This window comes from Sitophilus oryzae, unplaced genomic scaffold, assembly GCF_002938485.1.
Source record: "Sitophilus oryzae breed Bouriz unplaced genomic scaffold, Soryzae_2.0 scaffold_1440_pilon_pilon, whole genome shotgun sequence".
NCBI classification, from domain to species: domain Eukaryota; kingdom Metazoa; phylum Arthropoda; class Insecta; order Coleoptera; family Curculionidae; genus Sitophilus; species Sitophilus oryzae.
In genome coordinates this window covers 2,256,921-2,744,507 of record NW_022146105.1, presented here as the reverse complement: position 1 = coordinate 2,744,507, position 487,587 = coordinate 2,256,921, and the positions used below count along the sequence as shown (strand labels likewise).

The following is a 487,587-nucleotide window of genomic DNA, read 5'->3' as shown; positions in this document are numbered from 1 at the left end:
ATTTTACATGGGTGCTAACAACTGAAGAAACCATTTAAAGTACAGGTTTTCATTTAAACGGAGAAAACGAAGTCTGTTTATTTTTAGATACACAATTTGGTAGACAGAATATCGAGTAGATGTAAATCTCTAGCTAAAAGTGGTATTTTGTATTAGTAGGAAGAGAAATACACATATTTTTAGACTTTTTGAAACACTTAGTTATGATTTTCTTTGTTTAACAAGAAGGATGTTAGGCAGATGAGACCGACACTAATAATAATACGCAAGTTTTAGTGTATCTTTCAGTCTTTTATGTGATTATTTCCATTTTTCATGAAATAAAACATAAAAAGATGTTTTTTTTGTTGTTGTTTTAACAAAAACATATATTTTATTACTGTCGATCTAAAGTATATCAGTGGGTTGAATTGAATCCCCTGTTCTATTAGCATCAATAGAGCAGGAACTATACGAACATTCACCTGAGCAGTATGAAACACAAAAGTAGCAAGAACAACGTAAAATCCATAGTTATCATTGGAGCCAAGCTGTGCTGCATGGCAGCTGGAGTTTCTCCTTGAAGCACATGAACCAAAACACTAGCTGCATCGGATGAACTAGGGGAACAAGTGTAGTTACCACTGTCTTCAGGTGTAGCCCGGGAAATCAGCAGTCGGCTTGTCCGAGTTTGTTTTTCTGTAACAACGCTTATACCGCCTCTTTGGGAGTAGTTGATCACATTGCCTCCTCTGTACCTGAAACAAAAAAGAAACTTTAAAGCTCTTTTCTTCTTTTTTCAAGATTATCTAGGTTTGTTTAGTTTATCCAGTTCTTTGATAACAGTTGACCACGTTTACTATTTCGCTGAGAGTTCTGAAAGTATGCAAAAAACGAGCATTTTTTCGAGTATACAGATGCTCATGAAAATTGGTGATTTTTGTCATGCTACCGATTTTGCTAAAAATGCTGTTATTTACTAATTAAAAGGCGCATAATAAGAAAATATAGGTGATTGTAGTCTTACAAAAAGATCAAATAGATATAGGAGATATTTTAACCTTCATCAAAAATAGCAGTATAACAATGGTCCAAAAAATTAATTTTCACACAAACCCAAGGTACCTAAACCTTCAAAGGTATATATTTTCCAAATCTACATAAAATTTCCTACAAATACTGAAATTTTAATAATTTTAGGACTATTTTTACTATTTTTGTAAGACCTTTGAAAATGAGTAAAAAAATAGCCAAACTTACTTACTTACTAAATAAAAAATAGCCAAAAATGGACATTTTTTCGACTTTTTTCTGTACATACAAGTCATGAAAATTTTCGATTTTCCTCATGTCACCGATTTTGTTAAAATATCTATTATTTACTAATTAAAAGGCGTAGAATAAGAAAATATAGGCCATTGTAGTCATACAAGTACATAAAGCATAGTAGAAAAACAATGGTCCAAAAAATTAATTTTCACACAAAGCCAAGGTTCCTAAACCTTCAGGTATATATTTTCCAATTCTACATAAAATTTCCTACAAATACTGACAATTTCATAATTTTAGGACTGTGTTTACTATTTTTCTAAGACTTTTGAAAATGAGTAAACAATTGCAAAAAATGGACATTTTTTCGACTTTTTTCCATACATACATAGTCATGAAAATTTTCGATTTTTCTCATGTCACCGATTTTGTTAAAACATCTATTATTTACTAATTAAAAATCGCAGAATAAGAAAATATTGACCATTAACAGTAATATATATAGGGACCGTTTTAACCTTCATTAAAAATACCAGAAAAACAAGGACCTAAAAAATAATTTTCTAACAAATCCAAGATACCTAAGCCCTTCAAAGATATATATATTTTCTGAATCTACATAACATTTCCTACAAATACTGAAATTTTCATAATTTTAGGATTATGTTTCTATATTCAAAAAATGGGCATTTTTTTTGAAAAATCAAAATGGGTATCTTTTATCCTGAAAGTCCGCAGAATATTAGTTATTACCAAATATTAGTTTTTAAATGAACTTAACATTAAAACTTTAAACGATATTCGAAGTACTTCATATTCATTGTGTACCTATTGAAAAGTTTTACTTACATGGTATAAAGCTGAAGGATAAAAAACGATGAAATTGCGGTAATAATAATGCTGGAAATCGTATAAAACCGCGGGAAAACTTTTAAAACGACGAAGTTTCACGACATCAAATGAATATATTTTTTAAACTATCGCATTCATTGAATAAAAAAATAGAAACTTCATTTCATTAGCCTCGTTTCATTATTCAAGTTACAATGCTCTATCCTAAACAAAAAATGCTGCTTTTCTGCTCTCTTTAATTAAAGAAGAACGATCAAAAGCTCAGTCTTTACATTTACAACAATTAATAACTTTAATAAAAAAAAACTTTGTAATTGGATGTTTTTGATCTTTAGAGAAAGCAGCGAGATATAAATAAAGGTGAAAAACCTCTAAATGAATTGTTTTTTGATATACATCTTCCCTTGTTCGTTCTTACGCCTTTTAAATAGCCTAAACAGAAACGGTTTTGAGGAAAGGCAAATTGAGCTACTCGTTACATTATGCAAAAGCAATGAGACTGGATCTAAACGTTGTTGAAGGTTTGCCTTAACTTGAAATGTCAAAGAGAGCATTCCTTCTTCCTTTAATATCTTTTTATACGGCAAGTACGCTTTAATGGCATCATCTAAAACAAATTTTGAAAGCATTATTCTCGGCGCAACCCGACTTACACAAAACAGCTATAATTTTGCGGTTTCAAGAACAAAGAATGGTGGAAAAGATATATAGGAAAATACTTCAAGTATAGTTCCGTTTAGTTTCAATTTAAATTAAAGGGATTAAGAAAATAATGTACAGGGTGGCTCCTCTCATACGCCGCGGAGGTCCCAAGGAGAACGACAGTTTGTATTAAACTTTAAACTGGTTAATTCAGAGCACTTTTTAAAAATATATAGAGTTTTACAGGGTGTCCCCAAGAAAAGTTACATATCAAAGTTGTGTTTTTTGTAATGGAACACCCTATATATTAATTGATTTTCAGATTCTGGGAGAAAAAAATATAAGGTTTTTGACATATTTAAAATTTGTGTGCAACACCGGAATAATATACTGGGTGTTCCATTTAAAATAAAGGAGTAACTTGCTTTTAAAAGTGACTAATGTTCCATATTAATTTTGTCTCACCCTGTATAACTTTTCGGGTCAAATTTCAATTTGGTTTAATATACAATGGTTACTGTAATTAAATATCAGGCTATACAGGGTCAACTAAAATTTAGGTAGCTGTTATCGAAATTTAAAATTTACTCTTCATTTTCCCAACATATGAAATATGTCAATATCCTTAGATTTTAGGTATATGCTTCTTTAATAAAACTAACCTTTATTTTTTTCCTAGAATCCGAAAATCAATTACTATATAGGGTGTTCTATTAGAAAAAACACAACTTTCATATGTAACTTTTTTTGGGGACACCCTGTGTAATTCTATATCTATACTAATATATAAAATCCTTAAGTGACTGACATACTGATTAATCACGATCCTGCTCAAACCACTCAACGTAAGAAGCTCAATTTTGGCATACAGGTTGATTCTAGGGTGTGGTTCGATAAGAAGGGATTTTTCGAAATTCCAGTTCCAAGAGGGTGAAACCACCCCTCAAATATTACAATATTTTTTATTTAAAAAAGGTCAAGTTTCCGAAAACACGGTTAAACACGTATATTTTATTTTGTTTTTTTACATATTTTAAGATTTTTTAAAAATGTATACAGGGTGTTTCGAAAAATCTGGTCACTGATTAATCACGATTCTGCTTAAAGCGTTTGACGTAAAAAGCTGATTTTTGGTAAACAGATTAACTTTAGGGTGTAGAGGTTCGATAGGAATGGATTTTTCGAAACTCGAATTCTAAGGGGGTGAAACTATCCCTCAAATATTAAAATATTTTTCATTTAAAAACTGGTGAGTTTTTCGGAAAAACTCTTAAACACGTATATTTTATTTTGTTGTTTTACATATTTTAAGAATTTTTATAAATTTATACAGGATGTTTCATGAAATATGACCATTGAATAATCACGATTCTGTTTAAACTGCTTGATGTTTAAAGCTGATTTTTGGCAAACGGATTGACTGTGGGGTGTAGAGGTTCGATAAGGAGGGGTTTCTCGAATCTCAAATTCCAAGAGGGTGAAAACGCCCCTCAAATATTACAATATTTGTTATTTAAAAAACGGTTAGTCTTTCGGGAAAACGCTTGGACAAACAAGCATAATTTATTTGGTTTTTTTACATATTTTGAAATTTTTTAAAAAATCATACAGGGAGCTCCAAAAAGTTGGGTAATTTCTTAACCACGATTCTGCTTAAACTGCTTGACGTAAAAAGCTAATTTTTGGCAAACGGATTTTTCGAAAGTCAAATTCCAACGAAAAACTACCCCTCAAATATTACCAAGTTATATAATAATATCGCCATATTGTCTTTTCTCATGCTGACATAAATGTGAGAAAATTTTAAGTGATTAATTCGACGTGAACGAAGTCGCTGGTACACGCTAGTATTTTTATAAAATGCTTTCAATTAAACTACATATGCTTCCAAAATTTCATTTCCACATAAACTACCGTTCTCCTTGGAGCTTCCGCGGCGTATGAGAGGCGCCACCCTGTATATTATAGTAAATTATTATACTTCATCTTGAAGCGATAAAAATACCTACAGAAGTTGCAAAAAGGGAACAAGACAAAAAATAAATATTCTGTTTTTATACCAAGTTATTATAAAGACCTTGCTATATTTCATGTTAAACCTCTTATATAAATCAAAAACAATAAGTCAATGGGTCGGCTAAAGGTGGATGAATATTTTTTTGTTCCGCAAAAGACTTTAAACTTAGAAAGATCGTATAAAATTGTCCAAAAAAGGGAAATTTATATTCCCACCTGGAGCAAAGGTGCCTCCTTTAATGTTTTGACGCGAAACTCCTTTGTCTTTTCCTTCTTTTCAAGTCCGTATATCTAAATTCTCCAGATAAATAATTTTAGGTGAACATTTCCGAGACAAAAACTGACCAAGGGAGACCCATTTCGAAAGAATACCAATAGAGTTTATAAGATCCCACGAGGATAGAGTTATATCTTTCTTTGCGGCGCTGTCTCAAATTTGCAAGAGGGGAGTGAATTTTTATATATTGCGAAAAACAAAAAATAAGCCACATAGTTTTCGCATTATGTGGAGCCCTGTGGTTCAGGGACAGGCGTCAACTTAAAAACGTTTTCAATATTCTGCCTGCGCAAAATATATATCCGGAATTGCCGAATGGAGAAATCTTACAGCTGCATGTAACGGATTTGTGAAACAAATCATCTTTTGCCACTTCCTTTATTCTTGCGGGGTATTTCTTTGATATAAACTTTATTTGCAGATACATGGAGATCAGTTGTTGAGTCCAAAAATATTGACAATATGAAATAAGCATAACAGATAAATATATATATATACATAAAATTTAAAAATGGTTTACGAGGTGTGTCTTTTAAATTTTGCGAGGAGAAATGCATTTTTGCATTCGTTGGAACTAATTCTGAAAGCAGTTATTCCACTCGTTTATTGTTAGCCCACGGCCACACAGAAAGCGTTTTTAGCGTTTTGCGTTTTTTGCGTCTCAAGCGCTTTTTGCGATTTTACCGTTTTAAGCGCTTTTTTCGATTTGTGTCCATTAAAAACACGCAAAAGACGCGGAAGGTCTGCAGTTTCTATCAAGATGTCAATTAGTAACATCGAAAGCGAGTCGATCCCCGGCCCGTCCAACAGTCAATCCTGTGAGAAAGAGATAGCCGAGATCGGCGTGGTTAGCGTTGAGGAGACAAAGAAAAAAGATATTCTCGCACTGGGATCGACTGTTGAACGGGCCGGAGCGCAGATTCGTATTCGTGCCAGTGGCGTGTGTAAAAATAATTATTTACCATTTCTTTTACGATTTGTAATGTATATATTTTTTATGTCGTAGTTTTGTGGTTACTTGTGTGTTTAATTATAATATAATAATATGATATAATAAATAATTACGATTGTATAATACGCTAGTAAATATTACTAGTTGCTAACGCAATTTTAAGTCATGATTTATGAAACTTTTTTGAAGTGACACTTCTTTACGCGCCCTGGGAGTAAAATTTCAGAGCTGTGACACACGAGTTAGTGCTAACGAAAAGTTATAACGGCTTAGAAATACGTAGTGACGCGACGTGTATTTGTGAGTAGTCCACGTGCTTATCAAAGATATTGATATTTTAATACAAATTTTGAAAAGTAAATCATATTATTACGTGTAAAAACTATTTGTTACACGTAAAAAACTATTAATATTATTAAGAAATTAATTTTATTACACGTTAAAAACAATTTTTATTATTTTTTTAATTTACGCGTATAAAACTATTTGTCACACATAAAAAACTATTTTTTAAGTGTAAAAAACTATTTGTTATACGTAAAAAATTTTGTTACGCGTAAAGAACTATTTGTTGCCCGTAAAAAACTATTTTTTACGCGTATAAAATTATTTGTTACTGGTAGAAAACCATTTTTGCACAAAAAAAATATTTTTACATGTAAAACACTATTTGTTACACGTAAAAAACTATATTTTACGCGTCAAAAACTTATTGTTTCAGATAAAAAAACTATTTTTACGTTAAAAAAATATTTTTTACGTGTAAAAAATATTTTTTACGTGTAAAAAACTATTTGTTACACGTAAAAAAATATTTTCTACTCGTAAAACACTACTCGCTACCGGTAAAAAAATATTTTTACACAAAAAAAAAATCTATACATAAAAATCTATTTTTTGTACCTAGAAAACTATTTTTTCCACGTATAAAACTATTTGTTACCCGTAAAAAACTATTTGTTACGCGTAAAGAACTATTTGTTACGCGTAAAAAAACATTTTACGCATAAAAAATATTTTTTTACGCGTAAAAAAATATTCCTTACTTTTTCAACATTTCAAACTACACTTTTTCAAACATCTCCAAATTTTTGAATTTAATGGAATCTTCCTAAACAGTATATGTTCTCTATAAAAATATTTTTAGATAATACTCGAAAAAAAATGCATACTATTTAATTTATTTTTTATTGTATTATTAAATATTACGTCCGCCTATGACAGGGTCTCATAGAAAACGCTAAAGACGCTACAGAAAACAAATTGATTTGTTTTCATTTGCGTTTTTTGCGAGACACGCCGAACGCTAGACGCTTTTGGTTTGGACCTATATAATCCTGTTATTTTGTTTTAGACGCAAAAGACGCTTCACGCTAAAAACGCAAAAAACGCTTTCTGTGTGCACTCAAAATTGCGTTTTTGAAGGCGCTGACTGCATCCTCTGACCACAGAGTTCATTCTTAATTTTTAGGAATTGTTGTTATATGGCCCATTTTTGAGACAAATGTAGCCATTATCTTTTTGGAAACATTTTGAGAACGGATAACTAACGAAACTGTTTGACGTTAAAAAAACATTTTGACGTTATGTTAACTAAAGATGACAGTTAATTTTGACATTTGATATATGTTGACAGGCGCCTACTATGTTATTATATAGAAAATTTAAAAGACAACCCTGGTATGACACGTATAACATAGTTATGCAGTATTTCAGGTCTGTTGAAATGTGGCAGAACTGAATTTTAAAGTTGTGCAGTTAGGTACATCAAAAGGTCGAGGTATAACGAGCTTTCTGTGTTTAATCGTTTGTTCTATGTAACTTTTGAAGCGAACGAATGTTGTGTATAAACGCTGAGAAAATCGAAACTAACGTAGTTTAGGGGTTAGATTCGAATTGTTTAATTGATGCACAGTCGTGTTTGTTGTCTATTTTAAGTATTCGTACATGTTATATGTTCCTATTAGCATCTAGTTATTCCAAGTTGATAAAGCTTCGTTACCAGATTTTTTTTTAATTAAAATAATTTTCGTCATTAAAGTATTTTATTGCTTTTATTGGACCTGATTGTTTGAATATGTATTACAAATTAATTTGTTGTTTAAAATTGTTCCTTAATTTCTAGACAGACAACGCTATTCTCTTATAAAGTCCTCTTGTAATTTTGACGGTAACAGAATTACGGGTAAAGCGAGGATTTGACCTGCATTTCTCGAGAATAATTAGCAAGATTAAAACGCAAAAATCAAAAACTAAATAATCGCAGAGACTTTGTAAAGGTTACTGAAAAGGCAGGGAAATGTTTTGCGAAAGGCGAGCTTTATTCCAAGTTTCCGAACATTTTTCTTACGAATTTCCAACTCTTCAATTAGGCACCTTGTTTCGCAAATTTTCTTTTTCCTAATTGATTAATTACACCGTACACAAGTGCAAGGGAATGTTGTCACAGAGCAGTGTCAGTCATATCCTAGTGAGTTATGTCTACAGGGTGTTTCACGGCAAAAATTTGGATTTTTGCATAAAGGCGCTTGCTCGATCTATCTAAATTATTTTCCACATTACAGTATTGCCGCATCGTATTAAAAGTGGTAGCATCTTTGTTGTTTTAAATGGAAACTACTTTCATATCTGATAATTTTTCTGTTCTTTTTCTATACTTTTCAAATGATGTGGCAAGTTTGTAACGCTGAAAATATTTTGGATAGATGTAGCAGGTGCCCTTATGTAAAAATCCAAATATTCAAACAAATTCTATCACCGGTTCTCTATAAACGTCTAACGTGACATCGCCGTGAATCACCCTATATATTACACAAAGCTTGCAAAAAATAAGAGGGTAGAGGAAATATAAAAGAGGGTAGAAGCTCTTTATATTGATATTTTTACAATTTAGTATCTACCAAATTACTCTTTAATATTACACAGATCAGCCATTTCGGGTTTTGTCAATTTCCTTGCTGAATTTTTATGTTAGAAAATGAGGTTACCTGAAAACTGGAAAATGAATTTTAGCGCAACTTGGCTTTTTCTTCTCAAAACCACCGGATTAGAATATAAAACGATTCTTGTAAATTTCTTAACCTTCTTTAAATAAAACTATTGATTGCTGATTACTCTCAGAAAACCTCATTTTCATTTTAGTTTGATTCTGTATGTAGAAAAAATCTGAAAAATCTGTAATGGTAATAAAATTTTATTTCTTCAATTTCTAGCAAAAAAAGAGAATGAAGTATATTGTTATTTTGTTTCTATGTATATACATGAGTACTTTTGTCTTCCACAAGCTTTCTGTGTGTTTTGATTGATTCCGTTATTTTCTTTTGGCATTTGGAGGAAATGGCACACATAAAAAAAGTAAATTTCAACCGCGAGACCGAGGGGTAGGGGGAAATAAAGTTTACATATCTTATGTTTTATTCAGGAATCAGTCGACAGCGCGCAGAAAAAATTATATTGAAAAGTGACTTGCTTGATACACATTTTCCACGACGACCTAGAAATGCAAAGCTTCGGAATTTCGACAGCAGATTAATCTAAAACGCTGGAAATGCGCAGCTTATTTTTCTATTTGATGTCAACAGAAATATACCAAAGTGTTCCTGACAATGGACACATGTAACTATAAAATGATGTATAAAGGAGATGTAAGAAGTTATCGATAATTCAAATTTAATGGACATAAATTGAGAATCTATGGATACAAATTAATCTGTAACTTTTTAAATAATAGGAGGTTCCATGCACTGAATGTATCTGCCAGGTTTTGACAGAAGAAACATATTCCAAGACAGCTTCACTAATGAGATATTTAGAACATTTTAAGTGGTTCAAGAAAATGACATAATTCTGCACTTCGAAGCATGTAGGTGCCCATCCTATTTAATTTTGCACCATTCAGTTTAAGACTGTCCACCTGCAGTTTTTTTTGCATAACAAGGGGCCGTCCTCTGCCGGAAACACTGCGACCTGTGAGGCCTATTGTGTTTGTCCCCCTTCTATATCTGCACTCATTCTCCTATCCCTGTGCCCTGCACTAGCTTATGCAGGTCCTTGATAGGATGGGAGCATAGTTCCTCCGGTTCTAGCCTAGCTTTCCCAAATAAAGAGTGTCGCTTGCGACCCACAGCCTCGCAATGACATATTATGTGCTCCGCTGTTTCAGGATCTTTATCGCAGAGTCTGCAGCAAAGACTTCCTTGATACAGGTTGAGCTTGTTCAGATAACACTTGACTGTCCTGTCAAGAGGCCTGTTATAATCCGCACTTTATTCCTGCTAAGCATTAGCAGTTCTTTTGCGGTTTTAGAGCTAGGTCCTTGGATAAAAGCCTTGCTGTGCCTGTGCCCCTGTCTGTTTCTCCAGTGGACATTGTGCTTTTCCTTGATCCAGAGTTTTAGTGCACTACGGGCCATACACTTGGATATTCCCAGTACTGGCTCTGGACCAAGATAGGATGCCGATGATCCCTGCCTAGCTAGCTCATCGGCTTTTTCGTTGCCTTGGATGCCGCTGTGGCCCGGCACCCAGAATAATTTAATTCGGTTCCTTCGTGCCAGAGCTCCCAGTTCACCCAGGCATTCCCAGACGAGTCTCGACGATACCTTTGGGTTCACAAGCGCCCCAAGTGCCGCCTGACTGTCTGAGCATATATTGATGAGCTTACCTGAATAAGCTCTTCTATTGTTTTCTCTTGCACATTGTAGAATGGTTAAGATTTCTGTCTGGAATACGGTTGAGTGTTTACCCAAGGAAAAGGATAAGCTTGCCCTTGGTCTTTCCCCAAATACTCCAGCTCCTGTTCCTTCAGCGGTCTTTGACCCGTCTGTATACCAGGTTAGTCCCTTAGGTTAGTCCATCCTGAAGGAATGTTATATCTGTCCACATTCCTCGATCCATTTTGTTCACCTCGAATGGTTTGTGGTAGTAATAAAGAGGGGTCATTTGGTCCGATCTCATTTGGAGTAGAGATCCTCCGATAGAATCTCCCATCTTTAAGTGTCCTGTTTCTGTCCTATTTCCCGGAGACAAGACACTTTGTTGCGATAGAGTCCCATTCTTGCCTCCGCCTGGATCACTATGTGAAGAGGCGGAAGGTCCAGAAGCGCCTCCATTGATGCAGTGGGCGTTGATTTCATTGCCCCTGTTATGCTCAAACAAGCAAGTCTTTGCACCTTACTAAGGCTGAGCATTGTTGTTTGTTGCATTACCCTAGGCCACCATACCAAGGATGCATATGTTACTGAAGGCCTCACCACTCCAGTGTATCCCCCATCTGTGGTCTGAGGCCCCAGATTTTTCCATGAGGTCGTCTGACTACCGCTAATGTAGTCACCGCCCTCCTTGTGACATTTTCCAAATGTCGGTTCCATGTCAGTTTGGTATCCAGCATGATTCCTAGATACTTGACCTCCCCCGAGAGAGGAATCTCATCACCGCAGAGTCTTAGAGGTCCTAGTCCCTCCAAAATTCTTCGTTTTGGTGAAGGGGATTATTACGGTCTTTGTAGGACTGATATTTAGTCCCTCCCGTGTCACCCATGATTCCACAATCTTCAGGGCCCTTTGCATCTGCTCCCCTTACTGTTGTGTTAAACTTACCTCTGACTAACACGACCAAATCGTCTGCGTATCCCAGAGTGCTGAAACCAGCCCTGTTGAGACTATCAAGCAGTCCGTCCATAACGAGATTCCACAGCAGAGGGAAGAGAACTCCACCCTGCGGGCATCCTCCCGCCACCCGGACAGCAACAGTCTCATTTAGTAGGGTGGTATATACCACTCGACTTTTGAGCATGCAGTCTATCCACCTGCAGCAGGTCTCCTCTAATCCAAGGTTCCTTGTACCACCTGCAGTTTAGTATTATCGACAATCAATTCTACTAACCCCTACTAATGTAATTTTCACCTTATTGTGTTATCATCATTTTCAGTTTATTCAACCAATTCCAAATATTATGGCCTTCCTCACATATTTAGATACTCTTTTTGTATCTGTGCCCATTCTTGTCTATTGTTGGCTATGCGGGCCCAATTTATCTCCGCTAATCTCCTAATATTATGGTCTCATCTCAACTTCCTCGTGGGTACCATGCTGTAATTTTTGTGGTCCATCTGTTGTCCGTCCTTCTTGCCAGGTGTCCTGCCCATTGCCACTTGAGGGATTTAATTCTGTGGATGGCATCTATTACATGGGTTTCTGTCGTATCCACTCTATTCTTTTATGGTCGTTTTTGGTTATATAGCCCAGCATATTTTGTTCCATTGACCACTGTGCGACCTGCAGTTTCCTTATAATATCCGTTTTATGTCCAGCTTTCGTATGCATAGGTCATATCATTGGTCGAATGTTTTCTTTACATAAAGTGGCATTCTAGATTTGCATATGATTGAGTTTCTTCCACAAGTACTCCATGCTATCATCACGAGCTGTGTTTTAGTTGTCCCAAATATATACAGGGTGAGTCTTAAATAAGTGCAAATATTTTTACGGGTAGTATGTTTCGACCCCAGAAACACGATTATGAGTTTTTTTCGCGAAAAGAAATTTTTGCAAATTTTCAAAAAAATTTTGAAAAAAAACTGGAAATTTTTTTAGTTTTTAGTTAAAAAATATAATTTCTTGATATAATGGCACCACTGGTTCTCAAAATTTAAGCAAAAAATCATTTTTTTGGAAATTTTCAAAGTAAAATAACTCGGTTATTTTGAAGAAGAGAAAATATGTTCTTTATCGAGATCTACCAGCCCTGAAAATATTTGTACTTATTTAAGACTCACCCTGTATATTCTTCTACTATTTTTAGTTTTCTTTTATGTTAAGTAGTCTAGTAGTGTCTTATATCAGCAAAATTATTTCCTAAGATCATATAAATTATATATTAATTAACTAACGTTTTTTTCTTCCTTAGTGCATCGATAATATATTTCAAAAATTCAACCTGGCTGGTTTGTATCGTGTAAAAATAATAAGTTAAAAGGAAAAAAAGGGAGTATTCCTCGATTCCCCCGTTTTTTTTCCTCCAACCAAAATGAAACAGAACAATTTAAAAGACAGGCCAGCTGTAAAGACTTATATTTTATGGAGTTCCAGCATGAACTTATAGCCAAGCTCTGTAATGTCGTAAACTAGCCCAACTATCATTAGTATTCATTAGGAATTCTCCTCCTTGGTAATCTTCTGATCGTCAAAATCGATACCGTTTAAGACGCTACTGAAATTAACCCCTTCCTTGTTACGGGTATTTTTCACTAGACCAATCTCCTTATCTTTTTAATAACCCTTTCGAAATTCAATAGGAAAATGTTGCCATGTTTATGGACAGGATGCAAGTGAGCTTAAATTTCACTTTACGATATTGAAACGCCCGCAATAATGCTTCAGGAGGAAACTAGAAACGTAAATATACATACAGGACGTTCTTTTTAGATATTCCGATATTTTTTTAGCCCTAGAAGACTTCAAAAAATATGAAATCAATAAAACTATTGCAAAATTGTGTTCTGAAAAGACGTCTTACATATTTATTCAGAAGAAACAAGAATGAGTTGTGACATTGTTCAATTTATTTTTCAAGTTTATTTTTAAGGAAATAAAATGATAAAATATTACGTGTTGTTTCGTAAGTACGTAACCCCTCAAAATAAATTGACTAAAAATTTTTCCCTTTTTCATATTTAATTTTCCACCCTCACATCAGATTGAATTCTCTCGCCCCTTTAATTACTATTAAAGCAAAATAAAACAAACATAATCAAGATGGCGAATTTAACTGCTCCGAATAAGTCGAGAATTTCTGACTTATTTTCCTAGAGCTTGGCAAAGTGAATTATTTCCGCCTTTTTCCTAATTACCAGCTTAATTTTTGTCCTGTTCTAATGCCCTCTTAGTCAGGATTTTTAAGTATCGACAAGATTGAAAGGCAAAATTGAATTTAGCAAGCGGAAAATTTTATTTTCACGCCCAAAGTTTCGGGCTGCCAAGCCATCCCCGATCGAATCGATAGGAAAGTTAAGGAAAAAAAAGATCAAGGAAAAAATACAAACAGGTGTAACAAGGTTAGGTAAATTTTATTTTGAGAAACAATATATAAAGTTGAGCGTTTGAAAAGAGATTTGCGAGAATATACTGATTTGAAGTGTGGTCGATATACAAAGGGCCAAGAAATCCTTCTGGAAAATATTAGGTTTGGTTTTCCAGATTAAAAATGGTTTTTGGATAATTCAACTCTCTTTGCAACCCTAAATTGTAGATTAAATAGATCTATTGTATCCTCCTTTCTTGATACAGTTTCAGGGATTCAACAAAAACTAGTATCAGAGGTTAGTCATCACCGATACCAGTCTATCAAAGTTTATGGCACGAATGGTTGTCATCTCTTGCAATCAGTGTGATGAGGGGTTCTGGTGTAACCAGCCAGATTAGGAGGACTTTATTATCTTTGCCTAATTATTCCCCTAGGCATTCTTTAACCAACTTCAAATTGATAGTTACTAATGATCGTTGTGAAGGCTGCTTGACTATGTAATAAGATGGCTATTTCTTGTTTCCGATAGTTCCTATCTAAGGTAAGTTGTACGTATCTTTCGATAGCGTAGATTTCTGGAGTAGGTGTCCATTAGTTCGGAGTATTTAGTTTTTGACTTCCAATTTTTTTATTGCTCAATTCTACAGTGAGGTGTTTCTCAAAGTTGTTGCAACCCTGATAAGTATATATTCCAAATTGTGTATAAATAATAACTATAGGTGTAAAAAAAAGGCCCTTCCATAACCATATATCATAAGTTTTCCGTCAAAATAAATCAATTAAATTCCCGAAATAATTGGATAGGGTCGTGTATATAGTAAACGGTGACAGCCATATTTTTTATTTGTTCTATGGTCCATCGGATACATATTTCATAGGGAATCGGAGCCAATAAAACTTTAGAAGGCCTTTGTCGCAGGGATAGAGGAATAAAATGGAATTGGACAATTCTTCCTGATACTGACCGTTCGTAATGGAACTATTATTGAATTTTAAACCCTGACTGCAAATTGCCTCTTTTAAAAGCGATCAAATAAGAAAGTTTTATTTTGAAAATTAAATTTGCCTTCCTTTGTTCCGTATGGTGAGGCGACGATTTTCATTTAATTTCACTTAAAGAGGGAAAAACGTGCAGAAAAACGAGCATATTTAAATTTTTAGCCACTCTAGCATGTATAATAGAATAAATTATCAATAGAAAGAGTATTTGAGCCATAAAAAGAATAAAAGTATTGCAAAATGCCATCTAATTTTTAATCAATCTTTATTCTTAAAAAAAATAGCCAACCAAAACAATAAAGAGTTCGTTGAGTTCTTTTACGTAAAGGATTTTATTTTCAAGATTTCACAAATCATACTTTGCTTTAACTGTTTTTACAAAATTTATGGATTTTCCATTAAAAAATCTTGAACTAATTTGAGTTAGTATCAATAGCAGTTAACTTTATCAAAGCCTATAAAAGAAATGAATCCAACTCTATAAAATGCGATTAATATTTTTGATAATTTCAAAGAAACGAATAAACTTTTTTAGATTAATTAACTATAGAATAGAATCCTAAAAAAAGAAACAAGAGTAAATTTTTAACTATGGGATAAAATTAGGGCGTTAAAATGAATATGACAAAATTAAAGTAATATTTTAATACTTAACCTCCGCCATTGGTAGTATATTTGACCGAAAATGTTCAGTTTCCATTGTTATAATTTTGTCACCCTATTGTTGTGCTACGTAAAGCATGGATGCTTCTGTAATAGGTAGATAGGTAGAAACTACCTGCATTGTTATGCAAGGTATACTTTACTTAGGAAATTATTGTGTCCCATTCTGTCAACAGATAAATTATTTTTGCATTTAAGGTCATGAGTTTTCATAAAAATTACTATATTATTATAAATTATTTTTTTTCTTCTGAAAACAACCTTGCATAGGTAAAGTAATTATGCTTTAGATACAATATATTGAAAATTAATAGTTAAATATGTCTTTTTTCTTTGTTTATGGATGTAATAAGGATAAAGAAAATAAAAAATGTTTGATAAAAAATACTACGAAAAAAAAGGCCAGCGAATAAAAGCTTTCTTAAGATCTCTTTTCTTTTCCTTTTGGACATCAGATTTTCCAGTAGCTTCCAGGCCCTATTTTTTTCATATTCCACCATATTCTGGATATGGAAATCTGGATAATAGTTTTAATTGTTTGATATTAGACAAAAATCCATTTGATAGACATTCTCTTTGTTTAAATATTGATTTATCTTTTAAGAAAGCCTTTCTATAGATAGCGAAGGGGATGAAAAGATTGGTTTCAGAACCTGAAATTCGAAATGAAGACACTTTTAGGAATATTTTGAGAAATTATTAAATTTAGATGTAAAATATGACTTGCTTTTGATGGAAGAGTTATATAAAATATTCATTCTTTTGTATCTTAAACGAATTTCTTTCTCTTTTTTGTTTTGTTAGGTGTGGGTTTGTGTATATATTTCTGTATGTGTATGTAGGTTTATTGTTTTTCGTGAGAAAAAGTGATTAATCTTACCAGTATATGAAGCTAGGTGGATCCGGCGTCTGAAGTACCTCACACGTGAGGTTTATGTCACTTCCGCTTTTGATATGTAGCTCCGGATTGCCGATTATCTTCGCCTTAGATACTGAAACAATTAATAATGTTAGTGATTTCATACGGCTATAATCTTGAAAGAAAACATTCTTTCTTTGTAACGTTAAATGCAAGTAATATTATAGATATGCTTCCTTATTGTTTCCATATACGTATATGGAGGTAATAAGGTATATCTTACAGAAAATGTTTAATAATTTTTTTTTTCAGTAATCTGGATATTTTTTATGATACACGATATGGGTAGCGGGTAGAGATCTCTCTATCAGGGAAAAATGAATCGATCCCTGCCCTCCGCAGATTCCAGGTGCTCTTTGGCCCGTAGAGCTACTACCTGCTAGGGTCCCTTGTCCAGGGTTACGGATGAAGATCAGACTGGCTTAGAAGAGGAAGATGATGGACATTGGACATCAAGGAAAACTAGTCTTTGAGCTAATGCTTGATTTAGAAGAACACAATGCAGTAAATTTATATAAACGTAAAGAGAAGTAAAGATTTCTTTATTAATTCAGAGTAAAAAAATTAAAAAAGTTTTTTTTTTAATTTCCAGGCCATCTCGCTCATTTTTTGTCTCTATTCATCTAGCCTCAGCATATTTTATTCCAGCATTAATATTACTGAGGTAAGTCTAACATGCACTTCTTTTTAATGTATTTAATATGGAATTATTTTATCTTCTTAGGATTGCTGGAGAGATTTAAGAAGGGTTGTTGCTGCTTCGTAATTCGTATGATAAGAAAATAATTATAAATTCGATCATTTTAGTACACAGAATCTCGATTATCGCTATATTCGCTCTTCGTTTCGTCGGACGCGCCGCGGCCAGGCATGGACGATAGGGCAAGGGCTTCCAGTTATGTTGAGTTTATGAAGAGTTCATCATGACCTTCCGGTCATGTTGAATTTGGATGAGTTCATTATAACCTAAGAATATAAACCCTGAGCTGTAATGGCCAAATGGAGATATCCAATTGGCGACATGGTCGTTTCATACTGGCAGATTCTGTGTATTGGGTCGCGAGTGATGGTAAATTCGTTTCGCGTTTTCGGTATATAGCAAGCAAAATCATGGCCAGAAATATATGGGTGCAAAGTATCTTAGTTGAATATGTAAGTTAATCTAATAAAACAGATATAATATGGCCAAAAAGTTTTGTGTCTTTTTTTATACATATGTCAGCATCTTAAGCTGTCTTGGTAATAATACTTTTTGGTCATATGGTATATGATTTTATGTCTTGTATATTATGTACACTCACCGGCACGAAAAACGTGCACCTTAAAATTTTGATGTATTTTAAAATTTAATACATTTTGTTCTAGTGGCCCGATTTTGATGATTTTTTAAGCAATTTGTAACTGAATGATTGGATTTTTTAGTCTCTCTCTAAATTAGTCTCTATTTTAGTCTCTCTCTAGAGAACCTGTCCAACAGCAGCAATGGAGGTCATTCTAAATCTAACACCACTGCACATTGTCATTGGTAGATATGCCAATGCGACAATGATTAGAATGGTCACTAACGGAATTACTACTGGGAGAATTGCCAGATCAGGGGCTTGGAACACCCTCATAAAGGAAATACCACTCCTGCAACTCTCAGTGGACGATATGCCAAGAACGTACAACTTTGACAAACATGTCAATGTAGTATTGAGCAATAAGAAGGATTGGAAGAGCGAAACGCTTGCCCAGCAGTTAAAAGACCATACCATAACTTGGTATACTGATGCTTCCAAAACCAATACGGGAACAGGGATCGGAGTGTTTGGGCCGAGAGCTAATTACTCCGAACCAATGGGCACTTACCCTAGTATCCTACAGGCAGAAATTTACGCTATCGAGAGATGCGTACAACTTATCTCAGATAGGAACTATCGGAAACAAGAAATAGCCATCTTGTCAAGCAGCGTTAAAAGCGATCAACTCAGTATCAATCAATTCGAAATTGGTCAAAGAATGCATAGAGAAGCTGAATAAATTAGGCAAAGAAAACAGAGTCCTCCTACTCTGGGTGCCTGCTCACCAAGGGATAGAAGGCAATGAAAAAGCAAACGTTCTAGCTAGAAAAGGAGCGAACACTCCACTAACTGGACCAGAACCGTTCTGCTTTCCAAGTGGTAATCAACTCAAGGCGGAACTCAAAAACTTGGAAGATTCCGTCCGCAACCTGGAGTGGGAATCTTGCAACGGTCTAAGACACTCGAAGAAGTTTCTGAGGGCTTATGATTAAGAAAAATCACAGATCTTCCTGGGTTTAAGTAAGAACAATCTTCGGATTGTCACGGGGTTTTTAACAGGACACTGTCTCCTCAATTAACACCTCAGTAGATTGAAACTAAGAAGAAACGGCGAATGCAGATTCTGTGGGGAAAATGAGGAAACACAGTACACCTCATCACTGAGTGCGCCGAGACGACAACCATTCGTGCCATGAATTTTGGTACGACTGATATTGGAGATGGAGAACTACCCTCTATAAAACCGTCCCAGATACTGGCTTTTGTCAAAGCCCTGGGACTGTATGATGAGTTATGATTCAAGAAAGGGGGACACAATGGATCTGTAAGGTCGAAGTGATTAACCCCTCTCCCACTCATTCTAAATTCTAAATTCTAGTCTCTCTCTAAAGTGGAAGTTCCCATCTGTCAATTATACGAGGGAAAACAAAATGTTGATATTTTGGTGAAAGTTTCAAACACTCCGTGGAAAATGTTAACAAAGCAAGGAATTTGAAAAAAATATCATCTAGGTGCATCCTCTCAATAGCTTATTTTTTGGTTCATCTCAACAAGTTTATTTTTGTTGGAGATATTTGCTTTTGAAGAAGACATTAACATTTTTTCATCATTTTTACATTAAAACCATGCCTTTGCTTCTGGTCCTAGTCCCAGTCAACAGACCTAGTAAGTTATGGTCCCGAAGCAGGTCTCGAATACAGTAACGATTTACAGCAATATTAGCATTGAAAAAAAAAGAAATGCTTTGTTAACATATTTCACAGGGTGTTTCAAACTTTCACCAAAATATCAACATTTTGTTTTGTTAATTAAATTGCTTAAAAAATCATCAAAATCGGTCTATTAAAACACATCATACAAAACTTTAAAATACATCAAAATTTTAAGGTGTCTATTTTTCGTACCGGTGAGTGTATGATAGCTGTGTGAAGTCTCATGTGTTGTTCTTTTTAGTAACAGATACTTTGCAGTTCTTTCAAGCGATTCATGATGATGTACTACGACTGATGACACTCTATAGAAAGAAGATTTTGGGGACAACAGCAAGGATTAAAGCCCAGAACGAGAATGAACCAGGTCCGTTATAGCATTTTATTTATTATTATTTACTAACTTTTTTTCTATTGTTTCAGGTTAGTCCATTTTAAAACGCATTTTTTACCTTTTATCAATTGTAAGTATTTATTTTTATAACTTTTTTATTTCTCCTTATGCGCGATAAATTCTTAAATATGACTTTAATGAAAGAACAAAAATCTTAATCAGTTCTGGATATATTCTTCAAGTCTCAAGCTATTTTTATTCAATTTTACAGCATAATAACCAAGAAAAGCTATATTTAAATATGTATATTTATAGAGGCTAGTGTATAAGGTTATGGGGGCCATAAAAAGTTTATTTAAACACCTACATAAAAAGTCAATCCGAAAGACATATGTAAATAGGGCCTGTTACGTTACTTTTTCTATAACTAGATGGAAGATAGCATCTGAAAGGGCCATTAAAAGGTGGCCGTAAAACTCCCCACGATAATTGCATGTAGTAGTAAATAATGCAATAACTAGCGTTTCTTTAGATTGCGCTAAAAGCCCGTGTTTTAAGTGTAAAAGTAGGAAACTCTGTATTAGACAGTGCAAATTTATTAGTGGTAATGACATGACAGCCCAACCTATGTTCGCCTCACGAAATACACCCAGAGGAAATATAATACCGAAACCAAACAGTTATTATTAACAAAGCTACACCAATCGTTCATCATAACTCTGTTATTTATTGATGTATTTGTTCCTATTTTTTTAGTTGTCCTAGTCTTAGTGCATTTAATAAGAATACAAAGGAAAAAGTATACTGAGTACAAAAAAAAAACAGATAAACGGGTAGGTACCTTAAAATTTTGATGTATTTTAAAGTTTGATATATTTTGCTCTAGTGGGCCGATTTTCATAATTTTTTTAACAAAATGTAGCTAAATTAGTTGACTTTTTAGTATCTCTTTCTAAATTTAAAATAAAAGTTCCAATCTGTCAATTATACGAGGGAAAACAAAATGTTGATATTTTGGTTAAAGTTTGAAACACCCTGTGGAATATGTTAAGGTATCAAGGAACTTAGCAATAATTTGGACATATAGGTACATCCTTTCTCGATAGTTTATTTTTTGGTTCATCTCGATAGCTTTATTTTTGTTGGAGATATTCACTTTTGAAGAAGACACTAACATTTTTTCGAGAGTATTTATCAAAATTCGATTTTTTTTGCTAGCTGCCTCATTTTGCCTTGATAAAAAGTGCTTATTTTTTCAATTACTTTGAAGAGCTGAAAACCTAATTGATTGCTAAGTCAGAAGATGCCATCATGTATCAAGAATTACTAAGATTTTAAGAATAAGTGTAAAAAAGGAAACCTTTTTCCCACTCATATATTTTAAAATAATTTCAAACAGATATTTAAAATTCTAAATATAGATCTAATAGTAATTAATGCCCCTGGCAGAGGGAAAGTTTCATTAAAAGATAATAATACAGCCTAGGAATGGTTGACAGCCTTCAGGGTATTTACTAGCTAAATGATACAGATTTAAAATAGAAAATACGAATCCCATGCTATCATGAGGATTGGTTATGAATGATGTGGATATGTATTTACATTTTATGGATTGGTGAGTTTACCGTGGTAAATGAGAGTTATTTTTAAAAAGACAATATTAAAATTTACAGGACAGACAATATACAGGATGAGACTTAAATAAGGGCAAATATTTTTAGAGGTAGTATATTTCGGCCATAGAAACACGATTATGAGTTTTTTTTCGTGAAAACAAAAAATTGAAAAAATATTGTAAATTGTTTTAGTTTTTAGTTAAAAAAAACATAATCCCTTGATAATATGGCAATATAGGTAGTAGATTAAATATACAAGAAAGAAAACCAGAAATTTAAGCAAAAAATATTTTTTTTGGAATTCGGTTATTTTGGATTTGTTTGAAAAACGGTAGATAAAGAGAAAATATGTTTCTTTAATCGAAATCTACCAACCCTGAAAATATTTGCATTTATTTAAGACTCACCCTGTTATGTTATTTGTTCTGTATTTTATTTCGACAACGATTGGTAACAAGTAAATATAAAATATACAATAAAAAGAAGATAGGTGTAGTAATATTGGATACCCATAGGAACTACTTTAAAAAGAAAAATAACTATTTACCTTTTCTTTATACTATGAAACGGTTTATGTTATCTCTGGGTATATAATGTATAAGTACTAGTCTTTATTAAAATTATTATAAATTAAAAAATGTTTTTTTAATATATATTTTTTATTTTCATTTGTGATATAAATATTTTGTTAGATAAAATTCGAGGTATGAAAGTATCACTGTCCAAAACCCACAAAGTTAATCTCCTTATCGCAAAACAAAATATTTGATAACTTTGTTAATATTCCTCGGTGTTTTTAAAAAAAAAGGAACCACGCCAAAAGCCGTTTCCTAATTTTTAATTTATTAGAACACGTAATAAGGCATTAAAAATGTTTCCGAATACATGACCTCAGGGTATACATTTTTTTGGGACCCTCCGTTCTTTTTAGGCGCGACAAAAACAAAAATTAAGCTTGACATTTATGTTTTTAATATTCGCTTTTTGTCGCAGATTAAAATTTGTCCGTTAGAGCAAAAGAATGTACTTACGAGCCTGTTACGTGAGGATTTGCAAGTTTTAATCCGAACTAATATTCATGCTAAAGGGAAAGTTTGTTTTTCGTCAGACACGTGAAGCGTGGCCCTTCTCTGCATGAGTTTATTACAAAAGTACATAGACACAAAATACATTCTCTATTTCCAGTTAAACGGTATTTAACGTGGAAAAGGCAGATGGGTTCTTTGGGCTTATGACACGGTTAATGCCTAATTGTTTCATTCGTTATATGTATCGTTTTGATAATTTAAAATCTCCATAACAAGAATAAGCCAAGAGTGTCCGTGAAAAGGCCGATATCGAGTCTGAAATTCTGCACAGAATTAGCAGCGCCTCAAGAGCATTCCGGAAATTACAAGACAAGGTTTTCTACAATCATGACTTGAGCACAAAAAATTGCAGTGTGCCGAGCAATAATAATCCCACAGTGGTTATATGAAAGCCAATGAACGTATGGCCACATGCATGAACGCATTAAACAAGTTGCAACAGAGATACCTTAGACAACTGTTGGTTCTACCATGTCTCAAACGTATCGGTCCTTGAAAAGGCTAGCTGCTAGGGCGCTGAAGTCATGATTACTAAATCCCGCTTAAGATGGGATGGTCATGTATGCAGAATGCAAGAAAACCACCTACCGAAATCCCTCCTTTACGGTGAGCTGGCAAACGGTAAGAGGAAACCGGGTGGACAACTCAAAAGGTACAAGGATATTTTCCAGTGGGAGGAAGCAGCGCACAACAGAACGTGTAGTCTTTGACAGAACGCAATTGAGAAGAATTGTAAACTCAGTTAACAACGACACCCAAAAAGTAAAGAGGCAACAAAGTAATGAGATTTTTGAATGTCCTGAGTGCGGAAGAGAGATAATATCAGGTATCGGGCATTTCAGTCACAGAAAAGCTCATGAATGAAGTCTCCCTGCATTACCATCTTCTGATGCGTTTCAAATACTCGTCAGATTTGTCTTGTTACATTACAAATATAAAATAATGTTGTAGGTAATTAATAATTAGTCATGTTGATTTCCTCTATGTAACAAGGCTATAAAATTTGAATTACATCCGGCATATTCCGCCAATTTATCGTTCTAATTTGCCCGATATCAATATTTTTACAGGATATAATGAATAACTAACATCGTGCTTGTCTCTTTTGAATGACTGACGATTATTTAATTATAGGTCTGGAGATATAGACGGATTCTCTGCTTAAATATTTATACAAGTCAGAGTAATACAAAACTAGCTATTACCAAATAAGTAATTTAATGGCAGCTTATTCCAGTTTGAGCTTAATTAAACGTAATTTCCTGTTGTAATGTTTGGGATTCCTTTAGAGTTATACAACTTGACTAATAAGTGTGTCGTCCTCCCTACTGATGTGTCTAAATACCATGGCATTTATTACTAAGCATAGGGTTCGTTATTCGGGATATTATACGAGCCTTTCTTGGACACTTCCCCCTTTACATAGATTTACTTTTGTATGATTAAAAGGAATATAGAATAAACACAGCTTTTCATAATATTAAATGTTCGAATTAAAGAACAATTTTCGCAAATCTAAGATTACAGTTGAGGGTTGGAACCTTTGGTGTTACACAGCAAAATAAAAACACTAAATCACCACAATACACCAAAACACTTTTACTTTTACACTGGACGCGCGTTTCGCTAACCATGTTAGCATCCTCAGCAGATGATTATAAACTAAAGTACAATCTACAATTTGAGCGTTTATATACTCGTTCAGTGGGCACCGAGTGGGCGTGGCAAAATCTAGCCAACCGAGTCAGAGCCCACTGAGCGTAACAGTTAGATTTCCGCCACTAGACTAGTAGGAACAAAGAACTAGAAGGAATTGGACCGTTGTCTCTGTTCATACTATCTTTACATTTATTAATTCTGATGCTTTCATATGCATCTAATTGCCTGTAATTTGAGACTTGTTTAATTAATTTTAAATCTAAGATTTGTCAGCGGACACAGAGTAGATTTTAACAAGGTAAAAATTATGAAAGGAGGGAAAGTCTCTAAACGAAAAATAAAAGAGTTTTTTTTAATACAGTCTAATATAAATAAATGTATTGCTCAGGCATCTATAGATGTTAGTAATGTATGGCTATCGCTTCTTTGATTTGAATATAACTAACATAAATAAACATAAGTAAAAAAATATAATAATATACTAATAAGTAAAAATTAAAATCAATTAAAAAATAATCATATACAGAAAGTTTGAGGCTTTTTGGTTTTACCTCATAAGTAATTGTTAGTTTTGATGACAGAAGTTTAACTAGATATATAATTTATAGACGTATCTGAAATAAAAGGAAAACATAAAATTTTAAATGATCTTTCCTCGAGTGATTTTGTTAAATTGTTAAAACATTTTAATGACCATACGCGGACTGGCTTGTAGGTTAAAATTGATAGAGGTCCTAACAAAAAAAAATCCATAAATAACTAATCATTTTCGGGGCATATTTAAAGAGTTTTTTGCGAGTCCTGATCGAAAGATAGGTCGGTATTTCGTGCGGCAAAATTACAAATTCAATATGGTAAAGTGAAAAGGTGGAAAATACTGCTAGCATACCACGAATATCAATTAGCGCTGCAGCACGGGCCGACGACCATTTATCATTACCATGGTCACTTTATTAATTCCCTATCTACAAATCACCTTTAATAACTGTTTTGACTGGCCCAAACGTCACAACGGAGAAAATACGGTTTTATGTCAATGTGAAGAGGCTTTCGTACGCCACCTGACTGATAGTAGAGTTATAATGCTTAAACCGTTCAATATAGGCCACAGTTTGTCATAAGCCAACAAAACCGCTTCAGGGCTTGTTCAATTTCACTCATCTTAGTCATGGGCGCACCGATATAATTTGTTAAACAGGGACAAACAAGAAAACATGGAGAATAAAGGCTAACCAAAGCAAATCAGTGGCGATTGCCTACTAATCACATTAAACGGAGAACAAATTCAACACGATGTTACCGCAACATACCTAGGAATCAGAGCTGGCAACAAGTCAGTTTCAAGAAGACTTAAATTTTAAGTTTTAAGTCATTTCTAAAATCAAAATGATTTAAGTCTCTTACTTAAATCATTTCTCAGTCAAGTAATAAAATTTAAGTCGTTTTTAAGTCTTAAGTTTATACAGGGTTGTTCACCACATACGACACGGAGTATTGTAGCTAAACGATTAGATTTTCACAAATTGTAAGTTTTGGGTTCGTTGAAGGACTATTAGAGCTACAATTATTAATATTTTTACAAGATACACAGCGTCCCAAATAAATAAAAAATATCAAAGTTGTATTTTTTTAAATGGAACACCCTGTATATTATTACATTTTTAGTTTCTACGATTAAAATAAAGGTAAATTTGATAAAGGTTTACTACACTTAAACTTTACCGTTTTTGAAATATTTTCAATTTTGTGAAATTGCAGTCAAAATTTTAAAGCTTCATTTCTCCAAGGGTATCAAAGTTTTTAATACTAAATATTTACTGAAGTTTATTTATTGATCAGTTATTGTGTTGCAATAATAAAAATTATACTACCTTATACAGAGTGTCTAAAATTTTATTTTAAATAATCACTAGCTTTAAACGGCAATAACTTGTATAATTTAAATGGAACACCCTATATATTTTATGAGAATCAGATGCACAATTTAATTGTCTATCAAATTGTATTATACCATTTTTTACCTATAGTTTCAAGTTTCCGTAGAAAATGCATTTTCTTTTAATTTTAAATTCATTTATCAATATACCCATGGAAGACTGACATTTTAGATTATTTTTGAAGATGTACCAAATTTTTAAAGAGTACAGATACTAATATTGTCGATATAGTTTGTTTATTTCATTAAAAAATAAAAAAAAACTATTTAAATCTTTGTTAAATAGGACTAATTAATATGATTCCAGTATTCAAACTACTTTAATTGACTGTTTGCGTTGATTAATAATAATTGCTCCAAAAACTAAAAAACTGAATTTTTTATGTGTATTAGACAGTGTGGTAAAAAGTAACACCTTAAAAATGATATTTAAACAGAGACATTCATTTTTTATTATATTGATTTCTGATTCAAATCCACATTTTTTTATAATAATTTATTCACGAACAAATTAAGTATGTAATTAATTAGTATTTGGGCGGAAATAATGGCGGTATATTTAATTAATGGTATACTCTTTTGTGAAGATTTAAATAGTTTTCTTTTTGCATACAAATGGGCTAGTAATATTATCATTTTGTTAAAAATGATAATATTACTAACCTGTACATTTTGTACATTTGTTGCTTTAAAAACAATCTAAAATGTGAATATTCCATGGGTATATAGTATAAATGAGGTCTAGATTATAAGAAAATGCATTTTCAACGAAAACTTGGAGGGATAGGTAAAAAGTGGTATAATACAATTTGATAGACAATTAAATTATGCATCTGATTCTCCTAAAATATACAGGGAGTTCCATTTAAATTAAACAAATTATTGCCGTTTAAAGCTAATAATTATTTAAAATAAAATTTTAGACACTCTGTATAAGGTAGTATAATTTTTATTATTGCAACACAATAACTGATCAATAAATAAACTTCAGTAAATATTTAGTATTAAAAACTTTGATACCCTTGGAGAAATGAAGCCTTAAAATTTTGACTGCAATTTCACAAAATTGAAAATATTTCAAAAACGGTAAGGTTTAAGTGTGATAAACCTTAATAAAATTTACCTTCTAAATCTAATTTCTTTATCTAAAAATAGAATAATATACAGGGTGTTCCATTTAAAAAAAATACAACTATAGCAAATTTTTACTTATTTGGGACACTCTGTATCTTGTAAAATTATTTCTAAATTGTAGCTCTAATAGTCCTTCAACGAACCCAAATCTTAAAATTTGTAAAAATCTAATCGTTTAACAACCCTGTATATTGAATTTATTTTTTCATGATGATCTGCGAGTTAATTCGGCAAAATGATTTCAATCAAAATAATTACCGTCAAGTCAAGACAGCCAAACAAATATTTTCGTGTTTAAGCCACTGAAAAATAAAACATGTTTTTATTATATTGAAGATTTTTCTGAATAACATTGATTATCTCATTTGTTTATCATTTGATAGCTGGTTAAAGGCCGTGTAATAATTAAAAGTAAGGGATAATCCCCCCAAAATGATGCGATATTTACGTAGCCTGAACGTTCTGTAAATCTAAATCGGAATACTAAAACATAACAAGTACGGAAGCTGGTAAAACTGACAGAAAATTAATGAAGGGTAACTGTCGGCTGAAATAATGACACATTGTTTATCTTCCTCTAAGACTCCTACCTATCTCAAATTAGTCTAATAACCAAGTGTTTCAGCTTGTACATATTTAAATCTAATTAAATAAAAAATGTTACATTTTTTTAATATTAAACAATACGACTCAATGGAAGAATTATTATTTTTATTTTATTGTTGTGGATGGAGTGGTAACGAATATGATTTTTTTGTGAATTAATGGGGAGAATTTCGCTTATTGATCCCAGCTGAGAGGAGAATTCTTGTGAGAATATTAGGTTGCTTTTAGAATGATGGATCGATTCACTGGGAATAGGAAATGCTCTTGTCTAGCCGGCATCCTTCGCAATACATGGAGTAATACTTTATCAAACTTTTATTTGTTTGGTGGAAAATGGGTGGAATGGCATGAAAACACTTTGATTTTCGACAGTAATATTAGCTAAATCTGCACAAGATTTGCGGCATGCATCACTGTAGAAAAAAAAATAGCATTTTAAATTTAAAGATATAAAGATAGACAAATATGGATCAATAGCAGTACTATGCGTCTTTAAAATCAAAATAAATTGTTTTGAAAATAATATTAATATATTACCAATAGTCCTGAAGAACTACAAACACAACGAACTAAATACATCCAGTATTAAAGTATAGTGATGGGCAAAACTGTTATTTTTAGATAACAGTTGAAACTGTTATAGTTATTTATAAAAAAACAGCTTAAAATAACAGCTTAAAAATAACAGGTTTCTTTATTTTACTGCTAAATATCCGAAAGTATGAGGCGGTCACCGCCAGGCGTATTAACGCAGTTGCAAGTTGCAGCAATGACGTGCTCGGTGGTAATATTTCCAGGGTGTCAAAACATTTCTAAATATCGATTGTTATCTAAAATACCTCTCTAAAAACGGTGGTTGTTTACAAATAAGCGCTGTTTACAAATTGCGATATAAAAAAAGCCAAAATTCCGCCACCCGTCTATACCTATACATTCCGATCTACCTACGCCCTGCCCCTCGATCCGCGTAGATCCTGAATTGAGTAGCAGTGTACAGGGTGCATCTTACTCGACGGGCGAGAAGCTCTTAGTTATGATTTTACCATTTGCGGTCAAAAATAACAATATAAGAAAATGTGTAGCATATTCTTCATAAAGTAAACCAACTACACACTAGAGTTCGAATTTATTTTACACTTAAACTAGCGTGTACCCGCGACTTCGTTCGTGTCGAATTAATAATTTCTAATGGTGATGATAAAGCAAAACAAGAATTTCAATTAACATACAGACTGGATAACATTTTCTCACATGTGCCAAAAAATAAGCTTTAAACGTCGAGCAGTTTAAACAGAATCGTGGTTAATCAATTACTCAGCTTTTGGAACACCCTGTATGATTTTTTGAAAAATGTCAACATATGTAAAAAAACAAAATAAATTATGCGTGTCCAGGCGTTTTCCCTGAAAGACTAACCGTTTTTTAAATAACAAATATTGTAATATTTGAGGGCGCGTTTTCACCCTGTTGGAATTTGAAATTCGAGAAACCCCTCCTTATCGAACCTCAACCCCACAGTCAATCCGTTTGCCAAAAATCAGCTTTAAACGTCAAGCAGTTTAAGCAGAATAGTGATTACTCAATGGTCATATTTTATGAAACACCCTGTATATATATTTTTAAAAATCTGAATATATGTAAAACAACATAATAAAATATAAGCGTGTTTTAAGAGTTTTTCCGAAAAACTCACCGGGTTTTAAATAAAAAATATTCTAATATTTGAGGGTAGTTTCACCCCTTAGAATTCGAGTTTCGAAAATCCTTCTTATTGAACCTCTACACCCTAAAGTCAATCCGTTTTCCAAAATCAGCTTTTTAACGTCAAGGGCTTTAAGCAGGATCGTGATTAATCAATCACCAGATTTTTCAAAACACCCTGTATACATTTTTAAAAATCTTAAAATATTATTCTGAAAATTTTTCAGAATAAATAAATACCTAAATATTGAAACTTAATAAGTAAGTACTGAAACATACAGCGCCATAATATCTCGACCTCCGCCCGTTATGCTCGTAACAGGTTGAAAAACAATGTACTATCTAAAATAACTGATGCGTTATTCTCCAAACTGTTTCGAACCTCCATCGACAATCGACCGATGCAGCAGCGTTCCTTTCCCTCCGATTATCTCGACCACCGCCCTGTTATGCTCATAACAGGTTGAAAACAACGTGTCTAAAATGACTGCTTCTCCAACTCCCGTTGCGAGCCTCCATCGACAATCGACCGATGCAGCAGCTTTCCTTTCCCACTCCTGTTATCTCGACCACCAGGCGTTATGCCCGCAACTGTTTCAAAAAACCTGCTTCTTTTATATCCTATTATTTTTAAGCGGTATCTCGACCGAAGCAGCTACGTTCGCCGAACGCATTCCCCACTCCGTTGTCCGTTGTCTCGCCGCCTGTATCGATGGTTGACGAAATAACATGTTTTCCATCCATACTAGTTGTTTTTTGGAATTGCTTCGAGCAGCATAGAATTTCGTGACGGTGCAGAGCGCCGACTTCGTTTTTCGTTTTACGAGCGGCCGATCTCTACCTGTCGTTATTTTATATCTGTTATTTTTTAGAAGTAGTAACGGTTGCGTTATGTTATTTATAAATAATTGTTATAAAATAACAGATAGTTAATTAACAACCCATCACTATTAAAGTATGACTCAAAATGATTTTTTGCAGAAACTAAAGTGACGTACAACGAATTGGTAGACAGAAAAGACATTCTAATAAATAGCACTGGACATAGTAAAATAATATACTGTATATATTTGGGACAACTCTTAATAGCAGACAAGAAGAACGGACAATACAAAATAACAGTCGTACCAAAGCTTATGGTACGAATGGTTGCCGTCTCGGCGCACTCAGTGATAAGGTGTTCTGGTGTTTCCCCATTTTTCCTACAGAATCTGCATTCCCCGTTACTTCTTAGCTTCAATCTACTGAGGTGATCGTTGAGGATTCAGTGTCCTGTTAAAAAACCCGTGACAATCCGACGATTGTTCTTACTTAAATCAAGGAAAATCATTGATTTTTCTCAGTCGTAAATTCTGAGAAATTTCTTCGAGTGTCTTAGACCGTTGGAGGATTCCCATTGGAGTCTTCCATGTTCTCGAGTTCCGCTTTAAGTTGGTTTCCACTTGGGAGGCAGAACGGTTCTGTTCCAGTTAGTGGAGTGTTCGCTCCAGGTGGATGACACTTCTTATGGGAGAACTGGCAATGGTTGAAAACTTGACTACAAGCGATTTTCTAGGAATCTTCCTTACCGATAAATTATTGACAAGAGTGACAGATAAAGCCTTGACGTTCTTTCAGTATTCCAGTTCATCTCTTTTTCTTTCTAAAGTGTGCGTTGAAAGGAGACAAAAACAATTTTTGGTGACCCATAATTTGTTATTCGAACACCACTTTTCTCCTTGTCGGGTCGTTGACGTTGACTTGTCGCCATTTTATTTCTTTTGTTTACACGCTGCATTTTGCTTTGCAAATTTAATACATAAATTATTTAGGCAAATATATAGGTTTTTAATAAAACTCCTCGGACTAACGTGTAGGTAAGTGTTGATAATTTTTTTTTCATCTTAACATGCTCATTGTCGTTCTCCTGATTTTAGGTGACAGAAAAGGATCATCAAATCAAATTGAATTTTATATTTTCCTTCCTATTTATCCTTCCTAAATATCAACGAGATGAGCCATCGGAAGAAAGGGACCATAGTACAAAACAGAAAGGTGATCTTTTTTCTTTCCACTTCGGATATTGAAATTATTATATACTGTAGTCGTGTTCGGCATTATGCTCTGAGAAATATAGATAAACAAAGAACAACAGATATAAAGCATCCCAGAGGAAAAGAGAGGCAATACCTGTATGTACTCTCTCTGATATTTGTGAAAGTTACAGCAAAGTATTGTTGTAAATGTCATCTTTTTGATCGACCTGAAAACTTCGAGCAAAAAGATGACACTTTCAACAATACCCTGACAGATATCAGAGACGATACAGGTTTTTCCTCTCTTTTCCCCTGGAATACTTTTAATTTATTATTCTTTGTTTATCTAGATTTCTCAGAGCACTATGAACGAACTCAGCTTGTATGTTTGAAATAATCGTCCAGTTGGCTTAAAAATGATGATCGAAGACATTTCCCATATAATTTTACTTTCAAAATTATGATATATCTTTTATTTCTAAGCCATCTATGACGCCATTTTTTTCAGTTTTGTTATAATTAATTTTGTCTCTTGATCTACTTGTAACATTATTCTTTTAATTTTATTAATTTATTGTGGTGAAATTAATTTCTGTTGTATATTTGATATTGATATTAAACATATTTTTAAAAAATGGTGTATTTTTTGTGTTTTTGTGTATGTCTATGGAGTGTAGAGGTAAGGAGAAATAACTCTTATGGGACTTTTATTGAAAAAGTGGTCACAAAATGGGAAGAATAAGGGTTCGCCAAATGACCACAGTGGCGCTAAAAACGCATAAATCTAAAAAATGAAAAGTAACCATAGATAAGAGAATAAAAATAAATATAACCAAACATTACCCAAAAAAGTTTTATTTTTATTTTTTAGAATATAAAATAATTATTGTTTATCAATATTTTGTGCTTTATTTATTATTTAACAATGGTTAAAGTGTGTGTGGTGCGAAGTTGATTGAATAGCTTATGGAAAAATAAAGAGCAAAGGCAGAAGCCTACGGTATGTAAAATACCACTAAAATACATAATATAATTCGGTATTGTATTATTTGTATGTAAAATTGAGTCAATCAAAAGTGTAGTAAACATTTTTCGTAAGATTATTGACATACATGTGACAAAGTATATTTTTACAATCCGTTTTATAAAGTTAATGAATAAAATTTATTTTTAATGATTTTAAAGTTTGACAGACATGCACAAATTGTTTGAGCATTTTTTTAAAGAAGTAAAAGTAGGAAATAAATAAAATTGTAGGTACTTTCAAGAAATATAGTTAACTGTAAGTGCTGTATTTTAATAATCTATCAAAAATCAAAATCATCAGGATAATATTAGGTATTAATTTTCAGACAAGAATTAGATTATAGCGATGGTCAAAAGCATTTAGATATTGCTTTGAAATCTACAGATAAGGTATGGCAGTTTCATTTTAAAGAACAAGATGTTAAAGTTTATGATAAAATTGTCCCCTGTCCACTTGCAGTATTTACATAGGAAAATATTGGAGGATGAAGCTCTACCTACTGCCTCAGGTTAATTTAAATTCTGAGTTGCAACAACAGCAACAAGCAAGAAGGGCACCATTAAATGAATATTATACACATAAGTATTATTATACACAGAAAGAGTAATGTTATACATAAATAATATTAACATTTTGTAGAGCAACAACAGAATAAAAACCAAAAATATATGAACACCAGCAACTAAAACAGGAACCATTAAATGAATATTAAATACGTAAGTACAATACCGCATGATCGAAAAAACGGCGTCAGCGATGCCTATGAAATGAAAATTGCTATCATTTTATATGTAAAATGATATGGAGAATGTCATCGAGATGTTCATTTCCAAGCCAACTGACGCCGTGTTTTGATCATATCATACAGTATTATTATACACATAAATAGTAATATTATACACATAAACATCCCTTGATAGAGATCAACATTTTGTAGAGCAATAACAGCATCAAATAATGGAAATAATGGACCTTATTGCACAAATCAAAAACAAAAATTTCAGCATTACTACTTTATTGGTTATATCAATAAAAGAAATTGAGTTTATCAGTCTAGATCCTACAAGCAAGCAGATCTATCACATATTTTAAATGAAGATTTATCTATTATAGTATGTATAAACACTTTGCATCTTTTATTCAATGTTGTAATGAATTAACAAATTGCAGGTAATTTATTCTAATAACAAAAAAAAACTTTGGATCAAAAAATATTTTCTTCTGATGAGGTTTATGAATATTAAAGTCTGTTGAAGTTTGGCCATTATGTGTTGGTATACAATTTATTTATGATGTTACAGTAGTTAACCGATCATCCGAGTACGAAACATGTTTAAAATCCACTATTCTTAATGAATGGCAACTACCAACTTGAGAGGAAGCTAAGAGAAAGGTTCTATTGGGTGGACTACAAGGAAAAGGGACATATACATGAGGATCTGGAAGGGCTATAACATTACGTCTCAAGCCATGGGACAATAGGAAACGAAATTCAAAGGAAAATATTACAATACGTGGGATGCAAATTATAGTGCAAAGAATTGAGAAAAAGAATTATTAAAAGTAGTTATTGTTACGATAGTTAAACCATCCGACTACCAAATATATTTAAAATCCACTATTCTGAATGAATAGCAACTACCAACTTGAGAGGAAGCTGCGAGAACGATTCTATTGGGTGAACTACAAGGAAGACATGAGCATCTGGAAGGGCTATAAAATTATATTATTTCACGTTTCAAGCCATGTTGGAATAGCTGGGAGTGAAAAAGAAGATAATACTGCACACCATTCTTGTCTAGAAGTAGTTGATATTAAGGTAGTTAAACCATCCTACTATCGAACATTTAAAATCCACTATTCTGAATGAATGGCAACTACGATGGGGCAAAACGTAAATAAATACTTGTACAGTATAAAATTATATTATATTGGCTTAATTTTTATACTAAATAAAGTGTGTTACGTTATTTTAGACCTGCATTATATTTATTTAAATCCCATATCATCAATTAAACTTTTAATAAAGTTTTCCTAATTATAATTAACATTAATTTTAAACTAAAGCTTTTTTTTCATCTTGAATGAGATTTACGAAATAACTTATGAGAAAAAATAAAAAGAGGCTCAGTCTATTGCTTCTGAATAATTGATAATAAAACCACACATGTTGACTTACTTTTATACTAAATAAATGTAGGTATGAAGTTATTTTAAAGCTGCATTATATTTATTTTAAACCCATCACCAATTATTACTTTAAATAATTTTTTCTAATTATAATTAACATTAATTTTAAGCTAAAACGATCAGAATAATGTTTTCGTCGTCTGAATGACATTTGCGAAATAACTTATGAGAGCAATAAAAAAAGAGCCTAGTCTATTGCTGCTGAATAAAAATCTGTAATTTATTTCATGTGACATAAAAATAAATTTGTATTTTTTTGAAACCCGCGGCTTCCCGTATATGATTCACGTCAAATATTTATGTCTTTTGAATCAGCTGTTCTAAAAATGTTCGGCGCATGTCTTAAATTTTAGGTTTTTGCTACAGCAGCGCCATCCCAATTCTTCCCTTTTTTTGACCATTTTTTAATGCACGGAGTTGTTTCTCCTTACCTCTACACTCCATATGTATGTCATAATTAAAAATAAATGAAGAAATAAAATTTAGTCCGTAGTTCCTACAAGCGAAATTGGGGGCGCTAGTAGCAGTAGACTTGTCAACAGTGTCAAATTTAAACGTCAATTTCACTTTCCAATATTTAGTAAGGCGCTCGCACTTCTTCTTGTGTATGTGTTTTGTGGTTCGCTCCTTTTCTAGCTAGATCGTTTGCTTTTTCATTGCCTTCTATCCCTTGGCGAGCTGGCACCCAGAGTAGGAGAGTTTGCCTAATTTGTTCAGCTTCTCTAGATCTATGATGATGATCATAATGTTGATAAATATACCTGCCATTTAAATTAATATTTTTTTTGTTTGCACTTGATATAGCGATTTAACTGAAATCTGCGGGATCTAAAATTAGGAAAAACAGTTTTTAGCGGAACAAGCGTTATTTTATCAAACAGACAATGCAAACAATCCAAAATAAACACGCTCGGGCTGAAATTGTTCCTATACTAAAAACTTTATGCTAATTGATATAACTTTTAGGCAACTACCTTGTTTTGCCCGCGTTCTTCGGGAGGGTTATGGCAACAGAGCATCTCTCAAAAGGGAGAGAAATATAGATAGGATGGAAGAATAATAACTAATCCGAGATTAAAACACTAGCGAATTTGGATTTGTAGTGGGCGTGTGATAACTATGTTTTGCTTCTCCGGAAACACGGCCACATGAAGCGGTTTATTTTCTTTGGAAATTGAAATAAGGTTTGAAATTCGTGTAATTACATGGTTTTTTCGACAGTCTGTTTCAGAAAGATGGGTATTTCACATGCTTGTTAATTAAAATTATAAATTTATATGGAGGCTAACTACATCCTCTATCGAGTTTTCGAATGAAAACATCGTCATCGTAGGCGGAGAAATAAAATTTCATGTCGAGCTTTACTATAATCGCTTTACTAAAGTGTTTAACGCGTCTATACACTCACAGGCACCGTTAAATTTTGATGTATTTAAAGTTTAATATGTTTTGTTCTAGTAGGCCGATTTTGATGATTTTTAAAACAATATCTAGCTAAAATATTGAACTTTTTAGTATCTCATTCTAAATTAATCATGAAAGTTCCTCTCTGTCAATTATACGAGGAAAATAAAATGATGATATTTTGATAAAAGTTTGAAACCCCCTATCGAATATGTTCAGACAGCAAGGTGTTTAAAAATCCTTTTATCATCCAGGTGCATCTTTTCTCGATAGTTTATTTTTTGGTTCAGGGTGCTCCAAACTTTCACCAAAATAACATTTTGTATTGCCTCGTATAATTGACACATGGGAACTTTTATTTTTAATTTACAAAGATATACTGAAAAGTCAAATAATTTAGCTACAAATTGCTTAAAAATTCATCAAAATCGGTGAACTAGCACACAATATATAAAACTTTAAAATACATAAAAATTTTAAAGTGTCTTTTAATGTGTGGTACTTTATATTTGAGGGAAACAATTATTAAAGCTTACTTTCATTTAGAATTTTTAATAAATCTTAGCTCTTAGGCCATTAAAATTTAATTTGATAAAAATAAGTTGATCTCATTAACGCCGTGGAGCGTTTTTTTCTTCGATGGAGAATGTTAAAGTTAAAAAGCTCTTGAGCAACTTAATTTGGTTAAAGAGAGTTGCCTCTTTAACCGATTTCACCTTCAATTTTGGTGCCAACTTTCTGAAGGCTGGGGGTGTGCTTTTTTGCCGGCGAAAGAATGTCAGTTTTTAAAACGTTGTTAGGGCTCTTTAAATTGTAGCTTAATTTAGTTTTCAAAGTTGTCACCTGCAGCGCCAAAGCGTAGAAAAGGTAATTTAAAACAGTGCCCGCTTTCCTTCGTTCTCACTGTTTTATACTATTTGCATCGCTCTCGTCTTTATAGCTAATTTTCCCCCTACCGTTAGTCTGAAATTAGCTCAAGCTTCCGAATATTCAACCTTATAATTGATGTCCGAATGCATTTTACATTTGCATTCTGTTTTAATCTGCTCCCAGCAATGATTTAGGCATAACCCTGTAGGAACGTAATTTAATAGGAAAATAATAGGGAAAAAACTGTTTTAAAATGAAAATGTCGAAGAAGAATTTATACAGTGCTAAAATTTTTATTCAAATTTTTTTTCAACAGTTTCATACATACTTGCCAAAAAGAGACCGAGAAAATGGTAAATTTTCCCACAAACATTTCAGTCTTTAAATATTTATATCATCATCATCATATTCAGCTTATTCAACCATTTCCAATTAGGATCCAGCCTTCCTCACATATTGAGATACTGGTTTTGTAGTTGGGTCCATTGTTCATCTCTTTTGTGGTTCATGTAAAATTTGCTGATGACATAGTTCTAATTGCCAATAGTCCTGAAGAACTTCAAGCACAAATTAACGAACTAAATATCAGCCAGCAATGAAGTGAAATAAAATAAAACTAAAATATTGTACAACGAACTAGTAGACTGAAGAGACATTTTAATAAATATCACAATAACTGGAAAAAATAGCAGAAGAATATTTGAGACAACTACAGAGCTCTCTACTACCAGAAATCAACAGAAGAATTAAGTTAGAATAAACTCAATCATGTTCAAATCTAGAATGCCACTTTATCTAAAAAGAAAACGTTTACTAGCAGTTATGAACGAAACCTGGACAGCTAATGGAAAGAAATATGCTGGGAATAACTAAGAAAGACCGTAAAAGAATAGAGTAGGTGCTACAAAAGACACAGGTAAAAATGTCAACAACAGAATTAAGAAGAAAAAGAAAAAAAAAGAATCCTTTAAGTAGCAATTCGCAGAACACCTGGTGAGATGGATTACAAAAATATTTATATATTCGTAATATACACAAAATTTCCTATAAATATTAAAATTTTCAAAATTTTATGGCTATGTTTAGTATTTTTCTAAGAGTTTTAAAAAGTTTACAGTTTATTGTTTTAGTCTTTAGTAATAACTAATATATGAAATTGATTTTCAAAAATTTGGGGTTAATGGAATTTCATTCAAACCTCTTGACAAGATGAAAACAATAGAGACTATTCTTACTATTCTCATATTTCATTTGGTACCAATAAGCATGAGCCAGATTTGATTTAATTGCCTCCAAAGGGCTGTAATTTTCGTTAAATGGGGGTATATTTTGGGACAACGACCCAAATCAATTTAATTATCATCATTGTTTTATTTGGAATAAATGTAATTCTGATGTCGGTTTTCAACAATCATCTTTATATATTAATAATTAAATATATTAATTAAGTAAAGAATAAAAACAGTATTGTGAGAATTATTTTGTATTGTTCGTTGCCTATAACATATTTATTTAAAGGTAAACCTATTAATTAAGAGACTTAAAATTAATTACTAACAGGGCTTGGAAATTAAAATAGTGGGGGTGAATTTAGGGTCCCAAAGTACATAAAAGGAATTAATAGACCGAAGAAGTAATTTACCTAACGTGTTTCGCCCTGACAAAAGAAATTAGGTCTTGGGGCTAAGCAGTATTTGATTAAAAAACCGTGCTTAAATCATCGTTTCAAAAAAGTTTTCTAAATGTATGTAATGGGGAGTAAAAATAATTACATAAGCAAGAGAATGTTTGCAATAACTGTTACCCTAAACGCAGATTAAAATTTTGTTGCATATTAACAATCAGCTTCTGGGAAAGTTCCATTTTAAAAAGGCACAGAGAGTGTGTAACTGCGACAATAAAAACTTAAATAAAACGACAATCATACACGCTGTTACACATGCAAGCGCCTGGAAAATTTCAAAACAACGTTACCAGATATTTTCCTCACATCGAGACAAAGATTTCCCAGCTTTCTAAATACTTGTATTAAAATATTTCACATTAAGTACATTTTTTCTAGCATAACTTTTCTTAAAAAGTTTATAAGAAGAAAGTTTAAAGTTTTTTTAGAAAGTTTAAAAAAATGATATTTTTGTCACTCAAAATTTTCCGGAAAATGTCAAAAAAATATAAAAAAATTCTGGGGTCGAACTATACTACCAATTAAAATTCTTACACTTATCTCTGGAACACCCTGTATAAAGACATCGTATTTTATTTATATTTTATCTACAGCAAGGCGAGTTGTAAATATCTAATATCAAATTTAATACATCCGAAGAAAAATCGGACTTATTGAGTAATTTTCGAGTGAAAAACAAAGAAAATATCAAATCAGATTTCCAATTATCGCGAAAGATCGTCGCCATCGAGAGCACAAACATGGGTTATTAATGTTTGCTGAAAATGTGGCCCTTTACCGGGCACTAAGATCACGTCATGTCTTCGTCTCTAAAGCTTCCTGCCCACCGAAGGGGTGGTTTCCTTGTAGATGTCCATGGGTTTGTATAGGTTAATAAGATTTTCTGTCGCTCGCTACAGTAGTAAAAGCTCCCTGCTGAGCTTTAGACTGTCTATAATTATTTACCTTTTACTTATTCATGGTCCACCGGAGGTAGCGTTCTCTGAAGCAGCTCGATTAAATTCAATATCTCATTACCAACAAAATAAACTAGTTTAAATTATACTGGGACCCTGGTCTAAATTATTTTGACCTATATTATTTCATCATCAAGACATTCTAATAAATAACACTATACTGGAAATAGTTAGTCGATCCTGGTCAACTGACCGATTTTAATAAAACTACTGTTTTTTACTAAGTAAAAGGTGTAGAATAATAAAATATAGGCCATTGTAGTCTTACGAAAATAGTAATAAATATAGGGGGCGTTTTAAACTTCCAAAAAAAAAACTTATCAAAAATAGCAAAAAACAAGGGTCCAAAAAATATTTTTTTTCACAAACCCAAGGCAGCTAAGCCTTTATAGGTGTTTATATTTTGAATCTACACGAAATTTTCTACACATATTGTAATTTTCATAATTTTGTGACTATGTTTACTATCTTTCTAAGTCATTTGAAAATGAGTAAAAAAAGCCAAAAAATGGTAAATTTTTCGACTTTAGTCATGATACCTATAGTCATGAAAATTTTTGATTTTTCACCGATTTTGCTAAAAATGCCGTTTTTTACCAACTAAAAGGTGTAGAATAAGAAAATATAGGCCATTGTAGTCTTACGAGAACAATAATGGATGTAAAGGACGTTTTCACCATCATCAAAAATAGCTCAAAAATATGGGTCCAAATAATATATTTTATCTCCAAACCAAGGTATCTAAGCCTCCAAGGATATATATATATATATATATATATATATATATATATATATATATATATATATATATATATATATATATATATATATATATATATATCTGAATCTACATAAAATTTCCTACAAATGTTGAAATTTTCATAATTTTATTACTATGTTTCTGAGGCCTTTGAAGATATACAAAAAAGCCTAAAAATTGCATTTTTTCGACTTTTTTCCATACATATAGTCATGAAAATTGGCGATTTTCGTCATGCCACCGATTTTGCTAAAAATGCTGTTATCTACTAATTAAAATGTCTAGAATAAGAAAATAAAGGCCATTGTAGTCTTACGAGAACAGTAATAGATATAGGGGATGATTTAACCTTCATAAAAAATAGCCGGATAAAAAAATTAATTTTCTCATAAACCCATGGTAGCTAAACCTTCAAAGGTGTATATTTTCTGAATCTACACAAAATTTCCTATAGATGCTGAGCTTTTCATAATTTTATGACTTTCCTAAAGCCTTAAAAATATCCGATTAAATGTATATCTCCGAAACTAAAAATCCAAAAAAATTCGTAATATATCTAGAAATTCATTTACCCACTAGTAGTTATAAAAAGCATTTTTGGTAAACTCTGTCTCTAATAGTTTCTGAAAAATAAAATTAATTTTTTTAAAAATGTCCGATTAAATGTATATCTCCGAAACTAAAGTTCCAAGAAAATTCGTAATGTATCTACAAATTCATTTACCCGCTAGTAGTTATAAAAAGCATTTTTGGTAAACTGTCTCTAATAGTTTCTGAAAAATAAAATTAATTTTTTTAAAAAGGTCCGATTAAATTTATATCTCCGAAACTAAAGTTCCAAAAAAAATCGTAATATATCTAGAAATTCATTTACCCACTAGTAGTTATAAAAAGCATTTTTGGTAAACTCTGTCTCTAATAGTTTCTGAAAAATAAAATTAATTTTTTAAAAATGTCCGATTAAATGTATATCTCCGAAAGTAAAGTTCCGAAAAAATTCGTAATATATCTACAAATTCATTTACTTTATGACTTTTCTAAAGCCTTAAAAAATGTGCAAAATAAACAATTAAATTCTCAACAAAGCAACACGCAGAACAACGCTGGCGTTTCTATATGATCGAATAGTTTTTTTCCATAGATTAGAGCAAAAAGTTTCTCGCTCTGCCAGGGTTGTTTTTAGGAAATTGAAAAGGAAAGTCGAAAATTGAATTTTAACGGATTGTCGGCTATCAAATATTGCAGCGATGCCCAGATATGCTCAAATGTGTTTTCATTTCTCTTTAAAAACCCAGTGACAGCGTTCCGAAATCGCAGGGCCAATAGTTAATACCCCAACAGCAAAAACGTAAACACTTTTTTTAATTTGAATTTTTACCCTTTCGTAATGCGGTTGGAATAAATAAATTCTCACAAAAAGGACGATTTCCATTCAATCTGTCCATTGTTCCCGCACTTTTTATTGTTTAAATTTAAATATGTCAAGAGCTATTTTATTTTTTTTTCACCTATACAGGGTGATTCATTCAACCACCATCTGTCAAGTTATTTTCAGGTTTACAGTGTTGTAGTTTCATAGTAGTTTCAGTATATTATTACATTTTTTCGAAACTACTTTCATACCTCATAATTTTTCTATTATACTACGGTATACCAATCTCTAATAGTTTTCGAGATAAAAAATAAAACGTATGTAAAATTGACAAAAACATGATCCTGAATAAACATTGGTTAAATTAGAAATTCGGCATATTGAAAGCTTATATTTGGTTTATAGATGAAGGAAAGCCGACATATCCGATTTATCTAAATCAACCTATTAGATATCAAACATTGAGATAAAAAAAAAAGATTTATTTTCGTTTGTTATATTATAAAGTCGTTGTAATCATTAAACTTAATTAAACTAAATCATCTTTATCATGAAAAATATTGAAACTTTATAAATATCAATTAGATTTTGGTATGGGAACATAATATATCGTTGAAAAGCAATTTTATTAGGCTTGATTTTTTAAGTAATATACATAGGGTTGAATTTAAAACAACAAAAAATTACAGCTATTTTATTACAAACGGAAATACATAATTTTTTGGCTCTTCATGTGTGATATCCAATTGGTTAATTTAGACAGATCGAAAATATCGACTTTCGTTAACTTATAACCCGAATTTCAACTTTAAAAATTTTCAAATCACGTTTTTACAAATGCTTGTTCACTATAATATTTTTGTCAATTTCACACATGTTTTATTTTTTATTTCAAAAACTATTAGAGAAAAATTGCTTATCTACTATTAGAGATATGCAAGTAGTTTCCAAAAATTTAAAATATACTGGATGTTCCATTTAAAATAAGAAAGATACTTCAAATTTTGCGACAACTTTGCAATGCTAAAAATATTTTAGACAGATAGAGCAAGTTTTATGTAAAAATCCATATTTTCCAAAAAAATCTATCACCGGTTTTCCATAAACGTCTAACGTCTAACGTACCATCGCCGTGAATCACCCTATATAATATAATAATGCTATATTAACTATTACGCTATTTAATTAACTAGTAATTGCACTCTGCGATCATTTTGATACTAATACTAATGAAAATATCATTATTCTGAAGTAGAGTTTAATAACGAATTAAAGTTAATTCATTTGATTCTAAAACTAGAAATTTGTGAATTAATTATCAATAAAATTAACCCCAACAACGGCGATACAATAAAAATTTAAAACGTTCTCTATTTAGAAGTTAGGGTACAATTTAAATAGCCCTAACATAAAACACCGAAAAACAAACACTCTAAAACTTAAGTTTGTTTAAATCTGCTTTAAACACAACTACCTAGTTAAAAGTTGCTAATGAACTTTTGAATTAAAATCTAAATAAGTTTGTTTACGGATCAACAAGTTGAAAATAATTGTTTCCCATGCTTTTGTGCTTATTTTTTTATCTGGCAAAACTTACATAAGTTTCCTTTGAGATTTAAGACGATTTAAAAGTGGATTATGAACCGAAAACAGGCTTTATTCGGAAATTAAATTATAACGTGAGAATGAAGGAGATATTTTATGAAGAGTGACATCATGACAAAAAATTGCAGCTTAGGTTTCTGGAAAAATATATAAAATGTTCTTATTTTTTAGTTGGGTTTAAAGATATTAAATACACACACCGGAAAAGTCTAGGGATATTACAATTTTATCCAGCCATCGTCAGTAATTTTATTATTTGCATTTCTGATATAATAAAATTAAAATAAACAAATAGTTTACAGGACGTATTGGAAATAGAAATGCTAAATTTACGGAATTTTTCAAATTTACCTTGATTTTTATTGAACTCAAAAAAATACACACATTTTTTTTATTCTAAACTGTGAATTAAAAAAAAAGATAAAACCATTTTTACTTAATAAAGGGTATGGCCTCCTCTACTATTCATTACAGCCCTACATCGTCTCTCCATGCTCCTGATCAGGTTGTCGATCTCTTCTTGAGGTACAGCCTGCCACGCTGCATTCACGGCCCGAACCAGATCCCTACGAGTTTCACGAGGCATACCCATTCTCAAAATTCTTCTTTGGACCGCGTCCCATACGTGTTCGATGGGGTTGAGGTCAGGAGATTGTGCCGGCCAGGGTAAGATGTTTAATTGATGAGCATTGATAAACTCACTTACCACTCTGGCTGTATGAGGCCGTGCATTGTCATGCATGAGAATGAAGTTTCTCCCAAAATCATTGGCATATGGTAACACGACAAGCTCAACAATTAAATTACGATATGTGATTCCTGTTAGAAACCTTTCAAGAAAAACGAGATCGGTTTTTCGGCCTAACTGGACTCCTCCCCAGACCATAACTGTTCCACCTTGATAAGGGTGCACTTCCTGAACATGATCCATCCGAATAAGATTTCCCGGTTCTCTCCATACTCTGGTGCTGTAAGAGTCGGTCGGCGTCGAGCATTTAATTGTAAAAAATGATCTTGCTGAGGGGTAGTAATGCGATGTCGCCCTGTGTGCCTTTCAGCAACATCACCACTTTCACGATAGTGTGCACTTAATCGCGATATTACACATTGCGTTGTATTTAATGCTCTAGCTACGTCGATTTGGCGCATTCCAGCTTTGAGCATACCCATGGCCCTTAGCATTTCGTCTCTGTTAAGATGTCTACGCTCCATAATGTCGTTTAATACTAAACAGAGTTATTTGAATGAATTCTGGCCAGTTATCATAAAATCATAGCCAATACAGGTTAAATTCGAACAATTGATGCTAGGTGCTTTTTATACATTTGACAACAAATGCACAAACACTTCTGCAAATATCCCAAATTTAGAAATAACTAGTGTGACTACTTCGTTTCAATCGAAGTAGAAAGAATCGGCCTACAAATATGTGGTTGTTTATTCAAAACATTTATTTTTAACTTTAATAAAATGATATCCCTAGATTTTTCCGGTGTGTGTAGTTTCTTTGTAAAAACAATCTGAAATATAATAAATGAAATGAATAATATATCTAATATTTATTAACTGACATTGTATGATAAGTATAAATCTTTATTTTTGGTATATAATTTACTTAATTTTTTGGTAACTTAATTTCAAGTGTTTACAAACCAGTCGAGATATTATTAAAAATATGGATATTATTTAAAATTATGTTTAAATTCGTCTAATTTAAAATTTCAGCAATATATTAGGACTTATCATCAAATACAAGTCTGGAAAACATAGGACGTTGAAAGGGGGGAAAATTTCCAGATCGATATGGTCTTATTGTTATTTAGATCTCGTGCGAACCACTAGAAATTAAACCGCAATTTAAATTCAAAAGCTAGTTTACACAAAAACAAATTAACGCTCTGTTAAAATGCCTCGTTCTTGTAAAAAGCGCTTAATGTCATCTCCACGATCATTAGCGCACTTCACATGGTGCGGCTGATGTCCAGGTGTTCGAGTTTTGACGCGAATTTGGATAAAAACTCCCTAATTAACTTTTTACGTTAACGCACTTCAACGATAATAATTCTAAGTCGTGATTCCCATTACAAATTGGCTGCTTTAGCTCATTCTTTCTGGAGTATTCAGGGCAGAAGCCACGTAGTTCGTTTACGTTTCGTTTTTAGCTGGTAAAACTAGCATTAATTTGGCAGGGTGTTTCTCATTCTTATCCACAAGGTTTTTTAATTTTAGAGACAGTTTTAATAATATAATTTTGTTACTTTGATGGGATCGATGAGACTATCAAAGTAAATGATATTCTAAAGAGAACAAATTCCATGAATCATGTGTTGCGCAGACAATTAACAAACTCCAAGTATTTATAAATCACTGTCTGTGAAAATTTTAGGAATATTCTGGCTAAACACTCTCAGAAATGAGGATTTATGGAGCGGCAACAACATCGCTGGCAGAGCTATTGAGTGGAACCCACAAGGCTGTAGAAGAACTGCAGTGGAATTCTGTAAGCTCCTTAGCAGCCTATGCTATTTGTGTACGATTCATGAGTCACTAGACAGGAAATATGTTTACAGAACCGGGCCTCTGGTCGCCCAAGATACACATGGTAAAGAACAATCAAAAAGGAGATCGAAGCAGTAAACCGGAAATGGCGAGATGTTATATCAATTGCAAACAACCGAAACTCCTGGAGAGCATTTATAGAAGTCCTATGCTCCACGTAGAACCAAACTAAGGTTTTTACAAAGAAACTTAAAAACGTAAACAAGTTAATAACACCAAGACCTGAACTAAATAATAATTAAATATGTAGCAACCTAATATAACTGATTTCTAATAAATTGTGTTTTGTTAATGCGCTTTTTCAATTAATTTTAGTATTTTTGTCATTTTTTTAAGTACATAAACTTCTAATTCCGATAAAAACGCCACTAATAAAAAAATCACTTTAATCTTTCATTACTTTAGTGTTTCTTGTCGCTACATTTAAGCTGATCACTTTCTTTCCTGACATGTATTTAGGGACGTACTGACAATCGGTTAATTTAAAAATATATCAGGGAATACTTAAATTTAATTAATCTTACACTTAAAATTACATTTTTTATATAACTTCATTTAGTGTATCTTCAATCTATCTTAATTTTAATAATTTTATATAGTCTTTTAAATTAATATACAACGTAAAAATAAAATCCCCAAAAATATTATAAAAGCTATATATATATTTGTAAAGAAAACAGCTATTTTAAGAAAGAATAAAGACATTGTGTAATAAAAAACAGTTGTCTACCTAAGCTGAAACAGTCCAAGTGAAAAAATTAAATACTTCCTTTATTTTGACAAGAGAAAAAACCCGCAAAATAATAAATCATTTAGCGGCTGTTTTTTGAATAAAATTTACGCTTCTGGAAATATATTATGTTGTGACTCGTCCACAAGGTTGACAGAATGAATGATAATGAGAACTGGAACGAAAGAAAATTTGCTTAAGTTTAGGAATTTACACATTAGGAATACATGATTCCCTAAGCCGGAATGGTGTTAGACATAGGGCGTTATGTTGATGATTTTTTTGCAATACGACGTTTCTGAAATGGACAGTTTTTTGACAGCGAGATGAGCATGGATAGGATAAAGATAATATGTTCACACACACACAGACACTAATTCACTAAATAAAGATGTAAACCATATCAAGAATACATTAATAAAAACGACTATCCACCATCTTTTATTGACAAAACATTAAACGAAATATAAACCCCAAGCCCATGGCAGAATACAGAAAATGATAAGAATACACGATATATACAACTTACAATTAACAACACACTAAATCAATGAACACCGGACAATAAAAAATATGTAATATACAAAATACCATGTGAATGTGATAAATTTTATATTGGTGAAACATCTAGAATCTAGACCCTTAAATGTTCGAATTAAAGAACACGCAGATTATTTAAGAAAGGGCGATTTTCGCAAATATAAGATTTGTCAGCATTCATGGAACACAGGGCATAGAGTAGATTTTAACAACGCAAAAATGATTATGAAAGAAGCGATAGCCTCTAAACGAAAAATAAATGAGGCTTTTTTAATACGGTCTAACATAAATAAATGTATTGCTCAGGTATCTGTAGAATTTAGTGGCTTCTTTGATTTTAATGAACATAACATCAGTAAAACATTAAAATCAAATAAAAAATAATCATATTCAGAAAATTTCAGGCATTTTGGTTTTACCTCATTAAGTAATTATTGTTATTAGGTAGTAATTGTTAATTTTGAAGTTTAACTTGATATAATGCCATTTTAACAGAATGTCTACGGTTTTTATAGACGTATCTGTTAAAAAAAAAACTAAAGTGTTCTCGAGTAGTTGCATTTAAAAAACTATGTTCTTGATTGGTTGTATTTAGATATTTTAAATAGTGTTTCTTTTTTTTCTTTGTGTTTTTTTGTTTACGACGAAGGGAAGAGATATACTTCCCGAGATGTTAAGCATTTTTTTGTCCGATAGGCAAATTTGTTTATTACTAAATCACTACTGACATATTTTCTTTCAGTGGAGGTGGGGAAATACCTATTGAACTTTTTGAACAGATTAATCCGCCACAGAGGTATACACATTTTTTATAAGGCGTTGAACTTGGCTACACCCAAGATTTTTATTATTACAACAAATATTATAGTGAAATGAGTCCAGATTAAATCTTCTTGTCTGCACTATCCCAAAGACGAGGTATCTTTGAACTCTCCTTTAATAGTTGATAAGTGTATACAGTGGCTTTGAAGGGGGATTGCGAGTGAAATCCCGTTTTACCTGGTAATGCAATCGGCGCTGTATGGCATTTGCATTATAAGGAATCATGTCAATCGTCTGCTAGGTGGAATATTATATTCCACCAGGAGATTGCATTGCAGATTTTCGTTTTCCTATTGCGGTATGTTGGCAAAATTAGAAAAGGCTCTATCTCACTTCATGTATGCATCTCTTTCAGAGCTTGTTTCAAGGAGTGTGTTTGATATATTCATTAACGACTTTGCGTTGCTTCCGTACTCCCAGATAGGTAAAAATTACTTGAAATAGGGATGTCCTAAAACATCGATATTTAGGGGAATTTTCGATTAAAAAAAATATATCCTTTATATTAGCTTGTTTTTATATTATTATGATATATTTTACTGAACTTTTATAAACTTTTTATCTACAGTAATTATTAAAAATTAATCATGAAAAATGCAACAGAGTTGGTTTTCTTTCTAGTTTTTACGTTTTCGTTAAATTTAGTACATTTTACAGGAAAATCTTACATTTATCAGGAAACATGTTTATTTTTATGTAAGTTTTCAAACGGTTCTATTTCATATTTCCTTTCTAAAATGAAAATTACCTTCGTACGTATAAAGAGAAAGGAAGTATACATTTAAAACCGGTGCTAGAGTTGAAGTGTTTGAACTTTTCTATGCGCTCCGTAGCTATAGCCCATTTTTAACAATATTCCCATACCAACTCTCGTTCAAGAAAACTTCAGCTCGGACTCATTGCTTAACGTGTCGATGCAAGAAGGAAAAGAACATTCCGGACCTTTAAAATAAATAATAAACTTTTTTCGAAAAATCTCCAACAAAAACCGAGAAGCTATTGAGAACTTTCCCAATAAAAAGCATAACTACTTGGAAAAATCTGATTCCTTTTATTATCGTCTCAGATTTTACTTTATTTGTACTGTGTTTTACTTAATATTAAACAAACTGATTTTTTTTAAATATTAAACAAAGAAACCATATTACACTTATAGATGAAACTAAAATAATACACTTGACAACTTTGAACAATTTTGGAGAAGCCGATTTTAAGTAATTTAAGAAAATCTGCATCTATTTTTAAATTAAAGGAACATGTAACTATGCAAAACCAGATGTCAATGTATCTTAAGTTGTCAACCTATGATTTCATTGTCAAATGTTTTTTGTTGTGCTATTTACACTACTACGTGTATTGTACCTACGCTTATAAGTGTCCCCGAAATGTATTTTTGTATTTTAAAACTGGTTCAAATGCGGCAAAAACCTTTAGCATAATCATTCCTCTGCATAAAGGAGGAGACAAAGATGAAGCTTCTAACTATCGCCCAATTGCACTCCTTCCAACGCTATCTAAGATCATAGAAAGGTTGGTTAAAAGAAGGCTGGTATCTTTTCTGTTTAAGTACAAAATACTTACTGAATATCGATTTGGATTTCTAAGCAACAAGTCCACAAATGACGCTGTTTTCCCTCCTTAATAAAGTTTACTCCAGCCTAAACAACCATCACTCTACAGCAACAATTTTCTGTGATTTTTCTAAGGCGTTCGATTGTGTAAATCATAAGATCTTAATTAATAAACTGCAGCACTATGGGTTCAGGGGATCATCTCTCGAATGGTTTAAGTCGTATCTGAGCAACAGAAGTCAACTTGTGAGGGTGGATACCACGTTGTCTTCTAGCAAGCCAATAGAATGTGGAGTACCACAAGTCTCAGTACTAGGCCCTATTTTGTTTCTTCTTTTTATTAACGACATTGCTAACATAAACATCAGTTGCAAAATATGTCTTTTTGCGGACGACACTAGCTTCACTTGGAGCAACAAGGACATCACGGCACTTAATCACCATTAAATCTTGGTGCGATTCGAACCTCCTGAGTCTCAACATTTCTAAAACTAAAGCTTTGTCGTATAAAAACTCGTTGCAGCCTTTTGTACTTAACAACACCACCATTGACGTCGTCAAGTCTGTAAAATTCTTAGGGCTTGTTGTGGACAATTCTCTGAAATGGGACATACATATCGAAGCTTTGTCGAAAAAAAAAATTGAGCTCTGCCTGTTTTGCATTAAGGTCTGTTTCTAAGGAGCTTAACTTGTCAGTGGCTAGAACTGTTTATTATGCACTTTTTGAGTCGCACCTCAGATATGCCCTTCCATTCTGGGGTACGTGTTGTGCGACTCAATTTGACCGCATTTTCAGGCTCCAGAAGAGAGATGTTCGATATTCACTGGGACTAAACAGCAGAACTCATTGCCGGGACTTTTTAAAAAATTAAAAATATTGACTCTTCCTTCCTTATTTATATTTGAATCCGTTTGCCTAATACGTAAACATGTATCAGCTTCTCATGAAAGGCCATCTCACAGTTATCCACTCAGGAACGCGGAGCAAGATCTTTATCTACCTACCCACGCTCAGAGTTAGTTAAAAGTTCAATATTATACAGCTCGAAAAAATGCACAATCACCTGCCATTTGAAATCAAATCCATAACATCATTTTTTTCATTTCGCAAAGCATTGAACTCTTATTTACTAGACAAGGCTTTCTACGCCGTAAATGAATTATATTTTGAAAATCAAATTTGATTTTGTAAACACTGGTCTAATGTTTGTTATTGCTATATTTACTAATGACATCGAAATGAACTTATTTAGAGGTCATTGATATTTTACTATAAACTAGCTAAATATTTTTTGAATATTATTTTTATTTTTTGTTCTTTGACATTATAAACATTTATAAATGTTTATTTTAACAATAAGACTGACAATATTATTTGTATAATGTTTTGTATTATCTTTTGTTTGTTTGTTTGTGTACCTTGTTTTTTTACTTTGTTTGTTAGTTTACCTTTGTCTACAAATTGAAAAATTTTTTGACAATAAAGGCATTTATTTATTTATTTATTTAGTTTAGGAATTTACAATTTGACATTGAGAAAATTATACAGGGTGATTCTTAAATAAGTACAAATATTTTTTGGGCTAGTATATTTCGGTCCCAGACACACGTCTATGAGTTTTTTTTCGCGAAAAAAAGTTTTCAAAATTTGGTTTTTTATTTTATTTTTAAGTTGAAGACATAATTCTTGATAATTTGGCAACGTAGGTAGTAGATTATATTTACAAGAAAGAAAACCCAAAAAGTTTTTTAAATTTAAGGTAAAGGGAAAATATGTTTTTTTTATCGAGATATACCAGCTCTGAAAATATTTACACTTATTTAAGACTCATCCTGTATAGGTCGACAACTTAAGGTATTGGCATTGTTACCTTTTGTTTAGTTTTAAATTAAAAATAGATCCAGTTTTTCCTAAAAATTAGCTAAAATCGGGTTGTTCAAAATTTGCATGTAATAACCTATTAAACCTAAACTTATTAATATAAAAAACCTTTTTACCAGTTCGCTGTAAAATTAACAGGAGAGCCAATAACTGGACAGTTCAAAATTTGCATGCGTTTCCAACGAGGATGCACCACCCGGTATACGTTTTTTGATAACTTAAATGACTTTTGGGGAATGGTAGAAAAAATATTTTCTTTACTCTGAATAAAAGCAATTTAAGTGGGTTTCAACATCAAAGAGCATTATTATTTGTTTAGTCCATATTTTTTTTTTCTTTTCAATATCAGTCCCAAGATGGAGAAATACGAAAACTTTGCTTTCTATATGTCTTTATTTTTTTATCTCTACTTTTTCAGTATTAAAAGTCCAACATTTTATTAAAAATATAAAAATTAAAGCACATTTTTGACAAACACTTTATCAAAAAGAAAGAGGGTCATATAGGTCTTTATGTCGTCACCTTTTTATAGTTGAATGCTCGCAGTTACATGTGTGAGTTTACGTTTTTATTAAAGCCCTTAAACTTTTTATTGTGTACCGGGCTTTAGCTTAACCTGATTTTCTGAAACTAAGTTGGCACTATATGAGCCAATTTAAGGGGGAAAGCACTAGTTCCGCGATTAAATGGGATGTAGAAGAAGTCGTTGCTTCGATTTGATTTTCAGGCAACATTTTAACACATGTATATTAAAGAAAATACTACTGGAATAAAGTATCTGTAGTACTGAAACTGTGGTTGGTTCCTTGTGAAACATCGTTGAAATATTAGTATTTTAATAAAGCACGCTTTTAGATGTTTCAAAAAACTTTTAATAAGAGTAACTTTAACTCAACATATATGTTTCGGCTTGTTAGGCCTTTTTCAAAGAGTTTTAAGAACTAATCGTCTAACACACTGTAACTATATATATTTACTATGGGGGTGGGTTCAGAGAGTTTACAATAGGGGTAATAAAAATGTGTTTAGAAATCCTTGTTGGTCGTTAACATTATTTTTCGTTTTAACAGATTTTAGTATTTCTAACTGTTCAATGTAATTTAAGCGTCTACCTTTTGTTTCTCTTCAGTAGTAACTTAATTGAGTTTTCATTAATTTTGTGATTATTTACTATACAATGAGTTGCAGACCAGAACTATGCTGGAGATTATTAATAGACTTTACATGTTCTTTAATCCTTATATCTAGAATTTCTACCTGTTTGGCCTATGTACACGGCATCACAATCATTTGCAATCCACCTATATACACCGACTCTATTTTTGACATTAGTTTTGTCTTTATTATTTAATAAAATTTGACCTAAATTTCTTTTATTATGTAGTTTAATTATCGATAATTTTTTATTGTCTTTAGAATTAGCGGAATAAGAATGAATTTTTCATTAATATTGTTTTTGTTTGTTTGCGAATCTTTAGCATTATTATCAATGAGACACTTATATCCATTGTTGATGGCGATTTGTTAATAATATTTAACTCTTTTTTAAAATTTCTGGGCTCAGTGGAAACAGTGGACTAATCTATGAATTAAACTATGGTGACATTTTGATTTGCCAGGATTGGTGTGATTGGCTATGTATTACAGTGTCTGTGGTAGTGGGTTTTCTGTAAATATCAAATTGTAATCTATTAGACTGTTTTATAATTGTAACATCAAGAAAATTGATGGTGTTAAAAAACAGTCTAATAGATTACAATTTGATATTTACAGAAAACCCACTACCACAGACACTGTAATACATAGCCAATCACACCAATCCTGGCAAATCAAAATGTCACCCTTTCATAGTTTAATTCATAGATTAGTAATGTTTCCACTGAGCCCAGAGAATTTTAAAAAAGAGTTAAATATTATTAAACAAATCGCCATCAACAATGGATATAAGTGTTCCCTTATTGATAATATGCTAAAAGAAAAACAAAGAAAATATTAATGAAAATTTTTATTCCGCCAATTCTAAAGACAATAACAATTATCGACTTTTAAACTACATTCTAATTTAACTAACAAAATATCAAATAATCCTCAATAAAATAGGATGTAAAACTATTAACATAAATAAAAGAAATTTAGGTCAAATTTTATTAAATAATAAAGACAAAACTAATGTCAAAATAAGTCGGGTGTATATAGGGTGGATTGCAATGATTGTGATGCCGTGTACATAGGCCAAACAGGTAGAAATTTAGATATAAGGATTAAAGAACATGTAAAGTCTATTAATAATCTCAGCATAGTTCTGGTCTTGCAACTCATTGTATAGTAAATAATCACAAAATTAATGAAAACTCAATTAAGTTACTACACAGAGAAACAAAAGATGTAGACGCTTAAATTACATTGAACAGTTAGAAATACTAAAATCTGTTAAAAACGAAAAATAATGTTAACGACCAACAAGGATTTCTAAACACATTTTTTTATTACCCCCTATTGTAAACTCTCTGAACCCACCCCCATAGTAAATATATATAGTTACAGTGTAGTTAGACGATTAGTTCTTAAAAAACTCTTGAAAAAGGCCTAACAAGCCGAAACATATATGTTGAGTTAAAGTTACTCTTATTAAAAGTTTTTTGAAACATCTAAAAGCGTGCTTTATTAAAATACTAATAAAGTATCTGTCATAACAAAACTGATATTTATTGATATAAATTTATCTAAAACCTGTTGTATCTACTCGAAACCTTCTTCCCGTAAAATATCAAAATCAATCCAGATACGTGAATCTTTTGCGCCAATTATCCAATTCGGTTATGGACAATTCCAGGCAGTCCAAACCTTTTTCCTATTTATTTTTATATTAATGTTTCGACGAAAGGGAGAAAAGCGCAAAGAAAAAATAAAAGATATAGCTTGGCAGTATTGCGGTCTTTATGCCCATATTTTTAGTATATAAACTTTTGCTGATGCGCCAAGATTCACAGAGAGAGGCCCATAAAAATATATCTCTCTTAAAAAAAAAAGAAATTGGTCCTAGTAGTAACAAAAAATATAAATTTCCTTTTTATTGCTGAGATTAAGCGAAAGGGGCTTGCTAATTACATAAAATACTTACCAACGACATTTAGTTTGAAGGCCTGACTGATCTTCGGTTCAGTGCTGACTTGACATTCGTATATTCCAGAATCTCTAGTCTGTGGCGATGTCACTTTCAAAGTCCATTCGTCAGAACCGTCAGTGTGGAGTGACTGAAATCGCTGGTCATTGGTGTAGGTCAGAATACCCACTGTCAATATATGCAGATCTCTCTTACGTATCCAAGATACCTGAAATAAATCAAATACCCATTAAATACTAATTCAACTTCTGTTAATAGTTCTAAAAATATTAAATCTATACATCTGCCCCGATGTTCAGTAAGTTTTTAAATTTATTTCTTTAAAACTAGCATCATATCTAATTTATTTCACTGAAATCTCACGCTTTGCTAAAATGATTTATTAGTTTCCTAGTTCAAGACAGTTTAAAAGAAGCCTGACGACGGGTTTTATATTATATTTTGTATTTTTGTTTAGGAAACTTGTAGAAGTGAGTTTGAATATGACAGGGTGAGTTTTGGATAGGATCATATTATTATTTGTTTTTATATTCTTTAATTATTTTTCGTTTTTTTTTTGATATCGACTTTAAAGGGATTTTGTACTTACTATTTATATCTAAACTGTTTTCGAATTTGACTAAACTTATTTGGCAGAGAGATAAAATGGAACTGAGAACACACAACCCGTTGTTTACCTCATATTTTATACTATAAGGGTTGAAGCGTAGGCATTTTTATCTCTCCTTTGCATTTTCCTTTATTCGAAGATTTTGTTTGAAAAATGGCCTCTTCAATATAAGCGTGTGATATGGCAACTTTTTCTAAAGCATCCCCTAATTGTTGGAAACGTATTTTCGTCTCCGGCAAAGTGCTTGGAACTTTTTAAAAACTGTAGATTTTTATCCGACATTTTTCAAACTTTTCTATAGCATGACGAATTAGCGCTTTCGAATAATTTCTCAGAACTAGGTCTTCATTTTCGAAACTTTCCAAATTTAATATTATTCAATTCTCAGAAGAATAACGCATTATTAATAGTTAGGATAATATTTTACTTTGTGAACGCTACTTGTATTATCGCAGCCTCTTTTTTTCTCTATCTAGTTATTCGTACTCTTAGAAAGTTTCCACAGTTTTAACATAATTAAACGCCATCCAATTAGAGACGCGATATTTCAAATTTCAAATTTCTTTTTCTTTAGAAGATTAACTCACCGATGTTAATAATATTTATAGTACTCACTAGCCCTGTTATCAACGTTGATTTTTACATTCTATATAGTTATATAGATAAAAAAAGATAGTGTTTGATAGTCTGCTTCAAATTTCACTCAAAAGAAAATGCGTCGTTTTAGACTTTTTTATTTTTCAATTTTTAAAATTAATAAAGACAAGAGAGCTATATTTTTGGTAATATTAAAACAGATTTAATGATTAAATATTTTGGCGCTGATGCATTTTTTTTCTGATAAATAAATACGTCGTACATAAACGTATTATAGACGTATTTATACCCTAAGCGTTGACGTGCTTATTATTTAGAAATGAATACGTTGTTATTGGCATATTTATTTTCCCAATTTTAAAGTTGACGTATTTATTGTTATAATTTTGATAATAAAAGCTATTCATAAATACTTTGAATTAGTAGTGGGAACTATCGAATGAATACTATCGAAACATTCGATAGTTGCAATTCATTCGAATAATTCGATAGTTAGTAAGAAAACATTCGTTGAAAACTATTCGAATAAAAATTATCGAATAGATCCGTCATCTGCCTTGAAATAATGTATTCGAGTAATTCGGCAGCAAAAACCATTCATTTATAAAATTCATTCATTTATGAAATTCATTTATTCGTCAGGATCGATTATAATAAAATATTAACTGAATTTTAGTTGTCGCCCGGCGACGTAGGTTTCTTTCCGAGAAACCCGACAGCGGTCGGTGGCATTGCTATGAGAAGCCGGCATGTTTGATTTTTGCGGAGTCAGATATAGATAAAGGCACATTATTTTTTTTATTGAGGTGCTAGTATTTACACAGAAAATACATTATGAAGGGCGCTGTTGCCATATTTTGGTATTAGTTTATATTAGCAAAGAATATTATTGTTTGGCTTTAGTTAGTTAGGGACAGTATGTCTATATATTCTGCATTTTTTTTTATTAATATTCTGTTGTTACACTGCAATAATACTTGTTATTTTGGATGCAGGAGAATGATTTTTAATGTTTTTAAGCAAAGACTGGTTTAATAAATAATAATAACAGTAATAATTTGTTATACCTATTAACAACAAAATTTAAAATCATTTAATATAAATTTTTTTTTAAGTAGTAGCAAAATATAAACAAGAAATTAGATGTCAAAATTATTTATATTAGATCCTATTTAAAAATAATATAGTCTCTAAATTTTTTGTGTGTGGCAACGTTGGTTTATTAAATTATAATAATTACAGAACTAATTTGTTATATTAACAACAAATTTTAAAATCATGAAATATAAACATTTATTAATTTTCTAAGCATGCAGTGTAATGGACGGAAAATATAAAAAAAATTAGAAATCAAAATTATTTATATTAGGTGCTTTATATTACTATTTAAAAATTATATTTACTTTTACTGGCTTTTACTTTAAAAAATAAATGAAATATTTCTTCGCAAAAAACTACATGTAAGAGAATTAGCATAAACAAAATACAAACATCGTTAACTTTTTTTTTAAATTGGCACGTATAAAACTTTCAATTTAGTTTTCTCACCCCATAGTTTGAGTTCGATAACCCCATTTACTTAACCACATTACTAAAATATGATTATTAAGTTCAACTAATTCATATTATTAAAACATCTAAAATACAAATATGTATTTTTAAAATTAATTGTAAGTTCATCTCATCTCTCTTAAAAATTGCTACTTCTCAAAATTTCTCATTAAAAAATAGACCATATAAAATTAAATAATTGAAAGATCGGACTACGGAAAATCACACAAATTTTCGGAAAAATTTTGACCACCTGCACATGCACTCAATCGTCAATAAATAAAATTAAAAATAAGTACTATTTAAGTATTTTAACTATTTTAATAAACGCAAAAATAGCACAGTATTTATACGGCGAAGTTATAAGAATTTGGAAGAACTAATAATGCACTGACGGATACAAAAAATCAAACGAATACTAAATTTCATTTATCAAAAGCATTCGATAGTCGTGGCTCAACGATAACCATTTAGTCGCACGGCGAGGTTGTCACATATGCTTTAGTATACAAATGAATGAATGATTTTATTCGAATAAAACCATTCGATAGTTGAAATCATTCATTCATTAACCATTCGATAGTCTAATTCATTCGATAGTTCCCATCGCTACTTTGAATGACTTCAGCGCTTATTTATTTACCCGTTTCTTCTAATTAAAAGATACTAAATATATTTTAACAGCACTTTATTTGACAGGATAAACCAGATTTTACAATAGTAGGTTTTGGCATTGGATATAACTACTTTGGAGGTTAGACCGACGTATTTATTTACTCATTTATTTAATTTCAACGTTTTATTCATAGGTTTTATCAAAATATTGACGTATTTATTAAAAGCACTAACGTATTTATCTGTCAAAAATAAAACGTCGTATTTTTTACGTTTAGTGGACGTATTTAATTACTGTCCTCCAATTTTTTAGCTGTAATCACTGTAGTGACTTTTTTGTTGAAATATTTCAGCATTGTATATTATAACTAACCGAGTAGGTACTATTTTTATGGCATCTACGCATAGGAATTTAAAACGAAATGGGCTTAATTTAAAAACAAAAAAATGCTCTAAAATGCATTTGGAAAAAAGGAAAGCAAAGCGAAAATAATCTAATTCTCCGGATCAATTTAGTGCATCTAAAATGAATAGATTAAGTAAAGCTTGCCGCTAAGCTGGAATCTATTGGCGAACTGGCTAATCCCACGTATTCCTATTACATCATTTGTATTCCGTTAGCTTCGCTTTAGCGGCCATCTTTATGGTCAAGTGCCTGTGCTTTTTGTTCTCGGCATTATCTGTGGTCCAGCCTTTTACGCTCCAGTACTGATTTTCCAAGTTTATCAATTCCTTATGTGTTTCATGTAGTACGTCCGGGCAGAGGAATCAAATTTATTGCTTTTATATTTCGAATCAGTCCGTAATTTCTTACAGCCTGACATTTTATATCGAAAAGAGATATAAAAACGTACTCACAACGGCTCACTTCTTCACTTTGATGACCATAAAAAAGAATATACATGAAAAACACTTCTTTTTTATCCTGATATACAGGGTCTTTCAGGCTTATTATTATAATGGGGGCATGGTAACGCACATTTTGAAAATATTTATGTCAACATATAGCGTCATTCAAACATATTTTCAAACCAAAGTCGTATATTTATAAATGAAATACTATATATTTTTTTGCCACTAAATTTCACCAACCAAACCAAAAACCTAATACAGAGTTTTTTCGGAAGCCCTAAATCACCCTGTACCTAAGATTGTTGCACTGTTACTACCGATGAATATACTTACAATACTAAACAAATTATATTTTTCCTGTTGTATTCCAAAGCCTGAGTTATTATGGACTTTTAATTATACGTTTATTTGTAACAGTAGTTGTGGTTTTTTATTAAATTCACATCAGGATAAAAATCTTTGTAGCAGTATACAAAAGCTAGGAACAAAGAAACTAATAATAAAATACTTCCTTACATTATTCTTTTTTTGTGAAGTGTGTTTTTTGACATTTTAAATAAATCATTCTATGGCATATTATTTTTAAAACAGAAAAATAAATACAGTATATAAAAGAATATGTCTATTATTTTTTAGTTACACATTTTTCTACCCATTAGCCTACACTAAAAGCCTGTTAAATAAAAAAAACTTTTCCCATTAACTTTTTAAAAATAAATCGTTTTATTTTATTTACATGCTGGAAAAACAGGCAAATAAAAATATTGAATTAAACAATAGAGTGGTGTTAGTTATAAAAATATGTTATATTTATTTTTAGCAGAGGAAAATAAAACAACAACAAAAAAGTTATTTCCCCGATTTTTCTTTAAAAAAATACACTCTACCTGGATTAAATACATTTCCTATTCTTTTTGTAATACGAGGCAAGGAAAATTATATTAAAGAAATGCTTTAATGCCACTATGAAAGGTATTTTTTTAATTAATAACTGGCAAAGTCCTTTTTTAATTGGCAAGATAATTATGAGCTTAGAAAATGTCGATAAATTCCGTAGCATTTTATAAAATAATTATTGCAAACTCTGAAATTTAGGTCATGTATTTCTCTCTCTTATGAATTTTGCCTTTTTTATTTAATTTTAATTGAGATTAATTAAATATATAACAGGAATTGTTCATAGTTAATTTTATAATACTAAATATATAATAAAATGTTTAATTATTTTGAGCAAGACAAATATCAAATCATTTTTCCAGAAAATAAATTTAACTCGGCATTCTTGTAATTCTTTAAAGGGACAAAAATACATATTTGAGATATAATAAATTTTAACAAATTCTTATCTTGACGCATATAACAATTCTTAGCCGTATATTGGCCATTGGGAAAATACCACTAACCCCATGAATCAATGTATTTTTGATAAATGTGTTTTCGAATAACCTACATAACATTTTCAGTGACTTTATATTGTATACATTTTCAAGCAACATATTTTTTCTTGTTTTATTTATAAATCTTATAAATAAATAAACATTAACTAAGAAGCGCATACATAGGAATAAATTAACTGTCTGATAAATGAGATGAAAAATTAAGGGATATCTATAGAATATAAAATATATGTATATTTGGCCCTAGCAAAAGATATTTTAAGGCTGAAGCCATGCATATAAATGCCGTGTTTGAAAGAAAGCAAATAAAAAGCAGAAGAAAACATAGCTATTCCATTGCATAATATTAACGCTACTTTTCTTTAGTGTGTTCTTCATTTTGTTTTGAATTTGTGAATATTTGTACACGCAAAAACTCTATTCATAACAACAATTTTTTTCGAAATTTTCACGAGATTTTTTTAAAAGAAAAAAAAATGATTTTGAATGTTAATTTTTAGGTCCTGTTTTCGATACTTTCACATTTATATATCAGAATTTGTAGGAATCTAGGAATAGGAATACATAGGAATTTGTAGGATCTTTTGTTTTTGAGCTATTTTTGATGATTGGTTAATACTTTCTCCACAACTAACTGTTGTCGTACTTATTCTACGCCTTTTAATTGGTAAATAACAACATATTTTAGCAGAATCGGTGGCATGACAAAAATCGTCAATTTTGATGACTATATGTATGGAAAAAAGTCGAAAAAATGACAAATTTTTGGCTATTTTTTGCACCTCTTCTAAGGCCTTAGAAAGATAGTAAACATAGTCATAAAATTACGCAAATTTCAACATTTTTTGTAGGAAATTTTATGTAGATTCAGAATATATACACCATTAAAGGCTTAGATACCTTGGTTTTGTGAGAAAATTAATTTCTTGAACTCTTGTTTTTGGACTATTTTTGATGATGGTTAAATCGTCCGTTACATCTATTGCTGTTATCATAAGACTACAATGGCCTATATTTTCTCATTCTACGCCTGTTAATTAGTAAATAACGGTAGTTTTAACAAAATCGGTGGCATGGCGAAAATCGCCAATTTTTATGACAATTTTTTACTTGGGTCTTAGAAAGACAGTAATCATAGGCATAAAATTATGGAAATTCCAACAGTTGTAGAAAATTTTATGTAGATTCAGAATATAGACTATTAGAGGGTTAGATACCTCAATTTTTTGGGAAAATTAATTTTCTAAACCCCTGTTTTTGAGCTATTTTTGATGATGAACCTTCCCCAGTTAATATCATTCTCAAAGATCACAATGACACATCTTTTCTTATTCTATACCTTTTAATTAGCAAGTAATAGCAAGACGAATGACTAAAACATTTTGTATTAAAAATACTTTATCACAAACGAAAAATTGAAATAAAATATAAAAGGGATTAATAACTTATTTTTAGAGTTTATTATGTTTTGTAAGCTTGTTTCCCTATTATGGAAATATTTAAAATGTCACATTACAACAAATTTATTGGCTATTGATAAATATCCGAATTGAGTGTAGGAAGAAATCATTTTGGTATTTTGGAAACGAGCGTATGAGCAATTTTAATTTTATCCTGTTCATTTATAAAAGGCAACAGAAATAATTATTAAAATTTCTGCGCAATTTAACAATTCATTGAAAATAAAACCGCTTTGTGCTAACAATTGGTAATTTAATTGAATCTGTGTATGTAGATCATTATATAGAAAACCGGTCAACGGTGATCGCTACAAATAATCAAAAAATATTCAATAATTGTGCATTTTATCATGTGTTCTAGGTACCTGAATGAATAATATAAAATTAATTTTCATAATATTTAAAGATAAAAAAAAATGAAAGTATAAAAGACGTATAAAGAGATTAATTTTTGAGATTCGACAGAGCGAATGTTGCGAATATTCGAATAAGATAAAAATCCTTAGGACACAGCTCGAGGATCTACTATCGGAAAACGATTATTTATCTGTTTGAAGTAAAATTATTTGAAGGAAATAAAACAAAAGTTCGAACGTACACACGCTAATGACCCATGAAAAATTCATGAATTATTGCCGGATAAAAGCGGCGTTAAGTTTAAAGATAATTAAAATTTGCTATCGAAGCTTATTGTCTCTTACTTTGCAGGTAAAAGTAACATTGGTAACACTGTTCCACGTACTTGTATAATTAATTTTGCCCAGTAAAGAATACGTCGTAAATAACATATACGCCTATAGACTTAACTTGCAATAAGATTGTCCTGTCAAAAGCCTTGACATTTCTTTCAGAAATTACGTCTAAAAAATCCTGACGTACTTATTAACTCAAGAAATAATACTTCGCATTTTAAACTTATTTTTTTTCCTCATTTATTCCAATTTTAAGAAAATAAATATTTTACCAGTATTCAACATTAATATCTTGAGGTATTTTTGTTATGTCTATAAAATAGCTGACGTACTTATTTGTTAAAAAAAATACGTCGTACCTCGACGTATTTATTTTCTTCTTAGAAACAAGTATAAAAATTGGAATATATTTAGACTAATAGGCAATAGAGATTCATGATTCAGTTTATCACAGAATATAAATAAAAGTAAAATTTTATTTGCAAATTTTATGACATTCTCATACGAACTGAAGGTATGCATTTTGAATAGAGATTGACCCTAGTTGGTAATGCGAGTATAGCGCCATCTATAACCAAGTTTCACGCTATTATTATAATAGAAATTAGACCGGTGTGAACTATTAGATTTTCACGAAAATTACAGGGGATATATCAAATCGGCTAGGTATTATCTTGAACATATTTAGACCGCAAAATTTCCTGTTCGTGCCCGTGTAACGATCTATGATCTCAAATAAGTTAAAAACTTTATTTCGCATCGCAGGCAACCCATTTTTGTCGAATAATTCTGGCCTAATTTTAAGTTCTTTACTTCATTTTTCAACAACAAAACAACTATAAATATGATTGGACCTCGGTGAGTATAATTTCTAACAAAAATTTTGATAATAGTCTAAAAGAAAATTATTTAATTTATATACTAAGTCTCTCTGTGAAATAGAACTCTAAAACAAATTAAATATAAATAAACGTTCTTTAAAAATTAAATGTAGGTGGATTAAGGTCTTTTAATATTGATTAATGCCTCTGATTTGTTCCACGTCATTAGAGGGCCATACATTTACAATTTCCATTGTTGCGAGAGTATTTTAGATTTCTTTTTCAATATTAAAATTTCGTATATGTTATACGTGTCAAGGCGAAAGGCGTGTGTATGTATATGTAGACTGAAGTTAGCCATTAATTTAGTATTTGGGATATAACAAAGGGCTATTCTCTCCGTTGGACGTAAAATTTGCCAGAATAATCGCTTCTAGGTTTTTATACAGGAAAAACCTAATATTATTTTCTATAATAGCTCCGAAATTGATAGTACTAACGCGTTGGTTTGGATTACATAGATTTATAGTCCACGAAAGAAAGGCACAGCACTATTAAGTAGAAACCATATCAAAAATATTTATTTTAAAAGACAGTCTAATTAAAATTACTGATAATTGTTTTATTTGAACACTTATATAAAACTTCTTTTAACTTAAATACAGTTATAAAAGAAATATCTAATATTCAGTGAAAACATAATGGAATCAAACTTATAAGCACTTTAAAACTTTTTACATTTTGTTTAGTACTTGTTTCTTAAGCTTTAGTCATTCAAATCTTTTTAAAAAGTACAAAAGTGGGCCATATGTAGGCAGATATCTTAAAATAAACTATTTTATGTTCGAAATCAGAAAATATTCAACGAAAAAATGGTTATCATACACTGTCAAATTATGTTTTGTTCATAATTTTTGGATTGTATGAATAGATTTACATTTTCTTAACTGTCATTTATTTTCAAATAGAATTTGTTATCTGTACTATTGATTAGCTGAAAGTCCTTGCCAACATGGGATTGGAACATAAAACAGCAAGATAAGGTGAAAATTTGTACGGCGTTCATTAGAAATTTATAATGAGAACTGACCGAATAGAGACCCTAGATAGAGGTTTATTTATCTAGAACAACTTAAGCAAACAAACTGCGCCATCACAATCTCGTTTAATTTTAGCGATATATTGTTCTTGTTTGTCGGGTAAACATTGTCGGACACCTTCTCTTCGAAATCTAGATTTAACGTTTAATTTTTGTTTAACGAGAACATCCCTTTAAGAAGATATCACAAACAATCAAGTTTGTGTGAGTTTACAATTAACAAGTTTTTTCCTCGATCTTGTCCTCGTTTCACCTCGACTACATTACTATGTATTAAAAAAAAATATATATTTATCAAAGAATATACCAACAAATGATACACCACTGACAATGACCAGTAATTTATTTCCAAAGGTATTGTATGGTAGGTATGTGTCAGGTATTTTTTAATATTTAGTAAATTATAAACAAACTGCAAATATATACCTTTTATTTAAAAAAAATCATCAAAATTGGCGAAAAAACCCTTTGAGCTTTCATATACATGGATTAGTTAATGTGTGCATGTAGGGAAGGAAATTACTTATCCACTAGATTGCGATTTAAATGTTTTGACGTTTTTGCAATTAAAGTGGAGAGGCGAAAAATAAATCTGTCATTATCTTTATTGAAAAAAGGAAGAGTAGGAAAGTTCCACGTGTAGACAAAGGCTCATTTTTTTGTACGCTTCCTATGGTGGTGTGGATATCAGCAAAAGGAATATTTATAGGTCGTAGAAAGATTATCCTCAGTGATAAAACGTAGCAATTTAGCGGCATTTTAGCAATTTGAGCCGGGGACATTCGTGATTTGTGACATTTCCTTGTAGTAACAGCAGTGAATGCACAGTTCGATAAAATCGCACACTGGCAGCCCGTAATTTATTTCATAAATTATATTTATTACTTGTTCCTTCACGTTGCTTATCCTACCTTTAGAAATCATTTTATACAGAATCATATTCGCTTATCTATTTGTTTGTCTAACCATTCTTGCCCTAGAAATTACATTATGTTCTATATAGCTTACACATATATATATTTTGAAGAACCATATTTTTTTAAATATAAATTCTATTTTTAATGATTAATGTTTGAACAATAATATTTTATATAACACTAACATACTGCATTTAATATTTACAATTTTCTCACATATTTGGAGTGACATATACAGAGAAGCTACAATGACGAAGTAAAAACATACGATGTAAAATATATAAAATAAATTGGACAATAATGTACTTACAGGTGTATAATATTATATACAAACAGAACTATAAATAAATAGATGTTTTCCTAAAATATACAACTTTTAAGTGGAAATGAATTTTTGCATTTATATGTAAAATTTAGATGTAATTTAAGGAAAACAGCTTATAGAACGAGACAAAAGCCAACGATAATATTTTCGTTTATCCGTCACAAAAAGCCTCATTTGCATTCTTAAAGAAACATTTTAAAGATAGACCGAGAAAATAACAAATAATATTCTTTAATTCTTGAAGGCAAAAAACTTTCCTTTGTAACCATTATGAGATAGCTGAAAGTTGTTTTCTTTATACATATAACGATAAAAAAGCTTTTAAAGGGAATGTACATATATTATCTTTGTATACTTTTTTATAAAGCAGCTACTTAATATTATAGAGGCTTATTCAATTATAGCATTTTTTTAAATAAAATAGAATAGTAGTTTCTCTTACTAAATCCTGAGGGAGACAACTGACCTGTAATTCTTGTATGTCTATCGATTGCTAAATTTAATTAAGGCTAGTTTTGGCAACAATGTTTTCCTTGGGGAGTGACAAAGATACAACAATACGATTACACTGATTGGAGTTTATGTTTGCGTATAACCAATGATCTTAAGCATCAATTGTAACGTTCTGAGCGCTTAGTCATAAATCAGTGATTTTACATGAAAACCGACAATTGTATTAACAAGTGGTTTAGTTCGAATCATTATTTTCTAGAGAATATACACACGCCCAGTTGAGGTCTTTGAGTTAGAATTAATCTAAACTTTATAGGACAGTGAAACTGTCTATATAGAAGTATAGTCTCAAACTATATTTCTGTATATACAGCGTGAATCTTAAACAAGTAAAAATATTATCAGGGCTGGTAGATATCTATAAAAAGAAATATAATTTCTCTTTGCCGTTTTTCAAATAAGTCCAAAATAACCGGGATATTTTACTTTGAAAATTAAAAATGATTTTTCGCTTAAATTAAAATTTTGAGAACCACTGGATCTTTTCTGGGTTTTCTTTCTTGTAAATTTAATCTACTACCGTTTTTACTGTTTTTTAACTGAAAATTAAAAAAATTCCAAATTTTCAATTTATTTTCGAAATATCCAACCTCTAAAGACATTTGCACTTACTTAAGATTCGCCCTGTATGTTTATGTTTGAAAAATACCTGATTAACTAAATATACATTTAAGAAGTTTAGTTTCAGGATGAGCTGTAAACAGCGATAAAAACAGATCTAGTATTTCCTTCTACTAGATCTGTCTACTATTTTGCTGATTTTTTTTTTGAAGAAATGCGTTTCAGGGTATATGAAATTATGAAATGTTATATTGTAATACTGAATTTTTAATTTTCTTGAAGACTATTTCACAAGTAAATGTTTTTCAGAAGAGTATTCTAGTTCCACTCTTGGTATATTTCTTATTATATTATAATATTTTGCTGGAGCTAAAACAGTGAGTTATAAGCATGTTCAATAATTTTCTATGGAACGTAATTGTCGAACATCAAATGCAGAAACGACCAGAAAGCATTTGTTTTAAACAATTTAGCATTAGAGAGTGAACTAGTAAAATAAATTCCAGTTTATAACCTTTATATATTTCGAATTACCCGTTCTAGACCATTATGCCGAAGGAAGGCATTGGGATTTTAGTGGCCTATAAAACCAATATGATAATTTAGCTAAAAGTTTGGCTCCCGAACATCTTCGAAATATTAAGTTAATGTCAGAAATCCATACTAAACTAATTTCCAATATCGTTCAGACAATTTGGTCTATTTAACTTTTCTTTTCAGATTTAAAATCAAAACTTTTCGTATTCTAAAACTTTCGAAATTTATTGGTTTCTATTCCAAAGCTTTCGTTATCATTGGTGCGCTCTGGACAGATTTTTCTATTTTTAGTAGCTGCCATTTTAATAATTTGATTTCATTCGCACCAGAAAACTATTTCTTTGAAACATTTAGTTTGAATTTTCTTATTTTTATCACTGGTGTGTCCTTCATCATGTAGAATATATAGGAGGATGGTCAATCATCGCGACTTTACAGATCTATTGTGTTCCCATTTCTTGATTTACAACGAGTTATAAATTATCATACAGTCTCAGGGTTTTGAGAAAAGCCAGTATCTGAGACGGCCCCACAGAGGTTAAATATCAGTCGTACCATACTTCATGGCACGAATGGTTGTCGTCTCGGCGCACTCAATGATGAGGTGTTCTGGTGTTTGCCCATTTTCCCCACAGAATCTGTATTCGCTGCTGTTTCTTAGCTTGTATATACTGAGGCGTTCATTGCGGAGACTGCCCTGTTAAAAACCCCGTGACATTTCGAAGGTCGTTCTTACTTAAACCAAGGAAAATCTTGATTTTTCTCGGTCGTAAGTTCTGAGGAATTTCTCCGAGTGTCTTAGGCCGTTGGACGATTTCCATTCCAGGTTATGGATGGGGTCTTCCATGTTCTTGAGTTCCGCTTTAAGTTGGTTTCCACTTGTTGTAACCAGAACGATTCTGGTCCAGTTCTTCATCATGTAATAAGCTTTGTTTATTTTTATGGATAGCAAGGCTTCTCCTATATAATATTTTAATAAAAATCCAGATATAAACTCCAAAAAAACTTAAAAAACGCGTAAACATTGTATTTATCTGAGCTTTGTGATAAGCGAAATAAAATCTTATCTAAAATGAGTCCCCCCGTTGATTTTTCCCTAGTAAAAAAAAGAAATTAACTTGATAAGAACCCTGTCAGAGAGGAGTACAAGTTAGAGAGTGGCACAATTTGCAAGACTGTATTTTTAATCAAGGTAAAGATTTTGCCGGTCGCTCTCGAAATTACATAATTTCATTTAATTTTTTTCTTATTTTTTAATTCGCAATTAAGCCATAAAGGGACACGGTAGGCGTCGCTATCTTGTTGATAAGCTAGAAAGTGACAGCAATTTTTTCAGATTTTGGCTTCGCACGTTTTTTCGTAATTTTGTTAGGGAAGTTTTGTTTTTTGGACCGTGCCTGCATTTTTGACGTACCTTTTTTTCCGTCTCAGAGAGCGGAAAATATTTCTTTCTTGATTTAACTTTATATTCTCCGTAAAAGACGTATTAACAAAGAAAAAAATTACCTTCTTGTACTACCTTTTCATCCTACTACAAACACGTTATTTTTAAATAAGAATTTAGAGAGTTCTTTATGTTTCGATCCAACTCTGTTTTTTTTAACACACAGTTTTTTATGTTATCTTTTTTATCAAAGGGGCATACTTTCTAAATTTTTATACCCATTTTTTTTCAACTCAATATTAGTTATTAGCCTCTAAACGAAAAATAAAAGAGGATTTTTTAATACAATGTAAATAAATGTATTGCTCAGGCATCTATGAGGTTAGTATGGCTTTTTTGATTTTAACGAACATAGAAGATGAATCCGCCACAGAGGTAGACATTTTTTTCAATATTAGTGGTCTATAATAATATTACCCTTATTACTTAAATACTATTTCGGACATCTTAGAGAAAGATTAATTTGAACGGAGAATATATAATTTGTAATAGTTATTATTTGTCATGATTCAACAAAAACTTAGTTTCTTTAGAATTTATTTTGTTTTTCTCTAAATGATGAGCTGGAAAAATATTTATTCGTTACAGGGTATTCAGTGAATAATGACTGACAATTCTCTAGCTAAATGTAAAAAATATATCCTCATTATAGCTCTTATTATTGTTGTAAACGCACATTTCTTTACTGAGTTCAGCACTCGTTAAGATAAAGAACAGAGAAATAGGAGACAACGTCAAGAAATATGCTATATAAAAATATAACTTTATTCTTTTCTTTTTACATAATGCTCCTAGTTTTTCCGAAGATGTAGTCATCGAAGATGTCCTTATTTTAGGATTTAATAAAAGGAAACGTCTTTCTCTCTTAAAAATGTAACTATATAAGATTTTTCATATTCCATATTATTTTATAAGCATAACTAGAATTTTTGTTTATAAAAATATTGAGGTTGTATGGTTAATAAGGGTATACAGTATTGGCCATAAGTGGATGAACTTTGTTAAAATAATGGGTTTTTCCTAATATGTTTAAAATTAAAATTTGAGCTATATTTACTTGAAGTCTAGTGTCAGTGCTATAAAAATAAATAGCATTGTTTTTTTAAATGTGCTTTAATAAGGTAGCAAAAAATTTAAAATGAAAAAACTATTGGACAAAAGTAGATAAACAAAATATATATTTATTAAAAAAAAATCTTATGTTAACAAAAACTGAAAAATTAACTTATAATTTGCTAGTACTTAGTGTAATAACCCTTATTCTTAATTACTTTCAGACATCGCTTAGGCATGGATCCCAGAAGATTTTCAATTATAGAAAAATCGATATTTTCCAAGACTCTTCCAAAGCTGGAAATAATTCTTGCTTATTTTTGTAGAATTTGGTCCTAATGTGTTGATCCAAAATTTCCCATAAATTTTCTATTGGATTCAGGTCTGGGGATTGCGATGGCCATTTGACAACAGTCACCATTTCATCTTCCAAAAACCTTTTAACCAATTGTGAGGCATGTTTCGTCCAAATAAGGCACTAAAAGGTTTTGTAAAATGTCTCTGTAGCCAAACCGATCCATTATGCCCTCAATTTTATGGAGAGGCCCCATCCCATAGACCATTACAGTGGGTCGCGTGTACTTTGGTAGCAATCGTGTGTTGGGAGGTCTTCTTACATGTTGAATTCCATCTGATGACACCAAATGAAACTTTGATTCATCATTAAAACAAACTTTTTTCCATTGTGCCACAGTCCAGTTTAGATATTCCTTGGCAAATGCTAATCGGGCCTTCATTTTTTTTTGATAGCAGTGGTTTCTTGGCGGGTCTTCGGGAAAACAACTTCTGGTCAACTAATTTACGTCGGATCGTCCTTGTACTCACTGGTGGATAGCCCATTTCTTCAAGTTTTGCTTTTATCTTCGTTGACGGCAAAAATGGATCTTGTGAAGAAATTCGTTTTATGGCTTTTATCATATTGGAACCAACTTTTTTAGTCTTTTTATAGAGACATCTCCTCTCTTATTATATCTCTTTAAAATATAATGTACCGCTGATTTTCCAAGGCGTAATTGCTTAGCGATTTCCGATTGCTTCAAACCATCCTTAAAAGCATTCACTACACGCAACTTAAGATCTGCAGACAAGTTAATTCCACGTGGCATGATATATCACAAGAGCTCAAATGTTTTTAAATCGCAATTGTTCATAAAAGCAGAACAAATGATACTAACGATTTTTAAAAATATTTGGTTCATCTACTTTTGTCCAAGACAAAAAAGCAATATTTGCCAATTCTTATCTATAAATGATAAGACTAACAGAAGAATTTATATTTGTTTGTAGTATTTTGGTGAGAATGTATTAAACTTTTAACATACAAAGGTACATAAAATAATTTTGATATTTAACACCTCAAATCTGATTTTCTTCGCAATTATTGGTATTGGTTCATCCACTTTTGGCCAATACCGTACATAAGATAATCAAAAAATTAAAAATCGATGCTAGGTAGTGCACCTGGGTGACAAAAAATTAATAATGCCAATTTAACCCTTGTACAGCACTATTTCAGCTAGGTCGCACAGTCGAATGCTCTCTTTATTCGAAATTTGTTAAAGCGCAATTTAACAGCAAACAGAAATTATGAGATTGTAGAGCTTAATTACTGGATCTTGTTGGAATACCAGCTCATAACGATCTAATTACAGTGCCGTAGGCGAAAGAAAAAAGGAAAAAAAAATCTTTCCTATATCTATTTCCGTTAAATAATATCGGGATATATTTACTCCAATTATTTTTCTTTGTAGAAGAAATCTTACATCGCAAAATAACTGATGAAAAAAGATAAAAAGCACGTTAAAAATATGTGGAAGAGTGTAGTAACAAAATGTTTCCAAAGGCGTACATTTCATAATCCATTCTGAGGAATATTTCTACTAAATTCTACATGCTCAGCGTGGCGGTTCATAAATCATCGAAAATATTCGCATGAAAATGGTAATTTTCTCTAAACCGAACAGCGCAGAAGATGGTCCATTTTCTTAAAATATTTTTCTAACGTTCTGCTAATAATTAAAGGCGCAGCTTGCCAAACGTCGTAAAAAATAATCTATAAGACTTTAATGCCCGGAAACCTCGATTTAGAAACAGGAATTTATTCTTGCATCTATTACAATTTTCTTTAAAAATTTACGAAGATTTTTACAAGGCGTATTGTATAATGTAAAATGTATGGGAGGAAGTTAATCACCGCTACCTATATGTTTTGTCCCTATTTCTGGAGTTATTACTAATCATACAGTCTCAGGACTTTGATAAAATCCAGTATGTGAGACGGTTTTATAGAGGTTAGTTCTCCATCTACGTTAGTCCCATCCAGTCGTACCAAGAGTTTATCGCACGAATGGTTGTCCTCTCGGTGCACTTAGTGATGAGGTATACTGGTGTTTCTCCATTTTCCCTACAGTATCTTCATTCACCGTTGTTTCTTAGCTTCAATCTACTGAATTATTACCGAGGATTGTTAAATCAAAGAAAATATTTGATTTTTCTCTGTCGTAAGTTCTGGGAAATTTCTTCCTCGTCTCTTAGACCGTTGGAGGATTCCCATTCCAGGCTACGGATGGAGTCTTCCAGTTTCTTGAATTCTACTTTCAGTTCGTTTTTCATTACCTTCTATCCATTAGTGGGCTGGCACCTAGAGTAGGATGACTTTTACACCCAGAATAGATTAGTTATACAGACATAAAAATATGCTAAAAATTCCTCATTTTATAAATAGATATTCCAGGAATGCAGGTGTAATATAAAACGTATTAATTTAATTTAAAACAAAGCAGAATCCGAAATATCATGGATTAATAAAATACTTTCTTTTAATTAAATTATGTCAGACTATATTACAAACTGCAATATTATTGATTGGATCTGCAGGCAATTTATTAAAACCAAAATGGAAACAAGACCTACGTAGTTTATATACATTTACAAATAACAACAAATCATTTATTTTTGATCTTCTAATGATACCAAACTCCGTACTTTGATATAATCACGTACAATGATGTACTATAAAATTAAAATATATTATATCATTTCCATAAAATAATATACTAACGTGGACACAACATCGTACGAAGAATTTAATTTTCTAAAGTAATATCTGTAATTCATTAAGTCCGTGTTATGTTTTTTTATTGATTATATTTATATATACTTATGAGGAGTCTCTATTAAATTTACATCTTTGAAACTATTTTTATTTTTTGTTTTGTTGTTTGAATTTTATCTTTATTTATTCTTCAAAAATCTGTTTTATTTGCTCGATTTATCCTCAGAAAGATTGCTGTAAAGAATTTACCTAATTTATCCAGACGAAGTCAGAATTCTAAAAGAAAATGACGCTAGATCGAGAGAAGCTATTCTCTAAAGCGACTTCCAAATAGAAAAAACAAATTATTGTGATCCACTCGTTCGACTATTTCTTGTAAACGACGAGTTTTTGTGACTTCTTATCGCGCAAAGGAAGGCGTCTTTATGCTTTCTGGGCTAGCCTTTCGATACTTTTCATGCTAACAAAATTTCAGACACAACATAAGGCGCAGAGTTGATATTGGAAAGATGCCAGCCTTCACAGCAAACTCTGGGACCTCTAATGAGTGCCTCGATTTAAATTTATTCGATTATTTTTTGTTATATTGTTTAAAACAAAGTTCTCTTCTATGAAAACATATTGACAGGGTCCATAAAATCATAAAAATTATTTTGAAAGAAATCAATCATCAAAAAAGAAAGTTTTTTATCATATTTTTTCTTATTTGTAGTTCACAATGACTTCTTTTTCTTCTTTATGTATCGTGACTTCAGAATATTCTTTGTAATAAATGAAATTAATATATCAGACGAATAATAACAGAAATTTTATTATATATTCAATTTATTTTTTGGAATTTTTGAATGGAAGAACTGCAATTCAAGTCTGACCATTTGAAAAGTTGTTTTATTTCCGCACAAATGACCCTCTGGTTACATAAGATATCAGAACGTTTTAGTTCGATAAGGTATTCAAGCTGTTACGACTTTTTTATTATTCAACAAGGAGGTATGCCAAGCTTCATATCATGAATTTTCATTTCATATGCCTTTTCACTGTCTATTCGAATTCATTGGTTATCCAAATTTTGAGTTCTTACAAAAAATACCTAGGTACTGTAATTACTACATTTTTGAAGTGAAAGTTCTTTACGCGCGCTGGGAGTAAATATTCAAGGCTGTGGCACACGAGGTAGCGTCATGAAAAGTGGTAACGATTGAAAAAGTGGAAAGCCAATAAGGAAGTTGAGATGGTTCTTTGGAGCATCGTAACTCGGGCTCTATAATATTTTTTCATATATATTTTGGCTTCGTAATATTTTGACGGCGTTTCGTGCACTATGAAACCCCATCATCAATGATGAAAAAACCGTCCGATTTAAACCAAATTTGGTATGTCGATAGATTGAACCAAGACAAACTTGTCTGTGTACGATACGTGTCTCTGTGACAGTTTTGACGTAAGAAACTTCAAAAGTTGATGTCGTCCGATCGCGACCAAATTTGGTGGGTAGGCTATGCGAGTGACGGTGCACACGGTCCTACACGGTGCTCTCTGTTGGATGCGACGTTTCGTTTACATCTTCATCAGGGTGGGACTAAGTATTTGATATTGAAAAAAAATGTGTCTCGATTTCGGCAGAACTGGGGACGGGCTACAGGATGACGCCCTCGACGTTTCGAACCGATGGATCTAAATGGACGAAATCATCAGGATTTATCTTCATTCTAGGTCGATTGGAACCAAACTCGGCACGTGGATAGAGGTACTTGAATGGAGTCCTCAGATAGACAGACGTTTATTTAAATATAAATTTTGTGAAAGTGAATCAAATTATTTATTAATTTTTAATTTATTACTTTTTAACATTTCAAACTACACTTTTTCAAGCATGTCCTTCAAATCCTTCAGTTTAATAGCTGTTAGTAAGAAGTTTCAGTTCAAATATGCGCACAGAGTGAACAAACATTTTTTTTTATTTGTTTTGTATGTTTAACTATCAGCAAAATAAATATTATTTTACATATTTTTGCCTACAAGTTTACTGTTCTACTGTATATTTTTCTATAAGCAACTTTTAATTTCAATATTGTTATTTCTATTATAAGTTTTCAAAGTGCATATCGATGCACTTCTGACGGTTCAGCAGGATTTCCTAAATTTCCGTCGTTTTCGAATAAAAGTTCATTTTCCTGAAACTACTTAAACCCCAAAGCAATTTTATCAATACAGCTCTATTCATTCTTTAAGTTCCCGATCGTTTTAAAAATAAACTAATAAATATAATGATATTTCCTTTTTTTGTTTCAGCTGAAATTGGCACAATAAACGTTTTATTCTCTCAGAAATTGCAAGATTATTATTACGGGTATTTTTATTTAGTTTTTAAAAAAGTTTCGAGTGGGTTTATATCAAGCTGCATTTCAAAATATAGTTAAGTTAGAAAATTCATAAACTGATGCTTCAAATTGATATTTAAACGAAAATATTGTGAAAGATCAATCTTTTTTTGCTTATTTATGCCATAAATAATTACAAGTAAAAAAGAAACGGTACATATACATCAATTGATACGTCAGGTATCATTTGTCATGCCAAAATTCCAAATATAAATATTAATTACACAGCTGGGGGCGAAATTCTTGTATATTTCTGTCATCTATCTATTAAGTATGAAATTAATCTTTTCCAGAAACTTTATTATGGAATCTTTAAAAAAACGGGTATATGTTATTGTCAGCTGTTTTTTTTTCTGCCACGGATTCTTTTAGTATTTTTCAAATTTTATTTTATAAGGAAGATTTATTTTGCATCTATTACTTTATTCGCATTGTTATTCAATTTCATTATTATGAAATTAGACAGAGTAATGTGTATACAGGGAGTTCATTATTATTTTAAGGGTATTTATCATTAATAGTTAATCATTATGAAAAGTTTTGATTCAGTTGTACTCCTAATGGTATATGGCCATCCACATCTGAACACATGGACGGCTTCTTGTAGTATGTATGCTTAGAAAAAATTATCTGGTATCATTGTATGTACGTATTTTGAGCTGTATATATCTACATTTATATCTGTCTACATTTACAAAATGTTTATGATGTTCAGAGTATGTTTTAAAAGAACATTTACACTACTATAACATCATATTTGTCAGTTTACTTTCTCCGTGGTTCTTGTACGTTTTGTTGTGCATTCTGATGGCAAAACTTTTATCTTTCGCTTTGTAAAGCCCCAAAATCTATCTCAATTTATGGGAAAGCTACGCTTTAACGCGGCTAGTCCATTCGAGGCCTTCGGCCAATATGCGGAGATGGTTGGTCGATATGAATTTTCGAAACAAAAAAGGTTTACCCGCTGCTGGATTTTGGGTTTGTCGCCGTTATTTTTTTTATTTGCGCCCGGCCGCCGGACTTTGATTTAATCGCAAATAGTTGATTTTCGATCCTAATTCCCATTTTGTCAACTCCCTTCGCCAATTCAAATCAGCTGACCGATTTTTGCCTCTCAAACATCACAAGCCAGTAATTATTCCATCAAAAAAACATTAACACATCGACCAACACGTTTTATAATAAACGTAAACGCTTAACTTTCTGAATCGAGTTTAATTCTTAATTCACACAAATTTATTTACATAAAACGTCTAAATCTATACACAAGATAACTAAAATAACTTCAGAGACCAAATATCTACATTAGTAAGACAAAGAAAACTCTTCCTATGATAGTGTTTCTTTATGGACACATGAATAATCCACACATACGGGACACTGGCCAATTGGTTAACATGACCAGCTTTTTTAACGAAGTTTGCCGAAGCTGCAAGGATCCAAAACAAGGGGAACCCACCCACTTCAACACTTTCTATGCCGCTGTCTGGCTTTGTGTGGGACCCGGAAGCGTTTCCTTGGAGGCTACAGCTTTGTAGATCTTGAATATGTTGCCGGGAAGAGCATAACAGATGCCATCTGTTTCCTTAATGTCAGTAAATGGATTATGGGTGTGATATAAACACTTAACAATCCAGTTGTACCATCTCTAGAAATAGGTGTCAGAGAGTATCCGCCACATTAACCAACCAACAATATACAAGATAACTAAAATAACTTCAGAGACCAAATTCTTGCACTGGCCAGACAAAAAAATCTTTCCTATTATAGATAAATAATATGAAAGTCTAACCCAATGTCAAAAAGTAAAATTGAAAAAAGCTGTTATCTCAAAGTTAAACTGTTTTCCACAAGATAAAACTACAAAAAAGATTAAACCATGATTGATCATGCATAGTTTAATCAATTAAATTAATGGGAGCTGTCAATCCAACTGGGAAGAAAACCGCTAATAAAATAATTGGGCCATTTATTGCTGGTATGTCTGGAAAGGGCGCAGCAAAAAGATTTAAATTCTGGCCAGCGTTTCTTCGAGCTTTTCTCGAATTAAATTTTGTCCTAGGTGAGAGTTGCTATCGACTGCTCGATTGAAATGGATATTTCTTTCCGGTTTTGGATAGATTCACGTTTTTGCGAATATCTGCACCTTAAAATATGAGCCGGCTTTTTCCTTTTGACGTCGCTCTTTTAAATCAATATTGAAAAATTACGTAAGCTTACTTTATAAATATTAATTGGAAATTTTAAACTTTAATATTTCTTTGAATGTTGCGTTGAATTCTTAAAACTACTCAGCAAGGCAAGTTTGGACTTGCTGAACATAAAAATTTCATATAGAAATACCATCTTCTATAATTAAACCTTCTTGTGGACAACCCGAGATTTCAAACACTTTAGGCTGTGCTTCTTGGACTACACAAGGTCTGTAATACCTGACTTCATTGCTTTACCTCCCTGTCCCTGTGTATATTTCTATGTTCGTTAACTTGTATATTTAGGGGACGTTTTGTTTCTCTAATATACTGCTCACACAAATCTACTTCGTAGATGTATTTATAAGAGATAGTTCTTGTTAATCTAACAGAAATATAGCTTTATTTTAACTTTGTTGTCTGGATACTTTGAAATGGAGCTGAAAGACTAAGAATACGAGTATATTCAATTTTCTTATTGCAAAAAAATCCCTAACTAATTTGTCTCTTCGAGTTAATAGGTCTGAAAACATTTCAGATAAGTGAGGTGCTTAGAGTAAATGTGTCTCATTTTTCCTATTTCTTTGGGTGTATTAAAATTCGAGCGAAATATATTATGGTTGGACGGTAATTTTAATAGAACGTTTATCATTTGAAGTTTTAGGTTTCTCAAGAGGCTTAGGCGCACTTTAATGCAGCTTGCTCAAGTATTTTCCGCTCAATCATAATCTGTTAAGGGTTCCGAGCTAAAGAGATAGACTGAGAAGCTTCTGCTATCTGACCTGGGCGTAAAACTATTAAATTTAGTTTGCTCCGGAGCTTGACAGTGTGACAACAATTAACAGGTGATTTCCCTTCAGACGTATAAAACCGCATTTTGCTAAGTGCGACTGGCGATGGCCTGATGCAATTTACTAAAATTAAACGTGCTTAGAGCACTGCAAATTGTTTTGCATGAACAGGAGTAGTTTTTGCTCTATTTTGACTCCGATTACTCTTGCTAGATTTCTTGGAGACAATACCCCAGTAACTATAGCGATTTATGTGTTATTCAATGACAATAATATAATATATTTTTTATGAGCTACTAAGACATTAAAAACATTGTATTACATACTAAGATAGATGAAACGTCTTTTATTTCTTATAATATCAAAAAGCCTTTTAAAAAAGGGCTTAAGACTATATCCATATATTTCAATCAGGATGATGTTGTGTCTCAAATAATATTCCTACGGAGCCTCATATATTTAAATAAACGAATAAAGTTATTTTTATATAATGGAATTAGAGTACTTTGTTTACAATATGATCATGTTTTTTTTCATCTTCTTTAAAGAATAAAGTTTAGGTTTAATCATATTTAACTAAAAATATGAGTTTTTTCAGATGTATATATATACAATTTAAATATAATTTAGTAATTTATTAGTAAGGCAGAGTTCAAAATATATTAAAGTCAAATGAAATTTGGAAAATATATTATATGCAGATATGCGTTTGGGGGTGCCAAAACAAACTATTTATTAAACTGATTCAATTTATTTACAAAATTATTTTATTGCTTTTATGTTTATATATTTATCTCTCTATTACATAAATTAACGCGCTGGTTTTTCAAGCCATTTAACATGGGGGTTGAATGTTTTATTTCGTATTGAACCAGCGAAAAGATTTTTGATTTCGAATGTAGCTGGTTTCATTTTCTGTTAAATTTTAAAAGGTCTGGGGGTGTTTTTGACACGAGAATAAACAGCTTTACTTAAGGCCTTACCAAAAACAAATATACACTTGCAGGAAAACACCCTAAAATAATGGCTTTTCTCCAGTTCCTATTTCTTACTAAACCAATATAATTTGTAAAATTGAAAAAGCATTTGCGATAATAGCGTTAGCGCGATGGAGATTTTATCATATAAGTTTAAAATAGACGCAAAACGAAAGAAAATATATTTCTGTATTTGCAGAAAATAAGTTGTTGTATAGGGTGACAATTTGAAAAGTATCTAAAAAATACTATCAAGAAAATTTCTTCAGGATAGTATTTAGGAATGATAGTATTTTATTGCCAGGATTTTCAAAAATACTATCTTGATTCTCTTTGATGCTTTTTCTTAAAGTAGAAGTATTTCCAATTGCTTCTTTTCAAATTATCACCCTATATTTTAGAAATAATATACTTTGATTCGATTGATGATTACGAAAAAGACCATCTCACAAACATGGATATTTTAAAAATAAAATATTCTAGAGTTAACTCTTTTTGCTCAAGCATAATTCGTTTGCTAAACATGAGTCTTTTCGAAATAAAAAATAAGCATCCCACTTGCTTTTAGTTTTTGCCTCTTTATCCGGTAAATTTATCATAAAATGAGGAAATTAACTGCAATAGTGTTAGTTTTGCAAGTCCAAAGCCGCTTTTAGTAGTTTCTTTTTTCGTATTTGCAACGGGCTAAAAAAGCTAATGGCCGCAAGTAAAATGAACAAACTTCCTACCTTACTTTGCCATTATTATCATTAATTAAAATTTTAATAAACAAATCCTCCTAAATTATCCAAATATATAAAATTAACATTTTAAAATTTCATACAGAAACAGTTTTTATCTTTTAGGTAATTTTAGATGTATACAGTTTTATAATCATAAAACATCTTTCTGTAGAATTGAAAAGTACTCTAATTTGTACATATATCAATGGCACACTCACTTGAATAACTCCAATCGTACAGCACACAGAAAAGAGAAAAAACTGTGACTGTGAAATCTAATTTTTAATTAATGTGTAATGAAAAGAGTTTTGCTGAAGGCTAAAAATGATGAATACAAGCGTCGCTTAAGTTAACACCTAAAGACGTGTCCTATTATGTCTCCCACGGTTTATGAATAACGTTCAAAACAGGATATTAACAAGGGCCGGAGTTTGAAAGCTCAACTGGAATTGAAATAATAATTATTTCTTACATTTTTAGATTTAATGAATGGGAGTAAAGCTATATACGCGTGTATTAAAATATAGACTAAAAATACACATTTATTATATACTTATACGAGAGTTATCTTTTATCTTTTGCCATATAGAGGTAGAAAAAAGAAGCAGTAGGTAACTTTTAAACACACTATTGGTTTTCGAAATATTCTCCACGAAGAGTGCATTTTTGCATCCCATGGAACCAATTTTGAAAGCAGTTATTCCACTCGCTTGTTGGTATGTTCAGAATTACGTTTTTGAAGGCGCTGACTGCATCTTCTTGATGTGTGATCACACCTTTGATCACGCAGTTCATTCTTAATTTTTGGAAAAGTAAAAAAGTCGTTAGGACTTATTTCGGGACTGTAGATGTTTCCGTGCTTTAAAAACTCAATTTTTTTTGAGCTGTGTGGGAATTTGTATTGTCTTGGTGGAGGATCATTCGTCGTCGAAGGTTGAATTTTCGAAACTCAGCAATTACTTACAATTGACTCTAACTGCTTTCTGTTCTTCCGTCAACAGATGCGATATCCAACGAGAAACCAATTTTTTTTGAATTGAGGTCTTTGAAATACCCAATAATGCTTCAATTTCACATCTGACATCTTCTTGTATCAGCTTACGTACATCATCGACGGTTTCCTGGATAACTGCCGTTGTTGGCGGACCTGTTCTTGGATCATCACTAAGACCAATCCCTTCACGTTTAAATTCTCCATACCAATGTGAAATTGTCGACTGATGTGGTGCTTCATTGACTAAATCAGAAACCAACTCGGTAAGGCATTCTTGTTGAGACAACTGTCTTTGTAAAATTGTAAAAAGTCTTTGTAAAATTGTAAAAAATTATTGCGAGAAAATTTTCTTGGCTTAGGTCTATTTCTCGACTGAATCGGTCTAAACTTTTGGCGTAAAGTTAGCTAAAGATTCAATTCGAAATTGGTCAAAGAATGCATAGAGAAGCTGAATAAATTAGGCAAAGAAAACAAAGTCCTCCTACACTGGGTGCCTGCTCACCAAGGGATAGAAGGCAATGAAAAAGCAAATAATCTAGCTAGGAAAGGAGCGGACACTCCACTAACTGGACCAGAACCGTTCTGCTTTCCAAGTGGTAACCAACTCAAGGCGGAACTCAAGAACTTGGAAGATTCCATCCGCAACCTGGAATGGAAATCTTGCAATGGTCTAAGACACACGAAGAAGTTTCTGAGGGCTTATGATCAAGAAAAATCACAGATCTTCCTGGGTCTGAGTAAGAACAATCTTCGGATTGTCACGGGGTTTTTAACAGGACACTGTCTCCTCAATGAACACCTCAGTAGATTGAAACTAAGAAGAAACGACGAATGCAGATTCTGTGGGGAAGATGGGAAACACCAGTACACCTCATCACTGAGTGCGCCGAGACGACAACCATTCGTGCCATGAATTTTGGTACGATTGATATTGGAGATGGAGAACTACCCTCTATAAAACCGTCCCAGATACTGGCTTTTGTCAAAGCCCTGGGACTGTATGATGAGTTATGATTCAAGAAAGGGGGACACAATGGATCTGTAGGGTCGAAGTGATTAACCCCCCTCCCACTCATTCTAAATTCTAATTCTAGCTAAAGATGACAGTTAATTTTGACATTTGATATATGTTGACAGGCGCCTACTATGTTTCTATATGCAAAATTTAAAAGGCAACCCTCGTATTTCAAACTTTGGTTACGTCATTTTTTATTACATTTAACTTACATAATTTTAATTCCAGAAAATGTAGAATGCTTACAAAGATATTTTTATAGAGCTTCAAAAGAGACAGTAAAAGTAAAACGAAAAAACTCCGGCATTTTATTTAAATTCCGTTATGATAATTGTTTTGGCTCCGGGCAACTGAGTTACTTATTTTTATTTTATTTTAAGAATAAACTGGAAAATCATATTAGAAAGGCCAAAACTTTGGAGTAGGCCGCGAAACAAGAATAATAAGTATTTTATATTAAAAAAAAACTCTAATGAGTAAAGTTTTCGGTGGGTTCTGGCAAGGCTGTTGTCGCAAATGGAATTTTTAATATACCTGGCAAAGAAGGGTATGAAAAAATAATTGACATTTTTGCGCCACCCCCTTTTTTGTCAAACAGAACGGTTTGGAACACACCGATTTGATGGCGCGGTTTGCTGTAATTATTTAAATTTTTTAAATGGAATTTTGACTCAGTTTTTTAAATAGTTTTTTACTGCTCTTTATTTTGCATCCTTTGACGGATAAACACTTTGTTCAGTGTTACAAGAGCTATATGACTCTAATTAAATAAATTACATTTTGTCAAAAAGACCAGGGCGACAAACAAAAGATGACCTAGCTGAAAGCTTTTCCAAGCTAAACGGGAACATTTTTAACGCATCCTATATTGGCAGAATTAAAAAAGAAATTGCAAAAAGGAGCGTTATTTCAGCGAGTTGTGTCTAAATAAATTAAATAAAAATTTCTCGCCTGGTTAGAGTCTATGGCGGCCATTAATATAACGCGACATTTTTTAAAAAGGTTGTATCGCCATTTATATCCAACTCTACACATCTACGGGCGTGCATAGCCGCTGCAGGGATGAATATCTTTTGGTCTACGCGTTTTTATATCGAGCGCAAGCAGTATTTTATTGAAAACAAAAACCTTATTAAGCCAGCGAGTGTATCACGTACACAGAAAGAAATAAATTTGACTGAATGTAAAATAAGATCGCTATCTGAAAGCTTTTTTTACTGATACATCATTTTCTTATCTGAGTTTGTTATTTATACAGGGTGTCCCAGAAATCAGTGCAAGTATTTTAAGGGGTTAGGTTAGGTTGTTAATCTGGCCAAAAGAAACATATTTTCTCTTTGCCATTTTTAAACCATCGACTAGTAAGATTTAAAAACGACTTGGAAAATTCAGATTAAAAGTAAAAAATTACTTAACATGAGAAAACGGGATTTCGATAGATATCAGATCGATGTAATTAGGTTAGAGCGTCGTTTTGTCACTTTACCTAAAACCCGAGGGGTGTCTCACTTCGGTAAAAAATGTACATGTACTGCCAAAATATCACTTTACTGCCAAGCGACTGCCACACTCTTGTTTTTGTTTATTAACATCCAAATAATTGATATTTCTATTTCAATAATAAACGTATTTTTACAGACTTGCTTTTCATTAGCCTATTTTTTTGTTTTTTAGAGGTTTGTTTATCAGCTGGTCTGTTTAAATGTAGGTTAACTGTTGACTATTTACATATCTAATAGAGGGCGCTGATTCTGAACTGTTGAAAACCTGCTATAACTGTTCATTATTTAGTTTCATTATTTCAGTTTACTAAACTGTAAAAAATGTATTTAAAATATAGTAGACGTTGCACTATACTTAATAGCAATCTACAATGCTTAAAAAATCTACAGCGAATAAAATTAATTTAAAAATTTTTTTGTAGAAATTTAAAAATGTGAACTTATGACTTATAAACATACAGAATGTGGATAACGTAGGAGGTGGCAACATTGCATTTTCTTGAAGCACTATAATCAAATTTCCGGAAACTGAACAAGCGGCACTCAAAAGGTTTTCAACATTTTCCGGAAACTGTCATGAACATTTTTAACATTTCTTTTGCAAAAACACTCATGGGTGTGTTTCTGATGTCGAACTATACTACCAGTTAAAATAGTTGCACTTATTTCTGGGACACCCTGTATAATATAGTTCCATCCACATCTGAAGACATGGAAGGTTCCTTGTATCTATATAAAATTTTTCGTAACTGTTTTACCGGCAATTCTTTCAAAATTTTCGTTTTTTCGTGTGTATATGATATAAATCTTCGAACCAAAACAGTTCGCTTGGTGTATTAATGAATGTGGCGAATATATTCTGTTTGGAAACTTTGTTAAATTACGACAACTCTCATTGTTCGCCGAAAAAAAAAACAAAGCCAGGCTCGTTAAGCCGTATTTTGAGCCTGAAATCAAAGTTCAATGAGCCTATTCTGCAAAAGTTAAAATATTCAACCCCAAGGTCTCCAGTTTGCGTGGCAAAGTTACACAAAACACGATATAACGTTAATTTGACGTTACTAATGCTTTCTTCTATTCGCTTTTAATTAATAAAACATTATTTTTTCAAAGATAAATTAGGCACGTTTTTTACTGTAGAATCGATATTATTCATGGAGTTAAAGTTATTATTTATACTTGTATCTTCTAACCTACAATTAATTTATTAATTATTCAAGGGAATAACTGAGGAGTTAAAGATATTTTTATATATCAGGTACTCTTTTTTTCATTATCGTATTCTTTTATTACTTTATAAGGGATGTACATATATATTTCTCAAGTGTATTTTAATGTGTTTTCTAAAACACATTAAAATACACTAAAAAAATCTATTTTTTCTTTCATGGAATCATAAAATATTCTATAGAAATAGCATATTTAATTAACATACAGGGTGACATTTTGAACAGTAGTAGAATTAGTACCCTGTATAAAATATAGATAATTTTTAATTATTTTATTTTTGTTTTCTTCACTAGTACTTAAGACAGGTGATACAAACATTACAAACATTAGAAAATCTTTGTAGTAAAGAATTGAGCTTTCTATAGGAAACTTTAATATTTTTGTGTAGAAGTTTTAAATCCCAAAGCAGCACACTAGGACATATTTTAGGTTATCCTCCTTTTCTATATATAGTAACGATTTTCATTTTTGTTCTCATTCCTCCTCCGATTTCTGGCGGAGTTTAAATTGTGAAAGTTGGCCGGTAATGTTTTACAACTTCTTAAAAGCATCCGAGAGATATAAAAAGCGCATTTTCAGTTGGCCCTCAGATATTCGGAAAGAGGCACATTTCGCGCACTAAGTGGATCATTTCCAGACTTCTGGACAGAAGCTGGAGAGAGCTATTATTAACTTATCCTAACAGTTGTGTTCTAATATTTTCTAAAGCTGTTACTCTATCACTTTTACTTTCCCACATATATTCTTTAACTAAATTTTGATTTATACCACATTATTTTTACTTATTTTAGTCCTATCAGTTATAGAAATAAACATTTTTTGCGTTTATTCCGCAATGTTACGTGTATTTTCCATAATCCATTTAATTCGAACAATGCTGGTCGTTTAGTTAAATATATAACAAATACGACATAAAAGATTATGTTAATAAACATTTGAAATTATTATAAAATGTATTTACAATGAGGATTATTATCAATAGCAGTAAACGAAATTTTTGTCAATATATTACTTCATTCCTTTTCAGTGTTTATTTATATTTATGTTAATTTAAAATCAGTAATCTTTTTTTGCATGTATATTATTAACTATTTATAAAATTATGTTAAAAAAAATGTTCCAGTAGCTCAGATATATCTAAATTTATCATTAAGAAGAAGGAATTTCATAGTATATATTAAGCTAAAAGTAGACTAATTTCCCGAATACATGCTTGCAGTCTCTAGTTAATTAGCATAATTTTAACTAAACCCTAGTTCTATAATTAGTTATTGTTATTTGGTTTGTTAGGCAGAATCCCACTTGATTTGCCATGTGGAAAGTGCAAGGAAAATTTACACTGTTAGTGGGTGTGAATCCTCCGAACTTTATTCTAAATTTATCGCCCACCTATAAAAGTTTTGTGTGAGTTTTTCCACTAAAGTTCACTAGCTTCGTTTTTTTACTTTCCGAATATCTAGCGGGCTTAAACGCTCAAATACAAACCTTTTACTGTACTTAGAGAGAAATAATAACAGAATAATTCCAAATCAAATGTCAGTTTTTAATGTTAACTGGAATGAAAGCTGTCTTGTTCAATTTTGCTTTTTGTTTATTTTCGGTTATATACAATCAACTTTATTTCACAGGAACTATCAAGTAAATACAAGAAATATAGACAAGAGGGGAATTATATGTTTTGTCTTTTTTACTGACAATATTTTCATACTTTATTATTTTAGAAGTAAATTAAAAATCTAAATATTTAGTATAATATAAATATTATTAGATCAAAATATCACAATTAGAGAGAATACTTAAAACGGACATCATAAGAAAACTGCAGGTCGCACAACGTTCAATGGAACGAAATTGCTGGGAATAACCAAAAGAGACCGTAAAAGAATGATACGACAAAAGATCCAGGTAATAGATGTCATACACAGAATCAAATCCCTCAAGTGGCAATGGACAGGACACCTGGCCAGAAGAACGGACAACAGATGGGCTACAAAAATTACAGCATGGTACTCACGAGGAATTAAGAGACCTAGAGAAAGACCGAACCTCAGATGGGACCCCATGATATTAGGAAATTAGCAGGGATAAACTTGGGCCCGCATAGCCAACAACAGACAACAGTGTAGACCGAGAGCTGGCTACATAAAAAACCTTATCATCGTTACATGGCTAATTTTTTGTGCGAAGTATCCTTTTGTGTAGCCGTTGTGAAATAGTCATATCTGCCAGCGCGATCCCGGGGCTTAAAGCGGGGGCGGCCAATCGAAAGGGTGAAATTTTGACACTAAAAAATATTATATTAAAAATATTGTATTAAGGTACACGAGTTATAATTGCCAAATAGCGTTTATTTATTATTAGGAAACGTGTAAAATTGTTGACAGACATTTTTCTCGTGGCTGAAATGCCGACAGACAACGCGAAAGAGGCATAGAATTTTGACAAAAGAAAATCATCGCATACATGCATGTCGGTTGGTGGAATGTCATGTTAATTGTTAATTAATTTAAAAAGTCGTACGCAAATGGGCAGAAATAATAAAAAAATATATTTACAATATAATCGTATATTATATGATTTATTTATACTTAAATAGATGAGGCGACCAGCGTTCCCTGAATAAAGCGCTAGAGTAATATCGCGCTTTTGATAACTGTCTGCAGCTGATTGAGCCACGATCTTTTTGTCTGCCTTTTTGCATACGGCTTTTAAAATAAATAAATATGATATTTCACCAATCGGCATGCAAATATGCCATAATTTTTTTCATTCTTCAAATTTCATTTTTTAATAATTTTTAAAATTTCATGCCTCTTTCGCGTTGTCTGTCGGCATTTTAGCGACTAGAAAAATGTCTGCCAACAATTTTCCACGTTTCTTAATAATAAATAAAAGCCATTTTCGCAATTATAACTCATGTATCTTATAATATTTTTAGTGTTAAAATTTCACCCTTTCGATTGGCCCCCGCTTTAACCTCGAGATCGCGCTGGCGACATGACTATTTTATAATGGCTACACAAAAGGATACTTCACACAAAAAATTAGCCATGTAACGGTGATAAGGCTTTTTATCTAGCCAGCTCTTAGACTAGTGGGCCAACTACAAAGAAAGTATCTAAATATGTGAGTGAGGCTACACCATAATTGGAAATGGTTGAATAAGCTGAATGGTGATGATATGGAGGTCATTTGGTATGTATTGACCGATATAAGCTTCATATAAACAGATATATTTTGATCTAATTATTTATATTTCACTTTTCCGTTGCTGTTCTATCAATTTTGACAGTCCCGCCACTGCTGTGACCACACACTAATATTTAGAGAAATAAATGGTGCGTATTGTATAATCGATAATTATATTCATCGGATCATTAGGCATTTCCGCATATATTTAGTCGAAAAACTTAACTATATCTAGCAGCGAACTGATGTTAATAAATGGTCAGAATGGCGCTAGAACTGTTTGCAATCATTTTCAGCGCAGATATTTATTATGAAATAAATCATTTATTCTAAGCCCAAATAATGCCACGGAATACCAGCCTTAACTAATGTGCAAGACTTAAATGGTTCATTAAATAGCCGGTCAAACTATTTGGGACATTCCTTATTAAAAAGCAACTTAACTTTTTGTTGTAAATAAAATTCAGCTGTGAAGAACGTGGAAATAAACTGGAATATACAACAATTAATTGTTCTATAAAACTGATTTGGGGCTCAAAATATTAGGAAACCACAATACCCAGCTTAACTAACTCGAAAATAAGTTTAAAGTTTCTAGTTTTGACACGCTGTTTATAAATGAAATAAAGCCGAGTTATTCGAGTTACTTTGTAAGAATACTGTTTTCATTTAAACTTAAACAACAATAGTATTACATTTTTTAAACAAACTGTTTTGTTTTTGATTTTAGAATTTCATTACTGCCTTAACTCTATTTTAAAATAGAAAAATCAATTCCTTGTTAGTAGAAATAGATAATGACTTTAAAGGTATATAGTTCCAAAAAATATTAGGTAAAGATGGTTTTGGTACCTAGCAAAAGATGTTGGGTGTAGAAAAAATATTATTACTATGTTTTCGATCATGGAAGTAAATGATAATAGTTTTAGAGGATCACAAATCTCTAAATGGAGTTTTGTTGTTGCCAATATTACAGTGTAATGTTAGTATGATATAATTTAGCAAATCCTTTAATATGTAAAGGATGTGCCCCAGTTTGGGTATGTGTAGCGAAAAAGTGATATCATTATTATTATATTTTACAGCTCCCCCTGTCCCAATTCGTCTAAACAAAGAGAGCTTAATAATGCCGTGAGGGAAATAAAATAAAGCTGAGAGACTAGGGGAAGCAAGCTCGTGAAATACTCTGCCGGTAGTAATCCCTCTCTCCCCCTGTTCAAAATAGAGTAAAACTTACCGCCCTGTCTCCAAGATTCCTGACCCGACAATGCAAATGGGCTGTTTGGCCGACGGTGGTGGTATATTCTCTTCTGGTTGTGTTATCAAAATATGGCTGAGAGAACGGTTGGTCCCAGTAAGGAATAACGTGCTCGGAAACGCCTTCCGCTCGATCTGCAACAAAAAAAGGACATTCATACTTCCGGATGCAGCGCGCTGGCTGGCTGGCTTGTCCACTGCATTGTAAATCTGCCGCTAAAACAGCCAACCATTTGTTTAAATAAAAAAAAACAAATATTTCAAACGCTGGTAAAAATAGCCGTCGGTTCCTGTCTGAAACATACGTAATATATTTTTCTACGCGATGAAAATATTTTATTTCTGCTTTAGGCTTCATTCGAACCTCTTTGGGCTGTTCGTATTATCTAAATATATAATTCACAATATTTAAGGGACAGGACGAAACTTTCCTAACCGAAACTTTGTGTTAATTAAAAATAAATAAAGACAATGGAAGTCCGAAATTCTTTAACAGCGCTTTCAGATGGAGCGGAGCGTCCGCCGCGGACCGTCCGCTACTTCGAGCAAGTAGCATGAGTTTATATATGAACAATTTCACATGGGCGCGTATGCTCCGTCCGACGGAGTTCGTCCGACGGCTATCTTGATAAAACACCGACGGACGCTCCGTCGCGGACGGTCCGCTCCATCTGAAAGCGCTGTTAGTTTATAGTGAATCATTGTCTACCACATTCAAAATTTTATTTCTGATTTAGGTTTAAATCGAACTTCGTTTGGTTGTATTATCTAAATACATAATTTAAAGTATAAGGGATAAGTCAACACTTTCCAGACTTCTAGACAAAATATATATAAATATACTAGCGTGTACCCGCGACTTCGTTCGCGTCGAATTAATCATTTGTAATGGTGATGATAAAGCTTTTTGACTTTCGAAAAATCCGTTTGCCAAAAATAAGCTTTTTACGTCAAGCAGTTTAAGCAGAATCGTGGTTAATCAATTACCCAACTTTTTGGAACACCCTGTATGATTTTTTAAAAAAATTCAAAATATGTAAAAAACAAAATAAATTAAGCGTGTCCAAGCGTTTTCCCGAAAGACTAACCGTTTTTTAAATAACAAATATTGTAATATTTGAGGGGCGCTTTCACCCTCTTGGAATTTAAGATTCGAGAAACCCCTCCTTATCGAACCTCTACATCCCACAGTCAATCCGTTTGCCAAAAATCAGCTTTAAACGTCAAGCAGTTTAAGCAGAATCGTGATTACTCAATGGTCATATTTTATGGAACACCCTGTATAAATTTTTAAAAAATCTTAAAATATGTAAAACAACAAAATAAAATAAACGTGTTTAAGAGTTTTTCCGAAAAACCGGTTTTTAAATAAAAAATATTCTAATATTTGAGGGGTGGTTTCACCCCCTTAGAATTTGAGTTTCGAAAAATCCCTTCTTATCGACCCTCTACACCCTAAAGTCAATCTGTTTTCCAAAAATCAGCTTTTTACGTCAAGCGCTTTAAGCAGGATCGTGATTAATCAATGACCAGATTTTTCGAAACACCCTGTATACATTTTTAAAAAATCTTAAAATATGTAAAAAAACAAAATAAAATATTCGTGTTTAAGCGTTCTTTCGGAAACTTGGCCGTTTTTTAAATAAAAAATATTGTAATATTTGAGGGGTGGTTTCACCCTCTTGGAACTGGAATTTTGAAAAATCCCTTCTTATCGAACCTCTACACCCTAGAATCAACCTGTATGCCAAAATTGAGCTTCTTACGTTGAGTGGTTTGAGCAGGATCGTGATTAATCAGTATGTCAGTCACTTAAGGATTTTATATATCAGTATAGATATATAGGTGATCCAGGAGATCCAGAGGTGATGATCCGAGGGTGTCCCAGAAATAAGTGCAATCTATAATCAGCCGCAAATACCAAGCAATTACCAGAATCTCAACTTGTTTGACGCCCAGTGTTGACACTCAAAAGTTTTTCAATATTTTCCAGAAAATGTCAAGGTAAATATGACATTTTTAACATTTTTTTTTCGGAAAAAACCTCATGGGCTTGTTTCTGGTATTTGGTATTTACCAGTGAACCAGTATTCACCAGTGAAAAGAACTGGTGATAAAATTCAGAAATAAAAAAAACTATTTAGATCTATTAAAAGTCTAATATTCTCTTTTATAATCCTAAATCCTAACAAAAATGTTATCTCCATTAATTTAGTTTCAGTATAATTGTTTTTGAAATGGATATTCCTTGTAGCTCCTATTAAAATTAAATTTAAAATATTTTAAACTAGAGTGGTGCAAAATTTTATATTTTTATATAATTTTTAATAAAAAACATTTATTAAAACGTATCGTAAAACAAATTATTTTTTTTATTAAAAAATTACAAGGGATATTTATTAAACGACTGGATATTATGGAATTATAGAGGGTTTTTGTTATAATCCAGAACTAGGATTAGAATCCCTGATCGCTTGAATACGTTCGTTCATACTGAAACAAAGAGACTTTTAGGTTATTCCAGGTTCTGCACGATCCAGAAGGCTTAGCACTTTGTCGAATATAAATTTAAAAATTTAAAATCCTGCAAGATACTTCACGCCATATGAAATTGTCGGACTGTGGACCCACAACTTAGTTTTTTATTGTCGTTATTTAATTATTGTAGGAATTTAATGTAAGTCTTTATGCCATTGAGGAAATTTTTTAAACCTGCAGTGCTGGCAACATAATGGAATTTCGAAATACATTTTTAATTGCTTTTTTATTGGACCGTTATAATTTCCCGAAATTTTATTAGTTATAACTCGTCGCGTTTAAAGTTTTATATCCCTTGGAAACTAATTTAATTCCATTTTCAATTGCCAGAAGGATTTTTGTTACATTTTGTTCCTTTTATTCGACAACACGTGCAATTTACATAGTTCTTGATATTAGCAAGAATTTTGGTATTTCATTTTCATCATTCTCGTGATTTTTTTTTAAATTTGAACACATAAGTTACTTCAAATATACAAAATTTAGAAGTAAAATCAGTAACTCGATTAAACTTCACTTCATCGTTTTTTAAATAGAGTGTTTTAAAATGTTTTGTGACTAGGTTTAGGTTATTATAACAAAATACAAAAATACTTTTGTTAAATTTAAATCTGAATTTCATGCCAGATTTATAATCCGTAAATATAATGTAATTGAATATTTTCAAATAAGAGCTTAATCAAATTCCATTATTTTAGTCTATTTTTGCTTGCATAAGTTATTTATTATATACAAAATTATTTTATTTTATGTTATGCAATTACTTTGTTAATTAAAAAACGCTTTAATTTGTTTGTTAATAAATGTATCTAAGTAGACAGTTATGTTTTAATTTAAAAAATGCTCTGTTATGCTGAAAGAAAAATAAGAAGCCTTTAAAAGAAATTTATTCTCTCAGAATATGAATTTGAGTCTTTAATTTTTCTTGTAAAGTAGCTGGGAAAAATGTAATATCTGGCAAGGAAATGCAATATTAGTTCTATTGAAATTTAATATATTTTACTTTAATATCGGAAATAGTAAATTTTTACCATGGTATAAATTGCGACAATAAATAATTTCATGTTACATCGGGCAAATATTTCGCCACAGAATTGGTAAAGTAATCGAGTATGTTGTCCAAAAATCTGAAGCTTCGCACCTGCTGGCTGATGCTAAAAAATTACAGCTCTTTGTTTAAATTGGATATTAGTTCCTGAAAATCAATAGCAGGTGAATAGAACGTTTTTTTTTCTAGAATGCAAAATGTTATATGAATTGATTAATTATTTTACTGCTTTACACGCACTAAAAGGTGTTAATTTGTTCTGTTGTCGACTGTTCCACCATCAATCAAAGTATTATCTATAGTATATATAAACAATATACGTTAAAAATCAGTCGTGTATTGAATAAATCCCTAATAGTCCTGATCGTTTCGCGTAGTTTAGTTTTTAGTCACGAATCTTTTGGGATATGAGTCGGTTCCTTGGAGATTCATTGAAAAACTTGACAGATTCCAAATAGGCTATTGGAGATGCTTCGTATAAACTAGATTGCTTTTTTACGATTTAACCTTTTTTTCTTACCCTTCTACTAGCACAGAACTCTTCTTGTATTCCACGCAGATCAATTTTTGTTTTTCCACGTCAAATTATTATGAACATTAAAACAAATATCTTATTTTATAAATATTTATAAATACGTAAAATTAAGACTAGCAAAAAATAATGTGGATATGACAAGGTAATAGATGTTATCCACAGAATCAAATCCCTCAAATGGCAATGGGCAGGGCACCTGGCAAGAAGGACTGACAACAAATGTATCACAAAAATTACACCATGGTACCCACGAGGAATTAAGACACCTAGAAGAAGTCCAAACCTAAGATGGGACCATGATATTAGTAGGGATAACTTGCAGCAGCATAGTCAGGAATAGACAAAAATGGACCCAAATACAAAGAGTTTATCTAAATATGTGAGGGAGGCTACAACATGATCTGAAATAGTTGAATATAAGCTGGAAACGATGATGATGATGAATGATTTGGATTTTTATATTGTTTGAAAAACCTTGTATATCCACAATCATACATCATCATCATGTTCAGCTTATTCGACCATATCCAATTATGGTGTAGCTTCCCTCACAAATTAAATGTAATAATTCTGGTCCACATGTTGTCCATCCTTCTTGCCAGGTGTCCTGCCCATTGCCATTTGAGGGATTTGACTCTGTGGATGGATGACATCTATTACCTGGGTCTTTTGTCGTATCCACTCTATTCTTTTTCGGTCTTTCTTGGTTATTCCCAGCATATTTCTTTCCATTGAGCGTTATGCGACCTGCAGTTTTTTTTATAATGTCAGTTTTAAATGTCCAGATTTCGCATGCATAGGTCATGACTGGTAGTACACATTGGTCGAATCATATATACATAAATATAATGATATTTATAATATATGTAACAAACTATACACGAATGGCTATAAAGTTAATGTACATATATTAAACTACCTAAAGTTATTATACTTTGATTACATTTATCTTTGTTAGAGTTCTCATTAGAAATTTAATGTTGTTTTGTTCCAAGCCCTGTTATTGTTTGTGAAATATAAATAGTTCAACAATTCGTGAATGAAAATTAGACCCATATTTAACCTCGTGATTCAAATACTGATAATGTTAATTGAAGTATATTGTTATAGTAGACCATACGTGCCAGAATTTAGCTTATAAATTGTTAAATAATTTTTGTGGTTTATTATTATGAGAGTGGTCTTAATTATAAATCTTTTCTCTCTCTTTCTCGTCTGTTTGGTTTTGAAACAATAATTAGTAAAAAATGGAAAATATCAAAGGCACATTAGGAAGGTTTAAAAATGGAAGAAAAATATATGGCAGAAATTTTATTGTCGTTATCTCAGGGATGTGTGTTGTTTATGTGTTTTTTAGATTTTTTTTTACTTTTTATAAATGCCACGTATTTTTTTTTTGTATTAGGACTGTTGGTATATATGTATAAAAGATAGACTAACCATAAACATTGATCTGTTTTTTTATTGACGAGACTTAACATAATCTTATTTTCAAGAGTTCTTGTTCATTATACAATAAATCAAATTATTTAGCAAATACAGACAAGTACAGACATATAAACTTTAGCTCCGTGCGAGATACAAACAAAATGAAATATGGAGGACCTACCTATAAACTGCTGTACTCACAGTTAGTAAGGTTTAGATGTATGAAAGTTAGCTTAAAGTATTTGGTGCAAATGGTGAAACACAGCTACCGGTAATGCCTTAATGTTTAGTCGATCATAGTTTTGGTATTTACTGTTTCATGGACCCTGCTCTATCAGTAGTATTAACGTAATGGAAATGAATTTTTTATTGCTGAGTATGAAAGAAAAGTTTTTATATCAACATACCCGAAGTGGATAAAAACAAGAGATAAAATCAGATTTTCTAAAAGGTTTTTCCATTTACTGATTAGTTCGAAACTGACATATATCTTCAAAGAAAAAGTTTTACAAAGTTTTAATATTAATTCATCGAAAGAATAATTTAAAATTTTAGGTCAAATTATAAATTAGTACGTAACATTTTGTTGTTTGTATAATATATTTCTGAAACGTACAGCCGTTTGGGTCCATTAAATACATTTGCATTGTCGGAATAAAATTGGGCATAACTGTGGATTGATGCAATGGCATTTGGTTGGCTTAACATCTCGGTCTTAACCGCAGACATGTTTAGTACGCACGTGGGATAATTATGTTGTATTATCAATATATCGCCATTGTCAGGTATAGTTATGCATAGAATTAAATATAACTAATCTTCATTACGTAATTGAAATTATCAGACGTATTAAGGTCTTGTAATAATTTTATTTCTTATTGATCAAGTCATGTGTATATTCCATGTCATGTTTTGACCTACTAGACTAGTTTTTTCCTGCTGTTGTTCCCTTTATGTGTAACTTTGCAGCATGTTTGAGAATGTTTGGTTTCTCTCTCCTATCAAACAATTGTTTCTTGATTTACGTTTCTGTTAGAAACTCGTCCTGGTGTTGAAATTAGAGGGAAATTGCACACTACAGGTCGATTTCGTTAGTGAATCTCGTGCCAAAATTGCTTTTCGCTTTAGTGCACATTCGCCACTTAGTCTATTTCTTTTTAATCGGCCACCTAAAACATCCTCACAGATTAGCTTTATTGATTGATGACATTTCTTTCGCTCACCCTATCTAATTTCATGCATTTTTGATATATGTATTTGAAACATAAAATTTCAAATTTTTTATTTTTTCAAAATAGAATATTTGAAATTTCTAATATTTCAAATTTATAAAATACTGAATATTTATTAGAAATAACGAATATCTGAAATATCAGGTATTTAAAATATTTAATATTTGAAATATTAAATATTTGGAATATTGCACACTTAGAATATGAAATATTTGAAATATTAAATATCATTATTCAGAATGAATACTTTATTATTATTATAATAAATAAACCTTTTATTTTTAATATTTGAAAATTAAAATATTTGAAATACTAAATATTTCAACTATTCAAATATTAGTTATTAAATATTTTAATATGGCCAAATTTCCTTTTATAATATTTATTTGATATACGTATTAAATATCTGAAATATCTATATTGAATGTTTTGAATATTATTATTTGAAAAACTGGATATTTGAAATTATTGTTATACTAATATATTAAACCATTTATATTTATTCGTGACACTATAACATAAATATATAAGTGTTGGAGAGAAAAAAGAGACATTTTCTTTCCATTGCGTTGCCCAAAAATTGTGGTTTTATCGGCCATAGAAATAAAAAGAATATTATTTGAAATATTCTATTAGGGGATAAAAGGAAAATGTAGCTATAAAAAAATGGGGATGTTTTGCTGACATGACTGCTTATTTATTACGTCACTTTAGGTAAGATTGTTATGACGATCTAAAGGTTGACATTTTAAATTTATAGAAAAAAAGGATCAAGTAGTAATTTAAAGTAATTTAAAAGAAAACAGGTTGGTAATAAATTTTCATGGCATGTTCAAACGGTCTGTGCGATGTGTACAAACAGAAAAGGGAATATTCTATTTGCGAATTATTAGAGGTGTTGTTTTAGCATAAATATGTAAATTGAAGTTTTCTCAACAAGGGTCACCTAATGGGTTAAGGGACAAAGAGGCAGACAAAAAAATTTATTGCGAAAAACGCAGACACTTTATCAAAACGGTATTGCGGCTAACCTCCCCTTTGCCGCACCCTTAAATGTTATTTATTTCTGGCGGTTAATAAGAAGGGGACAAAAAATGCGGGAGTCAGTTAAACCGAGACAGAGAGCTAGACTGGAGTGGGAGTGTTTTGCGGCCTATAGTTTAACCCCTTAATTAATTTTACATGGACCGATTGTCCAGTTACCATTAACAAGCAGCCAAAATCCCAGATCAAAACCGTTGAAATTGCAAACCATCACCTAACACCGTTGACCGGTAATTAAATTTATTGATTGTCTTAACACGTCATCGAATGCCTATATATGGCCAGCATTTTTATTTTAAAATCTGTACAAATATATCTACTATGTTTATACATAGGCATATAAGAGCTATTTGAAAATCTATGACTGAAAAATATATTTCTCAACAAAGATATTTTATCCATACGAGAGTCTTCCGATAAATACATGGTTTTTATTCATACGAGGGTTAGGTAATAAGTACAGGATTTTAATTTCTTTTTTATTCCAAATTTCGAACATACTAGAATTGCACGAATGTTTTCCATGCCAATTTAATTCTTTCTTTATCAAGAATTAATGCTTTACCATTATCCACAGACTCTTCTAGTATAATTATCTACACAAATTTATTAAGCCAAGTGTAGAAAAATATATTTACTAATATATACTAAGCACTATTATAAGTCTATAAGACAATAAATAGTCAGACACTTTTGGGTTAAAAAATACGAAAAAATTACCTTGAGAACTAGTTTGTACAGCAAAGGTTTCCACTAGTATTATTTTTAATATATCCTCATTCTCAGCTCATTGAACCGTTTCCAATTATGAGCCTCCCTCACATATTTAGATACTCTCTTTGTAGTTGGCTATGCGGGCCCAAGTTATCCTTGCTAATTTCCTAATATCATGGTCCCATCTCAGGTTCGGTCTACCTCTAGGTCTCTTAATTCTTCGTGGGTACCATGCTATTTTTTGGTGTCCATCTGTTGTCCGTCCTTCTTGCCAGGTGTCTTGCCCATTGCCACTTGAGGGATTTGATTTTATGGATGACATATATTACTTGGTTTTTTTTGTCGTATCCACTCTATCCTTTTACGGTTTTTTTTTGGTTATTCTCAACATATTTCATTCCATTGAGCGTTGTACGATCTGCAGTTTTCTTAAATAATATATTATACTATATTTTATTTATTTGTATATAGATTTTGGATAAACATATGACAAAAGGATAATGTTTCAGGCTCATAGGTAGGAGTTGTGCAACTGGATAATACTAAGAGCTGAATATAATCAATACTTTGTTTAGTTCTGTGGTATAAATTTCATGTTGTACAGGAACAAAAGTAATTACTATTCCGTTTAATCACTCCCAAATAATAAAAGTTATTGCAGGTATACAGAATGTTTATTTTTATGCAGTTAATAAAAGCAGAAATACGCTCGATAGTTCTAATGTTTTTAGTTGGAAAAGCAAACGGATTATTAAATTAATTTAACAGCGTAGATGCATAAAAGTCTGCGCTGTTTAAAAATAAAACGTTTTTGTTTATTTTCCAACATCGGGAAACATTTATATTTATTTGTTTAAGTTAAATAACTGCGAAATAATTTGAAAATTTAAAGAACACACCGAAAAATTTTCAGGGGGAAAATTTCCGGATATGTGATCGATGATTGTGTTAATTTAAGCAGTGGCGTGTAAACTTGAAGGGTATAAAAATATAGAACATATAACAAGATATCAATTGATATCTTTTTTTATTTACTTAGTCTTCACATTTCTAAATTCTTTATCAACTGATTTTAGTAACTTGAAATCAATCTTATCCCATTGTTATAGCTATAGGTATTGCTAGTCTCCATGTGGATAGTTTTACTGATGAGTTAAGGTGAGATATACTGTCTTTAGTTGAATAGTATAGAATTCTAAATTTTTATATGTTATATATGTAAATTGGTGTTTTCTAAGAAACTTATTTTTAACATTGTAAAAATCAATATAATATCTTCTTGTAGGAAACTGAATGACCTTCGAAAAGGTCTGATATAATTTTTCAATTAATCGACTCCGATAACATCCAAAAGTTTTTATATTTTATCATTAAATAATAGCTCAAAAACATAAAATATCCTAGTTTTCGTAAAGTTCATCAAGTGTTCTTTGGTAAAACATTGAAATTACAATAATTATTAATTATCGCTAATTACAAAAATCAGGAATCATCCTGATTCAATCAGTCATTTATTTTTAACTACTACTGTGTTTTTTAGCTTGTCTGACGCTTAATACTTGTGTCTCACTCGGTTTATAATTTTCCTGTTTGGTATTTAAAGATAGTAGAACAATTTTCTAATGTAATTTTTCGCGAGGATGCCGATTCTCTACACCAAAATTTTTTAAAACGTCAATTTTGACAGATACGACGCCATCTTGATTTTTTTTAAATGGAAACCCCATCATATTTTAGCATGGCCCGATAGACATATTTTAGTTAATTTCAAAAATATATAGTTTAGTATACTTTGCACTTACCGTTTTCGATATACAGTGGATTTAAAAATGAATTGTTCCAGAATCATTTTAAGTGTCTCACCCAATTTAACATTTTCCTCTTTTCTATTTTAAGATAGTAAAAAGATATTTTAAGAACGATATAGCTTTTTAGATACAATTTTTTTTATTAACTAAATCTGCTACACCTTCAATAACTTTGAAATGAGTCGATTAAATGAAAAATCATATCAGATATTTTTTCAAGACTGTTTAATACAAGAATATCTATTGATGTTTACACAGCTGATTTGTTAGAACAGGCTGATTTTTTAAGAAAGCAATAAAATAAAATTCACATTCATTTTTTAGCCGACCATACCAATAGGTATGGTAGGCTATTAAGATCGACAAAAAAAGGTTTTTTAAATTTCACTCAAAATGAGTTATTTGGGTCATAAATGATCTAAATACAAAATATTTTCATGGTGTCTGTCCGTCTGTCCGTCGGTCTATCTGTCCGTCTGTAACACGATAATTCAAAAACCGCTAAACCGATTTTAACCAAATGTGGCACAAAAATATTGTGGCACCCGAGAATCTGGCCATTATTTTTTGGTGGGGGTGGGGGGTTGGCAAGGGGGTATGGGAGGGGGTTAAAAATTTAAAAAAATTGTAACTCCAAAATTACAGTAGCTAGCGAAACGCGGTTTTCAACAAAATTTGTAATAACATCAAAATCAGTCAAAGTCGCAGTTTTTGAGATAAAAAAAACTGGAAAAATTCCTTTACTTCGAAACTAAAACAACTGCCTACCAACTTTTTATTAACATATTTTAGTATGGGTGGCTATAGTGCCTATAGTGCCTCCCGGCGTCAATTTTTTGTGAACTCGTGAACGATATTTTTACGGTAACTAAGATAAAAAAAAATTGGTGCACCCTAATGTTTTTTTTTGCTATAATTTATATCGAAAAAATGTTCCAAATATAAACAATATCGAATAAATGTACGAGCCTGTTTAATTCGTTCAAAAATTATTTAAATACAGCCTGGATTCTGTGGAGCGACTTTTTGTTATAGGAGACAATAAAATATCCTCCAATTAACTATACACTTAAACGCGAAACAGTAAATTCGAGGATTAGCGTATGCAATGGAAACATTCTGGAAGCAATATGTAATCCACTTGACTCACACTAATTCCCATTTTAATGTTTAAGCGAAAAACAACAATAATGAATTTAAAATATTAGGATTTTGGAGCGGGGAAGCTAAAATTACAGTCGCATGTGTGTTCCGAACCTGATATATTCCCTAAAAACAGTCCGCCGTTGTTGTTTATTTGCCGTTTTTAAAAGAACATTTCGGGTTTTCCGGATTTTTATTCGAGGGCCCGCACCGAAAAAATATTCGCAGGATGATTTGTACGTAATTTACGGTACGAGAAAAAAAAATGCTCCGGTTTTAAGATAGATCACGGATGAATTGATATATTTATAGGCGCAGATAAATTTTGCCAAACACCATATACCAACAATCGATTAATCATAGTCATGAACTCGAAACGGAATATAACTCATTCTAGCCTACCATTTATGCATTGATAAGGATTTTTATTTTAGCCAAAATGCTTCATGGGCATACAGGGTGGCGCATTAGTGCGAGGAAGTCCGATATGGTTTAAAGGGGTATATTCTAAAAATATTTTGTTGTATACAGGGTGTGCCAAAAAAAAGTTATGAGAAAGTGTTTTTTATAATTGCACACCCAATTTTTTTATACAGATTTGGATTCAGCTAGGGCATTCAATCCCGAAAGAAATTTTCAATCCCGGGATTTCGGGATTATAATTTTTCGATCCCGGGATCCCGGGATTGGTCCCGGGATTCACGAAAAAATTAATTACGTTGGAATTATATTATATTTTCTTTCTTTACAAAATTTTATTGAACAAAAAAACATTAACATAAATTAAACGTCATCCCCATTACAAAACAACATAACATATAAGTTTATTTAACAAAAAAAAACATAAAAGGAACTAAAATATACATTTTTTATTTAATTTACATAACCAATCGAATACAGCATAACACAGGATTACTAAGATACTAAAATAACAACTTATGCAGTAACAAAGATGAGGATCTAAACTTTTTGGTTTTTGAAAAAAATTCTTAAAAAAAACAAGCCGATCAAGAGTATTATCACTCAAACTAGATCTTCATCATCTTCAAACTTGATCAAACATTCAGAGTTGTTTATAAGCGCATATTGTACTATCATGAAAGACTTGTGTACGATTTAAATTAAGGAAAAAATGTAATGATGAATCCCGAAAATCCCGGGATTAAAGAAAAGACAATCCCGGGATTTCGGGATTGAAAAAATGTCCGGGATCCCGGGATCCCGGGAAACGGGATCCCGGGATTGAATGCCCTAGATTCAGCATATATATTTTATTCATATTTACAGAAACTGTAGTTAAAAATAATATATCCTAAAAGTGGTTAAAAACTAGAGTGAATTTAATTTTATCAATACCTAACTGTATTGTCCTAAACAATAAGGATAACAGAATTAATTCATGAAGGAAAATTTACACTATCTTATACAGGGTAATTATTATCGTATCGCCAACATCGCAATATTTAAACTGCAATATCACAATTTTTTTAAATGCAACACCCTGTATATTATATTCCGTTTAGATTCAGAATTAAAAAATGAACATTTTTTCTATTGAAAGTGTTCCTAAAATTTTAAGGGTTTCGCAGATATTCATATACCTGAAAAAACCACATATGTAATATAATACAGGAATATCTGCTAAACCACTAAAAACATTTTTTAATACTTTAAATAAGTACAAAAAATGTTTATCTCTTAATTCTGCATCTAAACGAAAAATAATATACAGGGTGTTAAAATACCCTCTATATGATAATGTAAATTTTCCTTCGCGGAATTATTCTGTTATCCTTGGTGTTTAGGAAAATATAGTTAAGTATTAATATATAGGGTGTCCCAGGAATAAGTGAAAGTATTTTAAGGTGAGGTAGATCTCGACAAAAGAAACATATTTTCTCTTTATCGTTTTTCAAATAAGTCCAAAATAACGGAGTTTTTTACTTTGAAAATTTAAAAAAAAATGATTTTTGGTTAAAATTTTGAGAACCACTGGATCTTTTCTGGGTTTTCTTTCTTGTAAATTTTATCTACTACCTATGTTTTCATATTCTCAAGAAATTATATTTTTTAACTAAAAACTATAAAAATTTCCAAATTTTTTTTCAAAAAATACAGAATTTTAAAAAAAAATTTCGCGAAAAAACCTCATAGGCGTATTTCTGGGGTTGAACTATACTACCAGTTAAAATACTTGCACTTATTTCTGGGACACCCTGTATACAGAAAAGGGTATTAATAAAGTTATATTCACTCCAGTTTTTAACCATTTTTCGGATATAGTGTTTTTAACCAAAAGATTTAGTAAATAAGAAATAGAATGGCAACACAGCATAGTACTTTAAATAAAAATAGTGTACAATATGCAGAATTTTATGTTGTATACAATTATCTATAGAAAAATCGGGGTGCAATTTAAAAAAAAAATAAAACTATCATACCTTTTTTGTGACACCCTGTATACAACGAAATATTTTTAGGATATGCACCATTATAAACCATGCAACATCTGTATAAAACTTTTTTTCACATCTTTGACAACTTCGACGACAATGGACTTCCTCGCACTGAAGGGCCACCCTGTATGCCCATATTCCTGTTTCAACGAGACTACACACAAACAACAAGAAAATTATTAATTTTAGTTTCTCGCATGGAGAAAATTCAGAAAGTTCTCGCTAGATGTTCGATGCTATCTAAATTAATACCCAAGTAGCGTTTTATTTAGTCTGTAAAGAAATCTTATTAAAGTTACACCGACTCTTGCTTCTATTATCTTTTGTCTTACACAGGGGCAGAGTCATCTCACATCCCCAGTGATCTGACTTTGACATATATGCTAAATATAGCTACGGCAACTTAGCATATTTGCCCCACAGCTATACTAAAACTGAGTGAACAGTGTCAACTAAAATTTTAGTTTTTAGACTGTAATATAACAGATCTCAAAAGCATATCGAAATAATTGAAAGTTAATGATAATTATTTTTGATCTTCGGGTTTATTTCGTTTAGTATTTTTTAATAAATACCAGTTTTTTATTATTATGTATTTAGGCATTTGTATTCCAGGCAGTGCATATTTTCGGCCTCGTTTTTACTTAGAATATCGATTACAAGTTATTCAAATTTTACGTTTGATAATTATGCAAAATACTTTTGGCCCTTTTCAGGAAATAAGATTACTAATGAGTTACGGAAAAGAAGATATAATTTTCCGAGATGTTTCCTACCAGAAAAATATTATTACATTTCTTTTTTAATTTTAAATAGTCAATTTTCGCGACTATATTGTATGGAAAAAAGCTGAAAAAATTACCATTTTTTGGCTAGTTTTTACACATTTTCAAAGGCCTTAGAAAGATAGTAATCATAGCTAAATAATCATAATTGTAAAAGTTTCAGAATTTGTAGGAAATTTTATGTAAATTCAGAATATATATCCGTTTGAAAGATTTCGTACCGTGGTTACCGTAACCATTTTTGGCTCGTTTTTTACTCATTTTCAGAGGTCTTAGAAATATAGTAAACAGAGTTCTAAAATTATGAAAATTTTAAAGTTTGTAGAAAATTTCATGTAGATTCTGAATATATATGTTACGGTTAAGGTCCGATGCCCGGTTAATGTCGACATTTCCCGGTTAATCTCGAGAATAACACGACAAAACAACCAAAAACATAACCTAACCCAAACATTAACCGGTTAATGTCGACATTAACCGGACATCGGACTTTAACCGTAACATATACACTATTGAATGCTTAGATGCCTTAGTTGCGAGAAAATTAATTTTTTGGACCCTTCTTTTGAGTTATTTTTGATGATGGTTAAAACGTCTCCTACATCCATTACTGTTCTCGTAACGCTACAATGGCCTATATTTTCTTATTCTACGCCTTTATATTAGAAAATAAGAGCAGTTTTAATAAAATCGGTGACATGACGAAAATCGCCAATTTTCACGACTATATATATATAGAAAAACGCCGAAAAAATGACCATTTTTGGTTAGTTTTTAAAGATATTCGAAGGCCTTACTGGTTACTAAAGAAACTGTATTATTTTTAAAGCTTTACTTTCAACTATAGTAAATTGAGTAATTAAATATTTTTTCTGGAAAATTTAAAAAACTGCAAGTTGTTCAGGTGCATATTATTAAAATGTCATTTTGTGTGAAAATCGAAATTAATCTCGACTACAGCGTAACAACGCGCAACGTGAAATAATAAAATTCTCCCTAACAACACTTAGGCCTTGCGATAACGTTACAGCAGTTTTAATGCTGGTAATTTTATACACGGAAAGATATCCATAATAACTTTATTTCACACAATACCAATTTTAAAGTCAGGCGTGCTTTAAGCATACGTGTATTTATGACATTTTAGTAAATATTTTACCATCTGAATTACTAGCCGGAATTTGCAGGTACCGAGAAATAAAATATTTTTTTCTCACATGCATAATTATCGTCTTAATTAAGTAACGAATCTATACTAATATATAAAATCCTTAAGTGACTGACATACTGATTAATCACGATCCTGTTCAAACCACTCAACGTAAGAAGCTCAATTTTGGCATACAGGTTGATTCTAGGAGGTTCGATAAGAAGGGATTTTTTGAAATTCCAGTTGCAAGAGGGTGAAACCACCCCTCAAATATTACAATATTTTAGTATTGAAAATACTTCTGGCCGCGTTTATATGGGACCCATCTTTGAAAAAACGACATGCTAGAGGCGACTTGGAGTTCAATAACCTGCCTAATCAACTTGTCAACACGTATGTCGATAGCTGAATAGCAAGGACGTGCGAGGGCCGAAATGAGGTCTTATTAGTGTGGGCCAACTATTTTATGGATATGGATGTTTAGTCTGTGAAAGCCGATATTATTATAAAAAAGAATAGGCGTCAAGGCCTGCATGGGTTGTTAGGTACAGTTGGGCTATTTTAATCTAACTCTTTCTGTATGAGTAGCAGGGGGCAAATTATACGTGAAAGAGCGGAATAACATAAATAATAAATTTAGACTAATGCAATATTTTTTCTTGGCGCGTAGGATAATGCGCATAATCGATGCATTAAATGGAATAATTAATTAAATCATTAAGTTCCAAAACATATAATAATTCGGGTCTCATCGGATCTGCTGATATATTTTGATAAAATTTAGGCTATTAGGACCTATATTTTTTTATATGATAATTATTTTTTTAATTACCAACTTACGACAAAGAAAAAGCTTGCATGGTTTCCACCGCCAACAGGCGTAAAAACAAATGAATTCAAGGCGGTGCTAAATATTTATTGGGATAAGTTTTTATCGTTTAAATATTGTTGTAAATAATAATTTTCATTTAATTAGTGCTAACTTATTAAATTTCACAACACGGCGAAATTTCAACAAAATCGGCCAACGGATCTTTGAGATAATAAAAAAGATCTATTAGAAAACACCTTGACACCCCTGTATCTTTAAAATTATATATTTCCGGACACATGTTTATATGAACTTTTTACCTTAAAAACACTCAAAGAATCACCTCCTGAAGTTTGGCCAGATACTTAATTAACATCCTGTATTTAAAAATGGCTATCTAATGATTTAGTAAGCTATATTTATTTTAACAGGAAAAAAAATAATTGCATAAAAAATAAACAAACCCATAATACAAATACTATACACCAATTAATTAATTTTAATTGTATCTAAAGACACTTTAATAATTGAAAAATGGACAGGAGCACTTAAAAATAACTTCATAGATTATACCAAATATGCTAAAAATAATAATTCCAATAAAAAAACACAAATGGCACATTAAAATCTGCATTATCTGAAACTAAACTATAGCTAAACGGCTAATAAAATAATAGAGACAAGACGCCGACATCTATAACAAGATGAGCAGTTTTTAATAATTATTCCGAGTTATTATTACATACTTGTTTTACAATTATTGTAATACAGTAGCATTCCTTCAAATAAATTTTGAATTAAGTATTGTTAATATAGTCATATTAATGATTATAGCCCGTATGATTTCTAAAATAAATAATCAAGGGTGTTTTTATCAGAATTATTAAATAATTAAGTAGAAATTGTTAATATTTAGTAACTTCATAAGTGTTATATTTTAATATAATTATGAATTTAATAACTAAATAATTATCTTAAGTTTAAATTGTGGTAAACTTGTATGAGTTTCAATCATTTATATTTAAAATCTTAGGGAAGGCAATATAGATTTTAGGCAGGAGAACTCAAGAGAACGACTGTGTAATTAGTAATTAAGACTTTACAATTTTTTTACTTGCCATTTTCTTGTCGTTCACGTTGCACGTTGACTCTTCGTTGTCACACACAATCTGAATTTGGGATATGATGCAGAACTGATAAATTGGACCAAATATATTAATTGCAGGTAATCAAAGACATATTTTTGTTAACTTTGCAAACATTTAAGGCATGCAATTATTTCAAAAAATTTTGACGTGAGATTACTTTATAATTCTTGGAAGTCTTGGATGATAAAGATTTGAATTATTATGGGTCTGTTTTGTTTAAGAAGCTAACAAATAATTTCAAAAACTCAACTATCAATATATAATGGTAGCAAATTTTTAAAATCATGCATAGGTATAATGTTCTGTATTATTTGGACATACTGAATCTAAACTAGGTATAGTTGCTGCAATCGATAATATATTTTGTTGCTTTTTCATATCACACAACATTTCCATCATAACAAAAAACCGTCAATACCGCTACTCATATTATGGGCACCTATGACTTAAATCTCATAATGATTTTTAAAAATACATAGGTATACATACTATGAGTAGTGGTTGTGACGGGTTTTTACTAGGTATGATGAAAAGAAGCTGCAAACTAAATTATCGTCGAACTATATTTTAATTTATTTTTATCTACAGTAACTATTACTTATGTTTTGTACCGCGAATTTAAATTTATGAACCGTCCATAAATTTACACCGTAAGTTCGAATATTGGTTAAACCTAGAAATATCCAGGTAATAGCCCGAAATATGCAAAAGCGGGAGTGAGTTTAGGTTAGATTAACGTTGCGAACGGTTCACTTGTTCACTATACGTATCTGGAATATATTTGCGTGCTGACGTCACGAATGTCAAATTGCTTTCCAAACAAGCTTTAGTTCTTTTATATTTCTATTGAGCTCTTCCAAATTACGTCACAAGTTAATATAAAATGTAAAAAACAGGTGATTGCTGACCACCGCCGACTTTTGTGTCTAGTATTTTCAATACGCCTATGATGGTTGCGCATATTGCAAAATCTGTGAATTTTTTATTTAAAAAACAGTCAAGTTAGCGCTTGACGTAAAAACCCGATTTTTGGAAAACGGATCGACTTTAGGGTGTACAGGTTCGATAAGAAGGGATTTTTCAAAACTCGAATAATAAGGGGGTGAAACCACCCCTCAAATATTAGAATATTTTTTATTTAAAAACCGGTGAGTTTTTCGGAAAAACTTCTAAACACGTATATTTTATTTTGTTGTTTTACAAATTTTAAGATTTTTTAAAAATTTATACAGGATGTTTCATAAAATATGACCATAGTCCATATACCATATGAGTAATCACGATTCTGCTTAAACTGCTTGACGTTTAAAGCTGATTTTTGGCAAGATTTTATATATTATAAGGAGGGGTTTCTCGAATCTCAAATTCCAAGAGGGTGAAAACGCCCCTCAAATATTACAATATTTGTTATTTAAAAAACGGTTAGTCTTTCGGGAAAACGCTTGGACAAGCATAATTTATTTGTTTTTTTCTACATATTTTGAATTTTTTTAAAAAAATCATACAGGGTGTTCCAAAAAGTTGGGTAATTTCTTAACCACGATTCTGCTTAAACTGCTTGACGTAAAAAGCTTATTTTTGGCAAACGGATTTTTCGAAAGTCAAATTCCAACGAGATGAAACTACCCCTCAAATATTACCCAGTTATATAATAATATCGCCATATTGTTTTTTCTCATGGTGACATAAAAGTGAGAAAATTTTATCCAGTTTGTATGTTAATGGAAATCCTTGCTTTGCCATCACCATTACAAATGATTAATTCGACGCGAACGAAGTCGCTGGTACACGCTAATTATTTAATAATTATCAAACATATACTCAATAATTTTTCGCCAAATTTAAAGTGTTATATTTTTTTTATATTTTTATACTTTAATTTTGACGAAAACATTTTCAGTTGCCTTTTTTTTTGCATAGTGTAGAAATTCTATTTATTTTTATAAAGCCTCTAAAAATTAATTTTTAAAACACCCGATAATAAATAATATAGAATTAGTAAACAATTTAAAAATAAAAAAGTTCCTATTACATGTATTTTACCGCCTTAATTTTTTTAATTATAAAAGTTAATTTGCCAACGCCTTCTAATTTCTTTGTCATTTCGCATGTTCTTTTTCCACTAATTTCGGCTCTTATTTCTTTCTACGCATTTTACCATAAAGCAACACAATTCATTTATTTTAATTAGAAACTCTTTCTTGTTATTATTAAAGGGAGTGGTATTAATAAAATGACAGCTGAAATATAACAGTTTCATTTATGGTTTGCTAAACAGGGAGCCAGAGGTCTAAACCTTTTTATTAGCATTAGCATAACCACAAGGAAGAGAAATACATCATTTGGTATACACACATATTATATATCATCATCAATATCATCTCCAGCTTTTTCATCCATTTCCATATTATGTTGTATATTTAGATAATCTGTTTACTTTATTGCTGGCTGTAACTATTGGCAATTAGGACTAGGTCATCAAGGAATTAAATGGTTAAGATATTCTCCATCTATTTCTAATCTTTTGTTGGTCCAGTCCAGTCGACGGAAGATTTTTTCTAGTGTTGCTGTAAACAGTTTTGGGGATATCGCATCCCCCTGTCATGTCGTATTCCTTTGCCAGTTGGAAACTAAGCTGTTTTATATATCACTACTCTTGCTTTGGCTTCTTTGTATATATTGGCGAGAGTTTCTATATAAGGCCAGTCAATACCTTGTTTCGCTAGGGCTTCTATTATTGCCTTAAGATAAATATATCAAGTCGAAAGTCTTCTCATAATCTATAAAGGCTATGGCCAAGAACAGTTAACCTAATAGGACTGCTCATTCAGCCAAAAGTGTCCGCCAGGTGCATGCGAAAACTACTTGCTTTGTGACGTCATTGTAGCCCATGTGACGTCATTATAGCATTGGTTACCGAATGCAAAACGTTCATTATTTAGTTTATTTATTTAAACACCTTATATGTATGCAGTATAGAAAATGAACTGTATAAATCGTATTAAATACTCGGATAATGCATTTTTAAGAACAGCAGTTCCCAGCATCACCTTGTGCAAGCATTCTTTTTAGAGTACTTCCATATTTTGCTTTAAAATAATTAATAAACAAAATCGTGGGCACTTAGTATGCACTTTGTCACAATCCACAACACAAAATGAACGTATTTATACACTCTATAGCTCTAAAAACTTTAAAGACACCTTTTTCACATTTAAAATTGACAAAATAAGTAACTCAAAATTTCTCAGCTGTTATTTTTATACTCTTTCCTTGTCTAAGTTTTTATAAGTTTACCATAGGCAACTAATAATACACACTATCATGACAAGGCCACGAAGGCTTTGACAAGGGCTACAATGACGTCACAACTGTCAGCTGAAGCGCGGGAAGAGGCGAACGTACGTCTTATGAGGATGAGCAATCCTATTCGTTTACCTGAGTTTACCGTTCTTGGGCTATGGCTAGTGGAAGTTAGTAGTATTTTTTTTGTTCGGTTGATAGTTTCTCTCTTGTCTATATTCATAATCAAGGATTTCTCTATTGATTGTTGGTACCATGCTGTAATTTTTATTGCCCGTCCTTCTTGCCAGGTGTCCTACCCATTGCCACTTGAGGGATTTACCTGGGTCTTTTGTCGTATCCACTCTATTTTTGTATGGTCTTTCTTTGTTCTTCCCAGCATATTTTGTTGCATCGAGCATTGTGTGACCGGCAGTATCGGTTTAAATCTCCAGGTTTCACATGACTGGTAGTACACATTGATCGAATGTTTCCTTTATTAGATGAAGTGGCATTCTAGAGATCTGTTAAATGCCAATATATTTATAATTTCTACTGACAATTTAGGTTTATGTGACATACGTAAATAGAGTTCTTTGAAATGTTTGCTGGGTTTTAAAGATTTTATTTTTACAAGTTGTGTTGTGCCGTTTGATGGTTATCGAACGCTTGCACTATTTTGAAATTAAGTAATAAGATTTTAATTTTCAATAAAGTCGCTCATAAAAATAAACCTTCAACGTTTCCTTGGGTATACTGCCTATTTGACAATCGTAAAAACCCTCCTTTTGGCCGAGGAAAACTTATTTTACTGGCCTTTTCCCTGATATTATTTTCTCCTGCGTTGTGCACGGTCGAGTATATTAATATAAACGCTTTCAGCTGAATTAGTTTTTTAGGTGTTGGCCTTTTCTACCAATGAAAACTGTTTTTTTTTCGTATTTTCATTTAGAACAGTTTCGGCTGTTCGCAATTTTTGCAGATTTTATCGGATTATTTTATGTTAGTAAAAAAAATTCTGGCCATTAGGAGAATTCCTAAAATCACATCTTGGTTATAAATGTCGAATTTGAAAATCATATTTCAAAATAATAATTTTTTTATACTACATACATATTTTTATTATTCTTATTATTAGTTTTGTATGGAAAAAAGTCGAAAAATTTCCAAAATTTTGACCATTTTTTACACATTTTCGAAGGCCCTGGAGAGATAGTAATGCCACATTGCCGCAAAATTATGAAAATTTCAGCATTTGTAGGAAATTTTATGTAGATTCAGATTATATACACCATTAAAGGTTTAGGTATCTTGGTTTTGTGAGAAAATTAATTTTTTGGGCCCTTGTTTTGATGATGGTTAAAACGTCTCCTATATCCATTGCTGTTCTCGTAAGACTACAATGGCCTATATTTTCTTATTCTGCACCCTTTAATTAGTAAATACCAGCAGTTTTAACCAAATCGGTGACATGACGAAAATTGACAATTTTTACGACTTTTACCGAAAAAGCCGGAGGAATGAATTTTCAAGATCCTTAGAAAATAGTAATCATACCCATAAAATTATGAAAATTTCGCATTTGTAGTAAATTTTATGTGGATTCAGAATTATACACCTTTAAAGGTTTAGATATGTCAGTTTTGTAGAAAAAATATTTTTTTGGACCCTTCTTTTGAGCTATTTTTGATGATGGGTATAAACCAAGAACGGTAAACTAATAGGATTGCTCATCCTCATAAGACGTACGTTTGCCTCTTCCCGCGCTTCAGCTGACAGTTGTAACGTCATTGTAGCCCTTGTCAAAGCCTTCGTGGCCTTGTCATGATAGTGTGTATTATTAGTTGCCTATGGTAAACTTAAAATAACAACTGAGAAATTTTGAGTTAATTATTTTGTCAATTTTAAATGTGAAAAAGGTGTCTTTAAAGTTTTTAGAGCTATAGAGTGTATAAATACGTTCATTTTGTGTTGTGGATTGTGACAAAGTGCATACTAAGTGCCCACGATTTTGTTTATTAATTATTTTAAAGCAAAATATGGAAGTACTCTATAAAGAATGCTTGCAAAAGGTGATGCTGGGAACTGCTGTTCTTCAAAATGCATTATCCGAGTATTCAATACGATTTATATAGTTAATTTTCTATACTGCATACATATAAGGTGTTTAAATAAATAAACTAAATAATGAACGTTTTGAATTCGGTAACCAATAACGCACATGTGTGTATTATTGGTTGCCGGATAAGGATTAATAACCATGACAAGGGCTACAATGACGTCACAAAGCGAGTAGTTTTCGCATGCACCTGGCGGACACTTTTGGCTGAATGAGCAGTCCTATTAGGTTAACTGTACTTGGCTATTAACCATCTCCTACATTCATTACAATTTTCATAAGACTACAATGGCCTATATTTTATTATTCTTAATTAGTAACTAACAGCAGTTTTAACAAAATCGGCAGTGTGACAAAAATCTCATTTTTTGTACTTTTAAATTATATAGGTATATTTCATTAACAATAAAATTAAAGATTAAACCGGAAAGAAACATTAAAAAAATATTTTAAATTACATATTTAGTTGCATATATTTTTCTATTCACGAGATATATTCTGCTTAGGAAATATGTTAAACTACGTATATTTGCTCAATGTGGTTAATTTATACTGGTCAACATATTAACTTGTAACATCTACAGCTCGAGAACCAACATACGAATGCCTATCTAAAAGGATAAATGAACATATATAGACACAGCGTGACTATTGCCTCTGACTAAGTACATATTAACTAGTCTATGGCATAGGGTGTAATTGAGCTCCTTTTTATTTGGGTTCATTGAAGCTTTAATTAAAGCATTTTCATTTAATCCTCTAGTGAATTTATCATCCTCGTATGTGTTATCACTTATTGTTATTTAGTATTTATTGAACTAGAAAATTTTGTCTGATGAATTTTAAATTTCTACAAGTTTTTGGTAGGGATTCTTTAAAGATCAACATCCCATTTTTTCCATTACATTACCTTAAATTTTACTCAATCTAGACAAATAAAAAGAACAGATTAACTGTGTTTAAAACTTGGAATTTTATTATTGTATCGATTTCAAAATCGAATTCTAAGGCGTCCAAACTTAATTTATTAGCATCTGAACCTCGCAAGAAAAATAAGAACGAGACAGGGCCAAAGGGTTTTGCAAAATGAGAAATGTAATTCGGTTTTAGTAAAAAGGTCTTGGCAAAATTCCGTCTAGTTTCGATGGCAAATTATAAATATTGTCTCTCTGAAATCAACTAAATTGCATTATTGCGCCATTCGAAATTAAAGAAATAAACTAGAGAAAATAAATGCTATAGATTTCGTTTTCATACTAATTAGAAGGAGTATTCAGGATCATTCAAAAATGGTCTTGCAAGAAATTTTCCTCGGATAAAATCATTTTCTATTTTATAACACCAATCTGATTGTGCTTTTTTATTGAATTATTTTACGGAAAATGATTAAATGAACAAAACAAATAAATTAAACTAGTATAAAATAGCCAATCATAAGACATAACGTTGTGTAGTATTGTCCGAATCAAAATTAGCAAGGTATATCCATTTTCAAATAAATATTGATTCGAACTGCTTTATTTTGTTGTCTAAACTATGATGAATGTAGCAACAATAATACCGGCGTACAGGCTGGCGTTTAGTTTACGTTTTCATAATTAGCTATTTACACGTGAATTTGCACAAATTAAACCATTAGAGGCATTTCTGGTGTCGCAATAAAACAAACCTTCCATTGTTTTCTTAGCCAACAACAGGAATAAATGTTTGTTAGATTATAAGGCTAGACAAAAATCCCAAACAAATTTACAGGCTTTTATCTCTGCTTAGAATTTATTTGTTTTTGAACCATTGCTTAATTCATTTTCTCACTGAAATTAATACCTGGGATGTACAGAACAATAAAGCAGAAAAATGGAATACACATGTCAAAAAAGGTATATACATGTTCATTGCTTTTAGCGGAGGTTTTATTTTTTTTGTAAAGTTATAACTTAAGGCCTTAGAAAGATAGTAGTCAGAGGCATAACATGACGAAAATTTCAGAAATTGTAGGAAATTTTATGTAAATTTAGAATATATGCACCTTTAAAGGCTTAGATATCTTATGGTGCAATGGTGGAAAAAGTTTTTTTTTACAAACGCAGGGTTAACCGCGCCGTACGTCACTGGTAAAATCGTTGTTCGAAAGCTTCCCATTTGCTGAACTCGTGTTATATAAGAATAAATCATTTCCCTTAAAAACATATCCATAAATCTTACGAAAAAAATACTTACCGAAAGCATTTTTTCGGCTTTTTAATGTTTTGTTTTTAACATCAAACGTCCAAAATCCTTAGAAACGCGTCACACTTAAGAGGCGATAAGAAAATTAATGACGTCATTCTTTAAGGCGCTTACGGACAATCCGTGGTCTGGCGAAAAAACAGCTCCTGGAAAATATTTAAATTAAAAGAAAAATAAAAAGGTTCGTAACGAAAATGCAATTCTCTCTGAATATGAGCTTTAATATTGAGATGTTTTTGTTTTTCTTGTAATGCCTGTTGTAATTTCTTTTATGTAGTTTAAATACTTCAGAAGGAACTCTAATTTGTCAAGAGGAAAAAAAAGCACGGTTGAAACTATTCATAATATGACTAAAATTTATGATATAATATAATGAGATAAAGCTTTGATAAAAACGCTACAAATTTAACCATAGCCATGAAAAGTGTCGTTAATATGTAGAATAATAATATTTTAAAACGTGTGGGACTCATTTAAAGTAAATTTATTTTCATTAATATTTAAATGTACGACAAATACCATCATAATAAATTCCGATATCAAATTCAGGGTAATTTATAATTTGTTTGTGTTATAATATAAATTAATTTAATTTTATCAGTGGACATAATTTATAAAAATATATTTAGTAGAGTGATGAATGCCCAAATGTTAACTAAAAGCATTTTTTGATGGACTTTTGCTATAAATATATTTTTATTTTTTTACAGATATTTTGATAGGATTAAACTGATATAATAATTAACTAATTAATTTTCATACCACAGGTCATATTGATATAAAAACATTAACGCGGAATCGTGTTTCAGTAAATTGTGGAAATATTTCATATAATTAGAATATTATTGCCACAATATTAAAAATTCCTCATATTCGCAAATATAATATAGGACATTTAGTCAAAAAAGGTGTTGATACTGGTGGTCAAATCCAATCAATATTTAAATGAAACACATAAAAAAATGCTTCTGGTTTAGGTGTGGATCTCCGCAGAGTGGTGGTGATTCAATTAACATATTTGTAAAACGGGGAAACAATATAGACCAATTAGAGTTTATAAATAAATAAATAGCCTCATCTGATGCTTATTTTAAACATACAAAAACCGTTGTATTTCCGAAATTTTGTCACTAATTTTAGTTTATATTAAATTGTATTTTTTTTTAAAAATCCAACCTAGGAATACGAAAAATAATCCTAGATCTCTTTAAAGCTAGAAACATGTTTTGTAAAAGTTGTGTTTTGAACCAAAATAATACTGAAGAGTTTAAAATTTAAATCTTGCTAAATTTAATGCCCGTTTTCATTGTTTTTTTATGGCGCTGTTAGGAATTTTATGTCTTTTTTATCACGAACATCCATAAAATATGTTACAGGCTGACACAAATATTTGCGATGTAATAATTATGTAAATTCCGTTTCGAGAAACAAAAGTTAAAGGTCAGTAAAAATCAAAAACTAACTAATATTAAGTCAGAGACTAAAATATACTACGTCAGACTTTTAAATTTCCGGGCTTTGTAGTAAATAAAAAATATTATCAAGCAGTGATGTTTTTGGTTTTTCTATTTGAGTTTAAGCTCGTCGGTAGATGCACTCAGCCAAATAAATTTTCTTTATCAATGGATACGTTCTATTCGCATGCACAATAAAAATGCTCTGTCAAAATGAATTTCACTGAGTATGTTTGCTTATTTAATTTGGGCATTGGTTTGAAGTATTTTCTACTCTGTTGGCTTATACCCCTTATTATGATACCTACTCTACACAACAATATTGTTAATAAAGTGTATTTAAAATCTGTTGTTTTTTTTTAATCTGGAAGATGGAAACTATTTTATATAACACTATAGATATTACAAAATATAAAAATATTGAAAATCTTTTTAGTTTTTTTCCTGTTGATAAGATGTTCCGCCAGAGCTACTTTTAGGTCAGGGAAGTTGTTAAAAAAGTGATTTATAGTCCCTTCAGTTTGACTTATTACATTTTAGGTCAAGTTCAAAGTTTTTTAGGACAAAATTTGCAACTCCCTAAATAAAATCATATATTTTATAAATTTTAAGTACCTTAAACTTTATAAATACAGCAGACAAAAATTTTTTACAATGGAGTGTAGTTAAAAAAATAAACTCGAACGTGTAGGAATTTGTGACAAGTGTTCAAATATTTTTGTGTCCTAAGCCGTTTATAAAGAATGAGTACAGAAGCTGTGAAATATATCAAAAATGTGGTTAAAATTCATAGAACGCTTTGCCTCAGGATTTGCCATTTCTTATAAATTGCTTACAAAAATCCTCTATCTACAACTGTTAGTTCTTCTATACATAAATATTTCATAGCATTGTCGTACATATTCGGTTCCATTTTCTTCTTAAAATATACTGTTAATTTACTTTGAATCATTAAAAATATAAATTTAAAGACTTTATTTTTTTTGTATTTAATTACAAAAAAAAGCAAATTGAATCAAGATTTGTCGAGAACATGTTTTATAGAAAAATTAGATTTCAAAAACTTTATAAGCATTTTAGCAGTTGCTGTTTTTAATAAAAGTTGCAATTGTACAGTAAGGAATACAGAAAAATAAAACGGGACAATAGCTTTGCTGAGCCCGCATTTCAAATTTAAAATTTATTTTTGAAGAGTCTTCATCCTTACCAGCTAGCAGAATAATTGAATTTGAATTTTATGGTTCTCCTAAAATAATTAAAAAATATGGTTATGCTTTTTTTAAGGATATGGTAGGATATATGACAGGATGAACTTCTTATTGGATGTACTTGAATTAAGACAATATTTTTAAGAAAATACTAAATTATTTTAGTCTTAATATCTTTTTTTATAAAGGTTAATTAATTAAAACGAAGGGAAGTTTACCCATTTATAATTTTTGGTTATTATGCTTCGGGAAAGATTGTAATTTCTGTGTAGTGTCTTTGATTTAGTGTTGGCATGCTTTCTACAAATTAGAAATCAATTGAATGCGTGCCAATGGGCTATTCGTGATATTCCGAGCTCATTTTTAACTTAATGAAAGTATGTTTCTCCCCTTATTTTTTCCACTAATATTTTTATTATTAAATAGTAAAATTTCCACCTTAATCAGTTTTTTAACAAATAGGTAATTTATTTAACAGAAAACTAAGAAAATACTTAAAACAGAAATTTAAGAAGTGAGGCAATTTTTTCTACGAGAAATAACTGAAGATTTATGTCTTTGGGTTCTAAAACTGGTGATATTTTAGTTCCTTCATTAAACTCACATTTTTCTTGCACATTCTCAAAAACCTTAGAAACATAGTAGACATAAAATCATGAAAATATCAGTATTTGTAGGTAATTTTATGTAGATTCAGAATATAGATCCTTTTGAGGGCTTAGGTACCTTGGCTTTGTGAGAAAATTATTTTTTGGACCCTTGTTTTTAAGCCATTTTTGATGATCGTTAAAAAACTAAAGTTTTATGTCTTTGGATTCTAAAACCAGTGATATTTTGCTGTTATTTTGTTCCTTCATTAATATTTTTTAATTGTATTATCGTAGATTGCTTTTAAATATGGATATATTTTATATTTGTAAAAATAATTTATTCTTCTACTTAAAGCCTATCACACTGTTATAGGATTTTGTATTTAATAGATTATTTCATGTCCTGTTGATCCCGTGCGAAGTCCTATCGATCCTAATATATTTTTAGTTATGAATTTATTCAGTCAATCTGATATTATGAATTATTTTATACTTAAAAACGGGATCTTCCGGCAATTTATTGTTTGCAAAAGCTTAACTTTCGTAGCACTAAATGGCTCGCAACAGCGATATATTTTTGTAATGCGTCTGAAAGCTTTTAAAGCACATTTAATTCTTGAAACAACTTTAAAAGGACTTTAGATTCTTCCCGAAATATATCGGGCAAAAATCTCCGGTTGAGCTCTCCAATCCCACTAAGAAAGGTAGAAATATTAGCGGGGTAACCTTACAAATACAAGAAAACCTTTTATTACGTTGGCTAATATCGATTTTTGTTCTATTATTTCGGCTTTTACCATTTCTTCAACCAGTAGCGGCTGCTCATAATCATTAGTAAACTTCATTTTTCTATAAATTGTTCTGAGGATGATGCAAATGAATCTAAATCACAACAAGGCAACAAATGAAATAACGTCTGTACCTTAGTGACGTGTTTAAAAAGGATTGGAAGAGAGAAACGTTTGCTCAGGAGGTACTAAAATACCATACCATAACATAGTATACTGATGCTTCCAAAGCCAAAGCCGAAAACTAATTATTCTGAACCAATGGGTACCTACACCAGCATCGTTCTGGAAAAAAGAAATAGCCATCTTATGCGATAGTCAAGCAGCATTAAAAGCGACAAACTCAGTAACCATCAATTCGAAGTTGGTCAAAGTCAAAAAATGCCTAGAGAAGCTGAACAAATTAGGCAAAGAAAATAAAGTCTTCTACTCTGAGTGCGAGCCCACCAAGGGATAGAAAGCAATGAAAAAGCAAATGATATAGCTAGAAAAGGAGCGAGCACTACACTAAGAGGACCGGAACCGTTCTGCTTCCCAAGTGGAAACCAACTTAAAACGGAACCCAAGAACCTGGAAGACACAATCTGTAACCTGGAATGGCAATCCTTCAACTGTCTAAGACACTCGAAGAAATTTAAAGACTTACGATCGAGATACTGGCTTTTGTCATAGCCCTGACACTGTATGATGAGTTATAGATCAAGAAAGGGAGATATAACTGTGGAAAATAGAAAATCAACATATAGAACGCCAACAGTTTATAATAGATTTATCTGCTAATGTGTTTTTGAATAGTTCCATTTATATATGAATATTAACTGTATATTATTATTATTGACGTGCCACCACTGTCTGTATTTCTCTCTTTGCGACTTTCGTTCCAGATTTCAGTATTCCATAATGACTTATCGTTATGAAAAGGAATACCGCAAGATGAGCAGAAGTAAAGTTAAATCTTCCTAGGAACTTCTAGATCCGCGAGCATTTGTTGTAATACTTAGCTAAGTTAATATTTTACGCCAATTATTCCAGATATCTGATTCCCGGGAGTGTGGAATCGTTGAAGATATAAAACGTTGGGTTCGCTTTCTATTGTGCGCCACTCCACGACCTGTTGTCAATAAAAAAGTCAAATAGTTCAACAGGGAGCCATTGAAAATGTATTTCCTATAGATTTGCCTCGAATGAAATACTGGTAATGGCCATAGGGGCATTATTCAACTTCTGTCTACGGATATTGCTGTCTATTAGCGAACATAACCATATTTGGGAAATATTTTGTTATTATTTTTATTCCTTAAATTTTTATTATACACGGTGTCCTATACAGGGTGTCCCAGAAATAAGTGCATGTTTTTAACTGTTAGTATAGTTCTACTACAGACTACAGAAACACGCCCATGAGTTTTTTTTGGAAAAAAAAGTGTTGAGAATATATTTTTCTTGACATTTTCCGGAAAATTTTGAAACACTTTTGAGTGTCACTTATTCAGTTGATATAAATAAGCTGATCTGTTTAGCTGATGAGTTTTCGGTTATGCAATTCATTTGAGATTTTACTCAAAACTGTAAACCTCTGACAAAATTTAAAAAAAAACAATTGTAAGGTAAGCCTGTAAAAATACTTTTATTATTCAAATAGAAATATCAATTATTTTGGTGTTTATTTACAAAAACACGAGTGTAAAATAGAAAAACAGAAAAGTTTAAATTCTCAAAAAATAATCCTAAATAATTATTTAGACGATAAGAATGTATTTTGTGCCAAATGTAAGAGGGTATTTAAGTGTAGTGCTGTCAAGAATCGCAGTGAAATGAAGTGTTGTTAAGTGTAGAGTTGCGGTTTTAGGTAAAAAAAAGTTACCTAAAACTGACACTGTGCGTCGAACAAGCTAAGATATAGGTAATTGCTTGGTATTTGGGGCTGATTATCGATTCCTGCCGGCACGTGGCGGTTATCAAAATGTTGCCATTATTTTTTTAAATTTTCGAAGTTAAATAACTCCATTATTATTGATTTATTTTTAAATTGGTAAAGGGAAAATATATTTCTTTTGGCCAGATCTACTACCCCTTAAAATGCTTGCACTTATTTCTGGGACGCCCTGTATAAGAATGAACAGGACAACCTACAGGGATCATGTAGATTAGATTAGATTAGATTCTTAGAGGTGGCTTTCGGCCTGATCCACTGCGACCTTCTCAGATCTATTGTGGTCCTCTTCTGATCCTTAGATTACATTCTCCAGTCCTATCCTTTTCACAAAGTTTAGCAACTTGGAGACTGAACCCTCCATGTAGCTCCTTGGCAATGGCCTATCATTGCCTATTACCGGGAACCGCATTTGCCAGGCTGTCACACCGACATAAAATGTGTTCTGACGTTTCTTCTTCAGATTGGCAGAACCTACACATAGCTTCGTCTGTTAATCCCATCAGCTTTAGATGCCTATTTAGCTTACAATGCCCTGTTAGTAGACCTACTACAGCTTTGACTGTCTTTCTGTCCTTGCTTATCAAGTCTACCGTGAATTTTGGCGAATGTTCTACAATGAACCTTTTCGCCTGTCTCTGCCTTGGTGAGTTTCTCCACCATTCTAGAGACTTGTTGGCCACCCATCGTTCCGTGGCCATTCTCGTGACCGCCTTTGCAACGCCGCAGAAGGGTTCTGGGCCTATGAATGGCATTGATGAGCCTTGCTTGGCCCTTTCATGCCCTGGCACCTCGTGCCCTGGCACCCAGGCCAACGTAACAGTGCTACGTTCGCCCAAAGTATTCAGAGCACGCACACAGTCCCACACTAGTCTAGAATTGACCTCCGCTGAGCTGAGTGCCTCTAGCGCCGCTTGGCTGTCTGTGAAGATGGCCACAGAACGATTTGTTCTTTGTTGCCTTATTATTTCTTCTACACAATAGTGGATTGCTGTTATTTCTGCCTGGAAAATTGTGACATCCTTGGATAGGCTTACGTGGAAGGATCTCTTTTGTTTCGGCCCTACTATCCCAGCTCCTACGCCTTCTGACGTTTTTGAGCCGTCTGTATACCAGGTTGCCTCAGCTTGAATGGGTACACCTTTACTCCAGTCTTCCCTTCCTGGTATGGTTATATAAAATTTGTTGTTGAAGCTATACCTAGTAGCTGTTGCATCAATTGGTTTGGTTTGGTTGGAAAAGCAGACAAGGATAGAGATGGCAGCCCTCTGTGTTGCCTTCGCTATGTGAGTATTCCATGTAAGCCTTTGATCAAAAAATATCCCAAGATACTTTGTTTCTTTGGCAAATGAAATCTCCGTTTCTCCTAGCACTGGTGGTTTTAGGCCTTTTGGTGCTATCTTTTTTGTAAAATTGACAATTTGTGTTTTCTGAGCATTGACTGTCAGTCTCTCTTGTTTGCACCACTTGTCAACTTTGTTTAGGGCTGTCTGCATCCTTTCTGATATCATACCAGCAAACTTGCCCCTGGCCACAATTACGGGATCATGTAGAATATACGGAAATTATCACAAGTTTGAAAAAAAAACACATACCTTCACTAAACCCGCTTTCTAAAGTGAAAAACGATGCTTTTCCTTGGATAATCTATTCACTAAAGGTATTTTTCGATGCAGTTAATGTTCTAACACCTACAAGAACGATGGTTAAAGGTCTGGAGATTTAAATTTAGCAGTGGAAACAGGAACTGGTTGGATTAAAATACCTTCGCCAGCCCTAAGAGATATTAATTCAATAGACTTTAATTAAGACAAGATAGTAAAGTAGGAACAATCTATTTCGCGTTAGCTTCGAGTTTCGCGAAACCAGCAAACTTAATAAGAAAATCCGGCTTAATAATAATTATAATACTTTTGTCTTGTGTTCAGAACGGATCAAGAATGCTTTAACTATACCCCAGGTAACATATTTTTTTCGGCAACAATGTGATTTTTTTAGAAACCTAACCTAGCGTTTCGTTTGTGAATCTTTTTACATTTTTCTTCTTGCTAAATGTAAAGTTCTCCCATTTTATTTCTTAAACAGTTTCTCATTTTAAATTACTTCTCATCATATTTTAAATTAGAGGTCAACAAAATAATAAATCTTTACAGAACGCTAGAGACTTTTTAAATGTACTATTTCTCCTCAAAGGTTCTTAATAGAAATCGTGAGTATTATAATTAAATCACGGCATGACAGTGAAATTGCATATTCGTGCTCTCCGAGAATGAATATAAAACAGTCTTTTAAACAATAAGTCTGTGTGGATTTTGTTAATTTAAAAATAGCTTGATATAGTTTGTCTAAAGTTAATTAAAGAATGATATCGTGGAAAAATATCGAGTAAATTATGAAATTTTTATATTTTTTTAAAGAAAAATCGAGGTTACTTATTCTTTCTTACATATGTATAAATTTAAGAACATTTTCTATAATTTTGTATATTATTTCAAATTTTCTTGTATATGCTACAATATTTAAAAAGTAATCAATTTTATTCTTTTTTGTATACTTCGTAGCACTTAAAACGGTTGAGTTTGTAGGCAATCAGTTTACAAAATCCACTTGGAAACATAAGGTTCGTTCCAACCTGCAATAATATTACGGTAATATTATCGTTAGTAATTGCGTTAATGCGCCTGCGCGAGCGAAACCGGTTAAGTTACTAGGATGAACTTATAAACTGGTTGGAACGTTTTTAGAACTGGGAATACTGGGATGGAAAGTAAACAGCTGGGCTGGCAACACAATAACAATAACCTAAAAAATATTCATCCCAAGTTCCCGAGGTTCCCGAGCAACCCGAGCGTCTTGTTCTTTTCTTTTTTGTCCTTTAGTTTTTGTGCCGGCGTCCATAATGGCAGTAAATTATTTGTTTAATGTTTCTTCTTCAGAAGATGAAGATTTGGATTTTCTTGGGGATATTGCCACAAGAAATGAGAATTTCCTAGGTTTGTTGAGTTTATATAAAAATATATTTTAATAAAATTAATGTTTAATTTAGAAGAAACAGTTTTAAATTATTCGGAAGAAGAATTTTTTTCTAACTTCCGAGTATCCAGACATGTGGCAACTGAACTTAGAGACTCATTTGAAGGGAGTGAGTATTATAAGAATGATAGTGGTCAATTTGGAAAAATTTCTGCTCACAATCATGTAAGTAAATGAATTATTTAAGGTTTTATTGTACAATTTTATTGATAAATATACTAAATTTTCAGATATTAATATTTTTGTGGTTTATTGGGCATGAAGCTGCGAGTTTTGCAGATGTGTCCGATAGATTTAACATAACAAAGTCATCCCTAGAAAGGATTATACAAAGAGTGTCCGTGTTCCTTAGCAATTTGGCCCCTCAAGTCATAGTTTGGCCTAATGCAGCTGAAAAACTAGAAATTGCTGAACATTTCCAAGCCAATGGGTTTCCCAATATTATTGGTGCCATTGATGGATCTCACCTGAAAATTGATAAGCCGGAGAATGACCCGGATTCATACATTAACAGAAAGGGTTATTATTCTGTTCAAGTAAGTTTAGCTTAGATAACTATTATTATTATAAGTATTAGTAGGTACTCATTTGAATCATCTTACAGATGCAAGTTGTTTGTGATCATACACTTAAAATTAGGGATGTATTTATTGGATATCCTGGTTCAGTCCACGATAGTAGGGTATATCGAAACTCTTCTCTGAGCCAAACACTTGCAGAAAAATGTGGACAATATTTTCTCCTTGGAGATAGTGGTTACCCACTTTGTGCTAATCTTTTGACACCTTTCAAGGACCGAGGACAATTGACAGAGGAACAAACTCGTTATAATGTGAGATTAGCAAGAAATCGCTATGTAATTGAGCACTGTTTTGGAGTACTAAAACAGAAATTTAGACAAATGTACCATATAAAATTGCGGAAAATGGAGTACATAGTACATCTCATAAGGGCAGCTTGTGTTTTGCACAATATTGCTTTGGCAGATGAGTTTCTGGAAGAAATTGAAGTGCTACCTGTAGATATGCCCCATGTTATAGATGATCCTGATGATGAAATGGATTTGGATGGTGATCGAGATGCACAAAGAGCTAGAAATTTTGTTGTAAATAATTTACATTAAAAGTACTGTTTATAATATTTTTCAAAATAAATTTTTTTTAATTATTTTGTCAAAGTCTATCACAAACTTCAATATCAAATGAAACATGCAAATTTTTATTTAAAAAAAAATAAACAAATAGAGATTCATTAATATCAAATTAAAAAACAACAAAATAAATAACTACCATAAATTAACAAATAGGAACTCTTAACTTATGTAATTAAAGAAAAACAAATAAATAAATCAATACTCCCTATAGGGTTTCATATATATGACAATTGCACTTTTTTGTTAAAAGAATATTGTTTCTCTCTTTTTCAATTTCATTTCTCTCTCTCTCAATTTCATTTCGTTCACGAAGCAAACTTAATTGGTCTTGATGAACCTGTTGAAGAAACCGATTTCTGTTTTCTTGGTAAGAAAGCCGGTCCTCTCGGATCTGCTGTAGTACTGTTTTCCTGGTCTTCCTTCTTATCACTTTTTTTGGTGTTTCAGCAGTTTCTTGGCCTTGGCCTTGCTCAACATTTTCTTGCTTTGGCATGTGAATTTCATTTGCTAGTAAAATTTCTGGCCTTATATTCTTTTTGTTACCACAAGCTTCTTCCATTTCCGACGCAAACTCAAAGAACTTTCTACCACGTCCTGTTGAATTTTTATTGTCAACATATTTTTTGAAATTGCGGTCAAGTACTTTCCACCTGTTTTCAACATTTTTGGATGTTACTGTTTTCTGCAATATTTCTGAAATCTCATTTGCTATTTTCTCCCACATAGTTTTAAAATTCTTCATCCCCATTGTTCCCACTTTGCTTTTATATTTTTTGTACAAGTCGATTAAGAGCCTTGTATTGTTGTTGGTCCAAAAAAAAAGCTCTACAGCAGATGCAGCAGCAGAAGTAGTAGTAGAAGGCGGATTATTTTCATTTTCTACCACAATAACGAATTCTTCCATGCCTGCTCATATAAGATAAAAATGGTATTTATTTAACAAAAATATATATAATTAGTAAATTACCTTCCATATTCATATTTGTAATTTTTAAATACTTTAAATAAATAGAGAAAGTCGTTCTTAAATTTTTCCAAACAAAAAAGATAAACAAAAACAACTCCCTAACCTAGTTTATACTATACTACCCAGCTGACCGCTATTTCGACCTTACTGCGCATGCCTCTAATTTTAGAACCAACAGTTCTTGCTCTCAAGGCAGAATCGTTTGAACCGTAATTTTACCATCGATAATTCCGGTTGGAACGACGAACTGACGATAATCACAAGTTCTGAATTTGTAATTTTGGCCGGTTGGAACGACATTGTACGAATGCGCATGCCTGACGGTAATATTACTGGAAATTACTGCTGGTTGGAATGAACCTATAATATAGCTATTAAACTTTATTCCAAAAGCAATTTATTATTTTTTACTGATATCTTGTTCCTTGAACCTCCAGTGTTTCATATAAAAATAACTTTTCTATATCAGTGTATTTTTTACATGTAATTTTATAGTTTATAAATACTCGTATTGTGTAAGAGATAAATATTTTAGAGAATTAACATCGTGTTTAATGCCCCATGTGCAAATATCATTTACGAAATTCCAATAGTAAATCTACTAAACCGCACATTTACTAATATTTGAAACACCATTTCAGGGAATGTTATGTTTAAAATTTCATTACGCGTGATGCATACATACACCTTCACCACGTAGAGCTGCAAATTTAAAACCAATTTACTTGTCATAAAGTAAATTTCTTTATATATTGTTTTGATGCTTTTTTTCTATATGTTTCAACTTCGTATTGTTATCCTGTTGAAACTTATAAACTCTCTCTATCTCTGATTGTACGGCGGGCTTTAAAATATAGCGCCATAAGTCAACAATTTTTCAACTGTCAGGATACCATCAATAACTGTTTAGTCCATAACAGTTTTAGAATTTATTTTTATATACTCTCTCTGAGAAAAATATAAGGTATATATATATTTTTTTTTTCAAGCTCACTGTATTTAAAACTGTCATATTTACCTTTACCTCTATGTGTTAATTTCATGTAGATTTGACTATTGATTTGCAGTATTATTTTAGCTAATTGATCATTAATTACGTTTATAAATGAGTTAACAATATCAAGTATAATGCATCGACCTAAAATAACACTGCTTAACAACAAATGAAATTAATCCACAATAAATTATAATTGGCAATTATCTAACCTAATTTTTATTCACAATATACCATATTATGAATCGCATTTTCCTTTCCTAATTTAATTTATTTAAATACTTAAAGAGGTGTTTTTCTTTAAAGAATGGCTAAAGAACTGGGTTTTTGGGATTATATTTTTTATGTTTAAAAGGAAGTGAAGTCGAACGCCACTTTTTTATGTATTCTTTTTGTTTATAAATGAGTTAACAATATCAAGTACGATACATCGACATAACACTGCTTTACAACAAATAAAATGAATCAACAATAAATTATAATTGGAAATTATCTAACCTATTTTTTATTCACAATATACCATGTTCTGAACCTCATTTTCTTTTTCTAATATTTTTAAGTTATTTAAATACTTAAAAAGGTGTTTTCCTTTAAAGAATGACTAAAGAACTGGATGTTTGGGATTATATTTTTTAAGTTTAAACGGAAGTGAAGTCGAACGCCACTATAAGCCCTAATTATTCAGGTTATTTGCATTTTATTATTTTAGTGGCCCTAAGGCTGCAAGTTTTTCAATGAAACTTTTAAATATCAAAGGAGCGCATTTCTTATAAACCTTACGATAAAGTCTGTCAAGTGACTTATTAATTTTAATGGAAATATATATACTCTAAGTTTCCTCTTGTTACCTTAAAACAATATCTCGTAGCGTTGGCCCGTCAAAAGCTATGATTTATTACTTATAATGAAACTAGAAACATTTTCAAACCGATTTATGCATTTCACTGGTGCACAAGGTACAAAAAACAAGGTTAGAAATATGTTTCCCTATCAAACTTCCTATGAAACGGTTAGAACGAAAATAATATGAAATAAAACCAGCCAAATTTTGTATAGAATTTTTTTTATGATGTTTCTGGTTTTAAATCTTTTATGTCAAACATAAAAATCAGTATAATTATTAAAGAAAGTTTATAAATCATTATATCTTGAAAGATCCCTAAAACAATTTGTTATTTCCAAGAAATTGAACAGTAGTATGTTATCCAGAGTAAATAAACGTGTTCAGTAGTAAAATTCTATTCCACGAATGTTTTTCGAAAATTTATAAACTCGTACGTTAAATATATTGCCATCTAGAGAGATCTAGTGCCACAGCGCATTATATAAGATTAAATTCTCAAGAATAAAACCATTAAGCTTCTATAATAACTTCTAAAACCATTAATGATTAAAATATTCTGGTTTCGGTAAATAAAACTTGTTCTAACTATGTTTTTTATAGTAAATAACGGTAAATTTAAAATTCTGTGCCAGTAGCTGAATAATTGTTTTAATGTTGAATAATGTATTTGTGACAAAGGAAGAATATATTTCGATGTAAAATATGAGCAAAGGCAAAAGTCATGACATTTGAAGAGAGAAACGCCAGCGGATAATTTTAGAACATAATCCACACAAACTAGAGAGACTTTCTAATATAAATATTTGATATAATGCTTGTCTGAACCATAAAATTAATGTTATACGTCTACTGGAGTTGTATTTTTTTGCTGCAGAGGACATATGCATTGCGTAATATAAAGCGCATGTTGAATAAAAAATTAGTACTGTTTTGTGGAAAATGAAATTATTCTTCATGCACTTTAGAGCGTATACTAACTAGTTGTTTATTCAAAAGAACCCTTTGTTACTAAAATACATGTGATAGGAATCTGTAAATGTCTCATCAATAAAATAGGATATACAGGGTGAATACGAATTAAATAATAATGAATTGGGAGTATCTCTTGTATAAAAAAATACCTTGAAGACAGGGACATAAAATGAGGAACTTTTTGACGCACCTCTTAGGGTTATTTAATACAAACTTTGTTTCTTGTAAAATGAATTCATGTGTCCTTTAATTCAGCTATGCAGTAGTTGTAAAATCTTTGAAATCTTTGTAAATGCTTTTATTAAAACAGAAAAATAAAATGCCACATCTAAAATGTTACGACTCCTGTTATTTTTAAATCCCCCACGACCATTGGCCATTTTGACATTTGAATGTCAAGGTGTAACATCAGCTGGAATGTTTTGGTGTTCTATTCCAAAATTATCGTCAAATTAACCGTAAATTTAAAACTAACTAGGGCATAACCTAAAGCTCGCGAATGTGTTCGGCCGACAGCTGTGCTCGCATTGATATTTGACAGTTTGAAAATTAATCGCTAATACAAAAGATGACAAATTGAAGCTTTATTTTATTTTACCTGAAAGGAAAATATCTCGCTAATATAGAGCCCAGTTAGAGTGACACCAGGAGACTGCCTAGACTTTACAACGTCCAGGGTTGGGTTCATAGCAAACTGAAAATGTTTCAGTAAGTTTTCTACAGTAATAAATTAAATTTTAGCTACGTGTCTATGGTATACTTTTTCCCTGACTTGCCGGGTAGAACACCTATAATAAACTATAATGACACACAATAACTGTATACAGTCAAAGTGATATAGATTTTGCTATAAAAGGAAAGCAACGAACTTTTCAACAATATTACCACAAAAGGTAGGTTCGTATTAAAGAAAAGTTGAGGTAGCCCTCAAAGGGGGAGGCAAGGTGAGTCAAATAATTACATTAATTTTGTTCCTGTTCCGATCCCCATAAATGCAATATAAAATTTTTCATTATTCACACAAAATAAATTGTCTAATGTCTAAAATTTAATGTTGTTTTTAGGTAAGGTTATTACACGTGGCTTTCATATAATAAATTAACTTACTACCCCTGTTAGGTAGGAGCGTGTAGCATGTAGCGAAATGAAAAATTGCGACATCTACCCATCCCTGGCGGCGTTCCACCCCTTCTGACTGATTTAATCTGCAACCCTCGGTTCATAGGACAATAAATTATACGAATTCGGCGCCTAATTTTAAAACCCAGCCGCGGCGTTTGAACCTTTCGCTATTATTTATTTATTATCGCTCTAAGCTAAAATAAATCCCGATTCTCAAAGCCGCTTTCGGGACCCCCACGGTGTTATTAGAATATGCGTGAAAATTTCCAAGCTAAAATGCCCTGAATAATAAATGCCCAATAAAAAATTTACACACTTAAACTTTTATTTGTAAACGGGGCTTTTGTTGCGAGTGAACGCAGAATAATTACACGTTCATTTAGAATGAATTGTGCCATACAGTTCTTTAAATCTTCTAATGTTTTCAACAGAAAATTTCATGAAAAAATCACTTTTATTCTAAAATTTAAAAAGGATTTTTAATTATTATTATTATATATATTTTATATTATTTTTTGTTGCTCAAATAAATAATAAATACATTGTATTATGGACTTGATAATTTATCTCTTAGTGTTCTATCAGATATTAACTTAAACTGTTTTAATTTATAGTAAAAAATATACATACCTTGTAAATAAAACGTAATGGCACATTAACTAAATTAGAAATTTTAAAATTATTTATAAAATTCAGATATACAAAAAATAAACATTTAATTTAACCAATATACAGGGTGGTCCGAACTGTATTCCGGAAACTTTGGCAGCATATTTTACTGATAAAAATAAGTAAAAAAGTCCATATAAATGTATGTCCTAAAATGCTTAGTTGCGGAGATACAGGGTGTAGAAATTTCATTTTTATTTGGATTTTTTACAAATAATTTCTGAAGTAAAGTCAATATTTGGATGAAAATTGGCGTCTGGGAGTTTTTTGACATGAGAAATTTGATTTTGATGTTAATATGACTTCTGTTTGTAGGGGGCGCCACCTACATGTGTTTTAACTGTTTTGAAGAGTAATAACTTTTTGTCCGTACCTGTATAAAATTACTGAGTGAAAAATTATACATTTCCTTGATTTTCTACGTAAAAAATGTCTCTTGGTAAAAATCGCTACGAGCAACCGTTCTCAAGATATTTACAATGGAAATAGTCAATACATGTCATTATTGACTAAAAATAAACATGTTGAGTAGATAGTTATTTGACTGAAATGAGAAATTTGGGAACTTTTTATTTTTTTAAACTAATCATAAATTTTTCTTCGAAAAAATGATGATAAAACAGTTTCTGTTGAACTTTTGGCGCAAAAACATTTCAAATTTATGATTTTAGTCTAATAACTAATTAGTCAACATGTTTAATTTATGTCAATGATGACAAGTATTGGTAATTTCGATATCAAATATCTCGAGAACCATTACTCGTAGCAATTTTTACCAAGAGATGTTTACGTAAAAAACGTCGTAAATGTACAATCTTTAACTAGCTAGTTTTATACAGGTACGGACGAAAAGTTATTACTCTTCAAACCAGTTAAAAAAATACGTAGGTGGCGCCCTCTACAAGTAGGAACCATATTAACATTGAAATCAAATTTCTCATGTCAAAAACCTCCCAGACACCAATTTTCATCCAAATATTGACGTTACTTCAGAAATTATTTGGAAAAAATCGAAATAGAAATGAAACTTCTACACCCTGTATCTCCGAAACTAAGCATTTTAGAACATACATTTATACAAACTTTTTTGCTTATTTTTATCTGCAGAATATACCGCCGAAGTTTTGGGAATAGAGTTCGGACCACCCTGTATATTCAGAAATTTAATATAAACAAAATTGCTTTATTTTGATTGTAATCAAATCAAATTTTTGTTGCAATTAAATATTTAGAGAAGAAATGTAAACGATTTTTATTATTTTTTGTACGTTTTTCTGTTTAACTGATAATTTATTTTTTTATCAAAAAATATATTTTTAAAAAATTCATTAGCTATATGAACTAAACCAATATGTTATTTAAATCAGTTATAAGTTTAAAAAAATATATAACATTAATTTTTTTAATATTGTTGTTAAATATTTTTACTTAAAAGCTTGGTGGGACATTATAAATTATTTAAACAAAATTATTTAAACGGACGATCCAAGATGGTGGACAACATTTCCTTATTTACCCTAATGATGTGCGTATCAACTGAACGGGTTGGCTGGGGGAATACGAAAAATAAAATGATCTCACTTTAAATCCAAAATGGCTGGCCACCCAAAATGGCGGATTTTTTTTTATTTAGTTTCATAAAATGTGTATCAAATGAATAGGTTTGCTAAGAATAATACGAAAATTAAATAACATTATTAAAATAAAAATATCAGAGAATCCAAAATGGCTGATATTTTTTTATTTACCTCCATAATATGGGCATCTAATGAAAGGGTCATAAATCCTATCCAATATGGCGGACACTCTAAGATGACAGATCGAATCTTGTCTACGCTAGTGATATAGACAATATCATCATCATCATTTTCAGCTTATTCAACCATTTCCAATTATGGTGTAGTCTCCCTCACATATTTAGATACTCTCTTTGTATTGTTGCCTATTGTTGTCTATTGTTTTGTGGTCCATCTGTTGTCCGTCCTTTTTGCCAGGTATAAATAATATAGAATGAGATAAATCTAAAAGTTTGAAAATTTAATTATTATCATTTATGGACCATTATCTGATGTAAATCAGAGAAAGAAAATATTTTTTGAAAACGTCCAGAAATTTTCATCTTACGGTCCTGCCTGTCTATCAGAGGAAACCACAGCTTAACATTAGGCTGTGGTAATACCATTTCGATTGACAATAGAAAAGTAATTTTACAAAATAGCAATCTGCTAGTTCTTCGCCGCATTGTGGAAAATAAATTTATTCATTTCGTCGAAAAAATCAGCCCAAAATGACTTTAAAATAGAATGGAACATTTTTTCATGAAACCATGAGTTTCTGGATGTATGAATGCCGATAACGCTTGAATTATTTTCCCATTTGAAGGTTTTCATTATTGATGAATGGCTGGGAACCGTACTGAGGGCAACAATGGCTATTTTAAAAGTAACTAATTTGAAATATGCTTGTGTGCGATTTAGCGGTCACAGCATAGAGCATTGACTCAAAAATTTAAGAGCTATACAGTTCCAAATTTGTCATTTTGTTTGCAATCGCAGTTGGAGCCTAAAATGTAACAAGCAGTGGAAAATATGAATTTGAGTACAATATAGTAGTACAGATATATATTATAGCATATAGAGAATTATAGAAAAACTACCCAAATTAAGTTTAAGTTACTTAAAATAAGGGTAGAATCGTTTACATAATTCAAAGTCCTTCAACTTTAAACTACAACTAATGTACGAGCCTTGTGGCGTTGAGTAACATCAACAAAAACAATCAGTGATTGCTCTGCTCTATACCAACTGCTTTTGGAGATTTAGGTAAATAAATAATAGAACACATTAGTCTATTTATACTATTTGTTTTGTTCCAGCGGTATTATTGCGGTTTGTTTATTCAAATTATTTGGAATTTCCGTGGGCTAGGCTGTTAAATTCTTTATTAGAATTAGGTATTTTATTTCTGTCCGAAAAATCACTCTAGAATGAAAATTATAGTGTTAGAACAGAAAAATACACATGAAGACTGTTTTTTAATTCATATCATTCATTATCCTATTTATAGTAAAATAGGATAATTTTGGCATAGCTATAATAGATAATTTTTTATCGATCTTTTCAAACCTATTAAAAAACTTGTAATTACCCGTTTTATCTGGGAAATTTCAAAATGAAACTGTCACCAGAACCGTTTTCCATCAAAATCGGAGATAACCGCGTAAGGAATCGATTTTCCCTCATTTATGATAAATTGCGTATAACTTTTTAATGGCAATATTGTAAATTTCAGAATTATCTATAGCTTTTAGACGAAAAAATTTAGATTAACATAACATTTATATATTTTCTATGTGGTATAAAATAAATATTTAATACGTCCATTTATGCTTCATTAAATTATTCATTAAAAACCCTTCTATCTTTTTGAACTCGCAGTTAAAGATTAGACCACGTAAGAAGACTGTTAAAAAATTCATTAGATAATCCCTGCCTCATTAGTACCGAACCTAAAATGGCCGATTAAAATAATTAAGGTATAATTACTTTTTTTCGGAGGAATTGAATATTAAAATGTAATTAATTCTGTGGGATAGCCAAGAAAGGATCATTTTCTAATGTTAAAATTTTTTGTCTTATTATATCTACTGATTTATGAAAATAAATCTGTTTTTAGAACAATCTTCGGATTGTTTTACTCTGTCTCCTCAATGAATACCTCAGTAGACTGAAGCTAGGAAAAAACGGCCAATGCAGATTCTGTGGGGAAAATGGGGAAACACTTCATACCCGAGTGCACCGATACACTCGGATATCGGAGATGGAGAACTAACCTCTGTAAAACCGTCTCAGATACTGGCTTTTGTCAAAGTCCTGGGTCAGTATGATGAGACTCAAAAAATAGGGACACAATAGATCTGTAAGGCGGATAACTTTCCCTACATTCTACTGATTTATATAATTTGTCTGAGGTAACAATATACATCTGTCACGATTGTAACAAAAATGTATTACAATATTTTCGGTTATATTTTATTAGGGTTTTTTTTATTATATCAATACATATAAAGCTGAAGTGTTTGTATGTGATATGGAAACAAAAATATTTTCTTTTTATATTTTGTCGGTTTGAAATAAAAAAAAACAACATAATTTACACGTCCAGTGTGTTAATGAAAATTCCAACTAATTGCTTTTGAAAAAAATTGAATTAAAGAAGAAGATAAAACAACAGCTTTCCTAATGGAAGACCTTTTGATTACTCAATGCGCTTGGCGTGCTAAAAATGCGGCTTTTCATCAGTAAATAGATTTTTTCCGGATGTTCGGTTAAAGAGAAAATTAAATCCTCGTCAGAGATCAAACTTTTCGGCGCATTTTTATATTTGAATAAGCCCGGGCCTGCCCACTCGGAAGCATTAAGCAAAACTGCCAATTACTTGTCAAAATAGGCTTTGTGTAGCTTATTTTCCGATATTTTTTACCTGTCTTATGCAGAAGTCCATCGAACACGTGTGCTCAGAGAAAATGCGGAAAGGAAATATGGCATATTTATATAGCCAAGCTTTTTGAGAGGGAATTCAACAATTTCATCGCCGATTTTTATAGATATTTGTGTTTTCAGGAAATTTTGGGGGAATATTTATTTCTTTTCAGAACAATATATTTCATAATTAATTAATATTCTGTTAATTTAATTTTATGAGCTGTTATTTTTGAAAGTGGTATCCATTTTTTTATGTATCGAGTCGAGATACACCTTTTAAATATTATTATAAAATAATAATTATTACAACTCTTATAAAAAATAAACGATTTTTTTAACTCCAAATGGACAAATACCACTTTCAAAAATACCATATTACAAGAAATAAAAACAAGAGTAAATTTAAGTCCATATTTTTATAGACATTATAAATATTTTTTTTCATGTAAAAAGTAATAATTAAAACGAAGAAATTTAAACACACGAATAACCAAGTTTATTAAAAATAATTTCAGTTATTTTCTTAAGATCTTTAAATAAAAAAAATGATTTTTTAAACTTATTTTTCTTTTATATTTAGCATATTGAAGTAGGTATCGTATGATCGAAAAAAAAACGGTATCCAGGTATTGCTATAAATTTAAATACAAAATGACAGTGATCTTTATTTCATAGCCATATACATAGTATTTATGGTGAATAGGTGGTATATGGGGGTAATAAATTTATCATATCCTTATATTTCTCTCTAGTTATAAATAAATAATTAAATAAAAAACTAAATTTTTCCTGTTTGATTTACATACATCTTCTTGAGATTTAGTTGAGACAAAGTCTTTTCTTTCCATTTCATACAAAGCAGCGGACATTGAAGTAGCAATAATCAATAATAATTGCAACAAAAAATTGTTTTAATTATAATTATTAGGAATGGACTTATTCCACTTTGAAAAAAAATATTTTTGTGATAACAATTTATAGTCAGAATTCTTTTGATGACTATATAAAAAAAATCGTATTCCATTGAATGTATAATTATAAATATGGAAAGAATGTGTCTATATCTTACTGAAATTATACCATTAACTCATTTTTTTTTAATTGGACTTACACCACTTTCAAAAATAACAGCTTATTATTGTTAAACTACCTTATGATATTCTATAAATAAAAAGAAAATTTTGTTAGTTTTAAACAAGTAAGGTTTTATTTCGCTTTGAATTTATTTTTTTCATTGTATTTGGAAAACTTTTTGTTAAAGGAAACATTTTTTTCTATCTAATTCAACTTTACACCCCCGCATACTTTTACTATTAATAGAATTTCAGAAAATAATAGCTTTTTCCATTGTATAACAGGATATTTCCATTTTTCAATATAAACACGTGTTTTAAGTATATATATAAGGAAAAACGCAAAGACGGCTTAAGTTATAATTTATACCTAATGAAACGTAATTTGGAAGACAAAAGCAAGAACAATATTCAAGACATTTGTCCTGGAAATTTTCACAATTTTCTAAAATTTAATATACTAAACAAACAATATTTAGTTTAAATACTTGATGTTTGTGCTTACTGATATAACAGTGTCTTCAGACGATTTTTTTTGCTGTTTTGTTCTTAAACTATTGATGTCTTAAACAAGCACAATTCAGCGTTTGGAGTTGGTAAGAAAACATCATCATATTTACGTTCAATTACTAAGGTTGTTTGTTTTAGATAAATTTAGGCAATAGAATCACATAAGTCATTAGGAAGGTACGGGGTTATATTATGTATTCAAGAGGGTCGTTGAGACTAGAATATAACAAAGCAAAATACTGTTATTCTAGGTCCATAATTCCCTCAAGCAAATCTTGTGTAGCAATTATGTGATGGAAAGACAAGTTATTGGCTCTGATGTGGGTGACGTAATCGGTACTACTATTTAAGGATTTATACATAGAGAAAGCAGGGGTGCAGAGGCACATATTTTGAGGCTAATAGCGTCGGGCTCTATAGACGTGAATTCAGGCTAGGATCGTGTAATTTTATGCCAAATACAATTATCTTAGGCAAAGCCTGTTCGATACGGAGGGCAACCCTGTCAAAGAACACTCCTATTAACACCAAATTTCATTTTGTCGCTTCTCAGGCGACGGGACTTGTTTAAATGGGCTTAAATATACGTGTAATAATAAATGCCATAAAAAATAAACAAAGATTTTACAACAGTTTGAAATAAGTTGATAATAAAATACCGGGTGCGTCTCAAAATGGCTCACCCCTATAACTTTTTTATTTTGTCAGATAAAAAACGAGATTTGGTATGTTAGTGTATGACGCAAATTAAGATTGATTGACGTATTCAATTGTTTTGGTTTGGTTTGGAAATGACTACAACTTTCGATTTTTAAATGGTACCTTCGGTATTTTTTTTTACTTTATACATATTATATGTCAACTTAAAAAAAAATAGTATATTAAATTTCAATCTAGAGTGTCATGGTTGTGTTAAAAACACTAATTTCTAATGAAGAAACCTTGGAAAAATAGATTTGGTCATCTAATGTTTTTTTTTGTCTTGTCCTGACCGGTTAAAAGATGACCAAATCGTATTTTTAATGATATCTCATTTTTTAAAAATATTAGCATATTTGGAAAAAGCATTTTTTTACGAATAATTTAGTACTACCTACTAGATATTTCGAGTCAAATTTTGTTCGAGTCTATTGTCGCAGCACTTTAGATTGAATTTTAAAATGCTATTTTTTATGAGTTGAAAATGTGAAACGTTGACATATGCTGTATTATGCTATTCAGATTGTCATTTTTTATCAAATGAAGTAAAAAATTCCAAGGGTGTCATTTAAAAATCAAGATTTATAGGCATTTCTGGTTTCTGGTGAATCATGAACTCCGCAAAGAATTAAATACGTCAATCAATCCTAATTTATGTCATATAATAACATACCAAATCTCGTTTATTTATCTAAAAAATAAAAATGTTCTAGGGGTGAGGTACTTTTAAGACGCACCCGGTATATAATTTTGTCGCACAATGTAAGTAAATAATATCGTTATGTAAAGGATATTTTAGTGAATCGATTGCTTGACCCCACACCTGAATGTAAAAGTGAATAATTCTGAAGCTTACTCAACCAAGTCTCACAATAGAAATTCACTTCAAATATCCATTTAATTGGTCATTGGCCAAGCGGACTTTCGTTGTACATTAAATTAATAAAACAAACATTTACTGACCTGGATAAAATTGATAATTAAATAGTAAAATTCACCCGGGGGTGCTCCGCCCCCTACCCACTGACGTTCTATTCAAATATCTCATTCTATATCTTCCATCTCATTCAACTATTATTCAGATCTATTGGGTAATTATCTTCAACAACTAGCTAGTGTCACCTAAAATGAGTAGAGGCTCCCCCGGACGCAAATCTGTCGCTAAACAGTTTCGCATCCCAATCGATAAGGCTAATTGGAGGTACCACTCTGTACCCCAACGCCTTATCGTCAATTGAGAAGCATGTAAGACTCCTAGGAACTCACAAGTACCAACTCGAAGGCGAGACTGCCGTGTACTCCAAAGAGTACTGAGATTTTCTGCACCACGTGCTATAGAGATCGATAAACTCAAAACTCATATCACACAAAACCACCAAATATTATTTCTGTGACATAACAAAACATCACAGCCGACCGGCCTGTCACTGACTGACTCGCCTCCGGCTATGCCGATGCTCTTATATAACAAATTCGACCTGATCGTAAATATTTACATTGCTTCTCAATTAATCATATTATTATTGTCTGTAATTATCTTTGAAATAGAGTGTTTTAGCATTACAATATAAATAAATCCAATGTTTTCAAAGGAATACATATTTATTATTACAGTGATCAGCAAAAGCATCACTACAAACAACGAACCTATTTTCCAAGTTTTACAAATTTATTTGCGAAAATTTTCCGACGTGTTTTTGATGAAAATTAAGAGGCCTTTTATTTTTGTTCTACGTCATGCCGCATGATCTGCTCGAGAATTCGATTAGACAAGTCAATAGAGTGATGTGAGGGTCGGTTTTATACTCCGATCCTGACCCAGTTTGATGCATAAAATCAAAACTTTCAGAATTTTTCGACGTAAGCCTTGTCCAGTAGAAAAATGCCCTTCATACAAGCGTATAATTTAGGATTTCATAAAAAGAGTTTACAATCTCAGTTGCAATCTGAGACATTTCAATTTTTAATAAAAAAACATTTCATCACCCCTTTGAGCGTTTTTTCATTGTCTCGGATTTTTTGTAGAGCCGTAAAATATTAGATAAAAACCATCATTTCTGTCAGATAAGACCTACTAAAAAAGAGGCAGAGTTATGATCAACCTAGTCTCAGTATAATGGCCCTCTTGATGGCATGTTCTCTCTGAAGACATGGAGGACTTCTTGTAGAGAGCCTCTGGTAAAGATTCCAGGGGATGTTAAAAACAAAAATATGAGATAAAATCACATTATTTGTATCAAACAAGTCTTAAGAAGATAAAAAACATTTTGACTTTTCAGTATAATGGTCCTCCTGATGGCATGGTTCATCCGAAGACATGGAGGACTTCTTGTAGATCTTCTGGTAAAGATTCCAGGGGACGTTAAAAACAAAAATATGAGATAAAACCTATCATTTGTGTCAAACAAGTCTTAAATAGATAAAAAACATTCTGACTTTTCAGTATAATGGATGAATAAAAAAAATCCTCCTGATGGCATGTTCCATCCAAAGACATGGAGGACTTCTTGTAGAGAGCCTCTGGTAAAGATTCCAGGGGATGTTAAAAAATATTAGATAGAAACCATCATTTCTGTGAGATAAGTCCTATTAAAAAAGAGACGGAGTAATGATCAACTTAGTCTCAGTATAATGGCCCTCCTGATGGCATGTTCCCTCCGAACATATGGAGGACTTCTTGTAGAGCCTCTGGTAAAGATCCCAGTTGATGTTAAAAAATATTAGATAAAAACCATAGTTTCTATCAGATAAGTCCTACTAAAAAAGAGGCGAAGTTATGATCAACCTAGTCTCAGTATAATGGCCCTCCTGATGGCATGCTCCCTCCCAAGACATGGAGGACTTCTTGTAGAGCCTCTGGTAAAGATTATAGGGGATGTTAAAAACAAAAATATGAGATAAAAACACATTATTTGTATCAAACAAGTCTTAAGAAGATAAAAAACATTGTGACTTTTCAGTATAATGGTCCTCCTGATGGCATGGTCCATCCGAAGACATGGAGGACTTCTTGTAGAGCCTCTGGTAAAGATTCCAGTGGATGTTAAAAACAAAAATATGAGATAAAAACACATTATTTGTATCAAACAAGTCTTAAGAAGATAAAAAACATTCTGACTTTTCAGTATAATGGTCCTCTTGATGGTATGGTCCATCCGAAGACATGGAGGACTTCTTGTAGAGCCTCTGGTAAAGATTCCAGTGGATGTTAAAAACAAAAATATGAGATAAAAACACATTATTTGTATCAAACAAGTCTTAAGAAGATAAGAAACATTCTGACTTTTCAGTATAATGGTCCTCCTGATGGCATGGTCCATCCGAAGACATGGAGGACTTCTTGTAGAGCCTCTGGTAAAGATTCCAGGGCATGTTTAAAACAAAAACTATGAGATAAAAACACATTATTTGTGTCAAACAAGTATTTAGAAGATAAAAAATAATCTGACTTTTCAGTATAATGGTCCTCTTGATGGTATGGTTCATCCGAAGACATGGAGGACTTCTTGTAGAGCCTCTGGTAAATATTCCAGGTTATGTTTAAAACAAGAACTATGAGATAAAAACACATTATTTGTGTCAAACAAGTCTTAATAAGATAAAAAACATTCTGACTTTTTAGTATAATGGTCCTCCTGATGGCATGGTTCATCCGAAGACATGGAGGACTTCTTGTAGATCCTCTGGTAAAGATTCTAGAGCATGTTAAAAACAAAAATATGAGATAAAAACACATTATTTGTATCAAACAAGTCTTAAGAAGATAAAAAACATTCTGACTTTTCAGTATAATGGTCCTCCTGATGGCATGGTCCATCCGAAGACATGGAGGACTTCTTGTAGAGCCTCTGGTAAAGATTCCAGGGTATGTTTAAAACAAAAACTATGAGATAAAAACACATTATTTGTGTCAAACAAGTCTTTAGAAGATAAAAAACAATCTGACTTTTCAGCATAATGGTCCTCTTGATGGTATGGTCTATCCGAATACATGGAGGACTTCTTGTAGAGCCTCTGGTAAAGATTCCGGGGGATGTTAAAAACAAAAATATGAGATAGAAACACATTATTTGTGTCAAACAAATCTTAAGAAGATAAAAAACATTCTGACTTTTCAGTATAATGGTCCTCCTGATGGCATGGTCCATCCGAAGACATGGAGGACTTCTTGTAGAGCTTCTGGTAAATATTCCAGGGTATGTTTAAAACAAAAACTATGAGATAAAAACACATTATTTGTATCAAACAAGTCTTAAGAAGATAAAAAACATTCTGACTTTTCAGTATAATGGTCCTCCTGATGGCATGGTCCATCCGAAGACATGGAGGACTTCTTGTAGAGCCTCTGGTAAAGATTCCAGGGTATGTTTAAAACAAAAACTATGAGATAAAAACACATTATTTGTGTCACACAAGTCTTTAGAAGATAAAAAACAATATGACTTTTCAGTATAATGGTCCTCTTGATGGTATGGTCCATCCGAAGACATGGAGGACTTCTTGTAGAGCCTCTGGTAAAGATTCCGGGGGATGTTAAAAACAAAAATATGAGATAGAAACACATTATTTGTGTCAAACAAATCTTAAGAAGATAAAAAACATTCTGACTTTTCAGTATAATGGTCCTCCTGATGGCATGGTCCATCCGAAGACATGGAGGACTTCTTGTAGAGCTTCTGGTAAATATTCCAGGGTATGTTTAAAACAAAAACTATGAGATAAAAACACATTATTTGTATCAAACAAGTCTTAAGAAGATAAAAAACATTCTGACTTTTCAGTATAATGGTCCTCCTGATGGCATGGTCCATCCGAAGACATGGAGGACTTCTTGTAGAGCCTCTGGTAAAGATTCCAGGGTATGTTTAAAACAAAACTATGAGATAAAACACATTATTTGTGTCAAACAAGTCTTTTAGAAGATAAAAAACAATCTGACTTTTCAGCATAATGGTCCTCTTGATGGTATGGTCTATCCGAATACATGGAGGACTTCTTGTAGAGCCTCTGGTAAAGATTCCGGGGGATGTTAAAAACAAAAATATGAGATAGAAACACATTATTTGTGTCAAACAAATCTTAAGAAGATAAAAAACATTCTGACTTTTCAGTATAATGGTCCTCTTGATGGTATGGTCCATCCGAAGACATAGAGGACTTCTTGTAAGGCCTCTGGTAAAGATTCCAGTGGACGTTAAAACCAAAAATATGAGATAAAAACACATTATTTGTGTCAAACAAGTCTTAAGAAGATAAAAAACATTCTGACTTTTCAGTATAATGGTCCTCCTGATGGCATGGTCCATCCGAAGACATGGAGGACTTCTTGTAGAGCCTCTGGTAAAGATTCCAGGGTATGTTTAAAACAAAAACTATGAGATAAAAACACATTATTTGTGTCACACAAGTCTTTAGAAGATAAAAAACAATATGACTTTTCAGTATAATGGTCCTCTTGATGGTATGGTCCATCCGAAGACATGGAGGACTTCTTGTAGAGCCTCTGGTAAAGATTCCAGGGGATATTAAAAACAAAAATATGAGATAAAAACACATTATTTGTGTCAAACAAGTCTTAAGAAGATAAAAAACATTCTGACTTTTCAGTATAATGGTCCTCTTGATGGTATGGTCCATCCGAAGACATGGAGGACTTCTTGTAAGGCCTCTGGTAAAGATTCCAGTGGACGTTAAAACCAAAAATATGAGATAAAAACACATTATTTGTGTCAAACAAGTCTTAAGAAGATAAAAACATTCTGACTTTTCAGTATAATGGTCCTCCTGATGGCATGGTCCATCCGAAGACATGGAGGACTTCTTGTAGAGCCTATGGTAAAGATTCCAGGGTATGTTTAAAACAAAACTATGAGATAAAACACATTATTTGTGTCACACAAGTCTTTAGAAGATAAAAAACAATATGACTTTTCAGTATAATGGTCCTCTTGATGGTATGGTCCATCCGAAGACATGGAGGACTTCTTGTAGAGCCTCTGGTAAAGATTTCAGGGGATATTAAAAACAAAAATATGAGATAAAAACACATTATTTGTGTCAAACAAATCTTAAGAAGATAAAAAACATTCTGACTTTTCAGTATAATGGTCCTCTTGATGGTATGGTCCATCCGAAGACATGGAGGACTTCTTGTAAGGCCTCTGGTAAAGATTCCAGTGGACGTTAAAACCAAAAATATGAGATAAAAACACATTATTTGTGTCAAACAAGTCTTAAGAAGATAAAAAACATTCTGACTTTTCAGTATAATGGTCCTCCTGATGGCATGGTCCATCCGAAGACATGGAGGACTTCTTGTAGAGCCTATGGTAAAGATTCCAGGGTATGTTTAAAACAAAAACTATGAGATAAAAACACATTATTTGTGTCAAACAAGTCTTTAGAAGATAAAAAACAATCTGACTTTTCAGTATAATGGTCCTCTTGATGGTATGGTCCATCCGAAGACATGGAGGACTTCTTGTAGAGCCTCTGGTAAAGATTCCAGGGATGTTAAAAACAAAATATGAGATAAAAACACATTATTTGTGTCAAACAAGTCTTAAGAAGATAAAAAACATTCTGACTTTTCAGTATAATGGTCCTCCTGATGGCATGGTCCATCCGAAGACATGGAGGACTTCTTGTAGAGCCTCTGGTAAATATTCCAGGGTATGTTTAAAACAAAAACTATGAGATAAAAACACATTATTTGTATCAAACAAGTCTTAAGAAGATAAAAAACATTCTGACTTTTCAGAATAATGGTCCTCCTGATGGCATGGTCCATCCGATGACATGGAGGACTTCTTGTAGAGCCTCTGGTAAAGATTCCAGGGTATGTTTAAAACAAAAACTATGAGATAAAAACACATTATTTGTGTCAAACAAGTCTTTAGAAGATAAAAAAACAATCTGACTTTTCAGTATAATGGTCCTCTTGATGGTATGGTCCATCCGAAGACATGGAGGACTTCTTGTAGAGCCTCTGGTAAAGATTCCAGGGGATGTTAAAAACAAAAATATGAGATAAAAACACATTATTTGTGTCAAACAAGTCTTTAGAAGATAAAAAACATTCTGACTTTTCAGTATAATGGTCCTCCTGATGGCATGGTCCATCCGAAGACATGGAGGACTTCTTGTAGAGCCTCTGGTAAAGATTCCAGGGGATGTTAAAAAAATATTAGACAAAAACCATCATTTCTGTCAGATAAGTCCTACTAAAAAAGAGACGGTGTTATGATCAACCTAGTCTCAGTATAATGACCCTCCTGATGGCATGTTCCCTCCGAAGACATGGAGGACTTCTTGTAGAGCCTCTGGTAAGATTAAAGGGGATGTTAAAAACAAAAATATGAGATAAAAAGACATTATTTGTATCAAACAAGCCTTAAAAAGATAAAAAAACATTCTGATTTTTCAGTATAATGGTCCTCCTGATGGCATGGTTCATCCGAAGACATGGAGAACTTCTTGTAGAGCCTCTGGTAAAGATTCCGTTAAAAATAACAATATGAGATAAAACCCATTATTTGTGTCAAACAAGTCTTAAGGAGCTAAAAGATATTCTGACTTGAGTATAAGTCCTCCCGATGGCATGTTCCATCTGAAGACATGGAGGATTTCTCTCATTCTAGATTCTAGAGGTTAAAAACAAAAATATGAAATATTCGTTTTCTTATAATATATGCTTGAACAATTATTATTGAACATTAGGTAGAACAAAATTGAACATTTTATATGAATTCACAATTTATTGACAACAATCTTTGTCACCCACACCCTCTAATGTATTTTCGAATTAAAAATACTAAAGTATCTCCAACGGGCATTTTTTTCTTGTGTAAAGCGATTATATTTCTATAGACAGAACTCTTCCTTTATGTTACAAGGACCAAGTGGGATGACAATTTATATTTTTTTATATGGCTGTTGTCTTTAAATCTCATTCTTATTCAAGGCCCTTTGTTAAAGGAATTGTTATTGGATAGAAATAAATAAGGATTTCTAGCAGCCTGGAAACATTTCACAATTCAATTCATTGACTAAACGCTCTTTATCGACCGAGACTAAGCTAAATGCGGTGGTTTTATTTTTTTTTCTTTCCTTAATGATTTGCAGTAATTAAAACTATTCAAGCTGCCTGCTGTGTCTGTGTAAAGCTTTCCTTGTTGGTTTTAAATCGCTGATGCCGAATTAAAACTAAACGAATCTTTATTTTATTCTAGTAATTTTCTGCTAAATACTAAACAAACTAACACAAACAAATCTTCAAAATAATTCTGAAGAAAATATATCTAGTTTATATAATATATTCTCTAGATGTAATTAATTTATATTCGCTTTTATATAGTTGTAAGTTATTCTGACGTTATGTTAAACTGACGTTGGCTACATTGTAATTCAAAGGGTCAAAATAAGGTTGTTGGATCATGTAATTAAATAGTTCTGTCATTCCCACCTGTTGCTAATTAATGAATGAGTGTATTTTGCTTCTAAGGTCTTTATTTTACATTAATTCAAATAAATGTTTAGATAAATTAAAAGAAAATTGTAGATTTTTAACAAAAATAATTTTGTTAAAATTAAGTTTTTATTTAAATTTAGTTTTAACAATTTTGTGTTATACCGGGTTCGTCTCAAAAGTGGTTCATCCCTATAACTTTTTTATTTTCTCAGAAAAAACGAGATTTGCTATGTTAGTATATGACATAAATTAGGATTGATTGACGTATACAATTCTTTTCGGTCACTTCTTGTTTCACCGGAAATGTCTACAACTTTTGATTTTTAAATGGCACCCTCGGCCAGGACAAGACACGAAAAAGATTTGACGATCAAATCTATTTTTCCAAGGCTCCTTGATTAAAAGTTAGTGTTTTTAACACAGCCATGATTGAAATTTAATTTACAACTTTGTTTTAAGCGAAATTATCAAAAGTTGACATATGAAATGTCATTTTATTCAGAGTGTAATTTTCTATCAAATTAAGTAAAAAAATACCGAGGGTGCCATTTAAAAATCAAAAGTTGTAGTCATTTCCGGTGAAACAGGGAGTGCCCAAAAACAATTGAATACGTCAATCAATCCTAATTTATGTCATATACCAATATACAAAATCTCGATTTTTTATCTGAAAAAATAAAAAAGTTATATTGTGCGCCACTTTTGAGACGCACCCGGTATACTATGGTAAAATTTTGCAGTTGCCAGATTCACAGATATAATTGTGTCATTCTCTCGTTGCAATATAACTAATAACTTATAACATTAATCATCTATTATGATGTTTCTGAAAAGTGTACATTTATAAATTTGGTATCTCTTAAAAAATAACTTACATCTTTTTGAAAAAATCTATCCTAAATTCTACCTAAATTTAGTTACTTACTGTATTGTCTAGTGACAGTAATCTACGACCACGGCTGTACAGCCTGTAGTGTTAAAAAACAGTACAGACAATTTTTGACATCTATTAGTCTTTAGTTACATAAAGCACTACAGGCAGCAGTTAACAGCTCTTATCTTTGCTGTACTGCTGTCATCAGTCTCTGTAGTAGACAGCTATGGAAATACCTGTAAGGATACCAGCAATAAACCTTAGTTATTGGTAACTTAAAATAATTCTATGGAAAATTTAATATAATTATTTTTTTAGTAATTATAATTTAAGCTCGAAATTCAAAAGTTATCTCAGTTCTTAAATAAATAAAGTTGTTGTTTAGACTGAATAAAACTTTCGTGTCTAATTACTTTCGAAATACAGGTATAAATTTCCGTAAAATATCCGATTACATAAAACAGTTATATAAATCCTTTCCCAGATAATAAGGTAACATTATCTATAAAAGCATATATTACGCAGATATCCGAAGATAGGAAAATAAATGAATTCGAGCATTAAAGGACGGATGCGAAAACAACGGTGTTGAAACTAAGGTTTTTTTTTTAAAGAGGGTAGTGGTATAGATTACATCGGTCCTCAACTGAATTCAAAATTTATTAGAGGATTTTCGCTAAAACCCTAATGCAAATGTGTTACTGAATAATCTGTAAGTCCGTTCAGAAGAGCAGGAAAATAATTGTCGTTCGTGCAACTCTCAATTCGATGCCCGGGCTAAGGAATATCAACGGTAAAAGAATGTAATAATTGCGAATGCTTTCCTGGATTGCAAATCTCCTTAAGATATTCGAGATAATTTTATATTAACGCTGGCGCGAGATCTTCTAATTGCGTCAAACTATTCCTGGAAATATTCGCCTCGGACGAGAGTAGAGAAGATTACCATTTTAATATAAATTGTTACAGATTACTAGTCATTTCTGAGGGAGTTTATATCCTAAGCTAGTCGACTAAATAAATATCTTCATTAAAATTGTTCTCGTCATTCCTAACGGATTAACACAAATTTACTAAAATAAATATAAAACCTTTGAAGGTTTAAGTAACTTGGCTTTGTGAGGAAATTAATTTTTTACACCCTTGTTCAGCTATTTTTGATGAAGGTTAAAACATCCCCTACATCCATTACTGTTCTGGTAAGACTACAATGTCCTATATTTTTTTGTTCTACGCCTTTTAGTTAGTAAATAACAGTATTTTTAGTAAAATCGGTGGCATGAAGAAAATTGCCAATTTTCACGACTATATGTATGGAAAAAAATCGAAAAAGTGCCAGTTTTTGACTATTTTTACATATTTTCAATGGCCTTAGAAAAATAGTAAACATAGTCATAAAATTATGAATTTCAGTATTTGTAGGAAATTTTATGTAGATTCAAAATATATTTACCTTCGAGAGTTAGATACCTTGGCTTTAACACAAATTTCTTAAAATAAATATAAAAGGTTTACTGTTCGATTTTGAGAAGTTGAACAACAGTATTAAAGCCAAGCATTTTTTGATCATGTTTTTCACCTATTTTCGATGAAGTTTAAAACGTTCCCTATGTCCATTTCTGTTCTCGTAGGACCACAATGGCCTATATTTTCTTATATTACACCTTTCAATAAGTAAGTAAAAGTAGTTTTAACAAAATCGGTGACATGACTAAAATCTCCAATTTTCATGACTATATATTGTATGGGAAAGAGTTGAAAACGTGCCCATTTTTATTGGCTATTTTTTACACATTTTCAAAAGTTTTAGAAACATAGTAAACATAATCATAGAATTATGAAAGTTTTAGAATTTGTAGGAAATTTTATGTAGATTCAGAATATATTTACCTTCGAGGGTTAGATACCTTGGCTTTAACACAAATTTCTTAAAATAAATATAAAAGGTTTACTGTTCGATTTTGAGAAGTTGAACAACAGTATTAAAGCCAAAGAAATAACTACAATTTTGTGCAGTTTCTCTGTGTGACCGCGCAACGAAATTCATATGTACAAAATATTTTTAGAAACTTATACTAGATCAATGTTGAAGTTTAAATATAGAAATGAAGTAAGAGAAGGAACACTTTCCACAAATACACCCTAATCCGAAATGTTTGACTTTGCGGATTTGAACAATTCCAAACTTTCGTGGTCTACTCATAAATATTTCCCTACATTTTCTTTGCGAACTTGGAAAATGGAAAAAGTTTCCTTTAAAATAGCCCGCCGTTTACGGCGTTAAAGTGATCGCCAATTACTGCAATTTAGGTCTTAATCTACTGGCTTTGCTCTGTAACAAACTGCATCGTAATTTGTTCCAGCCCTTTGACAAACGCCCTGTTAATACAATTTTTTTCTTGCCTCTCGTTTTCAATTATGTCGGCCCGAGCAAAATTAATTTCAATTTTATTAGCAATTTTAACCCGATTGTGTGTGCCTTCTGCTTCGGTAAGGGGCATGCTAGTTGATTTTTTTGGCTCATATCGATTCTGCTAGCAAAAAATGCACCAGTGTACTGTATATTTCAACCTCATTACCATTCATTTTCGATTCGGTGATTTCCTATTGATTGTTGAGAATTTTGGTCAACATCTGCTTATATACAACGGTGTATACTCCCACATCTGTAAATATAACACAAAATACGGTCTGTAAGAACTGCTTATAATGTTCTGAGAATTTTTTTGTTAACCTTTGATCATTTCTGAGAGGAAAAGTTACTTAGTTTATTTACTAAATGACTCCTTCTAGTCACTGTAATCACTATAGACAGTAGTACCATCTTGCTTTACAGCTGTATTGACAGTGATAACTGTCTGTGTTATTACAGACAACAGTAGATAGCTATTATCCTTTCTGTGCAGCTATCTGTACTGAAATTAGTGACTACAGACATTTGACAGTGTGTCATGACATGCAGTTACTAGACAACTCTAAACAGAAGTATAGCATGTGTCAGCAGTCCTTACAGACAGCAGCTGACAGCTATCTTTAATTTCAAATTCTTCAAAATTCACAATTTTTCCTGTACACCTTTCTGTAATGACAGAGTCACTAGGTAGGTATACATCAGTAAGCTGTAATCTTTGTTATACAGCTGCATGTAGTGACAGCATTCACTCCCTACAGCAGTTGACGGCTATCATCTGTTCTGTACAGTCTTATGAACAGAAATCGCGATAATGAATCTGAAACAGACAGCTATCGATTTTCCTATACACCTGCCTGTAGGGACAGTACTTATTAGATAGCTCTATACTCTGTTGGCTTGCCATCAGTCTGTAGTGACAATAGTCTCTATAGACAATTTGTATTTCTCATTTTGTTTAGAGAAATAATCTTGATCGGTTCTATTTTTATTAGCGATGGGAACTATCGAATGAATTAGACTATCGAATGGTTAATGAATGAATGATTTCAACTATCGAATGGTTTTATTCGAATAAAATCATTCATTCATTTGTATACTAAAGCATATGTGACAACCTCGCCGTGCGACTAAATGGTTATCGTTGAGCCACGACTATCGAATGCTTTTGATAAATGAAATTTAGTATTCGTTTGATTTTTGTATGCGTCAGTGGCATTATTAGTTCTTCCAAATTTTTATAACTTCGCCGTATAAATACTGTACTATTTTTGCGTTTATTAAAATAGTTAAAATACTAAAATAGTAGTTATTTTTTAATTTTATTTATTGACGATTGTGTGCATGTGCAGGTGGTCAAAATTTTTCCGAAAATTTGTGTGGTTTTCCGTAGTCTGATCTTTCAATTATTTAATTTTATATGGTATATGGTCTATTTTTTAATGGGAAATTTTGAGAAGTAGCAATTTTTAAGAGAGATGAGATGAACTTACAATTAATTTTAAAAATACATATTTGTATTTTAGATGTTTTAATAATATGAATTAGTTGAACTTAATAATCATATTTAAGTAATGTGGTTGTATAATCATATTTAAGTAAATGGTTATCGAACTCAAACTATGGGGTGAGAAAATTAAAATGAAAGTTTTACACGTGCCAATTTAAAAAAAAAAGTTAACGATGTTTATATTTTGTTTATGCTAATTCTTTTACATGTAGTTTTTTGCGAAGAAAAAATATTTCATTTATTTTTTAAAGTAAATGCCAGTAAAAGTAAATATAATTTTTAAATAGTAATATAAAGCACCTAATATAAATAATTTTGATTTCTAATTTTTTATTTATATTTTCCTTACATTACACTGCATGCTTAGAAAATTAATAAATGTTTATATTTCATGATTTTAAAATTTGTTGTTAATATAACAAATTAGTTCTGTAATTATTATTATTTAATAAACCACCGTTGCCAAAAAATTTAGAGACTATATTATTTTTAAATAGGATCTAATATAAATAATTTTGACATCTAATTTGTTGTTTATATTTTGCTACTACTTAAAAGAAAATATTTATATTAAATGATTTTAAATTTTGTTGTTAATAGGTATAACAAATTATTATTGTTATTATTATTTATTAAACCAGTCTTTGCTAAAAAACATTAAAAATAATTTTCCTACATCCAAAATAACAAGTATTATTGCAGTGTAACAACAGAATATTAATAAAAAAAATGCAGAATAGATAGTATGTCTTTATATTCCCTAATTAACTAAAGCCAAACAATAATATTCTTTGCTAATATCAACTAATACCAAAATATGGCAACAGCGCCTTTCATAATGTATTTTCTGTGTAAATACTAGCACCTCAATAAAAAAATAATGTGTCCTTATCTATATCTGACTCCGCAAAAACAAAGATGCCGGCTTCTTTCATAGCATTGCCACCGACCGCTGTCGGGTTTCTCGGGAAGAAACCTACGTCGCCGGGCGACAACTAAAATTCAGTTAATATTTTATTATAATCGATCCTGACGAATAAATGAATTTCATAAATGAATGAATTTTATAAATGAATGGTTTTTGCTGTCGAATTACTAGAATACAATATTTCAAGGCAGATGACGGATCTATTCGATAATTTTTATTCGAATAGTTTTCAACGAATGTTTTCTTACTAACTATCGAATTATTCAAATGAATTGCAACTATCGAATGTTTCGATAGTATTCATTCGATAGTTCCTACCACTAATTTTTATTTCTTCTAGTAAACCACATTTATTATTTTATTTTTGACTGTAAATGCACTCATTTCGAGCTAAAAAAGACTTGAACGATAGACCTCCTTATTTAGTTTAAATTACGACAAATTTTCTGTAAAAATATACTTGAAAGATGTTTACTTTGGGCGGTTATATTTATAAAATTATTCCAGCCAGTTTCAAATTTAATATAAATACAAAATAAGGGGGAATGAAATGTACACTTTATTATGTTAAAGAAATATTTTTACGATTTGCTTAGAAGATTCCCGCTTGCTTTATGGCTGTTTATTTTTGGTTTTTTGAGGAGAGAAGGAGTGCTTATCTTGGCAAATTTTTCCAGAGTCTTAACGAAAACTCCGCGTTTGAACTCGAACTGAAGTTATACAAAATTGTTCCAAACAAGCACGTCGTTCTTTGATATTACTTGGTTTAGATCACTCATAGATTCAAATAGTTCATATCTTCTATTTTATAAATATATGTATATTTTAAGCAGAGGGTTATTTTAGTAAAATTTAGTATTAAAAAATAAAAAATATGTCAATGCGACGAGGTTTCTGATTAGCCCGAGTTGATTTTTAACCATATCTGATGGAGATAAATTGTTGCCTAATGGCTAGCGACTGTCCAGCTGAATTTCGTGTATACGACCAGGAAAGATAGAAAGGCCTTGTCGGCCAGATTAGTATTCCAACTCGAAATAGACCGGCTCAGAGTTAATGTCACGTAAAAACGATATTACGAACGATAAGTATAAAAGGTGCTATTCCTTAGGACTAGGGCCAGTTGATATTGTGCCCTATTTTACACCCATGTCTAGTTCAATGATTGTTTGCTTAGAATATACTGTAGTATCGGATAAAATCTATATTAGAATCTTTACATATATACCTGGTTTCTTAACTTGAAATTACAATCTATATCTCTATATAAGTGAGTAGTTTTTTTCTGGTTTAGCTTCGTTTTTTCTTTCGAGAAAATCCTATTTTTATATGAAAGTTTATGTACTTTTAGTATATAAACCAGAGTACATAAATATATAAATGCTTCGATTTTGTGAGAAAATCGATTATAGAGACCGTTGTTTTTGATAGTGTAGGTAGGTACTCGTAAGGCGTGAATAGCCTGTATTTTCGAATTCTACACATTTTAATTAGTCAATAACAGCAGTTTCACGAAAATCGGCGACGTGACAAAAATTGCATAGTGTATGGAAAGCAATATTTATGGAAAAAGTCGAAAAAATGTCCATTTTGGTTATTTTTACAGTTTCAAGACGCTCAGAGATATAGTAATTATAGGGATAAAATTATGAAAATTTCAGTATTTGGAGAAAATTTAATGCACTTTGAGATAACATAAGCATCCAATGCCTTAAATGATCTGGGTTTATTAGGATGTCGATTTTTTCAACCCTTGTTTTTAAGCCATTTTTATGATGAATAAAAATACCTCTACATTTAATACTGTAGTCGCCAGCCCACAATGGTCTATATTTTCTTATTATATGGCTCTTAGTTAGTAAATAACAGCATTTTTAGCAAAATCGGCAAAATGGTACGGCTTAAAAAAGTCGAAAAATCCCAAATTTTTGGCTATGTTTTACACATTTTCATAGGCCTTAGAAACGTAGTAAACATAGCCAGAAAATTATTCGTAATGAGTTTTAGGAAATTTTATGTTGATTCAGAATATATTATGTACCTTCTCTTTGTGAGAAAATTTATTTTGTGAACCCTTGTTTTTCAAGTTTTTTTAATGAAGGTTAAAACGTCCCCTACATCCATTACTGTTCTCGGAAGACTACAATGGCCTATATTTTCTTATTCTATGCCTTTTGGTTATTAAATAACAGCAATCTTACCAAAATCGGTGAATTGACCAAAATTGATAATTTTCATGGCTATACGTATGGTCCAAAAATACCTGTTTTCGGCTATTTTTTAGACAATTTCAAAGGCCTTAGAAACATTGTAAACATAGTCTTAAAATTATGAAAATTTCAGAATTTGAAGGAAATTTTATGTAGATTCAGAATATTTAACAATCTTTTATAGATATTTTGGCTTAGATATCTTGGTTTTGTAAGAAAATTAATTTTTTCGACCCTTGTTTTTCAACTATTTCTGATCGAGGATAAAACGTCTCCTACATCTATTACGCTTCTCGTGAGACTACAATAGCCTATATTTTCTTATTTTACGCCTTTTAATTAGTAAATAAAAACAGGTTTAACAAAATCGGCGACACAACGAAAATCACCAATTTTCATGACTAAATATGTATGGAAAAAAATTATAAAAATGACCTATTTTTTGGCTATTTTTAATTTTTATTTCTGCTTTAGTGACAATAAAAATATATTTATTATATTTAACAAATTTTTATCACAAGTGGTTAAGAAATTATTTAAAAAAATAATTAATATTAAATCTCTCTAATATCCAGATTCACACGGTTCCTAGGGTGAGTTATTGCATACTAAAACACCACATGTGGCTAAAATTTTCATAGCACGAAGTTTGTAATTAAGTTATTAGTTGCCAGTTAGAGTAATATATGTGTCAAACTTATAAAACTCTTAACAAAAAAGATCCACAATAATGAATAGGCGAAAATCTGAGAGCCAAACCTACAGTTAATTAAATTATATCTTTCGATATTTAATTTCAGTTATTTTTATTAATTTTTCATACCTTACAAACGTCAATATTTAATGTACATTTATTACGGTTATAGTGAATTTTATGAAAAACATTCGGAAATAATATTTCCCTAATCCCTGTCCCTAAAGTACGAAGAAATGAACAAAGAAGGAACGGTTTGCTTTAAAAGTCGGTGCATACTAGAAGAAAGTTTACATTCTTAATCGAATTTCGCGAGTTTATCCGCAAAAATAACATGGCCGCGACAATCTCCTCTATATACTCTTAAAAAATTCCAAACAGGTTAGAAATAATCCTCAGATCGTCTGAAACTTAAGAGCAAGTGATTATGGTATGCGGAATATTCTGGAAAGTTTCTCGGAAAAGAATTAAGGACTGCTAAACGCCTTTTTTTATTTATCCGAGAGATATCTTTTCGTGGGCAAACTTTTTAAATTATGAGACCCAGCCATTCAGGGGCTGATCCCTGTGTCTAATAATAAATATATAGAAAAACTAGCTGACCCGGCAAACGTTGTTTTGCCATATAAATTATTCCTATCATTACGCCTGGTGGGGATAACTGATCAAGTGATAATTGATCGACCGGGTTTGAAAATTATTGAATTATTAATAACGCTATTAAAAAATAGGGGTTGATGGTAGAAGGGTGAACATTTAGAGTTGTATGTATTTTTTAATGCCACGTTCATAGAAAAAATAAAAAGATTTGCCCAAAAATAAGAAATGGAGTGGACCACCCTTATCACTTAAGGGTATAAATAGATAATAACCTATTCTCAGACCTATTGAATATAAATATAAATTTTCATCAAAATTTTTTTTCACACTGATACTTGATATGTTATTTATATATTATTCTTTTTATAGTTATGTACTTTTGTTATGTGTACGTACGAGAAATATAGTATATCGGTCTGCAAATATATATGGATTTTCTAAAGTTCTACAAAAAAGAAAGTACGTAAAGAATTTGGTGATTTACATTTCATTGATTTTGCATTATATGCAAAGCTATTCCGTTTTGCTTTTCAAATTTCCTTTGCGATTTGGAACCCCCAATATTAATTCTTTATTTATGAAAAAATTGCTTTTCGATTTTTTTTATTTCGTTTGCGACCATGTTCAAATTTACGTGATGATAAGGGTTTATATTATTATTATTATTATTTCGTTCCCTTGGATTCGATTACGCAAAATTTCATAAATATATATAAAGGCCTTTTATATACCTAACTTTTCTCTTTAATATGAACTTTTTTTTATTAACAACTTTCATATTAGGGTTAATTCGTTACTTAAAAGTTATAAATCATCATTAATTAACAAAAATGTCACGTATGAGAACGGAATTTGAAAAAAATTATCTGTTTTTTACATAAACAGGAAAAAGGTATTAAAATCCAAAATTTAGATCTATATTTTTGTTTGAAGTATTAAAATGTATGGTTTAAACTTCTAAAAACAAAAAAAGAGTTAGACATTCAGTTGAGTTTTGCTTAACAAGTAAATTTAATTTATAATTGTTAATTAATTTCATACAGTATCATCAAAATACAGTAATATTTTCAGTTGATACTAAAAAAGAAATAAATGTATACCAAGTACCGGCTAATAAAAGCTGATATCTATGCACAGTTAATTAAAAGTAGAAATTTTTTGCATGAGCTGCATGCTAGAGACTAACGAAGCTAATAAATTTGACAAATTTAAAAAGATATAGCCAATTTGGCCTGATTTAGCTCGGAGCACACGCACTGATTGATTTATATACATTCATAGATTTAAATGATCGAGGCCCAAGTTAGTTAGCAATGATTCAAATCAAATTTAAATAGATTTTTTTCTATCGGGACCTGTGAACGTAATCGCAGCTTAATTTTTAAGGCTTCGTTTGATATTAATTAAGTCTAAAATAAGTAAAAATTCAGGCAAATATGGAACAGTGCTTTTTACTGTGTTATTTCTACAAATATACATATTTTCTGATGTCGGAGATGGAGAACTACTCTCTTTAAAACCGTCTCAGATATTAGATTTTGTAAAAAAAGTTTTTAATGCAATTTTTCAGTTTATTGAACTGTCTTCGACGAATCTTGTAAGATTAACGACTGTTAGTTAATTATCCGTATGTTGTTGAAAGTCTTTGACTTGTTAAGTCCGCGTGAAAACACCGATTGTTGCACAAATTCCCCTTGTAAATCCACACAACATTTGCCAGTGTTAAATTTGATCTAGAACAGACTGTATTACGAGCTGAGAATTCTAATCTGGTTAATAATACCTACTTTACCTGTACGGTGTGTTTTGCATTTACGTCTTTACGTGATAGTTTCTACACTAGTAAAACTAATTTTACATCACCCTTTATTTGACTAGTACTTAGCCTCAATCCAGGCAGCGTTCATCGATTCCTTTTTGGATTATTTAGAAGTTTAAACGTCTAACAATGGAACACATACCGCATTAAACCCAGGTCAATTTTATGCCTGGCAAACACCGAGACTAACGGATTTATCATTAAAGTTTGTGCTTCAACAGCGATGCCAGGATACGCTGGAAAATAATTTTCCCAGTTTTGAACACCGGTTCAATAGGGCCACACCGCAAATAATACCTTATTTAATTAAAAATCTACCTTTTTGCCACCTTACGAGCCTGCATATTTAAAAATAAACATTTCTTTAAATCCAAAACACTCAGTTTTAAGACACTCTGTATATATACATAAATCATTATTGATTTTTTAAATATTTATACGCAAGCTAGAGCGGGGGAAATCGGACCACAAAAAGAGATGATAGGTGTTACGTAATAGCACAGAGCAATAGCTGTGGCAATAGCTTTTAGACTGTGGTTCGGGAAGCGTTGATGTTATTTTTGTTTGTAAGTTTAGGTTCTTGTGACAAAGAATGTTATTAAAGGTAAAGTAAATGTTTCCTCATTATTTAACTAGTCTTAACTAATGCATATATTATTTTGTTTTTCTGTTGTAATATTCTGTGCTAAAGTTTTTCCTTATTTATTTGATCTAACCAAACATTATATACATGATGTGTATGCATTTAATGGATTCGATTTATGCTGTGTATAATTTCTAGTTTAAAATTAAATCTAAATATATTCGTTTACTGTCCATTCGTGCCGTTGATTTTGTTGTAGTATTACTTTGTGACAATAAGGGCCAAACAAGTGAGCAGTCAAAACCAATGAATGGTATAACTCATGGTTTAAAGATGTTGGCACCAAACATATCAACTAAAGCTGAGTAGCCTCCCGAATCCAGGAACCTCAGTACCTGCAGGTGTGGACCGGCTAACTAACAAAACTTCGTCAGTTATGTGTGTTAAATTTCGAATCTTGGTATGAGGACAGTATTTCTATTAGTATTTATCTTTTATTAAAGTTCAGAACTGGATAATTGGATTCCTGGAATAGTGATCAAGGTTACTCCTCAGATTTCCCTAATATTGCTTCTATCCGGTAAGTCACAATAAAAAATATTTTTAACACAACGTTGGTTCCTTTATTTCATTTAAATTATTGGTTATATAGTTGGCCAAAATATTATCTCTTCATCTTTGTTGAACGACCCGTTGGTATGTTATACTACACTTACAAAATTCTTTAAGCAGTGACTTTAACTATCAGTCAGATAAGGGTATATCTATCTATTTTGTTCTACAGATTATTACGGTAATGCCTCCTAATATTAGAATAAGTCATAGATAAAGAGCCTACTCTGAACCTGTCAGTTTTACATGTGAACGAGTATGATTTCTGTAAAGCATTAATTCCGAAATGCCGCAAAAATGTTCTAATAAAATTATCTGTTTTTTTCTAGATAATTTGTCTCACGAAATAAATTTAGATAAAATATTAAAAGCTCCAACCTTGTTTTACTCCATATTTCATGCAAAGTTTTAAAATAACTCTAATGAATGTCTGTATAAATCTAAAAGTAATTATGGAACTAATATTCGCAGCTTGTTAGAGCAAACAAAAGTTGTTTTTTTTCTCTTTGTTTAGCTATTAGCTTTGAAATTATTGTTTCCTTTTAGTGATTATTTTTTCAAGGATTTAGTAAGGTCTTTAATTGTGATTTGTCAAAATTAAACGAGATAATCTATAAAATATCGGCGAAAAATTAAAGTCATAGTCAGGAAAGTCGCTTTGGCGAATTGAAGTTGTTTAAAAAGTTTAGGGCAATAAAAATTATTAATGCTATGGGACCAGGTTTTTTGCAAAGGGGGAATATAAGTTGGCCTGCTTTTTAAAATTCTAAATTGCCCCAAGAAAAAAATTCGAAATGTTTTATACTCCCCATTTTACGGTTTTTCATTTAGACGAATAAAAATTAAATGCTTACCACTCATGATAATGGCTTGCGCAACAATATTTTCGAAGAAAATGCCCTACTTTTAGTTCTGTTCTCATTCTATCCTAGTTTTCGATTAATGAACGTTAGAGTTATTTAAAAACTATGCGAATATTGAAATTTAAGTCTATAAATCAATAAGGAAGTACATAACAATAAGATTTACATATATTTAATATATCTGCTCAATTTCTCAGAGATTTTAAATTGAAGGTAGTTTTATTAATTATTTAATTTTATAATGTCTGCTGATAAGCATCTATTAGAAAACAGCAAGACTAGAGATGTTTTGTTTTGAATTTGATATCAATGGAGGACTTTCTTTCTAAATGTAAACATTAGAAATAATTTATGAGGCTCTCTCCCTGTAAACAAGTGTAATTAAATTCTGTTTGCAACCTATTATTTATAGCTATCATGTGAAAGCCGAACAACACAAACTGATAAACTAACGTTTGCCGTAGTTAAATTTTCAGGACAAACGATAGAACCTGAAACAGGCATATTTCTGTCTCGAAGCATCAAATTATAATCTAAACAGTCATCTGCCTGATATTGAATTATCATAACAAGGTGATATGAATATTCAGTTGCAGAATATGTCAACTTGTTACAATGTCCACCGTTCGGATATAATTTTCGTTTATTGCAATAAATTGACGTATAATAGAAATATAATTATGGTACAATTATACATTTATGAAGTTTAACCTCTTTGAGTACAATACATCTTAGGACATTTTAAGGTAATAAAATGCACTCACTGACACGAAAAACGGGCCAACAGCACGAAAGACGGATGTATTTTAAAGTTTTATATATTGTGTTCTAGTGGACCGATTTTGATAATATTTTAAGCAATTTGTAGTTAAATTATTTGATTTTTAGTATATATTTCTAAATTATAAATGAAAGTTTCCATCTGTTAATTATCCGAGGGAACACAAAATGTTGAAAATTTGGAACACACTGTGGAATATCTTAAAAAAGCAAGTAATTTGCAAATCATTTCATCATCTAGATGCATCTTTTTTCAATAGTTTAAAAAAAATTGTTTTTTGGCTCATCTCAATAACTTAGTTTTTTTTGGAGATATTCGATTTTGAAGAAGACACTAATATTTTTTCGTAATTTTTACATTACAACCAGGCCTTTGCTTTTGGTCCCAGGCAACAGACCTACGAAGTAGTGCTTATGATTTGGGAAATGTCACTGTTATTGAAAAATCATATTATTATTGTCTGTTCGGCAGTTACTTTAGCAGAGATTGTTTTATGTCCAGAAGTTGTATCCGCTATATAGTTGATGACAGAGATGAAAATTATGTCGCTAACAGATTTAGGTGTGCACGAAGTACAGTGCAGTCGTTTCCTCGAGACAAGTTCATGCTAGACGTCCAGGAACTTTTGTATGAGAACTTCGAATCGAGACGATCGCCTTATTGTAAGTTTATCGCTAATTTATAATGAATTGCGCCTAAGGAACGTACATGTAAGTGAACCGACTGTACTGTATTATTAAACAAAGCAAATCTTATGTCAAGACGGCCTGATTTGGACCTCAACTTACTAGGTCTGTTGACTAGGACCAAAAGCAAGGCATAGTTTTAATGTAAAAATTACGAAAAATGTTAGTGTCTTCAAACTGAAAAATGAAACTATCGAGAAAAGCTGCACCTAGATGATAAAATGATTTTTAAATTCCTTGCTTTGTTAACATATTTCACAGGGTGTTTCAAACTTTTACCAAAATATCAACTTGTTGTTTTCCCTCGTATAATTGGGAGATGAGAATTTTCATTTTTAATTTATATAGAGATACTAACAAGTCAAATAATTTAGCTATATATTTCTTAAAAAAATCATCAAAATCGGTGCGTTAGAACAAAATATATTACAGTTCAAAATATATCAAAATTTTATGGTGCCCGTTTTTCGTGCCGGTGAGTGTATGATAATGGGCTTGTTCCACAATTTTTTTTTATTTTACCAATCGAAAGTACAACTAAAAAATAACAGATCTACCAAAAATTAGAATTTTATTCGTACGTTTAGTACCTCAAAAACTCGTACAAACATCTATTGCGCGAGAAAGGGGCGTGGCCAGCCGCTACGTCATAGCACCACAGGTCGGCTGACGACCGCGCTCGATACAATGCACAGGTCTGCTTTGCCCGATTACAGAAAGTGTGTTTTAAATTTATAGTATAACGTAGTGTAGTACTAAAGTCTTTCTTTTATTCAATATTAGTGTAAAAAAGACAAGGAAACGTTGTGTAGTGCCAGAATGCACAAATACGAATAAAAATTCCCCAGAAAAACTATTTATTTCTTTACCGTCCGACATAAAGTTAAGACGAGCATGGCAGCATGCAATGCGAAGACATTTTGAGAAGAGATTTTGTTGTGAAGATCACTTTAATGTAAGTTAATACTTACAAGTAGTGTTTCCTATTTTTTTTAATATAGGTTGAAGAAGACAGAAAATTACATATATGTACTTAAAAACTATGAAATCGAGAAGAATAAAATTAAAATCAGGTGTTATTCCTTACATTTTTGAGCGCCAAAAAAACGATCTTCTGCTTCAAATACTGTAAAGCCTCGAGGATTGGCGAAAAAAAGAGAACAAGCAGCCATTATTAAGAAAATATTAAAAGACGCGAGGCAGGAGGCAAATGAAAACTTTCATTTCGGGGCCAATACAGTAGACAAGGATCTTAAAATGCATGATCAAGAGCAATCAAGAGGAGCGCATTTCAAACCATCAAATTTATGCAGCCACATAAGAAATGCTATCGCGTGCTTGCACGTTCGGATGCGGCTTCTATTACACTTTGCTTCTATTACACTTTTTCTACTAGTATTTATAATAATGCTTTAATTGTTTCTTACTTCTTAAACATTCAGATAATATCCATATATTTTTTTTTACTTTTTCTTGGGTAAAAAAACACAGTCATCACACTAATTTATACAGACTGGTGCTAGCAAGGCGACTTCAAGAATAAAGTGCCTGATAAAGCCCATTATGTTGGAGCGAAACGTCGCATAAAAAAAATCTTTTAATTTATTAAAAAAACCTCATACCCCAGAAAAAGTAAAAAAAATATATGGATATAATAATGCATTGTACATATGTATAATTTTTTGCATTAATTTTGTGCTCCGGTGTAGTTTTTGCCACTACTTGTCATAGTGATTGCTGTTGTTTTAACTTCACATATTATCCAATGGCATTATTACCATAATTTTGTCTGCCGGATCTGTAAGAAAAAAGTACATAGCTTACGTATCAGTTTTTACTTTTTACCTTAAAGTAGAAATATTTTTCTATATATTTATTGTATTACGTCTTTTCGCGGACCAACCTCGAACTAGTCCTAGTCAATCACATATCTTAAAATCAATTCAGTATTTGTCAGCTGTATATGAAACCACTGATTTTTTCTGCTTCGTGAATTTTTCGCGAGAATATTTATTAATAATTGATCAAAATTAATTTATTTTTGTTTTTTTTTAAATTAAAATTTTTAAAATTTAAAAAAATTCAAAAATAATTAAAAATAGTTTTCTACAAGCGTGTTAAAATGTTCTTCGCCACACTCCGATATATAATAATATTACTTTAAGGTACTAGCGCATTAAAATTTACTTTAGTCATTAAAGGAAACAAAAAAATATATATTTGAGGAAAGTCTCTTATTTACTTGTACAATTATTATGTATTAATTTAATTATATTCATATTCTAACTTAATTACAATATATAATATAATATTAATAATAACGTAATTAAACTTAATTACTCAACTTAATTATATTATTAATATAAACAATAAACAATTGTTAATTCATTAATTAGCCGAAAAGCCTCAAAATGCTAATTAATTGTATTAATGTTACAAATAGAAGAAGATTGCATAGGTTAGTTAAGAAAATGCATAGGTTGCTTTCTTTCATATGGGGTAAATAACCCTTTGTTTTTTACCCTAGCGAGCCGCCACTGTTTTCCGATACAGATATAGGTATTTAAGCAATAGAAAATATCTTAGAAGGAAAATATAATAGAAATTAAATGGTTTACTTAGGTACCTTTGTAACTTTATTTCCTTCATTTCTGAACTAATAAATTCCTTATTTTTATTAAAATAATTCATTATCATAAAAATGTCCACTTCTGGGAGATTGCCCGAATCAGCTTTATTGAACCCTTCTCCTACCGAATGCATCTTGTGAAAATAAACCAACGAAATAGTCTAAATAACGACAAAATGATAAATCACATTAATTCCAATGAGTGTTTCCGTGACGAACTGATTGACGGCCGAAGTCGGGTGTAGTGGAACTACGTCACGAGGGGGCGTGGCCTCGTCTAGCCGTTACAAACTTTAAGCTCTCATATCTCGAAAACGGCAAAAGATTTCGTTTTGAAATTTTAATGGTGCACTTATTATAATAAGTAGTATCCAAAAACGTTTAAAAAACATACAAATAGGATATGATGGAACAAGCCTATTAATCAAAATGAAATGGTTAATAAAATAAGCTGCCGTATTAATGATTAAAGTGGCTTGCAATTTAAATATTTGTATCGCTGGAAATAAATTGCAGTCGAGTAAGGACTGTGAATCTAATCAAGCAATGCAAATGGCTGGCCCTTTGAGATTAACATTGCAAAATGGTTTGATTTTACAATAGAAATACAAGCTTTCTGTATAATTTCACAATTGTTTTCAAAAGTTGTTTGCTAGTTTTGTGTGCCTGAATATTTTTTACTATACTCTTTTTGGTCTCTAACATATACTTGCATGACCAGTCCAAATGCAAATTAACATAACTCTGTAACTGTTAAATTGTAGAATAATTTTTCTCTAGCCTTATTTATGTAATTAGGCAATTACAGGGTGTAAAGAAATAAGTTCGAAAATATTTGGTAGATGTGAGTCTTTCGTGTACAAAAAAAGAATTTATTATACAAAAATTCTTTAAAAATTATTAGATACGCCTGTACTTTGAGTCACCTTACAAAACACACTATTTTGCATTAATGTTTTTGGATCATCAAATTCCACGATTCCTTCATTTTATTATGTAGAGAGGCTAATTTGCATCCCTTATGCCACCGAGTCTAATAGTGGGACTTCCCCTTGGTAATTAACTTTACGAAACAAGTTTTTTTGGCGTATTATTTACAAACTAGTGCTGTTTTTGTTTTCATTGTCGAGCTAAACAAACAATTTTCAATTTTCGTTAGTGAAACGGTTTAATGGAAAATTATATCTTCGCCCGAGAATATGTTATGGTAATAGCGTGATGAGTTAATAAATGTCAACATATTCTATTATGAATTACATTATTTTGTCGCTTTAATGTAAAATCGAATGAGCAAATTTATGTCCAATGCGAAATTCGAAGCTATTGCAGGTGGGAGGCAGATATATATATACGCAGAAATAATGCGAAAGCAACTATTTAAAGCTCCCAAATGCATTGTGTGCATTAAGGTAATTATTAGATATATTATTACAAAGATATTATTATAATGGAAATTGTATTTAATCTGTAACCATTAACGTGAACAAGATAAATGTGTTGTTTATTTTAATTCAAAAACTGTTCCATTGATATAATGGGTTTACAATAATAGTGTGTTTTATACCCCCATTCAAAGGTATATAATCGTCGCAATCGTCGAGAGGTAGTTAATGTAACAGTTTTTTGTCGGAAATCTAGTAGGCATATTTGACATACCTAATAGTTTTTTTACATAAAATATAACAAGAATATTGAAATGACCCGAAAAGATTCAGTTTTAAGACACTCTGTATACATAAATAATTATTGATTTTTAAAATATTTATTTGCTAGGAGAGGGAAATCAGACAACGAACAGAGATGATAGGTGTTAGGTAATAGCTTTTAGACTACTGTTCAAGACGCAGTCAGATATTTTGGTTTGGAAATTTTGGTCATCGTGACAAAGAATGTTATTAAAGGTAAGGTTTGGTTTGGTTATATATAGTTAATTTTCCTGTTGTAATAGTTTGTGCTAAAGCTTTTCCTTATTTATTTCATCAGAGAATTATGATATATTACATGTGTATGTATTTAATGGATTCGATTTATGCTGGGAATAATTTCAAAATTTTTAAAAAATACGAAATAAAAAATACACAAAATTTGAGTTTAGGATGATATTAAACAATGTTATAGAAGAATCACTCCAAAACAATTAATAGCCTTGGAGTGACTCTTCTAGAGCATTGCTGAAGCCAGAAGGCTTTTCTTGTATGTGTATTGTGTTATTAAAATTCAGGCCACTGAGAGTTCCTAATAAATTAATAAGGTTTATTATTATGCTGTAATTTGAAACTATATTTGTGTGAATTATTAAGCAATTTCATATGAATTGTGGGACAACAATGAACAAATTGAGCTTTAATAATTATGATTTAAAGTATTTGGAAGGGAATCCATCGATAATTTTGATCGCTATTGAACGGCACTTTGTAAAGTTGGTGGAAAGTTTGCGATAGAGGATGCAGGACAATACGAGATGGCACACAAAAACATACCAGAAACTTGTTAAAATGAAATTTTATCAGGGAAGGTCGTAAATCAACGTGGACTGGCTAACGTGGACATCAGCATTGTTCAGTGCATTGCATGTATTCTAGACGATTTATTACCCCTAGCGCCTTTACCTAACGAACTAAAACTCCTATTAGTTCTTTCTATTTTTTGTTTCAGAAGCCCGCGTCTCAGCCGAAATGTTAAGTAGAGTATCCTCGATAATTTTATACAAGTATTTGCTAGAAACTACTTTTAGAGAACTATAAAAAGAGTAAGCATTTTCAATATATCTCTCGGGGTCCCAGTGCAAATTTACTATAACACACATTAAAAAACAAACTTTTAAACTGCTGAAAAAAAGTAAAATTAAATTTAATATTAATATAAATACAACTGCCAATTACCTAAGTAACCTTATTATCGAAAATATAATTTCCGCTGCTGCAAATGCCCACTGGTTGGTGCACTCCAATTCAACGCTTGTATAAGTTTATATTGCCTCTATTTATGACCTCAAAATTGCTACAGGACCATAAAATGGTATGTTAGGATCTCTAAAAGTAAAAACAAATACTTTCGTAAATAAAATATTGCAAATCAATAATATATCATCGTTCAGAGTAAAAAGTAGAGCATATATGAATGAAATAGTATACATAACATGCAATATTTTATTACAAATAAGATCAAACAAAATAGCCCATAATACTACTTCATATATTTAATTTCTTAAATAATACTCTTTTGCCTCCCTTTTTAATATTTGTCTTGATGTTCCAATTATTCCTACGCATATATTTTAGAAAAAAATTATCAAGACCATAGCTTACATTATGCTTTTCTTTTTTGCAGGATATACTTTGTATGCCTCTTGTTCTGGTGGACAATTAGCAGCAGTTTATTTATAGGTAAGTTATATTCAATTATTTCTTATATATTAAATTTGATACAGCGTGTTCTTTATGTATGAGTAGTCTAGTAGGCATATTTGACATACCTACATAAGAGTTTCTTTACATAAAATTTAACAAGAATATTGAAATGACTGGCCTATTTTCAAATAAACATATTTCTTCAAATCCAAAAGATTCAGTGTTAAGACACTCTCTGTGTTCATAAATAATTATTGATATTTAAAATATTTATTCGCAAACTAGGGAGAAATCAGACATCGAACAGAGATACTAGGTATTAGGTTAGGATGATATTTTGGTTTGTAAATTTTGGTCATTGTGACAAAAAATACTATTAAAGGTAAAATAAATGTTTCCTAATTATTGTTAACTAAAGCATATTATAGTTTATTTTGCTATTGTAATGTGTGGCTAAAGCTTTTACTTATTTATTTCATCTGAGGATTTTAATATACAGGGTGAGTGTTAAATAAGTGCAAATATTTTCAGGGCTGGTAGATCTCGATAAAAGAAACATATTTTCTCTTTACCGTTTTTCAAATAAGTTCAAAATAACCGAGTTATTTTGTTTTAAATGTTTTCAAAAAAATGATTTTTTGCTTAAATTTTGAGAACAACTGAATCTTTTCTGGGTTTTCTTTCTTGTAAATTTAATCTATTTCCTATGTTGCCATATCATCAAGAAATTATAGTTTTGAACTAAAAGCTAAAAAAAATTCCAATTTTTTTTTCAAAAATTCCAAATTTTCATTTTTTTTCGCCAAAAGAACCTCATAATCGTGATTCTGGGGTCGACATATACTACCCCTGCACTTATTTAAGACTCACCCTGTATAACATGTGTATGATACAGCGTGTATCTTTATGGATGAGAAGTTACAAAGATTAAGTTCTATTAACAAGAAATATACGTTGTTCAAACAGTCATTTTAAGTACTGTTCTGACGTTACATAATTTAATTAGAAAATCCTGGATTATTAAAAAAACATTTCGTTTCGTCTGTAATTCAAAGCTTATTAAAACTTTTGCACTGTCCTTTCTATAAAGTTAAATATTACCTAATTAGTTCTCTTTATTCCTTGGGTAGCCTGTGCTTGGAGTTTATTTTGTAGAACAACTTACAAACACTTTAAATTATCTTCCTCTAATATTGAGATTGGGCAAATACGGTGCTTTAGGAATGATTGCTTAACGATGACTTTTGTTAGTTCCTAATCAAATGTTGATTTTTGCCACCCGAGTCAATTTTAACTTTTTTGTGGAATAGCTTGTTTGGAGTTTTGTCTGGAAAATATAGAGTTTTAGATATTAAAATTTAAACTAACATTGATAATCCAGTCTACTGAACTAATAAAATCCTTGATAATGTTCTAATAAATTAGCATCTTTCATTAGATCTTATTTATTATTAATAAAGAAGTTAATCAATCTGTAATTACGATCTTGCTGGCAGCAGGGAAAAGGTATTAAATATTAAAATTAAAATTATCTTGTTTTTGCCTGATATAAATTCAGAGTTTTCGTATTTTTGGTAGTTAAGCATTCATTAATGATTTATTTTTCAATCAAACGAAAATATCTTTGTTTAGATGTCCAAGAAATTCATAACAATGTAATTATAATTTAAACCTTTTATTGGATAACGTAATAATTAAACTTAATTAAAGGATTTATACACTCAGTTGCAAAAAAGACGCAACAGGAATTTTTTTCGTCAAATTTGAAGTGTTATGTTTTTTTATTATTAGCCGTATTTTAATTTTTTTTGCAAACTGTAAATTTTAATTCGTAGAATAAGTTTTTTATAAACTTTAGTATTTGATACTGACAAAAAAAAATTAATTTAATTTTTTTTGCATCTGAGTGTATATTGTAATATTGATATTAATTAAATTTACTAATAATGCTTAATGGCAACTTAACAACGAAAAGTGCTAAAGTAAAAAACTTGTTTCGTTAATGAAATAAAATTTAAAAACTGTCCAGCATTTTATATAATGAAAGAGAAATACCCTTCCGTTCTTTTTGTATTCATCTCAGTAAAAATACCGGAAAAATGCTAAGCTAAACAACTTTCTATAGCGCTAATTTTTCCTACTGCTTTTTCGTTCCATGCAGGGCTATGTTCAAGGAACAAGTTTTAAAAATTCAAAGAAGTTTTCACGGTGGTATATGACTTTCCAAACCAGTTCAGAAAGTTATGCCTTCATTTGGTATATTTTATACGTCATTGCGCGAATTTTAAAATCCGGCTTTAAAATAAAAAATGGGTCTTGTTAAGTTGACTTTTCTTCTTATTCTAATTTTGAAACGTTCTTTTTTGTTAGGAAAATAGTTCAAGAAGTTCTATATATAAGGTGTAAATGCATGTGCAATGTGTATATTTTGGAAAAGTTATGAATCTTGTAGGGGGCGCCACCTACATGTTTTTTAACTGACTTGAAGAGTAATAACTTTTCGTCCGTACCTGTATAAAACTGCAGTGTGAAAAATAATACATTTCCGTAATTTTTTACGTAAAAAATATCTCTTGGTAAAAATCGCTACGAGCAAACACTATTTTCAAGATATTTTGACTGAAATGATAAAATTGGAACTTTTTTGTTTTTTAAGCTAATCATTAATTTTTCTAGAAAAAAATATGATAAAACAGATTCCTCTTGAATCTTTGTCACAAAAATATTTCAAATTTCTTATTTCAGACTAATAACTATCCAGTCAACATGTATTATTTTTGTCAATAATTATGACATGTATTGACTATTTCGATTTCAAATATTTTGAAAACCATTACTCGTAGCGCGTTTTACCAAGAGAGCATTTTTACGTAAAAAATGACGGAAATGTATATTTTTGCACTCAGTAGTGTAATACAGGTACTGACGAAAAGTTATTACTCTGCAAAACAGCTAAAAAATATGTAGGTGGCGCCCCCTACAAATAAGAGTCATACTAACATCAAAATCGAATTTCTCATGTCAAAAAAACACCTAGACACCAATTTTCATCGAAATGTCGGTTTTACCTAAGAAATTATTTGGAAAAACCGAAATAAAAATAAAATTTCTGCACCCTGTATTTCCGTAACGGAGTATTTTAGGACAGATACATTTATATCAACTTTTTTAATTATTTTTATCTGCAAAATATACTGCCCGAAAAAATCTGCAAAATAAAGTTTCCCGAATACAATTCCGACTACCCTGTATAATAAACAAAATAAAATAAAAATTAAATCAGGCTGTTTTCTGACAAATAAATTTAGCTAAATTGACAACAAAATTATAGATAAATATAAACACGAAGCTAGTAATTTTAGAAGCGTTTTTGTGGCCAATTGCATTTGTGGGTACCTATGTATGTGTATCGTATTATTTCAGAAAATGTCCGATTTTATTTCAGATAAAGAATATCCAATTTAAGCCTTATATGTAATTTCAGCTAGAACCTAAAATTTGTTATGTAAAATGCTCTTAATAAAGCTATCGAGTCCACTCAAGGAAAATTTGCTTGGGGCATGAACAAAACATGGTTAAAAGATACGTTGTTTTAGCTCCTAAAACCCGTAATTTTTTGGGTAATTTCTTCGTTAGTTAGTCTATGTAATAATTTAGTATTTGCCTTGTTAGACAAGAGAGCTTATACCAGAAAATAAGAAACATAATATTATATAAAAATATTGACAATACTATAAAATCGGATAAAAAAAATAAAACGTTGAATAGCGGTATCTCTCGTATATGTATTTTTAAAATCATATTTCTTATGCGGAAGCTTAGGAAATTCTATTCTGTAAAATTGGAAATTGATATGCCAATAGAAAAACTGTACCAGATAATATTGAAATTTCATTTGAATTTTTAAAAGCATATGCATCTCTATCTACTTGGAAATTTAGTTGAGTGTAAGGATATTTTCGAATGCTTTCTATTTTAATACCTTTATTCGAAAAGGCTTTTGTGTCTTTTATATATGTGCCCGTGTATGGCAAATAAAGAAAATTAGCTGATAGAGGAATTTTCTTTGAAGCACATGCAATCACCTATATGGAATCTGTTTGTAATATGTAAATAACTGTCTCCCGGTTGAAAAACGACTAAAAACAGGCTACATCAAAAAGTAAAGGACCATAATGTACAAAAATAAACATTTTTGCTTTGAATAACTATGGGAAAAACAAACAATAGGGCTCTCCCATTCTTTTGAAATAACCCACTCAAAAATAGTTCACCGCATATTTTTTCCGAAATGTCCTGTAAATAAAGTTATGTATTTGTATTTAAAAATTTGACGTTTTTTGCTTGAAAATACATGGTATTCGCTGTGAAAATAACCGAGAATATAATTGTTACATTCAAAAATGTATACAAGGTGACAGTTTTTTTTAAGATGAACCTTTTTAAAAGGATTAAATGGCGTAAACAGAATTTATTTGTGAGTTACTGTGACGATCTAATTATCTATCAGACGAAAAGTTTATCAAACAAATCCAAAAGATACCCTGCTATTGACTTTATAGTCCGTTTGAAAACAGAATTATTGGAACTAGTTAGGAGATCGATCTTATTTACTCGGGAAAATGCTTGCTTGTTCTTAATTAAAAAGAAAAAGACCGGATCCAGTAATTCTTTTCACTCCTTTTTACCCTTCTTTTAAAGCTACATTAATGTTCACACAAAGATACTTAATTAATTTAGTATTATAGCAACCTAACTGAGATTGAGTGAGATCTGACATTGTTTTTAAATGTGATATTTTACATAACGTTTCGGTCAGATGTACCACTGGATATCCATTAGAACTTCTGTATATAAAAAACCCACATATAAAAGCACCACAATATACCAGAATAAGTATATCTCTGAAACTTATTTATATAATAATATCTTATGGTGCGTCCAGACCTGAGGAGTTGTTTAATTAATTTTAAATTATTAAGATCTATACAATGTTCATTATCAACAATATGTTCGGCAACGCAAGATTTATCCGGTCTACCGTATCTTATCTGAGCTAAATGTTCTTTAAATCTAGTTAATATTGATCTTCTAGTTTGCCCAACATATTTCTGATTACAATCTTTACAAGAAATTTCATAAATACCCGATCTTTCCAGTGGAGGTTTTATCCTTTGATTACCTAAAAATTGTTGTAATTTATTATTAGCACTATACACAAGTTTATAATTGACATTCTTAAAAATTACTTTTAGACCACAGGATAACTCTCTATCAAACGGTATCGAAAAATATTTAGACGTATCTTCCTCCACTTGAAAAGTCGAATTTTCAGGAAATCATTAAGCTATACCTACGTTTTCTAATTAATTTATCAACTAGTGAAGGAGAATATCCATTACACTCAGCTACATTCCTAATGTAATCTCTTTCTATTTCATTTCTTTCGTTGGAAAGTGGGAAACTAAGTAATCTATGAACTAAGAAATTTAAACTAGCCATTTTATGTTCAACACTATGATGTGATTCATTAGGAATATATCAGCGTGTGGTATTTTTCCTATAGATATCAAATTCCACGCAATTATTAGTATTTCTAATAACTAATACATCTAGAAATGGTAATCTGTCGTTGTTCTCAATTTCATGCGTAAATTTAATGGAAGGAAAACGATTATTTAACTTAGAAATAAAATTATCTATGGTGTCTCAATGTGTGTCAAAAACAACAAAAATATCATCCACATACCTAACCCATACTCTTGGAAAATACTTAAACTGATTCTTAGCTTCCACTTCAAACCTGCTCATGAATAAATTAGCCAAAAATGGAGACAATGGATTACCCATTGCTGTACCTTCCCGCTGTTCAAAAAAGTTGTTATTAAATTGAAAACAGTTTTGTTTCATACATAACGATGTAAGCTCAATATATTCAATCACAGTTTTGTTGTCGAGACCATTTGCGTTCAGTAATTCCTTCAAATAGCCTAAAGTATGTGGAATTGGAGCACTTGGGAACAACGAAGATACATCAAAGGAGACCAAAATTTCACCTTCATGCAATGTTATATCTTTAATTTTGTTAATGAATTCAATATTATTTTTAACTGAGAAAGAAGGTTCATGATCAGGTAAATTTTCGAACTCCCTTGATAACCATTTTGCCAAATTATAAGTCGGAGAACCTACAGCCGAAACAATTGGGCGCATAGACTTGTCCGGCTTATGAATTTTTGGCAAAGCATACAATTTTGGTAATGAGGGATTGGATACTTGCAATTTCCTCTTTAAAGAAAGATCAATAAGGGTGTTACATTCTTTTAGAGTTTTTTTAACGTCTGCTACCATCTTAGACAAGGGATTCTTTTTCAAATTTATGTAGGGGCCATTATCGATTAAGTTGTTAACCTTATCGTAATAGTCTTTTTTATCTAATATAACAACCTTATTTCCCTTATCAGCTTTTAGATAGAAACAATCTTTGTTACGCAAACTCTTGACAATATTGTGCTCTTTGTTAGATTTTAATGAATTACTTGAAACGATATTTTTTGATAACTGATTTCTACAAGCCTCTCTTGTAAATACTTTAGAAGCCTCGGGCAAGTGCTGAATAGCAGTTTCAACACCAACGACGATTTCCTCCAAAGCGCTACCAGAGTTGGGCAATGCATACTTTAAAAGTCTGCGAAGAAAGATTTTCTACTATGTTTATTATTATCACTAACGTTACTTTTAGGAATATCAACTTTAATAAAACTAGGATAAACTGAATTGGCTTTGCATGATTTAAGAAACCAAATATCTGCTCCTAATAACCTAATCTTAGTACTAAACTTACGATAAAGATTCAGTTCCGTTGACCGTGAAGCCATCGAAGATTACAGTTGAGGGTTGGAACCTTTGGTGTTACACAGCAAAATTTTGGTGTATTGTGGTAATTTAGTTTTTTTATTTTGCTGTGTAACACCAAAGGTTCCAACCCTCAACTGTAATCTTCATTTGTTTCGAGACACGACGCGACCTCTTTTACAAAATCCGGTTTTTAGAACAAAATGTTAAATAGAAAAGTTATAGGAAAGGTTAGGAAGCACATTTGAAAATTACTGTAGAGTATACAGAATACTTCAAAAAGTGTTACGTATATACCGGGTGCGCCTCAAAAGTGGCTTACACCTATAACTTTCTTATTTTTTCAGATAAAAAAACGAGATTTGGTATGCTAGTATATGACATAAATTAGGATTGATTGACATATTCAATTGTTTTCGGCCACTTCCGGTTTCACGAAATGACTACAACATGTGATTTTTAAATGGGACCCTCGGTATTTTCTTACTTTGTTCGAGAAAAAATAACACTCTGACTCTCTCACACGCGGTATGTTTTAATGGGAATACCCTATTTTTTATTTTATTATTAGATTCTACGTGCAATTCGGTAACTTTTTTTGCACATCATATTATATATCTAAAATAATCGATTTTGTAATAATTCAATTTGTTTAAAGAAATAGATTTCGGTACGGTAAAAAGTGCCAGTGACGCAAAATTTGTAAATTCTATTAAAAAATGATAATACATATACGGTGTTCCATTTAACAGATTTGAGATTATTTAATTTTAAATAGTCGAAATTCATAAATATATGTTGAACACACTGTAGCATCTAATTCAAATATTTTTACCTGTATCTTTTTCTTCGTCCCTATAAAACTATCCTAACAAATTTTAGCACTCCAACTTCAGAAACAATATCATTAATGACAATTTTTTACGACTTTGAAATCTAACATTTTTTTTTTAAGCAAATTGAAATATTACAAAAACTATTAGTTTTAGGTATGTAACATTATACCTCGCGTTATACATAAATAGAAAGTTATAAAATTTTACGCAGAATGTAAAAAAAAATAATGTATTACATTTAAAAAACCATGTTATATCCGTAACACTATTTTGAACCACCCTGTATACTCTATAATAATTTTAAAATGTGTATCTTAACCTTCTCTACAGTTTTTCTATTTTTTTAATAATTCTAAAACACTTTTTAATAATTCTCAAAACAAATAAAATAATGAACTTTATCGTTGGCTCACCCTGTATATTTAATTTACCAGGTAACAAGATTCAATAATAATTATACTTCCTATAATAATCTTCTTTCTGTATGTTGCCAGTAAAGAAATATTTTTTTTTTACATTTTTCCCAAGTTTTATTCACATATCTACTCACGCATCGTGTTTTTTTTAATATATTCTTTATCTTTTGGATTCCATAATATTGGTTTTTCTTTATATAAATCGATTAATTTCAGCTGATCTTCCTGAAAGTCTCCATTTCCAATATGCACTATAATATCAGAGCTAATATCTCGCAGTCGAGCGAGCCTACCAAAAACACGTCCAGACTTGGCTGCGAGCTGTCTTTGATCGGCCGTTGAAAAACCGACAAGGAACGGATCAGGGTTGCCACAAGAAAATTTTTGATTGTGCAGAACTTGACCACAAAAATGTGTAGCATTGTGTAGCAATCCATGACCATGACCAATAATTGTAAACTATCCAATAAAACCAAGAATAAGACGTAAAATCGCCAAATTTTAAAGCATAATTACGAGTCTCGATAAGAGTCTCACTTCCACTCGTTCGTAAATATATTCATTTCCCATTTCACTTCTTCTCATGCCAGCCAATATTGCAATGACGTCAAAATTGATGTCGCGAAACTAACGATTTTATGGAAAAATTAGACCGGTTAAAGTCTGTTTAAAAACTGTAAACAATTCAGGACTGTTTAATCGGCCAAATTTGTCCATAGAAACTGCAGTCCTTGCTGATATGGGAGGAAAATTGAAATAGGAATTGAATATTATTCACGTATGCCAACGAGTGGACCGAACCACAGTAAAATTTGGCCTCTGAATTTGGCCAAAGTACGTGTTATGTATTATTTAAGGAATTAAGCAATCCTGTCTATTTACCGTTTTTGACTCGACCAATAAATGACCGAAAATGATATTTGTCAGTTCAAAATTTAAAGTTCACTTGCGGCCTCTTTTAATGTAACTTCAAATATAACTTAAATAACTTAGATAACTTAAAAGCAAAAAAAAACAGCTTTTGTTGCCGATTTACTGTTTTGGTATTATTTTTTATAATAAATATGTAAATTGTCAAAATGTGTAGCACAGGCCATTGTGGTGTAGCTGTGCAGTCATGGAAGCAAATGTGTAGCAAAATACACAATTGTGTAGCTTGTGGCAACCCTGGAACGGATAGCAACGAGGCTCCGTGGGTTGTCTCGCGAGACGGTCGCGAGGCTCTTGCGAGACCCCTCCATCCTTTGAAAAACACCGCAAATTTGGAATGTCTCGCGCTCGTTTCGCACTCGACTCCTCAGGTCTGGACGCACCATTAGGATTAGTATCAGAAAGAAAGCCCAAAATCAGTTATATACAGGGTATTCCATTTTAAAAAAATCGTCCCTATCCAATGATAATTTTTTGAGCCATCCCGCAGAAGTTAAAATATTTTCCAGAAATACATCCTAATACACACTTTAGGTTTACATTTATACAAAATTCCTTTAATTTTATATTATAGAAGCGACAGATGCCTGACGCACTATTGCCGGACGTGCTATAAGTTATAACAACGTTGGCAGGTACATAATGAATGTTATACAACCGGAATCTAATTGAGATTGAACGAGAAGCTAGGAAAATAACTGGCAGCGATTTATTTTTTTATTAAAAGTCGAGCTGATAAAAGCGAAGAAAAAGATGGTCTGGTTAAATTAATTTGACAGTGACATATTCGATGTGTCTCGAATAAGATGATGCATGTAAAAAAATACATTCTTTGTTTTCTTACATAACGCGCTGCTGGAACTTTTGGATCAATTTGCTTTATAACTAAAGTTGGATATTGTTCATTTTTCAAATTTCGTGTGCTCTGCCTTAAGATATTAGTTTTCTTGCTGTTTTTTTTGCCTAGCCCTTATTTATCTTTGGCCTTATTTACATGATTTATATGTGGTAAAAATACATTTTTTAACTTATTTAAGCACAAAGAAAATACAGTGTATAGGAAATGCTAAAATATGTTTTTGTATACAGGGTGTAAAAAATACTGTACCAAACTTCAGTTGATGATTCTACAGATAAAAATGAGGCAAAATCTTCTTTAAATAACCAAAATGAGTCTTAAATAAAAATAAAGTAAAATGAGTTACTTTACTTGATAATTTCCAAAAAAATGATTTTTTGCTTAAATTTTGAGGACCATTGGATTTTTTTGGGGTTTCCTTCTTGTAAATCTACTACCTATGTTGCCATATTATAAGGAAATTGTGGTTTTTAACTAAAAACTAAAAAAAAAAATTATTTTTTTTCGCCAAAAAAACCTCATAATCGTGTTTCTGTGATCGAAATATGCTACCCCTAAAAATATTTGAACTTATTTAAGACTCACCCTGTATATATCTTAATGAATACAGTAATTTCAAGAAATGACATAAAAAGCTAGGCCTTTTTACGCAAGAAAAGTGATTTTCATTTATAGGTGAATTAAAACAATAATTAATAATTAATATTAAAACGAATGAACATCAATTTTTTGAGGTTCATTAGGACTTCAAGGAGTTAACAAGAGTGAAATATAACGACATGATAAGTTTATTGCCTTATATACCACCTATTTACCATAAAAACATTATGGTCGAAAAAAATGGAGTCAGAGGTTTCTATGAAATGAAGATCACTGTCATATCATTTTTTTATTTAAAGGTCTCAACGAAATAATTTTCATTTTTATATTTTTACCTAAAATATGTAACTGCATATAATTTTAATAAACTTGGTTATTCGTGTATCTAAATATCTTTATTTTTATTATAACTTTTTACATAAAAAATACTTTCAGTAAAGCTAATGTCTATAAAAATATGGACTTAAATTTACTCCTGTTTTTTGAAAGAGTATAAATCCATTTGGAGTTAAACAAACCCTTTATTTTTTTAAGAATTGTAATAGTTATTATTTTATAATAAACATTCAAGGTGTATAAATATTGTTAATAACAACACTCTAAAAAATTAAGGTTTAAGCATATTTTTAAATTAATTCAAATGCTATAAACATTAAATATCTCGACACATGGAAAAATGGACTTATATCACTTTCAAAAATAACAGTTCATATGTATAAATGAGTGCTGTAAGTGCTGTGAACTTGTACTATATGTTCATAGGAAGTATTTCTTTTATTTTTTTCTGTAGTATGACTCAACTGAAGTTTGGTACACATTTTTTACACCGTCTATACATGTGACTTACTAGAGGCATCTAATATAATAATGTAGGTACTGACTACAAAGTTTTCAACAGTTATTAAGTTTGCAAAGTTCATAAAACACTAGTAAATTTCATAAATAGAACCTGGTAGGGGAAAATGCTTTTAAGAAAAGCCGCGCTATTAAAATTTGCAAAAATAGAAAGTCGAATAATAAATAAAGCTGAGCAGAAGGGAAAATATGCTCTGGTTTTATTTTTAACGATACCGTATTGTTTCTGCGTGTTACGTTCACATACGCCTAATCCTGACACGAACGGCTCAAAATGGAAATCGATAGGGCTAAGGTCTTCCTGGCTGCGCTCATCAAGGGACAGGGCCATTAGCTGACCAAGGCAAAGATTACTAATTATAATATTTGTTATCCAAACCCAGCACGTCACTGTAATTAAAAGTACAGTTCTCAAATAGCACGTCAGAATCAGATTTTTATATAGAGATAAAAATGCTCTATGTCTGGATTCTGGTTTGAGATTTCCTTTTTTATGAAACTGAGAAAATATAAAGTAAGACCTGCATGTTTTTCGCTCATTTAATAGTAGACGTTTGCCATTAAAAGTCACAATATCCCTGACTAGTCAGCACGTTTCTCATTGGTTAAAATGCCTAGAAACCTGATTGTTAGTCTGGTTTCTACACATTTCAACCAATAAGAAACGCGCTGACTAGTCAGGGATTCTTCTGGAACAGAGCCTATGAATGAGAAACCTGGACACTTAAACGGATATTACATGGAACCTGCAGGTCGTGTAATGCTTGATGGAACGAAATATGCTGGGAATAACCAAGAGAAACCGTAAAAGAATAAAGTGGATACGACAAAAGACCTAGGTAATAGATGTCATCCACAGAATCAAATCCCTCAAGTGGCAAATGGGCAGGACACTTTGCAAAAATCACAAAAATTGCAGCATGGTTAGATTAGAGATTGGATTCTTAGAGGTAGCTATCCGCCTGATCCACTGCGACCTTCTCAGATCTATTGTGGTCCTTTTCTGATCTTTAGGTTACATTCTCCAGCAGCTTGGAGACTAAACCCTTCGTGTAGCTCCCTGGCAACCTAACCTAACCTAACCTAACCTATGTTGCCATATTATTAACGAATTATGTTTTTAACTAAAAACTAAAAGAAAATTCAAAATCTTTTTAGAAAAAATTCCAAATTTTCCAATCCAAGACTGACCCTATATAAGGGAGAAACGGTGTAGCCTCCCTTATATAGGGATTTTGGAATTGGAAATAGTTGAATAAGCTGAAAATGATGGAGATGATACAAATCTGCAACAAAAAATGGGAGTTGAAGTCGTTGGATCACTCTGTATTCTCTTTACAGAACGTGATAAAAAAGTAAATTTTATTCAAAATAATACGAATTTTATTTGCCTTTCGAAAATAAGAACGAACATTATCGTTTAATTGAAATGAAAAAAAAAAGAGAAGAATATATACCTAAACACAAAATTAAAGTAATTTAAATAAATGTCTCTCATCCAACAAAAAGCGGAGACGCTGGCTAAAGAAAAAAAAAGAGAAATAGTACGCTACGTTAGAAAGTTTTTCTATAGGACCTTGTTAAAAGAAGTAAATGAATTTGTGAGGGGCTGACATGGAAAAATAAAGCTGTTTCTCTCAAGTCAGCGCATCTATTTAATTGGCATAAAATTGCAAATACCCCTCCATACGTTTACTTTTCTCCAGGTCTCGCAAGGGGTCGTTACCAGTTTTGCAAAACAAGCGGGAAATTTTTACTTACCTACTCCATTGTTGCGAAAAAAAATCCGCTTGCCAAGATATTTGCTTTTCAAAAGGGAGGCTTTAAATCCTTTATGACAGACACATCAGATGGAGTTAGGTCTACATCAAAATCTATTATTTATTGACTTGTTCATATTCTTCGATTATTTTTTCATATGTTTTTATCTGTTATTTTCTGAGAGCTGTATCTCTAAGGAGAAAAACATACGTCAACACTTCAGGTTTTTTTTTCGTTAAAGAAAACTGCCTTTTTCTATTGATTTTTCAAATTTGAACACCTTGTTCTTCGGGTTATATCTGCCCTTCTTGAAGGATGTTTCAATATCGTCATATCAGCGTTTTTATCAAACCGACAGAAAAAAAAGGCCATATAAGAGAGGAAAAATAAATAACCAAAAGTGACTTTTTACAACTGGGTGCTTTTTAATCATTTTTATTTAATAAAAAAACAGGAATAGGAAACTTGAACAAATCGATAAATGACATCAATTGAAAATCAAATAATTACGCCTATCAATAATTGATACAAATGAAAATTTATTAAATATTTATAAAGACATAGAAAACAATATCCAATAAACTAATAACATATTTTTAACTTCTAGTTTTTTTAATTCATTTAATATTTCATATAAAAAAACAAGGATCCTTTAACGAACTTTTAATAACTGAAATAATAGTTTCCTAAACAATCTTTAATTGATTGTTTTCTATTGCTTTTAATTAAAGGAATTTTATTCTATTACTTGTAGTTGGTGTTCTTTCTTGAGTTTTATTAGTTTGACAGAGACACAACTCTAAATGGCAACTAATAACTTAATTACAAACTTCGTGACATGAAAATTTCAGCCATATATATGGCGCCTGTGTGCTACAACTCAGCCACGCAATCGTGCAAATCTTCAGACGTGAGAGCTTTTAGCATTACTCGAAATGTTTTAGTAATTTGCTAATTTTTATCGAAACTTAATATTCCTTTATTATAACTATTCATCTAAAGATGTCGCTAATAAAACAATAAATATTATGTAATTTTATAATGGCGTCACTGTTTTCTTTAAAATGACAATGGGATGACCTTTGTAGAGTAAGATTCCCATAGGATTTTTATAAAAAATCCCATATAATTTGAAGTAAAAGCTACAAGTTAAAGATTCTTAAAAGTAGGATAAAATAAAATGTGATAACACTCTAAATTATGAAGTAAAGTTTATAAGGAGAAAATAACTCATACCTAAGAAAACGTTCGTATTCTTAATAGACAAATATATAAAATCACGTGTTTAATTAAATAAAACACAGCCAAATATTCATTTGTCTGAATACTTTTTTGGGTAAATTCACAGAAGAAAAACAAAAGCACGAATTAAAATTTATGTACGTCCCAGTATTAATAAGTAATTCATGGTCTACATATATTCCGAATTTGTTTCAGAATGGTAAGCGAAACAGCCACAGTAATTAAACTAAATTATTTAAAGGGTACATCAGCTAAATTAAGAAAGTCTGTCTAGAAATGGGGCAGGAATGTAATATCATTTCAGTTTAATATGACAAATATTTAATGCTAAATGTTAAGCAAGGGCACATAAAGAATGTTTTATTATTTATCGGGAAATAAGCCTTTCAGTATTCATCGTGCTCTCAGATTGACTGTGTTAATTGAAAATATCTCTCTATACAGGGTTTTTCACCTCATTCGACACAGTGGCAGTGTACTGTAGCCACACGATTAGTTGAAAGACTAATAAAGATACAGTTTATGATTATTTTCTTAAAAAATTATCTTTCTTAAAAAATATAAAAGTTGTATTTTTTTAAGTTGAACGCCCTGTATATTATTACATTTTTAGTTTCTACGATTAAAATAAAGGTACAGCCATATAGGTACAGTACTCCGTGTCGAATGCGATAAATATCCCTGTATATATAAAGTAATCCTAAATACCTTTTTGGTAGATTATTCACCACTTGTGACTTATTAATCAAGCATTCTATTTTTTATTTATTCTAGTTATAAAGTCTAGCTGACTAGAACATTATCCGTGATCGAAATAAAACAAAAATGCAAATTCGCCATTAAAATTAATACAATTTCATCTTTTAATAGTCAATAAAGGCAATTTGGAGACGGCGTGAGCTATATCGCTTGTATAATTAATACCGAAACTCAAAATATTCGTTGTATTAAAATTTCAAATTTTGTTAACGCTGCATTAGCCGAACCTAATTCAATAAGCGAAGAAAATTGCTATTTTATTAAATTTAATTACTTATACGCCGTTTGAAAACGGTAATAGCACTTGCCACACATTTGAATACATTTAGTCTTTAGCTGTTTAGAGCACGTAAACCAGCTGTCAGTCATATTAGGTATACTCAAAACGTCTTTTAAATTACCGCAGATTACTTTAGCGAGGAAAGCATAATATACACTTTTTTATTTTATTTACTCAAAGATAAATAAATTCTCTATAATAATAGCCAAACAACACTAAGGGCAGTTGATTCAAAATAGCAGTCAATTCTAGACTAGTGTTCGATTCTATGAAAAAAGAAAATAAAGTCCTCTTACTCTGGGTGCGAGCTAACCAAGGGATAGAATGCAATGAAAAAGCAAACAATCTAGCTAGAAAAGGAGTGAACATTCCAATAATAATTGGACCAGAACCGTTCTGGTTCCCAACTTAAAGCTCGAGAACGTGGAAGACTCCATGGGTATGGGAATAGGAAGGCTCCAATCTGGAATGGGAATCATCCAACGGACTAAGACTCACTCGAAGAAATTTCTCAGGATTTAGACCGAGAAAAATCATAGATAAAAATCAAAGATTTTTCTTGATTTAAGTAAGAACAATCTTAGGATTGTCACGGGGTTTTTAACATGACACTGTCTCCTCAACGAACACCTCAGTAGATTGAAGCTAAGAAATAATGGAAGAAATAAGGCGAATCTGTGGGGAAAATGGGGAAACACTAGAACACCTCATCACTGAGTATGGCAATCATTCATATCGTAAACTTTGGTACGACCGATATTGGAGATGGAGAACTAACCTCTGTAAAACCGCCTCAGATACTGACTTCTGTCAAAGCCCTGAGACTGTATGATGAGTTATATCTCAAGGAAGAGGGACACAATAGATCTATAAGGTCGCGGTGATTAACTTCTACTCTCCTATACAATCTACGAGGATTGTCTCTTTAAAAAATATCAAGAAAACAAAAAACTTCTGTTTATCACATCAGAGAATATTCGATTAATGAAAACTGCATAGTAGAATTTTAAAAAGGTTATTGTCTAACCTCGTAAAAATAGAAAGACATCTAAAAGGCAAATTTTTATTCCAGACACTTTAGTGTCCCTCCGAACACTGCCACCGAGTTTTACGGTTGCGAACCAACTTGACGGCACAAAAAATTAAAGAAGATTTTTAAATTTCTTAATTAGTTTTTTCGTTTGCGCGCAAATTTATTAAGATGTGATTAATGACGTGCCATTTCCAGGGCTTGGCGATTTCAAATAAATTTCTGATATCAGACCGAAAAATATTAATTGCAGTGATTTGGAGGGCCAGAGTGTACCGAGACGTTTATAGCGGTGTATTTCCTTGATTCGCCTGTATACATTCGAAGTAGTAAATCATTTTTATGGAACAATTCATTTATTATTTCCCCCTCAACGCTGCAAATCTAACCGCGAGACTATATTTCTCTATTTACCACCGCTTTTTGCTATTCGGAATGAATTAAGAAATATACTAGTTCAGTAGAGATAGTTTTACCATCATTTCGTCGTAAATAAACAATATATTTTCCCATTTTTTTTCTTAAAATTCTCTCTTCAGATTCTAAAATAATTAAATCTCTTTATATTCTACGGAATTAAATTTGTTAAAGGTCTATTAATTAATTCATACAACGATAAATGACTTTATCAATTATACTTTCAGGGGAACATTCCCTTTCAAAAGCTTAACGAAGTAAATGTAAGATATTTATTCGTTAATAAAGCTGATATTACCGTCGAACCCCCGATATTTCGGAAATTTTAATCCTGTCATTTGTTTCAAAAACAAAACAACACACTCCGAAATAGAATGATGAAGGTAGGAGGGGAAACAAAATTAAATGTGCCATTATGACTCGAACGTTGTTTAAAGTAACATTTTCGTCCTTCTTTTCGAACGGGACCAAACCGTATTAGAGCTTTCGCCAAAAAGGATCAAGGGATTTGCTCAAATTGCTCATTGATTTCGAATGTGTACAGTAAACTTTGAGAGTGTTTTTTTAACAAGACCTTATGTTTAAACATCAACACCTCACAAGCTGTATTAATTTTAGTTTATCTTGTAAAACTTTTCAATCTGTATAATTAGTTTTTTTTTTAATTTAAAACAAGTATTATCTGTTGTGCTTTTGTCTATTTTAAGATGCTTTACAACTTTTTTAAAAAACCTAAAATTTCTCGCCAATGGGTTAATACAAGCTGCAACAAAAGTTTTCGAAAACGAAGAAAAAGTAAACATCAAAAGATCATGAAGTTTTTTTCACGAGATTCTGTCTAACTAAAAGTAAAGTTAGCAGGACTACCTTAAAAAGCCAAACTCGTTGCATCTTTTTTTTATTATGCCTTAAGCCGCAACTAACAGACTCAACTATGAATTATTCAGAAAAAAAATCTTAAAATTTTTCTTTTAACGTTAGTGGCCTGAATTAGAACAACTTTTATCCATAATCAGTAGCTTCTTAAATCACGAACTATTTGGAATATTGAATTACCAGAAATGTTGACGAATAGTCTTTTATAATTAGAGGCGTTAGTTATAGAGGAATTATTATGAAATAAAATCGCATGTAGATAAACGTGATTTCTATGCAAATGTTTTGTGCGAAAAATCCACGTCAGGAAGAAAATCCATAGAAAAATAACAAGCGAAATACTCGCGGAACTACGTTTTAGGTTTTAATCTTGTTTGTTCATTAAATTCGATTGCTTTGGAGCTGTATTTTGTATGCTTTCACACACATAAAAATCCCTCATCTTTTTAATTATATCTTATATAGCCACAATTAATAAAATAATTATTCTTCAAAGTATATCAAAGAGTTTCTTTCTTATATTCTAAATCTTGAAAATAAAGATGAAAAAGTATAGTGGGTATTTTACTAATGGAAACAGTCTATTTCTCTTTTTTTGGCACGCACAGAACAAAAATGGTTATCTGGAACGTTCAGGAATGGGACAGGATAAGTGATAAATGCTGTGCGATAGAGTGAACACATCGTGCTCTGGTAGGTGTGTGATTACAACAAATCTACGTTGGGAATCTAAGCTATAAATGGAACAAATGTTCTGTAAAGGCCATTGTACAGGAAAACGTTAGTCCTGAAAAGGAATATCAACGACAAAATGCAGTTAGTATGCGTAAGGAAACACAGAGAGATACCTTCGTTTCAGAATACGTTAGGGGTTTGAAATTAGTTTCTGTTAAAGTTAAATAAATCTCAAAATAATAGAGAAATGTCAGGAAGCCTTTCTTTATTCCTAAAGATTTTTAAAGAATTTTTCTTAGTTAAAAACATTATATAGATTACTTTAAAAAGTCAGCAATTGTATTATTAAATATACCTAATTTGTTCAAAAAAGTCCAATGGGTATTTCACAACTTGTACTGTAAGCAAATTTACAAAATAAAATAGTTATTTTTTGTAAACACTGCTGGGCGTTAATCCAACGGAGACCAACCAAATCTCCAGTTATTGTCTACAGTTATCTTATCTACAGTGATTTACTATTAAACAAATTTGCCTAACGGACAAAAAATGCTTAAAAAATATTTAAAATATTTAAATACAATTATTCAAGAATATTTTAGATTTTTTTCAGCAGATACGTCTTTAAAAACTATTGAAGATCTGTTAAAATGGCATTATATCAAGTTAAACTTCAAAATTAACAATTACTACCTGATAACAATATTATGAGATAAAACCAAAAAGATTCAAACTTTCTGTATGATTATTGTTTTAATACATTTATTTTTATTCGGCTGTATTAAAAAAGCCTCTTTTATTTTTCCTTTAATAACCTTTAACCGCTTCTTTCATACTAATTTTTGCATTGCTAATACAGTCTAATAAAAATAAATGTTCTGCTCAGGCATCTGTAGAGGTTAGTAATGTTATGGCAATCGCTTCTTCGATTCTAATGAACATAACATAAATAAATATATGGAAGAATTAAAAACAAATTAAAAATAATCACACAGAAAGTTTCAAACTTTTTGGTTTTTTAATTTTTTAATAATTGTTATCAGGTAGTAATTGTTAATTTTGAAATTTAACTAGATATAATGTCATTAACAGAACATCAACGGTTTTTATAGACGTATCTGTTGGAAAAAAAACATAAAGTGTTCTTGAAAAGTTTTATTTAGATATTTTAAATAGTTTTTCTCTTAGTTCTTTGTGTTTTTTCCTTCTGACTACGGGAAGAGATATACTTCCCGAAACGTTAAGCATTTTTTTGTCCGTTAGGCAAATTTGTTTATTATTAGATGCTGACAAGCGGGTCTTCGTTGGATTAACGCCTCCAGCGGTGTTCATAAAAATAACTATTTTATTTTGTAGATTTTCTTCCAGTACCAATTTGCGTCCAGTACCAAAGAGATGAATCCGTCACAGAGGTAATTGGTATTTTTTATACCTAATTTGTTTTTAATTTTGATAATAGAGAGCATAAAGAGTATAAATTAAATAACAATGCATTTTTAATTAACGTGATAAATGAAAAAAGACCGCACTGTTAAGGCGTCAACTCAACACATTTACAGTGAAGCATACGAAAACAAATTAGTTTATAATGACTGTATGCCCTTTTTGTGCCTATTAATAGTGACAGGCGCATTTGTTTTCAATAAAAACTATTTTCTTTAATTCCAGGAAGAAATGCATACATACATACCGGCGTAGTTTAAATGGAAATCAATTTTCTTTCCGGAATTAATGAAGGTGAAAATGTTTCGTAAATACTCAATCTATTTGTTAATCCACTAATATGCAGATACAACTTCCTGAACTGGCTGAGACTATATTTAGTCGGGAAGACATATTGAAACTAACTTGCACCTAAGTTAGACAGACAGACAGCAAAGCCAAATGGTCACATTTCTCTTATTGTAACTCGTTACTAATGTTTAGGAAGGTATTCGTTAAGGTAAATGTGTGCAAAGGAAACTTGTATTGAGTCAAGGAAATACCAAAATATTTCTTAATTATATATGTTATAAGATTGATTTTTTAAAAAAAGAATAGTCACGTTGTTTAACTTTGAAATACACACAGATGCAAAAAACGCAACGGAAAATTTTTTTCTCACATTTGTTATATTTTTTATATTTTTAGCCCAATTTTCATGATTTTTTTGGCAAACTTTATATAAATATATCAACTTTAATTTGTAAACTCAGTTTTTTTAACTTGTAGTATGGGGTTTTATTATAGGGGGTTTATCGAATGGTTGTTTTTTAACATAAATTTAAAATACTCTGTGCAATAATTTCGGGAGAAAATTTTGCCTGAAGCATTATTTTTCTGTCATAACCCTTTCTTCTGAGCATTTTTTTTTGTCTCAAGGCATGCTGCTTAATTTTGAAGAGCCAAACGAACTTGCTTCCAACAATTTGCAATTTTTTCAGTTACCATTACTTTTTATGTTATTTTTAGTAGTAATATCATATTACACTCCATTGGCTACTCTATATTAAACTAAAAAAAAAACGTTAAAGAAAAACAATACAGTTGAATTTTTTTTAGAACTTAGAATGAGTGGGAGGGGGGTTAATCACTTCGACCTTACAGATCCATTGTGTCCCCCTTTCTTGAATCATAACTCATCATACAGTCCCAGGGCTTTGACAAAAGCCAGTATCTGGGACGGTTTTATAGAGGGTAGTTCTCCATCTCCAATATCAGTCGTACCAAAATTCAAGGCACTAATGGTTGTCGTCTCGGCGCACTCAGTGATGAGGTGTACTGGTGTTTCACCATCTTCCCCACAGAATCTGCATTCGCCGTTTCTTCTTAGTTTCAATCTACTGAGGTGTTCATTGAGGAGACAGTGTCCTGTTAAACCCCGTGACAATCCGAAGATTGTTCTTACTCAGACCCAGGAAGATCTGCGATTTTTCTTGATCATAAGCCCTCAGAAACTTCTTCGAGTGTCTTAGACCATTGCAAGATTTCCATTCCAGGTTGCGGATGGAATCTTCCAAGTTCGTGAGTTCCGCCAAACCAAACAATACAGTTCTTATTTTAATAAAAGTTAACCATAACAGAACTAACGATATTAAAAAAAACATCAAGTAAACAAACAGAAAAAAATATGTATTGCCGCCATTGGCTGCCATAACTGCCTGCAGACGTCCATTTATACTGTCAATGAGGCTGCATACCTATATCATATTGCGTTATGTTTTCCCATTCTTCTTTAAAGACCAAGCGAAGTTCATTAAATGAATCTGGTGCCGCTTTGCGACCTCTAATCTAACATAGTTCACAATAATTACCACAGCCACCGCGTCATATTGAAAAATATCATAAAAAAGAATTGATAGTTGAAAAAATGGCAAATTGTAGATGGCAAGTTCATTTGGCTCTTGAAAATTAACCAAGGCATGTCTTATCCAAAATGCAAAATGTTCAAGAGACATGGTTCTGACCGAAAATGGGTCTAAATTAGGGTAAAAAGCAACCCTTTGATTAACCCTGTATAATAAGCCAAAAACTAAAATTTATAAAAAAAAATGAATTTACGAGTTAAAGTTGATATATTTATACAGTTTGATAAAAAAAATCATGAAAATAGTACTAAAAATATATAAAATTTAAAATATAAAAAACACTTTAAATTTGACGAAAAATTTTTCCGTTGCGATTTTTTGATCTGAATGTATATGATAATAGGAGTGGTATTAAGTTGATAAAGTTAACTTTATAATAAAGGGGAAATTAATGATTCCTAAGAGAACTTGGCGAAGTATTATTATTTGACGTGCAAAACTTCGTAACAAAATGCTGAGAACATAGTTTAAAGTTTCTAATTTAGTATGTGCAGCAGTTTCGCAAACTGCCAATACATTTCTTCTTTATATGACAGTTATTTAATGGATGTTTATAATCGGTTTCCATATATATAGATATCCGTGGAGAGTTTAGAGCTAAAATTCGAGGCCGAGCATGAAAATACGAACGTTTCAGCTAACGTTAGGGCCAATAAATATTGAAATTTTATTGTTGCTTCGTTAATAACACTTGATTAATATTCAGCCTTACAACACCTTCCTGAAATTGATCAATATTCGTTTCCCGAATATAATTTATTCTGGCTCCAAACTGAGATAAACATTTTAAACAGAAGAAACTTTTGGCTTTTTGTTTGCCCTCGGAATCAATTAATTTTAAGTTCGATAGTTTTAAGTAGACTTTTGTGTTTTCTTCTGTTGAATTTTAAATGTTTTTAGAAGGAGTTGCTCAAATTGGGTCCCTACTAATGCCGCAGAACTTTCTCTAATATTATTAACACTTATTTTTATACCTTTATCTAACTTATCTCGAAGTTAAGAGCCTTTTTATTACGCTCTTAAATTTACAATAATAATAAAATTTTACAGCTGCGTAAAATTAATCTTTTTTATTTCTATTTTTCGCGCGTCGCTTTTTTTATTATGTCCAAATTGTTGATGAAAAAAATGCTAAAAGCAGAAGTACTAGTATTGTGATAAAGGTACAATTTTGAATATACAGAGTAAGTTTTAAATAAGCGTACCCAGGCCAAGAAAATGGTAATTTTTTCTACTTTTTTCAATTTCTATAACACATGAATGTTAAAAAAATGAAAAAATCAGCATTATTTCAAATTAAAACCACTTTTATTAACATTTGTTTTTATTTTAGAATATACATATGTATCTATTTAGTTTTACGTGTTTTTTTTCCCAAAAAAACCTGAACAATGTCAGAAGGATATTTGCCAATCGGATAGCATATTTAACACTCTCATCGTGGTGTATGGCGTCAATCAGGATCAATATTTCCATCGAAAATAACTTGGGCCTTTTAAAACTAGCGATCCTTTATTCGGGTTTTGTTAATGGAGCATCAAACGTGTCATTTATGATGTTGTAAACGATCTAGTACACCAATTAATTTAGTTAATTTAATGACGAACGGATAATAAATTTAAAAGTAGATTGCGAAAGCTGAACAGCGTGAAACTATTCAGTACATTGTCAAATATTTCATTGAGCTTACGCCAGGCCAAGCAAAGCAAACACCATGCTTTTTTAATTAAAAGATAGTAGCTTCTGTTTTTTTTTTCAAACAAGGTCATACACAAATAAAGATGTAGTTATTTTTAAGTACCTTTTTGATATTTGAATGATAATAATTTTTTGAAACTAAAGAACTTTATTTGTTTTGATTAACACAACCTTTCAGTCAGAAGAATCACTGAGCGTTATGAAGTGTAAAGTTATCTAATTTATTGAATTATACAGAGCTTTTATAATACAGCCAGGTATTCGCCCGCGAAGAAGGGTGCAGTCAACCGTGAGGTTGTCCACTTAGAATGCCTGCACTAGTACGTTTTATCAGTGGTTGCCAAATCGTAGATATTTCCGTACTATGATTGCTAAAGGTGTTATTATCGCTTGGTAAAAGGTGCTTCTTTCCAGTGAGGTTCCCTGTGGACAACACGAGCTTTCGACCACTTTATATGGTGCTGTTTAGCTATTTTAACCAAACATGGTCCGCAATACCTGACTTCATTGTTTCACGTTTTTGTAAATGTTTTTTGTGCTCGCTAAGTCGGACAAGTCTCTCCAATATATGAGTCTTTCAATTATTCCAGCCTTGTTTTGTGTTGGACGCCTCTTAGAGACAATCCAGATTTCAAATGCAGTTTTAATGTTGTATTTTTTGGCCATTCACCTGATCTTTTGTGATGTTCCTTTTACATATGGAATAGTCAAGAGAGAGCATCCTCCTCAGGTTGATGAACCAATGGGTCAGTTTTATGATTTGATATAATGTTGTCTAGGGACCACTCAGAGTAACCATTCTAAAGCAAATATGTTTTTATATTATTTGATAATGGTCAGTGATCCTTTTGACCGAAATATTGTGTTAATCAAAATAAATACAGACAGTGGAATTCTTTTAGTTTCAATACTGAATTTAAAGAAATAATAATTTATGTATATAAAGGTCTAATTGTCGTTAATAAAACAGTAAAACTTAAGTTATTTTTTTTGTAAAACGTCACTGGGTTGCAAACCACGCAAATGGAGTATTTAAAAGGCATTAATTACAAAACTTTTCGATTTAATACTGCCCAATTAAAAGCCAAAACCCAGAAAACAAAAGAAGAGAAACTCTTCAGCTGAAATCAAACCCAGAACTATTGTAACTTCGTGTGGCCGACATAAATAGCAAATTTAATTAAAAACAACAATGTCGGACAAAATTAAAATAATTTCGGTCGAGTAAGTTTCAATCCATTTTTACTTGTTTCACTCTAAAGTGAATGTAGCCCGTTTTCATTTTCAGATAACACAGAATACTTGTAGAGATCAGTTTTTTACATTCTGGTAATGGAGACAAGCAAATATAGATATCTATTTAATTTATATATAAAACGTTATCTCTGTCACGGACGTTTAATTTCGATATGAAACGATATAAAAACAAATTAAATATTATACTATTAAAATAATGAAAAACTAAATATTCAGCAATAAAGCTGCTCAAATATTCGATAGATTATTCTCTGTACGTTATAAATTTAAATTTTGAAGTTTTTTACGTTAAATAATTGATGTTATTAATTATAGTCCCTTCAAATAAGATAAATCAGATTTGTAATTTAATTTTAATATATAAATCATCAGTAATTTAATGAGTTTTCTGTTAATTTTAATAAAATGATTGAACGTATCATTCGAACAAATTCAAACTATAAAAAATTGAGCTAGCTATATTATAAATAGAAAATAATTCTTCTGTTAGCAATAAAATAATATTGTCTCATCATTTTGGTACTGGTAACTAGGAGATTGTTATGAAAGATCGCAGGACTGCAAATATCAAAAATGCAAACAGATAATTCAAATCGAAAGTACGAATACTTTGGGGTATAATCGATAAATTTCTGAACTTTTATGGAACTTTGCGGGGCAAATGCAGCATTTTTTCTAATTAAAATACTTATTTGCATTGAAATCTTCAGCCTCTTTAAAAATCGTACACATTTTGTGAACTATATCTCCAAGTTTTAATAGTATGTTATATGCTTCGTCGATTTAAGATTTGCTATATTTAAACATACTTATTATACATTCCTAATTTAAAACTTAAGTATCAACAGCAGTAGCCTAATTGGTCTAATTCGTTATAATAATTGTTAAAAATATTTTATTCTGTCCTCTAACTGTCTTTTTTGAGATCTTAGTGAAAGCCAAAACTATGAATAGCTTAGCTGAAATAATTCCTGGCACCGCACTTCTATTTAAATTTCTCGGAAACTTATCCAGGACAAAATTAGTTGTAATTAAAATTTCAATTGCACTTGTAAACAGACCTATTTTTAATTCATTATTTCATAAATTAAATATCAAATGTCGAGAAGGATCTTCCCAAATTATTTTAGAAACTTATCCAAAGACAGTATTTTAAAATTTAAAACGAACTTTTATTTTTTATATCACAGAAAATAAATTATTAAACATAAAACAGTAACTGGATATGGAAGAAAGTGTATGAATATTCAAAAAATAATTTGACTTATTAGAATTATTAGTTAACAGTTAATTTTTTTTTAAGAATCAATTTGCAAGTTAAAATTATAATTTAATATAAAGGCACATTCTTCATGTCGGATATCAGACATAGTATATTTAATTTAAAATTGTTTCGTTCCATAACGCTCTGGAAAAACTTCATTTTCCTCCATTTTTCCTTTGTAGCCGGGCTTTTAGAGTAGATTTAAGCTTCCTTAAAGCCCGATTATCAAAGCTGCGCTTTCATAATTTGTAAATATATTAACCTAAATCTGTGAAAGAGGTTTGGTAAAAATAATCCCAATAATGATTTTTTTCAAAGGGAAAAAACCGCGCTAAGCCGGCGGGCTTTTCTGTTTAAGCCACCAAACCGCTAATCAGACACTAATCGCTCAAGAAAAAGCGCAAAATGGAAGAAAACCAAAAAATATCGACGTCTAGGGAAAGGTCTAGCTGTGCCTCGATGTTTTAGAAAATGATTACATTTATATCACAATAAACATATTTTATAAATTTAAAAAGTATTTAAAATCGATATTTGATGGCTTAGGAGTATATAATTCTATATACCTACTCAAAAACATTTTTTTTATTAGTTAATAGATTAATATTACTTTCTAGTAGATCATTATAATAATATCAAGATGACTAAAAGAACATTCAAAATTCATAAAGAAATTAATTTAGAAACATTTTCACAAGAAAAAAAGGTCTGTCTTATTCCCTTAACTTGTTGCAATGGACGGGCTATTATTTCAAGTATAAAGATGGTTTATTTGAGTTTCAGCAAACGGGGGTATCAATAATTCATAAAATATTTGAATAAAAAGCGAGAAGGCAAGAAACCGATACTAACTGGCTGAGAATTATTGCCCCCATTACATCAAATAACCGACTACAAGGTATTCCACTTTGACTGGTCGATTTTTCATTGCTATATTTTCAGATTTTTGTATTTGTTTGGCTCACCTGAATTAAACAGTTTAAGCAGATGACCATCAAGTGTTTGGTACATATACCTTTTTACAGAATCACTCACTGATCCAAAAAAGACATTGTACAAGTTTTTTACTCCAGTACTACTGTACTCCGGCTTAGCCTACAAATCAAGTACTGTTGTACAGATGCCTGAGTTGTACTCAGGCTTGAGTACAACTGTACTCGAGTAACAATTGAGCTGTTATTTTTGAAACTAGTATAAGCCCATTTTCCCATGTATCGAGATATTTAAGGTTTTCCATTTGAATTAATTTAAAAATATTCCTAAACGTTAATCTTATTCGAGTGATTTTATTAACACTATACACCTTTTAAATTCTATTATGAAATAATAACTATTAATAGTATATGTTTATAATATTATATATTATAAACAATTCTTACAAAAAATAAACGATTTTTTTAAACTATAAATAGACTTTTACCACTTTCAAAAATAATGAAGTACAAGAAATAAAAACAGAAGTAAATTTAAGTCCATATTTTTATAGACATCAGTTTTACTGAAATGGATTTTTCATGTAAAAAGTAATAATTAAAATGAAGATATTTAAATATACGAATAACCAAGTTTATTAAATTTAATTTCAGTTGTTTTAAAAAATTCTAAAAATGAAAATTACTTCGTTAAGGTCTTTAAATATAAAAAAGATATATTTTAAACTTATTTCTCTTTTACAGTTAGCATATTGAAGTACCGGCTGATAAAAAAAACCGGCGTCCAGTTGGCTTGGAAATGAACATCGATGACAATACCTATATAATTTTACATACAAAATGACAGAGATCTTCATTTCATAGCCATTGCAGACGCCGTTTTTTTCGATCATATTTTATTCATGGTGAATAGGTGGTATCATCATCATTCTCAGCTTATTCAACCATTTCCAATTATGATGTAGCCTCCCTCACATATTTAGATACTCTCTTTGGAGTTGGGCCCATTGTTGTCTGTTGTTGGCTATGCCGCTCCAAGTTATCCCTGCTAATTTCTTAATATCATGGTTCCCATCTCAGGTTTGGTCTTCTTCTAGGTCTCTTATTTCCTCCTGGGTATCATGCTGTATTTTTTGTGGTCCATCTGTCTGTATTCTTCTATAGCACAACGCTCAGTGAAAGGAAATATGCTGGGAATTACCAAGAAAGACCATAAAAGATTAGAGTGGATACGACCAAAGGACCCAGGTAATAGAAGTGACCCACAAAATCAAATCTCTCAAGTGGCAATGGGAGGACACTTGGCAAGAAGGACGGAAAACAGAATAGGTGGTATATAAGGTAATAAACCTAACATATCGTTATATTTCTCTCTTTTTATGCTCCTTGAAGAGGTAACATTAATTTTGCTAAGGTTTTTTGGTCTTCCTTTTTTTCCAAATTAAAAAATTGCTTTAAATGTAGTATTATTAATTTTTTAAAAAATAGTGAGGTTCGTTCCTTTTAAGCCTCATCCAACATATTTTAAGCCAGTTTACTATTTCTCCGTCCGTATTTTTTTTCTTGTTTGATTAACCTGTTCTAGAGATTTGGTTGAGACATAGTCTTCTCTTTTTATTTCATACAAAATGAAGCTATTATTTTTTTGGTAACCTTTTATTGCATTATAATAGTCTTGACCAGCGTACACTGAAGTAGCAATAATCAATAATAATTGCAACAAGAAAATCGTTTTAATTATAATTATTAGGAATGGACTTATTTCACTTTCAATAAAATATATATTTTTGTTTTCTTGACTTTATAAAAAAATCGTTCTCCATTGAACGTAAATATGGAAAGAATGTGTCTATATCTTACTGAAATTATATCATTAAGTCATTTTTTTAAAAATTGGATTTTACCACTTTTATAGATATATATATATATATATATTCTGAACCACAAAGATATATATATATATATATATTCTGAATCTATATAAAATTGCTTACAAGTTCAGAAATTGTCATAATTTTATCACTATGTTTACTATGTTTCTCAGGCCTTTAAAAATGTGCAACCTAAAAACCAGTAATGCAAACTGGCCATTTTCATCATGCCACCAATTTTGTTATAACTGTTGTTACTAATTAAAAGGTATAGAATAAAATAAAATATAGACCATTGTAGTCTTACGAGAACCATGTGATATCACAACATACGACAGAGCTTATTCGTCATAGTATCATATTTTCTCTCATATTGAAATGATCCATCCTGAGAGAAGATTGTCAACTTCGATACCATATCTTAATGTACATTTTATTGAAAAATCTCCAGACATACGAAAAAAGAAGTGAAGAAAAAAATCCCAATTTAGAAAAACAGATAGTGCCTTTCGTATTAGTCTGGGATCCAGACTTTTTTTGTTAATTAGTTATATTATACGAGCAATTCGTCACCTGGCCAGCCGAGCCAGATGTGGATTTGGGGACCGGCCTAAGCCCCGGTAAATGCGGGCCCCAGAACGAGAAATTCCCTTGGATAATATTAATCAGCGCCATTTTCAAACGTATCGTCTCAATTTTTTCCTTTAGCGCTGTCACGAACTCGTTTAATACTCTGCGAGTTGCGGGCTTAGATTTAACGTTAACCGATCCTATTTTTAGAGAACGCTCTCTGCATAAAACACGACACGACTCTCGAAATTAACATTTCCATTCAGCCTGTCCACTTGTTGCGTTTATTAATTTTATAGGTTCGATAAAATCGTGAAGTCTTTTTAAATCAAGAAAATCTCCGCTATATTTCTTCATCAACATGAATATTAATTTTTTTCCAAGAAAACAAACGATCTAGATACAAAAGGAACGCTTCACTAACTGGGCCAGAACCGTTCTGCTTCCCAAGCGAAAACCAACTTAAAGCAGAACTCAAGAACCTGGATGTCTCCATTCCTAACCTGGAATGGGAATTTCTTCCAACGGTCTAAGACTGTCGAAGAAATTTCTCAGGTCTTCCTTGATTTAAATAAGAACAATCTTCGGATTGTTACAGGGGTTTTAACAGGACACTCTGTCTTCTCATTGAACATTTCAGTAGATTGAAGCTAAGAAACAACGGCAAATGCAGATTCTGTGGGGAAAATTGGGAATCACCAGTATACCTCATCACTGATGGCGTCTAGACCGTAACCATTCATGCACTAAACTTTAGTACGACTGATATCGGAGATGGAGAACTCACCTCTGTAAAAACAGTCTCACATACTGGCTTTTATCAGAACCCTGAGACTGTATGATGAGTTATAACTCAAGAAAAGAGGAGTTAGTAGATCCCCCCAGATTAATTTCCCTTCCCATACAATCTACAATGAATATTAGTGTGATGAAGAACTGTGGAAAACCTCAAAGCAGTAACTTAGCATCTCAATTATTTGCCAGTCCAATCCAATAAAAGTTTTCTTACATGACGACAAAATTACGTGGAACATGCAATTCCGTAGTTACAGCAAATAACTGTTAAGTATATCTGAAATGTTCAGGTTACAGCGAAGTAGAAAAAAATTCTTTAGATAATGTTAAGAAAATGTGAATAATTGACTTAATCAATCTTCTTTGTTGTTTGGAGATGGATTTTCCATTCTTTTCATACAGAAATAGTCCTAGATGTCGCTATTACGGTTATTTTTAGTAATTTGAATGTTTAACGTAGATTTAATGAAGTTACAAACTCTTTTTTAAAATTTAATTGTTTATCCTCGTTCGTTTTATTGCATTACAGTAAACATTTTCACGATAAAAATAACATTATTTTCGCGAAATTGAAGCAATTATAGATATTAATATTTATTTCGACCTGTTTTTATACGCTAATTAAAATTGCAGATATTGCATTTCTGTTAAGTATTTATTTGATCCCCGATTGAAGTGTTTTAAAATAATTTTCCAATTTTTGCATCGATTTTCTTCTACGGTTTTAATTTAAGTGCTTAAATATCGCACTGGATGGAAAATAAATGGAAAAAATCGGAAAAAGACCTCGAAAATCGAAGGTGGTGTTTTCCCTATTAGGAAAGGGAGAGGGAGGGAGTAAAACAGAGTAACGACCCTACGAATTGTCTATCTCCTCTTTAACTAATCTACCAGCTAATCTTTTGGAACCCATTAGTCACAGGGCCTGTGCAAGGGATCTAAACGGAGCAGGTATTGAGCGAATTTCCAAAAGTGATTTTTTAATCTGCTGAAATTTATTAGGAGAATGTTGAAACCGAGTTTTGCGGTCTTCGCGAAACCTCCTCGCATTCTTTACAACACTTAATTAAATATTGTTGGCTTTCGTTAGAAATAATATGATCGTTATTAATATCAAAACCTCATTAAAAATCTTTATAAATATTATATAAAATGACATTTTTATATCCAATCCTGATAAAAAAAAACAATATAAATAAAGCTCCACATACATATGATCGAATATAATTCATTTTAAATCACCTTTATGTAAACTGAATACTCCAAGTTTACATTTGAAGTTAATGCATTTCTAATGTTGTATATCTAAATAAATTTTTCAAATACTTTTTTAAATCAATTTTATATTTTTAATTGATACAGAATGTAATTATTTTACGTACCTAGTTAATAAATAAAAGGACATAAATCATAATTGACTTTATATATAGGTTCATAAATTCATCCATCGTATGTTATAGGATTTGTATAAATATATACATACATTTCGTACCAATAAAAATATAAGTTATTGCGTGGACAACTATATACAGGCAATAAAAAAGTATAAATTGGAAAACTTTTCAATCTATTCAAATAAACATGAACGAATAATTTCGTATCAAAGTTAAAAAACACAATTTAAACGGAAACTCCATACGAAATATGTTTTTCCAAACATTTGGAATATAGTGTTTTATTTAAACCTGTTAAAGGTAGTCATATCAGTTTTGGACATGGGGGAATATTCCCGAACTAGTTAAATGAGAAGTATTTTTTTGGATATATTCAAAAAGCAATATAATTATTTTCTCTCTTGATTTCTAACTAGATTATATCTTATGAGGTCTTTTGATTATGATCTATTATCGTCCTATTTTTATCTCCATATAATGTTATATATCCAGTTGCAGAGCTGCAATCTCACTGAAAATTTAGGTATTTTTTTTATTTAAATCATTTGATTTTAAGACATTTTTGGAAAGCTAACTGAAGACTTTAATTTAAGTAATTTTTAAAATATTTTATGATTTAAATCTTTATTCCGAAATAAATAAAAAAGGCTTAAGGCAGATTTTTATATATTTTTATGATACATTTTTAACAGCAACATTTATTTTTAAACTGTTAGGTGGCAGCCAGGCAGTAGATAAAAAGAACAACACTTAATACCACTAGCAAATAAAAAGTTGGTTTTTCGGAACCGGTTTTGATTATTTGTTGTGTTACGCGTGCGTAGTGAGCCTGTTGTAAGAAATAAATCATTTTGATTTTAGAAATTACTGAACACTTAAAATTTAAGTCTTTTTGAAATTGACTTGTTGCAGCTCTGTCCAGTCGTGTTCTTTACAAAAAGTCTAATAACCTGTAAACTGAAACTTTCATGCTCTTTGTCAAGCTATCGTACTAACAACATAGAATATGTTGTGTCGTTGCTTCTTCTAATTAATTTTTTAATATTTTGATTAACAAAATTAATTAAGACTCTCAATAAAAAAAAAAAAATATAGGTGATTAAATCTGTCTTTTGTTCCAAACAACAGAGTTGGCAGAATGGGAATTATCAGGATTACTTTTGTTTGTGCAGCTTCCAACAAGAAAGAAAAGATTAGGTCAGATTCGGAAAAGATAGGGTCAGCTGGACCATCCAGTCAAATATTTGCATCGTTAATTCATCCCAATGGGGAAAAGTTGAAGTGAAGCCGGCATTACTTCAGTATTTGCAGATTGATGATGGTGCAATTCAGAGCTACTCTCTGTGCAATTTATAATTTCATGTTTACATATGCCCCGAAGACTTCAATAGAAGCCTGATATGATTTATAACTTTGGAAAAAAAGGCTCTCCGAACCTTCCCTATTTGTTTCTAAAGGCCAAAAATGTTTTTTTTTTATTATTTGATATATTTTATTCAGTAGATTTTTTACGAAATTTTTGAATAATATAACACATATTTTATATGTTACGCTATATGAAATACCGTTGGAGAGGATTATACGTTCTTAATTGATATTATTAATAATCGTGCTGCATCAATTTGCGAGAGGTAAATTTCTGGGCGCAATATGCATAATATTAATATAAAGGAATGCCTTGTCTATGCCTTGTGTTATGTTTAAACGGGGTTTCTGTTACAATACAGTTCATTATTGTAACACTATGCATTCTAATGCAAATCAATTGACTATAAATTACTTCAAAGGTAATGAAAAAATACATTTTGTTTACTAACAATGAAATAATATAGTAACATCGAAGACATGTATAACAGATAGACTAACAAATAATATACATTGATTTGCTTTATGTAAAGAAAGTTATATACAAAACTAACTGACCCGGCAAACGTTGTTTTGCCATATAAATATTTTTTTTATGAGGCAATCATTTTAATTCATGAGGTTGAAAATTATCGAATTACTAATATCGCTACTAAAAAATAGGGTTTGATGGTAGAAGGGAAAAATTTTAGGGTTGTATGTATTTTTTAATGCCATATCATAATAAAATAAAAATAAAAAAAAATGTCCAGAAAATAAAAATGGGGTGGACCACCCTATCACTTAGGGGTATAAAAAATAGATAACAACCTATTCTCAGACTTACTGAATATATATATAAAAGTTCATCAAAATCGGTTAAGCCGTTTTGGAGGAGTATGGTAACAAAAAATTAAAAAAACAACCCCTATTAAAAAATAGGGGTTGATGATAGAGGGGTGAAAATTTAGGGTTGTATGTATTTTTTAATGCCACATCATAAAAAATTAAAATTTTATCCAAAAAAAAATTGGGGTGCACCACCCTTTTAGGGGTTAAAAAATAGATAACAACCTATTTTCAGACCTACCGAGTATACATATAAAATTACATGAAAATTAATTTTATATATTAGATATATTTTATATAAAACTATATTTCTAGAATATCATAAAAACTTCATCAATAAAATCATTTAAGAATAAAACAAGCTTTCATTAATTGAAATGTGCTCAAACCTATTTCGGTAAACCACAAATTAAACTAAACAATGGGCTTTTATCCAGTAGGTTAAATCAAAATTGAGGAGCTACAACAAAATTACCTCCCATCATCCAGCTATTTTAAGCTTCTAACGGTTAGAGTGATATGTTTCGGTATAGTTTACAAATTTAATCCCGTCTGACCCTTTAAATAAATTCTTTGCTGCTTATAAAAGGTTTTCTCGCTTTTGATTTTGCTCTTTTCTAGTGTTCCGCTTTGTTACTGGTTTAGACCTCTTTGTTTATTTTATTACTTGTACAAAATGTGTTTAATTTCTGTACCAAAACCTTAAGAAGACCACAATCATGTACTTTATCAAAACTGCAAATTTTATGCCTCTATCAACAGGGCCATTCCTGGCGAGCGTGCAGTGCGTGCACGCACATAGGCGAAACATTTTGGGGGCGCAAAATCGAAGGGTCAATCAGTACTTTGTAACAAAAAACCGATACGCTTTCTTGCCAATAAACAAATACTTAAACATACATCATATTCGTCGATTTTATATATTGATACAGTCATAGTCGATTTTCGAAAGAAATCAGTACATATATATTAATTTCGTATATTTTTCATTTTATTGATCTTATGGAAAGCACTGTTCATTAAAATGTTGTATCCTATGTTGTAGGACTTGTTTCTCTCTGCAGTTTCCTGTCTCACAATGTTCCGTTTGTGTCGGGGAAGGGATCATAGTTTCATAGTTGTCTATTTTCGAAAGAAATCGGTACATATATATTATTTCGTATATTTTTGATTTTAATGATTTTATGGAAAGCACTGTTCATTAAAATGTTGTATCCTATGTTATAGGGCTTGTTTCTCTCTGCAGTTTCCTGTCTCACAATGTTCCGTTTGTGTCGGGGAAGGGATCATAGTTTCATAGTTGTCGATTTTTGAAAGAAATCGGTACATATATATTATTTCGTATATTTTTCATTTTATTGATTTTATGGAAAGCACTGTTCATTAAAATGTTGTATCCTATGTTATAGGGCTTGTTTCTCTATACAATTTCCTGTCTCACAATGTACCGTTTGTATCCGGGCCGGGAAGGGTTCATAGTTTCATAGTTGCCGATTTTCGAAAGAAATCAGTACATGTATATTATTTGTTTTATTATTAGTATATTTTTTATTTTATTGATTTTATGGAAAGCACTGTTCATTAAAATGTTGTATCCTATGTTATAGGGCTTGTTTCTCTCTACAATTTCCTGTCTCACAATGTACCGTTTGTGTCGGGGAAGGGATCATAGTTTCATAGATTTTCTAAAGAAATCAGTACATATATATTATTTCCGATTTTTAGTTTATTGTTTTTATGTATTTCATATAAAATGGGTCAGTTTTTTTTCTTTAGGATACTATTTTTGTTACTAAATATTTTTGTGGTTTTGTTTGTTTTATTTATTTAATAAATGTTTTTATACTTTAATTAGAATAGTTTTTTTACATTTTCAATTCCATACTGCTCGTTTGTCGCAGAATATAAATTCTTTAAATTTTTGAGATTAAGATTAAAATATATAATTGATTTAAATATAAAAAGGGCGCACCAAAGAATGCTGCACGTAGGCGCGCAGGAACGGGCCTGTCTATCAACACAAATATTTAGAAGTAAAATTAACAGAATGGAACACTCGAATCAGTTATAAAAGTATTGGTAAATATCAGAGAGCAAAAACAACGTTCTACACATTGAAGCCATCGGAAAAATGGCGATGTCAGTTAAAATCCTGGCAGCTTTACCGACCCTGTGCACTTTACCCTACGCTTTCTACACCACTGTGTAACACCCATATATTACTTTGTCACAACTATACCGCGGCATAAAGAGATTAAATTTATCGATTGGTGCCACTTTCTGTAACGTTCATAGTGGAAAAAAACATTTGAAAAACAACCAACTTGACAGTATTTTACATTTTATCGGCGAAACAATCATGAGAGATTTGTTTTCATAGGTTAAAATGCTGTTATTTGTTGTTCTCGGTCTGTGTCAAAGGACTTTACATTTTCCGTATGCATTTGTAATCGGTTTCTTCTGATGGGATGACATGCACACTATTTTCTTACGAAGAAAAAAACTGCATCGACTACCGTCACACAATTTAGATAATATGAAAATGAATAACTTCCTTAGAGATTGCACTTCCCATTAACGGTAGTTCATAAGGTTTTAAAGCTTATCAGTTTCTTTCACCAATATTCATTACTAGCACTACCCTCGTATGCGTTTGCAAGTAAATTTGAGGTATGCTTCTTAATGTACCTTGCGTTTAATATAATTAGTTTCGAGGTATATACTTTTCAAATAAGATCAGTCTAGCTGATTAGATTTTTCAAATTGATTAATTGAACTCTCTAGCCCTTAGTCGCCTTTAGAACGTACGGGTTTGTGTGTAAATTTAAGATAGTTTGCTTAAAATACATGCAAGTTTCTTTTAATATACAAATATTGAGGTGTACACTTTTCATATAAAGCCAGTGTACGTGTTTAGATTTTTCAAAGATACTCCTACTTCACTACTATTCATCCCTAGAATTACCATCGTATGAGTTTGCAAGTAAATTTGCTTTTTGTCATTTTAATTTTTGTTTCATGGCTTCCAACTATTATATTTGCTAAATCAATTGTTTTTGTAAATAACTAGGCAATCAAATTTTATTTATTATTTTTTAAATGGACAACACATTCGTCCATAAAAAATGAAAAAATAAACACATCAAGCTGCATTTTGCATAGTGTGTTATTGAATTTTTCCATCGGCGTTATTATTTTTGCATTAATTATCGAAAAAATAATTACGAAACATGTGCTAACGAAAACATATACATATGGACATGGCGTTTTCAGGAAAAGGAGCTTATCCAGCATGACATAAGGTATTACGCAAAGAAAAACGAATATTAGGATATCCCGCGTCGTAGAAAAAGCAATACCAATGTGATTGCTGTCAGACGCATTCAAGAGATAACCAAAAAGGAAAATATATATGATGGGCATCTAGCTGTGACATCAAAACGTTTTAAAATTGATTTTTCTTTACTGATATTCCGACAGATCTTTTATTTTTAAAATATTTACGATTCCGAACATCCCTCAGAAGGAAACCAACAAAAAACAAGGCGGTTAATACTAGAGATGTGCTTTGACAAAAACATTGTCGATATATCTTATTTTGGTATATTATTATTATGTGACTGAAAATCGAGACATTTCAATGAAGGTTTCTCTTTTGTGCCGTGTATTTAAAAGAGTGCCCTGGCCTTTGACAGAATTAGCGAAACAACGGAATTTCTAACATAGTTAAAAAGTTCCCTAAAACAAACAAACAGATGGCAACTGGGTCATATGTATCGGTAAAATATGCAGTGTCCGGAATTTTGTAGCATTATAAACTAGCAACTTCTAAATTCCAAAAAGCTTTACTTTTGTGTATATACATATATCAAATTTATGTTATTTATTAGTTATATAACTGAAACGAAGAGGCTTATTGTTAACTAAATATTTCATTTAAATGCAAATACAATGTTATGTCCCTCTAGTTTAATATCTGTTTCAATAAATCAGTAAAATTATAAAATTGCATTAAAATTTATCTGACATGCAACTCTTCGAGAGAGTTTTTAACCAAGTTAAAACATCTGGACATAACTAAGTTTTTTACTTAATTCTGGATATTCTGTTTAAGTTATCTCAATTTTAAGGTATCATAAATAACATTTCTGTTTGATATAATATTATGTTATCCAATTTCACTAATGTGCAAGAAGTCCTGCCTTGACTATCAATAAATCTCAATACAAGTGTACTGTGAAATCTAGGTGACAAATAGACACTATTAAGTAATCAATATAATGATTTCCAGCGGCATGTCACGTTGTCTTCAAACCATTAGTAAGAAACAAGTTCGGAATTGCAGCCATCAAATAAATACTGAATTATTTACTAGGAAACTTAGAATGACAATGTCACATAGGAAAACGTTTACCTTTTCTTAATTAAATCAACGTTCGAAAGAAAATCGCATTATCTCCGGTTCTATTTCGCGATCAAGTTAAAATTTAAATATTTTCTAAATCAAATTTAGTTTTGATAACTTCCTAAAGTTTTAATTGAGTACTCGCAGAAGCCGAAAAGCAAGAAGATAAAATTATTAAATAAACATAAATACAGACAGGTTTACTTTTAATATTTTAAGAAGTTTTTCCTTAAATGTTTTTTTTGTAGAATGGAAATAAAAATGATACAGAAAATAAATTTGAAGAAGTATTAATATGTGTTTTATTTGAGAGCTCTGATTTTAAAAACATCATTGACATAATGCTAGGAAGCTTAATTTTAGAATTTCTAATTAGTTTTTAGATCTACTATAGACTACTTCCACTATTTTGTTTTTTTCTCTCTGGTATAATTTTAGATATATTTTACAATAAAAAAGAAACCTTTTAAAATATTATTAGATATCATAATATGACATTAATATAAAAATAATATAGAGAATTTTCTAAAACTAAATAATTTTTTTGCATAATTATATAATGTATGATACACCTTTCTTAATTTTTGTTTTTTTTGAATGCATAATATAACTTCAAATTTAGAAACTTTATTTTTTTATAAATGCTAACTCAAATTAATGTACATTAAAATAAAACACGCTGATATATGAAAATCAGTTGGAAAACAAAATTTAAACTGATATCTTATTTAGAAGTTCTAGGAAGAAATATTATTTCAAAAATACTTTAGAAGCAAGCTCTATAATGCATGATATAATTTATTTAAATGTTTAGAAAGCATATTCTAGTATAAACATAAATACAAGTTATTTAAATTAAAAATATTTTTATATTTTTAATTCCAAAATTAAAACCAAATGAAGTGTGTACTGGAATAAAGCAGGCTGTTGATATTTTCTAATTTTATCGTAACCCTTTCGTTCGCAAAGTCACCAGCCGCCATTGGTGAAACCCCAATTAAATGAGTCTCAATTAATCCAGTTCAGGATTAACCAAGCCAATTATGAACCTGAAAACGTGTACGTTTGGATTAACAGGGTTATAGTAAATAAAAATCTACATTATCCGAGCTTGCAGTATTCTGCAAACGATCATTCGCTTACCGAACTCAATTAAGATGAGGTAATTTTAAATTAAAAATGAAATAGATAAACTTTATACGTATTTTGTTCTAATCTCTCTAGGATTATCAAATTAATTTAAAAACGTACTCTAAACTATTCTAATAGGAAAGCTTGGAAGCCCCTCTCTAGCATCCCACTGCGAGTAGTGATCAATGGTCTTCTTAAACTCTTTGAAATGTCTTCAAATTAAATTTCATTCTGGATTTATAACATCTTAGATACCTAATAGTCCAGTGAACTTAGCGTTTGAGGTAGAATAAATTGTGCAAGAGCCCGGACGCGGATTTTGGGCCCAGCCCAGAGATGAGATAATTATTAAAGAAGATTTATTTACTCAAATGTGACAGTTTTACAAGAAGTGAGGAGAATCCATGTTATTAAGTTTGAAAATAATTGAGGAACTTTTAGTTAGTGTTCGCTCCTAGTTTTAAACTGGCTGAGGAAATTATCTCTACAGCTAGCTTTTCACCTTATAATTTATTTGGTTTTTCGTTAGACGAGGGATCTCGATATATTAAGACATGTTCTGCTACTAATATCAATCATTCTATTATATAATAATATATAAAAAGGGCATAGAGAGGATTAGAGACTGATCGAATAGTTTTGATGAGTTTCTATGAGTTTCCTGGGGGAAAATAATTAATGAAATTAGAAGCCGCCTTGCTTGCAACAAACTCGGGCTCAACTTAGCTGAAATTAGTTATGTAAGAAATACTTCTATATTTAGTATTGGGAGTCCTTTTCGAATAGTAAGTCTGCTAATTTTCTGCGGAAATGCATCCTTTTTGAGTTTTTCAACTTTAAAATAGCTGAAATCAGGTCTACTTTCGTTTTACTAAATCAGTCATGTAAGAAATATTTATTTATTTAATATTTAGAAGTCTTTCCAAGAAGAAAGTCTTCTTCAAGTCTTTCCAAGTTGAAAGAAAAAAAAATCAGCGGAAATGAATAATTTTCAGTGTTTCAACTTTAAAATAGCTGAATAGAATCAGTTTTTTATTCTAGAAATTTTTGACATTGACATGAAAAAAACTTTTTGCGGAAACGTACCATTTTCATTTATTGATAAAATATTGTAAATAAAGATACTGTAAACAGGCGCGTTATAGCTTACAGCGTGTTTTGATTGCTTTCCATTGATTTATTTCTTTTTGGTTTGGTTTGTTGGTTCATAATTATTTATATATTTTCGTTTTTTCTCGGTACGTTATTGATGTCTAAATTACAGTATCTACTAGATTAAGTTCATACCTATACAATAAAAGTGTTTAGCATGTAAAGCAGGGGAACAGGGAAAAAAAGAATGATGCCTTTCCGCAGAGAAAGAATTTATGATTTTGTGTTTGGGAAGGCTTCCATCTACTGGACATTTTGTTATTTTTTTGAAAGTGATTTCAGCTTAAAAAAAAACAACTCGTTAAACATGAGGTAAATTAAAATCGATAACAATTTCGAGTGGATTGTTTTCGAAAAACTTTGATTCTATTTCTGCTAGGACGTGGTTTAATAGTGTCTGCTGACCCAGTAGCACAATGATTGATTAGAATCTGGCCTTGTCATTAACGTAACAGGAACCTAATTCACTGGCAAAAATAGTTATTTATCTCGATATTTGATTCTGACATAAAACTTGTGACTTCATATTTACATAATTTATTATTAGTTATTATGTATGTCGTTTTCTATTTCTGTTACTAATATACAAGCTTATTTTAACTTAAATTAGTCAAAGAAATTTTAAAATTGAGCACTTGTTTGATACAAAATACAATATAATATTATTTTATGTCATAAATTGTTTTTTTTCGAAAATATATTTAAAGAAACTCATAATATAAAATAGTGAGCTGCTCTTAAAATAATGGCATGTCTATTAAAAGAATTGATAAAATAAAGAACAAAAATATTAGTTTGTTTTAAGTTATTTATAAATAAAATAATAATACATAATCACATATATACGTTAAAAAATAAAACAGCATAATCTAAAAATTTAACTCGTATTTCTTGTGAAAAAATAAGTATTTACATTGAATATCCGCATTTATACAGGGTGGTTGACAGCCATAGTACGTTAGACGTTTACGGAACTGAATTGAAATTTAACTGAAATTATTATTAATTGAAATTTATGGAGGTGATATAAGGCATAAAGACACCTGCTCCATCTGTCTAAATTATTTATAGCATTATAGTGATTCCGCTTCATAATAAAAGTTGTAGCAACTTTGTTATTTTTTATTTCTTTTATACTTTGTTTTCGAGATAAAAAATAAAACATGTGTAAAATTGACAAAAACATGATCTTGAATAAGCTTAAGTTGGTTAAATCGAAAATTTGGCATTTTGAAAGCTTAAATTTGATTTATAGGTTAAGGAAAGTCGATAGATATATTTAATTTGTCGAAATCAATCGATTCAATATCAAACAGGGAGATCGGCAAAAACATTTATTTCTGTTTGTTATAAAATTGTTCAAATCATTGTTATTTTAAATTCATAAAATAAAAATAAATAAAATTCCTTTTTAACGATATATCATGTTGATATACCTAAACCTCCTGGTTTCTTCAGTAAAGTTATTTAAAATATAATAATTCTATTATAATTGTATCGTTTAAATAAAACCGTTTCCATGACAAATATTCAAATTTTATAAGTATCAATTAGACTTTAGACTTTACTTGCTAAATTTCTAAAATTGTCATGCTAACGAAATCCTTGAGATGAAACTATAATAATAGAATTATTAATTATTAAATAGCTTTACTTAAGACAGTGGAAGGTTTAGGCATGGAAACATGGTATATCGTTGAAAACCAATTTATCAGCCTTTTGATTTTTAAATAATATAAATAGGGTTGAATGTAAAATAACAAAGATTTGAGCGATTTTATAACAAACGAATATAAATATTTTTGCCCTCCCTCTGTAATATACAATCGGTGTATTTAGACAGATCGAGTATATCGACTTTCGTTAACTCAATTTTTAACTTCAAAAATATTCAATTCATGATTTTACCAATACTTATTCACGATCATGTCTTTGTCAATTTTACACTTTGAGATTATTGATCTTAAAAACTATTAGAGATAGGTATGGGTTAGTATAACAGAAAAATTATGATATATGAAAGAGAGCCCAAAAATGTAATAATATACCGAGTCTTACCACTTTTTAAATGATGCGGCAACATATTAATGTTTTCCATAAAAGTATAACGTACCATCGCCACGAATCACCCTATATATTATATTAATGTGTTTATATATGTATTCATAAATTTTCAGTAAATAAAATATGTTTTGAAGAGTGTGGAAATAAAACTTTTAGGGCTTTGTTGAGTTTGGCAAAGTAAAGATAGAGCTAAATATGTTAGTGACTATGGCCCTGGAAAATGTGAATAATACATAGAGACCTGACAGTGATATTTTGCTACTTATTTTGCTCTATTTAGAGTAGTGAATATATTACCACACCATCCTTTTGCTTCAGAGCAGTAACTGTATTATCGTGTAAGTATTAGTATATACTCTATCCTTTCTCGCTGTGTGTACCAAAAAAAAGTAATTTTTGTGATATAGAGGAACGAACGATATACTGTCATATTTTTGTTACAAATTTTGTATTGGTTTTTATGTATTTTGCCATTGTAAGAAAAAATAACTTAGCTTTTTTAAAATGTTTATTATATTTTTTTTTCAAGAATATAATGTCAAGAGAATTAGCAATTTTGGCCAAATCATGGATTTTGATAAAATTATTGTTATTGTATATAACAACAGACTAGGCCTTTTTCACCTTACAAGTTTGATATTAGAGACAATTTTTGGGCATCATCTAAAATCACTCAAACAAGACATATTACTACATATACGTAAAGAAAATTACGACATATACGTAAAGAAAATAATAAAGAGTTTATTTTGTTTAAAAAAAAATCAAGATGTAATTTTATTTTCCACATACTTACTGCACGAGGTTGAACCTATATCAGAAGACGAATCTGACCCAATACGTAAAAGTTCCGTAATATATCAAAGTATGATAGGCACATTTTCTCTCTCTACATAAAACTATTTTCTTATTACACGCAAGAATAGTTTATGGCCCTATTGGCGGCTTGCAACTTCTCTTCGGAATCTTTAACATTTATACGGGGCCATTGATTTTCTCCCGTACTACTGTACTAGTCCGAGCATGGCTACTGTTTACCTGCAAAAGAAAAAAGAAAAATTTACCATTACATGGAACCGTCAACTCTTACTGACATGCAATTTAAAATCAATGCACCGCCGACTTGACTAGCCGTCCTCTTTATTCTCTTTTATTTCCACGAAGTTTGCCTCCAGAATAAATTACGATACTTTCAAGTAATTTCGGTGTATGAATAAATGTCATGCTTTGGGAATTTTCATTAAACATACTAAATATGAAAAAATTCTCTACATCCTTATGACTGATTCGTTATACATTTTTCATTTAAAATTTTTAAAAAAAGTTGCTGTAAATTTGTCTCTTTAAGTTTTGTTATTTACTATTTTTATAGACAGCTTAGATATTTTAGTTTACTCACAGACTGCTCATTTAGACTATACAGATGGACATATACTGTATAATTTTACAAAATAAGAAATAGAGACACACCTTATATTGAAACTCTTGCTAATATATATAAAAAGTCCAAAGAGTATGATATATAAAACAACCCCTGAATTTCCAACTGGCAGGAGCATGACAGGGAGACGCGATATCCCCAAAGCGTTTACAGCAACCCTAGAAGAAATCTTCCGTCAATTAGACCAGATCAACAAAGGATTAAAATAGATGGAGAATATCTTAACCATCTAAGATTCGCTCATGACATTGTCCTAACTGAAAATAATCCTGAGGAACAAATTAACGAATTAAATACAGCCAGCAATAACGTAGATCTCTAAATGAATTTAGCAAAAACTGATGTGATATACAAAGAAGTCGAGGACAGAAAAGATATTCTAGTAAATAACACAACATTGGAAATAGTAGAAGAATATATAGCGGGATAACTTATACACAGCTCAGGATTTCTACTACCTGAAATCAACAGAAGAATTAAATTAGCATTGAGTACATATATTGAAGAAACATATCATATTCAGATCTGTGAATAACCAAGAAAGACCTGAAAAATTGAGTGGATCGACAAAAGACCAAGGAAAGGTATTAGATGTCATCCACAGAATCCTCAAGTGGCAATGGGCAGGAGACCTGGCAAGAAGGACGGCCAACAGATGGACCACAAAAATTACAGCCTGGTACCCATAGGAATTAAAAGACTTAGAAGAAAACCAAACCTGAGATGGGACCATGATATTAGGATATTAGAATGGATAACTTGGGCCCGCATAGCCAACAATAGACAGAAATGGACCCAATTACAAAGAGATATGTGAGGGAGGCTACACTAGGTAAACTAATTGGAAATGGTTGAATAAGCTGAAAATGATGATGATAGTGATACTGTATTTTTAGCATAGCATCGGTGACAGCTTTATTTTACTTAATTTTAAAAGTTTTACAGTTATTAGTTTTGAGCAGAACATTTTTTGATTCTTAAGTTCATTTATAAGCAACATAAATTTATCAAAAGCCGGATATAATTATTTCAATACTCATATCAGTGCAGTATCAAAGCAAATGCATTTAGTATAAAATTCCGCTCTTAATTCATTATATTTTCCATAGGGAGTCTAATTTTGTGCCGGAATATTTTCCAGAATAGTAAACTGGGTTAGTTTCAGATAATTTAGGTTTAAAATTAAAGGATGTCCTACAAAAGAGTTATTATGAAACTTAATATTTATTAGACTGGAACTTGTGTGAAGCACGTAACACAATTAAAACTAACTATGCATGCTGTTTGAAAAGCTCCATGCGATATATATTGTGTAATTAGTTCTAACAGCAATCCCACGCTATAAAACATCTAACTGTTGTCGCATATCATTTGAAAAATATCTTTTTATCGCATTTAATTTCCACTCCAGTCTTAAAATCAATAAAATTTAACAAACAATAGAAAGAACAATTTTCTTAAATAATTTAAGTGATGTAATCATGAGAATCAGGGATAAAACACGAAGCAAGTGAAGAACATGATTGTTGTTATAAAATTTAATTATCCGAAACAACCTTTTCGCGAAGGATTTACAAGAGAAGAGCTTTCAAATATAATGTTTCGGCCTGCTTTTCCTTTTTGCCCCAAGGCTTTCTGAACTCGTATACTTAGATGATGTACAGCCTAAAATAATGCACCAAAATCTAACCTCAAAACCCAGACAATCTTCGTAATTTGCAGGAGATTCTCCCCTTTTAAAACGAAACTCGAAAGTTTGTAATATATTTATTCAACAATATTAACTTAATCAAGCACATATATGTCTGTTAAACTTAATAAAATTGGAACTAGAAAACAACTAAACTGTAACTAAAAATTAGTTGTAAACAAGAGCTCGGCAAATTTGTTTACGGAATGGATTAAATGGCGTTTAGAAGCTCATGTTAAAAGTGTTGTGTGTCGCAACAAAACTCAAAGTCATTCATTTAGTTAAGCTTGGTATAAAAGCAGAGCTTTTTGTACAAACATTAACAAAAACTTAGTCATTTACTTTCTCACTATTATGTTTAGGTTATTTAGGCTGCCCCTTTTTTTCCTCCGAAAATTTGATTTGTTTTGTTCCACTAAACTTTTTTACTCAATTATCATTAGAGGGAACTGAATTTGGGATAAATCGTGAGTCTTTTTTTCGAGTAATAACATTTCGAAATGTCTAACCTCAATCATTATTAACACTAACAAAAGAATAATGTCATAACATTTTACTTCGCTAGATATAAATCAGTGTTTTTGTTAGATAAAAATAAATAAGATATTTTAGCTCCAATTTTAAAAAACTCCAAGATGAAATACTTCCTTAATAAAAATAAATGTTTTAATCTCAAGAGAAATTAAAATTAAAAAGTCAATATTAGATTGCTTCAAGACATTAATCAACGTATTGACTGTTTAATCTGTATATTAAAATTTACTTTTCGAAAAACTTTTTTATTTGATTTCTTAAAGAAAGTTGAGCGGAAAATTAATTTAAATAAAAAGTGCATTTCCGGGACATTCCTTTATAATTTAATAGTGAGACTTCTTTTATTTAATATAAATATTTGAGGGGGAAGAAGAATTTTCATTTTAAAATTTTAGAATTATATTCTGCTGTAATTTTGAGAAAAAATTTCTTCATATTTATAGAAAAATCTCTTTAAGTATTAGATTTAGCGATTGAGAACCTCCCTGGACTTCATAAAATCTAATCAGTTTGGGCAGAATTTAAATCGTTTGAGAAATATTTATGAGGAATAGGAATTCTATTTAAAAAAAGTCAAAAGCGAGTTTTTAATAGTTGCTTAGATGTCCCTTTTTCGAAACCAAGAATAGGCAGACAAAAGATCTTTTCCTTGTACAATCAAAGTAATAAAAACGGAAAGTCAGATAAATTCTCTTAAAATGTTACCTACGTAAATTCTTTAGATGCGCTTCGTTATAACAAAATTACATTTTAAGTTTAAAATTTACGTTACTAGAAAAATGTTTTTAGAATTTAATGCCAATAACGCCGCACTTACATTTCTCTTCTGAATAAAACAAAATCTTTTTCCTTTTTTAGAATTATTATGAAAAATACTTAATAAAATAAGTTTGACAAAAAATTTAATTTGAAACTTATATCGCTAGACTCTCCCGACTTGTGCATAATACCTCTGTAAATTAAAATTTAAAATAAGCTCGCCCTACTCTCCAAAATGTTTTTAGTTAAAAAGTTTGACAGAAACGCATGGACATTTTTAATTAAAAATCCTTGTTTTATTGCCCCCAGACTAAAGTCAGAATATTATGCCAATAGTCTAAGACCCAGCTGCAGGATTATTACGCTCTTCATATTTTTAATCATAACCTAATTTTTACGTATATTTATCAATGGGAAATACACTTTTAACCAATGACTAAAGAATATAAGGACATGTAACGCCCCTATACGGGTTGCAGCAGAATTTGTGACCTTAGATACCTTCCTTTTGATGGCAAACAATGAGTCATCATTTGGTCACCAGCGACAATTTTAGCGATTTTTAATAGTTTGTGTGTAGTAAACTTTGTATAAACTTTATTACAATGGTGATTAGTTGTTCAGCTTTCAAGTGTAAAAGCAGCAGCGATAAGAAAGAGCCAGGAGTTACGTTTCATAGGTAAATAAACAGTCCACTCCAACTTTTTAGCGTTTTCTTATTGAATTCGATAATTATTCTTCAATTTCAATTAACATCTATATGTACTTGATATGTGTTATACGTCGATACTAGTTTTGTACCTTTTGTTAACATTTCAATACGTTTTTTTCGTAATTAATTAGGATGATACACCATAGGCGTAGTCAAAACAATTATCAAAAAATATAAATATGGCTTCAAACAGCTAGGTTAAGAAATATATGTGCCACGGCACTGTTTGGTGAGATCGGCACAATTTGCTCTCGGGTGTTATTTGTCCTTGGATTCTTTAGTCATTGCTTTTAACAGAGTGCCAATCAAAAAGCTGCCGCAAATAGGGGTTACCACAGTTCAAAACTTTTCCTACTACTTTATACAAGTCCGGCAACAATCCGTTAGTTTCAGAAATATTAATAAAAAAAATATTTTTTCACCATTTAAAAAAAATTGTACCTTTAACAAAATACCTAATATAAGTTTGATCTCAGGATATTTTTTGTATTTTTAATATTAAAAAAAAGGCTAATAAATATATTTTTCAATTTATTAACATTTCTTCAGCAAAGAAGGAGACCCTACGTCAGAACCTACCCTAGAAGTTATAAAATATTTTCCTGAAATACATCCTAATACATAATTTGGGTTTGCACTTAACCAAAATTTTTATTTTTTTATAATAGGAGGAAAGTAGTAGGAAAATTGTTGAACCGAGTGACAACTCCTATTCATAAATATACGTAAAAATTAGGTTTTGCTTGAAAATATAATGAGTGATAATCCTGCAGCCAGATCCTGTACTAAGACAAAATTTTAGTATATTATAATAACACATTATGATTAATTTTTAGGCATAAATAAATCAATAAAAATATTGTTTTTATTCGTAAAAGTTAATTTTTTCCCGGATACGAAGATGACCTATGTCACAAATCCCGACGTTTCATGTTTAGATCGTTCTTCAAACAGAAGTGAAAATGGAATGGGATGATGAGGTTAAGAGAACTTAATGTACAAATGTAGTAAATTTTCAGATACGTAGTGCAAGGTTGGAAATACGTCTGTTAAGCAAACAACTAAAATTCCGTATATATGTATGTATACCTACACACACTCACACAAGTTTATTTTCTCGGTTGAAGAAAATCATAGCTTAATTTCAACGCAAATACTGTCATTGCTCTATTTGCGACAGTAACCTGCAGTGCCAAGAGCCAGACAGAATTTTAGCTTATTTTCTATCTTATCGACAGCAGCTATTTTATTTGTTAAATATACCGTATTAAAATATATTGACAAACACATAATAAACATCTTTATTATTACATTACATAACTGTTACGATACCTATTTATTATTCTGCTTTTCTATTATCATAAAAAATATAAACACTCCAGTTTAATAAAAGGCTGTTAAAGAAGCTTTAAAACTAGGCACAATAAAAAAAGCAATAAAAAAATTTATGTCTTTTTAAAGCTGTGAAAATTACTGCAAGGTTTTTTCCAGGCTAAAATCCCTTCTAATAATTTTTCTATAATCTGTTATTTGTTGTGTAAAAATCAAACTAGCAAAATGAAAATTATTACATTTAATTCGGACCCTTTGTTTTATCAGAATTCAAAGGATTAATAATATTTAAATTAATTATAAATGCATGATTTTAAACGTTAATATCCATATCGTATCTGAGCTAAAGTAAATAAACGGATTTCATAAATTTCGTATTAAAACACATTATATAAATAACATCCCCCATTGTTTTTTACATTGTTAAGGGAAAAATTAATTAAAATATTTTTTGAGAAGTTCAAATTAATTTAAAAAATGTAATAGGGCAAAAGTTTGCATATCAATCTACAAGGGGTTCCGGCCTTCATAAAAACATAAAAAAAATATAAAATCATAAGAAAAAATTTTTAATTGTGTGATCCTTCTCTGATTATTTTCTGTCAGTTTGTGATTTTAACGATCTGGTATAATCTTTGCTGAAATTTCCCCTATATTTTAACAAACAAAATCAATTTTTTAAATAAATTGCCTCACTAGCGATTCGACAAATAAAATAAATCTACCTACGGCGTGGCAATCGAGTCGAAAAAATCGTCACGATATGATGGCATGAAATAGGACAATCGATACGTTAAAAATATAATGACGTAGTTGTGGTTACGCCGAGCACATGTCAAAGACATTAAAAAGAATAATAAATAGGTCTGGCTTTTTTCAACACTTTCAGCATGGTTCTACAAACGTTTATTTGTTTTCTTTCTAAAAAATCTTTATAATCTTGAAGGAACTCCATCTGCGGTCGATGTCAGAAATTTTCACAAAAAAGTGTTTCTCAGTGTACGTCAAAATGAATGGGACATAGGTCCAGATTCTTTAATTCTTTTACCTCTGAGAATATTAAAATAACTGTGTTGACAATTTCTACCTGTCTATACCTGTCTCCCTCTCTCTCTCTCTTTAAAGCAAATAAAATGATTTTATAAAACAAATAAAATAAAAATCTAACGATTAATTAAAGCTCAAGAGAAATCCAATAATGTACCTAAAAACGTTAAAAGCAAATAAAGAATAATTCTTTATTAATTCTATAAAGGCGACCAAGTTGAATCGCTGTCCGCATGTTTTTATGCGCTCTTAGAAAAATTGTTTTCTTCATTTTTGCCCAGAGATAAAACTTAATAAATTGCCAATCAACTAGAGGCACTTTAGCAAGAAAGAAAAGTAAAACTTTTTAATTTATGAAGCATAAGGATTTAACTAAGAGAGATCGATAAGGGAATTTTCTTGACTGGTTTATTTCATTACCAGAGACATAAATTAAGTAAAGCAGGACAAGTACATTAACATTTATTTATATTAACGCTAAAATATTTTAAAAATGTTTTTAAATATTTTTCTTTTGTGAGAAAATTCATTTCTTGGACCCGTGTTTGTCATCTATTTTTGTTCTAGTAAGACTACAATGCCCTATATTTTTTTATTTTGTGTTTTTTAATTAGTAAATAACAGTATTTTTAATAAAATCAGTGGTATAACCAAATCGCCAATTTTTATGACTATATGTATGCAAAAAAGCCAAAAAAATGACCAAAGAAATGTTTGGCTATTTTTTACACATTTCCAAAGGCCATAGAAAGATAGTAATAATAGACTTAAAAATATGAAAATTTAAGAATTTGTAGCAAATTTTATGTAGATTCAGAATATAGACAACATCAAAGTCTTAAATTGAATTTTTAGGACCCCTGTTTCGAGTTATTTTTGATGATGGTTAAAAAGGTCTCCTACATCCATTACTGTTCTCGAAAGACTACAATGGCCTATGTTTTCTTATTCTACGCCTTTTGACCGAAATACGCCTAGAAAAATGACCAATTTTCACGACTATATGCATGGAAAAATTATGAGAGGAGTAAAAAGGGGAAAAAGAGATCGATAAGAGCCTTTTCTTGACTGTTTTTTTAATACCCAGAGACATAAATTAAATAAAGCAGGACAAGTGCATTTATTTATATTCATACTACAGTATTTTAAACATATTTTTGCCTTTTACAATACAATATATAAATCATCTTTAAATATTCTATAGTTCTCATATTTTACTTCGAATTTTATAATAGACTATATTTTTTACAGGTTTTTTAGGCATAACATCAAAAATAACTTATTTTTCAAATAAAGTTCATTCTATTCTGTAAAAAATATTATACTTCTTAGCTTAATAAAAATTCAGTACGAAATATAAATATTTTACATATAATTCCCCCCAAGTATTGATGCAAGCATTAAAATAAAATTTACATGTAAATTTGATTTAGTAGAAAGTTGTGTCAATAAGGGATAAATATTGGGTTATGTTATAAATCAAAATAATGCTAAAAGTAATTAGTGCCCATTTCGGAATATAATTTAAAAACATCACGCAAACCAAACACATTATGTTTATATTATTTTTTTTTAAATATACATTAACACGGAGAATTTATGAGAGATGGGTAAATAAAATTTTCATTACGAGAAATAATCCTCCATTTCACAATATTTTTTCTGTGATTCGATTCTTCTGCTCAATATTTTTTTAGTAGTGATGTTTATTATTTTTATGTCCAATGAACAATATTTGACCTTTCGTTTAATCGAGACAATTTTTTAGCAAAATCATGTCCTCAAAAAATAATTAGGATCGTGTTCTAGAAAAACGTACTTACATCGTATCATAAAAAATATGACAAATATTATAAGACAAAATGTTTTTTGTATAATTAGATCTTATTTTTATTATAAATTTAATATCAGTAATCGCATTATAAGTGAATTTTGTAAATAAAAAAGAATAATGACTAAGTCATCACTAATGCCATTTATACGCTATTTTTAAATATTTTCAAAGCCCTTAGAAAAATAGTAGTCATAGCTATACAATTATGAAAGTTTCAAGATTTGTAGGAATTTTTTTTCCTCAGTTTTTTCCCTACATCGATTATTTTTCTCGTAAATCTACAAGGGCCTATATTAGGTTATTCTACACCTTTTAATTAGTAAATATCAGCATTTTTAGCCAGCATAAATAATGCCAATTTTCACGACTATACATATGTATGGAAAAAGTCGAAAAAACTACCAATTATTGGCTATTTTTTAGACATATTCAAAGCCTTTAGAAAAATAGTAATCATAGCTATAAAATTATTAAAGTTTTAGTATTCGTAGGTAATTTTATGTAGAGTCAGAATATATACATCTTTGAAGGCTTAGGTACCTTGGCTTTGTGGGAAAATTAATTTTTTGCTATATTTAAAGTTTCTATCAATTAACGAGGAATAACGAACCTCGAAGCAATGCGGCGTATTTTTAAATATAATTAATATATTGCAGAACTTATAAATAAATTCTTTTTTATAAGAAATAATCATCATTTTCATAATATTTTCCTGCATAGATTTGATTCTATATTTACCTCTATATTTTTAATAATGACGTTATATTTGTTATGCCCAATAAACTAGATAATATTTTAGTTTATTATGTCTCATAAACATTATTTAACCTTTCATTTCTTCATCAAAAATAATTACAGTTGTTTTATAGAAAAGGGATATCGTATCATAAAAAGTTATGACAAATACTTCTACATTAATTATATATTTAGAATTAGATGAACTCTTTTTAAAATAAAAGGTGTATAACTTTAAGAGAATAATAATTATAATCTCGGGTATTTCAGGCATACTTTTAAAGTTGAAGAAATATAATCGACAATGCCTACTTATGGTATTAATTACATGATTCTACGTAGAAATAATATTGTAGTATGATAACTTCGGGAAATTAGTTTTGTTTAAAGTTTCTATTAATAAATGGGGAATAATGACCCCCGAAGCAAGCCAGTATAATTTTAAAAGTAATTAATATATTGCAGAATATGGAATATAATCTAAACGCTCTACAAACAAGCTAAAAGTTGGAAACTTCTCCGATAGTGGTTTATTAAGCTGCGTTGTGCTCATTTACCAATTGATATGGTTTAATGAGTCGAACCTAAGCAGTCAGTAATTCCGATACAAAAGCATTATTCAATCCAATTATGGGCTGATATAGGCGATATTAAAGGCCAAGTTAATGTTTCTAGTTTGCCATAATTTCGAAACTATTCGAGATAAAATTTTGCTCTTGTGTGCCGGAGGACAATAATAATAACCCCACGGAATCTGTCATCCCTAAATAATAAGGGCCATTCTTCCCGTCTTTATAATATGAATAAATTTTATAGGATGCCGTACAAAAGACAATTTTCAGCTAACTAAATACAATTTAACATGTTAATGACGCGACGAAAACATAATACCTGTCAAAATACCGAAACTCTTTGAAGCGATGATGTGTTTTCCTTTTACGCCCTTACACAAAATAATACGACTATCATCCATCTTGTATTCTCCTTTAAAATTCGTTTTGTATTTACTTTTAGAATATTAAGTCAGTACGAAATACTAAAACATGAGGTACTGTCGAAAATTAAATTAAATTCCAGAGCTCCAACTAGTTTTTCAAACTATTATTTCCACCTTGTTGAATTCCATTATATATCCGAAGTATGCTTACTCCTAATACTTCATGAACCGCTCCGAACTTATGAAATACCCTTGTAGTTAATATCAGTTATAAATAAATTAATTTTATGTAAGTTAGTGTTTGAAGATGTGCATAGAAACCAAGAAATATATTTTCATGTTAAAGAAACAAATGTTCAAGCGTACCTAATTTATGTTTTTCAAACTTGGAAACATCTATTTAGTTGAGTCATATAAGTAAATGTCTAGAGATATCCATAATATAAAAACTGCCTTTTGCTGCCTTTTGTGCTCCTGTATCCAATGCCACGCCAACCAAGTCAATATCCCCATACGTTCCCTATTTATTCTCAAAACACTATATTAAAAACAAAAACCACTTTTAAAATATGGCTTGTAGAGGGGTAAACTACCATCATCCGATACCTTTTGATACTTTTCTAAAAATTTGTACAGTATGTTTAATTTATTTATATTAAAAATGATAGGGGGTACTGATGATAAAATTTAAAATAAAGTTGGGCTCTTTAGGCTTTATAAAATAAGGAAAAAAATAATTTTTAGGAAGTTAAAAAGTCATACGGTAAATAAGAGATGATTTTTTTAAGAAAAAGTTCTAAATGGTTCTCGTTAGCATGAATCTATAAAAGCATTTCGCCGTCTGTTCTTTTTCAGTTTCAATGATCATCCTAAGCACCAGCAATTAAAACGAGAGTGCTAATGAATATTCCACCCTTTACTTATCCTAGACTTTCATTACGCATAATAAAATTAGATATGTATTTTTTCTTTATCCTTTTTCTTTTGATTTTATTTAAACATAACATCTTCATTTCTTTAGGAGTTAAAAATATTATTGTATATTGTTGTTTATATTAAAAAGAAGTTTTTTTAAGAAAGTTATCAAGCTAAAAAACAATAATTTCGAGCTCAGTTTCTTTATACTTCTGTTTTTCTATACTCTCGAGCAAAAATTCCATAAGCGCTTCTGATGATACGTTCTTTCATGGTAAGTTACTGCATTTAACACCACGACAATATAAAAATATAATAAAAGAGTAGGAAAAATATCTAAAGAGATAAAACTGCGGACACAATTTAAGTTTGTTTTCCTTTTTAAGCCATCGAGGGCAAAATTCATTAAGGCCAAACTGCAAAACGCGAGTAAAATGAAGCAAGTAATCTTAGATAGCTTATTTTTATCCCGACATTTTGCCTGGACTGCCTAGATGACAGCAACTCGATATATCTACAAAAATAACCGGAATAAAGGAAATCGCATACATATACGTCATGTGGGACAACTTAAAAGAAAATTTATGTCCCCCTTTAGCTAGGGTCATGATAAATTATTTAACCCGATGTTTTTTTAGAAGTTAACATCTCCCAAAAAAGAGTAGTATTTGTCAAATACTTCTTTAAAACTGTAATAAAACTGATTCTACATATTATGTAAATTTCGTAGATGAGACGTTGAATACCATAGAGAAATATAGTTAGTTTTCCTATGATAGATCTACTCAAAAACAAGATGGCCAGCTGGCAATGCTGGTACTGTATAAGCTGTATTATTAAATACGTAAAAATATATATTATGAATTTTTGTTTTGTACAAAAACTTATTTTTATTTGACTGGCATCTTCCATGGAATGGTCTACTAATACTTTTATATTTAAAGGACAGTTATTAGTTAAATTCAGGCTATTTCTTTTGTATAAGTCATTTAGATGTATCATCAAGAATTTAATAAAACAGTTGCTTTAGGCGTGTATATATTTTTTCTATTGCTGTACAAAAAGCTAATGATCTTTTGTTATAGTAGCTATCCGGGCCACATTAATATTAGAAGAAAATCTGGTGTGAAAATTAAAAGAAAATGGTCGTTTCAGTCCAAGGCGCAATAAAGGGAAAATTATATCAAAGGGATTTATTTAAAAAATAAATCACTTTTAATTCCTGGCGCTTTCAAGATTATTATTTTTTGGTAAATAAGTAATGGTAGAGGAGGCACTTGCTAAAGCATTTTTTACTTGCGTTGGGTCAATTTTCCCTGAAGAAATGACGTTAATTACTTTAATGTACTAAGTGGTTTTTTAAAGTAAGCAAAATTGCGGCCATCACCACTTGTTTGTTTATCACTTCTAGCTACTACTTATTTTTCTTAAATATAAATTACCAATATAAGTAATTACTTGTTATAGAAAATTGAAAAATTTTATGTTTTTGAAGATATATTTTAGAATGCCTAGTAGGGAATACAGTTGGACGGCAAGGCTAAACCTATGCAAAGTCCAGAGACTAGCATGCGTTTGCATCACAGGAGCCATGAGAACCTGTCCAACAGCAGCAATGGAGGTCATTCTAGATCTAACACCACTGCACATTGTCATTGGTAGATATGCCAATGCGACAATGATTAGAATGGTCACTAACGGAATTAGTACTGGGAGAATTGTCAGATCAGGGGCTTGGAACACCCTCAAAAAGGAAATACCACTCCTGCAACTCCCAGTGGACGATATGCCAAGAACGTACAACTTTGAGAAACATCTCAATGTAGTATTGATCAATAAAAAGGATTGGAAGAGCGAAACGCTTGCCCAGCAGTTAAAAGACCATAACTTGGTATACTGATGCTTCCAAAACCAATACGGGAACAGGGATCGGAGTGTTTGGGCCGAGAGCTAAATACTCCGAACCAATGGGCACTTACCCTAGTATCCTACAGGCTATAATCTACGCTATCGAAAGATGCGTACAACTTATCTTTGATAGGAACTATCGGAAACAAGAAATAGCCATCTTGTCTGATAGTCAAGCAGCGTTAAAAGCGATCAACTCAGTATCAATCAATTCGAAATTGGTCAAACAATGCATAGAGAAGCTGAATAAATTAGGCAAAGAAAACAAAGTCCTCCTACTCTGGGTGCCTGCTCACCAAGGGATAGAAGGCAATGAAAAAGCAAATAATCTAGCTAGGAAAGGAGCGAACACTCCACTAACTGGACCAGAACCGTTCTGCTTTCCAGTGCTAACCAACTCAAGGCGGAACTCAAGAACTTGGAAGATTCCATCCGCAACCTGGAATGGAAATCTTGCAACGGTCTAAGACACTCGAAGAAGTTTCTGAGGGCTTATGATCAAGAAAAATCACAGATCTTCCTGGGTTTAAGTAAGAACAATCTTCGGATTGTCACAACTTTGTGACAACACAATTGTCACAACACACTGTTGTTGTATAACAGGACACTGTCTCCTCAATGAACACCTCAGTAGATTGAAACTAAGAAGAAACGGCGAATGCAGATTCTGTGGGGAAGATGGGGAAACACCAGTACACCTCATCACTGAGTGCGCCGAGACGACAACCATTCGTGCCATGAATTTTGGTACGACTGATATTGGAGATGGAGAACTACCCTCTATAAAACCGTCCCAGATACTGGCTTTTGTCAAAGCCCTGGGACTGTATGATGAGTTATGACTCAAGAAAGGGGGACACAATGGATCTGTAAGGTCGCAGTGATTAACCCCCCTCCCACTCATTCTAAATTCTAAATTCTAAAATTCTAAGGGAATACAGTTAGAGTCTTGTAATAAAATGACAATTTTGTAGTTATGTTTCTTTTAAAAAATATTAATATTAATGTGCTGTGTGCGTGGTGAAACATATGCGTAAATCAACTCTTTTCGTGCTTGTTCCTTTTATTTTAATGTAATAGTACTCTTAAAAAAAGAGATTTTCATTAGGCAAATATCTCAGACAACTCAAAACTTTCGATAATGCTTGAAAGAATTTTCGATAAGCTGTGAATATAACGCTTCCGCAAATTTAATGATTTTATTTTAAATTTCCAAACTAATTTCAACGTTCCTTAAGATAATATTTTACATAAAATGCCCATTATCCATTATTTCACCCACCGTAACGTTCTCAAGACATTCCGCAAATTTATTTACCCAATAAGTAATATACCACAAAGTTCGTATAATGTAGCTTCCCCTATAAAATTCCTTACTAATTCCGATATAACTCTAACGCTGAATTGCGCAAAAATGTTCTAATTAAATTACATTAATAAACGGTAACCAATCTAAGTAAGGCTTTAAAATATCTTACGCTTTTTTATAGTTTATAGTATTTTCTTTTCTTTAATATTATTGTTTTAGTTTTTCTCTAACTTTAGAACTTATTTCCTGTGACATAAATTTAACGTATTTGTCAAACAACTAAGTTAAAGTTACTGTCTTTTATTCTATATAAAATATTTACAAAACAGAATAGTTTATATATTATGTTTGGATGTCTTGATGTTATGGATGTTACAAATCGTCTGAAATGTGGCAGGGCCCAATTTTATTATTATGATACTTCCCAGCTTGTCAACCAAATTCCTCAAGGAATACCTGGATGTAAATTATATAACAGTTAACTTGTCAGAATTATAAAGTTTGTGACCCTTACACCATGCAAATGTCAAATTCAACAGAAAGAAGCCTTTTCAGATCGGGATATACCGGGTAAGTCTTAAATAAGTGCAAATAATTTTAGGGGTAGTATCCCAGAAACACGATTATATTTTTTTTTTCACTTTTCTTATGGTTTTTATTTTTGTATTTTTTTAGTTTTTAGTTAAAACTTAATTTTTGATAATATAGCATCATATGTGGTAGATTAAATTTACAAGAAAGAAAACCCAAAAAAGTTAGAGTGGTTCTTAAAATTTTACCAAAAAATCATTTTTTATGGAAATATTTAAAGTAAAATAACGCCGTTATTTTGGACTTATTTGAAAACGGTGAAAAGAAAATATATTTATTTTATCGAGGTCTGCCAGCTCTGAAAATATTTGCACTTATTTATAACTCACACTGTATATTGTCGTGTAAAATACGCCATGTCGTTTGAGCAAATGTCATTATTTATTACTGGCTTTGCTTGGTATATTTTTATTATTAGTTAAAACAAAAAGAACGTAGTTTAATTTCGTTTCATATAGTTCATCAATAGAAATGTATTTTAGTAACAATGTAAGAGACGTAAAATTCACAAGTTCGTATTTCATATATGTTTTAGAACGAAATAGGCATCAAAGTAGTCATAAAATTCCTGTTACGATAGTAACATTTGAAATATAACTTGAGCCAGCGAAATAAGAATTTAATTTTTAAAAATCCACAATCAATAGGAATGAGGTAATAATAATGTAGGGATAACTAATAGTATTAAAACCATAAAATAAAATTCGACGTAAAAGAAGTTGGAGAAGAAGGAAATGTAAGACACACAGCATTGCTAATATAACTTTTATAGCCTCCTCAAACAGTCAGATATGGATTTTCCAGTCCATTTTCTAATGTATAAAGAAATTCAATCTTTGCAGACTTCTCTACTTGAGGATATAACACTAAAGTTTTATTAAATTTATAGACATGCTCTTCAAATTTATATCAAAATATTCAAGAGAAACATCAAGAGGTTTATTATCCTTTTCTTTTAAAGTACCTATCGCAAGTAATTGTACGATATATCTCATTCATTTGAGAATAAAGTTTACTTTTTTTATTTCTTAAAAATAAGAGTACAGAAATATAAATACATATATACCACAAAGGATTCTTTATTAGAATTATTAGCCTTTGAAGTTCAAAAAATCTGTACTAAAAGATTTTTTTTCTTTCGGCAAAGAAAAATATTACACAAATTTCATAGTGATCTATTCGCTGAAGCAGAACTACTTAGGAATTTCCAATAATAAGAGAGCTCCTTTGAATCGATAAATTTCGAAAATATATGACCCCCCCATCTGTTAATATATTTTAATTTTCTCCAAATACTTTGCTAAATTTTCTTTCAAAGCGTCAGCTGTTTTTTTCAGTAAATCAGATAGGTAATTTGCAGACTTGCCTGTCAAGTCTAAATAAATTGTCAAATCCGAAATTATTAAAAAGAAATTTTTTTTTCCGTTACCACAATACCCCTCATTTAATTTATTCAATAACTGTTCAGAATATTGCGTTTGATTATAAGCAGATCAAAAAAAAAATGGAAAAATTTAATACAATAAAATGCAAATATTTTATCCAGCATTTTTCTTCATTTCGTTCTTTAATCCAGCTAATCTTGGCCAACTCTGTTTCATTATAAAACCCGAATTTTTTAATTAGTTTTTTTCCCAAAACACCTCCGGTATTGATATATAAAAAAAAACAAATAAAAAAGTTAATTTTCTTCTATATGCTTCTTAAAATGGTTAAACTCGTAGAAAACAAATATTTCTTACAATTTCCTTATTGACCTATAAAACATTCATTCAATCTGGGAAGTGAATTAGCTGCTTGACCCTCCTGATAGTACTTTGTTAGTTTTTTCCTGGCCCTGTTACAAAACAAACTTTCAGTATCTATTTTGCCTTCTCCAGATTTATATTTGTCGAACTCCCCACTTATTTTTATGTGGCAAGAATTCCAAAAATTACTCTCGGACATTTTAGACATTTTTACTATTATTTATACTCTTTTATTTTTTTTATTTTAATTTTTTAGCATTTATGTTTTAAAATAAAGCCCTTGATTCTACTAATATTACAAAAATGAACCTCCATTTCTAAAACACATTTAAAAATAATTCTGAATTGGGATATTTAATTATTTTTTGGATATTAAAGCCATTTTAAATGTAAAGTGCGTTTATGTATATTTTTTAACGGTTATTTTATATTTGCCCGTATGCAATCACAATAAAAATATTTGTGTATATATTTCATTTGAAGCGTCATTGAAGGGGCTCATAAATGCGGAATTATCTGAACCTCTCGCATACCATATTTTTACAGTAACATTTTTATCAGTTCTATTATATCATGTTCGGTTTGGTAACATGTAGTTTTTTATTACGTCGGATATACATAATTTATCAGGTTTTTTAAAAGAAAAAAAATGAACAGACAGCCGGCGATAATCAACAATTAGAGTAAACATTAACACACGTATTTATTTTACGACAAAATAACGTATTGACTACCGGACATTCGTTTTTCATTCATTTATTTACACAAAACGAGCCATAGCAGAACCAGGATATACACACCGAACAAACAAGGCCGACATATGTATAAAATACTGGTTAAAAATTATCATATTGAGCTTAAAAAGCTCATTTTATGTTAACGATTTCGAACTTTGCCTTCATGCAGTTCACACAACATTAGCAACTGATATGATAGTTCTTAAGTGTTTGATATTCAAAGTTTTACTATATCCCCGGGACATTTTAGAACTTCTAAATTATATACTTCATTTTATTCTTACTAGAATGGATGTTCTATTATTCTAAAATTTTATTTTTTTCTTTTTAGATAGAGGTTTCGGCTTTTTTCCAAAAATTCTTAACAGAAATTAAAACAGTAGCATTATAAAGATTACGTATATCTCAAATTCTAGACAAATTAATTCTAGCCGGAATACACTGCATAGGGTATGCAGATGACATAGTCAATGATCGCTCGGGGGAAACATGAAGGCCCCCTGTGTGATATTTTCCAAAGAGGACTCCGTATCACTGAGAGATGGTGCAGGACTAGAGACAAAACCGCGGTAGTGCCATTCACCGGAAAGCGAAGTCTGAAAAACTTGAAAAGAATTAATCTAGATGGAAAGGAAATACTGCCATCACAGGAAGTTAAATATTTCGGAGTAACCCTGGAGACTAAACATCTATGCTTTGGTTAGGTTGCAGAGACGACAACCATTCGATAAACTTTGGTAAGACTGATATCGGAAATGGAGAACTAGTCTCTGTGAAGTCGTCTCAGATACTAGCTTCTGTTAAAGCTCTGAGACTTTATGATGAGTTTAAATTAAGTTGATAACTCGTTATAACTCGAGAAAGAGAGACACATAATAGATCTCGCGGTGATTAAACCTGCCTCCAAAACATTCTACATTCTACATCTCTAATATTTTTTAAAAAGAAATCTTAAATTGGATGCAAACTTTAGGAAAAAAAGTCTGCGAAAAACTCGCCCGAGTCCAGTTTCTGTTGTTTTAGGACAGAAGACATATTAAAAGCGAGATTTGCCGACAAGGAAAGGGCAGAATTTTAAACTGTCCTCGGAAAACAAAACGGGACAAAAGCTATTCGGGTCATACATAAAAAAAAGGAAAATAAATCTATTTATTGCGAAATTTGCTTCGCCAAGCATAAAACCAGGCCATAAATATGTTATTTGTTTGAAGATGGTATCTTATATCTGGTATAAAACCAGGCAGCGAGCTGCTCCAAGAGATCCTGCATATGTGGTCAAATTGAGCAGCGAAAAGGTCACTGCCAGAGATTACACAGAGCGATATACGGAGCACTATATCATCTTAATCAGAATGAAAATCTTGTCGGGAATTTTCTTAAATTATACGCGAGGCCACAAATGAAACTTTTATAAAAAAGAAACAAAGAATGTATCGTATGTGACGAGCCCTTAAACCAGGATATGTATATAACTGGCCTTTTATAAAAAATGAATTCGTTTATATATGATCTCTAGGCACGCAATTTACTGGTAAATCGTACATTAAAAGTAATAAATGTTTTTTATTATTTTGCTCGTTATTAAAGTAATTTTTGAGTTAAATTCTTAGAAATACCTATTACACTATCAGTTCTTCTTATTGTAACCTGAAAAATAAAATACAATTATCTAATTTCTTTGTAAAATATAAGTTTGTTAGAGCAAAAAAACAACTTCTCGTTGGAAATGAATCTCTTTGTAAATGAAAAAAGGCAGAAAATTAAAGAATATTTAACATGTCTTTTACTACCCTAATAATATAGATTTTTGGATAATACATCTAATTTACGGTTGGTCAAAAATTTTCTAAATATATAGTAAAAAACTAAACTATTTAATGACAATGAAGTACAAACAAGATATAAACTTATAAAGAGTTTTGTCTACACACATTACAATTTTGTCCTTTACAGAAATAGTCAATTTTCTATATAATTCATGGGTATTACAAGACTATTTACCTTTAAAAGGGAAATACGTAATTTGTCATTTATGGAAAAATTATGGCATTCAAATAAAATAGATGTTTTAATGGTAATTCAATTGTTTTAATGGTAAATGACAAGGTCCATACTATGACTATATGACCACGTTTATTGAAACTCTTTAATGATGCTTAGAAGATCAAAATGCTTTAGAAAAAATTGAATTTTTCTTGACTAATGTACAGAATATAACGTGTTGTTTTTATTGTAATTTATGAATCAATATTAAATTTTAGAATATGAAATGAACTTCACTGTATAACAGAGAAAAATAATTAATAAGTTGACTTGAAACTAATTCCACTCTATTAGATATCTGGGCTACCTGATATTATTAAATTTATTCCTTTGTTAAGTTAAATCTCCATAATGAACTGAAATTTCCATTACAAGAATTTCCTTTTTTTTTGTTTAATCATCCGAAATACAGCAGATAATTCAAAAAATTACGAACAGATTTGCAACGGTAACATTCATACAATCATTTTTTTTTGTTTTTAAGCGTAATACTTACATCCTACTGCGATTTTAAAATTGTCCATCCATGCAGTTAAATGCGATTTATGCACACGGATAGATGGTTAAGTTGCCTGATAATTGGCTAATGCGAAAAAAATTTCTCTAAAACACCAGGTGTATATTTCATGGGCAATTATTTTGTTATAACAAAAATTGTGTTTAAACGAACCAATTTTCAGATTAAAATTAAAACCTACTTCACTGGTTTTTCTAAAAATTATTTCTAAATAATGTTGTTTTTTGGGTAAAATATAATTTAACATCATTTAAGCTCCAAAAAACACTTCGGCCCATTCTACATATAATAATAACTTATAGGGCTGTAACTGTAGATTTAATCAACTCTAATGAATCAATGGCGTGAAAAATTCCCTTCAAAGAAAAAAACGACCGATAAAGAACATTAACTTAATTTGTAAACGTCTCTAAGAAATGTTTTAATTCGCTTATGACGCACAGGCCTAGCCCTTGAACGATACTTTACGGCTATAAAAGAAATCTTTGGAGGGGACAAACTGGACCCTGACGATGTCCAGCAAGAATGACAATTGCCTTGATTTATACTACAACAAAAGAAAATGAAAACGACCATACTGATTAATGAGTGCAGATTCTACAAGTTCGTCGCTGGACCCGAACCATCTATCTACGTAATTTTTTTTTGTACGTTTTTTTATAAATCCAGACATTAATCAGTATCAGAGTTAATTACCGCAGCGAAAGTTGATTCCTCTAAATAAGCCGTTCGTCTCATTTTTATTTGCAATTTATTTTTGGTATTTTTCTTTAAAAAAAATCAACTCGACCCAAGGACGAAGTACAAAATATATATTTTCATCATTTTTAATAGTCAAGACCTCAAAAATTAAGATTTTAGGTCAAAGAATATGGTCTTAATTGAAAAAAGAAAGCTAGATTAATGAATTAAGTTGCTTAAATATAAAACTATTATTATTTATTAATAATGTTATTAAAAAACAATATCTGGACAAAACGACTCCCAGGACTTATGATCGAGAAAAATCAAAGATTTTCCTTGATTTAAATAAGAAAAATCTTCGAATTGTCACGAGTTTTTAACTGGATACTGCCTCCTCAATGAACACTTCAGTAGATTTAAGCTAAGAAACAACGGCCGAATGCAGATTCTTTGGGAAAAATGGGGAAGCACCAGAACACCAAGCACCAGAACACCAAATCACTGATTTCACCATACCATAATATTCATTCCTACCATAAACTTTGGTACGACTGATATTGGAGATGGAAAACTAACCTCTGTAAAACCGTCTCAGATACTGGCTTTTGTCAAAGCCCTGAGACTGTATGATGAGTCATGAAAGGGAGATAGGAAACTAGAGAATAAAAGTTATTAGAATTAGAACTAAGACTGTTTCCTATATTAAATCTTTTTTTTTTCTATAAAATTCATTGGTGGAATATAATCAGGCTTCAAAAAGTTTCAGAGCTATAAATAGGACGGACTATTTGAAATTTATTTCCTCCTACTTTCATTGAAATTACCTAGGGCGTAAAGCTGAGTTAAAGCTTCAACTTTAACTGGGTAAAAAATCCTTTAAGCTGTCCCAGTCAAATAAGATACAAATTTCTGGTTGCATCTTCTCTTTAAAAAATACTCCCAGTCTATTTAAAATGCGTTTTGGTATTTTTGCTTCATGAACAAATTAAAATCATACCGTATATCAAAATTATCAATTTTTTTCATAAAAACAATTTTTCTAGAAAAAATCATTGACATTTAAGTAATAAAACCAAGTGTCGTGTATATAAGCTGCAGATTCAACCGTGTAAAAATCCTTTAAGCTTTCCACGTCAAATAAGATCTTTATTTTTGATTGATTTTTCTCTTCAAATATCTCGTTATATCCTTGAAAAAATTGATATTTTATTTACATAATTTTTAATATAAAAAGGTTTATTTCTTTATGTTTAAAAATCTTGATTGCCAAAATAACACGAAAATGTTTTTGATAAAAGTGAGAAAGTTAAACCAAAACTCTTAAAAATAATTCCTTGGAATAATGCGCCGCCTATCTACTGAATTTTTCATTAAAATTGGTATTTAATATCAGCAATTAACCAAAAGGCGTTTCTTTGTTTCAAATAGCGAACAAAAAGAAAATCGCAGCGAAACTCATTTGCGAAAATATTCGAACCCGGTCTAAAAAACACCCTCGAATGTACCGAGACCTTTCAAAAGTAATGATGCGGACATTTGTGTGTTTACTGTAATATATTATTAAAGATAGGAAGTGTCTGTAGCAGCAAAACTGAGCGTGTCACCAAGATAAATGAAATAAAATGCGCTCTTTAGCTTAAGGTAAATACCTGTATATTTTTAACCTTTTCCCTTTTAAAGAACATCAGGACTGTCAATTTTATAACAACAATAAAATGGAATATCTGCATAGATAAGACAACTATACAGGGCGAGTCTTAAATAAGTGCAAATATTTTTAGTGGTAGTATATTTCGACCCCAGAAACAGAATTATGAGTTTTTTTTGGAAAATTTGGAATGTTTTGAAAAACATTTTGGAAACTTTTTGAGTTTTTAGTTAAAAACCATAAGTTCTTGATTATATGGCAACATAGGTAGTAGATTAAATTTACCAGAAAAGATCAAGTGGTTTTCAAAGTTTAAGCAAAAAATATTTTTTTTACAGTTTTTGTAAAAAAGTAAAATAACTGGATTATTTTCGAGTTATTTGAAAAACGGCAAAGAGAAAATATGTTTCTTTTATCGAGATCTACTAGCCCTGAAAATATTTGCACTAATTTAAGATTCACCCTGTATAGGGTAGTTCACGACGATGGCACGATAGACCTGATTGATTGATGATTTTCTACATAAAGGTACCTGCTCCATCTATCTAAAATATTTTCAGCATATATAAGCAAAATATTAACTAACTGTTTGTTTATTTACAGTTTGATTTGACTAATACATGACAATGACAGACTTAATACCATTTTTTTTTAGATTTAACAAAGTTATTAATAAATTTTTTTAGTAAGAAGAAATTAAAAGACATAATTTGTGTCTGAAAGGCAATATATTGTTTAATATCAGTTAAAATAAGAGTCTAACCTATCAATTACCGGTGATGATGGAGGAAAAATTGGGTTATCAAAACAAACTTTTTAACATCTGTAAAGTTACGATAGCGCTGTATCCGAACTTTGTATCAAACTACGTGTTAGGGACAAGTTATGATTTATAGAAAGGGGATAGTCGCATTTATGACACTAAAGAAAGCAATTCATATGGTTTCACCCTCCATTTCTTATCTTTAAATTAAATTTCTCAGTCACCCTAATTCGTGTAACTATACAGGGGTAAGTATTGGGGAAAAGCATTTTTTTCAAAGTGCATAGTTAGTTTTTGACACAATAACGAACCCATACAAATTATTTAACATATTCATTGCGGAATTTACTAAACCCTGCATACGCATGTTTTTAAAATACCGGCTGCATCAGCCTAATAACCAAATTTCATCACTTTATGTTGGAAATTAGCTTAAAAAATGATTTTACATTTACCATATAGGCAAAAAATGCATACGGAAAAATATGTAATTTACAGTATTTGTACTGGAAAAATGTGTAGCGATTTTACAATAAGTGGTCGGATTGTTATTTTTCGATAAATTCACTAGCACCCTGAAAAATCTCTATTGAGGCAAAAATTGACGACAAAACAACAATTCAGTATTAAAAATTCATGACAAAACGACAATTTTTACGGTGCAAGTATATCTGAAATATTATAGCAAACCACGATTATATCTAAATCCCTTTGGAAAGCTCTATTCTGCAGTTAAATTACCTTAAACCACTAAACCGCAATTTAGTTTTATTGTTTAAAAGAGTCTTAAATTATTATAGTTAATATATATCTGAAACTATCTTACCCATAATCGATTTTCTGCATATAAAAGGTCTAAAAAAGCTTTAAACCATTGTACGACACAAAATTAACATTAAATAATAAATTACAGCACTATCCTCCGATAAATAATATAAGTAGAAGTACCCTACAGGATAAAACAAAGGTTCCCCCAAGTTGTATAAACCAGATGTAAACAGATGTATGTGGTTGTAGAATGTAGAATATTTGGGAGGGGTGTTAATCACCGCGATTTTATAGTTGTCAAAGCCATGAGGCTGTATAACTCATCATACAGTCAAGGCTTTGAAAAAAGCCAATAGCTGAGACGGTTTTATAGAGGTTAGTTCTCCATCTCCGATATCAGTAGTACCAAAGTTTATAGCACGAATGTTTGTCGTCTCGGAGCACCGTGACAATCCGAAGTTTGTTCTTATTTAAATTGAGGAATTTTTTTGCGTAAAGGTCGTAAGTCCTGAGAAATTTCTTCGAGTGTCTTAGACTGGGTACCACTTGGAAAGCAGAATGGTTCTGGGCCAGTTATTGGAGTGTTCGCTCCTTTTCTAGCTACATCGTTTGCTTTTCATTGTTTTCTATTCCTTGGTGAGCTGGCAATCATTGTAGGAGGACTTTATTTTCTTTGCCTAATTTGTTCATCTTCTCTAGACAGCCACATATATGTGATTAGTTTAATCTAAGTTTTTATGCATGTCTATGAGATGTCGTACGTTCTTTTCTGCATTTTAATAAGTCCTTATCAAATATATAAATGACAATAATTTTAGAAACATCATAAAAAACTAAACTAGATCACATATATTCCGAAACACGTAAAATTTATTGAACAGATAAACTAAAACCGACATAAAAGAGAAATAATACAATGAACTGAAGGATAATCAAATACGACGTATTGAGCAGTAAAAGAACAACAAATGTACTATATAAACTAGATGCACACTCCTATGTACATTTGCAATGTTTCTGATAAAAAGCCAAAATAGACGGGGCTAACTGAAGCATAGAAAAATATTTTATCCAGAAAACTAACAAAAAAATGTATTGCGAACCTTAACAATGTATTTTATTCGGTCAGATGATATATTCTGGAATTCTTTATAAATTCTTTCAAAATTTAATAGTAAAAATAATAAAACTATATCGGATTTGCATAAGCCAGTGAATCTTATTGGTTATTTAAAACCACAATTTCTTGACTGCATAGAGAAATATATACTTTAAAGTCTCCTTGAAAGGAAGAATGGATGTTGTATGTCAGAAAATACATTATATTCATTAAATTGTGCAGGTAGGAAACAGCTTTTTATACGTCAACATGCTCGGCAATAAATTTTTGGAGTTTGCTATTTTTATCTAAACATGTTCCATATTATAAATTGCTTGTACCAAGTATTAAGGAAGAGTTATAGTTTAAAGGGTTATTGAAGTATTTGTAGTGGAAAGAAAAATAACTGGTGCATCTAGAGTTTTATAAAAACTAGTGATATTATCTGTAGTAAACCATATTGTGAAAGTTCTCCCAGTTGTGAGACAAGACTGATTACTAAAGAAATATTACAATCTGTAAAAATTTCTAATTTAGAGTTAATGTAATTAACTAATTCGTATTTGTTTTTTGTTACAGTTGCTCTTGAAGATGTCTCTAATGAGGAACTACGATTGGTGGGGCTCTAGGGGATTGAAATCTAGAACGAGCTTTATCCAGGTTTGTTATACGACTATCCATATTTTTTTTAATTTCCAACTAACGAGTTTTCTCTATTGTTTCAGGTTAGTGCTAGTCCTAGTTTAGATATAGTCTGTATTCGCGAGTGATAGTGAAGATATGGGGCCCTCTTGGACGTGCATTATTCAAGTCGGAATTGTTCGAAAAACTAAACAGCTTTTTTTGCTGTCGGTCGAGGTTCGTTATGATTGTTTTCGTTAATTATTTGTTCCAGATATCCATAGGTGTGAGTCGAACTTTAAGGGGACTAACGTTCCCCTTATGAGTCCTCACTGAAGCAAAGAATATATGGTACTCTAAGGGGGCTAATGTCCCTCTTATGAGTCCACGAAGCAAAAGGAAGAAGCGTTACTTAGGAAGCGATAGTTAGGATTTTGTTAGGATCGGTTCGAATTTTATATGATGCCATCTATCGGAGATAGTATTGCAACTGTGCGATTATTAGAACGGTTTTTAGAGAAGATGTCATCTTGTTAGGATCGGTCCGAATTTCATAGATATTAAGGCAAGATTTGCCGGGATGCCATCTATCGGAGATAGTATTGCAACTGCTTGATTACTAGAAAGTTTCTTCAGGGAAGGATTATTTCGAATTGAGTCCTCACTTAAGCAAAGAATGTGGAGTTGATATCTAAGGGGGCTAGTGTCCCCCTTATGAGTCTTCACGAAGTAAGGAAGAAGCGTAATTGAGCTCTAAGCGGACTATTGTTAGGATCTTGTTAGGATCGAATATTATAGATATTAAGACAATATTTTCCTGGATACCGATGCTGTGCGATTATTATAAAGGTTTTTAGTTTTCTTGTTAGTATCGGTTATGATTTCATAGACATTAAGGCAAGATTTGCCGGGATGACATAGGAGATAGTATTGCAACTGTGTGATTACCAGAGAGTTTCTTTAGGGAAGAGATCATCTTGTTAGGATTTTTTAGAATCGTGTCCTTACTGAAGCAGAGAATGTAGAGCTGATCTCTAAGGGGGCTAATTTGTGAGCCCTTACGAAGGGGACCCTTGTGAGCCCTTACGAAGCGAAGAGGCAATGGAGGAGGAGAATAGACATTATATATTTCTTGAAATTAAAACGCTAAACATTTTTTTAGAATGCAGTTACGTCAATCAATAATAATATTTTCGAATTTCTCAGCATCTGCGATTTTTCGACAATAGGCATAAGATTTTTTTAATTACAACTTTCTTAGCTAATGCAACATTTAGAAATCAATTAACGTGCATGAAAAGATTTTATCCAAAGTGTTTTGTCATAATATTAATAATTTATTTATAAATCTGCAATGTCTGTTCAACTCCTCCTAGGACTCTTATGAAGAAGAAGAAGACTGCACCAAAGTTGTATAGAGCGAATAAGGTAAAATAGTATTAAGTATTTGTTGAATTTTCGGGAGTGATGAGGGCCCCTAGAAGAAATAAGAATATTAGTGACTAGTGAAACAATATGAATAGCAAGGCTTCAGATCCAACAGATTAACGCTGGACGCGATCTTTATACTGCTTCAAATGGTGGAGCAATCCATGGAGTTTAGCAAACCATTGTTTTGATGGTTTGTTGATTTGAAGCAGGCATTTGATGGGGCACGTCTGACAGATACAGATGTGATAAGGATCCTGAAAGATAACGATATAACTGAAACTTATTTTAGACTAGTAATGCAGCTAAACACCAGAGACTGTATTAAAATTAAAACAGACCGCTGACAATCTGATAGCCTCAGTCCAACTCTGTTAAGCTATATTATTTTCTAATAATTTAAATTATTTTTTAGACCATGACGATTTATATTTTAACTATATTTATTTTTTTTAGCATTCATAATCACCACTAATACAATTTTAGTTATTTAATCCAAATTTAGGACATATTTATTTGAGGAACTAGTAGCAGTTGCCATTTATTATCTTTATAAGAATATAATATAAGGTAAGTGGCATACAGCCTTTTTTTATTATCATTTATTTACTATTTTTTTATTGCAGTATATTTTGGAAACCACAACCCTTCTTGCAACAATTTGAAGTTGAGAGGTGACTGCAAAGCGTCATAAATAAATAGAAGATGTAAGTGTTTTTATGAATTATAACTAATTAAAATAGGTGAATGAGCAAAATACAATAAAATGACACAGTATTTTTAGTATTTAGTAACAGAATTTTATTATAATTTAATAAACGGTACTATCTATTGCTTACATAAGAAAATAAAATCATATTCTGTAATAGTTAAGATATTTCCAATAAATTTAAAATTTAACAGGAAAAAATTGGATAATATTTTTATTTCTTCCAGACCTATACTAGCATGGAGCAAAATGCAGAATAAGTTGAGGGTTGTATGTATAGAAGAATAATGTCCACTCTCTACAAATTTCTATATTCCTATGTTTATTCATTCTCAAAGACATCATAATGTGTGTTATAACACCTACAAGACAGAAGGTAATATGGTAAGTCGATAATTTCAATCTATAATTAGTTTTTTTATTTAAAACTCATCCAAGAATTAAATTGCAATAAAATCCTATAAAATCTGTGACTAGATACACGCTTATCTTATGGAGTTCGGTAACAAATTAAAGAAAGGTTATATAAAATAATACAGTCCCGTTCTAAGCAAGCGATGACATTTTATACGTCAACATCGAACGCAGAAAGTAGCAATAAATTTTTGGAAGATGGCAATCCGATCCAGAATATCGTTTTCTAGTAGATAACAAATGGCAGTTGTCCCAGTTGAGAAAGAAATCAGAGGGCATGTAATAAAGGACCTGATATAATCAGAGAATGCTTTTATTGGATACGAACAAAGTGGAAACCGATGGACGGTCTGCAGTCTCTTTAAATTCCGCCTGTTTTTGGTTGGACCGCAAACTGTAGCCATTGTTTGCGATTTCGGTCTGAAAAAATACCTGCAGTAGCAATAGGCGAATCTTCGACTACTAAATTTTAGGTAAACCCTTTAGGTATCGCTTTAAACCACGACCCTTCCCCTCTTAAGTAAAAATGTACAAAAAATATAATGTAAAATGGCCATATTTTGCCTGCCAATTTTCAAACATAATAATTACCATTCTAAGAATTATTTAAATTTCGCGCCAAAAATTAGATTGACAACTCCTTCCTGGAAGCATAGAATTATTGGTAATTAGTTGTTATGGTGTTATCAGTTGTTATTATTGATAAATAAACAAAATTGGAGAATAAAGAACGAAAACTGCTTTAGGTTTTTTGGAGATACATATTCGCTTTTGAAGAAGACACTAACATTTTTTTCGTTATTTTTACATTAAAACTATGCCTTTGAATTTTAATCAATTCCTTGCTGTCTTAACATATTCCACATGGTGTTTCAAACTTTCACAAACATATCAGCATTTAGCTATACATTGCTTAAAAAATCATCAAAATATGCCCACTAGAAGAAAATGTAAAAAAGAAACTTTAAAATAAATCAAAATTTTTGAGTGGAGTTCGGCTCTAAATATATATGTAATGTTTTAACAAAGCCCAGTATAAATAAAAATATTGTTAACAACAAATTGTAATTAATTTGTGGACCCTATTAAATAATAATTTCGACTGAAATATGTCCTAATGAATTAATGAATATGGGAACATTTTCCAATATGAAATAAAATGTTTTTGTATGATTTCGACAGCCCTAATCAAAATTCAATGTATAACGTAATTGTGCCAATTATTTACATATATCTAGAATGATTTCAATTGAGCGAAAACCTGATTTATTTATTGTTTTATATTGGGAATTGATTAACAAAGTACCACTAAAAATATGATGGTGCATACGGTTAATAATAGTTGTTCGGCGAATTAAACAACAATTTTCGGAACATAAAATAGAAATTCTATTTGAAAATTAAGTTATTATATAATTTCAAGGGGGTAGAGCTAGGAAAAATGTATTTTCCTGTCGATTAAACTGCAGTAACTCGGATAAAAGGGCTTGTTAATTTCAGGTTCGTGCCAAATATGCATTTGCTAGGGTTATTGCTATATCACAAACATATCTAAAAACGCTATAAATAGCCTGATCGGTAAAATTTTTCCTACTTCGTCAGAAATAAACTTTTCTTTTTGATGTGCCCTGCAACTTAAAAATAATTACCAGCTAAGTAATAATTAACAAAGAACATTATTAAAGCGATCGTCCTGAAATTTTCCGATTTATTTAATAAATAATTGAAATTAGCAGCCTTTGATCCGTCCTTAATTACAAGCTAATGTATGTAATGAGACTAAAGCAATGTATTAACAAGTACGTAATGCAAAATGGAGCCTCACCGAATGTAGCACGGCTCTAGGGAGCCACGGCTGAATGCTCTAATAGTTTAATAGGCGCTCTAAAACTTTATCAGATAAAATTTTTAGTAGTGCCAAAACTAGTTCCCAGGCAGACATTTTTTATTCTACATAATATTTTCTATATTAAGTTTAATATCTTAATTTTGAATTAAGGAAAGTGAAGGAATGTCAGGAATTAAATGCTCAATCATCAATTAATTAAATAAAATGTTCTGTTTATTAGACATCGTATGATTTGAATTAATTTTGGCTCAACTTTCTTTAGCTGAAATCAGTTATGTTTGAATAATTTGTTTATACAGGGTGTTTCAAAAAACATGTGCCATTTCTTGTGGGGAGATTCCTGACGTAAAAATAAAATTTATTTTTCACATCAACATATGTAGGTCCGATTCTGCTTTGTTTCGTAGCTACAGGGTGTTAAAGTTTTAATATTTTTTTCGATTTATTATAAGTACTTTTAGCGTTTCGAATGAAATTTTGAGGGTAAAAGTTAAGTACTATAAATGCGACATATTTTAAGTCTTTAACACTCTGTGGCTTTTTACGTGAGGAATATCTCCACGAGAGGTGGCACATGTTTTTTGAAGCACCCTGTATAGTATTTGGAAGCCTATTCCAATGTCACAAAAATTTTTCTTTGGAAATGCATAATTTTCAGTTTTTCAACTCTAGAATTGCTGAAATCAGGGTTACTTTCGTTTAGCTGAAATCAGTTGTGTAAGAAATATTTGTTTATTTAGTATTTGGAAGCCTTTCCAAGTAAAAATCCACGAATTTTTTTCTGTTGAAATGCACAATTTTCAGTTTTTAAACTTTAGAATTGCTGAAATCAGGGTTACTATTGTTTAGCTGAAATCAGTTGTTTAAGAAATATTTGTTTATTTAGTATTTGGAAGCCTTTCCAAGTAAAAAGCCACGAAATTTTTTCTGTTGAAATGCATAATTTTCAGTTTTTAAACTTTAGAATAGCTGAAATCAGTTGTTTAAGAAATATTTGTTTATTTAGTATTTGGAAGCCTTTCCAAGTAAAAAGCCACGAAATTTTTTCTGTTGAAATGCACAACTTTCAATTTTTAAACTTTAGAATTGCTAAAATCAGGGTTACTTTCGTTTAGCTGAAATCAGTTGTTTAAGAAACATTTGTTTATTTAGTATTTGGAAGCCTTTCCAAGTAAAAAGCCACGAAATTTTTTCTGTTGAAATGCATAATTTTCAGTTTTTAAACTTTAGAATTGCTGAAATCAGGGTTACTATTGTTTAGCTGAAATCAGTTGTTTATGAAATATTTGTTTATTTAGTATTTGGAAGCCTTTCCAAGTAAAAATCCACGAAATTTTTTCTGTTGAAATGCACAATTTTCAGTTTTTAAACTTTAGAATTGCTGAAATCAGGGTTACTATTGTTTAGCTGAAATCAGTTGTTTAAGAAATATTTGTTTATTTAGTATTTGGAAGCCTTTCCAAGTAAAAAGCCACGAAATTTTTTCTGTTGAAATGCACAACTTTTAGTTTTTAAACTTTAGAATTGCTAAAATCAGGGTTACTTTCGTTTAGCTGAAATCAGTTGTTTAAGAAACATTTGTTTATTTAGTATTTGGAAGCCTTTCCAAGTAAAAAGCCACGAAATTTTTTCTGTCGAAATGCATAATTTTCAGTTTTTAAACTTTAGAATAGCTGAAATCAGTTGTTTAAGAAATATTTGTTTATTTAGTATTTGGAAGCCTTTCCAAGTAAAAAGCCACGAAATTTTTTCTGCTGAAATGCATAATTTTTACTTTTTAAAACTTAATAGCGAAACCAGTGACATGAAAACACGTTTCTGTTTTTCATTCTAGAATTTTTTCTAAACGTAGACACCCAAAAAAAATCTTGCGGAAGTGTACAATTTTCATTTATTGATAAAAAATTATAAAATATAGCAAGATTTGAAAAGCACTGGGCAATTAGAATTCGTAAACGGGCGCGTTTTTGCTTACAGCGTGTTTTGATTGCTTTGGTTTGTTAATTCGTTTTTGTTTATTTTCGTTTTTTCTCGGTACGGTATTGATGTCTAAATTACAGTCTCTACTAGGTTAAGTTTATACCTACACACGAAAAGTATTCATAATGTAAAGCAGGAACATGATTTTGTCTTTGGGGACGCTTCTATATACTGAATGTTGTGTTGTTTTTTTATAAGTGATTTCAGCTAAAAAAAGCTCACTCTTAATTTTTCGTAAGCATAAAAATATAATACTAACAAAAGAATGGTGAGTATGTGCGAACTTGATCGAATATGATTATCGCCAGTGGCTTTTTACGTAAGCCCCATCATTTTGACCCCCCGTGCCCCTCACCGCACGCATTTATTTTTATATCTTCGCCTGAGAATCGAGATATCAAATAAACATGATTTGAATAACCAATGAGGAGCAGCCGATAGACATAGAGAGGGAGACGGAGAACTGGCGAAACAGTTTTGCCATTCCACATTCGATGTACTATGGTGCAAAGCGCAATTTACTAACTACCGCAATTATTCCAGAAACAATTATGACGTAATCGTGTTGTATATTAATAGAGTGGACATTTCTGCCCGGTCCTTGTACGGTAATTAACTCGATAGATCTGCTTCGTTTCTTCGAATAACAAGCCCCTTCAGGAATCGTTAGATTCAAATAGGGAAACTTCCATCACACAATACAGATACGCGATATTGAAGATAAAAGCCTTCTTCAAAATTATTTAAATAAATTAGTTTTTGTGTGGTTTATTTATACAATATTTTGTATAAAATCGTCGTCTCGGCGCACTCAGTGATGAGGGGTTCTGGTGTTTCCCCATTTCCCCACAGAACCTGCATTCACCGTTATTTCTTAGCTTCAGTCTACTAAAGTATTCACTGAGGAGACAGTATCCTGTAGAGATGGGCAAGAAATCGCCAACTGCGATTCAATCGCAGCGATTTTAATATCGCAATCGCAACCTGCGATTGGCTCTCAGGAAACCGATTGCGATTTCTTCTATTTACGAGTTTCAATTTAGGGAACCAGTATTATAGTTGTGATTTGCGATATTACTGCGATTGGGATTTTGTAAACTGGAGCCGTGATTTCTATCTGCGAGTTTGAATTTTTAGGAGTTGCGATTTGCAATATTGTTGCGAATGTAATTTTGTGGTCTATTGAAGCATATTATGGTAAACTGCGATTGAATTTTCTCTCTTATATTATTTATTTATAGAGAAGATATTATTTTTCTAGAGACACGATCATAATATACCAGGTGTTTCTCAAGAGTGGTTCACCCCTATAACGTTTTTATTTTTTTTTCTGATAAAAAAAACGAGATTTGCTATGTTAGTATATGACATAAATTAGGATTGATGGACGTATTCAATTGTTTTAGTCGCTTCCTGTTTCACCGGAAATGACTACAACTTTTGATTTTTAAATAACCCCTGTATTTTTTTACTTTATTCGATAGAAAATAACACTCTGAATATATGGCAACTTTAACATTTTAGCTTAAAAAATCGTATTTTTAATTTCAATCTAGAATGTCATGACTGTGTTAAAAACACTAATTTTAATCAAGATGCCTTGGAAAAATAGATTTGATCGTCTATTGTTTTTCGCGTCTTGTCCTAGCCAGTTAAAAGGTTCCCAAATCGTATTTTTAATCATATCTCAATTTTTTCAAATGGAACGAGGGTGGCTCATTGGCATATTCAGAAAAAGCATTTTTTACGAATAATTTGGTTTGGTAAATATTAAAATCGCAATTGCTGGTTACAGTCGCTGTCATTTAAAAATCAATTTTCGTTTGATTTTCAATTGGGATTGGAGAATCGTAGTTTTGCTCATCTTTAGTGTCCTGTTAAAAACCCAAAAAACCAAAATGTAAACGTTTCGCTTGTCCAGATTTGAAAATTCTGAGAATTCGCGTGTCTTTTTGTTTGAGTCCGGATAAATCCATTATTTAATTGCTACTAGTTAAATTACGATTAAATTAACTAAATTATGTTCATTAAAAATTAAATACGTTGGAAGATCGTTTTTGCTTCCATGATACTTTCACGAATATTTACTTTTTATTAGTGATAAATCTGTTATGACACGATGCTACGGATCGTTGTTTTTAAAACCAAAAGCAAACTGAACATTTGACGAACCAAATTTATTCTGAAAATATAGCGAATTTCAACGTTTGGCTTTTCTATATCGAACTGTAAAATAAAATATACGTTTTTAAACAAAAACGTCTTTTAAACTGATTAGATATGACGTACCTTTTCGGAGCTCTTTGGCTTATCATTAAGGCCGGATTATGTAAAAATTCGTTTTTTTATTTCCATTCTTTACGTTGCTTTTCTTTGGGTACGTTGAAGAGAATCATATTTAAAATTCCTTTTTATCCTGTTCTTCTATAAAAGAAGAAACTCCTGTTTATTAAATTCTACATGCCGAAATAAAAATGTATTTCTTTTTTATACAGGGTAATTCATGTTTCTTCTGAAAGCTAAGGCTTTTATAATTTATTGGAATGTGTATGTTTATGTGATTTTAATTATTGTCTTTCTTTAGAATATAAATACTTATTAGTTTTATATTAGCCTTACGAGTTGCTGCTATTTCAATAGCTCAACATCAGACTGAGACTTTTAGAAATTGATTTTATTGTAAGACGATATAAAAGCAGAAATTTTAATAATTCAATCCGCAGAGAATGCGAGCCGGCCAGCCAAAGAAAAATCTTACGATTCTTCGAGTGGACTTTGTAGAAAAGGGTTTTTGTAGATTAAAATCGAAATGCTTTGATATGTGTAGCGAATTTTCTTCTAGCTGCATTACTTGCATCCCTCTGGTCGAACATTTCAATCTCCTTTTAGAGCCATAGTACACATATTAAAATATTTTTCTATTTTTTAAAGTTCCGTCCACACATAACGTTTTACCTGTCATTTTTACGTTGCGGGTTCATTTTGGTTTTGAGAGGTCTGTATGACATGTACTTAATATTTTAACTATCATAAAAAATCGTGCGAAAACAAGTGTTCGAAAAATGTAGTTTCTTTAAACCATTATATATTCTAAATTTACATAAAATTTGCTCTGAACGCTGAAATTTTCATAATTTTCCGAGCAGATATACTATTTCTCCAAGGGCATTTAAAAATGTTAAAAAACAGTCAAAAATGGTCAATTTTTCGATTTTTTTTCATACATATAGTCATGAAATTTGTAGATTTTGGTCAGGTCACCGATTTCGGCGAAACTGCTGTTATTTGCTAATTAAAATGCTCAGAACACAAAAATGTAGGTCTTTTTGGTCTTACGAGTTCAGTATGATCTGTACGTAACATTTTATCTATTATGAAATATCGTGCGAAAACATGGGTTCGAAAAATTACACTTAAGCCTTTAAAAGCAAAATAAAACACTAAATCACCACAATACACCAAAACACTTTTACTTTTACACTGGACGCGCGTTTCGCTAACCAGGTTCGTATCATCAGCAGATAATTATAAACAGTTTAGCATCATCAGCAGATGATTATAAACAGTATATAATCATCTGCTGATGATGCTAACATGGTTAGCGAAACGCGCGTCCAGTGTAAAAGTAAAAGTGTTTTGATGTATTGTGGTGATTTAGTGTTTTATATTGGTGTGTAACACCAAAGGTTCCAACCCTCAACTCACATTGTAATTTTCATAATTTTACGAGCAGGTTTACATTTGTCTTAGGGCCTTGAAAATTTGTAACAAATAGCCAAAAAATGGACAATTTTCGACTTCTTTCCATACATAGTATAGTCGTGAAATTTGTCGATTTTGGTCAAATCACGGATTTTGATGAAACTGATGTTATTTACTAATTGAATGGCGTAAAATACAAAAATGTAGTCCATTTTATTTTTATGAGTTCAGTATGGCCTGTATGTGATATTTTAACTAACTTGGCATTTTTTCGGCTATTTTCCATACATACTGTTTAAAATATCTTATACATCTGAAAAAATGCATACTTTTATAGCTTATTAATATCGGTTTTTATAGTTAATAATATGAAGGCATCAGTGCGCCGGGTTTGCGTTAAATAAAATGCCATCGATTGCATTTCTCAAGATGCGAGCATGGAAAATGGTTTGAATAAAACAAAATTAATAAAGAACTTTTCAGTTCTTTTCAGTTTTCCGTTCAAACAAAATGGATACCAAATGGTCCTGATGGAGAAATCTAAAGCTGTACGAGTACGTACACTTTTAAATTTTATATTACATCTACATCTACAAGATCTCAAATAAAAAATTCTGCAAATTTAAAACTTCTATTTTTATTTTAGTCCATGTAGTTTGATTAAACTCGGTTTTTACTAAAAAATATATAACAATAAAAAAAAAGTGAAGCCTTAAAAATATCTGAATTAATTCGCGAGTATCACACAAAGGGTTCCGTTCTAACAATGAAGGATTTTTGTTTGACTTTTCAAATTAATTTAACTTTTCAATATAATATCCCTTTTAAATTACGGTGCTGTGCTAACAAACGTTGGCGTCTACTATCATAATTCTTATTTAATGGAAAGGAAAACGAGTTATATTTTAATTCACACATCATACATACTCCTTTCTGTTTAATATTGCAAAATTTGCGCTCAACGTCCAAATTTTCATTAAGTTTCTTTAAATATTTTATGTCAATTTGAAAAATCCAGCTGTTTTCAAACAAAATCTTCTTTTCTTTGTCATAATTTCTATTTTTTTTTATAAAATAAGTATATTTAATGGGATATAGTTTGTTGTTTTTACGTTAAATTTAATTAAAACCGTTGTGAAAAGTGCCATGTGCTTGTCAAGTTAATATTTGAATGATGCCAGAGGCATCCTATATAAGTGCTTTTTCGTAATTGGCCAATGAGGAAATTGGTATAAAATTCGGCAATGTCGCCGTATAATGTGCATATTTGTTGCTTTAATGGTAAAATTAACGTCAGCTCCAAAAGAGAGGGCTTTTTAATAGTATGCGTTACGATCTTTGCTGATTATTTTGTGCTTGTTTAATATTAATCTTTTTATTTTTGACTTTGGGTTCTCTCTGTTTCAAAATTACTATGTTTAATACTTATTTAACTAGTGAATATTACACATACTAGTCTAAAGGTTTCAGTCTTGTATCCTACAGTGGTAACAGATTAAAAATAGGAATTTTTCCAATTTTCCAGATTTCCCAAATTTTTGTAGTGCTCAAAGCTTGAGTAGATTACCGAAGAATATTAAGTCACTAGCCTAAATAACTTAATTTTACAATTTAAAAGTAAGTAATTTTCAACTAACCTTTTGAGGAACCTCAGTTTAAAATTATCCAGGGTTAGCAAGTTTTACACTGCTCGAAGCTTGAGTTTTCCAGAGCTTTTTCCCAAAATGTCGTTTAATCAGAAACTGTAGTAAAATATAACGAAAGGTAATGCACTCTTTCATTGTTAAGAACTTTAAAAATTGCATGAGCCATAAAATAAAATTTTATATCATTTTATGAACACGTTACACCAGAACACGTACTATTGATTTTCGAGCTAGAGAAAATCTATTGCACTTTCTGTTTCAAAAATTTCTTTTCCAGAGCCAATTTTACATCGCACTATTCGAAATTTATGTCTTTTATCTTTAAGATACCCGAAACTACAAATATTCATGAATTCTAAAACTGGATTTGGTAAAAATGGATCGGTAAAATGAAAAATATATCCACGACTGTTCGATACAGTCTTTTGCGGTGACTTTCGAAGCTAGTGTGCGCCTGTGATGCTCTGATAAGGTCTGTTAGATGTTTATTGACCCTAGGGTAAGATTGGGTGGGTAAAAATTCCAACATTATCTTAAAAGGCAAAAAACAGGACGTATTTCTCAATAAAAATGTGATCACCAGGAGGTAAGAAAAAACTTTAGCAAATATTTAATTTAACTCCTCCTCTCAGTTTTATACATCTACAGAATAAATTTATCCCAAATTAGATTAAAGTAATATACATATTGAGAAGGAAAGGAAGACATGTTTACTTTGCTGGTTCTCTTCTCCATTATTACTTTCTACAGTGGAATTTTTTCTAATAGACTTAATAGGATTACGTATTCATTTGTAAACACAAGACCAAAGAAAAAAGATTAACTATGGAAAGAAAGTAGTAAGGGAGACTTTAATTGAGCCCTGTGCTTTGATTTCCAACCGTAGAGAAAACAAATACCGCCACATCATAAGCGTAACATGAACAAAAAACAACCATAATTGTTTTTTTGCCTTGTGAAATTTTCTCCGGGAATCTATACACGCCACTGGAATTCCTATAGTAATTTAAAAACAATTTAACCTTAACCTAATCAATTTACTAAAAAAACAGATCACGAACAACTTTTTGGCTTGCTATCAATATTTTATGAAATAGCAAAGCTTTTGATTAAATTATTTAAGCATTAGACTATATAATAATACCTGAACATGTCTTTAAACCCTACATTGTGAAGCCAACATCATTCAATATGTAACATATACTTAATAAGTCTAGGTTTTAATATTAACTGAATATTTATTAACCGGCACAACTAGTTTTGCTGTTGTGGAAAATCTGGGTCTATCCTGTAGCCGCTTTGTGCTATTTAAAAATGATTTAAAACCAGTGCCAGTGGTAAAATCATTACAAAAGGCCTTGCATTTGTTGATTGTTACACGAATTTTTTCCACTCTATATTTGTATACTGTTTTCCAATCAAAATTCAATCAACAACAATGAGCCATATTTTCAACGTTAATTAACGACATGGATGAAGAACAAAAGACACGGCTATATGCGCGCGAATCACTTGACAAATATTAGGAATATTTTTTAAATCTGCCCGTTGTAAACATCAAAATAATAGCGAGTTTTATATATGCACAGTTGTAGAAAACAGAAATTGTAATAATGGCACTATTAATTTTACTCACTTATATGTTTACAAAAATAAAATAATAAACTAAAGGGAAAAATAGAATAAAATAGATATTGTATTTTTAAAATTATGATAAATCTGGACGTTTTATTTGAACCAAGCATTAACTTTTGTCAGTAAGAAAAATCGTAAAAGATATTTTTTGGGAATTGACATCTTTATAATAAATCCCTGGTCCTTACAGAATATGCCAGGTTTGATCTTAAATCCCACAGAGTCAAGTAACAAGAAAGAAATCCGATGTTAGAATTGAAGGTAGGCCAGGCATATAAAAATATACAATATGCCCCAACAAAAAATGTAATCTTAGTGAGTATAATTCTAGGACACTAGATATAAAATATTTCTACATAATTATTGGTTTGTTCTATGTCAGAGCCCTCTAGTTAATTATTAAAATGCTTGTTAGGTACTAATTAAGGTGAAATTTGACGTAATTTAATTAAAAACATCTCGAATCACAAAGAAGGACAACATAAAAGGTTATAAAAATAAACATTACAGCATAAAAGGTTGTTGTAAATAAAGAAAGGTTAGACCTTAAATCAAAAACAAGGAGATATTTTTTAAGCCGTTATAAATGTTCTTGAATATATTTTTTTCTCGTGTCCTTAAATACTACAATTTCAAAATATATTTTATTTATTATATTTGTTGAATCAGTATAGGACCAGAAAAATGAGAACTCTAAGTAACACAAAGGTCTAATGGACGATGTATGTTTGGCACCACAAAGAGAGGGACCACTAGAGTATAGAGTGGATTAGACAGAAACACCCTGTAAGAGATAAATGTCCACAAATGGCAACAGGCAAATCCATTTTCAATTCATGTGTGTTCTAAATATCAACAAAAACGATTTCATTGAGGAAATTACTTAGACTGACTTAGGTTAAATAAAACTATATTAAAACTGGTACTAATAGACTGACAAAAGATGGTTAAAATTACGTAATCATACCCAAGAGACTTAAAAAAGCACCAAGGTCACAACCTAGAGCTTTCATCAAGGAAGTATTTGCTGCAGAATCTTTTTATTTATATCAAAAAACTATTTTTTTCTGAGCAACCAGGATGATTTTAAAAAGGATTCTTTTTTTTGCTTTGTCTAATCTAATTTTGTTTTATAATAATAAGACCTCCGAAATTTAGTTATTACCCAAGTAACACGACGTGAATTTTTAAAACGGGCTTCTCACTGATGTAAATAAAAGAAGAAAATATTGATATGGGTTGTTTTTCGACGTCATTAAAAACCGTATCTAAAATGAAAACGTGACACACATAAAAATTTAAATATAAACCTCATTTCCAACCCTCATACGGCGGTGTTTTTATTATTTTGCCACCTAGAGACCAGGTATTGGACTTGGGAATAAAAATATCGACATTGTCTCAATGGGAATGACGATAGAATTTTTGTATTTAGTACAGCGGCGGGTTAAAGAATGCCGTTTAGTTTCTAACCAAGATTGTAGTGCTAAGAAAAAGTCTCAAGATTTTCTCTTACCGCTGGCTAGATAAAAGCAAGAACGCTAAATTAGATTTTTATTTTAGATAAACGAAAAAATCCCATCTTACAATTGACAAAAGCTTTATTAACTTCTGAAAATAACCAATTACAAAACCGTTTTAGTTTTTATCTTTTATTTTCTGGACGTTCCTTTGCCCTCGATCTTTTTTGTCTCAATTCCAAATGAATTAGTTTTTTTTTTAAATTTTCGTATAATATATTCCAAAAAATATTTTATGCTTATTCTTTCTATAAATTAAATTATATTAAATTAGTAATTCTTCAAAGAAATAAGTATCACACACATCAATATTATAATAAAAAAATGTACATTTTAAGCTCTTATGGTGTTAAAAGAATATAGAAGAATTAAAAATTATTTTTTGCGTATTTCTTCTATAAATTAAATTATATCAAATGAGTAACTTTTCGAAAAAATGAGCATCACATACATCGATATTATGATAAAAAAAATAAACTTTAAACTATTATGGTGTTAAATGGATATAAAAGGATTAAACGTTCGAAATTGAAAATGTAAAGCCAATCAAACCCTAAACGATATAGATCACTAAAACGAGGCAGAACATAAATTTAGAAATATCTATCAGTGACATAATGTCCATCTAACTGCAATAGGCAAAGCATCGAAAACAAATAAAGCCACTTGTCAATTTCAGTAACCCCATCTATAGTTCGTCGTCATTCTCTGTCTATATGTATCGACTTTTTCGATTCTAAGTAGATCGGTCGGCAAAATTGAAGCCAGTAAATCAGGAGCTGGATGTAACACTCTCAACAATGATATGCGTTCGGATTCTCTGTAATTATTGTCCATATTCATGACGTTATGTAAATTTGCCAAAGCTGACTAAACCAAGCGTTAATATTCAATATTTGTCATATATGCCTTCAACATTGAGAGATTTCTCGTCTTCGTAGTATTAAACACTTTAAATTGATAAAATGTCAATAGATCTTTCATTTTTATTAAGTCTTTTGGAAGTGAAACTAGGCGCGCAGGGAGTAAAAATTCAAGGCCGTGACACGACAAGCGATACAACAAGCAAGATTTGATATTTCGATAGATTGGACTAAGGCCAACTTGACCGTGTACGACACGTGTCACTGTGACAGTTTTGACGTGAGAAACGTCATAATTTAGTGCGTAGGTCATGTGAGCGACGGTGCATACGGTTCAAGCCTGCAAAGTTGGATACAAAAAAGCTTACATCTTCATCAGTGCACACACAATTTTTTTTGGAATTTAATGGCAAATATCCGGAATTTTAACAGACTTTATACCATAAACAGATTTAAATCAGAAATGTTCAGCGGGGTGGCTGAAGAAATTAATTAAGAATTTTAATGGCGGACAGCACTAAATGCTGTCAACTGTCGCCAACTTAATAAAATTTCAAGGAAGGCCATAAAGTGAGTCAGGCTGTAAGCTGCAGTTGTTTGCTGTTATCTCGAAGATGGACTTGGCTATTAAAAATCCAGGTGAATTGAGAAAAATACACCTTTACTATGTTGTATTGCCAGCACGAAACCAAGGCCACCTTTAGAATTTTAATTTGGTTTAATATTCTTTCGTGCGATTGCCTTGCTTTAATTATACCGTTTCAAATGAAAATTGGACTAAAAGCGAAAAAGAGAGTATTAATACTGTAATAACATTTAAGAAGATAGTTTTAATGTTGTATTATTTGGAGTAAAGGTCATGAAATTACAAATTTTCTAATCTACTAATTATTAGATGCATTAGTGAGACAATTTAAACGTCTTCGTTAAACTCTTAATGATTTAAAAATGTTTTACATGACTTTATTAAAACGAAACCTTCAAAATGTTGAAGTTTATATAAATCAACAATTACAATTTTCATATCGTTCTCTATTTTTCTATAAAATTCTTATTATTTTTACGTTATGCCGACATTAACACTACATGTATTATACATTTATATAAAATATTAATAAATCTGATATACTAGTGTTATTTTTTATTTAAAAATAAAAATATGGATGAAATAAAACAAATATTATTAAAGTGTATTTCATAAATAAACATTTTCGAGGTATAACAAACACTACAAAAAAGCAATATTGTTTGCACTTAAACTAATATTGTAAAATAAATCTACCATATTTCGCAGTAATTTTTGTTGAAATTCAGCAACAAAAATAAAAAAAGAGCTCGAAAAGTAGATAATTGATATTGAGCTAACAAAATACGAATGGGAAATATCTTACTTGATATTTCAATAACTATATTAAATAAATATGAAGCACTTTCCGTAGGCCTCCATGAAAATGCTTTTATGCAAATTTACACTAATAATCCATTAAATAAATTATAAAATATGAGATTTTCTAAATGAATTACAGGGCATTGTTCAAAATGCAGTTCGAATATAATTCCATATTTCATAAACGAAAAGAAGATTTGAAATTACTTTACATTACATAAATTATTGTTTCGTTTAATATAAATTTATATAATCAAATCGAATGATTTAAATAATAAATTAATTTATACATTAAAAATATAATTATATTTTTATGTGTGTTATAAGTATAAAAATTGGTCATTAAAGAAATGTTTGTCTTACTTTATTAAAGACAATAAGTATCTCATTATTTTTGGCTCACTGTTTATATTAAGAAAGAAAATACAAAGCTGAAATTACCTAAAAAGCTTCGACAATATATTCCACTGAGTCAGTTCTTTCAAAACACATTAAAATTATTGTCGCTTACCATTTTATTCTCCAGATAAATCTTGTTTAATATTTAAAGAAAAAAGACAGACACTTTGGAGGCTTTCCAAACGCTTGATATTACTGATTATTTCTTTTGTGTTATATTTGAATCAAATTTAATATTCTTGGAGGTACAGTAAACCAGTCATAAAGATATAGAATAATTGAATAAAATGAATAATTATTAATAATATTGTAATTACAAAATACCTTACCTTTAAGCCGATTGGTGAAGAGCCATAGGAGAATAATGCGGAAATTCATTATCCTGAAAAAAAACAAATCTTCAAACAATGTAATAACAGAATTTTTTATTGAAAGCACATTTTCATGTACGTATGTATATTCATACTCAAATTTTCTGATCAAATTGAGCATGTAAATAAATGGAAAAAAATCTTCTGCTATTTTTTCTCTGAAATTACTAAAAAATGGAGCAAAACATGTGAAAACTAGAAAGTCATTAAAAGTCAACAAATTATAGTGGATAAGGCAAAGTCAATCTTTTTTAAACAAAAAAAAAACAGAAATTTCATTAAAACTTCTAATAAAGTATAACAAAAAAGTGCTTAATATTCAACAAGTTCCGAAAGATATTCGATAGAAGAGCTAGTCTAATTAAAAAATAGTAATTTTTAATTTAAAACCTAATTTGATTTGCAAAAATATTTTCCCCCGAGTTTCGCGATATTCAAAAGTTTCTATACTATAAAAAGTATTTTTTTTTTATAAAATGTTATTTATTTAACTTTTGAACTTATTTAGCATTATAAATAATGTATAACTTTCCAGCCTTCAGTACTAAGGGTTAAAAATTATGATTAAAACTTTCTTTATACAAACCTCAGCAAAGAAACAAAAAACAGAAGAAAGAAACATCAAAATATAGTAGAATCTATTACAAAAAAAATATCAGTATCTAAAAATATTATTGGTTCTTTATGGATTTAATGTGTTTTAATTAAAACGAAAAACCCGGAAATTATTAGTTATGAGGTAACTCGAATAATACCTGCTATAATTGAAATTTTGCGTTTTTATTACACATAAACATCGGTATTGTCTACGAATTGAACGGGCGAGCAGACAAAGAAAATTCGATTTCCAAATTTTCTCATAAAAATGACAATTGAATGGGACAAAAGCGTAGAAGGAAAAAGCATATAAAAACTTATATTTCCCCTTTACGTGATATAAATATTGTATTTTGCTTGATACCATTAGAAGAAGAAGTTCGTTGCTAAAATTTCCTTGATTAACAAGTTTGTTCGGAAACAAGAAAACTTTTTGCACTTTAAGCAGATCAGTCTTTTTATTGTACATATAAATCGCAGTGTATAGTCTTCAAAAACCAGTAAATTTCTCTTGACAACTTCGAATAAATGGAAAAGTTACGAATATTATCTTATTTATAATTAGTTTTATTCCCAAACAGAAACAAAACTTCCCAAATTCCTTATCTATATCGACAAAACTTTTAACAGTTCACAAATATTAAACAAACTTTTGTTGGAAACGTCTCTCGGTATTCTCTTTTTTAATTGAAAATTTAATAGTATTCTCTTAATTCTCGAAATAACTTTCCGAAACGCAGTTTTTGGCAGCAATAAAAAAAAGACATTTATCTAGTAAAAGACTCCTTTCGCCCTCAAAGGCATGGCCTATATTTGAGACCTTTGACCAAAAGAATTTTTCCTAGAGCGTCTTGTTCTAAGACAAAGAAATGACTACTGCTTCAAAGAAATGAAAGTCACAAGTAAATCGTGATAAAAATATATTAAAGTTTTTTTAAAGGATGAAAAAAGCGTGCTAGCTTCAAGTTGGTAACTACCATTTTGCGGTTTACGCCTTTTTATAAATTCCCTTTGATATATAAGAAGAATCTTGTAAAAATAGCTGGCAATCATGGAACTACTTTAGATGATTGCCCTTTTCTTACAATGAATAAAAATCATACGAACTTTTGTCGATGTCATCGTTTCACACTGAATTTTACTTCCGTATAATAAAAAATATAAGAGTTTTTTAACATTATGCATGTCTATATTTTTAGAACGAAAATCGTATCTATCTGAATCCTAAAAAGTGTGACTAAAACATGTATTTCTTGTCTGCCTAAAGGTGCAAGTTGCTCTATTTATTCCTTCAGGAAACATAGTCATAAATCTTTAGCAACAAAGAGGTCGTTTTTTTTTCGCTCCTTTAAAAAAAGAGCCCATATATTTTATTTTCATTTAAATCAACAAACAAATAAGTCTTTTGTTATGTTTTAACTTGTTTTAGGATTCTTTACGTCTTTAATCAAAGGTACTTTTATTTGCGATTTGTTGCTTCGAGAATAAAGAAAATAAAACTGCAAAACTTTTTATACTTTTTTCCATTAACTAAATGGTCTTGTAATTGGGGAAATGTTACGACAAAATTAAATAGAGGTATTGTAGTTAAACCAGGAACTTTCATTGGATTTTTAACGAAAAATATTCTGCAATTAAAATAATTAATAAAGAATGGATATACAGGGTAGTCCATTAGTACGAGTCCAATATCATCGTCGTTGTCGAAGAGGCGAAAAAACAAGTTTTATACGTATGTTGCATGGTTTACAAAGGGGCATATACTAAAAATATTTGTTTGTATATACAGGGTATGCCAAGAAAATTATGATGAAGTTTTAAGTTTTTTTTAATTGCACTCCCCATTTTTCTGTTTAGATTTGAATTCACCATAAAATTCTGCTAGAGTACGCTATTTTTATTTACTTATCACTATGCAGTGTTGCCATTCTATTTCTTATTTACTGAAATTTTGGTTAAAAACAGTATATACGAAAAATGCATATAAACCGGAGTAAATTTAATTTTATTAATAATTATCTATATTTTCCTAAATACCAAGGATAACAGAATAAACCCGCGAAGGAAAATTTACATTACCTTATACAGGGTAATTTTTATAGTGTCGCCAATATCGAAATTTTTAAAATGCCATATCTCCATGTTTTCAAATGCAACACCCTGTATATTATTTTCATTGTAGATGCAGAATTAAAAAGTGAACATTTTTTGTATTTAAAGTGTTCATAAATTTTTAACCGTTTCGTAAATATTGGTGGTATATTATTACATATGGCTCTTTGATTTTTTTTTATCATAGCCACCCAACATTGTATTTAACATGATCTTTATCTGGTATTTTATCGTTGAAATCCCCATATATAATATAATACAGCGAATATCTGCAAAACAGCTATAAATTTAGGAATTCTGTTATCCTTGGTGTTTAGAAAAATGTAGTTAAGTATTAATAAAGTTATGTTCACTCCAGTTTTTAACCACTTTACGGAAAATGATTTTAACAGAAATGGCAATACCGCATAGTGCTTCAAATAGAAATAGTATACTATAACAGAATTTTTTGCTGAATTCAATTATCTACAGAAAAAGGGCTGGTGCAATCTAAAAAAACTTGAAACCTTATCGTAACTTTGTTTTGTGACACCCTGTATACAACATAATATTTTTAGTGTATGCCCTTTTATAAACTAACATCTGTAAAAAACTTTTTTCATTCATAACAATAATTCTGCCACATCATAGAAAAAAAATGTTCTTATACAATTCTCGTATTTTCTTCTTTTCCTATGTTTATAATGTCGTACAAAACCGCTTAGATAGAGGAATTTCCAAGCCACCATATGGTGCAGTAGACCGTGATATACTAAGAAAAGCAGAAATACCTTCAAATATAAAACCAAATTAGGTTAGAAAGTTATAGTTTTTGATGATTCAGATCTAAAGCACCGGTGCCATTCAGTTTTGAAACTTCAGCAAACTCCAGTCGAAGTTTGAACAATAACACAATACCCTGCCCTGCGTCATTCATTTTTCACCCATAGGCCTGTATAATCAAAGAATAATTATAAATTAAACTTCGGTTTAATAACAGTGATTAAAAAAGGGGAGGTCGACTTTGAAGGTTAAAAAAGCAGAATGAATGAAAAGACGAGGGAGGTTATAGTAAAATATTCGTTCATCAGGTAAAAACCTTTGGTTTTTGGGCTCCCCTTTTGGGAATTCTAAATAATACGTGTTGAAAAGGAATCCCCGATCCTTTGCTTCTCCCTAAACTTATAACGGGATTTTGCTTCTCCCCTTGAAGATGACATAAATATAAAGCATGTCTTAGCTACGCTACGAAACATATATTTAATAACGTACACGAGAAAAAATGTCTCTTTTGAATCACAAATTCGGGCCGCATTATTATTCCTGTCAAAAGTGATTACGTATGCAAAAAATACGATGTGCTGGAGAAAAAATTAATTAATAATATCCAAATACATCAAGGGACAGGGTGAGTCAACTATAGAGTAGTCGCTGTCCCATTTGATTTGGGAATTAGGAAAAAATGTAAAATATAGTTTAAAACATACAAAATTTAGTCTAATCTATTGATAATTAATAGATATTATAGTAACAAATTAACAGAAGTAATTTTTAACAGATTTCCCAACTGGTAAAGGAGTACGACAGGGAGACGCAATATCCCCAAAACTGTTTACAGTAACACTAGAAGAAATCTTCAGTCAACTGGACTGATATGATATCAACCGAGGATTAAGAATAGATGGAAAATGTCTTAACCACCTAAGATTCGCCGATGACATAGTCCTAATTGCCAATAGTCCTGAAGAACACAAATTAACGAACTAAATACAGCCAGCAATAAAGTAAGTCTCAAAATGAATTTAGCAAAAACTAAAGTAATGTCCAACGAACTAGTGGACAGACATTCTAATAAATAACACAACAATGGAAATAGTAGAAGAATACAGATTGTTAACTGGACAGTTACTTATAGGGGAACAGAATGGCAACACTGCCTATTGAGAACGCATGCACTTATAGGGTTTTCTGCCGACTCGTCCCGTCGCGTCGCGAGCGGGTCGAGATTGCCATATTTCAACCATAACGCTCTTGCCGCGCGTAATAAGCAAATTAACAACCTGTATATTTGGGACAACTAATACAAAGCTCGGTATCTCTACTACCAGAAATCGACAGAAGAATTAAAAAAAAGTTACCATGGAGTACTTATGGAAGAAACTCCACTTTTAGAAAATGCCATTTTATCTAAAAAGAAAATATTCGACCAATGTGTACTACCAGTCATGACTTATGCACGGGAAACCTGGACACTTAAAAGGGACATTATAAGGAATCTGCAGGTCGCACAACGCTCAGTGGTACGAAATTATGCTGGGAATAACCAAAAAAGACCGTAAAAGAATAGTGTGGATACGACAAAAGACCCAGGTAATCGATGTCATCCAGAAAATCAAATCCCTGAAGAGGCAATGGGTAGGACACCTGGCAAAAAGGACGGACAACAGATGGACCACAAAAATTACAGCATGGTACCCACGATGAATTAAGAGACCTAGAAGAAGACCAAACCTGAGATGGGACTATGATATTGGGAAATTAGCAGGGATAACTTGGGCCCGCATAGCCAACAATAGATGTGCTCAACTACAAAGAGAGTTTCTAAATATGTGAGGGAGGGATATATAACTGGAAATGGTTGAATAAGCTGAAAATGATAATGATGATGAATAAATTAACTGCTTTCTATAAAATTTCAGGACTTTTGTATATTTAAATTAATATTTCTGAATTTATTTCTTTATTATTGTCTGTTTAGTATCTAGGATGCTTTTTAACATTCCGTATTTTTAATACTCTTCACAAAGAAAAGTAATTTTGGCAGTTCTTTATTCCGAAAGGAAGTGACTAAGAACTGCGAGAAGATAAATAAGATTTCGAAAAGACTATTCTTTCCTATATTTCTATTAATGGTAATTCGCAATACAAGCACCGGCACAAAAGAGAAGGCTTATATTTCCTAGACCATTTATTTCTTGCGATGGAATCTGGAAATTTGAATGAAATCCTCATAAGAAAAACTCAGTGATGGAAAATTTGTATTTCTTTTTGCATTGCAATGTCTCATATATCTCGATGTTGAAATTAAAAGTAATCATTTTAGACTTAATAATGATTAAAAATGTTTTTTGTTGGTTAGAAAGATTTGCTTAATATCCAGGAAAAACTGGATAAACAGATTTCTCAGTGGCTTTAAAAGATATTTTCCCAGATTTATTTACACAAAATTAATTAATAAATTTGGGAAATAATAAAAAATAGTTTTTCGAGGATCCGAAATCATTAGAAGCATCCCCGGTTTCTTTTTCTAACACGTAATTCATAAAAATTTTAATGAATAACGTTTAAAACCGAGAGAAAATTGCTACACGCGATCAGCGTGCCGCGTAGTTACTCTCACGTAAAACAGTTGGAACATGAAAATATCTGGGGAAATAAAAAGTGTCATGCGAATCAAAATACACCAGTAAAAAAGAACGGATATGCATAAATTACGCCGTTATTTTACGTATAACTACTGTAAAGTTAAAAAAAAATCTCTCAATTTAAGTGGAATGCAGCTTATTCAACCATTTTTAATTATTGGTGTAGCTTCCCCCACATATAATAATCTCGATCCAATTGGGCCCATTGTTGTCTATTTAGTCCAAGTCATCCCTGCTAATTTCCTAATATCATGGTCCCATCTTAGGTTTGGTCTTCTTCTAGGTCTCTTAATTCTTCGAGGGTACCCTGCTGTAATTTTGTGGTCCATCTGTTGTCCGTCCTTCCTGCGATGTGACCATTGACACTGGAAATATTTGATTCTGTGGATGACATCGATTACCTGGGTCTTTTGTCGCATCCCCTTTTAGGGTCTTTATTGGTTATTCCTAGCATATTTCGTTCCGTTGAGCGTTGTGTGACATATATTTCCTTATGATGTCGGTTTTAAATGTCCAGGTTTTACATGCATAGATCACGACTAGTAGTATACATTGATCAAATGCTTTCTTCTTTAGATAAAGTGGCATTGTAAATTTAAATATGATTGCGTTTCTTAGCTATATAATCCATGCTAACTTACTTCTTCTGTTGATTTCTGATAGTAAAAATCTTGAGTTGTGTATTAGTTGTTCCAAATATTCTTCTGCAATTTTCAGTGTTGTGTTGTTTATTACAATGTATTTTCTGTCTACCAGTTTTTAGAATTTTAGAATTTAGAATGAGTGGGAGGGGGGTTAATCACTTCGACCTTACAGATCCATTGTGTCCCCCTTTCTTGAATCATAACTCATCATACAGTCCCAGGGCTTTGACAAAAGCCAGTATCTGGGACGGTTTTATAGAGGGTAGTTCTCCATCTCCAATATCAGTCGTACCAAAATTCATGGCACGAATGGTTGTCGTCTCGGCGCACTCAGTGATGAGGTGTACTGGTGTTTCACCATCTTCCCCACAGAATCTGCATTCGCCGTTTCTTCTTAGTTTCAATCTACTGAGGTGTTCATTGAGGAGACAGTGTCCTGTTAAAAACCCCGTGACAATCCGAAGATTGTTCTTACTCAGACCCAGGAAGATCTGTGATTTTTCTTGATCATAAGCCCTCAGAAACTTCTTCGAGTGTCTTAGACCATTGCAAGATTTCCATTCCAGGTTGCGGATGGAATCTTCCAAGTTCTTGAGTTCCGCCTTGAGTTGGTTACCACTTGGAAAGCAGAACGGTTCTGGTCCAGTTAGTGGAGTGTTCGCTCCTTTCCTAGCTAGATTATTTGCTTTTCATTGCCTTCTATCCCTTGGTGAGCAGGCACCCAGTGTAGGAGGACTTTGTTTTCTTTGCCTAATTTATTCAGCTTCTCTATGCATTCTTTGACCAATTTCAAATCGATTGATACTGAGTTGATCGCCTTTAACGCTGCTTGACTATCAGATAAGATGGCTATTTCTTGTTTCCGATAGTTCCTATCTAAGATAAGTTGTACGCATCTCTCGATAGCGTAGATTTCTGCCTGTAGGATACTAGGGTAAGTGCCCATTGGTTCGGAGTAATTAGCTCTCGGCGCAAACACTCCGATCCCTGTTCCCGTATTGGTTTTGGAAGCATCAGTATACCAAGTTATGGTATGGTCTTTTAACTGCTGGGCAAGCGTTTCGCTCTTCCAATCCTTCTTATTGCTCAATACTACATTGACATGTTTGTCAAAGTTGTACGTTCTTGGCATATCGTCCACTGGGAGTTGCAGGAGTGGTATTTCCTTTTTGAGGGTGTTCCAAGCCCCTGATCTGACAATTCTCCCAGTACTAATTCCGTTAGTGACCATTCTAATCATTATCGCATTGGCATATCTACCAATGACAATGTGCAGTGGTGTTAGATCTAGAATGACCTCCTAGTGTCTACCAGTTAGTTGTACATTACTTTTACTAAATTCATTGGAATGCATATATTTTTGACTATACATATATTTTCTCATCGAAAAAAGTAATATTCAGCAATAACTACATAACTGAATGGAAAAATTCTTGGAAGTTTTCGTTTAAAATGAATTTTAATTTTAATTAATACACTAATAAAATCTTGAAAATAACTCTCGGCATGGATCCAGTATTCACCGCTACGGAAACTTCCAAGAAAGTTAAGCAGTGTTTCATTATAGTTTCATTAATCCTATGAACGTTGGAAACAATCTTGGGCTGTTCATACAATCGTATTTGTTCAACCAAGGTAGTCTGTGGATTTAGAAGTGTAGTGTGCAAGGTAGAGGACGGAACGGCATCCACCACGTAATTCAAACATGACGCTTTAAGTGTGTACGTTATCGGTTGCTGACTAAGCTTGTAAACTTTTGCCTCGCGCTATGAACACAATACGGCAATTAAACTTGCTCAGCCTGGAAATCATATACGTGCACCGAAAAACAAGACCCCATCTAAATATTATCTGTTTAGTTTAAATCTTGAAATAAACTTTTTATGGTTGTATATTCCGACTCCAGAAACATTTTTTTGTGAAAAAAATACTGAAAATTTCGTATTCTTCGATTTTTTTTTCGGAAAATGCTTAAATTTTCTAAAACAAATGCTTATATTTATAGGAAGGGAAAAACAGCAAAAATGAAACCTCGCATGCGCGAGTCGGACTCGCGCTCCGAGGGTTCCGTACTAATTTGTTACATATTATAAATAGACTTTATAATATTATAAATGAAGACTACAGTATGTCCCCAGATTGTCTTTACAGATGGAAAAACCTTTTTATTATTTACATTTTAAGAAAAATACATTCTTAATAAAATATTTGCTCGTTCTATAATGGTTAATCCCGTTTATGCTTTTCCAAATTTCCATACCGTTTTAGAGAAATTAAAAAAAAATTAAAATACGGTTGAATTTTTTCCTATGGTTCCTATGGTTTCCTATGCTTTTCCTATGGTAATATAATTTCGATTTCATTCTTTGATAGATGATTATTATTAACTTTGATTAACGTCATATCTTTTGCGCTGGAAAAAGTATTACATTTTCCGATAACTATTATCACTCTTTCCATAGCATTGAACTAAATAAATTTTGTGCTTCTTTTATTTCAAAACAGCAAAGAATATGACGTTAATTAAATTCTATGAATAACAATCTATCAAAGAACGAAAACGAAAATATATTACCTTAGAAACGCCATTTTGATTTTTAGCTATAAGAGACCTAGAGGAAGACCAAACCTGAAATGGGACCATGATATTATGAAAATAGCAGGGTTGTGACCTTGGACCACATAGCTAATAATAGAAAATAATGGGCCCAAGTACAAAGGGAGTATCTAAATATATGAGAGAGGCTACACCATAATTGAAAATGGTTGAATAAGTAGTGAATGATGATGATGACCAAGCATCTCTGCGTGGACAATTTCTGACCATATGTAGCCAACAATATCTATGTTGCCGTTCCTCATCGTATGTTACAACTCAGCAACTCATTGATTTGTTTTCGTGTTGAGTTACCTGTCAAATAAGTGACTCTAAATATCAATCCTTTCAACATCCTTACTTTTCAGCATTACTCAAGATCAAGGTATTTTTTCAGATTACAGGAATTGTGTCCTGCACTGCTCAAACTAAATCTATTATATTAACATATATTCAGGTTTGGGGATTACTTGCCTGTTCACGATATTGCATCATTATACTTAATAGTTCCCATTAGTTTCGTAGTTATAATTAATCGATTTATGTTATAGGGTCTATAAATAATAGAGTCTCTCATGTAACATTTAGTCGCTTGTCGTATAATGCAGAGACAATCCTCGTGCACAACTAAATGCGGTATAAAAATTAAAACAAGCAGTTCTAAATCATTTTGGATTAAAACAAGCAGATTTTATGATCTTGGACTGTTTCTTAAAACGAATAAACATCCAGATGTAAGATAAATCTCTTCTGATCATTATTTGAATAAAATTTTATATCCTCCTCGTTCACATAAACATTTTATGACTTATTCAGCGAAGAAACTCGTAGTTAGATATTTGTAACGGCTTCTAAATTAATTTTTACGTCCTTTATATCCTTAAAAATATAAATAAATTAAATAAAACAAAGAATAATCCATTAAAAATGTTTCTGTTTTTCTTGTCCTTTAAACAATCAAAAGGATATGTTCCGTAATACTTTTTCCTTCAATTTTTAACACTCTATGACAAGTTAAACTGAAATATAAAGTTTCCTCGTTCCTTTTTCGTTATAGCCTTAGAAGTTTACCGTAATGTGACTTTCTCAAAACAAGTAAACTTAGCTGTTATTCTTTGTATTGTACACGCGTGTTAGATAAAGATAATACGACAAACAACACCTTCAAATGGACGTTCTATTAAATGAACTGTTCTACAAAGTAACGTCATTACTTTAAAAAATACATACAAAGGGATATAATACGGTTGAAATGTTTCTAGAATCGCAGCTACACAAAGCAACGTGGAAGATAATGAACATGCTTTTATTTCTTTTCGACGTTTAATGCATTAAATAACAGTTATGATTTTGTTTATTTTTCGTTTTATCGAAAAATACGGCGTCACAGTAGCCTTTTAAATCACAATCGAAGATAATGACAATAGTGACTTCATCAGCTATGTATTTTTTTCCTTTATCTATAATATCAATATATATTCCTATTTAAATCAAACGTGAACAAGCAATTAGAAGGGTTATAGCTAATTAAGAAGAAATTAATTTGCAAAAAAAACCGGAAAAATTTCGTACTTAATCGAAAGATTTCCCTTGTATTTTGCAAACACAAATTTAATAAACGCACAGTTGGATTGTTTGTCCTCAGTGAAAAATGCTCTTTTTTGCAGTTTGAGGTCCGCTCGTGCTCTATTTTAGTCGGTTTCCAAGCCCGAAGAAATGCTGATTCGATAACAATTTTCTATTATTCTTCAATCGCAAAATGAAAACTACCAAAGCTTTCTTACAGTACCTTCATTTTATTTCTCTTTTATTGTAATTCCTCGGGCTATTCGCTTTTACACAGGGCACAGAATAAATTTTAATTTTGACTAATATTGAATTATATATGCAATATAGTTATATATATGTATATAGTTTGTCTACCGAAAGAGTATGTGACGTTAGTGACACTTAATGTCATTTTAGCTCAAAAGTAGAATGGGTTAGAATAAAATGCCTTAGTCTATATACATAAATAGAGCTTTATATTGATTTTTATACATCTATCTTCTCTTTATGCTGCTTTTCTACCTCTTCTAATATATCTTTATCATCATTTTCAGCTTATTCAACCATTTCCAATTATGGTGTAGTCTCCCTCACATATTTAGATACTCTCTTGTAGTTGGACCTATTGTTGTCTATATTGTTGGCTTTACGGGCCCAAGTTATCCCTGCTAATTTTTTAATGTCATTGTCCCATCTCGGGTTTGGTCTTCTTCTAGGTCTCTTGATTCCTCTCCATGCTGTAATTTTTGTTGTCCATCTGTTGTTCGTCGTTCCTGCCAGGTGTCCTGCCCACTGCCACTGGAAAGATTTGATTCTGTGGATGATATATATTACCTGGGTCTTTTTTTGTATCCACTCTATCCTTTTGCGGTCTTCCTTTCTTGCTCTTTCTTGAATAAAGACTTCTAATATAAAGGTTGTATTATACTATAAAATCTTACTATATTTTGTTCTTTTAATGAATACTCTAACTCCAAAAATAAAAAATATCAAGCCTGTTAAAAGTGAGGCAAATTACGACACTATACAAACTCTGAACAACCCCTCGTATATAAAACTTATTAATGCTCCCCTGTAAGCCTTGAGACCAAAATGAATATGAAAGTGTACGTTTAAAATTGAACACTGCAAGTACGTGAGTGCGCTTTAATAAAAAGATTTATATAAAAGGCGATAAAAAAATATAAAAATATTTTTTTAGCTGAAAGTGTCGAGAGAATATTCGCATCGAATTTGCATCTCGCCGTCGCTTCATCTTATTCACATATAGATAGATAAACACTAGAATGCAAACTACATTAGGATGTTTTCGTTCTGAACGGTTTCATAACTCGGTCCTTTATAGGTTTACTTCGTATTACTGGACAAAATTCTTGTTCTAATGGTATTTGTTGACCCAGTTACGTGTAAATATGCCCTGGTATTCTTTCAACGAAGAAATTAAATCAAATCGAAGAAAAATCCGATATTTGATACAAGTTTTCTATCAATTTTAAAATATCGTCGAACGCAGAGAAATCTCAAAGCTTGAATTTTCTCTCTACTACCATATTTGTTTTTGGAGAGTCAGTTTCAAGTTATTACGATGAAAGAATATAGATACAAACATTAGAATTGACTTAATAAGCACACATTACATGAGCACTAGTTAAGCATTAGTTTTCCTAGTGAAAACATTAGTTTATTTTTAATTCTTCGCTTGTTTTTAAACATTTAGACAGATATACGGAGTGAGTCTTAAATAAATGCAAATATTTTTGGGGATAGTATATTTCGAACCCAGAAAACATGATTATGAGATTTTAAAAAGTTTAAAAAATTTTGAAAATTTGAAATTTTAAAAAAAAAATTTTAGTTTCGCTAGCTACGGTAATTTTGGAGTTACGATTTTTTAAAATTTTTAACCCCCTCCCATACCCCCTTACCAACCCGCCACCCCCCACCAAAAACTAATGGCCAGATTCTCGGGTGCCAGAGTATTTTTGTGCCTTTTGTACCAAATTTGGTTATAATCGGTTTAGCGGTTTTTGAGTTATCGTGTTACAGACAGACGGACAGACAGACAGACACCATGAAAATATTTTGCATTTGGGTCATTTATGATGGGTCATTTATGATGATTTATCATATATATTTTTATGGGTTATTTTGGACTTATTTGCGGTAAAGAGAAAATCGTTTTTTTTTATCGAGATCTACCAACCCTGAAAATATTTGCAAAAAATTGCTTTTTCAAATTTCCTAAAAGAAACTACACAAATGCTAGTTATGTTCACTTATGTGAGATTTTTACATAAAGCCAAGTCTAAACAAAATTACTTAAATTAACATATTGTCTACCTAAATTTAATAACTATGCCAGGATCTTTTGACTAAAGATATTTGTAGAACTTTTGTATTTTTATTTATTGCTAAAAGATGTTCGAAATTATGAAAAGGTTTTCCCAAGTTTTGTGGGTAACTGGGAAAAAATATTTTCTTTTATTTGCAAGTATTTTTCTTCGAGGTTCCTGGGCATTTTGTTCTTTTTACTTATTATCTATCATATATTTTTCTGGTAACGTTTGATTAATCGATCTTGCAGATAGTAAAAGTATCCTCATTTATAAAGAGTCTTTTCTGAGAAAAAAACACAAACATAATGTTAGAATGTTTTTCTGGATTTCGAAAATAAATCTAAAATACTTTAAGAAAACCCAAATATTTTATTCAAAAATATAAAGTAATAAGAAGTACGAAGTAGGTACTGTTATTATTGTACTCTGCATTGTATAGTAGAGATACAGATATATGTATGTAAATAAAAAAAATCTATCTAACAAACTTGTAAGTAATGTACAGGGTATCCTATTTGAAAACAAAATCAATCTAGTCGACAGAAATAACTATGACGTTTTACAAAAGTCTTTGCAATGTAATTATATTGAATTAATATTACAAAATTTAAAACTAAATAGATCATTGTCGCTTTAAGTAAAATCTGCGAAAAGCATTTATAAATTCAAATTGAAATTCTACAAATTGTCATTGTCTTAGAACTTGTAAGGACTTCGTAGAATAGAATATTATATAACTTGACATTCGTTCATCTTTTATATCGTAAAAAAAAGGAATAAAACAGTCACTTGGCAAAATAGCCATGAAGTTTGTCGTGAAAAGAATTTCTTGGCGTTTATTGAAATTTCAGACAATAATTGTAGTCTGTCTCTTGACATTGTACTGCTGCTTTAAAAGACGAGATGAAACAATTTCGTTGTCCTTCTTCTTTTTTATCAAGGGCGCCTCTTTTTGTGCCGGGGCCCATTATTGGGGGGATTATATTACCCCAAAATCCAAAAGCAGCGACGATTTCAAAAATAAATGAACTTCTTTTGGCGAATTTTCATTTAAGCGATCGTGGCGGTTTCGCTCATTTAGACAAAGCCATGTCTTTTCAATTCAAATGAAAATTTTTGTTGCCAGATTTAAAACCATCGCTTAATCTTTGCGGTTTTTTCTTTCAAAATTCATATAGCGTCCCTTAAGAAAAAATAGTTCGTGATTATAATGAAAATATCAATAACTAATGAACACAGATGCGTATCTGTTATAGAAATTGTCATAAAAACGGAACAGCGAAAGATATGTTAAATTTTTTCGTGTGTTCTACACGTTTCGTGGGATGTATTAAATTAAAATATATCATAGCTGGAAAAAGGGTCACCACAGCGAGGGACTCCTTGACCCTGTTTAATTTAAATTCACGAATCGTAGCTAAAACCGCACATCGAAAGTTTTCGGGAAATTTACTCCATTTTTATATAAAACGATTCAAACTTTTTTTGTACCACAGACTTTGTTTCGCATAAAACAAGCTGGATTAAATTGACTTTGCCATGTTTTAAATTAATATTTACATAATTCCGCTATTTTTTATGAAAAAAACTTTGTTAAATGTATTCAGATATATCAAAGAAATTAAATAATATCTTTATCTACAGAACTAACGTCCGTTTCCTCTCTATATAATATTTAGTTTTAACTGAGACATCCAAAACTGACAGGTAAAACGTGACTTTGCATAAAACAAGTTAATTTATATTTATTTTGCTATGTTTTCAATTATTTATAATATAATTCTAATATTTTTTATGAGTGATACTTCATACATTTAAATATATGAAATAAAACTGTATACACGCAAAACAGTTTTTTTACAACATAATCAATTATATTAAAGACCAAGTATATACATATTATTAATAAAGTAATTTAAGTTTGATATTTTTCATTAAAATTAATCATAACTTTCAATGGGCAATACTTCTTTTTAATTAGTCTAAACTTTTAGAAAACATAGATTAAAATTCTTAGGAAAATAATAATGTAAGGCTGCTTTTGACATTTACTTAAATAATAAAAAAATATTAATTCAAGTATTCAAATCGAAGAAACTCAATAACCAAAAATGTATTAAGGTAAAAAATTATGAAATTATGTCATATTTTATCGAAAGTTTTCAAATAAAAGATTTTAGAATATCAGACAGAAAAGTCAAGAAGAATTTTGCATCTGTGCATCTGCAGCAGAATAAAGCGTTTCTGTGTGACCATAATAAATCTCAAACACTTTTTCATAATAAAGATTGATCTCAGAAAGACAAACGGCTCTTTTATGTATTATTATTAATCTCCTGAATTTTCTTCTTGCTTAAAATTCCATAGAAACTATTTTTCTATTAATCTAGCTCTCCGTATACTATCATCAATTAAATAATGATAAGTCGTTTAACAAGGATTAAAGAAAATAATTAATTTAAGAAAGTGAGTATGCAGGAAGCTGCTCGAGATTAATAATGTCAAAAACTATCAAACTAAAATTAATTAAGTAACCATGATCTTTATCGATTGACTGTAGATAAATCAAATTTAGGTATCTCTGTTAATTTAAGATTTTCTCGCCGTTATCTAGAATTTACTCAGAGTTTTATTGATTTCATTAACGCTCGCTTTGCTTTATATAAAAGAAAAGATCTTAATACTTGAGACTTAAAATTGATATCTAACCTTTCTTTCCAAGAATTTAAGAGAAGTTCAAAATTAATTAGAAAATGTTATACAAGTTATATAAGTGTTTTATAAGTCCACAAACATCCCCTATTTCATAACCCTTCCCCTGTATTCTTATATAATCAAAATTTCTCACGTTAATGAAAATAAACTTAAAAACTTTTACTGCGTCATTACTCTTTGTCGTGGTAAAACTTGGAGTCCTATAACTTTTCATTCTATATATTTTAAAATATGCGAAAAAATTAGTAAGTTTTTTTTTAATAAGAAAATACAGTTATTAAAAATAAACGCTCAATCAAATGTATTAAATAAAACCGTAATATAAAGTCCGGCCTATACGTAACGTTTTCCCTGTCAGTCTTACCTGTTCAGTTAAAACGTATCAAGTGTTTGTATCTTGTGTGTAGAACCGAATTAAACTTGAAGATCGTCTAGAGAACTGACGAAATAAGTCAGTTTTACAACAAAACTGTCGTTTTGCCTGCGCTGAAAAAATATAAGTAAACTTAAAAAAATAATAAGGAATATTATAGCATCTTTATTAAGCGAATTTTAAAAATCTAATGTTTTTGCATAGTCTCACAAAATTATGTATTTTACAACATTATTTAGAGATATTTAATGATTATTACCAAACGATATTATTTTCACAACTAGTTTTGGGTGTTTAGAAATTAAATTTTTTACCATATGTAAGTACAATAATTGTTTAGTGAAATACCAAGTTATTTCTTTTTAACTTCACTAAACAAAACGCTGTAATTGATAAAACCGCAGGAAAAAAATGCTAGTGTATACGCTAATAAATTTGAATCCTTCTTACCTGACAGGTATAACGTTATGTGTAGACGGCGCTTTAGACTATTTTTGACATTTTTTATGTATATTTCTTAAATAACAACCAATTAATGCATATTTTTCAGTTTAGTGAACCCAAACTTTAAATGCACAACAGAATTACCTATATACATATTAAAATTTAACCCCTAATACAACAAATACAAATTTCAAATCAGTGCTATAATAAAAAATCGAAATTAATACCATAATACACCAAGTTAAATAAAAATAAATATACTTTAAATTAGATATTTTCTTTAAAATTAGGTAAAAAAATTATGCACTATTTCTTTAATAAACACAAGTTATATTAGAATATAACAAATATATTTTTACTACAAAAAAAATATCGGAGAGAGCAAATATATATTTCAAATTTATGCCACTAATAGAATGAATAAAATAAATTACATACAGCAATCAGGAAATTTAATTGAGCGCAAACTTTATATTTCTTCAATGAAGCGTTTATTTAAACACTAAATCTAAAATATTAAATAAAAAAAATCGTAAATAAATAAAACAAAAAAGTTTATATTTCCAATTTAACCAACAATAAAATTTAAAAGTAAAAACCTACTTATTCAGTTTGGCGGCTTTTTTGACACACTAGCCGATGCACAAGAGCGCCGAAAACCAGAAACTGTCACAACTCGGAAAAAAAACGCTTCGAAAAAACTTTTCAAAGACGGCCAATAGTCCCGAAAGTCATAGGTTCGATCTCTGAGAGGCGCAAATTTGATGGGAATAACCGTATTGTGCGGCGGACGAAATCAAAATATCGGATCTGCAGCGGGAACGATTCGAATTTTGTCGAAGTGGAGGGCTCTGGAGGAACGCGCCAGCCTGATACCTGACCAGCTCGGAGTTGTTCAAACACTAACTTCGCGCCGAAACGGCCGTTCACGGAGAGAGTTGCAGCACCAGATCCGTAAGCAGGGAATAGAGCAACTCCGTGGCTCTAGCAGGAGGTGAGTTATTGGACTGAAGACCGTCGTATTAGTATTTAATCAGAAAAAGGAACGATAGACGATAATCTCTCCTCTTATTAAAAAAAATCTCCAATAAAACAGGAGCTGCTACGTAATACCAGGGTCCCTATTTCAATAAATTTATCCATACTGGTGATTAACCACAGATAGAGTAGTAAAAAAGTGTTTTAATATTTTCAAAAAGATTTATAACAATTGGAAACACCATTAATTTATCAAAAAAAAACATAATACTTGAGCTTTTTAATGGAATAAGTAAGCAGGGAATCTAACTGTCGGAAACCAGAAATAGCCATCAATTTAGGGAATGCAATCCCGCACCAAAATCTCAATCCCGCAAATCCTCGGGATTAAAGCAGTCAATCCCGCGGATCCGCAAAAGTGCGGGACCGTAAACGATAGTCGATATACGGGACCGTAAACGATATATACATTTGGTCCTAAATGGTACAAAAGCAAATTGGTAGCTGTACAGAAATTTGGACCGATGTATACAGGGTGTTCAAAAAATATATTTAATATTAAATAAACTTAAATTTTATTATAATTTATCTGCTTATTTTATAAATAAAAATATTATTCTGATGTTAAAGTTTTTTTTTAACTTGTGTTAGTTATCGGCTTTTAGATACACTCTATATCAATAATTTTTTGGCAGAATATGCAGAATGTACAAAGCTTTTTGTACCATTAAGGACCATACGTATGACTAAAAATGCAAATTTTTAAAAAAAAACGTCGTATTTTCCTTAAAAAAATAAAAAACCTATCAAATTGTTTTTTCTAATTTCAATACAGATTAGTCGTACTTGGTAAAAATTTCGATTTTTAAAAAATTCTAAATTTGCCGTAAAAAAGATTCTTGACCAAATTTTCACACTCTTATAAAACACCCTGTATACGAGAATTTGCTAAATATATTTTCGAAAACCATATAGCATCTTAATCACAATAGATGCATCTAAAACCTGGTCCAAACCGCATCCCAAAATCTTTTTTAGTTCAAGAGATACCTATTCAACTTTAAATTTACAATAAAATTTTGCTTGTCCCGATAATTACATATGTCCGGCAGTTTATTTGACGAAATTGTCTACAAGTTCTAGTTAAACGCTTTTCTTCACTTACGCACATACGCCAGAAAGAAATCTAACAAGTAACCTGTTTGTTTCACTTATTTTTAATGCCCAAGCCGTAAGGGGTCCCCCGGGTTCCGACCGTCGACGCATCGGCCCGGAACGAAACGGTTTGACCCTGATCGATATCGATTCGGTTACCCAGTAGTAATGGGTCGATCCCGCGGATCCCGCACGGTAAATCCCGCAACTTTGATCCCGCAGAATCTCAGAGGGATCCCGCATTTGCGGGATTGCATTCCCTACATCAATTCAAAGTTGGTTAAAGAATGCCTAGAGAAGCTGAACAAATTAGGCAAAGAAAATAAAGTCCCCCTACTCTGGGATAGAAGGCAATGAAGCAGCAAATGATCTATCTAGAAAAGGAACGATCACTCCACTAACTCCAAACCAAACCAAACCAACTTAAAGCAGAGCTCAAGAACCTGGAAGACTCCATCCGTGCACTGGAATGGGTATCCTCCAATAGTCTAAGGCACTCGAAGTAAAATCAAAGAATTTCCTTTGATTTAAGTAAGGACGAAACAGTTACGACTTTGGATTGTCACCGGGTTTTTAACAGGACACTTTAGCTTTTTAGTGAGCTGCATCTATTATTTTTCTGAAAACTCTGAAGACGCGAAAAAGAAACTGTCGAACTGGGCATTTTGGGGTCTTCGTTTCCATAGTTATAGTCATGAAAATTGGCGATTTTGGTCAAATCACCGATTCGGCTCAAACTTCTGTTATTCACTAACTAAAAGGTGTAGAATAAGAAAATATAGTCTTACGAGAACACTAATAGACCTAGGAGACGTTTTAAACATTATCAAAAATTGGAGAAAAAACAAGGGTCCAAAAAATTAATTTTATTACAGAGCCAAGGTAAAAAGCCTTTAAAAATTTCCTACTGATTCTGAAATTTTCGTAAATATGTCTGTGTTTACTATTTTTCTAAGGCATTTGAAAATGTGTAAAAAATAGCCAAAAACTGGGCACTTTTTCGAGTTTTTTCCATACATATAGTCATGAAAATTGGAAATTTTCTTCATGCCACCAATTTGGCTAAAAATACTATGATTTACTAATCAAAAGATGTAGAATAAGAAAAGAAAGGCCATTGTAGTCTTTCGAAAACAGTAATAGATATAGGGGATGTTTTAAGCTTAAAAAATAGCTGAAAAACAAGGACCTACATAATTAATTATTTTATAAAGCCAGGTACCTAAACCTTCAGAGGTGTAAATTTTCATAGTAATATGACTATACTTATTATGTTTCTAGGGCCTTTTTGATTTTTTTTTCCATACATATTTAAATAATAAACTATTTATAGTCGTAACTGTTTATAGACTGCTTTAAATAGTACTTTTTTGGAAATATATAAACCAAGAAAAATAAAAGTTATTACATTTATAATAGCCTGCGCTCGTCCTTTAGTGACATTTTCCGTAAAAATAGTAATAAATTATTTTCTCTAATATAATTTTTATTTGCTCTTATTTATTCCTTTCGATAAAATTATAGTTCTTTACCAAACACATTTATCCCAGTAAAAGAAAATTAATTTTATTAGTCCTCGAAAATTGTTTTATTCTGTTACCTCAGCGATATTTTTATTATTAATAGGAAGACAAACCAAATTCCTGTTGTTTAGGTACGTGCTTAGCAGAGCTACATTGATTGATTGATTTTATTAAATAAATAAAAGTTTCTCTAACAAACATTAAAACTACCCTGAAATAATATTGTAATAGTTATTTACTAACAAAGAACAAAATAAAACCCATAATAAATTTATCTGTTATTTTTTTTCATCCAAAACTTTTTAATACTACTATGTGGATATGCCTAAATTTAATTATAATGTATCTATATATTAATAAATAATTTATTATAATGAGAAAAAGTGTGATTATTATGTAACGAAATTCTAAAATAACGTATAATAATTTCACTATTCAACTTATACTTCAAAATAAAAACACTAAATCACCACAATACTGGTGTATTAATTACAATATAGAATCATCATATTTCTGATTACAATAGAGAATCAATAGAGAAAATATGTTGGGCAAACTAGAAGATCAATATTAACTAGATTTAAAGAACATTTAGCTCAGATAAGATATGGTAGACCGGATAAATCTTGCGTTGCCGAACATATTGTTGATAAAGAACATTGTATAGATATTAATAATTTAAAATTAATTAAACAAGTCTTAAATTACAGGCAATTAGATGCATATGAAAGCATCAGAATTAATAAATGTAAAGATAGTATGAACAGAGACAACGGTCCAATTCCTTCAAGTTCTTTGTTCCTACTACTCTAGTGGCGGAAATCTAACTGTTATGCTCAGTGGGCTCTAACTCGGTTGGCTAGATTTTACCACGCCCACTCGGTGCCCACTGAGCGAGTATATACACGCTCAACTTGTAGATTGTACTTTAGTTTATAATCATCTGCTGATGATGCTAACATGGTTAGCGAAACGCGCGTCCAGTGTAATAGTAAAAGTGTTTTGGTGTATTGTGGTGATTTAGTGTTTTTATTTTGCTGTGTAACACCAAAGGTTCCAACCCTCAACTATAAGCAACTTATACTAGTTAAACTCCTGGTATTCTCTTTAAAAATAACAAATTATAGTACATTGGGTCACTTTTTGTTACTGATATTCATTTATCATTTATTCAACACGTGTTAACAATTATATTAATTCCATTCCATTTTCTAAAATGATTCTGTTAATTTATGTACACACTTTTAACATCAAATAAAATAAATTTATGTGTTTTTACATGTTTACCAACTAAAACTGGTTTACTTAAAGAAATAAAGTAACTTCCTACTAAACACTCAACTTTTTGGTTTATTTTGGGTAATTTCAATAATTCCTCTTTATTTTACAAGCTATATGTCATGCTATAATTATTTAAAATGGTCAAACTAGAAATATTCAAAAAAGAAAAAAATATAGTTTTGGTAGTATTCGGAAAAACAGCAATAAAGAGTATGAATCCTGGTCTAAATTAAATTTCCATATGGTAAAATAGGTAGTTTTAAAGATCCTGGCTTGAGTAAACTTGAACAGAAAAATTTCTCTTCTCAACTAAGCAAGACGTGTGAGTGAGATCAAGATAAACACAATGAAATATATAATCAAGTTGTTTTGTTTCAGTTCCTTTCTATACGGCTGGAAACTCATGAATAAAAGTTTTTACTTAAAAAAAGGGGGGTCTCCATTCACGATATGCCCTTCCTTTATGAGGAATATAGGTCATACAAAAAACTTTCGCATTTTATTGGAAATTAAATGACAGGAAGTCGTTTAGAGCGCTTTTGATTTATTAATTGGTTCTTTTTTCGTGTCCGTGGTCGAAATACGGTTTTATTTAAATATAGCAAGAGTTTTGAAAATGTTTTGTTTACGAAGAAACCGATCGATACCCTTTCGGCGGCGATGACATACAACGTATTACAAAGATATGTTGATTTTATAATTTTAATTACTGTTTTCCATGATTGCGTTGTTATACGAAAAAAAAACAAATTAAATTTCTCAATTACATAAAAAATATTATATACTGTATTAAAAACAATGTTTATATTGCTATTAAGATATTAAAGGATCTATTAATGTATTCATAGGTTCTAATACTTGTCATACTTCTTCTGGGAATTATTAACTAATGGTTGACACTTGCCACATCCCATTGACTTCAAAGAGACTCCATAATCTTCTCGTTATACATAGTGAGATTTTGATATTCTAAAATGTTTGTTTACGATATTCTTATTCCAAAATACATTTTTGGCCTCCAAACGTAACCTATAGCATTATAGATATAGATTTTATGTGGCGGGGGGTAAAGTTAATCACCGCCATATCTTATAGATCTATTGTATCCCCATTTCTTGAGATATAACTCATCATTCAGTCTCAGTGCTTGACAAAAGCCAGTATCTGAGACCGTTTTACAGAGGTTAGTTCTCCATCTCTCATATCAGTCTTTCCAAAAAAAAATCCAAATTATTATTATTTTTATTTTATTTAACTGATTTGCTACTCACCCTGTATATACAGCTAATGGCTCATTACTAATGGGCACAAACCATCCACCCTCAAAAGGACCCATTTAAACATCAACATCTGTCTTATCGATTTGTTCTTGTAATTTATTCAACTCATAAAATATCTAAAGTTAGAAAATAAAAAAAAAGAAAGGAATAGGAAAGAAACTAAACATTTTACGACGATATTTGGCTTCTGCAATATTTTATATTATGTATCTACATTACGAAATGTATTTCTTTTATAAACTCAAAATTAATTTGCTCTCATCCATGTCACTGTTTATGAAAGTTAATCGACTAAATCGAACAGTTCTCATAGGTTTGGTTGCATCCAATATTTGTTAATGTACCGACAAATAACTATAATCGATCCACTTCGGAGACAAGGTAACCGAGTAACTCTGGAAATTTAATTTGTCAGTCATATCTGGAACATTAACGCTTCGCGTCATCGTTTTAAAGCAGCCCTCAAACTTGGAACAATCATCGGAAATTTTGATTCGTTCTGATCAAATTTCGGCTACAAAACGCTGTCCATTCTTAATTAAACCATTCTTGTGTTAGCTAGCTTTAGCTGGCGCCGCTTGCTGCCACGGCAACTATGCTCAAACGTACCGAAATAGTTCGACTTGAGTTTACGGAATGAGATGTAATGAACGAAGTTGCAATCATGCCTGTATACGCTACGGTCGAAATTGCTGAAAAAGCTTTTAAGCCCGTCATAATGCTGGGATTATTTTGTTTGAAAAACTTCATAAACGGCTACGATTTGCATGGAATCAGATTGTGTCATTTTTAAATCTCGTTACGTTAAATAATACGGAAACTAAAGATGGTCAAAAATATCGAAATATAAAAATATCGATTTTTTATTAAAAAACAATCTCATGGTAGTGGAGGTACTGTGTTGTCATTTTATTTTATCCCACATTTAACAAGCTTTAAATAAATAATAGATGTATAACAAATATATATAGCTCAAAAATATAGGTCCAAGTAACTTATTTTTTAACCAAACCGAGATATGCAAGATTTCAGAGGTACTATTTTTACTACGTATCTTTACTATTTTGCTTTATACTTTACTATCTTAGTATAATATTCTGAATCTGTATAAAATTTCCTACAAATGCTGAAATTATCATATTTTTATGACTCTGTTTCTAAGCTCTTTGAATATGTAGAATAAAAGCCAAAAAATGGGCATTTTTCGACTTTTCCATACATATTATACTTATGAAAATTGGTGATTTTTCTCATGCCACGGATTTTGCTTAAAATGTTGTTATTTACTAATTCAAAGACGTAGAATAAGAAAATATAGGTAATGGATGTAGGGACAATTTTTCACCTTCATCCAAAATAGCTAAAAAACAAGGGTCCAAAAAATGAATTTTCTCATAAAGCCCAGGTAACTAAACGATCAAAGGTGTATATTTTCTGAATCTATATTAAATTTGCTACAAATACTGAGATTTTCATAATTTTATGTCTATGTTTACTGTTTTTCTAAAGTCTTTGAAAATGTGTAAAAAATAGCCAAAAATTGTGTCATGAAAATTGGCGATTTTTTTTTCATGTCACCGATATTGCTAAAAATGCTGTTATTTACTAATTAAGGCGTAGAATAATAAAATATAGACCATTGTAGTCTTACGAGAACAGTAACATCCATTACGGGGGACGTTTTAACCTTTATTAAAAAAAATGAAAAACAAGTATCCACAAAATAAATTTTCTCACAAAACGAAGGTACCTAAACCAACAAAGGTGCATATATTCAGAATCTACATAAAATTTTCTACAAGTGCTGAGATTTTTATAATTTACTCACTATATTTACTATCTTTCTAAGTTCTTTGAAAATGAGTAAAAAACAAAAATTGGGGATTTTTCGACTGTTTCAGTCAGGCCACGGATTCTCCTAAAAATGTTGTTATTTACTAATTAAAAGGCGTAGAATAAGAAAATATGGGCCATGTAGGCTTTTGGACCCTACAAGACCAAGACTGGTCTTGGTTATAAAAATAATATGGAAATTCGATATATCACCAATACATCCCTAACTAAAAAGTTAAACCAGGTAATTTTTTAGTTTGCAGGATATTTCAAAATAGTACAAACGAATTTTAAATAAAAAACTTCATCGCCAAGTCTCTGTTTTTGTAATAACTCTGGCTACGTTAATTAATAAAATGTTTTATCAGATTATTTTCAATTTGCTGTGTTATGAATATTTTGAAAATATGTAGTTGGAATCAATTTAACTACAAACAACTTTATGGCTAAGCAGCTGTATTTATTCATAACTGCCCAAAATTAATTAAAAAAGGTAAATTTCTACCTGAAAAACATTTTGTGACAATATCAACTCTATATTTATTAATAAATTTTCAAAAACCATTTAAAAAAAGTGTGTTGCTGTTAGTTTTTAAATAGGTTTCAAAAATAATTTAATGAAAATTTCCTTTGTCGCCATTCCGGTATGCCTTTGTTAATTAACTTTGATATTTTTAGTTTTTTTCGAATAAACAACAAGAAATAAATAAATAAGGGTATTACATTTAGGTAAAACTTCGATTTTTCTTTAATTCGTTATTAGTTTTATTGTGTTAATGTTACATATAAACACAAAAGAAAAATTTGTCCCTTTCCCTGTATTTATAAAACATAGAGCGAACACAAACTAAAACTTTTATGGTCCTTCTAGCAAAACAAAACGAGTCATCATGTAAATTATAAATTTCTCCTAGTCAAGTTGTTCTTTCTAATGTCTATCCATTTTATTTCGATTTCTTGTTTACTGAACCGGAAATACCTTTTGTCTAGTGCTTCCTGATCAAATCAGTTGGTAAATTTATTAGCTCCGCCCCGAGAAACTTTCTGTCAGATTCCAAACGAAGGTTTGCATCGTTTTTTACGACTCTCTAAACAATTCCATTGATTTTATTTTTGTTATTAAAAGTACCCTAATTTTAGCATGTAAAAAAAACGTAAAAGATTAATTTTTATTAAGTAATAATATACTATCGCTTCTTCGTTGATACCCGGTGTATAAAAGAAAATAAATATTTCAGAAGTGCATATATTATTTACCTCTACGAATGTAGAGCCATAAAAGTAAAACCTAAAAATTTAATGTGTTCTGGAACAGCATAAAATCATAAGCTGACTTTTAAAAATCCTGAAAACATTTCCTAATACTGTTAAAAAGTTAGCTTTGGAGATAATTTTTACTTTTTTTATGATTTAAAAACTTGTCCCTGCACTGAAAAATCAAATCTTTTGGTATATCTTTTATTTAATGTTAATAAATATTATACAAGTAAACCATTTATTTGCCATATTCCTATTATTTTTTTTCGGTGATCTTAGAAAGACACAAACAAGTAATGAGAAGGTGTTATTATCAAATGAAATAGCATGACCATTATTACAGGAAATGCTGATAATTCCTGCATCGCCTATTACTTTTATTTTATTGAAAATTTGCATAAAAAATTCCTTCTGCAAAATTGTGTGTAATAACTGTCGGTAAAACTCGGCCCTTTCAAGCAAAAATTCCCTTGAAATTTCTTTACCAGTTTTATCGAGCTTTACGGGATTTCAGAGATCTCATTACCTGGCCAGCATCATTAACTATCGCTATCCAGCCATATATTTTGCTAAAGAATCTTAACGCACGTTTATTTATTCCTATTCCTTTTTTTTTCAAAATTCGCACATTCTGAATCAAAAGTCCGTATGTGTTTAGTTCAAAACCCAGTTGCATTATTTTCAAAAATACTCTTTCTTTAAAGGAACGTAGTTTAAAATAAGAGAAAAAATGTTTGCTTTTAAAAAAAATGATTTTAAATAGCCCAGACATTTTTTTCGGTTTGCTGAGGAATTTAGGGGAGAAATAATATTAAAACATTTCTTGTACAGCCCTAGAGAGTCAAAGCTGGAGAAAGAATCAAGTAGTCTTGGAAAATCGAATTTTCGCCGTCACACTCTGACAGCTGTGACATCTGAGCAGAGTAATTTGTGGCCAAAAGTGATTTTTACGTTTGTATAAGAGATTTTTTTCCTTTGCTTAAAAGAATAATTTTTAAAACGCTCCGATGTATTGATTTTTGTCGTTTCATTGAAATTTAATAATCAAAAACCATTATGGAGAGGATTTTTTTTGTAGATCCTGTATCTCAGAAGCCAGTATCTCAGACGGTTTTACAGAGATTAGTTCTCCATCTCCAATATCGGTCGGGAATGAGGTGTTCTGGCGTTTCCCCATTTTTCCCACATATTATGCATTCGCCATTGTTTCTTAGCTTCAATCTACCGAGGTGTTCATTGAGAAGACAATCCCTCTTAAAAACCCCGTGAAAATACGAAGATTGTTCTTTCTTAAATCAAGTCAAATATTTGATTTTTCTCGGTCGTAGTTTCTTTATATTCTGTAATAGAATGAAACCGTCAGGTGGCTAAATTGAGACACCCTGTATATTCCTCCTTAGAGTGTGTTTACTCTGACAAAAAGAAGGATATTGGATTTATTGGTAATATCGTTGCCTTGCTTTTGAACTGTCAACTGTCGAAATACATCCAAGTTGTATAAATCGGAGTGGAAAATCAGTTACTTGACAAAACTCCGTATCGGAAAAATTTGTTCGGGAAAAACGCGGCGAGCAAAAAGTTTGATTAAACATTTAATCCAATAACAACCAGGCAACGGAAAATGGATAATATGCTATTAAAATCAGCGGATTTCCCGCACACGGTAAGCGATACCGATTGGGCAAATAATATACTCGAATTGCGCGTACAAATGCCGAATAATCTTTTTACCCCCTTCACAATGCCGCTTCAGCTAAAATCCTTACGTACAATGTACAATCGCCTTGTCGGCACTAAACAATCAATACAACTACAAAGAACAGAATAGTAAATAGCTACATTGCTAAATATTCACTAAACAATTAATATAACAGCCTAAACAGTCTTCTAATTCAATCTGTCAGAAATAGTCAACGACAGACGACATCCAAAATTTGACAGAAAAAACAATTTACTTTACTAAAAAGCTGAAAGCTTTCTCTTTACAGTCTAATAGCAAAATCTTAAAAGTGTAATACAACTGAATTAGTTTAAAAAAATGGTCTCAAATACATGTTACCCTCCAATAAATATTTATAATGCATACAAGTTGTAAGTTATAGAATAATTTATATTAAGTGACTTGCAGTTAAAAAGCACGACACATTTGTGTGATTAATTTGAAACACTTTTTCTTAATGTAAAACTGAAGTTAAAAAAACGAAATATAATTTAAATAACTTTAAAAAAATCTATATTATACAAATGTATATGTAGTCTAAACTTTTCTTTGAATCATATTATGGAAGATGGAAGGCGGGCTTTAAATATTTATAAAAATTAAAAAAAGAGAAAAAATAAAGTTATGTACATTGATTTTCTGCTAAATTTGACAGTGAAAGCAAAATTGTAAAAAACATGAAATTTTTTATAGAGAATTAAAATCCATGAACTTTATTGTAAAAAACACCTTAAAGGAAATAAAATAGTATGCAAAAACTAACTAAAAAACCATCTACTTAGTCCTTAATATGTATGTCTTTTTTTAATAATAATTTATGGACTTAATCATGAGCATGTACAGGGTGTCCCATATTTGGTTGAAATCATACGGTATTTCTGTTATTAGTAAAGAGAGAAGGATGCAATTCACACAAACCTGGAGGATAGAATTGTTTTTGGTCAGTTCCTGTTTTACCGGAAATGACTACAACTTTTGATTTTTAAATCGGTATTTTTTTACTTTATTCGATCGAAAATGACACTCTGAACGTCATACGGTTTTCGTGTCTTGTCCTGGCCGGTTAAAAGATGCCCAAATCGTATTTTTAATCATATCTCAATTTTTTCAAATGAAAGGAGGGCGGCTCATTAGCATATTTAGAAAAAGCATTTTTTACGAATAATTTGGTCCATTGAATTTTGGTTGGGACGACATATGCTATGTAAGTATTCTCTTCAGAATGTCATTTTCTATCAAATGAAGGAAAAAATACCAAGGGTGTCATTTAAAAATCAAAAGTTGCATTTCCGGTGAAAGAATAAGTGACCGAAAATAATTGAATACGTCAATTAATCCTAATTTATGTCATATACTAACATACCAAATCTCGTTTTTTTATCTGAAAAAATGAAAAAGTTATAGAGGTGAGCCACTTTTGAGACGCTCCCGGTATATAAGGGAGTCTAAATAGATGCAAATATTCTCAAGCCTCGTAGATAAAAGGAATATATTTTCTCTTTGTCATTTTTCAAATAAGTCAAAAATAAACTGGTAATTTACCATGACAATTAAAAAATATATAATTTTTGCTCAAATTTTGAGAAAAACTAGAGTTTTCTTGGTTCCTCTAAATTCAATATACCACCAGTTACCATATATATTATAAAAAAATTATGTTTTTTTTGCTCAAGAAACTATGTGCTCAAGAAACTATATATATTTAAAAATAATACAATAATCTATTTATAATATTTTAAATTAGACTGTTTAACACTCCCAGTATAACTATTGTATAACTTTATTTTTATTATTTTTAATGAGGTATACATTGTATAAATATAACAAAACAACGTAAAATGTATGAGTACATAATACGTTGAAAACAGTAGGCGTATATAATTGAATTGAACCCAATCCCGACCACAAATAATATTTGTTAAATAAACACATCAAAAACATAATCACATAACGTATTATTTTAATTTAAGCCAGCCATGGGGGCTTGTTTAAAATAACGCGTAAAATATGATTTCTTTCTGCGATATAATTCATATATACGTAGGCGGTTTATGAAATAACCGAAACAATTTAAACAATTAACCCGACAAAGTTTAGCGGACACTCCGTATAATAAATCTCTTACTCCTGCCAACTTCCAACAATAACCCCGGCTATAATAAAACTTTTTTGCATCTATATCAGAGACGAGCCGGGGCTGATATTTTGAGGGTAGGAAAAAGACAGAGCTACTCCTCTAAATATCTCTGGATGCATTAAAAATCTGGGACGTTTTATATCGTTAAGTCCTTTCTTACACCCTGCGCTTGATATCGTCTGTTTTGGATAACATTTTTAATGGAGATTTAGCTCATATACTCCTATCCGTATGGAAATCACGAAATAAAATTATAATAAATATATCCAAATAAAAAAAATCACAGCGTATAAGAATGAGATATAATCACAGACAGTGGGTTTGCTTAGGGGGTGAAAGTCTTGGTCAAAGACCGCCGACAGAACAGGAGCTAAAGTAATTGGGGAAAAGACCAAAGACAATCCTTTTCTGTGGGTAAATACTCAACCGCATTACAGACATAAATCTTCGGTATTCTACAAGCTCATCAATCAATGCTTCAAAGGTATCGTCGAGACTAAAGGTATCGTATCAACTCAGACAAAACCGCGATAGTGCCATTCACCAGAAGGCCAGGAAGTTAAATACCTGGGAATAAAACCCAGGAAATCAAACCCAGGAAGTTAAATACCTGGGAATAACCCTGGACAGTAAACTCCTGTGGAACAGGCATATTAAGAACACTACCAGCAAAGCCATAAAGGTTCTCATGATATGCAGAAGACTGGCCGGAAATAGATGGGGCTGCTCCCCTAACATTTTGCGCTTGATGTATACCATGATAGTAAGACCCATGATTACTTATGGAGCAGTTGCCTGGTACACAAAACTAGAGCAACGGACGGCAAGGCTAAACCTATGCAAAGTCCAGAGACTAGCATGTGTGTGCATCACAGGAGCCATGAGAACCTGTCCAATAGCAGCAATGGAGGTCATTCTAGATCTAACACCACTGCACATTGTCATTGGTAGATATGCCAATGCGACAATGATTAGAATGGTCACTAACGGAATTAGTACTGGGAGAATTGTCAGATCAGGGGCTTGGAACACCCTCAAAAAGGAAATACAACTCATGCAACTCCCAGTGGACGATATGCCAAGAACGTACAACTTTGACAAACATGTCAATGTAGTATTGAGCAATAAGAAGGATTGGAAGAGCGAAACGCTTGCCCAGCAGTTAAAAGACCATACCATAACTTGGTATACTGATGCTTCCAAAACCAATACGGGAACAGGGATCGGAGTGTTTGCGCCGAGAGCTAATTACTCCGAACCAATGGGCACTTACCCTAGTATCCTACAGGCAGAAATCTACGCTATCGAGAGATGCGTACAACTTATCTTAGATAGGAACTATCGGAAACAAGAAATAGCCATCTTATCTGATAGTCAAGCAGCGTTAAAGGCGATCAACTCAGTATCAATCGATTTGAAATTGGTCAAAGAATGCATAGAGAAGCTGAATAAATTAGGCAAAGAAAACAAAGTCCTCCTACACTGGGTGCCTGCTCACCAAGGGATAGAAGGCAATGAAAAAGCAAATAATCTAGCTAGGAAAGGAGCGAACACTCCACTAAGTGGACCAGAACCGTTCTGCTTTCCAAGTGGTAACCAACTCAAGGCGGAACTAAAGAACTTGGAAGATTCCATCCGCAACCTGGAATGGAAATCTTGCAATGGTCTAAGACACTCGAAGAAGTTTCTGAGGGCTTATGATCAAGAAAAATCACAGACCTTCCTGGGTCTGAGTAAGAACAATCTTCGGATTGTCACGGGGTTTTTAACAGGGCACTGTCTCCTCAATGAACACCTCAGTAGATTGAAACTAAGAAGAAACGGCGAATGCAGATTCTGTGGGGAAGATGGGGTAACACCAGTACACCTCATCACTGAGTGCCCGAGACGACAACCATTCGTGCCATGAATTTTGGTACGACTGATATTGGAGATGGAAAACTACCCTCTATAAAACCGTCCCAGATACTGGCTTTTGTCAAAGCCCTGGGACTGTATGATGAGTTATGATTCAAGAAAGGGGGACACAATGGATCTGTAAGGTCGAAGTGATTAACCCCCCTCCCACTCATTCTAAATTCTAAATTCTAAATCGTCGAGACTCGCCTGGGAATGCCTGAGTGTACTGAAAGCTCTGGCAGCGGCATCCAAGGCAACGAAAAAGCCATTGAACTAGCAAGGCAAGGATCATCTCAATTCTATCTTGGCCCAGAGGCAGTAAAATTCTGGATCAGGGAAAAGCAGAATATCTACTAGAGAAACAGACAGGAGTTCAGGCATAGCAAAGCCTTTGTCCCAGGACCTAAATCTAAAACTAAAGGAAATGTTAATACGTAGCAGGAATATACTGCGGATTACAACAAGAACATATGACTTTCCTATGAAGTCCTACCTGAACAAGCTGAAACTGTATCAAGGAAGTCTTTGTTGAAGACTCTACGATAAAGATCCTGAAGTAGATCAGCCGAGCATATAATATGTCATTGCGAGTCTCTGGATCGCAAGCGACATTTTCTATTTCGGAAAACTAGGCTAGAAACGGAGGAAATATGCTCCCATCTCCCATCCAATTAAGAACCTGCATAAGTTGGCGCAGGGATATGAGAGAGGGTGCAGACATAGAAAGAGGGTAATCACTTGTTACTTGTTTGGTTTTGTGAAATCACTGAAGATTTTCAATACTTAATTTGTTGTAAAAACTGTTATTCAGACTCTTGTTATAAGTTATAATGTAAGGACATCACACAGACAATTAAATTTTAACTAGATGCAGTTAAGTGTGATGATTAAAAGATGATTATAATGCATTTTTCAGTTCTACGAGCCCCTTTTTATTTTCACAAATGTCTTCATTTTTACTCGCTTTAAACACTGTGTTTCCTAATTAATTATCATTTTCAGGAAATTTTACACCGGGCATTTCAGCTCCGGCTATCATACTACGCCATTTTACAGTTGGCTGCAGAATATTTCACGTCAAATAAAAACATTCCCCGTGTATTACATTATACTTAATTTACTTTTGAAAGTAAAAAAATACCATAGGTAAATATCCTCGAATTTATTTTTATAAACTAGAATATAAAAGAAGCTATGCTATACATTGTCTATAATTAGTACGAAAGACTAATAATAACACTTAACTGTAATTAATAAAAATAAATGAAGGTGTATATCGATTAATTTAGCCCAATACTTTCGACTTAGTATTCAAAGTAAAGATTAAAAAGAAAACATTTTGCCACGCTCTGTTGGAAGTTCAAAATTAAAAGGTGCAAAGTTTGAAGAAACTCGTTCAGCTCTGTATTATTTGTCTTTGAAATAGACTGTAAGCGGGCTTAAACTTTAAACGAATAAATCGTCTACATTCTAAAAATATTCCGATTGTTATTTCTTATTTATATTTTTTCTTTTCTATGATTTTTTCATCGCTTTTTCTTATATATTATCATTCTACCATCTATGAAAATTATCTGGATAATTCAGGCACTTTTATATAATGTATCTACTACTGATTTAATAAATAATATTCGCAATGGTATTCACAATTTATGCAAATATCAACTTTCCAAAAAATATATAAAATATAAATTTCATTGCCCAAATTTAGCAATATATAAATTTTATTATATTAGCACTCACTTTAGAATTTGTTATTGGTTAAAATATTAGTATTTGATTATTGATTATTATCATTACTTAAAAGCTCTACAAACGGGTAGTATCATCATTATTTCAATATTTTCACAATATTGTACATTATGCAATAAAACGTTGTAATACTAACATACTAATATTAACCAAGGGAAAAACATGATAAGCACCATTTTACTAATTTTACAGGATAGCACTGGACGGCTGGTTATCAGGTTCCTTCCGTTTATTTTAGATTTTTACTAGGCCTATATCATAGGATTTAACAACTTATTGCCCTGCAGAGTTTATACATTTTGTAGGGACCAGTTAGACCTACTATAATGTTGTAAAATTCTATAATTAAGAAACTGGGGCTTATCAAGCTTTTCCCCTGGACCCTTCATACATAAACAATAAATTGCCTATCAACATAAACAATATAAGTACATAATATGTTTAAACAATACAGGGTGAGTCTTAAATAAGTGCCAATATTTCAAGGGGTAGTATATTTCGTCCCCAAAAACACGATTATGAAGTTTTTCTCGCGAATTTTTTTTTGAAAATTTGGAATTTTTGGAATTTTTTTTAGTTTTTAGTTAAAAAACATAATTTCTTGATAATATGGCAACAAAGCAGTAGTTTAAATTTACAAGAAAGAAAACTCAGAAATGATCCAGTGGTTCTCAAAATTTAAGCAAAATATCATTTTTTTTTAATTTTCAAAGTAAAATAACTGGGTTATTTTGAACTTATTTGAAGAACGGTAAAGAGAAAATATGTTTCTTTTTATCGAGATCTACCAGCCCTGAAAATATTTGCACTTATTTAATACTCACACTGCATAATAATTATTTACCCACAAACCAACCGCATGCAACCAATCATACACTGATCATTTCCGAATAAAATGAACATTTTGAAGAATTATAGATTTTAAATCAAGAAATAAAGTATTTTTCCTATTATTTTTTGGAGATGCTATATAATTTCACACTAATTTATCAAATAGTATATCGTGATCGTGACACCTCTATAACAGTTTTAACATTAAAAAATCTTTGAGAATTTAAACCTATAATAGCCTATAATGCTATAGCCGCCATCTTTTGGTAAAATGTCAAATGCGTTAATAAAACCTCCTTTTGACAAAATGGTGACGGTTCTTTTAAGATTCAAGGAAAATTTTGAAATTATTATTGTGCAATACCTATATCACGTTTAAATAGTCTCACCATCATTATATGGGAAAGACAAGGAAAAAATACACAGCAAAATAACATCTATGATTTTTATTATGATATATAAGTCTTGTGTTGAAACAAATAATTTTATTACAGTCGGAATTTTATACAACTTTACAATATTTGTGTAAAGGCACATATTTATGCGATATCGTGTGATATTAACAGTGCAAGTTCCCTATAGTTTTTTTTTCTCAACAAGAATTAGTATGGCAGTTAATGAATCAACTTGCTACACATAATCATGTACCTCCTTTAGTACCTTTACTAATTTTAAACTAAAAACAAAAATCCCTAAAAATCACATTGAAAATTATCAAAACCTGAATAAAAGTGCTTTTTCCATATAGAACTAAGAAAAAATCTACCATTTGACTATACGTTTGAACAAACAAAATTAAAACTTAAATATGGCATTTTTATATTCATTTACGTTTCCACATACACATTCTTTAGTCTTTGCTTCTCTTGGTTTTATACAAACAATAAAATAGAATTAAAAAGCTACCGAAATTTTAAAGAAAAAAAAAATATATTTTTTTGTCAAAATATATGAGAAATTATTGTTAATTGCGTGGTTTTGGTGGTAAGACATATCAAAAAATTAATTAGTAATGTTACTGGTATTTAGACTTTTTCTTTAAGTTTTTCAGTAGCTTAGAAAATTGATATTTAGCGTAAATAACACCGAATATACAGTTTTTTTAGAATTATGAAACTAATAAGTATATAAGTTATCACTACAAAAATCGGAATATAAGGAGATTAAGTACGTTGAGTCGAGATTGTTCCAGAAGAAGCAGTGACTGTATATAGATTAGCTGCATTTATAAAATCAGCTTTTATTTTCAAGCTATACCTAAAGTTGGAAACGCCCTAATAAATAGATAAGACAAATAAATAATTGAATTTTACGCTTAAACCTTAAATAGTACAGTTATAAAATACAGTAACAAATATTGTACAATAATATGCCAAAAGAGAAATAGTTTACTGTCACTTGCTGCTTGTTTTCACCATTGGCAGCTTATAACATCTCTAGTAGTCCATCTGGAACCTTCTAAAATACTAAGAAAACAGTCGTGCATGCTACAAGCATTGATAGCTGTTCTTCTAAGTAGTAAAGGACTTATCATAGGAACCAGGACTCTACTACTAGCCCAGCTACAGCTGCTTAACATAAGTAATTATATAAACATGAAATATCTCTAATGGTACACAGCCTTCTTGTCCAAAATACATCGACTAGAATAAAACATATGGCGATAAAGTTCTTCAATAAACGATTAGGTCTGTTTCTTATGTTTCGCATTTTTTTGTGATTTTAGACTCAAACACTACAACCCTGGCTCACTTCATCCGTCGTCTGTTGACTCCAAAGACACTGGTGATTGTTATTACTACTATTATCACTGCGCAAGTTCTGCTCTAACTCCAGAAGCTGTCCCATGAAGTTAAGATTCGGCGATATAATCGGTCTTGCTTCCTTCACCTTCTTGTAGGCCTCCACCATCGACATGTGTTTATACTTCATTATATAAGCTATGGCAATCGTGGCACTCCTGGATACTCCAGCTTGACAGTGGATCAGTACTCTCAAACCATTTTTTCTAGCTTCCTCTGTAATAAAAAAAAAATAAATTAGTTATGGTCAGCTCAAATTTATACCTTGTCATGTAAATCAACTCATAGATAATATCAAAATACTTAAACATACACTACATATATTTTAAGTTTATATCACAAGAATTTATTTAAATTGACTTGATGAAGAAAAAATTTAGTTATTGCCAGTACTTTTATTGGAATATGTGTATGAACCTGGTCATGTGAATCAACTCTGAAACTCCAAATATGTTTTAAAGACTATTCTTGTTTAATTCTTGTGCTTTAATAATTTATTTAAATTAACATTATAACTAATATTTATTTTTTTTTGTCATGTCAATCAATTTTGAGTTACTACCAAAAAATATAGAGCTCAAATATTTTATTTTCTTACAGATTATCTATGGCCTTACATTTATTAGTGTAAAGTTAAAATAATGAAATCAGTTATAGTCCTTGTCATGTGAATCAACTGTTAACTATTAAATAATACCAAGAATATAGGTGTGCTGCAAAAGGATTTATATAAACAGCCTAACTACTATTTCTATTGGAATATGACCTTGTTATGTGAATCAACTCCTGGATTTTACTAAGAATGAAATGATAAAGTCAATTCTACGTACTAAGCCCTTAAATTTATTAACAAATTGTTAATATGTTAAAAAAACGGAACTAGGATTAATGACATAAAAGTCGTTTGTCTTCATTTCGTATGTGCGCGTACTCGAAAGGAATTTATTTAAATGGACATTAAACAAAGAAACCTGCATAACTTATTAGAATAAATCAATAATAGTCACTTGGTATGTAAATTAGACTGCATACATAAATAAAAGAAATCGCCTAACGATTAGACTGTTGTTGCTATTAGCGCCGAGCCGAGATTGTAGTTAAACAATTTACTTATTTTTATTGCCTGTCCAATTTAACAGGCGCAGTTGGTCCTCTATAAATATTTACCGTGATTACGCAATGAAACTGCGTGTTTTAGGTTGCCTATACACGACGGACGTAACGCAATAAAAAATATTTTTTTAATACTTTATTACGTTGGGGGGCATCAATCGAGAGCGCGGCGCAGGCATGGCGACGCAACGCGACGTTTTAAAGAATCGTAAAAATTAAAATAGATTAAAAAAATACATATTATGCGGCAGACATAGTAGGCATTGCACGGGTCGAGATTGGATTCTAAAAATACCATTCTAATTGGGGTTGGCGATGTAAAATATCCGACCCAGATGAGCAACAGGCAAGCTAGGGGGGAAGTATGACTCATGGCTAAACTAAATCTGTTTTCTCACAAGTTTATTTTAACATCGGCCAGGGCCGCACTATACAAATTCAAAGACCAATCGAAAACTCTCTTTCCTTGATCTCTTTCTTCCGACAAGATATTTGTTAATCTTTAAATATACCCCAAATTTTAGATGAAGTTATACATTGCTTTCCCATATAGCAAAAAATACTGTATGGTCGAAAATAAACAAGTGTATTTTGATACTACATTTTATTATAATACTATAAGAAATATAATAAAGGGTAGTTTGATTTTTTTTTAAATGAACCACTTGAACCAATGAAACACTTGTTTTTCTTCTTTTTATTTAATTAAACAGTACAAGACGGAGACAACTTTGTATAAAATTCTCCATATACCGGGTGCGTCTAGAAAGTGACACATTTTCACTTAAAAAAAATTGTATTTTAAATTCCAATCTAGAGTGTCATGGCTGTGTTAAAAACACTAATTTTTAATCAAGGAACCTTGGAAAAATAGGTTTGATTCGTTGTAGTCAAATTAGAGGTGTGTAGTTCGTGAACGAACTAGTTCCAATGAACTATTCCGACCCCGGAATGAAAGGAACTAGTTCCTGGTTTCTCAAAGAACTAGTTCCTCAGGACCTATTCCAAGATCGAGACTGTGACCGATATATAATAATATGCGACGGCGACGGATCGGCCAGCGCGCGTAGCCCGATGGTAGGCAGGAGTGGGGAGTGCCAGCCGTACGTTATCGGTTATCGGATCCGGACCTAGAGGAACTATAAAAGACTGGTTTACGTACGTACGGATCGGGTCAGCGCGATCGATGCTAGGCAGGAGTGGGGAGTGCCAGTTGTATGTTATCGGATCCGGACCTAAAGGAACTAGAGGAACTAAATAAAAGACTAATTTACGTATGGATCAGCCAGCGCGATTGATGCTAGGCATGTAGGCATGCGTGGGGAGTGCCAGCCGTATGTTATCGGATCCGGACATAGAGGAACTAATTAAACGACTAGTTCACTGGAATCTATTCAGTCGGCAGCGGGCGTAATTACCACAGAAAATTGTCGTGGATACTGTTTTTGATTTTTAGTTTGTTATTTAAATATTTTATGGGAATCTTTAGGTTCCTAAAATTAAGAAATTTCTTATAAAACGAAGTAGATATTCTCAATTTTTAAATAAAAATGAAAAGCTTGAATTAAGGAAAAATGCAATTTTTCGGGAAATTTTTGGAATATTTGCTCCAATTTATAGTTTTTTAAACTCTGATTTGAGTTTCTTTTTATTTTTTTTTATCTGCAATAAAACTTACCTATATGTTTTTAACATACACAATTACACGTCTCGTTATATCTCCGTACATTATAAAAATTATACAGATCATACTGTGAATAGTTCTGACTGACAACGTAACGCATGAGCAAGCAAGGGGGATGTCAGTGTTAGTCGGGAACTACTGTGAAGTGAAGACCTAGTTCAAGCAACTATTCCTCTGGAGGAACTAGAACTAAGGAACTAGTTCCTCCCAAGGAACTAGAGTTTCCACCTCTAAGTCAAATAATGTTTTTCGTGTCTTGTCCTGGACTTTTAAAAGATGTCCAAATCGTATTTTTAATTATATCTAAATTTTTTCAAATAGATCAAGGGTGACTCATTAGCATATTTAGAAAAAGCATTTTTTAAGAATAATTTGGTACCACATACTTGGCATTTAGAGCCAAAATATCGTTATGAACCGCATGTTACAATTTCGAATAAACCAGACACACCCGGTATATTACAAAAGGATCCCAAACGTACAGGGGTTTCAGAGACATTTAGTGGGATACTTTCAGGCCTACCTACTGGAGGTAGTAAGAAATATTCGATTTATATTTGGGGTTGTAAATTTTACCTGAACCGACAGAAAATGAAATCAAAATGTAAAGAAAAAATTATACCTTTATCTAATGTAACGCCCTGTATACTTTAAGATTTTTTGGCAGGGGATGCATGGATTAAAACAAAATTATTGAGAAACGGTTCACGCAAATATAGAGAAATTTGAAAGCTATTTTTATTTAACTTTTCAAGTATTTTACTACTTCCAATACATTAAGTACCTATCTTGAAATAAATTTTGTTATACCAATCTAAGTAGTTACCACCCTGTATACAAAGAGCTTCCTTTAAAATTCTTTCAAATCGATGTGTATAAACCAAAAATACGAACTCGCTAGGTATAGTAAAATAACGAATGGCAAAAAAACAAACGTCGAACCAGGCAAGGTCGCTGAACAAGGTAGTGCTTACATACTTTCATAAATTTCTTAAACGAATAAAAGTGATTTGTAAAAAACGGGCAGGTGGAATGCAAAGAAGGTGTGGTCTGCGAATGAAAAAATTAAGAGTCCATTTACGAGAATAATGGATTCTGCGTTGATTTCTGTTTGAAAAGTTGAAAAGACATTAATTTAGCTCCTAGTCTCTGTTTCAATATTAAAATAATAAATCTGTAGAAACAATTTACGCATAAAGGTCATTTATAGTGACTGATATTCCCAGAGGGCTTTTATGCTGGAATGTCTGAAACAGGTTCATTGCAATCTGACCAACGTTTATTATAGTTTATCGTATATAAAAAATAGCGTGCCTCACAAAACAATAGTTTTGCAACATTCTCGGTTACATAATTGGGATCTAGTGAGTCATTCAGCATTTGTTTACGTATTGCAACAACCTTTACGCTGTGTTTTTTTGTGCCAGTTAATTTGTTTTAAATAATTTCCAGCGTAATGACGAGCCTAGTAATAGCGGTTCAATGAAAAAACTATAGTGAGTGTACTTTTTTTAATCGATGCAGCTTTTAGTCAATTATAAATCATTTCTTTACAAATCTGTTTTTGGCGTAAAATTGTCTATAAAAATGCTTATTTTGACCCCAATAGTAGGTGATTCCAAATTTTTCGTAATAGAGTTTTGGTTATTTAGTATTATACTTTAAACTAAATAGGGTTAAGGCAGTAAGAAATCTAATATTTATTTATTTGTTTAAAAAAATATTCCTGTTTTTTTTTCTTCGATTTTTCATCATTACATACAAAAAGCAAATAAATGAGTAATATTTTCAATAATCAAGTTAGATAAGTCAGGTGAAGCGCAGTAATATTGTCACAAGGGACAATGTATATAGTTTTTATAGATAAGTCACAAACGTACAAATACATTAGTGGATTGGAACACATTAAACGATGAGTCAAACCTGATAAAACAGAATTACTGGCATTGGCCCTTATTTAGTTAAGATCCACACAGGCGCCATATTAGAGATAACACCCACCACCCCTAGTGAGTAATGCACTTGAGCAAATATAACCCAATTCTTTCCTCGTAAATCACTTTCAGTAAAAATGATATAAACAAAAAAATGTTATTCCAATTAACAAATTACTAGTTGGGGGACTCCAAAAATTTCGAAACATATCAAGAACATAAACAGGACCTACACTTTGTTTATTAGGTTCCTCGTAATGTTTTCAACGCAAACAGAATTACTGGAAAATAAATTAATCTTTTTTTTTCTGGAAAACGACACATTGTAGAAAGATGCAAATCCCGATCCTGCTACAGAATCTGGTGAATAATCTAAATAAACAAAACAAAATAGAATGTTTTTTTTTCTGTACATATGCGTCTATTTAGGAGTTTTAATTTACATCAGCATATTTCTGTTGAAATCATTAAAAAGAAGGAATTTCCGTGGTTATACCACGTTTAAAACCAAAAAGTTTCTTTCTAAGACTATATCTAAATCTAAAACCACTAGCAAACATTCTTGAGCTGTTATCAATCTGTGGTAGGATTTGTGGCTGTGTGATAATATTATTTATTAAAAACCAATCTGAAACCATCAATTTTTATATTCTACCCATAGATGTACAGTGTGCAGAAAAAATTTTCTTTACTATGTTTAAAAACCAAATTTGACATTTCTAAAACCAAGTTATCAAATTTTGTTTAGTATTTTTTCTAGTTTTACATTTCTTATCTACATTCGAATTGTATTACTCTACGGTACCACCAATTTTTCTAATATTTTGATCAGTCCCATTATATATTATGGATTAATCCATTTTTATACCATATTCACATCGGGCTCTAAACCAACCCAAATAAATAGTTTTAGTCAAAATATTTGCAAAAATAGGTGTAGATTAAGTAATATCAAATAATTTTGCATCACTGTGTAAAACCTAAATATACAAGGACTGATCAAAATATTCGAAATATAGAAAAAATCTAGGAATTTTTGTAGAATGACAAAATGGACTGGTAGATAAAAAATGTGAAACTAAAAAACTTTTTCTAACATCTTTAAATTCAAATAATCAGAGCACTGTTCGACATTTCTAATAAGAGGGTGAGTCTCAAATATTTTCAGGGCTGGTAGATCTCAGTAAAAGAAACATATTTTCTCTTTAACGTTTTTCAGATAAGTCCAAAATAACCGAGATATTTTACTTACGAAAATTAAAAAAAAAATGATTTTTCGCTTAAATTTTGAGAACCGCTGGATCTTTTCTAGGTTGTCTTTCTTGTAAATTTAATCTACAATCTATGTTGCCATATTATGACGATATTATGTTTTTTTAACAAGCAGACTCTGTATAAAATCAAAATAAATGGACCGTTCAATGTAACTAAACCCTGACAATTTACCGCAGAGGGGATGAAAACGGGCCACTTTGTAAACAAGAAAAATCTTACCCTATGGGTTTTGATAACAGCCCCATGTTAGGGACTTATTCATTTCAACGGATTAGATATTCATTACTTCATTCTATTAAGTGTAACATATAGGAACATTGATTTAGAACGTTTACAGTATGTCGTACGGTATAATCAAAAAGTCATATTTAATCAAAATAATATACAGGTAAATTATAAAAAAGTAACATAGTATTATAATATAAATGTGATAGCATAATAAAACACTAATTCAGCACAATACACCAAAACACTTTTAACCGAGTTTTTAATTAGGTTGCATAGGTTGTAACCTTCAAGTTATTAGGGGTTTGATAAGTTTAATAAATTCATTAGTGTACGGAGTAGATTTATTGAATAAAGAAATTTGAGAGGTGGCTACAGGACTATTGTGCAGCAATTCTGTAAGTATTTTTTTATTAATTTTTGAATATGGTATGGTGTTTGTTATTTATTCGTTTATTTTATTATCGATATATATTAAATTTTTAAGTTAAGTATGTACTGATTTGTCATAAATATCTATTAGAAAATTTGTATTGATGGCCAATGATAATTGTTTCCAAACGGTTGTCGTTAGCACAAAATAATGCTAACATTAGTGTTTTATTTTGTTGTAGTAAAACCAAAGATTAACCCCCAACTATAATCTAGAAATATGGTGTAAAAAAATATGAAAAAATAGAACGTTTAGAAACCGTTATTTGATTAGAGGAGCTACGCCGTCTGACCAGTGAAAAGTCATTGAGGTTAATCTGCGGAAGGAAGGAAATCAACACCCCATTACCAGCCCCTAAATAAAAATAATCGGCGGTCCCAAACAAGCGTGACACCCCGTACGTAAAGTGAAACAGTATGTCGGCGTGAGTCATCGCGTATAATGTCTATTGAAGTGCAAAGGCCCTGTACACAATGACGACGATGAGTAACTGCGCGCCGGCTCTGACTCAAGTCGCAAGGCCGATTCACACCGGCAACGTCTGTGTCCATTCATAAGAATACAACGACCGATATTTAGACATATGGGACGTTTCAAGGGTCTTCCTCTTGCACATTTTCTTTTCGTCTCACTTCTTTGTTTTGATTTTTAAAGATCACAATTTAAAATAGTTTTTTTTAATCCTCAACCGCTAAACTGAATAATTCTCCTTTAATCGCTACAGAGTGGTCTAGTAGGCACTTCTATTTAATAGCACATAATTTAATAGAAAATAAAATCTTTTTGTATCTCTCTATACTTTTATAAGTTTACATGAGTTAGTTAAAAATATATACACGTAATAGAAACATTTATTAATCGGCAATCTAACGTTATTTAAAAATTACGTGGTTAACATAAAACAATAATATTTTCACATATTTTTGTATACTGGCTGCAGTTTAAACATATCTTTCTTGAGCACTGTAGGGGGACAAATGGTTTTTTTACATACTGTGTGTTTCTTTTTATTTTAACAGTCCACCTAGAATAAAGACTTCTTATTTATAGTCACCCCTCTTCAGATGTTGTTTCGCATACCATAGTGTCTTATAATATTCGCCCTAAGTTTTCTTGGTATATTTTTGTTAAGCAACCTTTTTTGATTATTGGATTTGTAATAGCTTTGGTTAGATGTTTAAGAAAATCTTGGCCATCAATTGGCCAAAAATTGGCCATCAATACAATTTTTTTAATACGCATTTATGGTAATTCACTCAATTTTAATATATGTCTTTAATAAAACCAACAAATAAATAACAAATTTGCTACTCAGGAGTTCAGTAGACACCTCTTGAATTTTTATATTCAATAAACCAACAATCCATACACTAATGAGTTTATCGCTTTATTAATTTATCGAACGCCTATTGGCTTAAAGGCATCCTCATTACTACAATTGCAGGCGTTTACGAAATATAGAGGAATTTTTAGCTCTAGGTGTTTGACAGACCACTGTACAGTCGTTAAGAGTTAACCTCTTTGCATATAACTACATATTATGGCTATATTATATTAATAATTAAGGAATAACAATACAAAATTTGTCAAGCCTTTTAAATCAGAAATCGATGCAGAATTTACGCGTTACACTATATGTAAATAAGAGATGCCCAGCTGTTAAATACACAACACATATTTAGATCATCATTATTTCTGATGCAGGAAAACCCAAATCTTTGTCTAATTAAATGAGAAAACAACTCGCAAAGCAATGTCTCTCGGTAGAAGACCTAACCGATTGTAATAGAGCTTTCTCTTCGATAATGAAATTCATTCTTTTGTTGTGTCATTGCTGAAGAAGTAACAGAAGAAATGGATAAATTGTTATTTTTAGAATTAATGTTTAAAATGATTTATCAATTGAAGCCCAAGAAATATTTATTGTGACGAACATTATATAAACAAGCAAAAGTAAACTTGAAAAAAGTAAAATTTTATGCTTGCGAATTAATGTAAAATTAAAGAGATTTGAAATAAAAACGTTAGATGTTAGGGAATTACGTGGGCTTTGGCTCTAATAAAATAAAACATTTCATTAACATGAATGAATGAGAATTTTTAATGAATGATATAGGATTTTACAGTACGCCGAGATATAACAACAAACCAGAGAGTTTATCATATTGTGGTTTTAATTTCCTCCAATAGAAACGAACGATATAAACAGGAAGCTATGTAGATTTGCTTCCTGGTTATAAATTATACGAAATGTTACTTCCATAATGAACGAACGTTTAGTAAACCATCGGATTTTTTACGATGTCCGTAATTTATATTTAAAATTTCCAGAAAAATCACGTATCAAATATTTTTTAAACTAATTGTTTTTTTGCTATAAATATCTATTACCAAATTCCAAAAAAAGCATATCAAAAAGGAATAAATAAGAATAGCGTCCCGATAAAAACAATTTATCTTCAGTTAATCTTCACAAACCTAATTTATATTTATTGTGGGTATTTAAAATATTAGTAATCACAAACTTTCGTGTATCGTTATTATGCGTTTTCCTTCATAAATTTGATTAAATAAATAAAAATTAACCGATGCAATGGCGCTAAAAACTTGAATATTAAGCTCCGACTCAGAAAAACAAACGATTTAAAACTGTATTAAATGAAACAGTTACGAAAACGAAAGTACGTCAATCAGTTTGACGATTTCGTTCATTAACGAAAGTTAAAGTTCAACTGTAAAGAATAAAACAATGATTTCATTAAAATAATGAAGAAAATATATAGCTTAGCAGCGATAACTCACTATAAACATCCATAATTATTGTACTCGATGTTATAAATGACTGAATATCTTATTCCAATAAAAATGTTGTTGGGTCTTCAGTTCTTTTTATAAATAATGTCATTTAAAGAAATTTAAAAAATACTGGGACTTTATATATGTAATGTATATTTTTTTCATTGTCAAGATACACATAAAGCCTTGTTGCGACGTCACGTGGATTATATTTGAAATATATCGCGAGGATTTGAATAAAATAGTTTTACATTTCTTTCTGAATATAGGCTGCTAATAAAAGTATGTGCCCTGTGTGTGTATTAGAAATATACATACTTTTACCCTACTTTTAGCTGTACCTACATTGTACACTGAAGAGAAAAATGGGTGAAAATGGTACTCATTTCAACTCACCGATAAATTCGAATGCTTCTTCAAAATACTGCTTAAGGTTCTGATGGCCCGAGTCCGTAGCTGGTATCTGCTTGTATGTAATGCCGCATTCTTCATGGTACCCGGGCAATTGTGACGTCACGTTCAACACGCAGGTGGTTCCAAGTCCTTGCAGACAAGAAAGGTCAGCAGCGTCCTGCAGAAAAAGACCGGACAGAGAGTTAAATTTTTCGAACTTATTTGAAAATTGTTTTAGTCATTTACCTTGCTGTTTCCAAGGTAGAGAAAAGGTAAAACTTTTGATGCGGGGTATGAATCGACGTCTGGTGCCAACGAAGGGCATGACGCTGAGGGTGACAGACCCCTAGATGATAGTCCAGCTGTCAAAGTGTCTTCGCACAACTCTTTGTGTTTTCTGTGAAATTCCCTGTGACCTCCTAGAACAAAGAAAAAAAAACGTTACAAACAAAACATGTCGAAAAATCTGACTTTTAAAAACGCGTCTCCTTGTTTTGCATAACTGTCGCCAATAGGCATAAAAAGTATACGCCTAATGAATTATTTATCAGAAAAAAGTATCGTTCTGTTTAGTGTAATTTGTACTTATCTTAAAACTATTTAAGCTTTAGTCATACAGGTTTTAGATTCCTAATACACTTGAAAAATATATTATGTAGTAAATAGATGTCATTATTGGTATTTTGTATAAATTACTGCGCTTTAGATATGAATAACTGATTGGAATGAACTAACATATTTTCGAAATTTCATTTTCCTTAAAACAAAGGTAGAGCTGAAAATTTTCGACAATAATCATGTCAATTATCATATCTTAATTAGCAATTATATGGGCTGAGTTGAGTCACTGTTTAAAGACAATCATTCTAGGTGAGGTACGATGTCTACGGGGTGAGTCAACACGAAATTAGTCGATTGTAAAGTAAATTGTGTCTTAATATTTCTTTAACAAGAGGAATTACTGTGTAATACGATTAAACGGTTTTGTCACGAACAATACAAGAGAAATTACAAGGAGTGACGAAACCATATATTCTCATAATTTCAATTTTTAATATCAAATACCTCCTTTTTTCTTGATCATATTAATTACTAGTGACAATAGGTAATATTTAAAATAATATATTATGTTTTTCTCCCTTCAAAACTAAACATATTATAAAAAAGGCTGCAGAAAATTTTCTACAACCATTGAGTTTTATATCAGTTTTAAATTTGCAAAGAGGACACAAGAAAACTAATAAAATAAAATTGTCTCTTGACATAAACTTGAACGAGACCGATGCTCTCGGTTCATGATTCACTTTATTGCCACCCTGCATTATTAAAATTTTACCCATAAAAATAAGAGGTGGTTTTGAATGGACCCATCCAAACCGTGGTGTGTACATCAGTGAATCATACCGAAAATAGGGGTAGATCTGAATGGGTATAAACGTGAGTCACTCAATGAGGGTTCATGATAATTTTTGACAGTTAAACAAAACTGTCGTATTACGTCATCTGATAGCGTCATCGGGCCCCGTGAAATGTTTTTATTGTGATACGGCCAACTGCCAAAAAATCTGCTCCTCTACTTGTTGAGTATAATTAAAACAGTACTGGGGCTCATTAAGTGGTACAAACGTGAGTAAATTTTTTGTGTCGGCCGTTGAATCATTTCGTGTCATTAGCATACATATGTATATTGTTGTAATTCGTTATTTTTTGTGCGAAATTTAGAGTCAAAGAGACAACTGTCATTACAAATACGAAATTCGTACTGGATATACGGATTTGAATACAATTCCTTCAAATTTAAATTTTTAAAACCTACGGTAGGTATTTAAATTTTAAATATCCTCCAATTTGCTTGGAAACGAATAGTCGGTTTTAATATAAAAAAATTCCATAAAAAATAAATATAGAATATTAATTTTATAAATAAATGGAATTCCAAGAATGTACTCCAATAATTTCTTATAGGTAACAATTTATTTATATATTAAAACATTTTATATCAGAAATTCAAAAGTATTTTTGGTAAACCAGTAAGCATCTAAAATATTAAACAATTCGTCAATAAAAATGAACGCATTTTTTTAAATGGATAATTACATGATGTATTTACCAAAACAAATTAAGCCAATTGAAGATGTAAAAGGAGACGAGCACATGTGTCATTAAAACAAAAACAATGAATGAGTCAATGTTTTCATTATGCGAAAAAATGAGCTACTTTATTACATTAAAAAACGTCATTCAAAGTTTACAAAATATATAGACCATGGCATACGTATTAAAATTTATAGTATCTAAATAAGGCACATTAATGTAACATTAACTAATAGGAAAATTTATGATTAAAATCAAATATATGTAGTTTAGATATTAAATAATATTTTGGTAATTTGATAACGCCACACAGTAAATATTGCAAGATGTCGATGTTGTTGACAAACAAACCAATGATTCATCAGACCTAATTGATTTTTAATAAAGCCTTTCATCATCAGATCCAAGGGTAAATACAGCCCTATATGATGATTCATCTCTGTAACCAATTACTTTAAGCAGTCGCTAATAGACGCAAGTTGATTTAAGGAAAATGGTTTTTTTTTGTTACTTTCTGTAGGTATTTTCTATTTTGCTCAGAAATATTCCTATTATATGATTAAGTCATCAGGAGTTACCTATTTTTATGACGTCACCGCAGTTTTATGTAAATTAAATGTTATTCATTATGCTAAAATATATCATGCATACATAAAAAATAGCTTGAAGATTCCTTCAGGCGTACGTCATGGCATTTTTGACATAACAAGTTTTAGTTAAAAAATACTACGCTCAGAAATCAAAAATACATAAAATTTAAAGAGCTGGAAGATGATTTTTAACGTAAATGTCGTCTATTAAAATGGCAATTTTTTTTACAAGATTTGAAGTTCAGTTAATAAAAAAAGATGTGTCGCGCGAAAAAAAATAATAAAAAGAACTATTTATAACAAAAAAAAACAATTCAATTTCAACATGCTGACACTGTAAATAATGCAAAATGCTTATGCTGTTGGATAGGAAGAACTAAGTTTAATGAACTAAAAAAAACAGCTAATGTTAGCTGGTTCTTGTTTCTGTACGTGATGTATGCACAAACAAAAAACTCATTAAACTGCATAAACACTTTTAAGAAAATAAACAAAAATGTAAACTCACTGGGTGGTATGGGTAGAAACCTGAGCACTGGATAAGAGTTGGGCCTTTTTATCCTCATGTTGACGGGTAATCCGATTCTATTTCACTTATAAGTTCGCTAAATGCACTCGGTTCACTCAAAAAACTGACAAAAACAGTGAAAATCCGCGTACTACCGAGCTCCCTCAACTTGTACTACCCAACGGCATAAATAATAATACAAAAACGCACGCTGGAATTAACAGGGTCACTAAGCGGGGTGGTGGGGGAAAGTGATTCATTCACTGTCCGCTGTATTCTGTGTTTATGTTCGGAGTCATATTATTCCACAGCTGAAGGACACCGCGATTCTCACTATACCTTACAACATTGCCGCTTCTATCTAATCTCATTAATTCCTCGCCAACCTTCCGCTACTAGAACTTTAATTCATTCATATCTAGAGATAATAGAAAAAGTGTCTCCCAATCTTCCTGTATATCTCAGTATAATATATTCATTACCATAGACGAATTTGTAGTACCTACATCTCCTTTTACAAATACGTTAAATTGTTCAAATACCGACAACATCGCTAATTTAAATGTTTATCTATAATAATCTATGTGATATCTGACTAATTTGTAACATTTGAAAAATTATCATGAATCATATCATCCAGAAAATTACAGATAAACATTATTGGATTGATTTATCACATTTTCAGTACATTATTTGTGGAATTTACTCCCGAGTTCTTTGAATTTTTTTTTTATTTTTAGGTAAATAGACTTATTATACTTATGCGTGTCATCGAGGAGAATCAATGAATCATTTTTGGAGACCATAAGAAGACCTTTGGTAGAAAATGGTGAGATAATATTACATTTTATAACCCAATAAATTCTCAGAAATGCTGATTAAGTATTCTTGTAATGAATAATGGTCAACTTTATAAATACGTACTACTGCAGAAAGAAGGTTGGATTCCCTTCTGAGTCATTTCGTACCTGCATTAAATAAAGTGCCATAACTTTATTCGAGTAAACAATTACAGAGACAGGGTGTTGCCTGGAATCTGAATAATAATAACAATACTGGTCTTGCCTTTTATACGAAATGAAAACAGTTTGATAAGTCAAAACCAGAAACCAAAATATGACCAATTTGTTGAAAATGCTCATAAATTGGCCATACAAAGAACGATATCGTTTTTTTATTGCCATAAGAAAATAGAGTGGATGAAAAAGGTAACTGGTAACAAATTTCAATCTCTCAAATGACAATAAGCAGATCACGCTGATAGAATAACGGACGAAGATGAATCACTAAGAAGACCTCCATTTTACTGAAAAACGCCGGATTTGTAAATGAAAGAAGATAGAACAAATTATCAAGAGAGACTTATAGTCTTTTTTCTTCTTTTTTAATCGAAGATGAAGCTACGAAATTAGAAAACCAACAGGAAAAAAATTACCATTTAGAATATGCAAATGTTGACGATGAAATATATGAATGTAAAACAAAGTTATCGAGTACTGTCACGCCTCAGTAGCAAAAAGTGTTCTAAAAAGCCAAAAACGAACCAATGCAATAGTTTTTTTAAAAGCTTTGATAAAAGTTCTTTCACCTTCTGATAAAGCCGATATACGGGCTATAGGTATATAGGATTTCCTTTAAATGGACTAGATAGATATTCAACATGCCTGATAGCGCATCCATGACTCACCGTTTATGCGCCAAAACGGAATAAATAAATACCCTTATAAAATAAATAATGGAGGATAGTGTTGTTTATACGAAAAGCAAAACCTAAATCCGCATATAGCGAAGATGAATAATATTATTTTCACAGAATTTATTACACGTCTGGGTTTAAACAAAACGCACACTAACTATAATCATTTATTTGTAAGCATTTAATTTGTTATGAATAAATTAAGTAACGATACATTTTTCGCGATTGTAGGATGAACTGCTGACAAATATGTTTACTGTATATAATGGCTTGTTTGTTATACGTATGTGTAGCACAACATTCATCAAATTTGGAAATACGTTTATGGCAACATTGATAGTGCAATAAAAAATACTACGATAGATAGACAAAACAGGAATAACTAAATAATTAATAAAACAAAATGACGGTATATTCAGTCAGTTTAATTCATGGCCAATTTTGCACAAGATTTTATTTTTTTTATTTAAGAAATACTTACCTCAAATAAAAATTAAAAAAAATAAATACTGACAAAAAAATGTCCTAAAAAATTATATTTAATTTCAAAGACAATTCTTTTTAAATCACTGTATAGCATACATCATTTTCAAGACTTTTTATTGAAATCTATTCAAACAAAAATCTATGAACCTATTTATTGAACTTGTACAAGTATATGAAAGTTTTTTTTTAGTATAAACCGCGATATTATTGGCTCAAGGAAAATCATTATTTGGTGGCATATAAGAGACTTGAATGACTCATCGTTAGTGAATACCTAACCTATTTAATTATTGATTTTAAATATTTAACGTTACGTAACGTCTTTGAAATGTTTTTCTTCTTATCGGACCACTAACTCTCAGTTTTCCACTATCAGTTGGACTAAAACAATGGAAATGATAAAATTACTCTCACGAAAAATAGTTCAGAAAATGATTTGCTGTTAAAATTATATGGTTATGACTAAATTTGAACTAGTAAAGATAAAATTTACGTCATATAATATTTAAAAAAAGTCATCAGCGTTAGAGATAATCAAGTAGATTTTTAATTTGATATATTTTAAGTCCATACTTGTAATTCGTAGTGTATGAACAAAAATTGTCATACTTAATTCGAATTATTTTACTATTAAAACACATATTTGTAGTATAGTAGATTTTTTTTGCTTGCTGTGTTAAACAGTCCGTTTGACGTACTCTTTTGAAAATGTATGTATTCTCTGATAACAACAGGGTCGAGTAATGATATCAGCTAAAATATACTTCTATTAGCGCTATTTATATAAATGACGTACCATTATTTTAGTTTAGTTACAGAAATTTAGTAATTAATACAAAAAACGCTAATTTGCCTCATCGTTTTCTAGATAAAGTTATTTCTATTTCAGAAAATCGAACTGATAGTTACGAAGCGAAATCACAAAACATTGAAAAATTAGGGCAAATATTTTTCCTTGAAAAAAGAATAAGGAAAACTATCAAAAACTCGCACAAATCCTGCTGAATCATACGAAAACGTATTAACACAGCGATATAAAAAAGAATTTATAAAAAGTTAAATGTGTGCCAAAAAAATTTTAAAAAATCCAAAAAATGGGCGTTTTTCGACTTTTTTTAAATACATATAGTCGTAAAAATTGGCGATTTTCGTCATGTCACCGATCTTGTTAAAACTGCTGTTATTTGCTAATTAAACGGTGTAGAATAAAAAAATATAGGACATTGTGGTCTTACGAGCACTGTATTAGATTTCGAGGGAGTTTTAACCATCATCAAAAATATCTCCAAAACAAAAATTTAAAAAATTAATTTTCTCACAAAGCCAAGGTACCTAAGGCTTTAAAGCTTTAAATATATTCTGAATCTACATAAAATTTCCTACAAATGCTGTAATTTTCATAATTTTATCACTGTGTTTACTATTTTTCTAAGACCTTTGAAAATGTCTAAAAAAGCCAAAAATGGGCATTTTTCGACTTTTTCCCATACTTATACAGGGTTGTTCACCACATACGTCACGGAGTATTGTAGCTAAACGAATAGATTTTTACAAATTGTAAGTTTTGGGTTCGTTGAAGGACTATTAGAGCTACAATTTAAAAATATTTTTACATGATACAGAGTGTCCCAAATAAATAAAAAATATCAAAGTTGTATTTTTTTAAATGGAACACCCTGTATATTATTACATTTTTAGTTTCTATGATTAAAATAAAGGTAAATTTGATTAAGGTTTATCACTCTTAAACCTTACCGTTTTTTAAATATTTTCAATTTTTGAAATTGCAGTAAAAATTTTAAGGCTTCATTTCTCCAAGGGTATCAAAGTTTTTAATACTAGATATTTACTGAATTTTAATTATTGATCAGTTATTGTGTTGCAATAATAAAAATAATACTACCTCATACAGAGTGTCTAAAAATTTTAAATAATTTCCAGCTTTAAATGGCAATAACTTGTTTAATTTAAATAGAACACCCTGTATGTTTTAGGAGAATCAGATGCACAATTTAATTGTTCATCAAACTGTATTATACCATTTTTACCTATCCCTTCAAGTTTTCGTAGAAAATGCATTTTCTTATAATTTAGACCTCATTTATCAAAATACCCATGGAATATTGACATTTTAGATTGTTTTTAAAGCAATAAATATACAGGTGCTAAAAACGATAATATTATACCAGTATTGGTATACAAAAATAAAACTATTTATATCTTTATAAAAGAGAAAAAAATGAAATAACATTTTTAAGGTGTTACTTTTTACCACGCTGTCTAATACACATACAAAATTAAGGTTTTTAGTATTTGGAGCAATTATTATTAATCAACGCAAACAGTCAATTAATGTAATTTGAATACTGGAATGATATTATTTTGTTCTCTTTTGTTAATATTTAAACATTTTTTTTATTTTTTAATAACATAAACGAACTATATCGACAATATTAGTATCTGTACCATTTAAAAATTTGTTACATGTTTAAAAATAATCAAAAATGTCAATATTCCATGGGTATATTGATTTTTGAGGTCTAAATTATAAGAAAATGCGTTTTCTACGAAAACCTGAAGACATACAATACAATTTGATAGACAATTAAATTGTGCATCTGATTCTTGTAAAATATACAGGGTGTTCCATTTAAATTAAACAAGTTATTGCCGTTTATAGCTAATTATTATTCACACTCTGTATAAGGTAGTATAATTTTTATTAATGAAACACAAAATTTAGTAAATAGACAATATCAGTACAATATTTGGTTTTAAAAACTTAAATACGCCTGGAGAAATAAACCATTAAAATTATTATTGTATTTTGACAAAAACCTAAATATTTCAAGAAGGGTAAGATTAAAATGCGGTAAACCTTAATCAAATTTACCTTTATTTTAATCGTAGAAACTAAAAATGTAATAATATACAGGGTGTTCCATTTAAAAAAATACAACTTTGATATTTTTTATTTATTTGGGCCACTCTGTATCTTGTAAAAATATTTTTAAATTGTAGCTCTAATAGTCCTTCAATGAACCCAAAACGTACAATTTGCAAAAATCTAAGAGTTTAGCTACAATACTCCGCGTCGTATGTGGTGAACAACCCTGTAGTCAAGAAAATTTCGTCATGCTAAAAATGCTTTTATTTACTAATTAAAAGGCGTAGGATAAGAAAATATAGTCCATTGTATTTTTTCGGTTAGGGGATCTTTTCACCATCATCAAAAATAGCTCAAAAACAGGGATCCAAATCATTTCCAAATTTATGTTATGACCAAACCGAGGTACCTGACATTGAAAAATTAGGGCAAATCTTTTTCCATGAAAAAAGAATAAGGAAATCTATTAAAAGCTCGCACAAATCCTGCTGAATCATATGAAAACGTATTTTTGTCCCTTCCTAAACACAGCGATATAAAAAAGCATTTATGAAAAGGTAAATTTGTGCCAAAAAAATTTAAAAAAATCACGAAAACTGTCTGTGACCGCATCTATATTAAGTCGCATATAATTCGTGTTAGTCACATCAAAACAAAAAATATAAAGGCAACCTCTTTGGATGGTGTCCAACAATTGCTTGTGCACAAACGTTGTTATTTGACCATTTTTAGACAAGACGGCAGATGCTGCACAGCGTCCATCTGTCACAAGACGAAATAAAGATTTTTATTTTGATTCCGAGAACCCGCTTCCTGGTATGACGAACGCACATGCATATTACAAAGTAATCCAATATGACATAAATCATTTTTATAGACAATAAGAGAGATATGCATACACGATGGCAAGCAGTTAAAGTCTATTAAAACGCAGTATTAATAATAATAAAGCATCGACTTATTGAAGTAATGGGTTTTTTGAATTTTGTTATTTACGAAAGAAAAACTGGAATCTTTTGGAAGTTTTCCTACTAAATTAACAAAAAAACAAACACAATTTAACGCCATAAAATGGTGGAAAATTCTTAATAACGTTGACTCATCACAAGAATTATAAAATAATTTTAGCACCTTCAAATTATGCAAAACTATTAAACAGTTAGTTCAACAAGAATTTTTGTCTAAATAATTTTATTTTCCCTAAACATAAAAAAATGCTACTGCTAAAGTGTATTAGCTCTTTTAAATAACGAAATTAACAATACGCATAATATCAAGTGGCTTCACAAAACATGCCTTCCAAGCAAATGAATCACAAAATAGGGGTTATTTGCATTTGTCAAGGATACATTTGCCAATGTACTTGTTTCGTTGACGTATGCATAAGATTTTTGTGCGGAAAAATACCTTATATTGTCAATAATAAACCTGTTAAAATACGCACGCCAATTTTTTCCTATTTACAAACAATATTGCTTAACTAAAAAGAGCTCAAAAACATGTGTCTAGATAATTTGTTTCCTCACCAAACCTAGATATCTAAGCCACAAGACTATGAAGATGTACAAAAAAGACAAAAAATGGGCATATTTAGTCATGAAAATGGGCGATTTTCGTCATGTCATCGATTTTGTTAAAATTGCTGTTATTTACTAACTAAAAGTTGTAGATTAAGAAAATATGGGTCGTTGTAGTCTTACGAGAACAGTATAGTATATTACAAGTATAGCTGAAAACAAGGGTCCAAAAAATAATTTTTCTCACAAGGCCAAGGTACCTCAGCCTTTAAAGCTGTATATATTCTGAATCTACCTAAAATTTTCCTATAAATTCAGTAATTTTCATAATTTTATGACTACGTTTATTGTATTTCTAAGGCCTTTGAAAATGTGTAAAAAATAGCCAAAAATTAGGCTTTTTTCCATACATAATACAGTCGTAAAAATTGGCGATTTTCGTTAAAACTGCTGTTCTGTCACTAATAAAAAGGTGTAATTTGGTATGAGAAAAAAAGGTTTTACTATGAGAAACTCTATGATATTGTGGTCTTACGAGCACAGTATTATTAAGAATTACAGTATTAATTTATTTTTATTACAGTATTAATTAGAAAATTCATTTTTTCACAAAGTCAAGGTACCTAAGCCTTTAAAGCTGTATATATTCTGAATCTACCTAAAATTTCCTACAAATTCAGTAATTTTCATAATTTTATGACTACGTTTATTATATTTCTAAGGCCTTTGAAACTGTGTAAAAAATAGCCAAAAATTAGGCTTTTTTCTATATATAATACAGTCGTAAAAATTGGCGATTTTCGTTAAAACTGCTGTTCTGTCACTAATAAAAAGGTCTGGTTTGGTATGAGAAAAAAAGGTTTTACTATGAGAAACTCTATGATATTGTGGTCTTACGAGCACAGTATTATTAAGAATTACAGTATTAATTTATTTTTATTACAGTATTAATTAGAAAATTCATTTTTTCACAAAGTCAAGGTACCTAAGCCTTTAATGCTGTACATATTCTGAATCAACATAAAATTTCCTACAAATGCTATAATTTTCATAATTTTATGATAATGTTTATTTTCTTTCTTAAGCCTTTGAAAATGTCTAAGAAAGTCCTAAAAATTAGCATTTTTCGACGTTTTTCCATACATTATGTATAGTCATGAAAATTGGCGATTTTCGTCATGTCACCGATTTTGTTAAAACCGCTTTTATTTACTAATTAAAAGGTGTAGAATAAGAAAATATAGACCGTTGTGGTCTTACGAGCACAGTATTAGATGTAGCGGAAGTTTTAACAATCATCAAAAATAGTTCAAAAACAATGGTTTAGGAAATGAATTTTCTCACAAATCCAAGATACCTCAGTCTTTAGAGCTGTATATATTCTGAATCTACATAAAATTTCCTACAAATGCTGTAATTTTCATAATTTTATGACAATGTTTACTATTTTTCTAAGACCTTTGAAAATGTCTAAAAAATTGGCATTTTTTCGACTTTCCATAGATTGGCAATTTTCTTCATGCCACCGATTTTGCTAAAAATTCTGTTATTTACTAATTAAAAGGCGCAGAATAAGAAAATAGAGACCATTGTATCCTATACCATCCTTATAAGCCAAAGAAGAAGTGATGAGTCGTTATTCCAGTGATTAAAACCATTAAAGTACCAAGCAACTTAGTCATGAGTAAAATGACTTATTTCTCAAGGATTATCCTTGAATGATTAACAACTTTTTTAAAAGAAAAATCACAATTTAAGATATACAACTGTTCCCCTACAATGCATTAAAATAAATACAAAAATGTAAAATCATTACTGTTTAAGATAAGGTAAGGACACTTAAGACTTGAAATAATTTAAAATATTATCTTTGTAAATAAATATACTGTATACAGATCCTTAGCCATAAATAACATTAATTTCGAGTAACATAAATTTGTAAGTGACAAACCACTCGAATCAATCATTAGTATTTTTATACATAGACAAAACGTATACTTTTTAAGTACTGCTTTTAATAAGTTTGCAATATTTTAAAAATTTACACTATACTTTGAAAGCAAACTTAATTCACTATGTTTACTCATGTGATCTGTTATTTGATTTCCTCCACTCATTGAGATAATATTGTATGTCTTTCTTTTTAACTCAGACAAATATACCTGGATAAATAAATAAATCACATATGTATGTATACGTTTTGTTAATAGAATAATTCACTTCAGAACACTTCTATAAAATTATATAATAAATCAGATTTAATAATAATTGTATTAATTTCTTTAAATACAAAACCATATTCCGCCACTGTTACTATTATATTTGGTTAATTATTACTAAGCTGTATATAACATCAGATAACTAATTGTGAGGCTACACTCCATCCTGTTTATTAGTGTATATGTGCAATCAGGTTATAGATAAAAATTTTATAATAACAATGAGATTAAGATATTTAATTTTGAAAAAGCCAAAATTCCGAAGCCAAACCCTCTTATTTTTTTCCAGAGATATAAAAATAAATTACAAAAAGTTGATTAGAAGTAACGATCAATAAAAAAGCATAACCCGTTGTTATCAATCAGTCAAACATTATTGTAAAACGATTTCTTTTTGTTAAAAAAAACAAAGCCCCATAAAATAAAATGAAATATATAAACAGAGAAAAAATACAGCGGTTATTATATTTCAAACTGATGTATTGTCCATTAGCATTTTTTTGCATGCAGAGTTAATTATTTTATTCGTTTGAAACATGTAGCTTTCATTTTTTTGCGACATTATTTCAGATTTTGTCAACCTTCGATAGCATGGCGTATTGAAATCATTTTAATTATATGTAGCTTAATTGGAATAATAATTGTTAATGTATCGGGTATGACTCACGTTCAGTAATGCATAACTACGAGATCTACATACATAAATATGCCATCTCTGTATGGAAAAAATGAGCATTTTTTATATAATTGACTGTCACTATTATAAAGAGAAATAATATATTATAACAGAATATACAGCGTGGTCTACTTGTTTTACTGTTTCAACACCCTGTGAAAGAATACAGGGTGTTGAAATTTTCAAAATATCTCCAGTTGTACTGTCAATTTTTTTTTAAATTCCAAGACGCTGGTTTTTTGACCCTATGATGTTATGAAATAAAAAATTGAACTACATACACTGTGTATAATATACTATACTAATTTAAAATCTTATTAAAAAAATCTGACATTATTGGTGTTCATCAAAAAGTCTCGATATCACATTTGTAAACAATGTTAAAAAATGATGCGATCCTTATATAAATATTAACATTTAAAACAAGGTTTATTTGCCTTTTTGGTATTATGTTCTGAGAAAATTCGCTTAATCATCAGGCTAAAGCCCGTTCACTGTCTGTACGAGATTTGTCATACAACCCGGCATGGTAAAAACGGCTCTTGAAACCCTTCAAAAATAATCTCATTATAACAGAAAATACTAATAAAACTGCCAACTTGAAATAGTAAAAGAGTTAAAGATTCAAAAGTTAATTTACTAAGGATACGTAATGCATAATACAAGTCTTCATTAATGGATAATATAATAAAAACTATTCTAATCAAATGTACTCATATGGCGGAAATGATTCTTGTGCATATGGGTCATTCAGATTAAAAACCGAAAGGTTATCAATTTTATACCAGGAAAATAGAGTAGTTCTTCTGGAATAATGTTATATTAATAGTCCATAACTATACAGGGTGAATCTTAAATAAGTGCAAATATTTTTAGGGTTAGTATATTTCGATCCCAGAAACACGATTATCTAGTCTTTTTCGCAAAAATTTTGAAAATTTGAGAATTTTTTTGGTTTTAAGTTAAAAAACATAATTTCTTGATAATATGGCAACATAGGTAGTAGATTAATTTTACAAGAAAGAAACCCAGAAAAGATCCAGTGGTTCTCAAAATTTAGGCAAAAAATCTTTTTTTTTAAATTTTCGAAATAAAATAACTCCGTTATTATATATTATTTATTTGAAAAACGGTAAAGGGGAAATATGTTTCTTTTATCGGGATCTACCGGCCCTGAAAATATTTGCACTTATTTAAGACTCACCCTGTATATAAGAGAGTAAAAGAATTAAAAAAAGCATTAATTGTTGTTAACATGTCATCAATAAAAATTTACAAAGTCTTGAAAAAGAAATATATAAATAATATTAAGTAGTTTGTAGTAGAGAGGACACAACATTTATAGTAGGATAAATAAAATAAACTCATTTTACAACTTGTTTTGATCCAAAAAAAAACAATAGAGGGTTTCTGAAGGGAGTTTTTCAATCTGATTTACTTTTAAACCCTCACCTGAAAATTTGTAAGTTACCAAATTATTTTCTCAAAATAAAAAGATCACAACTTAATTTTTTTTTTCAAAAGTTTGAAATGACATACAAAAATGTTTTTTTTAGATTCAGCGCCCACTCTTTAATTTTCGGCTTCGTAGTACAATTTCGTTTATTTTTCTGATTTAACTTTGAGTGTATACACACTTATAAAAATATTTGCCCATTCCAAATATTCCAAGTATTTTTGAGAACTAAAAATATTTTGTTGTAGTATAGCAATGCCAAACCTGTTGCATGATAAAATATTCTCAGTAAATCTTTGTTTAGTATTGTAAAATCATACGGAAAAACTGAAAGCTCCAAACAGAATTAAACAGACTCACCTAAAAGTAAAGATAGCTCTTTGTGGTCCTCGATTAGTGCCAGTAACACCAAAAATAAGGGATGTCCCACATTAATCTTTTCTTTGTCGTTGGTCCCTTCGTCGTAGATGATGACCTCTTTGAAGGCCCTCTTCTTCAACACTTCTTTGCCTTCGCGCGTCGTTGCCAAGTCGGCAAGGGTTGCCTTCCCCAGCTGCAGCCTCCGCCTGTTGAATCGGTCCGAGCAGTTCAGGTTAATAGCTCCACCTACGTGGTTCATGTTATAGCTCATAAACGGCCTACAGTCGATCAGGACGAAGTTCCTGGCTATCCTAGGATCCTGCAGTTTGGTCTTTAGCCCATCGCAGTCTATCGTTTTCAAGTGATTGAGCACCCAGGTGCGTTGCAGCGTTGCCGATTCGGCACAGGGGCTAGTCGGTAGGCTGATGCTGCTTTGAGGCTCCAGTTTGAATCTTTTTGGCGGACTTATTGGAGTATGCGTTGGAGTGGTAGTGCCAGGTTCGCTGAAGCTCCTGTTAAGAGGTAACTTTAAGCCGTTCCGTGGACGACTACTCTCGAAGCACACCGACATTTCGGTGACGTGAGGTACTAGCGTCACGGGCTAAATTGGGAAGAGCTGCAAAAAAACGATGTTGTTAGTGCCAGCGACCACGCGCTTACATACTAGTGATGTTGCAAAAGTAACTCTTCGCTACTCCACTACTCCCAACTAACAACAAACAAACAAAAATGTAACAAACCCCAAAAAAGATATTATTCGCAACAGATCAAGTAATTTCCGTGTTAGTGAAGAGAAACTAAGACCAACAATTTTTTTATGATGAAAATCTATCTTAATAAATACCTATGAAACCTATAATGAGTAGCGTTTTACCTTTGAATGAAAAGATTAAGGAAAGAGTATAATGCTATGCATGTATTCATGCATGGTAGTGGAGTCCTAGGGTGGGGATCCTTGACAGTTATGTTTGACGATTCATTTGACACATTTGTTTTGATTTGAAACTTTGTGGATTTGTCAGTCTTTACTGAGCTTATTTTATGTTTGGTTTGGTTTGGTTGTTATTTATTATTTATTCTACAACTGGTAGTTGTTTAGAGGTAGTTAATCTGGAAGGGATTTTTTTTTGTGGCAGAACTTAAATTAATAGCGACATTATTACAATTTATCGAAAAATACTGTAGCGTGCGGTAGATCTCGGTCAAAAATCGAGGGAAATAATGGAATAACGTTTCACTATAAGTAAGTGACTATATAATATACATCCGTGTAGTAAACCTATCATTTATAAAATTCACACAAATTAACTTAATTATATATATTTTCTTGTATTTTTGCTTTTATTTACTACTTGTCAAAAAATTTAGATATGTCAATTTGACTTACCTGCTTCAGTAGCGTATCTCGGATGTTTATGTTATTAAATAATTATTATAGCTTATCTATTTTTATTAGAATTATATATTTTTATAACAATAACAAGCAACAATTATTTGACAACGTAAAATAAAACAAGAAATTATTGAGTCTACCCTACATCATATTTTTACCCGTTTTGAATAAAATTAGAACGGCACTGATAAACCGGACTTAAGTCGGCCATTTTTGATCCCCATTGCGCTAGACCTTTTTTTGATATATGCTCATTCCTTAATCTTTTTATTCAAAGCGTTTTACCCAAAGATGTTAGCAAATAAAATATCTTCAGTTAGTGAGATTCTAATAAACCTGTAATCTTTATTAAAAAATACTCTAATTAAAACTGAGATTTGGATACGTGGGCTATAGACACATTTAATTATTGCCGAATTTATAATACTGGACCCCCTTCCCATTTTATATTTCTGAATGAAGTAGTAATGCAATTGCAATGTATTATAATTTTATTCCTAGACATTTAAGAAGTATTACGGGGTTTGAAATATAGCCAAATTTGAAGGGGGGTAAACAAACATGATGCAATCTTTATGGTTAATTTTAGTATATTTTTGACAAATGTTTAGATACTAATAGTAGATAATAGCACATTCAAACTTTTCACAGTTTTTACAATTTAGAAATCGATTAAAGAGTTACTAGCTTATAAAATATAACAGAATGTAATACTTGTAATAATTAAATTGTGTCTTTAAATCTAAATAAGTCTTTAAATAATTTTAGTAATTATAAGATAATTAATTTCTATAAATAATAAAGAGATAAAAATATTATAAGTATCTGAAAAAAAAAGTTATTTAAAGTTATTTTTTTTGAAAATTAACTTATAATTTTTCCCTTTGTATAATAAATCAAACCACTACACTAACTCATGCTCTGGTTCTCTGGTGGAACTAATTTATCACAATCACCCTGTATAGACTTTCTTAAACGTTTATCAGTTAATTCCACATTTTAACGAATGCTTTGATATCACGACCAAGAGTAAAATTGTAGAAACTGTTACTTTCGATGTGCTAGCATGACTGGAGGAGAAATAAGACTTGCTCTGAGCGATGACAACTTAACAAAAACAATTAAGTGACTAATATCTATATAAATAACAGTAAGAAAAAAGTGCGTATATTTCTTTGAACGGGGACCAAAAATAATACGTTTACGCTCTTACTAAACACGACAAAAATGTGAATCAAAAAAGGAGGTTTAAAGAAAACTTGATGTTATTCATCTAAAATTAGTGGATGATTCGGACTTTTAAATATTACTAAATAACAGACAAAATAAGACACAAACAGAATTAGTAAAAATATGCTAAAAGATATTAAAAAAAACATATACAACAATCAATAACATATTATAATAAATTAGGAGCCTAATAGATATGTAGGTATTTAACTTTTTGTCATTCAAAAGTGTTTTAAAATAAAGCTAATGTACGTGTAAACTTTAATTAGATTTGTTTGTTTAAACCAGACATAATTACATCCACGTATTTTAATAAGATACAATTGAAATTTGTTTATTCGATTCTAAAAAAATGTGTTACCAAGGTACAGGTGACTGGAAAGCGCATTCCTTTAAATACCTCCAATAAAATATAATAATTTAAATTGTTTAATATGAAATCTATCTATAGTAATTTCTACTATGTACTATTAAAACTTAAAAGAAAATATCAATGGATAATAACCTTACCTTACCAAGAAATCTTGGTTTAAAGAACTAGGCCCTTTTGACTGGCGGAATTCATTGGTAAACAGAAAAAAAAACACTGAGCAATATCCAAGCACTACACTAAATTTAAATATAAACAAGGCATTGTATTTTACGTAGAGATGCCCAAGTGTCACTGGAAAATCGTGTTTCTCTTATCACGTCAAATTAGAAAACAAGTCCGCAAGTTTTGGTTACATATTCGCGAAAGAAATCCTCATATGTATGGTATGCGGAGTGAGAACCGAAATGAGTCATCCAAACACAAACCATTCATTTCAGGCCTACAATGTGTTCTTGAACGTCATTGGCCCGCTCGAGAGGTTACTTACTATTTAAACTTAGCGCGCAAGTCCGGCAACATCGTGATGACTAATGCCCGCTGTCACCAATATTCTAGCATCGATGCCGTTGCCAAACTAAAAGAACAGCTTTAAGGACAGGATATATAATTTTAAATATTGCTGTTACTATAAAGCACACAATATAACAACAAAATTTAAAATTGCTCGTTAAAAAAATTATTCTTCAAGCCCTAATACACTGAATTTGATTTCAGGCAATATTATTATTAACATATTAAATTTCAGGACATTTGTCATATAAAATGACAACATTGTCAATGGTTTTTATGTCTAATAGAAAATATGATTCACAATTTCTATCTATTCTTGATTCTTGATGGCCAAATGTTTAAATATATAGTAACACCTCGATATACCATTACTGTAATTATTAAAATGATTTTTATTGCTTTGTTTTAACTATATTATTTGTATTTTACTTATTTTTTCCGTATTTTATATTAGCTAAATCAATATTTTCCAACATCAATACTAAAAATAATATAAATATATTGGCGAACGCGCCAGTTATATTTCAATATTGCAGAAAGCGGCAACTTGCGACATCTAACGGAAAGCGCTCTTAAACTGCCTCAACTCAATTGAAATTTACTATAATTTTACATACAACTGTTTAAGTTCTTATAGTCTTTTTTCGTAAAATTTTTTTTTTCGGCAATACAGTATTTTTATATTATATACAATAATAAGATATTTTAATGTTATTAAATGTATACAGTACAGGAATTAAAATATTATATAGTTTATTTAAACCTATTTTGTTTCCAATACTGCGGTGATGGTGTATGTCTGGTTACATACAACAACCTTTTTGTAAATAGTTTGTAAGTATTTAATAATTAAATTGTAATATTGCCTGAATATTAAAACGTATATTATATATATATATATTTGTCAATAAATAAATTTATGGATTTTTTGTTGTTTGGTGAAGATTTTGATTTTAGACATTTATTTTTGGAAAAACGCGGCATCTATAGGAAACCCTCTTAACTACTACCATTTATATTCATTTCATTTTTAAAATATAATGATTTCTTTGGTTACCTGTGGGGATGGGCATTTTTTGGAAAATTCCGGTTATTGTATGACCGGTTATTTTTCAATAACTCGCTATTATCGGGTTAATAATTTTCGAAAAACCGGTTATTTTTCTTATTTTCCCGTCAAGATAATTTCACCCAAGGGTTAGTGGTTAAATCTACACCGGTTATCATTAATAACCCGTTAAATAATCTCTTAAATATAATATCTTCTGAAAAAATATCTCTAAAGAATTATCACCTAGTATTAATTTTTAAAGAAAAACGGACAAAAAAATTGACCACTTAGAAATTCAAGGACCTTAAAACACGATTTGAATAAATGATTGAAAGCTGTAAATTAACAGGTACCTATCTATTACATTAACAGATAATTTATATTTAGAAAATTATCATTGTTTGCATGACATTTTGACCCTTTTTTGTCATAATAAAAAAACAAACTGTATTCGGGGTCAGTAAAAATAAAATAACCTAAAAGTAACGGTTCTTGGAATTGGGAATAAAATATCCGGTTATCGGAATGATTGTTATTTTCGGGCATCCCTAATTACCAACCTGTCAACTTTAAACCTAACCTGGTTATTTCGAATTTTTCTGAGAACTATAAATAGCATTTTTTCTTTTACAAAGCTGATATAGTTCATAAAATGTTATTTTATTGGGTATATTTACAACATATTTTAACGACTAATAATTCGTTGCATTTTGTGAAGTGGTAGTGTAAGTTTCAATTGATAAATTCGATAAATTATATATCAAGATGCCTGGAAAAGTGAAGGTAAAAATTATATCTGGAAAAAATCTACCTGTTATGGATAGATCTAGTGATACGACAGACGCTTATGTTGAAATTAAATTGGGCAATACTACTTATAAAACGGAGGTATGTCGCAGAACATTACATCCTCAATGGAATTCTGAATGGTATAGATTTGAGGTAAGCATTAACATTCAGTTAGTTCATCTGTTATAGCTCTGATTTAAAACTTTAGGTGGACGATTCAGAATTACAAGATGAACCTCTCCAAATAAGACTTATGGACCATGACACATATTCAGCAAATGATGCTATAGGAAAGGTATATTTAAATTTAAATCCACTGTTACTTCCAGTAGTTGGTGAGTTAGGTGATAATAGTTCTCACCATGAAATATCAGGGTGGATACCAGTTTATGACACTATGCATGGGATAAGGGGAGAAGTCAATGTAACAGTTAAAGTAGAATTATTTTCAGACTTTAATAGATTTCGCCAGTCTTCATGTGGAGTACATTTCTTTTATTGTAAGTTTAACATTTAGATATAGATTTTGGTATTAAGAATTTACAACATTATAGCACCAACTATCCCACAAGGCTATCAAGCAAAAGTTATCAATGGTTTTGTTGAAGAATTAATAGTGGATGATGATCCAGAATATCAATGGATTGATAAAATTAGGACTCCCAGGGCCTCAAATGAGGCCCGGCAAACCTTATTTTTTAAGTTATCTGGAGAATTACAGAGAAAAATTGGTATATGCATATACTTTAAAAACTGTATCACAGTATAAAATTTTATATTGTGGAAAAGCACTGTATCAGAGGGTTCATATTGATGTTTTAGGTGTAAAAGCATTAGGATTAGGAGCAAATGCTGTGATAGGATATAAACAGTGTTTTGATCTTGAAGGCGAATCTGGAATAGTTGCCAGAGGAATAGGAACTGCAGTAACACTAGTTAAAACTACTATTGGTCATCATGGACTTGTAGAAACAAGAGAAGAGTAAGTTTATTAACTTTCATGTTACATGCTTTCTTAACAGCCTGATTATTAAAATATTTTCCACATTATGTTTTTTTTTTCTTTATATGTAGGGATATAGAAAACTACTTAAATTTTGTTGGTGATGGGAAAAGCTTTAGCTTACGCGCCAGTTTACCTTCCCTCAAATTATATAAATATTTACCTACTTATAAGCCATTTTCTTCATTAGATATAACAAACCGCAAATTAAAATTTTTAAAATCTGATTTTAACCCATTAGCATCACAGTTAATAACTGCCTCAAATCCCTCATTAAATAACGACGCTGCATCTCTAAAAATCCTTTTAAATCAAGAAGACAAGCGCGGTGAATCAGTAATTACCAGGAGGTTTCAAAAATTTAAAGAGTCACAAAAATCTTTGTCAAAGAAAATGACAGCCTTAAAAGCCAAAATTAATGATAGTATTGGCGAGGAGGCAGATGAAAATAGTCCTGTAAGCACACTTGAAAAAAGACCCTTTAAAAGGTCTTGTAGTGATTCAAGTGCCATGGCAGAAATTTTAGCAAGGTCTGTAATGCATGCCACAACTAGCTTGAGCAGTATTCTTGAAGATCAAACTCTTACAAACAATGAGGATGATACAACACAAACGCTGGAACCTGTGGCCTCTTTACTAAGTAAAGCTGAATCACAGATTAGTATTCCAGATGATGTTCAATCATATGTCAGTTCAGATTCCAGCAGCAGTAGTTCTGAGTATGAATACAGAAGTTACAGAAAGGGTAGCAATGAAATGGACACAATTAGTAGCATTATAAGTAATGTAGAAAAAATTCAGAGAACTTTGTTAAGAGGTCATTTACAGAAACAGTATTCATTACCTTCTATTCCAACTAGAGGTTTTTCATTAACTAGCCTAGATTATTTGAATAGTAGTCAAACTAAAATAGATAAACTTGGTGATGAAACAGAACATTTGGAATATTATCCACTTACTGGTTCATCTACCAATCTAAGTCTTAAATCTGTCACAGAGGAAGACATCCTAAATCTCAAAGAAAAAAGTAATGAATCTCCATCATCACACGAGCATCAAGATATTTCCAGTTTAACAAATCCTTTAGAGGACCTAAAATCAATAAAATTAGTTAAAGAAGGACAAGAAATAATTCAAAAATATGAACAAGAAATAAAAGAACTGAATCAAGAAGATTTAGAATCTCAGTTACCTAATTCTAGAGAGAATGAAGATAAAATTAATCTGGCAAATTCAGATGATCTGTATACCAACCAAGTTCACTATCCAATTGTACCTTCTTTTGAAGTAAGTAATGAAAATGATATTAAAAGTATTGCACCTGTAGACATTGAAAATATTCAAATTGAATCCGACAAAATAGTGAAAACAGCAATACAAACTATGCTCTTAGAGAAATTCAATATACTAGGCACTTATACTCCTCCAACTTCCCCAATAGTTTCAGATGAATCCTCCATTAATAGAAAAGATAAATTTGAGTTCAACGAATCTTCTCATACAAAACCTTTAAGTAAAGATGCTAAAAAGCCCCATAAACAAAGAGAGACAGTACTTGGCATGCCCTTCACTTCACTATCATCTTTAAAATCTATAGGTGGTAGTACTATGCACAAAGAAGGATTGTGTTATTTATCAGATACTCAGCTAAACCAACCTATGATAGAGACGTTTCAAGAAAAGAATTTAAGAAAAAAACGATTCAAATTTCTTCACGGAAAGCAGAATGATAATGGGAAGCATGGGAATGTATTTAATAAATTTTCCAAGCACAGCAAACATGAAATTCCTCCCTTTGAAAATAAAGAACATCATCCTACATTTCTTTCGCGAATGTTTCACTTAGGGCATGAAGAAAAGTTAATTAAGAATGTTGAAACCCAAACCTCAAACGAAATTTTATCTGTTCGCGATTTTAGTACTAACCAATCATTATCCCCTGGTCAATCTAATATAGCCCAAAGGTCACCTGGACTCAGCGACAATCCAGGTGACCAATCTGCTAGCCGCAATTCTGAATTAGCATGCATAACATCAAACAGGCACCACAGTTTCCCAGCACAAGACAAAAACGACATGAATGGTGAAAAAAAAGACCAGATCAGTCCAGATATTGTCAAGATATCAAACTCTCCACTCAAATCCAACAACATGCTTGCTCTGCACAGGAGATCTTCAGATTCTGATCTCAGCATTACACCTAAAGGTAACTAAACACGTTTACATACTTTAATTTTTATAGATAAAGATAATTTTGATTCTGTAAAGTTAAAGAACATATTATTTCATAAGATAAAAGTAAAATATATTTTATTATAAGCTATTTAAAAATATGTTTATTAACTTTACAATTTAGAACAAATATACTAGTTTTTGTAATGAGATAGCTTCTTTGTTGACTTAAAAAAATAATAAATCTTGTATATGTATCGGGAATAGCTTCAATATATTATCCATTGTCTATTTTTGAATTCAAACCTTAGGATTGTTTGGATTGTTTAGAAAAAGTGAGTACCTATTTGCTTGCTCTGTTAATATCGGTGTTTCTCTATGTGTTATCAACCATCTCAATTCTCTATTATATGTTTTCACTATTAATATGAATATATGTATGTTTCAGAAGAAGTATATTAAAATTGAAGGCAATTCACAAGGCGTTCAATTTAAATATGAGTTAATTTAAGTTATATTGTATATAATATGGTGGTAATATAGTTTTTACCATTTAACTTTTTCACATACATCAAATGTTTAATTTTTATTCTCCCCCTAAATTTATTTTCTTTTCTTAAAAGGCACTCAAAAATCAATTTCAATGTCTTATGTGTACCCCAATAAACTTTTGGAGAATTGCATGTTACATGAATATTTTAAAAGAATATAAATGTTTATCCTAGAATTTTTTGTTTAGACTAGATACCCTCATATATTAATAAATGCTATAAATCCGGAAATATATCAATAATTATATTATTTCGGGAGATTTTTAATGTCTTGGATAATTTCACAGGGAACAGTTTGACTGGGAGTGATAGATCTGTTGGTAACACTGCAGCTTATTTTATGAGAAACAACTACTGCAGACGTGGAGGGCAAGTCAACCAAGATACTTTCGAAATTTTGGAATTCCCATTTTTGACAATGTCAAAATTTCCTTCCAAGTTTATTTTACATATAGGTATATGAATAACGAGACTTGACAATTTGGTGAATGGAAATTCTAAATATTAAAATTTTTATTTTGTAGCTGGTTCGATAAACGCTCGTTCAGTAAAATTATTAGAGAGAATTTCTAATGTTGAAGAACCAGAATCTAGAGACATATGGTGGTCAGAAATACGTATGGAAATTAGATCACATGCCAGGAGTTTAAATTGCAACGTTGTTTTGGGCTATACAGAGTCAACAAGTATATGGTAATAATTTAATAGTATAATAGATAAATTTATCTTTGTATGTTATGTAGCTTTAATATTCTGAGTGACTTTTTTATTTTATGAAATATAGAGTGTAATTCTAAAATATGATACACTTTGTCTAATTCCAATTTTCTTTTAGCGAAGATGTGTGTGTCTTAAGTGCATGTGGTACAGCAGCAGTGATAGACTTTAGCAGTCTTAGTGGAGATGAGGAGAATTTATCACATGTACAAGTTGTGTCAAAAGCAACTGAAAGAGAGAAAAATATGGCAAGAAAAAAATATTTACTGCAAATAAATTTATGAATGCATATTTTTTTTAGAATGGACAATATAGATTATCGCATGAAAGCCCATATCACAAAGAACATTCATCAAATCCTTGTAGTATCACTCACCTTCCTTTTGACAATAAAAAAGTATCTATGAAAGCAAAGTTTGCTAAATGCTTTATGTGTCAGTAAGTTACTAAGCTTTTACTAAGTCTTAAGCATTTTTAAAACTTTTTTATATTTGTTATAATAGCAAAGGTAGAGTACCGGAAGTACTAGTAGCTACTATTGAGCCTCCTGAATCCCTCCCTTCAGTAGGAAAGGGTTGTTTTATCGAAGCTCACGTTTTAAGACCGCTGAAAGACTTGAGGGGGGAGACTATTGCTAAAGAGATATCAGACGGCCTACCGTTCTTAGAATACGAACTCCACAGGCTTTTGATTAATAAATTGAAAATCAAAAGCATGAACGCCATATTTGGCTTGCAAATACGCATTACTCTTGGGGAGAAAATGATTGTGGGGGTTGCAACAGGGACAGGGATGTATTTATCGCCTTTACCATCGCCTGACTTGCCCATACTGGTTACTGACAAAGCATCTGATGAAAAAAGAGTAGCTGACCTCCAGAATATGCTCTATGAGACAGTAAAAAGAAATAAAGAAATTTATCAAATAAAGGTTAACAGAAAAAAATGTCTTTTATTAAATTATTTTTAAAAATATTTTCAGGATGATAATCAAAATATAAAATGTTTCTCAGATGATGACTCTGATGAAGAATTAACCAGCATGGAAATGCCTTATTCCCTTGATACTAGAGATTGTTATGTTTTAGAGGTATTTATTTTTATTATCATAATACAAAGTTTAAAATAAATATTCAAGGTGGATGATCCTGATGATGCCGAAGTTTTGCATCTTTTAATGGAAAACAGGGCTCCTAGTGGTTTCCATGTAGTCAACACTGAATCAGTGCTTGGTTTAGAGGATTTGGAGATAATCAAAAATTTACAGATGTTTACTCAAATTTACAGGGCTAAGATTGTACCACCATTTAATTTACAGACTCACTTTATAAGAATATTACAAAGTGTTTATTTCAAATTAAGACGCATGGTTCCATGTGCTTTATGTAATCTACAATTCCGTATTGCTTTACCTGAGCCAGATGAAATACAGTTATATGTAATAGGTAGTGTATTTCAACATAATTTTTATTTAATTGTATTCTGTTACCATTTTATTTTTTTAGGTATGGCTTTAGGATTAGGACAAAAGACTAAAAAAAGTCAAGTTATTTTATCAACAAAAAGGCCTGGTAATATTCTCTTAAAGTAACGAAATCTTTAAATAAGAATAGCAATTAATTTCAGAAGAAGAATTAATGTTTAAATTGGATGAAGACCATCCTCAAGAGAATTCTCCATCTTATCTAGTAAGGCCTCGTCTCCCAAGTTTAAAATCAAGATCACACAAGTCTCCATCAAAAACCAGACCATCATCAATAAAACATGATAATGTAACATACCTAACTTATTATTTTATTCAAATATAATGAATATAATCTTAAACATTTTAATATATAGGTTCATCAAAATGATCGGCATGGAGTTGATATCACTCCTTTAAGTTATGTTCCTGGAGCTACTATTGAACAATATTTAGGAAATTTAAACTTCTTTTTTATTAGAGAGACTACATCAATAAGAGAGGTAAAACAGAAACGAGTTTTTTCAAATAGGAACTGTTTTTTAAAGGATTATATTTTTATAGGAAGGCGGGTTGAGTGGATTTATCCATAGTTTCGTGACCGAAGTTTTAGCTATAGTGAGATCACATGTGACAGCTTTAGGAGGCAACGCATTAGTAGCTTATTTCATGACTGAGTGCGTACTTAATCACAATCTTCACAAGAACCAGGTGAGTTCAGTTTAATTCTCGTATCAATATACATAAAGAGATCATTTATAAAACTGCCTTTTAATGAATTTTCAGCCTATTCTAAAAAAATATAAGGTTTGTAAAAACAAAACTGTTGTGGTATTTGAAGAGATTGTGTATTATTTGTTGCCTAACCACAGATATCCCAATCTGACCTAAGTATATTATTTTTTTAAAGAATTTAAATAATTAAATATAAATGATTGAAGTAAAATTAATTCAGTTGTTGCATTTCCTTTCTTTTCTATACAGAGTGTTTCAAAAAAATCCACATACGTCCGATTCTGCTTTGTTTCGTAGATACAGGGGGTTAAAGTCTTATGTTTTTTTCGATTTATTATAATTTTCGTCTAAGTGCTTTTAGCGATTTAAATGAAATTTGGAGGGTTAAAATTACCATAAATATTACATATTTTAATGCGAAAAAAGTGTCGACAGATTCACCAGGGACATGCATAATATTTATGGAATGTCTGGAATGTCTTAGTCTTAACAATAACAAAACTATTTAAAAAATAATTTCAAGTCCGACTCTGGTTTTTTAAATTATTTAATCTGATTATATTCATCGCAACAATATTGATGAGTGCTAATTATCATTGAATAAGGAAAATTGAGCCAATTGAAAGATTCAAATAAATAATATCCAGGTCAGCAATTTAAAGATATTATTTTTAACTTTTTTTGTTGTGAATTTGAAATGTCAGAGTACGATCTAATAATATGCATAATATTAATCGTAGTTATCTATACTAATATATAAAATCCTTAAGTGACTGACATACTGATTAATCACGATCTTGCTCAAACTACTCAACGTACGAAGCTCAATTTTGGCATACAGGTTGATTCTAGGGTGTAGAGGTTCGATAAGAAGGGATTTTTCGAAATTCCAGTTCCAAGAGGGTGAAAATAAAACAATATTTTTTATTTAAAAAACAGTAAGTTTCCGGAAAAACGCTTAAACACGTATATTTTATTTTGTTTTTTACATATTTTAAAATTTTTTAAAAATGTATACAGGGTGTTTCGAAAAATCTGGTCATTAATTAATCCCCATCCTGCTTAAAGCGCTTGACGTAAAAAGCTGATTTTTGGAAAACAGATTGACTTTAGGGTGTAGAGGTTCGATAAGAAGGGATTTTTCAAAACTCGAATTCTAAGGGGGTGAAACTATCCTTCAAATATTATTCTGAAAAATATATATTATGAAAAATAAACGCAATTTCTCGAACAAGAGGAAAAAAGTCAGTGGCGCACTTTTTTTCTCTTTTTATTTTAGAAAAATTCCAGTGATAACCCATATGCACGTCCCTGGTGAATCTACGGACACGTTTTTAGCATTACAATATATAGAAGTTATAGTAAATTTTACCCTCAAAATTTCATTCCAATCGCTAAAGACACTTAGAAGAAAATTATAATAAATCGAAGAAATATTAAGTCTTTAACACCCTGTAGCTACGAAATAAAGCAGAATCGGATGACGATATGAAAAGTAAATCTTATTTTTACGTGAGGAATCTCCCTACGCGGGATGGCACGTTTTTTGAAAGACCCTGTATTGAGTTAATTATTCAAACCAAGTTAATTATTTAAATTGATTTTTTATAACTTATTTTTAAGTATTTTCCCTATCTTTAAGATACTATCCAAAAATCAAGATATTCCAAAATAAATAAAAGATAATATTTTTCTGTTATAGTATTTTTTTTTTGTAACTTTGAAGGTAAGTATTGAACGATATTATTTATTTTTAGTGATTTTTATATCTGATTGAAAAATATAGCCGTTTGTCTCAGTATTTGTCTTTAGTAATTTTGATAAATGATGACTTGTCATAGGAAAACAATAAAAAATAAAAGATTTAGAAGAGATATAGAAGAAATTATCGACAAGGACATGCCCTTTGTTTTTTTTAAATACTATTTTTAATGTGTAATTAGGTATTTTTTTAATGTGTAATTTAATGTGTTAAAGGGTAATACCGTATGATCGAATAAAAACGGCGTCAGCGATGGCTATGAAATGACGATCAGTGACATTTTCCGTATAACTTTACATATAAAATGACAGCGATCTTTATTTCATAGCCATCGCTGACGCCGTTTTTTTTTCGATCATACGGTAGTTTATTTACTGGTTAAAAAAATATAAGTTTTGTGGTTTTGATGATTTTTTTTTATTTTGTTTCTAAAATAGAAAGATGGATTCGTAATATATGTTCGTAAGACAATTTTATAATACTGTTCCGAAGTCTACAGATGTGTCACATACTCAAAGCCGTTATTAGTTTCGCTTGGGAAGTGCACTTCCAAAAATGGTTTTATGATAGTAAAAAGTTTCATACGCAAGCATCAGAGTACATTAGAAAAATTAACTTTGCGAAGTGGCAAAAGTCGACAAGTTTTGCGGCAATATATGTTGTTGCGACTATTTTTTTGAGTCACTTACCTTTGAGATTATCAAAATTAATTATATTTGTAGCTAAATAATTTTCCTAGTACTTCATAAACTAATTGTAAAATGAAAAAAATATATATATTTGAGGTATTTAGTAACTTTAATTATGTTACGTATATTATTTTAATTTAAAAATAAAAGGAACAAAGACAATAAAACATGCCTTCTCTAGAAGACCGTTCTTTTCAAAACCTACCGAAAATATTTTTCAGTCACTCACAGTGGCGTACTTACTAATAAGAACTACATTTTTTTACTAAAGTAAAAAAAAATCTTCCAGTAAAAATTAATTTATTATAAATGGTGTTATTTTCTGAATTATATAAATAAACTATTTTTTATTTGATAAATTTACTTGATACGATTTATTATCAGTAGGTTAAAATTAGAATTGTGGAGTGGGAAGTTCCTTATCTCCGCCAATGGTTAGTTTGGCTGTTAATTATAATAGCACACTCTATTTTAATTTGATAAGAATTCTAATTAAACAAGAATTCTCGCAAATATGAGGGTAGTTTTGTGTTTTTGACATCGAGTAGAACGAAGTTTCTGCGGTAAAAGGGAAAAGTTTAAATTTGAAATCATAGAAACAATAATGTGTATTTCAATATTTGACTTGCTGTCTGTCTCTAAGATTTTTTCAAGTTCCTGACTTATACAAATATATAATTTTACAGTTTTTTAGATTTGTCACTCATATGTTTTCTAATAAAAAAGAACGATTTTTTTTATTTCTTTACAGGGCCAATGTCTCATCAATGTAGGTGGGGATGTTGTTTCTGTATCTTACATCAAAGATGACACTTAGATTTTAGTTACGCGATATTTGCTTATGTAACTGTTGAGTTCCTGATTTTTGTTATTGCCTTAATATTTATAGCAATCTTTATTATAGCTAGATAATCATTACATTTGAGGGAAAATATCTTATTGGCTTCCAATATTTTCTTGACATAGGTAATAATATCAAATTTTTAGCTTGAAATTGCATTCGAAATTTCTAAAAAATATTAAATTTTACAATATACAGTCTTGAATAAGTGCAAATGTTTTTAAGGGTGGCATATTTCGATGCCTGCAATGGGATCCCTATGAGGTTTTTCTCGAATTTTTTTTTAGATTTCTAGTTAAAAAATTAATTTACTACCGATTTTGTCATATTATTTAATATAACAACATCGGTAGTAAATTAAACTGAAAATATGTATTTGCACTGATTTATGACTCGCCCTGTATAGTCATTTTATAGTTCTTTTAACTATTTTCATGAATCAAAAATTTTGACACCAATTAAAATAACCTACAGAGGGTTGTTTAGTTTTAAACCTTAACTATATTTCAAAATTATTCTTTATGTGTGACACAGGGTGTTTTACAAATATAATTGATTTAAAAAATACAATAAAATAGCATATATATTCAATTTTTTAACGTAAAGTATTGTAAATCTCTGTGAATTTTGTTAATAAATACGTATTTTTAATATCCCTCAGTGTTCAAATATAGTATATATTTTTGTGATATGACAGTAACTGTTGTTGCGATGGGAAAGTTCAAAATGTTTAAAATTAGACTAGTTTTATTTTAGAGTACTTAAAAACATAGTTTTTACTATACTAGAAATGATTTTATCTCTTTCTAGACCTATATTGCTCAATATTGTACTTAAAACTCTCTTCAAGTATGCCTTTTGTATAAGACCAGCAATAAATTCGTTGCAGAACATTTGATCCCGCACTATATATAGACAATTCATGACAAGTAATAAATGTCTCTAGTGTTTCGAAGCTTTACATAGGGAAATTTGACAAATCAAATGAAATCAAAGCAATTTAATTTTATTTGCAGTGATAAGGTATGCTTAAAATTATACCGTAAGGTCGAGAAAAAAGAGACAATCGTTTGTAATTTGGTTCGAATGGTAGTCGGGAAACTTCGGCTGCATATTCTACAGATAAAAATTAGTAAAAATGTTCGTATAAATGTATGTCCTAAAATGAGTCGTTTCGGAGATACAGGGTGTAGAAGTTTCAGTTTTTTTATTATATGACTCCTACTTGTTGAGTCATATTGACCTCGAAATCAAATTTCTAATGTCAGATACCAATTTTCATCCAAATATCGACTATAGATCAGAAATTATTTGAAAAAAACCGAAATATAAATTAAACTTCTACACCCTGTATCTCCGAAACGAATCATTTTAGGACATAAATTTATATACAAACTTATTTTTACTTACCAACTTTTTTTTACCTGCAGACTACGCTGCTGAAATTTCCCAAATACAATTCAGACCACCCTGTATATTATTTATATCAATCGCCACTGTGACGTCATTTTTTTTCTACCGTACGGTATATTAGACATGACTTTTTTTTATATATGTATATTTAAATAGTAACTTCAGTATTTATATGTATGTTATTTTTTTCTGTTTATTTTTAAATGTATCATCTTATTTGTGAGTGAGTTTTAACAAACCCGGAAATAATGTATATATATTATATATAAAGCAAAAACAGAAACGGAACGTAACTTTTGTAATCCACACTCTTCTATGCAACAGATATTATTTTGAAGTATTGTGTTTCTTACTTTTATCCGATTTTCTTTTGATTCTTTAAGTGTGTATTACTGTGTATTTATTTTATTTGGTACTATTTGTGATGGGAGAACATTGTGTACAATAAAGATGATATTATTTTACCACAAATGGTCTTTTTTTTCGGTTTAATACGTATTTTATATATATTTTCCTTTGATATATACTGTGATCCGCCTACGCAAAGGATAAGGTAAAATACATGGTCTTATCAATTTTAGCCAGGAAAAACTTTTTATAATTTGGAAAAAGTCTTCCCAGTCATTAATGTATTTAAAGAAAATCTTACCTTTTGTTTCGTTTTTATTTATTTCCTTAATTAATAGCCCAGATATCAAAAATATTTATCCATTTTGCAAGATTTATTATAAAAATAAAATATTTGTATTATACCTTAGTTAAAGGGATACCTTACTAAAGTGAAGTTTAGTTTAAACTAAACTCAGCGAGTTTTTATTAATGAAAATTATTTTACTTCATATTTTATAAGTTTGTTCAATACAAACGAAAATTTGTACATACAGGTTCGTAGTAAGCAGACAGAGTAAATATGCAAGTCCCATTTTTATAAATTTTGTAATATATCTACTTCTGTTTGAACATCATATTCATCAGCGAAATATTTGGACAAGAAATTTTAACAAGAAAATTTGACCTAAGTGACCTCAGCTTTGTTAAAATATATATTTTTATATATTTTTTATATAATATTTTTGATTAGCAACATTTTTTGGAACAAAAATTTTAAATAATATTTTTAACTATCCAATTTGCTTGCTACATCAGTTGCTTATTCCTGAAAAGGAATTTTCTTCATATATATTTATTATTTTTAATTTGTTCTAACATTTACAGGAATACAATGTTAAAACGAATATTTAAATAATATTTTGAGTAACATTTCTATCTTTTGTAACTGTGTGTTCGAAAATAAAAGACATCTAAGTATTTTGACAAAGGATTTCAATATCTGAAAGAAATCTAATAAAATAATAAATCTATACAAATGTGTATTTAAATTTTTTTTATAGGCCTGTAGGGTTTGAAAACATTTTTTGGTATTTTTATTATATAGGGTGAGTCTTAAATAAGTGCAAAAAGTCCAAAATAACCGAGATATTTTACTTTGAAATTTTCAAAAAATTTTTTTGCTTACATTTTGAGAACCGCTTTATCTTTTCTGGGTTTTCTTCCTTGTAAATTTAATATACTACCTATATTTAACTATATATATATATTTTAACTATAGCCATATAAAGTATGATTTTAACTAAAAATTTCAAATTTTCAAAAAAAATCGCGGAAAAAATATAGATGTGTTTCTGGGATCGAAATATACCTCCCCTAAAAATATATACACTTATTTAAGACACCCTGTATAAGGAAAATATAAAAACAATTTTACTTTTTGAAATTCAAAACAATTGATGGTTAATTTTTTTTTCCTGATTAAGAAAAAATTTTAGGAATATTAAAATAATATTTTTTGTACTAAGATTAAAATTAAAGAAATAAGCAAATATTTTTATATTTAAAGTTTCAGCTGACATATTCCTGAAAAGAGATATTCTGAAATAAGACGTAAAGGACTTTTATAAATATATATTTATTATTTTCGATTTACCCCAACATTTACATGAATAGTTAAATCAGACAGAAACAAAATACTCGGCACATAAAACTAAATACACTAAATGAAATGCACATTTTCTTTTACAAAATGCATACAATTTAAGCTTATTTTTTCACCGTTTTAAACGTCAATTGTTAGAACGAATTTTAAACAATATGAAGGGAGTAACAGAAAATATTGCAGTTTATTATACTTTTACTTCTTTACAGTCCGGCACGTCCAAATCTCAAGAATACGTGGTCAACATCCTGTCTTTTGGCGTTCAGGTTCGTATTCCTTTCATCCAGCATCCTGGAAAAGTCTGTAAAAAAAAAGAGAAGATTAAAATCATCACTTTCTAAAAGGAATAACTAGTTACAGTTATTTTCCTTCGGGGATGATGAATCGCTGAGAGCCTGTTCAATAGCCATGCAGATTTGGCTGATTTTTGGATTTACGTCTTGGTAATAACCGTTGGGGGGGCAGCTGATCACCGAAGCGGAAGCCTTGGACAGGCAGAAGAATGCTATCACACCGAAGAAGAATAATACCAGTGAGGATTTCATTTTTTCTCGGATTTTCTGAAAATATAACAAAAAATCGCAATTTAAAGCTTCAGGGGGTTCGGTTTAAATCAAAAATTTAATCAAGAATATCACTTGCACTGTTCACTGAGGGATATTCACTGGAGATGGTTCACTTACTTGGTCTTCTGGAATAACAACGATTAGATAGTTTATCTAAAAATTTGTCGACTGTGTGTTCAAAAATGTTCGTTGGCTTTTATAGGTGTAAGGGGTGGAGTTGCGCAGACTGGCTTTTTGGCCTTCCATTCAGCGTTACAGAAAAAAATCGCGTATTTTTGAAAAGGGGCATTCTTTTTAACAGTAATGTCTCTTTGGAAAAAGCACATACGTATCTGCCCACGTTCGTTTTTAAAATTAAATTTCCTACGATCAAAGTGAACTGCATTTTTTCATTGATTTTCCTAAAATTTCATAAAAAATGTTTCTGTCTGATTAAAATAATAACTATAAAAATTACCTAAATATAAATAGTTTCCATGGTTAATACAAGGATAACAAAAAAAATTCGGTGGCTCTAGCCAACAAAAATTATTTTTTATTAAATTTTAATTTTGTTTAGTTTTATTATCAAATCATTCATCAAACTATTTTTTCACAAGTAAATAGCCACCAAGAATCTTGTGGATTCTACCACAGTGGCATTTAAAAAAAATATTTTTTTTATTATTTTTATATTTCTTCCTATTACAGTAGGAAATATCCAGACATTTTCCTGTTCCCATAGTAAAAGTTTCGTACTCTATTTTTTTAAACTGTGGAAATTGTTTCCGGCTCGCCAGATTGACTAAATCTATTTGACATTATCTATAAATGCCAGTCTGCTGGACTGACATGCCTTTTTGTGATTACATTAAAAAAACATTGGATATGTTCATTATCTAATATACGTGTAGAAATTGCGTGTATGTGAATTTTTCACACGTTTGGATTTTTATTTCCTACAATAATTTTCCCGGAATAGGAAAGATAGGTTTTATTTACGTTTATTAGGAAATTACCCGTTTTTGCATAGCGTGATTTTTTACGATTTTTTATATTAAATGTATTTATAATTTTGATCTTTATCCTACAAAAATATACTAGGTATATAAGATATAAGAGAAAGGTATGTATAAAAATACAAATAGGTTTAATTGCATTCACGATTATACAGTGTTCAAACAGCAGTTTCTATTAATTATAATTATTTTTTTATTTCCTAACTTTCACATAAAAATTTTCTTTAAAAAGAGTTCTTTCATTCCTACATAGAGCAGTTAAAAATAAATAAATTAAAATTAATTATTAGTCCCCATCCTATTAAAGCTGCGTCTACACTCCACGTTTTACCTGTTGGTCTTACTTTTCGGGCAAAACGTATCGAAAAACCTTGTGTATAGACGAAAAACCGGACCGTTTAGTTTTACAACAAAACTGTGGTTTTGTCTGCACTGATAAAAAATTAAAATATATAAGAAAATTTACAAAACATAATATGAAACTTTTTACTTTTTTGAGACTTAAAAATCTTATATTTTAGCAAAGTTTCACAAAGTAATGTAATTTTACAAAATTGTTTAGTTAGGTTAGGTTAGGTTCACAATTAGTTTTCCGGTGTTACAATGAAATTTAAGCCATAAATTCATTTTTTTAGTAAAATTTCATTAAACACATATAGGAATAAGTTATAGTCCATCTTACCTACAGGTTAAAACGTTATATGTAGACGGCGTTTTATAAATTGTAAATGACCACATATTTTTAAATCTTTTATTTTATTTTTGATACTAGTTGTGAGATTTAAATTTTAAAATTCTTTAAACAATTAAAATCAAACTAAATAGTAAATTAAAAATACATTTTAATTTAATAAATACAGCTGCAAGAGCGAGAATAAGTCCAGATACATAAAGCTCTATATTTTCTTTTCTATTTAAGAAATCTTTTCCTTTGATGATAGAGCATGTCACAGATGAAATAAAACAGCAGAAACAGTGACACACACGACAAATTAAATAATATCCGAACTAAAATCTTGGCGGCTCTCAAAAGGACATAATGAATTTCGACTTTGTGGGTCACACAGAAATATTTCTCGGTGTTCTGATGTGTGTGTAACATTTTTATATAGAAAAGGAAAATATAATAATTGAATTCTCTCTAATCCTGTTGTTGTTCAAGGATTAAACAAGATTTTACGCTAGAACAGTGAAGTCTGACATAGACATAGATCCTTTTTATCTAGGAGAATGAAAGAAAATACAATGCTACAAAAATGCTATGGCTTTGAAAATTTTCTGATATAGTTATATTAGATACAAATCGAATATATCTTCACCAAAATACGAGGGTTGTTTTATATATTTTGCATATAAAAACATAGTAAACACTTGTCAACATATGTCGACAATGTCAAAAATTAACTGTTATCTTTAGTTAACTTAACGTCAAAGTTTTAGACCTACTCGTCTATAGCTGTACCTAAACTGACTTTTTGAAGTTAACGAGTCAAAAAATGTAATTAAACCAAAAAAAAATTGGCGCAATAACTTTTTACAATTTTCGAAGACAGTTAGTTATGTCTCAACAAGAATGCCTTGCCGAGTTGGTTTCTTTTTTCGGCAATGAAGCACCACATCAGTCGACAATTTCTCGTTGGTATGGAGAATTTAAACGTGGACGGATTAATCTTAGAGACGATCGAAGAACAGGTCCAGCAATAACGGCAGTAACCCTGGAAAACGTCGATGGTTTACGTAAGTTGATACAAGAAGATCGACCTGCCACATATCGTGAAATTGAAGCATTATTGGGCATTTCAAAGACCATAATACAAAAAGGTTACGTGAAGAATTATCTGTAAAATTAGTTTCTCGTTGGATACCACATCTGTTGATGGAAGAACAGAAAGCTATTAGAGTCAATGGTGTCAAAATATATATACAGTATTGCCAGTGGTGATGAATCCTGGATTTTCTTTTATGAACCAGAAAATAAACGTCAATTGACTGTTTGGGTGTTTCGAGATGAACCAAAATCGACAAAAGTTATCCGTTCTTGAAGTGTTTTCAAAAAGATAGTGGTGATTTTTTATCTCAAAAGCGGGTCATGGAGCAACAATTCCTCTGCAAGATCAAAGAACTGTTACTGCTGATTGGTCCGTATCTATTTTTTTGCCGGAAGTAATTGCTGAGTTTCGAAAAACCAACCCTCAACGACGAATGATCCTTCACCAACACAATGCAAGTTCCCAGACAGCTCGAAAAACTATTGAGGTTTTCAAGAAAGAAAACATCGAATTGTTGGACCATCCTTCATACAGTCCCGACATAAATCCTAACGACTTTTTAACTTTTTCAAAAATTAAGAATGAACCTTCTTGACCAAAGAAGATGCAGTCAGCGCTTTCAAAAACGCAATAATTCTGAAGGTACCAACAAGCGAATGGAATAACTGCTTTCCGAATTGGTTCCAACAAGGTTCCAACGGATACAAAAATTAATTTCTCTTCATGGAGAATAATTTTAAAAGTTATCTACTCTCTGTTTTTTTTTCTGCCTCCTATATGAAAAATATAAAAAACAACCTTCGTATAGAATCCAGTGTCTTTATTTTCAAAATAAAGACCATACAGATTACTTAAAAACTGGAGCTAAAACGGAGTATTTTTGTTGGCACATGATCCCGAATGCTAATTTATTTACAGGACTATAAATAATTATTTAATATTCAGGTTAAAACAAAGTAATAAAAAGAATTAGCGGTATAACGTCAACGAATTATGATTGCCATTGCACATTTAACTACGTGTGTGGCTGAAGCACGTATCCTGGCATTTTCTTTATTAAATTACAAATAAAATTAATTAATGGTGTCATTAAAGCAAACAAATTCGACACAATTCGCAATAAAATTCAATAAAGACTGTCTTAGTTAATAGTCTAATCCCCGAACAACATGTCTCCAAGAAATAGTGAATGCATAGACAACATTTGTAAGTAAAATTCCTTTACGGCTTTCTCTATTATTATCGTCCATCCAAGATTGATCTATTCTGACAGATAATTTTAATAATAATAGAAAATTTTGCCAGAATTATTTTTTTCCTATCAAAGTATATTATTTATTCTATCAAAGTATATGAAGTGAATATGAAATAAATTTTAGAAGTCTATGTTTTTTAATACAAAACCTTTTTTTATCGAGTTTTTTAGATTTATAATTCAGTCATACTTTGTTCTTGTTATTTCAAATTTCAGGATGTTGTAAATTTTGTTACCCCCTCCCTTTCAACTGCAGGGTATACTTATTTTTTACATGAAAAAAGAATATAGCTTAATGGCATACAGGTTTTGATATAATATTCTGGCTAAAGGAATGTTTATTCCTTTTTTTAGGCTCAATCTATATATGAATGTGCGTATAAGAAACTGTTTTTTTTTCCAAAAATGTATAGTGTTTAAAACTTTTAAACTAAAACATTACTTATTATTTCTTTCTGTAACAAATTGATTTCTAAATTTTTTATCTGAAGAAATATGTATCCATCACTAATATTTGCGATATACATATATTCGTATTTATTACGTATCTAAAAATATAGTAACCTTTTCCGATATAACTTACACACATCAATTAAACTGGGGATTTTACTATGTATTCCTTACCATTTGGTTTTTCCTGGAAATGAAATTAGACATTAATATGACACCTTCCCCCACTGTTAATAAACGTTTACATTAAATTCATTTACGTTTATTAAATACAGTTCTTTAAGGTTAATTAGTTAATTAGGAAATAATAATAAGAAAAGAAACATAGTATCAAACAAAAAAAATAAAATGAACTTAATGAATTAGTTTTTTTCTTAAATTTAATATGGGGGAGTGATACTATTTTTACACGGAGTGTCCTTTTGAGTTTGGTACAATTTAGTATCAATTGCTATTTTTATTTTCTGTAGAATTCGCAGTGACAAGTAAGGGCTGTGGATGCGGTAAAATAAACGGCCTTTGAATATAAAACAACGCAGGATCAATGTTAGGGAATTTCACTGTCTATTAAGGAATAATTGTTGTTTATTGTCCTGTAGACAATTAAGTGTTCAGAAGGGCTTCGACGATGTTTTCCCTTCAGTACGATTCTATTTAGTTTTAACTTTCCACTTCTTTAAAATCATTTTACAGCAAACTGGCTATAGGGAAACCTTGACTTGTTTTTAATAAAGAAATTTATATACAAAAGTCCCTCATTTTACCGGAGAGTTACGATTTTTTTAATAAATAAACTATGTAATTAATACATATGAATTATGAAGAACATTTTTATAAGTATGAATGTGAACATTATACAGGGTTTCTCACCGTAGCCGTTCGTTAGAAGTTTTTGAGGTTAGGAAAAACTTAGAAGTTTGAAATTTTGAGACTTAGGGTTATTTAACCTTTCCTTTCATTTAAAAATATTTTCAAGGTCACACCACTTCCGGTTACACCGGAAGTCGCCATTAACTTCCTTATTTTAAGAAGACTTTGGAAGACCCTGTATATTATTTTATTTTTGGATTTCTAAGAAAATTTTATGATGAGTTTCATTAGGTTTCCCTATACCTATTTTCAACTGTTTCTCAGATATCTTGATTTATTAGAAAATGTTTACAGATTTACCCCTATTTTTAACAGTGGGTCTTTTACTCATTTTGAATCGGTGATAAACGCTTCTGGGGTAAACCGAAGCAGAGGACTAATACTTTCGAAATCCATATTGACAATTAATTTATTGCATACAGGGTGTCCAAAATTTGATAACTGATTAGATTATTTTCAAACTCAAAATAGTTCATTTTTTCAAATGAGATACCCTGTATATTTTTCGATAGTTGGATGCAGAATTCAATTCTGCATCCATTTGCCTATACCCATTTTCAACGGTTTTCTTGTTAATCCGTATTTTTTACTTTAATTCAATTTTGGAAAATCGACAATATCGTTTGTGTTTTTTAAAAGAAAATAATTATGTTAAAGTAAAGAAATTGAATGTAATTAGAACATACGAACAAAACAGGAACAAAACAAAAGTGAAAATGTATAAAATACAGGGTGTCCCAGAAATAAGTGCAAATATTTTAAGGGGTGGTAGACCTCGACAAAAGAAACATATTTTCTCGTTTTTCAAATAAGTCGAAATAACGGAGTTACTTTATATTGAAAATTCCCAAAAAAATGATTTTTTGCTTAAATTTTAAGAACCATTGGATCTTCTCTGGATTTTCTTTCTTGTAAATTTAATCTACTACCTATGTTGCCATATTATCAAGAAATTATGTTTTTTAAATAAAAACTAAAAAATTTTCCAAAAAAATTTTTAAAACTTCAAATTTTGTTTTTCGCGAAAAAACCTCATAGGCGTGTTTCTGGGGTTGAACTATACTACCAGTTAAAATATTTGCACTTATTTGGGACTTACTTACTGGGACACCCTGTATAACATAAGATAACAAAAAAAACGTATTTTCAACAGTAACGGTGAGGCATTAATTATTAATACTAGACGTTAGTGTATCCCTACAATAATAAAAAAAAGTTAACCCAATAATTACAAAAATTTTCGTTCATAGCGGTCACTTCGAACAATAATTTTTGTAATTATTGTGTTTACTTTTTTTATTATGGTAGCGATACACTAACGTCTAGTGTTAATAATTAATGTCTCACCGTTACTGTTATACCTTTGTTTTGTTATGTTATGTTATATTTTATACGTTTTTACTTTCGTTTTGTTTCTGTTTTGTTCGTATGTTCTAATTACATTCAATTTCATTACTTTAACATAATTATTTTATTTTAAAAAACACAAACGATATTGTCGATTCTGCCAAAAATTAAATTAAAGTAAAATATACGGATTAAAAAGAAAACCGTTGAAAATGGGTATAGGGAAAGTTATAGCAAATCGATGCAGAATTGAGTTCTGCATCCAACTATCGAAAAATATATAGGGAGTCTCATTTGAAAAAATGTACTTTTTTGAGTTTGAAAATAATCTAATCAGTTATCAAATTTTGGCCACCCTGTATGAGATAAATTAATTGTCAATATGGACTTCGAAAGTATTAGTCTTCTGCTCTAGTTTACCGCAGATCCGTTACCGCGTTTATCACCAATTCAAAATGAGTAAAAGACCCACTGTTAAAAATAGGGGTAAAAATGTAAAAAATTTCAAATAAATCAAGATATCTGAGAAACAGTTGAAAATAGGTATAGGAAAATCTAATGGAACTCATCATAAAATTTTCTGAGAAATCCAAAAATTAAATAATATACAGGGTGTTCCATTTGAAATAAGGAAGTTAATGGCGACTTCCGGTGTAACCGGAAGTGGTATGACCTTGAAAATATTTTTAAATGAAAGGAAATTTTAAATAACCCTAAGTCTCAAAATTTCAAACTTCTAAGTTTTTCCTAACCTCAAAAACTTCTAACGAACGGCTACGGTGAGAAACCCTGTATACATTAAGTACAGGGTGGGTCAAATTCGACGCTTTTAAATGGAAACACCCTTTTCTATAGGAGATAGACAAAAACTAATATCGGTGTCTGGAGCTCAATTTTCATCAAAAACATGATGGTGAAAACCGCACATCAATATCTGATACCGTTTCGGAGTTACGGGGTGTTTTTCAAAAATATGCATTTTTAACAAATGGCTGTAATTTTTTTGCTATGGAAAATTTTGTATTTTTATGAAAACATTTCCAAAGCACCTTTTTACGTAGAATTTAATGGTTTAAGTATAATTTTTAAAATTAATAATTTAAGAATTATCAACAGAAAATTTGATTTTTATATGGGACACACTGTATATTTTTAATTTATTGAAAAGAATTTAAAATTACCTTTCCAAAAATATAACACACTTGATATTTTGCTCGATTCCTCTTCGAGATATAGAGTCTATAAAAATTCGCCCGCTTTAAATAAGTAGGCTTTGAATGGCACCGGCTGTAATGCAAAAAAAAATCTAGCTGTGAGCATCAATTAAAACGAAAATAATATTTGTTCTGAGAGATGCAGAGTTTTATAACAATTTAAAATATATTAAACCAACATCAACACATTTAAACTATATCTAATAACAATAAAAATAAACAGCAAACTAAGACATGTTATGTTATGGACAGACGGGGCAGTTTTTGAACATTTCTCGCGGAATTCATTACTCAGTGGGGGTGAAAGATACCCTCCCATAACTGCTAAGTATTTCTAATTCTTGTCTAGATTATACGGAAGAATAAGGAACCTTTATTCTTCCGCAAATATATCCATAGGATTAGATCCATGGGCACTAAGTCAGGCGGCCTCGACGGCCAACGGCTGGGATTTTGGTAAGCTATTCAATTATTCTTGAAATTGGCTGCAAAAATTTGCTGATAACTTCAGCGTTCAAAAGCGGTGCGTCGTCTTGCTGGAAAAATATGTTTTCGAGTTGCATTAAGGGCATATCATCAATAAGGGGTCCAAAGCCTACTAGTTAAAAGTGGCGAACTTTTAAAAATTTTATATTTCGAAGGCGATTGTAACAAAATATCAAGTGTGCTATATTTTTGGAAAGGTAATTTTAAATTCTTTTCAGTTAATTAAAAATATAGAGGGTGTCCCAAATAAAAAATCAATTTTTCTGTTGATAACTCTTAAATTATTAATTTTAAAAAACTTATACTTAAACGATTAAATTCTATGTAAAAAGGTGCTTTGGAAATGTTTTCATAGAAATACAAAATTTTCCATAGCAAAAAAGTTACAGCGATTTGTTCAAAATGCACATTTTTGAAAAACACCCCGTAACTCCGAAACGGTAACAGCTATTTATGTGCGGTTTTCACCATCATGTTTTTGATGAAAATTGAGCTCCAGACACCGATATTAGTTTTCGTCTATCTCCTATAGAAAAGGGTGTTTCCATTTAAAAGCGTCGAATTTGACCCACCCTGTACATGTAACATTTATAAAAATATGTATGTATGAAATATGTTATCTGAAGAAGTAACCATTCAACCAGTGTGTACTACCAGTCATGACCAATGCATGCGAAACCTAGACATTTAAAACAGACATTATAAGGAAACTGCAGGTTGCACAACGCTTAGTGGAACGAAATATGCTGGGAATAACCAAGAAAGACCTAAAAGAATAGAGTGGATACGAGAAAAGACCCAGTAACAGAGTGCATTCACATAATCAAATCCTTCAAGTGGCGGGACACCTGGCATGAAGGATGGAACACAATTACAGCATCGTACCCACGAGGAATAGATCTAGAAGAAACCCAAACTTGAGATGGGACCGTGATATTAGGAAATTAGCAGGGATAGCTTGGGCCCGCATAACAATAGACAACAATGGACCCAACGCCACAGAGAGTATCTAAATATGTGAGGGAAGCTACATCATAATTGGAAATGGTCGAATAAGCAGAAAATGATGATGATGGTATCAATGGTGCAAAGACCTCTTGTTTCATTTTGAAACTTCTTTCTTCAACTTTCCCTGGACTAAATCTTCATCTCTTCTTTCAGTTTCATTCTTATGCTCTAATTCAGTGAGTTATTCTTAGTTCGAGTTCAGTAGATATGTGATTCAACTAGGTCTTACATATCTTCCTGTTGCAATTCATTAAACCCCTGCCCAGACAACGACTTTCCTATGTTAGCAATTTCTTTAATTTCATCTCAGATACCAAGCACCTGCGCCTGGAACAATTTCTGGCCATCGTACGAGTATGTTACATCTCATTGATTCGATCTCGTTACATATAAACCTATCCAATACTACTTCTGTATAAAGTCTTGAATATTAAATAATATATTAAGTAAAATTATTTTTTGAGGACCAAAAACTTTCTATAGTACATAATAATATCTGTTATAATAAATTTATTTCGATTTTCTTCTTCCAAAATATGATTTTTGTGATATATGAACGGAAACCTTTATAACAGAAATAGAGACATTTTGAAATTAATCAAAATTTTACGACGTGACGATCTTTTAATATAAGTGGTTGAAGTGAACAAATGTTAGCACTGTACTTTATAATGTTTGCCCGAAGTACACAAAGAAATCTTATATAGAGCACTAATTCTTAAAGAATGTTTGCAAGAGTGAAATTTATTTCGCATGCCGTGTAGTCTAATAAAAGGAGCAAAATAGTGACATGAACTACAATTATATAAAGACGTAACGTACTATAAGGCCTTGAAGAAGGAAAAAATGCTCAAATAAAGATTTTTTTTTCTTTCAAATGTGTTCTACAAAATTGACACAATACCATATGGTTTATTATACTAGCTTATTTCTATCAGTTTCTTATTTTCTATAAAAGTAAATGAGGTGAGGGTTATTTTATTGAAACTCCTTTCCATTATGCAAACAAAAAAAAACATTTCTATAAAAATAAACTCATTGGTTCAAATTCATTTTTACGGTATAACCTACGCATATTTAAATCAGCCAAACCAGCTTTTTTGAATATTTGTAACAATTTTTTATAATTATTGTATAGACACCTGATTAGATGGTTTTAAATTTCTGTCACGTCCAATGCAGGTTGTTAATCACGCTTGTGCACTGTCCAATTCATAATGTTTCATAAAATAATTCTCTTTTTAGAAAAAAAAAATATTTCCGAGGTATTATAGAAGAAGGCAAGAATTTATGTATGAATCCATACAAATTCAGAGTTAGTTGAAGATAAAAATACATATTTCTTTTGTATTTTGCTTTTGTGTCATAAGTCAAACAATTATAAAGTTTTTTTCACATAACATCTCTTTGTGAAATTCATTTCAGTCAGTAGGACGAAAATTTAAGGTCTAAAATTGGAATTGCGACAGATTTAAAAAGCATTTTTATTGAAAAAGATGGAAAAATGAAGGAAGGCAATGATGGAGAGGCAATGCATGCACGACAAAGCAACTGGGCTCTTTGTATTAGCTGGAATAGCTGGATCCGAATATTAAATTGCCTTTAATACGGATACGCAATACAAAAACGACTTAACCGTATATCCTGGCTATATTCCTGTTGTTTCCATCGAAATATACTGCACAACATTGTTTTCGATATCCAGTTCCTGTGCATTTTTGCAACAAAGTCAAAGCAAAAGTGCTCTTTATTACATTTCTATTTATTTAATTTTTAAGTGAACTTCATCTAAATTATATTTTCCACCTTCATTCATACGAGCAAAAAGTTTTCTTACATAAAGAGAATTTTTTTTTCTTTGAAGCATTATATTATTTTATATTTCAAAATGTATGTAGAAATCCAATTTTCAAGATTGATATATGAACTAAATAGATTTAGCAAAGGAATCCATTTTCTACGAAATTTTTTTCGATATACTCTCTTTCTCTTTTCCTTTTTATAAGAGTTCTTGAGTGCCTTTTATCTTAGAAAATATGCTAAGAGCTCAATATTCAATATTTTCGATAAAACAAAAGATCTTATAACTAATCCAATTTTGCATACTGTACAAATAAAAGTAGTATTCTCTTCTAGAATAGTTTATAATTGAAAAATAAATAATTCTTACAATCCCGGAACGTATTTATAAAAATATATTTTACGAATTTACGATTAAAAAAAATACAATGTAAACCTATATTTCTAAATAATATTAAATACATTTTTGATAGGTATAAAATACACCAAGAGCCATGGCTTGGTCAATTGCGTAAAATAAGACAAAAGCTCAATATTAAATATATTGAGACCTGTATTTTTTCGGTAAGCTTTCAGTTTCAAAGCTCACCGCCCGATGGCATTGTAAAAATCAATATAGTTTTTTTTTATTAATTATTTATGGTTTAAGAATTTCTTGTTTAAAATAATTAAAATTTCTTATAGAATTTATGGGCTTCCAAGTAATAACTTTGGATTATAGAAAGATTTTTTTCTTGTATCGATTATTGTACTGCGTTTTATAAGGGTTTTATCAATTACAAGAATATTTTAAGAGGGATTCTTGTACTCTTGCCTGAATTTATACTATCGGTATGGTAAGACCCTTCCTTGAATGTTTGCGTTCTTTTAATCTCCTGAAACGGCGGTAAGCTCAACTGATATTTAGGACCACCCAGGTTTTGGATGGATAAGGCCTGTTCTTACAAAGGGTTTTTGAAATTACATAAAATTTTAAGTGGAGAATTTTCACAGAATGTGTGTTAAAATATTTTAATTATTTCTTTCATTTTATTTTATTTTTTCTATAGGCATATTAAATATAACTAATAATAATTATATAAAAAAACTCTAATCCCTGATGTATCTTTATTAATTAAAAGTTCAAACATACGTCAGTTTGTTTACTACAATAGTAGAGTATTCAATCATATTTATTATTCATAAAATGTCATTTTTGTTAGGTGTTAAATACTTCAATACCTTTAAAAAAACAGCGTATATTACTGTTCTCGTAATACTACAGTGAGTGTATATTTTTTTATTTTACATCTTTTAATTAGTAAATAACAGCAGTTTTAATAAAATCGGTGACTATGTATATTAAAAAAGTATGTAATGTTTGGCTATTTTTTACTCATTTTCAAAGGTCTTAGAAAAATAGTAAACATTGTCCTAAAATTATGAAAATATCAATATTTGTAGGAAATGTTATGTAGATTTAGAATATATACAGCTTTAAAGACTGAGACAATCTTGGTTTTGTAAAAAAAATAATTTTTTGAACCCTTATTTTTTGGTTATTTTTGATGATGGTTAAAAAGTCCCCTACATCTATCACTGTTCTTTATTAACCAAATCGGTATCATGACGAAAATTGACAAATTTCATTAGTATATGTACGGAAAAATGTCGAAAAAATGCCCATTTTTGGCTATTTTTTACATAGTTTCAGAGGCCTCAGAATCATAGTAAACATAGCAATAAATTTATAAAAGAATATCACTATTTATAGAAAATTTTATGTAGATATAGAATATATGCACCTTTAAAGGCTTAGATATATTGGCTTTGTGAGAAAATTAGTTTCTTGAACCCTTGTTTGTGGGCTTTTTTTGAAAAGGGTGAAACATCCCATACATCAATTACTGTTCACGTAAGAGTACAAAGGTCTATACTTTCTTATGCTACGCCTTTTAATTAGTAAATAACAGAGTAGTTTTATCGGTGACATGAAGAAAATCGTCAATTTTGATGACGGAGGTAGGTATGGAAAAATGTCAAAAAATGCCCATTTTTGGTTCTTTTTTATTTTCAAAGGCCTTAGAAACAGTAAAACATAGCAATAAAATTATGAAAATTTCAGCATTTATATGAAATATTATGTAGATTCAGAATATTAGAACCTTAGAACGTTTTAACTCGGGTTTTGATATATATAAAACTAAATACATATTAATTGTTAAAATATGTAAATACTAACAAATGTTAAAAGTTGTATTTTTTGGGTCTGTAAAAAATTAATTTTTTTTCTTTTCAATCAACTGAGATGTTTTTCGAAATCGTTAGTCCCAAATTAATAAAACCAACAAGAGAGAACTAAATATATGAACCTGGTCGAGCTTAAACGAACTGCGGAATAATAAACTAGCAGGTCTAGTGGGTCGTTTGGCTTCTCAAATTGAAAAAATAAAAAGGAAATTAGAAAATATGCCGGTCGAGAGCAGTTTGTTCAGGCGGCACATCTCGAAAATGAAGAGACACGGCACTGTTGCAGAATAAACAAGAAAAAGAAACGGAAGAATCCACATCAATCCGGAAGAAAACAGTCGTTATTATTTCAGAAAATAACCCAAGAATTCCAAATATCATTTTACGCCTCTTTTACAACACTGTGTTTCTAGTCTGAATCTTCTTAAAATAATCTTCCTAGCTTTCTTATACAGGATGTCCCAGAAAATGAGTGCAAGTATTTTAACTGGTAGTATAGTTCAACCCCAGAAACACGCCTATGAGTTTTTTTTCGCTAAAAAAAATTGAAAATTCGAAATTTTTTGAAAAAAATTTTGGAATTTTTTTTAGTTTTTAGTTAAAAAAAAATTTAAGTGCCCGGGGGCGTAGAGGTACAGGCTCTCGTCTACCAATCTGAAGGTAGTGGGTTCGAATCCCACAGCCGGCATTTCATCAGCCGACTATTTTTATTAAAATAAAAATAATTTGGGTACCTAGGTCGACTCAGCCTTAAATGAGTACTTGGGATTCACAATCCTGAGTTAATAATAGGCGGTTGAAGCGTAGTGCTAGCGAACGGCTCTAGTATGGCAAGCTGCACCTTGCTACTCCCAAGGCGTTAAACGCTATACACGGGAGCTATTATTATTATTATAGTTAAAAAACATAATTTCTTGATAATACGGCAACATAGGTATTAGATTAAATTTGCAAGAAAGTGGTTCTCAAAATTTTAGCAAAAAATATTTTTTTTTGGAAATTTTCAAAGTAAAATAACTTCGTTATTTTGGACTTATTTGAAAAACGATAAAGAGAAAATATGTGTCTTTTATCGAGATCTACCACCCCTTAAAATACTTGCACTTATTTCTGGGACACCCTGTATAGTTCTTAATTTAACAATGCATGAAACATGTTTTGAGTCTCCTAATAGAACTAATGTTCACTGTAGATTAGTTGCACTGTATATTCATACATTGTAACTTTATTTTTGAAACAATGTCTCCTAAATTATGTATATAATGCCAAATTACCACTTTGACAAATTATATTTGGAACTAAAATTCCTTTGAGCTATATTTATCAACAGTACGTATATATTAAGAAATTAATATACAGGGTGTCCGGATATTTCGTGGACAGAGAACTACTACGTATTTTTGAATTAAAATAAGTTCATTGGACACACTTTACCTCTATACAAATGTACTTTGTTTGTCTTTTAGAGGGCATGAAACTTTAAAAAAATAAACACATATTTGAAAATAAGTTTAAAATAAACAGATATTTTAAGAACCGCTATTCCGATTTTAATGGGATTTTCGGTGTCTATGTTTTGCTAAGCGCTTTAACATTTGACTTTCACAAAAATCAAGAAAAAGCATGGGAAGGGTGAAAACCAAACCACCCCTACACATACATTTTAGTATACAAATTTTCCAACTCAACCGACTACCGATTTTTTTCCTAAAATGGTACTTCTAATATTTACTACATTTTTTGTTACAGTTGAGGGTTGGAACCTTTGGTGTTACACAGCAAAATAAAAAACACAGTGTTACACAGCAAAATAAAAGAATTAATTAGAAAACGTAGGTATAGGTTAATGATTTCTGAAAATTCGACTTTTCAAGTGGAGAAAGATACGTCTAAATATTTTTCGATACCGTTTGATAGAGAGTTATCCCGTGGTCTAAAAGGAATTTTTAAGAATGTCAATTATAAACTTGTGTATAGTGCTAATAATAAATTACAACAATTATTAGGTAATCCAAAAGATAAAACACCTCCACTGGAAAGGTCAGGTATTTATGAAATGTCTTGTAAAGATTGTAATCAGAAATATGTTGCGCAAACTAGATCAATATTAACTAGATTTAAAGAACATTTAGCTCAGATAAGATATGGTAGACCGGATAAATCTTGCGTTGCCGAACATATTGTTGATAATGAACATTGTATAGATCTTAATAATTTAAAATTAATTAAACAAGTCTCAAATTACAGACAATTAGATGCATATGAAAGCATCAGAATTAATAAATGTAAAGATAGTATGAACAGAGTCAACGGTCCAATTCCTTCAAGTTCTTTGTTCCTACTACTCTAGTGGCGGAAATCTAACTGTTATTGGCTCTGACTCGGTTGGCTAGATTTTGCCACGCCCACTCGGGGCCCACTGAGCGAGTATATAAACGCTCAACTTGTAGATTGTACTTTAGTTTATAATCATCTGCTGATGATGCTAACATGGTTAGCGAAACGCGCGTCCAGTGTAAAAGTAAAAGTGTTTTGGTGTATTGTGGTGATTTAGTGTTTTTATTTTGACATTTTTTGTTTCTTGTAAAAAAATGCCACCGCACATACTTTTTGAGGAAAAAAAATATTTTTCTTAAGCTGACTTCCAAAAAGTGTTTCCCATCACATCAATCTAGTATGCTCTTAATAATCTAGTTTGCAAAAATATGGAATTTTATGTTGTTATCGCAAATTATATTTGACAATCACTTTTTAAAAAGCTTAAAAAAATAATAAATTTAATTAGAAATTAAATTACTTAACGTTCGGGTTTACTTTTGATTGATGCCCTCTAACGGACAAACGAAACACTTTTGTATAAAGGTAAATTATGTGCAATTAACTTATTTTGATTCAAAAAATCCGTAGTTGTTCTATGTCCACGGAATATTGGAACTTCCTGTATATTTTGAAGATCTGCTTTGGAAAAATAAATTGTTTTCTCAAAAACTATGCGATGTGGCTTTTTTTACAAGAGACAAAAAAATAATATATAGTAAATGCTAGAGAGACCATTTTACGAGAAGAAAATCTTTTAGTTCCTATTTTTTCTTGATTGTTGTGAAAGTCAAATAATGTTAAATCACTAAGCAAAACATAGACAGGCAATATAATATATGACAAAATGTGGTTATTTTTTTTAAAGTTTGAGGCTCTCTAGCGGACAAACGAGGCACTTTTGTATAGAGGTAAATTGTATCCAATGACTTATTTTGATCCCAAAAATACGTAGTAGTTCTATGTCCACGGGATATTGGAACACCCTGTATTTATTTACTAATTTTTTTCTATTTTTTGCTTCAAGTTTATTCATTTATTCATATTTTTTCATATACAACTTTGATTTGTGGATTTCCCTCTAATGAAATGTCATTATTTTAAAGAACTTTTTTTTCTCTACATGTTTTCTAAATAGAGAATCGTCATATTTTTGATATTTTTTATTCCTCGTTCTACACTGGGAGAAATAAATGTCAAGAAATTTAAAAACTTAAATAATAGCATATAAAAATTAACAAATATCGCATTGTTTGGTGTTAATAAGAAAATATAAAAATAAAATAACATTAAAATATTAATTTAAAAAATAATGAAGAAAATCAAATATTAATAGCTAAAGAAAGAATATGCCTAATAAAATTTATTGAATAATATATGGATAATTGCAATAACAACTCTTAAAATTATTAATGAACAAGAAAATAGTTAACATAATGTTAAGTAAAAATTTAAAAAATAGTACCATACAGAATCGGATCTAGACTTTTTTTCTAGGGTGGATTTTTTTAAATCAAATAAGAGCAGCAAACTATAATTAATGTAGTTATATGAGAGCAAGACAACTCGAGTATTTTTATTATATTTTTAGTGATTTTTGTAATGAATAAAGTTTGGATAGAGATCTTTAAATATATGAATTTGGCAACGAATAACAAATAATATCCAAACCAAACCAAACAAAATTAATTTAAGTTGTTCAGAATGGTTTTCTGTTAGGACAATTTAATAAAAACGTTATTTTTGGTCGGTACAGAGAAAAAGTCGAGCAAACATCGAACAGGCGTCTTCAGGGTTGTTAAAGATTAGTGTTGCTTCTTGGGTGGGGTTCAAGGGATCATCTTTTAAAGCAAGTTCACCGCAAATGGTGACAAAAAAACATAACTAATGTAATTTTGAGACTTTACATATACATGTGGGTGGTCTGCGATCGGTTTGAATCGGCCACGGTCGTACGCTCACAATGAACGAATGGAAGGTCCACCATCGACGTTAGGAGTACTACAGGCTCACTGTTAGTACGGGAAGAGCTGGTAGACGGTCAGCATTGGTCTCAACCTACGTTTCTTTAAGCCTTCAAAGACGTACAGACTCTCGTGTGTACCGAATAAACGTTTTCAATCATTCTCAAATCGATTCCAAGTGAAGTAGTGCCTGTGCCCCATTTTGCTGTCTCTCTTTCTTTTTCGGAAAATGAACCGCAAAAAAATTCGGCTTTTCTTCAGTCGGGACTGTTATTGAGACAAGCCAGGGGAAATGTTTTTGTTTATACTGGGGACATTGACAGTTATACCCGGTAAGGATTTAAATCGTATCTTATTTAACATACTCCGAGCTATTTTAAACAAAAATTCACAAATTTTCATTCATGATTATGAGAAAAATCGGTAAAAAATCTTTTAACCAATCAGAACTGTTTACAAACAAACCTCTTCGTATAGTGACATAATAACAATTTATATACCACAAAATATCCCTTTTAAGATTTTTTTTTCTTTTATTATATTCCCTCTTTTCATTAAAATTTCTATTTTAAATATATACAATGTTTATTAATAAAAAAATAATCTTAGCATATCAAAGCTATATAAATCCGCATCTTGATTGCGATTTATAACAAGAATTTTGTATAATTTTTTGATCGGAAGGGAACGGTAAAATAGCCAAGACAAAATAGGTACTTTCTATCTTCAGGATGAAAAAAACTTAGTAAGTAACCTACTCTTAAATTCTTTATGGTAGAACCGGCGTTGCCAGACTGTCTTAAAATTTAATCTTTAAAGGACACAGTATTCTATTTATTTGACTCTCAGCTGCAACTGATATATTTCGGGGAGTCTGAAGTTTATAAACCCCAAACCAGGACATATAAAATTCTGTATTATTAAAAGGTTTTAATTGCTCTCTGAAACCACAAGATTAAATCAAGCCAGTTCGAACTAGTTAAGATATTAAAATCCAAAAAATTAATTACAATGTAATTATAAAAATAAAAATATACATTCTTAGGTCAGAGTTGCGAAATAATTCTGTGCTGTTTCATTTAATCGGATATTTATAAAATAATAATTAAATGTATTATATTTATGATCTGAAAGTTTTATGTATCCAAAGCCTACTCGATCATAAAACTTTTTTGTCACACTGTATTAGTTTATTTAAACCGGAATTTTTTATTTCCTAGAATATGTATAAAAGTATTTAAAAATTAACATGGGATTTGTATAATAATTTATTCTTATCATTGATAACATTATTATTACATACGCCTATGGCTGTATTAGATTTTTCTTAATTATATTTGCATGATTTTTGTTAAGATTGTTGATATAAACTATATTATTTATGTTAAGTCCGAATATGTTTGTTAAAAGCATTTGTTACGCCTCTGAGCTGTGGTAGTGGGAATTATAGCATATTATAAAACATAGTAATTTCAATTGACATGTGCCATTCAGTGGCGCACTTAGTAAACTTACATTACTATTTAAACATAACAATTTCATAATGCATAACATTAATTTTTTTACATTTTATTAAATTTTTTGGTGGCTAACGATATACAGGGTGGACGAAAAGTTGCTCATCGGATTTTTCTTGAAATTTTCAGTGTTGCTAGGCAATGGGGATGTCTGTAAAGTTCTAAATGAAGCGGAGGACAGAAAAGGGCCTTCCAGGCCCTGAATAGGCACAGATGGCCGCAGGGCTTGAGGCAGAGCCCGACACAGGGCCGGCCTCTCGTCATGAATCGGATCTGTACACCAGGCCCGGCTGGGTTGACGCTGACGTTGCCTTGGCACAACTTGACCAGGTAATTTGATTTTACAATCCGCAAATCGCTAATAGATAGTCCTTAAAATACCCAAAATAATAATAAATTCTTTTGGCATTAAGAAACATTTGGATTAATGTCAAATTCAAAAGAGGTTTTTTATAATAACATTTCAAAGTTTCATTATATTTTATTTAATCTTAAAGAAATTTGTCTAGTCCAAGAAAAAAACACTTTTCTGTGCACAAAATCACTTCGTTCTATTAGTTGGTGGTAGACCAAATTGTTTTGTGATTTTTCTTGGACCAAGGACTGTTGAGGATGACCTTTATATGTATCTATCCAATATTTTTTATTTCAAGTTTCATTTCTGCGATTTTTGCTACTAACGTATATTAACATTAGTAGAAATGTATGGATATTTTTTAAAATAATAATTTAGTTTGTACAAAATTTGTTTGTTGTTAGTTGAGAAACATTTAGTCCCTATGGTATGATTATTATACAGGGTGGTCCGAATTATATTCGGAACACTACGTCAGCATATTCTATCGATAAAAATAAGTAAAAAAGTTCGATTAAATTTATGTCCAAAAATGCGGAGATAGAGGGTGTTGAAGTTTCATTTTTATTTCGATTTTTTCCAAATAATTTCTGAATCAATATCGATCTTTGAGTGGAAATTGGTGCCTCGGTACTTTTTGACATGAGAAATTTGATTTCGATGTCAAAATGACCCCTACTTGTAGTAGCAAATAGAATCCACCTAGTACAAATAGTGGTCACCTACACATTTTTATCTGGTTTGAAGAATAATAACTTTTCGTCCGAAACCAAATTTTTCTTATCAAAAAAACACCCAATCACCAATTTTCAGTTTATTGTTTAATAGTTCAGATATTACTTGGAAAAAAACCGAAATAAAAATGAAATTTCTACACCCTGTATCTCAGAAACGAAGCATTTACGAGAACATTTTTACTTAGGTTTATCAGGAGCATGCTGCCGAAATTTCCCGAATACAGTTCGGACCACCCTGTATATTTCTGTTCGCTAGTACAAGTAAATACACATTATCTATGTGAAAAATATTAATATTAAATAAGATACCTATTAAGAGTTTTTACTCAGCAGTCCTTGAACTATTTTTCCCTTAAATATGCACATGGTTAGCAAAACGTGTACTCATCAGAGTTTAAATAAGTGTTTTGGTGTGTACTGTCGTAGATTTTTAATTTTATATTGTAATACCGGCAGTGAGAATAAGTTAGGAAGTTCTCAGTACATGTATTTCCTGTAATATTACATGTTAAATAATGTCATTTATGGAGTGGAAAAATCGAAATGTAGATGCGACATAATTAAAATAAAAATCGATGTTATTTAGCGAATGAAAAATTCATTAGCCATTTTGACGTCACCAGGTGATTTATGTAATTTTGTAAATTCGGCCAGCAGGTTTGCCTACTAAACAGCCACCCATTATTAAATTTAGTAACAGGCGTCACATTGTGTGCACAATGAATACCAACTAACGATTTAAAATATATATTATGCTTCAGTTTTTGAAATTCTCAAAATGACCGCGGTTATGCGTCCATCATTTCTATACCGGTACCCGAGACGAACTCTATTCTAGGTTCCGAATTTTTGGGCTGGTATGACTTTGTTTCCCAGATGTGTCGGATCGCAGTAGGTAAAAGGTCCTAACAGAGACATTTCTAAGACGTTTGCGGTCATTTTAACTGTATTCTTTGAATCGGAGGGCTCTATAAGTTTTCTTTGCCTTTCCAACGTAGATTTATTGACGTCCGATGTTTTTTTTATTCTTCCACGGTGGCCGTGACGCTTGAAATATGGGATATGCCAGTCAATTTACCATGCGATAATGTATTCGTTAATATTACGAGTGATATAAAATTTGACATTGCCACTCGTAATAAATGGATACAGAGTGAATACATTTTTATCTGCCACATCGTTCTTTTTTCAAAAATGATTTGTTATTATTTATTATCCAGCAATATAATAAAAGAATATACATTTTAAGTTAGTGTCCCTCAAGTCATATTTTTTTTATTTAAACGAAGGTTTTTTTTAATTTTATTAGGTATTACAAATATTTTTGGTAAAATGCTACTGGATTTTGAATCTTAGCCTAAGTACATACTTCTCAGAGGGTCTTTACTTGTAAAGAAATTCTCTGGGTAGTTTACATTTCGAGTATGGAGTGTAAAGATAAGGAGAAATATCTTCGTGCTTTAAAAAGTGGTCATAAAAAAGGGAAGACTTAAGATGGCGTTACTGTAGCAAAAACCTAAAATTTAAAATATGCGCCGAAAATTTTTTGACCAGGAAATGTGAAGGCGCGGGTTTCAAAAAAATACAAATTTTATTTTCATGTCACATGAAATAAATTATCGATTTTTATCAGCAACAAGACTGGGCCTCTAATATATAAAAATAATAATTGTTTTATATTCTAAAAAATAAAAACAAAGTTTTTCTGGGTAATGTTTGATTATGTTACTTAGTTATCTCTGCTTTTATTCTCTTATCTATAGTTACTTTTTATTTTTTAGATTTATGTGTCATTAGCGCTACTGTGGTCATTTGGTGAACCCTTATTCTTCCCATTTTTGTGACCACTTTTTTAAATAAAGTCCTATAAGAGATATTTCTCCTCATCTCTACACTCCATAATTTAGAGTTTATAATAAATTCTTCGTTTTATTCGATTACGATGGGGAGAGAAACACCCCCCGAAACATAAAGCATCTTTTGTTGGTTGGGCAATTTTTTTTGGCGAATAAAAAACCGCTTACAAGCTTGTACTAAGTATTTAGATAGTTAAAAAATCGAAGTCAATATACAAAAACTTAATAATTTGTTTGAGTGTGATGTGCGGTGGTTGTTTTAGCCCTTTTGTAACGGGCTCTTGGGCCCAAATAAAATCTAAATCATTTCCCGAATGTAATGGGCAGCGAGTGCATGATGGCGTACAGCCGCGTTACGCTAACCTTGGTTTGTTCGGCGGATGTAAGCAGGACCACCAACGTGGCGTCTTGTGTGGTCCATCAAAAGAAGCCCGCTCTTCGAATGCGGCCGGCCGCCTTGGGGCCTCTGGGCGCCAGTCACATGGCCTGGATCCGCCCCTGTTCTTGATTCACTTGCTCCACCACCGAGGCAGGGTGTCGCTGTCAATTTTAGTTTTTTTTTTCATTTTCCTTTCTTTCATTTTTGCCGATATTTAAGTCGCTACTGCACATTTTATACTTCACATTTATGTACTTTTTTATTTTGGTTAAGTTTTTTTTTCATTTTTATATTTATTTTCTTCCTTTTTCTTTTACTTTTAATTTAATTTTGCAGATATTTAAAAAAACTGCTTTACATTTTTTACATTTTAAGAGCATATTAATAAGATATTTCAAAAGTCTATGGATATATTCGTATTTTTTTCTTTTGGTCATTACTTTGTTTTTTGCACTTAATTTTGTTAAGTTGTTTATTTATTATTATTATTAATTAGGGAATTAATAAATTAGCTGGGAATTTTGCCTCTGGAACAGAATTTTTTTGATTTTTCTCTCTTTCATTTTTGCCGATATTTAAGTCGCTACTGCACATTTTGTACTTTACATTTATGTATTTTTTTATTTTGGTTATTTTTTTTTCATTCTGTTTTTCATTTTTATATTTATTTTCTTCCTTTTTCTTTTACTTTTAATTTATTTTTGCAAATATTTAAAAAACCTGCTTTACATTTTTAAAATATATTAATAAGATAATCTTTCAAAAATCTATGGATATTTTCGTATTATTTTCTTTTGGTCATTACTCAGATAATCTTAATCTTACTCAGATCATCTTAAGGTAACTACTAGTAGAACACTTTATTTTTTTTCTACAGATACATTTATTAAAACCGTTGATGTTTTGTTAACCGACATGACATTACATAAAATCAAACTTGATGACAGTTACTTAAAAAGTACGTAAAGTTATAGAACTGTATTTTATTTCAGTACCCTATACAGGGTGAGTCTTAAATAAGTGGAAATATTTTAGGGGTAGTATATTTCGATCCCAGAAATACGCCTATGAGATTTTTTCTAAAAATTTGAATTTTTTTGAAACTTTTTTTAATTTTTAGTTAATATCTTGATAATATGGCAACATAGGTAGTAGATTAAATTTACAAGAAAGAAAACCCAGAAAAGATCCAGTGGTTCTCAAAATTTAAGCAAAAATTTTTTTTTTAATTTTCAAAGTTAAATAACTCGGTTATTTCGGACTTATTTGAAAAACGGTAAAGAGACAATATGTTTCTTTTATCGAGATCTATCAGCCCTGAAAATATTTGCACTTATTTAAGACTCATCCTGTATAGGGTTTTCAAAGTTACTGAAAGAAAATACAGGTGAAGAAGCGAAAACGAATATTTTTGTAGTTTCTTAGGGTTGTTTTGGGCATAATCTTCATATTTCGTTTTTTTTTAATTTTTAAATATTTACTGAATTTTTTGTAATTGATATTGAGTTTTCTACCTTTTTAATTTTGCATCGTTATTAATAATAATATATAATAATCTCGATCAGTGATATTAGATATTCTTCAGAAAGAAAATCATTTCAGCCTAATCTATATTTAACTGTATATTAACAAAAAATTTATATTTTTGAATAGAATTAATCTTAATTTCTATCAGCAAGAATGTTATTATCTTTTTACGACTCTGGACTAACGTCACTTAATTATTTACGGACATATTTAAGAACCCATCGCTCCTAATACACCTCCAAACAGTTCTCACTAAAAACCATAATCAATATGCATACAACTATTCGCGTTTATTGACTTAACTACTTATCTTGATTACGATTGCTTTTGCACGTATTTGGCGATCGTTAGAATCGATAAAAAACGCCCAAAGGAAAAAACCCATTCATTATTCGGCCACAAGAGAAAAGTACGAAGAAAAAGAAAGAAAACTTGCCAAATTACATCTCCCGGTCTTAGATTCAGAATTCAGACACACGGATTATCATAATTACGACCGAGTCTAGTGTTCACCTGTGTTTTAAACCTTTTTCAAGATGTAATAGTATTTTAATAAAGAGTCCAGCTCCTTGGGTGGTCTCTGTCTTTGATAGGCTTATCTTATTACCAGTAACATTCTCCATGGCTTAGTTATACCACACTTGCCACAGATTCATGCTGGAAGAACAGGCGTTTTTATATTTTGGCATCAGGATACTCCACAATTATTCTACTACACGAACTACAAAATTACTTTAAGTAAATCTCTTTGACAAAAAAATAGAAATAGAATAAACATTTTTAAAAATTACTTTCCTAACTGTATATCTCTAAACCTTCAATATTTTAAGATTTCCACATTATTAATAGCGTGTCATTACAGTATTAATTAAAATATAATTAATATTAAATAGTATAAATTAGTATTAATATTAATGTAATAAAGTTAATATTAATTTACTAATTAAAATACCTACATTTATGAATTTAATATTTTTTTAAACTTGAAGGTTTTATATATATTTTTTTATTTTTCTCCCCACTAAATTTTGATAACTCGCTAGACTACTGCACGTTTTATATTTTTGATAATACAATTAATAGTTCTTTAAATAAATAATATAAAAAAAAGAAAATATAATTTTTCTTAAAGGATTACTGTACTTTTTCCTAAAAAATTATAATTATGTATCTTGTTTTTTAAATTCTTATACAGGGCGAGCCTTAAATAAGTGCAAATATTTTAAGGGGCAGTATATTTCGACCCCACAAACACGATTATGAGTTTTTTTTCGCGAAAATGAATTTTGAATTTTTCGAAAAAAATTTGGATTTTTTTTAGTTTTTAGCTAAAAAACATAATTTCTTGATAATATGGCAACAGATGTAGTGGATTAAATTTACAAGAAAGAAAACCCAGAAAAGATCCAGTGACTCTCAAAATTTAAGCAAAAAATCTTTTTTTTTTGGAAATATATAGAATTATAGTAAAATAACTCGGTTATTTTGGACTTAGATGAAAAACGGTAAAGAGAAAATATGTTTCTTTTATCCAGATCTACCAGCCCTGAAAATATTTGCACTTATTTAAGACTCACCCTGTATAATTTTTTTTTATTACGTACTTTTTGCTATTAAGTAGAAACAAAAAATATTGTCTTCCTTTATAATATAGTATACTTTGTAATAATTACTGAATTTTCCTGTACATAAATAATATTTTTCTTAAAATTAACGATATTTGTTATTTGTTAGATTTTAATTAGTTTATTTTGTTTTATTCTTTGGAGCAACTCAGATGAATATAATTTAAACCTCGTAAAAATCAATTTTACAGCACCTATACGCGTATCGAATTTTTATAATTAATTAACTTTTATAACATTTAATTATGCCGAAATATTTCGGTGTAGGGTAGGAGGCCATGGAACTTCGGAATTAACGTATTAAGATAACGATTTTTCATACAACATTGTATAAGAAAGTATCTGGTATTTTTTATATTACATCTTCATTTATTGTCATATTTTTTTATCTTATTTTTTCTAATTTCAAATGTTATACAGAAAAAATATAGCAGAAATCTATTTTAAAATATCTAAAAAGGGAAGATTAAACTGCTTACTTAGCTTTTTGTCAGTCAAACAGGTAGTTGGACAGACCTAGAACCAAGTATCTTTTGGAATTCTAAAGATACAATAGTAATGACCGTTATTAAAGATTTGGTTTGGCAATAAACTGTAAAATATATGGATAAAGCAGGTAATCCACAGAGGAAAGCTGCCTTATGTAATTATGTCAAAATTGTTTAAGATTTTTACCTTAAATTTTTTCGATCTTAAATAAGATTGAAGGTTTAGCTTTAGTTAGTTTTTTTTTGAAAGTGATGTTTTATTGAAATAAATATATTATAAAAAAATTAAACAAATACATAACTTCTTTGGTCACGATATACACGTCTTTTCTATGGATTAATATCTAAAAAATGCCGTAATCAAAGATACAGTGCTATCTTTAATGACAAATATATCTTTTCCATTACATAATGTTCATTTTTAATATCTTTACTGTTGGCTAAATAATATAGGAAGCTATAACAGGATTTTCATGGGCATATTACAATTTTCATAGGATATAAATTTTTGAAAATTACTTGCGCATAATATTCGTGACTTGCATCTCTTACGAAATTACTATATACCGCTTCTATTATGTTTTTTAATACGCTGTTACCGTTATGAAATGAAGAAAATGAACCAAAGATGGTTCATTCTCTCTTTTTTGCTCGTAATAGATCATTTACAGTGATATTAAAATCATAATCGAACAGTGAAAAATCATAAAGTTTTTTATTTTTGCTGTTATTTAAATTAACAAGATAAACATGGCTCGAGTCCGCATTTCTTGACGACGGTTATTCGAAGCAGTTTGGCAAAAATAAAAATGTATTAAAGCCCGTTTAATTTGTTCCTTACTTTATTATCTTTTCTGTAAATGGCACTGGAGAGACTATAAAAAGTTATTTTCATTTCCCATATGTTCCGTGTATAGTGTGTTTATTAATTGAGCCACGTTATGCCGCTCTTGGGTGGTCCGGGCTGCCATTACGTGCTATGTCAATTTTCCGCCTTGACATGTAATATAGCCCAATAGTAAAGACGTCAGTTTTACAATGTATTTATTGGATTCTATCCCCTTATAATTAGTTCCAAAGCCAATTAAACGCTTCCTTATTTGTGTTTATTTTCTTTTTAGCATGGACTGTTTCTTTTATCCAACTCTTGATTTATTTACATTTATTCAAAGCCTAAACAAAATTAAAGAATATTTTTAAAATAATACTATATTGTTACAAAAAGACCGTAAGATTATCTGAAACGTCTCGCAAAAACTCTTCCAGAACAGAATGAGTTGTTTTGATGTTTTAGCGTAGGAAGTGCATTGGGCCGACAATCTCAGCATGAAAAATCGCAAACGAGATTATTACAGACCTTTAAAAGAATTTCTCTCCCTCTTAAAAATCAGCATTCTCCATTTTCGAATTGGCGTTATTTTGATTTTATATGAAATTATTTTCGATTCTGAACGATCGTTTAAAAGGCTTATTCGTGGGAAGTGGAGATTTTGACGGCAATACGGCAACACCGCGTGCCGACACATCCGCAGGCTGGGCTCTCACTCCGGTGGTCCCCGTGACGTCAGAGTACGACTTGGGTGGTCCCCATGCTACGGTCTACAGTACCGCGCCCCGTTGCCAGATCTTCTGCTCTGGGTATTTAAATTATTCTAGGTGCAACTCCAATAAAACAAATTCGTACGACATGCTAATATCTCTTTACGAATTGATAGAATATTTTCGTTGACAGGCTCACTTAGGCTCTTTCTTTATTTACATACTTTTAGACAAATTTAAATCATGCACGTATATACAATTACTTTTATTATAAGGAGTGTATATCATGTGTAATAGAGGTCAATAAAAAATAAAGTACACAATCCAAAAAATAAGTACTAATAAAGTCGGTCAACTATTGCTTATCAGATGAGTAATGGTCAGTCAAGTTGGGTGGTATTTACGAATTGTCAGGTACAATGAAAAGTAAACCGTTTATTTTTTATTGTCTTTCTTAATTATTATTCTTGCTATTTTCTTCATTGTATTATGATTAATTAAGTAATATTGGTCGATTGGTTTTGCCTTTTTTATTCTATCTTTTTTAATTTTCTGTTAAGTTACTTTTTTACTTGAGGTGTTTTTGTATCCAGACTTCGATAGATAATTGATTTGTCATATTTTATGAATAGTGGTGGAAAAAAAGAACTTGGAAAAACGAGACGATATGGCAACGCTAATGCAGAGCAGCTGCGTTGCGGTAAATCTACGGGAGGGATTCTAGAAAGAAAGCCTTCGTTCTCGGTTACCTTTTGTGTCTCGATTTTGGGACCCCCCTGTTTTTAGTCGGTATTCAATAATACCGAGAATCGAGAGGGGTAGATAGAGTCGTCGACAGAACGATTCGGATCAAATTTTGTAGAATTTCTCAAAAAATGTCTCACCCTGACATGTCACTCTTGGGTTGTGTCATTATTATCTCTCAGATATAAGAATTAAACGAAAATTTCGAATTTCAGAATCGTTTGGAAACGTTTTATTGATCTATTAGGATCTCATAGTATATTATCACAGATATTATCATGTTTATTAAGAATATGAAAATTAAGAATGTTTTAGCTCTTGAGTTATGTCATTATTATCTATCAGATATAAGTATGTAATATAGAAAATCATACAAATCTATAACTGGAAACCGAAGCACTTTATTTTAAAACTCTAGACACGTTTCAATAATCATTTTAGCAGGTTTCCTTTGCTAAGTTAAGTTCTTTACTCAGAAAGCATTAGAAAAATAGTTAAATTGTTACCGAATAACAAATATAATTATTATTTATGTTGATCTGTATGATTGGGAAGAACACTAAGTGAAAATAAGACTATACCTTAATTAGAATTATAAGATGCAATTTAAATTGTTTATTTCAGGATAAGGCCAATGGAGATCGAGGAATATTATGGATCCGCAGCAGAATTCAACGACAGTTGAAGTCTTTAGGCACTGTTCTTGAGGTGCATGCGGGCAAGTTTCTCTTCGTCAGTATCCTGGCTATAGCGACCTTTTCCGTTGGTCTCAAGAGCATGACCTTTCACACGGACATCGAACTATTATGGGCAGAACCGTCTACTTCTCCCGAATCATCCCCCAAAGAGCTACTCTCCACCCACCAAATGGTTGTCCAAACCGGTGTGGACCCTGACATCGATCTTCTCCAACCCCACGGTTTATTGGAACACCTGCTTTTGGTTAAGAAAGCGACGGAAGTTAGCATTAACATGTTCGATATATCTTGGAGACTAAAAGATTTCTGTCAGTTACCGAGCATTCCCAATATCGACGCGCAATACATCGAGCAAATTTTCGAAAACATGATGCCATGTTCGATCGCAACACCGCTGGATTGCTTCTGGGAAGGATCTAAACTTCTTGGACCTGAGTTTCCAGTATACATACCGTAAGTCATTATTATTTACATTTTTTAGAAGAAAATTTAACGTAATTTTTTTGATACAGATATGGTATGGGAGACCAAATCAAATGGACGAACTTAGACCCAGAGCAAATCATCAAACGATTAAAAACAAAAGAATCGAATTTCGATTACCCTTTCTTGGAGGACTATTTAAAACGAGCTGGCATTACCACTGGTTACCAGCAGAAGCCTTGTCTAAACCCTCGAGATCCAGACTGCCCTAAAACTTCCCCTAATTACAATTCAACCTCTCGTCTGGATATTGGAGCAGAGCTCACAGGCGGATGTTATGGTTTTGCTGCCAAATACATGCATTGGCCTGAAGATCTTATTATTGGTGGAACTAAAAAGAACAAAACCGGCCATATTAAGCAGGCCAAAGCACTGCAGACCGTCGTGCAACTCATGGGCGAAAGAGAGCTCTTTGAATTTTGGTCAGGGCATTACAAAGTTCATCATATTGGATGGAACCAAGAAAAAGCTTCGTTGGTTTTAAACACTTGGCAAAAGAAATTTGCTCAGGTAAGATATATCTACTCATACACCTGACAGACTATTAATTCAGTGTTTTTCTTGTTCTTTCAGGAAGTGAAAAGATTATCTGACTCAAAGAAAAGCTCATCTTCGTCATACCTGTTCATCACGTTCTCTACGGCAAATGTAAATAAGATACTCGAAGAATACTCGAAAACAGATACTATTAAAATCGGTTTAGTGATAGCTGTCGTCGCGATATACGGGTGGATAGTACAATCTCCTCTAGCTGCCATAGGAACTCTAGTATTAGCCAGCACCGCAGCTGCTGCTTTAGGAGTGTGTAGCTTGATAGGACTTCCAATGAACCTCCTTAGTACCCACGTGTTGCCATTTATAACCGTCGGTCTCGCGATGCGCGAGATGTTCCTTCTTCTAAACGCGCATACGAAAAACTTGGCTCCCTCCGATATTCTTTTACGAACTGGACCGAATATAGTGGCGGCCATATTGATAAACTCGGCGTCATTCTTGACCGCAGCAATACTACCAGTGCCCGCCCTGAGAGTGTTTGCTTTGCAATGCGCAGTCATGGTGATCTTCCACGGCGCAGCGCTGCTCATAGTGTTTCCTTGTCTACTGGCTCTGGAACAGAGGTGTAGGAAAAGTGACGTGCCATGTTTCAGGAGCGGAAACAAAGGCAAAACGGCAACGCAACACAATAATAACAACCCGGTAAGTGTATATTATTTTTACGATTAATTAATTGTAAAAAAGTCGCGAAATTCTTTAAAATATACAATATTCTTGGTAGACGTTCACGTAGACTTTTACTCTTATTTTTAAGAATTTAGATGTAACACGTTATACTAGATGCTAAATGGATTTTATGTATGTGTTCAAGCTAAAATAAAAACATCTTCACTCATTGATAGTAATTATCATAATGAAATACACAGCACTGTAGGATTTTTTCTGTTAGACCTAGAGTATTGCTATGTAATTAAACTATTTGAACTGTTCTAAACTTGATGGATACGTGAAGTTGTAATGGGGGGTAATTGAACCATTTAAAAAATAACGAGTTACATAAATGCTGTTGTAGAGATCTTATCACTCTAATAAATATGTTCTTTCAAAAAAATAATAAACTAATTATCGTTCTTTAGGTAGCAAGGGTTAATACATACCAAAAGCAAATGACTGTAGAATGCATAAACATCGAGTATTGAAATTAACATGATTTGTTTGTTTTGCTTTTATAAAATATAACGTCGGTATATGCAAATGAACGGTTTGGTTTGAAATGCGCCAGCCCTATATGCGTTTTGATTCATTGCCAGCCATTAATGTTTATAATGAGTCAGTTTTTAAGATATGTGCAGTTTAATTGTTTGTTACGTTCTGAAGCTGGAGAGCAATTCGAAATTTATCGATAAAATATTATGATTCCGCTAAGATAACGTCAATTAACCACAAACACAGTGATTAATATCTCTGATAATTGTGCATAATGACATGAATCGGCCTGTAATAATCAGTCTCCGCAGTTGTTTCAGTAAAAAATGTAACATTTCATGTAACACATAAACTTTCCAATATATTACATATCTAAAAAAACATTTAATACAATATTCTTTAAATTAAAAACAATGTAAAATAAAAAATTATTTATTTTTCTCCACTGACATTTTTAATTCTTGTTTGAACTGTAAATTAAAAAAATAACGACAGCTACGTTAGAGCTATGTGTAGAGGTGAATGAGGTGTTCACTATGAGGCTATGGGGCATTCCTAAGGAAGTGCTTGGCTTTGTCGGCCTTTTTTTCAGCCAGTGTACAATGCGCATAGGTCAAAAATTCGATTTTAAGTTTGTGACTAGACGGCCCCAGTCGCACAGTTGCCACATGCACGGATATTTTGGTTTCTGAATTTGTAATTCACTTTATTGTTCGTATATTGCATGAATATTAAAGGTTTCTTTATCCTTTTATTTTTTAAACCTAATTTAAAAATCGTGTATTAAATAAAAATCGTTTATTTTCTTTAAAAATAGTCAGGCACAATAATTTAATTTAAACATTGATTTTTTTAGAAAAAAGTCAAATTTTAATTGATGTTTAATTACCTACTTATCTTGTCATTGTATTTTATTACAAAGTAACTCTAGGCTTAATAACTCTACAAATTTCTTATTTACTAAATGATTCGATCTTGAAAAAAGGGATAGATTAACAAATAACGAACCTTTAGAAGTCAAAGCCAATCTAAAATATTTGTTTTTTGTTTCAGGAGCATGGAGCGAATTTATTGACAGCTGAAGTGATATGTCAGCAGAAAAGGAGCTTCGTGTCTTACTTTGCAATGCGATATCTGAAGTCAGTGTTGCTACAACCATTTGTAAAAGTGGTACTGTGTTTAACTTACGCCATATTGGTGATATTCTTCGTATTCAATGGGCTCCATTTGAAGTTTGACGTTAGGTTATCGACATTTTTGCCGAGAAACACGCAGGAGTACAAATATCTTGAAGCGCAAAATAAATATTTCGGATTCTATAACTTCTACTTGGTTACGACGGAACTGGAGTATCCAGTCAACCAACCGTTGCTTTATGAGTATCACTCGTCGCTATCTCATGTACCTCACGTACTCAAAGACTCAAACGGAGGGCTGAATATGAACAACTTCTGGCTAGCCAACTTCCGAGATTACTTGATCGATCTCCAGGAAGAATTCGATCACAGCAGAAGCACCCATTGTTTGAACAGCGAGAAATGGTTTCCCAACGCAACGGAAAAGGCAGTATTAGCGTTCAAGCTCATGGCGCAAACTGGTATTATTGAATTTCCTGTAGATAAAAGCCAGATATTAAAGAAAAGACTGGTCCACGATGGTATTATTGACCCCAAAGCATTTTACAATTATTTATCTGCTTGGAATAGCAACGATCAAATCTCTTATTCGAGCAGTCAGGCCGATCTGACTCCGAAACCTTTTGAGTATTATAGTTCGAAGGCAGAGCCCGATCTGAAAATACGACGGTCGCAGCCTTTAACTTACGCACAAATGCCGTTCTACCTCAAAAACCTTAAGAGCACAGGCGACATCATCGCCACTTTAAGGCACATCAAAGATATTTCGGAGGAATTTAATAGCAGGGGACTCAAAAATTACCCTGTAGGACTTATATTCGCTTATTTTAATCAGTTCCTATTATTAGATAGGTTATTAGTAGCCCAAATAGTGCTTACGTTAGCTGCAGCCGGACTAGTGTCCTGTCTGCTAGTAAGATGGTCCAAACTATGGTGTTCCTTATTTAGTACCCTAATAGCAATGCTGCCTTTGTTATTGGTCGACATAAACGCTTTCAGCAGTACCATGGGAGCTCTTCATTTTATTATTGTAGGAAGAAACGTGTTTCTGATAACAACTGGATTCTTTAGTGCATTAGGCAGCAGAGAGAAAAGGGTCAAGATGTCGTTGGAAATCAACGCTGACTCGATAGTGAAAGGAGACCTAGGACTTCTGGTATCGGTATTAGTGCTTATAATGTCAGATTTCGAATTCATCCGGGATCACTTGTTCATGTTCTTAATCATATCCATCGCAACTTCCTTTATAAACTCCCTCACTTTCTTCCCTTTAATGCTAGCTATGGTTGGCCCTAAGTCAGAAATCGTGCCTGTCGATCACGATGACAGGATTTCAACCCCATCACCTCCTACTCCTCCTCCAGTTAGAACTTTTCTCCCAGAAAAACCTAAAGTTTTCTCCAAACCTTCGCGTAGGAACCCTCCCAATAAAGCCACAAGAGAAACAAGCCTGACGACCATCACGGAGGAAAGCTGCAATCAGAGCATCGTTGTTGAGCCTCAAGTGACTGTAGAGTACAGTAGTCCGGAATCGACTTCAAGCGGACCTTACACAACGAAAGTGACAGCTACAGCTAATATAAAAGTGGAACTAGTTACTCCAATCTATCGGAATAAGTGCAGTAGTAAGTGTCATAGGAGTCGAAGTTCCAAATGCAACAGAACTAAACAAAAAACGGCGCCGCCAGCTCAGCAGCAATGCAAGTGTTGCAATAAAGATTCGGACAGTGATAGCACGCCAGAGACAGAACCTTGTCAGTCAAGCTAGCATTTTTTCCTTTCTATAGATATCTTTTCAAAACCATTTTAAGCTTCTATATTCAACAAGACCTTAATGTATTTTTAAGAAATTTTTGTATATATGTGAAAAGAAAGTATTATATTTCTTAAATTTTAAACAATGTACAAAAACGAAATTATCAAATGTTTAAGTATTATCTGTATCCTTAAGGCTGGTTCATTGTTCTAGTGGTCCTAAATAAATATTTTATTTTTTTGGCATTTCAAAAATTAGAAAAGATGACTAATTATTTTTATGTTGAAACTGGAACAGACCACAAAATTACCAACTTCAGCTAGCATGAAATTAGAATAGATTAATTATATTTAGTTTAAATAGAATCGAATATATATTAATGAACTGACCTACTGATACTTTTGTTGCACAAAAATGGCCTATTATTATAGCTTTAAAACCTTAGATAAAGAAATGCGGCAAATAGTATGTAACTTTTTTAATATTTTTTGTATATATTAAACTTTTATATTTGGCAAAAATTACTTTAGGCCCGTAAAAAGCTCTTTATAGAAATCCTTTTATGTTCTTAATATGAGATAACAAATTATTCTAGAGAGTAGTTGAGAGTTGAGAGGGTTTTGATACTTTTTTTAGAACTTTAAAAATAGATGTTTATATTTAACATCTCTAAAATGTATTTTAAAAAAATGTGAATTCGAAATAGAACCTATTTTTCTACATGGTAGACTTAAAATGATTCATTTCTTTTTTCAAAAGGGTATCTGTAGAGATAGAAGTAATAAACAATAACTCAAACTGAATGTATAAATGTTTATATTGCATATATGTATACCACACATTTATTTATTTTTTTAACTATGTAAGATAGTTACTACATAGATTTAAGTTTCGATGGTATTATTTATATTTTTTACTTGTAAGCGAAAAATATTTTCACAAAATAAACTTTGTTTTATTATAAACCCTGTTTCTTTATTTCTTTTTTACGTATAAAATATAACATAACAAATTTCATGACATAAATTAGATATACATTGATTCAATTATATCAGCATATTTTTGATCGACTATTTTTCTTTTCACTTTCATTGTTGGACCTAGAACGAAAAAAAAAACATTAATTAGAAACCCAACTTAAGTTAAAGAATTTGTATAAGTGGTTGCCTACCTAATTCGCCAGTAACAACAGAGAAATCCGCTGGCAAAATAGAAACCTTTTGAATTTTCTGAGCGCGCGATGTGGCCTTTTCATTAACCCGTTTTATGGCATCCTGAATGGAAGCCATTAGTTTGGGATCAGGGCCGGCTATCAAAACCTCAGTCACAGTGGTCGCGGGACAGCCTAAAGATTTCAGCCAGTTCTGTGTACTTGAAAGAAGTTGGTCCAAAGGAGCACCAGTTTCGGGATCAACTTCTGACTTGAGAGTTAACAGAACGGAAAGGAATTTTCGTTTATCACCTATTAAAAATGCGTTGCTAATATGTGGAAGTTCTTGCTTCACCTGTTGTTCTATAGGGACCTGAAATATTACATGTTTATTGTTCGAAATGAACCTTGATGTTAGAAATGACTTACTGGTGGGATATTCTCTCCTCCGGCTGTTATAAGCAGTTCCTTTAATCTCCCTGTAATATATACAAAACCTTTTTCATCAATTCTTCCTAAATCACCGGTATGAAGCCACCCTTCATCGTCAATAGCCTCGCGGGTTTTTTCAAGTTCGCCTATATAACCCATGCAAATATGTCTCCCATACATGCATATTTCACCTTGACCGTCAGGCTCGGGATTGAATATCTTAGTTCTTAGACCGGGTATTGTCGTTCCTAAAATGACCTAACATGTTTAGAGAAAACAACCATAATTGTTCTTCCTTGTTTACCTATGCTATTTAAGTTATTCGCTGATTCTATTGCGAGAGTGTGACCTCCGCTAGCTTCGGACATTCCGAAGCATTCCATTATGGGTATGTCTATGCTCATGAAGTATTTTTTGATGTCTGAAGACAAGGGAGCTGCAGCTGAGCAGAAGAAATTGCACCTTTGTAGTCCGAGCGCTTCTTTGATTTTTTTAAATATGATCGAACTAGCCAAAGCGTAAGCCCATGATTTTGTTTCAATTCCGTTTATTAAGTCTAGATGATGTTGAAGCGTATACTCTTTAGCCCACGAAGCAATCGCTTTTTTAATGAATCCATTCTGAGCAGCTACCTGTTGCATTTTCTCATAAATCTTCTCATAAACTCTAGGAACTCCCAAGAATTTGGTTGGACGTATTTCTTGCAGGGTATTTATTAAGGATCCCTTTAAAGCGTTTTTATCACCGAAGTACACTGCCGCGCCTGCGCACATGGACAAGTAAATATCTACAGTTTGAGCTGCCACGTGACTTAAGGGAAGGTAGCTGACCAGAACTTCATCCCCAACAGATAGCCTAAGTCTTTCGAAAATGACAGTGGCGTCGTAAGTCAGGTTGTCGTGACTTAGCATGACTGCCTTTGGGTTTCCTACAGTTCCTGACTAAAATAAATTAACTCCAGTTAAGAATGATCTTTTTTAAGCAGTCTTTTTCGTTACTTACAGTAAAAACAAGCGTACAACATTCGTTGATTCCTATTCGTTTCAGTCTTTCATCAACTAATTCTTCCGGGAGGCTTTCCCCGATCTCCAACAATTGTTTCCACTAGAAAATACCAAATAAATATTTAATCTATGATGATATTTTTTCTAAATTCTAGTCAGTCTTATTCGTAAATAAAGAAAGATACACATTCAACAAATATGCTACATACAGAACAGAATTACATCATCTGGCAAACATATTTTATATTTGATAGAATTCACTTATAGATATATATCAAAACCAATACAAAGGAAACTGATATATGTATAAACAGACGACTTTTACCGCAGTTTAATTTATCTGCTGTTAGTGGCATCCACATGACGTCACAACGTGCACTAGAGCATACCGACTATATGGAATAAGGTTCGTGCCTTAAATAAGGTCAATCGAAACACCAGCTTGAACTTGCAATGGAATAAGTAAAGATTATGTAATTTGAAATTATCATTTTTGTACTGTTTTTAGGTTTCTGAATACAATAAAGGAATTTAAAACAAGGTTACTCCAAGTAGATTTGCAATTAGTTGACGTTTTGACGGTCAAGTGTCATTAACGATGCTAAATATAATGGTGAATATATATTATAAAATATGGATGGTTAATATTGAATTTTTACTCACACTTAGCACATCACTTTGTTTTGGTTCGCCACTATATTGTACAATAGCTTTGAGTTGGGGTAAAGTTGAGCGAATACTTAAGATTTTCTCCAATTGTTGTTCGTCTTCCACTACAATTATGTTCGCCTTGCTAACTTCTGCACAATATTTACAAGCTTCGGGTGAATTTGTAGTGTATATTCCTACTGCTATACCTCTAAAAGATTAATTGCACCAAATATTCACTGAGCAAAAAAATTTTCATCGATCGAATTGTTTTATCGTCTTTTTTATCAATTAAATTACTTTAAATTCATCGAATTATTTTACTCAATTTTAATAATACAAGGCATACAAACACTTTTTATTCTTATTTATTTATTAAAATTAATGCTAATATAACTTGCGTCAAATAAAAAATCCTTTATAAAGGTTAATATCGTTAATACAATAATACAATAGGGGCATATTTATGCATTGAGACTTACCCTGCAAAGATAGCACCTAAGTCCGAAAGAAACCATTCTACGCTATTAAAACCAAGTATACAAACGGAATGCTTCTCTTCCAAGCCTAAATGAATAAAAGCTTTTGCTGTGGTTCGGATTTGTTTTAAATATTCCCTAAAATAAAACGAAAAAATATATTGACGAAATATAATTTGTAACCACCCCGTATACAGGGTGGTCCGAATTGTATTCGGGAAACTTCGGCAGCATTTTCTTCAGGTAAAAACAAGTAAAAAAAATATATCCTAAAATGATTCGTTTTGGAGATACAGGGTGTTTCATTTTTATTTCGATTTTTTTTCAAATAAGTTTCCCGAATACAATTCGGACAACCCTGTATATACAGATACAAAGTATACCATGCAAAATGAATGATTACAGTGTGAAGACCACCTAGGTTTGTACCTAAAGCTTATATTCAGTTATAAATCACTGGACTTTTGTTATTGCTCAGTTTTATTATAGTATTCTGTTAGAAGCTGGTATACTACCCTTTTTATTTTATTCCTTTACAACTTTATGATCCTATTATGCCTTATATCTGTGTAAGATACCGTGACATAGTATACCGAGAAGTTGTACCGTCTTTTTTTTTAAATTATATACAGGTTCCCTATCTTGCGCCTCATCTTAAAAGTACCTTTTCCAATGAAGGTCAGGCGAAGATCATATAAATATTATTTGTAGCGTAAAATGTGAAGGAAAACTAATAATTTCGCGTTAATATATGCATTGATAGAACTAGATTTTTCCCTGATTATTATATTTGCTTAAGCAAGTGCGCAAAATGATATAGAAATAAATACTAATTAGATTAATCATTTTAATTACCTGTAAGTAAAGGTTTTCCACGTGCTGCCTTCCTTCCAGCCCAGGGCTATTTTGTCTGCATATCGCTCAGCAGCCCTCTTCATGTAGCCAGGAACAGAAATAGGAGGGAGAGTCTCAATAGCCTTCCCACTCTCTGGAATCCTTAATCTCACACATCCTGAAGGATCAGTCGTTACTAAATTATCAGCAGGCTTTATCTGATTTGGTCCTGTAAAGAAATAATTAGTTTTATTTTGGTTCTCTAGTTCCTAAAATGGTTAAATTTAATTCGAAAATATAGTAAGCCACCATGGGCACCATGTGAATCTATTGTAAGGCAAAGAACGCCTATATAAAAAAAAAAGCTATATCCCTTAGACAAAATATACTGTCACAAAGGTCTCAAATACTTATCAGGGATTTAAGCCAAACATTTTTATCTCAAAGAAAGTCAAAATTGCTAGTTTTCAAAAATGTTGCCTACCTTTAAACACAGATATCTCAAAAATTAATGGTACGATTTAAAAACTATAAAAACCAAACTATAAAGAAAAGGCATCAAGCTTTTCAACGGTGTCCTAAGTAGCCGCAAAGTTGGAAAGGCTACCTTCTAAGGGGGGTTGTCAAAAAGTACCTAATTTTAGCAGTTTACATTGGTAGGTTTATAAGCTCCCTGCAGGAGGTAGTATGACTTTTTTAGTCATGCTGCTTTGGGGAGTGACGCCCCCACAGGTCCCTGTTACCTGGGTCACCCAGGGATAATGGTTATTTTATTAAAAGAAAAAACTCCAAACTTTCGAAAGAAATTTTAATGCATGTGTATATTTTCACACATTCACACAATGTTATCTCATCGAAAAATATGACCTAAATACGGCATTACCTTTAGAAAGATTTTTTTTGGGTATTTTGTAAACAAATTTCTGATATGGAGCCTGACGATAAAATTTAAAATTCTAAAAAAACATTTTTATCTCCGAGTTTTGGGTGTATTGTTAACTCTGTACTGCATTGTAACTCTTTATTAAAAAAAAATAATTTTATTTTTCAGAAACTATTTGAGACAGAGTTTACCAAAAATGCTTTTTATATCTACTAGTGGGTAAATGAATTTGTAGATATATTACGACTTTTCTTGGAACTTTAGTTTCGGAGATATAAATTTAATCGGACCTTTTAAAAAAATTAATTTTATTTTTCAAAAACTATTTGAGACAGAGTTTACCAAAAATGCTTTTTATACCTTCTAGTGGGTAAATGAATTTGTAGATATATTACGACTTTTTTTGGAACTTTAGTTTCGGAGATATAAATTTACGGACATTTAAAAAAATTAATTTTATTTTTCAGAAACTATTTGAGACAGAGTTGATTAAAAATGTTTTTTATATCTACTAGTGGGTAAATGAATTTGTAGATATATTACGACTTTTCTTGGAACTTTAGTTTCGGAGATATAAATTTAATCGGACCTTTTAAAAAAATTAATTTTATTTTTCAAAAACTATTTGAGACAGAGTTGACCAAAAATGTTTTTTATATCTCCTAGTGGGTAAATAAATTTGTAGATATATTACGACTTTTTTTGAAACTTTAGTTTCGGAGATATAAATTTAATCGGACCTTTTAAAAAAAATAATTTTATTTTTCAGAACTATTTGATACAGAGTTACGATTAGTATTATTATTATTTAAGATGCATAATGTCCATTTAAGGTTATTTAAAAATGTTTAAACTATTTTTCTATATGTATAGAAATTAGTTGTTTAACCTTGATTGGTGGGTTTATTTAAGCTTGGGAATATTCCTCTGTATTCATAGACATACTTTACAATATACGGAAAGCAAACTCTGGAAAATATTTTAGGAAAGTTTGTAGAATTTAGTGAAACTTAATTAAAAAATAATTTGTTTTATAAATTTGTAGATCTGAATGATAGTAGTTTTATAAATATTACATAAAGTTCAGTACTCTATACTATCTTTTCTTTTATTGATTGTTTTTACTAAGTAATTTGGCAAGAGTCCTAAACATCCGATTTTGCGTCACGGTAGGATGAAGTGTGGTTCGATGGGTCAAAGTCCTCAGAAACTAAATAAATTTACTATTACTACTAACAGGTGTAAAAGCTTCAGTTACTTAGGAATACTAGGAAGAGCTGCAGCTAATTACAGCTGCGTTAATGAATTAATTATTTCTCGCTTAAACCCGATGTAAAACATCGATCCAAAATATGTGTGGAGCACTTATACAATACATATTCACTTTAACGACAATTAGTCTTATAATGAGTAACCTATAATACCTCTAATTGTGCAAATGTACTAAAAACAATAATGAGTTTTTTTTCTTAATCAAATTAGTGTAGAGAAATGACGTAATACAGTATTACGCTTGTCTTTAAAGTCGTTTTTTACCGAATACCGGTTTCAAATTTTGTGAAATCCTGATTATTTAAATAAAATTTATTTATGCAAATTTAAGCATATCTTCCAAACAATATACATGAGGATTGAGAAGGGTTACAAACACTTGTCAGTTTTTTACATATTTTTTAGCATAACCTGAACAAATTTTATGGAATATGCTCTATACAGTTTGTCCAGAATCTACCTTTTTGTATTTGATATTAAACTTCGAAGGTTTTCTAGAATGATACATTTTCGTATATTATCAGGGAATATCAATTTATCTGATTAATATTAAATTTGCGTCATTAGAATCCCATTATGGTATATATAGGTATTATATTTGCTCTTAGGAATTAGGTTGGTTAAAAAAATTATAAACGATATTAGCAATAAATTAATTATAGTACTTAAATCAAACGTGTAATGTTAAAGAGATAATTTAACAGCAATTTTCATTATTTATAATTAATTGTCAAATACATTTGTTTTTTAATAAATTAAATAAATACCTTGACAAATTATTAGGAAAATTGTATCATTTTAGAACAAATTTTAAGTAAAAAAACATTAAATAACTTTCATTAGTGTAAAGTTCAATTATATTTTTTTCTTTGTAATAGTTTCCTTAATTTGACGAAATATTTAATGGGACTAGCTTTTTATAACGAATTGATTTGTTTTAAAACTGACACCATTAATTAGTTGGTTAATTATTAATTTAATTTGATGCTCATGAAATATATAATTAAATCTAATGAATTATAATACGAATTGTTTGTTATTTAGTTATATGTTATTCCATAATTTTATTTGATGGACAATAATGAGCCAATTTAAATTCCGGGGTATAATAGAATATTAAAAATGTATCCAAAATAATGAACCGAATTTTAATTTTATTATTTAAACTAATGCGCTGCGAAATAAAAAAGTTATAAATAGTTGCTGTGGTAAAACTGAAAGACTTAAGCAATATGTAGAGATTCCATTAATTTTATCTAGTAGTTTTATCAAAATAAACCACTCCAAATTTAACACATAAAATTGAGTTCATATAAAAGCTTTATGAATCCATATATATGATCTCGTTCAGTTATAAATGCTTGTAAAGCAAGTATAATGGGATTATAGGTTTTGAGTACACCAGTCCTAATAGTATACGTTTCACGTATATCTGAATCATCCATAACTTAAATTTAAAACAAGCGCAAACCTTTAACTTAGATAAAAGTTGTTTAAATACACCTAATGATAATAAAGATAAAATATAAATGTGTTTCATAAAAATGTACTGATTTAAAACAGAATAGTGTGCTTTGGGGAGCCGAAAATACTAGCAGCTGCAGTAGGTACTGGTTTATTTTAAAAATGGATGCTTTAACCTTACTTAAGAAAGTGTGTTAAAAATGAAATCTCTACTTAACGTAATTAATGGTTTTAGTTGTGAAATAAAAAAAAACAAAGTATTCTTACGTACCCATTTTAAGTGAGGAGTTCCTTACACAAAACCGATTTGTTTCAGCCTTTTAACAGTTATACGAAATTAACCTACAAAAACACTCTGCTGTGGCATTTTTCCTAGAGCACTGCTCAGAAAACTAATCCCGTTTAACAAATAATAAAGAAAAGTAACTGAAGTTTGCTCAAACTTCGTTTTATGTATCTTTTTCGAACTGTTTCGAAAGTTTTCATTCAAAACTATTCTTAAAATAACGTTGTCTGTGTGATGCGTGGCTTCACCTTAGTCACTTTGAATCGACTGCCGTTGTATTGAAATGTTTAAACAATTTCTCTAGTGGGGGAACATATAGCAAAGCCTGTGGCAAAGCGGTTTAATGTGATATTTTCGCCAAAAGTTCGTTCATGTAGGGATTATGGGAAAAAGGACGATACAAGTGGCGTGTTTAAGACCAAACGCAGGACCGTATTTAAGTATTTCAAATTCACAGATGCGTCGTCTGCTAAACCTCACCCATGTTCTCCAATATTATGGACTTCTTTGATTTCTTACATTTGTAATGTTTATAATGATTATCTGCCACACTAAAATTAGATTTTGAACTATTCTGTACCAGTCAAATTATCTGTTAATAATATTTTTTAAATATTTTTTATCTATTCAAATATCAGTATGGTTTTTATTTCAAGCGACAATTTTTTTTTTCGATCACACTATATAATTTTTTTTTTTATTTATATACTTACTGATATAATCTTCCTCAGACATCTTCTCCCTTGTGTGTTTTTCCCTATAAAATATATTAAAATTAAAATTATTATATTAATTAGCTGACTAATTAATTAATTTTAGATAAATTATCATTTTTAAATATACATTTATACAGGGGGCACAATTTCCGTATTTTATTTCAGAATCTATTTTATTAGAATAAATTTAGTTTAGTTTTAAATACATATCGATTTTTGGTCTTTTCTGAGTTATTTATAAAAACAATGAAAGAAAATTTGTATAATTTTTTGAACTGTAATACAGTGAAGTAATGAATGTTTAAAACAGTAATTCATTCTCAACAACAAAAAAACTAGTCCATTCTGAAATTTTTCTTCAAACAAATAACAAAGAAATATTATTCAAACATTCGCGCAATTGTCTACGTTGAAATTTCAACAGCACCATCCATTTTAGCAAGTAAAATAAAAAGTATGTCGAATTCTTCATTCTAAAATGATGTCTTAAATACGGTTTATACCGTTACTCATATATCATTCCGTGCCCTTATTCAATAAATATAAGTTTGAAAAAGAATAATTTATAGTCAGAAAAAAAACACATAAATGTGCCAATATTTTTTAACTGATTAAATGAATAATTGTATGCAGATGTATTGTTACTTAGCTATAAAAAGTAATGCGCAAAGTGTCATAAAAAAAATAATAAATTACAGGTCTACATATTATAATGGTGTTTTTTTACCACGTATAATGAACGCTTAATTTAATTCTCATTGAAATTAGAGGGTTGTTAAACAATAGGTTAAATTAAAGTGGTCTATCTAATAGTCAATGTTATGAGTTATATAAAATTGCTGTTGTCGTGTTTAGTATCATTTAGACAAAAATAATGGTATAGACGTACATTGTTGGTATTTAACAATTTTTTTTGGAATCTTATTCGAATAGAATCTACGATTTTTTTGGACATTGAACCTCGACACCATTTGAATTTGTTTATATAACTCTAAGTAATAATTTTTTAAAAATATTTAATTATTAATATATTCAAGTAAGAATAACAGTGTACTTACTGCAGCAGATCAAATTTTAACTATCACCGAAGAAGTACTGCAATATCAATGTGAATTATTTAACCCCCAATGATTTATCGGTCAAATGTTCGAAGCACCCATCACACCAAAGAATGATAATTTATATTTAAAGAAATAGCCAGAGATTTATTATTTATACTTCGATAATCAGTTGTTATTCGGGTGTTAAGGTTAAGGTTTATTATTCGTTGTAAAATGTTGTCTAAGCTATCGTTCTTAACGTATAAAATATTATAAATTCAGTACTGAATGAAAATAATCACCATTTAAGATTACTATGCACGTAAAATTAATTCTGCATTATAACTAAATATCTTATTTAGTTGTAAAACGTGCGGATATTACACAAGACAACTATTACCGTTTTCAAAATATTGCCATTTACTTCTGTGTACCTGTTCCTATTAGTCAACGGAAAATCATGCCATATTGCAATATATGCACAATCAACACCCAATCGTGTTTTAAATATATTTTTTTAAAATCTAATCTTAAATCTACTGGGTTATATCTATAATTTTGAGTAAAAGTATACATTTCAAACCAAATATTACACACTACTCGTCTACCATGACCTATTATTAAATTTTCTACATGTAACTGTTAATAACAGCTAAATATATCAATAGAAACATTGAACTAAGGAGTTTAATTTAGTTTTAATAGTTTGAACGTAAATAAATAGTATACTATATATATATCCATTCTGTTTTATGCATATAGCGAAAGAGAGCTAGATAGTTGGTCTTTCCACCTACAAGAATCGTACGCAAAATCCGAAGTCAATCGCCATTTATTTACCAACAAGTCGCGCAATGCCAGCCGAGATTTAATATTACGTGTCTTGTTTAATAATAAGGGTTCCATGGAGTTTCCAGACATAACAAATGCTTAAAATCCGCAGCTCGGTGCTAAGTTATGTCTGGTACTGCTAAATTTAACCGTATAAAAAATATAGTTAACAATAAGGCGGTAGTATTGTTCCAGGAATATTGCTGTATCAAATATCACAAGAGCCTGAAACATGAGGGAAACGTAATGATTATAAACATGCCTGTACTCCGGTACGCGCTACTTTTTTTAAAGTAAATTAACAAAAGGTACAACCAATATTGTAATCTAGTAGGTATTGCACCCACTACAGTACAGATACACTTTTCTCCCTATTATTATGAATATACAGGGTCTCACAGAAATAAGTGCAAGTATTGTAAGGGGCGGTAGATCTGACCAAAAGAGAAACATATTTTCTCTATTACCATTTTTATAATAAATTGATAATAATCGAATTTTTATTGAGTTGAAAATTAAAAAAAATAATGGCAACATTTTGAGAACCGCCGGCAGCAATCGAATTCAGCCGAACATACCAAGCAATTACCAAAATCTCAGCTTGTTCGGCGCCCAGTGTTGACACATCGACTAAAAAGATTTAAAAACGACTTGAAAAATTCAGATTAAAAGTAAAAACTTGCCTAACATTAGCAAACGGGACTTCGATAGATAGCAGATCGATAGACATACAGAATGTGGATAACGTAGAAGGTGGCAACATTCGCTCGAAACGTTATAAACAAATTTTTGAAAACTGAACAAGCGGCACTCAAAAGGTTTTCAATATTTTCCAGAAATGTCAGAAAAAAAAATGTTGAACATTTTTTTTCGCAAAAAACCTCACGGGCCTGTTTCTAGGGTCGAACTGTACTACCAGTTTAAATACTTGCACTTATTTCTGGGACACCCTGTATATTCTTATTTAATCTTTTAATGTGTATATTCTAAATTTATATAAAACCTCATACAAATTCCTGTATGTTCAGAATTTTATGAACTACATATTATATATTTTTTTAATGTTTTTAGAAACGTGTTAAAAAATTAAATTTTTTCCTGTCATGTTTTCTTATTAGTAATTTGAATATTTGTTGCATATTTTCGTAAATAAAAATGATTCATTCATTGTAAAGGTGTTCTTCAAATTATGTTATTACTAAACTTTTGGTACTTTTTGTATTTGCGTAATAAATATAATAGTTTAAGACTTAACTTACTAATAGATTTGCCCTCAGGATCAGATGATTCTAGCTACACCACTGGCTATTGCGATATTTCCCAAAATGAACTGAAAGTTATAGTGCGAGATCTTATGCCATGATGTTCAGGATTAAATAGATCAAAACCTAAGATATATTTTTTATTACTTTATTTTATGTATAAAAGATAGAATAATAATATGCATTGATTTGTTTATTGATGAGTTACAATTTGATTTAAATACAGACTCGATCAAATAATCTTTTAATTTAGAGTTATGCTGTGAATTACTGACACAAAAACAAATAAATAAATACCTATACAGGGTTGTTCACCACATACGACACGGAGTATTGTAGCTAAACAATTAGATTTTTACAAATTGTAAGTTTTGGATTCGTTGAAGGACTATTAGAGGTACAATTTAAAAATATTTTTACATGATACAGAGTGTACCAAATAAATAAAAAATATCAAAGTTATATTTTTTTAAATGGAACACCCTGTATATTATTACATTTTTAGTTTCTACGATTAAAATAAAGGTAAATTTGATTAAGGTTTATCATACTTAAACCTTACCGTTTTTAAAATATTTTCAATTTTGTGAAATTGCAGTAAAAAATTTAAGGCTTCATTTCTCTAAGGGTACCAAAGTTTTTAATATATTAATATTTACTGAAGTTTATTTATTGATCAGTTGTTGTGATGCAATAATAAAAATAATACTACCTCATACAGAGTGTCTAAAAATTTATTTTAAATAATTACTAGCTTTAAACGGCAATAACTTGTTTAATTTAAATAGAACACCCTGTATATTTTAGGAGAATCAGATGCACAATTTAATTGTCTATCAAATTGTATTATACCATTTTTTACCTATATCTTCAAGTTTTTGTAGAAAATGCATTTGCTTAAAATTTACACCTCATTTATCAATATATCCATGGAATATTGACATTTTAGATTGTTTTTAAAGCAAAAATATATAAAATGTACAGGTGCTAAAAACTATAATATTACTAGCCCATTTGTATACAAAAATAGAACTATTTAAATCTTTATAAAATAGTATACCATAAATTAAATATACCACCAGTATTTCCGCCCAAATACTAATTAATTACATACTTAATTGAATCATTTATTAACATAGTTAATAAATGATTTTAAATAAATGTGTTAGAAATCAATATAATCATAAGTTATGAAAATGAATGTTTCTGTTGTTATAAATTAAATAAGCATTCGTCAAAAAATAAAATAAATATATTTTTAAGGTGTTACCTTTTACCACAAATACCAAAACAAAAATCTAATACACATACAAAATTCAGTTTTTTAGTATTTGGAGCAATTATTATTAATCAAAGCAAACAGTCAATTAATGTATTTGGAATACTGGAATAATATGAATTGGATCTCTTTAACAAATATTTAAACAGTTTTTTTTTATTTTTTAATGAAATAAACCAACTTTATCAACAATATTAGTATCTGTACTCTTTAAAAATTTGTTACATCTTTAAAAATAATCTAAAATGTCAATATTCCATGGGTATATTGATAAATGAGGTCAAAATTATAAGAAAATGCATTTTCTACGAAAACTTGAAGATATAAGTATAAAATGGTATAATACAATTTGATAGCCAATTAAATTGTGCATCTGATACTCTTAAAATATACAGGATGTTCCATTTAAATTAAACACGTTATTGCCGTTTAAAGCTAGTAATAATTTAAAATAAATTTTTAGACACTCTGTATGAGATAGTATTATTTTTATTATTGCAACACAATAATTGATCAATAAATAAACTTCAGTAAATATTTAGTATTAAAAACTTCGATACCCTTGAAGAAATGAAGCCTTAAAATTTTTATTGCAATTTCACACAATTGAAAATATTTCAAAAACGGTAAGGTTTAAGTGTGATAAACCTTAATCAAATTTACCTTTATTTTAATTGTAGAAACCAAAAATGTAATAATATATAGGGTGTTCCATTTAAATAAATACAACTTTTATATTTTTTATTGATTTGGGACAGTCTGTATCTTGTATAAATATTTTTAAATTGCAGCTCTAATAGTCCTTCAACGAACCCAAAACTTACAATTTGCAAAAATCTAATCATCTAGCTACAATACTCCGTGTCGTATGTGGTGAACAACCCTGTATATCATTAGATAAAAGTTTATAAATCTTAAAAGAAAAAATCTTATTTTTATTCTCTTGAGTAAGAAAAATGCCATTTTTCAATAATGCGTTGATGATTTGTAACAGTTTGTAACTAATAATTTTCGTGTGTAACATTTGCCTCTGTACTAACGAGCAAAATAAAATTATATATGCGAGTTATAAGTGAAATTTGTCTTGAACGAAAGTAAAAAGAGCTGATGATGTTTAAGTGGGAGCTATCTGAGGAAAGAAGGGAGTTAATACACACCACACAGTCACTTTCTTTAAGCCGTCTTCACAAAACAAAATTTGGGTCAAACATCGAGTCGCGGTGGTTGTGAATGAGGTGGTGTTGTTCTTTTTAAATTATTATGCGATTTAAGATGCAATTATGGATTACACTCGTAGGTACGTTTATCCTTCAGCCTCCTGCTTAAGTTCTAATCTTATAATCTCATAGAAAAATCTAACAGCCAAAAGCTAAACAATGCTAATTTTTTATTTTATGACTCTTTTGACAATACTTTTTTTACGCTTTTTTTATCTTTAAATATCTACTTTGGCTTAAGTTATATTAAGCCACAATAAGCCCTTGTACACCCTTCACTGAAAGAAAATTATCACTATACAAAATCTATAATGACAGAATTTAAACAAAAATCTTGTAGATGTTTTTGATATTTTAAATTGCCAAAAACATGTCTTAGGAATTCTTAGACAGCACCAACATAACGAAAAAACTTTAATTTCTAATAATTTAAAAAATAACCTCATATTAACTAAAGCTTATTATTGAGCGTTAAAAACCCTCGCTGTTGACGCGCTCTACAAACCAATACCTCACTCTCTCTCTCTCTCTCTGTCTATACTCGCAACCACACAAAAATTTTCTAAAATATTTTTCTTTAAATTAGTCAGAGAAAAAAACTATGCAAAAACACAACCTGTAGAAATCTTTGTTTAATTTTAAACCTCCCACACTATAATTCTTTTTGGAACAAGATCATCTAAACTGGAGAAAATATCATTAAAATTTCTTTTCTTTTATTAGAAAGTATTTTGGGTGGTGAAATTGAATTTTTACCTTTATTTCCAAGCCCAAATGCACAACAATAAAAATTAATAATATACTGTCCGTGTTTAAAATAGCATGAACGAATAAAATTTAATTACAGGGTGAGTCTTAAATAGTGCAAATATTTTCAGGGCTGGTAGATCTCGATAAAAAAAAATATTTTCTCTTTACCGTTTTTCAAATAAGTCCAAAACATCCCAGTTATTTTCCTTTAAAAATTTCCAAAAAAAAATATTTTTTTGCTAAAATTTTGAGAACCACTGGATCTTTTCTGGGTTTACAAGAAGGAAATTCTTGTAAATTTAATCATACTACCTATGTATGTATATTATCAAGAAATTATGGTTTTTAACTAAAAACAAAAAATTTCCAAATTTTTTTTTTAAAAATTCCATGTTCAATTTTTTTGCGTAAAAAACCTCATGTCGTCGACTACCCCTAAAAATATTTGCACTTTACATTGACTCACCCTGTATATATTAATTATTCTTTAAATATTATTATGTGAGTGTCAGATATTAATGGGACAAACAGAAACAGTACTAATAATCTGCTGTTTTTTAAATTGTCATTTAATTTTTGTAAATGAGGTTAAACTTAAAATTCAAAGCGCAAAGTAAACGATGACTACAAAAAACCTCGGGGAATACCACACGCACGTACATTGCGACACTGTGAAGGTTGTGTAATTTTAGAATCCCCTGTATATTATGCAACAAGATTTCGGTGTTGTTTCAGGGCCGGCAAAACGGATATAGCTTCATTTGAAGAGTTGACAGAGAAAGTGAAATGGCTTAATGCACCATTGGCGAGTCTTGCTTAAATAAGTTATTAAATTCAAAGGCGTAGCCAAGAAACGTCGTCATAATTAATATTATTCGTTATAAAACATAATAAATTTAATTTTTTAAGGGTTTCAACCTCATTTTTTTACCCTGTATGTTCTGCAATTTTTAGGAAGACTTCTGATTTTATGTTTTCTTTTTCCACTGTCTGACGAATTCAACCCTAACCAATATTATTCGTACCAACATCAACCGTGGTCCAACAACGGTGAAGCCTCTCGATGGGTGAAGACTTACAGACCTAGATCAGTATCGCCAGAAGAATACCAGCAATTTCGAAGATCAAGCCGCGATGAAGCGGAATCTGGTCGACATTTCCGTCCAGAAACGATATTTAAAATTACAGAAACTCTGGGAGCTTTGAACACTGTAGGAAGATACTTGGTCAACATGACTAGAAGCGGAGATGGAGCTAAAGCGTCACAGGAGGTACCAAACGCGCTCTATACAATTAGTAAAAATGTTTTAGGAAGAAATGTCACGGATACCATAGCCCCTCTGGTTCGGGAAGCTTTGCCTTTACCCGAAATCGAAAAACCAGCAGAATTAAACGAGAAAATTGACTACAAAGAGGATGATGATGATAGCGACGATGATTCCAATACTTGTACAACTCCAGAGGGTACTAAAGGGTACGAGTTTTGTGTTATTATAATATAATTATGTAAATGGCCGTTACATAAATAAAGCATATACATTAGGCGATACAAATTGAGATGTAAATATAGCCCTAAGTGAGATTCGAACTGACCTAGTAAAGCTTTCTTAAATATTCTTCATAATGCGACCTTGCTTTTACGTAACCTTCTCAGAATTATTCGGAGAAAGTTTTGTATCCGCTCAGCTTGTTATTATTTAAATGTTTTGACCGGACCTTAGTTTTTTCCCAATACGTTGTTGCATTTCAATTCTCTGATAAATCTCAAGATATACGATAATAGAATGCAATTTACTTACTTTCAAACAACATTTTTTTCTGCCATGGAAATTTTTACGAAAGTAATTTCTCTTTGGGTGATAGTTAATAATTTTTAGGTATTGCAATGACTTAAGTGATTGCCCTCAGTTGTTATTGAACTTAGGCAATTTGCGTCAGTCCCTTTGCTTCAAGAGTTTATTCGTTCCTGGAGTATGTTGTCCTCAAAACTCTGTAGAAAATGCTGAATCGACTACCTCAAATATTATTAAGCTTACAACCACTCAAGCTCCCATTACTCCAGCTACTGTTTACTACAACACAGAGAAACCTTCAACGCCTAGACCTATAACAACATCGATAACGTCATTAGTTTTGGCTCAAACTAAGCCGGTTGTTGTGTCACCAGTAAACTCATTAAATGTACCTAGTCTACCACCGATAGTAAATAATTTTGTAAATCCTGATGGTAAAAACTTTGATCGAACAACTTAAAGTAATTTTCAAATCTAAAATAAAACTTTTTAGATTGTGGTCAGCCGGAATTTGCAAAATTTAGGGTTGTAGGGGGTGAAGAAGCTTTACCAGGACGCTGGCCTTGGATGGCAGCTATATTCCTTCATGGATCCAGAAGAACTGAATTTTGGTGTGGAGGTTCTTTGATAACAGCCACTCACATCTTAACTGCTGCTCATTGTACGAGAGACTCTAGGCAAAGACCGTAAGAAATAAATCTTCATAATTACTAATATTTCTCTGGAATATTTATATTTAACTTTTAGATTTTCCGCTCGTCAATTTACAGTCCGTCTGGGTGATATAGACTTAAAAAGAGACGATGAACCTTCAGCCCCTGTCACATTCAAAGTAACAGAAATCAGGGCTCACAAGCAATTCAGTCGTGTAGGGTTCTACAATGACATCGCCATATTAAAACTGGACAGGCCAGCCAGAAAGTCAAAATATATTATTCCACTGTGTTTACCTCCTCCAGAAATAAAAACAGAACAGTTTGCGGGTAAAAGGAGTACTGTGGTTGGATGGGGTACGACGTTTTATGGAGGGAAAGAAAGTACCGTTCAAAGACAAGCTATATTACCAGTATGGAGAAACGAGGATTGTAATCAAGCATATTTCCAACCTATTACAAGTAACTTTATTTGTGCTGGCTACTCGGAGGGTGGCACAGATGCATGTCAAGTAAACATTTAATCCTTATTTATTTAAAAAAAATACACCTTCTTTAAAATTATTTTTTTAGGGGGATTCAGGAGGACCTTTGATGCTTCATTGGGGCATTAGATGGATACAAGTAGGGGTAGTGTCCTTTGGAAATAAATGTGGTGAGCCGGGATATCCAGGAGTGTACACTAGGGTTACAGAATATTTAGACTGGATAAAAGAAAATACTAGGACATGAAATGTCTCAGATAAAAAAAGCCAAGTGCCAATCAAATGTATTTTATTTCTATTTATATTTTTACCTTCATATAAAACTGGAAAACTTGCCTTCCCAAAGTAACAATAAAAACATTTCTTATCATCCATTCATACTCTATGTAATATTAGTCTAGCTTATTGAAGTGATATAATTTAAATATGGTATTTTTTAGTATAATATGTGATATTGTACATTATTTTACTGTATATTTTTCAAAGATAGTTATTTAATACGAACCTATATTTAGAATAATTGTTATTTAATATTTTCTTGTTAGTGTATAGACTACGTTAATTAATTTAATAAACCACATAGTATTTTAAAAATGTATTACTATTTACAAAATAAGCATTGACACCTAAGACGCCTAAAATAGTTTAGTAGTAGTAATTGTAAAAACACATTTACGAACTAAATTAGAAGATATGGCTTGAAATTTGAAAAAATAAACTATATACAAGCATAATGTAAAAAAGAATGCACTTTTACTTAAAAGCTATAAGTAAATAACTCTTTTAAATAAATTACCTACTTTATGTACAACGACGTGTTCCAAATTAACTGAAACAAGATTGAAATCTGGTTTTAAAGGAATCATCCGTTACATTGTAAGATTAAACTCAAATTTGGTATATCTTTTTTAATAAAATCGATTTTGTTGTCATGTAATATCACAGCAGCAGATTCTAAAACTTTCGTCGTCTTAAATATTATAATATGTACACAGTGGAATTGATTCCTTTGAAACTAACAATATTTTTTAGGCAGTGAATAATTTTTTTTATGTGCATGTTTTGTAATATTTCACTTTGTTCTCCAGTGTTTTGGTATAACGTCCCATTTTCGCAATGAGGTCTTGAAGTTCCATTTCGAGTTTATTTAATTCGGTACCGTGATTGCTCATTTCTAATTTGTTGATGTCTTCTTGAGTTTTGGTAACTTTGTCCACCAAATTTACAGCTTTGTTGAACAAATCTGTAGATCTTTCTTTGGTATTCTTCACTTTATCCAAGTTTTTATCAAGACGTTCTCTAGCATCTTCGTATTTTGTTTGTAGCTCCTTTGAAGCGGTGGTTGTATTCTTTGCTTTTGATAAAATATTTTTAGATTCTTGAATAACTCGGTCGGCGTAATTCTCGTTTTCAGTTATGTTTGTTTGGAGCTCTGTCAAGTTACCCTTGATTTCATTTATTTGACTTCGAATAGCTGACGTAACGCCATCGGCATCTTTGGTTTTTTTATCAATCTGGAAATATAAGATATTATTTTATGTCTCCGAAACATTAACTCAAACCTGCCTTGTCAAGTATATTTTCGACTTCATTATAATCCTCTCCTGCTTTATTAATAGTATTTTCAGCTTCGCGTTGGGCATCCTGAGTCTTGTTGAGAGATTGATTCACTGCTTCAGCATCAGTTAAGAGCTTAGTGGCATTTGATCTAAAAATTAAGTTATTTAATTTAAGTATGAATAATTTAATAAACATAAAAACACTTACTTAGCATATTTAGCATTTTCTTTCAACTCATTTACTTTGCGTAAGTCGTTTCTGGTAGCACTAATAATATCTTCTGTGTGTCTTAATCTATCGACAGCATTCTTGATGTCGTCAGCAAGTTTTTTTACTTCTTCTGGGGTTTTATGTACGTTTTTCTTTAAAACTTCCTCAGCGAGCTTTTTGATATCTTCTGGTTTCGTACCATTCAATACCATATATTCCCTCATTTCCTTGATCATTTGGTTTGCTCTCTCTAACGAAGTATTCGTTCTGTTGAGCTCAGTACTGATAGTATCGTAAGTTTTTTGAGCTAATGTTCGAGTTTCGTTGGTATTAATTATAGACACGTTTCGGATTAAATTATTGGCCAAGGTTTCTATATTTTTAAGAGTCCCCTCTGTTTTCTTAGCCAAGTCTATAGCAGTTTCCGCTAGTTGTTTTGCACCATTTTCGCAAGATATGAAATTACCACAATTTCCACATCCAGCTCCACCACAGATTGAATCGCAAGGATCGCCATGTCCATCACACACCAAGTAATTTAGATTGGGTATTTCTTGATTAAGTTGCTCGAGTTTTGTAGAAATATTTCTTAATTCATCTTCGTTCTCTTCAGACTGGGTCTTGTATTTGTCTCTAGTACTGTTAATAAACGTTTCTGTAGCTCTACATTGGTTTTCTGCATACTTCACATCTTCACGCGAATGTTCAGCTTTATGTGCTGCTAGGTCCGCTTTTTCTTTAGCTTTTTCAATAAGGTTTAGCGCACCTTTAACGTTGGCTTCTAACAGTTTTGTTCCGTTACCCTCAAGCTCACGGATCCTGTCTTGCAGGTCAGCCATGCTCTCGTTGAGAGTGTTAACTTTTCTGCTTGTTAAAATAATATTTTTCTTAATATTTGCTAAATTGTTATCGAGCTTGTTTAGTTTGTCGTTTTCTGTTTCATTGATCTGGTTTCTTAGAATTTGTAATTCTTCCTCTATAGCGTCTACGTCGATTTCCCCAGTGCTGTTTAATAGATGATCAATTTCATCTAGCTGACCTTGCATAACATCGAACTCCTTTGTATAGGCACCGGTTGCTCCAACTTTTTTAATATCACTAGCCCGTTCAATGATCACCAACGTTTGATCTAAAATGATAAGAAGAGTTTTATAATAGATTTAAATGAATTGAAATTTAATAAAACACACTTTTGCTTTCTTGTATTATTCGGTCCCAATTATCGAAACATTCACCACATGGAACGCAATCTGGCACATTTCCAATATATCCTTTCTTACATACGTCACAGTTATGCCCACCAACTCCTGGACGACATTCACATGCTCCAGTACGCATGTTGCAATTTTGACGTGAAGATCCGAGAATATGGCATTCACATGCTAAAAAGAAAATAATTAAAACAGAAGAAAATAATTATTGAAAAATATTACGTAAGCATTGAACTTTAGGATCACCATAGAATCCTGGCAAGCATTCATTACACTGTCTACCTCCAAATCCACCATCTCTACATTCGCATTGTCCGTCAAACTAAAGAAATAAAAATCAGTAGTACGAGATCATAGAAAATATTTTCAGTTTTTTACCTTATTACATTGAGACCTGTAAGAGCCATTTGGATCGCAGTCGCATGGTTCACATCCAGAACCACTGGCAATTTTCCAGTGATCAGCGATACATTCATCGCAACGAAGGCCTGATACATTTGGATAACACGAACATTGACCTCCTAACGGATTACATTCTTCTGCAGTCCTGTTTGTTCCCAAAGCATTACATATGCATGCTGAAAATAATTTTCGTGGTTTTGTCAATGTTCTAATTATATAAATTTGATTTATTTACGTTCACAAATTCCATCAAGGGTGTATCGGAAAAAGCCTGGCCTACAAACTTCGCAGTGATCACCAGTCGTATCATAGAGACAATTAAGACATTTCCCAGTATGTGGATCACAATTTCCTGGTCTAAGCAAATCAATGTTATCGTTACAGTCACAAGGCTGACAACTACCACCTGGAACTTCTGGGTTTCCATAATAATTGTCTGCACAGACATCACATCTTGTTCCTAGAAATCAGATGTTAACAAAGGCTAATCTAAATATATTTTAACTAATTTACCAGCGTATCCAACTTGACATTCGCAAGTAACGTCTTTTGTAACGGGATCAAGCGAGCATCTGTCAGCAAATGAATGATTCGAGCCAACAGGTCCAGGACATGGACACTGTCTGCATGGAATGTCAACACCTAGCCTTGGATCTCCATAATATCCTTCTACGCAGTTATCACAGTGAGCACCCGTTGTGTTGTCCCTACAGTTTATACATACTCCTGTATGCGCCTCGCATGTATCAGCATGACCATTGCAATTACACCTCTCGCAATTTGGGAAGCTGCAAAATAAATGGTTATTTTTCATTATTGTATAGTTTTATAAAAAACTTACTTCCAAAATCCGATTCTGCATTGATTGCATTCTCGGCCATAAGTGTTCGGTCTGCACTTACACTGACCAGTTGTGATATTACAGAAATTATCCAACGCACCGATACTATCACACTCGCAAACTTTACAGCCAGTTGGACCGAAATCGTAAGTTATTGGAGCACATTTATCGCATTTTCTTCCAGCTACGTTCGGTTTGCAAGTACAGTTTCCACCGTATGGATCACATATTTTGCTAGTAGATCCGGTTGGATCACAATCACAATCCTTTGCTCCATCAAAAACGTAGGCAGCGATACTAGAGTGGTATTTTTTGCAAACAGCAGGAATTTCAGCACCTTTGTAAAACATAGATGGATGACCACAATTGTATCGTTCGAATTCATCTTTCCTGTTAGAAGCAGCTACAGAGCCAGTAAAGAATTTAATACTATCCAGTCTGGGCTTAAGCCATATGGAATCAATTAGGACAGAAGCTGTTGGTCTCGGTGAAGGATAATTGTAGCTGGTGAATTCAATTCTGATGGTATAAGGTTTGCGAGCTTCTAAGCAAACAGGCGGGTAAACGATTTGTTGTCTTTGATTCGATGGAAGGTTCGTGTGTTTAATATCGTCATCATAATTAATATTAGCGCACTCTCCTAATGGATCTACATCATCTGGTCGTATCACTTTTACAACAATATCTTCGATAGTTTCTGGTGAGGTAGGTTCATAGTTTATTATTATGTCGTAATCCATAGAGGTTGAAATTTCGTTTACGTAGACTTCTATAAAGTTGCCTTCGTATAGTTTAACAAAACCTGTACCAGTCCAAGTGGTCTCCCTACCGTCTTTATAAGGTGCTCTTATCACTACTTGACCATCGGTTTTACTTACTTCTGCTTCAAAGAGAAGAAAATCTAAACTTGCCACGAAATATTGATTATTTGGTAGGTTGCAAGTTCTACCAGACATATGCTCTCTGCATCTACAATTACCGGTAATAACGTCACAAAAGTTGTCGTAGGAACCACCAGGATCGCAATCGCATGGCTGACAGCCATCCTGTTTGTCAGACAAACCCCAATATTGGGGTAAACATTGCAAGCAGTCCCTACCGGTCACGTATCTTTTACATGTGCATTCCCCAGTCTCAACGTTACATCCTTGATTGTCTATTGTTCCAAGAATATTGCATGTACACGGCTGACATCCATCTGGGTTGGCTGAAGTGAAGTTCCAATATCCGTTCTTGCACTGGTCGCATCTACGCCCATCGACATTAGTTTTACAATGACAGCTTCCGGCAACCAAATTGTTGACAGGATCAGTTATGGAGTCGCAAATGCCTTCATCTAAGGAACCTCGAGGATCACAGTCACATGCTAAAAAAACATCATATTTATTTTTATCATATTTTTTCATCAAATAATTGCTAGACACTCACCTACACAAACTTCAGGGTCTTTAATGGAACGGTTGGGATCTCTAAAGAAGAAAGGCTTGCATTGTTCACAGTTAGAGCCCATAGTGTTATGGAGGCAGCCATCACAGACGCCTCCGCTAATATTGCCTTTGGCTTCATAAAGGGCTGCGTCGAAATGACAGCTAGTTGCGTGATTGTTGCAATTACATTTCTTACAGGCATTTGTTTGCTTTCCAATAGCAGGCCTCCAAGGCAGATCGTTAAAGAAGTCTTCGCATTTTTCGCAATTACGTCCTTTGGTGTTATGAGTGCATTCGCATCTTCCGTGGACCATGTCTGGTTTGGGGTCAATATTAGGTAAAGGCAAACACCTGTTTGCATGACCGTAACAAGAACAAGAACCTCTTACTACCATATCAGTTATAGCGTAATAATACTTTTCCTAAAAATTATAAATCAGAATTATTTAATCTGAATGATTAATTATTTTAAAAATTTACCTGAATTTCATCTCTTTTATCTAATAAATCATCACCTAGGGTATGCAGTTTGGTGAAATTTATTCGTAGATTTGTCATTTTCAGAAGGTTTTGAACTTGTTCGGAATATGGATTCTCAATTAACATATTTGGAGGGAGCACTCTGTAGATAACCTCGCCTTCTGTTGCTGGAGATAGACCAGAATATCTTGATTCGCATACTATATCTGTTAAATTTCGTGGCGATCCTGTTCGAATGTTTGGAAAGCTTTCAGTACAATTGTGTGCGAAATACCTGTATACCTGTAATAATTAATCTATTGTTGTGTTGCTTCTGTGAAATAAGTCTTATCAATTATTATACCTGCCACGTTTGCTTAAAATCATATGACCGTTCTATTAGCATAGCAGCCGGTCTAAATGTCTTAAAAGTGATTATTAGATGAGTAAAATGAAACTCTGCTTCGAGATCCAACTGGATATAAACATTTTCTTTCCCATTTTCAGATTGCCACCATGATATTTTCCTTGTTCTAAAAATTTATTCGTTGTGAAAATTTTGTAGAGCAAAAATGGTTTTATTTTTACCCAGGATACATCCGGTAGACAATGTTGCTGATATTGTGATTATGCTGAGGACTAGGTTTTAAAGTTGGAGTAGAATCGCACCAAAAGCATTTTTTTCTCTCCTCGTCTAGATGAGACACGATGCAATATTTTTCTTGTCTGTACAAACCACATGTCGATGACGCGTACAATTGATTTTCTCGTCCTATCAGTAAGTTTCCTGTGGCAGGATAACAGGAACTGTGCTCGCATGGATGTAACTTCTTCGGTTCGTAGCCTTCGAAGAAATCATAATCAAAATCCAAATTAATGATAAGAATAAAAGAAAATGTACCAACACCTCAGAGAAGATTTTACTGTATCTAATGGAATCACAGATGTTAGAATAGGCACTAGGAAAATGGGTAAATCAGCCCAAGTATTCCCTTAAATAATTTGGATCAATTGAATCCCTTCAGAAATTAATTTTTAACAATCCAGCGCCTATGGTGGTTAGTATTTATTAGAGGTAAACATTTTCCTTGATTAGATATTTTTGTCACAAAGATTACTGTTAAAAATACAGAAGAAAATCTACAATAAGGACAGAGGATCATCACCATCCGAAACAGAACTGCGGTTATTTGTTAGACGAGTAGACGAAAGACCGACACCTTGGATGTTGTGCAAAAAGACACTGACCGCTTGCAGTAGCACTGCTTTGTCTTTGCAGTGTTGTAAATGGATGTATAACTTCGGGATATGACGAACTTACATCTGGCAATATGTCGGGCTCGGGCGATTGGTCTCCTCTTTGAACATGTTCTAACGCTAGTATATAGAATAATATTTGAAGTTCTTTATCGTATTCAGGTGTCTGCTATAATGGAATACATACATTTTGTGAGGTCTAGATAACAAATTTCCTCACAAAAAATGTAAATTTATGAAATAGGAACATGAAAGGTAGAGAGAATAAGTATCTACTTGTTTCTGTGTTGCATTTAAAGCAGTCATTTTGCAGGATACATCATAATTTTGAAGCAAATAATATATTCAAAATGTGTATTTTTTCTCTATAAGTTCTTAATTATATTAAACTCCCCTCGTAGTATTTAATAGGAATTTTTTGCAATTCCCTTGTAAATCTCTGTTGCAAAATTGCTACCAACATAATTATATGGATATCTCAGTGTAATATCATTCTTTCCTTTCATTATAAACTTATGAAATAGGAACATGAAAGTAGAAAGAATAAGTATCTATTTTTGTTTTTGTCTTGCATTTTGCAGGATACATCGTTATTTATTTACTTTACACTTTATTGTGTTGAAAAATACATTCCGCAGGAGGGTAGTATGATTTAAGTCTTACTGCCTTGGGGAGTGACGTCCCCACGGATCCGAGTCATCAAGGGTAAAGGAAAGGGCTTGAAGGAAGAATTGAGATGACGACCCATCAGATTTTTTTTTAAACTCTCCTCGTAGTATTTAATAGCAACTTATTGCAAATCCCTTGTAAATATCTGCTGCAAAATTGCTACCAACATAATTATATCGATATGTTAGAGTACTTTCATTCTTCTTCCTTTCATGTCTTTATATAAAATTAAAAAAAGACTTACCCTTGACAGGATACGTTCTAACCCGAGGTTTGTTATAAGGTATAAATTGGGAATTTACTAAAACATCTAAAAAAATCAGAAGACAGTGTTAAAAAGTGATTGTTTTTCTCTAATTATGAACTTACTTTGACATATAATAAGGATAAGTGGTGTCAACGTCCTGAGCGTGAACATTGTTGAGAAGGCTTACTTGTGAGCCTCCCTGTAATTAAAAGAAAAGGAACATAAAATTGTGAGTTATTTCGAATGGCAGATAAACGGCGGCAGGACAGCTGGTCTAATTTCCAATGCCAGTACAAGAAAACCGATAATTTGTAGTTAGCGGCTCCAGTATTTGATATTTATTTTATTTTTAGAGAACAGAGACCAGCAATGATGTCATTATGTGGAAAGAAGATTACAACGTCTCGGTTTGTTAGGCATTTGCTTGAAGAAATGACTTAAATATAAATATTTACACGAATCTGTATAATACTCTTTTATTTTATATCAATGACCTGAAATTTACTCCATTTTTACTATCGCCTTACATAAACTTCTAATTGTCAGAGCTTCAGCATCTAGATGGCTGTTATCTCAGCTGCGTATAATAAAATAAATCAAACAAGTAACAGATACAGAGCTTTATAGCATTAAGCAAACTGATATAATACATAACATAATCAATCTTGGATATAAGCTGGCAGATGTGAAATACATGACTAATCAATCGAACACATTTTCGCATATACGAAGACACGATAACTACATCGCTATCTGTTGTACGCTGATCTTTATTCTAATTTTAAATACTACTAGGATCTAAAAATATAATTTTAAGACTCTAGGTACATTACACTACCGGAAGACAATATTTAGATACTCTCTATATTATCATATTTTTTTAAACAGAAAAACAACAATTTTGGTACGATTAAAAAATAAGTCTATGAATTAATTAGGGTTATCTAAACGTCTTTTTTTTTAATTAATAATAGTTAAATACTAAACATACATTTAATCAAAAAATTAGAATACAGAGTGTCACTAAAAATGAGCTCTGGATTTTATTTTACTTTTTATTTTATCTTGTATTGTTTGATTATTTTTCAATTGATTTGCAAGTACTTAAGCAATGAAATATACAGTACTTGCAGTAATTAAAGTAAAATTGAAGTACAAAATATGTTTCCTTTAAAAATTATATTTAACAACAGAAAATCATGGTTAAATATCTGTCTATATCTATACTTGTAGCCATAATTCTATGCCAACATAATCTGATTGTTTAATAAATCACTTTTTAGATAATCTACTTAATATGTTGTTCAAAAATTTCGCTATTACAGTAAACTTGTGACGTTTCAATTTACAGGAAATTCAAAATTATTTGTCTATTAATTGCTGCAATGGCAAAAAAATCCCATCAAACTTGCTAGTTAACCTAATTTAAGTTTACTTTAAACAATTTCGATTTATGCTTCTTATGAATTTTATTTGAAAAAATAATATAATTATACTGGCTATTAATTTCCCAGACAGCTAAATTTAGAAAAAAAATAAAATTTTATCAAATATTGCAAAATTAGCGAATGAAATTGGTTTGGTTGAGTTTGAAATTGAAAATTCCGGATGTAGAGATAAAACTCCTACATAAACAGAGGAAGTTCTAACAAAAATGTTGGTGATATAATTTTAGGTGGCCGATTATAAGATGAAAATCATTTTTTTGGGGGGTCTGTATATCATTTTACAGAACTACAAGATAACTCGTGTCAAAGATCACGATTTTTAGGTCGGTGCCATCAAATCACGATTTTGTTACCAAATTTTCTTATATACAGGGCTACAAGAAATTGAACCAGTATAATCACGTCACTGTTTATCATTACAAAACCCACAGTTTATTTAAATAATACTAAGATATATATTTATAATAAAATTTAATAAGAAATATGACAGATTTTGTAAATATTCGTTTTTAATAAATGTTTGCTAGATTAACTAATAGTTTTATCTTTATTTAACATTCATTTTAAGAATTAAAGTATCTTGTATTAAATGATAAAACTTAGGCTCTACTACCTATAAAAAATAAAAGCCTGTATTTTCACTTTTCGTATTAATATATTTATGATTATTAAGTGAGCTTTCTGTCTCATTTAGCTTTTCTGAGAACTCCAAAAAGCATATGGTTCGCAGAAGCCCTTTTTCTTGTTTCAAGATATTTCTTTTAAATTCAATTAATATTAATCATGATTTTATTTCGTCAGATAAACGAAGGTGAAGAGTACGGATACATATCGAAAAAGAAACGAGAATGATATTGGCAGACAACAAATAAACATCAATGCATCCCAGGTTATTTACCTTTACCTTGCACTTATTTTGCTCTGGCACATGCACATTAACCACACAGGCGTCAAATCGTACAGAAAACAGACTGAAACCGACTAGAAAACAGCACACAACACAGATTTACTACAGTGCATGTTACTCATAGACCGCTACGTTACTTAAAGTGAATATTTAAGGCACTAAAGACGGGTCGGGCTAAGCTTGAGAACTATTTATTTCTCGGTCTCGACAATATTATGCGACTCTGAACCTCACCGCCCACCAGGTCTTTTTGATGGACTAAAGGGTCTTTGGTTTGTGGTACTACATAAAATTTCACTTACCAAGCTTTGGACGGCCAACAACAGCACGCGAACCACTCTCTTTTCAAAGCTAAGACCGCGTACTGTTTTCAAATTTTCAGTGAAGCTTCGCCGCGATTAGATTTTAGTTTATATTAGGTCTGAGCCAGTCTCTGTTTCGGAGACGCTAGAAAACATGTGTGAAACACTTGGCAGGATATTTTAAAGGCCCTATGGTCACTCCTAGGATCGTAGACACACTTCGAACACCGATACTTATATTTTTATTTTCTTCTTCTAAATTGTAGCTCGTTTTTTTTAATTAATGAAAAATTTATTTTAGCAAACTGATTAGGAAGGCTCTCTATGTTAGAAGAGTTTTAATGTTTTATTCATATCGTCTTTCGACGACTAAACAGACTAAATTTATGTTTTTTTTTAGTTTAATCGGACTCATTCACTTCCTCTGCCAGCGTGGGTTTCGTGATAACTCGACATCCTGCTGATTGATTCTTCTTTAATATATTAAATCCATGTTACATTGAGTTACTTTAAAATTCTATAAATAAAATAATCAATTTAGCTACAAGCAAATTGTATTGTCTTAAAGCAAAAGTTTTTTTTCGTCATTTCTAAAATTATTACAGTCAAATTCTTAATTTATCCATGTAATTAACACCGCATCAGTTAATTGATAGTTGTCTCATCTATTTTATTTTAAATAGTAACTCAAAGCATAGCTTGAAATTGAAGCGTTTTGGCATAACCAACTTATCAAATTGCTGTACACAACTTTAATTTTATTGTTATTAAAGTATATAACAAAATGTATTCAAGGAAACTAAATACATTATTATAGTTTATGTACACAATATATCTTAAAATAGACGCCAACCTATGTCATTTAAAGTGATATGCTGTGTAAATATATTGAGTTTAATTGTATTTGCTCTTTTGTACTTGCCAGTTTTCAATAAGATAACAAAACAATTACATTTTTTTAATCAAAAATATGTGTACCTAATATATTTATAAAAATATTTAAAAAATATTTATTTTTTAGCAACACAGGAGACATCTAACGATAGGTTGAACGAGCTTCAGGCTGTGTAGAGATAGCATTTTTCAACAAGGCTAAGTATACTTAAAAGCTCACAGATGGCGCTAAAAGTTTCAACGTGAAGAAATTTGAAAACCATATCAAAATATGTTTAATTATTTAGTAAAAATATATTGCAAGAACTATAAAATAAATTAAAAGTTTCAAAAATTATTTATATTTTATACTACAAAATAAGTAATACTTGTGATTTTCTGTATTTCTGAGCTTTAAACTCTAAACCTGTCCTCAGTGAATATATTGATGTTTTTATATATTTTTAAATTAAGAATGAATCGATTGAATATTTTCAATAATTTAAGAAATTGCAGATAACGGAAGGAATAAAACTCGTATAATAGAGGACATATCAAAATTAATTAAATAAAATATTATATAACGAAATTATCAGTTGTATATAAAAATACATATTACGTATGTCAGTGTCAATGTGCACAAGAAATCTTATTAGCAAGTCGGATATATATTATTTCTAAAATTTGAATCTTAATTTGGAATAAATAAAAATAAATTAATGGAATAGTTTTAATATTTTATAATTACTTATTTCAGTTTATTAAGAATCAAACTTGTATTAAAAAAAATTATCAGTTCTCAGGGGCTCACATCTTGTGAGTACCGACGTGGTAAACCCGAGGTGTCCTATATAGCTGGATACTTACTTTGCTTCAACTTGTCTTGAGTAAGATCCCTTATTTTTTCCTTTTCTGTGAAACTCTGTTGATGAACTCTTCGTATCTTCTTCTTACCTGCTGGTCTCTGAGCCTCAATACGCTTTTGCGACCTTTAGTGTGTATGTATGTATGAATTTACAAAAATACACCTTTTAATGATTATTTTTAGTCTCACTGTTTTTATTGAAGAAAAACAAGAGTTCAAATAACTGAGTAATAAATTTTGAGAGTACTAATTTTTCTGAGAAAGTTTTCATACGATATAGTAATACATTAGAACAAATTTATTGAGGAACAGGCGATTTTTGTACGAAAAATCTGAAACAAATCAGCCGGAACCGGAACTACAACAAAAGACAGCATATAAGTTATTTTTCTGAGCATTTTTTCTGAGTAACTGAAGTAAAATAGGTACTTATACGTATTGAAAAATATCTGCTTTTTATATTTAAGAAAAACTGAGTACAGCCAGTAGAAACTTTCTGAGTCCGATATTTAATATGTTCAGAAAAAATAAGAATGTACGATAGTCAAAGTTAGCAGCGTTTTTATTGGAGAATAGGCCCTTTTGGTTGAAAAATCTGAAACAAAGCATCCCGAACTAGAATAAAAGACGGTACCAGCAGTACCAGCATATAAGATATTTTTCTGAGCAATTTTTCTGAGTAAGTGAAGTAAAATCGGCACTCACACATATTGAAAAATATCTGCTTTTTATATTCAAGGAAAACTGAGTACAGACAGTTACAATTTTCTGAGTTCGATTTTTAATATGTTCAGTAGAAATACAAATACGATAGTCAAAAGTTAGAACTATTTTATTGGAGAATAGGCCATTTTAGTTTCAAAAATCTGGAATTGAGCCATCCCGAACTACAACAAAACACGTACCAGAATGTACCTGCATATAAGTTATCCTTCTGAGCAATTTTTCTGAGTAAATGAGGTAAAATAGGTACTCATACGTATTGAAAAATATATGCTTTTTATATTTAAGGAAAACTAACTACAGACGGTTGAAATTTTCTGAGTCCGATTTTTAATATGTTCAGAAAAAATAAAAATATACGATGGTCAAACGTTAGAACAATTTTATTGAAGTATAGGACATTTTTGTTTGAAAAAACTGAAACAAAGCAGCCGAAACTACCACAAAACACGGTACCAGAAGTACCTGCATATAAGTTATTTTTCTGAGTAACTTAATTAAAAAGGTACTCATGCGTATTGAAAAATATCTGCTTTTTATATTTAAGGAAAATTAAGTAAAGAAAATTGAAATTTTCTGAGTCCGACTTTTAATATGTTCAGCAAAAAGAAAAGTATACGATAGTCAAAAGGTAGAACAATTTTGTTGGAGAATAGGCCATTTTGGTTAGAAAAATCTGAAACAAAGCAGGCGGAACTACAACAAAAGACCGCGAAGTACCGGCAGATATGGTTAGTGGTTCCTATCTACCTGTAGTGTGCAGGTAGCTCCCCGATCGTGTAAGCCCCATCATATATACAGTTAGTTACCTTCGAGTTGCTGCGACGAGCGGTCGCAGTCCAATTTTACTCTGAGCAACTCTCGGCGGTCGATCCATAATACTTCAAGTTCATTCTAAAATATCGCCATCTCCGTCTTTCCCATTCGATTTTGTAACCGTCATGTCAGATACTTTCCCTGCCGCCCGATCAGATGTGTCAAAGCGATCTTAGAAAAACGGAAAATTGAAAAATTACCGTAAAAAATGACTGAAAAACCGCATGAACAAGTCGGAAATGAAATTGATCCGTCCTTTGTGCGTCGGGATGAGATAAAGTTTTTCCATACTTATCAAGTTTCTCAGATAGTTGTTTAAAATTTAAACAAAATTAGGTAGGTGTTAGACAAGGTGTCTATTTGCAAGACGCGGCGTAATATTATTGTGTCTTTTTGCAGGAGATTTTTCTCTTAAAAACAAAGAAAATGGAAGACGATGATGTTTCCGTCCGGGTAGCAGTCAGGTATGTCTTTTTTTTATTATTAAATATTGCAGTTCCATCAACGTCATGTTTTGAAAAGGATTTATTTATTATTGCGTACACAAACTTGAGCAATGTTTTAATATTTAATATTAATTAAAGAAAATTACCTAATTATTTTTAATTTTGTTCATTTCAAACATTTTACATAAAAACAAGTTTTTAATCATTAAAAATAAAATTTCCTAGCCAGTTCTTATTTCAATAAAAATCTGTTTAAGATTTTTATCCTAATATCTAAAAATAAAATTTAAAAAAAAATATATAAAAAACCGCTATCAGTCAATATTGAATTTTTGCTGAGTAAAAACCTTCCTGTCGCAAAAAATCATATTGTTTGTCATAAATATACACAAACCGCAAGCATTTGATACATTTGAAGATAATTATATAAGTATATCTTGTATTGACTCAATTTGACTCGGTTAATTACAAAATTATTCAAAGTTTATTGTTACAGTCAGCTAATTAAATTAAGATATTTATTATCAGATAAAATGAGCTGTCTCTATTGAATTACTGAAAAAAATAAATACAATAACATTAGAATAATAAAATATTAAACAATTGTTTTACATTTATTTTTTTTATAATTTGGAGATAATACAAATGATAAAATAGAGAGAGTGACTCAACAAACCAAAACGAAGACAAAAATATTTTCGAGTCTCATATGGCTGAATAAGTTGGTAAAAAAGGTTCTAAAGAAAATTCAGAAGTCATCGTGGCATATATACAAATACATATTAAGGTCACTTAGTTTGTTTAATTTTTCTCTGATAATTAGTAAGTGAATAGAAACGAAATGGAAATTAGTTGGGCACTGTCACGACCTAGCTCATTAAAGTATTGGAGTTAATTAATTGCCAGTATTACGCTGTCACTTTTATTATAACGAAAATAAACTGTGTTGTTTTAAAATAAACTGTACGCACACCTCGGTCTCAAGGGTTATGGCCTCTTACTATACTCTGTGCTGAAAATAATATTTTATAAATAAAAATCATCTTTATATTGCCTGTTTTAAATTATAACGAATTCATCATGTTTCGAAAAGTATTACAAATTTAAAATAATTATATTATATATAATAATTTAATTTAGTTCGTAATACAGCATTTGGATAAAATTGTTCTAAGACTAGAAATAGTAGAAATAGACGGTTTTGTACATTTTTTACTTACTATGCTGTTAAAAATACTTTTTATTTGGTGAACCATTTTTTACATACAACTTTTTTCTTTTTTTAAACGTGAGAGAAAATGAGTATCATAGACCATAAAATTATGATAAGATATTCGAATATATTACACAGGATTTTTGTTTAATTATTCTTTAATTATTTTATCTTATTTAGGCAAAATCTTATTTAAAAAGAATTACCATACATATACACAAACCTGCCAAGACATAATGTTTTATAAACTCTCAAAAATTTGTCATAATTTTTCATAATTGCTCAGAATATGATGAAAAATGTATCTTTCTGTATTTTCTTGGTACCTTATTAATATTTTTGTTATTAAGAGTAAACGATAAAATCACGCACACAAAAGATATAAATTTAGCAAGAGCAAGTTTCAACCAACCAATTTATTTTATCACATATAAGTTAGGATTATTTATTTGAATCCAATTGTAATTCAATTGAAACAGTTTTGATCTGACACACTTTTGATTGATAAGAGATATGATTAAACAAATATATATCGTTATTTGCGTAGGGCAATTTCTTGTAGGTATATTAAAATCATGAACTTAAATAGCACGATTGTAATGTCATATCATACAACCGTAACTGGTAATATTTCATACGATCCAAGAAAAAACGGCGTCACGATAACTTATCTAGTGATTAGTTGTTTTGAAGGCTACTCTGACGTCGTTTTTTTTCGGTTACACCGAATATTGGTCTGTGTATATAGGAAAAAGTGAAATGACTATGCAAACCAATTACCCAATGAGACTTATAGAAATAAAACAGCCATCCTGTTCCGTTGTTTAAAAAAACGAAACAATAGAAGAGGATTGCCTTTATTTACATCCGTCAAAATAAGCTAGAGCGAGAACAAATAAAAATACTAACTCCCGATATAAATATACAGGAAATACGTCCTAGAGTACACTAAATTTGTCCAATCTAAATATAGCCGGTATATGTAAGTAGCTACAAAAACATGAGGACTAAACGCCGGCTTGTTTTCATTTGACAAACACTGATTTGTACAAACCTCTTTAATAAAATCTGATTGCAGCTGTTGGGAATAGTCTAATATCGCTATTTGTTATGTCCTCAAACGTTATTTAATCTTCGCTGCACAGGGTGTCATTTTGGAAAGAAGTAATTGCGAATATCCATCTCTTCAACAAAAATTACTATCGGGAAGATCTATGTGTATTCGAAACCTATTCGTAAAATTTAAGCTTTTGTTATGAGACTATAAGGAGAAAAACAGCTTTTCATTACAAGATAGGTTTCTTGAATTGAAAAATAGTTGAGATATCTATATAAGGTCTCTCATTTTGGATCACTTCCACTTTGCTGATATGTAGTTGAGTCTCCTCATATGTAGATTTTGGATTACTTCTATTTGACCACGCAAATTATACTTTTATTTGCCAATTTGATTACACCATTCATTATCATTTTATAAACATCAATTAAGTTACAAGGAGAAACCTTATGAAATTAGGTTCATGTCATCCTTTTTTAAATTGATAGTTTTTGAAAGAAAGTGTTTCCTTGATAGAGAAAGAGTGGGTCGATAAGAAGAAGACGTTAAATTTGCTGTGATCAATACCAATTGCGTGATACCATAAATTATTAAGGAACAAACGGTTTTAGTAAGGACAATACAGTTGCGTTATCTCCTAAAATAATATTTGGAACAGAAATGATAAATTATTAGGTACACAAATATTAGGTTTTTGTTGTAGGTTGCTTTCAAGATAATTGGACAAGTGATAATTTTTTTGGATTAGTCTGTAATATGTGGATTTAACTAATCTTTTCCTGTTTAACAATAATTCAGTTTTAAAAGTTCGTAATAAAATTAGTATTAATTATTATTATATGTTTATACTTATTTTTTTTTATACCACTATACTACACTCACCGCTACGAAAAATGGGCACCTTAAAATTTTGATGTATTTTAAAGTTTTATATATTGTGTTCTAACAGACCGATTTTGATGATCTTTTAAGCAATTTGTGGCTAAATTATTTGACTTTTTAGTACCTATCTCTTCTAAATTAAAAATTAAAGTTCCCAACTGTCAATTCTACTAGGAAACACAAAATATTGTTATTTTGGTGAAAGTTTGAAAAAAACACAAAATATCAACATTTTGTTTTCCCTCGTATAAAAGTTCTAAAAAGTAAAATAATTTCGCTACATATTTCTCAAAAAGTCATCAAAATCGGCCGACTAGGACAAAATATATTAAATTTTAAAATACATCAAAATTTCAAGGTACCCGTTTTTCGTGCCGGTGAGTGTATATGTGTACATACCACTATTTTTATATAGAAAAATTATTTAATAAGCAATTTATTAATTTTTGGACATACTGTATAAATCCTTTTATAGCAATTTAATCTGAGGAGAACATTTTAAATTTTAAACTGTAACTAATCAAGAAAATTAAAAAATAAATTCAAAATTACAGCTCGAAATGAGAGTTCATTTAGTAATTTATTTATTTAATTAACAAGAGACTATTTTGATCGATCGCCTCGCGTTAAAAACGCCATTAAGCCATTAACTAGATTTTTTTGTTGCCACTTCCTGTCAGTTATTTCTGTCTTGTCACATTTTGGACCCCTTTTTACTTTCCACTCCTACTTAAAGAATTCTTCCTCTTGGTTTTCGTCCACGCAGTAATGTAAATTATCAAATATATCATGTCTCCCAAAATTTCTATTGTCTACCGGACCATATAAGAGAAGTGTATACGTAAATTAGGCATACGAGATTTGCATAACCCACTGGTTTATAGAAAAACTGAATTTAATGCAGTATTTTTTAGGTATAGGTTCATACTTTCTAATAAAATGTCATTAAAAATATATCGAAACAATCACCTTGAAATGTTATAAAGCTACTTCCTATTAATTAAAAAGAATAAGTTCCCAATTTATATATTTACATTTTATTCTTCCTTTTTTATTACGATCATTTTTCTGACGATATTTTTGGCATTTTTTTCTGAGATTATCATATTGAAGATAAACTGATGAGTATAAACAACTAAAATTTTCTGAGTTCGATTATTAAACATTCGAACAAATGTAAAATAAGTAATTTTTTTGGTAAAACAAGGTAGAGACTTAATTCCCGGCAGATAAAGTTATTTTTCTGATATTTTTTCTGAGCATTAGGAGGCAAATAAATGAACAAGCGTGTTAAAATTTATGCTCGAATAAAAAAGAATTGACCACGAGTTATCTAAAATTCTTGTTGAACGTTAGATTCACAATAATCATAGTAAAGCTCGAACAGAAATGCCTACTTCTCCGCCTACTGTGACGTCGTTTTCATTCAACCAAACCATACATTCATCAGACATTTAATAGAAGTGAATTATTATAGTGAAACTGTTCTACTTTATAGTACAGATATTTTTTTATGAATTAGAATGAAACAGAAGGTTTGGTGAATGAAACAAGAGTGTTCTAGGTACCGATTCTTAATAATTAACTGCCAAGTCATTAAAAACTTGAGCCTGTGTTCGCGTAGGCGCTAGCTAAGAAAATATTTGAATATTCCATATGGGATAGATTGAAAATAGTATTTAAATAATACGAAAGAATACGGCGAGCCCACGTGCGAAGGTAAAAATTTATGACTTACATATCTTAAGTAATATTGAGTAATCTTTCGGGTAAACAAATCGACTCTTTAGCGAGAAAACTCGAAACACATGGAAATAGAGGTCTTAAAATAAGTTTTGAACCGCGGTCTAGTCAAAGTAGAGGCTTCTTAATGACCGTGGCGAAAATAGATGTTTTAATGATATGCGCTTATTTTTTTTCTAACCCTGTACATTGTGAATCACGCGCGGTTCAATTTAAAATTATTGCCCCGACTAAAATAAGTGGCCTAATTTCTTCATTTTGTTTTATCGACTTGTCCATACGCCTCGGATTGTTGTGGTAGATCTAGCCTTGTTTTATTTACTTCTACCTGTATATTTTCTGTCTTACATAGGTGTGAAAAAGTCATTAAAATCGAAATCTACGAACAGTGTTGGCCTTAACCATCCTTTATTACTTAATCTATTGACAATAGCTCTTATTACACCTTATTTTATCTTGCTAGAATCTTCTACCCATTACATAAAACAATTAGCACTGTATAAAAGATTTTTTTCTAGTGATATACAGATAATGTATGCCACTGAAACAAGACACTTATAAGAAATACGTTTTTATTTCAAAAATCATGAATTTTTTTTGCAAAAAAGATTTTTTTTGTCTTGGTGAGCTGGCACCCAGAAGTAGGAGGATTTTATTTTCTTTGCCTAATTTGTTCAGCTTCTCTAGGTATTCTTTGACCAACTTCGAATTGTTGGTTACTGAGTTGATCGCTTTTAGTGCTGCTTGACTATCAGATAAGATGGCTATTTGGATATAGGCTATATAGAAGACGGCTATACAGGGTTGTTCACCACATACAACACGGAGTATTGTAGCTAAACGATTAGATTTTTACCAATTGTAAGTTTTGGGTTCGTTGAAGGACTATTAGAGCTACAATTTAAAAATATTTTTACAAGATACAGAGTGTCCCAAATAAGTAAAAAATATTATAGTTGTATTTTTTTAAATGGAACACCCTGTATATTATTCTATTTTTGCATTCTACGATTGAAATAAAGGTAAATTTGATTAAGGTTTATCACACTTAAACCAAACTTAAACCTTACCGTTTTTGAAATATTTTCAATTTTATGAAATTGCAGTAAAAATTTAATGTTTTTTTGTATGCCAATGGGCTTGCAATATTTACCACCTGTACATTTTGTACATATTATGGTGCTATAAAAAAATCTGAAATGTCATTATTCCATGGGTATAGTGATAAATGAGGTCTAAATTATAAGAAAATGCATTTTCTACGAAAACTTGAAGAGATGGGTAAAAAATGGTATAATACAATTTGATAGACAATTACATTGTGCATCTGATTCACGTAAAATATATAGGGTGTTCTATTTAAATTAAACAAGTTATTGCCGTTAAAAACTAGTAATTATTTAATATAAATTTTTGGACACTCTGTATAAGGTAGTAAAATTTTTATTATTGCAACACAATATCTGATCAATAAATAATCTTCAGTAAAAATTTGGTATTAAAAACTTTGATACCCTGGGAGAAATAAAGCCTTAAAATTTTTACTGCAATTTGCTAAAATTGAAAATATTTCAAAAACGGTAAGGTTTAAGTATGATAAACCTTAATCAAATTTACCTTTATTTCAATCGTAGAATCCAAAAATCGAATAATATACAGGGTGTTACATTTAAAAAAATACAACTATAATAATTTTTACTTATTTGGGACACTCTGTATCTTGTAAAAATATTTTTAAATTGTAGCTCTAATAGACCTTCAACGAACCCAAAACTTACAATTTGTAAAAATCTAATCGTTTAGCTACAATACTCCGTGCCGTATGTGGTGAACAACCCTGTATAGATGGCTAAGGATGCTGGAGTAAATCACGCTCCTAATATTTTTAGGGTCTGTCTCGAACTAAAATGTTATTCCCACGCCTACTGTGACGTTTTTTTTTTCAGTTACACTGTATTAAGTGATTTAAAAGCTAGTTATAAACCGATCACAAAAGAAGATACATGCATACATTATTTATTTTAAATTTGTTTTATTTATTTTTCTGTTAAAATGAATACGTCACCTGTGTATATTCAGAAAGGTGCACTCAAGCATGAATGGTTTAGGTCGATGTATCTTACCCAAAATAACAGCTATTACTTCAGTCTACTATTTCTTAGTGCTAAATAAGCTAAATAAAGTTGAAGATTCTTAGAAGTTAAATGGGCTAAAGAGGACAAATGAGGTACTAAATCAATTCACGACATACGTTCGTTACCCCCAGATGTGGATTCTTACTTTATTTGTTACTTTATGCACACTTTTATTATTAGCGCATATAATTATAGAGAAATTATGATTCTAGGCACATACTATTAATTATTAACAACACTGACTTCTAAAAGACTTAATTATTATATTCAGACGTCAATTCAATTCATTCGTACCGATCAAATTTCACGAAAAAGATTTATTGCTAATTGTTCTTAATCTAAACGATAGGTATTGTAAAGAAGTAATTTTTAATTATGTATAACACTGCTCGCATAATGCTATTCAATCGTTTTGCTCCATTTTATCAAACCCACGCTAATAATACGTTCAATATTAATAAGCAATTGTTGACAAAGCTTTATATTACTGAAACTTATAACAGGTTTACTTTAATAAAAAATATCTTTGGGTTTAATCTAAATATTTCAACTGTATTGATCAAATTTTCTTTTTTTTTTCTTTGGTTATCTTAAAAGGAAAATAAATCTTTCTAAGTGGAAAATAAAAATAAAATCGATTTTAATGCTATTTGGGAGGAAAATAATGTTGATTGCAGTAAATTTGTTTTATTGCTTTCATTTTACAACAGCTAATGGATGAAGCCATTAGAGGATTAGTGCTACTGGGAAAAATTGGATATATTGACATTAAAAATGGAAACTTTATTTGTAAATTGTCATTGGGTCTGGAATTCACAGACACTCAGACACAAACTTCTATTGTAACAAGAACACAAAGTATTTTAAACATATATTAAAACTAAATATCTGTTTGCTAATAAGACATGAACCTCCATAGAATATATTATTACATAGTAAAACAAACATGTAGCTACTCATATTACCATCTTTGTCAATGACAAAAGCTCCTAAGTCAACAATGAAATATATCTTGTGTGAAAAAAATACTTTCATATAAAATCACTCATATTATTTAACCTTGCGTGCTAAAAAGTTAAGTAAACTTATACCGGCTGAATTTCGTTCAATCATAAATGAGATGTGAACAAAAATGTGACGTAGAATATAACAAATAAAAACCAGTTTTTCTAAATCCAAAATAGGTATGATGACTTTAAAAAATATGACACTGCGTATAATATTTATATTTGCTCATATACCTAGATGCTCGTATCCTTGGGGGCTACTTCATATATTCACGTTTCAAGTCAATGACAAGTTGGGATTGTTTAGTTGGAAATCATAATTTATGGGGAAAAAAGGTCACCTGGAGAATGCCGCTAGATTTTTTTTAAACTGTAAAATTAAATCGCCACACAAGGTTAATCACCAATCGCATCTGTGTTTATTATAATTAATAAATCAATTTATTTAACGCAATTTTTTTAGCTATATATTTTACGTCTATCATGTGGAAACAGAATAATATATTTTATCTTATCTATGATAGGTAATCTGTTTTGTTAATAATGTTTGTTATCTCCCTTCAACATTGACGTATAGAACTTCGATTTATATCTACAGGGTGCCAAAACTTCACTTTTATAATATCTCACATTTTAATTCTAAAAAAATAAATAAAAAACGATTTTCAGATTTATAGATAAACTCTTTAAGTTATGTTTTTCAATTGCCACTAATCTGTTGACTTTTTTGCACTTATACAACAAAAATGTTATAAAAATGTAAATATAAATTTAAAAGATGCCTATCTATTCTTTACAAATTTTCTTAGACTAAATTAGGTGGAGGAGAACTGCTCTGACTGCGTATTTCCATCTGTTTGACACCCTGTATAGTGAAACAGGTGTTCATATAATTACAGCATTACAGAATTTCACGGTTATGGTAATTTTCTAACAATCTTGCTAATGAAAAGGCAAACAGTTAGGACTAAAGGCAAAATAATAGAAATATTTCTATTGTTTTGATCTTGTTCGTGTAATGAGTTCGCGTGTAACACGACACGCATGCGCTGCATACAGGAAAAGCTATTTTTCACCGGCTTACGTGAGATTTCAGTATAATATGTAAAGGCCTTAAGCAGCAAAAATATCATATTGCATGAGAACACACACTATGAGATAATGCAACTAATAAATCTTTGAAAACGCTGATGTGGTACAACAGTATGCGTTCAATCGATAAATAAAGTTTTAACATGTGTTTTTGAAATGCATTTTTTAAATAAATACGTAGTAGTTTGTAGGTACAAAGTAAATTAAATTTGCCAATGCTTTCAGGAATACTATACAATAATTAATGAACTGCACTGACAGGTATTATTAATGATTTAAATGTAAACCTCAGTTGCATTTAATCGTTTTAAAATAATAAAAGAACATTCTAAATTTAACAACGATTTAACGATTTTTGATTGTATTAGAACCTATACGTTTAATTCGTCAAAATAAAAACACTAAATCACCACAATACACCAAAACACTTTTACTTTTACACTGGACGCGCGTTTCGCTAACCATGTTAGCATCATCAGCAGATGATTATAAACTCAGTTTATAATCATCTGCTGATGATGCTAACATGGTTAGCGAAACGCGCGTCCAGTGTAAAAGTAAAAGTGTTTTGGTGTATTGTGGTGATTTAGTGTTTTTATTTTGCTGTTTAACACCAAAGGTTCCAACCCTCAACTGTAATCGTTTAATTCGTGTAAGGAAATAAATTTATTTAAGTAATTGCTATACCTTTGTGACAGGACCATTGCGCAAATTTGTCTTGCCAGTAAAATATACTTGACGTTTCCAGATATTCTCAAAGACAGAAAAGAATGTACCTACACTCTTTCTAGATAATTTGTATTTTTTTATAGAAAGTCTACTTATGTTTTTGCACTTAGTCTTTGTATAAACCATTGCACAAGTTTGTATGTGTTTTTATGTTATTATAGTTTTCCATTTCTATGTGTTGTTTTTAGGATAAGGCCCCAAACTCCTCGTGAAATAATTGACATGTGTCAAGTATGCACTTCAGTCACACCAAATGAACCCCAGGTCACCTTAGGCAATGACAAATCGTTCACTTACAACTATGTGTTCGATACGGACTCCCAACAGGAATATATTTACGAAAACTGTGTTGCTAACTTGATAGAATCATCGCTTGAGGGGTAAATATTTTGTTTTAATATTATTTTATGTATATATTTTTTGTTCGAGCAGTATAGCAAGTGTTTAAAAAAAATAAACTTTTTTTTTCAAAGAAGTGTTTTAATTCTTCATCTTTTTACTTCTTATTAGTATTCATTAGATGGTTGTGTTGGACCATAAATTATTTATACGTGCTCACACTTGATAAAATCTGTGACAAAAATATCGTTTAAAAAACTTATTTTTTTAAAACACAGCATATTTCTCAATGATAAAAAAATAGTATTATTGTAAGTAATTAAATATTCTCTCTTCGTTGTATTTCATTGCTACACCTACTTTACATTACGCTTGACCAATTTTCTGTATTTTTTTTATAAACTTTAAACCCGTATATTATATTTCTTTTTCTTCATCATTAGTTGTTCTAGATTTTTTACATTGATGTTTTATTTTTCAAAGCTCAATCCGTTTACGGTTCAATTGGCATCTAGCCTGCTAAATATAAGTTTTAGTTTCCTGCAAAATCATGGTGCAGAACAACCATCCACAATTACAGACAATTTTCCGTCTTCTAAATAATATGGCCGCGCCAATCTGTTTATATAGAATGAAAGCATTAATATTTTCGAAATTGTGTTGTTGCAAATATAGATCAAATAAAAACGATGTACTACTTAAATATTGAATGTGAAAATCTCGGCATTGCGTGCAGACTGTTATAATGCCAACGTGACATTTGCCTAGAATGTAGGCTTTTGATTAATTGTATGAAATATAATGGCTATTAGTTTTTGATACAGAGTGATTCATTTTGTTCGACTTAAGAGAATAATCGTGTTAAATTTAATAACTTAAAATATATTTATTAGAAATTATGTAATATATCACGATATGCATTGTTTTTCCTTCTTAAGACAGTTTTTCCGTGTATGTTATCTCACATTTAAGGCAGTGGCATTGAATTATTATTCGATTTAATTAAACATTTAAGCCCAGTATATGATTTATAGTTTCGGTTGACTTTATTATGCATTTCCTGTGCACAAGCAAATACTGTTTAACCCTCTGTTCTCTCGATTGTGATGCAAATGCAATACCAATCTTGAAGCTGTCATACAGTCGTGGGCAGTTGAACTAATAATACCTTATAAATTCTATTTCGTGTGCTTATGGGAACCTGCTTTGAAACAGCCTACTCGTATTGGAATTAAGCAATTCTGCAAACTTTGCGTTATCTAATTTTTTTTACTAATTGGCTTCAAGCAAAATTGTCAAAAGGTCAAATACGCTTTAACAATATTTTGAATAATTATAAATTATCTTCTCCAAAGATGCAACTGATTTATTATGTAATATATGCAAAACAAAACGTATATTAAGTTAAAAAAAAGTTAAATTAAAAAATGACGTAACCCAACAGGTACAATGCCACAGTCCTTGCCTATGGACAGACAGGGTCAGGGAAAACCTACACGATGGGAACGGGGTTCGATGTTGAGCTTCCTAACGAACAAAAGGGTATTATCCCAAGGGCTATACATCACCTTTTTGATGGTATTAGATCTCGAATAGATAAGGCTCACGAAAGCGGCATTTTGGCGCCCGAATTTAAGGTCACAGTTCAATTCATGGAGCTTTATAATGAGGAAATAATTGATTTATTCAATCCGTCTTATACAAAGGTGAGTGCACTTACATAAATCCTTTTCAAAATATGCTTTGGTGCTACCAGAAACTAGAACACTACATAATGAAATCTTTATGTTTGAAACGGTTCTTTTAAAACCAAACTATTGATTATTTATTACTATTAAATTACTAAGGCTTGAAGAATGTAGTGAAGTGAGTTTAGAAGCTTCTTTCAAATTTGTTTTTGAAAACACAAATAAACTAAAGTTTTAAAATTAAAACATAAAAAATATATTTTCTTGACGAAATGGTGGAGGATCAGATTAAAACGTTTGTCAAATATCTTTATTAAATGGTTTTTAGTGTGTAAATATTACAATATCGTTAAGAAAAATAATTCTTTGTAATAATAATAAATATTTATCAATATAAGTCCTTTTTTTCGTATAAAGGTACATAATAACTTAAAATATGAACAAGATTTTATTACATCTATTGTGTAATTTAGTAGTTTTTTTCTGGAACTTTGAAAGGAAAATAGTTAAATATAAAACTAAATAATAAGACGTATATTTTCAGGAAAAGATTTATAAAATTCACGAAGACCCTTACGGAGGCATCCAAGTAAAAGGAGTCACTTTTAAGACGGTACAAACAGCAGAAGAAGCTTTACGATGCCTAAAATTGGGAGCATTATCGCGAACAACTGCCAGCACTCAGATGAACACACAGTCTTCTCGGTCGCATGCTGTATTTACCTTACATATTAAGCAACAAAGACTGGTCCCATCTGACGATGAAAACATCGTTTCGAACGAATTCGAAACGCTTACTGCCAAATTCCATTTTGTCGACTTGGCAGGATCTGAAAGACTGAAAAGAACCGGAGCTACAGGCGAAAGACAGAAAGAAGGAATTTCTATAAACTGCGGCTTACTAGCTTTGGGGAACGTTATCTCAGCTTTGGGTGACAAAACTAAACGCGCTTTACACATACCTTATAGAGATTCGAAGCTTACGAGGCTTTTACAGGATAGCCTGGGTGGGAATAGTCAAACTGTGATGATTGCCTGTGTTAGTCCCAGTGACAGCGACTTCATGGAAACGTTAAACACGTTGAAGTATGCCAACCGGGCGCGTAATATTAAAAATAAAATATTTATCAACCAGGACAAGAGCTCGAAGACTATCAGTCAACTGCGACAGCAAATTGCACAGCTGCAGCTTGAACTAGTCGAATACAAACAAGGCAAAAGGATAATCAGGGACGACGGAACCGAAACCGTCAACGATATGTTTTACGAAAACAATATGCTCCAAGGCGAAGTAAATAACTTAAGAACTAGAGTAAAGGCAATGCAAGAAACTATCGATGCTCTAACGCTTAAAAATACTAATCTACTAGCGGAAAAAGCAATGGGAGGTTGGATTAACAGCGGAACTAACAGTGAGGTCGCTGACATGATTCAAGCATACCTCAAAGAAATTGAAGAATTAAGAGCGAAATTAGTCGAGTCTACGCACACCTGCGAGCAGCTTAGAAAACAACTCAGTAGATCGCACAGCCCTCACAGGTACAGCCTAATGTTAAATTCTAGTCTCATAGATGATAACGCCTCTCTATTAGAAGAAGCTAAAAGAAACCTATTACGAGAAAAAGAAGCACTAAACAGAAGATCTCTCGAGTTAGATCAAGAAAGTGATGGCGAAAGTGAACACGAATCCACTAGCGAAAACGAAGATATCAACAAAGAATTAAATGAAGAACTTATAACTCTGACAAACGATATAGACATGAAACAAAAACTTATTGACGAGCTTGAGCTGTCTCAAAGACGAATGCAGACGATGAGACAGCATTATGAAGATAAACTAATGCAGTTGCAACTTCGCATCCAAAACACTCAAGAAGAAAGAGATAAAATGCTTCATAAATACAACACTTATTCAGAACCGTCAGACAAAATTAAGAAAATCAAGGAAGATTACACTAGGAAAATTAGCGATATGCAAAAAGAATTGAAGAAACTCCAAACAGCTCAGCGAGAACACGTGCGTTTGATAAAAAACAATTCTCAGCACGAACAACAAATTAAATCCTATAAAGACGAATTGCTAGAAATGAAACGTGCCAAAGTACGATTGATAAATAAAATGAAAGAGGAGGCCCAAAAACACAAGGAGGCAGAGTTACGAAGGGAGAGAGAAATTGCTAAGTTGAAAAAAGAATCTAGGAAAAATGCCAATGTAATTAAAAGCATGGAAAACGAAAGGAGAATAAAAGATCAAGTACTAAAACGAAAACAAGAAGAAGTATCTGTTTTAAGAAAAAGTCAGAGAGGTAGACTAAGCCTGAAAGCTGCAGGTAGAGTGGCAACTAAAGCATTCTCGGAAAAAACGGCGAAACAAAAATGGATACAAGTAGAAAAATCCATAAACAACATAGCTTTAAGCAGAAAAGGATTAGTAGACCAAGAAGTGAGAATGGAACATTTCCTTGAAAAACGTGAAGCCTTAGGTAAGATTTGATAACTAGGAAAACAAACAAAAACCAGCTAATTTTTATCTTGCATAACCGACATTTCAGGTCGAGAACTGGAGATACTTGAGGAACGGAGAAATCAGGCTATTCAAAAAGGTCAGGACATTACCCAACTGGACAGCTATATCGAAGATATAAAAGAAAACATAAATTATGTTCAAGAAACCATCAGCGAAACGCAACATAATGTAATGGATATAGAGAAAACGCAAGATCCAGCTGATACCGCCGGTTTAGAACAGATAATCGCTACAGTCTACGATGTAGACGAGGCAAGGTATATTATTCAAAAATTGTATAACATGACTTTAGCGCAAAGCCACAGTGTGGCCCAAAGGGACGCCAAACTTAGGGAGAATGAGGCCAATCTTGCAGAGGTAAATATTCCTTGAGCTTATTATTATATAATGATGGTATAAATAAAATACATAATTATTTTTTTAGCTACAACAAGAAGCAAACGTTAAAGGGCAACTTCTTGACCACTTACTTCATAACGAAATCCCTATTTTCTCAAAAGAACTGATAACGAGTGTTTCCAGTAATACCAACGAGACTGCCAGTTCAAATTCTTCCAGATCTTCCTCTCCTGTCCCAACAGATAGTCAGTATGTATATCTAGAGAAACTTTTAGATAAAGTTATATTGATAATGTATCTTTTTTTCAGTTTACAAATTCCAGAACCTCAAGTACAACAAAACAGATCAAAAGTTAGGAGAAGAACAGCACAGCCCTCAGAAATGCTGTTTGGGCTTCATTCTCCTGACATGACCCATTCACGTGATTCACACAGTTTGTTTAGCTTAGATTGCAATTTACAAAGAGTGCCTAGTCTTTCAGGAAGTCTTAAGTTAGTAAATTTAAATTAGATAACTTTTTTTAATTGTGTAAATTCCTTAGATGCTGAAATACTTTGTTGCAATGTTTGCAAAAGCCTAACTAGTTTTTTAATATTACAGATTGAATTCCTGATGATCCATAAAGTTAGTGTCTGTAGTGAAAATGATAATGAAGGGTTCTCTAAGAACACCAGGTCCATATTTTCTGGAAGTTCTGTCAACCGATGTGAATTCTACTTACCACCTTCCTGTTCTTGTTCCATATTGTTAAAATTAATCGTTTTCTTGTCAATTTTATTATTACTACTATTAATGTTGTTAATAATTTTATGATGTTTAATGACTATTTATATTCTAATTTTAAGTGAAAGAAAGTGTATTTATCAACTGACCTGTAATAATTGTTTTAGTAAGTATTGGTTTTTAATTGAAATTTGTTTTATTTTATGAACCAGAAAAGATATAAAATTAATTGTAAAAAACCTTTATTTAATGATATAAATACTTGAAAATAAGATCTATAAATTATACATTTTTAATGAGATTACTAATTGCTTACGAATAGTTATTTTTTAAAAAATAATCTTCAGTTTTTCTTTTTCTTCCCAACTGTAACCTGCTGAGGCACTATTTGAGCATAGGTTTTTTGAGAATACTTATTGATATAAAATAACGCCAACAGTGACAATAGGAAGCTAAAATTATATTTATATTATCTACCGTAAAATGGGGGGAATAGAAACATAGTGGCGAATAGAAACAAAATTTCTGAAAAAAATCAAATCACGATTAAAAATATTCAAAGTAAAAAGAGTCGACATATCTAATTTTTCTATGATTGGTAATACACAATAAAATGTAAAAACTATATTTTTATCTGTGCCAGCACTGTTTCTGTCAATCAGCTGAGCAATAAATGTGAGATCGATTTATCACGTATTTTGTATGGCGCGAAAACTTTATAAATAAAATGTAACTTATAAATAAACATGTAAGTTGTTATATTATATGTATTGTTAATTATTGTTAAACCTACTTTAATATGTAATAATTTACTGTTTCTAATCACCTTGTTGAAAATAAAATAGATAAAAACCTTAACATCAATGTGTCTTTCTATTCTCCCGAATAGCAGGTGAATAGAAACACAAATGTTATTTTTATTTAATATTTATATGCATATTTTTAAAAAATAATACCACATTTTTATCAACCGGTATATCGCTAATAGCCTACGAAACTGTTTCTATTCACCCCATTTTACGGTACTAAATATTAAAAAAAAACATTTTCAGTTACCATGATGTTCCTGTAACTCTGTGGACAGTGGCAGCTGCTGCTAAGGCCATGAAAAATGCCAGTATCACTAAAAACATACAAATATAGATTCATATAAGAAATTAATTACTAGAAACACCAACCTTCTGGAAACAGACCGAGGTTATAGGACTTTCCTAAAACTAATGTCTCTAAGTTTCCTATTGCAGTTAGTGTTAATGTAAAGAGAAAAGCTCCTAATACACCCCCTAAAAGAGTATTTTGACTAGAAGATGCCAGCCAAGTCTTCCAAATTTGCATTGAAGAAAATAACAAAAGTGAACTTATACTTGCTAATATAAACGAAGTTTTAGTTGCTACGGCTAAAAAATAAAATATCTTATAACAGAAAAATAATATTTTAATTGTAAACTTACCCATTTTATTTAAAAATTTAATTCAAAATATAATATTTACTTCCAAAAAGTTAGGTTAGAATGCTGACATTCATCTGACGTTTACAAATTTCCACTTGTATTTTTGGTTGCCTATGGATGATATTAGGTTAAAAGAAATTTTTATTTTATGTTTAATTCCATTTTTTTCAAGTTAAATACAGGGTATACCAAATGCAGTATATACTACATACACAGAAATAAATAAATCAATACTTTACAAATTATGATAAGTCTAATTAATAACATTTATCTACTTAATACTGAATTTTCAAGTAGTGGAGGACCTATATCTATGGGAGAACTTACCTTAATTGACTTTTGACAGCAGTTTGTTAATTTCATCTTGAAGTGCTGTCAGTTGATCCAGATCTAGTTGTTTATTCCAATCTTAGTAGATATATTTCCATTTCCTTTAGAGAAAAGTGTTAATTTAATATATATTTAAGAAAGTGAAAAGAAAATTGTAGTGAAAAATAATTGGTAAGTAAATTATATTTATTATTGGTTATGTTACTATTTTAAAAACTAGTTGGTGTGGATACCATTGTAGATATCTTAACATAAAAAATGAAAAATATATTTTTACTTAAACTTTTTAATTATATTTTTACCCTGTTATTTTCCCAAAGCCACAATTCCTACAGAATTGTGATTTTATATTTTTAAAATTACATAAAAACTTTCTCTGTTATTCGGTCTAATTACTATTTTTTTTGTATTGAATAAATAACATTACCCAGTATTCCTTTAAATTAATTGAAATATTTTTTTTATCAATTATCATCTTTTAAAAAGAGAGGAAAATATGTCAATAAATAAACAGACACTTTTATTTTGCAAATTATCTTTATATTTAAAATGTTTAATTAATGTGGCCATAAATAGCAAAATAAAATTAAACAGGAAGCTTTTATATTACATTATTTATTATAGGTGTTATTACATATATTGTTCAGTAGTTATTGCTAAGATTTTCTCAAGCATTCTCAAGGATATTCAGAATTAATTTCATATTCCTTGTAGCAAATATAAAGTATAATTTGTTTGAGAGACATAGGTACCATCCCATTATATATCATATATTAGTGTACGAAAATTGGTGCAATGACTGTTAATATTTATTTATGTATAACTATTAAAATTTATTTAATAAATTGGTCATTGGCTTGTTAAAAGATGTCCGATTATAAACATAAGATGTCAAGGCAGTCCTCCTGGTTACTACTTAAACTGTATTTAAATTTAAACATTATGGTAACAGCCAGTATATTATAGTTTTAAAATTCATTGACCGTTACAAGAAATTATTCTGATAAATAAATAGGAAAAAATGATATAACGTTATGTTTAATGCATGTAACATGTAAAATAACAATTACATGGACACTTAATAGAGAACGTGAAATTATAGCATTCATTATTACTTTGCGTACTTTTTACTTAATTATTTCTATTAATTATTATTTAAATTTTCAAGATTCGTAATTTTCTTTTAAACTGTGTGCTCACTGTTTTACATAATTTTAACAATCTGCGGACAATTTCGTCATGACTAGCAATAATCTTTATTAAACCTTTTATTTATTTACCGATTTAAAAATATACTGATATCGCATGAAAGGTGTTCGTAAATATCTCAAATTTTTATTAATCAGTTAAAAAGTACTAAACTACGGCTCATAAAATTGTATTTTTTGACAGAAATATTCGGTTATCATTTTTTTAGCTTTAGGAAACCTACTTTTCTGATAAGATACCTATTGCATTGAAACTGTTTTTTCCTAATGAATGGGAATAACTTCAATTTTAATTTTTTTTTCTCAAAATACCTAAGTTGGTACATATCAGTGGATTCATTCTATTCGCAACTGGATGTATGTATATTATTAATGATATATATATATATATATATATATATATATATATATCAAAATAACTTACATAAGTTTATATGTTAATATACTGTAAAATAGAAAAAATAATTTTAAAATATTCCTAGTAAACGTGTTATGGAAATAAGGTCCCAACAGAAAAATACTTAGATTCGGTCGTTAGCACTGGACCACTCTTTATGTAATATTTTTGATAATTTTTTTATTCTGCAGAAATATTAGTAACTGAAAATACTTCAAGTGGTAATCATATTTAAATCCTCAGGGACTTACTTCTTGTGAGTACGGGCGTGGCAAACCCGAGGTGCCCTAGCTGGATGCTCACTTTGCTTCAACTTGTCTTGGGTGAGATCCCTTCTTTCCTATCGATCTTTGATCAACTTTGAGTTTCTTCCAATCTTCAATTCTATCATATTTAACAAACTTCCACTGAGATTAAACTTACTTAGAGGCCAGGATTGGCATGATTTAAAGCAAATGATTTAATCGTGATTTAAATCAAGTGATTTTTTTTTAAATTTTAATCGTGTGAATCTATAATGGTTGTCAGAAAATAATGAAAATATGCTGTTGTATATCTTTATTGAAACAGCTGTATGTTGATCAAGATAACTTCTGCCTTCTCTAATTGATTTTCTTGTTCTTTCCCAATTTCTACCGACATTTCGATCTGTAGTAAGTACTTTACACTTTGACATTAGATAATACCCTTATGATAGTAATTTCATTCACGACTTAAGACTATTTCCGAACAATAGTGTATTGTTTTATTAGGAGTAAAAATTAGACTTTTTTGACGAGGCTGTACGTTTGACGGACAAGCTATATAGTCAGACGTTACAGGGAGGCACAAAAAGTACATTTTTACTCCAAATAGAACATGCCTCTATGGAACATACTATCTTTTTCAAACGTTACAAATAATTTTGTTGTCAATTTCAATCGCTGCAAATAATATATAAAATAATACCTTATAAGTAATTATATATAGATTTGCCGCGAGACAAGACGAGACGAGATAAGAACTTATCTCGTCTTGTCTCGAAATTTCGAGATAAAACATTATCGAGACGGGACGAGACGTTTTTTTTTTCGACTTGTTTAATATATCACAATAATGCTTTATATTACCTAAGGGATATTTCCTACAGGATTGAAAAAAAATAATTATGATTTCTTTTTTGAAAATATCAAATATATTTTTTTTAATTAAACATTTTTTTGTTTAATATTTTTCTATAAAGTATATCAAATAATTTCCTATAATAATGCAGTGCGTCTCAACCCTATAACTTTTTTATTTTTTCAGATAAATAAACGGTAAAAAATAAAAAAAAAACACTAAATTTGGTATGTTAGTATATGACATAAATTAGGATTGATTGATGTATTCATTTGTTTTCAGTCACTCCTGTTTCACCGAAAATGACTACAACTTTTGATTTTTAAATGGCACCCCCGGTATATATTTACTTTATTGGATAGAAAATGACATATCAGATGTCAACTTTTGAGGAATAGCAAAATTTGACATATGATATGTCATTCTATTCAGAGTGTCAGTTTATATCGAATAATGTAAACAAATACCTAGGGTGTCATTTAAAAATCAAAACTTGTAGTCATTTCCGGTGAAACAGAAAGTGACCAAAAACAATGGAACACATCAATCAATCCTAATTTATGTCATATACTAACATACCAAATCTCATTTTTTTATTTGCATAAATAAAAAAGTTATAAGGGTGACTTTTGAGACGCACCTGGTATACACCTAAGACAACTTTAAGAAAATTAAAAAAACATTTTTTTTTCTGCCACCCTATATACGGGCATCCCTATACACACTAAAAAACATTCCCATTTCGTTTGTTTGTTTTCTTTTGAAATTTTCAATGACTTTGGAAAAACAATGGAAGTAAACATTAGCTCTAACATATATTAAGATCGACGTTGGACGTTGGACACTAAGTTGGTTCTAAGTTTTCAAATAAATTATATTTATTTAGTTAGTTTGTGGTTATTTATTCTCCATAAGCATATAACTATTAGAAAACATCACGCAATTTGATATTTATTAAAAAATCATGATTTTGCCAACCCTGTTAGAGGCACAGCCTACACATTAGACAGCTAGTCGACTTAACAAGTAACTTCGCTTATCTTCTGATATGTAACAAATTGGATTCTGAGCTCCATTAAAGCCCCGTTTATAAAAACAATTGAGATTGGTGCTTTGACTGCTTCCATGTGTACGAGAACATGTCGACTGGCTGTAAGTATAATGAATAAGCCGTAAAATTAACGAAGTAAGCATAGTAATAATTAAACTATAAATCTTATTATTAATAAACGTATTACCAAAAGAGATACCTGTATGTATTGTGTAAATTTAATTAAACCATTATTTTGGATTTAGTTTGCCTGTGGCTCTTGCGGGATCTGAAACATACCACGGATACCACGAATTGATTATATTTTGTCTCCATATTGTGTCTATATCTCCGAATTAGTCCATTCGACATAACATTATACGGTTAATATTTTAAATTATTCTGGTTTTGTTTGATTATCCAATTTCGATATTGCAAATTCGGAAAACAACATGTTGTGAACATACATTTAATATGGTTATATGTATATGTATATTCGACAAATTGTATAAAATATTATTTTTACCCTTATTCTACGGCTATGCCTAAAGAATTTAAGGTACGAAAAATACCATCAACATTATTATTCTTCTCAGAAAGATGGGTGATGCAAATAAACAGAACCATTACCAACATCCTCATTATATTCTGTTCTAGATTAATTACTCTCAATGTTCGTATTATTTACTGTTTTCTCTTATCAATCGATTCAATAAAATGTATGAATACTGAACAAACCATTATTAGCAGTTTATCGAAAATATCCTAAAATTTTGCGATAATCAAGTCCTTTGTGTTAGTTTAGGTTTTTTACCTACTATACTTCCGCATTGTATGTACTCAGATAGTACACAGACAACAATTGTTTCTGTCGTAACTTTATTCCTTTATTTTAGAGGTTGGTTATTTTCAAGTTCATTCAAATATTATTTATCATCTGTTAATTATTATTATCATGCATAACTGAAAAACAAGAACTTTTTCTATACACGTGTGCGTAATGTTTTAAATATATTTTAAATATCTTTTTTTTTTCATTTAAATTAAAAATCATTCCACATCAGTTGACAATATAAATTAAATTTCAAACGGCCTAAAGAGACCCTTAATTCAATTTTGATCATATTTATTTTGGGAGATTTTTTTAAAATAAACTTTATAAAAAAAAGAAAATAAGTTTCTTCCTGTAAGCTTCCTTTCGTTTAAAGCGTGGTGACAGTCTTGAAAGTGCTTTTCCCGATTATATTTCTCGGTGCTCCTGAAAAATTCAGCGGGAATAATAATTCAGGAATATGTTCAGGCCTCTGTACAAATTTATTCGATGTGAAATGACAGCCTGTCAAACCGCAATTTCGTTTCGTTGCTGTATTTTCGTGTTTCCCGCTAATGGCATATCCATCAATATGTTTTTCTGCTCAAAATTCATTAGTATAGTAGGCTAAAAACATATTTTGTTAATCAATAACTCAAGTCTAATTAGGATTTTTTTACATTTTTACATATTTTCTATTTGATTTTTTTTAGTATTTTCTATATTTTTTGCGCTTTTTTATTTATCATTATAGTTCCTTTTTTTCTAATAATGTTGTCTTCATATTTTCGTATAATTACTTCTAAATATTTTATCTTTGGACTAACAAGAATTTGTATTAAGGCTGCTTTTGTGGGATCGTATAAAAGGTCAAAGTGAATAAGGCATTAGAAAAATCTAATCAACTACTTTGAGAAATTTATTTTCTATACGTGTCACGACTTACAAATAATATACATTTAATCTGGACTACCACATGTAGTTCTACTGATACAGGGCGATTCACTAATTTGGAATAAATTCGGTAAAACAAAGATTTTTTTTGAAGCACGTAAAAAGCTGCTATATGTTTTTTTTTATTTCATATTATTCAAGTTAAGGAAGATTTTAAATCAAGTGAAGGGGAGGGGATGTACTGAAATAGAATATACCCGAATCCCGAATATACAGGGTGGTCCGAATTGACCGGGAAACTTTGTCAGTGTATGTTCTAAAATGATTCGTTTCGGAAATACAGGGTGTAGAAATTTCATTTTAATTTCGAGGTTTTCTAAATAATTTTTGATCTATAGTCGATATTTGGGTGAAAATTGGTGTCTTTGAGTTTTTTGGCATGAGAAAATTGATTTCGATATCAATATGACCCCTACTTGTAGGGGGCGCCATCTATATGTTCTTTAACTCTTTGAAGAGTAATAAATTTTCGTCCATACCTGTATAAAACTACCCAAGATATTTGTAACAGAAATAATCAATACATGTCATCATTGAGGAAAATTAAACGTGTTAACTTGTAGATGGTTATTAGACTCAAATAATAAATTTGAAATATTTTTGTGCTATACATAATTTTGTCTAAAAAAATTTGATTAATGTAAAAAAATAAAAAGTTTCCAAATTTGTCACTTTGGTTCGGTTTGGCATAGTTTACGTGACATGTACTGACTATTTCTATTTCAAATATCTTGAGTGCGGTTACTTGTAGCGATTTCTACCAAGGTTACTTTTTTACGTAGAAAATTACGGAAATGTATATTTTTTCACTCGGTAGTTTATACAGGTACGGACAAAAGTTATTACTCTTCAAAACAGTTAAAGAACCTGTAGTTGCATGTGAAAAACTCCCAGACACCAATTTCCATCCAAATATCGACTATAATTAATTCATAAATTATTTGGAAAAACCTAAAATATAACTGAAACATCCTGTATCTCGTAAACGAATCATTTTTGGACATACGGACTTTTTTTACTTAAATTTATCTGCAGAATATTCTGCCGAAATTTCCGAATACAATTCAGACCACCCTGTAGATTTCAATTTTTTTTTCAGTTATTTTTGGTGGTGTTATATTTATTTTTGTTTGACTTAATATTTATTTTCTAAAATGTATACATATACAGGGTGAATCACTGTTGTGACAGAGCTCCATATCTGAAGTTCTGTATTAGATGTTTAACTCATTGAGTGTTTCTTTATTATATAACCATCGTCTGTAGATATTTAAAAGATGCGTAGAGGGTGATGTAACTTTTGATTATTTGTGTCTTTTGTTGTATTTGGGGGTGATTTTATGAGGATAGTTGGGATTAATGTCAAATGTAGTAGTGTTAGAAGTGTAATTGGTAAAAGAAAACGTGGGTGACGAGGCATTACAACCCCCGGAGTAAAAAAGACAAAAATTGGCATTGGAACATTGTCTTTTGGTGTTAGTATCGATATGTGCGCAAAACGTGTTGCGCGTGTCTTCATTCACATTTTACCAAGTCGATAACCATACTTGTATCAGACTTAGATTCCGTTGGCAGGAGACTGAATTTTGCGTTTTTCCTCATCAATCCACGTATTTCCGCTCATCGAATACCGGTATGTACGCTCATCTTCACCTGCATGAACAATCATTTTTTCTGCTATTCACTCAGCCCTTGTTTCAATTAACGATTTTTTCCATGCTAGCGGTTTTTTAACTTGCATCAATCGGCAGTAGTTCCGCACTCTTCAAGAAAATATTTTATTATTTAGCATAAGGCAAAATATTTTCTGTGACTGTTTTGTTTTTGGTGTCTGGATATTTTTATTTTTTTAAGTATTACATTTTTTTATATAATCCTGGAACGATCAAAGTGTGTCAAGGGTATTAAAACTAGGTCAGAGGGAATTTTCTTCATTTGACACTTTCTTAAATAAGCATCAAATAAATTCATCCAAAAATTTAAGCCAAACATTCTAAGATTTCGATAAATATTTTCTTAAATACGTCATAACCTGTGGGTTTACACCGCATTATGACAAGATGTACATCTCATATTTACATCTCCATTCATCTTAATCAACCCCATCGCTTCTTGAGAAAAATCGAACTCAAATACGTTAAAATTTAATGTAATATTTCGTACAGATTTTGTATTTTTTTAAGTCCCGTTCATTTTACTGAAGGAGAAAATTATTTTATTTCACCCAACAGTTTGGAAAAGAGCTTAATTCAATGCTTACTTTTGTTAGAAGCTTCAGGTTAAATTTATTATGTATCTTTGAAGAAATACTTCTTAAGATAGAATCTTTTCATATCTTACCCGGTTTATAACTCTTGCTAATCTTTTGTTGATCTTAAATTTATTTAATACCCGGGATTAAAACCCTCTGTATTATTTTAGATTTTCTTTGAAACCCATTTTTTTGTCTTTTAAAAAAATATATTTTTAAATATCCGTACTGTATTTTGCAATAATGTTTTTATTTTAGAGTTTTAATATGATTGTGTTTCGAGCGTATTTTGCTAATAAGTATTGAATTTATAATAATTCTCTAACAGGTTGACATAATGCAATAAAAAGCTTTCGACGGCCTATTTACTGTTTAATATCGCGTAAATATAATATTAATATATTTTGAATTAAAATAAGATTTAATGGTCATCAATATAATAAAACATAAAAGCATAAAGTGTTAAAAGCAGAATTTATATTAAATCTGAACGAACTTGTTTAATAATAATTATTACAAAATTCACTTTGGCGAATTGTTATTTAAAAAAGTGGTATAATAATTGATATTTAATAAATTAACAGTAGTTTTATTTCATACAGAGGAATAGTAAACTAAAATACTTTCAATCATTTTTTGCTTTAAATAAGAATGTTATCACTAAGGACATATGCAGCATTAAGTGACAACAGGAAATAATAAAGATAATTAATTTGAAATACAGATTTCAGTAAATTGAACCCTTTCTATCAATTTCAGCAGTACGCTCATTAACCGTTCTTTTATTTTAAAATTTCTTTTATTCGCGCTTTTTGTCGCAGGTCAAAATTGAGACTAAAAACAAGATGGCGTTTGCCGGGCTGAAGAAACAACTTAATAAATGTAATCAGGTAAGTTAGACGTAGTTTCGAAGTTTTTCCGAGATTTTAACTTGTTTTCTTTTTCTTGGACAGTATGTCACGGAGAAAATGGGGGGCGCTGAAGGAACCAAACTGGATCTGGATTTTATGGATATGGAAAGAGTAAGTTTTGCATTTTTTTATTCATAAAATGACATAACACGTGATTTTGATGAAATCATAAAAGTCATATTTGATTGTATTTATTGATGGCCAGACTGCTCTTCGGTCTTCGTCTCAGTCTTGCTCAAATAGCAAGACCGAGTCCGCCCAGTGCAAGACTTCCGCAAAACAAAACCAACCAAAGTCTTACATTTTTTTTCACGTTTATGTGATATAAGAAATTACGTATGTTCAAGATTATTATTTTAATTTATTATAAATAGTGTTCCCCCGGTTATTGCATAAAATTTTAAAGAAAGAAATGCTGATTCAATTTTAAAATATTTTGAAAAATAAAAAAATCAGACAATACCTGTAATAATTTCTTTCTATAAAATTGTATTAAAAAACCGTGAAAATCTATTAAAAATGCAAGACTTTCAAGAGTCTTGCACCAAGATCAAGGGAGTCTTGCTCATCACTAATTGTATTTTAAATAGTCAATTTATTAAATTGAATTGAACTATCTATCGATAGAGCAAAAAATCAACTTTTAAACACCTACGTTCATTCAAAAAAACCTCTGAGTGAATGACCTGTAGAATAAATTTATTAGGTTCCAATATGGTTATTATAAAGCTGGGGAATGTAGGTAGTCTGTGAATAATAAGAATAATAAATAATAAACATTTTTTGTATATCCAAAGAAGATGCAAACCTACTGATATTTTTTTTTGCAATTAAGAATTACGCAGTTTGAAAGACTTACCTATACAGGGTGGCAATGTTAAAAGTAGTTATCGGAAATATCCAGGGTGAGTCTTAAAAAAGGGTGGTAGGTCTTGATAAAAGGAACATATTTTCTCTTTACCGTTTTTCAAATAAGTCCAAAATAACCGAGTTATTTTACTTTGAAAATTTGCAAAAAATTGATTTTTTGCTTAAATTTTCAGAACCACTGGATCTTTTCTGGGTTTTCTTTCTTCTAAATTTAGTCTACTATCTATGGTGTCATATTATCAAGAAATTATGATTTTTAACTAAAACTACAAAAAATTAAATTTTCAAAAAAAAATCGCAAAAAAAACTCTTAATCGTATTTCTGCAGTCGAAATATACTACCTCTAAAAATATTTGCATTTATTTTAGACTCACCCTGTATATTAGAAAGGATAAGGTTCTTGTTGATTCACCCCACCTGATCTATTATAAGATTTTTTTTAATACAAACCCACCTTATGTGGCATCATTCGTTTTTTAGATATCATCAAAAAAATGCCATCTATCTTCTCTCTATAGCTGCATCTTTTATCTAAATATCTGTATTTGTCTTTCAGAAAACAGACGTCACGGTAGAGTTAGTTGAAGATCTCCAAATTAAAACCAAGGAGTTTCTCCAGCCCAACCCGACAGCCAGAGCAAAAATGGCAGCCGTCAAAGGCATCAGCAAACTCAGCGGTCAGGCCAAGTCCAACACTTACCCCCAACCGGAGGGTGTGCTTGGAGACTGCATGCTTAGCTACGGCAAGAAGCTGGGAGATGACAGCATGTTCGGGAACGCGCTGGTTGAAATGGGCGAATCCCTCAAACAAATGGCCGACGTAAAATACTCGCTTGACGATAATATTAAGCAGAACTTTTTGGAACCTCTACATCACCTGCAGACAAAAGACTTGAAGGAAGTAATGGTAAGTCATTTAAGGATAAAGTTTCACTCCAACATTTTTTATATTACTTTTCTGTTATTTTTTATTAGCACCATCGGAAAAAACTACAGGGCAGACGATTGGATTTTGATTGCAAGCGGAGACGCCAAGCCAAAGGTAAGTTTGATGTATTTTTTTTTTGATACAAGAGACATTCGACAGTGTCAGATAAAAAAACAAACATTTTTTATATAATTTTTTTTATTACCTTAACAATAAATTTCATATAAACAAACGGTTTGTTTTAAATATACAGCTTTTGAAACCTCCAAAACGTTTTTTTTATAGACTCTTAAGTCCTGCTACTAAAAAGTGGACACCCTGTATAGTAGAGTTACTACTGTGATACGATTCTAATTCTGTCACATTATAATATGTAAAGATTATGAACTAATGAATAAAAGAGAATTTAAGAAAGTATTTTTTCAGTGTAAATTCGACCTAATAAAAATGTATTTTGTTTCCGATGATTGTCGAGTGTCTCTACTGTATATTTATCTGAAAATTATTAATAAAAATTATGGAAAAAAACGATTTTAGTGTATGTTTTCTTAATTAAGCAGATTAATAAAAATTCGCGCTTAAAATAGAGGAAATGTCTTATTAATATCAGCAGGCGTTTCACAGCTTTATGGTATCTACTAATGGCTTATCTTATTAAACCTCCAACACTTTTAAAGTACGTTGAAACAAAGCCATAAAAATACCCATTTACGTTTAAGAAAAGCTGTAAAGGTTCCGTTATCCATGTAAGGAACATTATGTAATTAATAAAATATTTACACTTGCCAATTATTTTGTTTATATTAATTTGTTATCAAAAACGATATTTTTCCATAATTTTTATATTAAAAACATCATCGTTCGGTTAATTTGAGGGTTTAATTAATACATCAAAACAGTTCTTATAGAAGCCCTACAAATGGATGCCGTGTTTCTTGCATCTGAACAGATGTTTTAACACACGCGGAGATTTTATTTTTGAAATTTTATCTTCTAGCCTACAAAGGCCTGTTATAAATACGCCTTTCCTTAGTTGTGTTAATGAAGACATTATTTAATTCGAAGATGATGTTTTTTTTTCTTCTTTATGCGTAAGCATTAGGCCGAAAAATTATTTCCGCATGTTTTATTATTTAAGCGTCAAAGGGAATGTTTAGTCCTTATTCAAGTCCTGTTAAAAGCCATAGCGCTGGGCATGGTACGTTATTTTATTATTTATTTACTACAGAATAATAAATACAGAAGCCCGTAAAGTTTAGATTTCTATCAATTTTTTAAATAATGTATATTTCTCCGGAATAATATGTTAAAATTATATTAAATGGCAATTTATTACACATAATATTACTGTCTTCCAATGGGTGCTAATATTTTGAAGGCTGGTAGATCTCGATAAAAGAAGCACATATTTTTTCTTTGCCGTTTTTCAAATAAGTCCAAAATAACCAACTTATTTTACTTTGAAAATTTCCAAAAAATGACTTTTTCCTTAAGTTTTAAGAACCACTGGATCTTTTTTGGGTTTTCTCTCTTGTGAATTTAATTTAACTACATATGTTGCCATATTATCAAGAAAGTATGTTTTTTAAATAAAAACAAAAAAAATGTTTCAAAAGTTCTTAATTTTCAAATATTTTTTTTTTCGCGAAAAAATCACCAATCGTCGTGTTTCTGGAGTCGAAATATGCTACCTCTTAAAATATTTTCACTTATTTAAGACTCACCCTGTATATCATTAATTTACAGGATTCCGTCTTTTATTTTACACACAATGTTGTACTTTATACGTTTTAACTGACCAAGTGAGACGTCATATTTAGACCGGTCTTTAGAGAACTTATTTTTTTCAGGAGATTTACATTGTTGGTTCTGTATTGTTTATTCTGTACTTTGTTTATTTAGGCTCTTTTTATTATTGCTAGATTGTTTTAGAGCGAGAATTGCCTAGAAATTTAAATTTTAAAATTTTATTTTGCATTTTTTTTTTAAATTTACAAAATGGTTAAATTGCTTTCGGTTTTCGGTTAGCGAGTTCATTTTAGCTTTTCCTGATTTAGGAGACTTATTTTTTCCAGTCCGCTTGCTCCAAGGTAATTTTTCCAAGTTATTTCTCCACTTTGCGGAAGAAAATTTCAGATTATTTTTGCGTCAGAATAACTTTTCATTATTTTTCCCTCTTAATATCGGTATTTAATAAATTCAATTTCCAGATATGGCACTTATAAAACTGTTTTGAGACTTGCACTAAATTAGCTTTTTCAATTAGTATTTCGTTTGAAGCTTTCAAAGTTTTCAAATGAAGAAGAACAAGTTCCTCTCGATTTATCACAATTAAAAGTTACTGTCGTTTCTAGTTTTTTCAGATTATTCCAGAAGTATTTTAATATCTTCTTATTAAAACTGAAGTTTTATTATTAAAACTTTTTTATAACAGATATAAACGGTTATCAGATAAGAGTAACTAATATTAACATTTTGGGTTAATTAAATTTTTAAATTTCGTTTTATTTAGTGTTACTTTCTTACCTTTGTAATATGTACGACAGTAAGTAAACGTGTATAATATACGTTTTTTAATATTATATTTTAACTCTTTTCTATATTAAAATTAATGGACTATTTGTTTATAAATATGATACTGTTGAAATAGTATAAATAAAAATTAGATGAGTTTGCTGGCCCGGTACAGAGCATAATGCAGCATTTCAACGTGTTAGATAAAAATAAACTTTTCAATTATTGTCAATAATATAACTGAGTTTACATTTGAAACACGGAACGCAACGAAAATATTTTCATATTTTTCAGTTCATCATAAAGAGAGAAATATCGGATTTCGTTTTTTTTTCGTTATAATTGATTTAAAGCATATTATTTCATGGCATGGAATCCAGAGATATTATTTTCTACTATTTTAGTAGTTCTAACCGAACGATATAAACTTTTCCAATTTTCACACAAGCCTGGAAAATAAATTTATTCTGGACTATTTCTGTTACAAAAACAAAACATGGTCTGTCACGTTAACGGTTTCCGAAGTTTTCTATTGAGAAAGTAGAAATGGAAAATTTGTCCGAAAGTGTGGTCCAGGCGTCTTTAAGGAAGAGACAAGTTTTTTTCAACCTCGGAAAAGAGAGATTAAAATTGAGAGAAAATAAAAATCGTATCGAAAAACGAGTAATATCGTTTTAATTAATTTTCCAGCTGGAAAAGTTTCTGGTATTTGCTAGAGCAGATTTTAATAAGCTTTTATATTTTAAGACTGGTGAAAAAAACGAGACAAATTCATTTCAGATTTAATTTCTTATAATCCTATAACAGAGCTGAATCTGTCTGGAAGTACACCAGTTTTGTATTAATTTATTTGTTTATTATTTTGGCATGAGCTTCTATTAATTTTGCATGTTTTTTTTTATTTTGGCCTGTTAACTACCTAACAGGTTCAAATATTGCAGATGAGGAAATTAAGACAGCCGAAGAAAAATTCGCAGAAAGTCTCCATCTTGCTCAAATGGGCATGTTCAACTTATTAGAAAATGATGTAAGTACTAATGAAAAAAAAACTTTTGTTGGGAAAATACATAAATAAGGATTTCTTGTTGTTATGTAATACATATTAATATTTCATTTTTTTTTGTTATAAAAATTGTGGAGCAAATAAATCTTGAAAACCAGAAATCGTTTGACGTTGCTTAACATTTTCTTATGTCAATATTTTAGGTGGAACAAATTTCTCAACTGACAACTTTTGCTGAAGGGTTATTGGATTATCACAGTCAGTGCACAGAAGTTCTTCGAACGCTTACTGAAACGTTACAGGAAAAGTAAGTAACCTTTTTTTCTCATTTCGACCCTCAGAAAACAATATCAGTTATGCAAACAATCCGGCCTATCTGTTTTTTTTTCTGGAAAAACAAACAAGAATTTATGTTCGACTTTCTTTTTTGTGGATGCTTTAAAAGTTATAAGGCCTTTATATTGTTTATTTAGGGTTCAGTTCCTTTTTATCCCCCTAGTCAATAAAGATTTCTCTCATTTAATGTACCACGAGTTATTGTAATATTTCTTTTATGAATTTTAGGAAAGAAGAAGCAGCTAGTCGTCCTAAGGTAGAATTCGTACCGAAAACTTTATCTGACTTGAACATTGAAGGCGTTTCTGTGGCAGACGGATACAATGGTACACATTCCAGTCAGTTAAGCCTAAATAATCACAATTCGGGTAACAATATTTCTAAGAACGGTCAGAATCAAACCTATAATGGGTGGCACCAATTTTCGAGGCCAGCGCCCAAGACGGCCCCCATTAAACATCACATGCCTCCACCCGATCCTTTCGATCCTTGGAGTTTTCCTCAAGGTATTTTTCGTTTGTTTTCTTTTTAGTTTTATTATTAGTTTTTGTATGATAAGTTTGTTTAATTTTATTTTACTAACCCCTTTAATTTGTTTTAATTCATTGTTAAGTTGATTTGTTTGTTGGATATTCGTTTGTGAATACTGCATATACAGCTGTCGTTCGCCATTCATAAAACATGTATAAAACACGGTAAGGTATCCTCGTATATGTATTATTTATACAGGGTGACAATTTTGAAAAGTAGCATTCGAGAATATCTCTTGAAAAAAAATATTATCAGGAAGATATCAAAAACATATCTGGGAGTTGGAGGTTTTATAAGATTTTTTGTGTGATGAGCACTTTAAAAAAGTTTATTCTTTAGTTATTTTACAGGGTGAGTCTTAAATAAGTGCAAATATTTTTAGGGGGGGGGGTATATTTCGACCCCTGATTTCAACGTCTATGTGTTTTTTTGTGATTTTTTTTTTAATTTGGAATCATGAAAAAAAAAAATGGGATTTTTTTTTAATTTTTAGTTAAAAAACATAACATCTTCATAATATGGCAACATAGGTTGTAGATTAAATTTACAAGAATGAAAATTCAGAAAATATCCAGCGGTTCTCAAAATGTAAGCGGATTTTTTTTTATATTTTCAAAGTAAAATATCTGGATTATTTTGGACTTACTTGAAAAAGGGCGAAGAGGAAATGTTTCTTTTATCGAGATCTACCAGCCCTGAAAATATTTCCTCTTATTTAAGACTCGCCCTGTATATAATAATTTTATTGTCCAAAAGTGTGCCAGAAAATATATGTATAGGTGACATTTGATCTTTAAGTATTATATGTTGAACTAAAAATCGAAATAATTTTATATATGAAAAGTTAATATATATATATATATATATATATATATATATATATATATATATATATATATATATATATATATATATATATATATATATATATATATATATATATATATATATATATATATATATATATATACAATTAGGGACAATATGGCATTGTATTATAAAACCAAATGTCTCCACATCATAATTGACCTCAATATCCCCATAATACATATTACAAATGTCTGTAAAAATGGCATAGGTAAACTAACATCCTTTGTACTAAATGAACGCAGAACTAAGGTTCTCTGAAATTAATTTCAGCATTAATTTTACTCTATAAATAGACTTCGAAATTAAATTTCGAATATTAGTTTATTTACGAGAGCTCCTAAAAGCAGTATTTGCTAATATATAATGATTCAAAGGAAAATCAAGGTAAAAGGGAGATGATGTTAAACGGTCGAGGATCGAGTCAACCTAATAAATAATTCAGAAAAGCCTTTGAAACATTAATAACTTCAGTATAAGGTTATTTTTATTTTCAGTTTTTCTCTTTTTATTTTATTTTTGAACCTATTTCCCTTGATGTCCCACTCCATTCATTCAGGAATATATAATATAAATAAAATACTCACGAACAGTTTTATGAAAGTATTCTTATATTTAGACTTCTGTATGGAAATGTAAGATTGTGTAGATTAAATTTTCAATTGTGTTTATTTATTTTCTTGCTGTAAGCAAGAACTTAATAAGTACACATCACATTATTTGTTTTTTCGTTTCTTCAAAGAAAAATTGACTGGTTTATAAAAGACTATTCACTATCTGAATATTATTCATTTCAGTGAGGTTTTTTTATAAAGTTTTACCCAATTAACAGGCCACAATTTTTCTTTGAGAGAACAGCTAATTCTAATGTACATGCCTGTAGTGTAGCCTGTGTTTTGAAGATCTCTTTATCACTAATAACATGTTAATAATAATTAAATTTAAATACGATTTTTTTAATCTTTTATCCAGAAAATATCAGGCTACGCCTATGGTATGTATAATATGTGTGCACATATATAGCGACTATTTTTAATCAGCAACAAGTAAAACACGGCAATTCTTGAATTATCCGTAATATGTTTGCGAAATGTACAGCAGAAAGTTCTGAAACGATGCGTCAATTTAAAAATGACGTCGTATTTTTACGTTTATGTCTTAAAATAGTTAGAAAAACACAAAAGTCACTTTATTGGCCGGCATCCAGTGGTACGCGTTAGGAAAATATGTTTTCTACTATTTCTTACTTGTTCTGTGGTGTTAACTGTATAAGTGTTGATCGGAGAAACGTATTTCAATAGTTATTGTTGTTTATTGTTAAAAATATGACGATGACTTCGCTGCTAGAGCGTTTTCCTTCTCTGTCTTTCTGCTTGAGTTGTTGTACTGATAAAGATGTGTTGCTAGGCTCTTCGCAAGTGTCTTCTCCTCAACACAAGCCACAGCAGCTAGAGCTGCATCCAGGACAGCACTCTGCAAATGGTAACTTTTGCTACCAGCAATTTGCTTGCTTGTGATTGTTTTTTTTTTCGCTTCACTTTACCTATTTTTTGTTATATTTTCAATAATTACACCGGTTCTCTGTGTGTTCTATTAAAATTTCTTTTTATTACCTATATAAATAAAAATGTAGTTGCAACATTTATAGTTATAAGGGCGTTATTTTTATACTTCTAGGTTGTGCATGTCGTTTAAGGTATATTTTTCACAAAAATATTAATTAATATGACGTGGATGTAAAAGCAAGAAATTTAAGCCTGATAAATACTGTACAAAGTACATTGTAATATGTTACGTTTTTATTGTGAATTTCTTATTTTAATTAATAAATGTGTTTAATATTTTTGATAAAAAATTAGGTTTTCATTATACAGGGTGAGTCTTAAATAAAAATACATATATTTTTAGGGGTAGTATATTTTGACCTCAGAAACACGTCTATAAGGGTTTTATCGGGATTTTTTTTTTATTTGGAATCTTTTGAAAAATTTTGGATTTTTTTTTTAATTTCTTGTTATAAAGCATGTCTTCATAAAGGTGCGTTCGCACCGGCTGCGCGCCCAAAACATTTTTTTACCATATACTTGTGAAGTGTATTTTTGAGTGCGCACTAAAGTATATGTTAAAAAAATGATTTGCGCGGCGCAGCCGGTGTGAACGCACCTTAATATAGCAACATAGGTAGTAGATTAAATTTACAAGAACGAAAACCCAGAAAAGAAAATTTAAGGGTAAAATTAATTTTATTGAAATTTTCAAAGTTAAATATCTCTCGTTATTTTGGACATATTTGAACACGGTAAAGAGAAAATAAGTTTCTTTTATCGAGATCTACCAGGCCTGAATATATTTGCACTTATTTAAGATTTACCCTGTATATAGTTTTAAAATTTTGTATCTTCTAACGAAGCTACATTTACTGTATAATGTGACCATTATAATTTATTTTACATTAATTTTATTTTAAATAGTTTTTACATTAATTTTATTTTATATTGGTTTATTTAGTTATATTCATACGTCAAATTACATTGTATAAGAAATAGTCTAATAAGTATGTTATTTATTTTTAAAAGTTAATTGGATATTCTGAAACACTTCCTTCCTCAAAATTGATACAAAAAAAATACATAAATATATTTTAGCATCACCATTGCCGTCCCCCATGAAGTCACCAGCCAAAACTCCAATGAACAGACAAGCCTGCTGCACAGCCCTCTATGATTTTGAAGCCGAAAACCCTGGAGAATTAAGCTTTAAGGTAAACAGTCTATGTTTATATTCACGCCTACTACGACACTTTTATTTTGCACTGCACTGGCAAGTATTTTGAATTGATTAAATGCCAGTTTTAACTTCGTATTCTAGAAGTATAAATTTTAAAGCAGATTTTGCGACGCAATTTTTTACTAAAAGTAATTAAAAAAATAAAACTTTAGTTTTAGAAATCGTCTGTCTCGTTGAACATACATTTTATAGACTTGTTTACAGTTAAATAAAACATTAATTCACCACAGGACACAAAAACACTTTACTTTCGCACTGGACTCGCTTTCGCTAACCATGTTAGCATCATCATTAGCATCATCAGTAGATGATTAAGACTTAAGTTGGTTAGCGAAACGCGCGCAAAGTGCAAAACTAAAGTGTTTTGCACTGAGCGCGTGAACACTGTGAATTAGTGTTTTATTTAGCAAGGTTCCAACCCTCAACTGTAATTTAGTGTTTACAGTTGTTTAATTTTTTTATTGTTTTATAGTAAAGCCCCATATAAACATAACATTTTATCGGTCCGTTCTGCCTGTCAGTTAAAGCGGAAGAGCTTCTAGATGTTACGTTTATGATAATTGCCTTTTTAATTTTAGGAAAATGACATGATCGTTCTTCTAAATAAAATCGATGAGAATTGGTACGAAGGCAGTGTTGGGGGTCGCACAGGATATTTTCCAGTGAATTACGTGAAAGTCGACGTGCCACTTCCATAGACCAGTAACCTCAAAATATCCAATCAATTTCCGCAAGATGAACAACTTCCTATAATTTATTTTTGTATATTGGCTCTGATATTAACACATAATTTTTTGTGTCGTTTTGTGATAAGTATCCTTTTTTATTACTTCATTTTATCTTTATTTCACACAATTGCAAAGTTGCGTACCTCCGTTCTGTCATATTATCTTTTTTTCTATGTTAAATACCTCCGGACATTAGATTTTATTTTCTATCTATCGCCGTGTTGTTTTTAATTAACTACACTGGCCAATGTTTTATATGATAAAATTTAGTGATATGGTCTCTAGTCAACAAATAATGCGAGGTATTTGATATAATTGCTTTTAACAATTTAAAAAAAGCTTATCCGTAAAGATTAAATGATAATTACGAAAGAAAAATAGTCATTTTAAAAAAATTGGTACGTTTCTGCAACTGCACGATGTTAAGATGGGTAAAAAGTTTCGAGAAATTTGCCTTTTTGCTTAAATATAAGACTGGCAACAAATAATGCCACATCTCGACGTAAAAAATCTAAAATATTTTGCTAACAATTCCGCTGAGCATTTAAGTTTTAGTTTAATCGATTTTAACAAAAACAAATAGGTTTAAGGTATCGAACTGAATTTTTTCATATTTTCAAATTGAAATAAATCTTCCTAATATAATTTAGTTGCAATTTGTATATAATGATGAATATTATAGTGTATAAAGTAATTTCTTTTTTAGTTTTTAATTTAATAAATTAAATTGTGTAATAAACTGATGTGCAGTTGATAGTTTTGATGGCTATACAGGGCGAATTATAATTAGTTTGAATTACAATCCTTTTTTTATAAAACACAAATCAGTAACCTTAACTCCATAGAACAAAATTGTACATTGTAATTTGCCCTATATGAAAATAAAATGATAATTACTAAGATTTACTCATAAAAACTTAAGTTGTATATATTTTTTAGTAACTTAGATTAGTTTTAATACTGACATAGTTTATATTCTCCTTTATACTGTGAACGCTAAAAATTTTGAGGATGATAGGAATTTTATAACAAATATCTTTAAATTATTAAAACGCGAATATTACTAAATGGAAATAAAAAATAAATGTATATTTTAAACGTTGTGAGGTATATTCGAAGGATTGTGTAACCGTTTAAGGCTTTTATAATAAAATCATTATCATTAAAATTTATATTGTAATCATAAACTTTTACACATTTCTTCTCTATAGTGTGTTCTATGTCTTTGGTTGGTTTTTCTCTATGGAAATCGGGAAAATAAAACAAACACTATTGAATAACTTGCTATTATCACATAATGTTTTAATATATTTTCACTTCTGTGATAATAAAATAGATCTTGTTCAATTATTAGATATATTTAATTACTTCAATAATTTTGAAAAGAATTTTTAAAGGCATGTTGTCTTTAATTTTTGTTTTATTTTCAACTATACCATTTGTGTATTCCAGAAGTGGATTCAATATTGATATTAGTACCAAATAAGAGTTATTAAATTTTACTATTTATATTTGTTATACATTTCATTTTTGTTATATGAATATTGATTTTTACCAAAATCCCTCTTTGAATCCACTACTGACATAAACTAAAATAAAATAAGCAAGCATACTGAATACAGGACACATGATCACAAATGATATGTACAAGTTGATTCTAGTTTTCACATTTATTTTAGAAAATATAAATATGATATTATATAAACAGAATAAATGGCAAGAACTAGATTTGATTCATACTTCGATGTCTGTTTTCTGTATAAAACAAAATATATAAAAAGTTATTGCATGATATGGACTCAGTGTTAAAAAAAGAAATAATAAAAACTCTAAAAAAATTTCTGTTGATGTTCTTTAAATGTAGAGTAAAAATTTTCTGCTATTAACTTTTTATCTTATATGTAAAAATCCATATTCAGAATATTCCTTCTTTATAATTATAAAATCATTTTATAAAACCGTTTCTTTCGGATTATATAAGCCTGTTAAAAAAATAAAGAAGTTTATTCCATTTTGTTAAAAAAAATATAATTAATATAACATTTTTGGCTTGAAATTGCCAAATTACAAAAGATATCATCTATTAGAATTTGCTAGATGTTTTTAATGGTGTATAAATTTTAATACCAGATAAATTAGACAAAGTATACTTGGTTTGATTTTTGTTTCTTTTTCCATTTTCGCAGTAGTGGCCTAAGATTTATTGGCAAAAGAGCTTGAGCTATAAACAGACTTATAAAAGGAAAACAAAATTAAACCCTGTATAATTTGCATTAAAAATTCGTATTTATCATCTGGTTAAAGACAATACTTTAGATGTAAAAAATTATAATAAGCATTTGATTAAGGACATTGTTATATAAGTTGCAAGGGTTATCCACAAGCATACAGAACATTGTAACAAAAGTTTGATGATAGGCTTTTTGTTATTTCTGTTAAGTACAAGAAATTTAATCGCGTGTATCTTGTGGATGGCCTAAATATCCTTAAAAAACCCTACGATGTTTTTATTGTAATCTATATTAACTTACTACTTATCATATGGTGTAATATAAAATATACTACTATTTAGAGTCCTAACAGTTTCTTACAAACAGGTCTCGATATTACTGTTAAAAACAAGATAAATGTAGTGTTAATTTAAATTGTTCAAATAGTTTCCAAAGCAATAATGCATTTTCTCAAAAATCTCGGAGCAGTTTCAGTTTTGAACGTCAGCATACATGTTTCAAATAGAAACAAACGTAGGGTATGAAAAAACATATTGCTAGTTTTGTGTGCCTATATAAATATAAATATTTGTCATATATTGTCCTATTTAAACCATGTATTTTGACGTTGAAAACTCTGCAAACTTTCTCTTCTGTCTAAAGAAAAATGAAAATATTGTCAGCAGCACTGTTTTATATTATTTTTATACACATTTCAATTATTATTTATTCAAAAGGCCATATATTTCGTTTAAGCAAGTTACCAAATACTTTTAAATATTGTTAATACACATGTATACATTTTAAATGTTACCGTATTTGTGCATTAATAAAAAAATGTGTCACAGTTAATCATTTATCAATATCCCACCAAGAAATATCTACAATATAATTATTTATTTTATTTTTATTAATTATATAATATCGGGTATACACAAGTTTTAGAAATAATGGAATTTTGGGATACTCTGTTTCTTTCATACACAAAATCATTTTTTTAAAGCATTGACTAAATATTAATTTAGAAACACTGAATTATTTAATGTTCTATTACAAGTTGCAGATTGGAATGAGAAAGATATAAATGAACTTTACATCTATTACTGACGCAATTGCTCTATTAAAAATTATTTTATTTTGAAAACTTCTGAGAAAATGTAAACAATTATCACGGAAGATACATTACAGTGATCATTATATTCACGGACACAATGAATAATGTTAAGAAACTTAAGATACGTAGTAGAATTTGTGAAAATTTAGCTGGAGACGAAAAAAGTTAATATAAATGTTTTGAATTTTATGAAAGAAATTAATATATATCACCATCTGTGATTCTGTGATGTGACTACATATTTACCTATTTTTCGTGTTGTTTTTGTTAGTTAGTTTTTATTTTGTCTACTTTTCTGGGTCTGTTTTGATGTTTTTATCACTCAATATTTACTTATAGTTATTAGTTATCCATAACGTGTTGTCCATGGCTAATGATCCTGGTGATCGAAGTGACAAGTAAAACTATACTCGTGTTAAAGAAAATGTAATTTTTAATCAGCATAATAATTAACATTTTTGGTATTCTCAAACAAAAGTATCGTTGATATCAAATTTTTATGCAAGAATGCGTATATTCGTATTTTTTTGTCCTTGTCGGTGCTTTAATATATAGTTGTATCATTTTAAAGTCTAAATGTTATCATAACAGGTTATCAGGATCAAGGCTCTATAAAATGCTTGATCACAATATAATGGACTTATTTTTAACTTCAACAGTATATAGGATTTTCAAGCTTTTTTCTAATCTGTTCGGTCATGAACCTTTCGGTTTTTTTCCAAATGGGTGTTTTATTTTTCTTCATGATAATAGATTAATATTAAGAACTTTTATGACAAAAATATTTTTCTAATTAGTTAACTTTTCTTTAGATTTATAAACCAAACTGTATTATTGCTGGAATGAAAACAATAACAAGTTTTATATAGATAATAAAATATATTCCATAAAAAATCTAACTACATAATAAAATATATATTTCATAAAAATGTAACTACGCATAAACATTAAATCTAGATTAAATTCACTTTTCTAAGGCACAACAGTTTCAAAATAATGTTGAAACTATCTTAATAACTTAATCAACCAAAGTCTTATAATGAATAAGCCAAATTAAATCTAATACAAGAGAATATGAATTATAAAATAGTGATATGATTAATTCTTGCTGACTGCATGGTAATATGCAGATAACTTAAATTAAAAAAAAATAGATAGATAAAAAATTAAAGTTCCTAAAAATAGAAGCATTTTTTTAAATATAGCCCGAATTTAAATAAATTAATTAAAATTCGGTCTCTGAATTTGGTTTTATCTAAATGTATAATATCTAAATTTTCAAACAAACAAATTTTTATATCAACTTAAACCTGAAGTATTTTGATGCATGATTTTTTTAATGTTTTAAATGGGTTAGTAATTTAATTCTAAATATATCTTAAGAACGTAGGATGTTAGTACAAAAATTAAATTCTAATACGAAAATCTAAGTTAACACACTTCAGTCTTTTTATTAGTTGAGAAAGAAAAATATCACTTTATGCATGGGATGTGACTTGCTTCAAACATTGGCTAACAGATTTATCTCTGTCATCTAACAGGAGCCCTCCAAGAGATTCTTCCAAGTCGTTAAGGGTTCGAATAGAGAACTTTTTTCCTCTAAAATTGTGGACTGCCTTGGTTTCTCCCATTGATAAAGATCCATAAGGGATAAAAATTATGATATCTGCAATTCTACCATTCTCCACTTTCATGGTCACTTTGATTTGAGTGGAGGCACCAGAATTTTGATTCCACTCTCCAGGAACATTGAAGGTTTGGCTAACATTAAATGATGGGGTTTTACCATAGCACCAATCCCAGCTATTGTAAGTATCACGGATTTCATTTAAACCTATATAGAAAACGTATCAACGGTAAAATGAAATGAAGAACTTTTTAATTAAAATTTACCTGGAAACCAACTTTCTGTTGGGTTAACTAAATGGAAACCTTTTTGTTGATTTGCATATTCTATTCCTGCGTCTTCTAAACTTAAAGGTTTCGTTCTTAAGAATTCCCATCCTACAGCTTTTACAACAGATTCAGACGAAATTTGTGGATTCTCTTCGCATAGGTTCATCTTTTTAATGTAGGTATCGGTGCTTATAGTTGGACCAGTTTTTATAGCAACCTAAAAAAATAATTATATTTTATTTCAGATAATTACTAGATGATAAGTTATTTACATTATGTTTCTGAAGAACTATGTTTTCATCAACTTTATTCATTCTGACCATAAGGGAGTAAAAATTGTATGCATTTTGTTCACCAATTTTAGCAGCCTTACAGGAAAATTGCTATAATAATTACTTAAGGAAAATTTTGATGTACTAATATTTCAAATTAATTTTTGTTCTATGATATATAATAAAAAAAAGGATACTTTATTATTTCTAATTAACAGCTCTTCATCGTCTGTGTTAATTTTAAGTCCAAATTCCCTAAATAAACCTCTTGAAATTATTTCTGTGTTATATTTTGAATTATATCTGCCACGAGGAGAGAAGAATGTGAGATTAAGATTTCCATTATCTTGGTACATGGCTTCTCCATTGCTGCATCTTCTTGCCAGATGAACCCCATTTTCATTGAGGTCAGCATAGTTAGTCTCTAACCATGGGTTTTGATGAACTCCAATAATTACACATGGATCATTCTGCCAAATCATTAATACGTGATGATTTGTAAAATCAAACTTTTTATACAGCCATTCTTGTAAGGCCAAGTTAGTGTATATATCTTTTGACTGCGAAACAAAAACAGATTTTTTGATATTTTTTCCTTTAACAGAATCAGTCTTTGAGAAATTCCTAACAAAGAAGCTAGTTGTTATGGAGCTGATTTTGAGGGAAGAACGTTTAAACAGAGCCATTATAATTTGGTCTTATTAAAGACAAGTCTGGAAAATTAACCCAACGCAAACAGTTGGCAATAATATTTTGGAAATGTTGTGCCCTATAAAAAGTAACTCAATGAGTTAGAAAGTCTCTACAACAGGCGTTTTTAGAAGCTGATGTAAGGGCAATTAAGTAATCGTGAAGAGTAATAGTTTGGTGTAACCACTTCCACGTTTGGTGCAAAGAATTGAGACGAACGCGGAGGCCTAAACAGTCCTTTGTCGTTCTCAGCATTCCTCTCTTAACAGCCAGATTGAGAAGAAATAAAAAAAATCAACAGCTAACGGGACGACACAGATTTAGTTCAACACACTATGCGACACTATTTTTATCCAGGAACTGAGTACAGAAAAACTTGGAGGAGCACAGGTCTCAACACCGACAACACAAAATCTAACGAGTTTAACAATCAACTGACTTCAACAAGCTATCACAATAACCGTTTTATATAGAATGAAACTAGTGGGGATCCATATATCCTTGGAGTGATAACGATATTGTTATCATTTGAAATAAACAAGCTAGCCTAATTTTAGTTAATTAATAGCGAGGCTGTATAAAACTGTTATTGTGATAGCATGTCACCTCGTGTCGAGTTGCGCAAAAATATTTTCTACACATGCCATCGTGCCATGCAAGTGATTTATTGTATTGGAACGCACAATTACCACAAAGCTGCTTGTGGTAATCGCGCAGTTCATTGGGGACCTATTTTAACCTTTAAACATTCTCCACATTCGAGCTGAATATTAAAAGGTTTTGTATGCATTTTTTTCTAGTTTGGAATAGTTCTATAGTTAGTTGACTTAGCATTTATTAGTAAAAAAACTGCATTAAAAAACATTACATGTTCTCCTTGAAAACGTAATGCCAAATTTGCCATACTGATTATTTCGCTGTTTTTATAATCTAGGCTCATTAATTGTTCTCTCCAGGATAATTCTGAACTTAAACTCTATTTTTTCTTGATTTTTTATCTCATTTTCATTATTTACTTGTATTATAGGGTTAGGTAATGAATGACAAAAATATAGAAATCTAGGTTTTCCTAAAAATAGCAAGCAATCAACACATAGATGGGACTATATTCTTTGTATTCGGCCATCTAACTTCTGTCATTTTGTATATTGTCTTTATACACCCATTTTTAAACTATATATTATAACTACTTCCTACGTCTTCTTTGTTTGGTATGGCCTGGTGGCTGGTATTGAATATACGAATATACAATTTTTCATTTAAATCGACGGATTCTATCGTGATTGGGCCAGATTGGACCATTTGGACCACCTTCAAACCTGCGTTGCCAGAATGTCAAAAACTTCTTTGAATTAAATTACAATAAAGTAATAATTTTTCAATATTTGATTACTGATCAACTCATTAATTTTTTATTTAACAATTAATATCTATAATTTCAAAATAAATTTTCTAAACTAAACAGATATATATATATAGAAAGAATTGCTAATATACAGAATAATTTTTTTCTGTACACGTTGATAATAATAATTCTCAAATATATATTTACTTAAATACATATTCAACGAAAGTTAATATAAAGACTGTATAACCTCAGGGGCTCACATCTTGTGAGTACGGGCGTGGCAAGCCCGAGGTACCCTAGCTGGATGCTCACTTTGCTTCAAGTTTTCTTGGGTGAGATCCCTTGCTTTTGCCTTTTCTATGAAACTCTCTTGATGACTTTTAGACACTTGAACTCTTCGTATTTCTGCTTCTTACCTTCTTCTCTGAGGCTCAATGCTCAATAGGCTCGTGCGACTGCAGTTGATAGTCTGTAGTGTGAGATCCACCCATGATCCACCCTCCTAATTATTTTCAAAAAAAAAAAATTGTTCGGGTTTTTCATTTTATTTTATATGGGTATTTTTAACGAGACCTCGTTTAAGGAGTTAGCTTTATTAGTTTCCGAGAGATTCCCGAAAAACAATTTTTTTTAAGGGACATTTAAACTTCATTCATTTTTAAACAATGATAGCTGCCCTAGTTGTAGTTAAGTTGAACTTGACCTATATTTTCGAATTCCTTTTACAGTAACTTATATTTCATTCAAAAGTTGCCGCTATAAGCTCCGCCCTAATCCAAAATGGCCACGGTTTTCAAGTTGTCATATATTAATTTCTTATTGGTCCATGTTGTATCTTGTACGGAGTATAATCATTAATCTTTGGTTTTTGACTGTCGTTTTTGATTTAACACACATTTGACATCTTAATTTGGGCAGAATTTCTTTTTGTATTTTTAATAGGAAACGTTTGTTTATTTTCTTCGCGTAGTTACAACAAACAGATTTCAGTTATAAGCTTTTCTCAGTCTCTCCAAACAGTAAGTGTTTAATATTTTGTGTTTGTTTAATTATTTTCCTGTCCAGAACACGGGCCATAACGTTTATCCTAAGGTTTATCCCAAGTAGTGATTGGATTGAACGTTGTCTTCTAATTTTTTTATCTATTTAACTTTAAAGTGAATTTTTAAATTACGCTGTAATTTACAAAAGAAATAAATCACTCGTAACGGTCAAAACAAGTTTATCAAAGTTCAAAGCAGTATTTATATTGTCGGAGCTTATGAAGCAGTGAAATGGAGGATGAAAAATAGAAGAGGGAATAAGAAGAATATGAAATTAAGATGACGAGGAGTGGATTGAAGATGTTTTAAGAATTGGAGGGTGAAGAATAAGGTAGTGTTAAAATAACTGGAGAATAAAAATAATTGGAAAATGAGAGAATGGTTGACCAGTTTGAGAAAGAGGTGTAGCTTTTTTTCAGAGATCAACTACCTATAAGAATCTATGAGAAATTTTCAAGCGAAATCATTGCAGTGCAAGTTGTGGGATAACAGTATTTTGGCTACACATTCCTTGTAAAATGTAAGAGTACTAAAACGTTATTTGCATATTAGATATATGTATAATTTGAATTACTACATATGAAGGGCGAGGGAAGAGAAACAAAGATGTTCTCAGTAAGTTAGTTTTGTGACTTGTTGGTTTCCCCCTTACCCTTCATATTAACAATTTATTATGAAAGTATTTTGAATGGATTATCTATTTGGAAAACCTAAATTTATTTTTTAGGGAATATTTTCCAAACTACTATGTTGGATGATCTTCGTGTTTGTAGAAGAGTAGTATCAGATGTGTGCTATCTCATGTCCTTAGTTTTTTAACTATTGTAAAAGTTTAGAAACAGAAGCATTCTTTGACAAAATGTAAGTTTAAATTTTATTCACACCCATAAACCGCCTCATGTGTTTTTTGCCTCTAAAGTTCTAGAATGCCATAATAACTGAAGATCTTAAAACTAAAATCCTCGCATCAAATGCTAATTTTAAATAGGGTATAAATTATCTTAAAATAAATTGAAAATATAACAATAAAAATAGTTTTTTACGTTTTGTAAATAATAAATCCAATACAATATATTTTGGTATTTTTTTGACTCACTTTTTAGTAATTTAACCCACTACCTAAAATTAAAATAACATTATTGTTAACAAAGACGGCTGTGGTTTTTGCTATATGAAAATACCTCTTTCTTATTGGTCAAGTCAGATACATATGTCATGATGACTGCCGGAAATTGGCGTCGGACATATTGATTTTGAATGCCGAGAGATCGTCGACGCCGGCATTTACAATTTTCTTATTTTTTTAATAAAAAGTGAATGTTGTGTATACTACTTTTTCGAAAATTCTTGTTTGTGCATCGCTCAGCCTGTCCAAAAAGTGAGTACTTGATATTTGCTTTATATTACAATTATTATAATATCTTGTTTATCATTTTTTGTAACCGTCATGGCGTCTTCGCTATTCTTGTCTTAATAATATCATTAATTGATAGTCTTTGATTTCTCTTAAGGTCATCATAGATATCTACTACAGTGCTTTAAATATCGCACAGTTTTTGAACATTTTCTAAACTTTTAATGCGGTTTATTTCATTCTGTTATGTAATGTGTAGCTAAGACTTTTCAAATGTTTCGAAATATTATGAAGAAAAAAGAATTACTGTTAATAGTTGTTAATTTGTTGATATTAATGCAGTCTCTTCTAAGAAAAGGCCTTATTAGTTTGAAATTATTCTGTTAAATTCTAAAATTAAATTTCTCCCGTTAATTTTTGTGTTATTTGATGTTTGTTTTGGTGTAACTGTCCTTCGAAAAATCTTGTTTTATTTATTTTTTATTCTAGAATTGTTATGGAGAGATCAAAAGGTGACGCTCCAGAGCGCGACGCTGCTTTTTTCTATAGAAGAGACAAATCTGCACAACAGGACAGCCACACTATGGACGTGACGTGAAGAATTTGTTGTTATGCATCTGCCTGACGTCGATTTCGGATTCGGGATTCCGAATAGAGAGGCTAGTACACCCCAGCTCAACCTAAAACCAACTAAAGTAAGTTTATTTTATTTTTCTCTGTTATGATTTCTGAAACTGATTATTTTTTTTCTATTTTTCTAGGATAATTCGCGTTCGGGGCGCGTTTAAATCAAAGAAGATTCCAGATGAAATATTGCAAAACGCGTGTGATTGGTCCTAAAGCTTCTTCAATTAGTTCTCATTAGAATCCTTCTATAAGAAAAAGGTAACCGCAGCTGGGCTAGGGCCATCTTCATCAGGTAAGTTTATATAATCTTTTCATTTTTTACTGGGGTTAATAATATTTTTCCCTTTTTAGTTGGTATGCGTAGGCGTTTGTGGCTATTGTCTTCTCTTATGTTATTGTAAAGACGCCTATAATTTTGGAAAAAATATATATTGATAAATAAGACGATGGAGCAGGAAAATGAGAGGAATAGAAGAGGACTTGGAAAATGATAAGAATAGAAGAGGGAATATGAAATTGAGATGATGGAGGAGCTGAATGAAAATGTGTTTAAAACAGTGGAGCGAGAATTATAAGGTAGCTTTTAAACAATTTGCAAGTGAATTGTTTTACAGATACTTATTTGAAATTCTTATTTTTTCAGTTAAATCGCTTTTAAATATTCACAAGTCTCTCGGGGTGGTTTAGCTTTTTTGAGGGGACATGCAGACATTTTACCAGTGCAGAGCTCACTATAAGAAAGCACTTTTCTTCAGCTGAATATTGCCTCTATAAATGTAAGTAATAGACATCTATTTGGTGAAGCTGTAAACCTTAATAAAATGTTTTTTTTTTCTTTCTTTCAGGGAATATGTTGTGTTCTAAGCACTCTTGGTTGGTCCCTCTCATGATTTAGATGATGCTATCTTACGTCTTAGTATTTCAGTAGATTGGCCAACTTATCAAGCAATCTAGAAACTGGAATTTGCTTGTAAAAAATGTAAGTTTAAATTTAATCTACTGAAAATTTGTATTGATTAGATTAAGATAATTTGAATATTATTTTATTATGTACTATTAACAATTTCATTTAAATCATATGTTAAGAGAAAAGCTAGAAATGAATTATTTCTTTTATTTTAGGAAATACATACTGCAATATGGCCTCAAGAGCCTCGTTTTTTCTCTCATATCTCACAATGTAACAGCTGTAAAAATTAATTGTCCTAGCTCATGAATGAATCTGGAAGTGGCAACTTTCTGTTACAAATGTAAGTTTATAATAGATAGTTTTTTAATTGATAGTTACTAGCATTCTTCTAAAAAGTAAGAAGTAATTTTTTTGACAGTGGTTTGGACTTTGTTCTTGATTTTAACATTAGATTTTTTACCATGGGCCACCACTTTGTGAAAATGAACAAACTCTATAACTTATAGTAATCTATGTATGTGTTACTTATTATAACTTTTCTTTTAGGTATTTATTTTTCTGCTTCAGGCTGTTGCTTCCCTCCTGCGCCTCCTCATCTTCAGCTGCATTCAGCAAGAGTTCCTCCTGCTCCTTCATAATATACCAAAAGGCTGGTTCTGTATATTATGTGTATAGGCGTTTATTTTTATTGGTACTGTTGTAAAACTTTGATAATCTGGACAAACTTTAGGCTTTGAAAATGTCATTGTACTGCAGAAAAAATTATATAGGTGATAATTTATCCATCATTTGTCAACTATAATATATCAACTATATATAATATCATCAAAATGTCAACTATAATATACCTATAAATCAGTAAAATAAATCAAAAAGTCATATTTTGTTATAATAAAATTTATTTTCAAGTATCTTTAATTAATGCAAAATTATGATTATTTTATTGTCGCCGTCATAATTATTTTTATTTATTTACTAACTTTTTTAGTGTATTACCTTATGGACATCTGACATCTTTCATATTTTTTTTAATTCCTATCGGTTCTAATTAACAACCATAGAATTGCCAGATTATCATAGTTATTTTTTTGAATAGTCAATATATTTTAAATTAATGAATTAATTATATAGTGATCATTAACAAGAATAGAAGTACCGTATGATCGAAAAAAGAAACGGCGTCCAGTTGGCTAGGAAATGACGATCGATGTCATTTCCCATATAAATGTACATATAAAATGACAGCGATCTTCATTTCATAGCCATCTCTGACGCCGTTTTCTTTCAATCATACGGTACTATTTTGAAGCATATTATATAAATGAAACCGACAATTGCATCAGTACAATACATTATATATTTATGTTAAATAGGAGCAATCTGAAGTCTGTTTCACTAGTGCTATCTGTATATGCACGGCAGAGATTAGATTCCTAGAGATGGCTCTCGGCGAGATCCACTGCGGGCCACGTCTAGGAATCACAAGATAAAAGGTAAAATAAATATTTTAATATATTTTTTTATTAATTTACTTAATTTAAAAGCACAATGAAATTATAACTGTTTTATATATTATATTTGTAACACATTTCTCAATATTTATCTTGTTCACGTTTGTTTCACGTAAATTTACTCCTGTACGAAAAGAATATTTGATTCAAAGCATACAATCTTATACAATTGTGTTCATCAGCACCTATGATCAGCACCTTTCAATATATTTTTTAAATATGGGTCCAATAAGTAAATTGGGAATATATACTTCAGAGATCGCAACTATTCCATATATTGTTTTTACTTATGTTTTACTTACTGCGTAGGTAAAACTGTCTATTATTTCTATGTTTGTATGTTAATATTAGGATATATTTGATATTAATAAAATGTCAGTATTTTTGTTTCTTCGAAAGATCTCATACATTGCAATAGAAGGAGTGTTAGTGCCAATTAAAATCATTTTAATTATTTTTTCGTCTTAGAGTACTTTCTAGAACAGTAGGTTCTGTAGTGGACTTTTGGTTTATTTTTTGAACTGTGGCAAGTTTATAAACCTACAAATGTATCTAAATACAGAGTTAACTAAAACGTTTTATCAATTTACTGAGTGGGTTTTCATTGTTGCCATCTTAATTATTATGTTTGATAAAGTAACCCTTAAATAACTTAGGTTATAGACACAAGTCACGATACAGTTATCAATAACATCATTTTTAAGTAAGCGTTTTATAAATATATACAAATAGTTGTTACTTGAATTACACGTTATTTATTAACTAACTTTTACGTCGTATTTTGCTTAAAAAAACTCTTGATATGACGTATGGGCATCATGCCCAATCCTATTAAGATGCCAGCAATTTTTTTTATTAATACTAATAATTGCATTCTTACTGTTTCCCTGTTTTTTTTACAATATTCAGAACTCGTTTTTTAATAGCTAATAAAGTCTTAAAAATTTTATTCTTAAACATTTCACAACAATATTTCTGGTAAGTATTTCTTCAAAACGTATAATATTTTTTATATTCATTCTTATTTTATTTTTAAACATTTTTAGCTAACTTGAAATATAAAACTAAAGAAGTTTTTCAAGCATTTTAATGTTTTTCATTATAAATTGTATTTATAGTTCAACATTTTCAGATTACAGGGGTAAAACTAATAGTAAGTTAACTAAGGTTATGTGTATGTTTTTTTCATTTATATAGAAACCTAATAATAATAAATAATTTTTATTTTTAGTTAAAAATAACTAGTAATGTTTTTTAATACGACTTAACTAACATAAATCATTATTAGTATTAGAGTTTAACCGTTCGATTTTGAGGGTGCTAATATAAACTTGTCACATACCTATACTGAACCATCTATATCTTTATGCGAAAATGTATGAGGTCTTTTATTTGTGGAATATTAAAGGATTGTGCTGCGGTGTAAATCGGCGATGTAGGAAAGGTAAGAATTAGAATAGTCGCTGTCTAAGATTTTTTGCTCTACGCCTGTGTTTCATTCATTCTATATTCCTATTTTCCGTTAAATGATTAAAATACTCCAAATATACCACGGGCGTAGCATAGAAACAGTCATTCCTTGGTGCCTTATTATACGCTTAGTTATACTTTTTACTTTTTTTGTAAATATTGAACACTTTAAATTTTTGAAATGATGCAGATTAAATCTTATTTCATTTCTCTAAGAGTATTTAAAACCAATTTTTTTTTTCATTTGGTTGGTACACTGTGTACCTATGAAATTAATTTTTAGCTCTAGTAGTTCCTCAACGACCATTCGCCATTCAAAACTTCTAAAAATCTAACCATTTATCTACAATACTCTGTCGAATAGCGCGAATAACCATGTATATAAAGTTTCGAATTAAAGTATTCCTCTAGTTTGAGATATTTATTCTAATATATTATATATTAATTACGCATACTGTAATCTAATTTTTCTTAATATTAAAACTGAAAAGTACTACGCACCTGAAGAGTTCTATAAATTCTGCGACAGCTACTTACCGTCTTTACGTCATTATAAGCCGATTTCAGCCCACTAATATCTTTTCTTTTGCAGTTGGCCTTGCCTACAACACATTTTCAAATTCTGTAATGAAAATGTGTAATAGGAGAAAATATACAAAAAGGAGTATAAGTTTAATATAACTTAAACTTAACTTCTTTAGGTGGCCACACCGGTGCAATACCTCTGTAGCGACCCAGAGCCTATGACGGCGGTGGGCGGCATCGGAGAATTCCATGCACAAGCCAGCTGCCACATATTTTGAATCATTTACTGCTAGGGTCGCACTCATGGTCGCACTGCTGCACAATCATTTTAGTATTCCAGAAAAATTTTCGCAGTTGGCCTTGTCCGCTACAATTATAGCGGGCAATGAAGACTTCTGGCTGCACCGAGCCATGGGCCAACGTGGCTTTGGAAGAACTTCCATATGCAGTCCATATTGGTCTTTTTCTCGGTACAGCCATGAAAGATTTGTGTTGGAGAGTGACACACACACACTCCTTTATGTATGCGTTTAGTACACATGTCTCTACGTGTACTAAACTTATATATATATATATATATATATATATATATATATATATATATATATATATATATATATATATATATATATATATATATATATATATATATATATATATATATATATATATATATATATATATATATATATATATATATATATATATATATATATATATATATATATATATATATATATATATCACATATCCATAATATTAGTAGAGTTTGTACATTATATATAAGATATATATGTACAAAGACGTACACACGTTACTGCTGCTGCTATATGTGATCATATACCAACATATATATATATAAAAACATATATATTTGATATGGGCTGTCTATTTGTTAACTTAACAAATATAATAAATATACGTATTTGGAGTTATTTGCATGTATTTAATTAAAAATATATATATAGGACGATACCGTTACTGTATGTGTATATGTGATCATATACAAACAAAATATTAATCCTTAAAACATGGTTGAACTGGGCTGTCTTTTTGTTAGCAAAACAAGGTATGGTAATATATATTACAGGAGTATAGTTGTATATATCACATATCCACACAGTAGAGTTTGTACATTATATAAAGATATAATGTACAAAGACGTACACACGTTACTGTATGTATATGTGATCATATACAAACAAATATCCTTAAAAACATATGATTTGAACCGGGCTGTCTTTTTGTTAACTTAACAAATATAATAAATACGTTTTGGAGTTATTTGGTTGTTTTAATTAAAAAAAAATTATATATTTTGTCGATAGTTGTACCCTCTGGTGACAAAAGGCTGAACCTAAATTTTTAATTCAGCGTTTTGTCGCTAGAGGCGCTACCATCGGTTAAAAATTTATGCGATTGTAGCGCCCTCTGGTAGCAAAAGGCCGAAACTAAATTTTTAGTTCGGCGTTTTGCCGCTAGAGGCGCTACTATCGTTCAAAAATTTATGCGACTGTAGCGCCCTCTGGTGCCAAAAGGCCGAAACTAAATTTTTAGTTCAGCGTTTTGCCGCTAGAGGCGCCACAATCGGTCAAAAATTTATGCGACTGTAGCGCCCTCTGGTGCCAAAAGGCTGAAACTAAATTTTTAGTTCAGCGTTTTGCCGCTAGAGGCGCCACAATCGGTCAAAAATTTATGCGACTGTAGCGCCCTCTGGTAGCAAAAGGCCGAAACTAAATTTTTAGTTCAGCGTTTTGCCGCTAGAGGCGCTACTATCGTTCAAAAATTTATGCGACTGTAGCGCCCTCTGGTGCCAAAAGACTGAAACTAAATTTTTAGTTCAGCGTTTTGCCGCTAGAGGCGCCACAATCGGTCAAAATTTTATGCGACTGTAGCACCCTCTGGTGCCAAAAGGCCGAAACTAAATCTTTAGTTCAGCGTTTTGCCGCTAGAGGCGCTACTATTGTTCAAAAATTTATGCGAATGTAGCACCCTCTGGTGCCAAAAGGCTGAAACTAAATTTTTAGTTCAGCGTTTTGCCGCTAGAGGCGCCACAATCGGTCTAAAATTTATGCGACTGTAGCGCCCTCTGGTGCCAAAAGGCTGAAACCAAATTTTTAGTTCAGCGTTTTGCCGCTAGAGTTGCCACCATCGATTAAACTGTATGCGAGTGCAGCGCCCTCTGGGAGCAAAATACCGAACTAAAATCGCAAATTTGGTTTGGTTAAGCTTTGGTGAAAAAATGAAATCCAGGATACTTTTAAATCAGATTTATTAAAAGGCAAAAAAATGAACAGGAGTTAAATAGTATACATAATATTATAAATTACCTACATTTTATTAGTGTGATATCTATAAATCTATAAATGCGTGCTGTGTGTCATATATAAATATATGACACACAACACGCATATCGCACTTTGCATGTACATGGACAGATACATATAGTACATGTACGTACTATATTATATTATATAGTACCTACTGTGGTGTATTGTATTATATATATATAATATTACACACACAGTAAGCGCGTACCCGCAAAACCTACTTGATTTCATAGTATTATGAAATCAAGTAGTCTCTGATGGTTACAAGAAACAGTTCTAGGCAGAACTGCCATAGCTATACCAAAAAAAGACCAAGGCGGCATATGGATGTTCTTTCAACGCCGCCTTGGTCCCTGGCTCGGTGCAGCCAGAAGAAGTTTTCCTTGCCCGCTACAATTGTAGCGGACAAGGTCAACAGCGAAAAACTCATTGGAATACTAAAATGATTGTGCAGCAGTGCGACCCAAGGTGTAACGATCTAAAGTATATGGCAGCTGGATTGTGCATGGAATGCATGGAATTCTCCGATGCCACTCTATTCTCTGGATCGCTACAGCCCGAGGTTTTGCACCGGTATGGCCACCTAAAGGTGCGATTTCCTAGCGACGTTTGGCGCACAAGTCTGGCGTCCACGTCTCGACGCACACTGGCTCGTTTTTTGAACGTACGTGGCTAAACCTGTATATATCAATGAAAAGTAATGTATGGCCTTTATAGGGAAACAAACCAGTGCGCGGCGGGTCGCGGACGCCAGACGCCGCTAGGAAATCAGACCTTAAAGAAATGTAAGTTTAAGTTATTAAACTTATACTCCTTTTCGTTTATTGTCTCCTACTACAAATTTTCATTACAGAATTTGAAAATTTTTTGTAGGCAAGACCAACTGCGAAAAGAAAATATTAGTGGTCTGAATCGGATTATAAGGGCGTAAAAAAGGTAAGTAACTGTCGTAGAATCTATAGAATTCTTCAGGTACGTAGTACTTTTCAGTTTTAATATAAAAAACCGTGTGACCCAAGGTGTGACTAAAGAAAAATTACATTACAGTTTGCGTAATTATTATCAGGGTGTCACAGAAATAAGTGCAAGTATTTGAACTGGTAGTATAGTTCAACCCCAGAAACACGCCTATGAGGTTTTTTCGAGAAAAAAAAAATTTGAAATTTCGAAATTTTTTGAAACATTTTTTCGAAATTTTTGTAAATTTTTTAGAATAAAACATAATTTCTTGATAATATGGCAACATTATAGGTATTAGATTAAATTTACAAGAAAGAAAATCCAGAAAAGATCCGCAGTGGTACTCAAAATTTTAGCAAAAAATAATTTTTTTTTGGAAATTTTCAAAGTTATGTTGTAGTTGGATCATTTAACGGATAATAGGAATAATGAAAGAATGAACTATAGGAGCGAAGCAAAAGTTGAGAAAAAATCTACGACAGCCGCTAATCTAATTCTTACCTTTTCTACATCGTCGATTTACACAGCAGCACAATCCTTTAATATCCTACAAATAAAAGACCTCATACATTTTCGCATAAAGATATAGGTGGTTCATTATAGGTACGTGACAAGTTTCTATTAGCATCCCAAAAAAATATTGGTCTAAAAATACCGTCCTTTGAACAAAGCTGTTACAATAACTTAGAAATAGAAGATAGCATTATATTTTGCAGTATATTATAAATAAAATAATATATTAGCATCATTAAGAAATTAATTAAAATAAGAACTCTATGCTACAAATTAATTCTTCATATGACAAAAATTACTTTTTTAAAAATTTAATTTCTCAGAAAGTATGAGCCTCCAGGTAATAAAAACTTGCTTAGCTACTACTGGTTATAATATGTATAGATAAATATATAAAAAGAATTTTAAAAATAACTCTAAATTCATTTAGGAATACATAAAATGTAGACAATGAGTAAAATGTTTAAGAGTAGAATATAAAAACTTTATGAAATGCCAGCATATGAAGAATAATTATTCTTATAAAGTGCTTATATTAATTTTTAAACGGAGCTCTATGAATACAAGTAGAATAAAATTCTACAGTTATAAGAGTTCATTGCATTGACACTAACACTAAAAAATTTAGTTAATGTTCTCTTCTAGATTATTATCTTTAATTTAATTTAAGACGCAACAATTAAAAAATGAAAAATTCTAAAATTAAACAATTAAACTTGCTACAATTTTACAAAAGGGGACAAAGTATAAAACATATTACCAATCATTAATAAATACCACCTTATTCTTAACGTCTTTTAACGCCACCTTTTATATTAATAAAAGAGGTTAATATTAATAATTAAAAAACTGAAATAAGAGGTTTACCACAAAATATATACGTGTCTTTAAAAAGCTATGCCACTGTATACTGAAAAAAAAATTAAAAATGTGTATTGAGACAAAATTAAATGTATTCATATTGCTCATATCGTTTTACAGAAATAAAATATAATCGGCATTAATGTAAAATAGAATAAAATATAAGTGTGCCATTCATGTAACATATGTTAAAAAACTAATTTTATTTATGTATTGCTGTATTTAATTAGTTTAATTATCAGCTGTAAACTGTATAACTGTACTGAGCTAAAAAATAAACTAATACAAATAGACGCGAAAATTGAAAATTTAAAGTTACAATACTTTATACATTAATACGTTAATACAAGAATAAAAGTAGTGTTTTTGTAGTAATAAAGTATATTAGCATGGATATTACTTAACTCAAGTAAGTACTCTAGATGAATTTAATCATTTTTAATAAAATAAAACGAATCTAAATAATATAAAAATTAAAGACAATGGGAATTCAGAATTACACCATTGATGTATCTCTGGTTGCATACCCATTAGAAGAACCAATCCATTGACGTTATAGCTAATAGACTATATATATTTATTAACACTATTAATTAATGTAACTTAATTTATTAAATATACCTTTATAAAAAATAAGCAATAATAAATTTTTAATAGTATTTTTTATTAATACTATATAAAATTTATTACTACGTAATACTACGTATTACCCTGTTGAAGATGAGGAAGAGCAGGTGGGAAGCAACAGCCAGAAGCAGCAAAATAAATACCTACAAGTAAACATACTATAAGTAACAATATTATATATAAAGTATTTATAAGATACTCAAGAACTATTTAACCTAAATATCTAAGAATATATTTAAACTTTATTACTCATTTTTTTTATATTATTGTAAAATTCTATGGACAGAAGAAAACTTTCAAATAAAGAAAATACCGTAGAGATATTATAAAAATACGAAAACGTAGGACAAAGGCAGCTGCAATATTTTTTATTTTCTCCTTCTGCATATAACTTTTTCATTTTTTATTATTGCCCTTCTGTGCTTCTTATTATATCTCTAACGAAAATAAACACTGATTCACAGGTATCCAGTAGCTGCTGCCACTTTTACTGATACGTCAGCACTGGCATGGTTGTAGCACCTTCTAAACACATCTCAGTACCAATCACTAGCACAAAAAAGTATTTACATGGTATCACTACTACGTCAGGGCTGGTGAAACGTTCCAGTGAAACCGGCAATAGCTACTGGATACGTGTAAATCAGACTATAAGATTAAAATTAGAAATGTTTCTTACTTTTAAGAAGAATGCTGGTAGCTCTATCAATTTTGAGATTTGTGACAAGTCTAGACAATCTACTGCTGCTGTTCCATCAACATAAGGGAGGTTAGTCCAGTGTTAGGAATATTGTATTGTAATATACCCTAAAATAAAATAAATAAATAAGTATTGACTTTAATAATAGAGAATCATTGAACTATTAAAATCAGACACCTATTAGTGTCAAGAAAAATAAATAATATTATAAATAAAATTGTTAATAGTAGATAGAAATATACATAATAAAATAATATTCAAATTATTTCTAATCAATATAAATTTTCAGTAGATTAAAATTAAACTTACATTTTTTACAAGCAAATTCCATGTTCCAGATTGCTTCATAAGTTCGACAATCTACTGAAATACATGAAAGAAAAAAAAAAGAATCTATTAAGGTGTACAGCTTATTCAAATAATTTTTTTAACCAAAATAATAATAGCAACCATAATTAGTATTAAGCAATTAGAAATGTATTAAACTTACATTTATAGAAGGAAGATTCAGCTGAAGAAAAGTGCTTTTTCATATTGACCACCGCATTGAACCCTAGTAAAATGTCTCACGTCCTCTCAAAAGAGCTAAACCTCCCCGAGAGACTTGTTTACCAGCAATTCAACTGAAAGAAAAATCCAAATATGTATTAGCAAGTAAATTGTTGACAATCGCTGGCACGAAAAAGTGTTTACATGGTATATATACGTGTAAATCAGCCTTAAGTATAAAATGAAATGTTTCTTACTTTTAAGAAGAATCCTGGTAGGTAGTTCTATCCAGTATTATGAGATTTGTGAACAAATCAAGATAATCTACTGTTGTGGTTTCATCAACATGGGAGGTTAGCCAAGAGTGTCAGGACTGTTAGGAATATGTTATTGTAGTATTTCCTAAAATAAAATAAATAAATATTAGCTTTATCCTACTCTAAAACGTGTTTCAAACTATATATAGTATATGAGAGAACAGACCAGAGTCTTCAAAGTTTTCTCATAGCATATGATTTAAATTAAATTGTTAATAGTAGATGGAATTTTTTTTTTATAACATAATAAAATAATATTCAAATTATCTTAATCTAATCAATACAACTTTTCAGTAGATTTAGAGATTATCTTGATTGAATAGTTGATTAGAGAAATATAAACTTACATTTTTTACAAGCAAATTCCAGTTTCTAGATTGCTTCTTAAGTTGGACAATCTGCTGAAATACTATAAGTCGTACTAGCATCATCTACAGCAGTATCCGGCCGAAGACTCTAGCTTTAGAACACCTAGTTCGTAAACCAGAGGGTGGTGACTCCCTTGGGTACTTATGCATTCTACATAGTTCATCATAAGGCATAACATCAACTTCGGGAGATAATCCAGGTCTCCTCTACAGAAGAAGGTAGCGCCGCGCTCTGGAGCGTCACCCTTTCATCAAGTCCGTTCGGACACCACTGGTAAAATTTACTTACGTAAATTTCATTAATTGCCATCAAGTTAATTAATAATATCCCTGCCGGTTCAGCCATTGGGCGACAGTGTGCTGATGTGTAGTATTAAACCGCGTCTGAAAAGAAAAGTAAAACACTGTAAGACATTTGACACTAACTAAAGGAGAAAAAAAGGTCGAAAGAAAACAAGAGATCAAAGGAAATCGATGGAAAGAAATAATAAAAGAATGGATCTCACCCAAGACAAGTCGAAGCAAAATGAGTTTCCAGCTTGGCACCTCGGGCTTACCGCGCCCGTGCTCACAAGCTGTGAGGGTATACACAGGGTATTACTTAACGACATGGCAATATTTAATGGGGTGATTCTTCAAACTATTCTAAAAAAACTTCATATGAATGTATGTCATCTTAACTATTGAGATATAAGGTGGTAAAATTCTTTAAAAAAAGTTTTTTCATAATAACTCTGATATATAATTAATTACCTTTCCAAATTGGAAACATGTCTTCCAAGCATAAAAATGAATTTTATGATATGCACAAAAAAAATTGTTGTATCTCTTAATTCTTAACATTTTTTTCTCAAAATTATTCAATGTACAACCCGCATATCCGCCACTGGTTGAAAAACATAAAATTGTATATACATCGATACCGATACGTGTATCAAGTTTGATAATGATATCTATAATAACATCAGAGCAATTATGAAAAAAAATGTTATGTCAGAAAATTTTACCACTCTGTATCTCAAAAGTTAAGGTGTTATGACATTTGATTTTTTCTTAGAATATTTCCAAGAATCACCCTCTTTAAATATTAGCGTGTCATTAAGGAATACCCTGTAAAGTAATAATAAGAGGACATAATAATTAAAAAATGAAAAATTCTAAAATTAAACAATTAAAATTATTTCTAGAATTTTACAAAAGGGGACAAAGTATAAAACATATTACCCAATCATTAATAAATATCACCTTATTCTTTATACCTACGTTTGGCTTTAAAAAAATGAGATTAATAAAATAGGCTGATAATAATAATTAAAAAACTGAAATAACGGTTTACTACAAAATATATACGTACTATCTGATTAATAAACAAAATAAAATGCAGGAGATGTACCACAATCACAAATTCCAGAAAAACTCAAATCATAAAAAGTTTCTTTATTTTTCAATTGCTTTTGAAGTTATTAACTTATTTATTTATTACTTATTGTTAAATCATACAAGAAAAACATGAAATAACTGTTATGTAAGGATATAGGTAAAAACGATATTTGATAAAAGTTATTGACAAAAATAAGTAACAAATTTAATATATCTGGAAAGCTAAAACCTAAAGAGCTAAATATCAACCTAATTGTCCCTATATACTTAGTGCGTAATTTAATTTTTACTCCATTAACAGTTCGAGAACAAAAAATAAACAAAGAACTTACAGAATTTTGTACACCATTAAAATGTTCGTAAAATGTCTGATATTTAATGCTCTGTAATAAATACTATTTATAATGACCTTAAAACAAATCGAAAACCAATAATTAAAAATATTAAGACAAGAAAAGCGAAGACGCCATGACGGTTACAAGATTGCAAAAAAAATTAATCCAGATATAATAATATAAAGAAAATATCCAGTACTCACTTTTTGGAGAGCTCAGCGATACCACACACAAGAGTTTACGAACAAATATAGTATACATTAAACTCGCTTTTTATTAAAGAAATCACAAAATTTTAAATGCCGGCGACAGAAAGCTGCGAATCTCTTGGCATTCAAAATGGACATGCGCGACGCCAATACGCCAATTTCCGGAAGACGGCATGACATATGTGAGTTGGCCAATAAGAAGGAAGTCACAGGTGTCACAGCCCTCTTTGTTAACAATAATTTTAATTTTAACTTTATATAGTGGGTTGAATTATTAAAAAGTGGGCCAAATTAATGCCTTTTAAACAGTATTGAATTTATTATTCATAAAATAAAAAATGTTTTTTGAGCAGATTTGTATCTAAATTTGTGAGAAGTCGGCAAAGTTGTTGTCAGTAGATGCCAAAAAAGGGGTACGAGATTATTTCTAAATTTAAAATGTAGAATTAAAAATAAAAAAAATGAAATGTAGGTTACTATAAGGAATGCGAAAATATCGGTCAAGTTCAACTTTACTACAAGTAGGGCAGCAATAACATTTGAATGAAGTTTAAATAATGCCCCTTATGAGAAATTGTTTTAAAGATATCTCTCGCGCGCGGGAACGTATAGGACTACCTCCTTGAGCGACGTCTCCTTGGATTCGGGGATGCAAAAGAAATGCCACGACAGTATAGTTTCATCTATCTGGAACCTCTATTTTAGGGGTAGTTTTTTAATTTGATTTTTTAAGTAAATAATCGAGAATATATGGGATTATCGACTTATCTGAATCGTCATTGGATCCAGGGGCGCATAAGGCATGAACTGACAGGAGTTTCATCCCTAGCAGCCTCTATTTTAAGGGTAGTTTTTAATTTTTGATGTTTTTTTGGTTAATAAATTGAGACCAGATAGAGGACTATCGACTCAATTAAGGTATCGTAGGATTCGTGACTATTTAGGTATCAACTGTAAGTAGTTCCATATCCCTCTACAACCCCAATATAAAAATGTAGATTTTGACTTTTGATATTTTTTTGTAGATAAATCGAGAACACATAGGACTATATCGACTTAGTTGAGGTATCGTTGGATTCAGGGGCGCAATAGGCATCAACTTACTGTGCTTTCATCCCTCTGCTACATCTTTTTTAGAAGTAGTTTTTTATTTTTAATATTTTTGGGAATAAATCGATTTTTTATTGGAATCATGAGCAAAAAAACATATAAATAATACGAAAAACCCGAAACATTCAAGAACGATAGATAAAATGTTATTTTACAAGGTACAATTCAACTATAGATTTAAATATCAGCGAACAAATGTTTATTTTTGTTGAAAATAATTTTAGCGCTGAAACTGTTTCTCTGCTCCAATTTCAGACAACCAGTAAAACTTCTCGAAGAAAATTTTAAATCTGTTTTTGAAATAGATTTTCGGATGAAAATATAGATACTTTATTATTTTTAATCTAATATAATTGAATTATTTAGATAAAATGCTTTTCAAATGGCTCTAAACTTTCTCAAAGAACTCTTCTGCCTCTACAAATACATTAAAAAATATAACTATTAGCATTCAACGGTAAATGTATATTTATATTAAAAATGTTATGATCATTATAACTGAGTATATTTCAACTTAAAAACAACTTTATTATAGAGCGGAATTTTTAAAATTATGTTGATGAATTTTTCTTCTTGAAATAATTTTTCTATGGACTCTAAACTAAAATTTACATAAAAAATTGCCTCTCATCAAATTATAGCATTTGCGTTTAAGTTATGCAACCAGTAAAACGCATATAAAAAATTTAAATACTGAATCTCTAAACTTACACCATAAATTAATAAATAATGTTACTGCTCAGGCAGGGAAATATTTAACTATATGATAGTTCAGTTAATTTTTTATATAAATGTAGAATAATAACATATGGATATGTATAATTCATTTTAGGCGTCTAAATGCAAAACCACACAAGTTCATTCAAATAAATTTTACTGAATACATTAAAAATTTAAAATATTATGAATAGTAAAAAGAATAATACATCTAAAGCATTGAATTTATCTGGTGCATTATTTCTTGAAAATATCTTGCATAAAAATGTAATTCAGGGAGTTTCTCTTGGGATAACGAATTAAATGGTGTATATAGATCTCAATTTTCCAAAATCTGTGATTTGTCGGGTTTTGCATTTAGACGTCTGATTTGATATGTACTATACAGGGTGAGTCTTAAATAAGTACAAATATTTTTAGGGGTAGTATATTTCGACGGCAGACACATACAGGTCTATGAGGTTTTTTTCGCGAAAAAAAATAAAAATTTTGTTTTTTTTTTTAAAAATTTAGGATTTTTTTTTAATTTGTAGTTAAAAAACACAATATCTTCATAATATGGCAACATAGCCAGTAGATAAAATTTACAAGAAAGAAAACCAGAAATGCTCCATTGGTTCTCAAAATTTAAGCGAAAAATATATTTTTTAAAATTTTTAAAGTAAAATATCTTGGTTATTTCGGACTTAAAAAAAAATGACAAAATGTGTTTCTTTTATCGAGATCTGCCAGCCCTGAAAATATTTGCACTTATTTAAGACTTACCCTGTATGTACAAAAATATAAATTATATACCACCGATAAAAAAAAACACCGTTCAGATAGTTTTGAAATGTCGATCAATGACAGTTCCCATATAATTTTACGTAAAAAATGACTTCATTTTCAAGCTATCTTTGACGCTGTTTTCTCGATCGTATGGTATAATTTTACATTAAACGACCGAATATATTGCCCTTTTTATTAAATTTTGCTGAAGCAACTTTCTTGTGTGATTTCTGAGAAGCGAGACTGGGTAGTTTGTTCCGATTTTGTACGCGCGAATACTCACGTCACACACAGAAGGCGTTCATATTGTTTAATGACTTGGGTAATTACGTGTACTGACTGAGGAAAACCGAAAATGTCGGTCAGAACCGTACCAAACCGTCCTTTTAAGGCCAAAAACGATATATGGAGCAATTCTATTGATAGAGAAACAATAGAGCGCTGTTAAAGTCGCACATAGCAATCAGGACAGTAACCAAAGAAAAATTCTGGGCTCACTTCTTTGGGCTCAAAAATCTACTTTTTAATTTTTCTTTACCTATACAGGGTAAGTCATAAATACGTGCAAATACTTTCAAGGCAGGTAGATTTTCAAATAAGTAAGTTCAAAATAACCAAGCTATTTTACTTTAGCAAATTTAAAAAAAAAATGTTTGCTTAAATTTTGATATCCACTGGATCTTTTCTGGGTTTTCTTTTTGTAAATTTAATATACTACCTAATATGTTGTCATATTATCAAGAAATTATGATTTTTAACTAAAAATTCCAATTTTTCAAATTTTTTATTTCGGGAAAAAATAAATCATCGTCGTGTTTCTGGGGTCGAAATATACTACCGCTAAAAATATTTGCACTTATTTAAGACTCACCCTGTATAAATATATTTCTTACGTGAATATAGAATAATAATAGTATTATCTATATAATAGAGAAGATATGGAAGTTAAACAACTAAGCAAAGAATCAGAGACAATCCTGAAATATTCATTAAGAAATTTAATTCCTACTTACTATAAAAATGTAAAAAATTGATAATTTTTTAGATGTATTTCACAGTTTTATTTAAATTACCTAAAATATTGAAAATAGTATAAATGTATAACTAACTAAAAGTTGAATTATATATGGTTAGTTTGAAACCAAAACAAAGTAATACTCTTGAGAATTTTAGTTTCAATTATTTAATAAAATTTTAATAAAAGTACTAAAAATAAAGGGTATGTCTGAGATATTTTTGAAATCAGAGAAAATATCTATGCTATCTAATACACTTCTAATATACAGGGTATCCCATTAAAAAAATGTTTATATCAATATCAAAATCATATAATTTAAACGGTTGAAATCCTGTTGTATATGGGAAAAAATTCTTCCCTAAACGAGAAAAAAATTGATACTACTGTTCTATTAGAAGGTATCTCTTAACACATTCTTAACTAGCAAAAGATAAGTGATAATGAGACTTCTATCAAATTAGGGACCAATTATTTCAAATGTTGTTTGTTTATGACCGATATACATTAAAATCTCGTTTTTGGTAAAAACAATACTCACGAATTTTTCAAAACATATCAACAATGTTTGTTCGCTTCTTTCACGCATAGTAGATTGCAATATACCCTTGTAAATAGATAAATTTGTCTTTCATTTGCAGGGTTTAAAGTAACTGAATTTATTTTAAAGTAACTGACCATCTCTAATTATTACATTTTAGTTGACTTAAATACTTTGATGGAGTGTATGTATAAATAAAACAATAGGTAACGAGTAAATAAACAAAACAAAATTATTACAACATTTTATTGTGCATATATTCCTGAGTGGGCATCGTATGATTTCTATGACGGTTAATATTTATTGATATATCGATAAAAACAAATATTGAGAAAGGCCCTCGAAATCATTTAGATCTAAATCATTAATCAAGATTATTTGGACTAATTGCATATTACTGATTGGCAAATATACAAAATTAGGATTAATTATTCTAAGCACAATTGAAGGCTTTATTTTTGTACGTAAAAAGTCACCTAAAAAACCTAAGTCACCCTATCAAATTTAAAAGCAAAAATTTATTTAAAAATAAAAACAATGACCATAGATGATAAATGATCCACCCTGGTTGAACTAGGTCAGTAATGAATACAACTGCAGCTATGTAGTCCTTGCTTTCTAGTGTATATAGTTTAAGTTAACCTTGAGATGGATCAGAATATGAAGAAAAAGGAGACGAGGCAACGGGTAAGACGCCATTTTACAGTTGGAGTTAATTTTTTGCAAACAAAAAGGCACTCCGTTGTGCAGCTGTTATTCCTTAACTTCTTCAATTAGACGCTCGGCGTAAACCGGGCCTTAGAGTTGGGACCTTCACAAACTGGCTCTATCTTTAATGAAGATTGGACAAGTATATATTTTTCTATGGTCTCATTTGTTTTTTAAAAGGTGTATTAGTGGGTAAAATTTTAAATGTTAGTGAAATCTTGACCTAGATGATACGAGGGCGCATCTAAATGTATCGCCTTTTTTTAAATTATGTTTTGCTTCACAATAGCTACTATATTTTTTTTAAATCTTATTTAAAAAAACAACTTCATCTTAGTGGTAAAATGTATCTACTTAAAGATAGTCAGATTTTATAATAAATAAAACGTTGTTTACATTAACTTGTCAATAATAAACTATTTTCAAACCTATTTGAAAAATACTGAAGATATTGAGAATAAACAATATGTAATGTTTGAAATAGCTATCTGCATATAAAAAGAATATACATTAAAATATGTATTAGTTGGTATAACTTTAAATATTAGTGAAATCTTGACCCACAATATATTATGGTGCATCCAAATGTAGCACCTTTGTTGAATCTCTCTGAACAATTCTAAAAATACGTTTACCTAATTTTTGTTTATTTTAATTAGGTAATCAAATTTTCAAGTTTAAGAAAATATTGTAATTGTATTGCGTAAAAGGAATGTATTCGTAATGCATTTTACTCACCCTTTTGGCAATGTTGTTATTTCATAAATACTGATGATAAAAAATAATCGTTTCATCTTTAATAGGAATCTGAAAATAAAAAGAAAATATATTAAAAAAATTACATTAAAAAAACATAACTATTATAGACAGATCAATAATCGTATTGTGTAGTAATACTACTAGTGTTTGTTTTATATTATAATAAAAAGTTGTAAATATTATAAAAAAATATTGTTCACCGTATTTACAAATCTATTTCTGGCTAGTAATAATATTTTTTAATGAACTATTATCAACCCTGAGATAATTAAACTCAAAAATAAACAAAAAACAAATATTTCCGAAAAAATATTCGATATTTTTCAAATTAACGGAAATCAAACTAATGATATCGCCCTGTATAAGCTATTGACGTCACGGTGTTGTTTTAGACATTTTGATTTTTGAGTATGCCTTAATCACATCTAGTATAATAAATTAAAGCTTCATTACTCAAGTTAACGAGAAAACCTGCAGTAGCAGCAGCAACTGCAGTGGCGTGGCGTTTTTTAAATTTCCCCATCCCCATAAATAATAATATTAATAAGATTATGAAATAGTATTTTTACAACATTTCTATATTCTGTTGTGGAATTATTAAGGAAAAAAAAACAATGAATCGATATGTTAAAATTTTTTGTCGTTGGAAACAGGAAATTCCACGCAAATTTTGAATACACATTCCAAATAGAACAATTTTGGACAAGCCGAGTTTAAGTAATTTAAGAAAAACTGCATCTCATCATATTTTAAAATTAAAACTGAACAGGTAACAATACAAAACCAGTCAAATTTCAACATATCCTAAGGTGTCAACTTATGATTTTATCATTGTCAAATGTTATTTGTTGTGCTGTCTAAACTACTACCTACGTTATATTATATACCTACGGTTAGTGTCCCAGAAAGTCATTTTTGTAATTTAAAACTGGCTCTTTAAAAATAACGTTTAGGAAATATAATTTGACATTGACAGAATTATAGGATGACAACTTAAGGTACGCTGGCATTTGTCTGGTTTTCCATTGTTACCTGTTCAGTTTTAATTTAAAAATAGATGCAGCTTTTCTTAAATTACATAAAATCTGCTTGTCTATAAAATTGTTCGAATTTGGCATGTGTATTCAGAATAGGCAGACCTTTAAAAAACCGATATACTACATTTCAAAATTTGCATGGAATTTCTTATGTTTCCAACGACGAAGCACCACCCGGTATATTTTGTGATACAATAAAATTATTACATGCAGAGTAAATGCATTTGAGATTTGGGTACGAGAATAGAGATATTTCCATGATATTTCATTAACTCTAATGTGAAACAATTACATACTGGTCTATAAAATTATTAATAACTTGGAAAGTACAACTTGAGATTATATTATGTTAGATTTGTTAGATATAAAGTTGTATTTTCCAAGTAATTATATATTTTTCTAGATGCTTATAAATGAACATTAAATTTCTTTAAATACGGACTTCTAAAAATCTTATTTTAATTAAAATATTAATGAATTACATACTATATTGCGCTGTGTTAATTTCGGCACTGAAACAGAAAACTTACAAATATTATTTGTTGTAAATGCTAGGGATTTAGAATGCACGGGTAAAAACTTCTTCTTAAGAAGATTATTTTTTTTTAAATGTAGTATTAAAATCTCTTAATATTCGTGGGATACACACCACTGATAAGTACCTACCAGTGTTGCTTATAATGTTATACATCAAGGGCTCCAATGTCAATACAAGGCAATCTACTAAATATCAGACAATTTATATAGGCTTCTTGTATAATGTTCCGTATATCATATGTTTACATTTTATAAGAAAACCACTTTTACGATTTAAGAGATTTAAATTTATCTGAAAGGCATTACAAATCTAATGTTTTAATTTCTAAACCAATATTATAGAGTTTCGGTTATATTATGGTAGATTTTTATGTATAAAGTTACTTTGGCTCAAATTTCGTTTAGCTGAAAGCAGTTATGTAAAGGTGCGTTTCCACCAAGCACGCAAAATGTTTGCAAATGTTCGCGAATGATCAGTAATATTTGCAAACACATTTATTTGTCCGGTGGAGATGTTATTTAGAATGTTTGCAAACGTTCGCGAACGGTCGCCAACCGATTGGCGATGTTCCGGCCGATGTTGGTACATCAAAGGGATTTGCTGTTTGTGCGCGTTTTGTGGAAACAGGTTTAAACGAAACTTTTTTTAAAACAGGGACTATTTGAATTTGAACGTGTCATTTTGTGTCGATAAAAATTTAAAATGGAGTGGGATACTGAAAAGTGCTTGAAATTGATTGATTTGTATAGATTAAAACCCGAAATATGGAAATCAACCGATAATTTATACCACAACCAATTTAAAAAACATGATGCATGGTGTGATATAGCAGAAAAATTGGAAATTACAGTAGACATTGTGAAAGCTAAATAATCTCTAGAATAATTCTTGATATAAGTGGCTTCGAAACTCTAAAGAGATACATAAGGCTGTTGTATGAATTTCCGGTGGCTAAAAACCGAAGTGTTATAGCCAATCTCAGTTCCACAGGAATACAGTCTCAATTCAGTCTACAAATTTGTATCTTTTTTATCTATTTTAGGACCGATTAACGATATTAAGTATTGAAAGTCTTCTTGTGACATTCTAGAGAAATTCCTAAATAGGCCACTTCTATCATCTGTTGTTATATCACGAATCAGTTGTACTGAGTTTCTCGTTTTCAAGAAGTATGACGTCCAAAACCTATGTTTTCTTTTCTTTTTTTTCATAGTCTCCTTTTCTTTCAAAACACACATTATAATAAAAGCAGCGGCATTTACAATAGCTGTTTTTCGCGCCATTTTGGGCAAATATTCCGGATCGTTGACAAATGTTCACAAACTCACGGTTAATTCGCGAATTCTTGTCCTGTTCAAAAAGAGAAAAATAGAAACGAACCAACATTTGCAAACGTTTTCAAATATTCACAAACAGTCGTGAATGTTTGTTTGTCAATGTTTTTTGGTAGAAATGCACCTTAAGAAATATTTGTTTATTTAGTATTTGGAACCCGTTTCGAATAGTACGTCATAAATTTTTTTCTGCGGAAATGCATCCTTTTTGAGTTTTTCAACTTTAGAATTGCTGAAATCAGTTACATGAAAACACGTTTTTGGTTTTCATTCTAGAAATTTTTCTAAACTTACAAACGTAAAAAACTTCTTGCCGAAGTGTACCATTTTTACTTATTGTTAAAATATTTTAAAATTAAATAAAAGATTGAAAACTTAACTCAGCAATTGAAATTCGTAAACAGGCGCGTTTTAGCTTACAGCGTGTTTTGATTGCTTTGGTTTGGTTTATTTGGTTTCGTTTGGTTTAGTTTGCTTGTTCGTTTTTGTTTATTTTCGTTTATTTTTGTTCGTTTTTGCGGTACGGTATTGATGACGAAATTACAGTATGTACTAAAGTTAAGTTCATACCTACACAAGGAAAGTGTTTAGAATGTAAAGCAAGAACATGTTTTCATGTAACTGATTTCAGTTATTCTAAAGTTAACACTATTTTATGAAAATGACGGATTTTCCGCAGAATTTTTTTTTGTGTGTTTATGTTTAAGTGTTTAGAATGTAAAGCAGGAACATGTTTTCATGTAACTGATTTCAGTTATTCTAAAGTCGGAAAAAAGAGAATGATGCATTTCCGCAGAGAAATTTTTATGATTTTCTGTTTGGAGGTTTCTATATACTGGATGTTTTGTTGTTTTTTTATAAGTGATTTCAACAAAAAAAAGTTCAACCGTCACTTTTGTACGTGTCGTAGCAGCGCAAAATTCGATGAAAAAAACTGAGGCAAAATTTACATGCATAATTTAAAGTCATGTTTATAAAAACGATTTAAGGACCAGTTCATTACCCTAAAAAAATAATAACAGGGCTTTAAGACTTAAAGGCGGCTACCAGAAAATTGAGCAGATATTCAAATGGGCTCAAGAGGTAAAAGTGCTTTATATACCAAGACCATCTTCGTAATCTTGTGAGAAAATCATCAACGGTCAGCAAATTGGTGAGATATCAATAAATTAAATGTTTATCCAACAGAAAAAAAAGTCGCAAAAACTGGAAATTATATTCGGATTCAAAAAAATTGCCATTTATTTCTGAAATGATTTAAAAGGAGATCACATGAAAAACTACCTACTCTGCTAAATAATAAAATAAGACAAAATAACTTTAAAAAAGTGTGAATTTGTGTCGAAAGTCCTATATATAAGCATTTTTTCATAGAATTTGCAAATCTTGATGTGTTGAAGTCGATAAAATAAAAACACTGAGATGACAATGTTTAACAAATAATGCGTGTTTCTTTCTTAAAACATTAGCTTCTAACGTAATAGTTGGCACGATGTTTTGAAACTTTTTAATAACTTTTAGTGATATTATATTAATAACTGACGGATATTGTGACATTGAAACCCCAAGTACTTGTTACCATCCAAAAACCGATGATATTCAAGAAACACATTATCTAATTTTGTTTAGCTAGTGTCGTGGTTGATATACATATATACCTACTGACCAAAAGATCTTATTAAAACCCAAAAGAGATTGATCGGGTCGGGTATAATTATGTAATTACTTCCTTCATGCAATTCCTTTCTTAGTTCAGCACACTTTTTGTTGCACTTATGGATTTTTTGTTTGCATTTTTAATGTGGTGTATTATTCCTTTTGGGATCGGAAAACGCATGTTAAATATAAACAAATTTACGTTGCAACCTTGCAATGATCTTGGTATTACCTTGCAATTTAAAAAGCACGTATCGAAAGAAGTTAAACCTTTAAAGTAATGGATTTAACAAATACCGGACAAATGTCATAAAATATGCCAACAGAAATACTCATTAACATGAAAGGAAGGAAGAAATATAAACTGCAAAATGTAATAATAAATACACTCAGTTTTATTCAGTCTCATTACGAAAAAAATCTATTAAAAATTAAAGAGTAGATGATAAAACTAAACATATATAACAAAACAGTGAAAGAAATTACAACATTTCACCTATAAAAAAGTTTTTTAAAAATTCAAAAACAAAAAGGATTTATCTAATTTACAAGCTCAAAAATGTAAATAATAATTTGTACTTAACAGGAGAAATAAAAACAATCGACAGAGTGAAGAAGCAATAATTAGTATACAATACACAATTTCAAAAATAATAAAAAAATATGTTAATAAACTTCCTATATATCTACAAACAATATATTACACATGTTGTTTTATTACACAAGTGTTTACAGTGGAGCAGCAAAAATGAAATAAAAATTATCCTATTTAATCAACAATTATTATTGATGTTACAAACATGTATAAAAATCTGCTACCCTACTATGATGTATTATATAATCTAAAAATCACTTAATCATACTTATAAAGAATTTTTAAGCCTATAAATTGAAAACCGCTTCTTTAAAACACCATAAACAATTTTTCTAAAAGTCCCACTGCGTATATATACAATGCATGATTAAAATGATAATAAATAGTAGCGCATATAGGGAACAATGTCCCGGAATGTTTAATGAGCCAAGTGATGTTCTATTTGTATTTAAATATTGTAACAATCGAATTAAAACAAAACCTTAAAAATAAATGATGTAGCTCTGCAACTCCAGTCTTGTCAAGTCTCTTAGTGAAAGAAAGTCTTTTTGATTAAAGACTTTTTAAGTACTCAAATGCCTTTCTGGCACAGCGTCTCTTTACTATACATTACTAAGAAAAATTCTTCTAGTTTGGTTCTGTATTTCTGGGTTTCAATATTAATTTAAAGCAATCTGGAGTTACAGCTACGCACCCAGGCTTGATATGTATCTCGGAGCCTGGCGATATGTTATAATTTTGAAGCAGCGTAGACAAAAGAATAAAGCTAAAACATTGAACTAGTCGTTGTCCAATGCAAGTTCTTTTTCCGGTACTGAAAGGAATAAAATGTGCCGGTTTCACCACGTTTCCAGCAGGCGACAGGAACCTCTCGGGTTTGAACTTGTCCGGCTCATCCCAATGTTCAGCACTGAGATTCAGCTCGTAGTTATTCAAAAATACCATTGTGCCTTTCTTGATTGGGAATCCCTCGATTTCTGTGTCGGTGGAAGCCACGTGGGGTACAATGGGAGAAGACGCCTTCCTCAAGGTCTCCCAAAGGACAGCTTCTGTGTAGGGCATCGCAGCTTTGTCGAACAGATTTACGTACCTCTGACCTCTAGTTACGTCATCTACTTCTTCCTGAATTCTCTTGGCTACCTCGGGATACCGTACCACGGAAGCTAGGGCCATCATCACCAAATTACCGATTGCCGAGTGTCCGCCTATGAAGTCTTCTAATTCGAAAATGATATGGTTCCATTCCATGTTAGGGTCTTCTTGTAGGTGGATGAGTAAAGCATCAGTAAAATCTCTGGGTGGTGATTGATAATCTAAAGTGTTCACGTGATCCTGAACGATTCTCGCTAGAATAAACTCACGAATCTCGCCAGCCCAATGTGACAGCTTGTTCATGTGTTTGTTGTACATGGGTAACAACCAGGGCAAGAAATCAACAGCATATCCTTGGTTGATTTCCCAAAAAATCTCGTCAAAGTATCTTACGACTTTCATGAAATCTGTGTCGTCATAAGGGAAGCTAGTCGAACACATATATTGCATAAACATATTAGCACAAGCGGCTAAAATAACAGGTTTTATATCAGTAGGTTCGTTGAGGGGTAGTTTTTGGAGCTCTGTCATAAAAACTGTCAATTCGTTTGTGCCTACTAAATTAACAGCGTCGTACTGAAGAGATGTAAATCTTGGAGAACAGTAAGTACGCGCTATGCTTCTTCTTGTCTTCTGCAGAACAGACCAATCACATAGAGCCAGAGCTGAAACAATAATCTTACATGAGTATTTTTCAAAAAAAAAGAAAACATTATTTCTTGAATTAATATTTGCTTTGCCATAGAAATAGGTTTGAATTTATCACGATTTTATTTATTTATAAATAGTATAATATGTCAGTTTATGACAAAAATAAACAAAAACCAAGAATATTTTATCGTTAATATTTGAAAGACACTCCAAAATCGTTTAATATATTTTTTCTGTATCACCTAGCAGCGATCAATGGTCAAAACATTTAAAATCAAATAACTATGTCATGAGGACGAGTCTGTGGATCAAACAGCAATTCGATTTTGTAACAAAATTCTCAATGGAGGTCAGCGAAATGGACTAAACTTAGCGCTTTTTACCGTCCAGAGTAAAAGTGCGTTAAGGAGTGAAATTTATCAGTGAAATGATCATGTAAAAATGAAAAAACTACGGAGAGATTGCCAGTCGACCAGATTCAGTTTCGTTAGAAGTTTCAAGTTCAAGTTCATGGGTAGCCACTGTGAGTATACGCAGTGAAGTAATCTTATGAATGAACAGGTGTTAAGACAGAAAGTTGACAGAGATTGGCTTCAAGACTTGTATTTTTTCGCATCGGTAAACATAGGCGTACTACTTTTTTAGCGTTCTAATAAACAAACAAAATTAAATCGACGTTACATAAACTAGATCTACATTTAGAGACTTTGTTTTTGAATTTCTAAGAAATATTCAAACAAAATTATTATTACTATTTTTAAAATTCTTTTATATTATATATTTATGTTATACATATAAATATTTTATTCATCGATTATGAGAAATCGAAATATTCTTCTTTGCCATGTTGATTGTTGTATAAAGAAGACTTTCTTTGAAAAGAGTATCAGAAAAATCACGGATACGCCTATGATGCTCTTAGTTTTTGTCTTAAGAGTTGCCGTATTCTAGTAACGGGACTCCAACTTAACAGTAATAGAGGAGTTATCAGAGGACACAGGTTGGATTTGGAAAAATACCTTAAAAATTATTTCTAATAGCTCGAAATATTTTACTGGTCTTATTTATCTTAGAATTTAAGCTTTAAAATGTTTTTAAAAATAAAGATGTTTTTCTAAAAAATAAATAAGAATTTTTGTTATACGGAGAGTTGAAATAAAAGAGACGTCGACTCTGCATTAGCACACAAACCTATTCCTAATGCGAAAACAAGATATTAAAATTTCTGGGATACTTACAGTTATTCCTGTCGCCTCCGAAGAGTTTGTGAAACCTCATGAAATCGGGTCGTCCGCCAAAGTCACCCCCCTTGGCGATGAGCACCTCTTTGATGAGATTGAAATTGTTGACCACCACACAGGGAGTAGAGCCCATGGTGATACTGAAGATATCTCCATAGATCTTGCTGAGAACGGTAAAGGCTTCGAAGGGTGTCTCGTACTTGCCCAGGAGGTGAAGACTTCCAATAATCGGCCAAGGGTCGGGACCCGGGATGGGCTTCGCCGATTTCGGCTTGCGCCTCTTGGTGGCGGACAAGTTGAAGAAGAGCACCAACACAATTAAACACAGTACGACGAACACGATCATTTTTCTGAATGGATGTTAGGATACAGGTAGGGTACCTACGTAGGTCTTGCGTGTAAGCACTGGCGTGTGTTCGAGGTGTACTGATGTTAGCGGTCGCACCTCTACCCTCTTTATGACGGCGCTGCAGAGTGAGCTGTCGCCTATCGTGGGGGGCTTCGCTTTGGCTAAGTGGCTTTACCATAAGCCATTTATTTCAACCCTACCAGACTGATTGCCGCGCTCATCATACTCGTTATCTTTGCGCTTCCTACACGGTTTTACTCATTTTTACAGTCACCAGTGGTTTGTTTCAATTTCTTTCGGCGCGCCGGACACAGCGTCTCTGTCATATCAATTCGTTTTAAGTAGCCTACATTTACAATCGTCTCCTTTCGTATTTCTTTCAATTTAACTCACGTCAAATACCGAAAACGGTTTCATAATCATTGTTTATACCCAGATCTAACGATTACTCTACGAATTTCTTCATTTAATGCTGCTTTAAACGTTTTATTTCACTTAAAGCAGGGCAGTGTTAAAACTTTTCAAAAAAGTCCTTTGGGTATTTCGCCACTTGCACTGTAAAAAAATCTACAAAAATGGAGACCAACTAGTCAGCGGTATTTTACCAACAAAACAAACCGCCAAAAAATGCTTTACGTTTTAAGAGGCTCTCTACCTGTCTCCAACTTTACATTTATATATATATATATATATATATATATATATATATATATATATATATATATATATATATATATATATATATATATATTAATATATGTTATATGTACATCAAAGAAGTGATAGCCATTTCATTACTAACCTCTACAGACGCCTGAGCAATACATTTACTTATATTAGACTGTATTAAAAAAAACCTCTTTTATTTTACTTGAAATGTTAAGTTAATGCTTTTTTTGTACGTTAGGCAAATTTGTTTTATTAGTAAAATATCGCTGATATTGGTCTCCGTTGGATTAACGCCAGCGGTGTTTACAAAATAACTATTTAATTTTCTAGAATTTTAATATTGTAAGTAGGAAAATACCCAGAGGACTTTTTTGAAGACATTTATTTTTATTTTATTTAGTTTGAGTCTCCCTAAGTGTCCTACGAAGACCCAAATAGCAGCTTTAAGATTTATCCTCTACCTACCAGACCGTATTTTTTAAAATTTTTGAGCTACAAAAAAACGAAGTAGTAATAAATTTACTTAAAAAATATTGTCAAAAAAAGAGTAGTTTAAAATAATTAATTAATTAATTAATTAATTTTCAAGCTAGAAGGTTTAACACGTGTATAGATGTATAATAACACCAAAAAATATAAAGCAAATATTATGTAAATTAAGACTAAAATTACGTGTCCATCCCTAGGTCAGTGTAAACAATTAATCAATTATTATCTTCCATATAACACATTAAGGCATATACACATTCAACGATTTTAATTCTAATGCTATAAAATAATCGCACTGGGTTACTAATTTTTCGTTTCAAATATATTGTGTGATTTCTAGGAAACACCGCAATATTTCCGGAAAATTACAAACAATATAAATATTTGTTGCTAGGTCGTTTTGAACAATTAATTAATATCCAAAAATCGTGCTGATAAATTGAAAATCGAGCTGCCCATTTCCTTTTTAAAAATAATAAATTTTTCAATTAATAAAGTGGTAGAAAGTAACCGCCGCGCCGCAACCAAAGCAAATTCTATCAAATAGTATAGTCAAATTACTACAACCACGTTTATGATATCATGTTACTAATTATTACACAGAGTGGGCTAAAAAAGTCGTATTATTATTGAGTACAGTAAGCTGACGAAATAGTTGCTTATTATTGTTGTTATCAATCTAATTGTACTCAACATAAACTTTCGATTGTAAGAGTTTTAGTTAATAAAATATCCTAGTTCGTTTTAAGCCCTAATTCGGTTGCCATAAAAGGAAATATCAATGTTCCAAAGGATAGTAAAATGTTGAGTTACGTTTTATTTCCCCATAATCAAATTTGAATGTCATTAGAAAAGGAATGTTAGAGTCTTCTGGGCGTAGCACTATCGCGTCCCAATTATTTCAACATGAGTAAACAAAATTTTGTTTACTGTTTTATGTAAATCGAAACCATCGGTTGACCTGAAAATAAGGAAAGCCTAATTTTCTGTTTAGAAAATTCAGATTTGCGAACGGTTTCGTTACGTAGCCCTCAATCCATTTAAATATAAGAATACACGATTTTTCTTGGAAGCTCCTATATAACGATACGATCGAAAAAAAATAGCGTCACAGTGGCCTTAGAAATAATAAATAACTTATGTCTGTTATTTATTAAAAATGGGTTTTTCTCCCCCTGTATATGACTTTTTGACAAACTTTGTATTTTATTATAAATCTACCCCCTCTAAAATTCATCAAACTAAAAAAAATTAAAAAAAGTTCGATTTTGACCAAAAAATATTTGGAAAATTTGATTTTTGGCCTTGTTTTAATTATTTCCCATATCCTTCTATTGCCTGAAATTAATTATGTATTGTTGGATAAAGGGTAGGTAGCGCTCATTAATTTTTATTTTTTAATATTTTGACATCAATTGACGATTTTCTGGACATAAATCCATATTTGGAAATTTTATAAGAGCATTTTTACTGTCCTTATGCTTCATAATGTATTTTTTTAAATTCCCGAAAATTTAAAAACCGGTTTTTATTTTTTTTCTCCCCTATATACGACTTTTTTACAAACTTTGTATAATAAAAAAAATAGTTTTTTATTATACACCTATCCGCCTCTAAAACTGATCAAAATCAAAAAATGCAAAAAGCTTAATTTTCGCCTCAAAATTTTTCGAAAATTTTGCTTTTTTACCCTTCATTTAAGGTAATAAAAATAATTATACATTTAGTTAAGTAATTTATTTTGACTGTCTATCGAAAGTTAAAAAAAAAGGTTTATAAACCTTTTTAAAAAATATTTATGTATACTGGACCAAAACTTACGCTTTACGAGTACATTAATAAACAGCGATAGAGTGCGCTTCATTCATATATTTTATGTTTTATTGTTGTTTGTTTACATTGGATTTGTGGTAAATATATTGCAAAAGCCGAGAAGTAGATTTTTACTGATTAGGCATTCAGCGTTGATAAATTTAAAACACTGTCCTGGTTTTGATATTTCAAATTACGTTAAATTCACAACGTACACCACAAACAATGTGTTTATCACCGATTGCGCACTAGCCTAAAAAATAATTTTTACTTAAATTACAGAAAAAAAAACAAATACAAATACCTATGTTGGTTGCTAAAATAAACGACTAAAACCAAACTGAATGGCACAGGTAAAAGAACCAGAAGTAATTCAATCGCTGAACTAAAAATGATTAAGAGCAGAAACATAAACATTGCTTTTTATAAAATTATTAACTTGCAAGGACGGCCATATATGATATAAATTCTACCTAGGCGACCACAAAGCAATGTTATTTATAGTACTACAAACCTGTGATGGTCAATGTTAAATTCATTAATAAAACCGTCTGAATTCAGGGTCAATTAAATTTGTCAGCTCACTGGATGCATTTTACCTCTAAAACTTACATAACTCTTGTTATTAAAGATGGAAATTTGCCATAATTGGACAAACTGGTTGGATTTATTTCAATTTTTTTTAATACGTGCTTTCGAAGAAGATGTTTAAAGCCGCCTATATAAAATTGATTATAATTCAAAACGGTATATTTTCGGTTTTCCGACATGATGATCATGCCGAATTGGCCTACGTGAATTTTTTTCAATCACTTTTACCAGCGTTTGTGGCAATCAGGTCAGCTATGTGTTTGCTGGGATTTTTTTAACCTATTATAACGGTAAGATAATTCCTCGTATATACGAGGTGTCCTATCAAAAGAGAATTTAATTTTGTTTTTATATACTGGGCTACTTTTCAACTTTCGTTTGAATTTCATTAAAAAAGTCTCGTTTTCCTATGCTTTAATATACCACGAAATACTTCTATTTTTACAGGGGTCTCTGTGAACAGTTTTTCCAATTTTTTCTTATATTGGATGTGTTTATTAATTCGAAAAGTAATCAGGGTTTTAAATAAAACCTTTGTCTGTCTCTCAAAACTATAATTGAGCATATATCTTTTTTTCTATTGCCTCCTTGGATTTGAGGTCAATTCTTATTGTGAAGACCTGACCATAGCCCTCTTCAGCTCGATGTCCTACCGCAAGGGTTAATCTTTAGTCGATCCACTTCTACAGAGCCCCGCATGTAGAAGTAAGGGAAACGGTGATATTATATTGATACCAGCAGAGGCTAGTCTTCTATCTAGCCACGCATCCCTTTGACCTGATCCTGCCATCGTAGGATTTAGGTTTTTGGTGAGGTTGTCTTCTCTTAGTCCGGGTTAAGCTAAGACCTCCCCATACGCTCTACCCGTGACACATGACCACAGACGACCACAGACAGTAGAGGGTGCCTGGTATGACGAACAGGGTAGTTCCATCCGGCATCGTTATACGACTACCAGCCAAAGTCCCAAAGTGCCAAAGGGGATTCCCCCTAGCACCTGACTAGGAGCTTCCCCACCAACGACAAGGTCTCGCGTCTGCTAGAGGAAGGGTTTTAAATAAAAAAAAAAACTGTTTAATTAATTACTATACGAGCATTTGACTATTTATTATTATTAATATAATAAGCCATTTAACAAAATATAACAGCTTTATTTTTATATTATTTTTATAAATCATTTTTATGATAAATTTATTTTTGTGGTGTAGTTCAGATTTCTGTGATTTTTTTATGACAACTGGAAGCCCTGTTTTTATTTCTAATTCTTTCAACTTTCATGTCGCAGTTGGTGGAGAACTTCATACATATTATTATTCACTGTCTGCCATGTTACTTTTTTCTAATAATCTAGTTAGGTATTCAAATGAAACCAAACTGGCTTTAATAATTAGAAAAAAAAAGATACGCACAGCTGAGAGGGGGGTGAACTACTTATTCATAATATAGTCAAGGGCGTTACAATCATTGACGTGCTCGTAGGGATGTCCGGATTTCGTCCGTTTAATGCCATTTTAATGGAATTAAAAAGATTTTCTGGAGAAAAAAATTCAAGGGGTATTAAGTGAGAACCATTTCAGAAACCGACATAGTTTTTCCCCTAGTCGAGATGGAAATATCAGAATTAAATCGCCGTACCGCCAATGGTCAGTATCAAAACAACAAGCTGTTTTGCAAGAGAACAAAAAAAGAAAATAGTGGAATATTCAGTAGTTAATAGATGGTTAATAGTTAAGATACTTGCGTAAAAACCCGAACGAACATACTTGCCAAGAAGCAAAAACTTGAATTAGTTTATTTTCTTCTTTTCTAAATTTAAACTTACATCTTGTTCCCAACACAAAATACATGTAAAATCAATTTAATAATTAAAATATATATTGGATTTATTCATTTGAACGGTGAGAAGTGAGACAGACGAGTAGTGAAAGTGTTAGAATTTTTACGGGAGCATACACAACGACTTGAAAAAGGAACTAATCCGGAAGTACACTCAGATAAATGTTGAATAAGATCTAAACAAACAGATTTGGCTTGAGATAGGTCAGGTAACCGTGCAAGATATCTTTCTGTCTAGCCCTCTGTTTGAAATGAAAAGGAACTGGGCTAAGTTATTGTTTGCTTTTTCCAGACAGATATATCTGAGCGAAAACATCTTACTTCATGTCTTTTTTGAAGGACACACGCATATATATTGGATTAATGATAATGTCACCCCAAACGTTACTTGGAGATATATGGGGTGAGAAGTATATCTATATAAGAGTACTACAACAAGAAAAAATGAATGAAACTCTGATATGTCTCGGGCGATTTTGATGTTACAGCTTAAAGTTCTGTCTACACATAACATTTTACCTGTCAGTCTCACCTATTCAGTCAAAATGTATCAAGCAAGCTAATTATTTTACTTGTATTTAATGTAAAAAAATTATGTGCGCATACAGGGTGTCCCAAAAATAAATGTAAATATTTTAACTGGTAGTATATTTCGGCCTTAGAAACACGCCCATGAGGTATTTTTTGCAAAAAAAAAATTTGGAAAATTTTAAGTTAAAAAACATAATTTCTTGATAATATGACAACATAGGTAGTAGCTTAAATTTGATATGAAAGAAAATCCAGAAAAGATCCAGTGGTTCTCAAAATTTGAGCAAAAAGTCATTTTTGTTTGGAAATCTTCAAAGTAAAATAACCGTTATTTTGGACTTATTTGAAAAACGATAAAGAGAAAATATGTTTCTTTTGACCAGATCTACCACCCCTTAAAATATTAGCACTTATTTTTGGGACACCCTGTATTTGAAGTGAAACTTCATACTAACAGCTATTAAATTGAAGGATTTGAAGAAATCTTTGAAAAAGTGAAGTTTGAAATGTTGAAAATTTTCGATCGGCCAGTTTTTCGATCGTTACCACTTTTCTTCTAGCGTGTCATCTCGCTAGCTCGTGTGTCACGGCCTTGAATTTTTACTCTCAACGCGCGTTTCACGAGTAGTTTCACTTCAAAATAAATAAAAATAATTTTTATGAGGTTGTTATTCCGAAAAATGCAAAAAGTTAAAGTTTCAATTCAACAACATACTTTTGGATCTCCCTATAAATGGAGATCCGAAATATTAAGTTATGAATGATTTTTTTTCCTGAATTTTTGAGAATATGGGCATCTTTTAATTTAACAAAAATCTAAGTATTAAGTAATTAAAAATTGTATTATCTAGACAATTCTGGTGGCGTTCATTATTGATTCCCTACTTTCAATTTCGATGTAAAGCCTATTTTATCACCATGGGAAATGTTGGTGAAAAAAATAGTTATATTACCATATTCAGAGAAGTGAGGTTGCGTAAGAGCATAATAAGTTGTTTAATTTGTATTCTACGTGAACCATCAATCCATACGCATGTTTTTAAGGTAGCTAGTCTGCGGTTATCAGTAAATTACAATAGAAAATATACCTGACTGTCTATCTAGAAAACCTTCAGGTATAGTTCGACTTCTCGGCGAGGTAGAAAAAGAAATAGGTACTGATTTGCAAATGTTTTGAGCAAAGCAAACTGATAATTTAATATTTGTTATGGTCTAAAGTCTAAACAGATAAGGAAACGCCTTAAGAATACGAGAAGATATCAATCAAAAATATCAAAATGACACGAGCAACATCGGGATAAACACAAGGAGGGATTGCAGAGGAAACATTATTTTTTGTGAAAAATTTTATATAACAGAACAGCTGGTTTAGTCGTGACAGCGACTAAGTTAAAAAAACTACTAATTTTAGTGAGGATGCAGTCAATAATCACTACATAGAGGCTAATAAAACTACTTTTCAATTCGTCAAGCTTTCGATAAATTTATTCCCATCGTCAGGACAGTTTCTAAAATATATAAAAAAGGCATTTTGCAACTGAAGTATCCAGGGGAAAAATTAAATAAGCGCCAGTTTCTTAATTTCAGGATTTTAAAATATTATAGTAGGTCTAACTGGTCACTACAAAATGTATAAACTCTGCAGGGCAATAAGTTGTTAAATCCTATGATATATGCCTAGTAAAAATATAGAATACAGAGAAAGAACCTGATAACTATCAGCCGTCCAGTGCTCTCCTGAAAAATTAGTTAAATGGCGCTTATCATGATTTTTCTCTGACTCCTTCAATTGTATATCATCATCATCATCATTTTCAGCTTATTCAACCATTTCTAATTATGGTGTAGCAGCCTCCCTCACATACTCTCTTTGTAGTTGGGCCCATTGTTGTCTATTATTGGCTATGCTGGCTCAAGTTATCCCTCTCAGGTTCGGTCTTTTTCCAGGTTTCTTAATTCTCCGTGGATACCATGCTGTAACCTTTGTGGTCCATCTGTTGTCCGTTCTTCTTGCCAGGTGCCCTGCCCATTGCCATTTGAGAGGTTTGACTCTGTGGATGACATCTATTACCTGGGTCTTTTGACGTATCCACTCTATTCTTTCGTTCCATTTAACGTTGTGCGAGCTGCAATTTCCTTATAACGTCCGTTTTTTTAACTAATATGGATTTAATAAAACTGACTTTTTCCTGTCCTTTGATTAAAGATTTTGGTGCTATAATGAGAGAGCAACGATGTACCACATGAGGTAGTTTCCTTAAAAATATAGGTAAGACTCAGTCAAAAAATATCTAATTTTCATTCCCTGTCTAATCGTGAGACATAATACAGGGCAATACAGGGCCGTTCCTGGCGAGCGTGCAGTGCGTGCACGCACGTAGGTGCAACATTTTGGGGGCGCAAAATCGAAGTGTCAATCAGTACTTTGCAACAAAAAACCGATACGCTTTCTTGTTAATAAACAAATACTTAAACATACATCATAGGATAAAGTTTGCTGAGCGTCTTTTTTGCGTTGGCCGCACCGAATAAACAAGTCTAGGGCAATCTGCCGGCAACACATTGATCTCATCTATTTATTTTTCATTTTATTCATTTTATGGAAAGCACTGTTCATTAAAATGTTGTATCCTATGTTATAGGGCTTGTTTCTCTCTACATTTCCTGTCTCACAATATACCGTTTGTGTCGGGGAAGGGATTACAGTTTCATAGTTGTCGATTTTACAGAAATCAGTGCATGTATATTATTTTGTATATTTTTCATTTTATTGATATTTTGGAAAGCACTGTTCATTAAAATGTTATATCCTATGTTATAGGGCTTGTTTCTCTCTACAATTTCCTGTCTCACAATATACCGTTTGTGTCGGGGAAGGGATCATAGTTTCATAGTTGTCGATTTTCGACAGAAATCAGTGCATGTATATTATTTCGTATATTTTTCATTTTATTGATTTTATGGAAACCACTGTTCATTAAAATGTTCTATCCTATGTTATAGGGCTTGTTTCGCTCTACAATTTCCTGTCTCGCAATGTACCGTTTGTGTCGAGGACGGGATCATAGTTTCATAGTTGTCGATGTTCGAAATAAATCAGTACATGTATATTATTTCGTATATTTTTCATTTTATTGATTTTATGGAAAGCACTGTTAATTAAAATGCTGTATCCTATGTTATAGGGCTTGTTTCTCTCTACAATTTCCTGTCTCACAATGTACCGTTTGTGTCCGGGAAGGGTTCATAGTTTCATAGTTGTCGATTTTCGAAAGAAATCAGTACATGCATATTATTTCCGATTTTTAGTTTATTGTTTTTATGTATTTCATATAAAATGGGTCAGTTTTTTTCTTCAGGGTACTATTTTTGTTACTAAATATTTTTGTGGTTTTGTTTGTTTTCTTTATTTAATAAATGTTTTTATACTTTAATTAGAATAGTTTGTTTACATTTCCAATTACATATTGCTCGTTTGTCGCAGAATACAAATTCTTTAAATTTTTGAGATTAAGATTAAAATATATAATTGATTTAAAAAAAGGGGCGCACCAAAGAATGCTGCACGTAGGCGCCAGATACCCCAGGAACGGGCCTGACATAATATATTTGTCTTTGTGATTGTATTTTTCTGGCCACCCTGTATATAAAATATTTTATATCAAAGAAAGTTAACTACTGTATTGAATAAATGATGCGCTCCTTAAAGCTCCAAGAACTTATAAAATCAAATAGTAAACAAGCAAATCTTTAATAGTAGGTCTTTTCAATTTTCTTATAGGACGCAAAGTGCATTTTAATGAGAAATTTCAATCATCTAAGACCAGATAAAATGGAACTGGTTATGTGTGAATATTTCTAATCCTGTGAAGTAAATGTTCTAGGCAGAGAGCTTCATTTACATAAACATAGTCGCTGTATTTGAACACATCAGCGTCTAGATCTCTCACTAAATAAAACTTTAATATTCCTATTCTAACGTCGAAATATCCAGAGTTTTTAGGGCCTAATTTAAACGGGAGCAAATTAGTCAAATATTTGTTTAAACTGTTCATTAAAAAAAGTTAGTTAGAGCTAGTGTAAACTGACTAGAATAAAAAAACACAGTACGTAATAATATGTCCTATTTAAACGGCATCAAGAATTAAAACGAAAGGAAATGCAACTGGTGTTTAGTTATAAATTTCGAAGAAAGAACACACACATAATTGATATTCGTCTCTTTTTTAATTGCAATTTTATGAGTAGGCAGAGACAAAACATAATACAGTGTTTTACTTAAAAAAGTGTGCTATAATAAATCGATTAGTCTGATGAGTGAATTTGATGGAAAAAAGAAAACTTAATTATTTTTTAGCTTGTTATGTAAGAATGTGGGTTAAATGTTTTTTAAATACATTCGTAATTATCGAATCGCAGCATTCTGATTCTGTCTTCTATTATCTGTTTGAAAACAAACACTTACAAGTAAATTAGTCATTGTAATAAGGCATTATTGGGAGTTTTCTTGGAAAAAAACCCGCTGTCACACTTTTGCGAATAGCTACGTAAATTACAGGAAAAGAAAAGCCAACTAAGTGAAAATTAGCAAATGTACTATCTTCGCGATCATATTACAGTAAATATAAGACAGTATGCAAAATGACAGTTGTAATAAATAGCTTGAATCTTGCTGACGCAGACAAACTACTTGTTCAATTTAATTCTTGCAATTAACAATATTTATCATATAGAAATATATTTTGTAAGTTGCATTTCCATTCGTTGAAGACCAAAAAAAGCTCATGATATTATTAAACTTTGGTAATGACGAGATATTACACAAGGTCCAAAGTGTGAGTTCTACATAAGAAAAGAAAGATTTTCAGGTCATCTAAGTTCATTCGTGTTTACGTTTTGTTGAATACTGAAAGAAATTTCAGTAAATGGGCCGGTTACAATGTATATAGTAGTACCCGGAACTCGATTTCTTCATAGTGATTCACCTGAATCGATTAAGAAACAGATGTAAGCACAGTATATCTAACTGTTCTTCTTCAATTCGAGCGAAATGTTTTGGAACAGACGCACAAGGCCTGCCATTTCACGGAAATTTGAATATACGTTAGCTGAATACTTTTTATACCGGGTGTTGCATCGTCGGACGGGACATAGGAAATCCCATGTAAATTTGAATGGGGTCAATTATTGGCTTCCCTAATTATTTTAGAGAATAATTCTATTTATGTTTATTGAAGAGCACTAAAATCCACATTCAAAAGAGTAACTGTAGATATTTTTGATTAGCTCGTTTACGAGTTATCACCGATTTCTTTTTAAATATTTCTCCTTTCTTATGGCCCTGTATTTACTTATGAGCACTAGTCAAGGTAAAATATAACTGTCAAATGAAGTTGTCATTTCAGAAATTTACCTATTTAGTGCTTTATTATTATTGAAAACTAATTCCTACATCGGAAATCTTAAAGATGTATTTATAAATACAAATTAATATGAATTAAAGTAAAATAAAGTAATCAATTACAAGGTTAATTATAGTATTATTATAATATTCAATAACTTATTAATTTAGGTACTATTAAATTGTTAGAACTTTGGGATTTAAGATGTTCAAATATTCCTCCATCGACTGCTAGACAATAACCCAGGCGATCATAAAATTTTCTTCTTACATTCGCTAGTTGGTAAACTGAAATTCTATTGCATTCGGCAGAAATAGCATTTTTTAACTAGTCTAGATATCCTGTTTTTTAAATGGTCCCAGAGAAAGAAATCATTTGGCGAAATATCAGGAGACCTTGCTGGCCAATTTACTGTATGATTTAGGCCAATAACGTTTCCGTTAAAACTATTGTCTAAATATTCCCGAACAGCCAGGGTACTATGTGCCGGGCAGCCATCCATTGGGTACCAAACTTCCTGATTTTCCCTAGCGGCATCATGTAAAGCAGGTAAAATATGATTTTCGAGTAGTTCCAAATAATATTCTGCATTTAAATTTCGCGTAAGAAATAATGGCCCGATAATATTGTGTCCGAATATCCCTGCCCAAACAATTACTTTCTGTGGATATTGCGTCCTTGTTTCGACAAACCTGTGTTGGTTTTCTTTGTTCCAATATCGATAATTTTGAACATTGGGTTCATTATTTAAGGTAAACGTGCATTCGTCAGTGAAACATATGTTTTTTAAAAATTCCCTATCCGTGTTTGCTCTTTCCATCATATCAAAACAAAACGCCTGCCGCCGTATTTCGTCCCCATCTCGTAGCTCTTCGTGCTTTTCATATTTGAAGGAATAGTATTTATGTCGTTTCAAAATTCGAAACGCTGTAGTGTGATCTATTCTTATTTCATCCTCAAGTTTCCTTGTGCTGATCTTTCCATCGTTCTCTTCCACGCACAATAAAACTTCCAAATCGGTATCATTTCTTGCATCTTCTCTTTGTTCCTGCCTTGCTTCACATCTGCAGTTATTTATTAGGGTACCTTTGGTCTCAAATCTCTGGATATTCCTTGCGATTGTAGATTTTCCAGGTATCGGTCTATTCGGATACAGAGCAGCAAACATGTCCGACACCTTTTAATAACTATTTCCTTGATAATACCATTTAATCATCAATACCTTTTCTTCGGTAGTGTAATTCATGGCTAATATTTTCGATGTAGGTATGAGTTTTTAATAATAATAATAAAGCACTAAATAGATAAATTTCTGACTCCATTTGACAGTTATCTTTTACCTTGACTGGTGCTCATAAGTAAATACAGGGCCATAAGAAAGGAGAAATATTTAAAAAGAAATCGGCGATAACTCGTAAACGGGCTAATCAAAAATATCTAAAGTTATTCTTTTGAATGTGGGTTTTAGTGCTCTTCAATAAACCTAAATAGAATTATTCTCTAAAATAATTAGGGAAGTCAATAATTGACCCCATTAAAATTTACATGGGATTTCCTATGTCCAACTCGAAGA

At 30.9% G+C, this 487,587-nt stretch overlaps 15 protein-coding genes and 2 long non-coding RNA genes across 31 annotated transcripts; 7 read left to right on the top strand and 10 right to left on the bottom strand.

The window, feature by feature from the left end:
* Positions 1-382: 382 nt before the first annotated feature.
* On the bottom strand, positions 383-270,454 carry LOC115876767 (platelet-derived growth factor receptor alpha-like). Its single transcript, XM_030892685.1, has 6 exons — positions 270,207-270,454; positions 252,793-252,845; positions 89,097-89,251; positions 54,765-54,975; positions 16,552-16,663; positions 383-737 (listed from the first exon to the last, which is right to left on the bottom strand). Exons 2-6 carry the CDS (start codon positions 252,839-252,841, stop codon positions 461-463), a joined length of 804 nt encoding a protein of 267 aa, XP_030748545.1. The 5' UTR covers positions 252,842-252,845; positions 270,207-270,454; the 3' UTR covers positions 383-460.
* Positions 123,174-125,197, top strand: LOC115876766 (putative nuclease HARBI1). Its single transcript, XM_030892684.1, has 4 exons — positions 123,174-123,549; positions 123,603-123,754; positions 123,820-124,125; positions 124,194-125,197. Exons 1-4 carry the CDS (start codon positions 123,456-123,458, stop codon positions 124,710-124,712), a joined length of 1,071 nt encoding a protein of 356 aa, XP_030748544.1. The 5' UTR covers positions 123,174-123,455; the 3' UTR covers positions 124,713-125,197.
* Positions 124,897-126,068, bottom strand: LOC115876768. Its single transcript, XM_030892686.1, has 2 exons — positions 125,710-126,068; positions 124,897-125,648 (listed from the first exon to the last, which is right to left on the bottom strand). Exons 1-2 carry the CDS (start codon positions 125,720-125,722, stop codon positions 124,948-124,950), a joined length of 714 nt encoding a protein of 237 aa, XP_030748546.1. The 5' UTR covers positions 125,723-126,068; the 3' UTR covers positions 124,897-124,947.
* A 17,226-nt stretch (positions 270,455-287,680) lies between the features above and the next one.
* LOC115876765 (dual specificity protein phosphatase 10-like) lies at positions 287,681-316,842 on the bottom strand. 2 transcript variants are annotated; one of them, XM_030892682.1, is made up of 5 exons: positions 316,527-316,842; positions 313,394-314,009; positions 299,151-299,323; positions 298,908-299,082; positions 287,681-289,267 (listed from the first exon to the last, which is right to left on the bottom strand). In XM_030892682.1, the coding sequence occupies exons 2-5, from the start codon at positions 313,962-313,964 to the stop codon at positions 288,978-288,980; spliced, it is 1,209 nt and encodes a 402-aa protein (XP_030748542.1). In that variant the 5' UTR covers positions 313,965-314,009; positions 316,527-316,842; the 3' UTR covers positions 287,681-288,977. The 2 variants fall into 2 exon arrangements, with proteins under 2 accessions (XP_030748542.1, XP_030748543.1); XM_030892683.1 differs by lacking the exon at positions 316,527-316,842 and adding an exon at positions 315,701-315,861.
* A 1,643-nt stretch (positions 316,843-318,485) lies between these two features.
* On the top strand, positions 318,486-329,864 carry LOC115876764 (C2 domain-containing protein 5). Its single transcript, XM_030892681.1, has 17 exons — positions 318,486-318,892; positions 318,948-319,239; positions 319,294-319,470; positions 319,562-319,721; positions 319,814-321,948; positions 322,753-322,920; positions 322,990-323,158; positions 323,301-323,430; positions 323,484-323,620; positions 323,686-324,112; positions 324,164-324,271; positions 324,320-324,626; positions 324,687-324,752; positions 324,808-324,953; positions 325,021-325,146; positions 325,208-325,354; positions 328,581-329,864. Exons 1-17 carry the CDS (start codon positions 318,716-318,718, stop codon positions 328,644-328,646), a joined length of 4,938 nt encoding a protein of 1,645 aa, XP_030748541.1. The 5' UTR covers positions 318,486-318,715; the 3' UTR covers positions 328,647-329,864.
* A 2,166-nt stretch (positions 329,865-332,030) lies between these two features.
* LOC115876763 (myosuppressin) lies at positions 332,031-364,069 on the bottom strand. 2 transcript variants are annotated; one of them, XM_030892678.1, is made up of 3 exons: positions 363,949-364,069; positions 332,435-332,636; positions 332,031-332,377 (listed from the first exon to the last, which is right to left on the bottom strand). In XM_030892678.1, the coding sequence occupies exons 1-3, from the start codon at positions 363,997-363,999 to the stop codon at positions 332,280-332,282; spliced, it is 351 nt and encodes a 116-aa protein (XP_030748538.1). In that variant the 5' UTR covers positions 364,000-364,069; the 3' UTR covers positions 332,031-332,279. The 2 variants fall into 2 exon arrangements, with proteins under 2 accessions (XP_030748538.1, XP_030748540.1); XM_030892680.1 differs by lacking the exon at positions 363,949-364,069 and adding an exon at positions 332,760-332,881.
* Positions 350,395-367,218, top strand: LOC115876759 (protein patched). Its single transcript, XM_030892674.1, has 6 exons — positions 350,395-350,680; positions 351,995-352,195; positions 361,740-362,266; positions 362,326-362,806; positions 362,870-363,493; positions 365,051-367,218. The coding sequence occupies exons 2-6, from the start codon at positions 352,079-352,081 to the stop codon at positions 366,899-366,901; spliced, it is 3,600 nt and encodes a 1,199-aa protein (XP_030748534.1). The 5' UTR covers positions 350,395-350,680; positions 351,995-352,078; the 3' UTR covers positions 366,902-367,218.
* Positions 367,219-367,419: 201 nt separating this feature from the next.
* On the bottom strand, positions 367,420-377,479 carry LOC115876760 (very long-chain-fatty-acid--CoA ligase bubblegum-like). Of its 2 annotated transcripts, XM_030892675.1 has the most exons (10): positions 377,116-377,479; positions 376,055-376,098; positions 371,458-371,665; positions 370,606-370,740; positions 370,139-370,334; positions 369,474-369,575; positions 368,776-369,412; positions 368,469-368,719; positions 368,061-368,412; positions 367,420-367,989 (listed from the first exon to the last, which is right to left on the bottom strand). In XM_030892675.1, the coding sequence occupies exons 2-10, from the start codon at positions 376,074-376,076 to the stop codon at positions 367,916-367,918; spliced, it is 1,977 nt and encodes a 658-aa protein (XP_030748535.1). In that variant the 5' UTR covers positions 376,077-376,098; positions 377,116-377,479; the 3' UTR covers positions 367,420-367,915. The 2 variants fall into 2 exon arrangements, with proteins under 2 accessions (XP_030748535.1, XP_030748536.1); XM_030892676.1 differs by lacking the exons at positions 376,055-376,098; positions 377,116-377,479 and adding an exon at positions 375,327-375,707.
* A 4,144-nt stretch (positions 377,480-381,623) lies between these two features.
* Positions 381,624-386,172, top strand: LOC115876762 (proclotting enzyme-like). Its single transcript, XM_030892677.1, has 6 exons — positions 381,624-381,766; positions 383,391-383,910; positions 384,314-384,663; positions 384,723-384,915; positions 384,977-385,394; positions 385,456-386,172. Exons 1-6 carry the CDS (start codon positions 381,730-381,732, stop codon positions 385,612-385,614), a joined length of 1,677 nt encoding a protein of 558 aa, XP_030748537.1. The 5' UTR covers positions 381,624-381,729; the 3' UTR covers positions 385,615-386,172.
* On the bottom strand, positions 385,640-396,684 carry LOC115876758 (laminin subunit beta-1). Of its 4 annotated transcripts, none has more exons than XM_030892670.1 (17): positions 396,308-396,684; positions 393,773-393,849; positions 393,648-393,713; positions 392,726-392,854; positions 392,066-392,321; positions 391,842-392,010; positions 391,499-391,780; positions 391,020-391,440; positions 389,592-390,957; positions 389,264-389,538; positions 388,986-389,210; positions 388,727-388,926; positions 388,571-388,670; positions 388,328-388,519; positions 387,135-388,266; positions 386,934-387,075; positions 385,640-386,881 (listed from the first exon to the last, which is right to left on the bottom strand). In XM_030892670.1, the coding sequence occupies exons 2-17, from the start codon at positions 393,819-393,821 to the stop codon at positions 386,417-386,419; spliced, it is 5,469 nt and encodes a 1,822-aa protein (XP_030748530.1). In that variant the 5' UTR covers positions 393,822-393,849; positions 396,308-396,684; the 3' UTR covers positions 385,640-386,416. The 4 variants fall into 4 exon arrangements, with proteins under 4 accessions (XP_030748530.1, XP_030748532.1, XP_030748531.1 ...); XM_030892672.1 differs by lacking the exon at positions 396,308-396,684 and adding an exon at positions 395,997-396,253; XM_030892671.1 differs by lacking the exon at positions 396,308-396,684 and adding an exon at positions 396,003-396,253.
* Positions 396,685-399,513: 2,829 nt separating this feature from the next.
* LOC115876753 (kinesin-like protein KIF21A) lies at positions 399,514-415,695 on the top strand. Its single transcript, XM_030892660.1, has 9 exons — positions 399,514-399,920; positions 399,984-400,048; positions 410,077-410,268; positions 411,672-411,933; positions 412,460-414,398; positions 414,468-414,799; positions 414,867-415,030; positions 415,091-415,273; positions 415,383-415,695. The coding sequence occupies exons 2-9, from the start codon at positions 400,011-400,013 to the stop codon at positions 415,393-415,395; spliced, it is 3,123 nt and encodes a 1,040-aa protein (XP_030748520.1). The 5' UTR covers positions 399,514-399,920; positions 399,984-400,010; the 3' UTR covers positions 415,396-415,695.
* Positions 415,696-417,055, bottom strand: LOC115876756 (protein KRTCAP2 homolog). Its single transcript, XM_030892669.1, has 4 exons — positions 416,957-417,055; positions 416,684-416,902; positions 416,562-416,628; positions 415,696-415,957 (listed from the first exon to the last, which is right to left on the bottom strand). Exons 1-4 carry the CDS (start codon positions 416,958-416,960, stop codon positions 415,849-415,851), a joined length of 399 nt encoding a protein of 132 aa, XP_030748529.1. The 5' UTR covers positions 416,961-417,055; the 3' UTR covers positions 415,696-415,848.
* Positions 417,056-417,311: 256 nt separating this feature from the next.
* Positions 417,312-439,562, top strand: LOC115876754 (endophilin-A). 5 transcript variants are annotated; one of them, XM_030892663.1, is made up of 11 exons: positions 417,312-417,457; positions 425,860-425,928; positions 425,992-426,060; positions 427,377-427,727; positions 427,796-427,862; positions 431,204-431,289; positions 431,469-431,572; positions 431,830-432,107; positions 434,407-434,481; positions 435,645-435,760; positions 436,365-439,562. In XM_030892663.1, exons 2-11 carry the CDS (start codon positions 425,884-425,886, stop codon positions 436,482-436,484), a joined length of 1,311 nt encoding a protein of 436 aa, XP_030748523.1. In that variant the 5' UTR covers positions 417,312-417,457; positions 425,860-425,883; the 3' UTR covers positions 436,485-439,562. The 5 variants fall into 5 exon arrangements, with proteins under 5 accessions (XP_030748523.1, XP_030748525.1, XP_030748521.1 ...); XM_030892665.1 differs by having other exon boundaries at positions 431,189-431,289; positions 431,830-431,927; XM_030892661.1 differs by having other exon boundaries at positions 431,189-431,289.
* Positions 439,563-440,741: 1,179 nt separating this feature from the next.
* Positions 440,742-443,308, bottom strand: LOC115876755 (lipoyltransferase 1, mitochondrial-like). The gene is made up of 4 exons (XM_030892666.1): positions 442,204-443,308; positions 442,007-442,117; positions 441,732-441,951; positions 440,742-441,672 (listed from the first exon to the last, which is right to left on the bottom strand). Exons 1-4 carry the CDS (start codon positions 442,690-442,692, stop codon positions 441,317-441,319), a joined length of 1,176 nt encoding a protein of 391 aa, XP_030748526.1. The 5' UTR covers positions 442,693-443,308; the 3' UTR covers positions 440,742-441,316.
* An 868-nt stretch (positions 443,309-444,176) lies between these two features.
* Positions 444,177-452,027, top strand: LOC115876757. Of its 4 annotated transcripts, XR_004049203.1 has the most exons (10): positions 444,177-445,418; positions 445,507-445,607; positions 445,815-445,948; positions 446,931-447,136; positions 447,203-447,360; positions 447,420-447,644; positions 447,712-447,844; positions 447,914-448,047; positions 448,191-448,318; positions 448,525-452,027. It is a non-coding gene; the product is annotated as an uncharacterized LOC115876757 (long non-coding RNA). The 4 variants fall into 4 exon arrangements; XR_004049204.1 differs by having other exon boundaries at positions 444,179-445,607; positions 448,546-452,027; XR_004049202.1 differs by having other exon boundaries at positions 444,181-445,607.
* Positions 452,028-455,061: 3,034 nt separating this feature from the next.
* Positions 455,062-466,241, bottom strand: LOC115876752. 2 transcript variants are annotated; one of them, XR_004049201.1, is made up of 7 exons: positions 466,171-466,241; positions 458,629-459,033; positions 458,222-458,366; positions 457,966-458,098; positions 457,785-457,838; positions 457,455-457,582; positions 455,062-456,918 (listed from the first exon to the last, which is right to left on the bottom strand). It is a non-coding gene; the product is annotated as an uncharacterized LOC115876752 (long non-coding RNA). The 2 variants fall into 2 exon arrangements; XR_004049200.1 differs by lacking the exon at positions 466,171-466,241 and adding an exon at positions 460,568-460,689.
* Positions 466,242-471,137: 4,896 nt separating this feature from the next.
* LOC115876751 (cytochrome P450 307a1-like) lies at positions 471,138-474,855 on the bottom strand. The gene is made up of 2 exons (XM_030892658.1): positions 474,333-474,855; positions 471,138-473,108 (listed from the first exon to the last, which is right to left on the bottom strand). Exons 1-2 carry the CDS (start codon positions 474,679-474,681, stop codon positions 471,979-471,981), a joined length of 1,479 nt encoding a protein of 492 aa, XP_030748518.1. The 5' UTR covers positions 474,682-474,855; the 3' UTR covers positions 471,138-471,978.
* Positions 474,856-487,587: the final 12,732 nt, after the last annotated feature.

Excerpts from the sequence above, each read along its gene's own strand:
- LOC115876766 (XM_030892684.1), top strand. The coding sequence starts at position 123,456 with ATGGCAGTAAATTATTTGTTTAATGTTTCTTCTTCAGAAGATGAAGAT. Across the intron at positions 123,755-123,819 it reads AAATTTCTGCTCACAATCAT|ATATTAATATTTTTGTGGTT; the intron begins GTAAGTAAATGA and ends CTAAATTTTCAG. Across the intron at positions 124,126-124,193 it reads AGGGTTATTATTCTGTTCAA|ATGCAAGTTGTTTGTGATCA; the intron begins GTAAGTTTAGCT and ends ATCATCTTACAG.
- LOC115876767 (XM_030892685.1), bottom strand. The coding sequence starts at position 252,841 with ATGAATTTCCGCATTATTCTCCTATGGCTCTTCACCAATCGGCTTAAA. Across the intron at positions 89,252-252,792 it reads CTTCACCAATCGGCTTAAAG|ATCGAGCGGAAGGCGTTTCC; the intron begins GTAAGGTATTTT and ends TTTTTGTTGCAG. Across the intron at positions 54,976-89,096 it reads GGAATCTTGGAGACAGGGCG|GTATCTTGGATACGTAAGAG; the intron begins GTAAGTTTTACT and ends GATTTATTTCAG.
- LOC115876765 (XM_030892682.1), bottom strand. The coding sequence starts at position 313,964 with ATGTCGGTGTGCTTCGAGAGTAGTCGTCCACGGAACGGCTTAAAGTTA. Across the intron at positions 299,324-313,393 it reads AGAGCTATCTTTACTTTTAG|GAGGTCACAGGGAATTTCAC; the intron begins GTGAGTCTGTTT and ends TCTTTGTTCTAG. Across the intron at positions 299,083-299,150 it reads TCTACCTTGGAAACAGCAAG|GACGCTGCTGACCTTTCTTG; the intron begins GTAAATGACTAA and ends CTTTTTCTGCAG.
- LOC115876764 (XM_030892681.1), top strand. The coding sequence starts at position 318,716 with ATGCCTGGAAAAGTGAAGGTAAAAATTATATCTGGAAAAAATCTACCT. Across the intron at positions 322,921-322,989 it reads CAAGTTTATTTTACATATAG|CTGGTTCGATAAACGCTCGT; the intron begins GTATATGAATAA and ends TTTATTTTGTAG. Across the intron at positions 325,147-325,207 it reads AGACTACATCAATAAGAGAG|GAAGGCGGGTTGAGTGGATT; the intron begins GTAAAACAGAAA and ends ATATTTTTATAG.
- LOC115876759 (XM_030892674.1), top strand. The coding sequence starts at position 352,079 with ATGGCCGCAGGGCTTGAGGCAGAGCCCGACACAGGGCCGGCCTCTCGT. Across the intron at positions 352,196-361,739 it reads CCTTGGCACAACTTGACCAG|GATAAGGCCAATGGAGATCG; the intron begins GTAATTTGATTT and ends TGTTTATTTCAG. Across the intron at positions 363,494-365,050 it reads AACACAATAATAACAACCCG|GAGCATGGAGCGAATTTATT; the intron begins GTAAGTGTATAT and ends TTTTTGTTTCAG.
- LOC115876763 (XM_030892678.1), bottom strand. The coding sequence starts at position 363,999 with ATGTTAATTTCAATACTCGATGTTTATGCATTCTACAGTCATTTGCTT. Across the intron at positions 332,637-363,948 it reads TCTACAGTCATTTGCTTTTG|AAAATCCGAGAAAAAATGAA; the intron begins GTATGTATTAAC and ends TTATATTTTCAG. Across the intron at positions 332,378-332,434 it reads ATCCCCGAAGGAAAATAACT|ACTTTTCCAGGATGCTGGAT; the intron begins GTAACTAGTTAT and ends TTTTTTTTACAG.
- LOC115876760 (XM_030892675.1), bottom strand. The coding sequence starts at position 376,076 with ATGTCTGAGGAAGATTATATCA. Across the intron at positions 371,666-376,054 it reads GTCTGAGGAAGATTATATCA|GACCAAATCAGATAAAGCCT; the intron begins GTAAGTATATAA and ends ATTTCTTTACAG. Across the intron at positions 369,576-370,138 it reads AACAAAGTGATGTGCTAAGT|TGGAAACAATTGTTGGAGAT; the intron begins GTGAGTAAAAAT and ends GGTATTTTCTAG.
- LOC115876762 (XM_030892677.1), top strand. The coding sequence starts at position 381,730 with ATGCGATTTAAGATGCAATTATGGATTACACTCGTAG. Across the intron at positions 381,767-383,390 it reads ATTATGGATTACACTCGTAG|GAAGACTTCTGATTTTATGT; the intron begins GTACGTTTATCC and ends TGCAATTTTTAG. Across the intron at positions 383,911-384,313 it reads ACTCCAGAGGGTACTAAAGG|GTATTGCAATGACTTAAGTG; the intron begins GTACGAGTTTTG and ends AATAATTTTTAG.
- LOC115876758 (XM_030892670.1), bottom strand. The coding sequence starts at position 393,821 with ATGTTCACGCTCAGGACGTTGACACCACTTATCCTTATTATATGTCAA. Across the intron at positions 392,322-392,725 it reads AAGCAGTGCTACTGCAAGCG|GCTACGAACCGAAGAAGTTA; the intron begins GTCAGTGTCTTT and ends ATTTCTTCGAAG. Across the intron at positions 389,539-389,591 it reads TGCAGAATCGGATTTTGGAA|CTTCCCAAATTGCGAGAGGT; the intron begins GTAAGTTTTTTA and ends TTTATTTTGCAG.
- LOC115876753 (XM_030892660.1), top strand. The coding sequence starts at position 400,011 with ATGGAAGACGATGATGTTTCCGTCCGGGTAGCAGTCAG. Across the intron at positions 414,399-414,467 it reads TGAAAAACGTGAAGCCTTAG|GTCGAGAACTGGAGATACTT; the intron begins GTAAGATTTGAT and ends CCGACATTTCAG. Across the intron at positions 415,031-415,090 it reads CCTGTCCCAACAGATAGTCA|TTTACAAATTCCAGAACCTC; the intron begins GTATGTATATCT and ends TCTTTTTTTCAG.
- LOC115876756 (XM_030892669.1), bottom strand. Across the intron at positions 416,629-416,683 it reads CCTCGGTCTGTTTCCAGAAG|TGATACTGGCATTTTTCATG; the intron begins GTTGGTGTTTCT and ends GTATGTTTTTAG. Across the intron at positions 415,958-416,561 it reads AGAGTTACAGGAACATCATG|CTTCCTATTGTCACTGTTGG; the intron begins GTAACTGAAAAT and ends ATATAATTTTAG.
- LOC115876754 (XM_030892661.1), top strand. The coding sequence starts at position 425,884 with ATGGCGTTTGCCGGGCTGAAGAAACAACTTAATAAATGTAATCAG. Across the intron at positions 434,482-435,644 it reads AGGACAGCACTCTGCAAATG|CATCACCATTGCCGTCCCCC; the intron begins GTAACTTTTGCT and ends AATATATTTTAG. Across the intron at positions 435,761-436,364 it reads CTGGAGAATTAAGCTTTAAG|GAAAATGACATGATCGTTCT; the intron begins GTAAACAGTCTA and ends TTTTAATTTTAG.
- LOC115876755 (XM_030892666.1), bottom strand. The coding sequence starts at position 442,692 with ATGGCTCTGTTTAAACGTTCTTCCCTCAAAATCAGCTCCATAACAACT. Across the intron at positions 441,952-442,006 it reads TAGTTCTTCAGAAACATAAT|GTTGCTATAAAAACTGGTCC; the intron begins GTAAATAACTTA and ends TTATTTTTTTAG. Across the intron at positions 441,673-441,731 it reads AACAGAAAGTTGGTTTCCAG|GTTTAAATGAAATCCGTGAT; the intron begins GTAAATTTTAAT and ends TTTTCTATATAG.
- LOC115876751 (XM_030892658.1), bottom strand. The coding sequence starts at position 474,681 with ATGATCGTGTTCGTCGTACTGTGTTTAATTGTGTTGGTGCTCTTCTTC. Across the intron at positions 473,109-474,332 it reads CGGAGGCGACAGGAATAACT|CTCTGGCTCTATGTGATTGG; the intron begins GTAAGTATCCCA and ends TTATTGTTTCAG.